We start from the raw sequence: 486,885 nt of genomic DNA, 5'->3' as shown, positions 1-486,885 counted from the left end.
AAAATGTATAGGGGTCTGAATACTTTCCGTACCCACTGTAGGAGCAGTATTATAGTAGTTATATTCTTGTACATAGGGGCAGTATTATAGTAGTTATATTCTTGTATATAGGAGCAGTATTATAGTAGTTATATTCTTGTACATAGGAGCAGTATTATAGTAGTTATATTCTTGTACATAGGAGCAGTATTATAGAAGTTATATTCTTGTACATAGGGGGCAGTATTATAGTAGTTATACTCTTGTACATAGGGGCAGTATTATAGTAGTGATATTCTTGTACATAGGAGCAGTATTATAGTAGTTATATTCTTGTACATAGGAGCAGTATTATAGTAGTTATATTCTGTACATAGGAGCAGTATTATAGTAGTTATATTCTGTACATAGGGGCAGTATTATAGTAGTTATATTCTTGTACATAGGAGCAGTATTATAGTAGTTATATTCTTGTACATAGGGGCAGTATTATAGTAGTTATATTCTTGTACATAGGGGCAGTATTATAGTAGTTATATTCTTGTACATAGGGGCAGTATTATAGTAGTTATATTCTTGTACATAGGAGCAGTATTATAGTAGTTATATTCTTGTACATAGGAGCAGTATTATAGTAGTTATATTCTTGTATATAGGAGCAGTATTATAGTAGTTATATTCTTGTACATGGAGCAGTATTATAGTAGTTATATTCTTGTATATAGGAGCAGTATTATAGTAGTTATATTCTTGTACATAGAAGCAGTATTATAGTAGTTATATTCTTGTACATAGGAGCAGTATTATAGTAGATATATTCTTGTACATAGGGGCAGTATTATAGTAGTTATATTCTTGTACATAGGGGCAGTATTATAGTAGTTATATTCTTGTACATAGGAGCAGTATTATAGTAGTTATATTCTTATACATAGGAGCAGTATTATAGTAGTTATATTCTTGTATATAGGAGCAGTATTATAGTAGTTATATTCTTGTACATGGAGCAGTATTATAGTAGTTATATTCTTGTATATAGGAGCAGTATTATAGTAGTTATATTCTTGTACATAGGGGCAGTATTATAGTAGTTATATTCTTGTACATAGGAGCAGTATTATAGTAGTTATATTCTTGTACATAGGGGCAGTATTATAGTAGTTATATTCTTGTACATAGGAGCAGTATTATAGTAGTTATATTCTTGTACATAGGGGCAGTATTATAATAGTTATACTCTTGTACATAGGAGCAGTATTATAGTAGTTATATTCTTGTACATAGGAGCAGTATTATAGTAGTTATATTCTTGTACATAGGGGCAGTATTATAGTAGTTATATTCTTGTATATAGGAGCAGTATTATAGTAGTTATATTCTTGTACATAGGGGCAGTATTATAGTAGTTATATTCTTGTACATAGGAGCAGTATTATAGTAGTTATATTCTTGTACATAGGAGCAGTATTATAGTAGTTATATTCTTGTACATAGGAGCAGTATTATAGTAGTTATATTCTTGTACATAGGGGGCAGTATTATAGCAGTTATATTCTTGTACATAGGAGCAGTATTATAGTATTCACATTCTTGTACATAGGGGCAGTATTATAGTAGTTATATTCTTGTACATAGGAGCAGTATTATAGTAGTTATATTCTTGTACATAGGGGCAGTATTATAGCAGTTATATTCTTGTACATAGGAGCAGTATTATAGTATTCACATTCTTGTACATAGGAGCAGTATTATAGTAGTTATATTCTTGTACATAGGGACAGTATTATAGTAGTTATATTCTTGTACATAGGAGCAGTATTATAGTAGTTATATTCTTGTACATAGGAGCAGTATTATAGTAGTTATATTCTTGTACATAGGGGGCAGTATTATAGTAGTTATATTCTTGTACATAGGAGCAGTATTATAGTAGTTATATTCTTGTACATAGGGGCAGTATTATAGTAGTTATATTCTTGTATATAGGGGCAGTATTATAGTAGTTATATTCTTGTACATAGGAGCAGTATTATAGTAGTTATATTCTTGCACATAGGAGCAGTATTATAGTAGTTATATTCTTGTACATAGGAGCAGTATTATAGTAGTTATATTCTTGTACATAGGAGCAGTATTATAGTAGTTATATTCTTATACATAGGAGCAGTATTATAGTAGTTATATTCTTGTACATAGGAGCAGTATTATAGTAGTTATATTCTTGTACATAGGAGCAGTATTATAGTAGTTATATTCTTGTACATAGGAGCAGTATTATAGTAGTTATATTCTTATACATAGGAGCATGTTGTGAATCTGCTTTTGGGCTCCTTCTGGTGGTGGCTAGTGGTACTGGTGACTCGGGTCTGTTTTCTTTCTCAGTTCACCTGTTTTCATCAGTAGTGGGGTGTTCCTATTTAATCCTGCCCTTCAGTCATTGCCTTGCCGGCCATCAATGTAACTAGAGCCTTTCTGTTGCATGTTCCTGCTCCTAGACTTCTGATCAGCTAAGTTGGACTCTTAGTCCTAAGTTTGTTTGCATTTTTGTTCCAGTTTACAGTTAAGTCTTTCTGTGTAGCTGGAAGCTCTTGTGGGCTGAAATTACCACTCCGGTGTCATGAGTTGACACATGAGTTTTAACCCCTTAAGCCCGTATGACGTACTATACCGTCGAGGTGGGGTGGGCCTTAATTCCCGGTGACGGGATAGTACGTCATACGCGATCGGCCGCGCTCACGGGGGGAGCGCGGCCGATCGCGGCCGGGTGTTGGCTGCATATCGCAGCTGACATCCGGCACTATGTGCCAGGAGCGGTCACGGACCGCCCCCGGCACATTAACCCCCGGCACACCGCGATCAAACATGATCGCGGTGTACCGGCGGTACAGGGAAGCATCGCGCAGGGAGGGGGCTCCCTGCGTGCTTCCCTGAGACGATCGGTACAAGGTGATGTACTCACCTCGTACCGAACGTCTTCTCCCTGCAGGCCCCGGATCCAAAATGGCCGAGGGGCTGTATCCGGGTCCTGCAGGGAGCACTTCCGGGTCGGAGCAGGCTGCAGATGAAAGCTGCAGCCTGCTCCGATGAAAGTATGATCGCCGATCTGATAGAGTGCTGTGCACACTATCAGATCTGCGATCTGTGATGTCCCCCCCTGGGACAAAGTAAAAAAGTAAAAAAAAAAATTTCCACATGTGTAAAAAAAAAAAAAAAAAATTCCTAAATAAATAATAATAAAAAAAAAAATATTATTCCCATAAATACATTTCTTTATCTAAAAAAAACAAACAAAAACAATAAAAGTACACATATTTAGTATCGCCGCGTCCGTAACGACCCAACCTATAAAACTGGCCCACTAGTTAACCCCTTCAGTAAACACCGTAAGAAAAAAAAAAAAAAAACGAGGCAAAAAACAACGCTTTATTACCATACCGCCGAACAAAAAGTGGAATAACACGCGATCAAAAAGACGGATATAAATAACCATGTTACCGCTGAAAACGTCATCTTGTCCCGCAAAAAACGAGCCGCCATACAGCATCATCAGCAAAAAAATAAAAAAGTTATAGTCCTCAGAATAAAGCGATGCAAAAACAATTATTTTTTCTATAAAATAGTTTTTATCGTATAAAAGCGTCAAAACATTAAAAAATGATATAAATGAGGTATCGCTGTAATCGTACTGACCCGACGAATAAAACTGCTTTATCAATTTTACCAAGCGCAGAACGGTATAAACGCCTCCCCCAAAAGAAATTCATGAATAGCAGGTTTTTGGTTATTCTGCCTCACAAAAATCGGAATAAAAAGTGATAAAAAATGGTCACGTGTCCGAAAATGTTACCAATAAAAACGTCAACTCGTCCCGCAAAAAACAAGACCTCACATGACTCTGTGGACCAAAATGTGGAAAAATTATAGGTCTCAAAATGTGGAGACGCAAAAACTTTTTTGCTATAAAAAGCGTCTTTTAGTCTGGTTTCACACTTGCGTTTTTATCTGCATGCGTTTTTTAAAAAAACCGCATGTGTGAAAAAATGCATGTAAACGCGGTAAAACGCATGCGTTTTTATAGAAAAACACAAGAAAACAAGAAAAAAACAAAAAACCCTACCCCTAACCCTACCCCTAACCTGAAATACGTGGCACTGAAATACGTGGCACTGAAATATACGTTTATATACGTATATACGTATATAAGTGCCACGATATTTCAGTGGCCACGTATTTAAGTGCCACGTATTTAAGTGCCACGTATTTAAGTGCCACGTATTTACGTGCCACGTATTTACGTGCCACGTATTTTTCAGTGCCTGAAATACGTGGCACTGAAATATCGTGGCACTGAAATATCGTGGCACTGAAATATCGTGGCACTGAAGTATTTACGTGCCACGTATTTTTCAGTGCCTGAAATACGTGGCACTGAAATACGTGGCACTGAAATACGTGGCACTGAAATATCGTGGCACTGAAATACGTGGCACTTAAATACGTGGCACTTAAATACGTGGCTCTTAAATACGTGGCACTTATATACGTGGCACTTATATACGTGGCACTTATATACGTGGCACTTATATACGTGGCACTTATGACTGTCAGAAAATGTTCAGTAAACGGTTAGGGGTGAGGTTAGGGGTAGGGTTTCAGGTAGAATTGGGGAGTTTCCACTGTCCAGGCACATCAGGGGCTCTCCAAACGCGACATGGCGTCCGATCTCAATTCCAGCCAATTCTGCGTTGAAAAAGTAAAACAGTGCTCCTTCCCTTCCGAGCTCTCCCGTGCGTCCAAAAAGGGGTTTACCCCAACATATGGGGTATCAGCGCACTAGGGACAAATTGAACAACAACTTCTGGGGTCCAAGTTCTCTTGTTATCCTTGGGAAAATAAAAATTTGGGGGGCTAAAAATCATTTTTGTGGGAAAAAAAATATGTTTTATTTTCACGGCTCTGCGTTGTAAACTGTAGTGAAACACTTGGGGGTTCAAAGTTCTCACAACACATCTAGATAAGTTCCTTGCGAGGTCTAGTTTCCAATATGGGGTCACTTGTGGGGGGTTTGTACTATTTGGGTACATCAGGGGCTCTGCAAATGCAACGTGACGCCTGCAGACCAATCCATTTAAGTCTGCATTCCAAATGGCGCTCCTTCCCTTCCGAGCTCTGTCATGCGCCCAAACAGTGGTTCCCCCCCACATAGGGGGTATCAGCGTACTCAGGACAAATTGGACAACAACTTTTAGGGTCCAATTTATCCTGATACCCTTGTGAAAATACAAAACTGGGGGCTAAAAAATCATTTTTGTGAAAAAAAAAATAATTTTTATTTTCACGGCTCTGCGTTATAAACTGTAGTGAAACACTTGGGGGTTCAAAGTTCTCAACACATCTAGATAAGTTCCTTGGGGGGTCTAGTTTCCAATATGGGGTCACTTGTGGGGGGTTTGTACTGTTTGGGTACATCAGGGGCTCTGCAAATGCAAAGTGACGCCTGCAGACCAATCCATTTAAGTCTGCATTCCAAATGGCGCTCCTTCCCTTCCGAGCTCTGTCATGCGCCCAAACAGTGGTTTCCCCCCACATAGGGGGTATCAGCGTACTCAGGACAAATTGGACAACAACTTTTAGGGTCCAATTTATCCTGATACCCTTGTGAAAATACAAAACTGGGGGCTAAATTTCATTTTTGTGAAAAAAAAAAAAAATTATTTTCACGGCTCTGCGTTATAAACTGTAGTGAAACACTTGGGGGTTCAAAGCTCTCAAAACACATCTAGATAAGTTCCTTAGGGGGTCTACTTTCCAAAATGGTGTCACTTGTTAGGGGTTTCAATGTTTAGGCACATCAAGGGCTCTCTAAATGCAACATGGCGTCCCATCTCAATTCCAGTCAATTTTGCATTGAAAAGTCAAATGGCGCTCCTTCCCTTCCGAGCTCTGCCCTGCGCCCAAACAATGGTTTACACCCACATATGGGGTATCAGCGTACTCAGGACAAATTGCACAACAATTTTTGGGGTCCAATTTCTTCTCTCACCCTTGGGAAAATAAAAAATTGGGGGTGAAAAGATCATTTTTGTGAAAAAATATGATTTTTTATTTTTACGGCTCTGCATTATAAACTTCTGTGAAGCACTTGTTGGGTCAAAGTGCTCACCACACATCTAGATAAGTTCCTTAAGGGGTCTACTTTCCAAAATGGTGTCACTCGTGGGGGGTTTCAATGTTTAGGCACATCAGGGGCTCCCCAAACGCAACATGGCGTCCCATCTCAATTCCAGTCAATTTTGCATTGAAAAGTCAAATGGCGCTCCTTCCCTTCCGAGCTCTGCCCTGCGCCCAAACAATGGTTTACACCCACATATGGGGTATCAGCGTACTCAGGACAAATTGCACAACAATTTTTGGGGTCCAATTTCTTCTCTCACCCTTGGGAAAATAAAAAATTGGGGGTGAAAAGATCATTTTTGTGAAAAAATATGATTTTTTATTTTTACGGCTCTGCATTATAAACTTCTGTAAAGCACTTGTTGGGTCAAAGTGCTCACCACACATCTAGATAAGTTCCTTAGGGGGTCTACTTTCCAAAATGGTGTCACTTGTGGGGGGTTTCAATGTTTAGGCACATCAGGGGCTCTCCAAATGCAACATGGCGTCCCATCTCAATTCCAGTCAATTTTGCATTGAAAAGTCAAATGGCGCTCCTTTGCTTCCAAGCTCTGCCATGCGCCCAAACTGTGGTTTACCCCCACATATGGGGTATCATCGTACTCAGGACAAATTGTACAACAACTTTTGGGGTCTATTTTCTCCTGTTACCCTTGGTAAAATAAAACAAATTGGAGCTGAAATAAATTTTGTGTGAAAAAAAGTTAAATGTTCATTTTTATTTAAACATTCCAAAAATTCCTGTGAAACACCTGAAGGGTTAATAAACTTCTTGAAAGTGGTTTTGAGTACCTTGAGGGGTGCAGTTTTTAGAATGGTGTCACACTTGGGTATTTTCTATCATATAGACCCGTCAAAATGACTTCAAATGAGATGTGGTCCCTAAAAAAAAATGGTGTTGTAAAAATGAGAAATTGCTGGTCAACTTTTAACCCTTATAACTCCGTCACAAAAAAAAAATTTTGGTTCCAAAATTGTGCTGATGTAAAGTAGACATGTGGGAAATGTTATTTATTAAGTATTTTGTGTGACATATGTCTGTGATTTAAGGGCATAAAAATTCAAAGTTGGAAAATTGCGAAATTTTCAAAATTTTCGCCAAATATTCGTTTTTTTCACAAATAAACGCAAGTTATATCGAATAAATTTTACCACTAACAGGAAGTACAATATGTCACGAGAAAACAATGTCAGAATCGCCAAGATCCGTTGAAGCGTTCCAGAGTTATAACCTCATAAAGGGACAGTGGTCAGAATTGTAAAAATTGGCCTGGTCATTAACGTGCAAACCACCCTCGGGGCTTAAGGGGTTAAAGTAATTTTGGGATGGTATTTTAAAAAGGGTTTTCAGCTGACCGTGAAGTTCCCTTTTGTATCTTTCTACTATCTAGTAAGCGGACCTCGCTTTGCTGAACCTACCTTCATACTGCGTATGTCTTTTCCTCTGAACTCACCGTCAATATATGTGGGGGGCTTCTGTCTCCTTTTTGGGGGAATTTCCCTAGAGGTAAGCCAGGTCTGTCTTTTCCTCTATTAGGGTAAGTTAGTTCTCCGGCTGGCGAGAGACGTCTAGGGATAAAACGTAGGTATGCCCCCCGGCCACTGTTAGTTGTGTGGTAGGTTTAGCTCACGGTCAGCTCGAGATTCCATCACCCAAGAGCTGTTCTGTTATTTATGTGTCCTGATGTTCCCCTGCCATTGGGAACCATGACAGGAGCAGTATTATAGTAGTTATATTCTTGTACATAGGGGGCAGTATTATAGTAGTTATATTCTTGTACATAGGAGCAGTATTATAGTAGTTATATTCTTGTACATAGGAGCAGTATTATAGTAGTTATATTCTTGTACATAGGAGCAGTATTATAGTAGTTATATTCCTGTACATAGGGGCAGTATTATAGTAGTTATATTCTTGTACATAGGAGGCAGTATTATAGTAGTTATATTCTTGTACATAGGAGCAGTATTATAGTAGTTATATTCCTGTACATAGGGGCAGTATTATAGTAGTTATATTCTTGTATGTTGTGAATTTGCTTTTTGCTCCCTCTAGTGGTTACTAGTTTTTTGACTCTGGTTTTTCTGTCATTCCTTTTATCCGCACCTGGGTCGTTAGTTAGGGGTGTTGCTATATAAGCTCCCTGGACCTTCAGTTCAATGCCTGGCAACGTAGTTATCAGAGCTAGTCTGCTGTGCTCTTGTCTACTGATCCTGGTTCCAGTTATATCAGCTAAGTCTGCCTTTTGCTTTTTGCTATTTGTTTTGGTTTTGTATTTTTGTCCAGCTTGTTCCAAATCTATATCCTGACCTTTGCTGAAAGCTCTAGGGGGCTGGTGTTCTCCCCCCGGACCGTTAGACGGTTCGGGGGTTCTTGAATTTCCAGTGTGGATTTTGATAGGGTTTTTGTTGACCATATAAGTTACCTTTCTTTATTCTGCTATCAGTAAGCGGGCCTCTCTGTGCTAAACCTGGTTCATTTCTGTGTTTGTCATTTCCTCTTACCTAACCGTCATTATTTGTGGGGGGCTTCTATCCAGCTTTGGGGTCTATTCTCTAGAGGCAAGAAAGGTCTTTGTTTTCCTCTACTAGGGGTAGCTAGATTCTCCGGCTGGCGCGTGTCATCTAGAATCAACGTAGGAATGATCCCCGGCTACTTCTAGTGTTGGCGTTAGGAGTAGATATATGGTCAACCCAGTTACCACTGCCCTATGAGCTGGATTTTTGTACTCTGCAGACTTCCACGTTCCTCTGAGACCCTCGCCATTGGGGTCATAACACTTGTACATAGGAGCAGTATTATAGTAGTTATATTCTTGTACATAGGAGCAGTATTATAGTAGTTATATTCTTGTATATAGGGGCAGTATTATAGTAGTTATATTCTTGTACATAGGAGCAGTATTATAGTAGTTATATTCTTGTACATAGGAGCAGTATTATAGTAGTTATATTCTTGTACATAGGAGCAGTATTATAGTAGTTATATTCTTGTACATAGGAGGCAGTATTATAGTAGTTATATTCTTGTATATAGGGGCAGTATTATAGTAGTTATATTCTTGTACATAGGAGCAGTATTATAGTAGTTATATTCTTGTACATAGGAGCAGTATTATAGTAGTTATATTCTTGTACATAGGAGGCAGTATTATAGTAGTTATATTCTTGTACATAGGAGCAGTATTATAGTAGTTATATTCCTGTACATAGGGGCAGTATTATAGTAGTTATATTCCTGTACATAGGAGCAGTATTATAGTAGTTATATTCTTGTACATAGGAGCAGTATTATAGTAGTTATATTCTTGTATATAGGGGCAGTATTATAGTAGTTATATTCTTGTATATAGGGGCAGTATTATAGTAGTTATATTCTTGTACATAGGAGCAGTATTATAGTAGTTATATTCTTGTACATAGGAGCAGTATTATAGTAGTTATATTCTTGTACATAGGAGCAGTATTATAGTAGTTATATTCTTGTACATAGGAGGCAGTATTATAGTAGTTATATTCTTGTACATAGGAGCAGTATTATAGTAGTTATATTCCTGTACATAGGGGCAGTATTATAGTAGTTATATTCCTGTACATAGGAGCAGTATTATAGTAGTTATATTCTTGTACATAGGAGCAGTATTATAGTGGTTATATTCTTGTACATAGGGGCAGTATTATAGTAGTTATATTCTTGTATATAGGGGCAGTATTATAGTAGTTATATTCTTGTACATAGGAGCAGTATTATAGTAGTTATATTCTTGTACATAGGAGCAGTATTATAGTAGTTATATTCTTGTACATAGGGGCAGTATTATAGTAGTTATATTCTTGTACATAGGAGCAGTATTATAGTAGTTATATTCTTATACATAGGAGCAGTATTATAGTAGTTATATTCTTGTACATAGGAGCAGTATTATAGTAGTTATATTCTTGTACATAGGAGCAGTATTATAGTAGTTATATTCTTGTACATAGGGGCAGTATTATAGTAGTTATATTCTTGTACATAGGAGCAGTATTATAGTAGTTATATTCTTATACATAGGAGCAGTATTATAGTAGTTATATTCTTGTACATAGGAGCAGTATTATAGTAGTTATATTCTTGTACATAGGGGGCAGTATTATAGTAGTTATATTCTTGTACATAGGAGCAGTATTATAGTAGTTATATTCTTGTACATAGGAGCAGTATTATAGTAGTTATATTCTTGTACATAGGGGGCAGTATTATAGTAGTTATATTCTTGTACATAGGGGCAGTATTATAGTAGTTATATTGTACATAGGGGCAGTATTATAGTAGTTATATTCTTGTACATAGAAGCAGTATTATAGTAGTTATATTCTTGTACATAGGGGCAGTATTATAGTAGTTATATTCTTGTACATAGGAGCAGTATTATAGTAGCTATATTCTTGTACATAGAAGCAGTATTATAGTAGTTATATAATTGTACATAGGAGCAGAATTATAGTAGTTATATTCTTGTACATAGGAGCAGTATTATAGTAGTTGTATTCTTGCATATAGGAGCAGTATTATAGTAGTTGTATTCTTGTACATAGGAGCAGTATTATAGTAGTTATATTAGTGTACATAGGGGCAGTATTATAGTAGTTATATTCTTGTACATAGGGGACAGTATTATAGTAGTTATATTAGTGTACATAGGAGGAGTATTATAGTAGTTATATTCTTGTACATAGGGAGCAGTATTATAGTAGTTATAATCTTGTACATAGGGGCAGTATTATAGTAGTTATATTCTTGTACATAGGAGGCAGTATTATAGTAGTTATAATCTTGTACATAGGGGCAGTATTATAGTGGTTATATTCTTGTATATAGGGGCAGTATTATAGTAGTTATATTCTTGTACATATGGGCGGTATTATAGTAGTTATATTCTTGTACATAGGGGCGGTATTATAGTAGTTATATTCTTGTACATAGGAGCAGTATTATAGTAGTTATATTCTTGTACATAGGGGCAGTATTATAGTAGTTATATTCTTGTACATAGGGGCAGTATTATAGTAGTTATATTCTTGTACATAGGGGCAGTATTATAGTAATATTCTTGTACATAGAAGTAGTATTATAGTAGTTATATTCTTGTACATAGGGGCAGTATTATAGTAGTTATATTCTTGTACATAGGGGCAGTATTATAGTAGTTATATTCTTGTACATAGGGGCAGTATTATAGTAGTTATATTCTTGTACATAGGGGCAGTATTATAGTAGTTATATTCTTGTACATAGGAGCAGTATTATAATAGTTATATTCTTGTACATAGGGGCAGTATTATAGTAGTTATATTCTTGTACATAGGGGCAGTATTATAGTAGTTATATTCTTGTACATAGGAGCAGTATTATAGTAGTTATATTCTTGTACATAGGGGCAGTATTATAGTTATATTCTTGTACATAGGGGCAGTATTATAGTAGTTATATTCTTGTACATAGGGGCAGTATTATAGTAGTTATATTCTTGTACATAGGGGCAGTATTATAGTAGTTATATTCTTGTACATAGGGGCAGTATTATAGTAGATATATTCTTGTACATAGGGGCAGTATTATAGTAGTTATATTCTTGTACATAGGGGCAGTATTATAGTAGATATATTCTTGTACATAGGGGCAGTATTATAGTAGTTATATTCTTGTACATAGGGGCAGTATTATAGTAGTTTGTTGTGATCCGCTTTTTGGCTCCCTTGGTGGTGGCTGGTGGTACTGGAGACTTGTGTGTGCTTTTCTGCCTCAGCTCACCTGCTTCCATCAGTTTTGGGAGTTCCCTATTTAGCCTTGCTCTCCAGTCACTTCCTTGCCGGTCATCATTGTAACCTGAGTCATTCAGTTGCATGTTCCTGCTACTAGTCTGCTGATCAGCTAAGTGGACTCTTGTCCTTTTGTTTTGTATTTTTTGTCCAGTTTACAGTTTTGTCATTTCCTCTTACTGGAAGCTCTTGTGGACTGAAATTGCCACTCCTGTGTCATGAGTTGACACAGGAGTTTTAAAGTAATTTCAGGATGGGTTTTTGAAAGGGTTTTTCAGCTGACCGTGAAGTCCTCTTTTGTATCCTTCCTCTATCTAGTAAGTGGACCTCGCTTTGCTAAATCTACCTTCATACTGTGTATGTCTTTTCCTCTGAACTCACCGTTAATATACGTGGGGGCTACTATCATCTTTGGGGAATTTCTCTAGAGGTAAGCCAGGTCTGTTCCTTCCTCTTCCAGGCGTAGTTAGTTCTCCGGCTGGCGCGTGGCATCTAGGCAGCCGTAGGAATGCTCCCTGGCTACTGTTAGTTGTGTGGTAGATTTAGCTCACGGTCAGCTTGAGTTTCCATCACCCGAGAGCTAGTCTTTTATTTTTGTGTTTCTGATGTTCCCATGCCATTGGGGAATCATGACAGTATGACCGGCCAACAAAGTGTTAATTGTTTGGGCTGAAGCTGGAGAAAACGAAGTGTTGAAGGGAAATTTTTTTTTTTTTTTTTTTTCTTTCCCTCAGAGTTTTGCTGCCTGGCCCTTAATTGCTGTCTAGCTGCTTCTTACCTCCTCTTAACCCTTGAATGGCTCTGACCTTAGCTGGTTAACATGGATGTCCAGAGTTTGGCTGCAGGTTTAAATAATCTTGCTACGAAGGTTCAGAATTTACAAGATTATGTTATACGTACTCCTATTTCTGAACCTAAGATTCCTACACCAGAGGTATTTTCCGGAGATAGATCTCAGTTTCTGAATTTCAAATATAATTGTAAATTATTCCTTTCTCTCAGACCTCACTCCTCTGGAGATCCTGTCCAGCAGGTTAAGATTGTAATCTCTTTGCTGCGAGGTGACCCTCAAAATTGGGCATTTTCATTGACACCAGGGGATCCTGCGTTGCTCAATGTGGATGCGTTTTTTCTGGCTTTAGGGTTGCTGTATGAGGAACCTAATTTGGAGATTCAAGCTGAAAAAGCTTTAATAGCCCTGTCTCAAGGGCAAGATGAAGCTGAGATATACTGCCAAAAATTTCGTAAATGGTCTGTGCTTACTCAGTGGAATGAGTGTGCCCTAGCGGCAAATTTCAGAGAGGGTCTCTCTGATGCCATTAAGGATGTCATGGTGGGGTTTCCTACGCCCACAGGTCTGAATGAGTCCATGACAATGGCGATTCAGATTGATCGGCGTTTGCGGGAGCGCAAACCCGTGCACCATTTGGCGGTATCTTCTGAAGGGACGCCAGAGAAAATGCAATGTGACAGAATTCTGTCAAGAAGCGAGCGGCAGAATTATAGGCGCAAAAATGGCTTGTGCTTCTACTGTGGTGATTCCGCGCATGTTATATCAGCATGCTCTAAACGTACTAGGAAGGTTGACAAGTCTGTTTCTATTGGCACTTTACAGTCTAAATTTCTTCTGTCTAACTCTGATTTGTTCATTATCAGTTATTACCGTGGATGCCTATGTGGACTCTGGCGCCGCTCTGAGTCTCATGGATTGGTCCTTCGCCAGGCGCTGTGGGTTTGATTTGGAGCCTCTGGAAGTTCCTATACCTCTGAAGGGTATTGATTCTACACCTCTGGCTTGTAATAGACCACAGTTCTGGACGCAAGTGACTATGCGTATGACTCCAGACCATCAGGAGATGATTCGCTTCCTCGTGTTGTATAATTTACATGATGTGTTAGTGCTTGGATTACCATGGTTGCAATCTCATAACCCAGTACTGGACTGGAAAACTATGTCTGTGTTAAGCTGGGGATGTCGGGGGGCTCATGGGGACATACCTTTGGTTCCTATCTCGTCATCTATTCCCTCTGAGATTCCGGCATTTTTGTCGGATTTTGGGGATATTTTTGAAGAGCCTAAAATTGGTTCTCTCCCTCCCCACAGAGATTGTGATTGCGCCATAGATCTGATTCCAGGCAGTAAATCTCCAAAGGGTCGTTTGTTTAACCTATCTGTACCTGAGCATGCTGCCATGCGAGAGTATGTTAAGGAGTCCCTGGAAAAGGGACATATTCGTCCTTCTTCATCACCTTTAGGAGCTGGGTTTTTCTTTGTCTCTAAAAAGGATGGCTCGCTGAGGCCTTGTATTGATTATCGACTCCTGAATAAAATTACTGTCAAATATCAGTATCCGTTGCCGCTGCTTACTGATTTGTTTGCTCGCATAAGGGGGGCTAAGTGGTTCTCCAAGATTGATCTCCGTGGGGCGTATAATTTGGTGCGAATTAAGCAAGGGGATGAGTGGAAAACCGCATTTAATACGCCTGAGGGCCACTTTGAGTATTTGGTAATGCCTTTCGGCCTTTCTAATGCACCTTCTGTCTTTCAGTCCTTAATGCATGATATTTTCCGGGAATATTTGGATAAATTTATGATTGTGTACTTGGATGATATTTTGATTTTTTCTGAGGACTGGGAGTCTCATGTTCAGCAGGTCAGGAGGGTTTTTCAGGTCTTGCGGGAGAATTCTCTGTGTGTAAAGGGTTCTAAGTGTGTTTTTGGGGTTCAAAAGATTTCCTTTTTGGGGTACATTTTTTCCCCTTCTTCTGTTGAGATGGACCCTGTCAAGGTTCGGGCTATTTGTGACTGGACGCAGCCTACTTCTCTAAAGGGTCTTCAGAAGTTCTTGGGCTTTGCTAATTTTTATCGTCGATTTATAACAGGTTTTTCTGGTGTTGCTAAGCCTCTTACGGATTTGACTAAGAAGGGTGCTGATGTTGCCAATTGGTCCCCTGCTGCTGTGGAGGCCTTTCGGGAACTTAAGCGCCGCTTTTCGTCTGCCCCTGTGTTGCGCCAGCCCGATGTCTCTCTCCCCTTTCAGGTTGAGGTCGATGCTTCCGAGATCGGAGCGGGGGCGGTTTTGTCGCAGAAAAGTTCCGATTGCTCAGTGATGAGACCTTGTGCGTTCTTTTCTCGAAAATTTTCTGCCGCCGAAAGAAATTATGATGTCGGTAATCGGGAGCTTTTGGCCATGAAGTGGGCATTTGAGGAGTGGCGTCATTGGCTTGAGGGTGCTAGACATCAGGTGGTGGTTTTGACTGATCACAAGAATCTGATTTACCTTGAGTCTGCCAGGCGCCTGAATCCTAGACAGGCGCGCTGGTCGTTGTTTTTCTCTCGGTTTAATTTTGTGGTCTCATATCTACCAGGTTCTAAGAATGTGAAGGCGGATGCCCTTTCTAGGAGTTTTGAGCCTGATTCCCCTGGTGATTCGGAACCTACAGGTATCCTTAAGGATGGGGTGATATTGTCCGCTATTTCCCCAGATCTGCGACGTGCTTTGCAAGAGTTTCAGGCGGATAGACCTGATCGCTGTCCACCTGGTAGACTGTTTGTTCCTGATGATTGGACCAGTAGAGTCATCTTGGAGGTTCATTCTTCTACGCTGGCGGGTCATCCTGGAATTTTTGGTACCAGGGATTTGGTGGCTAGATCCTTCTGGTGGCCATCTCTGTCTCGTGATGTGCGTGTTTTTGTGCAGTCTTGTGATGTGTGTGCTCGGGCCAAGCCTTGTTGTTCTAGGGCTAGCGGGTTGTTGTTGCCCTTGCCTATTCCGAAGAGGCCTTGGACGCACATCTCGATGGACTTTATTTCTGATCTTCCTGTCTCTCAGAGGATGTCTGTTATCTGGGTGGTGTGTGACCGTTTTTCTAAGATGGTTCATTTGGTGCCATTGCCGAAGTTGCCTTCCTCGTCTGAGTTGGTTCCTTTGTTTTTTCAAAATGTGGTTCGCTTGCATGGTATTCCTGAAAATATCGTTTCTGATAGGGGTACCCAGTTCGTTTCTAGATTTTGGCGGGCATTCTGTGCCAGGTTGGGCATTGATTTGTCTTTTTCGTCTGCCTTCCATCCTCAGACTAATGGCCAGACGGAGCGAACTAATCAAACTTTGGAGACGTATTTGAGGTGTTTTGTGTCTGCGGATCAGGATGATTGGGTTGCCTTTTTGCCGTTGGCGGAGTTTGCTCTTAATAATCGGGCTAGTTCGGCCACTTTGGTTTCCCCTTTCTTTTGCAATTCGGGGTTTCATCCCCGTTTTTCTTCTGGTCAGGTGGAGTCTTCGGATTGTCCTGGAGTAGATGCTGTGGTGGATCGGTTGTATCGGATTTGGGAACAAGTGGTGGACAATTTGAATTTGTCCCAGGAGAGGACTCAGCGGTTTGCTAACCGCCAGCGTCGGGTTGGTCCTCGCCTTCGTGTTGGGGACTTGGTGTGGTTGTCTTCCCGTTTTGTCCCAATGAGGGTTTCTTCTCCTAAATTTAAGCCTCGGTTCATCGGTCCCTATAGGATTTTGGAGATTATTAACCCTGTTTCCTTTCGTTTGGACCTTCCGGCATCTTTCGCTATCCATAATGTGTTCCATCGGTCGTTGTTGCGGAGATACGAGGTGCCGGTGGTTCCTTCTGCTGGGCCTCCTGCTCCTGTGCTGGTGGAGGGTGAATTGGAGTACGTCGTGGAGAAGATCTTGGACTCCCGTATTTCCAGGCGGAGACTCCAGTACCTGGTTAAATGGAAGGGCTATGGTCAGGAAGATAATTCTTGGGTAACTGCCTCTGATGTTCATGCCTCGGATTTGGTTCGTGCCTTTCATAGGGCTCATCCAGGTCGCCCTGGCGGTTCTTGTGAGGGTTCGGTGCCCCCTCCTTAAGGGGGGGGTACTGTTGTGATCCGCTTTTTGGCTCCCCTGGTGGTGGCTGGTGGTACTGGAGGCTTGTGTGTGCTTTTCTGCCTCAGCTCACCTGCTTCCATCAGTTTTGGGAGTTCCCTATTTAGCCTTGCTCTCCAGTCACTTCCTTGCCGGTCATCATTGTAACCTGAGTCTTTCAGTTGCATGTTCCTGCTACTAGTCTGCTGATCAGCTAAGTGGACTCTTGTCCTTTTTGTTTTGTTTTTCTTGTCCAGTTTACAGTTTTGTCATTTTCTGTTACTGGAAGCTCTTGTGGACTGAAATTGCCACTCCTGTGTCATGAGTTGACACAGGAGTTTTAAAGTAATTTCAGGATGGGTTTTTGAAAGGGTTTTTCAGCTGACCGTGAAGTCCTCTTTTGTATCCTTCCTCTATCTAGTAAGTGGACCTCGCTTTGCTAAATCTACCTTCATACTGTGTATGTCTTTTCCTCTGAACTCACCGTTAATATACGTGGGGGCTACTATCATCTTTGGGGAATTTCTCTAGAGGTAAGCCAGGTCTGTTCCTTCCTCTTCCAGGCGTAGTTAGTTCTCCGGCTGGCGCGTGGCATCTAGGCAGCCGTAGGAATGCTTCCTGGCTACTGTTAGTTGTGTGGTAGATTTAGGTCACGGTCAGCTTGAGTTTCCATCACCCGAGAGCTAGTCTGTTATTTTTGTGTTTCTGATGTTCCCATGCCATTGGGGAATCATGACAGTAGTTATATTCTTGTACATAGGGGCAGTATTATAGTAGTTATATTCTTGTACATAGGGGCAGTATTATAGTAGTTATATACTTGTACATAGGGGCAGTATTATAGTAGTTATATTCTTGTACATAGGAGCAGTATTATAGTAGTTATATTCTTGTACATAGGGGGCAGTATTATAGTAGTTATAGTCTTGTACATAGGGGCAGTATTATAGTAGTTATATTCTTGTACATAGGAGCAGTATTATAGTAGTTATATTCTTGTACATAGGAGCAGTATTATAGTAGTTATATTCTTGTACATAGGAGCAGTATTATAGTAGTTATATTCGTGTACATAGGGAGCAGTATTATAGTAGTTATATTCTTGTACATAGGGGCAGTATTATAGTAGTTATATTCTTGTACATAGGGGCAGTATTATAGTAGTTATATTCTTGTACATAGGAGCAGTATTATAGTAGTTATATTCTTGTACATATGAGCAGTATTATAGTAGTTATATTCTTGTATATAGGAGCAGTATTATAGTAGTTATATTCTTGTATATAGGAGCAGTATTATAGTAGTTATATTCTTGTATATAGGGGCAGTATTATAGTAGTTATATTCTTGTACATATGAGCAGTATTATAGTAGTTATATTCTTGTATATAGGAGCAGTATTATAGTAGTTATATTCTTGTATATAGGAGCAGTATTATAGTAGTTATATTCTTGTACATAGGGGCAGTATTATAGTAGATATATTCTTGTACATAGGGGCAGTATTATAGTAGTTATATTCTTGTACATAGGAGCAGTATTATAGTAGTTATATTCTTGTACATAGGAGCAGTATTATAGTAGATATATTCTTGTACATAGGGGCAGTATTATAGTAGTTATATTCTTGTACATAGGAGCAGTATTATAGTAGTTATATTCTTGTACATAGGAGCAGTATTATAGTAGTTATATTCTTGTAGATAGGGGCAGTATTATAGTAGTTATATTCTTGTACATAGGAGCAGTATTATAGTAGTTATATTCTTGTACATAGGAGCAGTATTATAGTAGTTATGTTCTTGTACATAGGAGCAGTATTATAGTAGTTATATTCTTGTACATAGGGGCAGTATTATAGTAGTTATATTCTTGTACATAGGGGCAGTATTATAGTAGTTATATTCTTGTACATAGGAGCAGTATTATAGTAGTTATATTCTTGTAGATAGGGGCAGTATTATAGTAGTTATATTCTTGTACATAGGAGCAGTATTATAGTAGTTATATTCTTGTAGATAGGGGCAGTATTATAGTAGTTATATTCTTGTACATAGGAGCAGTATTATAGTAGTTATATTCTTGTACATAGGAGCAGTATTATAGTAGTTATGTTCTTGTACATAGGAGCAGTATTATAGTAGTTATATTCTTGTACATAGGGCAGTATTACAGTAGTTATATTCTTGTACATAGGGGCAGTATTATAGTAGTTATATTCTTGTACGTAGGGGCAGTATTATAGTAGTTATATTCCTGTACATAGGAGGCAGTATTATAGTAGTTATATTCTTGTACATAGGGGGCAGTATTATAGTAGTTATATTCTTGTATATAGGGGCAGTATTATAGTAGTTATATTCTTGTACATAGGAGCAGTATTATAGCAGTTATATTCTTGTACGTAGGGGCAGTATTATAGTAGTTATATTCCTGTACATAGGAGGCAGTATTATAGCAGTTATATTCTTGTACGTAGGGGCAGTATTATAGTAGTTATATTCTTGTATATAGGAGCAGTATTATAGTAGTTATATTCTTGTACATAGGGGCAGTATTATAGTAGTTATATTCTTGTACATAGGAGCAGTATTATAGTAGTTATAATCTTGTACATAGGGGCAGTATTATAGTAGTTATAATCTTGTACATAGGGGCAGTATTATAGTAGTTATATTCTTGTACATAGGAGCAGTATTATAGTAGTTATAATCTTGTACATAGGGGCAGTATTATAGTAGTTATAATCTTGTACATAGGGGCAGTATTATAGTAGTTATATTCTTGTACATAGGGGCAGTATTATAGTAGTTATATTCTTGTACATGGGGCAGTATTATATTAGTTATATTCTTGTACATAGGGGCAGTATTATAGTAGTTACATTCTTGTACATGGGGCAGTATTATATTAGTTATATTCTTGTACATAGGGGCAGTATTATAGTAGTTATATTCTTATATATAGGGGCAGTATTATAGTAGTTATATTCTTGTACATAGGAGCAGTATTATAGTAGTTATATTCTTGTACATAGGAGCAGTATTATAGTAGTTATTCTTGTATATAGGAGCAGTATTATAGTAGTTATATTCTTGTATATAGGGGCAGTATTATAGTAGTTATATTCTTGTACATAGGGAGCAGTATTATAGTAGTTATATTCTTGTACATAGGGGCAGTATTATAGTAGTTATATTCTTGTACATAGGGAGCAGTATTGTAGTTATATTCTTGTACATAGGGGCAGTATTATAGTAGTTATTCAGTTATTCTTGTACATAGGGGCAGTATTATAGTAGTTATATTCTTGTACATAGGAGCAGTATTATAGTAGTTATATTCTTGTACATAGGGGCAGTATTATAGTAGTTATATTCTTGTACATAGCAGCAGTATTATAGTAGTTATATTCTTGTACATAGGAGCAGTATTATAGTAGTTATATTCTTGTACATAGGGGCAGTATTATAGTAGTTATATTCTTGTACATAGGAGCAGTATTATAGTAGTTATATTCCTGTACGTAGGAGCAGTATTATAGTAGTTATATTCTTGTACATAGGGAGCAGTATTATAGTAGTTATATTCTTGTACATAGCAGTATTATAGTAGTTATATTCTTGGACATAGGGGCAGTATTATAGTAGTTATATTCTTGGACATAGGGGCAGTATTATAGTAGTTATATTCTTGGACATAGGGGCAGTATTATAGTAGTTATATTCTTGTATATAGGAGCAGTATTATAGTAGTTATATTCTTGTACAGAGGGGCAGTATTATAGTAGTTATATTCTTGTACATAGTAGTAGTATTATAGTAGTTATATTCTTGTACATAGGGGCAGTATTATAGTAGTTATATTCTTGGACATAGGGGCAGTATTATAGTAGTTATATTCTTGGACATAGGGGCAGTATTATAGTAGTTATAATCTTGTACATAGGGGCAGTATTATAGTAGTTATATTCTTGTACATAGGGGCAGTATTATAGTAGTTATATTCTTGTATATAGGGGCAGTATTATAGTAGTTATATTCTTGTACATAGGGGCAGTATTATAGTAGTTATTCTTGTATATAGGAGCAGTATTATAGTAGTTATATTCTTGTATATAGGGGCAGTATTATAGTAGTTATATTCTTGTACATAGGGAGCAGTATTATAGTAGTTATATTCTTGTACATAGGGGCAGTATTATAGTAGTTATATTCTTGTACATAGGGAGCAGTATTGTAGTTATATTCTTGTACATAGGGAGCAGTATTGTAGTTATATTCTTGTACATAGGGGCAGTATTATAGTAGTTATATTCTTGTACATAGGAGCAGTATTATAGTAGTTATATTCCTGTACGTAGGAGCAGTATTATAGTATTTATATTCTTGTACATAGGGAGCAGTATTATAGTAGTTATATTCTTGTACATAGCAGTATTATAGTAGTTATATTCTTGGACATAGGGGCAGTATTATAGTAGTTATATTCTTGTACATAGGAGCAGTATTATAGTAGTTATATTCTTGTATATAGGAGCAGTATTATAGTAGTTATATTCTTGTACATAGGGGCAGTATTATAGTAGTTATATTCTTGTACATAGGAGCAGTATTATAGTAGTTATATTCTTGGACATAGGGGGCAGTATTATAGTAGTTATATTCTTGGACATAGGGGCAGTATTATAGTAGTTATATTCTTGGACATAGGGGTCAGTATTATAGTAGTTATATTCTTGTACATAGGGGCAGTATTATAGTAGTTATATTCTTGTACATAGGGGGCAGTATTATAGTAGTTATATTCTTGTATATAGGAGCAGTATTATAGTAGTTATATTCTTGGACATAGGGGCAGTATTATAGTAGTTATATTCTTGTATATAGGGGCAGTATTATAGTAGTTATATTCTTGTACATAGGAGCAGTATTATAGTACTTATATTCTTGTACATAGGAGCAGTATTATAGTAGTTATATTCTTGTACATAGGGGGCAGTATTATAGTAGTTATATTCTTGGACATAGGAGCAGTATTATAGTAGTTATATTCTTGGACATAGGGGCAGTATTATAGTAGTTATATTCTTGTACACAGGAGCAGTATTATAGTAGATATATTCTTGGACATAGGGGGTGGTATTTTATATGTGATATGTATTACTCTTGTATGATGGGTCTGTTGTTGGTTGTTATATAGGGACAGCAGCAGCCGTTGGATGTTACAGATTCTTTCCCCTATATATCATTGTGCCGTATATAACTCATCTCCTACTATGATTAGCTAGCTCCATCTTGTGGCCGCTCTTTGGTAATGCATCTGCTGCTGTGACAGTCTCGGTAGCAGTGTGATGAAATGACGCCATCGCGGCTCCCATGTTACCTGCTGATTGGTGGAAGATGGACAACGGACAGGGGAGGGCCTGGTGCAGCCCGTGGGCCACTGTTTCAGACTATGGGCCGGTTGTAGCCCGCAGGCCTCACTTTGCCCAGGTGTGGGTTATACTATAATAGTGGAGGACATGATACAGACGTGGTCGCTGCTGCGATTAATACTGGAGTAGCCGCTCCTTTTTACGATGGAGCAGACTGGTTTCACACCATGTGGCGGTTTTACAGGATTTGTGTCTTTCTCTGACACTTGTGGTTGACAGAGCTGAAAATAAATAATCCGGTCTGGATGGATAACAGAAGACTGGCCGATATAATGGAGTGGACAGAGCGGGGAAATTTAATGTCAGCAAACTCCACACAGAAACAGAAGATAAATCGTGGTTACAATAAATAGGCGCAACTGCAAATCCGATCCCTGGTAGAAAACCAGGCGGCAGAAGAACGCAGAGCGCGACGTCCACATCACTGCAGTGAAATCCTCGCAGGTACGGAGTAAGTTGCAAAACGCTTCCATTGGTTACATCCAGAGCTGCAGTCACAGTTCTGCTGCTGATCTGCCGACATATTACTGTAAACACCTGTCTGACTTCTGCGTTGTCAGGCAGAATCATGAGTGCAGCTCTGGATGTGAGAGGAGTACAGAAGATTGAATCATGACTGCTGCAGACGATCGGTAAAGTTCAGGATTTGCTCATTATCAGAACTGCACTCGGTGCCAGGGTCCGCTCTGCTGTGCCCACACCACACTGCATGAGCGGATGTAGCAGAGCTGAGATGTCACCACGATCCGGCTGATACCGCTGCTCCGCCGTGCTGGGAACGTCTTCCTACATCCACTCTCATAGGAATATGGCTCTGCACGTGTCAGTAATACGGAGACGAGTGCGGATGAATCCCCCCGAAACGCCTGCACCAGTTATTGCCCCTCGGGCTGCTGCCTTATTGTGCAATACTGGTGACAGCCGGTAACTGAAAGCTTCGGCCGGCTGACAAACACGTCTGTGCAGAGAAGCAGGTGGAGTGTGGCGCCACCACCGCGCTCCAGAAGCCCCGGGCCGGGACCCGATCAGCAGGAAACAGAGTGGAATCTTAGGTTCTAGAAAAAATGCCACTGGCAGAAGTCGACGTGTTCCATAAACCGCCATTGTGACCGGCGGCAGCGTAGAGAAGGAGTCATCTACAGCCGATCGCTTCCTCCAGACAGAAAAAACAAAATTCTATTTTTTATAAAAGTAAATGAAGCTAGTATTCATGTCCAGTCTGTGCCCGGGGTCAGTGTACGAGTCCAGCGGGCTCAGAGGTCCGTCCGTGCATTTGCTGCATTGGGCGCATATTTTGGCATCTGCTCGTTGATCTTGCGGATGTAGTCGGACTTCTCTGCGCAGCCCTTACACGTCTCCCCCCAGTCATCCAGGATCTTCTTCAGTTCCTTCACCCTCAGCTTCTTCAGATCCACCGTGCTCAGATCAATCTGCTTGTCTGAAGAGAGGAAAGAAAGGTCACCCCGGGGTCCAGCGGCCCCCCAAGTCCCCGGCCCCCACTGCACTCACCGTATTTCAGCTCGCAGATCTGACTGTCCTTCTTCTTCAGCTTCTCACAGATTTTCTCAACGGGGATGTGGTGACTGAGCGGCTTAGACACCTCGTTAGTGATCTTTGTGGCTGCGTCACTGGTTGCTCCAATGTAGTAGCACTAAGAAAAAGCAGAGGATGAAGGTTAGAGCTTAGATATATGGACACGGATATATGCAACAGGCCACGATTCGATTATAAACAGGTCTGACCACGCGTTCTGAGCGTATATGCAAGTACAATTTATAGCATTGTGACAGATACATGATAAGATCCTGTCTGCAGCCACCACTAGGGGGAGCTCCCTGTATACAGAGATACACAAGATCCTGCCTGTAGCCACCACTAGGGGGAGCTCCCTGTATACAGAGATACATGATAAGATCCTGTCTGCAGTCACCACTAGGGGGAGCTCCCTGTATACAGAGATACATGATAAGATCCTGTCTGCAGCCACCACTAGGGGGAGCTCCCTGTATACAGAGATACATGATAAGGTTCTATCTGCAGCCACCACTAGGGGGAACTCCCTGTATACAGAGATACATGATAAGATCCTGTCTGCAGCCACCACTAGGGGGAGCTCCCGGTATAAAGAGATACATGATAATATCCTGTCTGCAGTCACCACTAGGGGGAGCTCCCTGTATACAGAGATACATGATAAGATCCTGTCTGCAGCCACCACTAGGGGGAGCTCCCTGTATACAGAGATACATGATAAGATCCTGTCTGCAGTCACCACTAGGGGGAGCTCCCTGTATACAGAGATACATGATAAGATCCTGTCTGCAGTCACCACTAGGGAGAGCCCCCTGTATACAGAGATACATGATAAGATCCTGTCTGCAGCCACCACTAGGGGGAGCTCCCTGTATACAGAGATACATGATAAGATTCTGTCTGCAGCCACCACTAGGGGGAGCTCCCTGTATACAGAGATACATGATAAGATCCTGTCTGCAGTCACCACTAGGGGGAGCTCCCTGTATACAGAGATACATGATAAGATCCTGTCTGCAGTCACCACTAGGGGGAGCTCCCTGTATACAGAGATACATGATAAGATCCTGTCTGCAGCCACCACTAGGGGGAGCTCCCTGTATACAGAGATACATGATAAGATCCTATCTGCAGCCACCACTAGGGGGAGCTCCCTGTATACAGAGATACATGATACGATCCTGTCTGCAGCCACCACTAGGGGGAGCTCCCTGTATACAGAGATACATGATAAGATCCTGTCTGCAGCCACCACTAGGGGGAGCTCCCTGTATACAGAGATACATGATAAGATCCTGTCTGCAGTCACCACTAGGGGGAGCTCCCTGTATACAGAGGTACATGATAAGATCCTGTCTGCAGCCACCACTAGGGGGAGCTCCCTGTATACAGAGGTACATGATAAGATCCTGTCTGCAGTCACCACTAGGGGGAGCTCCCTGTATACAGAGATACATGATAAGATCCTGTCTGCAGCCACCACTAGGGGGAGCTCCCTGTGTACAGAGATACATGATAAGATCCTGTCTGCAGTCACCACTAGGGGGAGCTCCCTGTATACAGAGATACATGATAAGATCCTGTCTGCAGCCACCACTAGGGGGAGCTCCCTGTATACAGAGGTACATGATAAGATCCTGTCTGCAGCCACCACTAGGGGGAGCTCCCTGTGTACAGAGATACATGATAAGATCCTGTCTGCAGTCACCACTAGGGGGAGCTCCCTGTATACAGAGATACATGATAAGATCCTGTCTGCAGCCACCACTAGGGGGAGCTCCCTGTATACAGAGGTACATGATAAGATCCTGTCTGCAGCCACCACTAGGGGGAGCTCCCTGTGTACAGAGATACATGATAAGATCCTGTCTGCAGTCACCACTAGGGGGAGCTCCCTGTATACAGAGATACATGATAAGATCCTGTCTGCAGCCACCACTAGGGGGAGCTCCCTGTATACAGAGATACATGATAAGATCCTGTCTGCAGTCACCACTAGGGGGAGCTCCCTGTATACAGAGATACATGATAAGATCCTGTCTGCAGCCACCACTAGGGGGAGCTCCCTGTATACAGAGATACATGATAAGATCCTGTCTGCAGCCACCACTAGGGGGAGCTCCCTGTATACAGAGATACATGATAAGATCCTGTCTGCAGCCACCACTAGGGGGAGCTCCCTGTATACAGAGATATGATAAGATCCTGTCTGCAGCCACCACTAGGGGGAGCTCCCTGTATACAGAGATACATGATAAGATCCTGTCTGCAGCCACCACTAGGGGGAGCTCCCTGTATACAGAGATACATGATAAGATCCTGTCTGCAGCCACCACTAGGGGGAGCTCCCTGTATACAGAGATACATGATAAGATCCTGTCTGCAGCCACCACTAGGGGGAGCTCCCTGTATACAGAGATACATGATAAGATCCTGTCTGCAGCCACCACTAGGGGGAGCGCCCTGTATACAGAGATACATGATAAGATCCTGTCTGCAGTCACCACTAGGGGGAGCTCCCTGTATACAGAGATACATGATAAGATCCTGTCTGCAGCCACCACTAGGGGGAGCGCCCTGTATACAGAGATACATGATAAGATCCTGTCTGCAGCCACCACTAGGGGGAGCTCCCTGTATACAGAGATACATGATAAGATCCTGTCTGCAGCCACCACTAGGGGGAGCTCCCTGTATACAGAGATACATGATAAGATCCTGTCTGCAGCCACCACTAGGGGGAGCGCCCTGTATACAGAGATACATGATAAGATCCTGTCTGCAGTCACCACTAGGGGGAGCTCCCTGTGTACAGAGATACATGATAAGATCCTGTCTGCAGCCACCACTAGGGGGAGCTCCCTGTATACAGAGATACATGATAAGATCCTGTCTGCAGCCACCACTAGGGGGAGCTCCCTGTATACAGAGATGCATGATAAGATCCTGTCTGCAGTCACCACTAGGGGGAGCTCCCTGTGTACAGAGATACATGATAAGATCCTGTCTGCAGCCACCACTAGGGGGAGCTCCCTGTATACAGAGATGCATGATAAGATCCTGTCTGCAGCCACCACTAGGGGGAGCTCCCTGTATACAGAGATACATGATAAGATCCTGTCTGCAGCCACCACTAGGGGGAGCTCCCTGTATACAGAGATACATGATAAGATCCTGTCTGCAGCCACCACTAGGGGGAGCTCCCTGTATACAGAGATACATGATAAGATCCTGACTGCAGCCACCACTAGGGAGAGCTCCTTGCATACAGAGATACATGATAAGATCCTGTCTGCAGCCACCACTAGGGGGAGCTCCCTGTATACAGAGATACATGATAAGATCCTGTCTGCAGCCACCACTAGGGGGAGCTCCCTGTATACAGAGATACATGATAAGATCCTGTCTGCAGCCACCACTAGGGGGAGCTCCCTGTATACAGAGATGCATGATAAGATCCTGTCTGCAGCCACCACTAGGGGGAGCTCCCTGTATACAGAGATACATGATAAGATCCTGTCTGCAGCCACCACTAGGGGGAGCTCCCTGTATACAGAGATACATGATAAGATCCTGACTGCAGCCACCACTAGGGGGAGCTCCGTTTCTTTCTTTGATCATTGGTTGTCGATCATCTGTCTACAGACCACGTGCAGGGGGCATTTCATGACTTCCGGCTGCAATAACAACTATTGCCACCTGCGATTGTAGGGTCCCATATGGTTATAGAGGGGGCCTTCCAGGTTTTAGCCATTTAGATGTCACGGTTTCGATTGGCATCTAAAATGTTAAGAGGTCTGAATCATTTCTAAACACCCATGGGGGCCGATGCTGCAGGGCTTTAGCCGTCAGATACAGCAGACACAAACACTGATTTTCACTGCTGTAACCTTGGTTGTTACGTTTTCTCTGAAATGACGCAGAATATACCCGGCTGCGGTCACTCATGGTTTCTGCAGCATAAGTCAGACGACAGGTTCCCTTTAAGTGTTGTACTGTTGTGGCTATTTCATGAAGTCACGTGGGGTCCGGCGCTCCCCCCGCCAGTGTTGGTGAAGGTCTTGATGCACCAAAGGCAGACACCAATTGATGACGTTGGCGCATCTCAGCGGCGATCACCCTAGTGATGGGTCATTCACGAACGATCCGACACAAAGAGCCGGCGCCCTGCTGTGAACGATGGGCGAGAGCCACTAAAATCCCTGAATGCTCTCACTGGGGGTAAAATCATGGTGTTCAACAGACGTAACCCCGCCCACCCAAACAAAACTCCACCCACTCATCAATTTAATTTGTTCTAGCAAGAGGGTGGGGTTTCAGACACCTGATCACTTAGTGAATAGGGATCCATTTAGGATCCAAATAGAGCCGGACGGCCCCTCACTGCGGCAGTGCTCCAGCCAGGGACCATTACTACTGTTGAGTGCAACGGGCCTGCGGAGCCCACGTCCTCTCCATTTGGTGGCCAGTGAAAACGTGACTTCTGGGGTCTTCCATCAGGGGGTCGAAGTTTCTACACAGCCTGTTAAGATTTGCTCCAGGATTTTCCCAGTTTAATGGTACGTTCTCCTGTCCGGCCGTGTAGATGATAATTTACAGAATCTCGTGCTGCAGAATCTAAGTGGAGGACGTCATTTACCCCGCTCCATCCGTGCCCTCCGCCCGTTGTAAGACAATAGATGATACCACAGCGGTAACATCTCCGCGAGCGTCGCCAGCACCGTCCCCAGCTCCGCGAGCGTCGCCAGCACAGTCCCCAGCTCCGCGAGCGTCGCCAGCACAGTCCCCAGCTCCGCGAGCGTCGCCAGCACAGTCCCCAGCTCCGCGAGCGTCGCCAGCACAGTCCCCAGCTCCGCGAGCGTCGCCAGCACCGTCCCCAGCTCCGCGAGCGTCGCCAGCACCGTCCCCAGCTCCGCGAGCGTCGCCAGCACTGCGAGCGTCCCCAGCATCGTCACCTGCACCGCCCCCAGCGTCACCAGCACAGCGAGTATCGCCAGCACCGTCCCCAGCAATGCGAGCGTCACCAGCACCACGAGCATCACTAGCACCGTCCCCAGCCTCGCGAGCATCGCCAGCACCGTCCCCAGCCTCGCGAGCATCGCCAGCACCGTCCCCAGCACTGCGAGCGTCACCAGCACCACAAGCATCACTAGCACCGTCCCCAGCACTGCGAGCGTCACCAGCACCGCGAGCATCACTAGCACCGTCCCCAGCACTGCGAGCGTCACCAGCACCGCGAGCATCACTAGCACCGTCCCCAGCACTGCGAGCGTCACCAGCACCGCGAGCATCACTAGCACCGTCCCCAGCACTGCGAGCGTCACCAGCACCGCGAGCATCACTAGCACCGTCCCCAGCACTGCGAGCGTCACCAGCACCACGAGCATCACTAGCACCGTCCCCAGCACTGCGAGCGTCCCCAGCACCGCCCCCAGCACTGCGAGCGTCACCAGCACCGCAAGCATCACTAGCACCGTCCCCAGCACTGCGAGCGTCCCCAGCACCGTCCCCAGCACCGTAAGCGTCGCCAGCACCGTCCCCAGCACCGCGAGCATCACTAGCACCGTCCCCAGCACCACGAGCATCACTAGCACCGTCCCCAGCACTGCGAGTGTCACCAGCACCACGAGCATCACTAGCACCGTCCCCAGCACCGCGAGCATCACTAGCACCGTCCCCAGCACCGCGAGCATCACTAGCACTGTCCCCAGCACCGGCGAGCGTCACTGCAGCCGGAAGGAGCAGAGAAGATGGTAGATCCGCTGGGGAACATCAGTGATGCTGGCAGGAGCGGCGAGGCCGAGTGCAATGGCCGACCGTGCCCCTTTACACTACATAGCAAGGAGTCTTCTTATTAATGTTACTATTTATTTTTTAATGACCTGAAGACGACTCCAGGGTGCAGGAACCGAAACGCGTTGTCCTGTAATTACCTTAATAAAGCAGATATTTATAGAGATCATCTATGAGAGTCTCCATACGGGAGCGCCGGCTTCACACTGGGATTCTACCACGGATGTCTGAGGGCCGTGTGCGCAGGCGGCCGAGCTGCAGACCGTCCCCTCGGATTCCTGTCGGACCCCTTTCAATGCTCCATTTTCCCCTTAGACTCGGCGAGTGCAGTGATCTTAGTGTGCAGTTTACACCTAGTTTGTACTGCGCTTAGATCGCGGCGTTGCTCCCTTTTTTCCCGTCCTCAGGGTCTTTTGGATTCATCGAACCCCTCACATCGTCACCGTCGCACAGTACTCACAAATCTGTTCTCCTTCCCTTTGGCGGCGTCACACGACTTGTGCAGCTCCTTCTCCACCGCGTTCGGGGTGAACGTCACATCATTCTCTTTAAGGGACTCGTAGAAGCGGCTCAGGAACGATACACAGACTGCGAACAACAAGCAGGAGGTCAGGAGTGTGCACAGCGCAAGACGGGCCACGGCGGCCCCCCAGGGAGAAGTCCGGGGGCGACACCCACCCCTCACTGTACGGTGCTCACAAAGCCTCATTCTGGGGTACGTCTGCGATCACTCAGGGGTCTCCAGTCTACACAGCGGACCCCTAATGATGAGCTGAGTGCAAGGAGGATGGGGCTCCCCTGAACCCCCCAACACCAAGGGAACTCACATCACAAGGCCGGCAATGGGGGCACAGGCTAAACGTGAGTGTGATACACAGACGCCGTGAGACCTTTCCCCAATGACCCCTCATTACCCCCCGACACCGTGACCCCTCATCTCATTACCCCCCCGACACCGTGACCCCTCATCTCACAATACCTCCCCCCGACACCGTGACCCCTCATCTCACAATACCTCCCCCCGACACCGTGACCCCTCATCTCACAATACCTCCCCCCGACACCGTGACCCCTCATCTCAATACCTCCCCCCGACACCGTGACCCCTCATCTCACAATACCTCCCCCCGACACCGTGACCCCTCATCTCAATACCTCCCCCCAACACCGTGACCCCTCATCTCACATTACCCCCCCCCCCCCCGACACCGTGACCCCTCATCTCACATTACCCCCCGACACCGTGACCCCTCATCTCATTACCCCCCGACACCGTGACCCCTCATCTCACATTACCCCCCCAACACCGTGACCCCTCATCTCACATTACCCCCCCCCCCCCCCCGACACCGTGACCCCTCATCTCACATTACCCCCCGACACCGTGACCCCTCGTCTCACATTACCCCCCCGACACCGTGGCCCCTCATCTCCCATTACCCCACACCAGCGTTGCCCCTCCACGCTCACCCTCGCATTCCCCCGGCCTCAGCGCTTGTCCCCAGCCCGGCAGTAGGAGCAGGATGCCGGTCACCGTCAGGGCGTACAGAGTCCTCATCGTGGTCCGTCCTCCGCACACTGAGCTCACCGGCAACTACGGCTCTGCTTCTCCTAGCAACTCCTCCCGCCCCCGCTCACTCGCTATTGGCTAAACGAAACAATCCGTTTCCACGACGCAAGCACTGATTGGCTAGATGTCACTGCCCGTAACACGTCCTGCCATCCTATTGGCTGAGACCTGAGCACGTCACAGGCGGATGCAATGTAGTTGTCGCCCGCTGATTGGCTATGACGTGTCCATTCATTTGCGGATTGTTTGTCGTGAATGCGGAAGTAAGCGGCCATGTTTACTAAGGGAAGAGGCCAGGAGCTGGAGGATCTCACACGTGACACTCCACACGTCAGGAAAAATATCCCAGCAATACCTGCAGGAAAGCTGCACAGCGTGCACCGAAATCTCCGTATAAGGCCGGCGTCACACTCGGCGTAAGACAATACGGTCCGTATTTTACGGCCGTAATACGGTGAAATGTTCCCAAAATATTGATCCGTAGTCAGGGTGTGTCAGCGTATTTTGCGCATGGCATCCTCCGTATGTAATCCGTATGGCATCCGTATGCCGAGATTTTCTCGCAGGCTTGCAAAACCGACATCTAATGGATTTATGTGCTCAAATGTTCGGGAAAACATATATACAGTATATATATATATATATATATGTCATTGAGACACATATATATATATTCTGTATTTAGATTTCATTCAGCGCGATATCTGTGAACAGCCGGTAATTCAATTGCCGGCTTTTCATTTTTCCTTCCCAAACCCGACAGGATATGAGACATGATTACATACAGTAAACCATCTCATATCCCCTTTTTTTTTGCATATTCCACACTACTAATGTTAGTAGTGTGTATGTGCAAAATTTCAGCGCTGTAGCTGCTGAAATAAAGGGTTAAATGGCAGAAAAAATTGGCGTGGGCTCCCGCGCAATTTTCTCCGCCAGAGTGGTAAAGCCAGTGACTGAGGGCAGATATTAATAGCCAGGAGAGGGTCCATGGTTATTGGCCCCCCCGTGGCTACAAACATCTGCCCCCAGCCACCCCAGAAAAGGCACATCTGGAAGATGCGCCTATTCTGGCACTTGGCCACTCTCTTCCCACTCCCGTGTAGCGGTGGGATATGGGGTAATGAAGGGTTAATGCCACCTTGCTATTGTAAGGTGACATTAAGCCAGATTAATAATGGAGAGGCGTCAATTATGACACCTATCCATTATTAATCCAATTGTTGGAAAGGGTTAAAAAACACACACACACATGATTAAAAAGTATTTTAATGAAATAAACACAGCGGTTGTTGTAATAATTTATTGCTCTCTCATTCCATTTTCAGACCCTCGCTTGGCAAAACAATAAACACACAAGATACATACCTTCTGGTGAACCGTCTCGTCCCACGAAGTAATCCATCTGAAGGGGTTAACTAATATTACAGGCAGAGCTGCGATAAACCACTCGCTCGTGCCTGTAATCCCCGGGTGCTGAAAGGAAAGCTGGATCTGTACTTACATTGAGTCGCGGTGATGCGCCCCTGCTGGATGTTCTCATGAACTGCAGCCTGGTAACTTTTTCCCACGCTCCAGGTCATATGAGGACATCCACCAGGGGGCGCATCACCGCGACTGAAGGAAATGTAGGTCAATGACCTATAGTTACCTTCAGTCGCAGTGATGCGCCCTCTGGTGGATGTCCTCATATGACCTGGAGCGTGGGAAAAAGTTCCCAGGCTGCAGTTCATGAGAACATCCAGCAGGGGCGCATCACCGCGACTGAATGTAAGTATAGATCACTGCTTTCCTTTCAGCACCCGGGGATTACAGGCACGAGCGAGTGGTTTATCGCAGCTCTGCCTGTAATATTAGTTAACCCCTTCAGATGGATTACTTCGTGGGACGAGACGGTTCACCAGAAGGTATGTATCTTGTGTGTTTATTATTTTTCCAAGTGAGGGTGTTCCGGATGGATTGAGAGAACAATAAATTATTACAACAACCGCTGTGTTTATTGCATTAAAATACTTTTAAATCATGTGTGTGTGTGTTTTTTAACCCTTTCCAACAATTGGATTAATAATGGATAGGTGTCATAATTGACGCCTCTCCATTATTAATCTGGCTTAATGTCACTTCACAATAGCAAGGTGACATTAACCCTTCATTACCCCATATCCCACTGCTACACGGGAGTGGGAAGAGAGTGGCCAAGTGCCAGAATAGGCGCATCTTCCAGATGTGCCTTTTCTGGGGTGGCTGGGGGCAGATGTTTGTAGCCAGGGGGGGGGGGCAATAACCATGGACCCTCTCCTGGCTATTAATATCTGCCCTCAGTCACTGGCTTTACCATTCTGGCGGAGAAAATTGCGCGGGAGCCCACGCCAATTTTTTCCGCCATTTAACCCTTTATTTCAGCAGCTACAGCGCTGAAATTTTGCACATACACACTACTAACATTAGTAGTGTGGAATATGCAAAAAAAAAGGGATATGAGATGGTTTACTGTATGTAACCATGTCTCATATCCTGTCGGGTTTGTGCAGGAGAAATGAAAAGCCGGCAATTGAATTACCGACTTTTCACTAACACCGCTGCGTATTTCTCGCAAGTCACACTGCTGGTCCGTGTGGAATCCGTATTTTTCTCGCCCCCATAGACTTTCATTGGCGATTTTTTTTTGCGCAGTACGGTGACAAACGCAGCATGCTGCGATTTTGTACGGCCGTAGGAAGCCGTATAATACTGAACCGTAATATACGGCTGATAGGAGCAGCCCCATTGAGAATAATTGTGCCGTTTATTTTGCGAGTTTTACGGACGTAGTTTCTGCGCTCTTACGTCCGTAAAACTCGCCAGTGTGACGCCGGCCTAAAAGTAAGAGAGCTACCTGCAATATCCAGATGTTATACCCAGAGAGACCACCAGAGGGCGAGCAGGTGATGTTATACCCAGAGAGACCACCAGAGGGCGAGCAGGTGATGTTATACCCAGAGAGGCCACCAGAGGGCGAGCAGGTGATGTTATACCCAGAGAGACCACCAGAGGGCGAGCAGGTGATGTTATACCCAGAGAGGCCACCAGAGGGCGAGCAGGTGATGTTATACCGAGAGAGGCCACCAGAGGGCGAGCAGGTGATGTTATACCCAGAGAGACCACCAGAGGGCGAGCAGGTGATGTTATACCCAGAGAGGCCACCAGAGGGCGAGCATGTGATGTTATACCCAGAGAGACCACCAGAGGGCGAGCAGGTGATGTTATACCCAGAGAGACCACCAGAGGGCGAGCAGGTGATGTTATACCCAGAGAGACCACCAGAGGGCGAGCAGGTGATGTTATACCCAGAGAGGCCACCAGAGGGCGAGCAGGTGATGTTATACCGAGAGAGGCCACCAGAGGGCGAGCAGGTGATGTTATACCCAGAGAGACCACCAGAGGGCGAGCAGGTGATGTTATACCCAGAGAGGCCACCAGAGGGCGAGCAGGTGATGTTATACCCAGAGAGACCACCAGAGGGCGAGCAGGTGATGTTATACCCAGAGAGGCCACCAGAGGGCGAGCAGGTGATGTTATACCCAGAGAGACCACCAGAGGGCGAGCAGGTGATGTTATACCCAGAGAGGCCACCAGAGGGCGAGCAGGTGATGTTATACCCAGAGAGGCCACCAGAGGGCGAGCAGGTGATGTTATACCCAGAGAGACCACCAGAGGGCGAGCATGTGATGTTATACCCACAGAGGCCACTAGAGGATTAGCAGGTGATGTTATACCCACAGAGGCCACCAGAGGGCGAGCAGGTGATATACCCAGAGAGGCCACCAGAGGGCGAGTAGGTGATGATATACCCAGAGAGGCCACCAGAGGGCGAGCAGGTGATGTTATACCCACAGAGGCCACTAGAGGATTAGCAGGTGATGATATACCCAGAGAGGCCACCAGAGGGCGAGCGGGTGATGTTATACCCAGAGGGCGAGCAGGTGATGATATACCCACAGAGGCCACTAGAGGGCGAGCATGTGATGTTATACCCAGAGAGGCCACCAGAGGGCGAGCACGTGATGTTATACCCAGAGAGGCCACCAGAGGGCAAGCATGTGATGTTATACCCAGAGGGCCCACCAGAGGGTGAGCAGGTTATGTCATACCCAGAGAGGCCACTAGAGGGCGAGCATGTGACGTTATACCCATAGGAACCGCTAGAGGGCGAGCATGTGATGTTATACCCAGAGAGGCCACTAGAGGGCGAGCATGTGACGTTATACCCATAGGAACCGCTAGAGGGCGAGCATGTGATATTATCCCCAAATAGGCCACTGGAGGGCGAGCATGTGATGTTATACCTAGAGAGACCACCAGAGGGCGAGCATGTGATGTTATACCCGCAGAGACCACCAGAGGGCGAGCATGTGATGTTATACCCTCAGAGCCCACTAGAGGGCGAGCATGTGATGTTATACCCACAGAGGCCACTAGAGGGCGAGCATGTGATGTTATACCTACAGAGGCCACTAGAGGGTGAGCATGTGATGTTATACCCACAGAGACCACCAGAGGGTGAGCATGTGATATTATACCCAGAGACCACCAGAGGGCGAGCAAGTGATGTTACACCCACAGAGACTACCAGAGGGCGAGCATGTGATGTTATACCCCCAGAGACCACCAGAGGGCGAGCATGTGATATTATACCCTCAGAGACCACTAGAGGGCGAGCATGTGATGTTATACCCTCAGAGGCCACTAGAGGGCGAGCATGTGATGTTATACCCACAGAGGCCACTAGAGGGCGAGGCTTCAGAAGGACATGGCTTTCTACACACACACAATGCAGCTGCGACCCCTCCTTTCTCCCCCCGCATTCCTTTACCCAAAGGCAAAGCCTAGAGCAGCTACACTGGGTAACTTGAACCTAGTGTGTGAGCAGGTTGTGGCTTTAAACTGCAGGTGACCAATCCTGTAAAGCCACTCATGGTCCCTCCCGTCTCACTCAGGAATGCCTTTGAGACTTTGGAAAAACGTAAATAACTATCAGATCAGTGCATATCATTAACCAGCCCTTTAGTGATGTCACAAGCTCAGAGGTATAGGTTCCTGCACTTAGCCTGGCTTTCATTCTTGCCTGGGACCTTAATGCATGAAGACCCTTTGTCATGCAGTGTGATGTCTGGATCCTCAACCAGCATGGTTTGCCCGCAATGACTTAAAGGGAACCTGTCACCCCCCAAAATCGAAGGTTAGCTAAGCCCACCGGCATCAGGGGCTATCTACAGCATTCTGGAATGCATTCTGTAATGCTGTAGATAAGCCCTCAATGTATCCTGAAAGATGAGAAAAAGAGGTTATATTATATGATACTCACCCAGGGACGGTCCCGCTGCGGTCCGGGTCCGATCACCCATCGGACCCGGACCGCAGCGGGACCGCCCCTGGGTGAGTATAATCTAACCTCTTTTTCTCATCTTTCAGGATACATCAGGGGCTTATCTACAGCATTACAGAATGCATTCCAGAATGCTGTAGATAGCCCCTGATGCCGGTGGGCTTAGCTCACCTTCGATTTTGGGGGTGACAGGTTCCCTTTAAGCAAAATGTGAGTGTAGTCTTCTAATTTAATTTTATTTGTAGTTGCAATGTACATATGATCGTCTCCTTTTTATACTTTGTAAACACTGCCTAATTTTTCATGGAGTAAAATATTTCATTGCTAGCTCGTCTCTTCTGCTCTATAACGAACCGTGTCCTCTGAAGTGAATTGCGCTACTGATTTGGGTTGGCTCCGGACCCTTTAATCGGAGCTGGTGGCAGCATACTTTGTTCGATTGGGAATCTTTGTAGCGACAACAGCGTTGATAATTATTGTTCCCGCCTGAGTGGGAGTAGTTATATTGCCCTTCCTGCAGCGTGCCCAATAGCCAGTACACAGCAGGCAGCCTTTCTGGTGACTAATTACCCTAGGTGCAGTACCTAGTCTGACCTTAGGGTAAGGGGGCGCCAGAGAGCTGCAAGTTCCAAATGGGAAGTGGGATATAGATAAATCCTCTTCAGAAGGAACCAGGGGCAACCAAACAACCCTGGTTCGTGACAAATTGGTGTGAGTGTTAGGGACGATAAAGATATCCTCCCTGGGATCCCTGACATACTGCTGGGATCCATGACAGTGTTGGCAGCACAGTGTGAAGCGAGACAGCGAGCAAGTGATGTTATACCCACAGAGACCACCAGAGGGCGAGCAGGTGATGTTATACCCAGAGAGACCACCAGAGGGCGAGCAGGTGGTTATACCCAGAGAGACCACCAGAGGGCGAGCAGGTGATGTTATACCCAGAGAGACCACCAGAGGGCGAGCAGGTGACGTTATACCCATAGAGACCACCAGAGGGCGAGCATGTGATGTTATATCCAAATAGACCACCAGAGGGCAAGCATGTTATGTTCTACCCACAGAGACCACCAGAGAGCGATCATGTGATGTTATAGCCACAGTGACCACCAGAGCGAACATGTCATGTTATATCCACAGAGACCACCAGAGGGCGAGCATGTGATATTATACCTAGAGGGCGAGCATTTGATGTTATACCCAAAGAGACCATCAGAGGGCGAGCAGGTGATATTATACCTAGAGGGCGAGCATATGACATACCCACAGAGGCCACAAGAGGGCGAGCATGTGACGTTATACCCACAGAGGCCACTAGAGGGTGACCATGTGATGTTATATCCACAGCGGTCATTAGAGGGTGTGAATTTGATGTTATACCTACAAAGGTCACTAGAGGGCGAGCATGTGACGTTATATCCAAGGAAGCACTAGAGGGCGAGCATGTGATGTTCTACCCAAAGAGACCACCAGAGGGCGAACATGTGATGTTATACCCACAGAGGCCACTAGAGGGCAAGCATGTGAAGTTATACCCATAGAAACCACTAGAGCGCGAGCATGTGATGTTATACCTACAGAGGTCACTAGAGGGCGAGCATATGATGTTATACCCATAGAAACCACTAGAGGGCGAGCATGTGAGGTTATACCCACAGAGGCCACTAGAGGGCGAGCATGTGACGTTATACCCATAGAAACCACTAGAGGGCGAGCAGGTGATGTTATACCCAGAGTTCACTAGAGGGCGAGCATGTTATGTTATACCCTCAGACACCACCAGAGGGCGAGCATGTGATGTTATACCCACAGAGGCCACTAGAAGGTGAGCATGTGATGTTATACCCACAGAGACCACCAGAGGGCGAGCAGGTGATGTTATACCCACAGAGGCCACTAGAAGGTGAGCATGTGATGTTATACCCACAGAGACCACCAGAGGGCGAGCATGTGATGTTATACCCACAGAGACCACCAGAGGGCGAGCATGTGATGTTATACCCACAGAGACCACCAGAGGGCGAGCATGTGATGTTATACCTACAGAGGCCACTAGAGGGTGAGCATGTTATGTTATACCCTCAGACACCACCAGAGGGCGAGCACGTGACATTGTAAGTCCTTCTGGTCAGTATCCCGTGTGTAATGGGGCGTCAGACTCTCGCTTGTCGCAGGCAGTAATTTTGCAGATTTTTTTAGGGCGATAAACTTTATTTTCATATAACAACCATCTGAAGGAAAAAAAAATCTCACAATAGAACAGTGAAAATCGTATTTACACACAGACCGGACGGCACGCGGTGTGCGGGGACATGCGGACACCGTATATACACACACCCTGCGGGAAGCGGAGCATCAAAGACACAACACAGCACCGCCGGAGCCGACAATATGGAGACACATAACGAGGGAGCCTGGCCCCGTCTGATGGTGATGGAGGGACAGGGTTACCGATCCTCGCTACCCTCGTAGACATCAAAAGGTGGCACCTGGGCGCGGGAACACCGAGCGCTGACGGTGCCGAAGATGCCAGAGTCCGGGGCGGCACAAGAGACAAGCTGGAAATAACACAGATGACAGGAAGGAGCGCAGGGGCGAGAGGAGCCATCATCATCCTCATCCAGGAGCCAAAGACACCAAATACACCACTCCTCGCCCCATACACCCCCATACACCCCCCCTCGCCCCATACACCCCCCCTCGCCCCATACACCCCCCCTCGCCCCATACACCCCCCCTCGCCCCATACACCACCCCTCGCCCCATACACCACCCCTCGCCCCAGACACTGACCCCTTACCCCATACACCACCCCTCGCCCCATACAGACCCCTCGCCCCATAAATGAACCCCTCACCCCATACACTGACCCCTTACCCCCATACACCACCCCTCACCCCATACACCACCCCTCGCCCCAGACACTAACCCCTTACCCCATACACCACCCCTCACCCCATAAATGGACCCCTCACCCCATACACTGACCCCTTACCCCCATACACCACCCCTCACCCCGGACACCCTTCATTCACTGCTCCCTTACAACAAAGAACCCTTCTGTGCACACTGTAATCTCTCATCCCATATACAGACTCATCGCCCCACACACCCTCATACACTGACCCCATGCCTCATACACTGACCCTTTTGCCCCATACACCCCCATACACTGACTCCTCGCCCCATACACCCCCAGATGGACCCCTTGCCCCATACACCCCCATACACTGACCCCTCATCCCATAGACGGACCTCTATCCACATATACCGACTCCTAGCACCACACACCCCACCATACACGGACTCCTCGCCCCACACACCCCCCATAACCGGACCGCTCACCCTATATACCCTCACCCCATACGCTGACCCCTTGCCCCATACACCCCCCATAGACCGACTCCTTGCCCCATACATGGACCTCTCACCCCATATACCCTGCGCCCATACGCTCGCCCCCCCATACACCGACTCTACATCCCCATAGACTGACTTCTCACCCCATACACTGACCCCTCCGGGCCCCTGCCCGCTCCACACAACGACCCCCTCTTGCCCCCAGACTCCTTCACTTCAGTCCATGACTATGGTTTGCCCATGTTGTGATCCCATCCGACCCGCGCCGCTTGCTCTTTGACCGTGTGGCAGTTCCTCCTGGGTCTCCGTAGTCGATCGTGCTCTGCGTTCCCCTCATCTCGCTCCCCGCAGGGTGACCGGGGCGGGGTGACCCCAGTGGGGGCCGAGTGGCTTCGACAAGGTTGGACCTTTGCAGCCTCCAGCCCGTTGGGATCGGACAGACTGTACCGCACCGGGGGGTAGTGCTGGAAACATCCGCTCTGCTGCTCTTCAGTCCGGGAGTCTGTGCTTGGGGTCCCATCTGGACAGCCAGGAAAGGTGCCTTCACTCAGGGAGGAGACCCCGCTGCTGGCGCTGCCCGAGAGCGGAGAGTTACTGCCATCAAGGCAAGACTGAGGGCTGGTGGGAGAGGCCGGGATCGTGTGCAGGGGGCTCTGCGGAGAGGAGAGAGCGCACAGTAATATATCATGTCCAGCATCCTCCTACACAACCTGAGCACCTGCTGCAGGACATGATCGACACTGACACTACCGGGGCAGAAAGGGGGACGGATGCGTGATGTCACGATAGTATAAATATGCCATATTCTGAGTATACTTCTAGAAGGTTCCATGGCTTTACAGACACACGCTATGGGCTTTCTGACCCCCTGTCCCAGCTCCTTCTCACTACACACTCTGTGCAACGTGATACCAGTGTGCAGCAGCCCCCCACTGAGTAGTTTATGACCCTAAGCTGGCTGAAGGCAGTTGTGGAAACGTGCTCTTTTGGTCATCTATAAACTTAATAGTATGGAATAACTCGACCCCAAGTAGTGGTATAGGTGTGAAGCTGACATTTTTGGAATGTGCATTAATAAACCTAAACACCAGTGCGTTTTCTAATTTCCCGTACCAGCAGACTTCGAGAAATGGATTACTACTTAACCGGATCATACAGATCCCTCATGTTTGGGCTCAAATTAACGCCCAGCTCATGCTCGGGAGCATGATAGTTTTGGGTTCATACCCTGAGATGTGTTTAATAGAAGGTTTTCATACCTTTCCAAAGGGGGCGTATCCAGCCCCTCAGTGATGTCACTAGCAGAGGGTATAACAGATTCAGCCTCATTTTAGCAGTAGCTTTTGCCCAGGAAGTGAGCTAACAGAAACACTGCAATCTGCTCGGATGCATTGGGACATATGCTCCCCCTCCTCCCTGTCACATGGCTTACCATGGAATGACATAAGACAAATGTAAGTTTATTTTCACCTTTAATCCCTTTTATTTTGTAATTGATCTGTACATACTGTAATTGTCTCATTCTTGTAATATCGTTTTTTTATATTTTTTGTAAACACTGCCAAATCTTTTTGGAGTAAAAGTTATAATATCTACTAGCTTCGTTTTCCTTGCTCTAAAACATACCTCCAACTTCCTCTGAAATAAATTACACTACTGATTGGGTTGGCTCCTGACCCGCTATTAGTCATAGTAATAGGAGCTGGTGGCGGCAAAGTGTCCTGCGCTTTTGGGGAAATTGGTAGTGACGGAAAGGGGTTTATAAGTGTATTGCCTGGCTCTGGCTGGGAATAATTATATCACCCTCACTGCAGGGTGCCCAATAGCCAGTACATAGCAGGCAGCCTTTCTGGTGACTAATTATCCTAGGTGCAATTCCGTGTCTGACCTGAGGGTACGGAGGGCGCCACAGAGCTGCAAGTTCCAAACTGGAACTGAGAAGTGGGATATAAGTAAATAACTGAAGAATGAACTGGGGGCAACCAAACACCCCCGGTTCATGACATACATATTGGTAACAGAGGTGGGATCATCAAAAATATTCCCCCTGTGATTCATGACACACGCGAAATATCGATTCCTGTATCACGCAAGAGATCAGGGTAATATTATAGCAGTACCTTACGTAGGGATCTGCTGGGTAACGCCGGACCCCCATCCCCTACAGAGGGGTGAAATGCGTCAAAGTGCAGAGAGTAATGGCCTGTAGAGAACGAGACGGGAGGTAAAAGCACAGAAGTAACTGCAGATGTCAGTCCTTATCTGCAAACTGAGCAGTAACTACATTCACATCCTGTATTATACCCCAGAGCTGCACTCACTATTCTGCTGGTGCAGTCACTGTGTACATACATTACATTACTGATCCTGAGTTACATCCTGTATTATACTACAGAGCTGCACTCACTATTCTGCTGGTGCAGTCACTGTGTACATACATTACATTACTGATCCTGAGTTACATCCTGTATTATACCCCAGAGCTGCACTCACTATTCTGCTGGTGCAGTCACTGTGTACATACATTACATTACTGATCCTGAGTTATATCCTGTATTATACCCCAGAGCTGCGCTCACTATTCTGCTGGTGCAGTCACTGAACATACATTACTGATCCTGAGTTACCTCCTGTATTATACCCCAGAGCTGCACTCACTATTCTGCTGGTGCAGTCACTGTGTACATACATTACATTACTGATCCTGAGTTACATCCTGTATTATACTCCAGAGCTGCACTCACTATTCTGCTGGTGCAGTCACTGAACATACATTACTGATCCTGAGTTACCTCCTGTATTATACCCCAGAGCTGCACTCACTATTCTGCTGGTGCAGTCACTGTGTATATACATTACATTACTGATCCTGAGTTACATTCTGTATTATACCCCAGAGCTGCACTCACTATTCTGCTGGTGCAGTCACTGTGTACATACATTACATTACTGATCCTGAGTTACCTCCTGTATTATACTCCAGAGCTGCACTCACTATTCTGCTGGTGCAGTCACTGTGTACATACATTACATTACTGATCCTGAGTTACCTCCTGTATTATACCCCAGAGCTGCGCTCACTATTCTGCTGGTGCAGTCACTGTGTACATACATTACATTACTGATCCTGAGTTACATCCTGTATTATACCCCAGAGCTGCGCTCCCCATTCTGCAGGTGCAGTCGCTGTGTACGTACCCTGTGTCAGGCCCCTGGGGGTCCCCGTCGGTGTCAGGACGCTCCCGACGTGTGATGTGAGGAATGGCAGTGACTCTCGGGTTCCACTATCCAGACTCCAGCTGCTGGGAGCCGCCAGGACTGTGACGTCAGGAGGCGCCATTGAGCCGTGCAGGGAGTAGAAGGAGCAGGAGGATTAGACACAACAATAACCTTATAATGTTTCGGAAGAATCATGGGGTTATAACTCCACCCACTTGTGACTACCATTTTAGCTCCTCCCACTCATCAATAAACCCCTCCCACTGAGCACTATAGGCAGTCACAGGACTCGTTGGCCATCTTTCCTGTGTATGTGCAGGGGGGTCTTCACCTTTCTCCGCTACGGACAGGTTGGGGTCACTGCACGGCTTGCACGGTCCGAGGACCTGCTGGAACAGAGCTCGGGGGTACACGCAGCGCTGAAAGACCACCAGAAAAGAGAGAAGTGAGGAGAGCAGAGAAGAGAGCCCGGCCGCCGCACTGCATTGTGGGAGATGCACGGAGCCAGCAGCATGCACCATCTCCAGGAACGCACTGCAGCTGAGCACGCGCCATCTCCAGGAACGCACTGCAGCCAAGCACGCGCCATCTCCAGGAACGCACTGCAGCTGAGCACGCGCCATCTCCAGGAACGCACTGCAGCCGAGCATGCGCCATCTCCAGAAACGCACTGCAGCCGAGCACGCACCATGTCCAGGAACGCACTGCCGCCGAGCACGTGCCATCTCCAGGAACGCACTGCAGCCGAGCATGCACCATGTCCAGGAATGCACTGCCGCCGAGCACGCGCCATCTCCAGGAACGCACTGCAGCCGAGCACGCACCATGTCCAGGAACGCACTGCAGCCGAGCACGCACCATGTCCAGGAACGCACTGCAGCCGAGCACGCACCATGTCCAGGAACGCACTGCAGCCGAGCACGCACCATGTCCAGGAACGCACTGCAGCCGAGCACGCGCCATCTCTAGGAACGCACTGCAGCCGAGCACGCGCCATCTACAGGAAGGCACTGCAGCAGAGCGAGCGCCATCTCCAGGAACGCACTGCAGCCGAGCACGCGCCATCTCTAGGAACGCACTGCAGCCGAGCACGCGCCATCTCCAGGAACGCACTGCAGCCGAGCACGCACCATGTCCAGGAACGCACTGCAGCCGAGCACGCACCATGTCCAGGAACGCACTGCAGCCGAGCACGCACCATGTCCAGGAACGCACTGCAGCCGAGCACGCACCATGTCCAGGAACGCACTGCAGCCGAGCACGCGCCATCTCTAGGAACGCACTGCAGCCGAGCACGCGCCATCTCTAGGAACGCACTGCAGCAGAGCGAGCGCCATCTCCAGGAATGCACTGCAGCGGAGCGAGCGCTATCTCCAGGAAGGCACTGCAGCGGAGTGAGCGCCATCTCCAGGAAGGCACTGCAGACGAGCACGCGCCATCTCCAGGAACGCACTGCAGACGAGCACGCGCCATCTCCAGGAACGCACTGCAGCCGAGCACTCGCCATCTCCAGGAATGCACTGCAGCCGAGCACTCGCCATCTCCAGGAACGCACTGCAGCGTAGCACGCGCCATCTCCAGGAAGCCACTGCAGCCAAGCGTGCGCCATCTCCAGGAACGCACTGCAGCGGAACAAGCGCCATCTCCAGGAAGGCACTGAAGCGGGACACGCGACATTTCCAGGAACGCACTGCAGCAGAGCACGCGCCGTACTGACAGACCCAGCAGAAGTATGAATACAGCTCTGGATGTGCCAGATATAAAACAGAATGTCTGCATGGCGGCATTAACCCTTACCTGGCCGCTCTCCGGACCACTCTGGTACATGGCACTGCTGGGCCGGTCTCGTGGAGCAGGAAGCAGCATCACCAAGTCGCGCGAATGTTGATATTTATCCGGAAGCGAAGGGGAACCTGGGGGAAGATGATAGTCAGCAACTCCTGACGCCAAATCGCGCTTGTCAGGACCCCGGACGTCCACGTTACCTCGTGTGCTGGACGGCGCAGAGTTAATGAGCTGAGATGGTGCAGATTGGGTGGAGCTGAGACTGGAGGAGGAGGGGCTTGTGTAAGAGGAGGAGAGCGCAGAAACATTGGTGATGGATCCGGCGTGGAGAGAATGTGGGAGCAGCATCTGCAACAGAGCAGAGTCAGCGAGCGCCGAGAGAGCAGAGAGTCAGCGAGCGCCGAGAGAGCAGAGTCAGCGAGCGCCGAGAGAGCAGAGTCAGCGAGCGCCGAGAGAGCAGAGTCAGCGAGCGCCGAGAGAGCAGTCAGCGAGCGCCGAGAGTCAGAGAGCAGAGAGTCAGCGAGCGCTGAGAGAGCAGAGTCAGGGAGCGCCGAGAGAGTAGTCAGCGAGCGCCGAGAGAGCAGAGTCAGCGAGCGCCGAGAGAGCAGAGTCAGCGAGCGCCGAGAGAGCAGAGTCAGCGAGCGCCGAGAGTCAGAGAGCAGAGAGTCAGCGAGCGCTGAGAGAGCAGAGTCAGGGAGCGCCGAGAGTCAGAGAGCGTTGAGAGAAGAGTCATCGAGCGCTGAGAGAGCAGAGAGTCAGCGAGCGCCGAGAGAGCAGAGTCAACGAGTGCCGAGAGAGCAGAGTCAGCGAGTGCCGAGAGAGCAGTTAGCGAGCGCCGAGTCAGAGAGCGCCGAGAGAAGAGTCATCGAGCGCTGAGAGGGCAGAGAGTCAGCGAGTGCCGAGAGAGCAGAGAGTCAACGAGTGCCGAGAGAGCAGAGAGTCAACGAGTGCCGAGAGAGCAGAGAGTCAGCGAGCGCCGAGAGAGCAGAGTCAGCGAGCGCCGAGAGAGCAGAGTCAGCGAGCGCCGAGAGAGCAGAGTCAGCGAGCGCCGAGAGAGCAGAGTCAGCGAGCGCCGAGAGAGTAGTCAGGGAGCGCCGAGAGTCAGAGAGCGTTGAGAGAAGAGTCATCGAGCGCTGAGAGAGCAGAGAGTCAGCGAGCGCCGAGAGAGCAGAGTCAACGAGTGCCGAGAGAGCAGAGTCAGCGAGTGCCGAGAGAGCAGTTAGCGAGCGCCGAGTCAGAGAGCGCCGAGAGAAGAGTCATCGAGCGCTGAGAGGGCAGAGAGTCAGCGAGTGCCGAGAGAGCAGAGTCAACGAGTGCCGAGAGAGCAGAGTCAACGAGCGCCGAGAGCAGAGAGTCAGCGAGCGCCGAGAGAGCAGAGTCAGCGAGCGCCGAGAGAGCAGAGTCAGCGAGCGCCGAGAGAGCAGAGTCAGCGAGCGCCGAGAGAGCAGAGTCAGCGAGCGCCGAGAGAGCAGAGTCAGCGAGCGCCGAGAGAGCAGAGTCAGCGAGCGCCGAGTCAGAGAGCGCCGAGAGAAAAGAGTCAGCGAGCGCTGAGAGAGCAGAGAGCGAGCGCCGAGAGCGCAGTCAGCGAGCGCCGAGAGTCAGAGAGCGCCGAGAGAAGAGAGTCAGCGAGCGCTGAGAGAGCAGAGAGTCAGAGAGGGTGGAGAGTCAGCAAGAGTGGGTAGTCTGAGAGCGCGGAGTCAGTCAAACAGGGTGGAGACAAAGAGAGGGTGGAGTATCAGCGAGCGTGGAAAGTCCAGAGAGTCAGCGAGCGCGGAGAGTCCCCATTACCATATGCAGAGTCACCGTCCCGGGTGCAGAGGGGTTGCTCGCCACTGAACATAACACACACGTACAACTAATCAATACAGTTTTATGCTTCTTTGCGCTGCTCATGACCGTCACCTGCATGCTGTAGGGATCCTCGGTCTCGCTGTCCACCGCGGTGGTCGTGGTCCCAGTGTCGCTGGAGGTGTGTGATGAGAGGGAGGATGAGGAATGGCGGACTGAACTCAGGACTACGAGAGGGCTGAAGAGAGAGCAGTCACAAGGGTGTCTTATCAGCCTGCTACAGAAACCTGCCTCTGTGCAGTCTCTCTCCCTCTTCCATGTGCAGTCTCTCTCCCCCTTGCAGTCTCACCTGTGCCGATGCAGCATCCGCATACTGTCGTTATTCAGGGCGCCATGTGATAATATGACGTTGCTGCGCGGTAATGGTGCACACGAGGGGTTCATCTTCTCCAGCATCGGGAACTCCTGCAGAAACAGCAGTGATTATAACAGTCTGGAGAAGAGAACGTTCCTCTCATCTGTATAATGCACACACCGCTCTGCTACATCTCCCCTGCACACACCGCTCTGCTACATCTCCCCCTGCACACACCGCTCTGCTACATCTCACCTGCACACACCGCTCTGCTACATCTCCCCTGCACACACCGCTCTGCTACATCTCCCCTGCACACACCGCTCTGCTACATCTCCCCTGCACACACCGCTCTGCTACATCTCACCCTGCACACACCGCTCTGCTACATCTCCCCTGCACACACCGCTCTGCTACATCTCTCCCTGCACACACCGCTCTGCTACATCTCACCCTGCACACACCGCTCTGCTACATCTCACCCTGCACATACTGCTCTGCTACATCTCTCCCTGCACACACCGCTCTGCTACATCTCACCCTGCACACACCGCTCTGCTACATCTCCCCCTGCACACACCGCTCTGCTACATCTCCTCCTGCACACACCGCTCTGCTACATCTCATCCTGCACACACCGCTCTGCTACATCTCACCCTGCACACACCGCTCTGCTACATCTCACCCTGCACACACCGCTCTGCTACATCTCCCCTGCACACACCGCTCTGCTACATCTCTCCCTGCACACACCGCTCTGCTACATCTCACCCTGCACACACCGCTCTGCTACATCTCACCCTGCACACACCGCTCTGCTACATCGCACCCTGCACACACCGCTCTGCTACATCTCCCCTGCACACACCGCACTGCTACATCTCTCCCTGCACACACCGCTCTGCTACATCTCTCCCTGCACACACCGCTCTGCTACATCTCACCCTGCACACACCGCTCTGCTACATCTCACCCTGCACACACCGCTCTGCTACATCTCACCCTGCACACACCGCTCTGCTACATCTCACCCTGCACACACCGCTCTGCTACATCTCACCCTGCACATACTGCTCTGCTACATCTCTCCCTGCACACACCGCTCTGCTACATCTCCTCCTGCACACACCGCTCTGCTACATCTCATCCTGCACACACCGCTCTGCTACATCTCCTCCTGCACACACCGCTCTGCTACATCTCCCCTGCACACACCGCTCTGCTACATCGCACCCTGCACACACCGCTCTGCTACATCTCCCCTGCACACACCGCTCTGCTACATCTCTCCCTGCACACACCGCTCTGCTACATCTCACCCTGCACACACCGCTCTGCTACATCTCACCCTGCACACACCGCTCTGCTACATCGCACCCTGCACACACCGCTCTGCTACATCTCCCCTGCACACACCGCACTGCTACATCTCTCCCTGCACACACCGCTCTGCTACATCTCTCCCTGCACACACCGCTCTGCTACATCTCACCCTGCACACACCGCTCTGCTACATCTCACCCTGCACACACCGCTCTGCTACATCTCACCCTGCACACACCGCTCTGCTACATCTCACCCTGCACACACCGCTCTGCTACATCTCACCCTGCACATACTGCTCTGCTACATCTCTCCCTGCACACACCGCTCTGCTACATCTCCTCCTGCACACACCGCTCTGCTACATCTCATCCTGCACACACCGCTCTGCTACATCTCCTCCTGCACACACCGCTCTGCTACATCTCATCCTGCACACACCGCTCTGCTACATCTCACCCTGCACACACCGCTCTGCTACATCTCCTCCTGCACACACCGCTCTGCTACATCTCCTCCTGCACACACCGCTCTGCTACATCTCATCCTGCACACACCGCTCTGCTACATCTCCTCCTGCACACACCGCTCTGTTACATCTCCCTCTGCACACACCGCTCTGCTACATCTCACCCTGCACACACCGCTCTGCTACATCTCATCCTGCACACACCGCTCTGCTACATCTCACCCTGCACACACCGCTCTGCTACATCTCTCCCTGCACACACCGCTCTGCTACATCTCCCCCTGCACACACCGCTCTGCTACATCTCTCCCTGCACACACCGCTCTGCTACATCTCCCCCTGCACACACCGCTCTGCTACATCTCCTCCTGCACACACCGCTCTGCTACATCTCTCCCTGCACACACCGCTCTGCTACATCTCACCCTGCACACACCGCTCTGCTACATCTCTCCCTGCACACACCGCTCTGCTACATCTCCTCCTGCACACACCGCTCTGCTACATCTCCCCCTGCACACACCGCTCTGCTACATCTCCCCCTGCACACACCGCTCTGCTACATCTCTCCCTGCACACACCGCTCTGCTACATCTCCCCCTGCACACACCGCTCTGCTACATCTCCTCCTGCACACACCGCTCTGCTACATCTCCCCTGCACACACCGCTCTGCTACATCTCACCCTGCACACACCGCTCTGCTACATCTCACCCTGCACACACCGCTCTGCTACATCTCCCCTGCACACACCGCTCTGCTACATCTCACCCTGCACATACCGCTCTGCTACATCTCCCCCTGCACACACCGCTCTGCTACATCGCACCCTGCACACACCGCTCTGCTACATCTCCCCTGCACACACCGCTCTGCTACATCTCCCCTGCACACACCGCTCTGCTACATCTCCCCTGCACACACCGCTCTGCTACATCTCACCCTGCACACACCGCTCTGCTACATCGCACCCTGCACACACCGCTCTGCTACATCTCACCCTGCACACACCGCTCTGCTACATCTCACCCAGCACACACCGCTCTGCTACATCTCACCAGCACACACCGCTCTGCTACATCTCACCCTGCACACACTGCTCTGCTACATCGCACCCTGCACACACCGCTCTGCTACATCTCCCCTGCACACACCGCTCTGCTACATCTCCCCCTGCACACACCGCTCTGCTACATCGCACCCTGCACACACCCCTCTGCTACATTGCACCCTGCACACACCGCTCTGCTACATCTCACCCTGCACACACCGCTCTGCTACATCTCACCCAGCACACACCGCTCTGCTACATCTCATCCTGCACACACTGCTCTGCTACATCTCATCCTGCACACACCGCTCTGCTACATCTCACCCAGCACACACCGCTCTGCTACATCTCACCAGCACACACCACTCTGCTACATCTCACCCTGCACACACCGCTCTGTTACATCTCCCTCTGCACACACCGCTCTGCTACATCTCCTCCTGCACACACCGCACTGCTACATCTCCCCCTGCACACACCGCTCTGCTACATCTCACCCAGCACACACCACTCTGCTACATCTCACCCTGCACACACCGCTCTGTTACATCTCCCTCTGCACACACCGCTCTGCTACATCTCACCCTGCACACACCGCACTGCTACATCTCCCCCTGCACACACCGCTCTGCTACATCTCCTCCTGCACACACCGCTCTGCTACATCTCCCCCTGCACACACCGCACTGCTACATCTCCCCCTGCACACACCGCTCTGCTACATCTCCCCCTGCACACACCGCTCTGCTACATCACACTTCACTCACTCTGCTACACTACTCTACACTGTTTTTTGAACACGGCAGGGCCGCAGAGCTGCACACAGAGACCCTCAGATGGGCGAGCGCCATTGTGATGAGGGAGCAGCCGCCATCTTGGATACAGGCATACTAACAGAGATTGGTGTGACTCCATTTTGTCTCCTGGTCACAGGTCTGCAGAGATGAGCGCTCCTGGCCTTTTTCTCATGAATAAAGTTCCTTTTAGCATGGTAATGGAGTTAAGCTCAGTGTAGCAGGCAGAAGGTACTTCAAAGCTCAATGAGGAAGCCACACCAGCAGGGGACAAGGAGGCGCCTGGGGGCTCGATTAAAGGACGCATGTCAGGTGGCCACAGGATACACGTCTATTGTGGCCTTCCAGTCAAACCGTCACCGCCATGAAATTATGAATTATAGACGCGTCGTCAGAGGTACAGGTTCATAAAAATGTCCTCATGGCCCTGAAGAAATTGCGCATCTGACTGTGCAACTCCCAGGTCCATGGGAGTTCTGGAACCTGAGATATACACTGTGTTCCAAATGATTCTGCACAAAGAGTTTAGGAGTGATAAGGTTAGAATTTTTTTGTTTGTCATTTAAACTCATTGATGGTGATGTGTGTCAGGGCTCTTTATATCACTGAATTGCAGAGACCTGTGCACATTAGTTTGGCCGGTGTGTCCAAATAAAGGCAAGACTACTTAAGAAGGCTGTTCCACATTATTAAGCAGCCTACATTTGTGGCCAAAATGGGAAAGAAAAAGGATGTGTCGGCTGCTGAGAAGCAACAAATTGTGGAGTATTTAGGTCAAGGCATGACTACAATCAACATTGCCAAGACACTTCATCGTGATCATCGCACAATCAAGAAGTATGTAGCTGATTCCCAGCACACACGTGTGCGTGCTGATAAGGACGAATTGAGGACTCTTTCCAACAGGCAATTGCGTAAGGTTAAAAGAGCAGCTGCAAAAATGCCTTGTCATAGCAGCAGACAAGTTTCTGAAGCTGCTGGTGCCTCCAACGTCCCCAGAACAACAAGATGCAGGGTCCTTCAGAGGTTTGCAGCTGTGCGTAAGCCATCCTGCCGACCACCTCTATCCACTGCAACAAGCAGAAACGGCTCCAGTGGGCCAAACGATACATGAAGACTGACTTCCAAACTGTTTTGTTCACCGATGAGTGCCGTGCAACGCTCGATGGTCCAGATGGATGGAGTGGAGGATGGTTGGTTGATGGACACCCCATGAAAACACGGCTAAGGCGCCAACAAGGAGGAGGTGGAGTAATGTTTTGGGCTGGAATCATGGGGAGAGAGATTGTCGGCCCCTTTATGATCCCTGAAGGGGTAAAGATGAACTCCATAATCTATGTGGAGTTTCTAAAACAACACTTCCTGCCATGGTTCAAGAGGAAGAACCGTGCTTTCCGCAGCAAGATCATTTTCATGCATCATAATGCACCGTCTCATGCTGCAAAAAGCACATCTGCATCTCTGGCTGCTATGGGCATAAAAGAGGACAAACTTATGGTGTGGCCACCATCTTCCCCTGACCTCAACCCCATTGAGAACCTCTGGAGCATCATCAAAAGGAGTGTCTATGATGGCGGGAGGCAGTTCACATCTAAGCAACAGCTCTGGGAGGGTATTCTGTCCACATGCAAAACAATTGACGCAGAAACCATCCAAAAACTGACAAATTCAATGGACGAGAGAGTTCAGAAGCTTCTTTCGAACAAGGCGTCCTATGTGCAAATGTAACATCACCTAGAATAAAGTTTTCACTTGAAAACTGTTTGATTTCATTTTGTAATACGCTGATAATAATTATAACTTCACAACTGACCATTTTTTTGTTCAAAATAATAAAAAAAAAAGGTTGAAAACTGCTGTGCATAATAATTTGGAACATGCATTTTGAGTGTTTATTTTTTGTAAAAAGATTCTGTTTTCATAGGCAGTTTGTTCCAAAACATTGCGATTATACTAGAATAGTAGATGACTGGAAAATAACAATGACTGCAATTCAGATAGGTAATTTAGAGGAAATAGGAGGAAATAGCATTTGAATAATAATTTGGAACACAGTTTAGATATCAGCCTCCCACAGCGACCAAATGGGTCCAGGTTTGATTCCTATACGACTGGCAGAACAAACCACAGGCGCTGGTACTGCCCGTGTATGGATCCGATCACCCTGAGAGCAGTTATCCCATTTATTAGATATTGGAATAAATCTTGCAGGGAAGCAGAGGGGTGGAGATTGCTAAGCCCACCCAGTTACAGGGGGAGGGACACGGCAGGGTTTAAGAGCTGAGGACACTTGGAGAGTGACACACACTGAACAGGGGAAGATGACTAACTAAGGAACAGGGCATATGCCAGCCAGAGGGGAGCAAGCACATGCTTTCTGGGGGCTGCCCGGCAACTAAGTCTTGGACCTGCGGAACGCTGAGCCCCCCGGCTTCCACAAGCGACCTTCAACCTGTTAAATTGACCTCCAGCTTTATACCTTTAAGCCTTGTATTACTATGGTTATATTTTATTTGACTGTAACTCTTGATATATTGTGATTGTATATTTCTTGTAATTACCTAGTGCACCCTTAAGGCAATTAAATCATAAATTAATTTTGGGCTGATCCTTTTACTCTGATTGCGAATCTTAGAATACCCAGCGTGGGTAACAGGGCAGTCTCCCCGGCGGCCATTTGCTCTAGGTGCAGTTCCCTTACTGACCTGAGAGACATAGGGGGCGCCGGAGAGCTGTGCCTGTGTAGTGACGTCACGGATTGGTGACGTGGGAGGAACGGGGTGTCCTTCACTTCACTCACTCTGCTACACTACTCTACACTGTTTCTTGAACACGGCAGGGCCGCAGAGCTGCACACAGAGGCCCTCAGATGGGCGAGCACCATATATACAGGTATAATGGATAGATAATGTCTCACCTGGTACAGACTGGAGCGCATGACCTGGAACTGATCCACCAGCTTCTTGTGAAGAGGCCTCATCTCTGGGTGGACACAGCGCTCGTGTACGGCCAGCCCCACTCCCAGGACATGCACCTGCGGGGCAGAAAGCAGGATCATCACCAGCATTATCACCACCATCATCAATCATCATCATCACCACCACCATGATCACCATCATCACCACACCATCATCATCATAAACATCACGATCACCATGATCATCACCACCACCATGATCATCATCACCACCATCATCATCACTGTGAGGAGCTGGCCTTCTAAAGACTATTGGACCAATACACGTAGAGCGGAGTCTGCGGCTGTAAGGGATGCAGACTTTTCCCAGCATGGAGCACCGGTTACATCGTATTGCGGTGATTTATTAGTGATTTTCTTGTCCTCAGTTCATCCTCAGGAATCCAGGTTTCCATTCAGTGACAGCAAGCAGAGGAGGATGAGCCGGTTGGATGTACACATAAGGCCAAACCCAAGATTAGTAATCAAAGAACTCTATCATTCCATTGTCTTCCCAGTCACTAGTCCCATTGTGTGGTCGGGCTGTAGACCCATCAGAGCCGTCACCACAGGGGGTCTCACATGCAGTCCCAGGTGATGGGTTTGTCCTGAGGAACATACCTCCACCAATGCACAGCTTTGGGGGGGGGGGAGTGAACACTTCTGCCCATTCATGGGGCTGATCCCAGGGAGGGAGGACAATAAGCCACGTGCTTAGTGCGGAGTTGGTAGAGACAGCGATGGCTGAGGTCCGGGAGCCCATGGACGGATGGCCTGCAGAGTTTGGTTGCTGGCTGGGCTGGATACATTTCTGCTTCAGTTGTGTTATCTGTCGTCTGGAGGAGCCTGGACCCAGGATTGGTAATCAAGGAAAGCAATCGTTCCATAATTATCGCCTGGTACGGGGGCAGTAGGACCACCGGCACCAGGAAGGCATCCTCTGCGCTGAGGACATTGTATCTCGGCCATCTACCCGGAGTTGTTGTAAAACCATGAACATAAGGAATGAAACCTAGTTACATCATTATCCTGCCTAGATGATTATTATAACCCACAACCTCAGAACTTCACAGTCACCACCATCATCATATCACCACCACCATCTCCACCATCATCATCATCACCATCATCATATCACCACCATCATCATATCACCACCATCACCACCACCACCACCATCATCACATCACCACCATCATCATCACCACCATCATCATATCACCATCACCATCATCATATCACCACCACCATCATCATCACATCCTCACCACCACCACCATCATCATCACCACCACCATCATCATATCACCACCATCATCACATCACCACCACCACCATCATCATATCACCACCATCATCATCATATCACCACCACCACCATCATCACATCACCATCATCATCATATCACCACCATCATCACCACCACCACCATCATCATCACATCACCACCACCATCATCACCATCATCACATCACCACCATCACCACCATCATCATCACCATCATCATATCACCACCACCACCATCATCACCATCATCACATCACCACCATCATCATATCACCACCATCACATCACCACCACCATCATCATCATCATATCACCACCATCATCACATCACCACCACCATCATCATCACCATCATCACATCACCATCATCATATCACCACCATCATCATATCACCACCATCACCACCACCACCATCATCATCATATCACCACCATCATCATCATCATCACGGAGCAACAACATCATCTCTGACCAGCAGCCGGGAGTGACCGACCTGCTCCAGCATCAACTCCTTCAGCGCAGTGATCCTGTCCGTGTCCTCCGGGTGCTGCGTGATGTAATCCTTATCAAAGAACGCCTGTGCGAGGAGAGATAGCGAGAGGGAGACACAGAGAGAGAGACAGTGAGAGGGGGACACAGAGAGAGAGACTGTGAGAGGGGGACAGAGAGAGAGAGACTGTGAAAGGGGGACACAGAGAGAGAGACCGTGAGAGGTGGACAAAGAGAGAGACCATGAGAGGGGAACACAGACAGAGACCGTGAGAGGTGGGCAAAGAGAGAGACCGTGATAGGTGGACAAAGAGAGAAACCATGAGAGGGGAACACAGAGACCGTGAGAGAGAGGGACACAGAGAGAGAGACAGTGAGAGGGGGACACAGAGAGACAGTGAGAGGGGGACACAGAGAGAGAGACAGTGAGAGGGGGACACAGAGAGATCGTGAGAGGGGGACACAGAAAGAGACGAGGAACAGAGAGAGACAGTGAGACAGAGGGACACAGACAGACCGTAAGAGAGAAGGAAACAGCAAGACGTACAGAGAGAGAGAGATCGTAAGAGAGAGACAGCAAGAGGGACACAGAGAGACACCGTGAGAGAGAGGGACACAGAGAGAGAGACTGTGAAAGGGGGACACAGAGAGACAGCAAGAGGGGGACACAGAGAGAGAGAGACAGCGAGAAAGGGACACAGACAGAGGGGGACACAGAAAGACAGCGAGAGAGGGACACAGAGAGCAAGAGATCGCTGAAAAGTGGGGGGTGGGGAACACAGACAGAAAGACACAATGTTAGGGTATGTGCACACGTCAGGATTTCTTGCAGAAAATTACTGAAGAAAAGCGGACATTTTCTGCAAGAAATCCGAATGTGGTTTTTTCGCGTTTTTGACGCGTTTTTTGTGCGTTTTTTTCCGGAGCTTTCCAATGCATTAACCCCTTAAGCCCCGAGGGTGGTTTGCACGTTAATGACCGGGCCAATTTTTACAATTCTGACCACTGTCCCTTTATGAGGTTATAACTCTGGAACGCTTCAACGGATCTTGGCGATTCTGACATTGTTTTCTCGTGACATATTGTACTTCATGTTAGTGGTAAAATTTCTTCGATATAACTTGCGTTTATTTGTGAAAAAAACGAATATTTGGCGAAAATTTGGAAAATTTCGCAATTTTCCAACTTTGAATTTTTATGCCCTTAAATCACAGACATATGTCACACAAAATACTTAATAAATAACATTTCCCACATGTCTACTTTACATCAGCACAATTTTGGAACCAAAATTGTTTTTTGTGACGGAGTTATAAGGGTTAAAAGTTGACCAGCAATTTCTCATTTTTACAACACCATTTTTTTTAGGGACCACATCTCATTTGAAGTCATTTTGACGGGTCTATATGATAGAAAATACCCAAGTGTGACACCATTCTAAAAACTGCACCCCTCAAGGTACTCAAAACCACTTTCAAGAAGTTTATTAACCCTTCAGGTGTTTCACAGGAATTTTTGGAATGTTTAAATAAAAATGAACATTTAACTTTTTTTCACACAAAATTTATTTCAGCTCCAATTTGTTTTATTTTACCAAGGGTAACAGGAGAAAATAGACCCCAAAAGTTGTTGTACAATTTGTCCTGAGTACGCTGATACCCCATATGTGGGGGTAAACCACAGTTTGGGCGCATGGCAGAGCTTGGAAGCAAAGGAGCGCCATTTGACTTTTCAATGCAAAATTGACTGGAATTGAGATGGGACGCCATGTTGCATTTGGAGAGCCCCTGATGTGCCTAAACATTGAAACCCCTAACAAGTGACACCATTTTGGAAAGTAGACCCCCTAAGGAACTTATCTAGATGTGTGGTGAGCACTTTGACCCAACAAGTGCTTTACAGAAGTTTATAATGCAGAGCCGTAAAAATAAAAAATCATATTTTTTCACAAAAATGATCTTTTCACCCCCAATTTTTTATTTTCCCAAGGGTGAGAGAAGAAATTGGACCCCAAAAATTGTTGTGCAATTTGTCCTGAGTACGCTGATACCCCATATGTGGGTGTAAACCATTGTTTGGGCGCATGGCAGAGCTTGGAAGGGAAGGAGCGCCATTTGACTTTTCAATGCAAAATTGACTGGAATTGAGATGGGACGCCAAGTTGCATTTAGAGAGCCCTTGATGTGCCTAAACATTGAAACCCCTAACAAGTGACACCATTTTGGAAAGTAGACCCCCTAAGGAACTTATCTAGATGTGTGGTGAGCACTTTGACCCAACAAGTGCTTTACAGAAGTTTATAATGCAGAGCCGTAAAAATAAAAAATCATATTTTTTCACAAAAATGATCTTTTCACCCCCAATTTTTTATTTTCCCAAGGGTAAGAGAAGAAATTAGACCACAAAAGTTGTTGTGCAATTTGTCCTGAGTACACTGATACCCCATATGTGGGTGTAAACCATTGTTTGGGCGCATAGCAGAGCTCAGAAGGGAAGAAGCGCTATTTTACTTTTCAATGCAAAATTGACTGGAATTAAGATGGGATGCCATGTTGCGTTTGGAGAGCCCCTGATGTGCCTAAACATTAACCCCCCCACAAGTGACACCATTTTGGAAAGTAGACCCCCTAAGGAACTTATCTAGATGTGTTTTGAGAGCTTTGAACCCCCAAGTGTTTCACTACAGTTTATAACGCAGAGCCGTGAAAATAAAATTTTATTTTTTTTTCACAAAAATGATTTTTTAGCCCCCAGTTTTGTATTTTCACAAGGGTATCAGGATAAATTGGACCCCAAAAGTTGTTGTCCAATTTGTCTGGAGTACGCTGATACCCCATTTGTGGGGGGGGACCACTGTTTGGGCGCATGACAGAGCTCGGAAGGGAAGGAGCGCCATTTGGAATGCAGACTTAAATGGATTGGTCAGCAGGCGTCACGTTGCATTTGCAGAGCCCCTGATGTACCCAAACAGTACAAACCCCCCACAAGTGACCCCATATTGGAAACTAGACCCCCCAAGGAACTTATCTAGATGTGTTGTGAGAACTTTGAACCCCCAAGTGTTTCACTACAGTTTATAACGCAGAGCCGTGAAAATATTTTTTTTATTTTTTTTTTCACAAAAATGAAATTTAGCCCCCAGTTTTGTATTTTCACAAGGGTATCAGGATAAATTGGACCCTAAAAGTTGTTGTCCAATTTGTCCTGAGTACGCTGATACCCCATATGTGGGGGGGAACCACTGTTTGGGCGCATGGCAGAGCTCGGAAGGGAAGGAGCGCCATTTGGAATGCAGACTTAAATGGATTGGTCTGCAGGCGTCACGTTGCATTTGCAGAGCCCCTGATGTACCCAAACAGTACAAACCCCCCACAAGTGACCCCATATTGGAAACTAGACCCCCCAAGGAACTTATCTAGATGTGTTGTGAGAACTTTGAACCCCCAAGTGTTTCACTACAGTTTATAACGCAGAGCCGTGAAAATATATATATTTTTTTTTTCACAAAAATGAAATTTAGCCCCCAGTTTTGTATTTTCACAAGGGTATCAGGATAAATTGGACCCTAAAAGTTGTTGTCCAATTTGTCCTGAGTACGCTGATACCCCCTATGTGGGGGGGAACCACTGTTTGGGCGCATGACAGAGCTCGGAAGGGAAGGAGCGCCATTTGGAATGCAGACTTAAATGGATTGGTCTGCAGGCGTCACGTTGCATTTGCAGAGCCCCTGATGTACCCAAACAGTACAAACCCCCCACAAGTGACCCCATATTGGAAACTAGACCTCCCAAGGAACTTATCTAGATGTGTTGTGAGAACTTTGAACCCCCAAGTGTTTCACTACAGTTTACAACGCAGAGCCGTGAAAATAAAACATATTTTTTTTCCCACAAAAATGATTTTTAGTCCCCCAAATTTTTATTTTCCCAAGGATAACAAGAGAGCTTGGACCCCAGAAGTTGTTGTCCAATTTGTCCCGAGTACGCGGATACCCCATATGTTGGGGTAAACCCCTTTTTGGACGCACGGGAGAGCTCGGAAGGGAAGGAGCACTGTTTTACTTTTTCAACGCAGAATTGGCTGGAATTCAGATTGGACGCCATGTCGCGTTTGGAGAGCCCCTGATGTGCCTAAACAGTGGAAACTCCCCAATTCTACCTGAAACCCTAATGCAAACACACCCCTAACCTCACCCCTAACCGTTTACTGAACATTTTCTGACAGTCATAAGTGCCACGTATATAAGTGCCACGTATACAAGTGCCACGTATTTAAGAGCCACGTATTTAAGTGCCACGTATTTCAGTGCCACGTATTTCAGTGCCACGATATTTCAGTGCCACGTATTTCAGTGCCACGTATTTCAGTGCCACGTATTTCAGGCACTGAAAAATACGTGGCACGTAAATACTTCAGTGCCACGATATTTCAGTGCCACGATATTTCAGTGCCACGTATTTCAGTGCCACGTATTTCAGGCACTGAAAAATACGTGGCACGTAAATACGTGGCACGTAAATACGTGGCACTGAAATACGTGGCACTGAAATACGTGGCACTTAAATACGTGGCACTTAAATACGTGGCACTTAAATACGTGGCACTTATATACGTGGCCACTGAAATATCGTGGCACTTATATACGTATATACGTATATAAACGTATATTTCAGTGCCACGCATTTCAGTGCCACGTATTTCAGGTTAGGAGTAGGGTTAGGGTTTTTTGTTTTTTTCTTGTTTTCTTGTGTTTTTCTATAAAAACGCATGCGTTTTACCGCGTTTACATGCATTTTTTCACACATGCGGTTTTTTTAAAAAACGCATGCAGATAAAAACGCAAGTGTGAAACCAGACTAAAAGACGCTTTTTATAGCAAAAAAGTTTTTGCGTCTCCACATTTTGAGACCTATAATTTTTCCACATTTTGGTCCACAGAGTCATGTGAGGTCTTGTTTTTTGCGGGACGAGTTGACGTTTTTATTGGTAACATTTTCGGACACGTGACCATTTTTTATCACTTTTTATTCCGATTTTTGTGAGGCAGAGTGACCAAAAACCTGCTATTCATGAATTTCTTTTGGGAGAGGCGTTTATACCGTTCTGCGCTTGGTAAAATTGATAAAGCAGTTTTATTCGTCTGGTCAGTACGATTACAGCGATACCTCATTTATATCATTTTTTTATGTTTTGACGCTTTTATACGATAAAAACTATTTTATAGAAAAAATAATTATTTTGGCATCGCTTTATTCTGAGGACTATAACTTTTTTATTTTTTTGCTGATGATGCTGTATGGCGGCTCGTTTTTTGCGGGACAAGATGACGTTTTCAGCGGTACCATGGTTATTTATATCCGTCTTTTTGATCGCGTGTTATTCCACTTTTTGTTCGGCGGTATGGTAATAAAGCGTTGTTTTTTGCCTCGTTTTTTTTTTTTTTTTTTCTTACGGTGTTTACTGAAGGGGTTAACTAGTGGGCCAGTTTTATAGGTTGGGTCGTTACGGACGCGGCGATACTAAATATGTGTACTTTTATTGTTTTTGTTTGTTTTTTTTAGATAAAGAAATGTATTTATGGGAATAATTTTTTTTTTTTATTATTATTTATTTAGGAATTTTTTTTTTTTTTTTTTTTTTTACACATGTGGAAATTTTTTTTTTAACTTTTTTACTTTGTCCCAGGGGGGGACATCACAGATCGCAGATCTGATAGTGTGCACAGCACTCTATCAGATCGGCGATCATACTTTCATCGGAGCAGGCTGCAGCTTTCATCTGCAGCCTGCTCCGACCCGGAAGTGCTCCCTGCAGGACCCGGATACAGCCCCTCGGCCATTTTGGATCCGGGGCCTGCAGGGAGAAGACGTTCGGTACGAGGTGAGTACATCACCTTGTACCGATCGTCTCAGGGAAGCACGCAGGGAGCCCCCTCCCTGCGCGATGCTTCCCTGTACCGCCGGTACACCGCGATCATGTTTGATCGCGGTGTGCCGGGGGTTAATGTGCCGGGGGCGGTCCGTGACCGCTCCTGGCACATAGTGCCGGATGTCAGCTGCGATATGCAGCCGACACCCGGCCGCGATCGGCCGCGCTCCCCCCGTGAGCGCGGCCAATCGCGTATGACGTACTATACCGTCACCGGGAATTAAGGCCCACCCCACCTCGACGGTATAGTACGTCAGATGGGATTAAGGGGTTAAATAGCGGGAAAAATGCAAAAAATCCACAAATTAATGAACATGATGCGTTTTTTACCGCGATGCGTTTTTTTTGCGGAAAAAAAGCATCATGTGCACAAAAATTACAGAATGCATTCTAAATGACGGGATGCATATGTATGCGTTTTTATCGCGTTTTTATAGCGAAAAAAAGTGAAAAAAACGCAATGTGTGCACAAAGCCTAAGAGAGAGAAATTGAGAGGGGGACATACTGTCATGTCAGACGCTGTTCAGACCAGGTCGTTCGACAGACAGCGGTAATTCCGCTTTTGACCACTATGTGCTCATTGGCGTCGGCTAGGTTTTGTCCAGCTGTTCCGGGGTTAATTTACCTGATCCTCGGATTGGAAGCTGGGCCATGCCCATTGCCTTTAAATAGTTCTCCTGATCTTTGGGCGTCGCCGATTATAGCTTCTGTCTTGTGCGTTGTTATCTCAGTCTGGAGTGGAGAGCTGGTGGTTGGAGAATCGTTGCTGGTGGTGTATTTTCCTTTGTCTTATTTACTCCTTCCTATATTTGTATTTATTTTGCCCTGCACATTTATAGTGTATTCCTGTGTGACTGCGACGTGGTATATATTTTCCTTTATCCTTGTCTGTGCTAACTGTGGGTATTGGTGTATTACGTTCACTGGGTGGTGGGCGGAGGTTTTCAGCTTAGGGTTGTAACAGGAGTCAGGGTGAGGTTCGAGGCCTGGACATGCACACCATCAGTGTAAACTCCAGGTAGAGGGTCAGTCAGGATTTCCCTAGTCTGAGGGAAATTGCAGGGGCCCGGGTTATTAGCTCTCACCCTCCTAGTCTCCCCGTGACATTATAATCGGCCTAACAAAAAAAAAAAAAGGGTGGTTTTTTGTTTTTTTTTGTGTTTTGTAATGGATCCCATGACTTCCATAACCCGCCAGTTGGAGGCGCTGTCTTTACAGGTCACGGAGTTGAGGGGGGCAGTACAGCAACAGGGACTAGCAGTATCTAATGTGCAAGCTAGAGCGACAGGTAGAGTTGCTGAGCCTAAATTTCCTTTGCCTGAAAAATTTGCTGGGGAACGCAGTAAATTTGTTTCTTTTCGTGAAGCTTGCAAACTATATTTCTGTATGCGCCCGATCTCCTCGGGTAATGAGGCTCAGCGTGTGGGCCTGGTGTTGTCATTGTTAAGCGGGGATCCCCAAGCATGGGCGTTTTCTTTGCCATCTGATTCTGCTGCATTTGACTCTGTGGAGAGTTTTCTTTCTTCTCAAAGGAAAATACACCATCAGCAACGATTCTCCAACAACCAGCTCTCCACTCCAGACCGAGATAACAACGCAAGACAGAAGCTATAATCGGCGACGCCCAATGATCCGGAGAACTATTTAAAGGCAATGGGCAGGGCCCAGCTTCCAATCCGAGGATCAGGTAAATTAACCCTGGAACAGCTGGACAAAACCTAGCCGACGCCAATGAGCAAATAGTGGTCAAAAGCAGAATTACCGCTGTCTGTCGAACAACCTGGTCTGAACAGCGTCTGGCATGACACATAGAGAGCGAGACAGCGAGAGGGTGACACCAAGACTGAGAGAGGAAGACACAGACAGAGCGAGAGAGGAGAAAATATTGACAGACAGTGAGAGAGGGGCAAAAAGAAAGACCTAAAGAGACAGCGGGTGGGGAAGCTACAGACAGATCTATAAAGGGATGGACACTTAGGGATCCTGTAGGTTTCACTCGCAGTTCTCGCACCTCCTGGTATCGCGTGATCCCCCCATTGACGGCGGCGTCGATGACCCCGTTCAGACACATGCTGAGCAGGTTGATGTTCCCGTGCAGGTTGTGGTGCTGGTACTGGGTGATCAGCGCTCGCAGCTCCTGCGTCTTGTTCCCCAGAACCTGCAGCGCGTTCTCCAGGGGACTCACCTCCACCTGCAGACCCCACCCCGATTATTACAGATCACATGTGATGTGAGACCACCACTCCCCGTGGCTGCGGACACCTTACCAGCTCTCGTTTCTGGACTTCAAACCAGCAAGAGATTCCCGGGAGACTGTGAGACAGTGTGAGAGTGCTGCGCTCTATCCATAGACTCTGAAAGAGGAGACAGTGTGAGAGTGCTGCGCTCTATCCATAGACTCTGAAAGAGAGAGGAGACAGTGTGAGAGTGCTGCGCTCTATCCATAGACTCTGAAAGAGAGAGGAGACAGTGGGAGAGTGCTGTGCTCTATCCATAGACTCTGAAAGAGAGGAGACAGTGAGAGTGCTGCAATCTATCCGTAGACTCTGAAAGAGAGAGGAGACAGTGTGAGAGTGCTGCAATCTATCCATAGACTCTGAAAGAGAGGAGACAGTGTGAGAGTGCTGCAATCTATCCGTAGACTCTGAAAGAGAGAGGAGACAGTGTGAGAGTGCTGCAATCTATCCATAGACTCTGAAAGAGAGAGGAGACAGTGTGAGAGTGCTGCACTCTATCCATAGACTCTGAAAGAGAGAGGAGACAGTGTGAGAGTGCTGCAATCTATCCATAGACTCTGAAAGAGAGAGGAGACAGTGTGAGAGTGCTGCGCTCTATCCATAGACTCTGAAAGAGAGAGGAGACAGTGTGAGAGTGCTGCGCTCTATCCATAGACTCTGAAAGAGAGAGGAGACAGTGTGAGAGTGCTGCGCTCTATCCATAGACTGAAAAAGAGAGAAGAGACAGTGTGAGAGTGCTGCAATCTGTCCATAGACTGAAAGAGCGAGGAGACAGTGTGAGAGTGCTGCAATCTATCCATAGACTCTGAAAGAGAGAGGAGACAGTGTGAGAGTGCTGCGCTCTATCCATAGACTCTGAAAGAGAGAGGAGACAGTGTGAGAGTGCTGCGCTCTATCCATAGACTGAAAAAGAGAGAAGAGACAGTGTGAGAGTGCTGCAATCTGTCCATAGACTCTGAAAGAGCGAGGAGACAATGTGAAAGACCTTCAGCAGAACATGGGCACTGCCATTCAATGAGAAAAAAACTAATATCATGGTGTTTCAGAAAAGAAAGCAGAAACCCATTGGCCATCCTACCTTTATGATAGACAACCGTCCACTTACAGAAACCAACAGGTACACCTACCCGGGCCTAGAACTCAGCCAGTCAGGGAGCTTCAAGCAAGCCATAGAGTTACTATAAGACAAGGCATCCAAAGCCTTCTATGCCATCAGAAGGCGTCTGTACCATCTCAAGGCACCAGTAACCGTCTGGCTAAAAATCTTTGACTCCATCATTGCCCCAAATCTTCTGTACAGTAGTGAGGTCTGGGGCCCAGTCTCATACCCAAACTGGTCAAAGTGGGACGCTGGGCCGACAGAAATATTCCACCTAGAGTTCTGCAAGCATCTTCTCCAAGTCCATCGGAGCACATCAAACAGCGCCTGCCGAGCAGAGCCGGGCAGATTCCCACTACACATCGCAATAAAGAAGAAGGCGCTGTCATTCAAGGCTCATCTACAAAGTAGCAGTCCCAGCTCCTACCATCACAAAGCCTTCCTACACCAGGAAGCCCCAGGAAGCCTCCCAAGAAAAAGTACCCAAAGCCAGTCTGACCAAGCCATCAACCTCCATGGCCTGACAAAAGGGGAAATCCAGAAGATGGTACACAAAGTCAAAGAGGAATATCTCCGCATCTGGAGGAACGACATAAACAAATCCAAGAAACTGACAATATACCAGAACCTACAGAGGGAGTACAAACTGGCCCCATATCTAGAGAAACTAGAAAACCCCAAAGACCGACAGATCCTGAGCCGGTACAGACTGAGCGCCCACAGCCTACTCATCGAATCCGGGCGGCACCGACAGAACTACAAGCCCCGAGAGAGCAGACTCTGCCAGCAGTGCCCACAGGAGGCCGTGGAGGATGAGGCCCACTTCCTGCTGAGGTGCCCCAAATACTCCGCAGTGAGGGACACTCACCTCAAGAGACTGATCTCTTCCCAGACTTCACCTCCATGGAGGAGGAAGAGAAATAGCCGATAATACTGGGGGAAGAGGAAAGTGCAGTGGCCGTAGCAGCGGAATATGTCAGTGCCTGCCACAGACTAAAGCTGGAGTTACACTAAACGACTTACCAACGATCACGAGCAGCGATACGACCTGGCCGTGATCGTTGGTAAGTCGTTGTGTGGTCGCTGGGGAGCTGTCACACAGACAGCGCTCTCCAGCGACCAACGATCAGGGGAACGACTTCGGCATCGTTGAAACTGTCTTCAACGATGTCAAAGTCCCCCTGCAGCACCCGGGTAACCAGGGTAAACATCGGGTTACTAAGCGCAGGGCCGCGCTTAGTAACCCGATATTTACCCTGGTTACCATTGTAAAAGTAAAAAAAAAAAAGTACATACTCACCTTCTGATGTCTGTCACGTCCCCCGCCGGCGTCCACAGGGTTAAAACTGCTTTCGGCAGGAGCGCTGGTAATGCACGCGCTGCTGCCGAGAGCTTCCCTGCACTGACTGTGTCAGCGCCGGCAGTAACAGCGGTGACGTCACCGCTGTGCTCTGCTTTACGGCCGGCGCTGACACAGTCAGTGCAGGAAGCTCTCGGCAGCAGCGCGTGCATTACCAGCGCTCCTGGCGAAAGCAGTTTTAACCCTGTGGACGCCGGCAGGGGACGTGACAGACATCAGAAGGTGAGTATGTACTGTTTTTTTTTTAACTTTTACAATGGTAACCAGGGTAAATATCGGGCTACTAAGCACGGCCCTGCACTTAGTAACCCGATATTTACCCTGGTTACAAGTGAACACGTCGCTGGATCGACGTCACACACACCGATCCAGCGATGACAGCGGGTGATCAGCGACCAAAAAAAGGTCCTGATCATTCCCATCGACCAACGATCTCCCAGCAGGGGCCTGATCGTTGGTCGCTGTCACACATAACGAGATCATTAGCGGGATCGTTGCTACGTCACCAAAAGCGTGACGTTGCAACGATATCATTAACGATATAGTTATGTGTGACTCAGCCTTAAGAGGAGCCTGATATGTCATGGACTCCTGTACCCCAACACTGGACATATCCCTATCCCCCGACTAAAGAGCCTGATACGTCATGGACTCCTATACCCCACCCTGGAAACATCCCCTATCCTCTAAAAGGAGTCTGATATATCCTGGACCTCTATATGCCTCCCTCCCCCACCCCCGTATTTTTACCATATGCTTTGGCAATGCTAACGTGTACTTAGTCCTGCCAATAAAGCTCATTTGAATTGAATTGAGTGCTGCACTCTATCCATAGACTCTGAAAGAACGAGGAGACAGTGTGAGAGTGATGCGCTCTATCCATAGACTCTGAAAGAGAGAGGAGACAGTGTGAGAGTGCTGCTCTCTATCCATAGACTCTGAGAGAGCGAGGAGACAGTGTGAGAGTGATGCGCTCTATCCATAGACTCTGAAAGAGAGAGGAGACAGTGTGAGAGTGATGCGCTCTATCCATAGACTCTGAAAGAGAGAGGAGACAGTGTGAGAGTGCTGCTCTCTATCCATAGACTCTGAGAGAGCGAGGAGACAGTGTGAGAGTGCTGCGCTCTATCCATAGACTCTGAAAGAGCGAGGAGACAGTGTGAGAGTGCTGCGCTCTATCCATAGACTCTGAAAGAGCGAGGAGACAGTGTGAGAGTGCTGCGCTCTATCCATAGACTCTGAGAGAGCGAGGAGACAGTGTGAGAGTGCTGCGCTCTATCCATAGACTCTGAAAGAGCGAGGAGACAGTGTGAGAGTGATGCGCTCTATCCATAGACTCTGAAAGAGAGAGGAGACAGTGTGAGAGTGCTGCACTCTATCCATAGACTCTGAAAGAGCGAGGAGACAGTGTGAGAGTGCTGCGCTCTATCCATAGACTCTGAGAGAGCGAGGAGACAGTGTGAGAGTGCTGCGCTCTATCCATAGACTCTGAAAGAGCGAGGAGACAGTGTGAGAGTGATGCGCTCTATCCATAGACTCTGAAAGAGAGAGGAGACAGTGTGAGAGTGCTGCACTCTATCCATAGACTCTGAGAGAGCGAGGAGACAGTGTGAGAGTGCTGCGCTCTATCCATAGACTCTGAAAGAGCGAGGAGACAGTGTGAGAGTGCTGCGCTCTATCCATAGACTCTGAAAGAGCGAGGAGACAGTGTGAGAGTGCTGCGCTCTATCCATAGACTCTGAGAGAGGAGACAGTGGGAGAGTGCAAGTGTGAGAGTGCTGCGCTCTATCCATAGACTCTGAAAGAGAGGACAGTGTGATGCGCTCTAGACTCTGAAAGAGCGAGGAGACAGCGTGAGAGTGCTGCGCTCTATCCATAGACTCTGAAAGAGCGAGGAGACAGTGTGAGAGTGCTGCGCTCTATCCATAGACTCTGAAAGAGAGAGGAGACAGAGTGCTGCGCCCTATCCATAGACTCTGAAAGAGAGAGGAGACAGTGTGAGAGTGCTGCGCTCTATCCATAGACTCTGACAGAGGAGACAGTGGGAGAGTGCTGCGCTCTATCCATAGACTCTGAAAGAGAGAAGAGACAGTGTGAGAGTGCTGCAATCTATCCGTAAACTCTGAGAGAAGAGACAGTGTGAGAGTGCTGCGCTCTATCCATAGACTCTGAAAGAGAGAGGAGACAGTGTGAGAGTGCTGCGCTCTATCCATAGACTCTGAACGAGCGAGGAGACAGTGTGAGAGTGCTGCAATCTATCCATAGACTCTGAAAGAGAGAGGAGACAGTGTGAGTGCTGCGCTCTATCCATAGACTCTGAAGAGAGGAGACAGTGTGAGAATGCTGCACTCTATCCATAAACTCTGAAAGAGAGAGGAGACAGTGTGAGAGTGCTGCAATCTATCCATAGACTCTGAAAGAGAGAGGAGACAGTGTGAGTGCTGCGCTCTATCCATAGACTCTGAAAAAGAGAGGAGACAGTGTGAGAGTGCTGCACTCTATCCACAGACTCTGAAAAAGAGAGGAGACAGTGTGAGAATGCTGCACTCTATCCATAAACTCTGAAAGAGAGAGGAGACAGTGGGAAAGTGCTACGCTCTATCCACAGACTCTGAAAGAGAGAGGAGACAGTGTGAGAGTGCTGCGCTCTATCCACAGACTCTGAAAGAGAGAGGAGACAGTGTGAGAGTGCTGCGCTCTATCCACAGACAGTGTCAGAGTGCTGCAATCTATCCATAGACTCTGAAAGAGAGAGTAGACAGTGTGAGAGTGCTGCAATCTATCCATAGACTCTGAAAGAGGAGACAGTGTGAGTGCTGCGCTCTATCCATAGACTCTGAAAGAGGAGACAGTGTGAGAGTGCTGCGCTCTATCCAGACTCTGAAAGAGAGAGGAGATAGTGTGAGAGTGCTGCGCTCTATTCATAGACTCTGAAAGAGAGAGACAGTGTGAGAGTGCTGCGCTCTATCCAGACTCTGAAAGAGAGAGCAGATAGTGTGAGAGTGCTGCGCTCTATCCATAGACTCTGAAAGAGAGAGGAGACAGTGTGAGTGCTGCGCTCTATTCATAGACTCTGAAAGAGAGAGGAGACAGTGTGAGAGTGCTACGCTCTATCCACAGACTCTGAAAGAGAGAGGAGACAGTGTGAGAGTGCTGCGCTCTATCCACAGACTCTGAAATAGAGAGTAGACAGTGTGAGAGTGCTGCAATCTATCCATAGACTCTGAAAGAGGAGACAGTGTGAGAGTGCTGCGCTCTATCCATACTCTGAAAGAGAGAGGAGAAAGTGTGCGAGTGCTGCGCTCTATCCACAGACTCTGAAAGAGAGAGGAGACAGTGTGAGAGTGCTGCGCTCTATCCAGACTCTGAAAGAGAGAGGAGATAGTGTGAGAGTGCTGCGCTCTATCCACAGACTCTGAAAGAGAGAGGAGACAGTGTGAGAGTGCTGCGCTCTATCCAGACTCTGAAAAAGAGAGGAGATAGTGTGAGAGTGCTGCGCTCTATCCAGACTCTGAAAGAGAGAGGAGATAGTGTGAGAGTGCTGCGCTCTATTCATAGACTCTGAAAGAGAGAGGAGACAGTGTGAGAGTGCTGCGCTCTATCCAGACTCTGAAAGAGAGAGGAGATAGTGTGAGAGTGCTGCGCTCTATCCACAGACTCTGAAAGAGAGAGGAGACAGTGTGAGAGTGCTGCGCTCTATCCAGACTCTGAAAGAGAGAGGAGATAGTGTGAGAGTGCTGCGCTCTATTCATAGACTCTGAAAGAGAGAGGAGACAGTGTGAGAGTGCTGCGCTCTATCCAGACTCTGAAACAGAGAGGAGATAGTGTGAGTGCTGCGCTCTATCCACAGACTCTGAAAGAGAGAGGAGACAGTGTGAGAGTGCTGCAATCTATCCGTAGACTCTAAAAGAGCGAGGAGACAGTGTGAGAGTGCTGTACTCTATCCAGACTCTGAAAAAAAGAGGAGATAGTGTGAGAGTGCTGCGCTCTATCTACAGACTCTGAAAGAGGAGACAGTGTGAGAATGCTGCGCTCTATCCATAGACTCTGAAAGAGAGAGGAGACAGTGTGAGAGTGCTGCGCTCTATCCATAGACTCTGAAAGAGCAAGGAGACAGTGTGAGAGTGCTGCGCTCTATCCACAGACAGTGTGAGAGTGCTGCAATCTATCCATAGACTCTGAAAGAGAGAGTAGACAGTGTGAGAGTGCTGCAATCTATCCATAGACTCTGAAAGAGGAGACAGTGTGAGTGCTGCTCTCTATCCATAGACTCTGAAAGAGGAGACAGTGTGAGAGTGCTGCGCTCTATCCACAGACTCTGAAATAGAGAGTAGACAGTGTGAGAGTGCTGCAATCTATCCATAGACTCTGAAAGAGGAGACAGTGTGAGAGTGCTGCGCTCTATCCAGACTCTGAAAGAGAGAGGAGATAGTGTGAGAGTGCTGCGCTCTATTCATAGACTCTGAAAGAGAGAGGAGACAGTGTGAGAGTGCTGCGCTCTATCCAGACTCTGAAAGAGAGAGGAGATAGTGTGAGAGTGCTGCGCTCTATTCATAGACTCTGAAAGAGAGGAGATAGTGTGATTGCTGCGCTCTATCCATAGACTCTGAAAGAGAGAGGAGACAGTGTGAGAGTGCTGCGCTCTATCCACAGACTCTGAAAGAGAGAGGAGACAGTGTGAGAGTGCTGCAATCTATCCGTAGACTCTAACAGAGCGAGGAGACAGTGGGAGAGTGCTGCACTCTATCCAGACTCTGAAAAAAAAAGGAGATAGTGTGAGAGTGCTGCGCTCTATCTACAGACTCTGGAAGAGGAGACAGTGTGAGTGCTGCGCTCTATCCATAGACTCTGAAAGAGGAGACAGTGTGAGAGTGCTGCGCTCTATCCATAGACTCTGAAAGAGAGAGGAGACAGTGTGAGAGTGCTACGCTCTATCTATATACTCTGAAAGAGAGAGGAGACAGTGTGAGAGTGCTGCACTCTATCCATACTCTGAAAAAGAGAGGAGATAGTGTGAGAGTGCTACACTCTATCTATATACTCTGAAAGAGAGAGGAGACAGTGTGAGAGTGCTACGCTCTATCCACAGACTCTGAAAGAGGAGACAGTGTGAGAGTGCTACACTCTATCTATATACTCTGAAAGAGAGAGGAGACAGTGTGAGAGTGCTACGCTCTATCCACAGACTCTGAAAGAGGAGACAGTGTGAGAGTGCTGCGCTCTATCCACAGACTCTGAAAGAGAGAGGAGACAGTGTGAGAGTGCTGCGCTCTTTCAATAGACTCTGAAATGAGACAGTGTGAAAGCGCTGCACTCTGTCCATAGACGATGAGACAGTGAGAGCGCTGCACTCTGTCCATAGACTGAGATGAGACAGTGAGAGAGCGCTGCACTCTGTCCATAGACTCTGAGATGACAGTGAGTGAGCGCTGCACTCTGTCCATAGACTCCGAGATGAGACAGTGCTGCACTCTGTCCATAAACTCTGAGATGAGACAGTGAGAGCGCTGCACTCTGTCCACTCTGAGATGAGACAGTGAGAGAGCGCTGCACTCTGTCCATAGACTCTGATATGAGACAGTGAGAGACCGCTGCACTCTGTCCATAGACTCTGAGAGGAAACACTGAGAGAGCGCTGCACTCTGTCCATAGACTCCGAAATGACAGTGCTGCACTCTGTCCATAGATTCTGAGATGAGACAGTGAGAGAGCGCTGCACTCTGTCCATAGACTCTGAGAGGAAACAGTGAGAGAGCACTGCACTCTGTCCATAGACTCTGAGAGGAAACAGTGGGAGAACGCTGCACTCTGTCCATAGACTCTGAGATGAGACAGTGAGAGAGCGCTGCACTCTGTCCATAGACTCTGAGAGGAAACAGTGAGAGAGCGCTGCACTCTGTTCATAGACTCAGAGGAAACAGTGGGAGAACGCTGCACTCTGTCCATAGACTCTGAGATGAGACAGTGAGAGAGCGCTGCACTCTGTCCATAGACTCAGAGAGGAAACAGTGAGAGAGCGCTGCACTCTGTTCATAGACTCAGAGGAAACAGTGGGAGAACGCTGCACTCTGTCCATAGACTCTGAGATGAGACAGTGAGAGAGCGCTGCACTCTGTCCATAGACTCAGAGAGGAAACAGTGAGAGAGCGCTGCACTCTGTTCATAGACTCAGAGGAAACAGTGGGAGAACGCTGCACTCTGTCCATAGACTCTGAGATGAGACAGTGAGAGAGCGCTGCACTCTGTCCATAGACTCTGAGAAGAGACAGTGTGACAGCGCAGCACTCTTTCCATAAACTCTGAGATGAGACACTTTGAGAGCGCTGAGCTCTATCAGTCTGGTGTCGGCTCCCATCACTCACCTTAAACTCGTTGTCTTTGTCGCGGGCGCCGCGATGGAACGGTCGGTCGTACCGAAACCTGCGGACGTTGTTTACGCGGTAGAAGCTCTTTATCCTCTCGGGAACCTGGTCCATGTTCAGCACTCTCGGGGTGTCGGGCAGAGGGATGACTGCATAAATCTGCAGGTCTAGAGAGACAGTCAAGGGAGGAACCATCACAGCAGCATGAAAAAATGAAGACGCAAACCCTGCAACTGAACACCTGTGATCTGCACTGACACACTGTAACCCACCCACAGTGTGACCCCAATAATTGTGAATGTTTTAATTCACTGACTGGAAGCAGAGAAGGTGAATAATGTGACCACACAGTGCCCAGTAATGTCCGCCCTCCCCGCAGGATACACTGGGAGTCGCTCTGCAGGATCGTGTCGTCAGGATGGTTGAGATGCTGCATCGCGATCGCCTGCGGGAACTCGCTGAGCATGCGCTGCTGGAACGCCTCCAGGCGCTCGTAGTCGTGACCGCGGCACACAAACTCCTTATTCTGCAAGACAGGGAGAACAACATCTACATCACCAGGGGGGCTGCATACACAGAACGAGGGACCTGTCTGTACTGTAGTAAGGGGTATACAGGGGACGGTGCAGGGGGGCTGCATACACAGAACGAGGGACCTGTCTGTACTGTAGTAGGGGGTATACAGGGGACGGTGCAGGGGGGCTGCATACACAGAACGAGGGACCTGTCTGTACTGTAGGAGGAGGTATACAGGGGACGGTGCAGGGGGGCTGCATACACAGAACAAGGGACCTGTCTGTACTGTAGGAGGAGGTATACAGGGGACGGTGCAGGGGGGCTGCATACACAGAACAAGGGACCTGTCTGTACTGTAGGAGGAGGTATACAGGGGACGGTGCAGGGGGGCTGCATACACAGAACAAGGGACCTGTCTGTACTGTAGGAGGTATACAGGGGACGGTGCAGGGGGGCTGCATACACAGAACGAGGGACCTGTCTGTACTGTAGGAGGAGGTATACAGGGGACGGTGCAGGGGGGCTGCATACACAGAACGAGGGACCTGTCTGTACTGTGGTAGGGGGCATACAGGGGACGGTGCAGGGGGGCTGCATACACAGAACGAGGGACCTGTCTGTACTGTAGGAGGAGGTATACAGGGGACAGTGCAGGGGGGCTGCATACACAGAACGAGGGACCTGTCTGTACTGTAGGAGGAGGTATACAGGGGACAGTGCAGGGGGGGCTGCATACACAGAACGAGGGACCAGTCTGTACTGTAGTAGGAGGTATACAGAGGACGGTGCAGGGGGGCTGCATACACAGAACGAGGGACCAGTCTGTACTGTAGTAGGAGGTATACAGAGGACGGTGCAGGGGGGCTGCATACACAGAACGAGGGACCTGTCTGTACTGTAGGAGGAGGTATACAGAGGACGGTGCAGGGGGGCTGCATACACAGAACGAGGGACCTGTCTGTACTGTAGGAGGAGGTATACAGGGGACAGTGCAGGGGGGGCTGCATACACAGAACGAGGGACCTGTCTGTACTGTAGGAGGAGGTATACAGGGGACGGTGCAGGGGGGCTGCATACACAGAACGATTGACCTGTCTGTACTGTAGGAGGAGGTATACAGGGGACAGTGCAGGGGGGGCTGCATACACAGAACGAGGGACCAGTCTGTACTGTAGTAGGAGGTATACAGAGGACGGTGCAGGGGGGCTGCATACACAGAACGAGGGACCAGTCTGTACTGTAGTAGGAGGTATACAGAGGACGGTGCAGGGGGGCTGCATACACAGAACGAGGGACCTGTCTGTACTGTAGGAGGAGGTATACAGGGGACAGTGCAGGGGGGGCTGCATACACAGAACGAGGGACCTGTCTGTACTGTAGGAGGAGGTATACAGGGGACGGTGCAGGGGGGCTGCATACACAGAACGATTGACCTGTCTGTACTGTAGGAGGAGGTATACAGGGGACGGTGCAGGGGGGCTGCATACACAGAACGAGGGACCTGTCTGTACTGTAGGAGGAGGTATACAGGGGACAGTGCAGGGGGGGCTGCATACACAGAACGAGGGACCTGTCTGTACTGTAGGAGGAGGTATACAGGGGACAGTGCAGGGGGGCTGCATACACAGAACGAGGGGTAATTTACCCGCAAGAAAAATGGGAACTTCTTTCCATAGAATCCCACTCTGAAGAACTCGGGCTCCAGCCGCTGCTGGTCCATGATGTGATCGTAGTACGACGCCTCCATTTTCTGCAGGAGATGAAGGGGGAAAAGAAGAGTCAAAGGTCGGAGATTGGAGAAGACGGAACAGCTGCTATGTATTGGGCAGCATCCCTAATAACGTAATGGTGCAGCCGCCATCCAGCACCATCGGAGTTAATGCACCAAGAGCCAGCACTCACCAGGATCCAGCTCAGGCTCTGGTAATCGTACAGCTTCTCGTACTGAGCCGCCAGCTCCCTGCACAGAGGAATCCCGAACTCCCAGCACTGAGGAGAAAAGACAAAGTTTACATGTCTTTTTCTTCACTTCCCGGCCAGCAGGTGTCACTGTGTACCAGCTGCCTCTCATAGACATGCTCTGCAACAGTGCCACCTGCAGCACAGGGAGGGTACTGCAGCTCACAATGAGGCTTATACCCCTGGTCCGTGCTCGGCCTCGTTACCTTGCCCTTGTTGAAGTAGTGGATGATTTTGCGGCTCAAACTCTCTTTCCGCTGCCACTCGCTCTGGGTGGGATAATGAAGGAACTCCCGTAGGGAGCGATCGTCCCACTGCAGCGTCTCCCAGTACAGAAGCAGAGTGAACGCAGCTTCTGGAGGGGGAAGGACACGGCGATGAATCTGTAGCACTGGTACATGGTGGAGCAGCGGTGCTGCGTACACGACACAGACACTGTGACTCCGTCCTGTGCAACGGCCCCAGGCAGCGTCACCTCAGTGGTGGTGGGTGGGGGTACGGCAGATGGCAGCCCCCCGTACCTGTGTAGCTATCAGCCTGAAGATGGAGGTCACACAGCTTGTGAATATAACGGATGTACATCTCCTCCTTATTGATCTCTGACTTGTAGAAATTCTGTGAGGATGAAACAAGAACAAAGGGTTAAATTCCCCACTAACCAAAACACCCACCAGGGGACGCTGCCATTAGAGACACCCACCAGGGGACGCTGTCATCAGAGACACCCACCGGGGACGCTGCCATCAGAGACACCCACCAGGGACGCTGTCATCAGAGACACCCACCGGGGACGCTGCCATCAGAGACACCCACCGGGGACGCTGCCATCAGAGACACCCACCCGGGGACGCTGCCATCAGAGACACCCACCCGGGGACGCTGCCATCAGAGACACCCACCCGAGGACGCTGCCATCGAAGACACCCACCAGGGGACGCTGTCATCAGAGGCACCCACCGGGGACGCTGCCATCAGAGACACCCACCCGGGGACGCTGCCATCAGGGACACCCACCCGGGGACGCTGCCATCAGAGACACCCACCAGGGGACGCTGCCATCAGAGACACCCACCAGGGGACGCTGTCATCAGAGACGCTGTCATCAGAGACACCCACCGGGGACGCTGCCATCAGAGACACCCACCCGGGGACGCTATAATCAGGGACACCCACCCGGGGACGCTGCCATCAGAGACACCCACCAGGGGACGCTGCCATCAGAGACACCCACCAGGGGACGCTGTCATCAGAGACACCCACCGGGGACGCTGTCATCAGAGACACCCACCAGGGACGCTGTCATCAGAGACACCCACCGGGGACGCTGCCATCAGAGACACCCACCAGGGGACGCTGCCATCAGAGACACCCACCAGGGGACGCTGTCATCAGAGACACCCACCGGGGACGCTGTCATCAGAGACACCCACCGGGGACGCTATCATCAGGGACACCCACCAGGGGACGCTGTCATCAGAGACACCCACCAGGGGACGCTATCATCAGAGACACCCACCAGGGGACGCTGTCATCAGAGACACCCACCGGGGGACGCTGTCATCAGAGACACCCACCGGGGACGCTGCCAACAGAGACACCCAATGGGGACGCTGTCATCAGAGACACCCACCAGGGGACGCTGCCATCAGAGACATCGACCTGGGGACGCTGCCATCAGAGACACCCACCGGGGACGCTGCCATCAGAGACACCCACCAGGGGATGCTGCCATCAGAGACACCCACCAGGGGACGCTGCCATCAGAGACACCCACCAGGGGACGCTGTCATCAGAGACGCTGTCATCAGAGACACCCACCGGGGACGCTATCATCAGGGACACCCACCAGGGGACGCTGTCATCAGAGACGCTGTCATCAGAGACACCCACCAAAAGATGCTGTCATCAGAGACACCCACCGGGGACGCTGCCATCAGAGACACCCACCCGGGGATGCTGCCATCAGAGACACCCACCCGGGGACGCTGCCATCAGAGACACCCACCCGAGGACGCTGCCATCGAAGACACCCACCAGGGGACGCTGTCATCAGAGGCACCCACCGGGGACGCTGCCATCAGAGACACCCACCCGGGGACGCTGCCATCAGGGACACCCACCCGGGGACGCTGCCATCAGAGACACCCACCAGGGGACGCTGCCATCAGAGACACCCACCAGGGGACGCTGTCATCAGAGACGCTGTCATCAGAGACACCCACCGGGGACGCTGCCATCAGAGACACCCACCCGGGGACGCTATAATCAGGGACACCCACCCGGGGACACTGCCATCAGAGACACCCACCAGGGGACGCTGCCATCAGAGACACCCACCAGGGGACGCTGTCATCAGAGACACCCACCGGGGACGCTGTCATCAGAGACACCCACCAGGGACGCTGTCATCAGAGACACCCACCGGGGACGCTGCCATCAGAGACACCCACCAGGGGACGCTGCCATCAGAGACACCCACCAGGGGACGCTGTCATCAGAGACACCCACCGGGGACGCTGTCATCAGAGACACCCACCGGGGACGCTATCATCAGGGACACCCACCAGGGGACGCTGTCATCAGAGACACCCACCAGGGGACGCTATCATCAGAGACACCCACCAGGGGACGCTGTCATCAGAGACACCCACCGGGGGACGCTGTCATCAGAGACACCCACCGGGGACGCTGCCAACAGAGACACCCAATGGGGACGCTGTCATCAGAGACACCCACCAGGGGACGCTGCCATCAGAGACATCGACCTGGGGACGCTGCCATCAGAGACACCCACCGGGGACGCTGCCATCAGAGACACCCACCAGGGGATGCTGCCATCAGAGACACCCACCAGGGGACGCTGCCATCAGAGACACCCACCAGGGGACGCTGTCATCAGAGACGCTGTCATCAGAGACACCCACCGGGGACGCTATCATCAGGGACACCCACCAGGGGACGCTGTCATCAGAGACGCTGTCATCAGAGACACCCACCAAAAGATGCTGTCATCAGAGACACCCACCGGGGACGCTATCATCAGGGACACCCACCAGGGGACGCTGTCATCAGAGACACCCACCAGGGGACGCTATCATCAGAGACACCCACCAGGGGACGCTGTCATCAGAGACACCCACCGGGGATGCTGTCATCAGAGACACCCACCAGGGACGCTGTCATCAGAGACACCCACCGGGGACGCTGCCATCAGAGACACCCACCAGGGGACGCTGCCATCAGAGACACCCACCAGGGGACGCTGTCATCAGAGACACCCACCGGGGACGCTGTCATCAGAGACACCCACCAAAGGACGCTGTCATCAGAGACACCCACCGGGGACGCTATCATCAGGGACACCCACCAGGGGACGCTGTCATCAGAGACACCCACCAGGGGACGCTATCATCATAGACACCCACCAGGGGACGCTGTCATCAGAGACACCCACCGGGGACGCTGTCATCAGAGACACCCACCAGGGACGCTGTCATCAGAGACACCCACCGGGGACGCTGCAATCAGAGACACCCACCAGGGGACGCTGCCATCAGAGACACCCACAAGGGGACGCTGTCATCAGAGACACCCACCGGGGACGCTGTCATCAGAGACACCCACCAAAGGACGCTGCCATCAGAGACACCCACCAGGGGACGCTGCCATCAGAGACACCCACCAGGGGACGCTGCCATCAGAGACACCCACCAGGGGACGCTGTCATCAGAGACACCCACCGGGGACGCTGCCAACAGAGACACCCAATGGGGACGCTGTCATCAGAGACACCCACCAGGGGACGCTGCCATCAGAGACATCGACCTGGGGACGCTGCCATCAGAGACACCCACCGGGGACGCTGCCATCAGAGACACCCACCAGGGGATGCTGCCATCAGAGACACCCACCAGGGGACGCTGCCATCAGAGACACCCACCAGGGGACGCTGTCATCAGAGACGCTGTCATCAGAGACACCCACCAAAAGACGCTGTCATCAGAGACACCCACCGGGGACGCTATCATCAGGGACACCCACCAAAAGACGCTGTCATCAGAGACGCTGTCATCAGAGACACCCACCAAAAGATGCTGTCATCAGAGACACCCACCGGGGACGCTATCATCAGGGACACCCACCAGGGGACGCTGTCATCAGAGACGCTGTCATCAGAGACACCCACCAAAAGACGCTGTCATCAGAGACACCCACCGGGGACGCTATCATCAGGGACACCCACCAGGGGATGCTGTCATCAGAGACACCCACCAGGGGACGCTGTCATCAGAGACACCCACCAGGGGACGCTGCCATCAGAGACACCCACCGGGGACGCTGCCATCAGAGACACCCACCAGGGGACGCTGCCATCAGAGACACCCACCAGGGGACGCTGCCATCAGAGACACCCACCGGGGACGCTGCCATCAGAGACACCCACCAGGGGACGCTGTCATCAGAGACACCCACCGGGGACGCTGTCATCAGAGACACCCACCAGGGGACGCTGTCATCAGAGACACCCACCAAAGGACGCTGTCATCAGAGACACCCACCGGGGACACTATCATCAGGGACACCCACCAGGGGACGCTGTCATCAGAGACACCCACCAGGGGACGCTGTCATCAGAGACACCCACCAGGGGACGCTGTCATCAGAGACACCCACCAGGGGACGCTGCCATCAGAGACACCCACCCGGGGTCGCTGCCATCAGAGACACCCACCAGGGGACGCTGTCATCAGAGACACCCACCAGGGGACGCTGCCATCAGAGACACCCACCGGGGACGCTGTCATCAGAGACACCCACCAGGGGATGCTGTCATCAGAGACACCCACCGGGGACGCTATCATCAGGGACACCCACCCGGGGAAGCTGCCATCAGAGACACCCACCCGGGGAAGCTGCCATCAGAGACAGCCACCCGGGGAAGCTGCCATCAGAGACAGCCACCCGGGGAAGCTGCCATCAGAGACACCCACCAGGGGACGCTGTCATCAGAGACACCCACCGGGGACGCTATCATCAGGGACACCCACCCGGAGACGCTGCCATCAGAGACACCCACCCGGGGAAGCTGCCATCAGAGACACCCACCCGGGGAAGCTGCCATCAGAGACACCCACCCGGAGACGCTGCCATCAGAGACACCGACCAGGGGACGCTGCCATCAGAGACACCCACTAGGGGACGCTACCATCAGAGACACCCACCCGGGGGCTGCCATCAGAGACACCCACCCGGAGACGCTGCCATCAGAGATACCCACCGGGGACTCTGCCATCAGAGACACCCACCCGGGGATGCTGCCATCAAAGACACCCACCCAGGGAAGCTGCCATCAGAGACACCGACCAGGGGACGCTGCCATCAGAGACACCCACAAGGGGACGCTGCCATCAGAGACACCGACCAGGGGACGCTGCCATCAGAGACACCCAATGGGGACGCTATTATCAGGGACACCCACCCGGGGACGCTGCTATCAGAGACACCCAATGGGGACGCTGCCATCAGAGACACCGACCAGGGGACGCTGCCATCAGAGACACCCACCGGGGACGCTGTCATCAGAGACACCCACCAGGAGACGCTGCCATCAGAGACACCCACCCGGGGACGCTGCTATCAGAGACACCCAGGGGATGCTGTCATCAGAGACACCCACCCGGAGACGCTGCCATCAGAGACACCCACCAGGGGACGCTGTCATCAGGGACATCAACCCGGGGACGTTGCCATCAGAGACACCCACCAGGGGACGCTGTCATCAGAGACACCGACCAGGGGACGCTGTCATCAGAGACACCCACCAGGAGACGCTGCCATCAGAGACACCCACCCGTGGACGCTGCCATCAGAGACACCAACCCGGGGACGCTGCCATCAGAGACACCCACCAGGGGACGCTGTCATCAGGGACACCAACCCGGGGACGCTGCCATCAGAGACACCCACCAGGGGACGCTGTCATCAGAGACACCCACCAGGGGATGCTGTCATCAGAGACACCCACCAGGGGACGCTGTCATCAGAGACACCCACCAGGGGACGCTGTCATCAGACACCGACCAGGGGACGCTGCCATCAGAGACACCCACCAGGAGACGCTGCCATCAGAGACACCCACCCGGGGACGCTGCCATCAGAGACACCCACCCGGGGACGCTGCCATCAGAGACACCCACCAGGGGACGCTGCCATCAGAGACACCCACCAGGGGACGCTGCCATCAGAGACACCCACCCGGGGACGCTGCCATCAGAGACACCCACCAGGGGACGCTGCCATCAGAGACACCCACCCGGGGAAGCTGCCATCAGAGACACCCACCCGGGGAAGCTGCCATCAGAGACACCCACCCGGGGAAGCTGCCATCAGAGACACCCACCCGGGGAAGCTGCCATCAGAGACACCGACCAGGGGACGCTGCCATCAGAGACACCCAATGGGGACGCTATCATCAGGGACACCCACCAGGGGACGCTGCCATCAGAGACACCCACCCGGGGATGCTGCCATCAGAGACACCCAACCGGGGACGCTGCCATCAGAGACACTCAACCAAGGTCGCTGCAACTGGAAAAACGTCTGCAGCACTCACCATCAGATTCACTGTGCAGCCGATCTTCTTATTCTCAGTCTCTTCTCCTTTCATGCAGTCTCTGCAGCAACACAAGAGTGAGAAAGGAGAAAGCAAAACTGCGCTAATATCAGGTGTAATACTCCAGTCGCCTCCAGAGCTACAGTCACTATTCTGCTGTTACATCATGTCTTATCCTCCAGTCACCTCCAGAGCTGCAATCACTCTTCTGCTGTTACACAGTGTCTTATCCTCCAGTCACCTCCAGAGCTGCAGTCACTATTCTGCTTTTACATCATGTCTTATCCTCCTGAGCTGCGATCACTATTCTGCTGTTACATCATGTCTTATCCTCCAGTCACCTCCAGAGCTGCGATCACTGTTCTGCTGGCACATGTATACCACACCTGTAGTCCAGCAGTCTCTCCATGAGGCGTGTTACAGAGGTCACAAAGGAGGCGCCCGGCTCTCTCCACGTCTCTTGCTCAATTTTCTCCAATAAACTTAAGGCAAAAGAGAAAAGAATTAAAAAAAATCCAAATTCTCGAAAAGTAAAAACGGTGACGGGAGCGTCAGGGGACGCACAAGTAACTGGAGAACAGTTACTTCCTATGATCTGGCAGTGCCGGATTACAGGGATGTTCCCGCACATCACAGATTAACAGCACGATGTAGAACGGAGCACGTACCTGGGGTACGGACCAAACAGCTGAGAGCTGCTCCGGCAGCGGGCGAGGGGACAAACACAAACATATCACAATGTGCCGCAAATCACCGCACCCTGCAGTACTATACAAGAGCCCACCCCTGCGGAAGACTCGCCCTCTGACGGAGAACTACAAGTCACAGCTTCATAAGGGATACCAGGCAGCAGAGGAACACCGGCTGCTGTGATCTGCAAACCACCTGATGGGGAAAGGTCTGCGGAAGCGGGAAAGGTCTGCGGCAGCGGGGAAGGGTCTGCGGCAGCGGGGACAGGTCTGCGGTAGCTAGGAAAAGTCTGTGGCAGCGGGAGAGGTCTGCGGCAACGGGGAGAGGTCTGCGGCAGCGGGGAAAGGTCTGCGGCAGCGGGGAAGGGTCTGCGGCAGCGGGGACAGGTCTGCGGCAGCTAGGAAAAGTCTGTGGCAGCGGGAGAGGTCTGCGGCAACGGGGAGAGGTCTGCGGCAGCGGGGAGAGGTCTGCGGCAGCGGGGAAAGGTCTGCGGAAGCGGGGAAAGGTCTGCGGAAGCGGGGAAAGGTCTGCGGAAGCGGGGAAAGGTCTGCGGCAGCGGGGAAAGGTCTGCGGCAGCGGGGAAAGGTCTGCGGCAGCGGGGAAAGGTCTGCGGCAGTGGGGACAGGTCTGCGGCAACGGGGAGAGGTCTGCGACAACGGGGAGAGGTCTGCGGCAATGGGAAAAAGTCTGCGGCAACAGGGAGAGGTCTGCTGCATGGACCTCGGAGAGAACAAAAAGCAGTGAAACCTTGAGGCACAAGTTGAGTATACCAATAACGCTTTATTCTGTAACGATCGGATTTTCTCTCTGCACCGTCCCTTTAATAAGGCGATTACCCCTTTATCCGCCATATAACCCTGTGCGCTGCGCGGCTGAGGTCGCTCGGACTCACAGGAGACTGAAGAGCTCTCGGTAGTTCTCGTCGCCTTTCCCCTCGGACACCAGGGAGTCCAGCTTATCGATGAGCTCGGCCTCCACCTGAGGAGACGCAGGATGGTCACATACGAGGAGCCGCCGACCTCCCCGCGCCATTTCTGCGCCGCCTCTCACCTGCTTGAAGTTTCCGTTGCGCCGCTGTTCACAGTCCATCATGTCGTGGAATATGGGGATCATGATGTTGCGGACCTCCGGCTGCGGGACCAAGGACACCCCCAGGAATGGGCCAATCATGCCGGGTATGAAGTGGTATTTGTGCTCTCCTGGAAAGTGAGCAGAGAAGGATGAGACGAGGATCGGGGGCCGACAGAAGACCCCTGACGTCACTCACCCAGGTTCTGCCACATGTTAAACAGCTCGTATGTCATCATGACGCGCATGTCGCCATACCTGGAGGTGGAGAGGGACGGGCAGGTCAGTAACATCGCCACTTATATCCTGCTCACACAGCTGAGGGATCGTTACAATGTATCACCGTAGACGATCCTCTGTGAATACAGCACTGCACTGACACACTGTAACAAACCCCAAGGACTAGGACAGAATTTCATGCTTTCTACATACAATGAATATTCTCATTCACTGACAACAAGCAGAGATGTTGAAATAAACAAAGTAGATAAGTAAGATGGCAATGTGCGGAGGCGAAGCTTCACGGGCTCGGTATTATCTCAGGGGGGCACTTACTTATCCAGGACCCTTCTCCTCTTCCCCGATGCAAAGTTCTCCAGCTGTAGACTGGGCTGGTTGATGAAGAGGACGGCGAGGCTGAAGTACGAGTTCCACACCTAGAAGGTGAAGGACGGAGCCGTGAGCAGCGCCCCCTCCTGGAGGATTCACCCCAATATAACACGGGCTCTATAATGGGGGAGACTTACCTTAAAGTCAAAATCCTCTTCACAGAAGTTCTTGTGCACGGCGGGCGACACGTACTGAACGGTCGTCACTATGATGCTGCGGGAAGAGAAAGAAATGTATGCGGCGAATGTGGGCGCCATACCGTACGTCACCGCACAACGCCGGGGATGGAGGGCTGGTACCGCTCATAGGGAAATACATAGGAATCATTCACCGACAGCAAGCACAGAACGTCTCATGTACAAAGCATGGGATTAATGGTGCCACATACATAATAAGAACTGAAAAGTGGGGAAAAAGCTGAAAGTATTAAACTTACACAAAATAAAAATATAATTTATTTCATAAAATAACTAACACTAATATCTAATAGGCAGCTACAGTTGTGGCCAAAAGTATTGACACCCCTGCAATTCTGTCAGATAATACTCAGTTTCTTCCTGAAAATGATTGCAAACACAAATTCTTTGGTATTATTATCTTCACATAATTTGTCTTAAATGAAAAAACACAAAAAGAATTGTCCTAAAGCCAAATTGGATATAATTCCACACCAAACATAAAAAAGGGGGTGGACAAAAGTATTGGCACTGTTGGAAAAATCATGTGATGCTTCTCTAATTAGTGTAACTAACAGCCCCTGTAACTGACCTGTGGCACCTAACAGCTGTTGGCAATAACTAAATCACACTTGCAGCCAGTTGACACGGATTAAAGTTGTCTCAACCTCTGTCCTGTGTCCTTGTGTGTACCACATTGAGCATGGAGAAAAGAAAGAAGACCAAAGGACTGTCTGAGGACCTGAGAAACCAAATTGTGAGGAAGCATGAGCAATCTCAAGGCTACAAGTCCATCTCCAAAGACCTGAATGTTCCTGTGTCCACCGTGCGCAGTGTCATCAAGAAGTGTAAAGCCCATGGCACTGTGGCTAACCTCCCTAGATGTGGACGGAAAAGAAAAATTGACGAGAGATTTCAACGCAAGATTGTGCGGATGTTGGATAAAGAACCTCGACTAACATCCAAACAAGTTCAAGCTGCCCTGCAGTCCGAGGGTACAACAGTGTCAACCCGTACTATCCGTCAGCGTCTGAATGAAAAGGGACTGTATGGTAGGAGACCCAGGAAGACCCCACTTCTTACCCCGAGACATAAAAAAGCCAGGCTGGAGTTTGCCAAAACTTACCTGAAAAAGCCTCAAAATGTTTTGGAAGAATGTTCTCTGGTCAGATGAGACAAAAGTAGAGCTTTTTGGCAAAGGCATCAACATAGAGTTTACAGGAGAAAAAAAAAAAAGAGGCATTCAAAGAAAAGAACACGGTCCCTACAGTCAAACATGGTGGAGGTTCCCTGATGTTTTGGGGTTGCTTTGCTGCCTCTGGCACTGGACTGCTTGACCGTGTGCATGGCATTATGAAGTCTGAAGACTACCAACAAATTTTGCAGCATAATGTAGGGCCCAGTGTGAGAAAGCTGCGTCTCCCTCAGAGGTCATGGGTCTTCCAGCAGGACAATGACCCAAAACACACTTCAAAAAGCACTAGAAAATGGTTTGAGAGAAAGCACTGGAGACTTCTAAGGTGGCCAGCAATGAGTCCAGACCTGAATCCCATAGAACACCTGTGGAGAGATCTAAAAACGGCAGTTTAGAGAAGGCACCCTGCAAATATCAGGGACCTGGAGCAGTTTGCCAAAGAAGAATGGTCTAAAATTCCAGCAGAGCATTGTAAGAAACTCATCGATGGTTACCGGAAGCGGTTGGTCGCAGTTATTTTGGCTAAAGGTTGTGCTACCAAGTATTAGGCTGAGGGTGCCAATACTTTTGTCTGGACCATTTTTGGAGTTTTGTGTGAAATGATCAATGTTTTGCTTTTTGCTTCATTCTCTTTTGTGTTTTTTCATTTAAGACAAATTAAATGAAGATAATAATACCAAAGAATTTGTGTTTGCAATCATTTTCAGGAAGAAACTGAGTATTATCTGACAGAATTGCAGGGGTGTCAATACTTTTGGCCACAACTGTATATATATATGCACAGCAGTGCGGTAATGAGGCTCCACCTTATATTACACCGGTGACATCACCCTATATTACACCGGTGACATCACCCTATATTACACCGGTGACATCACCCTATATTACACCGGTGACATCACCCTATATTACACCGGTGACATCACCCTATATTACACCGGTGACATCACCCTATATTACACCGGTGACATCACCCTATATTACACCGGTGGCATCACCCTATATTACACCGGTGACATCACCCTATATTACACCGGTGACATCACCCTATATTACACCGGTGACATCACCCTATATTACACCGGTGACATCACCCTATATTACACCGGTGACATCACCCTATATTACACCGGTGACATCACCCTATATTACACCGGTGACATCACCCTATATTACACCGGTGACATCACCCTATATTACACCGGTGACATCACCCTATATTACACCGGTGACATCACCCTATATTACACCGGTGACATCACCCTATATTACACCGGTGACATCACCCTATATTACACCGGTGACATCACCCTATATTACACCGGTGACATCACCCTATATTACACCGGTGACATCACCCTATATTACACCGGTGACATCACCCTATATTACACCGGTGACATCACCCTATATTACACCGGTGACATCACCCTATATTACACCGGTGACATCACCCTATATTACACCGGTGACATCACCCTATATTACACCGGTGACATCACCCTATATTACACCGGTGACATCACCCTATATTACACCGGTGACATCACCCTATATTACACCGGTGGCATCACCCTATATTACACCGGTGACATCACCCTATATTACACCGGTGACATCACCCTATATTACACCGGTGGCATCACCCTATATTACACCGGTGACATCACCCTATATTACACCGGTGACATCACCCTATATTACACCGGTGACATCACCCTATATTACACCGGTGGCATCACCCTATATTACACCGGTGGCATCACCCTATATTACACCGGTGACATCACCCTATATTACACCGGTGACATCACCCTATATTACACCGGTGGCATCACCCTATATTACACCGGTGGCATCACCCTATATTACACCGGTGACATCACCCTATATTACACCGGTGACATCACCCTATATTACACCGGTGGCATCACCCTATATTACACCGGTGACATCACCCTATATTACACCGGTGACATCACCCTATATTACACCGGTGACATCACCCTATATTACACCGGTGGCATCACCCTATATTACACCGGTGACATCACCCTATATTACACCGGTGACATCACCCTATATTACACCGGTGGCATCACCCTATATTACACCGGTGACATCACCCTATATTACACCGGTGACATCACCCTATATTACACCGGTGACATCACCCTATATTACACCGGTGACATCACCCTATATTACACCGGTGACATCACCCTATATTACACCGGTGACATCACCCTATATTACACCGGTGACATCACCCTATATTACACCGGTGACATCACCCTATATTACACCGGTGACATCACCCTATATTACACCGGTGACATCACCCTATATTACACCGGTGACATCACCCTATATTACACTGGTGACATCACTTGCTGTGGGGGAGTCTCTTACTTGCTGGCCAGAAGTCTCATCACTGTCCAGTCTGGAGGGAAGACGCTCAGCTTCAGCAAGTTGCGAAAAACGCAGAAAATCTTTAGCAGGAATTCCTGGAGGAAGAAGAAATAGACGATTGTGCGTCTCCTGATTATAAATCTATTCCTTTGGTAAATCTGGTTCTAGAAAACCTGGGAGACCTCCAGTACGGTGCAGGGATCCACCCAACATTCCTGGCACAAAAAACATTACACAACCTAAGATAGCTAGGTGATCACTGTGAGACTGCCAGGAGGACAGCTGCCCGCTCCACTGACTGCTCAGCTCCCCACTCCACTGCCCGCTCCACTGACTGCTCAGCTCCCCACTCCACTGCCCGCTCCACTGACTGCTCAGCTCCCCACTCCACTGCCCGCTCCACTGACTGCTCAGCTCCCCACTCCACTGCCCGTCCACTGCCCGCTCAGCTCCCCACTCCACTGCCCGTCCACTGCCCGCTCAGTTCCCCACACCACTGCCCGCTCCACTGACTGCTCAGCTCCCCACTCCACTGCCCGCTCCACTGACTGCTCAGCTCCCCACTCCACTGCCCGCTCCACTGACTGCTCAGCTCCCCACTCCACTGCCCGCTCCACTGACTGCTCAGCTCCCCACTCCACTGCCCGTCCACTGCCCGCTCAGCTCCCCACTCCACTGCCCGTCCACTGCCCGCTCAGTTCCCCACACCACTGCCCGCTCCACTGACTGCTCAGCTCCCCACTCCACTGCCCGCTCCACTGACTGCTCAGCTCCCCACTCCACTGCCCGTCCACTGCCCGCTCAGCTCCCCACTCCACTGCCCGTCCACTGCCCGCTCAGTTCCCCACACCACTGCCCGCTCCACTGACTGCTCAGCTCCCCACTCCACTGCCCGCTCCACTGACTGCTCAGCTCCCCACTCCACTGCCCGCTCCACTGACTGCTCAGCTCCCCACTCCACTGCCCGTCCACTGCCCGCTCAGCTCCCCACTCCACTGCCCGTCCACTGCCCGCTCAGCTCCCCACTCCACTGCCCGTCCACTGCCCGCTCAGTTCCCCACTCCACTGCCCGCTCCACTGACTGCTCAGCTCCCCACTCCACTGCCCGCTCCACTGACTGCTCAGCTCCCCACTCCACTGGCCGCTCCACTGACTGCTCAGCTCCCCACTCCACTGCCCGTCCACTGCCCGCTCAGTTCCCCACTCCACTGCCCGCTCCACTGACTGCTCAGCTCCCCACTCCACTGCCCCCTCCACTGACTGCTCAGTACCCCACTCCACTGCCCGCTCAGCTCCCCACTCCACTGCCCGCTCCACTGACTGCTCAGTACCCCCTCTCCACTGCCCGCTCAGCTCCCCACTCCACTGCCCGATCCACTGACTGCTCAGCTCCCCACTCCACTGCCCGCTCCACTGACTGCTCAGCTCCCCACTCCACTGCCCGCTCCACTGACTGCTCAGCTCCCCACTCCACTGCCCGTCCACTGCCCGCTCAGCTCCCCACTCCACTGCCCGTCCACTGCCCGCTCAGTTCCCCACTCCACTGCCCGCTCCACTGACTGCTCAGCTCCCCACTCCACTGCCCGCTCCACTGACTGCTCAGCTCCCCACTCCACTGGCCGCTCCACTGACTGCTCAGCTCCCCACTCCACTGCCCGTCCACTGCCCGCTCAGTTCCCCACTCCACTGCCCGCTCCACTGACTGCTCAGCTCCCCACTCCACTGCCCCCTCCACTGACTGCTCAGTACCCCCTCTCCACTGCCCGCTCAGCTCCCCACTCCACTGCCCGCTCCACTGACTGCTCAGCTCCCCACTCCACTGCCCGTCCACTGCCCGCTCAGCTCCCCACTCCACTGCCCGTCCACTGCCCGCTCAGTTCCCCACTCCACTGCCCGCTCCACTGACTGCTCAGCTCCCCACTCCACTGCCCGCTCCACTGACTGCTCAGCTCCCCACTCCACTGGCCGCTCCACTGACTGCTCAGCTCCCCACTCCACTGCCCGTCCACTGCCCGCTCAGTTCCCCACTCCACTGCCCGCTCCACTGACTGCTCAGCTCCCCACTCCACTGCCCCCTCCACTGACTGCTCAGTACCCCACTCCACTGCCCGCTCAGCTCCCCACTCCACTGCCCGCTCCACTGACTGCTCAGTACCCCCTCTCCACTGCCCGCTCAGCTCCCCACTCCACTGCCCGATCCACTGACTGCTCAGCTCCCCACTCCACTGCCCGCTCCACTGACTGCTCAGCTCCCCACTCCACTGCCCGCTCCACTGACTGCTCAGCTCCCCACTCCACTGCCCGTCCACTGCCCGCTCAGTTCCCCACTCCACTGCCCGCTCCACTGACTGCTCAGCTCCCCACTCCACTGCCCGCTCCACTGACTGCTCAGTACCCCACTCCACTGCCCGCTCCACTGACTGCTCAGTATCCCACTCCACTGCCCGCTCAGCTCCCCACTCCACTGCCCGATCCACTGACTGCTCAGCTCCCCACTCCACTGCCCGCTCAGCTCCCCACTCCACTGCCCGCTCCACTGACTGCTCAGCTCCCCACTCAACTGCCCATCCACTGCCCGCTCAGCTCCCCACTCCACTGCCCGCTCCACTGACTGCTCAGCTCCCCACTCCACTACCCGCTCCACCGACTGCTCCGTTCCCCACTCCACTGCCTGCTCCACTGACTGCTCAGCTCCCCACGCCACTGCTCGATCCACTGACTGCTCAGTTCCCACTTCACTGCCCGCTCAGTTCTCCGCTCCACTGCCTGCTCAGTTCTCCGCTCCACTGCCTGCTCAGTTCCCCGCTCTGCTGCCCGCTCAGTTCTCCGCTCCACTGCCTGCTCAGTTTCTCGCTCCGCTTCCCGCTCTGCTCCTCTGCCAGCTTCACTTCCCATTCCACTGCCCACTCCGTGCTCCACTGCTTGCTTCCTGCTCCAAGGCCTGCTCCCCGCTCCACTCTTTGCTCCCTCCACTTCATGTCCCACTGCTCCCATCCGTTACCCACTCCGCTGCCCGTCCCACTGCCCACTCTGCTGCCCGCTGCCCATTTTCCTCTCCTCTGCCTGCTCCGCTCCACTACCTGATTTGCTCCATTGCCTGCTCCGCTGCCTTGCTCCACTGCCTACTCCGCTTCACTGCCCGCTCCCTGCTCCACTGCCCTCTCCCTGCTCCCCTGACCGAGTCCACTGCTTGCTCCCCTGCCCGCTCCCAGCTTCACTGTCCACTCCCCTGCCTGCTACCTGCTACACTGCTCGCGCCCTGCCATCTCTCTGCCCGCTACCCGCTCCACTGCCCGCTCCGCTCACCTTCAGCTCTTCTTTGCTCTGGAAGTTGTGCAGCAGATGCTGGTAGTGAGTGTCCGACATCAGACGGAGCAAAGAAAGGAGACACGAAACATACTCCCCCTAATGGGGGACAAGAGTCAGTGCAGAGGTGGGTGCAGGGGAGGGGATGTAGGGTGATGGGGTCAGAGGTCACACTATGAGGATGATGATCATATATCTATAAGGTCCATGCAGGATCTATCCCCGATGCGGAGGAGACGTTACATTCTTGTCTGTGACTAGTCACAGTCCTCCGGCTGCTGCACGGCCGCGCAGTCCTATACGGTACAGTGATGAGGATGCTGAGGGTGACACTGAGGATGATGAGGGAAGGATTAGAGAGAAGATAAATGAGTTAATTACTAACAGTGATCTCTGCTGTGCACTGCGGGCAGCGCTGGCCTCTTACCGCCTCCTGCGACTGAGATTTACTCATAATGATCAGCAGAGTCTGCAGCAGAACGTCCAGCAGACTCTCCTGCAGCATCTGCACCTCCTCCCCCACGTCCACCTCCTGCCGCGGAAGAGAAGACAGGGTCACACGCGGCTCGGGTCTTAGAGGGTTACACACGGCCCGGGTCATAGAGGGTTACACATAGCCCAGGACTAAGAGGGTCACATGCGGCCCGGGACATAGAGGATCACACAGGGCCCGGGACATAGGGGTCACACGCGGCCCAGGACTAAGAGGGTCACATGCGGCCCAGGACTAAGAGGGTCACACACGGCCCGGGAAATAGGGGTCACATGCGGCCCAGGACTAAGAGGGTCACACACGGCCCGGGACATAGAGGGTCAAACACAGCCCGGGACATAGAGGATCACACAGGGCCCGGGACATAGAGGGTCACACAGGGCCCGGGACATAGAGGGTCAAACACAGCCCAGGACATAGAGGATCACACAGGGCCCGGGACATAGAGGGTCACACACAGCCCGGGACATAGAGGGTCACACAGGGCCCGGGACATAGAGGGTCAAACACAGCCCAGGACATAGAGGATCACACAGGGCCCGGGACATAGAGGGTCACACACAGCCCGGGACATAGAGGGTCACACACGGCCCGGGACATAGAGGGTCACACATGGCCCGGGACATAGAGGGTCACACAGGGCCCGGGACATAAGAGTCACACGCGGCCCGGGACATAGAGGGTCACACACGGCAAGGGACATAGAGGGTCAAACACGGCCCGGGACATAGAGGGTCACACAGGGCCCGGGACATAGGAGTCACACGCGGCCCGGGACATAGAGGGTCAAACACAGCCCGGGACATAGAGGGTCACACAGGGCCCGGGACATAGAGGGTCACACAGGGCCCGGGACATAGAGGGTCAAACACAGCCCAGGACATAGAGGGTCACACACGGCCCGGGACATAGAGGGTCAAACACAGCCCGGGACATAGAGGATCACACAGGGCCCGGGACATAGAGGGTCAAACACAGCCCAGGACATAGAGGATCACACAGGGCCAGGGACATAGAGGGTCAAACACAGCCCGGGACATAGAGGGTCACACACGGCCCGGGACATAGAGGGTCACACATGGCCCGGGACATAGAGGGTCACACAGGGCCCGGGACATAAGAGTCACACGCGGCCCGGGACATAGAGGGTCACACACGGCCCGGGACATAGAGGGTCACACAGGGCCCGGGACATAGGAGTCACACGCGGCCCGGGACATAGAGGGTCAAACACAGCCCGGGACATAGGGGTCACACAGGGCCCGGGACATAGAGGGTCAAACACGGCCCGGGACATAGAGGGTCAAACACAGCCCGGGACATAGAGGGTCAAACACAGCCCGGGACATAGAGGGTCAAACACAGCCCGGGACATAGAGGGTCACACAGGGCCCGGGACATAGAGGGTCAAACACGGCCCGGGACATAGAGGGTCACACGTGGCCCGGGACATAGAGGGTCACACAGGGCCCGGGACATAGAGGGTCACACGCGGCCCGGGACATAGAGGGTCAAACACAGCCCGGGACATAGAGGGTCACACAGGGCCCGGGACATAGGAGTCACACGCGGCCCGGGACATAGCGGTCACACGCGGCCCGGGACATAGGAGTCACACGCGGCCCGGGACATAGATGATCACACACGGCCCAGGACATGGGTCACACGTGGCCCGGGTCATAGAGGGTCACACACGGCTCGGGACATAGGAGTCACACGCGGCCCGGGACATAGAGGGTCAAACACAGCCCGGGACATAGATGATCACACACGGCCCAGGACATGGGTCACACGTGGCCCGGGTCATAGAGGGTCACACACGGCTCGGGACATAGGAGTCACACGCGGCCCGGGACATAGAGGGTCAAACACAGCCCGGGACATAGATGATCACACACGGCCCAGGACATGGGTCACACGTGGCCCGGGTCATAGAGGGTCACACACGGCTCGGGACATAGAGGGTCACACACAGCCCAGGACACAGGTCACACGCGTCCCGGGACGAAGGGGTCACCCGCGGCCTGGGACATAGAGGGTCACACATGGCCCGGAACGCTGAGGTCACACTCATCACAGGACATAGAGAGTCACACTCATCCCAAGACATGGGGGTCATGCACATCCCAGGAAAAGCGGGACGCCCACATCTTGGGACACAGGGGGTCATGCACATCCCAGGACACAGGGGGGGGGGGCATGACGCACATGAAGGGGTCATGGACATTCGGGGCTCATGTTAACACTGCGTGTTTAACCCATGAGTGGGTTTCCTCACCGTGGAGCTGCTTTTGATGATGGAGAAAATGCTGCTGAGTATCCCAGAACAGACAAGAAGCTCTTTCTGCTGCCGCAGGTGCAGGTGGATGTGGTGCAGCACAACTGGTAGGAGGATGCGTCGAGCCTCTGTGGGGGGAAAGGACACAGGATAAGCACAACTATTAGGTAAGATACTATCAGGTATTAAATATGAAAAGCCCCCACATGTAGACAGTTTCCCATTCACTCATACCAGAGAAACAAGACCCCCAAACCTGCAGCATCCTAATCCTGACATTGCCATGGGATCTGAGAACAACAACCCCAATCATCCTGGTCGCACCTGGATATGAGAAGAGTCGGCAATCCACAGTTCGGCCAATTGACTGTAACTTCACCACATCCATGGATTGTCCAAGGTGCAGGGTGCTGGGCAGACTGCTGAGCGTCCCGCGTACAAACTCCGCCACCTCTGTCACCGTGAACATGGCCAGCAGCTCCTCAAAGATGGCAGGAAAGGAACTGAGGAGGGCGGCCTGCGGGAAGCAACAAAGAATCACACACCGGAGCGACAACGAACCCCAGACCGGAGCAACGCGACAACATATCCCAGACCAGGGCAACTCGACAGCGTATCCCAGACCGGAGCAACGCGTCAACGCACACCGGAGCAGAGCAACGTGACAGCGTATCCCAGAGCGGAGCAACGCGACAACATATCCCAAACCAGGGCAACGCGACAACGTATCCCAGACCGGAGCAACGCGTCAACGTTCAGCAGAGCAATGCGTCAACGTATCCCAGACCGGAGCAATGCGTCAACGTACACCAGAGCAGAGCAACGCGACAGCGTATCCCAGACCGGAGCAACGCGTCAACGTACACCGGAGCAGAGCAACGCGACAGCGTATCCCAGACCGGAGCAACGCGTCAACGTACACCGGAGCAGAGCAACGCGACAACGTATCCCAGACCAGAGCAACGCGACAACATATCCCAAAGCAGGGCAATGCGACAATGTATCCCAGACCGGAGCAACGCGACAACATATCCCAGACCGGAGCAACGCGACAACGTATGCCAGACAGCGTATCCTAGACAGGAGCGACAACGTGCACCGGAGCGAAGCAAAGCGCCAACCTATCCAAGACCGGAGCGGCAACGTACACGGGAGCAGAGCAACACGACAACGTATCCCAGACTGGAGCGACAACGTACACCGGAGCGGAGCAACGCGAGAACGTACCCTAGACCAAAGCGACAAGACAATGTGCCCCAGACCGGAGAGACAACATACCCCATACCGGATCAACAACGTATCCCAGACCGGAGCGACAATGTATCCCATACCGGAGCAATGTGGCAACGTATCCCAGACCAGAGCAAAGCGACAACATGTCCCAGATCAGGGCAACGCAACAACGTACCCTAGACCGGAGCAACGCGACAACGTACCCCAGAACGGAGCAACGTGACAACGTATGCCAGACTGGAGCAACATGACAACGTATCCCAGACCGGAGCAACGCAACAACGTATCCCTGACCAGAGCAACGTGACAATGCATCCCAGAACGGAGCAACACAACAACATATCCCAGACCAGGGCAATGCGACAACGTATCCCAGACCGAAGCAACGCGACAACATATCCCAGACCAGGGCAACGTGACAACGTATCCCAGACCGGAGCGACAACTTACATTGGAGCGGAGCAACGCAACAACGTATCCCTGACCAGAGCAACGTGACAACGCATCCCAGACCGGAGCAACACAACAACATATCCCAGACCAGGGCAATGCGACAACGTATCCCAGACCAGGGCAACGTGACAACGTATCCCAGACCGGAGCGACAACTTACATTGGAGCGGAGCAACGCAACAACGTATCCCTGACCAGAGCAACGTGACAACGCATCCCAGACCGGAGCAGAGCAATGCGACAGCGTATCCTAGACAGGAGCGACAACGTACACTGGAGCGGAGCAACGCGACAACGTACCCTAGACCAAAGCGACAAGACAATGTGCCCCAGACCGGAGAGACAACATACCCCATACCGGATCAACAACGTATCCCAGACCGGAGCGACAATGTATCCCAGACCGGTGCAACGTGGCAACGTATCCCAGACCAGAGCAACGTGACAACATGTCCCAGACCAGGGCAACGCAACAACGTACCCTAGACCGGAGCAACGCGACAACATACCCCAGAACGGAGCAACGTGACAAAGTATCCCAGACCGGAGCAACGCGACAACGTATCCCAGACTGGAGCAACATGACAACGTATCCCAGACCGGAGCAACGCAACAACGTATCCCTGACCACAGCAACGTGACAACGCATCCCAGACCGGAGCAACACAACAACATATCCCAGACCAGGGCAATGCGACAACGTATCCCAGACCGGAGCAACGCAACAACGTATCCCTGACCACAGCAACGTGACAACGCATCCCAGACCGGAGCAACACAACAACATATCCCAGACCAGGGCAATGCGACAACGTATCCCAGACCGAAGCAACGCGACAACGTACCCTAGACCAGAGCGATGAGGCAATGTACCCGGAGAGGGGCGACGCAACAACATATCCCAGACCAGGGCAACGTGACAACGTATCCCAGACCGGAGCGACAACTTACATTGGAGCGGAGCAACGCAACAACCTATCCCAGACCAGAGCGACAATGTACACCGGAGCAGAGCAACGCAAAAACGCACCCTAGACCAAAGCGACAAGACAATGTACCCTGAGCATATATACCCTATATGTACCCTGAGCACCGGAGCGACACAACAACATATCCCAGACCAGGGCAATGCGACAACGCATCCCAGACCGGAGCGACATCGTACACCGAAGCAGAGTAATGCGACAACGTACCCCAAACCGCAGTAGTGCGATGGACGAGGAAGCGATATACGGCAGCCATAACATATGGTTCAATGTTTGTGGACAATGAATAATCGTATGGAATTCTCCATCTCCGGCCATGTAGAGTAGCATTACAGGATCGGGGCCTGCTCCCTGAACACGATGCAGTGGCGCAGGGTTTGATATTTTCAGGCTATATATATACACACACACAGTATATGTGCCACTCTAATGTTGATGAGCTCCACAATTGTCGCCGCTGGCCTCCTGGTAGCTCTCAGGCGCTGCGCCACTGCTGTCCTCAGATGCTTCGGGGGCTTAGTGCTCTGCTGCAGAGCATTCTAGGACATGGAGTGCTTGCTCCTGGCCGCCATCACAGCAGACCCCAGCATTACCCCAACAATACACTTTTAATGGCCTTACACACAAATTATAACAGTGAACAAATCTACGACAAGGGGTGTGCCGGACAGACGGAGTATACGGGACAGGGGCAGTGCTCAGACGTGGGGTGCTCGCTGCAGCGCTCAGGTGGTCTTACAGGGAGAGGTGAGACCTCTTGGGGATACATTAGGGAGTGGCTTCTGTAACAATTCCCTGATGTGAGGATACCATTGGAAGCTACAGCTGGCTGGTAACATTACACTAGGGGATTGCTATGTAAGCAATTGTCCGAGGTGGAGGTGAGGGAGTGATGGTTCATCCACACAATGGGTCCTGTGAGGGGTGCGGGCGGTGGGATTAGAGGGGAGTGCAGGGGGACTTCAGGGGGCTTTACTTACACAGCAGACTGTCGGTGGGCTTGTAGAGCCCGCAGTCTTTTGGGACTCGGCCTCCCCCGCTCCGCTCACCTGCCCTCCGGCTGCCGGCTGCTTCTGATGTATCGGGGAGGATGAGGAGCAGAGAGGGTGTAGAGGGGGCAGCAGAGAGGGTGTAGAGGGGCAGCAGAGAGGGTGTAGAGGGGCAGCAGAGGGCCGAGGGGGGGAAAGCAAATGTGAAGCAAATATACGCAGTACAGAGAGAAACATCAGAAAGAGTCCACACCACAGCTCCTCTGACCATCGCCCTACTGACCAGTGCTCCAATCACATCCAAAGCTGCAGGCACATAACACGGCACGGCTGGGGGTCAGCTCCATTACAATATAAGCAGAATAGTGAGTGCAGCTCTGGAGGTGACTGGAGCATTAGACATGGTGTAACAACAGAATAGTAAATGCAGCTCTGCAAGTGACTGCAGGATAAGATATGATGTAACAGCAGAATAGTGACTGCAGCTCTGGAGGTGACTGAAGTATTTGTAACAGCAAAATAGTGACTGCAGCTCTGGAGGTGGCTGAAGGATGAGATGTGATGTAACAGCAGAATAGTGACTGCAGCTCTGGAGGTGACTGGAGGATAAGACACGATTTAACAGCAGTTTAGTAAGTGCAGCTTTGGAGGTGACTGGATTATTAGACATGGTGTAACAGCAGAATAGTGAGTGCAGCTCTGGGGGTGACTGGAGTATGAGGCATGGTGTAACAGCAGAATAGTGAGTGCAGCTCCAGAGGTGACTGAAGTATTAGACATGGTGTTATTCAGGGCAGTAATGGTTTCCTACATTCCGTGTAGATTGTAGAGAACAGTAATGTGATCTTCAATGTTGGAGTTTTGATGTGACGGGTGAGATCCTGGTGACATTACAGAAGGTCTGTGGACCCCCAGCCCCGGGGCTCAGTACACGCAGGACGTGGAGCCCCTCGCTCACCTGTGTGAACAGCAGAGTATCGGAGCTCCGCGTGTCCAGACTCAGCACGAATCGCATAGACTGGAACAACTCGTGGATGCTGCAGCGGAACTGCTCCTCCTCCAGACCACCGGTGGAGCGCGCAAAGAGCAAGCGGGACTGGACGATGAACTTAAAGAGATTCTCCAGAGCCTGCGGAGAGACGCAGCACAGATTGAGGGGGTAGCACAGACTGAGGGGGCAGCGCAGACTGAGAGGGCAGCGAAGACTGAGGGGGAAGTCGCAGACTGAACGAGGCAGCGCAGGCTGAATGGAGCCGCGCAGACTGAGGGGGAAGGTGCAGACTGAACGGGGCAGCGCAGATTGAACGGAGCAGTGCAGACTGAGGGGGAAGGCGCAGACTGAATGGGGCAGCGCAGACTGAGGGGGAAGGTGCAGACTGAATGGGGCAGCGCAGACTGAGGGGGACGGTGCAGACTGAATGGGGCAGCGCAGACTGAGGGGGACGGTGCAGACTGAGGGGGCGGCGCAGACTGAGGGGGCGGCGCATACTAAGGGGGTGGCGCAGACTGAGGGGGGCGGCACAGACTGAGGGGGGCGGCACAGACTGAGGGGGGCGGTGTAAACTCAGGGAGCGGCACAGAATGAGGGGGGCAGCGCAGACTGTAAGGGGCAGCACTGATTGAGGGGGCCGCACAGACTGTGAGGGCAGCGCATTGGGGGTGCGCAGACAGAGGGGGGGCAGCACAACCAAGGGTGAGATACAGCACAAGTGAAGTGTCCAAGGCAGAACAAGAAATTGCTGAATCAGAAAAATCTGGTGTGGACTGCACACATGTGAAAATCAACATGGCTGCCCAACTTATAGGAGCGAAGCCCCAGTAACGCCATTGCCCCCTGTATTCCCGACCTCCGCTCCTCACCTTCATGGCCTCCTGGATGTGGTCCTGCCTCACCAGATCCGCGGATCTCTCCATGTACCATTTCAGGCACCGAATCAGCTCCCTGCAAACAGGAAAAAAAAACAGAAATGTCAAATGCTGGACAAGAGAGACCCCCAATGGCCCCCGACATCATGAACATCAAGATCCAGGGGCCCCATCCTCCCACAGCCCATCATGTAGACGACCTCCCACCTGTAGGCCAGCGCTCCGGCGAAATGCTTCTGTATGTACAAGTCCAGCACCGGGCGGAAGTGGAAAAACTTATTATCCCGCAGCAGATTAATGATGAAAACCTAGAAGGAAACACAGGAGATGAGCAGGAAAATGAGGAACGGGACTGCAACTACTCCCTGTTATCAGCCATTACTGGGGGAGGTGAGCGTACAACATAAGACTGCAAACTATTACTCCCTGTTATCAGCCATTACTGGTGACTGTAGGACGGTGATGGGATGGGTTCTCACCAGAGACTGGAAGACGAGCAGGCCGTACTTCTCCGTGTTATCATCCAGGATGACAAACAACGTGTCCAATATGTCCTGCAAGAACTAAAACAGACAGTGATTTCCTCGTAGAATTTGCATCAGAGGCTTCACCCCAATATATTTACATCCCCATCACACATGGCGGGGAGCTGGCAGGGTACGAGCATCTTCACACCTGTCAGCAGAATACAGGCTGCCGCCATCGCTGCTGACAGGATGAGAAGCAGCTCCGGCATCTCGTACCTTCACGATCTCCTCCCCGCTCACGTGCCGCAGACGCCCCAGAACGTCCAGTATCCGATCGGGGTACGCTTTCCACTTCAGCAGAGCCAGCAGGTCGACTGCAGGATAAAACAGCACAGTGTGTAGTCAGACACAGGAGCTGGCGTCGGGGGGGTCTGTATACACTCGGAGCTGGCGTCGGGGGGGTCTGTATACACTCGGAGCTGGCGTCGGGGGGGTCTGTATACACTCGGAGCTGGCGTCGGGGGGGTCTGTATACACTCGGAGCTGGCGTCGGGGGGGGTCTGTATACACTCGGAGCTGGCGTCGGGGGGGTCTGTATACACTCGGAACTGGCGTCGGGGGGGTCTGTATACACTCGGAGCTGGAGTCGGGGGGGTCTGTATACACTCGGAGCTGGAGTCGGGGGGAAGGGGATCTGTATACACTCGGAGCTGGAGTCGGGGGGGTCTGTATACACTCGGAGCTGGTGTCGGGGGGGTCTGTATACACTCGGAGCTGGCGTCGGGGGGGGTCTGTATACACTCGGAGCTGGCGTCGGGGGGGTCTGTATACACTCGGAACTGGCGTCGGGGGGGTCTGTATACACTCGGAGCTGGAGTCGGGGGGGTCTGTATACACTCGGAGCTGGAGTCGGGGGGAAGGGGATCTGTATACACTCGGAGCTGGAGTCGGGGTGGGGGGGGGTCTGTATACACTCGGAGCTGGCGTCGGGGGGAGGTCTGTATACACTCGGAGCTGGCGTCGGGGGGGGGGGGTGCTGTATACACTCGAAACTGGCGTCGGGGGGGGGGGGTCTGTATACACTCGGAGCTGGCGTCGGGGGGGTCTGTATACACTCAGAGCTGGTGTTGAGGGGGTCTGTATACACTCGGAGCTGGAGTCGGGGGGGGTCTGTATACACTCGGAGCTGGAGTCGGGGGGGGGGGGGGTCTGTATACACTCGGAGCTGGAGTCGGGGGGGAAGGGGGGTCTGTATACACTCGGAGCTGGAGTCGGGGGGGGGTCTGTATACACTCAGAGCTGGAGTCGGGGGGCGGGTCTGTATACACTCGGAGCTGGTGTCGGGGGGGGGTCTGTATACACACTCGGAGCTGGTGTCGGGGGGCGGGTCTGTATACACTCGGAGCTGGTGTCGGGGGGGGTCTGTATACACACTCGGAGCTTGAGTCGAGGGGGGGGGTCTGTATACACTCGGAGCTGGTGTCGGCGGGGTCTGTATACACTCAGAGCTGGTGTTGAGGGGGTCTGTATACACTCGGAGCTGGAGTCGGGGGGGTCTGTATACACTCGGAGCTGGAGTCGGGGGGGTCTGTATACACTCGGAGCTGGAGTCGGGGGGGGGAAGGGGGGTCTGTATACACTCGGAGCTGGAGTCGGGGGGGGGGGTCTGTATACACTCAGAGCTGGTGTCGGGGGGGGGTCTGTATACACACTCGGAGCTTGAGTCGAGGGGGGGGGTCTGTATACACTCGGAGCTGGTGTTGAGGGGGTCTGTATACACTCGGAGCTGGAGTCGGGGAGGTCTGTATACACTCGGAGCTGGAGTCGGGGGGGGGGGTCTGTATACACTCAGAGCTGGAGTCGGGGGGGGGGGTCTGTATACACTCGGAGCTGGAGTCGGGGGGGGGGGGTCTGTATACACTCGGAGCTGGAGTCGGGGGGGTCTGTATACACTCAGAGCTGGAGTCGGGGGGGGGGTCTGTATACACTCGGAGCTGGAGTCGGGGGGGGGTCTGTATACACTCAGAGCTGGTGTCGGGGGGTCTGTATACACTCGGAGCGGGAGTCGGGGGGGTCTGTATACACTCGGAGCAGGAGTCGGGGGGGTCTGTATACACTCGGAGCTGGAGTCGGGGTGGGGGGGGGTCTGTATACACTCGGAGCTGGAGTCGGGGGGGTCTGTATACACTCAGAGCTGGAGTCGGGGGGGTCTGTATACACTCGGAGCGGGATTCGGGGGGAGGGGTCTGTATACACTCGGAGCTGGAGTCGGGGTGGGGGGGTCTGTATACACTCGGAGCGGGAGTCGGGGGGGAGGGGTCTGTATACACTCGGAGCTGGTGTCGGGGGGGTCTGTATACACTCGGAGCTGGTGTCGGGGGGGGTCTGTATACACTCGGAGCTGGTGTCGGGGGGGGGGTCTGTATACACTCGGAGCTGGAGTCGGGGGGGGGTCTGTATACACTCAGAGCTGGTGTCGGGGGGTCTGTATACACTCGGAGCGGGAGTCGGGGGGGAGGGGTCTGTATACACTCGGAGCTGGAGTCGGGGTGGGGGGGTCTGTATGCACTCGGAGCGGGAGTCGGGGGAGAGGGGTCTGTATACACTCGGAGCTGGAGTCGGGGGGGGGGGGGGGAAGGGGGGTCTGTATACACTCGGAGCTGGAGTCGGGGTGGGGGGTCTGTATACACTCGCAGCTGGAGTCGGGGGGGGGGGAAGGGGGGTCTGTATACACTCGCAGCTGGAGTCGGGGTGGGGGGGTCTGTATACACTCGCAGTTGGAGTCGGGGGGGTCTGTATACACTCGGAGCTGGTGTCGGAGGGGTCTGTATACACTCGGAGCTGGTGTCGGGGGGGTCTGTATACACTCGGAGCTGGTGTCGGGGGGGTCTGTATACACTCGGAGCTGGTGTCGGGGGGGGTCTGTATACATTCGGAGCTGGTGTCGGGGGGGGGGGGGTCTGTATACACTCGGAGCTGGTGTCGGGGGGGTCTGTATACACTCGGAGCTGGTGTCGGGGGGGTCTGTATACACTCGGAGCTGGTGTCGGGGGGGGTCTGTATACACTCGGAGCTGGTGTCGGGGGGTCTGTATACACTCGGAGCTGGTGTCGGGGGGGGTCTGTATACACTCGGAGCTGGTGTCGGGGGGGTCTGTATACACTCGGAGCTGGTGTCGGGGGGGTCTGTATACACTCGGAGCTGGTGTCGGGGGGGTCTGTATACACTCGGAGCTGGTGTCGGGGGGGTCTGTATACACTCGGAGCTGGTGTCGGGGGGGGGGGGTCTGTATACACTCGGAGCTGGTGTCGGGGGGGGTCTGTATACACTCGGAGCTGGTGTCGGGGGGGTCTGTATACACTCGGAGCTGGTGTCGGGGGGGTCTGTATACACTCGGAGCTGGTGTCGGGGGGGGGGGTCTGTATACAGTCGGAGCTGGTGTCGGGTACCATTCTGTGTGAGCTTCGTTGAGGAGAGCTGTGTAGAGATGCAGAATGTCTCCTTCGGGCTGCGCTGGAAGATGAGACTGGATGGGATGTTGGGGCAGCCGCTCAGGTCGTCCTTGCAACAAGGAAGCCCCAGGTACAGAGCGTGGTTATTGAAGGTGCTGCTTTCATCACACTGTGGAGAAACAGCCAGTCAGAGGACAGGGGCGGCCCAGTAGGAGGCAGCGGGACAGGAGCGGAGCAGTCGGAGGCAGCAGGACGGTAGTGGCGCAGTAGGAGGCAGCAGGACGGGAGCGGAGCAGTAGGAGGCAGCGGGACAGGAGCGGAGCAGTCGGAGGCAGCAGGACGATAGTAGCGCAGTAGGAGGCAGCAGAACGGGAGTGGCGCAGTAGGAGGCAGCAGGATGGGAGTGGAGCAGTCGGAGGCAGCGGGACGGGAGCGGAGCAGTAGGAGGCAGCGGGACAGGAGCGGAGCAGTCGGAGGCAGCAGGACGGTAGTGGCGCAGTAGGAGGCAGCAGGACGGGAGTGGCCCAGTAGGAGGCAGCAGGATGGGAGCGAAGCAGTCGGAGGCAGCGGGACAGGAGCGGAGCAGTAGGAGGCAGCGGAACAGGAGTGGAGCAATTGGAGGCAGCGGGACGGGAGCGGAGCAGTAGGAGGCAGCAGGACGGAAGCGGCGCAGTCGGAGGCAGTAGGACGGGAGTGGTGCAGTCTCTCAGGCAGCGAGGCAGTAAAAGGCGGCAGGACGGTAGTGGCGCAGTAGGGGGCAGCAGGACAGGAGCGGAACAGTAGGAGGCAGCAGGACGGGAGCGGAGCAGTAGAAGGCAGCGAGACGGAAGCGGCGCAGTCGGAGGCAGCAGGACGGGAGTGGAGCAGTAGGAGGCAGCGAGACGGAAGCGGCGCAGTCGGAGGCAGTAGGACGGGAGTGGTGCAGTCTCTCAGGCAGCGAGGCAGTAGGAGGCCGCGGGACGGGAATGGTGCACTAAGAGGTAGTCGTGTGCAGTCGGAGGCAGTAGGACAGGAGCGGCAAAGATTGGCGACAAGATGGGTGCAGAACTGTCAATGGCTGCGGGGATAGAATAAGTTCCTACCTTGTATACGTAAAGTTCATGGATATTGTCAGACAGCGTCGTCCCATCATCTCTCATCAGCGGGGTGAAGGAAAACCCAAAGAGCTTCTTCTCTCCTTTGTCCTTTGCTGTAAATGGGGGAACAAAGGAAGGGTACAGTCTGGTCAGAGGCAATGAAGGTCTGAGGTTTTTATAAGCGCGTTCTGTAAAACGCCTGTGACACTGAGGTGACAGCCCGAATTACTGGACCTTTAATCACCAGACTCGTCACCCGCCTGCTCTCTGATCTGTTCACCATTAGGCTGGAGTCATACTAGTGATTTTAAAATCGGTCCGATCTTGTCCTGCAAAGTCAGACGAGTGTAAGCAGGGGACATGCGTTTTATTATGCGAGTATAACGCGATTTTCACACCTAACATCCGATTTACAACTGACGGCAATGCGATTTTAACAGCAGCTTATACATAGAACAATTCTCTCTGTCATTTACACATTGTTTTGAAAGGAACTATTCTTCAAAACACACAGATAGATAAAAAGAGGGCAATTCATCTGCCGCTTACAGCAAAATCACTGCAGGAGCCGACAGGATAGAAGAGATGGATTACACACAGTAAATACACATAGAATAGATATATAGATGTCAGTGACATATACAATTAGTACAGTCTGTGTGTGCAGCTTACTGTACATGTATTTAATTATTAAAAGATTATTTTTCTGAATAAAATGGTGTGGGCTCCAGCGAAATTTTCTTAACCAGCAGAGGGGAAAGCCGACGGCTGTGGGCCAATGTTTATAGTCTGGGAAGGGAGTAATATCCATGGAGCTTCCCAGGCTATTAATATCAGCTCACAGCTGTATACTTACTGGCTATTAAAATGGGGGACCCTAAAAGAAATGATGTAAGATGTGCCAATTCTGGCACTTAGCCTCACTCTTCCTACTTGCTCTGTAGCAGTGGCAAGTGGGGTGATAGTTGGGGGATTGATGTCACCTTTGTATTGCTAGGTGACATCAAGCCCCGAGGTTAGTAATGGAGAGGTGTCTGTAAGACACCCCATTACTAACCCCACAGTCACATTGTAAGAAAACACAGACACCCAGAAAAAGTCTTTTAATTCAAAGAATGACACAGACTCCTTTAATAAATCTTAATTAAACCATACTTACGACATCGCTCATTCCACCGATGCCCTTGTCTCCTTAACAAAAAACAACAATATTCCTCACCTTTCCACAGAGATGATAATCTATTTGGCCTGCAATGGGTCTAGCTCTACTGCATCTAGATAGCAGGCTGCATGGTTGCATGATGACCATACAGCCTATCATCCAGCCGACACTGTGCAGCGTGTGCTCAGTGTCTCCATGTGAGCTCCCATTCCCTGTGTGACGGCACCATGAGCGTGAGAAAGTTCTCCTGCTGTGCTGTCAGAAAGGTCCTGGGAGTTCACAGCCAATGAACTCAATTTATCTGACGTCAGCGTGAGCGCCGTAGTGTCGTCAGATAGGTAATAGGAGTTCACAGGGAGACAACGAGCACACGCTGCTCAGTGTCTCTGCTGGATGACAAGCTGTATGGTCACATCATGCAACCATGCAGCCTGCCATCTAGATGTAACAGAGCTAGAACTGTCGTGGGACAAATGGATTATCATCTTCTCTGTGGAAAGGTGAGGAATATTTTAGTTTTTTATTTTAACTCTTTTGCAGACGACAAGGGCGTCGGTGGAATGGGCGATGCCTTAAGTGTGGTTTAATTAAGATTTATTAAAGGAGTCTGTGTCATACTTTCAATTGAAGGACTTTATTCTGGGTGTCTGTTTTTTTGCAATATGGGGTTCGAAATGGGGGTGTCTTATTGACGCGTCTCCTTTACTAACCTCGGGCTTAATGTCACCTGTCAATACAAAGGTGACACCAAACCCCCCCACTCAACTATCCTCTTGCCACCGCTGAGAGCTGATGTTTTTAGCCTGGAGGGCCAGTATCCATGGCCCCTTCCTAGGCTATTAATATCAGCCCCCGCTGTCTGCATAGTCTTTGCTAGTTATTAATTATTGGGGGACCCTATGTCATTTTTTTTGGTCCCTCATTTTAATAGCCAGTAAAGGATGAGTATACAGCTATGAGCTGATATTAATAGCCTGGGAAGCTCCATGGGTATTACCCCCTGCCCAGGCTAGAAACATCGGTCCCCAGCAATCAGCTTTCCCTGTGATGGTTAAGAAAACTATGTGGGAGCCCACAACATTTTTTTTCAGAAAGTAATCTTTTAATAATTAAATACAAGTACAGTAAGCTGCACACACACTGTACTAATTGTATTTGTCACAGACATCTATATATCTATATTCTATGTGTAATTACTGTATGTAATCCATCTCTTCTATACTGTTGGCTCCTGCTGTGATTTTACTGTACACGGCTGCTGACTTGCTGGCTTTACTTCTATGTATGTAATATATACATATATGTATGTGTGTGTGTGTGTCTCACTGACATCAATATATCTATGTATTCTATGTGTATATATCTACTGTATGTGGCACATGAATTGTCGGCTTTTCTTTTATCTATGTAATATATACTAGCTGAAGAGCCCAGCGTTGCCCGGGCAAAGTAACTAACTGTGGTTAGTTATAGCACCTCACTTCTCTCATTTTCCCCCTCACTCCTCTCATTTTCCCCCTCTGTCCTCTCATTGTCCCCCTCACACCTCTCATTTTCCCCCTCACATCTCTCCTTTTCCCCACTCCTCTCATTTTCCCCCTCACATCTCTCCTTTTCCCTCTCTATCTTTTCATTTTCCCCCTCACTCCTCTCATTTTCCCCCCTAACACCTGTCATTTTGACCTCACATCTGTCATTTTCCGATCACTCCACTATTTTCCCCTAACTCCTATCATTTTGCACTCACACCTATCATTTTCCCCTTCAGTATATACAAGTCATCTCTGTTATGACCCCAATGGCGAGGGTCTCAGAGGAACAAGTAAGTCTGCGACGTACAAAAATCCAGCTCATAGGGCAGTGGTAACTGGGTTGACCATATATCTACTCCTAACGCCAACACTAGAAGTAGCCGGGGAACATGCCTACGTTGGTCGCTAGATGTCTCGCGCCAGCCGGAGGACTAACTACCCCTAGAAGAGGAAAACAAAGACCTCTCTTGCCTCCAGAGAATAGACCCCAAAAGTAGGATACAAGCCCCCCACAAATAATAACGGTGAGGTAAGAGGAAATGACAAACACAGAGATGAACTAGGTTTAGCAAAGAGAGGCCCACTTACTAATAGCAGAATGTAGTAAGATAACTTATATGGTCAACAAAAACCCTAACAAAAATCCACACTGGAGATTCAAGAACCCCCGAACCGTCTAACGGCCCGGGGGGGAGAACTCCAGCCTCCCTAGAGCTTCCAGCAAGGTTAGGATACAGATTATGTACAAGCTGGACAAAATGCAAACAAAAAAACAAATAGCAAAAAGCAAGAAAGCAGACTTAGCTTAATTTAGCAGGAACCAGGATCAGTAGACAAGAGCACAACAGATTAGCTCTGATTACAACGTTGCCAGGCATTGAACTGAAGGTCCAGGGAGCTTATATAGCAACACCCCTGACCTAATGACCCAGGTGAGCATACAAGGGATGGCAGACATTCCCAGAGTCAAATCACTAGTAACCACTAGAGGGAGCCAAAAAGATAAATTCACAACACATCTCCCCTGTATATAGTATATGTCTGTATGTCATCTCCTCCTGTATATAGTATATACCTGTATGTCATCTCCCCTGTATATAGTATATACCTGTATGTCATCTCCTCCTGTATATAGTATATACCTGTATGTCATCTCCTTCTATATATAGTATATACCTGTGTGTCATCTCCTCTGTATATAGAATATACTTGTATGTCATCTCCTCCTGTATATAGTATATACCTGTATGTCATCTCCTTCTATATATAGTATATACCTGTGTGTCATCTCCTCTGTATATAGAATATACTTGTATGTCATCTCCTCCTGTATATAGTATATACCTGTATGTCATCTCCCCTGTATATAGTATATACCTGTATGTCATCTCCTCCTGTATATAGTATATACCTGTATGTCATCTCCTTCTATATATAGTATATACCTGTGTGTCATCTCCTCTGTATATAGAATATACTTGTATGTCATCTCCTCCTGTATATAGTATATATCTGTGTGTCAGCTCCACCTGTATATAGTATATATCTGTGTGTCAGCTCCACCTGTATATAGTATACACCTGTGTGTCATCTCCTCCTGTATATAGTATATACCTGTATGTCATCTCCTCCTGTATATAGTGTATACCTGTGTCATCTCTCTTGTATATAGTATATACCTGTGTGTCATCACCTCCTGTATATACCTGTCATCTCCCCTGTATATAGAATATACCTGTATGTCATCTCCCCTATATATAGTATATACCTGTATGTCATCTCCCCTATATATATAGTATATACCTGTATGTCATCTCCCCTATATATATAGTATATACCTGTGTCATCTCCTCCTGTATATAGTACATATCTGTGTGTCATCTCCCCTGTATATAGTATATACCTGTGTGATATCTCCTCCTGTATATAGTAGTGTCATCTCCTCCTGTATATAGTACATATCTGTGTGTCATCTCCCCTGTATATAGTATATACCTGTGTGTTATCTCCTCCTGTATATAGTAGTGTCATCTCCTCCTGTATATAGTATATACCTGTGTGTCATCTCCTCCTGTATATAGTATATACCTGTGTCATCTCTCTTGTATATAGTATATACCTGTGTGTCATCACCTCCTGTATATACCTGTGTCATCTCCCCTGCATATAGTATATACCTGTGTGTCATCTCCCCTGTATATAGTATATACCTGTATGTCATCTCCTCCTATATATAGTATATACCTGTATGTCATCTACTCCTGTATATAGTATATACCTGTGTCATCTCTCTTGTATATAGTATATACCTGTGTGTCATCACCTCCTGTATATACCTGTGTCATCTCCCCTGTATATAGTATATACCTGTATGTCATCTCCCCTATATACAGTATATACCTGTGTCATCTCCTCCTGCATATAGTACATATCTGTGTGTCATCTCCCCTGTATATAGTATATACCTGTGTGATATCTCCTCCTGTATATAGTAGTGTCATCTCCTCCTGTATATAGTACATAGCTGTATGTCATCTCCTCCTGTATATAGTATATACCTGTGTCATCTCTCTTGTATATAGTATATACCTGTGTGTCATCACCTCCTGTATATACCTGTCATCTCCCCTGCATATAGTATATACCTGTGTGTCATCTCCCCTGTATATAGTATATACCTGTATGTCATCTCCTCCTGTATATAGTATATACCTGTATGTCATCTACTCCTGTATATAGTATATACCTGTGTCATCTCTCTTGTATATAGTATATACCTGTGTCATCACCTCCTGTATATACCTGTGTCATCTCCCCTGTATATAGTATATACCTGTATGTCATCTCCCCTATATACAGTATATACCTGTGTCATCTCCTCCTGTATATAGTACATATCTGTGTGTCATCTCCCCTGTATATAGTATATACCTGTGTGTTATCTCCTCCTGTATATAGTAGTGTCATCTCCTCCTGTATATAGTATATACCTGTGTGTCATCTCCTCCTGTATATAGTACATATCTGTATGTCATCTCCTCCTGTATATAGTATATACCTGTGTGTCATCTCCCCTGTATATAGTATATACCTGTGTGTCATCTCCTCCTGTATATAGTATATATCTGTATGTCATCTCCTCCTGTATTAGACCTCGTTCACATGTTATTTGGTCAGTATTTTACCTCAGTATTTGTAAGATAAAACTTGGGAGTAAAACAATCAGAGGAACACTTTATTAGAAACATGTCACCACGTCTGTATTTTTCTCCCTCTCGTGTCGTGGCTTAGGCTTATAAATACTGAGGTAAAATAGTGACCAAACACTGACCGTGTGAATGTGGCCTTATACACAGCCTCCACATGCAGCGCCTCACTCTTCTCTATACTCAGCCTGGTGCAGCAGCACCACACTTCTCTCATTTTCCCTTTCACTTCTCTCATTTTCCCCTTCACATCTCTCATTTTCCCCCTCACTTCTTTCATTTTCTCCCTCACTTCTCTCATTTTCCCCTCGTTTCTCTCATTTTCCCCCTCACTTCTCTCATTTTCCCCTCGTTTCTCTCATTTTCCCCCTCACTTCTTTCATTTTCCCTCGTTTCTCTCATTTTCCCTTTCACTTCTCTCATTTTCCCCTTCACATCTCTCATTTTCCCCCTCACTTCTCTCATTTTCCCATTCACTTCTCTCATTTTCCCCCTCACTTCTCTCATTTTCCCCCTCACTTCTCTCATTTTCCCCTCGTTTCTCTCATTTTCTCCCTCACTTCTTTCATTTTCCCCTCGTTTCTCTCATTTTCCCTTTCACTTCTCTCATTTTCCCCTTCACATCTCTCATTTTCCCCCTCACTTCTCTCATTTTCCCATTCACTTCTCTCATTTTCCCCCTCACTTCTTTCATTTTCTCCCTCACTTCTCTCATTTTCCCCTCGTTTCTCTCATTTTCCCCCTCACTTCTCTCATTTTCCCCTCGTTTCTCTCATTTTCCCCCTCACTTCTCTCATTTTCCTACTCAGTTCTCTCATTTTCCCTTCACTTCTCTCATTTTCCCCTTCACTTCTTTCATTCCCCCCCCCCCACTTCTCTCAATTTTCCCTTCAATTCTCTCATTTTCCCCTTCACTTCTCTCATTTTCCCACTCAGTTCTCTCATTTTCCCTTCACTTCTCTCATTTTCCCCTTCACTTCTTTCATTCCCCCCCTCACTTCTCTCAATTTTCCCTTCAATTCTCTCATTTTCCCCCTCACTTCCCTCATTTTCCCCCTCACTTCTCTCATTTTCCCCTTCACATCTCTCATTTTCCCCTTCACTTCTCTCATTTTCCCCATCACTTCTCTCATTTTCCCGCTCACTTCTCTCATTTTCCCCCTCACATCTCTATCCATGAGGCTCCTCCATTTCCCTTGACGTCTTACCTCACAGGAGTAACTCCATTGTAGACAGGACAAAGCTAGATGTGGCCTGTGCCTGCTATGTGGAGTGGGCGTGGCTATGTGGAGTGGGCGTGGCTCGACACACACATACATACATACATACACTCAACATTATATATATATATATATATATATATATATATATATATATATATAGTGCGTCACTGAGAACTGTATATCTATCTATTCCATGTGTACATACTGTGTGTAATCCATCTCTTCTATCCTGTCGGCTCCAGCTGTGATTTCACGGCATGCGGCCCATGAATTGCCGGCTTTTCTTCTATCTATCTGTGTAATATATATATGTGTCACTGACATCCATGTATTCTGTGTGTATATATCTATTGTAGCCTGTCAGTGTGATTTCACTGTATGCGGCCCATGAATTGCCGGCTTTTCTTCTATCTATCTGTGTAATATATATGTGTCACTGACATCCATGTATTCTGTGTGTATATATCTATTGCAGCCTGTCAGTGTGATTTCACTGTATGCGGCCCATGAATTGCCGGCTTTTCTTCTATCTATCTGTGTAATATATATATATGTGTCACTGACATCCATGTATTCTGTGTGTATATATCTATTGCAGCCTGTCAGTGTGATATCACTGTATGCGGCCCATGAATTGCCGGCTTTTCTTCTATCTATCTGTGTAATATATATATGTGTCACTGACATCCATGTATTCTGTGTGTATATATGTATTGTAGCCTGTCAGTGTGATTTCACTGTATGCGGCCCATGAATTGCCGGCTTTTCTTCTATCTATCTGTGTAATATATATATGTGTCACTGACATCCATGTATTCTGTGTGTATATATCTATTGTAGCCTGTCAGTGTGATTTCACTGTATGCGGCCCATGAATTGCCGGCTTTTCTTCTATCTATCTGTGTAATATATATATGGGTCACTGACATCCATGTATTCTGTGTGTATATATGTATTGTAGCCTGTCAGTGTGATTTCACTGTATGCGGCCCATGAATTGCCGGCTTTTCTTCTATCTATCTGTGTAATATATATATATGTGTCACTGACATCCATGTATTCTGTGTGTATATATCTATTGCAGCCTGTCAGTGTGATTTCACTGCATGCGGCCCATGAATTGCCGGCTTTTCTTCTATCTATCTGTGTAATATATATATGTGTCACTGACATCCATGTATTCTGTGTGTATATATCTATTGCAGCCTGTCAGTGTGATTTCCCTGCATGCGGCCCATGAATTGCCGGCTTTTCTTCTATCTATCTGTGTAATATATATATGTGTCACTGACATCCATGTATTCTGTGTGTATATATCTATTGTAGCCTGTCAGTGTGATTTCACTGTATGCGGCCCATGAATTGCCGGCTTTTCTTCTATCTATCTGTGTAATATATATATGTGTCACTGACATCCATGTATTCTGTGTGTATATATCTATTGTAGCCTGTCAGTGTGATTTCACTGCATGCGACCCATGAATTGCCGGCTTTTCTTCCATCTATCTGTGTAATATATATATGTGTCACTGACATCCATGTATTCTGTGTGTATATATCTATTGCAGCCTGTCAGTGTGATTTCACTGCATGCGGCCCATGAATTGCCGGCTTTTCTTCTATCTATCTGTGTAATATATATATATGTGTCACTGACATCCATGTATTCTGTGTGTATATATCTATTGCAGCCTGTCAGTGTGATTTCACTGTATGCGGCCCATGAATTGCCGGCTTTTCTTCTATCTATCTGTGTAATATATATATGTGTCACTGACATCCATGTATTCTGTGTGTATATATCTATTGTAGCCTGTCAGTGTGATTTCACTGCATGCGGCCCATGAATTGCCGGCTTTTCTTCTATCTATCTGTGTAATATATATGTGTGTCACTGACATCCATGTATTCTGTGTGTATATATCTATTGTAGCCTGTCAGTGTGATTTCACTGTATGCGGCCCATGAATTGCCGGCTTTTCTTCTATCTATCTGTGTAATATATATATATGTGTCACTGACATCCATGTATTCTGTGTGTATATATCTATTGTAGCCTGTCAGTGTGATTTCACTGTATGCGGCCCATGAATTGCCAGCTTTTCTTCTATCTATCTGTGTAATATATATATGTGTCACTGACATCCATGTATTCTGTGTGTATATATCTATTGCAGCCTGTCAGTGTGATTTCACTGTATGCGGCCCATGAATTGCCGGCTTTTCTTCTATCTATCTGTGTAATATATATATGTGTCACTGACATCCATGTATTCTGTGTGTATATATCTATTGTAGCCTGTCAGTGTGATTTCACTGTATGCGGCCCATGAATTGCCGGCTTTTCTTCTATCTATCTGTGTAATATATATATGTGTCACTGACATCCATGTATTCTGTGTGTATATATCTATTGTAGCCTGTCAGTGTGATTTCACTGTATGCGGCCCATGAATTGCCGGCTTTTCTTCTATCTATCTGTGTAATATATATATGTGTCACTGACATCCATGTATTCTGTGTGTATATATCTATTGTAGCCTGTCAGTGTGATTTCACTGCATGCGGCCCATGAATTGCCGGCTTTTCTTCTATCTATCTGTGTAATATATATATGTGTCACTGACATCCATGTATTCTGTGTGTATATATCTATTGTAGCCTGTCAGTGTGATTTCACTGCATGCGGCCCATGAATTGCCGGCTTTTCTTCTATCTATCTGTGTAATATATATATGTGTCACTGACATCCATGTATTCTGTGTGTGTATATATCTATTGCAGCCTGTCAGTGTGATTTCACTGCATGCTGCCCATGAATTGCCGGCTTTTCTTCTATCTATCTGTGTAATATATATATGTGTCACTGACATCCATGTATTCTGTGTGTATATATCTATTGCAGCCTGTCAGTGTGATTTCACTGCATGCGGCCCATGAATTGCCGGCTTTTCTTCTATCTATCTGTGTAATATATATATATGTGTCACTGACATCCATGTATTCTGTGTGTATATATCTATTGTAGCCTGTCAGTGTGATTTCACTGTATGCGGCCAATGAATTGCCGGCTTTTCTTCTATCTATCTGTGTAATATATATATGTGTCACTGACATCCATGTATTCTGTGTGTATATATCTATTGTAGCCTGTCAGTGTGATTTCACTGTATGCGGCCCATGAATTGCCGGCTTTTCTTCTATCTATCTGTGTAATATATATATGTGTCACTGACATCCATGTATTCTGTGTGTATATATCTATTGTAGACTGTCAGTGTGATTTCACTGCATGCGGCCCATGAATTGCCGGCTTTTCTTCTATCTATCTGTGTAATATATATATATATATGTGTCACTGACATCCATGTATTCTGTGTGTATATATCTATTGTAGCCTGTCAGTGTGATTTCACTGTATGCGGCCCATGAATTTCCGGCTTTTCTTCTATCTATCTGTGTAATATATATGTGTGTCACTGACATCCATGTATTCTGTGTGTATATATCTATTGCAGCCTGTCAGTGTGATTTCACTGTATGCGGCCCATGAATTGCCGGCTTTTCTTCTATCTATCTGTGTAATATATATGTGTGTCACTGACATCCATGTATTCTGTGTGTATATATCTATTGCAGCCTGTCAGTGTGATTTCACTGTATGCGGCCCATGAATTGCCGGCTTTTCTTCTATCTATCTGTGTAATATATATATGTGTCACTGACATCCATGTATTCTGTGTGTATATATCTATTGCAGCCTGTCAGTGTGATTTCACTGTATGCGGCCCATGAATTGCCGGCTTTTCTTCTATCTATCTGTGTAATATATATATGTGTCACTGACATCCATGTATTCTGTGTGTATATATCTATTGTAGCCTGTCAGTGTGATTTCACTGTATGCGGCCCATGAATTGCCGGCTTTTCTTCTATCTATCTGTGTAATATATATGTGTGTCACTGACATCCATGTATTCTGTGTGTATATATCTATTGCAGCCTGTCAGTGTGATTTCACTGTATGCGGCCCATGAATTGCCGGCTTTTCTTCTATCTATCTGTGTAATATATATATGTGTCACTGACATCCATGTATTCTGTGTGTATATATGTATTGTAGCCTGTCAGTGTGATTTCACTGCATGCGGCCCATGAATTGTCGGCTTTTATTCTATCTATCTGTGTAATATATATATGTGTCACTGACATCCATGTATTCTGTGTGTATATATCTATTGCAGCCTGTCAGTGTGATTTCACTGTACGCGGCCCATGAATTGCCGGCTTTTCTTCTATCTATCTGTGTAATATATATATGTGTCACTGACATCCATGTATTCTGTGTGTATATATCTATTGTAGCCTGTCAGTGTGATTTCACTGTATGCGGCCCATGAATTGCCGGCTTTTCTTCTATCTATCTGTGTAATATATATATGTGTCACTGACATCCATGTATTCTGTGTGTATATATCTATTGTAGCCTGTCAGTGTGATTTCACTGTATGCGGCCCATGAATTGCCGGCTTTTCTTCTATCTATCTGTGTAATATATATGTGTGTCACTGACATCCATGTATTCTGTGTGTATATATCTATTGCAGCCTGTCAGTGTGATTTCACTGTATGCGGCCCATGAATTGCCGGCTTTTCTTCTATCTATCTGTGTAATATATATATGTGTCACTGACATCCATGTATTCTGTGTGTATATATGTATTGTAGCCTGTCAGTGTGATTTCACTGCATGCGGCCCATGAATTGTCGGCTTTTATTCTATCTATCTGTGTAATATATATATGTGTCACTGACATCCATGTATTCTGTGTGTATATATCTATTGCAGCCTGTCAGTGTGATTTCACTGTACGCGGCCCATGAATTGCCGGCTTTTCTTCTATCTATCTGTGTAATATATATATGTGTCACTGACATCCATGTATTCTGTGTGTATATATCTATTGTAGCCTGTCAGTGTGATTTCACTGCACGCGGCCCATGAATTGCCGGCTTTTCTTCTATCTATCTGTGTAATATATATATGTGTCACTGACATCCATGTATTCTGTGTGTATATATCTATTGCAGCCTGTCAGTGTGATTTCACTGTATGCAGCCCATGAATTGCCGGCTTTTCTTCTATCTATCTGTGTAATATATATATATGTGTCACTGACATCCATGTATTCTGTGTGTATATATCTATTGCAGCCTGTCAGTGTGATTTCACTGCATGCGGCCCATGAATTGCCGGCTTTTCTTCTATCTATCTGTGTAATATATATGTGTGTCACTGACATCCATGTATTCTGTGTGTATATATCTATTGTAGCCTGTCAGTGTGATTTCACTGCATGCGGCCCATGAATTGCCGGCTTTTCTTCTATCTATCTGTGTAATATATATGTGTGTCACTGACATCCATGTATTCTGTGTGTATATATCTATTGTAGCCTGTCAGTGTGATTTCACTGTATGCGGCCCATGAATTGTCGGCTTTTCTTCTATCTATCTGTGTAATATATATGTGTGTCACTGACATCCATGTATTCTGTGTGTATATATCTATTGCAGCCTGTCAGTGTGATTTCACTGTATGCGGCCCATGAATTGCCGGCTTTTCTTCTATCTATCTGTGTAATATATATGTGTGTCACTGACATCCATGTATTCTGTGTGTATATATCTATTGTAGCCTGTCAGTGTGATTTCACTGTATGCGGCCCATGAATTGCCGGCTTTTCTTCTATCTATCTGTGTAATATATATATGTGTCACTGACATCCATGTATTCTGTGTGTATATATCTATTGCAGCCTGTCAGTGTGATTTCACTGTATGCGGCCCATGAATTGCCGGCTTTTCTTCTATCTATCTGTGTAATATATATGTGTGTCACTGACATCCATGTATTCTGTGTGTATATATCTATTGTAGCCTGTCAGTGTGATTTCACTGTATGCGGCCCATGAATTGCCGGCTTTTCTTCTATCTATCTGTGTAATATATATATGTGTCACTGACATCCATGTATTCTGTGTGTATATATCTATTGCAGCCTGTCAGTGTGATTTCACTGTATGCGGCCCATGAATTGCCGGCTTTTCTTCTATCTATCTGTGTAATATATATATGTGTCACTGACATCCATGTATTCTGTGTGTATATATCTATTGTAGCCTGTCAGTGTGATTTCACTGCATGCGGCCCATGAATTGCCGGCTTTTCTTCTATCTATCTGTGTAATATATATGTGTGTCACTGACATCCATGTATTCTGTGTGTATATATCTATTGTAGCCTGTCAGTGTGATTTCACTGTATGCGGCCCATGAATTGCCGGCTTTTCTTCTATCTATCTGTGTAATATATATGTGTGTCACTGACATCCATGTATTCTGTGTGTATATATCTATTGCAGCCTGTCAGTGTGATTTCACTGTATGCGGCCCATGAATTGCCGGCTTTTCTTCTATCTATCTGTGTAATATATATGTGTGTCACTGACATCCATGTATTCTGTGTGTATATATCTATTGTAGCCTGTCAGTGTGATTTCACTGTATGCGGCCCATGAATTGCCGGCTTTTCTTCTATCTATCTGTGTAATATATATATGTGTCACTGACATCCATGTATTCTGTGTGTATATATCTATTGCAGCCTGTCAGTGTGATTTCACTGTATGCGGCCCATGAATTGCCGGCTTTTCTTCTATCTATCTGTGTAATATATATGTGTGTCACTGACATCCATGTATTCTGTGTGTATATATCTATTGTAGCCTGTCAGTGTGATTTCACTGTATGCGGCCCATGAATTGCCGGCTTTTCTTCTATCTATCTGTGTAATATATATATGTGTCACTGACATCCATGTATTCTGTGTGTATATATCTATTGCAGCCTGTCAGTGTGATTTCACTGTATGCGGCCCATGAATTGCCGGCTTTTCTTCTATCTATCTGTGTAATATATATATGTGTCACTGACATCCATGTATTCTGTGTGTATATATCTATTGTAGCCTGTCAGTGTGATTTCACTGCATGCGGCCCATGAATTGCCGGCTTTTCTTCTATCTATCTGTGTAATATATATGTGTGTCACTGACATCCATGTATTCTGTGTGTATATATCTATTGTAGCCTGTCAGTGTGATTTCACTGTATGCGGCCCATGAATTGCCGGCTTTTCTTCTATCTATCTGTGTAATATATATATGTGTCACTGACATCCATGTATTCTGTGTGTATATATCTATTGTAGCCTGTCAGTGTGATTTCACTGCATGCGGCCCATGAATTGCCGGCTTTTCTTCTATCTATCTGTGTAATATATATATGTGTCACTGACATCCATGTATTCTGTGTGTATATATCTATTGCAGCCTGTCAGTGTGATTTCACTGTATGCGGCCCATGAATTGCCGGCTTTTCTTCTATCTATCTGTGTAATATATATGTGTGTCACTGACATCCATGTATTCTGTGTGTATATATCTATTGTAGCCTGTCAGTGTGATTTCACTGTATGCGGCCCATGAATTGCCGGCTTTTCTTCTATCTATCTGTGTAATATATATATGTGTCACTGACATCCATGTATTCTGTGTGTATATATCTATTGCAGCCTGTCAGTGTGATTTCACTGTATGCGGCCCATGAATTGCCGGCTTTTCTTCTATCTATCTGTGTAATATATATGTGTGTCACTGACATCCATGTATTCTGTGTGTATATATCTATTGTAGCCTGTCAGTGTGATTTCACTGTATGCGGCCCATGAATTGCCGGCTTTTCTTCTATCTATCTGTGTAATATATATGTGTGTCACTGACATCCATGTATTCTGTGTGTATATATCTATTGCAGCCTGTCAGTGTGATTTCACTGCATGCGGCCCATGAATTGCCGGCTTTTCTTCTATCTATCTGTGTAATATATATGTGTGTCACTGACATCCATGTATTCTGTGTGTATATATCTATTGTAGCCTGTCAGTGTGATTTCACTGTATGCGGCCCATGAATTGCCGGCTTTTCTTCTATCTATCTGTGTAATATATATATGTGTCACTGACATCCATGTATTCTGTGTGTATATATCTATTGCAGCCTGTCAGTGTGATTTCACTGCATGCGGCCCATGAATTGCCGGCTTTTCTTCTATCTATCTGTGTAATATATATATGTGTCACTGACATCCATGTATTCTGTGTGTATATATCTATTGCAGCCTGTCAGTGTGATTTCACTGTATGCGGCCCATGAATTGCCGGCTTTTCTTCTATCTATCTGTGTAATATATATATGTGTCACTGACATCCATGTATTCTGTGTGTATATATCTATTGCAGCCTGTCAGTGTGATTTCACTGCATGCGGCCCATGAATTGCCGGCTTTTCTTCTATCTATCTGTGTAATATATATGTGTGTCACTGACATCCATGTATTCTGTGTGTATATATCTATTGTAGCCTGTCAGTGTGATTTCACTGCATGCGGCCCATGAATTGCCGGCTTTTCTTCTATCTATCTGTGTAATATATATGTGTGTCACTGACATCCATGTATTCTGTGTGTATATATCTATTGTAGCCTGTCAGTGTGATTTCACTGTATGCGGCCCATGAATTGCCGGCTTTTCTTCTATCTATCTGTGTAATATATATGTGTGTCACTGACATCCATGTATTCTGTGTGTATATATCTATTGTAGCCTGTCAGTGTGATTTCACTGTATGCGGCCCATGAATTGCCGGCTTTTCTTCTATCTATCTGTGTAATATATATGTGTGTCACTGACATCCATGTATTCTGTGTGTATATATCTATTGCAGCCTGTCAGTGTGATTTCACTGTATGCGGCCCATGAATTGCCGGCTTTTCTTCTATCTATCTGTGTAATATATATGTGTGTCACTGACATCCATGTATTCTGTGTGTATATATCTATTGTAGCCTGTCAGTGTGATTTCACTGCATGCGGCCCATGAATTGCCGGCTTTTCTTCTATCTATCTGTGTAATATATATGTGTGTCACTGACATCCATGTATTCTGTGTGTATATATCTATTGTAGCCTGTCAGTGTGATTTCACTGTATGCGGCCCATGAATTGCCGGCTTTTCTTCTATCTATCTGTGTAATATATATGTGTGTCACTGACATCCATGTATTCTGTGTGTATATATCTATTGCAGCCTGTCAGTGTGATTTCACTGTATGCGGCCCATGAATTGCCGGCTTTTCTTCTATCTATCTGTGTAATATATATGTGTGTCACTGACATCCATGTATTCTGTGTGTATATATCTATTGTAGCCTGTCAGTGTGATTTCACTGTATGCGGCCCATGAATTGCCGGCATTTCTTCTATCTATCTGTGTAATATATATGTGTGTCACTGACATCCATGTATTCTGTGTGTATATATCTATTGCAGCCTGTCAGTGTGATTTCACTGCATGCGGCCCATGAATTGCCGGCTTTTCTTCTATCTATCTGTGTAATATATATATATGTGTCACTGACATCCATGTATTCTGTGTGTATATATCTATTGTAGCCTGTCAGTGTGATTTCACTGCATGCGGCCCATGAATTGCCGGCTTTTCTTCTATCTACCTGTGTAATATATATATGTGTCACTGACATCCATGTATTCTGTGTGTATATATCTATTGTAGCCTGTCAGTGTGATTTCACTGTATGCGGCCCATGAATTGCCGGCTTTTCTTCTATCTATCTGTGTAATATATATGTGTGTCACTGACATCCATGTATTCTGTGTGTATATATCTATTGTAGCCTGTCAGTGTGATTTCACTGTATGCGGCCCATGAATTGCCGGCTTTTCTTCTATCTATCTGTGTAATATATATGTGTGTCACTGACATCCATGTATTCTGTGTGTATATATCTATTGCAGCCTGTCAGTGTGATTTCACTGCATGCGGCCCATGAATTGCCGGCTTTTCTTCTATCTATCTGTGTAATATATATGTGTGTCACTGACATCCATGTATTCTGTGTGTATATATCTATTGTAGCCTGTCAGTGTGATTTCACTGTATGCGGCCCATGAATTGCCGGCTTTTCTTCTATCTATCTGTGTAATATATATATGTGTCACTGACATCCATGTATTCTGTGTGTATATATCTATTGCAGCCTGTCAGTGTGATTTCACTGCATGCGGCCCATGAATTGCCGGCTTTTCTTCTATCTATCTGTGTAATATATATATGTGTCACTGACATCCATGTATTCTGTGTGTATATATCTATTGCAGCCTGTCAGTGTGATTTCACTGTATGCGGCCCATGAATTGCCGGCTTTTCTTCTATCTATCTGTGTAATATATATATGTGTCACTGACATCCATGTATTCTGTGTGTATATATCTATTGCAGCCTGTCAGTGTGATTTCACTGCATGCGGCCCATGAATTGCCGGCTTTTCTTCTATCTATCTGTGTAATATATATGTGTGTCACTGACATCCATGTATTCTGTGTGTATATATCTATTGTAGCCTGTCAGTGTGATTTCACTGCATGCGGCCCATGAATTGCCGGCTTTTCTTCTATCTATCTGTGTAATATATATGTGTGTCACTGACATCCATGTATTCTGTGTGTATATATCTATTGTAGCCTGTCAGTGTGATTTCACTGTATGCGGCCCATGAATTGCCGGCTTTTCTTCCATCTATCTGTGTAATATATATGTGTCACTGACACCCATGTATTCTGTGTGTATATATCTATTGTAGCCTGTCAGTGTGATTTCACTGTATGCGGCCCATGAATTGCCGGCTTTTCTTCTATCTATCTGTGTAATATATATGTGTGTCACTGACATCCATGTATTCTGTGTGTATATATCTATTGCAGCCTGTCAGTGTGATTTCACTGTATGCGGCCCATGAATTGCCGGCTTTTCTTCTATCTATCTGTGTAATATATATGTGTGTCACTGACATCCATGTATTCTGTGTGTATATATCTATTGTAGCCTGTCAGTGTGATTTCACTGCATGCGGCCCATGAATTGCCGGCTTTTCTTCTATCTATCTGTGTAATATATATGTGTGTCACTGACATCCATGTATTCTGTGTGTATATATCTATTGTAGCCTGTCAGTGTGATTTCACTGTATGCGGCCCATGAATTGCCGGCTTTTCTTCTATCTATCTGTGTAATATATATGTGTGTCACTGACATCCATGTATTCTGTGTGTATATATCTATTGTAGCCTGTCAGTGTGATTTCACTGTATGCGGCCCATGAATTGCCGGCTTTTCTTCTATCTATCTGTGTAATATATATGTGTGTCACTGACATCCATGTATTCTGTGTGTATATATCTATTGCAGCCTGTCAGTGTGATTTCACTGCATGCGGCCCATGAATTGCCGGCTTTTCTTCTATCTATCTGTGTAATATATATATATGTGTCACTGACATCCATGTATTCTGTGTGTATATATCTATTGTAGCCTGTCAGTGTGATTTCACTGTATGCGGCCCATGAATTGCCGGCTTTTCTTCTATCTATCTGTGTAATATATATGTGTGTCACTGACATCCATGTATTCTGTGTGTATATATCTATTGCAGCCTGTCAGTGTGATTTCACTGCATGCGGCCCATGAATTGCCGGCTTTTCTTCTATCTATCTGTGTAATATATATGTGTGTCACTGACATCCATGTATTTTGTGTGTATATATCTATTGCAGCCTGTCAGTGTGATTTCACTGTACGCGGCCCATGAATTGCCGGCTTTTCTTCTATCTATCTGTGTAATATATATATGTGTCACTGACATCCATGTATTCTGTGTGTATATATCTATTGCAGCCTGCCAGGGTGATTTCACTGTATGCGGCCCATGAATTGCCGGCTTTTCTTCTATCTATCTGTGTAATATATATGTGTCACTGACATCCATGTATTCTGTGTGTATATATCTATTGCAGCCTGTCAGTGTGATTTCACTGTACGCGGCCCATGAATTGCCGGCTTTTCTTCTATCTATCTGTGTAATATATATGTGTGTCACTGACATCCATGTATTCTGTGTGTATATATCTATTGCAGCCTGTCAGTGTGATTTCACTGCATGCGGCCCATGAATTGCCGGCTTTTCTTCTATCTATCTGTGTAATATATATATGTGTCACTGACATCCATGTATTCTGTGTGTATATATCTATTGTAGCCTGTCAGTGTGATTTCACTGCATGCGGCCCATGAATTGCCGGCTTTTCTTCTATCTATCTGTGTAATATATATATGTGTCACTGACATCCATGTATTCTGTGTGTATATATCTATTGCAGCCTGTCAGTGTGATTTCACTGTATGCGGCCCATGAATTGCCGGCTTTTCTTCTATCTATCTGTGTAATATATATATATGTGTCACTGACATCCATGTATTCTGTGTGTATATATCTATTGCAGCCTGTCAGTGTGATTTCACTGTATGCGGCTCATGAATTGCCGGCTTTTCTTCTATCTATCTGTGTAATATATATATGTGTCACTGACATCCATGTATTCTGTGTGTATATATCTATTGTAGCCTGTCAGTGTGATTTCACTGTATGCGGCCCATGAATTGCCGGCTTTTCTTCTATCTATCTGTGTAATATATATATGTGTCACTGACATCCATGTATTCTGTGTGTATATATCTATTGCAGCCTGTCAGTGTGATTTCACTGCATGCGACCCATGAATTTCCGGCTTTTCTTCTATCTATCTGTGTAATATATATATATGTGTCACTGACATCCATGTATTCTGTGTGTATATATCTATTGTAGCCTGTCAGTGTGATTTCACTGTATGCGGCCCATGAATTGCCGGCTTTTCTTCTATCTATCTGTGTAATATATATATATGTGTCACTGACATCCATGTATTCTGTGTGTATATATCTATTGCAGCCTGTCAGTGTGATTTCACTGCATGCGGCCCATGAATTGCCGGCTTTTCTTCTATCTATCTGTGTAATATATATATATGTGTCACTGACATCCATGTATTCTGTGTGTATATATCTATTGCAGCCTGTCAGTGTGATTTCACTGTATGCGGCCCATGAATTGCCATCTTTTCTTCTATCTATCTGAGTAATATATATATGTGTCACTGACATCCATGTATTCTGTGTGTATATATCTATTGCAGCCTGTCAGTGTGATTTCACTGTACGCGGCCCATGAATTGCCGGCTTTTCTTCTATCTATCTGTGTAATATATATATGTGTCACTGACACCCATGTATTCTGTGTGTATATATCTATTGTAGCCTGTCAGTGTGATTTCACTGTATGCGGCCCATGAATTGCCGGCTTTTCTTCTATCTATCTGTGTAATATATATATATGTGTCACTGACACCCATGTATTCTGTGTGTATATATCTATTGCAGCCTGTCAGTGTGATTTCACTGTACGCGGCCCATGAATTGCCGGCTTTTCTTCTATCTATCTGTGTAATATATATATGTGTCACTGACATCCATGTATTCTGTGTGTATATATCTATTGTAGCCTGTCAGTGTGATTTCACTGTATGCGGCCCATGAATTGCCGGCTTTTCTTCTATCTGTGTAATATATATATGTGTCACTGACATCCATGTATTCTGTGTGTATATATCTATTGTAGCCTGTCAGTGTGATTTCACTGTATGCGGCCCATGAATTGCCGGCTTTTCTTCTATCTATCTGTGTAATATATATATATGTGTCACTGACATCCATGTATTCTGTGTGTATATATCTATTGCAGCCTGTCAGTGTGATTTCACTGTATGCGGCCCATGAATTGCCGGCTTTTCTTCTATCTATCTGTGTAATATATATATATGTGTCACTGACATCCATGTATTCTGTGTGTATATATCTATTGCAGCCTGTCAGTGTGATTTCACTGTATGCGGCCCATGAATTGCCGGCTTTTCTTCTATCTATCTGTGTAATATATATATGTGTCACTGACATCCATGTATTCTGTGTGTATATATCTATTGTAGCCTGTCAGTGTGATTTCACTGCATGCGGCCCATGAATTGCCGGCTTTTCTTCTATCTATCTGTGTAATATATATATGTGTCACTGACATCCATGTATTCTGTGTGTATATATCTATTGTAGCCTGTCAGTGTGATTTCACTGTATGCGGCCCATGAATTGCCGGCTTTTCTTCTATCTATCTGTGTAATATATATGTGTGTCACTGACATCCATGTATTCTGTGTGTATATATCTATTGCAGCCTGTCAGTGTGATTTCACTGTATGCGGCCCATGAATTGCCGGCTTTTCTTCTATCTATCTGTGTAATATATATATGTGTCACTGACATCCATGTATTCTGTGTGTATATATGTATTGTAGCCTGTCAGTGTGATTTCACTGCATGCGGCCCATGAATTGTCGGCTTTTATTCTATCTATCTGTGTAATATATATATGTGTCACTGACATCCATGTATTCTGTGTGTATATATCTATTGCAGCCTGTCAGTGTGATTTCACTGTACGCGGCCCATGAATTGCCGGCTTTTCTTCTATCTATCTGTGTAATATATATATGTGTCACTGACATCCATGTATTCTGTGTGTATATATCTATTGTAGCCTGTCAGTGTGATTTCACTGTATGCGGCCCATGAATTGCCGGCTTTTCTTCTATCTATCTGTGTAATATATATATGTGTCACTGACATCCATGTATTCTGTGTGTATATATCTATTGCAGCCTGTCAGTGTGATTTCACTGCACGCGGCCCATGAATTGCCGGCTTTTCTTCTATCTATCTGTGTAATATATATATGTGTCACTGACATCCATGTATTCTGTGTGTATATATCTATTGCAGCCTGTCAGTGTGATTTCACTGTATGCAGCCCATGAATTGCCGGCTTTTCTTCTATCTATCTGTGTAATATATATATATGTGTCACTGACATCCATGTATTCTGTGTGTATATATCTATTGCAGCCTGTCAGTGTGATTTCACTGCATGCGGCCCATGAATTGCCGGCTTTTCTTCTATCTATCTGTGTAATATATATGTGTGTCACTGACATCCATGTATTCTGTGTGTATATATCTATTGTAGCCTGTCAGTGTGATTTCACTGCATGCGGCCCATGAATTGCCGGCTTTTCTTCTATCTATCTGTGTAATATATATGTGTGTCACTGACATCCATGTATTCTGTGTGTATATATCTATTGTAGCCTGTCAGTGTGATTTCACTGTATGCGGCCCATGAATTGTCGGCTTTTCTTCTATCTGTGTAATATATATGTGTGTCACTGACATCCATGTATTCTGTGTGTATATATCTATTGCAGCCTGTCAGTGTGATTTCACTGTATGCGGCCCATGAATTGCCGGCTTTTCTTCTATCTATCTGTGTAATATATATGTGTGTCACTGACATCCATGTATTCTGTGTGTATATATCTATTGTAGCCTGTCAGTGTGATTTCACTGTATGCGGCCCATGAATTGCCGGCTTTTCTTCTATCTATCTGTGTAATATATATATGTGTCACTGACATCCATGTATTCTGTGTGTATATATCTATTGCAGCCTGTCAGTGTGATTTCACTGTATGCGGCCCATGAATTGCCGGCTTTTCTTCTATCTATCTGTGTAATATATATGTGTGTCACTGACATCCATGTATTCTGTGTGTATATATCTATTGTAGCCTGTCAGTGTGATTTCACTGTATGCGGCCCATGAATTGCCGGCTTTTCTTCTATCTATCTGTGTAATATATATATGTGTCACTGACATCCATGTATTCTGTGTGTATATATCTATTGCAGCCTGTCAGTGTGATTTCACTGTATGCGGCCCATGAATTGCCGGCTTTTCTTCTATCTATCTGTGTAATATATATATGTGTCACTGACATCCATGTATTCTGTGTGTATATATCTATTGTAGCCTGTCAGTGTGATTTCACTGCATGCGGCCCATGAATTGCCGGCTTTTCTTCTATCTATCTGTGTAATATATATGTGTGTCACTGACATCCATGTATTCTGTGTGTATATATCTATTGTAGCCTGTCAGTGTGATTTCACTGTATGCGGCCCATGAATTGCCGGCTTTTCTTCTATCTATCTGTGTAATATATATGTGTGTCACTGACATCCATGTATTCTGTGTGTATATATCTATTGCAGCCTGTCAGTGTGATTTCACTGCATGCGGCCCATGAATTGCCGGCTTTTCTTCTATCTATCTGTGTAATATATATGTGTGTCACTGACATCCATGTATTCTGTGTGTATATATCTATTGTAGCCTGTCAGTGTGATTTCACTGTATGCGGCCCATGAATTGCCGGCTTTTCTTCTATCTATCTGTGTAATATATATATGTGTCACTGACATCCATGTATTCTGTGTGTATATATCTATTGCAGCCTGTCAGTGTGATTTCACTGCATGCGGCCCATGAATTGCCGGCTTTTCTTCTATCTATCTGTGTAATATATATATGTGTCACTGACATCCATGTATTCTGTGTGTATATATCTATTGCAGCCTGTCAGTGTGATTTCACTGTATGCGGCCCATGAATTGCCGGCTTTTCTTCTATCTATCTGTGTAATATATATATGTGTCACTGACATCCATGTATTCTGTGTGTATATATCTATTGCAGCCTGTCAGTGTGATTTCACTGCATGCGGCCCATGAATTGCCGGCTTTTCTTCTATCTATCTGTGTAATATATATGTGTGTCACTGACATCCATGTATTCTGTGTGTATATATCTATTGTAGCCTGTCAGTGTGATTTCACTGCATGCGGCCCATGAATTGCCGGCTTTTCTTCTATCTATCTGTGTAATATATATGTGTGTCACTGACATCCATGTATTCTGTGTGTATATATCTATTGTAGCCTGTCAGTGTGATTTCACTGTATGCGGCCCATGAATTGCCGGCTTTTCTTCTATCTATCTGTGTAATATATATGTGTGTCACTGACATCCATGTATTCTGTGTGTATATATCTATTGTAGCCTGTCAGTGTGATTTCACTGTATGCGGCCCATGAATTGCCGGCTTTTCTTCTATCTATCTGTGTAATATATATGTGTGTCACTGACATCCATGTATTCTGTGTGTATATATCTATTGCAGCCTGTCAGTGTGATTTCACTGTATGCGGCCCATGAATTGCCGGCTTTTCTTCTATCTATCTGTGTAATATATATGTGTGTCACTGACATCCATGTATTCTGTGTGTATATATCTATTGTAGCCTGTCAGTGTGATTTCACTGCATGCGGCCCATGAATTGCCGGCTTTTCTTCTATCTATCTGTGTAATATATATGTGTGTCACTGACATCCATGTATTCTGTGTGTATATATCTATTGTAGCCTGTCAGTGTGATTTCACTGTATGCGGCCCATGAATTGCCGGCTTTTCTTCTATCTATCTGTGTAATATATATGTGTGTCACTGACATCCATGTATTCTGTGTGTATATATCTATTGCAGCCTGTCAGTGTGATTTCACTGTATGCGGCCCATGAATTGCCGGCTTTTCTTCTATCTATCTGTGTAATATATATGTGTGTCACTGACATCCATGTATTCTGTGTGTATATATCTATTGTAGCCTGTCAGTGTGATTTCACTGTATGCGGCCCATGAATTGCCGGCATTTCTTCTATCTATCTGTGTAATATATATGTGTGTCACTGACATCCATGTATTCTGTGTGTATATATCTATTGCAGCCTGTCAGTGTGATTTCACTGCATGCGGCCCATGAATTGCCGGCTTTTCTTCTATCTATCTGTGTAATATATATATATGTGTCACTGACATCCATGTATTCTGTGTGTATATATCTATTGTAGCCTGTCAGTGTGATTTCACTGCATGCGGCCCATGAATTGCCGGCTTTTCTTCTATCTACCTGTGTAATATATATATGTGTCACTGACATCCATGTATTCTGTGTGTATATATCTATTGTAGCCTGTCAGTGTGATTTCACTGTATGCGGCCCATGAATTGCCGGCTTTTCTTCTATCTATCTGTGTAATATATATGTGTGTCACTGACATCCATGTATTCTGTGTGTATATATCTATTGTAGCCTGTCAGTGTGATTTCACTGTATGCGGCCCATGAATTGCCGGCTTTTCTTCTATCTATCTGTGTAATATATATGTGTGTCACTGACATCCATGTATTCTGTGTGTATATATCTATTGCAGCCTGTCAGTGTGATTTCACTGCATGCGGCCCATGAATTGCCGGCTTTTCTTCTATCTATCTGTGTAATATATATGTGTGTCACTGACATCCATGTATTCTGTGTGTATATATCTATTGTAGCCTGTCAGTGTGATTTCACTGTATGCGGCCCATGAATTGCCGGCTTTTCTTCTATCTATCTGTGTAATATATATATGTGTCACTGACATCCATGTATTCTGTGTGTATATATCTATTGCAGCCTGTCAGTGTGATTTCACTGCATGCGGCCCATGAATTGCCGGCTTTTCTTCTATCTATCTGTGTAATATATATATGTGTCACTGACATCCATGTATTCTGTGTGTATATATCTATTGCAGCCTGTCAGTGTGATTTCACTGTATGCGGCCCATGAATTGCCGGCTTTTCTTCTATCTATCTGTGTAATATATATATGTGTCACTGACATCCATGTATTCTGTGTGTATATATCTATTGCAGCCTGTCAGTGTGATTTCACTGCATGCGGCCCATGAATTGCCGGCTTTTCTTCTATCTATCTGTGTAATATATATGTGTGTCACTGACATCCATGTATTCTGTGTGTATATATCTATTGTAGCCTGTCAGTGTGATTTCACTGCATGCGGCCCATGAATTGCCGGCTTTTCTTCTATCTATCTGTGTAATATATATGTGTGTCACTGACATCCATGTATTCTGTGTGTATATATCTATTGTAGCCTGTCAGTGTGATTTCACTGTATGCGGCCCATGAATTGCCGGCTTTTCTTCCATCTATCTGTGTAATATATATGTGTCACTGACACCCATGTATTCTGTGTGTATATATCTATTGTAGCCTGTCAGTGTGATTTCACTGTATGCGGCCCATGAATTGCCGGCTTTTCTTCTATCTATCTGTGTAATATATATGTGTGTCACTGACATCCATGTATTCTGTGTGTATATATCTATTGCAGCCTGTCAGTGTGATTTCACTGTATGCGGCCCATGAATTGCCGGCTTTTCTTCTATCTATCTGTGTAATATATATGTGTGTCACTGACATCCATGTATTCTGTGTGTATATATCTATTGTAGCCTGTCAGTGTGATTTCACTGCATGCGGCCCATGAATTGCCGGCTTTTCTTCTATCTATCTGTGTAATATATATGTGTGTCACTGACATCCATGTATTCTGTGTGTATATATCTATTGTAGCCTGTCAGTGTGATTTCACTGTATGCGGCCCATGAATTGCCGGCTTTTCTTCTATCTATCTGTGTAATATATATGTGTGTCACTGACATCCATGTATTCTGTGTGTATATATCTATTGTAGCCTGTCAGTGTGATTTCACTGTATGCGGCCCATGAATTGCCGGCTTTTCTTCTATCTATCTGTGTAATATATATGTGTGTCACTGACATCCATGTATTCTGTGTGTATATATCTATTGCAGCCTGTCAGTGTGATTTCACTGCATGCGGCCCATGAATTGCCGGCTTTTCTTCTATCTATCTGTGTAATATATATATATGTGTCACTGACATCCATGTATTCTGTGTGTATATATCTATTGTAGCCTGTCAGTGTGATTTCACTGTATGCGGCCCATGAATTGCCGGCTTTTCTTCTATCTATCTGTGTAATATATATGTGTGTCACTGACATCCATGTATTCTGTGTGTATATATCTATTGCAGCCTGTCAGTGTGATTTCACTGCATGCGGCCCATGAATTGCCGGCTTTTCTTCTATCTATCTGTGTAATATATATGTGTGTCACTGACATCCATGTATTTTGTGTGTATATATCTATTGCAGCCTGTCAGTGTGATTTCACTGTACGCGGCCCATGAATTGCCGGCTTTTCTTCTATCTATCTGTGTAATATATATATGTGTCACTGACATCCATGTATTCTGTGTGTATATATCTATTGCAGCCTGCCAGGGTGATTTCACTGTATGCGGCCCATGAATTGCCGGCTTTTCTTCTATCTATCTGTGTAATATATATGTGTCACTGACATCCATGTATTCTGTGTGTATATATCTATTGCAGCCTGTCAGTGTGATTTCACTGTACGCGGCCCATGAATTGCCGGCTTTTCTTCTATCTATCTGTGTAATATATATGTGTGTCACTGACATCCATGTATTCTGTGTGTATATATCTATTGCAGCCTGTCAGTGTGATTTCACTGCATGCGGCCCATGAATTGCCGGCTTTTCTTCTATCTATCTGTGTAATATATATATGTGTCACTGACATCCATGTATTCTGTGTGTATATATCTATTGTAGCCTGTCAGTGTGATTTCACTGCATGCGGCCCATGAATTGCCGGCTTTTCTTCTATCTATCTGTGTAATATATATATGTGTCACTGACATCCATGTATTCTGTGTGTATATATCTATTGCAGCCTGTCAGTGTGATTTCACTGTATGCGGCCCATGAATTGCCGGCTTTTCTTCTATCTATCTGTGTAATATATATATATGTGTCACTGACATCCATGTATTCTGTGTGTATATATCTATTGCAGCCTGTCAGTGTGATTTCACTGTATGCGGCTCATGAATTGCCGGCTTTTCTTCTATCTATCTGTGTAATATATATATGTGTCACTGACATCCATGTATTCTGTGTGTATATATCTATTGTAGCCTGTCAGTGTGATTTCACTGTATGCGGCCCATGAATTGCCGGCTTTTCTTCTATCTATCTGTGTAATATATATATGTGTCACTGACATCCATGTATTCTGTGTGTATATATCTATTGCAGCCTGTCAGTGTGATTTCACTGCATGCGACCCATGAATTTCCGGCTTTTCTTCTATCTATCTGTGTAATATATATATATGTGTCACTGACATCCATGTATTCTGTGTGTATATATCTATTGTAGCCTGTCAGTGTGATTTCACTGTATGCGGCCCATGAATTGCCGGCTTTTCTTCTATCTATCTGTGTAATATATATATATGTGTCACTGACATCCATGTATTCTGTGTGTATATATCTATTGCAGCCTGTCAGTGTGATTTCACTGCATGCGGCCCATGAATTGCCGGCTTTTCTTCTATCTATCTGTGTAATATATATATATGTGTCACTGACATCCATGTATTCTGTGTGTATATATCTATTGCAGCCTGTCAGTGTGATTTCACTGTATGCGGCCCATGAATTGCCATCTTTTCTTCTATCTATCTGAGTAATATATATATGTGTCACTGACATCCATGTATTCTGTGTGTATATATCTATTGCAGCCTGTCAGTGTGATTTCACTGTACGCGGCCCATGAATTGCCGGCTTTTCTTCTATCTATCTGTGTAATATATATATGTGTCACTGACACCCATGTATTCTGTGTGTATATATCTATTGTAGCCTGTCAGTGTGATTTCACTGTATGCGGCCCATGAATTGCCGGCTTTTCTTCTATCTATCTGTGTAATATATATATATGTGTCACTGACACCCATGTATTCTGTGTGTATATATCTATTGCAGCCTGTCAGTGTGATTTCACTGTACGCGGCCCATGAATTGCCGGCTTTTCTTCTATCTATCTGTGTAATATATATATGTGTCACTGACATCCATGTATTCTGTGTGTATATATCTATTGTAGCCTGTCAGTGTGATTTCACTGTATGCGGCCCATGAATTGCCGGCTTTTCTTCTATCTGTGTAATATATATATGTGTCACTGACATCCATGTATTCTGTGTGTATATATCTATTGTAGCCTGTCAGTGTGATTTCACTGTATGCGGCCCATGAATTGCCGGCTTTTCTTCTATCTATCTGTGTAATATATATATATGTGTCACTGACATCCATGTATTCTGTGTGTATATATCTATTGCAGCCTGTCAGTGTGATTTCACTGTATGCGGCCCATGAATTGCCGGCTTTTCTTCTATCTATCTGTGTAATATATATATATGTGTCACTGACATCCATGTATTCTGTGTGTATATATCTATTGCAGCCTGTCAGTGTGATTTCACTGTATGCGGCCCATGAATTGCCGGCTTTTCTTCTATCTATCTGTGTAATATATATATGTGTCACTGACATCCATGTATTCTGTGTGTATATATCTATTGTAGCCTGTCAGTGTGATTTCACTGCATGCGGCCCATGAATTGCCGGCTTTTCTTCTATCTATCTGTGTAATATATATATGTGTCACTGACATCCATGTATTCTGTGTGTATATATCTATTGCAGCCTGTCAGTGTGATTTCACTGTATGCGGCCCATGAATTGCCGGCTTTTCTTCTATCTATCTGTGTAATATATATATGTGTCACTGACATCCATGTATTCTGTGTGTATATATGTATTGTAGCCTGTCAGTGTGATTTCACTGCATGCGGCCCATGAATTGTCGGCTTTTCTTCTATCTATCTGTGTAATATATATATGTGTCACTGACATCCATGTATTCTGTGTGTATATATCTATTGCAGCCTGTCAGTGTGATTTCACTGTACGCGGCCCATGAATTGCCGGCTTATCTTCTATCTATCTGTGTAATATATATATGTGTCACTGACATCCATGTATTCTGTGTGTATATATCTATTGTAGCCTGTCAGTGTGATTTCACTGTATGCGGCCCATGAATTGCCGGCTTTTCTTCTATCTATCTGTTTAATATATATATGTGTCACTGACATCCATGTATTCTGTGTGTATATATCTATTGCAGCCTGTCAGTGTGATTTCACTGCATGCGGCCCATGAATTGCCGGCTTTTCTTCTATCTATCTGTGTAATATATATATGTGTCACTGACATCCATGTATTCTGTGTGTATATATCTATTGCAGCCTGTCAGTGTGATTTCACTGTATGCGGCCCATGAATTGCCGGCTTTTCTTCTATCTATCTGTGTAATATATATATGTGTCACTGACATCCATGTATTCTGTGTGTATATATCTATTGCAGCCTGTCAGTGTGATTTCACTGCATGCGGCCCATGAATTGCCGGCTTTTCTTCTATCTATCTGTGTAATATATATGTGTGTCACTGACATCCATGTATTCTGTGTGTATATATCTATTGTAGCCTGTCAGTGTGATTTCACTGCATGCGGCCCATGAATTGCCGGCTTTTCTTCTATCTATCTGTGTAATATATATGTGTGTCACTGACATCCATGTATTCTGTGTGTATATATCTATTGTAGCCTGTCAGTGTGATTTCACTGTATGCGGCCCATGAATTGCCGGCTTTTCTTCTATCTATCTGTGTAATATATATGTGTGTCACTGACATCCATGTATTCTGTGTGTATATATCTATTGTAGCCTGTCAGTGTGATTTCACTGTATGCGGCCCATGAATTGCCGGCTTTTCTTCTATCTATCTGTGTAATATATATGTGTGTCACTGACATCCATGTATTCTGTGTGTATATATCTATTGTAGCCTGTCAGTGTGATTTCACTGCATGCGGCCCATGAATTACCGGCTTTTCTTCTATCTATCTGTGTAATATATATGTGTGTCACTGACATCCATGTATTCTGTGTGTATATATCTATTGCAGCCTGTCAGTGTGATTTCACTGTATGCGGCCCATGAATTGCCGGCTTTTCTTCTATCTATCTGTGTAATATATATGTGTGTCACTGACATCCATGTATTCTGTGTGTATATATCTATTGTAGCCTGTCAGTGTGATTTCACTGTATGCGGCCCATGAATTGCCGGCTTTTCTTCTATCTATCTGTGTAATATATATATGTGTCACTGACATCCATGTATTCTGTGTGTATATATCTATTGTAGCCTGTCAGTGTGATTTCACTGCATGCGGCCCATGAATTGCCGGCTTTTCTTCTATCTATCTGTGTAATATATATATGTGTCACTGACATCCATGTATTCTGTGTGTATATATCTATTGTAGCCTGTCAGTGTGATTTCACTGTATGCGACCCATGAATTGCCGGCTTTTCTTCTATCTATCTGTGTAATATATATGTGTCACTGACATCCATGTATTCTGTGTGTATATATCTATTGTAGCCTGTCAGTGTGATTTCACTGTACGCGGCCCATGAATTGCCGGCTTTTCTTCTATCTATCTGTGTAATATATATGTGTGTCACTGACATCCATGTATTCTGTGTGTATATATCTATTGCAGCCTGTCAGTGTGATTTCACTGCATGCGGCCCATGAATTGCCGGCTTTTCTTCTATCTATCTGTGTAATATATATGTGTCACTGACATCCATGTATTCTGTGTGTATATATCTATTGCAGCCTGTCAGTGTGATTTCACTGCATGCGGCCCATGAATTGCCGGCTTTTCTTCTATCTATCTGTGTAATATATATGTGTGTCACTGACATCCATGTATTCTGTGTGTATATATCTATTGTAGCCTGTCAGTGTGATTTCACTGTATGCGGCCCATGAATTGCCGGCTTTTCTTCTATCTATCTGTGTAATATATATATGTGTCACTGACATCCATGTATTCTGTGGGTATATATCTATTGTAGCCTGTCAGTGTGATTTCACTGCATGCGGCCCATGAATTGCCGGCTTTTCTTCCATCTATCTGTGTAATATATATGTGTGTCACTGACATCCATGTATTCTGTGTGTATATATCTATTGCAGCCTGTCAGTGTGATTTCACTGCATGCGGCCCATGAATTGCCGGCTTTTCTTCTATCTATCTGTGTAATATATATGTGTGTCACTGACATCCATGTATTTTGTGTGTATATATCTATTGTAGCCTGTCAGTGTGATTTCACTGTATGCAGCCCATGAATTGCCGGCTTTTCTTCTATCTATCTGTGTAATATATATATGTGTCACTGACATCCATGTATTCTGTGTGTATATATCTATTGCAGCCTGTCAGTGTGATTTCACTGCATGCGGCCCATGAATTGCCGGCTTTTCTTCTATCTATCTGTGTAATATATATATGTGTCACTGACATCCATGTATTCTGTGTGTATATATTTATTGTAGCCTGTCAGTGTGATTTCACTGTATGCGGCCCATGAATTGCCGGCTTTTCTTCTATCTATCTGTGTAATATATATATGTGTCACTGACATCCATGTATTCTGTGTGTATATATCTATTGCAGCCTGTCAGTGTGATTTCACTGCATGCGACCCATGAATTTCCGGCTTTTCTTCTATCTATCTGTGTAATATATATATATGTGTCACTGACATCCATGTATTCTGTGTGTATATATCTATTGTAGCCTGTCAGTGTGATTTCACTGTATGCGGCCCATGAATTGCCGGCTTTTCTTCTATCTATCTGTGTAATATATATATATGTGTCACTGACATCCATGTAATCTGTGTGTATATATCTATTGCAGCCTGTCAGTGTGATTTCACTGCATGCGGCCCATGAATTGCCGGCTTTTCTTCTATCTATCTGTGTAATATATATATATGTGTCACTGACATCCATGTATTCTGTGTGTATATATCTATTGCAGCCTGTCAGTGTGATTTCACTGTATGCGGCCCATGAATTGCCATCTTTTCTTCTATCTATCTGAGTAATATATATATGTGTCACTGACATCCATGTATTCTGTGTGTATATATCTATTGCAGCCTGTCAGTGTGATTTCACTGTACGCGGCCCATGAATTGCCGGCTTTTCTTCTATCTATCTGTGTAATATATATATGTGTCACTGACACCCATGTATTCTGTGTGTATATATCTATTGCAGCCTGTCAGTGTGATTTCACTGTACGCGGCCCATGAATTGCCGGCTTTTCTTCTATCTATCTGTGTAATATATATATGTGTCACTGACATCCATGTATTCTGTGTGTATATATCTATTGTAGCCTGTCAGTGTGATTTCACTGTATGCGGCCCATGAATTGCCGGCTTTTCTTCTATCTGTGTAATATATATATGTGTCACTGACATCCATGTATTCTGTGTGTATATATCTATTGTAGCCTGTCAGTGTGATTTCACTGTATGCGGCCCATGAATTGCCGGCTTTTCTTCTATCTATCTGTGTAATATATATATATGTGTCACTGACATCCATGTATTCTGTGTGTATATATCTATTGCAGCCTGTCAGTGTGATTTCACTGTATGCGGCCCATGAATTGCCGGCTTTTCTTCTATCTATCTGTGTAATATATATATATGTGTCACTGACATCCATGTATTCTGTGTGTATATATCTATTGCAGCCTGTCAGTGTGATTTCACTGTATGCGGCCCATGAATTGCCGGCTTTTCTTCTATCTATCTGTGTAATATATATATGTGTCACTGACATCCATGTATTCTGTGTGTATATATCTATTGTAGCCTGTCAGTGTGATTTCACTGCATGCGGCCCATGAATTGCCGGCTTTTCTTCTATCTATCTGTGTAATATATATATGTGTCACTGACATCCATGTATTCTGTGTGTATATATCTATTGCAGCCTGTCAGTGTGATTTCACTGTATGCGGCCCATGAATTGCCGGCTTTTCTTCTATCTATCTGTGTAATATATATATGTGTCACTGACATCCATGTATTCTGTGTGTATATATGTATTGTAGCCTGTCAGTGTGATTTCACTGCATGCGGCCCATGAATTGTCGGCTTTTCTTCTATCTATCTGTGTAATATATATATGTGTCACTGACATCCATGTATTCTGTGTGTATATATCTATTGCAGCCTGTCAGTGTGATTTCACTGTACGCGGCCCATGAATTGCCGGCTTTTCTTCTATCTATCTGTGTAATATATATATGTGTCACTGACATCCATGTATTCTGTGTGTATATATCTATTGTAGCCTGTCAGTGTGATTTCACTGTATGCGGCCCATGAATTGCCGGCTTTTCTTCTATCTATCTGTTTAATATATATATATGTGTCACTGACATCCATGTATTCTGTGTGTATATATCTATTGCAGCCTGTCAGTGTGATTTCACTGCATGCGGCCCATGAATTGCCGGCTTTTCTTCTATCTATCTGTGTAATATATATATGTGTCACTGACATCCATGTATTCTGTGTGTATATATCTATTGCAGCCTGTCAGTGTGATTTCACTGTATGCGGCCCATGAATTGCCGGCTTTTCTTCTATCTATCTGTGTAATATATATATGTGTCACTGACATCCATGTATTCTGTGTGTATATATCTATTGCAGCCTGTCAGTGTGATTTCACTGCATGCGGCCCATGAATTGCCGGCTTTTCTTCTATCTATCTGTGTAATATATATGTGTGTCACTGACATCCATGTATTCTGTGTGTATATATGTATTGTAGCCTGTCAGTGTGATTTCACTGCATGCGGCCCATGAATTGTCGGCTTTTCTTCTATCTATCTGTGTAATATATATATGTGTCACTGACATCCATGTATTCTGTGTGTATATATCTATTGCAGCCTGTCAGTGTGATTTCACTGTACGCGGCCCATGAATTGCCGGCTTTTCTTCTATCTATCTGTGTAATATATATATGTGTCACTGACATCCATGTATTCTGTGTGTATATATCTATTGTAGCCTGTCAGTGTGATTTCACTGTATGCGGCCCATGAATTGCCGGCTTTTCTTCTATCTATCTGTTTAATATATATATATGTGTCACTGACATCCATGTATTCTGTGTGTATATATCTATTGCAGCCTGTCAGTGTGATTTCACTGCATGCGGCCCATGAATTGCCGGCTTTTCTTCTATCTATCTGTGTAATATATATATGTGTCACTGACATCCATGTATTCTGTGTGTATATATCTATTGCAGCCTGTCAGTGTGATTTCACTGTATGCGGCCCATGAATTGCCGGCTTTTCTTCTATCTATCTGTGTAATATATATATGTGTCACTGACATCCATGTATTCTGTGTGTATATATCTATTGCAGCCTGTCAGTGTGATTTCACTGCATGCGGCCCATGAATTGCCGGCTTTTCTTCTATCTATCTGTGTAATATATATGTGTGTCACTGACATCCATGTATTCTGTGTGTATATATCTATTGTAGCCTGTCAGTGTGATTTCACTGTATGCGGCCCATGAATTGCCGGCTTTTCTTCTATCTATCTGTGTAATATATATATGTGTCACTGACATCCATGTATTCTGTGTGTATATATCTATTGTAGCCTGTCAGTGTGATTTCACTGCATGCGGCCCATGAATTGCCGGCTTTTCTTCTATCTATCTGTGTAATATATATATGTGTCACTGACATCCATGTATTCTGTGTGTATATATCTATTGCAGCCTGTCAGTGTGATTTCACTGCATGCGGCCCATGAATTGCCGGCTTTTCTTCTATCTATCTGTGTAATATATATGTGTGTCACTGACATCCATGTATTCTGTGTGTATATATCTATTGTAGCCTGTCAGTGTGATTTCACTGTACGCGGCCCATGAATTGCCGGCTTTTCTTCTATCTATCTGTGTAATATATATGTGTGTCACTGACATCCATGTATTCTGTGTGTATATATCTATTGCAGCCTGTCAGTGTGATTTCACTGCATGCGGCCCATGAATTGCCGGCTTTTCTTCTATCTATCTGTGTAATATATATGTGTCACTGACATCCATGTATTCTGTGTGTATATATCTATTGCAGCCTGTCAGTGTGATTTCACTGCATGCGGCCCATGAATTGCCGGCTTTTCTTCTATCTATCTGTGTAATATATATGTGTGTCACTGACATCCATGTATTCTGTGTGTATATATCTATTGTAGCCTGTCAGTGTGATTTCACTGTATGCGGCCCATGAATTGCCGGCTTTTCTTCTATCTATCTGTGTAATATATATATGTGTCACTGACATCCATGTATTCTGTGGGTATATATCTATTGTAGCCTGTCAGTGTGATTTCACTGCATGCGGCCCATGAATTGCCGGCTTTTCTTCCATCTATCTGTGTAATATATATATGTGTCACTGACATCCATGTATTCTGTGTGTATATATCTATTGCAGCCTGTCAGTGTGATTTCACTGCATGCGACCCATGAATTTCCGGCTTTTCTTCTATCTATCTGTGTAATATATATATATATATGTGTCACTGACATCCATGTATTCTGTGTGTATATATCTATTGCAGCCTGTCAGTGTGATTTCACTGTACGCGGCCCATGAATTGCCGGCTTTTCTTCTATCTATCTGTGTAATATATATATGTGTCACTGACACCCATGTATTCTGTGTGTATATATCTATTGTAGCCTGTCAGTGTGATTTCACTGTATGCGGCCCATGAATTGCCGGCTTTTCTTCTATCTATCTGTGTAATATATATATGTGTCACTGACATCCATGTATTCTGTGTGTATATATCTATTGCAGCCTGTCAGTGTGATTTCACTGTATGCGGCCCATGAATTGCCGGCTTTTCTTCTATCTATCTGTGTAATATATATATGTGTCACTGACATCCATGTATTCTGTGTGTATATATCTATTGTAGCCTGTCAGTGTGATTTCACTGTATGCGGCCCATGAATTGCCGGCTTTTCTTCTATCTATCTGTGTAATATATATATGTGTCACTGACACCCATGTATTCTGTGTGTATATATCTATTGTAGCCTGTCAGTGTGATTTCACTGTATGCGGCCCATGAATTGCCGGCTTTTCTTCTATCTATCTGTGTAATATATATATGTGTCACTGACATCCATGTATTCTGTGTGTATATATCTATTGCAGCCTGTCAGTGTGATTTCACTGTATGCGGCCCATGAATTGCCGGCTTTTCTTCTATCTATCTGTGTAATATATATATGTGTCACTGACATCCATGTATTCTGTGTGTATATATCTATTGTAGCCTGTCAGTGTGATTTCACTGTATGCGGCCCATGAATTGCCGGCTTTTCTTCTATCTATCTGTGTAATATATATATGTGTCACTGACATCCATGTATTCTGTGTGTATATATCTATTGTAGCCTGTCAGTGTGATTTCACTGTACGCGGCCCATGAATTGCCGGCTTTTCTTCTATCTATCTGTGTAATATATATATATGTGTCACTGACATCCATGTATTCTGTGTGTATATATCTATTGCAGCCTGTCAGTGTGATTTCACTGTATGCGGCCCATGAATTGCCGGCTTTTCTTCTATCTATCTGTGTAATATATATATGTGTCACTGACATCCATGTATTCTGTGTGTATATATCTATTGTAGCCTGTCAGTGTGATTTCCCTGCATGCGGCCCATGAATTGCCGGCTTTTCTTCTATCTATCTGTGTAATATATATATGTGTCACTGACATCCATGTATTCTGTGTGTATATATCTATTGCAGCCTGTCAGTGTGATTTCACTGTATGCGGCCCATGAATTGCCGGCTTTTCTTCTATCTATCTGTGTAATATATATATGTGTCACTGACATCCATGTATTCTGTGTGTACATATGTATTGTAGCCTGTCAGTGTGATTTCACTGCATGCGGCCCATGAATTGTCGGCTTTTCTTCTATCTATCTGTGTAATATATATATGTGTCACTGACATCCATGTATTCTGTGTGTATATATCTATTGCAGCCTGTCAGTGTGATTTCACTGTACGCGGCCCATGAATTGCCGGCTTTTCTTCTATCTATCTGTGTAATATATATATGTGTCACTGACATCCATGTATTCTGTGTGTATATATCTATTGTAGCCTGTCAGTGTGATTTCACTGCATGCGGCCCATGAATTGCCGGCTTTTCTTCTATCTATCTGTGTAATATATATATGTGTCACTGACATCCATGTATTCTGTGTGTATATATCTATTGCAGCCTGTCAGTGTGATTTCACTGCATGCGGCCCATGAATTGCCGGCTTTTCTTCTATCTATCTGTGTAATATATATGTGTGTCACTGACATCCATGTATTCTGTGTGTATATATCTATTGTAGCCTGTCAGTGTGATTTCACTGCATCCGGCCCATGAATTGCCGGCTTTTCTTCTATCTATCTGTGTAATATATATGTGTGTCACTGACATCCATGTATTCTGTGTGTATATATCTATTGTAGCCTGTCAGTGTGATTTCACTGTATGCGGCCCATGAATTGCCGGCTTTTCTTCTATCTGTGTAATATATATATGTGTCACTGACATCCATGTATTCTGTGTGTATATATCTATTGTAGCCTGTCAGTGTGATTTCACTGTATGCGGCCCATGAATTGCCGGCTTTTCTTCTATCTATCTGTTTAATATATATATGTGTCACTGACATCCATGTATTCTGTGTGTATATATCTATTGCAGCCTGTCAGTGTGATTTCACTGCATGCGGCCCATGAATTGCCGGCTTTTCTTCTATCTATCTGTGTAATATATATATGTGTCACTGACATCCATGTATTCTGTGTGTATATATCTATTGCAGCCTGTCAGTGTGATTTCACTGTATGCGGCCCATGAATTGCCGGCTTTTCTTCTATCTATCTGTGTAATATATATATGTGTCACTGACATCCATGTATTCTGTGTGTATATATCTATTGCAGCCTGTCAGTGTGATTTCACTGCATGCGGCCCATGAATTGCCGGCTTTTCTTCTATCTATCTGTGTAATATATATGTGTGTCACTGACATCCATGTATTCTGTGTGTATATATCTATTGTAGCCTGTCAGTGTGATTTCACTGCATGCGGCCCATGAATTGCCGGCTTTTCTTCTATCTATCTGTGTAATATATATGTGTGTCACTGACATCCATGTATTCTGTGTGTATATATCTATTGTAGCCTGTCAGTGTGATTTCACTGTATGCGGCCCATGAATTGCCGGCTTTTCTTCTATCCATCTGTGTAATATATATGTGTGTCACTGACATCCATGTATTCTGTGTGTATATATCTATTGTAGCCTGTCAGTGTGATTTCACTGTATGCGGCCCATGAATTGCCGGCTTTTCTTCTATCTATCTGTGTAATATATATGTGTGTCACTGACATCCATGTATTCTGTGTGTATATATCTATTGTAGCCTGTCAGTGTGATTTCACTGCATGCGGCCCATGAATTACCGGCTTTTCTTCTATCTATCTGTGTAATATATATGTGTGTCACTGACATCCATGTATTCTGTGTGTATATATCTATTGTAGCCTGTCAGTGTGATTTCACTGTATGCGGCCCATGAATTGCCGGCTTTTCTTCTATCTATCTGTGTAATATATATGTGTGTCACTGACATCCATGTATTCTGTGTGTATATATCTATTGCAGCCTGTCAGTGTGATTTCACTGTATGCGGCCCATGAATTGCCGGCTTTTCTTCTATCTATCTGTGTAATATATATATGTGTCACTGACATCCATGTATTCTGTGTGTATATATCTATTGCAGCCTGTCAGTGTGATTTCACTGTATGCGGCCCATGAATTGCCGGCTTTTCTTCTATCTATCTGTGTAATATATATATGTGTCACTGACATCCATGTATTCTGTGTGTATATATCTATTGTAGCCTGTCAGTGTGATTTCACTGTATGCGGCCCATGAATTGCCGTCTTTTCTTCTATCTATCTGTGTAATATATATGTGTGTCACTGACATCCATGTATTCTGTGTGTATATATCTATTGTAGCCTGTCAGTGTGATTTCACTGCATGCGGCCCATGAATTGCCGGCTTTTCTTCTATCTATCTGTGTAATATATATGTGTGTCACTGACATCCATGTATTCTGTGTGTATATATCTATTGTAGCCTGTCAGTGTGATTTCACTGTATGCGGCCCATGAATTGCCGGCTTTTCTTCTATCTATCTGTGTAATATATATGTGTGTCACTGACATCCATGTATTCTGTGTGTATATATCTATTGTAGCCTGTCAGTGTGATTTCACTGTATGCGGCCCATGAATTGCCGGCTTTTCTTCTATCTATCTGTGTAATATATATATGTGTCACTGACATCCATGTATTCTGTGTGTATATATCTATTGTAGCCTGTCAGTGTGATTTCACTGCATGCGGCCCATGAATTGCCGGCTTTTCTTCTATCTATCTGTGTAATATATATATGTGTCACTGACATCCATGTATTCTGTGTGTATATATCTATTGCAGCCTGTCAGTGTGATTTCACTGCATGCGGCCCATGAATTGCCGGCTTTTCTTCTATCTATCTGTGTAATATATATGTGTGTCACTGACATCCATGTATTCTGTGTGTATATATCTATTGTAGCCTGTCAGTGTGATTTCACTGCATGCGGCCCATGAATTGCCGGCTTTTCTTCTATCTATCTGTGTAATATATATGTGTGTCACTGACATCCATGTATTCTGTGTGTATATATCTATTGCAGCCTGTCAGTGTGATTTCACTGTATGCGGCCCATGAATTGCCGGCTTTTCTTCTATCTATCTGTGTAATATATATGTGTGTCACTGACATCCATGTATTCTGTGTGTATATATCTATTGTAGCCTGTCAGTGTGATTTCACTGTACGCGGCCCATGAATTGCCGGCTTTTCTTCTATCTATCTGTGTAATATATATGTGTGTCACTGACATCCATGTATTCTGTGTGTATATATCTATTGCAGCCTGTCAGTGTGATTTCACTACATGCGGCACATGAATTGCCGGCTTTTCTTCTATCTATCTGTGTAATATATATGTGTCACTGACATCCATGTATTCTGTGTGTATATATCTATTGCAGCCTGTCAGTGTGATTTCACTGCATGCGGCCCATGAATTGCCGGCTTTTCTTCTATCTATCTGTGTAATATATATGTGTGTCACTGACATCCATGTATTCTGTGTGTATATATCTATTGTAGCCTGTCAGTGTGATTTCACTGTATGCGGCCCATGAATTGCCGGCTTTTCTTCTATCTATCTGTGTAATATATATATGTGTCACTGACATCCATGTATTCTGTGGGTATATATCTATTGTAGCCTGTCAGTGTGATTTCACTGCATGCGGCCCATGAATTGCCGGCTTTTCTTCCATCTATCTGTGTAATATATATATGTGTCACTGACATCCATGTATTCTGTGTGTATATATCTATTGCAGTATGTCAGTGTGATTTCACTGCATGCGACCCATGAATTTCCGGCTTTTCTTCTATCTATCTGTGTAATATATATATATATATGTGTCACTGACATCCATGTATTCTGTGTGTATATATCTATTGTAGCCTGTCAGTGTGATTTCACTGTATGCGGCCCATGAATTGCCGGCTTTTCTTCTATCTATCTGTGTAATATATATATGTGTCACTGACATCCATGTATTCTGTGTGTATATATCTATTGTAGCCTGTCAGTGTGATTTCACTGTACGCGGCCCATGAATTGCCGGCTTTTCTTCTATCTATCTGTGTAATATATATATATGTGTCACTGACATCCATGTATTCTGTGTGTATATATCTATTGCAGCCTGTCAGTGTGATTTCACTGTATGCGGCCCATGAATTGCCGGCTTTTCTTCTATCTATCTGTGTAATATATATATGTGTCACTGACATCCATGTATTCTGTGTGTATATATCTATTGTAGCCTGTCAGTGTGATTTCCCTGCATGCGGCCCATGAATTGCCGGCTTTTCTTCTATCTATCTGTGTAATATATATATGTGTCACTGACATCCATGTATTCTGTGTGTATATATCTATTGCAGCCTGTCAGTGTGATTTCACTGTATGCGGCCCATGAATTGCCGGCTTTTCTTCTATCTATCTGTGTAATATATATATGTGTCACTGACATCCATGTATTCTGTGTGTACATATGTATTGTAGCCTGTCAGTGTGATTTCACTGCATGCGGCCCATGAATTGTCGGCTTTTCTTCTATCTATCTGTGTAATATATATATGTGTCACTGACATCCATGTATTCTGTGTGTATATATCTATTGCAGCCTGTCAGTGTGATTTCACTGTACGCGGCCCATGAATTGCCGGCTTTTCTTCTATCTATCTGTGTAATATATATATGTGTCACTGACATCCATGTATTCTGTGTGTATATATCTATTGTAGCCTGTCAGTGTGATTTCACTGCATGCGGCCCATGAATTGCCGGCTTTTCTTCTATCTATCTGTGTAATATATATATGTGTCACTGACATCCATGTATTCTGTGTGTATATATCTATTGCAGCCTGTCAGTGTGATTTCACTGCATGCGGCCCATGAATTGCCGGCTTTTCTTCTATCTATCTGTGTAATATATATGTGTGTCACTGACATCCATGTATTCTGTGTGTATATATCTATTGTAGCCTGTCAGTGTGATTTCACTGCATCCGGCCCATGAATTGCCGGCTTTTCTTCTATCTATCTGTGTAATATATATGTGTGTCACTGACATCCATGTATTCTGTGTGTATATATCTATTGTAGCCTGTCAGTGTGATTTCACTGTATGCGGCCCATGAATTGCCGGCTTTTCTTCTATCTGTGTAATATATATATGTGTCACTGACATCCATGTATTCTGTGTGTATATATCTATTGTAGCCTGTCAGTGTGATTTCACTGTATGCGGCCCATGAATTGCCGGCTTTTCTTCTATCTATCTGTTTAATATATATATGTGTCACTGACATCCATGTATTCTGTGTGTATATATCTATTGCAGCCTGTCAGTGTGATTTCACTGCATGCGGCCCATGAATTGCCGGCTTTTCTTCTATCTATCTGTGTAATATATATATGTGTCACTGACATCCATGTATTCTGTGTGTATATATCTATTGCAGCCTGTCAGTGTGATTTCACTGTATGCGGCCCATGAATTGCCGGCTTTTCTTCTATCTATCTGTGTAATATATATATGTGTCACTGACATCCATGTATTCTGTGTGTATATATCTATTGCAGCCTGTCAGTGTGATTTCACTGCATGCGGCCCATGAATTGCCGGCTTTTCTTCTATCTATCTGTGTAATATATATGTGTGTCACTGACATCCATGTATTCTGTGTGTATATATCTATTGTAGCCTGTCAGTGTGATTTCACTGCATGCGGCCCATGAATTGCCGGCTTTTCTTCTATCTATCTGTGTAATATATATGTGTGTCACTGACATCCATGTATTCTGTGTGTATATATCTATTGTAGCCTGTCAGTGTGATTTCACTGTATGCGGCCCATGAATTGCCGGCTTTTCTTCTATCCATCTGTGTAATATATATGTGTGTCACTGACATCCATGTATTCTGTGTGTATATATCTATTGTAGCCTGTCAGTGTGATTTCACTGTATGCGGCCCATGAATTGCCGGCTTTTCTTCTATCTATCTGTGTAATATATATGTGTGTCACTGACATCCATGTATTCTGTGTGTATATATCTATTGTAGCCTGTCAGTGTGATTTCACTGCATGCGGCCCATGAATTACCGGCTTTTCTTCTATCTATCTGTGTAATATATATGTGTGTCACTGACATCCATGTATTCTGTGTGTATATATCTATTGTAGCCTGTCAGTGTGATTTCACTGTATGCGGCCCATGAATTGCCGGCTTTTCTTCTATCTATCTGTGTAATATATATGTGTGTCACTGACATCCATGTATTCTGTGTGTATATATCTATTGCAGCCTGTCAGTGTGATTTCACTGTATGCGGCCCATGAATTGCCGTCTTTTCTTCTATCTATCTGTGTAATATATATGTGTGTCACTGACATCCATGTATTCTGTGTGTATATATCTATTGTAGCCTGTCAGTGTGATTTCACTGCATGCGGCCCATGAATTGCCGGCTTTTCTTCTATCTATCTGTGTAATATATATGTGTGTCACTGACATCCATGTATTCTGTGTGTATATATCTATTGTAGCCTGTCAGTGTGATTTCACTGTATGCGGCCCATGAATTGCCGGCTTTTCTTCTATCTATCTGTGTAATATATATGTGTGTCACTGACATCCATGTATTCTGTGTGTATATATCTATTGTAGCCTGTCAGTGTGATTTCACTGTATGCGGCCCATGAATTGCCGGCTTTTCTTCTATCTATCTGTGTAATATATATATGTGTCACTGACATCCATGTATTCTGTGTGTATATATCTATTGTAGCCTGTCAGTGTGATTTCACTGCATGCGGCCCATGAATTGCCGGCTTTTCTTCTATCTATCTGTGTAATATATATATGTGTCACTGACATCCATGTATTCTGTGTGTATATATCTATTGCAGCCTGTCAGTGTGATTTCACTGCATGCGGCCCATGAATTGCCGGCTTTTCTTCTATCTATCTGTGTAATATATATGTGTGTCACTGACATCCATGTATTCTGTGTGTATATATCTATTGTAGCCTGTCAGTGTGATTTCACTGCATGCGGCCCATGAATTGCCGGCTTTTCTTCTATCTATCTGTGTAATATATATGTGTGTCACTGACATCCATGTATTCTGTGTGTATATATCTATTGCAGCCTGTCAGTGTGATTTCACTGTATGCGGCCCATGAATTGCCGGCTTTTCTTCTATCTATCTGTGTAATATATATGTGTGTCACTGACATCCATGTATTCTGTGTGTATATATCTATTGTAGCCTGTCAGTGTGATTTCACTGTACGCGGCCCATGAATTGCCGGCTTTTCTTCTATCTATCTGTGTAATATATATGTGTGTCACTGACATCCATGTATTCTGTGTGTATATATCTATTGCAGCCTGTCAGTGTGATTTCACTACATGCGGCACATGAATTGCCGGCTTTTCTTCTATCTATCTGTGTAATATATATGTGTCACTGACATCCATGTATTCTGTGTGTATATATCTATTGCAGCCTGTCAGTGTGATTTCACTGCATGCGGCCCATGAATTGCCGGCTTTTCTTCTATCTATCTGTGTAATATATATGTGTGTCACTGACATCCATGTATTCTGTGTGTATATATCTATTGTAGCCTGTCAGTGTGATTTCACTGTATGCGGCCCATGAATTGCCGGCTTTTCTTCTATCTATCTGTGTAATATATATATGTGTCACTGACATCCATGTATTCTGTGGGTATATATCTATTGTAGCCTGTCAGTGTGATTTCACTGCATGCGGCCCATGAATTGCCGGCTTTTCTTCCATCTATCTGTGTAATATATATATGTGTCACTGACATCCATGTATTCTGTGTGTATATATCTATTGCAGTATGTCAGTGTGATTTCACTGCATGCGACCCATGAATTTCCGGCTTTTCTTCTATCTATCTGTGTAATATATATATATATATGTGTCACTGACATCCATGTATTCTGTGTGTATATATCTATTGCAGCCTGTCAGTGTGATTTCACTGTACGCGGCCCATGAATTGCCGGCTTTTCTTCTATCTATCTGTGTAATATATATATGTGTCACTGACACCCATGTATTCTGTGTGTATATATCTATTGTAGCCTGTCAGTGTGATTTCACTGTATGCGGCCCATGAATTGCCGGCTTTTCTTCTATCTATCTGTGTAATATATATATATGTGTCACTGACACCCATGTATTCTGTGTGTATATATCTATTGCAGCCTGTCAGTGTGATTTCACTGTACGCGGCCCATGAATTGCCGGCTTTTCTTCTATCTATCTGTGTAATATATATATGTGTCACTGACATCCATGTATTCTGTGTGTATATATGTATTGTAGCCTGTCAGTGTGATTTCACTGTATGCGGCCCATAAATTGCCGGCTTTTCTTCTATCTATCTGTGTAATATATATATGTGTCACTGACATCCATGTATTCTGTGTGTATATATCTATTGCAGCCTGTCAGTGTGATTTCACTGTATGCGGCCCATGAATTGCCGGCTTTTCTTCTATCTATCTGTGTAATATATATATGTGTCACTGACATCCATGTATTCTGTGTGTATATATCTATTGTAGCCTGTCAGTGTGATTTCACTGTATGCGGCCCATGAATTGCCGGCTTTTCTTCTATCTATCTGTGTAATATATATATGTGTCACTGACATCCATGTATTCTGTGTGTATATATCTATTGTAGCCTGTCAGTGTGATTTCACTGTATGCGGCCCATGAATTGCCGGCTTTTCTTCTATCTATCTGTGTAATATATATATATGTGTCACTGACATCCATGTATTCTGTGTGTATATATCTATTGCAGCCTGTCAGTGTGATTTCACTGTATGCGGCCCATGAATTGCCGGCTTTTCTTCTATCTATCTGTGTAATATATATATGTGTCACTGACATCCATGTATTCTGTGTGTATATATCTATTGCAGCCTGTCAGTGTGATTTCACTGTATGCGGCCCATGAATTGCCGGCTTTTCTTCTATCTATCTGTGTAATATATATATGTGTCACTGACATCCATGTATTCTGTGTGTACATATGTATTGTAGCCTGTCAGTGTGATTTCACTGCATGCGGCCCATGAATTGTCGGCTTTTCTTCTATCTATCTGTGTAATATATATATGTGTCACTGACATCCATGTATTCTGTGTGTATATATCTATTGCAGCCTGTCAGTGTGATTTCACTGTACGCGGCCCATGAATTGCCGGCTTTTCTTCTATCTATCTGTGTAATATATATGTGTGTCACTGACATCCATGTATTCTGTGTGTATATATCTATTGTAGCCTGTCAGTGTGATTTCACTGCATGCGGCCCATGAATTGCCGGCTTTTCTTCTATCTATCTGTGTAATATATATGTGTGTCACTGACATCCATGTATTCTGTGTGTATATATCTATTGCAGCCTGTCAGTGTGATTTCACTGCATGCGGCCCATGAATTGCCGGCTTTTCTTCTATCTATCTGTGTAATATATATATATGTGTCACTGACATCCATGTATTCTGTGTGTATATATCTATTGTAGCCTGTCAGTGTGATTTCACTGTATGCGGCCAATGAATTGCCGGCTTTTCTTCTATCTATCTGTGTAATATATATATGTGTCACTGACATCCATGTATTCTGTGTGTATATATCTATTGTAGCCTGTCAGTGTGATTTCACTGTATGCGGCCCATGAATTGCCGGCTTTTCTTCTATCTATCTGTGTAATATATATATGTGTCACTGACATCCATGTATTCTGTGTGTATATATCTATTGTAGACTGTCAGTGTGATTTCACTGCATGCGGCCCATGAATTGCCGGCTTTTCTTCTATCTATCTGTGTAATATATATATATATATGTGTCACTGACATCCATGTATTCTGTGTGTATATATCTATTGTAGCCTGTCAGTGTGATTTCACTGTATGCGGCCCATGAATTGCCGGCTTTTCTTCTATCTATCTGTGTAATATATATATGTGTCACTGACATCCATGTATTCTGTGTGTATATATCTATTGCAGCCTGTCAGTGTGATTTCACTGCATGCGGCCCATGAATTGCCGGCTTTTCTTCTATCTATCTGTGTAATATATATATATGTGTCACTGACATCCATGTATTCTGTGTGTATATATCTATTGTAGCCTGTCAGTGTGATTTCACTGTATGCGGCCAATGAATTGCCGGCTTTTCTTCTATCTATCTGTGTAATATATATATGTGTCACTGACATCCATGTATTCTGTGTGTATATATCTATTGTAGCCTGTCAGTGTGATTTCACTGTATGCGGCCCATGAATTGCCGGCTTTTCTTCTATCTATCTGTGTAATATATATATGTGTCACTGACATCCATGTATTCTGTGTGTATATATCTATTGTAGACTGTCAGTGTGATTTCACTGCATGCGGCCCATGAATTGCCGGCTTTTCTTCTATCTATCTGTGTAATATATATATATATATGTGTCACTGACATCCATGTATTCTGTGTGTATATATCTATTGTAGCCTGTCAGTGTGATTTCACTGTATGCGGCCCATGAATTGCCGGCTTTTCTTCTATCTATCTGTGTAATATATATATGTGTCACTGACATCCATGTATTCTGTGTGTATATATCTATTGCAGCCTGTCAGTGTGATTTCACTGCATGCGGCCCATGAATTGCCGGCTTTTCTTCTATCTATCTGTGTAATATATATATGTGTCACTGACATCCATGTATTCTGTGTGTATATATCTATTGCAGCCTGTCAGTGTGATTTCACTGTATGCGGCCCATGAATTGCCGGCTTTTCTTCTATCTATCTGTGTAATATATATGTGTGTCACTGACATCCATGTATTCTGTGTGTATATATCTATTGTAGCCTGTCAGTGTGATTTCACTGTATGCGGCCCATGAATTTCCGGCTTTTCTTCTATCTATCTGTGTAATATATATGTGTGTCACTGACATCCATGTATTCTGTGTGTATATATCTATTGCAGCCTGTCAGTGTGATTTCACTGTATGCGGCCCATGAATTGCCGGCTTTTCTTCTATCTATCTGTGTAATATATATGTGTGTCACTGACATCCATGTATTCTGTGTGTATATATCTATTGCAGCCTGTCAGTGTGATTTCACTGTATGCGGCCCATGAATTGCCGGCTTTTCTTCTATCTATCTGTGTAATATATATATGTGTCACTGACATCCATGTATTCTGTGTGTATATATCTATTGCAGCCTGTCAGTGTGATTTCACTGTATGCGGCCCATGAATTGCCGGCTTTTCTTCTATCTATCTGTGTAATATATATATGTGTCACTGACATCCATGTATTCTGTGTGTATATATCTATTGTAGCCTGTCAGTGTGATTTCACTGTATGCGGCCCATGAATTGCCGGCTTTTCTTCTATCTATCTGTGTAATATATATGTGTGTCACTGACATCCATGTATTCTGTGTGTATATATCTATTGCAGCCTGTCAGTGTGATTTCACTGTATGCGGCCCATGAATTGCCGGCTTTTCTTCTATCTATCTGTGTAATATATATATGTGTCACTGACATCCATGTATTCTGTGTGTATATATGTATTGTAGCCTGTCAGTGTGATTTCACTGCATGCGGCCCATGAATTGTCGGCTTTTATTCTATCTATCTGTGTAATATATATATGTGTCACTGACATCCATGTATTCTGTGTGTATATATCTATTGCAGCCTGTCAGTGTGATTTCACTGTACGCGGCCCATGAATTGCCGGCTTTTCTTCTATCTATCTGTGTAATATATATATGTGTCACTGACATCCATGTATTCTGTGTGTATATATCTATTGTAGCCTGTCAGTGTGATTTCACTGTATGCGGCCCATGAATTGCCGGCTTTTCTTCTATCTATCTGTGTAATATATATATGTGTCACTGACATCCATGTATTCTGTGTGTATATATCTATTGTAGCCTGTCAGTGTGATTTCACTGTATGCGGCCCATGAATTGCCGGCTTTTCTTCTATCTATCTGTGTAATATATATGTGTGTCACTGACATCCATGTATTCTGTGTGTATATATCTATTGCAGCCTGTCAGTGTGATTTCACTGTATGCGGCCCATGAATTGCCGGCTTTTCTTCTATCTATCTGTGTAATATATATATGTGTCACTGACATCCATGTATTCTGTGTGTATATATGTATTGTAGCCTGTCAGTGTGATTTCACTGCATGCGGCCCATGAATTGTCGGCTTTTATTCTATCTATCTGTGTAATATATATATGTGTCACTGACATCCATGTATTCTGTGTGTATATATCTATTGCAGCCTGTCAGTGTGATTTCACTGTACGCGGCCCATGAATTGCCGGCTTTTCTTCTATCTATCTGTGTAATATATATATGTGTCACTGACATCCATGTATTCTGTGTGTATATATCTATTGTAGCCTGTCAGTGTGATTTCACTGTATGCGGCCCATGAATTGCCGGCTTTTCTTCTATCTATCTGTGTAATATATATATGTGTCACTGACATCCATGTATTCTGTGTGTATATATCTATTGCAGCCTGTCAGTGTGATTTCACTGCACGCGGCCCATGAATTGCCGGCTTTTCTTCTATCTATCTGTGTAATATATATATGTGTCACTGACATCCATGTATTCTGTGTGTATATATCTATTGCAGCCTGTCAGTGTGATTTCACTGTATGCAGCCCATGAATTGCCGGCTTTTCTTCTATCTATCTGTGTAATATATATATATGTGTCACTGACATCCATGTATTCTGTGTGTATATATCTATTGCAGCCTGTCAGTGTGATTTCACTGCATGCGGCCCATGAATTGCCGGCTTTTCTTCTATCTATCTGTGTAATATATATGTGTGTCACTGACATCCATGTATTCTGTGTGTATATATCTATTGTAGCCTGTCAGTGTGATTTCACTGCATGCGGCCCATGAATTGCCGGCTTTTCTTCTATCTATCTGTGTAATATATATGTGTGTCACTGACATCCATGTATTCTGTGTGTATATATCTATTGTAGCCTGTCAGTGTGATTTCACTGTATGCGGCCCATGAATTGTCGGCTTTTCTTCTATCTATCTGTGTAATATATATGTGTGTCACTGACATCCATGTATTCTGTGTGTATATATCTATTGCAGCCTGTCAGTGTGATTTCACTGTATGCGGCCCATGAATTGCCGGCTTTTCTTCTATCTATCTGTGTAATATATATGTGTGTCACTGACATCCATGTATTCTGTGTGTATATATCTATTGTAGCCTGTCAGTGTGATTTCACTGTATGCGGCCCATGAATTGCCGGCTTTTCTTCTATCTATCTGTGTAATATATATATGTGTCACTGACATCCATGTATTCTGTGTGTATATATCTATTGCAGCCTGTCAGTGTGATTTCACTGTATGCGGCCCATGAATTGCCGGCTTTTCTTCTATCTATCTGTGTAATATATATGTGTGTCACTGACATCCATGTATTCTGTGTGTATATATCTATTGTAGCCTGTCAGTGTGATTTCACTGTATGCGGCCCATGAATTGCCGGCTTTTCTTCTATCTATCTGTGTAATATATATATGTGTCACTGACATCCATGTATTCTGTGTGTATATATCTATTGCAGCCTGTCAGTGTGATTTCACTGTATGCGGCCCATGAATTGCCGGCTTTTCTTCTATCTATCTGTGTAATATATATATGTGTCACTGACATCCATGTATTCTGTGTGTATATATCTATTGTAGCCTGTCAGTGTGATTTCACTGCATGCGGCCCATGAATTGCCGGCTTTTCTTCTATCTATCTGTGTAATATATATGTGTGTCACTGACATCCATGTATTCTGTGTGTATATATCTATTGTAGCCTGTCAGTGTGATTTCACTGTATGCGGCCCATGAATTGCCGGCTTTTCTTCTATCTATCTGTGTAATATATATATGTGTCACTGACATCCATGTATTCTGTGTGTATATATCTATTGCAGCCTGTCAGTGTGATTTCACTGTATGCGGCCCATGAATTGCCGGCTTTTCTTCTATCTATCTGTGTAATATATATGTGTGTCACTGACATCCATGTATTCTGTGTGTATATATCTATTGTAGCCTGTCAGTGTGATTTCACTGTATGCGGCCCATGAATTGCCGGCTTTTCTTCTATCTATCTGTGTAATATATATATGTGTCACTGACATCCATGTATTCTGTGTGTATATATCTATTGCAGCCTGTCAGTGTGATTTCACTGTATGCGGCCCATGAATTGCCGGCTTTTCTTCTATCTATCTGTGTAATATATATGTGTGTCACTGACATCCATGTATTCTGTGTGTATATATCTATTGTAGCCTGTCAGTGTGATTTCACTGTATGCGGCCCATGAATTGCCGGCTTTTCTTCTATCTATCTGTGTAATATATATGTGTGTCACTGACATCCATGTATTCTGTGTGTATATATCTATTGCAGCCTGTCAGTGTGATTTCACTGCATGCGGCCCATGAATTGCCGGCTTTTCTTCTATCTATCTGTGTAATATATATGTGTGTCACTGACATCCATGTATTCTGTGTGTATATATCTATTGTAGCCTGTCAGTGTGATTTCACTGTATGCGGCCCATGAATTGCCGGCTTTTCTTCTATCTATCTGTGTAATATATATATGTGTCACTGACATCCATGTATTCTGTGTGTATATATCTATTGCAGCCTGTCAGTGTGATTTCACTGCATGCGGCCCATGAATTGCCGGCTTTTCTTCTATCTATCTGTGTAATATATATATGTGTCACTGACATCCATGTATTCTGTGTGTATATATCTATTGCAGCCTGTCAGTGTGATTTCACTGTATGCGGCCCATGAATTGCCGGCTTTTCTTCTATCTATCTGTGTAATATATATATGTGTCACTGACATCCATGTATTCTGTGTGTATATATCTATTGCAGCCTGTCAGTGTGATTTCACTGCATGCGGCCCATGAATTGCCGGCTTTTCTTCTATCTATCTGTGTAATATATATGTGTGTCACTGACATCCATGTATTCTGTGTGTATATATCTATTGTAGCCTGTCAGTGTGATTTCACTGCATGCGGCCCATGAATTGCCGGCTTTTCTTCTATCTATCTGTGTAATATATATGTGTGTCACTGACATCCATGTATTCTGTGTGTATATATCTATTGTAGCCTGTCAGTGTGATTTCACTGTATGCGGCCCATGAATTGCCGGCTTTTCTTCTATCTATCTGTGTAATATATATGTGTGTCACTGACATCCATGTATTCTGTGTGTATATATCTATTGTAGCCTGTCAGTGTGATTTCACTGTATGCGGCCCATGAATTGCCGGCTTTTCTTCTATCTATCTGTGTAATATATATGTGTGTCACTGACATCCATGTATTCTGTGTGTATATATCTATTGCAGCCTGTCAGTGTGATTTCACTGTATGCGGCCCATGAATTGCCGGCTTTTCTTCTATCTATCTGTGTAATATATATGTGTGTCACTGACATCCATGTATTCTGTGTGTATATATCTATTGTAGCCTGTCAGTGTGATTTCACTGCATGCGGCCCATGAATTGCCGGCTTTTCTTCTATCTATCTGTGTAATATATATGTGTGTCACTGACATCCATGTATTCTGTGTGTATATATCTATTGTAGCCTGTCAGTGTGATTTCACTGTATGCGGCCCATGAATTGCCGGCTTTTCTTCTATCTATCTGTGTAATATATATGTGTGTCACTGACATCCATGTATTCTGTGTGTATATATCTATTGCAGCCTGTCAGTGTGATTTCACTGTATGCGGCCCATGAATTGCCGGCTTTTCTTCTATCTATCTGTGTAATATATATGTGTGTCACTGACATCCATGTATTCTGTGTGTATATATCTATTGTAGCCTGTCAGTGTGATTTCACTGTATGCGGCCCATGAATTGCCGGCATTTCTTCTATCTATCTGTGTAATATATATGTGTGTCACTGACATCCATGTATTCTGTGTGTATATATCTATTGCAGCCTGTCAGTGTGATTTCACTGCATGCGGCCCATGAATTGCCGGCTTTTCTTCTATCTATCTGTGTAATATATATATATGTGTCACTGACATCCATGTATTCTGTGTGTATATATCTATTGTAGCCTGTCAGTGTGATTTCACTGCATGCGGCCCATGAATTGCCGGCTTTTCTTCTATCTACCTGTGTAATATATATATGTGTCACTGACATCCATGTATTCTGTGTGTATATATCTATTGTAGCCTGTCAGTGTGATTTCACTGTATGCGGCCCATGAATTGCCGGCTTTTCTTCTATCTATCTGTGTAATATATATGTGTGTCACTGACATCCATGTATTCTGTGTGTATATATCTATTGTAGCCTGTCAGTGTGATTTCACTGTATGCGGCCCATGAATTGCCGGCTTTTCTTCTATCTATCTGTGTAATATATATGTGTGTCACTGACATCCATGTATTCTGTGTGTATATATCTATTGCAGCCTGTCAGTGTGATTTCACTGCATGCGGCCCATGAATTGCCGGCTTTTCTTCTATCTATCTGTGTAATATATATGTGTGTCACTGACATCCATGTATTCTGTGTGTATATATCTATTGTAGCCTGTCAGTGTGATTTCACTGTATGCGGCCCATGAATTGCCGGCTTTTCTTCTATCTATCTGTGTAATATATATATGTGTCACTGACATCCATGTATTCTGTGTGTATATATCTATTGCAGCCTGTCAGTGTGATTTCACTGCATGCGGCCCATGAATTGCCGGCTTTTCTTCTATCTATCTGTGTAATATATATATGTGTCACTGACATCCATGTATTCTGTGTGTATATATCTATTGCAGCCTGTCAGTGTGATTTCACTGTATGCGGCCCATGAATTGCCGGCTTTTCTTCTATCTATCTGTGTAATATATATATGTGTCACTGACATCCATGTATTCTGTGTGTATATATCTATTGCAGCCTGTCAGTGTGATTTCACTGCATGCGGCCCATGAATTGCCGGCTTTTCTTCTATCTATCTGTGTAATATATATGTGTGTCACTGACATCCATGTATTCTGTGTGTATATATCTATTGTAGCCTGTCAGTGTGATTTCACTGCATGCGGCCCATGAATTGCCGGCTTTTCTTCTATCTATCTGTGTAATATATATGTGTGTCACTGACATCCATGTATTCTGTGTGTATATATCTATTGTAGCCTGTCAGTGTGATTTCACTGTATGCGGCCCATGAATTGCCGGCTTTTCTTCCATCTATCTGTGTAATATATATGTGTCACTGACACCCATGTATTCTGTGTGTATATATCTATTGTAGCCTGTCAGTGTGATTTCACTGTATGCGGCCCATGAATTGCCGGCTTTTCTTCTATCTATCTGTGTAATATATATGTGTGTCACTGACATCCATGTATTCTGTGTGTATATATCTATTGCAGCCTGTCAGTGTGATTTCACTGTATGCGGCCCATGAATTGCCGGCTTTTCTTCTATCTATCTGTGTAATATATATGTGTGTCACTGACATCCATGTATTCTGTGTGTATATATCTATTGTAGCCTGTCAGTGTGATTTCACTGCATGCGGCCCATGAATTGCCGGCTTTTCTTCTATCTATCTGTGTAATATATATGTGTGTCACTGACATCCATGTATTCTGTGTGTATATATCTATTGTAGCCTGTCAGTGTGATTTCACTGTATGCGGCCCATGAATTGCCGGCTTTTCTTCTATCTATCTGTGTAATATATATGTGTGTCACTGACATCCATGTATTCTGTGTGTATATATCTATTGTAGCCTGTCAGTGTGATTTCACTGTATGCGGCCCATGAATTGCCGGCTTTTCTTCTATCTATCTGTGTAATATATATGTGTGTCACTGACATCCATGTATTCTGTGTGTATATATCTATTGCAGCCTGTCAGTGTGATTTCACTGCATGCGGCCCATGAATTGCCGGCTTTTCTTCTATCTATCTGTGTAATATATATATATGTGTCACTGACATCCATGTATTCTGTGTGTATATATCTATTGTAGCCTGTCAGTGTGATTTCACTGTATGCGGCCCATGAATTGCCGGCTTTTCTTCTATCTATCTGTGTAATATATATGTGTGTCACTGACATCCATGTATTCTGTGTGTATATATCTATTGCAGCCTGTCAGTGTGATTTCACTGCATGCGGCCCATGAATTGCCGGCTTTTCTTCTATCTATCTGTGTAATATATATGTGTGTCACTGACATCCATGTATTTTGTGTGTATATATCTATTGCAGCCTGTCAGTGTGATTTCACTGTACGCGGCCCATGAATTGCCGGCTTTTCTTCTATCTATCTGTGTAATATATATATGTGTCACTGACATCCATGTATTCTGTGTGTATATATCTATTGCAGCCTGCCAGGGTGATTTCACTGTATGGGGCCCATGAATTGCCGGCTTTTCTTCTATCTATCTGTGTAATATATATGTGTCACTGACATCCATGTATTCTGTGTGTATATATCTATTGCAGCCTGTCAGTGTGATTTCACTGTACGCGGCCCATGAATTGCCGGCTTTTCTTCTATCTATCTGTGTAATATATATGTGTGTCACTGACATCCATGTATTCTGTGTGTATATATCTATTGCAGCCTGTCAGTGTGATTTCACTGCATGCGGCCCATGAATTGCCGGCTTTTCTTCTATCTATCTGTGTAATATATATATGTGTCACTGACATCCATGTATTCTGTGTGTATATATCTATTGTAGCCTGTCAGTGTGATTTCACTGCATGCGGCCCATGAATTGCCGGCTTTTCTTCTATCTATCTGTGTAATATATATATGTGTCACTGACATCCATGTATTCTGTGTGTATATATCTATTGCAGCCTGTCAGTGTGATTTCACTGTATGCGGCCCATGAATTGCCGGCTTTTCTTCTATCTATCTGTGTAATATATATATATGTGTCACTGACATCCATGTATTCTGTGTGTATATATCTATTGCAGCCTGTCAGTGTGATTTCACTGTATGCGGCTCATGAATTGCCGGCTTTTCTTCTATCTATCTGTGTAATATATATATGTGTCACTGACATCCATGTATTCTGTGTGTATATATCTATTGTAGCCTGTCAGTGTGATTTCACTGTATGCGGCCCATGAATTGCCGGCTTTTCTTCTATCTATCTGTGTAATATATATATGTGTCACTGACATCCATGTATTCTGTGTGTATATATCTATTGCAGCCTGTCAGTGTGATTTCACTGCATGCGACCCATGAATTTCCGGCTTTTCTTCTATCTATCTGTGTAATATATATATATGTGTCACTGACATCCATGTATTCTGTGTGTATATATCTATTGTAGCCTGTCAGTGTGATTTCACTGTATGCGGCCCATGAATTGCCGGCTTTTCTTCTATCTATCTGTGTAATATATATATATGTGTCACTGACATCCATGTATTCTGTGTGTATATATCTATTGCAGCCTGTCAGTGTGATTTCACTGCATGCGGCCCATGAATTGCCGGCTTTTCTTCTATCTATCTGTGTAATATATATATATGTGTCACTGACATCCATGTATTCTGTGTGTATATATCTATTGCAGCCTGTCAGTGTGATTTCACTGTATGCGGCCCATGAATTGCCATCTTTTCTTCTATCTATCTGAGTAATATATATATGTGTCACTGACATCCATGTATTCTGTGTGTATATATCTATTGCAGCCTGTCAGTGTGATTTCACTGTACGCGGCCCATGAATTGCCGGCTTTTCTTCTATCTATCTGTGTAATATATATATGTGTCACTGACACCCATGTATTCTGTGTGTATATATCTATTGTAGCCTGTCAGTGTGATTTCACTGTATGCGGCCCATGAATTGCCGGCTTTTCTTCTATCTATCTGTGTAATATATATATATGTGTCACTGACACCCATGTATTCTGTGTGTATATATCTATTGCAGCCTGTCAGTGTGATTTCACTGTACGCGGCCCATGAATTGCCGGCTTTTCTTCTATCTATCTGTGTAATATATATATGTGTCACTGACATCCATGTATTCTGTGTGTATATATCTATTGTAGCCTGTCAGTGTGATTTCACTGTATGCGGCCCATGAATTGCCGGCTTTTCTTCTATCTGTGTAATATATATATGTGTCACTGACATCCATGTATTCTGTGTGTATATATCTATTGTAGCCTGTCAGTGTGATTTCACTGTATGCGGCCCATGAATTGCCGGCTTTTCTTCTATCTATCTGTGTAATATATATATATGTGTCACTGACATCCATGTATTCTGTGTGTATATATCTATTGCAGCCTGTCAGTGTGATTTCACTGTATGCGGCCCATGAATTGCCGGCTTTTCTTCTATCTATCTGTGTAATATATATATATGTGTCACTGACATCCATGTATTCTGTGTGTATATATCTATTGCAGCCTGTCAGTGTGATTTCACTGTATGCGGCCCATGAATTGCCGGCTTTTCTTCTATCTATCTGTGTAATATATATATGTGTCACTGACATCCATGTATTCTGTGTGTATATATCTATTGTAGCCTGTCAGTGTGATTTCACTGCATGCGGCCCATGAATTGCCGGCTTTTCTTCTATCTATCTGTGTAATATATATATGTGTCACTGACATCCATGTATTCTGTGTGTATATATCTATTGCAGCCTGTCAGTGTGATTTCACTGTATGCGGCCCATGAATTGCCGGCTTTTCTTCTATCTATCTGTGTAATATATATATGTGTCACTGACATCCATGTATTCTGTGTGTATATATGTATTGTAGCCTGTCAGTGTGATTTCACTGCATGCGGCCCATGAATTGTCGGCTTTTCTTCTATCTATCTGTGTAATATATATATGTGTCACTGACATCCATGTATTCTGTGTGTATATATCTATTGCAGCCTGTCAGTGTGATTTCACTGTACGCGGCCCATGAATTGCCGGCTTATCTTCTATCTATCTGTGTAATATATATATGTGTCACTGACATCCATGTATTCTGTGTGTATATATCTATTGTAGCCTGTCAGTGTGATTTCACTGTATGCGGCCCATGAATTGCCGGCTTTTCTTCTATCTATCTGTTTAATATATATATGTGTCACTGACATCCATGTATTCTGTGTGTATATATCTATTGCAGCCTGTCAGTGTGATTTCACTGCATGCGGCCCATGAATTGCCGGCTTTTCTTCTATCTATCTGTGTAATATATATATGTGTCACTGACATCCATGTATTCTGTGTGTATATATCTATTGCAGCCTGTCAGTGTGATTTCACTGTATGCGGCCCATGAATTGCCGGCTTTTCTTCTATCTATCTGTGTAATATATATATGTGTCACTGACATCCATGTATTCTGTGTGTATATATCTATTGCAGCCTGTCAGTGTGATTTCACTGCATGCGGCCCATGAATTGCCGGCTTTTCTTCTATCTATCTGTGTAATATATATGTGTGTCACTGACATCCATGTATTCTGTGTGTATATATCTATTGTAGCCTGTCAGTGTGATTTCACTGCATGCGGCCCATGAATTGCCGGCTTTTCTTCTATCTATCTGTGTAATATATATGTGTGTCACTGACATCCATGTATTCTGTGTGTATATATCTATTGTAGCCTGTCAGTGTGATTTCACTGTATGCGGCCCATGAATTGCCGGCTTTTCTTCTATCTATCTGTGTAATATATATGTGTGTCACTGACATCCATGTATTCTGTGTGTATATATCTATTGTAGCCTGTCAGTGTGATTTCACTGTATGCGGCCCATGAATTGCCGGCTTTTCTTCTATCTATCTGTGTAATATATATGTGTGTCACTGACATCCATGTATTCTGTGTGTATATATCTATTGTAGCCTGTCAGTGTGATTTCACTGCATGCGGCCCATGAATTACCGGCTTTTCTTCTATCTATCTGTGTAATATATATGTGTGTCACTGACATCCATGTATTCTGTGTGTATATATCTATTGCAGCCTGTCAGTGTGATTTCACTGTATGCGGCCCATGAATTGCCGTCTTTTCTTCTATCTATCTGTGTAATATATATGTGTGTCACTGACATCCATGTATTCTGTGTGTATATATCTATTGTAGCCTGTCAGTGTGATTTCACTGCATGCGGCCCATGAATTTCCGGCTTTTCTTCTATCTATCTGTGTAATATATATGTGTGTCACTGACATCCATGTATTCTGTGTGTATATATCTATTGTAGCCTGTCAGTGTGATTTCACTGTATGCGGCCCATGAATTGCCGGCTTTTCTTCTATCTATCTGTGTAATATATATGTGTGTCACTGACATCCATGTATTCTGTGTGTATATATCTATTGTAGCCTGTCAGTGTGATTTCACTGTATGCGGCCCATGAATTGCCGGCTTTTCTTCTATCTATCTGTGTAATATATATATGTGTCACTGACATCCATGTATTCTGTGTGTATATATCTATTGTAGCCTGTCAGTGTGATTTCACTGCATGCGGCCCATGAATTGCCGGCTTTTCTTCTATCTATCTGTGTAATATATATATGTGTCACTGACATCCATGTATTCTGTGTGTATATATCTATTGTAGCCTGTCAGTGTGATTTCACTGTATGCGACCCATGAATTGCCGGCTTTTCTTCTATCTATCTGTGTAATATATATGTGTCACTGACATCCATGTATTCTGTGTGTATATATCTATTGTAGCCTGTCAGTGTGATTTCACTGTACGCGGCCCATGAATTGCCGGCTTTTCTTCTATCTATCTGTGTAATATATATATGTGTCACTGACATCCATGTATTCTGTGTGTATATATCTATTGTAGCCTGTCAGTGTGATTTCACTGCATGCGGCCCATGAATTTCCGGCTTTTCTTCTATCTATCTGTGTAATATATATGTGTGTCACTGACATCCATGTATTCTGTGTGTATATATCTATTGTAGCCTGTCAGTGTGATTTCACTGTATGCGGCCCATGAATTGCCGGCTTTTCTTCTATCTATCTGTGTAATATATATGTGTGTCACTGACATCCATGTATTCTGTGTGTATATATCTATTGTAGCCTGTCAGTGTGATTTCACTGTATGCGGCCCATGAATTGCCGGCTTTTCTTCTATCTATCTGTGTAATATATATATGTGTCACTGACATCCATGTATTCTGTGTGTATATATCTATTGTAGCCTGTCAGTGTGATTTCACTGCATGCGGCCCATGAATTGCCGGCTTTTCTTCTATCTATCTGTGTAATATATATGTGTCACTGACATCCATGTATTCTGTGTGTATATATCTATTGCAGCCTGTCAGTGTGATTTCACTGCATGCGGCCCATGAATTGCCGGCTTTTCTTCTATCTATCTGTGTAATATATATGTGTGTCACTGACATCCATGTATTCTGTGTGTATATATCTATTGTAGCCTGTCAGTGTGATTTCACTGTATGCGGCCCATGAATTGCCGGCTTTTCTTCTATCTATCTGTGTAATATATATATGTGTCACTGACATCCATGTATTCTGTGGGTATATATCTATTGTAGCCTGTCAGTGTGATTTCACTGCATGCGGCCCATGAATTGCCGGCTTTTCTTCCATCTATCTGTGTAATATATATGTGTGTCACTGACATCCATGTATTCTGTGTGTATATATCTATTGCAGCCTGTCAGTGTGATTTCACTGCATGCGGCCCATGAATTGCCGGCTTTTCTTCTATCTATCTGTGTAATATATATGTGTGTCACTGACATCCATGTATTTTGTGTGTATATATCTATTGTAGCCTGTCAGTGTGATTTCACTGTATGCAGCCCATGAATTGCCGGCTTTTCTTCTATCTATCTGTGTAATATATATATGTGTCACTGACATCCATGTATTCTGTGTGTATATATTTATTGTAGCCTGTCAGTGTGATTTCACTGTATGCGGCCCATGAATTGCCGGCTTTTCTTCTATCTATCTGTGTAATATATATATGTGTCACTGACATCCATGTATTCTGTGTGTATATATCTATTGCAGCCTGTCAGTGTGATTTCACTGCATGCGACCCATGAATTTCCGGCTTTTCTTCTATCTATCTGTGTAATATATATATATGTGTCACTGACATCCATGTATTCTGTGTGTATATATCTATTGTAGCCTGTCAGTGTGATTTCACTGTATGCGGCCCATGAATTGCCGGCTTTTCTTCTATCTATCTGTGTAATATATATATATGTGTCACTGACATCCATGTAATCTGTGTGTATATATCTATTGCAGCCTGTCAGTGTGATTTCACTGCATGCGGCCCATGAATTGCCGGCTTTTCTTCTATCTATCTGTGTAATATATATATATGTGTCACTGACATCCATGTATTCTGTGTGTATATATCTATTGCAGCCTGTCAGTGTGATTTCACTGTATGCGGCCCATGAATTGCCATCTTTTCTTCTATCTATCTGAGTAATATATATATGTGTCACTGACATCCATGTATTCTGTGTGTATATATCTATTGCAGCCTGTCAGTGTGATTTCACTGTACGCGGCCCATGAATTGCCGGCTTTTCTTCTATCTATCTGTGTAATATATATATGTGTCACTGACACCCATGTATTCTGTGTGTATATATCTATTGCAGCCTGTCAGTGTGATTTCACTGTACGCGGCCCATGAATTGCCGGCTTTTCTTCTATCTATCTGTGTAATATATATATGTGTCACTGACATCCATGTATTCTGTGTGTATATATCTATTGTAGCCTGTCAGTGTGATTTCACTGTATGCGGCCCATGAATTGCCGGCTTTTCTTCTATCTATCTGTGTAATATATATATATGTGTCACTGACATCCATGTATTCTGTGTGTATATATCTATTGCAGCCTGTCAGTGTGATTTCACTGTATGCGGCCCATGAATTGCCGGCTTTTCTTCTATCTATCTGTGTAATATATATATATGTGTCACTGACATCCATGTATTCTGTGTGTATATATCTATTGCAGCCTGTCAGTGTGATTTCACTGTATGCGGCCCATGAATTGCCGGCTTTTCTTCTATCTATCTGTGTAATATATATATGTGTCACTGACATCCATGTATTCTGTGTGTATATATCTATTGTAGCCTGTCAGTGTGATTTCACTGCATGCGGCCCATGAATTGCCGGCTTTTCTTCTATCTATCTGTGTAATATATATATGTGTCACTGACATCCATGTATTCTGTGTGTATATATCTATTGCAGCCTGTCAGTGTGATTTCACTGTATGCGGCCCATGAATTGCCGGCTTTTCTTCTATCTATCTGTGTAATATATATATGTGTCACTGACATCCATGTATTCTGTGTGTATATATGTATTGTAGCCTGTCAGTGTGATTTCACTGCATGCGGCCCATGAATTGTCGGCTTTTCTTCTATCTATCTGTGTAATATATATATGTGTCACTGACATCCATGTATTCTGTGTGTATATATCTATTGCAGCCTGTCAGTGTGATTTCACTGTACGCGGCCCATGAATTGCCGGCTTTTCTTCTATCTATCTGTGTAATATATATATGTGTCACTGACATCCATGTATTCTGTGTGTATATATCTATTGTAGCCTGTCAGTGTGATTTCACTGTATGCGGCCCATGAATTGCCGGCTTTTCTTCTATCTATCTGTTTAATATATATATATGTGTCACTGACATCCATGTATTCTGTGTGTATATATCTATTGCAGCCTGTCAGTGTGATTTCACTGCATGCGGCCCATGAATTGCCGGCTTTTCTTCTATCTATCTGTGTAATATATATATGTGTCACTGACATCCATGTATTCTGTGTGTATATATCTATTGCAGCCTGTCAGTGTGATTTCACTGTATGCGGCCCATGAATTGCCGGCTTTTCTTCTATCTATCTGTGTAATATATATATGTGTCACTGACATCCATGTATTCTGTGTGTATATATCTATTGCAGCCTGTCAGTGTGATTTCACTGCATGCGGCCCATGAATTGCCGGCTTTTCTTCTATCTATCTGTGTAATATATATGTGTGTCACTGACATCCATGTATTCTGTGTGTATATATGTATTGTAGCCTGTCAGTGTGATTTCACTGCATGCGGCCCATGAATTGTCGGCTTTTCTTCTATCTATCTGTGTAATATATATATGTGTCACTGACATCCATGTATTCTGTGTGTATATATCTATTGCAGCCTGTCAGTGTGATTTCACTGTACGCGGCCCATGAATTGCCGGCTTTTCTTCTATCTATCTGTGTAATATATATATGTGTCACTGACATCCATGTATTCTGTGTGTATATATCTATTGTAGCCTGTCAGTGTGATTTCACTGTATGCGGCCCATGAATTGCCGGCTTTTCTTCTATCTATCTGTTTAATATATATATATGTGTCACTGACATCCATGTATTCTGTGTGTATATATCTATTGCAGCCTGTCAGTGTGATTTCACTGCATGCGGCCCATGAATTGCCGGCTTTTCTTCTATCTATCTGTGTAATATATATATGTGTCACTGACATCCATGTATTCTGTGTGTATATATCTATTGCAGCCTGTCAGTGTGATTTCACTGTATGCGGCCCATGAATTGCCGGCTTTTCTTCTATCTATCTGTGTAATATATATATGTGTCACTGACATCCATGTATTCTGTGTGTATATATCTATTGCAGCCTGTCAGTGTGATTTCACTGCATGCGGCCCATGAATTGCCGGCTTTTCTTCTATCTATCTGTGTAATATATATGTGTGTCACTGACATCCATGTATTCTGTGTGTATATATCTATTGTAGCCTGTCAGTGTGATTTCACTGTATGCGGCCCATGAATTGCCGGCTTTTCTTCTATCTATCTGTGTAATATATATATGTGTCACTGACATCCATGTATTCTGTGTGTATATATCTATTGTAGCCTGTCAGTGTGATTTCACTGCATGCGGCCCATGAATTGCCGGCTTTTCTTCTATCTATCTGTGTAATATATATATGTGTCACTGACATCCATGTATTCTGTGTGTATATATCTATTGCAGCCTGTCAGTGTGATTTCACTGCATGCGGCCCATGAATTGCCGGCTTTTCTTCTATCTATCTGTGTAATATATATGTGTGTCACTGACATCCATGTATTCTGTGTGTATATATCTATTGTAGCCTGTCAGTGTGATTTCACTGTACGCGGCCCATGAATTGCCGGCTTTTCTTCTATCTATCTGTGTAATATATATGTGTGTCACTGACATCCATGTATTCTGTGTGTATATATCTATTGCAGCCTGTCAGTGTGATTTCACTGCATGCGGCCCATGAATTGCCGGCTTTTCTTCTATCTATCTGTGTAATATATATGTGTCACTGACATCCATGTATTCTGTGTGTATATATCTATTGCAGCCTGTCAGTGTGATTTCACTGCATGCGGCCCATGAATTGCCGGCTTTTCTTCTATCTATCTGTGTAATATATATGTGTGTCACTGACATCCATGTATTCTGTGTGTATATATCTATTGTAGCCTGTCAGTGTGATTTCACTGTATGCGGCCCATGAATTGCCGGCTTTTCTTCTATCTATCTGTGTAATATATATATGTGTCACTGACATCCATGTATTCTGTGGGTATATATCTATTGTAGCCTGTCAGTGTGATTTCACTGCATGCGGCCCATGAATTGCCGGCTTTTCTTCCATCTATCTGTGTAATATATATATGTGTCACTGACATCCATGTATTCTGTGTGTATATATCTATTGCAGCCTGTCAGTGTGATTTCACTGCATGCGACCCATGAATTTCCGGCTTTTCTTCTATCTATCTGTGTAATATATATATATATATGTGTCACTGACATCCATGTATTCTGTGTGTATATATCTATTGCAGCCTGTCAGTGTGATTTCACTGTACGCGGCCCATGAATTGCCGGCTTTTCTTCTATCTATCTGTGTAATATATATATGTGTCACTGACACCCATGTATTCTGTGTGTATATATCTATTGTAGCCTGTCAGTGTGATTTCACTGTATGCGGCCCATGAATTGCCGGCTTTTCTTCTATCTATCTGTGTAATATATATATGTGTCACTGACATCCATGTATTCTGTGTGTATATATCTATTGCAGCCTGTCAGTGTGATTTCACTGTATGCGGCCCATGAATTGCCGGCTTTTCTTCTATCTATCTGTGTAATATATATATGTGTCACTGACATCCATGTATTCTGTGTGTATATATCTATTGTAGCCTGTCAGTGTGATTTCACTGTATGCGGCCCATGAATTGCCGGCTTTTCTTCTATCTATCTGTGTAATATATATATGTGTCACTGACACCCATGTATTCTGTGTGTATATATCTATTGTAGCCTGTCAGTGTGATTTCACTGTATGCGGCCCATGAATTGCCGGCTTTTCTTCTATCTATCTGTGTAATATATATATGTGTCACTGACATCCATGTATTCTGTGTGTATATATCTATTGCAGCCTGTCAGTGTGATTTCACTGTATGCGGCCCATGAATTGCCGGCTTTTCTTCTATCTATCTGTGTAATATATATATGTGTCACTGACATCCATGTATTCTGTGTGTATATATCTATTGTAGCCTGTCAGTGTGATTTCACTGTATGCGGCCCATGAATTGCCGGCTTTTCTTCTATCTATCTGTGTAATATATATATGTGTCACTGACATCCATGTATTCTGTGTGTATATATCTATTGTAGCCTGTCAGTGTGATTTCACTGTACGCGGCCCATGAATTGCCGGCTTTTCTTCTATCTATCTGTGTAATATATATATATGTGTCACTGACATCCATGTATTCTGTGTGTATATATCTATTGCAGCCTGTCAGTGTGATTTCACTGTATGCGGCCCATGAATTGCCGGCTTTTCTTCTATCTATCTGTGTAATATATATATGTGTCACTGACATCCATGTATTCTGTGTGTATATATCTATTGTAGCCTGTCAGTGTGATTTCCCTGCATGCGGCCCATGAATTGCCGGCTTTTCTTCTATCTATCTGTGTAATATATATATGTGTCACTGACATCCATGTATTCTGTGTGTATATATCTATTGCAGCCTGTCAGTGTGATTTCACTGTATGCGGCCCATGAATTGCCGGCTTTTCTTCTATCTATCTGTGTAATATATATATGTGTCACTGACATCCATGTATTCTGTGTGTACATATGTATTGTAGCCTGTCAGTGTGATTTCACTGCATGCGGCCCATGAATTGTCGGCTTTTCTTCTATCTATCTGTGTAATATATATATGTGTCACTGACATCCATGTATTCTGTGTGTATATATCTATTGCAGCCTGTCAGTGTGATTTCACTGTACGCGGCCCATGAATTGCCGGCTTTTCTTCTATCTATCTGTGTAATATATATATGTGTCACTGACATCCATGTATTCTGTGTGTACATATGTATTGTAGCCTGTCAGTGTGATTTCACTGCATGCGGCCCATGAATTGTCGGCTTTTCTTCTATCTATCTGTGTAATATATATACGGTATGTGTCACTGACATCCATGTATTCTGTGTGTATATATCTATTGCAGCTTGTCAGTGTGATTTCACTGTATGCGGCCCATGAATTGCCGGCTTTTCTTCTATCTATCTGTGTAATATATATATGTGTCACTGACATCCATGTATTCTGTGTGTACATATGTATTGTAGCCTGTCAGTGTGATTTCACTGCATGCGGCCCATGAATTGTCGGCTTTTCTTCTATCTATCTGTGTAATATATATATGTGTCACTGACATCCATGTATTCTGTGTGTATATATCTATTGCAGCCTGTCAGTGTGATTTCACTGCATGCGGCCCATGAATTGCCGGCTTTTCTTCTATCTATCTGTGTAATATATATGTGTGTCACTGACATCCATGTATTCTGTGTGTATATATCTATTGTAGCCTGTCAGTGTGATTTCACTGCATCCGGCCCATGAATTGCCGGCTTTTCTTCTATCTATCTGTGTAATATATATGTGTGTCACTGACATCCATGTATTCTGTGTGTATATATCTATTGTAGCCTGTCAGTGTGATTTCACTGTATGCGGCCCATGAATTGCCGGCTTTTCTTCTATCTGTGTAATATATATATGTGTCACTGACATCCATGTATTCTGTGTGTATATATCTATTGTAGCCTGTCAGTGTGATTTCACTGTATGCGGCCCATGAATTGCCGGCTTTTCTTCTATCTATCTGTTTAATATATATATGTGTCACTGACATCCATGTATTCTGTGTGTATATATCTATTGCAGCCTGTCAGTGTGATTTCACTGCATGCGGCCCATGAATTGCCGGCTTTTCTTCTATCTATCTGTGTAATATATATATGTGTCACTGACATCCATGTATTCTGTGTGTATATATCTATTGCAGCCTGTCAGTGTGATTTCACTGTATGCGGCCCATGAATTGCCGGCTTTTCTTCTATCTATCTGTGTAATATATATATGTGTCACTGACATCCATGTATTCTGTGTGTATATATCTATTGCAGCCTGTCAGTGTGATTTCACTGCATGCGGCCCATGAATTGCCGGCTTTTCTTCTATCTATCTGTGTAATATATATGTGTGTCACTGACATCCATGTATTCTGTGTGTATATATCTATTGTAGCCTGTCAGTGTGATTTCACTGCATGCGGCCCATGAATTGCCGGCTTTTCTTCTATCTATCTGTGTAATATATATGTGTGTCACTGACATCCATGTATTCTGTGTGTATATATCTATTGTAGCCTGTCAGTGTGATTTCACTGTATGCGGCCCATGAATTGCCGGCTTTTCTTCTATCCATCTGTGTAATATATATGTGTGTCACTGACATCCATGTATTCTGTGTGTATATATCTATTGTAGCCTGTCAGTGTGATTTCACTGTATGCGGCCCATGAATTGCCGGCTTTTCTTCTATCTATCTGTGTAATATATATGTGTGTCACTGACATCCATGTATTCTGTGTGTATATATCTATTGTAGCCTGTCAGTGTGATTTCACTGCATGCGGCCCATGAATTACCGGCTTTTCTTCTATCTATCTGTGTAATATATATGTGTGTCACTGACATCCATGTATTCTGTGTGTATATATCTATTGTAGCCTGTCAGTGTGATTTCACTGTATGCGGCCCATGAATTGCCGGCTTTTCTTCTATCTATCTGTGTAATATATATGTGTGTCACTGACATCCATGTATTCTGTGTGTATATATCTATTGCAGCCTGTCAGTGTGATTTCACTGTATGCGGCCCATGAATTGCCGTCTTTTCTTCTATCTATCTGTGTAATATATATGTGTGTCACTGACATCCATGTATTCTGTGTGTATATATCTATTGTAGCCTGTCAGTGTGATTTCACTGCATGCGGCCCATGAATTGCCGGCTTTTCTTCTATCTATCTGTGTAATATATATGTGTGTCACTGACATCCATGTATTCTGTGTGTATATATCTATTGTAGCCTGTCAGTGTGATTTCACTGTATGCGGCCCATGAATTGCCGGCTTTTCTTCTATCTATCTGTGTAATATATATGTGTGTCACTGACATCCATGTATTCTGTGTGTATATATCTATTGTAGCCTGTCAGTGTGATTTCACTGTATGCGGCCCATGAATTGCCGGCTTTTCTTCTATCTATCTGTGTAATATATATATGTGTCACTGACATCCATGTATTCTGTGTGTATATATCTATTGTAGCCTGTCAGTGTGATTTCACTGCATGCGGCCCATGAATTGCCGGCTTTTCTTCTATCTATCTGTGTAATATATATATGTGTCACTGACATCCATGTATTCTGTGTGTATATATCTATTGCAGCCTGTCAGTGTGATTTCACTGCATGCGGCCCATGAATTGCCGGCTTTTCTTCTATCTATCTGTGTAATATATATGTGTGTCACTGACATCCATGTATTCTGTGTGTATATATCTATTGTAGCCTGTCAGTGTGATTTCACTGCATGCGGCCCATGAATTGCCGGCTTTTCTTCTATCTATCTGTGTAATATATATGTGTGTCACTGACATCCATGTATTCTGTGTGTATATATCTATTGCAGCCTGTCAGTGTGATTTCACTGTATGCGGCCCATGAATTGCCGGCTTTTCTTCTATCTATCTGTGTAATATATATGTGTGTCACTGACATCCATGTATTCTGTGTGTATATATCTATTGTAGCCTGTCAGTGTGATTTCACTGTACGCGGCCCATGAATTGCCGGCTTTTCTTCTATCTATCTGTGTAATATATATGTGTGTCACTGACATCCATGTATTCTGTGTGTATATATCTATTGCAGCCTGTCAGTGTGATTTCACTACATGCGGCACATGAATTGCCGGCTTTTCTTCTATCTATCTGTGTAATATATATGTGTCACTGACATCCATGTATTCTGTGTGTATATATCTATTGCAGCCTGTCAGTGTGATTTCACTGCATGCGGCCCATGAATTGCCGGCTTTTCTTCTATCTATCTGTGTAATATATATGTGTGTCACTGACATCCATGTATTCTGTGTGTATATATCTATTGTAGCCTGTCAGTGTGATTTCACTGTATGCGGCCCATGAATTGCCGGCTTTTCTTCTATCTATCTGTGTAATATATATATGTGTCACTGACATCCATGTATTCTGTGGGTATATATCTATTGTAGCCTGTCAGTGTGATTTCACTGCATGCGGCCCATGAATTGCCGGCTTTTCTTCCATCTATCTGTGTAATATATATATGTGTCACTGACATCCATGTATTCTGTGTGTATATATCTATTGCAGCCTGTCAGTGTGATTTCACTGCATGCGACCCATGAATTTCCGGCTTTTCTTCTATCTATCTGTGTAATATATATATATATATGTGTCACTGACATCCATGTATTCTGTGTGTATATATCTATTGCAGCCTGTCAGTGTGATTTCACTGTACGCGGCCCATGAATTGCCGGCTTTTCTTCTATCTATCTGTGTAATATATATATGTGTCACTGACACCCATGTATTCTGTGTGTATATATCTATTGTAGCCTGTCAGTGTGATTTCACTGTATGCGGCCCATGAATTGCCGGCTTTTCTTCTATCTATCTGTGTAATATATATATATGTGTCACTGACACCCATGTATTCTGTGTGTATATATCTATTGCAGCCTGTCAGTGTGATTTCACTGTACGCGGCCCATGAATTGCCGGCTTTTCTTCTATCTATCTGTGTAATATATATATGTGTCACTGACATCCATGTATTCTGTGTGTATATATGTATTGTAGCCTGTCAGTGTGATTTCACTGTATGCGGCCCATAAATTGCCGGCTTTTCTTCTATCTATCTGTGTAATATATATATGTGTCACTGACATCCATGTATTCTGTGTGTATATATCTATTGCAGCCTGTCAGTGTGATTTCACTGTATGCGGCCCATGAATTGCCGGCTTTTCTTCTATCTATCTGTGTAATATATATATGTGTCACTGACATCCATGTATTCTGTGTGTATATATCTATTGTAGCCTGTCAGTGTGATTTCACTGTATGCGGCCCATGAATTGCCGGCTTTTCTTCTATCTATCTGTGTAATATATATATGTGTCACTGACATCCATGTATTCTGTGTGTATATATCTATTGTAGCCTGTCAGTGTGATTTCACTGTATGCGGCCCATGAATTGCCGGCTTTTCTTCTATCTATCTGTGTAATATATATATATGTGTCACTGACATCCATGTATTCTGTGTGTATATATCTATTGCAGCCTGTCAGTGTGATTTCACTGTATGCGGCCCATGAATTGCCGGCTTTTCTTCTATCTATCTGTGTAATATATATATGTGTCACTGACATCCATGTATTCTGTGTGTATATATCTATTGCAGCCTGTCAGTGTGATTTCACTGTATGCGGCCCATGAATTGCCGGCTTTTCTTCTATCTATCTGTGTAATATATATATGTGTCACTGACATCCATGTATTCTGTGTGTACATATGTATTGTAGCCTGTCAGTGTGATTTCACTGCATGCGGCCCATGAATTGTCGGCTTTTCTTCTATCTATCTGTGTAATATATATATGTGTCACTGACATCCATGTATTCTGTGTGTATATATCTATTGCAGCCTGTCAGTGTGATTTCACTGTACGCGGCCCATGAATTGCCGGCTTTTCTTCTATCTATCTGTGTAATATATATATGTGTCACTGACATCCATGTATTCTGTGTGTATATATCTATTGTAGCCTGTCAGTGTGATTTCACTGCATGCGGCCCATGAATTGCCGGCTTTTCTTCTATCTATCTGTGTAATATATATATGTGTCACTGACATCCATGTATTCTGTGTGTATATATCTACTGCAGCCTGTCAGTGTGATTTCACTGCATGCGGCCCATGAATTGCCGGCTTTTCTTCTATCTATCTGTGTAATATATATGTGTGTCACTGACATCCATGTATTCTGTGTGTATATATCTATTGTAGCCTGTCAGTGTGATTTCACTGCATGCGGCCCATGAATTGCCGGCTTTTCTTCTATCTATCTGTGTAATATATATGTGTGTCACTGACATCCATGTATTCTGTGTGTATATATCTATTGTAGCCTGTCAGTGTGATTTCACTGTATGCGGCCCATGAATTGCCGGCTTTTCTTCTATCTGTGTAATATATATATGTGTCACTGACATCCATGTATTCTGTGTGTATATATCTATTGTAGCCTGTCAGTGTGATTTCACTGTATGCGGCCCATGAATTGCCGGCTTTTCTTCTATCTGTGTAATATATATATGTGTCACTGACATCCATGTATTCTGTGTGTATATATCTATTGTAGCCTGTCAGTGTGATTTCACTGTATGCGGCCCATGAATTGCCGGCTTTTCTTCTAACTATCTGTGTAATATATATGTGTGTCACTGACATCCATGTATTCTGTGTGTATATATCTATTGTAGCCTGTCAGTGTGATTTCACTGTATGCGGCCCATGAATTGCCGGCTTTTCTTCTATCTATCTGTGTAATATATATGTGTGTCACTGACATCCATGTATTCTGTGTGTATATATCTATTGTAGCCTGTCAGTGTAATTTCACTGTATGCGGCCCATGAATTGCCGGCTTTTCTTCTATCTGTGTAATATATATATGTGTCACTGACATCCATGTATTCTGTGTGTATATATCTATTGTAGCCTGTCAGTGTGATTTCACTGTATGCGGCCCATGAATTGCCGGCTTTTCTTCTATCTATCTGTGTAATATATATGTGTGTCACTGACATCCATGTATTCTGTGTGTATATATCTATTGTAGCCTGTCAGTGTGATTTCACTGTATGCGGCCCATGAATTGCCGGCTTTTCTTCTATCTATCTGTGTAATATATATGTGTGTCACTGACATCCATGTATTCTGTGTGTATATATCTATTGTAGCCTGTCAGTGTGATTTCACTGTATGCGGCCCATGAATTGCCGGCTTTTCTTCTATCTATCTGTGTAATATATATATGTGTCACTGACATCCATGTATTCTGTGTGTATATATCTATTGCAGCCTGTCAGTGTGATTTCACTGCATGCGGCCCATGAATTGCCGGCTTTTCTTCTATCTATCTGTGTAATATATATATGTGTCACTGACATCCATGTATTCTGTGTGTATATATCTATTGCAGCCTGTCAGTGTGATTTCACTGTATGCGGCCCATGAATTGCCGGCTTTTCTTCTATCTATCTGTGTAATATATATATGTGTCACTGACATCCATGTATTCTGTGTGTATATATCTATTGCAGCCTGTCAGTGTGATTTCACTGCATGCGGCCCATGAATTGCCGGCTTTTCTTCTATCTATCTGTGTAATATATATGTGTGTCACTGACATCCATGTATTCTGTGTGTATATATCTATTGCAGCCTGTCAGTGTGATTTCACTACATGCGGCACATGAATTGCCGGCTTTTCTTCTATCTATCTGTGTAATATATATGTGTCACTGACATCCATGTATTCTGTGTGTATATATCTATTGCAGCCTGTCAGTGTGATTTCACTGCATGCGGCCCATGAATTGCCGGCTTTTCTTCTATCTATCTGTGTAATATATATGTGTGTCACTGACATCCATGTATTCTGTGTGTATATATCTATTGTAGCCTGTCAGTGTGATTTCACTGTATGCGGCCCATGAATTGCCGGCTTTTCTTCTATCTATCTGTGTAATATATATATGTGTCACTGACATCCATGTATTCTGTGGGTATATATCTATTGTAGCCTGTCAGTGTGATTTCACTGCATGCGGCCCATGAATTGCCGGCTTTTCTTCCATCTATCTGTGTAATATATATATGTGTCACTGACATCCATGTATTCTGTGTGTATATATCTATTGCAGCCTGTCAGTGTGATTTCACTGCATGCGACCCATGAATTTCCGGCTTTTCTTCTATCTATCTGTGTAATATATATATATATATGTGTCACTGACATCCATGTATTCTGTGTGTATATATCTATTGCAGCCTGTCAGTGTGATTTCACTGTACGCGGCCCATGAATTGCCGGCTTTTCTTCTATCTATCTGTGTAATATATATATGTGTCACTGACACCCATGTATTCTGTGTGTATATATCTATTGTAGCCTGTCAGTGTGATTTCACTGTATGCGGCCCATGAATTGCCGGCTTTTCTTCTATCTATCTGTGTAATATATATATATGTGTCACTGACACCCATGTATTCTGTGTGTATATATCTATTGCAGCCTGTCAGTGTGATTTCACTGTACGCGGCCCATGAATTGCCGGCTTTTCTTCTATCTATCTGTGTAATATATATATGTGTCACTGACATCCATGTATTCTGTGTGTATATATGTATTGTAGCCTGTCAGTGTGATTTCACTGTATGCGGCCCATAAATTGCCGGCTTTTCTTCTATCTATCTGTGTAATATATATATGTGTCACTGACATCCATGTATTCTGTGTGTATATATCTATTGCAGCCTGTCAGTGTGATTTCACTGTATGCGGCCCATGAATTGCCGGCTTTTCTTCTATCTATCTGTGTAATATATATATGTGTCACTGACATCCATGTATTCTGTGTGTATATATCTATTGTAGCCTGTCAGTGTGATTTCACTGTATGCGGCCCATGAATTGCCGGCTTTTCTTCTATCTATCTGTGTAATATATATATGTGTCACTGACATCCATGTATTCTGTGTGTATATATCTATTGTAGCCTGTCAGTGTGATTTCACTGTATGCGGCCCATGAATTGCCGGCTTTTCTTCTATCTATCTGTGTAATATATATATATGTGTCACTGACATCCATGTATTCTGTGTGTATATATCTATTGCAGCCTGTCAGTGTGATTTCACTGTATGCGGCCCATGAATTGCCGGCTTTTCTTCTATCTATCTGTGTAATATATATATGTGTCACTGACATCCATGTATTCTGTGTGTATATATCTATTGCAGCCTGTCAGTGTGATTTCACTGTATGCGGCCCATGAATTGCCGGCTTTTCTTCTATCTATCTGTGTAATATATATATGTGTCACTGACATCCATGTATTCTGTGTGTACATATGTATTGTAGCCTGTCAGTGTGATTTCACTGCATGCGGCCCATGAATTGTCGGCTTTTCTTCTATCTATCTGTGTAATATATATATGTGTCACTGACATCCATGTATTCTGTGTGTATATATCTATTGCAGCCTGTCAGTGTGATTTCACTGTACGCGGCCCATGAATTGCCGGCTTTTCTTCTATCTATCTGTGTAATATATATATGTGTCACTGACATCCATGTATTCTGTGTGTATATATCTATTGTAGCCTGTCAGTGTGATTTCACTGCATGCGGCCCATGAATTGCCGGCTTTTCTTCTATCTATCTGTGTAATATATATATGTGTCACTGACATCCATGTATTCTGTGTGTATATATCTACTGCAGCCTGTCAGTGTGATTTCACTGCATGCGGCCCATGAATTGCCGGCTTTTCTTCTATCTATCTGTGTAATATATATGTGTGTCACTGACATCCATGTATTCTGTGTGTATATATCTATTGTAGCCTGTCAGTGTGATTTCACTGCATGCGGCCCATGAATTGCCGGCTTTTCTTCTATCTATCTGTGTAATATATATGTGTGTCACTGACATCCATGTATTCTGTGTGTATATATCTATTGTAGCCTGTCAGTGTGATTTCACTGTATGCGGCCCATGAATTGCCGGCTTTTCTTCTATCTGTGTAATATATATATGTGTCACTGACATCCATGTATTCTGTGTGTATATATCTATTGTAGCCTGTCAGTGTGATTTCACTGTATGCAGCCCATGAATTGCCGGCTTTTCTTCTATCTGTGTAATATATATATGTGTCACTGACATCCATGTATTCTGTGTGTATATATCTATTGTAGCCTGTCAGTGTGATTTCACTGTATGCGGCCCATGAATTGCCGGCTTTTCTTCTAACTATCTGTGTAATATATATGTGTGTCACTGACATCCATGTATTCTGTGTGTATATATCTATTGTAGCCTGTCAGTGTGATTTCACTGTATGCGGCCCATGAATTGCCGGCTTTTCTTCTATCTATCTGTGTAATATATATGTGTGTCACTGACATCCATGTATTCTGTGTGTATATATCTATTGTAGCCTGTCAGTGTGATTTCACTGTATGCGGCCCATGAATTGCCGGCTTTTCTTCTATCTGTGTAATATATATATGTGTCACTGACATCCATGTATTCTGTGTGTATATATCTATTGTAGCCTGTCAGTGTGATTTCACTGTATGCGGCCCATGAATTGCCGGCTTTTCTTCTATCTATCTGTGTAATATATATGTGTGTCACTGACATCCATGTATTCTGTGTGTATATATCTATTGTAGCCTGTCAGTGTGATTTCACTGTATGCGGCCCATGAATTGCCGGCTTTTCTTCTATCTATCTGTGTAATATATATGTGTGTCACTGACATCCATGTATTCTGTGTGTATATATCTATTGTAGCCTGTCAGTGTGATTTCACTGTATGCGGCCCATGAATTGCCGGCTTTTCTTCTATCTATCTGTGTAATATATATATGTGTCACTGACATCCATGTATTCTGTGTGTATATATCTATTGCAGCCTGTCAGTGTGATTTCACTGCATGCGGCCCATGAATTGCCGGCTTTTCTTCTATCTATCTGTGTAATATATATATGTGTCACTGACATCCATGTATTCTGTGTGTATATATCTATTGCAGCCTGTCAGTGTGATTTCACTGTATGCGGCCCATGAATTGCCGGCTTTTCTTCTATCTATCTGTGTAATATATATATGTGTCACTGACATCCATGTATTCTGTGTGTATATATCTATTGCAGCCTGTCAGTGTGATTTCACTGCATGCGGCCCATGAATTGCCGGCTTTTCTTCTATCTATCTGTGTAATATATATGTGTGTCACTGACATCCATGTATTCTGTGTGTATATATCTATTGTAGCCTGTCAGTGTGATTTCACTGCATGCGGCCCATGAATTGCCGGCTTTTCTTCTATCTATCTGTGTAATATATATGTGTGTCACTGACATCCATGTATTCTGTGTGTATATATCTATTGTAGCCTGTCAGTGTGATTTCACTGTATGCGGCCCATGAATTGCCGGCTTTTCTTCTATCTATCTGTGTAATATATATGTGTGTCACTGACATCCATGTATTCTGTGTGTATATATCTATTGTAGCCTGTCAGTGTGATTTCACTGTATGCGGCCCATGAATTGCCGGCTTTTCTTCTATCTATCTGTGTAATATATATGTGTGTCACTGACATCCATGTATTCTGTGTGTATATATCTATTGCAGCCTGTCAGTGTGATTTCACTGTATGCGGCCCATGAATTGCCGGCTTTTCTTCTATCTATCTGTGTAATATATATGTGTGTCACTGACATCCATGTATTCTGTGTGTATATATCTATTGTAGCCTGTCAGTGTGATTTCACTGCATGCGGCCCATGAATTGCCGGCTTTTCTTCTATCTATCTGTGTAATATATATGTGTGTCACTGACATCCATGTATTCTGTGTGTATATATCTATTGTAGCCTGTCAGTGTGATTTCACTGTATGCGGCCCATGAATTGCCGGCTTTTCTTCTATCTATCTGTGTAATATATATGTGTGTCACTGACATCCATGTATTCTGTGTGTATATATCTATTGTAGCCTGTCAGTGTGATTTCACTGTATGCGGCCCATGAATTGCCGGCTTTTCTTCTATCTGTGTAATATATATATGTGTCACTGACATCCATGTATTCTGTGTGTATATATCTATTGTAGCCTGTCAGTGTGATTTCACTGTATGCGGCCCATGAATTGCCGGCTTTTCTTCTATCTGTGTAATATATATGTGTGTCACTGACATCCATGTATTCTGTGTGTATATATCTATTGTAGCCTGTCAGTGTGATTTCACTGTATGCGGCCCATGAATTGCCGGCTTTTCTTCTATCTATCTGTGTAATATATATGTGTGTCACTGACATCCATGTATTCTGTGTGTATATATCTATTGCAGCCTGTCAGTGTGATTTCACTGCATGCGGCCCATGAATTGCCGGCTTTTCTTCTATCTATCTGTGTAATATATATATGTGTCACTGACATCCATGTATTCTGTGTGTATATATCTATTGTAGCCTGTCAGTGTGATTTCACTGCATGCGGCCCATGAATTGCCGGCTTTTCTTCTATCTATCTGTGTAATATATATATGTGTCACTGACATCCATGTATTCTGTGTGTATATATCTATTGCAGCCTGTCAGTGTGATTTCACTGCATGCGGCCCATGAATTGCCGGCTTTTCTTCTATCTATCTGTGTAATATATATATATGTGTCACTGACATCCATGTATTCTGTGTGTATATATCTATTGTAGCCTGTCAGTGTGATTTCACTGCATGCGGCCCATGAATTGCCGGCTTTTTTTCTATCTATCTGTGTAATATATATATATGTGTCACTGACATCCATGTATTCTGTGTGTATATATCTATTGCAGCCTGCCAGTGTGATTTTACTGTATGCGGCCCATGAATTGCCGGCTTTTCTTCTATCTATCTGTGTAATATATATATATATATGTGTCACTGACATCCATGTATTCTGTGTGTATATATCTATTGTAGCCTGTCAGTGTGATTTCACTGTATGCGGCCCATGAATTGCCGGCTTTTCTTCTATCTATCTGTTTAATATATATATGTGTCACTGACATCCATGTATTCTGTGTGTATATATCTATTGCAGCCTGTCAGTGTGATTTCACTGCATGCGGCCCATGAATTGCCGGCTTTTCTTCTATCTATCTGTGTAATATATATATGTGTCACTGACATCCATGTATTCTGTGTGTATATATCTATTGCAGCCTGTCAGTGTGATTTCACTGTATGCGGCCCATGAATTGCCGGCTTTTCTTCTATCTATCTGTGTAATATATATATGTGTCACTGACATCCATGTATTCTGTGTGTATATATCTATTGCAGCCTGTCAGTGTGATTTCACTGCATGCGGCCCATGAATTGCCGGCTTTTCTTCTATCTATCTGTGTAATATATATGTGTGTCACTGACATCCATGTATTCTGTGTGTATATATCTATTGTAGCCTGTCAGTGTGATTTCACTGCATGCGGCCCATGAATTGCCGGCTTTTCTTCTATCTATCTGTGTAATATATATGTGTGTCACTGACATCCATGTATTCTGTGTGTATATATCTATTGTAGCCTGTCAGTGTGATTTCACTGCATGCGGCCCATGAATTGCCGGCTTTTCTTCTATCTATCTGTGTAATATATATGTGTGTCACTGACATCCATGTATTCTGTGTGTATATATCTATTGCAGCCTGTCAGTGTGATTTCACTGCATGCGGCCCATGAATTGCCGGCTTTTCTTCTATCTATCTGTGTAATATATATATGTGTCACTGACATCCATGTATTCTGTGTGTATATATCTATTGCAGCCTGTCAGTGTGATTTCACTGTATGCGGCCCATGAATTGCCGGCTTTTCTTCTATCTATCTGTGTAATATATATATATGTGTCACTGACATCCATGTATTCTGTGTGTATATATCTATTTTAGCCTGTCAGTGTGATTTCACTGTATGCGGCCCATGAATTGCCGGCTTTTCTTCTATCTATCTGTGTAATATATATATGTGTCACTGACATCCATGTATTCTGTGTGTATATATCTATTGCAGCCTGTCAGTGTGATTTCACTGCATGCGGCCCATGAATTGCCGGCTTTTCTTCTATCTATCTGTGTAATATATATGTGTGTCACTGACATCCATGTATTCTGTGTGTATATATCTATTGTAGCCTGTCAGTGTGATTTCACTGCATGCGGCCCATGAATTGCCGGCTTTTCTTCTATCTATCTGTGTAATATATATGTGTGTCACTGACATCCATGTATTCTGTGTGTATATATCTATTGTAGCCTGTCAGTGTGATTTCACTGTATGCGGCCCATGAATTGCCGGCTTTTCTTCTATCTATCTGTGTAATATATATGTGTGTCACTGACATCCATGTATTCTGTGTGTATATATCTATTGTAGCCTGTCAGTGTGATTTCACTGTATGCGGCCCATGAATTGCCGGCTTTTCTTCTATCTATCTGTGTAATATATATGTGTGTCACTGACATCCATGTATTCTGTGTGTATATATCTATTGCAGCCTGTCAGTGTGATTTCACTGTATGCGGCCCATGAATTGCCGGCTTTTCTTCTATCTATCTGTGTAATATATATGTGTGTCACTGACATCCATGTATTCTGTGTGTATATATCTATTGTAGCCTGTCAGTGTGATTTCACTGCATGCGGCCCATGAATTGCCGGCTTTTCTTCTATCTATCTGTGTAATATATATGTGTGTCACTGACATCCATGTATTCTGTGTGTATATATCTATTGTAGCCTGTCAGTGTGATTTCACTGTATGCGGCCCATGAATTGCCGGCTTTTCTTCTATCTATCTGTGTAATATATATGTGTGTCACTGACATCCATGTATTCTGTGTGTATATATCTATTGTAGCCTGTCAGTGTGATTTCACTGTATGCGGCCCATGAATTGCCGGCTTTTCTTCTATCTGTGTAATATATATATGTGTCACTGACATCCATGTATTCTGTGTGTATATATCTATTGTAGCCTGTCAGTGTGATTTCACTGTATGCGGCCCATGAATTGCCGGCTTTTCTTCTATCTGTGTAATATATATGTGTGTCACTGACATCCATGTATTCTGTGTGTATATATCTATTGTAGCCTGTCAGTGTGATTTCACTGTATGCGGCCCATGAATTGCCGGCTTTTCTTCTATCTATCTGTGTAATATATATGTGTGTCACTGACATCCATGTATTCTGTGGGTATATATCTATTGTAGCCTGTCAGTGTGATTTCACTGCATGCGGCCCATGAATTGCCGGCTTTTCTTCCATCTATCTGTGTAATATATATATGTGTCACTGACATCCATGTATTCTGTGTGTATATATCTATTGCAGCCTGTCAGTGTGATTTCACTGCATGCGACCCATGAATTTCCGGCTTTTCTTCTATCTATCTGTGTAATATATATATATATATGTGTCACTGACATCCATGTATTCTGTGTGTATATATCTATTGCAGCCTGTCAGTGTGATTTCACTGTACGCGGCCCATGAATTGCCGGCTTTTCTTCTATCTATCTGTGTAATATATATATGTGTCACTGACATCCATGTATTCTGTGTGTATATATCTATTGTAGCCTGTCAGTGTGATTTCACTGTATGCGGCCCATGAATTGCCGGCTTTTCTTCTATCTATCTGTGTAATATATATATATGTGTCACTGACACCCATGTATTCTGTGTGTATATATCTATTGCAGCCTGTCAGTGTGATTTCACTGTACGCGGCCCATGAATTGCCGGCTTTTCTTCTATCTATCTGTGTAATATATATATGTGTCACTGACATCCATGTATTCTGTGTGTATATATGTATTGTAGCCTGTCAGTGTGATTTCACTGTATGCGGCCCATAAATTGCCGGCTTTTCTTCTATCTATCTGTGTAATATATATATGTGTCACTGACATCCATGTATTCTGTGTGTATATATCTATTGCAGCCTGTCAGTGTGATTTCACTGTATGCGGCCCATGAATTGCCGGCTTTTCTTCTATCTATCTGTGTAATATATATATGTGTCACTGACATCCATGTATTCTGTGTGTATATATCTATTGTAGCCTGTCAGTGTGATTTCACTGTATGCGGCCCATGAATTGCCGGCTTTTCTTCTATCTATCTGTGTAATATATATATGTGTCACTGACATCCATGTATTCTGTGTGTATATATCTATTGTAGCCTGTCAGTGTGATTTCACTGTATGCGGCCCATGAATTGCCGGGTTTTCTTCTATCTATCTGTGTAATATATATATATGTGTCACTGACATCCATGTATTCTGTGTGTATATATCTATTGCAGCCTGTCAGTGTGATTTCACTGTATGCGGCCCATGAATTGCCGGCTTTTCTTCTATCTATCTGTGTAATATATATATGTGTCACTGACATCCATGTATTCTGTGTGTATATATCTATTGCAGCCTGTCAGTGTGATTTCACTGTATGCGGCCCATGAATTGCCGGCTTTTCTTCTATCTATCTGTGTAATATATATATGTGTCACTGACATCCATGTATTCTGTGTGTACATATGTATTGTAGCCTGTCAGTGTGATTTCACTGCATGCGGCCCATGAATTGTCGGCTTTTCTTCTATCTATCTGTGTAATATATATATGTGTCACTGACATCCATGTATTCTGTGTGTATATATCTATTGCAGCCTGTCAGTGTGATTTCACTGTACGCGGCCCATGAATTGCCGGCTTTTCTTCTATCTATCTGTGTAATATATATATGTGTCACTGACATCCATGTATTCTGTGTGTATATATCTATTGTAGCCTGTCAGTGTGATTTCACTGCATGCGGCCCATGAATTGCCGGCTTTTCTTCTATCTATCTGTGTAATATATATATGTGTCACTGACATCCATGTATTCTGTGTGTATATATCTACTGCAGCCTGTCAGTGTGATTTCACTGCATGCGGCCCATGAATTGTCGGCTTTTCTTCTATCTATCTGTGTAATATATATGTGTGTCACTGACATCCATGTATTCTGTGTGTATATATCTATTGTAGCCTGTCAGTGTGATTTCACTGCATGCGGCCCATGAATTGCCGGCTTTTCTTCTATCTATCTGTGTAATATATATGTGTGTCACTGACATCCATGTATTCTGTGTGTATATATCTATTGTAGCCTGTCAGTGTGATTTCACTGTATGCGGCCCATGAATTGCCGGCTTTTCTTCTATCTGTGTAATATATATATGTGTCACTGACATCCATGTATTCTGTGTGTATATATCTATTGTAGCCTGTCAGTGTGATTTCACTGTATGCGGCCCATGAATTGCCGGCTTTTCTTCTATCTGTGTAATATATATATGTGTCACTGACATCCATGTATTCTGTGTGTATATATCTATTGTAGCCTGTCAGTGTGATTTCACTGTATGCGGCCCATGAATTGCCGGCTTTTCTTCTAACTATCTGTGTAATATATATGTGTGTCACTGACATCCATGTATTCTGTGTGTATATATCTATTGTAGCCTGTCAGTGTGATTTCACTGTATGCGGCCCATGAATTGCCGGCTTTTCTTCTATCTATCTGTGTAATATATATGTGTGTCACTGACATCCATGTATTCTGTGTGTATATATCTATTGTAGCCTGTCAGTGTGATTTCACTGTATGCGGCCCATGAATTGCCGGCTTTTCTTCTATCTGTGTAATATATATATGTGTCACTGACATCCATGTATTCTGTGTGTATATATCTATTGTAGCCTGTCAGTGTGATTTCACTGTATGCGGCCCATGAATTGCCGGCTTTTCTTCTATCTATCTGTGTAATATATATGTGTGTCACTGACATCCATGTATTCTGTGTGTATATATCTATTGTAGCCTGTCAGTGTGATTTCACTGTATGCGGCCCATGAATTGCCGGCTTTTCTTCTATCTATCTGTGTAATATATATGTGTGTCACTGACATCCATGTATTCTGTGTGTATATATCTATTGTAGCCTGTCAGTGTGATTTCACTGTATGCGGCCCATGAATTGCCGGCTTTTCTTCTATCTATCTGTGTAATATATATATGTGTCACTGACATCCATGTATTCTGTGTGTATATATCTATTGCAGCCTGTCAGTGTGATTTCACTGCATGCGGCCCATGAATTGCCGGCTTTTCTTCTATCTATCTGTGTAATATATATATATGTGTCACTGACATCCATGTATTCTGTGTGTATATATCTATTGCAGCCTGTCAGTGTGATTTCACTGTATGCGGCCCATGAATTGCCGGCTTTTCTTCTATCTATCTGTGTAATATATATATGTGTCACTGACATCCATGTATTCTGTGTGTATATATCTATTGCAGCCTGTCAGTGTGATTTCACTGCATGCGGCCCATGAATTGCCGGCTTTTCTTCTATCTATCTGTGTAATATATATGTGTGTCACTGACATCCATGTATTCTGTGTGTATATATCTATTGTAGCCTGTCAGTGTGATTTCACTGCATGCGGCCCATGAATTGCCGGCTTTTCTTCTATCTATCTGTGTAATATATATGTGTGTCACTGACATCCATGTATTCTGTGTGTATATATCTATTGTAGCCTGTCAGTGTGATTTCACTGTATGCGGCCCATGAATTGCCGGCTTTTCTTCTATCTATCTGTGTAATATATATGTGTGTCACTGACATCCATGTATTCTGTGTGTATATATCTATTGTAGCCTGTCAGTGTGATTTCACTGTATGCGGCCCATGAATTGCCGGCTTTTCTTCTATCTATCTGTGTAATATATATGTGTGTCACTGACATCCATGTATTCTGTGTGTATATATCTATTGCAGCCTGTCAGTGTGATTTCACTGCATGCGGCCCATGAATTGCCGGCTTTTCTTCTATCTATCTGTGTAATATATATGTGTGTCACTGACATCCATGTATTCTGTGTGTATATATCTATTGTAGCCTGTCAGTGTGATTTCACTGCATGCGGCCCATGAATTGCCGGCTTTTCTTCTATCTATCTGTGTAATATATATGTGTGTCACTGACATCCATGTATTCTGTGTGTATATATCTATTGTAGCCTGTCAGTGTGATTTCACTGTATGCGGCCCATGAATTGCCGGCTTTTCTTCTATCTGTGTAATATATATATGTGTCACTGACATCCATGTATTCTGTGTGTATATATCTATTGTAGCCTGTCAGTGTGATTTCACTGTATGCGGCCCATGAATTGCCGGCTTTTCTTCTATCTGTGTAATATATATGTGTGTCACTGACATCCATGTATTCTGTGTGTATATATCTATTGTAGCCTGTCAGTGTGATTTCACTGTATGCGGCCCATGAATTGCCGGCTTTTCTTCTATCTATCTGTGTAATATATATGTGTGTCACTGACATCCATGTATTCTGTGTGTATATATCTATTGCAGCCTGTCAGTGTGATTTCACTGCATGCGGCCCATGAATTGCCGGCTTTTCTTCTATCTATCTGTGTAATATATATATGTGTCACTGACATCCATGTATTCTGTGTGTATATATCTATTGTAGCCTGTCAGTGTGATTTCACTGCATGCGGCCCATGAATTGCCGGCTTTTCTTCTATCTATCTGTGTAATATATATATGTGTCACTGACATCCATGTATTCTGTGTGTATATATCTATTGCAGCCTGTCAGTGTGATTTCACTGTATGCGGCCCATGAATTGCCGGCTTTTCTTCTATCTATCTGTGTAATATATATGTGTGTCACTGACATCCATGTATTCTGTGTGTATATATCTATTGCAGCCTGTCAGTGTGATTTCACTGCATGCGGCCCATGAATTGCCGGCTTTTTTTCTATCTATCTGTGTAATATATATATATGTGTCACTGACATCCATGTATTCTGTGTGTATATATCTATTGCAGCCTGCCAGTGTGATTTTACTGTATGCGGCCCATGAATTGCCGGCTTTTCTTCTATCTATCTGTGTAATATATATATATGTGTCACTGACATCCATGTATTCTGTGTGTATATATCTATTGCAGCCTGTCAGTGTGATTTCACTGTACGCGGCCCATGAATTGCCGGCTTTTCTTCTATCTATCTGTGTAATATATATGTGTGTCACTGACATCCATGTATTCTGTGTGTATATATCTATTGTAGCCTGTCAGTGTGATTTCACTGTATGCGGCCCATGAATTGCCGGCTTTTCTTCTATCTATCTGTGTAATATTAATATGTGTCACTGACATCCATGTATTCTGTGGGTATATATCTATTGTAGCCTGTCAGTGTGATTTCACTGCATGCGGCCCATGAATTGCCGGCTTTTCTTCCATCTATCTGTGTAATATATATATGTGTCACTGACATCCATGTATTCTGTGTGTATATATCTATTGCAGCCTGTCAGTGTGATTTCACTGCATGCGGCCCATGAATTGCCGGCTTTTCTTCTATCTATCTGTGTAATATATATATATGTGTCACTGACATCCATGTATTCTGTGTGTATATATCTATTGCAGCCTGTCAGTGTGATTTCACTGTATGCGGCCCATGAATTGCCAGCTTTTCTTCTATCTATCTGAGTAATATATATATGTGTCACTGACATCCATGTATTCTGTGTGTATATATCTATTGTAGCCTGTCAGTGTGATTTCACTGTATGCGGCCCATGAATTGCCGGCTTTTCTTCTATCTATCTGTGTAATATATATATGTGTCACTGACATCCATGTATTCTGTGTGTATATATCTATTGTAGCCTGTCAGTGTGATTTCACTGTATGCGGCCCATGAATTGCCGGCTTTTCTTCTATCTGTGTAATATATATATGTGTCACTGACATCCATGTATTCTGTGTGTATATATCTATTGTAGCCTGTCAGTGTGATTTCACTGTATGCGGCCCATGAATTGCCGGCTTTTCTTCTATCTATCTGTGTAATATATATATATGTGTCACTGACATCCATGTATTCTGTGTGTATATATCTATTGCAGCCTGTCAGTGTGATTTCACTGTATGCGGCCCATGAATTGCCGGCTTTTCTTCTATCTATCTGTGTAATATATATATATGTGTCACTGACATCCATGTATTCTGTGTGTATATATCTATTGCAGCCTGTCAGTGTGATTTCACTGTATGCGGCCCATGAATTGCCGGCTTTTCTTCTATCTATCTGTGTAATATATATATGTGTCACTGACATCCATGTATTCTGTGTGTATATATCTATTGTAGCCTGTCAGTGTGATTTCACTGCATGCGGCCCATGAATTGCCGGCTTTTCTTCTATCTATCTGTGTAATATATATATGTGTCACTGACATCCATGTATTCTGTGTGTATATATCTATTGCAGCCTGTCAGTGTGATTTCACTGTATGCGGCCCATGAATTGCCGGCTTTTCTTCTATCTATCTGTGTAATATATATATGTGTCACTGACATCCATGTATTCTGTGTGTATATATGTATTGTAGCCTGTCAGTGTGATTTCACTGCATGCGGCCCATGAATTGTCGGCTTTTCTTCTATCTATCTGTGTAATATATATATGTGTCACTGACATCCATGTATTCTGTGTGTATATATCTATTGCAGCCTGTCAGTGTGATTTCACTGTACGCGGCCCATGAATTGCCGGCTTTTCTTCTATCTATCTGTGTAATATATATATGTGTCACTGACATCCATGTATTCTGTGTGTATATATCTATTGTAGCCTGTCAGTGTGATTTCACTGTATGCGGCCCATGAATTGCCGGCTTTTCTTCTATCTATCTGTTTAATATATATATGTGTCACTGACATCCATGTATTCTGTGTGTATATATCTATTGCAGCCTGTCAGTGTGATTTCACTGCATGCGGCCCATGAATTGCCGGCTTTTCTTCTATCTATCTGTGTAATATATATATGTGTCACTGACATCCATGTATTCTGTGTGTATATATCTATTGCAGCCTGTCAGTGTGATTTCACTGTATGCGGCCCATGAATTGCCGGCTTTTCTTCTATCTATCTGTGTAATATATATATGTGTCACTGACATTCATGTATTCTGTGTGTATATATCTATTGCAGCCTGTCAGTGTGATTTCACTGCATGCGGCCCATGAATTGCCGGCTTTTCTTCTATCTATCTGTGTAATATATATGTGTGTCACTGACATCCATGTATTCTGTGTGTATATATCTATTGTAGCCTGTCAGTGTGATTTCACTGCATGCGGCCCATGAATTGCCGGCTTTTCTTCTATCTATCTGTGTAATATATATATGTGTCACTGACATCCATGTATTCTGTGTGTATATATCTATTGTAGCCTGTCAGTGTGATTTCACTGCATGCGGCCCATGAATTGCCGGCTTTTCTTCTATCTATCTGTGTAATATATATATGTCTCACTGACATTCATGTATTCTGTGTGTATATATCTATTGCAGCCTGTCAGTGTGATTTCACTGCATGCGGCCCATGAATTGCCGGCTTTTCTTCTATCTATCTGTGTAATATATATGTGTGTCACTGACATCCATGTATTCTGTGTGTATATATCTATTGTAGCCTGTCAGTGTGATTTCACTGCATGCGGCCCATGAATTGCCGGCTTTTCTTCTATCTATCTGTGTAATATATATATGTGTCACTGACATCCATGTATTCTGTGTGTATATATCTATTGTAGCCTGTCAGTGTGATTTCACTGCATGCGGCCCATGAATTGCCGGCTTTTCTTCTATCTATCTGTGTAATATATATATGTGTCACTGACATCCATGTATTCTGTGTGTATATATCTATTGTAGCCTGTCAGTGTGATTTCACTGTATGCGGCCCATGAATTGCCGGCTTTTCTTCTATCTATCTGTGTAATATATATATGTGTCACTGACATCCATGTATTCTGTGTGTATATATCTATTGTAGCCTGTCAGTGTGATTTCACCGTATGCGGCCCATGAATTGCCGGCTTTTCTTCTATCTATCTGTGTAATATATATGTGTGTCACTGACATCCATGTATTCTGTGTGTATATATCTATTGTAGCCTGTCAGTGTGATTTCCCTGCATGCGGCCCATGAATTGCCGGCTTTTCTTCTATCTATCTGTGTAATATATATGTGTGTCACTGACATCCATGTATTCTGTGTGTATATATCTATTGTAGCCTGTCAGTGTGATTTCACCGTATGCGGCCCATGAATTGCCGGCTTTTCTTCTATCTATCTGTGTAATATATATGTGTGTCACTGACATCCATGTATTCTGTGTGTATATATCTATTGCAGCCTGTCAGTGTGATTTCACTGTATGCGGCCCATGAATTGCCGGCTTTTCTTCTATCTATCTGTGTAATATATATGTGTGTCACTGACATCCATGTATTCTGTGTGTATATATCTATTGTAGCCTGTCAGTGCTATTTCACTGCATGCGGCCCATGAATTGCCGGCTTTTCTTCTATCTATCTGTGTAATATATATGTGTGTCACTGACATCCATGTATTCTGTGTGTATATATCTATTGTAGCCTGTCAGTGTGATTTCACTGTATGCGGCCCATGAATTGCCGGCTTTTCTTCTATCTATCTGTGTAATATATATGTGTGTCACTGACATCCATGTATTCTGTGTGTATATATCTATTGTAGCCTGTCAGTGTGATTTCACTGCATGCGGCCCATGAATTGCCGGCTTTTCTTCTATCTATCTGTGTAATATATATATGTGTCACTGACATCCATGTATTCTGTGTGTATATATCTGTTGTAGCCTGTCAGTGTGATTTCACTGTATGCGGCCCATGAATTGCCGGCTTTTCTTCTATCTATCTGTGTAATATATATATGTGTCACTGACATCCATGTATTCTGTGTGTATATATCTATTGTAGCCTGTCAGTGTGATTTCACTGTATGCGGCCCATGAATTGCCGGCTTTTCTTCTATCTATCTGTGTAATATATATATGTGTCACTGACATCCATGTATTCTGTGTGTATATATCTATTGTAGCCTGTCAGTGTGATTTCACTGTATGCGGCCTGTCATGTTCTCAATGGCAAGAGAACATAGCATCAGCATATATAGGAACTAGCTCTTGGAAGATGGGAACTGAGCTGACCATGAACTAAACCTAACGCACAACTAGCAGTGGCCGGGTAGCATGCCTACGTTGATTCTAGATGCCCAGCACCAGCCGGAGGACTAAATAATGCTAGCAGAGGAAAATATTAGTCCTAGCTCACCTCTAGAGAAATACCCCGAAAGGAGACAGAGGCCCCCCACATGTATTGGCGGTGAATTAAGATGAAATAACAAACGTAGTATGAAAATAGGTTTAGCAAATTTGAGGTCCACTTACTACATAGCAGAAGACAGAAAGGACACTTTCATGGTCAGCTGAAAACCCTATCAAAACACCATCCAGGAATTACTTTAAAACTCTGGCATTAACTCATAACACCAGAGTGGCAATTCCTGTTCACAAGAGCTTTCCAGACACAGTAACGAAACTACAGCTGTGAACTGGAACAAAAATGCAAAAACAAACATGGACAAGAGTCCAACTTATCTAGTAGTTGTCTAGGAGCAGGAACAAGCACAGAGAGGCTTCTGATAACATTGTTGACCGGCAAGAAACTAACAGAGCAGCAAGGTTATATAGCGACTCCCACATCTTGATGGGAACAGGTGAACAGAGAAGATGAAAACACCAGTTCAATTCCACCAGTAGCCACCGGGGGAGCCCAGAATCCAAATTCACAACAGTACCCCCCCCTCAAGGAGGGGGCACCGAACCCTCACCAGAACCACCAGGGCGATCAGGATGGGCCCTATGAAAGGCACGAACCAGATCAGAGGCATGAACATCAGATGCATTCACCCAAGAATTATCCTCCTGGCCGTATCCCTTCCACTTGACCAGATACTGGAGTCTCCGTCTGGAAACACGAGAGTCTAAGATTTTCTCCACAACGTACTCCAACTCACCCTCAACCAACACCGGAGCAGGAGGCTCAACGGAAGGCACAACCGGTACCTCATACCTGCGCAATAATGACCGATGAAAAACGTTATGAATAGAGAAGGATGCAGGGAGGTCCAAACGGAAGGAAACAGGGTTAAGAATCTCCAATATCTTATACGGGCCGATGAACCGAGGCTTAAACTTAGGAGAAGAGACCCTCATAGGGACAAAACGAGAAGACAACCACACCAAATCCCCAACACAAAGCCGAGGACCAACACGACGGTGGCGGTTGGCAAAAAGCTGAGTCTTCTCCTGGGACAACCTCAAATTGTCCACCACCTGCCCCCAGATCTGATGCAATCTCTCCACCACAGCATCCACTCCAGGACAATCCGAAGATTCCACCTGACCAGAGGAAAATCGAGGATGAAACCCCGAATTACAGAAAAACGGGGACACCAAAGTGGCAGAGCTGGCCCGATTATTGAGAGCGAACTCTGCCAATGGCAAAAAAGCAACCCAATCATCCTGGTCAGCAGACACAAAACACCTCAGATATGTCTCCAGGGTCTGATTAGTCCGCTCGGTCTGGCCATTCGTCTGAGGATGGAAAGCGGACGAAAAAGATAAATCTATGCCCATCCTAGCACAGAATGCCCGCCAAAATCTAGACACGAATTGGGTCCCTCTGTCAGAAATGATATTCTCAGGAATACCATGCAAACGAACAACGTTTTGAAAAAAACAGAGGAACCAACTCGGAAGAAGAAGGCAACTTGGGCAGAGGAACCAAATGGACCATCTTAGAGAAACGGTCACACACCACCCAGATGACAGACATCTTCTGAGAAACAGGCAGATCTGAAATAAAATCCATCGAGATGTGCGTCCAAGGCCTCTTAGGAATGGGCAAGGGCAACAATAATCCACTAGCCCGAGAGCAACAAGGCTTGGCCCGAGCACAAACGTCACAAGACTGCACAAAGCCTCGCACATCTCGTGACAGGGAAGGCCACCAGAAGGACCTTGCCACCAAATCCCTGGTACCAAAAATGCCAGGATGACCTGCCAACGCAGAAGAATGAACCTCAGAGATGACTCTACTGGTCCAATCATCAGGAACAAACAGTTTATCAGGTGGGCAACGATCCGGTCTATCCGCCTGAAACTCCTGCAAGGCCCGCCGCAGGTCTGGAGAAACGGCTGACAATACCACTCCATCCTTAAGGATACCTGTGGGCTCAGAGTTACCAGGCGAGTCAGGCTCAAAACTCCTAGAAAGGGCATCCGCCTTAACATTCTTAGAACCCGGTAGGTATGACACCACAAAATTAAACCGAGAGAAAAATAATGACCAGCGCGCCTGTCTAGGATTCAGGCGCCTGGCGGTCTCAAGATAAATCAAGTTTTTGTGGTCAGTCAATACCACCACCTGATGTCTGGCCCCCTCAAGCCAATGGCGCCACTCCTCAAAAGCCCACTTCATGGCCAAAAGCTCCCGATTCCCAACATCATAATTCCGCTCAGCGGGCGAAAATTTACGGGAAAAGAAGGCACAAGGCCTCATCACGGAGCAGTCAGAACTTTTCTGCGACAACACTGCCCCAGCTCCGATCTCAGAAGCGTCGACCTCAACCTGAAAAGGAAGAGCAACATCAGGCTGAAGCAACACAGGGGCAGAGGAAAAACGGCGCTTAAGCTCCCGAAAGGCCTCCACAGCGTCAAGGGACCAATCAGCAACATCAGCACCCTTCTTAGTCAAATCGGTCAATGGCTTAGCAATATCCGAAAAACCAGCAATAAATCGACGATAAAAGTTAGCAAAGCCCAAAAATTTCTGAAGACTCTTAAGAGAAGAGGGCTGCGTCCAATCACAAATAGCTTGAACCTTGACAGGATCCATTTCAATGGAAGAGGGAGAAAAAATATATCCCAAAAAGGAAATCCTCTGTACCCCAAAAACACACTTAGAACCCTTCACACACAAAGAATTAGACCGCAAAACCTGGAAAACCCTCCTGACTTGCTGGACATGAGAGTCCCAGTCATCCGAAAAAATCAGAATATCATCCAGATACACAATCATAAATTTATCCAAATAATCGCGAAAAATATCATGCATAAAGGACTGGAAAACTGACGGAGCATTAGAAAGACCAAAAGGCATCACTAAATACTCAAAGTGGCCCTCGGGCGTATTAAATGCGGTTTTCCACTCATCCCCCTGCCTGATTCGCACCAAATTATACGCCCCACGAAGGTCAATCTTAGAGAACCACTTGGCCCCCTTTATGCGAGCAAACAAATCAGTCAGCAACGGCAATGGGTATTGATATTTTACAGTGATTTTATTCAAAAGCCGATAATCGATACATGGTCTCAAAGAGCCGTCTTTTTTTGACACAAAGAAAAAACCGGCTCCTAAGGGAGATGACGATGGACGAATATGTCCCTTTTCCAAGGACTCCTTTATATATTCTCGCATAGCAGCATGTTCAGGCACAGACAGATTAAATAAACGACCCTTTGGGTATTTACTACCCGGGATTAAATCTATGGCACAATCGCACTCTCGGTGCGGAGGTAATGAACCAAGCTTGGATTCTTCAAAGACGTCACGATAGTCAGACAGGAACTCAGGAATTTCAGAGGGAATAGATGATGAAATGGAAACCACAGGTACATCCCCATGAGCCCCCTTACATCCCCAACTCAACACAGACATAGCTCTCCAGTCGAGGACTGGGTTGTGAGATTGCAGCCAAGGCAATCCTAGCACCAAATCATCATGTAGATTATACAGCACCAGAAAGCGAATAATCTCCTGGTGATCCGGATTAATACGCATAGTTACTTGTGTCCAGTATTGTGGTTTATTATTAGCCAATGGGGTGGAGTCAATCCCCTTCAGAGGAATAAGAGTCTCCAAAGGCTCTAAATCATACCCACAGCGTTTGGCAAAGGACCAATCCATAAGACTCAAAGCGGCGCCAGAGTCGACATAGGCGTCCGTGGTAATAGATGACAAAGAGCAAATCAAGGTCACAGATAGAATAAACTTAGACGGTAAGGTGCAAATGGAAACAGACTTGTCAAGCTTTTTAGTGCGCTTAGAGCATGCTGATATAACATGAGTAGAATCACCACAATAGAAACACAACCCATTTTTCCGTCTAAAATTCTGCCGCTCGCTTCGGGACAGAATTCTATCACACTGCATACTCTCTGGCGACTTCTCAGTGGACACCGCCAGATGGTGCACTGGTTTGCGCTCTCGCAAACGCCTATCGATCTGAATAGCCATTGTCATGGACTCACTCAGACCCGCAGGCACAGGGAACCCCACCATAACATCCTTAATGGCATCAGAGAGACCCTCTCTGAAAGTCGCCGCCAGGGCGCACTCATTCCACTGAGTAAGCACAGACCATTTACGGAATCTTTGACAGTAAATTTCCGCTTCATCTTGCCCCTGAGATAGGGACATCAAAGTTTTTTCTGCCTGAAGCTCCAAATGAGGTTCGTCATAAAGCAACCCCAAGGCCAGAAAAAACGCATCCACATTGAGCAACGCAGGATCCCCTGGTGTCAATGAAAAAGCCCAGTCTTGAGGGTCGCCCCGGAGCAAGGAAATCACAATCCTGACCTGCTGTGCAGGGTCTCCGGCAGAGCGAAATTTCAGGGACAAAAATAATTTGCAATTATTTCGAAAATTCTGAAACCCGGATCTATTCCCCGAGAAAAATTCCGGCCAAGGAATTCTCGGCTCAGATACAGGTGCATGACAAACAAAGTCTTGCAAATTTTGTACCTTCGTGGCGAGATTATTCAAACCTGCAGTTACACTCTGAAGATCCATTACAAGCAGGTGGACACAGAGCCATTCAAGGGTTAAGAGGAGGTAAGAAGCAGCTAGACAGCAATTAAGGGCTAGGCAGCAAAACTCTGAGGGGGAAAAAAAAAAAATTCCCTTAAACACTTCTTTTTCTCCTGCTTCAGCCCAAACAATTAACACTTTGTGGGCCGGTCAAACTGTCATGTTCTCAATGGCAAGAGAACATAGCATCAGCATATATAGGAACTAGCTCTTGGAAGATGGGAACTGAGCTGACCATGAACTAAACCTAACGCACAACTAGCAGTGGCCGGGTAGCATGCCTACGTTGATTCTAGATGCCCAGCACCAGCCGGAGGACTAAATAATGCTAGCAGAGGAAAATATTAGTCCTAGCTCACCTCTAGAGAAATACCCCGAAAGGAGACAGAGGCCCCCCACATGTATTGGCGGTGAATTAAGATGAAATAACAAACGTAGTATGAAAATAGGTTTAGCAAATTTGAGGTCCACTTACTACATAGCAGAAGACAGAAAGGACACTTTCATGGTCAGCTGAAAACCCTATCAAAACACCATCCAGGAATTACTTTAAAACTCTGGCATTAACTCATAACACCAGAGTGGCAATTCCTGTTCACAAGAGCTTTCCAGACACAGTAACGAAACTACAGCTATGAACTGGAACAAAAATGCAAAAACAAACATGGACAAGAGTCCAACTTATCTAGTAGTTGTCTAGGAGCAGGAACAAGCACAGAGAGGCTTCTGATAACATTGTTGACCGGCAAGAAACTAACAGAGCAGCAAGGTTATATAGCGACTCCCACATCTTGATGGGAACAGGTGAACAGAGAAGATGAAAACACCAGTTCAATTCCACCAGTAGCCACCGGGGGAGCCCAGAATCCAAATTCACAACAGCGGCCCATGAATTGCCGGCTTTTCTTCCATCTATCTGTGTAATATATATATGTGTCACTGACATCCATGTATTCTGTGTGTATATATCTATTGTAGCCTGTCAGTGTGATTTCACTGTATGCGGCCCATGAATGGCCGGCTTTTCTTCTATCTATCTGTGTAATATATATATGTGTCACTGACATCCATGTATTCTGTGTGTATATATCTATTGCAGCCTGCCAGTGTGATTTTACTGCATGCGGCCCATGAATTGCCGGCTTTTCACATGCGACCGGTGTGTAAACATCAGACATTGGTGGCATGGTGCGATTGCTGTGGGGCTTTTTTCTCGCACCCATTGACTTCTATTGCGGGATGCGATCTGATTTCCGATTACATTTGCAGCATGATCCGATCTGAGCTGGAAGAACCCAGCAGATGAACACACAATCTATATATATAATTGTCTAAGGGTTTTTCCGTCTGTCTGTCTTTCTGTCTGTCTGTCCTGGAAATCCCGCGTCTCTGATTGGTCGAGGCCGCCAGGCCTCGACCAATCAGCGACAGGCACAGTATCGACGTAGATGTCATAATGGTTGCCATGGCGACGATGATGTCATAAAGGTTGCCTCGACCAATCAGCGACGGGCACAGTCTGCCGCGAATTCTGGAATCATCATTGTCCATATACTACGCGGACATGCATATTCTAGAATACCCGATGCGTTAGAATCGGGCCACAATCTAGTCTACTATATAATTGTCTAAGGGTCACTTCCGTCTTTCTGTCTGTCCTTCTGTCTGTCATGGATATTCATTGGTCGCGGCCTCTGTCTGTCATGGAAATCCAAGTCGCTGATTGGTCGTGGCAAAACGCCCACGACCATTGCCACGACCAATCAGCGACGCGCACAATCCGGAAGAAAATAGCCGCTCCTTACTCCCTGCAGTCAGTGCCCGGCGGCCGCATACTCCCCTCCGGTCACCGCTCACACAGGGTTAATGCCAGCGGTAACGGACCACGTTATGCCGCGGGTAACGCACTCCATTACCGCCACTATTAACCCTGTGTGACCAAGTTTTTACTATTGACGCAGCCTATGCAGCGTCAATAGTAAAAACATCTAATGTTAAAAATAATAAAAAAAATAAAAAAATCATATACTCACCTTCCACCGCCTTTCCCGCTCCTCGCGATGCTCCAGCCGGTCCATGCAAGCGGCACGTTCCGGTGGCAAGGATGGTCTGCGAGAAGGACCTGCCATGACGTCACGGTCACGTGACCGCGACGTCATCACACCCTGGAACCGAAAGCTGCCGCCTGCGGAAGGTGAGTATATGTTTATTTTTTTAACCTGTGACATACGTGGCTAGGCAATATACTACGTGGCTGGGCAATATATTACGTGACTGGCCAATATACTACGTCACTGTGCAATATAGTACGTGTGGCTCTGTGCTGTATACTACGTGGCTCTGTGCTGTATACTACGTGACTGCCCAATATACTACGTGGCTGGGCAATATACTACGTGGCTCTGTGCTGTATACTACGTCACTTGGCAATATACTACGTCGCTGGGCAATATACTACGTCGCTGGGCAATATACTACGTCGCTGGGCAATATACTACGTGACTTGGCAATATACTACGTCGCTGGGCAATATACTACGTGACTTGGCAATATACTACGTCGCTGGGCATTATACTACGTCGCTGGGCAATATACTACGTCACTTGGCAATATACTACGTCACTGGGCAATATACTACGTGGCTGGTCAATATACTACGTGGCTGGGCAATATACTACGTGGCTGGACAATATACTACGTGGCTGGGCAATATACTACGTCGCTGGGCAATATACTACGTGGACATGCATATTCTAGAATACCCGATGTGTTAGAATCGGGCCACCATCTAGTCTACTATATAATTGTCTAAGGGTTACTTCCGTCTGCCTGTCCTTCTGTCTTTCTGTCTGTCACGGATATTCATTGGTCGCGGCCTCGGTCTGTCATGGAATCCAAGTCGCTGATTGGTCTAGCCAGCTGCCTGTCATGGCTGCCGCGACCAATCAGCGACGGGCACAGTCCGATTAGTCCCTCCCTACTCCCCTGCAGTCAGTGCCCGGCGCCCGCTCCATACTCCCCGCAGTCACCGCTCACACAGGGTTAATGCCAGCGGTAACGGACCGCGTTATGCCGCGGGTAACTAACTCCGTTACCGCCGCTATTAACCCTGTGTGACCAAGTTTTTACTATTGATGCAGCCTATGCAGCGTCAATAGTAAAAACATCTAATGTTAAAAATAATAAAAAAAATAAAAAATCATTATATACTCGCCTTCCACCGCCTTTCCCGCTCCTCGCAACGCTCCGGTGACCGCTCCATGCAAGCGGCAGGTTCCGGTGGCAAGGATGGTATGCGAGAAGGACCTGCCATGACGTCACGGTCATGTGACCGCAACGTCATCACAGGTCCTGCGCGCCTGCGCGAGAAAGAAGCGACAGAACTACAAGGGTCCCTCGAAAGGTGAGTATATGTTTATTTTTTAACCTGTGACATACGTGGCTGGGCAATATACTACGTAGCTGGGCAATATACTACGCGGCTTTGTGCTGTATACTACGTCGCTGTGCAATATACTACGTGGCTCTGTGTTGTATACTACGTCGCTGTGCAATATACTACGTGGCTCTGTGATGTCTACTACGTCACTGGGCAATATACTACGTCACTGGGCAATATACTACGTGGCTGGGCAATATACTACGTCACTAGGCAATATACTACGTCACTGGGCAATATACTACGTGGCTGGGCAATATACTACGTCACTGGGCAATATACTAAGTCACTGGGCAATATACTACGTGGCTCGGCAATATACTACGTCACTGGGCAATATACTAAGTCACTGGGCAATATACTACGTGGCTGGGCAATATACGTCACTGGGCAATATACTACGTGGCTGGGCAATATACTACGTGGCTCTGTGCTGTATACTACGTCACTGGGCAATATACTACGTGGCTGGGCAATATACTACGTGGCTCTGTGCTGTATACTACGTCGTTGTGCAATATACTACGTGGTTGGACAATATACTACGTAGCTGGGCAATATACTATGTGACTGGCCAATATACTACGTGGCTGGGCAATATACTACGTGGCTCTGTGCTGTATACTACGTCGCTGTGCAATATACTATGTTACTGGGCAATATACTACGTAACTGGGCAATCTACTACGTGGCTGGGCAATATACTACGTCACAGGGCAATATACTACGTAACTGGGCAATCTACTACGTGGCTCTGTGCTGTATACTACGTCGCTGTGCAATATACTATGTAAGTGGGCAATATACTACGTGGCTCTGTGCTGTTTACTACGTCACTGGGCAATATACTATGTGGCTGGGCAATATACTACGTCACTGGGCAATATACTACATGGACATATATATTCTAGACTACCCGATGCGTTAGAATCGGGCCACCATCTAGTGATAGAATAACATTGGCTGATTTATGATCATGGCAGGTGGGAATGAGCCCTTAGTGGGACTTACTGGAGCAATGTCGGAACTCAAAGCGTAGATGGGACCCCCGGAAGCGGTCGATGGGGATGGGCAGCTTTATGAGCTCCCCCCACCGGGGACTGTTGCTGTGGTAAAGGACGAATGAGTGGTACTGCGTGCGAGGGGGCTCCCCGGTGCCCAGACTCACACAATCCTGCAAGACACAAGTCACAGACCTTCGTTAATGGGAGTAATACCTGCAATCACATAATGAAGTAAGACCGGCAGAGGCGACAGAGGAAACCTCGAGCCCAGCGTCCTCCACGAGGCCAGATGACGAGCGGCCATTGCCTGGGAGCGGCGTATGGTGCGGGGCCATTTATAAGGTTTATAATCCTGGGGTCAATTCTAACACACCAGGTATCTAATCCTCACGTATCACAATCTGAAGTGTCAAACTCTACAGCTCGGATCCTCGGTGACATGAACCTTCCTACATGTGTTACGTTCAGTGATTGATGGCATCATGTCTGCAGTCCCATCACAGCAGAGAATACTGGTAGACACCAGATCAGAGCAGAACTGTGAGCGCAGCTCTGGATGTGACTGGAGGGCGGTAATGTTCACGGTCCGTCTCGTGCAGCAATGTCTTACCCTCAGGTTCTCCCCGTCAGCGTACAGCACGTGCATGGTGACCTCGATGTTCTTCTGCACGCTCTTCCCTCCTCTCTCAAAGTCGCCCCTCTCCAGAGTCACATAGAGGTCATTGCGCACGTCCCCTGTAATGATGACACACAATGAATGCGCACGTCCAGGTCTGCAGAGCATCGCAACCAAAGCAGAGCGACCATCAGCTGAGCATCTGCAGAACATCAGGTGGGCTGCCAGACTGCAGAGCATCACTCCGGCGCAGCGATGTCCATGCCTGCCATGCACAACCAGACTATGACAGACACGGGCCGGGTGGCAGAGCCGAGAAGGCTTCCGAGGAAAGCAGTGCGCTCCGCCAGCAGCAGGTCAGTGCCTGGGCTCAGACCGCCAGAAGTACAGACTTACACTCCGCTATCAGTATGTCTGAGAGACAGTGAAGGAAAAGAAGAAAATCAAAGATGAGACCGTCCAGCAACAGAAGAAACAAGAAAGACAGCAGCAGGCAACAGAGAGAACTGCGGGCAACAGAGAGCGCTGCGGGCAACAGAGAGCGCGGCGGGCAACAGAGAGCGCAGCGGGTAACACAGAGTGCTGCGGGCAACAGAGAGCGCTGCGGGTAACACATTGCGCTGTGGGCAACAGAGAGAACTGCGGGCAACAGAGAGCGCTGCGGGCAACAGAGAGCGCTGCGGGTAACACATTGCGCTGCGGGCAAAAGAGAGAACTGCGGGCAACAGAGAGCGCTAGGGGCAAAAGAGAGCACGGTGGGTAACAGAGCGCTGCAGGCAACAGAGAGAACTGCGGGCAACAGAGCGCTGCGGGCAACAGAGAGCGCTGCGGGTAACAGAGAGAACTGCGGGCAACAGAGAGCGCTGCGGGCAACAGAGAGCGCTGCGGGTAACACATTGCGCTGCGGGCAACAGAGAGCGCTGGGGGCAAAAGAGAGCGCGGCGGGTAACACAGAGCGCTGCAGGCAACAGAGAGAACTGCGGGCAACAAAGAGCGCTGCGGGTAACACAGAGCGCTGCGGGTAACACAGAGCGCTGCGGGTAACACAGAGCGCTGCGGGCAACAGAGAGCGCTGCGGGTAACACAGAGCGCTGCAGGCAACAGAGAGCGCTGGGGGCAACAGAGAGCGATGCGGGCAACAGAGAGCGCTGCGGGCATCACAGAGAGCTGCAGGCAACACAGAGCGCTGCGGGCATCACAGAGAGCTGCAGGCAACACAGAGAGCGCTGCGGGCAACAGAGAGCATTGCGGGCAACACAGAGCGCTGCGAGTAACAGAGAGCGCGGCGGGTAACACAGAGCTCTGCGGGCAACACAGAGAGCGCTGGGGGCAACACAGAGTGCTGTGGGCAACAGAGAGCGCTGCGAGCACCAGAGAGCGCGGCGGGTGACAGAGAGCGCGGCGGGCAACAAAGAGCGCTGCGGGCAACACGGAGATCTGCAGGCAACACGGAGATCTGCAGGCAACACAGAGCGCTGCTAGCAACAAGGAGCGCTGCTGGCAACACGGAGATCTGCAGGCAATACAGAGCGCTGCGGGTAACAGTGCGCTGCGGGTAACACAGAGATCTGCAGGCAACACAGAGCACTGCGGGTAACAGTGCGCTGCGGGTAACACAGAGTGCTGCGGGCAACAGAGCACTGCAGGCAACACAGCGCTGCGGTTAACACGGAGATCTGCAGGCAACACAGAGCGCTGCGGGCAACACGGAGCGCTGCGGGTAACAGTGCGCTGCAGGTAACACAGAGTGCTGCGGGCAACACGGAGATCTGCGGGCAACACGGAGATCTGCAGGCAACACAGAGCGCTGCGGGCAACACGGAGAGCGCTGGGGGCCACACGGAGAGCGCTGGGGGCAACACGGAGAGCGCTGGGGGCAACACGGAGAGCTCTGCGGGCAACAGAGAGCGCTGCGGGCAACACGGAGATCTGCAGGCAACACAGAGCGCTGCGGGCAACACGGAGAGCGCTGGGGGCCACACGGAGAGCGCTGGGGGCAACACGGAGAGCTCTGCGGGCAACAGAGAGCGCTGCGGGCAACACGGAGATCTGCAGGCAACACAGAGCGCTGCGGGCAACACGGAGAGCGCTGGGGGCCACACGGAGAGCGCTGGGGGCAACACGGAGAGCGCTGGGGGCAACACGGAGAGCTCTGCGGGCAACACGGAGATCTGCAGGCAACACAGAGCGCTGCGGGTAACAGTGCGCTGCGGGTAACACAGTGCTGCAGGCAACACAGAGCGCTGTGGGCAACAGAGAGGGCGGCGGGCAACACAACGCTGCGGGTAACAGTGTGCTGCGGGCAACACAGAGGGCTGCGGGCAACAGAGCGCTGCGGGCAACATGGAGCGCTGCTGGCAACACGGAGATCTGCAGGCAATACAGAGCGCTGCGGGTAACAGTGCGCTGCGGGTAACACGGAGATCTGCAGGCAACACAGAGCACTGCGGGTAACAGTGCGCTGCGGGTAACACAGAGTGCTGCGGGCAACACAGAGCACTGCAGGCAACACAGCGCTGCGGTTAACACGGAGATCTGCAGGCAACACAGAGCGCTGCGGGCAACACGGAGCGCTGCGGGTAACAGTGCGCTGCAGGTAACACAGAGTGCTGCGGGCAACACAGAGCGCTGCGGGCAACACGGAGATCTGCAGGCAACACAGAGCGCTGCGGGTAACAGTGCGCTGCGGGTAACACAGAGCACTGCGGGCAACAGAGCACTGCGAGCAACACGGAGATCTGCAGGCAACACAGAGCACTGCGGGCAACACAGTGCGCTGTGGGTAACAGCGCTGCAGGCAACACAGAGCTGCGGGCAACACAGAGCACTGCGGGTAACAGAGTGCGCTGTGGGCAACAGAGAGCGCTGCGGGTAACAGTGTGCTGCCGGTAACACAGAGCGCTGCGGGCAACACAGAGCACTGCGGGTAACATAGAGCGCTGCGGGTAACAGAGTGCGCTGCGGGTATTAGCACTGCAGGCAACACAGAGCGCGGCGGGTAACAGAGTGCGCAGCGGGTAACAGAGTGCGCTGCGGGTAACAGAGTGCGCTGCGGGTAACAGCGCTGCAGGCAACACAGAGCGCGGCGGGTAACACGGAGCACTGCGGGAAACACGGAGCACTATGGGCAACACAGAGCGCTGGGGGCAACACAGAGCGCTGGGGGCAACACAGAGCCAGGCAACACACCGGTGATGCCACTCTATAGCCCCGGGGGGGGGGGGGGGGGGTCCTATACACAAAGGGAACTGAATTGATAGCTTTATTTAAAGCACAGGATTAAAACAACCACAGTAGGGGTCAGGTGGAGTGCTAGTACACTGGGATTCACGAGTACTGCGATAAAGGGGCGGCACCAGGACAGACAGCCATAAAGGGGCGGCACCAGGACAGGCAGCCGTAAAGGGGCGGCACCAGGACAGACAGCCGTAAAGGGGCGGCACCAAGACAGACAGCCGTAAAGGGGCGGCACCAGGACAGGCAGCCGTAAAGGGGCGGCACCAGGACAGACAGCCGTAAAGGGGCGGCACCAGGACAGACAGCCGTAAAGGGGCGGCACCAGGACAGACAGCCGTAAAGGGGCCATTCAAGCACAGCCAGTAAACTCTCAGGGCACCAATGACCCTATTATCCTCACTTCTGTGCTTAACCACTGTGCTCGCCCATGATTACCATTACAACGTCCTTGAGGCCACCAAAGCCGAGCCTGCTCACCACCATAATGTTTTTCCTCCTCTGTTAGTTAAAATGAGTCCACCTTAACTTGTCCACAACTTCCATCTGACTCCTAAACCTCCACCAAAGAGGACATTTGACACTTTAAATGGACTCGACCGCCATCAACCATTTCTACATGCTGTGGGAAGACTGTGCCTACAAGTAACACAATTCCAGAGCTCCGACAGAATAATATTATCAATGCAACTCTACCAAATTATGATCGATAATACGATAACTAAATAACAGTCGGTAAACATCCTGCAATGAGGACTAATTTACCGAGATTTACTGAGATAATGACTTTTGGGTTTCCATTGGCTATAAGCCATAATCATCAACATTAACAGAAATAAACACGTGGAATAGATCACTCTGTGTGTAATGACTCTATAGAATATAGGAGATTCACCTTTTGTATTGAAGAACTGAAATAAATTCACTTTTTGATGATTTTCTAATTTTGTGACAAGCGCCTGTGTATATGTAGGCGTGTGTATATACATGTAGGTGTAAATATATATATATATATATATATATATATATATATATATATATATATATATATATATATATATATATATATATATATATATACACACACACACACACACACACACACACACACACACACAGTATATATATGTATGTAGGTGTGTATATATATATATATGTAGTGTGAGGCAAGGCAGTGGCAGGTGTTATTTGCGAGGGTCACTATGTGTCCCCCAGCATGCACATAGAAGCGTATTGAGGCCACTGCAGTGCATTGCAGTCACAGATATACCTATGATTGCAGTACAGAATAAAAGTAACTTTGGTCTTAGACAAGCTATTTGCCCAAAAAAGATTTAAGAAAACCCGGCATGGGCTTTTATTTTTGGAGCCAACTACAGGATAGTAGTGGGGCAGTTCACTCCCTCCTGCCGGGTCTTACAAGTGGCCCATTACCACAGATTCCATTTAAAAACCCTGCAGCTGAGGGTTGGTTTTGTCAGTTTTGGTTTGCAAACTGCAGAGCAGGTGGCTCTGCAAGGCTCAGCCTGTATGAAGAAACACGGAGCCAAGCGAAGCCAAAACACCTGGCACCCCTCAGCGTGACACGGTGGTGCAGTCACCCACGGCAACCGGACTCCAATACGGACTGTATTGATTCCCGGCTGCGATCCGGAGGATACCATTTGTTTTCCATATGTGAGTTAAGTTGGACATTAAAGACACTTGTTTTTGAACTTTCCTGTGGTCACTGTCTGTCACATTGCACCAACCCCGCTGCACTACAGTAGGTGTGCGTATATATATATATATGTAGGTGTGTATATATAGACGTGGGCGTGTGTGTATATGCACATCGGATACCTGGCATGATGACATCGGGGAACCCCAGCTTCCTGGTGGCGGCCGCTCCCCTGTTAAACAGCAGCTGGTTTTCTCTACGGATTTGCTCCATGTCGCCTCGCAGAAGTTGTAAAGATACAATAAGACCTGGATGAAAGGAAGGAAGATAATTATAACATGCAGATAGCAGAGAACAGCGGTGGGGACGCATCTGCTGCTGGAGAATGCAGACGCTTCCTTCCCAGAGGAGCCATCTATGGAGCTTTCCAAGGTGCTGAAACCACTGGTCCTGATGAACCATAGCACATCGGACTCTAAGGACAGTACCACCTGTCTAAAGCTGGCCTGAGAACTTGCTGACGAGTGGGGTCTCAATGGTTGGGACCACCATGATCACAGGAATGGGCCTCTGATATGCCCGGTCAGACTGGAGCAATGCCCGCGAACATCCCTGCACTCACTATGGGACTGCTGAAGAGAGTGTGCACCATAGATATTGAACTGAGCAGAGCTGGTCAAGAATCAGCAAGTTATAACCTGTCGTCCACAGGATCAGGTGACCGGACACCGGGGAGTGTGAATGAGCATAGGGCAGTGTCACATGCCTCTGGGTAGAGTGATCGGACACCGGGGAAGGAGACCAGGCAAAGGGGAGAGACCTGGGAGAGTGACCCGGGCAATGGGGAGAGAGACCGGGGAGAGTAATCGGGCAAAGGGGAGAGAGACCGGGGAGAGTGACCGGGCAAAGGGGAGAGAGACTGGGGAGAGTGATCGGGCAAAGGGGAGAAAGACCGGGCAAAGGTGAGACCGGGGAGAGTAATCAGGCAAAGGGGAGAGAGACCGGGGAGAGTGACCGGGCAAAGGGGAGAGAGACCGGGGAGAGTGACCGGGCAAAGGGGAGAAAGACCGGGCAAAGGGGAGAGAGACCGGGGAGAGTAATCGGGCAAAGGGGAGAGAGACCGGGGAGAGTGACCGGGCAAAGGGGAGAGACCGGGGAGAGTGACCGGGCAAAGGGGAGAGAGACCGGAGAGAGTGATCGGGCAAAGGGGAGAAAGACCAGGGAGAGTGATCGGGCAAAGGGGAGAAAGACCGGGCAAAGGGGAGAAAGACCGGGCAAAAAGGAGAGAGACCGGGGAGAGTGACCGGGCAAACGGGAGAGAGACCAGGGACAGTGATCAGGCAAAAGGGAGAGAGACCGGGCAAAGCGAAGAGAGACTGAGGAGAGTGATCAGGCAAAAGGGAGAAAGACTGGGCAAAGGGAAGAGAGAACATGGAAAGTGATCGGGCAAAGGGGAGAAAGACCGGGCAAAGCGAAGAGAGACCAGGGAGAGTGACTGGGCAAAGGGGAGAAAGACCGGGCAAAGGGAAGAGAGACCGGGGAGAGTGATCGGGCAAAGGGGAGAAAGACCGGGCAAAGGGAAGAGAGATCGGGGAGAGTGATCGGGCAAAGGGGAGAAAGACCGGGAGGAGTGATCGGGCAAAGGGGAGAAAGACCGGGAGGAGTGATCGGGCAAACGGGAAAAAGACAGGGCAAAGGGGAGCGAGACGGGGAAGAGTGATCAGGCAAAGTGAGAAAGACCGGGCAAAGGGGAGAAAGACTGGGAAGAGAGACCGGGGAGAGTGACCGAGCAAAAGGAAGAGAGACTGGGCACCGGGAGCATGAGTGAGCAGAGGGCAGTGTCACATGGCTCCAGGGAGTGAGCAGACCCCAGAGATTAAGATCAGGCACTGGGGAGAAAGACTGGGTAAACGGGAGAGAGATTTGGGAGAGAGACCGGGGAGAGTGACCGGGTAAAAGGGAGAGAGAAGCACTGGGAAGCATGAGTGAGCATAGGGCAGTGTCACATGGCTCTGGGGTGAGTTATCGGATACTGGGGAGGGTGAGCGGGCAAAGGGGATAGAGACCGGGCACTGGGGAGAGACATTGGGCACCAGGGAACGAGAACGAGTACTGGGAAGTAAGTACGGGCACCAGTGAGAGAGATGGGACACCGGGGAGAGAGAATGAGTACTGGGGAATAAGACCAGGCACCGGGGAGAGAGACCGGGCACCGGGGAGAGAGACCGGGCACCAGGAGGCGTGAATGGGCATAGGGCAGTGTCACATGGCTCTGGGGAGAGTGATTAGACACTGGGGAGGGTGACCGGGAAATGGGGAGAGAGACAGGGCACCGTGAGAGAGAACGAGCACTGGGAAGTAAGTACAGGCACCGTGAGAGAGACGGGACACCGGGTAGAGAGAATGAGTACTGGGGAGTAAGACAAGGCACCGGGGAGAGTGAGTGGGCACTGGGCAGTGTCACATGTCTCTGGGGAGAGAGAGCGGACAAAAGGGAGAGTGAAGGGGCAAAGAGGCGAGAGACCGAGCAAAGGGAAGAGAGAGACTGGGCACCGGGGAGAAAGAACGAGTTCTGGGGAGTAAGACCGGGCACCGGGGAGAGAGAGCGGGCACCCGGGAGGGTGACTGTGCCCTGACAGGTACCGTAGTTGGAGCTGGGCGTGGAGTACTTGGTGCTCGTTTTCCGGATGATGTTCTCGTGGATCTGGTACCATTCGTTCTCGTTATTACACCTGAAAGATATAAAGTGACAATGTCGCTGTAAGAGGGCGACTGCTCCACACTGTGTCCAGCCTGAAATCCTTAAATCCCCTTCCTGTCTCAGCAGAGGCCCAGATTGCAGCTTTTTCCTCTCTAATGCTTTACACTGCAGCTCTGCTTACTGAGACTGGCTGCTTTCAATAAGCCATAAGCGCAGCAGAGAATCCTTCACCACTTGTAATATCCACAAAGAACATATCACTCGTGGCTCTTCAGCTTTTGTCTAATGGTCGCTATGTCATCCACTCACCGGCCAAGTGCTCCGGCCGTCACAATTGAGGGGTCTCTTCATTACATTATGGACGGCAGGGACGCCCCCGGACTGTCTCCAAGACTCAAGAAATGATCTCTACAATAACCTCACCTACTTACTGCAGAATACTGGAGGGTTTAGTGTAATCCCCCCAACAATCTCTCTGCAGTCATATACACTGTCACATGCACCGTCCCACCGTCTCCATGTCCTGATATACACCGTATCCATATCCTCATATATACCGTCTCCATATCCTCATATACACCGTATCCATATCCTCATATACACCGTCTCCATATCCTCATATATACCGTCTCCATATCCTCATATATACCGTATCCATATCCTCATATACACCGTCTCCATATCCTCATATACACCGTATCCATATCCTCATATACACCGTCTCCATATCCTCATATATACCGTCTCCATATCCTCATATATACCGTATCCATATCCTCATATACACCGTCTCCATATCCTCATATACACCGTATCCATATCCTCATATACACCGTCTCCATATCCTCATATACACCGTCTCCATATCCTCATATACACCGTATCCATATCTCATATACACCGTCTCCATATCCTCATATACACCGTCTCCATATCCTCATATACACCGTCTCCATATCCTCATATACACCGTCTCCATATCCTCATATACACCGTATCCATATCCTCATATACATCGTCTCCATATCCTCATATACACCGTCTCCATATCCTCATATACACCGTCTCCATATCCTCATATACACCGTCTCCATATCCTCATATACACCGTATCCATATCTCATATACACCGTCTCCATATCCTCATATACACCGTCTCCATATCCTCATATACACCGTCTCCATATCCTCATATACACCGTCTCCATATCCTCATATACACCGTCTCCATATCCTCATATACACCGTATCCATATCCTCATATACACCGTCTCCATATCCTCATATATACCGTCTCCATATCCTCATATATACCGTATCCATATCCTCATATACACCGTCTCCATATCCTCATATACACCGTATCCATATCCTCATATACACCGTCTCCATATCCTCATATACACCGTATCCATATCTCATATACACCGTCTCCATATCCTCATATACACCGTATCCATATCTCATATACACCGTCTCCATATCCTCATATACACCGTCTCCATATCCTCATATACACCGTCTCCATATCCTCATATACACCGTATCCATATCCTCATATACACCGTCTCCATATCCTCATATACACTGTCTCCATATCCTCATATACACCGTATCCATATCCTCATATACAATGTCTCCATATCCTCATATACACCGTCTCCATATCCTCATATACACTGTCTCCATATCCTCATATACACCGTATCCATATCCTCATATACAATGTCTCCATATCCTCATATACACCGTATCCATATCCTCATATACACCGTATCCATATCCTCATATATACCGTCTCCATATCCTCATATACACCGTATCCATATCCTCATATACACCGTCTCCATATCCTCATATACACCGTCTCCATATCCTCATATACACCGTCTCCATATCCTCATATACAATGTCTCCATATCCTCATATACACCGTCTCCATATCCTCATATACAATGTCTCCATATCCTCATATACACCGTATCCATATCCTCATATACACCGTCTCCATATCCTCATATACACCGTATCCATATCCTCATATACACCGTCTCCATATCCTCATATACACCGTCTCCATATCCTCATATACACCGTATCCATATCCTCATATACATCGTCTCCATATCCTCATATACACCGTCTCCATATCCTCATATACACCGTCTCCATATCCTCATATACAATGTCTCCATATCCTCATATACACCGTCTCCATATCCTCATATACACCGTCTCCATATCCTCATATACACCGTCTCCATATCCTCATATACACCGTATCCATATCCTCATATACAATGTCTCCATATCCTCATATACACCGTCTCCATATCCTCATATACACCGTCTCCATATCCTCATATACACCGTATCCATATCCTCATATACATCGTCTCCATATCCTCATATACACCGTCTCCATATCCTCATATACACCGTCTCCATATCCTCATATACAATGTCTCCATATCCTCATATACACCGTATCCATATCCTCATATACACCGTATCCATATCCTCATATACACCGTCTCCATATCCTCATATACACCGTCTCCATATCCTCATATATACCGTCTCCATATCCTCATATGCACCGTCTCCATATCCTCATATATACCGTCTCCATATCCTCATACAGTGGGGCAAAAAAGTATTTAGTCAGTCAGCAATAGTGCAAGTTCCACCACTTAAAAAGATGAGAGGCGTCTGTAATTTACATCATAGGTAGACCTCAACTATGGGAGACAAACTGAGAAAAAAAAATCCAGAAAATCACATTGTCTGTTTTTTTATCATTTTATTTGCATATTATGGTGGAAAATAAGTATTTGGTCAGAAACAAACAATCCAGATTTCTGGCTCTCACAGACCTGTAACTTCTTCTTTAAGAGTCTCCTCTTTCCTCCCCTCATTACCTGTAGTAATGGCACCTGTTTAAACTTGTTATCAGTATAAAAAGACACCTGTGCACACCCTCAAACAGTCTAAAGGCCCCGTCTCACATAGCGAGATCGCTAGCGAGATCGCTGCTGAGTCACAAGTTTTGTGACGCAACAGCGACCTCCATAGCGATCTCGCTATGTGTGACACGTACCAGCGATCAGGCCCCTGCTGCGAGATCGCTGGTCGTGTCGGAATGGCCTGGACCTTTTTTTGGTCGTTGAGGCCCCGCTGACATCGCTGAATCGGTGTGTGTGACACCGATCCAGCGATGTCTTCACTGGTAACCAGGGTAAACATCGGGTTACTAAGCGCAGGGCCGCGCTTAGTAACCCGATGTTTACCCTGGTTACCAAAAAAAACAAACAGTACATACTCGCCTTTCGGTGTCCAGGTCCCTTGCCGTCTGCTTCCTGCTCTCACTGACTCCCGGCCGTACAGTGAGAGCAGAGCGCAGCGGTGACGTCACTGCTGTGCTCTCACTTCTCACTGTACGGCTGCAGTCAGTGAGAGCAGGAAGCAGACGGCAAGGGACCTGGACACCGAAAGGCGAGTATGTAGTGTTTTTTTTTTTTGGTAACCAGGGTAAACATCGGGTTACTAAGCGCGGCCCTGCGCTTAGTAACCCGATGTTTACCCTGGTTACCCGGGTGCTGCAGGGGGACTTCGGCATCGTTGAAGACAGTTTCAACGATGCCGAAGTCGTTCCCCTGATCGTTGGTCGCTGGAGAGAGCTGTCTGTGTGACAGCTCCCCAGCGACCACACAACGACTTACCAACGATCACGGCCAGGTCATATCGCTGGTCGTGATCGTTGGTAAATCGCTTAGTGAGACGGGGCCTTGACTCCAAACTCCACTATGGTGAAGACCAAAGAGCTGTCAAAGGACACCAGAAACAAAATTGTAGCCCTGCACCAGGCTGGGAAGACTGAATCTGCAATAGCCAACCAGCTTGGAGTGAAGAAATCAACAGTGGGAGCAATAATTAGAAAATGGAAGACATTCAAGACCACTGATAATCTCCCTCGATCTGGGGCTCCACGCAAAATCCCACCCCGTGGGGTCAGAATGATCACAAGAACGGTGAGCAAAAATCCCAGAACCACGCGGGGGGACCTAGTGAATGAACTGCAGAGAGCTGGGACCAATGTAACAAGGCCTACCATAAGTAACACACTACGCCACCATGGACTCAGATCCTGCAGTGCCAGACGTGTCCCACTGCTTAAGCCAGTACATGTCCGGGCCCGTCTGAAGTTTGCTAGAGAGCATTTGGATGATCCAGAGGAGTTTTGGGAGAATGTCCTATGGTCTGATGAAACCAAACTGGAACTGTTTGGTAGAAACACAACTTGTCGTGTTGGAGGAAAAAGAATACTGAGTTGCATCCATCAAACACCATACCTACTGTAAAGCATGGTGGTGGAAACATCATGCTTTGGGGCTGTTTCTCTGCAAAGGGGCCAGGACGACTGATCCGGGTACATGAAAGAATGAATGGGGCCATGTATCGTGAGATTTTGAGTGCAAACCTCCTTCCATCAGCAAGGGCATTGAAGATGAAACGTGGCTGGGTCTTTCAACATGACAATGATCCAAAGCACACCGCCAGGGCAACAAAGGAGTGGCTTCGTAAGAAGCATTTCAAGGTCCTGGAGTGGCCTAGCCAGTCTCCAGATCTCAACCCTATAGAAAACCTTTGGAGGGAGTTGAAAGTCCGTGTTGCCAAGCGAAAAGCCAAAAACATCACTGCTCTAGAGGAGATCTGCATGGAGGAATGGGCCAACATACCAACAACAGTGTGTGGCAACCTTGTGAAGACTTACTGAAAACGTTTGACCTCTGTCATTGCCAACAAAGGATATATTACAAAGTATTGAGATGAAATTTTGTTTCTGACCAAATACTTATTTTCCACCATAATATGCAAATAAAATGATAAAAAAAACAGACAATGTGATTTTCTGGATTTTTTTTTCTCAGTTTGTCTCCCATAGTTGAGGTCTATCTATGATGTAAATTACAGACGCCTCTCATCTTTTTAAGTGGTGGAACTTGCACTATTGCTGACTGACTAAATACTTTTTTGCCCCACTGTATATACCGTCTCCATATCCTCATATACACCGTATCCATATCCTCATATACACTGTCACACCGGTCAGAGCTCAAGTTGCAGTTCAAGTGAAGGTCTGGGGTGCTGGGTTTCTTTTTATACACTCGCCCTAATTAACCGATCATTTACTGAGCACAGGTGAAGATGTAAACTAGGATTTGGTGCATTATATGACCAGGCGACAAAACTTTTGTTTTGCCAAAATCTGACCATTCTGTGTCCATTAACTGATCAATATTTCTGCATTGATGCCAATTTATTTTCTTGGCGTAAACCACATTTCGGAGGGTTCCAGCTTTCAAAAGAATAATTTATACAACCAATGGATGAATGTAACGTCAGGTTATAAGCTTTTATTTACATAACATGGATAAGCCATAACTTCTGTCAGGGAGTGTACACCGTCTCCATATATTCATATACAACGTCTCCATATACTCGTATATACCGTCACATCTTACCCATATACTCGTATACACCGTCACACAGTCTCCATATACTCGTAAACACCATCAAAGAGTCTCCGTATACACATATACACGATCACACCGTACCATATACTCGTATACACCGTCACAATGTCTATATACTCATATACACCGCCACATTCTCCATATACTCGTATACACCATCACAACGCACCCATATACTCGTATATAGTGTCACGCCATGCCCATATACACTGTCACACCGTCTCCATATACTCATATACACTGTCACACCGTCTACATATACTCTTATACACTGTCACACCGTCTCTATATACTCATATACACTGTCACACTGTCTCTATATACTCATATACACTGTCACACTGTCTCTATATACTCCATTATCAGGGCTGCGCACTCACATATAAACTTTCATGACAAAGTCCTTCTCGTCTCGATGTTCGCACAGAGCCGGCAGCACTTCCCCCAGACTCAGCACCGCACATCCGTAGGGTCTCCGGTAATGGATGTGGGGTGGACCTTTCCGCGAGTCATTTAGGAGCATTCGCCCTGAAATAAAGTGAGAAAAAGTCGGTCCTCCTATAGGGGATAATACTGGCATGGAGGACACAGCCGGGTCACCCACCTATCCGGACGACATGGACGAAGAGGTGGAGATCGCGCTTCACATCCTTACTGCTCAGATCCTGTCATACAGAAGAAAGAAGTCACAAGACGGAAGAGAACGAGAGAAGGAAGACTACAGCAAGTAACAGAGGGAGACGTCAGCAGAGAGACCCGGAGCCTCCATCTGTGCACACAAGAGAATCAGAGCCAGGAAAGAGGAGAAGATGTACAGAGCATATCATAGAGCAAACAGAACCACATACCACACCTCAGAGCTGCACTCACTATTCTGCTGGTGCACTCACTGTGTACATACATTACTGATCCTGAGTTACATCCTGTATTATACTCCAGAGCTGCACTCACTATTCTGCTGGTGCAGTCACTGGGTACATACATTACATTACTGATCCTGAGTTACCTCCTGTATTATACTCCAGAGCTGCACTCACTATTCTGCTGGTGCAGTCACTGTGTACATACATTACATTACTGATCCTGAGTTACATCCTGTATTATACCCCAGAGCTGCACTCACTATTCTGCTGGTGCAGTCACTGTGTACATACATTACATTACTGATCCTGAGTTACATCCTGTATTATACTCTAGAGCTGCACTCACTATTCTGCTGGTGCAGTCACTGTGTACATACATTACATTACTGATCCTGAGTTACCTCCTGTATTATACCCCAGAGCTGCACTCACTATTCTGCTGGTGCAGTCACTGTGTACATACATTACATTACTGATCCTGAGTTACATCCTGTATTATACCCCAGAGCTGCACTCACTATTCTGCTGGTGCAGTCACTGTGTACATACATTACATTACTGATCCGGAGTTACATCCTGTATTATACCCCAGAGCTGCACTCACTATTCTGCTGGTGCAGTCACTGTGTACATACATTACTGATCCTGAGTTACATCCTGTATTATACCCCAGAGCTGCACTCACTATTCTGCTGGTGCAGTCACTGTGTACATACATTACATTACTGATCCGGAGTTACATCCTGTATTATACCCCAGAGCTGCACTCACTATTCTGCTGGTGCAGTCACTGTGTACATACATTACTGATCCTGAGTTACATCCTGTATTATACCCCAGAGCTGCATTCACTATTCTGCTGGTGCAGTCACTGTGTACATACATTACATTACTGATCCTGAGTTACCTCCTGTATTATACTCCAGAGCTGCACTCACTATTCTGCTGGTGCAGTCACTGTGTACATACATTACTGATCCTGAGTTACATCCTGTAGATCTTTTATTATAAAAATGAAAAACATAACAACAATAATAGCAGAAAACATAACAAAAATATTAGCCAGAAAATAATCAGTATACTGAACACTGGTCCAGCCGCTCATTCTCTCCTCTCACACATATTATACAGTATATACAGAATAACTACTTTGACCTTCTGGTCCGGTCACCGAACAAAATAATAATAACAAATAAAATAAACAATGGAAAACAAAGACTATATACATGAACTTTTTTTTTTTTTTTTTTAGTTTTAAATAAAATAACTACAAATATATACAATACTACAAGCTATCCTCCATTCCCAACCCCCCGCACTGACCTGAGAGCTGGTCCTGCGTCTCATGCCTCAGTCCATGTCCAACGTCCATAGGCCAGATCAGGCAGTGCCAGTTTTTCCCCCACACAACCCAGTGTCCCATAGTCCCACAAGATAATCCCACCACCCAACCTAATACCTACACCCAATTCTATATCCCTATATACAATATATACACTATATACAGCAGCACACACCACAATAATTACAAAACACGAAGCCCAAGTTCGGCGCCTGCAGCCCTACATCACTGTATAATGATCAAACAAAACAAAAATCTACAGTGTCAGCAGCAGCCCACCACCAGGAAAGGAGATGACCAGACTAGGGCACACTAAAAGAAAAGCCCCTCCAGAGGAGCGTGGCCCTCCGTGCGCCCAGTCTCCCATACTCCAGAGAGCGCACCTTCACCAGGTCACCGAGTATGGTCCTAAACACATCGTCCACTGGGAGGATTTTTCGTTGCGTCGATACTAAGCACCGTGCGTTCCACGTGTGATACCTAAACACTGCGCTAACTAGAAATAAGGTGCAGCGGTCCCGACCACCCAGGTCTCCGAATGCTCCATAGGCCCATTCCGCATAGGAGAGACCGGCCAGCCGAGACCAGCCAATGAAGGCGCCCACCCTGTTGTACACCTCTGTGTTGAAGGGACAATGAAGCAGGAAGTGGTCCATGCTTTCCAGCAAGGTACCACAATGCTCCCGAGGACAATTCCTGTCCTCAGAGCTCCTACACTTCAGATTGTCCCTCACACACAGTTTCCCATGGAAGCAGCGCCAAGCCAAGTCCCAAAACTTCGAGGGGATCCTGATAGAATTCAAAAGATGCAAACCCACCCCAAGATCCCGACTTGGGCAGTCCCTGAGCGCCAGAGGCCTCTGGAAATGGGTCAAAAGAACCCTACTGTCAAGTAGTTTCTGATCAAGAGTCCTGATCTCCCACATTCCCAGACCCCACCGACGAATTACCTTCAGAACCAAGGTAGCGTAAGCCGGAAGATGTCCATGCGGTGTGCGAAGATCCTTCACTTGCCCTCCTGTCTCCCATTCCTGGAAGAAAGGCTGAAACCATCCCCTACAGGAGAATACCCACGGAGGAGCCCTCTCTTTCCAGAGGTTTGCGATATTGATCTTAATGAAGGTATCCACAAGGAATACCACAGGGTTGACCATACCCAACCCTCCTAGTCTCCTCGTACGGTAAGTAACCTCCCTCTTGACCAGGTTCAGTCTATTCCCCCATAACAGTTGGAAGAACAAACTGTAGACCCGAGTCCAGAGAGATTCCGGCAAGATGCACACACTGTCCAGATAAATCAGTAAAGGGAGCAGGTAAGTTTTGCTCAGGTTTACCCTTTCCCTTAGGGTCAAAGACCAACCCTTCCATTGGTTCACCTTCTGAGTGGCGATCTCTAGCCTGCTGTCCCAATTTTGTTTGGGGTAATCCTCCTGGCCAAATTCGATGCCAAGGACTTTTGCAGAGACTTTGGGTCCTGGAAGGGTGTCCGGGAGCTCAAAACCAGGATCTCCTCCTCCCAGCCAGAGACTCTCACACTTATCCCGGTTGATCTTGGACCCGGATGCCTCCGAGTAGCGATCTACCTCCGACATCAGCCACCCTGCCTCCTCGTGAGAGGAAGCAAACACAGTGACATCATCGGCATACGCCACCACCCTCAGAGTGGCTTCCGGTGCTGCCTGATCCATCCCGATCCCGGCCAACGGTCCACGCTCCACCCTCCTAAGAAGAGGGTCAATCGCAAACACGTACAGCAGCGGGCTCAAGGGACAACCCTGGCGAACACCGGACCCAACCTCAAAAGAGCTACCAATCCAACCATTCACAAGCGGGAAACTCTCTGCCCCACTGTACAAGGTCTTAAGCCAATCAACAAACCCCCCCGGCAGGCCATATCTCAGAAGGACGGACCAGAGGTACTCGTGATTAACCCGATCAAACGCTTTTGCCTGGTCCAGTGACAGCATGTACCCCTTCCAGTGACCAGCCCTACCCTGCTCCACTGCCTCTCGGACACAGAGCACAGCACTAAATGTGCTGCGGCCTGGAACAGAGCAATGCTGGGCCCCCGAAAGGAGTCGGGGTGCAAATTTCACCAGCCGATTAAACAGCACCTTTGCCAGAACCTTCCTGTCTGCATTGAGAAGCGCTATGGGACGCCAATTCTCAATGCAAGACGGGTCCTTACCCTTTGACAAGATGATCAGAGCAGACCTCCTCATTGACTTCGGCAGAGTGCCCGAGGAAAGACACTCATTGAATACCTCAGTCAAGAGGGGAACCAAAACGTCCTTAAAGGTCTTATAGAATTCAGATGTTAAGCCATCTGGACCAGGCGATTTTTTTGGGAGCAAGCCCTTCAATCGCCAACTGAACTTCCTCTTCCCTGATCATTTCTGTCAAAACGTCAAGAGAGGGGTCTACCCCTGGTTCGGGGACAGCTTCTGCCAGGAAAGCCGACATCTCATCCCAATCAAGATCCCTCTTCCCCAAGAGGTGCGAGTAGGAGGATCTGACAACCTCCAGGATCCCTGATCTGGATCGCCTCAGGGACCCCGTAGTGTCGACCAGTCCTGTAACCACTTTACTATTCACTGACATCTTGCAGTTTCTGTAAGGGTCGGGCGAGCGGTACTTCCCGTAATCCCTCTCAAAAACCAAAGATGCGTGTCTATCGTACTGACACCTCATAAGCAAAGATTTCACTCTGGAGATCTCCTCGCGGCTACCTCCAGTTGAGACAAGATGCTCGAGTTTCCTCCTCAGACCCTGATACAGGCGGTACCTGCTCAGACTCCTGAGGCTCGAGAGCTGGCGGAAGAATCTCGCCACCCTTTCTTTGAACATCTCCCACCACTCTGACCTACTACTACAAAGATCCAGTAAGGGTACCTGGCTCTGAAGAAAATCCTCAAAGGACTGTCTTATCTCCGCTTCTTCCAAGAGAGACGAATTGAGCCTCCAAAAGCCTCTTCCCATCCGGAGGGTCTCTGTAACATTCAGAGAAAACAAAATTAAACAGTGGTCGGAGAACTCCACCTCAACAACAGACACTGCTGAAGAGACAGCTTCCCCCTTTAAATAAAACCTATCTATTCTGGACCTACAGTTACCTCTATGATAGGTGAACCCCTCGTGGCCTGGGGTGTGCCGAATGTGGACATCCACCAGGCGAGCCTCACTAGCTATACTATTAAGGGCGACGCTATCATAAGTCAGCTTGTCTCTGGAACCTCCTCTATCTCGGGGCCTCGTGACAGCATTGAAGTCCCCTCCAAAGACAACCTGCCGACTTGTAAAAAGGTAGGGCTTGATCCTCATAAAGAGACACTTCCGGTCCCACTTAGATTGGGGACCATAGATGTTAATGAGCCGGAGCTCTTGTCCCTTCATGAGGACATCTAAGATCAGGCACCTCCCCATTTCTAACTCAATAACCCGTCGGCATTCCACCGGTGCGGTAAAAAGGACTGCCACTCCGCTATACGGCTCGGCCGCAAGAGACCAATAGGAGGGCCCGAGTCTCCACTCCCTCTTAGCTTTAAACACATCTGCCATGTTTGGCAGCCTGGTCTCTTGCAAAAAGAAAATGTCAGCTTCAACCCGGCTGAGAAAATCAAAGGCCGCAAATCTAGCTGTATTTGACTTTATGCTGGCGACATTAATGGACGCCAGCGTCAACGGCGTGGGTTCCGCCATCATTGGTGATTGAGTTAGATGGCTTTCTTTTTCCCACTCCCCTTATCCTCTGTCTCAGAGGAGGAATCCTTCCCCCTCTTTAATGACATGGAGGTATCCATTTCCACGCGTTTTTTATTTTTTTCGTCCTCGTCTCCGGACTCTGGGCCAGTCCCTCCCTCCAAGGATCTTACGTTCCCAGAAGGAGGAGACTCGGCGCCCCCTGTGAGCCCCGCCGAAGCCAGAACCTCACCCTCAGCTTCCTCCTCAGAGGAAGAGATGTTTTCAAGGGCTTGGAACCGGTTAGAAAGACCAACCAGAGGGGAGTCGGTTTTTCCTTCCTTAGGTACCTTGGTCAGAGTGAGAGAAGATTTTTTATCTCCCTTCTTTCTCTTCTTTTTGGTGCCGAGCTTACGCTTGTCCTCTAGCCACTGCCTATTATCCTCATCCATACTTTCATAATGGGAGGACTCTGAGGCAGTGGCACTCTCCTCCCTGTGGATCCTCCTGACCTCCTCATCCAACTCATCATCCCTTGGGGCCTCAGCAGCAAGACTGGCATCCAGGACAGGGGCCGCCCCAGTAGCCCGAGGCTCGCCCAGCTCCCTATCCTGTCTGCGCTTGTCTAGACGCCTTAGCTGGGCAGGCGTCTTTTTATTGCTTTTCTTCCTTGGCCCCTCAGCTCCCTCACCCTTGCTAGTCCCTTCCCCAGCAGAATCAGCCTCACGGCTTTCTCCCACCGGGGTCACGACTGCGTTAGCGAAGGAGCGAGGACAACGGCTGAATGGGTGACCTAACTCACCACACAGGTGGCACCTAATCTCCACACAAGATGCAGCAAGATGGCCGACATCCCCACACAATGCACACTTCTGCACAGTGCAGTTTGCGCTGAAGTGTGTGGGGTCGCCGCACCTGTGACAGAGCTTCGGTTGCCCCTGGTAGAAGACCAGGATACGATCCCTACCCAGGAAGGCAGATGATGGTATGTGGGCAACCGTACCACCTGAACGCTTAAGTTTTACCATAAACGTCCAGGCCCCTGACCAGATACCAAACTCGTCATGGTTTTTCTTTGGCATCTCCACTACCTCTCCATACCGGCCAAGCCACGTCATGATGTCATAACAAGAAAGCGACTCGTTATATGTCATCACGGTCACTTTCTTGACTTGATTTTGGCGAGACACCGCCTGAACGGCAAAGTCTCGCCAGCCGGGCTCATTTTTTGCCAACTCATAGTTCGACCAGAAAAGTTCAAGCCCCTCCAGCCGAACAAAGCTGACATCAAACTCAGGTGTGGAACAGGGATGTATCAAGGCGTAGATGTCAATCGCCTTGAAGCCCATCCTCAGCAGGAGCTCCACAACCTTCGACCTTGGAGGACACGCATCACTGCCCCTCCACCGAAGACGGACCACATTCCTACGCACACTACCCGGCCCGGCTGTTGGGAGGGACCACACTGTATCCCCCCTCTTTGCTCTCGGAAGGCCCCGAGGCCATGCCTCTCTATCCAGAAGGATAGATCAACCTCTCGACCCTCTACCATTAGTGATCTCTCTCCCTTCTTTAGAGCCTCCAGGAGACGCCGTTGCAACATGCCGTCCCCAGAGCCCAGAGACAAGGAGGACGCCCTATTTCCCCCGGAGGTGACAGCGGCATAACTCCTGACAGGTGCTGCCACCACCGGGGGGGGCAACCGGACCAGTGACCACATCCACACCAACAGCATCACCATTACCCACCTCCATAACCTCCTCACCCTCTACCAAACCAGCAACCACACCACTAGACAAAGACTTTTCCTCATCCATACCCACCACCACATTCACTCCTGCTGGACCAGTGACAACAGGGGGTGACATTTTGGCCTCCGCATCATCAGGCACAAGGGGCTGAGTCTCCTCCACAGAACTGGAGGTGACCTCACCCCTGGTTTTATGTGTGCCCTCCGCATCATCAGTTGATATTTTCCGCTGCTTCATGGTTGCTACCAGGCGCCGCTGATCTTTCGCTGCTGTGAGGCACCGCTGATCCTTAGCATCAGGATCTTGTTGACCAGCGGCGCCAACACAGAACAGGACTTTGGTGGGACCGGAACGCCCAGCCCCGGTAACCCCCTCACACTGCCGCCGCTTCTCAACTAAGTGATCAGCGGCAACAGCATTCAGGGGCACCGAGGCTACCGGAGTTGCCCCTGACACCGGGCTGCTCCCCCCTCCCACTGGGGAGCGCACCACAGTATCGTGGCCTGATTTTTCGCCCGCCGCCTGGCCGCCCTCACTGTCCAGCCTCTCGGCTGATGAACCTGCTGCTACGTCCCTGCTACTACAAGCAGAAACGGAGCTCTGCGCCTCACTACATTGCTTTGTAGTCTCCCCGCGCCTTTGCACCGGATTCACAGCAGAACCCGGGCTGGGCTGGGCAACGGGGCTTATACAGCGAGCTGACCCTGCAGCCGACTCAGGGGGTACAGGGAGGGGGGCATATACATAGCTTACCGCTTCCTGCAGCTTAGGTTTGATCTTCTTCACCTTTTTCTTGTGGCCCCCAGGTGCCTCCTCTGGTAAATCATCACCAAGATGGAAGTTCTGAAGGCACACTGGGGACTCCAGGAGCTTGATCTCTGCCATTAGCCCCCTCCCTGGCCGATGTCACTGTCCTCCCCAGAGCCAGCAGAACTGCGACGAGATGTCATTGTCGCCTGTCCAGCAGGGAGCTCGCTGCACGTGGCCTGTGAGTGACTAAGCAGGCTGCCAGGTGGGGCTTTCTGCTGGTCATCCTCCTCCTTCTCATCATCATCATCATCATCATCATCCACCTGGCTCCCAGGCTGCAGCCCTATCTGGCTTTGCTCTCTGTTATCAGCCATTTCTCTAAATCGGTCTTCATTTTGCAATTTTTCTTTAAATGGTCTACTTTTTTCTTGGATAAAGGCTTTTCTTACCTCCAGGTCATTAATTTCAAGCTTCAGCCTCTTTACCTCCACCTGGAATTGCGTCTTCCTGGGTCTGGAGGCGCCTGCAGCTTTTGCGCTTGTGCAGCGCAGCTCCTCCCGGAGCCTTCTCAATCTCTTGCTTGCTTCTTCATACTCACGGAGGTGGCTCATGACCCGGGAGGCATAGGTGGACACAGACTCCCGGGGTCTCTGCAGCGCCCAACCCTCCTCAGTGAGGTCGGCCTCACCTCCGTGAGCACTCAGCTTTACTCCGGAAGGGCCGTCATCCTGTACGCTAGCAAGCTTCTCCTCCATGGAAGCCTTGCGGCTTCTCTGGGTCTCTGCAGACCTGGGGGGAGTAGGAGCCACATTGCTGCGACTCCTGGTGGAGCGTCTCACCCCCGAATCTTCTGATGTGCAGGCTGGTTGCTGGTTCCTTCTGCCCCCCGCCAGCCTGGTCCGGGAAGCAGAAGCCTGGGACTTGGCCCCCTCATTCATCCCAGGAAACCCACTCACTCCCTGGGTAAGAGAGAGAGCAGGTCCCCGGGCGGAGGAGGTGGTGGTTCCCAGGAGCTCAGGAGCACACTGCAGGTTCACCAGCGACCGCACCCACAATCAACACAGTGAGCAGCAGCTGAGCAGAGCTGCACTCACTATCCTGCTGGTGCAGTCACTGTGTACATACATTACATTACTGACCTGAGTTACATCCTGTATTATACTCCAGAGCTGCACTCACTATTCTGCTGGTGCAGTCACTGTGTACATACATTACATTACTGATCCTGAGTTACATCCTGTATTATACTCCAGAGCTGCACTCACTATTCTGCTGGTGCAGTCACTGTGTACATACATTACATTACTGATCCTGAGTTACATCCTGTATTATACTCCAGAGCTGCACTCACTATTCTGCTGGTGCAGTCACTGTGTACATACATTACATTACTGATCCCGGGGCCGAGTTACATCCTCTATTATACCCCAGAGCTGCACTCACTATTCTGCTGGTGCAGTCACTGTGTACATACATTACTGATCCTGAGTTACCTCCTGTATTATACCCCAGAGCTGCACCCACTATCCTGCTGGTGCAGTCACTGTGTACATACATTACTGATCCTAAGTTACATCCTGTATTATATTCCAGAGCTGCACTCACTATTCTGCTGGTGCAGTCACTGTGTACATACATTACTGATCCTGAGTTACCTCCTGTATTATACCCCAGAGCTGCACTCACTATTCTGCTGGTGCAGTCACTGTGTACATACATTACATTACTGATCCTGAGTTACATCCTGTATTATACTCTAGAGCTGCACTCACTATTCTGCTGGTGCAGTCACTGTGTACATACATTACATTACTGATCCTGAGTTACATCCTGTATTATACCCCAGAGCTGCACTCACTATTCTGCTGGTGCAGTCACTGTGTACATACATTACATTACTGATCCTGAGTTACATCCTGTATTATACCCCAGAGCTGCACTCACTATTCTGCTGGTGCAGTCACTGTGTACATACATTACATTACTGATCCTTAGTTGCCTCCTGTATTATACCCCAGAGCTGCACTCACTATTCTGCTGGTGCAGTCACTGTGTACATACATTACATTACTGATCCTGAGTTAGATCCTGTATTATACCCCAGAGCTGCACTCACTATTCTGCTGGTGCAGTCACTGTGTACATACATTACATTACTGATCCTGAGTTAGATCCTGTATTATACCCCAGAGCTGCACTCACTATTCTGCTGGTGCAGTCACTGTGTACATACATTACATTACTGATCCTGAGTTACATCCTGTATTATACCCCAGAGCTGCACTCACTGTTCTGCACCGATTTCTCCTGTATTTCCTGCTATTTATGATGCTCGGCATGTTGCCGTGTGGCAGATATCTGCAGTACGGTGATTCCCGCTGGCGCCGTCCTTGTGTGACCCTCGCGGGAATCTCATGTATCACGTACTGTGAATAAGGCGCTGAGCCGCTCCGGCTTCTCTGGATTTCTTGGACCTCCATTCTTGTTCAGTCGTACCATGAACCTCTCGCTAGGAGGAGAGACGGGGTTAATGCGACACGTCGGCAGCTGGATGCGGCGCAGGGACATAGGGGTGACGACACAGGCAGTAGCGGGGTGATGGGGCGAGAGTCACCTGATCTGCCGAGCCTCCCGCATGTCGTACAGAGAGAAGAACAGATCCACGTCCTCCCCGATGTTGCTGTGTGTGAAGCTCTTCAGGTTGAGGAGCAGGTGGTGAGGGACCGGGGCCCGGGGCTCCTTGTGTCTCTGCCGCAGGGATTCTGCCTGTGACAGCAAATCGGGTCACCGGTCAGCCACATCCTAGATGTCAGCACAGTGCCCCCCGCATTCCCCATAATGCCCATGGGTCAGGGGGCGCTGCACAGCCTCCTCCCCATACGTCAGGGTGGGATCTGCACAGTCCCCTCCCCCATGGGTCAGGGTGGGATCTGCACAGTCTCCTCCCCATACGTCAGGGTGGGTGCTGCACAGTCTCCTTCCCCATGTGTTAGGGTGGGATCTGCACAGTCCCCTCCCCCATGGGTCAGGGTGGGATCTGCACAGCCTCCTCCCCATACGTCAGGGTGGGTGCTGCGCAGTCTCCTTCCCCATGTGTTAGGGTGGGATCTGCACAGTCCCCTCCCCCATGAGTCAGGGTGGGATCTGCACAGTCCCCTTCCCCATGGGTCAGGGTGGGATCTGCACAGTCTCCTCCCCATACGTCAGGGTGCGTGCTGCGCAGTCTCCTTCCCCATGTGTTAGGGTGGGATCTGCACAGTCCCCTCCCCCATGAGTCAGGGTGGGATCTGCACAGTCCCCTTCCCCATGGGTCAGGGTGGGATCTGCACAGTCTCCTCCCCATACGTCAGGGTGCGTGCTGCGCAGTCTCCTTCCCCATGTGTTAGGGTGGGATCTGTACAATCCCCTCCCCCATAAGTCAGGGTGGGAACGGCACAGTCCCCTTCCCCATACGTCAGGGTGGGAACTGCACAGTCCCCTTCCCCATGGGTCAAGGTGGGATCTGCACAGTCCCCTCCCCCATGGGTCAGGGTGGGATCTGCACAGTCCCCTCCCCCATGGGTCAGGGTGGGATCTGCACAGTCCCCTTCCCCATGGGTCAAGGTGGGAGCTGCACAGTCCCCTTCCTCATGGGACAGTATGGGATCTGCACAGTCCCCTTCCCCAGGGGGTCAGGGTACGCGCTGCACAGTCCCGTTCCCCATGGGTCAGGGTTGGATCTGCACAGTCCCCTCCCCCCTGGGTCAGTGTGGGCGATGCACAGTCCCCTCCCCCCTGGGTCAGTGTGGGCGCTGCACAGTCCCCTCCCCCCTGGGTCAGTGTGGGCGCTGCACAGTCCCCTCCCCCCTGGGTCAGTGTGGGCGCTGCACAGTCCCCTCCCCCCTGGATCAGGGTGGGCGATGCACAGTCCCCTCCCCCCTGGGTCAGTGTGGGTGATGCACAGTCCCCTCCCCCCTGGGTCAGTGTGGGCGATGCACAGTCCCCTCCCCCCTGGGTCAGTGTGGGTGATGCACAGTCCCCTCCCCCCTGGATCAGGGTGGGCGATGCACAGTCCCCTCCCCCCTGGGTCAGTGTGGGTGATGCACAGTCCCCTCCCCCCTGGATCAGGGTGGGCGATGCACAGTCCCCTCCCCCCTGGGTCAGTGTGGGCGATGCACAGTCCCCTCCCCCTGGGTCGGTGTGGGCGATGCACAGTCCCCTCCCCCCTGGGTCAGTGTGGGTGATGCACAGTCCCCTCCCCCCTGGTTCAGTGTGGGCGATGCACAGTCCCCTCCCCCCTGGGTCAGTGTGGGCGCTGCACAGTCCCCTCCCCTCTGGGTCAGGGTGGGCGATGCACAGTCATCTCCCCATTTTCCGCTGCCCCCATTACCTGGTTTGTGCTCTGCTGAACGCTGTGTCGACTTGACAGATGCTGCAAAGAAAACGTCACAATGTTATTCATCAGAATCCTGAGCGACAAAGCACAAAAACGTCACCTGGTCACAGCTCCGCCCCCCTGGTCACTGCTCCGCCCCCGTCCACCTGGTCACCGCTCCGCCCCCGTCCACCTGGTAACCGCTCCGCCCCCGTCCTCCTGGTCACAGCCCCGCCCCCGTCCTCCTGGTCACAGCCCCGCCCACGTCCTCCTGGTCACAGCCCCTCTCCCTGGTCACAGCCTCTCCCTGGTCACAGCCCCTCCCCCTGGTCACAGCCCCTCTCCCTGGTCACAGCCCCTCCCCCTGGTCACAGCCCCTCCCCCTGGTCACAGCCCCTCTCCCTTCCTGCTGGTCACAGCCCCTCCCCCCTCCTCCTGGCCACAGCCCTGCCCCCATCCTCCTGGACGCAGCCCCGCCCCATCCTCCTGGTCGCAGCCTCTCCCCCATCCTCCTGGTCGCAGCCTCTCCCCCATCCTCCTGGTTGCAGCCTCTCCCCCATCCTCCTGGTCGCAGCCTCTCCGCCATCCTCCTGGTCGCAGCCTCTCCGCCATCCTCCTGGTTGCAGCCTCTCCGCCATCCTCCTGGTCGCAGCCCCGCCCCCGTCCTCCTGGTCGCAGCCCCGCCCCCGTCCTCCTGGTCGCAGCCCCTCCCTCATCCTCCTGGTCGCAGCCCCTCCCCCTTTCTCATGGTCGCAGCCCCTCCCCCTTTCTCCTGGTTGCAGCCCCTCCCCCTTTCTCCTGGTCGCAGCCCCTTTCTTCTGGTCACAGCCCCTCCCCCTTTCTCCTGGTCACAGCCCCTCCCCCTTTCTCCTGGTCACAGCCCCTCCCCCTTTCTCCTGGTCACAGCCCCTCCCCCTTTCTACTGGTCACAGCCCCTTCCCCTTTCTCCTGGTCACAGCCCCTCCCCCTTTCTACTGGTCACAGCCCCTTTCTCCTGGTCACAGCCCCTCCCCCTTTCTCCTGGTCACAGCCCCGCCCCCTTTCTCCTGGTCACAGCCCCGCCCCCTTTTTCCTGGTCACAGCCCTGCCCCTTCCTCCTGGTCACAGTCCCGCCCCCTTCCTCCTGGTCACTGCCCCGCCCCCTGGTCACAGCCCCGCCCCCTTTCTCCTGGTCACAGCCCCGCCCCCTTCCTCCTGGTCACAGCCCTGCCCCCTTCCTCCTGGTCACAGCCCCTCCCCCTTTCTCCTGGTCACAACCCCTCCCCCTTTCACCTGGTCACAGCCCCGCCCCCTTCTTCCTGGTCACAGCCCCTCCCCCTTTCTCCTGGTCACAGCCCCGCCCTCTTCCTCCTGGTCACAGCCCCGCCCTCTTCCTCCTGGTCACAGCCCCGCCCCCTTCCTCCTGGTCACAGCCCCGCCCCCATCATTCTGACATTGCAGCATCACTGTTGTGACTGGGCCTGAGCTGCGATACCAGACACAACCTGCACACAGGGTGGCGCTGTTACTGGAGCACAGCTGCCATGTTTTTCTTATTGAGGGCCTCCACCTTGTCCTCCTGGACTTTAGCGTTAGACACAGGTTAACTGTCGTCCCTGACTGCACTCTCCACGAGCCGTCAGCCCACGCTGGGACTTGTAGTTGCCGAGGTTCTCACCATCTTGTATAAGTCCGAGACGCTGATCTGATCGGAGTCTACGGCTTCAAACTCCCTGCGGGGAACTAAGTCCAAACCCAGGTGTCTGCAAGAGAGAGGATGAAGGTTGTAGTGCAGTGGCCGCGCTGGAGCAGCATCACTCCCATCATTGGTGCCCGGACCGATACTCACTCATTGCCCCAGTCCAGCCGCACCGTCAGATGTCTCTTGACCTCTCGCACCTGGTCCTGGGTGAGGTGACCGGACAGCAGCTGCCTGCGCAGATCAATCACCTCGCTCATAACATGCCGCAGCTTGTAGAAGAGGTCCAACTTGTGCCTCTGCGGGCGAGACGAGCGCGCAGGAGAAAAGAGACAGCACAGGTCGGTCACAGAGAGACGGCGTGGGTCCGTCAGAGAGAGACGGCGCGGGTCATTCACGGAGAGACGGCGCGGGTCAGTCACGGAGAGACGGCGCGGGTCAGTCACGGAGAGACGGCGCGGGTCAGTCACGGAGAGATGGCGCAGGTCCGTCAGAGATAGACTGCAGGGGTCAATCACGGAGAGACAGCGCAGGTCCGTCAGAGAGACGGCGCAGGTCATGTCAGGGACAGACGGCGCGGGTCATGTCAGGGAGAGACGGCGCATGTTATGTCAGGAAGAGACGGCGCAGGTCAGTCAGGGACAGACGGCGCAGGTCAGTCAGGGAGAGACGGCGCAGGTCAGTCAGGGAGAGACGGCGCAGGTCATGTCAGGGAGAGATGGCGTAGGTCATGTCAGGGACAGACGGTGCAGGTCAGTCAGGTACAGACGGCGCGGATAATGTCAGGGAGAGATGGCACGGGTCCGTCAGGGATAGAAGGCACAGGTCTGTCATGGAGAGACGGCGCAGGTCCATCAGGGAGAGATGTCGCATGTCATGTCAGGGAGAGACAGCGCAGTCACGAAGAGACGGCGTGGGTCCGTCAGGGAGAGATGGCGCAGGTCATGTCAGGGAGAGATGGCGCAGGTCCGTCAGGGAGAGATGGCGCAAGTCATGTCAGGGAGAGATGGCGCAAGTCATGTCAGGGAGAGATGGCGCAGGTCCGTCAGGGAGAGATGGCGCAAGTCATGTCAGGGAGAGATGGCGCAGGTCAGTCAGGGAGAGATGGCTCAGGTCATGTCAGGGAGAGATGGCGCAGGTCAGTCAGGGAGAGATGGCGCAGGTCAGTCAGGGAGAGACGGCGCAGGTCCGTCAGGGAAAGATGGCGCAGGTCATGTCAGGGAGAGACGGCGCGGGTCATGTCAGGGAGAGATGGCATAGGTCATGTCAGGGACAGACAGCGCAGGTCAGTCAGGTACAGACGGCGCGGGTCATGTCAGGGAGAGATGGCACGGGTCCGTCAGGGATAGAAGGCACAGGTCTGTCATGGAGAGACGGCGCAGGTCCATCAGGGAGAGATGTCGCATGTCATGTCAGGGAGAGACAGCGCAGGTCAGTCACGAAGAGACGGCGCGGGTCCGTCAGGGAGAGATGGCGCAGGTCATGTCAGGGAGAGATGGCGCAGGTCCGTCAGGGAGAGATGGCGCAAGTCATGTCAGGGAGAGATGGCGCAAGTCATGTCAGGGAGAGATGGCGCAAGTCATGTCAGGGAGAGATGGCGCAAGTCATGTCAGGGAGAGATGGCTCAGGTCCATCAGGGAGAGATGGCGCAGGTCATGTCAGGGAGAGATGGCGCAGGTCAGTCAGGGAGAGATGGCGCAGATCCGTCAGGGAGAGATGGCGCAGGTCAGTCAGGGAGAGACGGCGCAGGTCCGTCAGGGAAAGATGGCGCAGGTCATGTCAGGGAGAGACGGCGCGGGTCATGTCAGGGAGAGACGACGCACGTCAGTGTCACAATAATGCCAAAAATGTCATATTGTAAATTTAGTTTCAGAAGGTTACATGGCTTACAACACACACACTGCAGCTTCGACCCCCCTTTCTCCCCCCTGCATTCAATCACACCACAAACAAAGCCTATGGCAGAGACACTGTGCAACTTGATACTAATGAGTGAGCAGGGTGTGGCTTTAAAACTGCAGGCGACCAATCCTCCAAAGCCACTTGTTTTCCCCTCCCCTTGCCCAGGAAAGCCTTTGTCTGGGGACTCTAAAAATGTAAATAAGTGGAAAAGAGTGCATATTATTACTCAGTGATGTCACGACAAGAGGGCATATCTTTACCCAAGCTGAATTGGGGGCAGTCTTGGCCCAGGAAGCAAGCTAAGAACAGCTCGACACAGCTGTTCTAATGCACCTGGATGTATCTCCTAAGCACACGGCCACCATGCTGATATGAAATGATCTGAACGACATGTAAGTGTTCTCTATTCCATTTTAATCCAATTTTATTTGTAAGTTGTAATGTACACTTGATTTTGTCTTCTTTGCAATATATTTTATACTTTGTAAACACTGCCTAACTTTTTATGGAGTAAAATATATAATTTACTAGCTGTCTCTTCCTGCTCTATGAACGAACTGTCGCTTCCTCTGAAGTGAATTACGCTACTGATTTGGGTTGGCTCCGGACCCGTTAACATTTGATGGAATCGGAGCTGGTGGCAGCATACTTTGTTCTGTGCGATTGGGAATCTTTGTAGCGAGGGCAACGTTGATAATTATTGTTCCCGCCTGTGTGGGAGTATTTATATTGCCCTCGCTGCAGCGTGCCCAATAGCCAGTACATAGCAGGCAGCCTTTCTGGTGACTATTTACCCTAGGTGCAGTACCTAATCTGACCTGTGGGTAAGGGGAGCGCCAGAGAGCTGCAAGTTCCAAAACGGAACTGGGAAGTGGGATATAGATAAATCCTCTTCAGAAGGAACCAGGGGCAACCAAACTACCCCGGTTCATGACAAATTGGTGTGAGTAGTGGGGACGATACAGGTATCCTCCCCAGGATCCCTGATATATTGTTGGCAGCACGGTATGAACCGTGACAGTCAGTCAGGGACAGACGGCGCAGGTCAGTCACGGAGAGACGGCGCAGGTCAGTCATGGAGAGACGGCTCAGGTCAGTCACAGAGAGACGGTGCAGGTCATGTCAGGGAGAGACGGCACAGGTCAGTCACGGCGAGACGGCGCAGGTCAGTCATGGAGAGACGGCTCAGGTCAGTCACGGAGAGACGGTGCAGGTCAGTCACGGAGAGACGGTGCAGGTCATGTCAGGGAGAGACGGCGCAGGTCAGTCACAGAGACGGCGCAGGTCAGTTACGAATAGACAGCGCGGGTCATGTCAGGGAGACAGCGCAAGTCATGTCAGGGAGTGACAGCACGGGTCATGTCAGGGACAGACGGCGCAGGTCAGTCACGGAGAGACGGCTCAGGTCAGTCACAGAGAGACGGTGCAGGTCATGTCAGGGAGAGACGGCACAGGTCAGTCACGGAGAGACGGCACAGGTCAGTCACGGAGAGACGGCGCAGGTCATGTCAGGGAGAGACGGCGCAGGTCAGTCACGAAGAGACAGCGCAGGTCATGTCAGGGAGCGACGGCACGGGTCATGTCAGGGAGAGACGGCGCAGGTCAGTCAAGCAGCCGGGAGCAGCAGTACAGGACCCCCTCCTGTCCCGAGCTCTCATGACTGACACACAGTGACAAACCTTCAGCTGTGAGAGCAGGCCGCAGAGCGCTCCGCATATCAGGAGGCCGCAGAGCGCTCCATATATCAGGAGGCTGCAGAGCCCTCCGCATATCAGGAGGCCGCAGAGCGCTCCGCATAACAGGAGGCCACAGAGTAGTCTGTATATCAGGAGGCCGCAGAAGGCTCCGCATATCAGGAGGCTGCAGAGCGCTCCGCATAACAGGAGGCCACAGAGTAGTCTGTTTATCAGGAGGCCGCAGAAGGCTCCGCATAACAGGAGGCCGCAGAGTGGTCCGTGTATCAGGAGGCCGCAGAGCGCTCCGTATAACAGGAGGCCGCAGAGCGCTCTGTATATCAGGAGGCTGCAGAGCGATCCGTATATCAGGAGGCCGCAGAGCCCTCCGCATATCAGGAGGCCGCAGAGCGCTCCGCATAACAGGAGGCCACAGAGTGGTCTGTATATCAGGAGGCCGCAGAAGGCTCCGCATAACAGGAGGCCGCAGAGTGGTCCGTATATCAGGAGGCCGCAGAGCGCTCCGTATAACAGGAGGCCGCAGAGTGGTCCGTATATCAGGAGGCTGCAGAGCGCTCCGTATATCAGGAGGCCGCAGAGCCCTCCGCATATCAGGAGGCCGCAGAGCACTCCGCATAACAGGAGGCCACAGAGTAGTCTGTATATCAGGAGGCCGCAGAAGGCTCCGCATAACAGGAGGCCGCAGAGTGGTCCGTATATCAGGAGGCCACCGAGCGCTCCGTATAACAGGAGGCCGCAGAGCGCTCCGTATATCAGGAGGCCGCAGAGCGCTCCCCATGTTCGCACCTCACAAGAGAGAGACCTCAAACTGCTCTGCGTGTCGGTGCTTTACGGTTCGTAGAGTAAGCCAGAAGATCTGATAATCCGGCACTCATCAGCTCTTGTGTCCCTGCTGGTTCAGGGTCTGTGCTGGTCCCCCCGATTCGATCACATCGCTATCACATTGTCATTGTCTCATCCGCCAGTCGCAGCACACGATGTGCGGCAGTGTGTGGGCAGAAGGCAGCGCTGATCTGCTGCACCCCCAATCGCAGCCCCGCGCACACATGATGCACTTCATGTACCATTTAATCTAATTTTTTCTGATCTTGTGCCAGTCTTTAGTCTTATACACCAGTCACATCCAGAGCTGCATTTACAATTCTGCACACGCTCTGACTGATGGAGCACATTGTAGAAGACCCAGTAATTCTAAATCCCACAATGCACCACAGCAGGGATTCTTCTGCTCAGTGCCTGGTATAATGACATTTCCCACAAGGCACCGGAGCCGCCAACCAGACAATGAACCAGCAGGGGGCAGCACAGGCATAGACTTCTGCACCTAGCAAGTGGTAAAGGGGAGAAAGCAGAATTATAGCTGAGGAAATGGAAGACACAGTGTAATGGCAGAATCGTGACTGCAGCTCTGGAGGTGACTGGAGGACAGGTGCCCACAATCAGTCACACCCTGCTAGGAGCAGCACCTGTCTTGTGAGCTCCAGCACTTCCAGCAGGAGGCCCAGAGTCGGCCTCTCTTCTCCCCAGGGAGAGGCAGGCTTCCTGGGAGGCCGGCATGGCTTCCCAGGCTTCTGTTCCCCGGTCTGTGCCGGCGGGGGACAGAGAGCAGCAGCAGCAACCGGCCCAAGAGGGACTGAGGAGGTCGGGACGGGTGAGAAGAAACATACCCACCTACTCAAACCCTGAGATGGCTCATCGTCCTCCCAGAGAGGGAGACAGGGGCAACCCAGGCCCCAGGAAGGAGAGCCCAGGAACATCCTGGGGGGAGAGGAGCTCCGGCGAGTCCACGAGTACCTTCTCCTCCCGAGTGGTCGCCATGCTACGTGAGTATGAGGACGCCGGCAAAGCACTGACCGGGCTGAAGGAGAAGCTGCAGGAGGCACGGATCCTGAACACCCGAGCCTCTAACAAGGAGAAACCCGCGACCTCCCAGAGGTTAAGAGCCCTCAGAGATGAGGTGGCCCGGTTAGTGCTCCTCCGGGAGGGGATTGAGAAAAGCGCAGGTCCCTTCCTGGAGAGGTTTAAGAACCAGCGGCGGTTCTCAGAAATGAAGGGGTTAAATACCTCAGGAGAACCGCCAGCCGGCGTCCTAAGCGACGAGGAGGAGGAGGACGCCGATGTGGTCGTGACTGGAGTCCTACAAGCTGGAACCAGCCGGGAGAGTGAGTCGCAGAGCCGACAACAGGGAAGCGGCCTCCCGGCCCGGCAGAGGACTCCGACAGCACAGGCTGGAGTGTCAGCGGAGGAAGAGGAGGAGGGCGGTCTGCTACAGGAGATCAGAGAGCTGGAGTCTCCAGTGAACCTGGACCGCTTCTCCTTTGGTGAGGACGAGCCAGCAGAGGAAACCAAGAAGAGGAAGAAGACGACGAAGGAGACCGCACGGGAGGTGGTGAGTTACAGATATGTACCTATGGATGATGTTACACCTACCACCTCCTGTGTAAACCCCACCAAACCTAACGGCACGGGCTCTGCAGTGGGTCCGGGGCATAGGCAAGGTGGGGAGAGGAGGAGGACGTCCGGCGGTGCTGCCGTCTGTGCGGGGAACAGTGCAGGGGGCGAGGCTGTGAAGGTACTCATGGCGCCGGACATAGGGGACCCCGAGGAGTTTCCCTCCCTGCCCTCTGCGGCTAAGCCGGTTATCACTGGGGCCGGGGAGAGTGAGGTGGGTGTCCACGCCATTGCGAAAGGGGGACCGTGTGGGCAGACTCCATCCCTGCTCACTACGGCTGAGCCGGCCGACGCCGGGGCTGTGGGGGGCAGGTCCGAGAAAATTGGTGCGGCAAAAGGGGGGCGCACTGTTGTGACAGGGGCGCAGTGCGCCTCAACAGAGAAGAGGCACGCGGGTGCGACAGGAGAGCAGAGAGTCCAAAATGAAAAAAAAAGCAGGAAAAATCAGCTGCAGGGAACACTGGGCGCCCTGCTGCGACGGGAGGACAGAGTGCTCCAGCACCCAAATGTGACACCAGGACCCCGAAGGCTGTGGGTGCAGGGCAGGCGGCGCCCCCCAACAAGCAGCAGGCCCAGAATAATAAAATACAAACTGCTGCAGTGGGGGGGCAAGGCGCTCCAGAGACACAACAGAGAGCCAGCACCAATCAAGGGAAACCGGGTGTGGTGCTGCGCCCCTCCCCCGGTCCAGCAGGTGTGAGTGCAGAGAAGCCAGACACAAGTGAGGAAGGAATGGATGTTACTGTGGAAGGTGCAGAGAACACTGGGACAAATGGTGGTGACAATACTGGTAATAAAGTGACGGGAAGTGGTGGCAATGGTAAGGGGAATGATGGGAGTAGTGGTGGAGTGAATGGTGGGAGTAGTGGTGGAGTGAATGGTGGGAGTAAAGGTGGAGTGAATGGTGGGAGTAGTGGTGGAGTGAATGGTGGGAGTAGTGGTGGAGTAAATGATGGGAGTAGTGGTGGAGTGAATGATGGGAGTAGTGGTGGAGTGAATGGTGGGAGTAGTGGTGGAGTGAATGGTGGGAGTAAAGGTGGAGTGAATGGAGGGAGTAGTGGTAAGAGGAATGATGGGAGTAGTGGTGGAGTAAATGATGGGAGTAGTGGTGGAGTGAATGATGGGAGTAGTGGTGGAGTGAATGGTGGGAGTAGTGACGTTGCCAATGATGGGCGTAGTGGCGGAGTAAATGAGGAGAGCTTTACTGGTGTTGGTGGAGGGGAAGCAGGTAGTGGTCCCGCTGCCCCCCCAGCGGTGGTGGGGGCTTCAGCCCCAAGCTATTCAGGAGCTGTCACTGCTGGAGGTAGTAGTGCGCCCTTGTCTGGTGACCCTGAGGATGGTGACTTGCAACAGCGCTTCCTGGACGCCCTGAGGAGAGGGGAGAGTTCCATCAATGTAGAGGGGAGGGAGGTTGATCTGTCTTTCTGGATAGAGAGACACGGTCTTTCCGCCTTCCGAGATAGAGGGGCAGAGACTGTCTGGTCTCTGCCGACACCGGGGCAGAGGAGTAACCGTAGGAACGTGGCCCGTCTCCAGTGGGTAAGCAAGGATGCCTGTCCTGATCGGTCAAAGGTTGCTGAGCTCCTGCTGGGGATGGGCTTCGTGGCATATGACATCTTCGCCTTGATCCATCCCTATGGGACCTCCTACTTCGATGTCAGCTTCGTGAGACCGGAGGGCCTTGAGCTTTTCTGGTCTCGCCATGAGCTGGCTCGGGGTCGCCCCGAATGGCAGGGTTTCCTCGCTGTAGCAATATCCCGCCAGAATTCGGTCAGGAAGGTGACCGTTTTGACCAGTAACGAGTCACTTTCCTGTGTCGACATCTCCACATGGGTTGGACGATACGGCGACATCGTCGGTATTCCTGAAAAGACCCTCGACGAGCATGGTATCTGGTCAGGAGCCTGGACCTTCATGGTGAAATTGAAGGTTTCAGGAAACACCGTTACCCATATCCCTTCCTCAACATTTTTGGGGAGGGACAGGATCTTGATTTTCTACCGGGGGCAGCCTAAGGTCTGTCACAGGTGCGGCAGCCCCACACACTTCAGTGCGCAGTGTACCACCCAGAAATGCGCACTGTGTGGGGACCTCGGCCATCTTGCTGCTACCTGTGGCAGGATTAGGTGTAACCTGTGTCGTGACCTCGGTCACCCGTTCAGTCGCTGTCCGCGTTCCTTTGCCAATGCGGTCCTGAAAGCGGCGAGTGTGGGACAGGCGAAAGCCGGGACTAATCTCGCCGGTGAAGGGACCAGCAGAGGCGGAGGAGGCAGGGAACCGGTGAGGAGCAGGCTGCCGCCATCCAATATCAGGCGGCAGGAGCAGCGCCATGGGAACAGGGGGCAGGGAGTAATGACCCTGAACTCGGACCCTGGTGCTTCACTTGCAGCTGAGGATCCTAAAGACGGCGAATTGAGCGAGGAAGTCAAGAGACTTGAAAGGGAGGAGCAAAAGGGCGCCATGTCTGCCCAGGAACCTTCATCCGGTGACAGTCTGGATGAGGGAGAGGGGGAGTGGTCACAGCAAAAGAAAAAGGGTAACAGGAAAACAACTAAGGATAAGAGGGGGTCCGGGCCTCGAGCCTCCTCCTTGGAGTGCGACCCCTCTGACTCTGTAGCCCTGATCCAGGTGCCATTGGAAGGTCCAGCCGCCCCCCCTCTGGTGGATCTCTCTAACCGGTTCCGGGCCCTCCAGGACTCCCCTCCAGAGGGGGGCGATGGGGACCCGGGGCCGGAGGTTGCGGACAAGGTTGTTGGGGCTCAGGAGGTCGCTGGGTCTTCTTCTCAGGGGGCAAATACAAAGCCTTCTGGGGGGGGGGACTACCTCAGGACCACCAGACGAGGGCCAGAGTGTATGTAAGGAGAGAATGGATGAGTCTGTTTGTCTTAAGCGCACTAAAAACTCATCATTGTCAGAGGAAGAGGGTGAAACTGTTGGGGGTGGGAAGAAAAAGGCTATCTAATTCAATCAATCATGATGGCGTCACCCACCCCATTGACGCTGGCAACCATTAATGTTGCCAGCATAAAGTCAGAAGCGGCAAGGTACACGGCCTTTCATTTTCTCGGCCAACTTGACGCCGACATTTTGTTTTTGCAGGAGACCAGGTTGACCGACCTATCAACCATGCATAAAGCAAGGCGGGAGTGGAGGCACGGGCACTCCTACTGGTCTCTTGCGGCCGAGCCGTATAGCGGGGTTGCGGTCCTTTTTAAGACCGCAGCGGTTGAATGCAGACGATTGATCGAGTTAGAAATGGGGAGATGCTTGATCCTAGATGTCTCAATGGGGGGACAGGAGCTTTGGCTCATTAACATCTACGGTCCCCAGTCCAAGTGGGACCGCAAGTGTCTCTTCATGAAGATCAAACCTTACTTATTTTTGAGTCGGCAAGTGGTCTTTGGAGGGGATTTCAACAACGTCACGAGACCGTGTGATAGAGGAGGTTCCGGAGACCGGCTGGCTTACGATTGCATCGCGCTAAATAGGATAGTAAGTGAGGCACGCCTGGTGGATGTCCACATCCGGCACAACACAGGCCACGCGGGGTTTTTTAGAGGTAGTCAGTGCAGGTCTAGGTTAGACAGGTTTTATTTGAAGGAGGAGGCCGTTTCCTCGCCGTTGTTGGTTGTGGAGGTGGAATGTTATGAACTGGTGGTTTAGGAGCAACATGGGACGTGCTCTGGAGGAGGTGGTACCTGTACTGACCGCAGTTCCTGAGCTTAACACAACACTAGAAGTAGCCGTGGGATGTTCCTGTCACTCCCTAGACACCTCGTCACAGCCGGAGGACTAACTACCCCTAAAGATAGAAACAGGAAAGCTATCTTGCCTCAGAGAAAATCCCCAAAGGATAGGACAGCCCCCCACAAATATTGACTGTGAGTGGAGAGGGAAATAACATACGCAGAATGAAACCAGGATGTAGCAAAGGAGGCCAGTCTAAGTAGATAAATAGAACAGGAAAGAATACTGTGCGGTCAGTATTAAAAACTAGAAAAATCCACCACAGAGTTTACAAAAATCTCCACACCTGACTAAAGGTGTGGAGGGTAAATCTGCTTCCGAGAGCTTCCAGCTTAACTGAATAAATCCATACTGACAAGCTGGACTAGAAAAAACATAGAAAGTGCAGAAAGATTAAGTCCACAACAAGTGGACTGCAAAAGAACAAAGCAAGGACTTATCTTTGCTGAACTGGTCAGAATATCAGGGAAATGCAAGCAGAGATGTGAATCCAACCAGGAACCATTGACAACTGGCACAGGCTGAAGGATAGAACCAGGCTAAATAGTTGAGCCAGAAAGACAATCAGTGGAAGCAGCTGCTGACTACTAAATCCAAGGAGCAGCAGTACCACTTACAACCACCGGAGGGAGCCCAAGAGCGGAATTCACAACAGTGGAATTCTCCGATCACTGTTTGATTATGTTTTCTCTGAGCGTTACAGAGACTCCTCGGATGGGAAGAGGTTATTGGAAGCTGAATTCGTAACTCCTTGAGGAAGAAGCTGTAAGACGGTCCTTTGAGGAATTTCTTCAGAGCCAGGTACCGCTGCTGGGCCTAAGTAACACTAAGTCTGAGTGGTGGGAGATGTTCAAACATCGGGTGGCGAGATTCTTCCGGCAACTCTCGAACCTCAGAAGCCTGAACTGGGATCGCCTGTATCAGAGCCTGAGGAGGAAACTCGAGCATCTTGTCTCGACTGGGGGTAGCCGCGAGGCGATCTCCAGTGTGAAATCCTTGCTAAAGAGGTGTCAGTACGATAGGCACGCATCTTTGGTTTTTGAGACGGACTACGGGAAGTACTACTCGCCCAACCCTTACAGAAGCTGCAAGATGTCAGTGAATAGTAAGATAGTGACAGGGCTGATGGACAGTACGGGATCCCTGAGAAGGTCCAGATCAGGGATCTTGGAGGTCGTCAGTTCATACTACTCGCACCTCTTGGGAAGGAAGGAACTGGATCGTGACAGGATGTCGGCTTTCCTGGCTGAAGCTGTTCCTGAGCCAGGGGCTGACCTCTCGCTGGGCGGTTTGGCAGAAGCGATCAAAGAAGAGGAAGTGAGACTGGCGATCGATGGGGTTCGGCCCAAAAAATCGCCAGGTCCGGATGGCTTAACATCCGAGTTCTTTAAGACCTTTAGGGACTCCTTGGTCCCCCTCTTGACTCAGGTGTTTAATGAGTGTCTCTCCTCAGGCACTCTGACGAGATCATTAAGGAGGTCGGCTTTGATCATTTTGTCAAAGGGTAAGGATCCATCACGCATTGAGAATTGGCGTCCCATATCACATCTCAATGTGGACAGGGAGGTTTTGGCTAAGATACTCTTCAACAGGCTGGTGAAGTTTGCCCCGCGGCTCCTTTCGGAGGCCCAGCACTGTTGCGTTCCTGGCCGTAGCACTTTCAGTGCTGTTCTGGGTGTCCGAGAGGCCGTGGAGCAAGGCAGGGCGGGCCTTTGGAAGGGGTTCTTGCTGACCCTGGATCAGGCAAAAGCCTTTGATCGGGTCGACCACGAGTACCTCTGGTCCACTCATTTGAGGTATGGTCTGCCTGGAGGGTTTGTGGACTGGCTTAAGACCTTGTACGCAGGGGCTGAGACTTTCCCTCTGGTAAACGGGTGGATTGGACAACCTTTCGGGGTGGGATCTGGTGTCCGCCAGGGCTGCCCTCTTAGCCCTTTGCTTTACGCGTTTGCGATCGATCCCTTCCTCAGAAGGGTTGATTGTGGACCGTTGGCGGGGGTGGGGATGGGCGGGTTGGCGCCAGAGGCTATCCTGAGGGTAGTGGCCTACGCGGACGACGTTACCGTCTTTGTTTCTTCGCAAGAGGAGGCGATGGTGGTGATGTCAGAAGTGGAGAGCTACTCGGAGGCATCCGGGTCCAAGGTCAACCAGGACAAGTGTGAGAGTCTCTGGCTGGGAGGCGGGGATCCCACGTTTGATCTTCCGGACACCCTCCCCGAACCCCAAGAACATGCCAAAGTCCTAGGCATCGAATTTGGCCAGGGTGATTACCCCACGAAAAACTGGGAAGGCAGAATCAAGGGTGTCGCCCAAAAAGTGGACCAATGGAAGGGTTGGTCTTTGACCCTGAGGGAAAGGGTTGACCTGTGCAAAGCTTTCCTGCTCCCCTTGTTAATCTACCTGGGCAGCGTCTGTGTCTTGCCGGTGCCTCTCTGGACACGGGTCTACAGTCTGTTCTTCCAGATGTTATGGGGGAATAGACTAAACCTAGTCAAACGGGAGGTCACTTATCGCACGAGGAGACTAGGGGGGTTGAATATGGTAAACCCCGTGGTGTTCCTAGTGAACACCTTTTTGAAAGTTAACGTGGCAAACCTCTGGAAAGAGAGGGCTCCTCCGTGGGTATTCTCCTGCAAGGGATGGTTTCAGCCTTTCTTCCAGGAATGGGAGACAGGGGGAAGATTGAAGGATCTTCGCACACCGCACGGGCATCTCCCGGCTTATGTTACCCCGGTTCTGAAGATGATGTGCCGGTGGGGTCTGGGAATGTGGGAAGTGAGGTCCCTCCCGAGGAAACTCCTCGACATGCGGGTCTTGCTTTTGCATTTTCAGAGACCATTGGTCCTCAAGGACTGCCCGAGTCGGGATCTAGAGGTTGGGTTAAGTTTGTTAAATTCTAGCAGCATCCCCAAGAAGTACTGGGACTTGACTTGGCGCTGCTTCCAAGGTAAGTTGTATGTGAGGGACAATTTGAAGCACAGGAGCTCCGTGGACAGGAATTGTCCCCGTGAGGCTTGCGCTACCATGCTGGAAAGCATGGAGCACTTCCTGCTTCATTGTCCCTTTAATACAGAGGTGTACAACAGGGTTCGCGCTTCCATTGGTTGGCCGCGGCAGGCCACTCTGTCCTATGCCGAGTGGGCCTATGGAGCGTTCAGAGACCTCGGGAGAAGGGACCGAGACACTTTATTCTTAGTCAGCGCAGTGGTCAGGTACTTCACGTGGAATGCACGAGTTTTAGTTTTGACGCAGAGTAAAATCCTCCGTGTAGATGAAGTTTGTAGCAGCATCCTAGGTGCCCTGGTGAAGGTGCGTTCTCTGGAGTGCGAAAGACTGGGTGCCCGGAGGGCGGCCCATCTCTGGAGGGGTTTCTCCTTCGGGGTGCCTTAGTCCGTTAGCGCTCCTATATCCTGGTGGTGGGCTGATATCTTTACACCCTAGGTTTTTGTTTTGTATTTCTGTTCCCTGAATAGAAGGTTTGCAGGCATCGAACTTGAGCCTTGGGTGGTGAGTATGTAGGTTGTGTTCTGTGATGTTGGTTTATGTATATGTTGTATATAGTGTATTGTATATATTGTATATAGTGTGTATAATAGAGGGTCTTAGTTAGGTTGGGTGGGGGGATTGGGGGGTTCAACGGCGGTGATAAGAGACTGATCTGGCCTGGCCCAGGCCCCGCCTGGGGAAAAACTTTGGTGCCTGATCCTAGCTCGGATAATTCCTGAACTTTGTGGCCAGAGCTGGATCAGGGGTGGCGGGATAGTTAGAGTAGGTGTGTGTGTGTATATATATATATATATATATATATATTTAAAAAAAATAAATAAATAAAAAAATAAAAAAAAATAAAAAAATGAAAATATAATTTAAAAAAATATATATATAAAAAAAAATAAAAAAAAAAATTTGTACACTGTATTGTATTTAGGTTTGTTGTGGGGTGAATGTGGTGGTGTAAGGGGGTGGCTGTAAGGTAAGGCAGTGGGACCAGTAGGGTTTTGTTGTGTTTGTGGTGTTGTATAATATTTGGTTTAGTATAATGTGTTTATAGTGTATATATTGTATATAATATTGTATATAGGACGGTGTGAATGTAGTTGGGGTTGTATATAGTAGTATGAATGAAGCTGGGCCGGGGGTCTTATATGATTTTATACTATTATGTAAAATTTTTACAGGGGTATTCATGTAGTTATGAGTATTTTGTTTGTTGTCTTTTAGTTTTGCTTTATTTTTATTGGAATTTTTCTTTCTCGTCCCTGGTTTGTAGGTCATGAACTTTCTCCATTTTTGTTCCATTTGTGGTTTATTTCTTTGTGATTTTTGTCGTTTGTTGTCGTCTGATTGGAGCTTTGTTCTTATGTTTTGTTCTGTGGTGTTTTATTTGTAATGTATCTTGGTTATTGTCATGTAAAGTATTTTTATTTTATTTAATAAAAGACCTGGAGAATAAGACACGATGTAACAGCAGAATAGTGACTGCAGCTCTGGAGGTGACTGGAGGATAAGACACGATGTAACAGCAGAATAGTGACTGCATCTCTGGAGGTGACTGGAGGATAAAACACAGTCACAGTTCACGGGGAGGATACCTTTACCATCCCCACCACTCACACCAATTTGTCATAACCCGGGGTTGTTTGGTTGCCCCTGGTTCTTTCTGAAGGGGATTTATCTATATCCCACTTCCGGTTTGGAACTTGCAGCTCTCTGGTGCCCTCATTACCCCAGGTCAGACCGGGTACTGCACCTAGGATAATTAGTCGCCAGTAAGGCTGCCTTACTTTGTACTGGCTAATGGGCACACTGCACCGACGGCGATATAACTACTCCCACTCAGGCGGGAACAATAATTATCAACACCGCCAGTCGCTACAAAGGCTCCCAAGTGCACAGGACAAATCCGCTGCCTCCAGCTCCGATTTCTTAATTATTAACGGGCCCGAAGCCAACCCAGATTAGTAGCGTAATTCACTTCAGAGGACGTGACCATATGTTATAGAGCAAGGAAAGACAAGCTAGTAATTTAATATTTTACTCCAAAAAAGGTAGGCAGTGTTTACAGAGGTATAAAAAGATATTATAAAAACGACAAATATCATATGTACAGTACAATTACAAATAAAATGGGATTAAAGTTGAAAAACACGTTTCGTTATGTCATATAATCTCATGGCTAACCGTGTGCTGTGGGGCAAGGGTGAGCATATATCCAGATGCATCACCCCTGTATAGCAGCTAGCCCCCAAAGACATGTGAAGACTGCTGGTTCACTCACTTATTTCCTAGCCTAAAACAAAAGCAATCCCCCTGTGGTGACCTCACGTAGAGGCTAAATCCTCCCCTTTTCTTAGAGTTATGGCACCCATTTTTATGCCTAGCTCACGGTACGAACCTCGTATATAAAAGACACAATGATCAAGAGGTGCACCACGTCGGGGCAATTCTTTTAAGTGTAAACACGGCGTACTTACACGACCCGCTTATGGAGAAACCCGCTCTTTGCACTTGTAGGGTTTAGCTTCTAGCGATTTCAGGGAGTTATAGATCCCTCGATGGACATCCGGAATATATAATCCTCATCTCTAGCCCTGATCGGTGCCAATATGTATAACCTTAAAAGCACAATAGAAGCTCAGGCTTTCTATACCAGTTTTAACCAGTACCAGGTGGGAGGGGGGAATGAGTAGGGTAGGGAGACTTGTCTGCCGCAGCACGGAGCCATATAAATTCTTGAGGGAGGGGGGAAATGAGGGGTTTAGGATTACACACACCAGCAAAGGGAGAAAGAGTGGCTCAGAATTCCAGCCTTGTGTTGGCAGGCAGAGGAAACTTCAGCTGAGAGCTCTGTATGTATAAGTGAAGTAATCAGAACTTTCCTATTTCCTGACAGACACAATGTAACAGCAGAATAGTGACTGCAGCTCTGGAGGATGAGACACAATGTAACATAACATTTGTAAGTGCGCTGGTTCTGACTACAGTATAGTAAAGAGATGAAGAACGGCGAGCGCAGCTTTGAATATGACTAGAGACAGTAGCAGTGGTGCAGATATTTGCTGAGACTGTGACGGATTTCAGCTCTGAGTGCAGATGCTGCAGCTTTTCATTACCCCAGATTTCTATTTCCAGCACAGATCTTCCGTGTCCATCACACGAAGCCGCTCCGGTCCCGCACTCTCGTCCGCCGCCCTCTCGCCCCACTCGCTCCTGATCGCTTTTTTGGATCTCAGCCAAGGTGACAAGTTTCCATCTCCTCTGCGAGTTGCTCTGGTAACTGGGATCCTTCCTGGACGAACCAGTAACAACGTACACGAGTGCAGCGATCAGCGGCGCGGGCGGACGCTCGTCTCCTGCTGGTGGCGCTCACGATTGTAAATGGTGAAGAACATGAATTCACATCGCCCCAAAAACAAAAGAACAGGCGCAATCTGCAAAATCTGACGTGCGATGGGTCCCAGCTGCACCTGATGAGCGCCCAGATCATAATGGGGGCAATATTTTTTTTTTTAAAGGTTCAAAATAGCAAAAGAGCAAAAGAAGTTGCATTACTGCCCCTCCCCCAGCACTCGCGTCCCCACCCCCAGCACTCCCGTCCCCTCCCCCAACACTTCCTGGTGGAAGTGCCCGCTGTGACAATCACTGCCTGCAGTAGTAATAGCCTCACCCAGTGATTGACTGACCAGGACGTGCAGACTATAAGAGAACAGGATCGGGCAAGGGATCCAAAAAGGAGGGTATTGCTTCTCTTTTTGTGAGTCAAACCTGTAAATTGTGAAAAACAGGCAAAAAAAGCCTGAACTAATCTAGCAGAGCTGAGCATATCAGCTCAGCTCTGCTGCACCACATCAGCTCAGCTCTGCTACATCAGCTCTGCTGCACCAGATCAGCTCAGTTCTGCTACATCAGCTCAGCTCTGCTACATCAGCTCAGCTCTGCTACATCAGCTCAGCTGCACCAGATCAGCTCAGTTCTGCTACATCAGCTCAGCTGCGCCAGATTAGCTCAGTTCTGCTACATCAGCTCAGCTGCACCAGATCAGCTCAGCTCTGCTACATCAGCTCAGCTTTGCTACATCAGCTCAGCTGCACCAGATCAGCTCAGTTCTGCTACATCAGCTCAGCTGCGCCAGATTAGCTCAGTCTGCTACATCAGCTCAGCTGCACCAGATCAGCTCAGTTCTGCTACATGAGCTCAGCTCTGCTACATCAGCTCAGCTGCGCCAGATTAGCTCAGTTCTGCTACATCAGCTCAGCTGCGCCAGATCAGCTCTACTACATCAGCTCACCTGCGCCAGATGAGCTCAGATCTGCTACATCAGCTTAGCTCTGCTACATCAGATCTGCTCAACTCTGCTCCATCAGCACAGCTCTGCTACATGTACTTTGGACCATGTACTTTGGACCATGTACTTTGACGTCAGCACCTGATATAAACAGAGATCAGCTCCACGCTACGTTTTCTAATCAGTCTGAAGACACTACATCCAGCCCCTCAGTATGTCAGGGGTATCCTCCAGTAGGAGTGCTCAGCCATTCTTCTGTCCACCTTCACACCCCTTCTGGTCTATGTAACATCCTGATCTCAATATTCTGCTGCTTCAGAGCAGAAATCTCCCAGCATGCCTTGCTTATACTGCACCCGCTCGGTTGCTTTGCAAAGTGTCAGCTTTACAACAGGCGATGCAGGAAGAACTTTCATCCCGGCTCCATTAGAGGAGCTCTGCAGAGGCGTCTTATGTCACCTCTGGTGAGGTGGTCGGAGCCGGGGGCGTAACTACAGTAAGTGCAGGAGTGGCAATCGCACCCAGGCCCTGGAGCCTTTGGCCCTTATGAAAAGACCAATTCTTTTAAAGACTTATGATAATGGGGGCCCTAATGGAGCTTTTGCACTGGGGCCCATGAGCTTCATGTTACACCAGTCTTTTTTCCAGATGAGCAGATGGAAGCAGCTCGGACCGACGATGGTGCAGCGAGGAGCCACATTATTGCACTACAGGCGAGTCTCCGCCATATCCCCGGCTTCCCTGTGGCCCCCTTTGGCTTCTGTTGCTCCGGCTCGGGCCACGTTCACACGCTCAGTATTTGGTCAGTATTTCACATCAGTATCTGTCGTCAAAGCCCGGAGGTGAGAATACAGAAGAGGTGACAAGTTCCTATTCTATTTATCCTCTCCTGACTTTAGCTACAAACACTGAAGTAAAATACTGACCAAATACTGAGCTACTGAGCGTGTGAACGTGGCCCGAGCCGGAGGAACAGAAGCCAAAGAGGGCCACAGGGAAGCCGGGGATATGGCGGAGACTCGCCTGTGGTGAAATAACAGAGACCAGCAACGGAGCAGAGCTACGTTTCTCAGGAGACGCACTTGTGGTGATGTAGCTAAGCCCAGCAGCGTAGCGGGAGACGCACTTGTGGTGATGTAGCCGAGTTCAGCAGCGTAGCGGGAGACGCACTTGTGGTGATGTAGCCAAGCCCAGCAGCGTAGCGGGAGACGCACTTGTGGTGATGTAGCCAAGCCCAGCAGCGTAGCGGGAGACGCACTTGTGGTGATGTAGCCGAGTTCAGCAGCGTAGCGGGAGACGCACTTGTGGTGATGTAGCTAAGCCCAGCAGCGTAGCGGGAGACGCACTTGTGGTGATGTAGCCAAGCCCAGCAGCGTAGCGGGAGACGCACTTGTGGTGATGTAGCTAAGCCCAGCAGCGTAGCGGGAGACACACTTGTGGTGATGTAGCCAAGCCCAGCAGCATAGCAGGAGACGCACTTGTGGTGATGTAGCTAAGCTCAGCAGCGTAGTGGGAGGCACACTTGTGGTGATGTAGCTAAGCCCAGCAGCGTAGCGGGAGACGCACTTGTGGTGATGTAGCCGAGTTCAGCAGCGTAGCGGGAGACGCACTTGTGGTGATGTAGCCAAGCCCAGCAGCGTAGCGGGAAACGCACTTGTGGTGATGTAGCCAAGCCCAGCAGCGTAGCGGGAGACGCACTTGTGGTGATGTAGCTAAGCCCAGCAGCGTAGCGGGAGACACACTTGTGGTGATGTAGCCAAGCCTAGCAGCGTAGCAGGAGACGCACTTGTGGTGATGTAGCTAAGCTCAGCAGCGTAGTGGGAGGCACACTTGTGGTGATGTAGCTAAGCCCAGCAGCGTAGCGGGAGACGCACTTGTGGTGATGTAGCCGAGTTCAGCAGCGTAGCGGGAGACGCACTTGTGGTGATGTAGCCAAGCCCAGCAGCGTAGCGGGAGACGCACTTGTGGTGATGTAGCCAAGCCCAGCAGCGTAGCGGGAGACGCACTTGTGGTGATGTAGCTAAGCCCAGCAGCGTAGCGGGAGACACACTTGTGGTGTTGTAGCCAAGCCCAGCAGCGTAGCAGGAGACGCACTTGTGGTGATGTAGCTAAGCTCAGCAGCGTAGTGGGAGGCACACTTGTGGTGATGTAGCTAAGCCCAGCAGCGTAGCGGGAGACGCACTTGTGGTGATGTAGCCGAGTTCAGCAGCGTAGCGGGAGACGCACTTGTGGTGATGTAGCCAAGCCCAGCAGCGTAGCGGGAGACGCACTTGTGGTGATGTAGCCAAGCCCAGCAGCGTAGCGGGAGACGCACTTGTGGTGATGTAGCTAAGCCCAGCAGCGTAGCGGGAGACACACTTGTGGTGATGTAGCCAAGCCCAGCAGCGTAGCGGGAGACGCACTTGTGGTGATGTAGCTAAGCTCAGCAGCGTAGTGGGAGGCACACTTGTGGTGATGTAGCTAAGCCCAGCAGCGTAGCGGGAGACGCACTTGTGGTGATGTAGCCGAGTCCAGCAGCGTAGCGGGAGACGCACTTGTGGTGATGTAGCCAAGCCCAGCAGCGTAGCGGGAGACGCACTTGTGGTGATGTAGCCAAGCCCAGCAGCGTAGCGGGAGACACACTTGTGGTGATGTAGCCAAGCCCAGCAGCGTAGCGGGAGACGCACTTGTGGTGATGTAGCTAAGCTCAGCAGCGTAGTGGGAGGCACACTTGTGGTGATGTAGCTAAGCCCAGCAGCGTAGCGGGAGACGCACTTGTGGTGATGTAGCCGAGTCCAGCAGCGTAGCGGGAGACGCACTTGTGGTGATGTAGCCAAGCCCAGCAGCGTAGCGGGAGACGCACTTGTGGTGATGTAGCCGAGTCCAGCAGCGTAGCGGGAGACGCACTTGTAGTGATGTAGCCGAGTCCAGCAGCGTAGCGGGAGACGCACTTGTGGTGATGTAGCTGAGACAAGCAGCGTAGCAGGAGACGCACTTGTGGTGATGTAGCTGAGACAAGCAGCGTAGCAGGAGACGCACTTGTGGTGATGTAGCCGAGCCCAGCAGCGTAGCGGGAGACGCACTTGCGGTGATGTAGCTGAGACAAGCAGCGTAGCAGGAGACGCACTTGTGGTGATGTAGCTGAGCCCAGCAGTGTAGCGGGAGACGCACTTGTGGTGCTGTAGCTGAGCCCAGCAGCGTAGTGGGAGACGACCTTGTGGTGATGCAGCTGAGCCCAGCAGCGTAGTGGGAGACGCACTTGTGGTGATGTAGCTGAGCCCAGCAGCGTAGCGGGAGACGCCCTTGTGGTGATGCAGCTGAGCCCAGCAGCGTAGTGGGAGACACACTTGTGGTGATGTAGCTGAGCCCAGCAGCGTAGCAAGAGACGCACTTGTGGTGCTGTAGCTGAGCCCAGCAGCGTAGTGGGAGACGCCCTTGTGGTGATGCAGCTGAGCCCAGCAGCGTAGTGGGAGACACACTTGTGGTGATGTAGCTGAGCCCAGCAGCGTAGCGGGAGACGCCCTTGTGGTGATGCAGCTGAGCCCAGCAGCGTAGTGGGAGGCACACTTGTGGTGATGTAGCTGAGCCCAGCAGCGTAGCAGGAGACGCACTTGTGGTGATGTAGCCGAGTCCAGCAGCGTAGCGTGAGACACACTTGTGGTGATGTAGCTGAGCCCAGCAGCGTAGCGGGAGACGCACTTGTGGTGATGCAGCTGAGCCCAGCAGTGCAGCAGAGAAGGGTATGTCAGGAAGAGCACTTTCAGCAATGTACAAGAGCGCAGTGATGTAATAAAGCTGGGTTTGTCAGGAGGCACAATGAGGTGAAGTAGCAGAGTCCAAGGGAATGTGGCAGAGCTGGGCATGGCAGGTGGCACAAGAAGCGGAGCCAATGACATGCTAGTGATGAACCCAAACTACCTGAACACTCAGGCGGGGTAAGTGGCCGAGCCGGCCTGTAAGATCTTGGGCTGTTTCTGCAGAGGCTGCGCTGAGTAAATGGTCCTGCACAGGAGCAGAGACAGGCGAATAACATCTCTGCACACGCTCGCTGACTGTCTCCAGGTCCTGCATATGACCGGAGACAGGCGAGTAACATATCTGTGCACACGCTCGCTGACGTCTCCAGGTCCTGCACAGGAGCGGAGACAGGTGAGTACCATATTGGTGCACAGGCTTGTTGACTGTCTCCATGTCCTGCACAGGAGCAGAGACAGGCGAATAACAAATCTGTGTACACACTCACTGACTGTCTCCAGGTCCTGCACATGACCGGAGACAGGCGAGTAACAAATCTGTGCACACGCTCGCTGACTGTCTCCAGGTCCTGCACAGGAGCGGAGACAGGCGAGTACCATATCGGTGCACAGGCTTGTTGACTGTCTCCATGTCCTGCACAGGAGCAGAGACAGGCGAATAACATCTCTGCACACGCTTCCCTGTGGCCCCCTTTGGCTTCTGTTGCTCCGGCTCGGGCCACGTTCACACGCTCAGTATTTGGTCAGTATTTCACATCAGTATCTGTCGTCAAAGCCCGGAGGTGAGAATACAGAAGAGGTGACAAGTTCCTATTCTATTTATCCTCTCCTGACTTTAGCTACAAACACTGAAGTAAAATACTGACCAAATACTGAGCTACTGAGCGTGTGAACGTGGCCCGAGCCGGAGGAACAGAAGCCAAAGAGGGCCACAGGGAAGCCGGGGATATGGCGGAGACTCGCCTGTGGTGAAATAACAGAGACCAGCAACGGAGCAGAGCTACGTTTCTCAGGAGACGCACTTGTGGTGATGTAGCTAAGCCCAGCAGCGTAGCGGGAGACGCACTTGTGGTGATGTAGCCGAGTTCAGCAGCGTAGCGGGAGACGCACTTGTGGTGATGTAGCCAAGCCCAGCAGCGTAGCGGGAGACGCACTTGTGGTGATGTAGCCAAGCCCAGCAGCGTAGCGGGAGACGCACTTGTGGTGATGTAGCCGAGTTCAGCAGCGTAGCGGGAGACGCACTTGTGGTGATGTAGCTAAGCCCAGCAGCGTAGCGGGAGACGCACTTGTGGTGATGTAGCCAAGCCCAGCAGCGTAGCGGGAGACGCACTTGTGGTGATGTAGCTAAGCCCAGCAGCGTAGCGGGAGACACACTTGTGGTGATGTAGCCAAGCCCAGCAGCATAGCAGGAGACGCACTTGTGGTGATGTAGCTAAGCTCAGCAGCGTAGTGGGAGGCACACTTGTGGTGATGTAGCTAAGCCCAGCAGCGTAGCGGGAGACGCACTTGTGGTGATGTAGCCGAGTTCAGCAGCGTAGCGGGAGACGCACTTGTGGTGATGTAGCCAAGCCCAGCAGCGTAGCGGGAAACGCACTTGTGGTGATGTAGCCAAGCCCAGCAGCGTAGCGGGAGACGCACTTGTGGTGATGTAGCTAAGCCCAGCAGCGTAGCGGGAGACACACTTGTGGTGATGTAGCCAAGCCTAGCAGCGTAGCAGGAGACGCACTTGTGGTGATGTAGCTAAGCTCAGCAGCGTAGTGGGAGGCACACTTGTGGTGATGTAGCTAAGCCCAGCAGCGTAGCGGGAGACGCACTTGTGGTGATGTAGCCGAGTTCAGCAGCGTAGCGGGAGACGCACTTGTGGTGATGTAGCCAAGCCCAGCAGCGTAGCGGGAGACGCACTTGTGGTGATGTAGCCAAGCCCAGCAGCGTAGCGGGAGACGCACTTGTGGTGATGTAGCTAAGCCCAGCAGCGTAGCGGGAGACACACTTGTGGTGTTGTAGCCAAGCCCAGCAGCGTAGCAGGAGACGCACTTGTGGTGATGTAGCTAAGCTCAGCAGCGTAGTGGGAGGCACACTTGTGGTGATGTAGCTAAGCCCAGCAGCGTAGCGGGAGACGCACTTGTGGTGATGTAGCCGAGTTCAGCAGCGTAGCGGGAGACGCACTTGTGGTGATGTAGCCAAGCCCAGCAGCGTAGCGGGAGACGCACTTGTGGTGATGTAGCCAAGCCCAGCAGCGTAGCGGGAGACGCACTTGTGGTGATGTAGCTAAGCCCAGCAGCGTAGCGGGAGACACACTTGTGGTGATGTAGCCAAGCCCAGCAGCGTAGCGGGAGACGCACTTGTGGTGATGTAGCTAAGCTCAGCAGCGTAGTGGGAGGCACACTTGTGGTGATGTAGCTAAGCCCAGCAGCGTAGCGGGAGACGCACTTGTGGTGATGTAGCCGAGTCCAGCAGCGTAGCGGGAGACGCACTTGTGGTGATGTAGCCAAGCCCAGCAGCGTAGCGGGAGACGCACTTGTGGTGATGTAGCCAAGCCCAGCAGCGTAGCGGGAGACACACTTGTGGTGATGTAGCCAAGCCCAGCAGCGTAGCGGGAGACGCACTTGTGGTGATGTAGCTAAGCTCAGCAGCGTAGTGGGAGGCACACTTGTGGTGATGTAGCTAAGCCCAGCAGCGTAGCGGGAGACGCACTTGTGGTGATGTAGCCGAGTCCAGCAGCGTAGCGGGAGACGCACTTGTGGTGATGTAGCCAAGCCCAGCAGCGTAGCGGGAGACGCACTTGTGGTGATGTAGCCGAGTCCAGCAGCGTAGCGGGAGACGCACTTGTAGTGATGTAGCCGAGTCCAGCAGCGTAGCGGGAGACGCACTTGTGGTGATGTAGCTGAGACAAGCAGCGTAGCAGGAGACGCACTTGTGGTGATGTAGCTGAGACAAGCAGCGTAGCAGGAGACGCACTTGTGGTGATGTAGCCGAGCCCAGCAGCGTAGCGGGAGACGCACTTGCGGTGATGTAGCTGAGACAAGCAGCGTAGCAGGAGACGCACTTGTGGTGATGTAGCTGAGCCCAGCAGTGTAGCGGGAGACGCACTTGTGGTGCTGTAGCTGAGCCCAGCAGCGTAGTGGGAGACGACCTTGTGGTGATGCAGCTGAGCCCAGCAGCGTAGTGGGAGACGCACTTGTGGTGATGTAGCTGAGCCCAGCAGCGTAGCGGGAGACGCCCTTGTGGTGATGCAGCTGAGCCCAGCAGCGTAGTGGGAGACACACTTGTGGTGATGTAGCTGAGCCCAGCAGCGTAGCAAGAGACGCACTTGTGGTGCTGTAGCTGAGCCCAGCAGCGTAGTGGGAGACGCCCTTGTGGTGATGCAGCTGAGCCCAGCAGCGTAGTGGGAGACACACTTGTGGTGATGTAGCTGAGCCCAGCAGCGTAGCGGGAGACGCCCTTGTGGTGATGCAGCTGAGCCCAGCAGCGTAGTGGGAGGCACACTTGTGGTGATGTAGCTGAGCCCAGCAGCGTAGCAGGAGACGCACTTGTGGTGATGTAGCCGAGTCCAGCAGCGTAGCGTGAGACACACTTGTGGTGATGTAGCTGAGCCCAGCAGCGTAGCGGGAGACGCACTTGTGGTGATGCAGCTGAGCCCAGCAGTGCAGCAGAGAAGGGTATGTCAGGAAGAGCACTTTCAGCAATGTACAAGAGCGCAGTGATGTAATAAAGCTGGGTTTGTCAGGAGGCACAATGAGGTGAAGTAGCAGAGTCCAAGGGAATGTGGCAGAGCTGGGCATGGCAGGTGGCACAAGAAGCGGAGCCAATGACATGCTAGTGATGAACCCAAACTACCTGAACACTCAGGCGGGGTAAGTGGCCGAGCCGGCCTGTAAGATCTTGGGCTGTTTCTGCAGAGGCTGCGCTGAGTAAATGGTCCTGCACAGGAGCAGAGACAGGCGAATAACATCTCTGCACACGCTCGCTGACTGTCTCCAGGTCCTGCATATGACCGGAGACAGGCGAGTAACATATCTGTGCACACGCTCGCTGACGTCTCCAGGTCCTGCACAGGAGCGGAGACAGGTGAGTACCATATTGGTGCACAGGCTTGTTGACTGTCTCCATGTCCTGCACAGGAGCAGAGACAGGCGAGTAACAAATCTGTGTACACACTCACTGACTGTCTCCAGGTCCTGCACATGACCGGAGACAGGCGAGTAACAAATCTGTGCACACGCTCGCTGACTGTCTCCAGGTCCTGCACAGGAGCGGAGACAGGCGAGTACCATATCGGTGCACAGGCTTGTTGACTGTCTCCATGTCCTGCACAGGAGCAGAGACAGGCGAATAACATCTCTGCACACGCTCGCTGAAGTTTCCAGGTCCCGCACATGACCGGAGACAGGCGAGTAACATATCTGTGCACACGCTCGCTGACGTCTCCAGGTCCTGCACAGGAGAGGAAACAGGTGAGTACCATATCGGTGCACATGCTCGGTGACGTCTCCAGGTCCTGCACAGGAGCGGAGACAGGTGAGTACCATATCGGTGCACTGGCTTGTTGACTGTCTCCATGTCCTGCACAGGAGCAGAGACAGGCGAGTACCATATCTGTGCACATGCTCGCTGACGTCTCCAGGTCCTGCACAGGAGCGGAGACAGGTGAGTACCATATCGGTGCACTGGCTTGTTGACTGTCTCCATGTCCTGCACAGGAGCAGAGACAGGTGAGTACCATATCTGTGCACATGCTCGCTGACTGTCTCCAGGTCCTGCACAGGAGCGGAGACAGGTGAGTACCATATCGGTGCACAGGCTTGTTGACTGTCTCCAGGTCCTGCACATGACCAGAGACAGGTGAGTACCATATCTGTGCACACGCTTGTTGACTGTCTCCAGGTCCTGCACAGCAGCAGAGACAGGCAAGTAATATATTGGTGCACACGCTCGCTGACTGTCTCCAGGTCCTGCACAGGAGCAGAGACAGGCGAGTACCATATCGGTGTACAGGCTTGTTGACTGTCTCCAGGTCCTGCACATGACCGGAGACAGGCGAGTAACATATCTGTGCACACGCTCGCTGACTGTCTCCAGGTCCTGCACATGACCGGAGACAGGCGAGTAACAAATCTGTGCACACGCTCGCTGACTGTCTCCAGGTCCTGCACAGGAGCGGAGACAGGTGAGTACCATATCGGTGCACAGGCTTGTTGACTGTCTCCATGTCCTGCACAGGAGCAGAGACAGGCGAATAACATCTCTGCACACGCTCGCTGAAGTCTCCAGGTCCTGCACATGACCGGAGACAGGCGAGTAACATATCTGTGCACACGCTCGCTGACGTCTCCAGGTCCTGCACAGGAGCGGATACAGGTGAGTACCATATCGGTGCACATGCTCGCTGACGTCTCCAGGTCCTGCACAGGAGCGGAGACAGGTGAGTACCATATCGGTGCACATGCTCGCTGACGTCTCCAGGTCCTGCACAGGAGCGGAGGCAGGTGAGTACCATATCGGTGCACAGGCTTGTTGACTGTCTCCATGTCCTGCACAGGAGCAGAGACAGGCGAGTACCATATCTGTGCACATCTGTGCACATGCTCGCTGACGTCTCCAGGTCCTGCACAGGAGCGGAGACAGGTGAGTACCATATCGGTGCACTGGCTTGTTGACTGTCTCCATGTCCTGCACAGGAGCAGAGACAGGCGAGTACCATATCTGTGCACATGCTCGCTGACGTCTCCAGGTCCTGCACAGGAGCGGAGACAGGTGAGTACCTATATATAGTTATAATGCAGCCTGGCACACGGTAGGAAACTCTTGGCGATGCTGATGGGCGCCGCTGGGCATCTCCACAGAAGTGTCGGACCTGTCTGCCGATCGCCTGCTCAGCCATGCGGAAGGAATCACTACAATACTAATGCGGGAAAATGAAGAAAACGTCGGAGAACTCATCCCCGGCAGCAGCAACGTCAGGAAAGGTGACTCGTCCTCCACAACCATCAGGTCCAGAGGCGTGGAGCGCGGGCGGGCGAAGTGAGCGCCTGTCAGATGAGGCAGGTGCAGAGCGGAGACGTCCGGGCCAGCACCTCTCCTCAGTCTGACGGGGGTTATTAACCCTTAAAGACAAGGCCGCTCTTCTCATCTTTCCCTTCCAAGAGCCAGGGCTTCTATTTCCCCTTCGGCACGACGACGTCTTGTGCTTTACGGATGTGATGTCACTTTTATTGGCGCCACTTGTGCAGCAATTTTACATAGTTTTAAAACACTTTTTTTGAGGATAATAATTGTAAAAAAATCAACAAATCTGCCTTGTTGTGTTTTCCTTCCTACACCGCGTGCAGCACGGGCCGAATATTGGGGTCGCTACGATCGCGGCAGAACAGACGAAGAAGTGCTGTGCAACAGATAATAAGGTCCCTCTGCAGCAGAAGTCTGTGCTCCAGAGCTGCTTCTCCTGCAGTTATATATACCGGAGAGTTGTTACCATTGTAGCCATATGGGGGGCAGTATACACAAACACTGCTCCGATATCGATCGATGACAGGAGTCAGGTCCCGCGACCCGCTCCATCCCACGAGGAGTCAGATCCCGCCACCTGCTCCATCCCGCGAGGAGTCAGATCCCGCGACCTGCTCCATCCCGCGAGGAGTCAGATCCCACGACCCACTCCAACCGGTGAGGAGTCAGATCCCGCGACCCGCTCCATCCCACGAGGAGTCAGATCCCGCCACCCGCTCCATCCCGTGAGGAGTCAGATCCCGCGACCTGCTCCATCCCGCGAGGAGTCAGATCCCGCGACCCGCTCCAACCGGTGAGGAGTCAGATCCCGCGACCCGCTCCATCCCATGAGAAGTCCAATCCCGTGACCCGCTCCATCCCACGAGGAGTCAGATCCCGAGACCTGCTCTATCCTGTGAGGAGTCAGATCCCGCGACCTGCTCCATCCCACGAGGAGTCAGATCCCACGACCTGCTCCATCCCGCAAGGAGTCAGATCCCGTGACCCACTCCATCCCACAAGGAGTCAGATCCCGCGTCCCGCTCCATCCCGCTGACTCCAATCCCGCGACCCGCTCCATACCGCGAGGAGTCAGATCCCACGACCTGCTCCATCCCGCGAGGAGTCAGATCCCGCTCCAACCGGTGAGGAGTCAGATCCCGCGACCCGCTCCATCCCGTGAGAAGTCAGATCCCACGACCTGCTCCATCCCGCGAGGAGTCAGATCCCGCAACCCGCTCCATCCCGTGAGGAGTCAGATCCCGCGACCTGCTCCATCCCGCGAGGAGTCAGATCCCGCGACCCGCTCCAACCGGTGAGGAGTCAGATCCCGCGACCCGCTCCATCCCGTGAGAAGTCCAATCCCGTGACCCGCTCCATCCCACGAGGAGTCAGATCCCGAGACCTGCTCTATCCTGTGAGGAGTCAGATCCCGCGACCTGCTCCATCCCACGAGGAGTCAGATCCCACGACCTGCTCCATCCCGCAAGGAGTCAGATCCCGTGACCCGCTCCATCCCACAAGGAGTCAGATCCCGCGTCCCGCTCCATCCCGCTGACTCCAATCCCGCGACCCACTCCATACCGCGAGGAGTCAGATGCCGCGACCTGCTCCATCCCGCAAAGAGTCAGATCCCGCAACCCGCTCCATCCCGCGAAGAGTCAGATCTTGCAACCCACTCCATCCCGTGAGGAGTCAGATCCCGCGACCCGCTCCATCCCGTGAGGAGTCAGATCCCGTGACCCGCTCCATCCCGTGAGAAGTCAGATCCCACGACCTGCTCCATCCCGCGAGGAGTCAGATCCCGCAACCCGCTCCATCCCGCGAGAAGTCAGATCCCGCGACCCGCTCCATCCCGTGAGAAGTCAGATCCCACGACCTGCTCCATCCCGCGAGGAGTCAGATCCCGTGACCTGCTCCATCCCGTGAGGAGTCCGATCCCGCGACCTACTCCATCCCGTGAGGAGTCAGATCCCGCGACCTGCTCCATCCCGTGACCTGCTCCATCCTGTGAGAGTCAGATCCCGCGACCTGCTCCATCCCATGAGGAGTCCGATCCCGCGACCTGCTCCATCCTGTGAGGAGTCTGATCCCGCGACCTGCTCCATCCCATGAGGAGTCCGATCCCGCGACCTGCTCCATCCCGTGACCTGCTCCATCCCGTGAGGAGTCAGATCCCGCGACCTGCTCCATCCCATGAGGAGTCTGATCCCGCGACCTGCTCCATCCTGTGAGGAGTCTGATCCCGTGACCTGCTCCATCCTACGAGGAGTCCGATCCCGCGACCTGCTCCATCCCGTGAGGAGTCGGATCCCGCGACCTGCTCCATCCTGTGAAGAGTCCAGCCCTTGTGTATCCTGTTCGGTGTGGTCACATCGGGCTCCTGTTCTCAGTCACGCAGGGGGTCCCAGGAAGGAGGCGGTGAGATGTGAGTGGGCTCAGAAAGAGACAGGAAAAGACGATGCGTGGGAAGCATGATGTGCTGGGTTTCCATGGAAACACATAGCGCAGAACTCGGATCGCTCCTCCTGACATAAATGGGATAATAAAGCTAACTGTGGATCCAGACCGGGATAAGAAACGTGACAAGGCCAAGTAAACAGCGCCATCCAAAGACGGTCCAGAGCGACAAGACGAAGCGCCATCCAAAGACTGTCCAGAGCGACAACATGCAGCGCCATCCAAAGACTGTCCGGAGCAACAAGACGCAGCACCATCCAAAGACGGTCCGGAGCGACAAGACGCAGCACCATCCAAAGACGGTCCGGAGCGACAAGACGAAGCGCCATCCAAAGACGGTCCGAAGAGACAAGACGCAGCGCCATCCAAAGACTGTCCAGAGCGACAAGAAGCAGCACCATCCAAAGAGGGTCCTGAGCAACAAGACGCAGCGCCATCCAAAGACTGTCCGGAGCGACAAGACGCAGCACCATCCAAAGACTGTCCGGCGCGACAAGACGCAGCGCCATCCAAAGACTGTCCGTAGAGACAAGACGCAGCACCATCCAAAGACGGTCCGGAGCGACAAGACGCAGCGCCATCCAAAGTCTGTCCAGAGCGACAAGACGCAGTGCCATCCAAAGACTGTCCGTAGAGACAAGACGCAGTGCCATCCAAAGACTGTCCGGAGCGACAAGACGCAGCGCCATCCAAAGAGGGTCCTGAGCAACAAGACGCAGCGCCATCCAAAGACTGTCCGGAGCGACAAGACGCAGCACCATCCAAAGAGGGTCCTGAGCAACAAGACGCAGCGCCATCCAAAGACTGTCCGGAGCGACGAGACGCAGCACCATCCAAAGACTGTCCGGCGCGACAAGACGCAGCACCATCCAAAGACTGTCCGTAGAGACAAGACGCAGCACCATCCAAAGACTGTCCGGAGCGACAAGACGCAGCACCATCCAAAGAGGGTCCTGAGCAACAAGACGCAGCGCCATCCAAAGACTGTCCGGCGCGACAAGACGCAGCACCATCCAAAGACTGTCCGTAGAGACAAGATGCAGCACCATCCAAAGACGGTCCGGAGCGACAAGACGCAGCGCCATCCAAAGACTGTCCAGAGCGACAAGACGCAGTGCCATCCAAAGACTGTCCGTAGAGACAAGACGCAGCGCCATCCAAAGACGGTCCGGAGCGACAAGACGCAGCACCATCCAAAGACTGTCCAGAGCGACAAGACGCAGTGCCATCCAAAGACTGTCCGTAGAGACAAGACGCAGCACCATCCAAAGACTGTCTGGAGCGACAAGGCGCAGCACCATCCAAAGACGGTCCGGAGCGACAAGACGCAGCGCCATCCAAAGACTGTCCAGAGCGACAAGACGCAGTGCCATCCAAAGACTGTCCGTAGAGACAAGATGCAGCACCATCCAAAGACGGTCCGGAGCGACAAGACGCAGCGCCATCCAAAGACTGTCCAGAGCGACAAGACGCAGTGCCATCCAAAGACTGTCCGTAGAGACAAGACGCAGCACCATCCAAAGACTGTCTGGAGCGACAAGGCGCAGCACCATCCAAAGACGGTCCGGAGCGACAAGACGCAGTGCCATCCAAAGATTGTCCGGAGCAACAAGACGCAGCGCCATCCTCCGGAGCGTCAAGACGCAGAGCCATTATATGGAGGGTCGCTGGGTAAATCTGTCCATAGCACTGATGACATGGAGGCTGGTGCTCTAGTCACATCCAGAGCTGCATCCTCGGCTGCCACTCACATTACTGACGTGTGATACTACATCGCGTGCGACCATTTTCTCCTCCAGGCCACGGTCCCAGCAATGATGGCTTCCAGCCATTACCTCTAAGTGACCCCGCCTAGCACAGGTGGGCCTGGACCCCCAGGACCCCGCGGGGCTGTATGACACACAGTCAATTCCAAGCTTCTGTCATTGCGTTATGGCCAAGTCACAAATCTGGAAAGTAAAGCCCCAAAATCCGGAAAGAGCCACCATCACTCCAAGTAGCGTCAGACCAGTGCCAGCGCATGGGGGAAGGGCGGATGAGGATTAAATCGGGGGGGGGGTCACAGATAATGTCATCAGGGGATTTACACATTGGGAAGGGATCACAGGACAGGAGGGGGAGATAATGGCGGAGGAAGGACAGAGCCGGCGGCGGGCAGCGCCCAGACACGGAAAGTGGGTCACTGGAATAAGGTCACATCAGCACACGGGCGGCCGGAGGCACGCAACAGGAGGATTAGATACAGCTCAGCAGTCAGTATCACACAGGATAGGATTAGATACACAGCTCAGCAGTCAGTATCACACAGGAGAGGATTAGATACACAGCTCAGCAGTCAGTATCACACAGGAGAGGATTAGATACACGGCTCAGCAGACAGTATCACACAGGATAGGATTAGATACACGGCTCAGCAGTCAGTATCACACAGGAGAGGATTAGATACACAGCTCAGCAGTCAGTATCACACAGGAGAGGATTAGATACACGGCTCAGCAGTCAGTATCACACAGGAGAGGATTAGATACAGCTCAGCAGACAGTATCACACAGGATAGGATTAGATACACGGCTCAGCAGTCAGTATCACACAGGAGAGGATTAGATACACAGCTCAGCAGTGAGTATCACACAGGATAGGATTAGATACACAGCTCAGCAGTCAGTATCACACAGGATAGGACTAGATACACGGCTCAGCTGGCAGTATCACACAGGATAGGATTAGATACACGGCTCAGCAGTGAGTATCACAGGATAGGATTAGATACACAGCTCAGCAGTCAGTATCACACAGGATAGGACTAGATACACGGCTCAGCAGTCAGTATCACACAGGAGAGGATTAGATACACGGCTCAGCAGTGAGTATCACACAGGATAGGATTAGATACACAGCTCAGCAGTCAGTATCACACAGGATAGGACTAGATACACGGCTCAGCAGTCAGTATCACACAGGAGAGGATTAGATACACAGCTCAGCAGTCAGTATCACACAGGATAGGATTAGATACACGGCTCAGCAAACAGTATCACACAGGATAGGATTAGATACACGACTCAGCAGTCAGTATCACACAGGAGAGGATTAGATACAGCTCAGCAGTCAGTATCACACAGGATAGGATTAGATACACGGCTCAGCAAACAGTATCACACAGGATAGGATTAGATACAGCTCAGCAGTCAGTATCACACAGGAGAAGATTAGATACACGGCTCAGCAGACAGTATCACACAGGAGAAGATTAGATACATGGCTCAGCAGACAGTATCACACAGGAGAGGATTAGATACACGGCTCAGCAGTCAGTATCACACAGGATAGGATTAGATACACGGCTCAGCAGACAGTATCACACAGGAGAGGATTAGATACACGGCTCAGCAGTCAGTATCACACAGGATAGGATTAGATACATGGCTCAGCAGTCAGTATCACACAGGATAGGATTAGATACACGGCTCAGCAGTCAGTATCACACAGGATAGGATTAGATACATGGCTCAGCAGTCAGTATCACACAGGATAGGATTAGATACACGGCTCAGCAGTCAGTATCACACAGGAGAGGATTAGATACACAGCTCAGCAGTCAGTATCACACAGGAGAGGATTAGATACAGCTCAGCAGACAGTATCACACAGGATAGGATAGATACACGGCTCAGCAGTCAGTATCACACAGGAGAGGATTAGATACACGGCTCAGCAGTCAGTATCACACAGGAGAGGATTAGATACACGGCTCAGCAGACAGCATCACACAGGAGAGGATTAGATACACGGCTCAGCAGTCAGTATCACACAGGAGAGGATTAGATACACGGCTCAGCAGACAGTATCACACAGGAGAGGATTAGATACACGGCCCAGCAGTCAGTATCACACAGGAGAGGATTAGATACACGGCTCAGCAGACAGTATCACACAGGATAGGACTAGATACACGGCTCAGCAGTCAGTATCACACAGGAGAGGATTAGATACACGGCTCAGCAGTGAGTATCACACAGGATAGGATTAGATACACAGCTCAGCAGTCAGTATCACACAGGATAGGACTAGATACACGGCTCAGCAGGCAGTATCACACAGGATAGGATTAGATACACGGCTCAGCAGTCAGTATCACACAGGAGAGTATTAGATACACAGCTCAGCAGACAGTATCACACAGGAGAGGATTAGATACACGGCTCAACAGTGAGTATCACACAGGATAGGATTAGATACACAGCTCAGCAGTCAGTATCACACAGGATAGGACTAGATACACGGCTCAGCAGGCAGTATCACACAGGATAGGATTAGATACACGGCTCAGCAGTCAGTATCACACAGGATAGGATTAGATACATGGCTCAGCAGTCAGTATCACACAGGATAGGATTAGATACACGGCTCAGCAGTCAGTATCACACAGGAGAGTATTAGATACACAGCTCAGCAGACAGTATCACACAGGAGAGGATTAGATACACGGCTCAGCAGTGAGTATCACACAGGATAGGATTAGATACACAGCTCAGCAGTCAGTATCACACAGGATAGGACTAGATACACGGCTCAGCAGGCAGTATCACACAGGATAGGATTAGATACACGGCTCAGCAGTGAGTATCACACAGGATAGGATTAGATACACGGCTCAGCAGTCAGTATCACACAGGATAGGAATAGATACACGGCTCAGCAGTCAGTATCACACAGGAGAGGATTAGATACACGGCTCAGCAGTCAGTATCACACAGGAGAGTATTAGATACAGCTCAGCAGACAGTATCACACAGGAGAGGATTAGGTACACAGGGGACTGCATAGGCCAAAATAATGATGTAACCAAGATGTTCCTCAGTCACATCTTATACTCCAATCACATTCAAAGCTGCAGTCTGTTTTCCGGGTTAGATCTCACTGGTGCCCCCTATAGTTTCTCAGTCTGTATAGAAGAATGCTGTTCGCGCGGAGGGTTGGGGTCTTCTCTCTCTACCTGTGCTGAGTGGGCGGTGTCTTCCTGGAGTGACATCAGACCTATGCTTTTTGGTCTGACCAATCAGAAGCCTCCGGTCTGCTGCTCCCTCCCCCATCACTGCAGAGGAGGAGCAGGAGGACCCGGCTGATGGCGGCATGTGACGCCCCCGAGGGGCCGCAGGACGTTCTCGGCACAGCACAGTCCTGTGGATGTGTCTCGCGCACTGAAGGCCGCTCTGTGCAGGGTCGAGGCGCCAGAAACTTCTCATAGGGATAAATTGTCACTTATTCTGTTTGTAAGACCAGATGGCAGCGGTTACACAGGAGGCAAATGGAAAAAGCGACATTTGGCCACAATGGGCCTTATTCAATCCAAAATTACAGGTTTAAAAAAAACTGCCATAATATAAGTTATCTGCTTCTAAAGAGAATAAAAGTTACATTTTATCCCTACGAGAAGTTTTTGTTCCTCAGATCCTTTGGATTTTGACAGCAAAGATCACAACGTATCAGCTAGAGCCGCTCCGGCCGCTGCTGTAAGGCCGACCCAGTGAGGTGCGAGTCAGTGTGTCGCCAGGACCCAGCGAGGCGCGAGTCAGTGTGCCGCCAGGACCCAGCGAGGCACGAGTCAGTGTGTCGCCAGGACCCAGCGAGGCGTGAGTCAGTGTGCCGCCAGGACCCAGCGAGGCACGAGTCAGTGTGCCGCCAGGACCCAGCGAGGCGCGAGTCAGTGTGCCGCCAGGACCCAGCGAGGCGCCAGTCAGTGTGCCACCAGGACCCAGCGAGGTGCCAGTCAGTGTGCCACCAGGACCCAGCGAGGTGCGAGTCAGTGTGCCGCCAGGACCCAGCGAGGCGCGAGTCAGTCTGCCGCCAGGACCCAGCGAGGCGCGAGTCAGTGTGCCACCAGGACCCAGAGAGGCGCGAGTCAGTGTGCCGCCCGGACCCAGCGAGGCGCGAGTCAGTGTGCCGCCCGGACCCAGCGAGGCGCGAGTCAGTGTGCCGCCAGGATCCCGCTCCGCTGATACCACCAGAGGGCAAACAGGTAAGACTGCATGCTGCTCCGCACCTCTAGGGTTTCTTTAAGGAAAAGTGCAGCTCTACGCCTTTAGGGCAGAGTGTCGCTTAGTTCCTTTAGGGTAGGGCGTCGCTCTACACCTCTAGGGCAGGGCGCCGCTCAGTTCCTCTAGGGCAGGGCGCCGCTCAGTTCCTCTTGGGCAGGGTGCCGCTCAGTTCCTCTAGGGCAGGGCGTCGCTATACACCTCTAGGGCAGGGCGCCGCTCAGTTCCTCTAGGGCAGGGCGCCGCTCAGTTCCTCTAGGGCAGGGCGCCGCTCAGTTCCCCTAGGGCAGGGTGCCGCTCAGTTCCTCTAGGGCAGGGCGCCGCTCAGTTCCTCTAGGGCAGGGCGCCCCTCAGTTCCTCTAGGGCAGGGCGCCGCTCAGTTCCTTTAGGGCAGGGCGTCGCTCCGTGCCTCTAGGGCAGGGCGCCGCTCAGTTCCTCTAGGGCAGGGCGCCGCTCAGTTCCTCTAGGGCAGGGCGCCGCTCAGTTCCTCTAGGGCAGGGCACCGCTCAGTTCCTCTAGGGCAGGGCACCGCTCAGTTCCTCTAGGGCAGGGCGTCGCTCCGCGCCTCTAGGGCAGGGCGCCGCTCAGTTCCTCTAGGGCAGGGCGCCGCTCAGTTCCCCTAGGGCAGGGCGTCGCTCCGCGCCTCTAGGGCAGGGCGCCGCTCAGTTCCTCTAGGGCAGGGCGCCGCTCAGTTCCTCTAGGGCAGGGCATCGCTCCGCGTCTCTAGGGCAGGGCGCCGCTCAGTTCCTCTAGGGCAGGGCGCCGCCCAGTTCCTCTAGGGCAGGGCGCCGCTCAGTTCCTCTAGGGCAGGGCGCCGCTCAGGTCCTCTAGGGCAGGGCGCCGCTCCGCGCCTCTAGGGCAGGGTGCCGCTCAGCGCCTCTAGGGCAGGGCGCCGCTCAGCTCCTCTAGGGCAGGATGCCGCTCAGCTCCTCTAGGGCAGGGCGCCGCTCAGCTCCTCTAGGGCAGGGCGCCGCTCAGCTCCTCTAGGGTAGGGCGCCGCTCAGCTCCTCTAGGGCAGGGCGCCGCTCAGTTCCACTAGAACATGGCGCCGCTCAGTTCCTCTAGGGCAGGGCACCGGGCAGCCTGTCTGCTCCCTCCGCCACAATCAGTAAATAGAACACACGCTACTACAGCAACAGCTTTGCTGCTCTAAAAAGACACAAACCCCTTCAATGGCGGAGCTGGTGAGATTAGCTCAGCAGAGCGGCGCACGTCCTCTAAATCCGTCAGTGTCGGGGACTCACCACATACAGCTGCTTCCATAGCAAGGCCCATTCCTGCAGCGTGGACGTCACCACGTCAGTGTGCCGCCAGGACCCAGCGAGGCGCGAGTCAGTGTGCCGCCAGGACCCAGCGAGGCGCGAGTCAGTGTGCCGCCAGGACCCAACGAGGCGCGAGTCAGTGTGCCGCCAGGACCCCGCAAGGAGCGAGTCAGTGTGCCGCCAGGACCCCGCAAGGAGCGAGTCAGTGTGCCGCCAGGACCCCGCTCCGCTGATACCACCAGAGGGCAAACAGGTAAGACTGCATGCTGCTCCGCACCTCTAGGGTTTCTTTAGGGAAAAGTGCAGATCTACGCCTTTAGGGCAGAGTGTCGCTCAGTTCCTTTAGGGCAGGGCGTCGCTCTACACCTCTAGGGCAGGGCGCCGCTCAGTTCCTCTAGGGCAGGGCGCCGCTCAGTTCCTCTAGGGCAGGGCGCCGCTCAGTTCCTCTAGGGCAGGGCGTCGCTCTACACCTCTAGGGCAGGGCGCCGCTCAGTTCCTCTAGGGCAGGGCGCCGCTCCGCGCCTCTAGGGCAGGGCGCCGCTCAGTTCCTCTAGGGCAGGGCGCCGCTCAGTTCCTCTAGGGCAGGGCGCCGCTCCGCGCCTCTAGGGCAGGGCGCCGCTCAGTTCTTCTAGGGCAGGGCGCCACGCAGCTCCTCTAGGGCAGGGCGCCGCTCAGCTCCTCTGGGGCAGGGCGCCGCTCAGCTCCTCTAGGGCAGGGCGCCGCTCAGCTCCTCTAGGGTAGGGCGTCGCTCCGCGCCTCTAGGGCAGGGCGCCGCTCAGTTCCTCTAGGGCAGGGCGCCGCTCAGTTCCTCTAGGGCAGGGCGCCGCTCAGTTCCTCTAGGGCAGGGCGCCGCTCAGTTCCTCTAGGGCAGGGCGCCGCTCAGTTCCTCTAGGGCAGGGCGTCGCTCAGTTCCTCTAGGGCAGGGCGCCGCTCAGTTCCTCTAGGGCAGGGCGCCGCTCAGTTCCTCTAGGGCAGGGCGCCGCTCCGCGCCTCTAGGGCAGGGCGCCATGCAGCTCCTCTAGGGCAGGGCGCCGCTCAGCTCCTCTAGGGCAGGGCGCCGCTCAGCTCCTCTAGGGTAGGGCGTCGCTCCGCGCCTCTAGGGCAGGGCGCCGCTCAGTTCCTCTAGGGCAGGGTGCCGCTCAGTTCCTCTAGGGCAGGGCGCCACTCAGCTCCTCTAGGGCAGGACGCCGCTCAGCTCCTCTAGGGCAGGGCGCCTCTCAGTTCCACTAGAACATGGCACCGCTCAGCTCCTCTAGGGCAGGGCGCCGCTCAGTTCCTCTAGGGCAGGGTGCCGCTCAGTTCCTCTAGGGCAGGGCGCCCCTCAGCTCCTCTAGGGCAGGGCGCCGCTCAGCTCCTCTAGGGCAGGACGCCGCTCAGCTCCTCTAGGGCAGGGCGCCTCTCAGTTCCACTAGAACATGGCACCGCTCAGCTCCTCTAGGGCAGGGCGCCGCTCAGTTCCACTAGAACATGGCACCGCTCAGTTCCTCTAGGGCAGGGCACCGCGCAGCCTGTCTGCTCCCTCCGCCACAATCAGTGAATAGAACACACGCTACTACAGCAACAGCTTTGCTGCTCTAAAAAGACACAAACCCCTTCAATGGCGGAGCCGGTGAGATCAGCTCAGCAGAGCGGTGCACGTCCTCTAAATCCGTCAGTATCGGGGACTCACCACATACAGCTGCTTCCATAGCGAGGCCCATTCCTGCAGCGTGGACGTCACCTCCGTGACAAGGGGGTCTTCCACAGGAACGACGGTCTCATACTGCCTGCAGGCGAAACAGAGAGAAGGTGGTCACATCATAGTACTGGCGGCCCCCCGCACTGCTCCCCAATACAGGGCCCCCATGCACCGCACCTCGCTATCAATCTTTGCTCCCCCATACCGACCCCCTTGCCTGTAATATTTGGGCAACAATTCCTTTATGTCCTGACATTTCTTGTGACTTTCTGTCAGTCTGTTTTATCAGAGGCTGCAGCTGCGTCTCTGTCCTCCATGCTTTACACTGCAGCTCTGCCTCGTCTCATGTAGTCACAGAACCTGCCCCAATACTGGACACTGGAGGCTCGTGGACGGGGACAATGCGCCAGCACCCGATACCTGCGGAGCTGATACTCTGAGCAGAGTTTTCTCATCTTCGAGGCTTCAGGTCCTTTCTGCACTACAAGCACCAGAATGGATTAACCCCTGATACACAGGTGGTGGACAGGATGCTACGGGTCCGGCATACCGCTGGTTTTGCCATTTTCTTGTCCCTGGATGTGGCTAATATCACACGGAATCGCTGGGGTCCGCACTCCTCACCCTCGACATCCACATAATGCAAATCTGCACCCGCCGTACACAAGGGACCACCCACTGACTGGCTGCAGCGCCCACTACACATGGCAGCGCCCACAAGTTTATTTACAGTCCTTTACCCATGTCATACATAGTCACACGGTGGCACATCATACATACAGTCACACGGTGGCACAGCCTGGCACATCATACATACAGTCACATGGTGGCACATCATACACACAGTCACACGATGGCACAGCCTGGCACATCATACTTACAGTCACACGGTGGCACAGCCTGGCACATCATACACACAGTTACACGATGGCACAGCCTGGCACATCATACATACAGTCACATGGTGGCACATCATACACACAGTCACACGATGGCACAGCCTGGCACATCATACAGTCACACGGTGGCACAGCCTGGCACATCATACAGTCACACGGTGGCACAGCCTGGCACATCATACACACAGTTACACGATGGCACAGCCTGGCACATCATACACACAGTCACATGGTGGCACATCATACACACAGTCACACGATGGCACAGCCTGGCACATCATACACACAGTTACACGATGGCACAGCCTGGCACATCATACATACAGTCACATGGTGGCACAGCCTGGCACATCATACACACAGTCACACGGTGGCACAGCCTGGCACATCATACATACAGTCACACAGTGGCACAGCCTGGCACATCATACATACAGTCACATGGTGGCACAGCCTGGCACATCATACAGTCACACGGTGGCACAGCATGGCACATCATAGTCACACGATGGTACAGCCTGGCACATCATACATACAGTCACACGGTAACACAGTCTGGCACATCATACATACAGTCACACGGTGGCACAGCCTGGCACATCATACATACAGTCACACGGTGGCACAGTCTGGCACATCATACATACAGTCACACAGTGGCACAGTCTGGCACATCATACAGTCACACGATGGCACAGCATGGCACATCATACATAGTCACACGGTGGCACAGCCTGGCACATCATACATACAGTTACAGGGTGGCACAGCCTGGCACATAATACATACAGTCACACGGTGGAACAGTCTGGCACATCATACACACAGTCACACGGTGGCACATCATACACACAGTCACACGGTGGCACAGCCTGGCACATCATACACACATCACACGGTGGCACATCATACATACAGTCACATGGTGGCACAGCCTGGCACATAATACATACAGTCACACTGTGGCACAGTCTGGCACATCATACATACAGTCACACGGTGGCACAGCCTGGCACATCATACATACAGTCACACGGTGGCACAGCCTGGCACATCATACACACAGTCACACGGTGGCACATCATACATACAGTCACACGGTGGCACAGCCTGGCACATCATACAACAGTCACACGGTGGCACAGTCTGGCACATCATACATACAGTCACACGGAGGCACATCATACATACAGTCACACGGTGGCACAGCCTGGCACATCATACAACAGTCACACGGTGGCACAGTCTGGCACATCATACATACAGTCACACGGTGGCACAGCCTGGCACATCATACATACAGTCACACGGTGGCACAGCCTGGCACATCATACACACAGTCACACGGTGGCACATCATACATACAGTCACACGGTGGCACAGCCTGGCACATCATACAACAGTCACACGGTGGCACAGTCTGGCACATCATACATACAGTCACACGGAGGCACATCATACATACAGTCACACGGTGGCACAGCCTGGCACATCATACAACAGTCACACGGTGGCACAGCCTGGCACATCATACAACAGTCACACGGTGGCACAGTCTGGCACATCATACATACAGTCACACGGAGGCACATCATACATACAGTCACACGGTGGCACAGCCTGGCACATCATACAACAGTCACACGGTGGCACAGTCTGGCACATCATACATACAGTCACACGGAGGCACATCATACATACAGTCACACGGTGGCACAGCCTGGCACATCATACAACAGTCACACGGTGGCACAGTCTGGCACATCATACATACAGTCACACGGTGGCACAGCCTGGCACATCATACATACAGTCACACGGTGGCACAGCCTGGCACATCATACACACAGTCACACGGTGGCACATCATACATACAGTCACACGGTGGCACAGTCTGGCACATCATACATACAGTCACACGGAGGCACAGCCTGGCACATCATACAACAGTCACACGGTGGCACAGCCTGGCACATCATACAACAGTCACACGGTGGCACAGCCTGGCACATCATACAACAGTCACACGGTGGCACAGTCTGGCACATCATACATACAGTCACACGGAGGCACATCATACAACAGTCACACGGTGGCACAGTCTGGCACATCATACAGATTACAGCTGTGCAGTGTTGTGGGGAATTCATGAAACAATTAAAGCGTTAAGAGCTGAGCCTCCCCCACTGGTGCCAGTGCCACACACAGCCGCCTCCTGCAGACGTCTGCTCTCCTCCCCTGTCACCCATGCACAGTACGCAGGGCACATGCTGGGGTCAGGGCTGTGTGGATGCTGGACAGGTGGATGGCGCAGCGCCCGCCGAGTGCAGGAAGAAGGATGAAGGCTCCTACCTCTCTGGTATCGCTGCCTCCTCTCCGATCTATGCAGCAATGAGGCATCCGAAAGAAGCGAAAAATAAACCTCCCACGTACCCGGCACACATCCCCAGAGCACACCGCAGCTACGCACACACACCGCAGCTACGCACACACACACCGCAGCTACGCACACACATATACACACACACCGCAGCTACGCACACACGCACCGCAGCTACGCACACCCATATACACACACACACACACCACAGCTACGCACATACACACACACACCGCAGCTACACACACACCGCAGCTACGCACACACATATACACACACACCGCAGCTACGCACACACACATACACCGCAGCTACGCACACACACATACACACACACCGCAGCTACGCGCACACACACACACACACACACACACACCGTAGCTACGCGCACACACACCGCAGCTACGCACACACATATACACACACCGCAGCCATGCACACACACACCGCAGCCATGCACACACACATACACACACACCGCAGCTACGCACACACATATACACACACACACCGTAGCTACGCACACACATATACACACACACCGTAGCTACACACACACACACCGCAGCTACGCATACACACCGCAGCTACACACAGACACCGCAGCTACGCACACAGATATACACACACACCGCAGCTACGCACACACATATACACACACCGCAGATACGCGCACACACACCGCAGCTACGCACACACACCGCAGCTACGCACACACACACACCGCAGCTACGCACACACATACCGCAGCTACGCACACACAACACAGCTAGTAACAAACACACCGCAGCTATGCACGCATATACACATTGCAGCTACGCACACATACACAAAGCTACGCATACATATATAAACACAGCAGCTTCGCACATATATATAGATATATATATATATATATATACACATACACACAGCTATGCACATACATATACATACCACAGCTACATACACACATCGCATCTATGTACACACATATACACTGCAGCTACAGACACACCGCATCTACGAACATACATGTACATACAGCAGCTATGAACACATATATAGACACCGCAGCTACATACACATACAAATACACACCGTAGCTACATACACACACATATACACGCTGCAGCTATATACACACAATTATACACACATACACACACCGTATCTACATACACATACATATACACACTGCAGCTACATACACATACATATACACACCGTAGCTACATACACACACATATACACGCTGCAGCTATATACACACAATTATACACACACACACCGTATCTACATACACATACATATACACGCTGCAGCTATATACACACAATTATACACACATACACACACCGTATCTACATACACATACATATACACACTGCAGCTACATACACATACATATACACACCGTAGCTACATACACACACATATACACGCTGCAGCTATATACACACAATTATACACACACACACCGTATCTACATACACATACATATACACGCTGCAGCTATATACACACAATTATACACACATACACACACCGTATCTACATACACATACATATACACACTGCAGCTACATACACATACATATACACACCGTAGCTACATACACACACATATACACGCTGCAGCTATATACACACAATTATACACACACACACCGTATCTACATACACATACATATACACACCGTAGCTACATACACACACATATACACGCTGCAGCTATATACACACAATTATACACACATACACACACCGTAGCTACATACACACACATATACACACCGTAGCGACATACACACACGTATACACACCTCAGCTACATACACACAATTATACACACACATCGTAGCTACATACACACACATATACACACCATAGCTACATACACACACATATACACATCGTAGCTACATACACACACACATCGTAGCTACATACACACATATACACAACATAGCTACATACACACACATATACACACTGCAGCTACATACACACATACAGCTCTGGCAAAAATTAAGAAACCACTGCAAAATGTCCAGTTTGTCTGATTGTTCTATTTATAGGTATATTTTTGAGTAAAATGTAAATTGTTCTTTTACTCTATAAACTTCTGACAACACGTCTTTGCATTTCCAAGCAATACATTTTGTATTTATTTTCTGAAAATAAGAAATGGTCAAAATAAAAAAAATACATTGCTTGCGGACATCAAATAATGCAAAGTAAACAAGTTCAGAATCATTTAGAAACAACAATACTAATGTTTTACCTCAGGAAGAATTCAGAAATCAATATTTGGTGGAATAACCATGATTTTTATTCCCAGCTTTCCTGCGTCTTGGCAGCTTTCTACCAGTCTTTCACACTGCTCCTGGGTGACCTTATGCGACTCCTGGTACAGAAATGTAAGCAGTTCTTCTTTGTTTGATGGCTTGTGACTATCCATCTTCCTCTTGATTACATTCCAGAGGTTTTCAATGGGGTTCAGGTCTGGAGATTGGGCGGCCATGACAGGGATTTGATGTGGTGGACCTTCATCCACAACTTGATTGACCTAGCTGTGTGGCATGGTGCATTGTCCTGCTGGAAACACCAGTCCTCAGAGTTGGGGAACATTGGCTGAGCACAAGGAAGCAGCTGTTTTTCCAGGATAACCTTGTATGCGGCTTCATTCATACGTCCTTCGTAAAGATTAACCTGCCCAATTCCAGCCTTGCTGAAGCATCCCCAGATCATCACCGATCCTCCACCAAATTTCACAGTGGATACAAGACACTGTGGCTTGTACGCCTCTCCAGGTCTCCGTCTAACCATTAGACGACCCGGTGTTGGGCAAAGCTGAAAATTAGACTTATCAGAGAAGATTACCTTACTCCAGTCATCTATGGTCCAGTCCTTAAGGTCTTTGGCAAACTTCAGCCTGGCTCTCCTTTGCTTCTCACTTGTGAAAGGCTTTTTTCGAGCTTTACATGACTTGAGTCCTGCCTCTAGGAGCCTGTTATGAACTGTTCTTGCCCGGTCACTTCACCCCAGCTGCCATTTGCCAGTCTCTTTGTAGGTCACATGATGTCATCCTGCGGTTGCTGAGTGACATTCAAATAAGAGGATGGTCATCCCGGCCAGTGGAGAGTCGTTTTCACCCTCTGCCGGTCTGTAGCTTTGTTGTCACCAATATCTGCTGCTGGACCTTGTTGTAATGGACTGCAGTCTTAGAAATTTTAAAGATGGAGGCAACATGACGCTCACTGTGTCCCTCTGCTAGTAAAGCCAGGATTAAGCCCTTTTTTCCCTCACTCAAGACTTTTCTTTTCAACTCCTTTGGCATGGTTAAGGCTGTGTGCACACGTTCAGGATTTTTCACTTTTTTTGCTATAAAAACGCAAAAAAAGTGAAAAAAATTCATACATTAAACATCCTATTAGGATGCAAGCCGCAATTTTTGTGCACATGCTGCGTTTTTTTCCGCGGCGGAATCACATAGGCAGCATCAATAGTAAAAAGTTGGTCACACTTGTCAAACACTATGCCTGACAAGTGTGACGAACCTGTCAATCAGTTTTCCAAGCGGTGCTACAGATCACTTGGAAATCGCTAGTGTTTAGTGGGAAACCGCATGCCAATTTCGTATGCGTTTTATCCGCGGCAGTTGCGGAATTGCCGCGGAAAGCGGCAATTCCGGACATGTGCACATAGCCTAAAAGTTATTTTTTCATTCCTGTTACTTTTGGGATACTCCTAGCACTTGTTTTGCCATCCAGCTTGTCCTATTGCAGGAGGATTGTGGACACCACAGCAGGGTTTTTATACTTTCCTTCGTTAAATAAGATTTGGTTCAGGTGATCACCTCATCAGAAGCACATGAAGTAGAATGAGGTGTCCTCTGGTGGAACTCAACTGACACTGGAATGGAATGGCTCAGACATGGAGAGAAGCGGATTGTTATAAAACTGCGCAGTGGTCTCTAACTTTTCGCCAGAGCTGTATATACACACACACACCACAGCTACACACATATATACACTAGGTTCCAAATTATTATGCAAATTACATTTTTCTCTGATTTTCCTAAATGGTCGATGACTCAGTGCAAATGACAGTCAGTCTAATAAAAGTCATCACCCGTTAGATTATACATCGAATTTTATTGCAGAAACCTCCCAATGATAACAGTATAATCTCCAAAATGAATAAAAACTCAAAATGCACTGTTCCAAATTATTAGGCACAGTAGAATTTCTAAACATTTGATATAAAGAACTGAAAAGTCTCATTTGTGGAATTTGCAGCATTAGGAGGTCACATCCACTGTACAAAAAGCTATTTAACTCCAAAACCTCCTAACAGGACAAGTTACATGTAACACAGGACCCTTCTTTGATATCACCTTCACAATTCCTACATCCATTGAACTTGTGAGTTTTTGGAGAGTTTCTGCTTGTATTTCTTCCCTCCCAGAGCTGCTGTTTGGATGTGAACTGCCTCCCACCCTCATAGATCTTTTGCTTGATGATCCTCCAAAGGTTCTCTATAGGGTTGAGGTCAGGGGAAGATGGTGGCCACCCCATGAGTTTATCTCCTTTTATGCCCATAGCAGCCAATGACTCGGAGGTATTCTTTGCAGCATGAGATGGTGCATTGTCAGCATGAAGATGATTTTGTTCCTGAAGGCACGTTTCTGCTTTTTAGACCATAGAAGAAAGTTGTCAGTCAGAAACTCTATATACTTTGCAGAGGTCATTTTCACACCTTCAGGAACCTTAAAGGGCCTTACCAGCTGTTTCTCCATGATTCCGGCCCAAAACATGACTCCTCCACCTCCTTGCTGACGTTGCAGCCTTGTTGGGACATGGTGGCCATCCCCCAAACATCCACTACTCCATCCATCTGGACCGTCCAGGGTTGCTCAACACTCATCAGTAAACAAGACTGTTTGGAAATTAGTCTTCATGTATGTGTGGGCCCAATACAACCATTTCTGCTTGTGAACACTGTATAGTGGTGGCAGAATAGTAGGTTTATGCACCACAGCAAGCCTTTATAGGATCCTACACCTTGAGGTTCGAGGGACTCCAGAGGCACCAGCAGCTTCAAATAACTGTTTGCTGCTTTGTAATGGTATTTGAGCAGCTGCTCTCTTAATCCGATGAACTTGCCTGGCAGAAATCTTCCTCATTATGCCTTTATCAGCACAAACACATCTGTGCTCAGATACAGCCACAAATCTCTTAACAGTACAATGATCACGCTTAAGTTTTCGGGAAATTTCTAATGTTTTCATCCCTTCACCAAGGCATTGCACTAGTTGATGCTTTTCAGCAGCAGAGAGATCATTTTTCTTTCCCATGTTACTTGAAACCTGTGGCTGCTTAATAATGTGGAACATCATTTTTAAGTAGTTTTCCTTTAACTAGAATCACCTGGAAAACCAATTATCACATGTGTTTAAGATTGATTTCAGTGATCCATTGAGCCCTGAGACACAATACCATCCACGAGTTTATTTGAAAAACAAAACAATTAAATCTTTATGACACTTAAATCCAATTTGCATAATAATTTGGAACACAGTGTAAAGCTACATATACACACACACATTGCAGCTACATACCCACATATACACAACGCAGCTACGTGCACACACCACAGCTACATACATACATATACACACCGCAGCTACATACATACATATACACACCACAGCTACATACATATACACAGCGCAGCTACATACATACATCACATATATACACTGCAGCTACATACATACATATACAAACTGCAGCTACATACCCACATATACACAACGCAGCTACGTTCACACACCACAGCTACATACATACATATACACACCGCAGCTACAAACATACATCACATATACACACTGCAGCTACATACATATACACAACGCAGCTACATACATACATCACAAATACACACTGCAGCTACATACATATACACACCGCAGCTACATACATACATCACATATACACACTGCAGCTACATACATATACACACTGCAGCTATATACATACATCACATATATACACTGCAGCTACATACATACATATACACACCGCAACTACACGCGCACACACACCGTAGCTACGCACATATAGCGCAACTACACACACATATACACACTAAAGCAACATACACACATCGCAGCTACGTGTACACAGACACACTGCAGCTACATACATACATATACAAACCGCAACTACGCGCGCGCACACACACACACACACACACACCCCGCAGCTATGCACACAAACCATGGCTAAATTTATTCATATATACACACACATTCTTTGACCACACACACACATATATATAGACACACACAACCGGCAGTCACACACACAAGCCCCCTTTCACGATCACAACCTGAATGCCATTGTTGTGTAGAGCGACAATCACACTTTTCTAGATCTGCTCCGTGGACCCAGGATTCTGTTCAGGAACAAGGAGCCTCAGGATGAGCAGAGTGGAAGATCACTCACAGACAGCAGAGGTGCTGCCCCTGTCATGTATGGGAGGAAACCCCTGAAATCTGAGCTCAGACCACCAGACCCAAGATGTCGCCGAGCACAGGATATGGACACCTGTAACACCAGGTATGTGGCCATCACCTGCACAGATACAGGGGCCGATATCCAACTTTCCCAGAGACCTGATTGACAATCTCTGACTGCACAGCTGAGTGACAACCTCTAGGAGTGCAGTAATGGCGGCACATTGTGTCACCCTGCTTTCCTAACACGGAGATGACTGTGGCAAGGTCTGATTCCCGTCGTGGAGATGTGTCTGGCATCCTGAGTGCACTCATGAAATATGCATGTTACAGGGCGCCATTACCATCAGTGAGGCTGGAGGCCATGAATATTTCATACACATCCGCCACAGCGTGCACCTTGGAGGGGCAGCAGTCCTATGTGCAGTTACACAGGACTGCCTGAAAATACATTATGGAGGAGGCGGCAGTGACACCACCACAGATTGTGGCCGTCGTTTCTCAGATTCCCCTGCTCTCCGCAGGCGCCGAGCTGTCACACTGATCACCGGCGAGACCCTCATTCTGTGCAGCCTTCGATGAGGCAGGGGCTGAAAATGTCACAGACTGGATCAACTTACAGCTCGTCACAAGCAGCAAAGCTCGACCCGGGGACGTCACTATCACTTACCAAAGAGGCCGAGGAAAAGCATCCGAGTACTAAGTATCCACTGTGTGCAGAAACTAGGTAACTACTGCAGTCACCTCCAGAGCTGCACTCACTATTCTGCAGTTACATCGTGTCTTATCCTCTAGTCAACTCCAGACCTGCAGTCACTGTTCTGCTGTTACATCGAGTCTTATCCTCCAGAGCGGCAGTCACTATTCTGCTGTTACATCATGTCTTATCCTCCAGAGCTGCAGTCACTATTCTGCTGTTACATCATGTCTTATCCTCCAGAGCTGCAGTCACTATTCTGCTGTTACATCATGTCTTATCCTCCAGAGCTGCAGTCACTATTCTGCTGTTACATCATGTCTTATCCTCCAGAGCTGCAGTCACTGTTCTGATGTCACATCATCTCTTATTCTCCAGTCACCTCCAGAGCTGCAGTCACAATTCTGCTGTTACATCGTGTCTTATCCTTCAGTCACCTCCAGAGCTGCGGTTACTATTCTGCTGTTACATCATGTTTTATTCTCAAGTCACCTCCAGAGCTGCAGTCACTAATCTGGCCCACCACCAAGGAACTCAGCTCCGCTACAGAGGCGTGCCAGTGCTTAATGAGTCCAACACAGAGGCTGATGAACATCTGCAAGATTTTGAGGCTCCAACAGTGATGCACCAGGTGCCCACAGTTGACTGGGCTAAATACCTGTGGACTAGTTTGACTGGTCGGGCACGGGATGCTGCCCGGTCCATACTATGGAGCTATTAAGGACACCCTGCTGGCACTTTTTACTCTCACCCCTAAGAGATATTGTTCCAAGTTCCGGACATTGTCTCTACAGGGGTCTCCTATGTAGAATTTGGCAGTCCATACCGGTGACACTGCAACCACTGGCTCGATGGTCGGGCTGCCCACTCCGCTGCTGCCTTTCGGGAAGTGATCGTGCTTGAGCAACTTATGGAGAAAATGGCCCCAGAAATAGAGTGGGTATCAGACTGGAAGCCCGACACCCCAGAGCAAGCAGCCCGATTGGCTGATGAGTTCACGGCCGACCAACCCCACTGGAGACCCAATGTGCCCACTGATCCCAGAAGTCCCATCATCCAAAGATTTGACTGGCCACCAGTCACTCAAGCAGGATTTTCCCACTTCCCAGCAGAAAACCCCACCAGGACAAAGGGTTATTAACAGTACCAGCGATTTGTCTCACCCATGGTGCTGTTATACATGCCGGCACCTTGGACATGTTGCCAAAGATTGTTCCCAGGGCCGGGGCCCCATGCCTAGAGCCCATCTGCTGGCAAATCCAGTCAACGTCTGCCAAAGCGAGCCATCAGGGTCTGAGGGGCACTCCCCCAGGGATACACCAGCAAAGGATGAAGTGATATACCCTGTTCACACTAAGGCAGGTTTGACCACACTAAGGCAGGTTTGACCACCCTACACCAGCCAACCTCCATAGCCACCTCCAGCCAGTCAAGGTCGGGATATCAAGGCCCAGGGACCTCAGAACACTGGGTCTTCCATCACCTTAGCCTCCCCAGATATTGTACTACCAAACACCATTTACCAGGCCGCCAAGTGGCCTTCTCCAGGACTGGGGGTCAACGCTTGGGGAATGGGTGCATTTTTGTGGGCAATTTACCAGCCAATGTACAAGAGAAGGAGTCGGAGGAGTTGTTCCATCAGTATGGGAGGATCTGTACCATCGAGTTGAAGAATCATGGGAGAGGCGGTGCCACACCATTCGCCTTCATCACCTTCCATGATCCATGGGAGGCGGAAAACACCGAGTGGAAGCAATGGATACGAGTTCGGTTCTCATCGATTACGTGTGGAGTTTCCCAGGTCAAGCAGGAGACCTGAGGGAGGCTATTGAGGACTCCGCTGGAGGAACGAGTCACTTTCTCGGCAAACTGAATGCAGAATCCTCGTTTTAGAGCTTACCCCCTTAGGAAATAAGCAGGATCTAAAAGATCATATGGGAGAATCTGGACAGATCTGCTATGCTGATGTGCACATGGATGGTGCGGAGATTGTGGAGTTTGTTCCCAAGGACGACATGGAATATGCTTTGAGGAAACTGGGTGGTACAAAGTTTCGTTCCACAAAGGTGAAATCTCTTACATTCCATTCGTGTCTCTGCTTAAAGACATGCTGATGGACTGTCCCCGATAAGTGGAGAAGGATGATTGGAAGCCTATCATGCCTGGCTAATTAAGATGGGGGAGGAATGTGGCGACATCACATTTAATCTGAATTATCCAGAAGTATTATTTCAGTAGGCCTAGGGACATGAGCTCGAGTTCATGTGAGAATGACTGGTGACCCTTATTGTCAGTGATTTAATGTACCGTGGCTGTCATTTTTTGGCTGCTGATCAGCTATTGTATCTGTCCTTGTATCAGTCCTAGTACTGTTCTACTATCTTTGGGAAACAAAGGCACAATGTGTGAATGTTGTTAATATGCTGATGACCCATTGGTGCTCTGCAATATGAAGGGCAGTCTATTCATGCTGTTTGAGCATTCCAGCAGTGAGGGATGGCCTCCTACCTCCTTCACCCAAACCAGTGGTGGAAAGACTGAATGATAAGTTGTGACCTATAAAAGGAGAATCTGCCTGTGTTCAGAGACTCTACATTACAGAACTCATGGCATCATGGCTACAACTGAAGAAGTACAGAGCTGCCACATTGACCATCACTGAACACTCAAAGACGTTTAGAGAATCCAGGTTGGGACAATCAGGTCACCTGGCCTCGTACATCAATGGACTGTCATCTTCCTACGCTGGTCGTTACCTCCTCTGTGTGTGTGTGTGTGTGTGTGTGTGTGTGTGTATCACAGGTGGGGTAGCCGACCCTGGGAGCTCTGAAGTTACTGCTGCCATTATCCCAGCGAGTCAGCGGAAGGGTGAGACTCTGTAATTTGCACCATGTTGGGTATTTGCTAGGACTGTTCCATTTGCTATTGTGTGTTGATGGTTCAATAAATTATTGCCACACTGCGTTACCCTCAACCTGTGTTGTCTGAGTAGTGTTCTGCCCACAGGGAGAGACAGCGGGCCTTCAGTGGTATGAGCACTGGTCCATGCAGTCTTGCTAAAGACAGCCGGGCCAGCAGACGAGAGCACCCACTGGCCCCGTGTCTCCACACTTGGTCTCATGGGTGGAGCAGCTCATCTGTCTCATGGAACTCTATATGTTGCTTCCCTCTGACAGTTCTTCCTGGCAGTCATGGTGCCACTTCCTCTGTCCCTCTCACTGGGCAGAGGCATACTATAACTCAACAAGTCTCTTGCATGAATGATCCCTTGACTCGTACTACTACCACTATCATCCTTTGGGCGACTTGTGAGGGTTACTATATTACAGTCAACCAGTTTACCCAGGGACATATAAAGACTAGACGATAAGCCTCCCCAATATACGACATGTGCGGCCCCCGTCGCGACTGCTCCCCTGACTCACCCTCTGTTGCTGATGGCGGCTTTCTTCAGATGAATGATATTAGCCGGGAAGATTCCCTGCAGAGAAGAAAGGAGAAACGTCAGAGGCATCAAAAAGCTAAAAATCCACCAGCAGAAACGTAGAAACCCAGAAGGGAGAAGACCTGCCCCACGGCGAGTGTAGAGGACCTGCCCCCTGAAAAGTATAGAGGACCTGCCCTAAGATAATATAGAAGACCTGTTCCCCGGGGAGTATAGGACCTGCCCCCCAGCGAGTATAGAGGACCTGCCTCCCAGTGAGTATAGAGGACCTGCCCACCTGGTGAGTACGGAGGACCTGCCTTCCGTCCAGTATAGTCCGCCCCCCGGCGAGTATAGAGGACCTGCCCCTCAGCGAGTATAGAGGACCTGCCCCCCGGTGAGTATAGATGACCTGCCCCCCGGTGAGTATAGAGGACCTGCCCACCAGGGAGTATAGAGGTCCTGCCCCTCGGCGAGTATAGAGGACCTGCCCCCCCCACGAGTATAGAGGACCTGCCCCCCGGCGAGTATAGAGGACCTGCCCCCCGGTGAGTATAGAGGACCTGCCCCCCGGCGAGTATAGAGGACCTGCCCACCTGGTGAGTACGGAGGACCTGCCTTCCGTCCAGTATAGTCTGCTCCGCGGCGAGTATAGAGAACCTGCCCACCGGCGAGTATAGAGGACCTGCCCCTCGGCAAGTATAGAAGACCTGCCCCCCCACGAGTATAGAGGATCTGCCCCCCAGCGAATATAGAGGATCTGCCCCCCGGTGAGTATAGAGGACCTGCCCCTCGGCGAGTATAGAGGACCTGCCCCTCGGCGAGTACAGAGGACCTGCCCCCCGGCGAGTATACAGGACCTGCCCACCTGGTGAGTACGGAGGACCTGCCTTCCGTCCAGTATCGTCCACTCCCCGGCGAGTATAGAGGACCTGCCTCCCAGCGAGTATAGAGGACCTGCCTCCCAGCGAGTATAGAGGAAATGCCCACCGGCGAGTATAGAGGACCTGCCCACCGGCGAGTATAGAGGACCTGCCCACCGGCGAGTATAGAGGACCTGCCCCTCAGCAAGTATAGAGGACCTGCCCCCCCCCACGTGTATAGAGGATCTGCCCCCCAGCGAATATAGAGGATCTGCCTCCCGGTGAGTATAGAGGACCTGCCCCTCGGTGAGTATAGAGGACCTGCCCCCCCATGAGTATAGAGGATCTGCCCCCCAGCGAGTATAAAGGATCTGCCCCCCGGCGAGTATAGAGGATCTGCCCCCCGGCGAGTATCGAGGACCTTCCCCCCGGCGAGTACAGAGGATCCGCCCCCCGGCGAGTATAGAGGACCTGCCTCCCTGCGAGTATAGAGATCTGCCCCCCGGCGAGTATAGAGGATCCGTCCCCCGGCGAGTATAGAGGACCTTCTCCCCGGCGAGTATAGAGGACCTGCCCCCCGGCGAGTACAGAGGATCCGCCCCCCGGCGAGTATAGAGGATCCGCCCCCCGGCGAGTATAGAGGACCTTCTCCCTGGCGAGTATAGAGGATCCGCCCCCCAGCGAGTATAGAGGACCTTCTCCCCGGCGAGTATAGAGGATCCGTCCCCCGGCGAGTATAGAGGACCTTCTCCCCGGCGAGTATAGAGGACCTGCCCCCCGGCGAGTATAGAGGACCTGCACCCCGGCGAGTATAGAGGATCCACCCCCCGGCGAGTATAGAGGACCTTCCCCCTGGCGAGTACAGAGGATCCGCCCCCCGGCGAGTACAGAGGATCCGCCCCCCGGCGAGTACAGAGGATCCGCCCCCCGGCGAGTATAGAGGACCGGCCCCCCGGCGAGTACAGAGGATCCGCCCCCCGGCGAGTACAGAGGATCCGCCCCCCGGCGAGTACAGAGGATCCGCCCCCCGGCGAGTACAGAGGATCCGCCCCCCGGCGAGTATAGAGGACCTGCCTCCCGGCGAGTACAGAGGATCCGCCCCCCGGCGAGTATAGAGGACCTTCCCCCCGGCGAGTACAGAGGATCCGCCCCCCGGCGAGTACAGAGGACCTGCCTCCCGGCGAGTACAGAGGATCCGCCCCCCGGCGAGTATAGAGGACCTTCCCCCCGGCGAGTACAGAGGATCCGCCCCCCGGCGAGTACAGAGGACCTGCCCCCCGGCGAGTACAGAGGACCCATCCCCCAGCGAGGAGAGGACCTGCCCCCGGAGGGTGTGTTTAGTATTGTACTGGGGCTTTACCGTTTTTGGCAGCGAGTTTCATTCATTTTCTGATTCCCTTTTAATGACCTTCGTGGTAAGGAGGTGGGTCGGGAACGTGGCCGGGGGCTGATGCCAGGGTGACCCCGTCAGCAGAGAACTGTCCAGCGCCGTGGCCACATAATCCACCATTAGTGGTGGTCACAGGCGGTTGTGCCCCCGGCACGTGGAACTGATGGGGGCCTCTACCCTGGGACACACGGGCTGCCGAGAGGTCGCTGTAATGCTACTGATGAGCTGGGAATTCGTCTCCTGACCCGCCGGCCCCACATGAGGGTCACCTCTGGCTCTGTGCACAGGACCCGGCGTCCATTAAAGGTTTCTATGGAGAAGTGAAGAGCAGCTCTGCAATGAGTGGGTACAATGCAGCCATTGTGCTGCCCCGGCCCATCCTGCACGTCCAGCGCCCATCACTGCCGATTTCTCCTTTTCCTGTTTTCTCACACGGTGATTTCTACTTAGAATTATCTCAATGTATCCGTTCACTGGCAGGACTACAAATCCCAGCAAAGCCCCAGTACAATGTCCCTCACAGCACATAGTCTATGGAGGTCAGCGTCACTGTAATGTCCCAGAAACCAGCACGCAAAACAGGAACTACAACAACAAGCATGCACGCAACCCACTGCTGCTCGTGAGGAGGCCGCGTGAGAGGAGGAGGCCGCAGAGGGCGAGGAGGAGGCTGCAGAGTGCGAAGAGGAGGCCGCAGAGTGCGAAGAGGAGGCTGCAGAGTGTGAAGAGGAGGCCGTAGAGTGCGAAGAGGAGGCTGCAGAGTGCGAGGAGGAGGCCGCAGAGTGCGAAGAGGAGGCTGCAGAGTGTGAAGAGGAGGCCGTAGAGTGCGAAGAGGAGGCTGCAGAGTGCGAGGAGGAGGCCGCAGAGTGCGAGGAGGAGGCCGCAGAGTGTGAAGAGGAGGCCGTAGAGTGCGAAGAGGAGGCTGCAGAGTGCGAGGAGGAGGCCGCAGAGTGCGAGGAGGAGGCTGCAGAGTGCGAAGAGCAGGCTGCAGAGTGCGAAGAGGAGGCTGCAGAGTGTGGGGAGGAGGCCGCAGAGTGTGAGGAGGAGGCTGCAGAGTGCGAAGAGGAGGCTGCAGAGTGCGAAGAGGAGGCTGCAGAGTGTGGGGAGGAGGCCGTAGAGTGCGAAGAGGAGGCTGCAGAGTGCGAGGAGGAGGCCGCAGAGTGCGAGGAGGAGGCTGCAGAGTGCGAAGAGGAGGCTGCAGAGTGTGGGGAGGAGGCCGTAGAGTGCGAAGAGGAGGCTGCAGAGTGTGAAGAGGAGGCCGCAGAGTGTGAGGAGGAGGCTGCAGAGTGCGAGGAGGAGGCTGCAGAATGTGGGAACGAGGCCGCAGAGAGAAAGAAGGAGGCCGCAGATTGTGGGGAGGAGGCTGCAGAATGTGCAGAGGAGGCCGCAGAGTGTGAAGAGGAGGCCGCAGAGTGTGAAGAGGAGACCGCAGAGTGTGAGGAGGAGGCCGCAGAGTATGAGGAGGCCGCAGAGTGCGAGGAGGAGGCCACAGAGTGTGGGGAGGAGAGCAATGAGGGTAATGGGGAGTTGTGGTGCAATAAAGAGGTGGAGGGTAATAAGACAGCGGGAGAGGGGGTAGTAAAGATTAGCATTATGTAGAATAGGAGGCGGGGCCAGTGATGCTCAGGGGCGGGGCTTAGCGGTAATGATCCATGTCCCACATGTGCTATAATATAATCTGCTAGAAATTTCTGTGGCCGAAAATAAAATTCCATAAATGTCAGGAAGCTGAAGGGTGAATTTCACCCAGGAGGCGCCCGCCACATCTCTGTTCACTCGGTTTACTGCATTAACTGCAGAGCTGCGCTCTCGGCTATGTGTCGCTAAGTGACGGCTCAGAGAGGAAAGCACGAGAACATGGAGGGACGGGAAATGCCTCCTGCAAGAATCAACACAGAAGTTATTTATCGATCCAAGTCCAGGAAAACAATTTGCTCCGTCATCACAAGCAGAACAAGTGTATAACTATAAACCCCAGGACAACTACAAGGCCCAGGACAACTACAAGGCCCAGGACAACTACAAGCGCCAGGACAACTACAAGCGCCAGGACAACTACAAGGCCCAGGACAACTACAAGGCCCAGGACAACTACAAGCGCCAGGACAACTACAAGCGCCAGGACAACTACAAGCGCCAGGACAACTACAAGGCCCAGGACAACTACAAGCGCCAGGACAACTACAAGCGCCAGGACAACTACAAGGCCCAGGACAACTACAAGCGCCAGGACAACTACAAGCGCCAGGACAACTCCAGGACCCAGGACAAAGACAAGAGACAGACGGAGCAAAGACGAGAGACAGACGGAGCAAAGACCAGAGAGACAGACGGAGCAAAGACCAGAGAGACAGACGGAGCAAAGACCAGAGAGACAGACGGAGCAAAGACCAGAGAGACAGACGGAGCATAGGCCAGAGAGACAGACGGAGCAAAGACCAGAGAGAGACGGAGCAAAGATCAGAGAGAGACGGAGCAAAGACCAGAGAGACAGACGGAGCAAAGACCAGAGAGACAGACGGAGCATAGGCCAGAGAGACAGACGGAGCAAAGACCAGAGAGAGACGGAGCAAAGACCAGAGAGAGACGGAGCAAAGAGGAGAGAGAGACGGAGCAAAGAAGAGAGAGAGATGTGAGATGGCGCAGTGAGCAGACGACGTTGAGGAGGAGGAAGGTCTCAATGTGTGGATGATGGGGGGACCAGCAGGGGGAGACCCCACCCCACACCGGGCAGGGGTGCGCACATTCGCTCGGTGGGGCTCCTTCCTTCCTGACTCCTTTTTATAGATGGCGGCTTTCAGCACTAATGAACTGTTAACAAGCGTGCAATTACTTATGCTAATGTACAGCTGGAGGCAGGCGGGGGTCCGAGCCTCAGTGACACCAGGGAGGGGGACACAACATGGCAGCTCCCTGCGACTCTAGACTACTACATAACGGGGGGCACCCAGAGGCTGGCGGGAAACAGCGGGCAGGACACATGGAATGAGGGTCCGGGCACACAACAGAGGGGAATGGGAGGCGTGAGAAAGGGGATTATCACCAGCCGGTCCACGGGGTGAGAGGGAGGATGACGAGGGGGCACAATGTAGGAAGGCCAGAATCTCGCCTGCTGCTTTACTGACATCTGACATACTCTGTGCTGCTGCTCTATGTGACTTCTGTCTATGACTTCCAATGAGACCAGCATACTCTACTGACATACTCTGTGCTGCTGGGGGCCCTCGGGCCCTGCTCTATGTGACTCCTGTCTAGGACTTAATAATAATAATAATAATAATCTTTATTTATATAGCGCCAACATATTCCGCAGCACTTTATAATTAATCGGGGACATATACAGACAAATTCAATACAAGTTAAGACAATTTAAACAGTGACATTAGGAGTGAGGTCCCTGCTCGCGAGCTTACAATCTACAAGGAAATGGGGGGACACAATAGTCACAATAGTGCTCGTTATTTCAGGTCTGGCAATTACACTGTGTTCCAAATTATTATGCAAATTGGATTTAAGTGTCTTAAAGATTTAATTGTTTTGTGTTTCAAATAAACTCGTGGATGGTATTGTGTCTCAGGGCTCACTGGATCACTGAAATCAATCTTAAACACATGTGATAATTAGTTTTCAAGGTGATTCTAATTAAAGGAAAACTACTCAAAAATGATGTTCCACATTATTAAGCAGTCACAGGTTTCAAGCAATATGGGAAATAAAACGGATCTCTCTGCTGCTGAAAAGTGTTAAATAGTGCAATGCCTTGGACAAGGTATGAAAAAATTAGATATTTCACGAAAACTTAAGAGTGATCATCATACTCTGATGAGATTTGTGACTGAAACAGAGCACAGACAGAGTTCATGCAAATAAAGGCATAATGAGGAAGTTTTCTTGCAGACAAATTCATTGGATTAAGAGAGCAGCTGCCAAAATACCATTACAAAGCAGCAAACAGTTATTTGAAGCTGCTGGTGCGTCTGGAGTCCCTCGAACCTCAAGGTGTAGGATCCTTCAAAGGCTTGCTGTGGTGCATAAACCTACTATTCGGCCACTCCTGAACAGTGTTCACAAGCAGAAACGGTTGCAGTGGGCCCAGACATACATGAAGACTAGTTTTCAAACAGTCTTGTTTACTGATGAGTGTCGATCAACTCTGGACGGTCCAGATGGATGGAGTAGTGGATGGTTGGTGGATGGCCACCATTTCCCAATAAGGCTGCGACGTCAACAAGGAGGTGGAGGAGTCATGTTTTGGGCTGGAATCATGGGGAAACAGCTGGTAGGGCCCTTTAAGGTTCCTGAAGGTGTGAAAATGACCTCAGCAAAGTAAATAGAGTTTCTGACTGACAACTTTCTTCCATGTGCTAAAAAAGAGAAACATGCCTTCAGGAACAAAATCATCTTCATGCATGACAATGAATACCTCTGAGTAATTGGCTGCTATGGGCATAAAAGGAGATAAACTCATGGTGTGGCCGCCATCTTCCCCTGACCTCAACCCTATAGAGAACCTTTGGAGGATCATCAAGCAAAAGATCTATGAGGGTGGGAAGCCGTTCACATCAAAACAGCAGCTCTGGGAGGCAAAGAAATACAAGCAGAAATTCTCCATAAACTCACAAGTTCAATGGATGCAAGAATTGTGAAGGTGATATCAAAGAAGGGTCCTATTGTTACATGTAACTTGGCCTGTTAGGATGTTTTGGAGTTAAATAGCTTTTTTGTTCAGTGAATGTGACCTCCTAATGCTGCAAATTCCACAAACGAGCATTTTCAGTTCTTTAAAACATATCAAATGTTTAGAAATTCTACTGTGCCTAATAATTTGGAACAGTGCATTTTGAGTTTTTATTCATTTTGGAGATTATACTGTTATCATTGGGAGGTTTCTTCAATAAAATTCGATGTATAATCTAACGGGTGATGACTTTTATTAGACTGACTGTCATTTGTACCGACCATTTAGGAAAATCCGAGAAAAATGTCATTTGCATAATAATTTGGAACCTAGTGTATAATACATTGGGATTTTCATACAAAGCTGCATGATCCGGTCATCAGCCCGTGTGTTTAAGTGCAATAGTCAAGTATCAAGTGCAGTTATCATGTGCATGGAGGGTGTGGAGACAGATGAATAGTAGGGTGCAGATTCAGAGTAATATTTGGAGGGAGGGAACAGGGCAAAGTTAGTTTACTGAGTAGGTGATGTGGTAGGCTTGTTTGAAGAGATGGGTTTTTAGAGCGCGCTTGAATAGGTCGGGGCTAGGTATCCGTCTGATTGTCTGGGGAAGTGCATTCCAGAGAGCTGGCGCAGCACGAGAGAAGTCTTGGAGACGGAGGTGCGAGGTTCGGATTACGGGAGATGTTAGCCTTAGGTCATTTGTAGAACGGAGGGCATGTGTAGGGCGACAGACAGAGATGAGAGAGGAGATATAAGGCGGTGCAGAACTGTGGAGAGCTTTGTGGGTGAGAGAGATGAGTTTATACTGGACCCTGTAGCGAACGGGTAGCCAGTGTAATGACTGGCACAAGATGGAGGCATCGGTGAAGCGGCTGGACAGAAATATGACCCTGGCTGCCGCATTCAATATGGATGACTTCCAATGAGATGAGCATACTCCTCTACTGACATACTCTGTGCTACTGGAGGCCCTCGGGCCCTGCTCTATGAGACTTCTGTCTATGACTTCCAATGATACCAGCATACTCCTCTACTGACATACTCTGTGCTGCTGGGGGCCCTCGGGCCCTGCTCTATGAGACTTCTGTCTATGACTTCCAATGAGATGAGCATACTCCTCTCCTGACATACTCTGTGCTGCTGGAGGCCCTCTGGCCCTGCTCTATGTGACTCCTGTCTATGACTTCCAATGAGATGAGCATACTCCTCTAATGACATACTCTGTGCTGTTGGAGGCCCTCGGGCCCTGCTCTATGAGACTTCTGTCTATGACTTCCAATGAGACCAGCATACTCCTCTCCTGACATACTCTGTGCTGCTGGGGGCCCTCAGGCTCTTCTCTATGAGACTTCTGTCTATGACTTCCAATGAGATCAGCATACTCCTCTACTGACATACTCTGTGCTGCTGGGAGCCCTCGGGCCCTGCTCTATGTGACTTCGGTCTATGACTTCCAATGAGACCAGCATACACCTCTACTGACATACTCTGTGCTGCTGGGGGCCCTCGGGCCCTGCTCTGTGTGACTTCGGTCTATGACTTCCAATGAGACCAGCATACTCTTCTCCTGACATACTCTGTGCTGCTGGGGGCCCTCGGACCCTGCTCTGTGTGACTTCGGTCTATGACTTCCAATGAGACCAGCATACACCTCTACTGACATACTCTGTGCTGCTGGGGGTCCTCGGACCCTGCTCTGTGTGACTTCGGTCTATGACTTCCAATGAGACCAGCATACTCCTCTCATGTCGTAATCTGTGCTGCTGGAGGCCCTCGGGCCCTGCTCTGTGTGACTTCGGTCTATGACTTCCAATGAGACCAGCATACTCCTCTCCTGACATACTCTGAGCTGCTGGAGGCCCTCGGGCCCTGCTCTGTGTGACTTCGGTCTAGGACTTCCAATGAGATCAGCATACTCCTCTACTGACATACTCTGTGCTGCTGGGAGCCCTCGGGCCCTGCTCTATGTGACTTCGGTCTATGACTTCCAATGAGACCAGCATACTCCTCTCCTGACATACTCTGTGCTGCTGGGGGCCCTCGGGCCCTGCTCTGTGTGACTTCGGTCTATGACTTCCAATGAGACCAGCATACACCTCTACTGACATACTCTGTGCTGCTGGGGGTCCTCGGACCCTGCTCTGTGTGACTTCGGTCTATGACTTCCAATGAGACCAGCATACTCCTCTCCTGACATACTCTGTGCTGCTGGGGGCCCTCGGGCCCTGCTCTGTGTGACTTCTGTCTATGACTTCCAATGAGACCAGCATACTCCTCTCCTGACATAATCTGAGCTGCTGGAGGCCCTCGGGCCCTGCTCTGTGTGACTTCGGTCTAGGACTTCCAATGAGGTCAGCATACTCCTCTCCTAACATACTCTGTGCTGCTGGGGGCCCTGCTCTATGAGACTTCTGTCTATGACTTCCAATGAGACCAGCATATTCCTCTCCTGACGTAATCTGTGCTGCTGGAGGCCCTCGGGCCCTGCTCTGTGTGACTTCGGTCTATGACTTCCAATGAGACCAGCATACTCCTCTCCTGACATACTCTGTGCTGCTGGGGGCCCTCGGGCCCTGCTCTGTGTGACTCCTGTCTATGACTTCCAGTGAGACCAGCATACTCCTCTCTGTGCTGATGTGACCATGTGCCTTTCACTAAAGAAGGCTCAGAGTGCTCATCTTTAAGAAGAGACACACAAGACGTGAAGATAAAGCTGCTCATCCGCTGACACACTGTGCAGACTCCACAGCTCGGGGTAATCAGCTTTTCCTCTGTGCTGCTGTTATTCTTGTGCAGTGGATGGCAGAAATCGTGCTGGGATGTCCTCGCCTCACCCGCAGCGCACACTGTCAGCAGCGCTATGGCTCTCAGGATAATGGCAGCGCTCTGGATCCGCATGGCGGCTGTGCGAACACTTACCAATGTAGCAGAGGCAGTAAACACTGAAAACACACAGCTGGCCATCACCAAAGACCCTGATTACTCCGCGCCCCATATTATTCTGCAGATTGGACGGCGGCGCCATAAAGATGTAATTTTGTATTTTTCCCAAGACATCATGGACGGTTTGTGTCTCAGGGTCTTTGGATCACTGATCTCAAACCCCTGTGATAATTAGTTGCTAGATGCCCAATTAAAGGAAATCTCCTTATGAAGGACGAGCCACATTATTAAGCAGCCACAGGTTTCAAGCAATAAGGGAAAAAAAGGATCTCTGCTGCCGAAAATCGTCACATAGTGCAGTGCCTCGGTCAAGGTGTGAAAGCCTTAGATATTTCATGGAAACTTAAGACTGATTATCCTACTGTGAAGAGATCTGTAGAAGAGACGGCTCATGCAGAGGAAGGCACAATGAGGAAGGTTCCTGCAGCTAAAGGCATAATGAGGAAGGTTACTGCAGCTAAAGGCATAATGAGGAAGGTTCCTGCAGCTAACGGCATAATGAGGAACGTTTGTGCAGCTAAAGGCAGAATGAGGAAGGTTCCTGCAGCTAAAGGCATAATGAGGAATGTTTGTGCAGCTAAAGGCATAATGAGAAAGGTTCATGCAGCTAAAGGCATAATGAGGAAGGTTCCTGCCAGACAAATTCATCAGATTAAGGGAGAAGATGGTAAAATGCCATTACAAAGCAGCAGACAGGTATGTGAAGCTGCTGGAGCCTCTGATGTCCCCTCAAGGTGTAGGATCCTCCACAGGCCGCAGTTGTGCATAAACCTACTATTTGGCTGCTCCTAATCCGCGCTCACAAGCAGATTTGGCTGCGGTGGCCTCGACGTACATGAAGACTCATTGTAAACCAGCCATGTTTACTGATGATGCCTTTCAACCCTAGATGGTCCCGTAGGGTGAAGTTGTGGATGGTTGATAGACGGCCAACATGTCCCAACAAGGCTGAGACGTCAGCAAGGAGGTGGAGGAGTCATGTTTTGGGCCGGAATCCTGCGGAGAGCTGGTAGCTCCTTTAGGCTCCCTGAAGCTGTAAAAATGACCTCTGCAAGTATATAGAGTTACTGACAATCACTTTCTACTATGTTACAAAAAGAAGAACCGCGCCGTCTGTAGCATCATCTTCATGGTGACAATGTCCCACCTCATGCTGCAAAGAAACCTCCAAGTCATTAGCTGCTATGGATATAAAGGAGGATACTCATGGTGTGTTCACCACCCTCCAATGACCTCAACCCTATAGAGAACCTCTGGAGGATCCTCAGCAGAAGATCTATGAGGGTGGGAGGCCGATCACATCAGAGCAGCAGATCTGGGGGCGATTCTGAGATCCGACAAAGAAATTAAATCAGAAACTCTCCAGAAATTCCCAAGTTCAGTGGAAGCCGAACTGTGGAGGTGAAATCCCAGACGCTCCGATGTGACCTGGACTCGGCCTTATGAAGCTTCCGATGTCAGTAATGTGACGTCTAACGCTGCAGATCCAAGTCACCGATCTCAGCTCTTTACAACCTGGATAATGTCCCGACTCTCGTTCTGCAGAAGAATTTGCTGCTTTCTGAGGTTTTTGGTTTTGAAATAAATCCTGTACTTATTGGGAGATTTGTCCAATAAATGTGATTTATCCTGTAATGTTCGATGATTGGACATTATACGACTCATCTGTGTCCAGGAAAATCAGAGGAAAATAACAGAATTTGTGGAATAAGTTGTGGCACGATGTAGATGTGGGGGTCTCAGAAGTCTTGGACCCCCATAACTTCTCTTAACCCTCGCAGCCCCACCATCAGGCTTTCATAATTTTTTTTTTTCTTACCTTTGCCTTTGGGTTTTTGATGGAGGATCCTCGGTACCAACCTGCAAAACAAGATGATCAGTTAAGATTCATCCAAAAGAAGGGAGGCCTCCATCTAATGTAGAACTACAAGTCCTAGGAGGGTCTGCAGATAGCACGGGGGGCACCTCGTAGGTACAGTCTGATGGGAGTGATAGTGATCACCACACTCTCTACACGCCTAGGGTCTGGCATAGGTCAGAGGACAACAGGGAGAAGAATGACACCTCAATAATGGTGGGGGTATCATGGTGCCGCAGTTCTGCCTGGGTGGGCTTATCGCGGGGATTTCTGGGGAGGATAAACACTTCAATCCAGAGACTGTACAATGGAGGCTCCATTATTTCCTCTTCTCTGGGACCGGCGCTGACATGTCACCGAGCTGTACGTGCCGGAGAGATGGCGGCGAAACCAGGAGGCGAAACAGCACGTTTCCAACAGGACGTCACAGCCGCATCCAGAAACTGATCCCAGCAAACAAGGCAGAAATCCGCACAACCCCTCTATAGTCCTCATGTGCAACAGCGACCTCGTCCTGCTCTCACAGCTGAGGGATTGTTACCATGTACCAGAGAAAGTCATCAATCATCAGCCTGGAGTCCAGGAGATACGGACACACATAAAGAAGTGCACAGGTGGAGAAAATCCAGCGGGATATAGGTACTCATAGAAAAAAGAACATTTATCCATGATTTAAAAAAGTTCCATGGATGTCCCATAAGGAATATATTGTGTATATCAACAGCATAGACACTACAGCAACTTTACCTAAACCTGGCCATAGTTGCTGTAGGGTCATATGCTGCTACTAGCTGTTTCCAGCCAGCTAACGCTTGGCACACTCGGGATTATGTGTGGTGGTGTGGTGGGGGGCGGGATTGTGTGTGGTGGGGGGGCGGTATTATGTGTGGTGGTGGGATTATGTGTGGTGGTGTGGGGGCGGGATTATGTGTGGTGGTGTGGTGGGGGGCGGGATTGTGTGTGGTGGGGGGGCGGTATTATGTGTGGTGGTGTGGTGGTGGGATTATGTGTGGTGGTGTGGGGGCGGGATTATGTGTGGTGGTGTGGTGGGGGGCGGGATTGTGTGTGGTGGGGGGGCGGTATTGTGTGTGGTGGTGTGGTGGGATTATGTGTGGTGGTGTGGGGGCGGGATTATGTGTGGTGGTGTGGTGGGATTATGTGTGGTGGGATTATGTGTGGTGGTGTGGGGGCGGGATTATGTGTGGTGGTGTGGTGGGATTATGTGTGGTGGTGTGGTGGGGGGGCGGGATTATGTGTGGTGGTGTGGTGGGATTATGTGTGGTGGTGTGGTGGGGGGGCGGGATTGTGTGTGGTGGGGGGGGCGGGATTGTGTGTGGTGGTGTGGTGGGGGGCGGGATTATATGTGGTGGTGTGGTGGGGGGGCGGGATTGTGTGTGGGCGGGATTGTGTGTGGTGGTGTGGTGGGGGGGCGGGATTATGTGTGGTGGTGTGGTGGGGGGGCGGGATTATGTGTGGTGGGATTATGTGTGGTGGGATTATGTGTGGTGATGTGGTGGGATTATGTGTGGTGGTGTGGTGGGGGGGCGGGATTGTGTGTGGTGGGGGGCGGGATTATGTGTGGTGGTGTGGTGGGGGGGCGCGATTATGTTTGGTGGTGTGGTGGGATTATGTGTGGTGGTGTGGCGGGATTATGTGTGGTGGTGTGGTGGGGGGGCGGGATTATGTGTGGTGGTGTGGTGGGGGGGCGGGATTGTGTGTGGTGCGGGGGCGGGATTATGTGTGGTGGTGTGGTGGGGGGGCGGGATTATGTTTGGTGGTGTGGTGGGATTATGTGTGGTGGTGTGGTGGGATTATGTGTGGTGGTGTGGTGGGGGGGCGGGATTATGTGTGGTGGGATTATGTGTGGTGGTGTGGTGGCATTGTGTGTGGTGGGATTATGTGTGGTGGTGTGGTGGGGGGGCGGGATTATGTGTGGTGGGATTATGTGTGGTGGTGTGGTGGCATTGTGTGTGGTGGTGTGGTGGGATTATGTGTGGTGATGTGGTGGGGGGGCGAGATTGTGTGTGGTGGTGTGGTGGGGGGGCGGGATTGTGTGTGGTGGTGTGGTGGGGGGGCCGGATTGTGTGTGGTGGTGTGGTGGGATTGTGTGGGGTGGTGTGGTGGGATTATGTGTGGTGATGTGGTGGGGGGGCGGGATTATGTGTGGTGGTGTGGTGGGGGGGTGGGATTATTTGTGGTGGTGTGGTGGGATTATGAGTGGTGGTGTGGTGGGATTATGTGTGGTGGTGTGGTGGCATTGTGTGTGGTGGTGTGGTGGTGTGGTGGGGGGGCGGGATTATGTGTGGTGGTGTAATGGGGGGGCGGGATTGTGTGTGGTGGTGTGGTGGGGGGCGGGATTGTTTGTGGTGGTGTGGTGGGGGGGCGGGATTGTGTGTGGTGGTGTGGTGGGGGGGCGGGATTATGTGTGGTGGTGTGGTGGGGGGGCGGGATTATGTGTGGTGGTGTGGTGGGGGGGCGAGATTGTGTGTGGTGGTGTGGTGGGGGGCGGGATTATGTGTGGTGGTGTGGTGGGATTATGTGTGGTGGTGTGGTGGGGGGGCGGGATTGTGTGGTGGTGTGGTGGGATTATGTGTGGTGGTGTGGTGGGGGGGCGGGATTATGTGTGGTGGTGTGGTGGGGGGCGGGATTATGTGTGGTGGTGTGGTGGGATTATGTGTGGTGGTGTGGTGGGATTATGTGTGGTGGTGTGGTGGGGGGGCGGGATTATGTGTGGTGGGATTATGTGTGGTGGTGTGGTGGCATTGTGTGTGGTGGTGTGGTGGGGGGGCGGGATTGTGTGTGGTGGTGTGGTGGGGGGGCGGGATTGTGTGTGGTGGTGTGGTGGGGGGGCGGGATTGTGTGTGGTGGTGTGGTGGGGGGGCGGGATTGTGTGTGGTGGTGTGGTGGGGGGGCGGGATTGTGTGTGGTGGTGTGGTGGGGGGGCGGGATTGTGTGTGGTGGTTTGGTGGGGGGGCGGGATTGTGTGTGGTGGTGTGGTGGGGGGGGCGGGATTGTGTGTGGTGGTGTGGTGGGATTATGTGTGGTGGTGTGGTGGGATTATGTGTGGTGGTGTGGTGGGGGGCGGGATTGTGTGTGGTGTGGTGGGATTATGTGTGGTGGTGTGGTGGGGGGGCGGGATTGTGTGTGGTGGGGGGGCGGGATTGTGTGTGGTGGTGTGGTGGGGGGCGGGATTGTGTGTGGTGGTGTGGTGGGATTATGTGTGGTGGTGTGGTGGGATTATGTGTGGTGGTGTGGTGGGGGGGGCGGGATTATGTGTGGTGGGATTGTGTGTGGTGGTGTGGTGGCATTGTGTGTGGTGGTGTGGTGGCATTGTGTGTGGTGGTGTGGTGGGGGGGCGGGATTGTGTGTGGTGATGTGCTGGGGGGCGGGATTGTGTGTGGTGATGTGGTGGGGGGGCGAGATTGAGTGTGGTGGTGTGGTGGGGGGGCGGGATTGTGTGTGGTGGTGTGGTGGGGGGCGGGATTGTGTGTGGTGGTGTGGTGGGATTATGTGTGGTGGTGTGGTGGGATTATGTGTGGTGGTGTGGTGGGGGGGGCGGGATTATGTGTGGTGGGATTGTGTGTGGTGGTGTGGTGGCATTGTGTGTGGTGGTGTGGTGGCATTGTGTGTGGTGGTGTGGTGGGGGGGCGGGATTGTGTGTGGTGATGTGCTGGGGGGCGGGATTGTGTGTGGTGATGTGGTGGGGGGGCGAGATTGAGTGTGGTGGTGTGGTGGGGGGGCGGGATTGTGTGTGGTGGTGTGGTGGGGGGGCGGGATTATGTGTGGTGGTGTGGAGGGGGGCGGGATTATGTGTGGTGGGGGGGCGGGATTGTGTGTGGTGGTGTGGTGGGGAGGCGGGATTATGTGTGGTGGTGTGGTGGGATTATGTGTGGTGGTGTGGTGGGGGGGCGGGATTATGTGTGGTGGTGTGGTGGGGGGGCGGGATTGTGTGTGGTGGTGTGGTGGGGGGGTGGGATTGTGTGTGGTGGTGTGGTGGGGGGGCGGGATTGTGTGTGGTGGTGTGGTGGGGGGGCGGGATTGTGTGTGGTGGTGTGGTGGGGGGCGGGATTATGTGTGGTGATGTGGTGGGGGGGCGAGATTGTGTGTGGTGGTGTGGTGGGGGGGCGGGATTGTGTGTGGTAGTGTGGTGGGGGGGCAGGATTGTGTGTGGTAGTGTGGTGGGGGGGCGGGATTGTGTGTGGTGGGGTGGTGGGGGGCGGGATTGTGTGTGGTGGTGTGGTGGGGGGGCGGGATTGTGTGTGGTAATGTGGTGGGGGGGCGGGATTATGTGTGGTGGGGGGCGGGATTGTGTGTGGTGGTGTGGTGGGGGGCGGGATTATGTGTGGTGGTGTGGAGGGGGGGCGGGATTATGTATGGTGATGTGGTGGGGGGGCGAGATTGTGTGTGGTGGTGTGGTGGGGGGGCGGGATTGTGTGTGGTAATGTGGTGGGGGGGCGGGATTATGTGTGGTGGGGGGGCGGGATTGTGTGTGGTGGGTGTGGTGGGGGGGCGGGATTATGTGTGGTGATGTGGTGGGGGCGAGATTGTGTGTGGTGGTGTGGGGGGGGCGGGATTATGTGTGGTAATGTGGTGGGGGACGGGATTGTGTGTGGTGGTGTGGCGGGATTACGTGTGGTGATGTGGTGGGGGGGCGTGTTATGACCCCAATGGCGAGGGTCTCAGAGGAACGTGGAAGTCTGCAGAATACAAAAATCCAGCTCATAGGGCAGTGGTAACTGGGTTGACCATATATCTACTCCTAACGCCAACACTAGAAGTAGCCGGGGATCATTCCTACGTTGATTCTAGATGACACGCGCCAGCCGGAGAATCTAGCTACCCCTAGTAGAGGAAAACAAAAGACCTTTCTTGCCTCCAGAGAAGGGGACCCCAAAGCTGGATAGAAGCCCCCCACAAATAATGACGGTGAGGTAAGAGGAAATGACAAACACAGAAATGAACCAGGTTTAGCACAGAGAGGCCCGCTTACTGATAGCAGAATAAAGAAAGGTAACTTATATGGTCAACAAAAACCCTATCAAAATCCACACTGGAAATTCAAGAACCCCCGAACCGTCTAACGGTCCGGGGGGAGAACACCAGCCCCCTAGAGCTTCCAGCAAAGGTCAGGATATAGATTTGGAACAAGCTGGACAAAAATACAAAACCAAAACAAATAGCAAAAAGCAAAAGGCAGACTTAGCTGATATAACTGGAACCAGGATCAGTAGACAAGAGCACAGCAGACTAGCTCTGATAACTACGTTGCCAGGCATTGAACTGAAGGTCCAGGGAGCTTATATAGCAACACCCCTAACTAACGACCCAGGTGCGGATAAAAGGAATGACAGAAAAACCAGAGTCAAAAAACTAGCAACCACTAGAGGGAGCAAAAAGCAAATTCACAACAGGGGCGGGATTATGTGTGGTGATGTGGTGGGGGCGGGATTGTGTGTGGTGGTGTGGTGGGGGGGCAGGAATATGTGTGGTGATGTGGTGGGGGGCGGGATTGTGTGTGGTGGCGGGGCGGGATTATGTGTGGTGATGGGGTGGGGGGCGGGATTGTGTGTGGTGATGTGGGGGCGGCATTATGTGTGGTGATGTGGTGGGGGGAGGGATTATGTGTGGTGGGGGGGCGGTATTATGTGTGGTAATGGGGTGGGGGGCGGGATTATGTGTGGTGATGTGGGAACCGGGATTATGTGTGGTGATGTGGTGGGGGCGTGATTATGTGTAGTAATGTAGTGGGGGGGCGGGATGGTGTGTGGTGGTGTGGTGGGGGGCGGGATTGTGTGGTGATGTGGGGGTGGAGCTACTGTGCAGGGGGCGGGATTAGCGAGTAATCACGATGCCACTTATATATATACAGTATATAGATGTTTGATGTTCGCAATATATTCCTTATGGGACATCCATGGAACTTTTTTAAATTATGGATAAATACATTTTATTTTTTATATGAGTACCTACAGGTACAGTATATCCCGCTGGATTTTCTCCACGTGTGCATTTCCAACCACAGTTGCTCGGCTTCCTTCCTTCCATGCGGGATCAGATGAGTAGTAACATGGACAGGTGAGCCGACTTGTTTTTCATATTAAATAAAGAAGGCTGCAGACAGGATCTTATCATGTATCTCTGTATACAGGGAGCTCCCCCTAGTGGTGGCTGCAGACAGGATTTTATCATGTACCTCTGTATACAGGGAGCTCCCCCTAGTGGTGGCTGCAGACAGGATCTTATCATGTATCTCTGTATACAGGGAGCTCCCCCTAGTGGTGGCTGCAGACAGGATCTTATCATGTATCTCTGTATACAGGGAGCTCCCCCTAGTGGTGGCTGCAGACAGGATCTTATCATGTATCTCTGTATACAGGGAGCTCCCCCTAGTGGTGTCTGCAGACAGGATCTTATCATGTATCTCTGTATACAGGGAGCTCCCCCTAGTGGTGTCTGCAGACAGGATCTTATCATGTATCTCTGTATACAGGGAGCTCCCCCTAGTGGTGGCTGCAGACAGGATCTTATCATGTATCTCTGTATACAGGGAGCTCCCCCTAGTGGTGGCCGCAGACAGGATCTTATCATGTATCTCTGTATACAGGGAGCTCCCCCTAGTGGTGACTGCAGACAGGATATTATCATCTATCTCTGTATACAGGGAGCTCCCCCTAGTGGTGGCTGCAGACAGGATCTTATCATGTATCTCTGTATACAGGGAGCTCCCCCTAGTGGTGGCTGCAGACAGGATCTTATCATGTATCTCTGTATACAGGGAGCTCCCCCTAGTGGTGGCTGCAGACAGGATCTTATCATGTATCTCTGTATACAATAAGCTCCCCCTAGTGGTGGCTGCAGACAGAATCTTATCATGTATCTCTGTATACAGGGAGCTCCCCCTAGTGGTGGCTGCAGACAGGATCTTATCATGTATCTCTGTATACAGGGAGCTCCCCCTAGTGGTGGCCGCAGACAGGATCTTATCATGTATCTCTGTATACAGGGAGCTCCCCCTAGTGGTGGCTGCAGACAGGATCTTAACATGTATCTCTGTATACAGGGAGCTCCCCCTAGTGGTGGCCGCAGACAGGATCTTATCATGTATCTCTGTATACAGGGAGCTCCCCCTAGTGGTGGCTGCAGACAGGATATTATCATCTATCTGTATACAGGGAGCTCCCCCTAGTGGTGGCTGCAGACAGGATCTTATCATGTATCTCTGTATACAATGAGCTCCCCCTAGTGGTGGCTGCAGACAGAATCTTATCATGTATCTCTGTATACAGGGAGCTCCCCCTAGTGGTGACTGCAGACAGGATCTTATCATGTATCTCTGTATACAGGTAGCTCCCCCTAGTGGTGGCTGCAGACAGGATATTATCATCTATCTCTGTATACAGGGAGCTCCCCCTAGTGGTGGCTGCAGACAGGATATTATCATGCATCTCTGTATACAGGGAGCTCCCCCTAGTGGTGGCTGCAGACAGGATCTTATCATGTATCTCTGTATACAGGGAGCTCCCCCTAGTGGTGGCTGCAGACAGGATCTTATCATGCATCTCTGTATACAGGGAGCTCCCCCTAGTGGTGGCTGCAGACAGGATCTTATCATGCATCTCTGTATACAGGGAGCTCCCCCTAGTGGTGGCTGCAGACAGGTTCTTATCATGCATCTCTGTATACAGGGAGCTCCCCCTAGTGGTGGCTGCAGACAGGTTCTTATCGTGTATCTCTGTATAAAGGGAGCTCCCCCTAGTGGTGGCCGCAGACAGGATCTTATCATGTATCTCTGTATACAGGGAGCTCCCCCTAGTGGTGGCTGCAGACAGGATCTTATCATGTATCTCTGTATACAGGGAGCTCCCCCTAGCGGTGGCCGCAGACAGGATCTTATCATGTATCTCTGTATACAGGGAGCTCCCCCTAGTGGTGGCTGCAGACAGGATCTTATCATGTATCTCTGTATACAGGGAGCTCCCCCTAGTGGTGGCCGCAGACAGGATCTTATCATGTATCTCTGTATACAGGGAGCTCCTCCTAGTGGTGGCTGCAGACAGGATCTTATCATGTATCTCTGTATACAGGGAGCTTGTATCTCTGTATACAGGGAGCTCCCCCTAGTGGTGGCTGCAGACAGGATCTTATCTTGTATCTCTGTATACAGGGAGCTTGTATCTCTGTATACAGGGAGCTCCCCCTAGTGGTGGCTGCAGACAGGATATTATCATCTATCTCTGTATACAGGGAGCTCCCCCTAGTGGTGGCTGCAGACAGGATCTTATCATGTATCTCTGTATACAGGGAGCTCCCCCTACTGGTGGCTGCAGACAGGATCTTATCATGTATCTCTGTATACAGGGAGCTCCCCCTAGTGGTGGCTGCAGACAGGATATTATCATCTATCTCTGTATACAGGGAGCTCCCCCTAGTGGTGGCTGCAGACAGGATATTATCATGCATCTCTGTATACAGGGAGCTCCCCCTAGTGGTGGCTGCAGACAGGATCTTATCATGTATCTCTGTATACAGGGAGCTCCCCCTAGTGGTGGCTGCAGACAGGATCTTATCATGCATCTCTGTATACAGGGAGCTCCCCCTAGTGGTGGCTGCAGACAGGATCTTATCATGCATCTCTGTATACAGGGAGCTCCCCCTAGTGGTGGCTGCAGACAGGTTCTTATCGTGTATCTCTGTATAAAGGGAGCTCCCCCTAGTGGTGGCTGCAGACAGGATCTTATCATGTATCTCTGTATACAGGGAGCTCCCCCTAGTGGTGGCTGCAGACAGGATCTTATCATGTATCTCTGTATACAGGGAGCTCCCCCTAGTGGTGACTGCAGACAGGATCTTATCATGTATCTCTGTATACAGGGAGCTCCCCCTAGTGGTGGCTGCAGACAGGATCTTATCATGTATCTCTGTATACAGGGAGCTCCCCCTAGTGGTGGCTGCAGACAGGATCTTATCATGCATCTCTGTATACAGGGAGCTCCCCCTAGTGGTGGCTGCAGACAGGATCTTATCATGTATCTCTGTATACAGGGAGCTCCCCCTAGTGGTGGCTGCAGACAGGATCTTATCATGTATCTCTGTATACAGGGAGCTCCCCCTAGTGGTGGCTGCAGACAGGATCTTATCATGTATCTCTGTATACAGGGAGCTCCCCTAGTGGTGACTGCAGACAGTATCTTATCATGTATCTCTGTATACAGGGAGCTCCCCCTAGTGGTGGCTGCAGACAGGATCTTATCATGTATCTCTGTATACAGGGAGCTCCCCCTAGTGGTGACTGCAGACAGGATCTTATCATGTATCTCTGTATACAGGGAGCTCCCCCTAGTGGTGGCTGCAGACAGGATCTTATCATGTATCTCTGTATACAGGGAGCTCCCCCTAGTGGTGGCTGCAGACAGGATCTTATCATGTATCTCTGTATACAGGGAGCTCCCCCTAGTGGTGGCTGCAGACAGGATCTTATCATGTATCTCTGTATACAGGGAGCTCCCCCTAGTGGTGGCTGCAGACAGGATCTTATCATGCATCTCTGTATACAGGGAGCTCCCCCTAGTGGTGACTGCAGACAGGATCTTATTATGTATCTCTGTATACAGGGAGCTCCCCCTAGTGGTGGCTGCAGACAGGCAGAATTACTTGGTGGTCTATATGAGACAGAACTATGACAGCTGCAGATATATTAGATGGGTGGGCGCAGACTGTTAGATCGGGTAGTTGGTGTTGACCCTGGACACTCGCTGTACAGATTGGACCTTGACCATTGTCTCCAGTGCCCAGTTATGTGTGGGACAGTGCTCTACCGGCTGTTTCCCTACATTACACGGACACAGCGTGTGGACGGGTTGCTGGGGAGGATTCGGGGAACGCCGCTGGTTACAGCATCGGGGGCTCAGATGGTATTTTATAAATCTCTGGTAAGTGAAGCGGTGGGTTGCCTTCTGTGCCGCACATCCCATTACAAGGACGTTACATCCGCACTTATTATTCTGCTAATGTTTCTCCAGTTGGCTGGAAATTGTCCCGACTGCAATAATGTAAATTACAAATGCAGCAAAAGTGGAAGCTTAAAGGGAAACTCCGGTAAATAGGCCAAGTTCTCGAATAAGAGTCACAGTGTAAATAGGTCGATGAAAATCATGGCGCTGAGTGATACATTGTTGCACATGAGCACAATACGTTTCCATCAGATGGCGCTCTGCATTAATGATGATCCCAAGTCAGAAATACGCATTGTTTTGGGGTCCACATACTGACAAAACAAGAGGTGATGAATAACTCCAAAGAGGAACATTCCCCCAAACTGTAGCAGCGGCCATAGTGGTGGTCACCCAGCTTTCCCAGGAACATTATATGCATGGTCCAGACACAGTAGTGCGTGGCTGCCAGTCTGTGCTAATAACATTGGGGGTCAAGTTTAACAACACGTCCTTTCTGCATTAGGGTCCGCAGCAGCAAATCCCGCACCCCAGATGCACATGTCAGATCCGCAGCGTCAAGGAATTCACGTTGTGGATTTTTTAAAGAAATTGGATAAAATTTCAGAAAATTCTGTTACATATCGGACCCCTGTGACTGTCCCCTATATCGGACCCCCACAGTCGCCCGCACTCACCTTCACATTTCTCCAGGATGTGCACAGTTTCTCCCAGTTCCAGAGTTAACCCTTGAGGTACCGATCCACGGAAACTAGATATGACTGAAAGAAAGAGACAAGACAGATTATAGCAGAGCTGACACGGTGGTGCGGAGGTCACTACATCATTACTATGTCCCCCGTCACAGCTCCGGGGTCACCGTGGTGTGATCTGTACTGAACATGGAGGAGAGCAAGTAACCGTCCATGCATGGAAGAATGTGTGGTCACAGTGTGCAAGTACCACAGCACAGCCTCGCATCAGTGTGACAGCGGGTGTATGGTCACCGCGCACAGCCTCGCATCAGTGTGACAGCGGGTGTATGGTCACCGTGCACAGCCTCGTATCAGTGTGACAGCGGGTGTATCGTCACCGTGCACAGCCTCGTATCAGTGTGACAGTGGGTGTATGGTCACCGTGCACAGCCTCGTATCAGTGTGACAGCGGGTGTATCGTCACCGTGCACAGCCTCGCATCAGTGTGACAGCGGGTGTATCGTCACCGCGCACAGCCTCGTATCAGTGTGACAGCGGGTGTATCGTCACCGTGCACAGCCTCGTATCAGTGTGACAGCGGGTGTATGGTCACCGTGCACAGCCTCGCATCAGTGTGACAGCGGGTGTATCGTCACCGCGCACAGCCTCGTATCAGTGTGACAGCGGGTGTATCGTCACCGTGCACAGCCTCGTATCAGTGTGACAGCGGGTGTATCGTCACCGTGCACAGCCTCGTATCAGTGTGACAGCGGGTGTATCGTCACCGGGCACAGCCTCGTATCAGTGTGACAGCGGGTGTATCGTCACCGGGCACAGCCTCGTATCAGTGTGACAGCGGGTGTATGGTCACCGTGCACAGCCTCGTATCAGTGTGACAGCGGGTGTATCGTCACCGTGCACAGCCTCGTATCAGTGTGACAGCGGGTGTATCGTCACCGTGCACAGCCTCGTATCAGTGTGACAGCGGGTGTATCGTCACCGTGCACAGCCTCGTATCAGTGTGACAGCGGGTGTATCGTCACCGGGCACAGCCTCGTATCAGTGTGACAGCGGGTGTATCGTCACCGGGCACAGCCTCGTATCAGTGTGACAGCGGGTGTATCGTCACCGCGCACAGCCTCGTATCAGTGTGACAGCGGGTGTATCGTCACCGCGCACAGCCTCGTATCAGTGTGACAGCGGGTGTATCGTCACCGCGCACAGCCTCGTATCAGTGTGACAGTGGGTGTATCGTCACCGCGCACAGCCTCGTGTCAGTGTGACAGTGGGTGTATCGTCACCGTGCACAGCCTCGTATCAGTGTGACAGTGGGTGTATCGTCACCGCGCACAGCCTCGTATCAGTGTGACAGCGGGTGTATCGTCACCGTGCACAGCCTCGTATCAGTGTGACAGCGGGTGTATCGTCACCGCGCACAGCCTCGTATCAGTGTGACAGCGGGTGTATCGTCACCGTGCACAGCCTCGTATCAGTGTGACAGCGGGTGTATCGTCAACGTGCACAGCCTCGTATCAGTGTGACAGTGGGTGTATCGTCACCGCGCACAGCCTCGTATCAGTGTGACAGCGGGTGTATGGTCACCGTGCACAGCCTCGTATCAGTGTGACAGCGGGTGTATCGTCACCGTGCACAGCCTCGTATCAGTGTGACAGCGGGTGTATCGGGAGACCCTCTTGAGTTGTTGGAATGTGACCCCTGGGAGAGAGACCCTCTGTGTTGTCAGGCTGTGACCCTGGGAGGGAGACCCTCTGTGTTGTCAGGCTGTGACCCTGGGAGGGAGACCCTCTGTGTTGTCGGGCTGTGACCCCTGGGAGGGAGACCCTCTGTGTTGTTGGGCCGTGACCCTGGGAGGAAGACCCTCTGTGTTGTCGGGTCGTGACCCTGGGAGGGAGACCCTCTGTGTTGTCGGGCCATGACCCCTGGGAGGGAGACCCTCTGTGTTGTCGGGCCGTGTTGACCAGCCGCCAGAGACATCTATAACCTTGGAACCATTCTTGCGTCTGCACAGTCTGTAGATGGAGTGCGTCAGCGCCATCTCTCCCCCTGTGACAGGCTGGCAGGGAGCGCTCGCTCACTCTGCAGTACTAACCCTCTCAGTGCCGCCTGCCAGGAACCTGCTGCCGTAACCGGCTCCTAGCCGCACCGAGCCTCCGCCGAGGCAATCACATCATCCCGCGCTCCCCAAGACAACGGCTCTCAGGATGCAGAGCGGACCCCAACAGTACCAGAAACACACTGCAAAGACCACCGACATTACCAAACCGCCCGACCCTGGAACCATCACAGGGCCCCAACCTCAGGGACCCCGGGACAGAAATGGCTGTGGGGGGGGGGGGGAGGTGTGGATTCATCATCATAAATCCCAGAGACACTACAACTCCCAGCATGCACTGAGCCACGACTGCTATCCGGAACGTTCCTCCGCAGAGTGGCCCCGGGGTCCGGCCCCAGATATTCAGCAAGATCCAGTTAGTTATAAAATGACCTAATTAGCGGCAGAATGAGCGCAGGACGGCGCCGACCTACATTCTGTACATCGGCTCCGGAATAGGAGCAAAACTCTAAGCATCCGCGAGTCTACAACTCCCAGCATGCACAGCACATCCTGCATATAGCGCCTCCACATGGTGGAGCGGGGTAGTACACCTACTGGATGCCTGTGGCAGCGCCCCCTGGGGGTTGTAGTCACTATGTATCGATTGTGCCCAGCTGTGCTGTGAGGCCATGATGGGGGCTGTAGTTGGTTGTAGTCCCAGTAGTGACAGTCACAATCCCGACCACTTCCCTGCGGCCGCCGCTGTACGCTCCGCGTTACGAAGCCGCGTGACAGTGAGAGAAGCAATGGCGCAGATCTGCAGGCGTCTGTGGACGTTTCTATGTAAATGTCCTTGAAGAGAGGCCGTCAGTGACCGCCTCGCACCCCCCGCACCGCTGCAGTCACCGCCGCAGCGAACACCCACACACTGCTGCACCGCCGCAGCCACCGCCGACCCAAGGGGACAGCGCAGCACCATGTCCGGGTCCTAATAGTGGTGATGTGGACCCCGGGACAAGCCCTCCACATCCAGAGGGAAGAACCGGCTCCGAGACCCCTGAATGAGGGCGGCCCTGTAATAACGGTCTCTACACAGGTCCCGCACAACGGCACTCAGGTCCAGCATCCAATACTACAGCAAGTCTGATAATCCGGCAAGGAACCACCCAGGACGCGGTAATGAAGGCACAGAGGGGGATTCTATGAGCGCCTGATAATCTGGAATATATGATAAAGTATTCAGTAATGCCCATTAATCCAGAATGTCTGATAATCCAGCACAGTCAGGTCCACGTTACAGAATACTGTGTCTATGAAGGATGAAAGTCTCCAGAATAACGCAGCCGAGAGGAGCGACACACAACCGGGTCAAGGGGCCCAGCAGACCCGCACTACCGTGGGAAGACGAGAATCAGCGCAGAAACGGGGCACCCGCCCCCCAACATGGACATCAGCCCCTACAGATCTGACACTTCTCACAGCTGAGGGTTTGTTACAATGTCTCCGCCCTCCTGTCCTTAAAGTTTGTTACAATGTGTCCAGTCTCCATTTCCCCCCCAACTTCAGACTGAAACATTGTAACAAGCCCCCAGCTGCGAGAAGTGTTGTGATATTTAAAGGCATTTGGCCTCTGGTGGTAAATAAGAATCTCCCCAATCACTGACGGGAAGAGGAGACCTCGCTGGCTAATGACTTTATCCCGGGAATTACTAGTCATGCGATTCCCCGCACACGCCTCCGTCTCTGACATTATATACCCAGGGAAGGATTCCGGATAATTGCCCAGATTAAGGCGGCGCGGGCCGGGAGGGGACTGCTCCCTATCTGCACATTCGCTGCCTCCTCACCCACATGCACAGCCGAGGTTTCCGTGAATTAAGGTCAGACAAAGCCCGGAGAGCGCGGCAGGAGGGGCTGTCATCGGCGGGCAAGAGGGCCATTATCCGCGGGGCAGGAGGGGCCGTCGTCTGCGGAGCAGGAGGGGCCGCCGTCCACGGGGCAGGAGGGGCCGCCGTCCGCGGGGCAGGAGGGGACGTCAACCGCGGGGCAGGAGGGGCCGTCGTCCGCGGAGCAGGAGGGGACGTCAACCGCGGGGCAGGAGGGGCCGTTGTCCGCGGGGCAGGAGGGGACGTCAACCGTGGGGCAGGAGGGGCCGTTGTCCGCGGGGCAGGAGGGGCCGTTGTCCGCGGGGCAGAAGGGGCAGCCATCAGTGGGGCAGAAGGGGCAGCCATCAGTGGGGAAGGAGGGGACGTCAACCGCGGGGCAGGAGGGGCAGCCATCAGCGGGGCAGGAGGGGCCGTTGTCCGCGGGGCAGGAGGGGCCGTCGTCCGCGGAGCAGGAGGGGACATCAACCGCGGGGCAGGAGGGGCCGTTGTCCGCAGGGCAGGAGGGGACGTCAACCGCGGGGCAGGAGGGGCCGTTGTCCGCGGGGCAGAAGGGGCAGCCATCAGTGGGGCAGAAGGGGCAGCCATCAGTGGGGAAGTAGGGGACGTCAACCGCGGGGCAGGAGGGGCAGCCATCAGCGGGGCAGGAGGGGCTGCCATCCGTGGGGCAGGAGGGGCCATTGTCCGCGGGGCAGGAGGGGCCGTCGTCCGCGGGGCAGGAGGGGCCGTCGTCCGCGGGGCAGGAGGGGCCGTCGTCCGCGGGGCAGGAGGGGCCGTTGTCCGCGGGGCAGGAGGGGCAGCCATCAGCGGGGAAGGAGGGGACGTCAACCGCGGGGCAGCCATCTGTCGGCAGGATTATCTATTGCTGATTTGATAACAATCACTGTCCAGTGTCTCCTGCACAGACATAATCCGGCAGCTGGGGCTGGATGGTGCCAGGGGGCTGCACCGGTACCCCAGAGCTTTACCCGGCCAGTGAGGTCATATCTGTATGATAGGGGGCGCAGGGGAACATTCCCAGTGGGGCCCTAGCAGGACGGGGTACCCGGTGGTAGAATTTGGTGCCAGTTATCCTTGTGATTGACCGCTGCACCCCCCAGCCGGCACCGGTGACCCCTCCTGCTGTGCCAGTGGCCGGACAGGAGACGCCTGCAGCGCTGTCTCGCACGTCTCCGCCATCGTGATGTCAGTGCTTGCTCAGCATCTCCACAGATGCTCTCAGTGTAGACCCCGGGGACACAGGACAGCAGCGCGCGCTCCGCACTCGCGCCATCAGCAGCAGATGTGACACTGACGATGCAGAAGTGGTAAAGAGGCGACGAAGGAGCCACCGAGGAGTCAGCTGCAGCGGGGCCCAATCCTTCGGCCAGAAGAGTCCACACAAGTCATCTTACTTGTCGCACACTAGGCGGATGGGAAGATCCTGGCAGACGACGCTCAGCACTGGCGGCAGAACATGATGCTCCGCAGTGGCGGTGGAATATGACGCTCCGCAGTGGCGGTGGAATCTGATGCTCCGCATCGGCGGTAGAATCTGGCGCTCCGCACTGGCGGTGGAACCTGATGCTCGGCAGTGGCGGTGGAACCTGATGCTCGGCAGTGGCGGTGGAACCTGATGCTCAGCAGTGGCGGTGGAACCTGATGCTCGGCAGTGGCGGTGGAACCTGACGCTCCAGCGCCCAATGACCCCATCACATTAATGGGCCAGTGATACTTCATAGCTGTGTAATGAAATCTGCACATCTCTAGTCCTGGAAACAAGTTTCTATTCACTAACAGCAAGCAGAGATCTCAAAATGAGGAAGAATTGACACAATTAAGCTTTTATCCTGTAAATTGTCACAAATATAGTACTGGTGCCCCAGGACGCTCCGCCCCTTTATCGTCCGCAGCGGGATGGGTGGCAGCGGTGAGTGGTCCGCAGCTTTTCATTTGCTCAGAGCTTTCAGCACAGATTAGCCTAATTAGATCGCCTTTACAACAAAGCCGCGGCCCTGCCCCTCCCCCACCACCAAGCCGAAATCCTGCGCCGAACCGGCGGGGGCCACAGACATAAGGCCTCACCTGACCCCCGACCACAAAACCACCAATAAGCCGACAGATCGCTCCATCATCAATCCCCTATCTGCAGCTCACACTCCGCAGGTTTCTGTTGCTCCTTTCTGGATGTGACGTCTCGTTATAAATCCTCATTAAACAAGACATCTCTCGCTCTCTATATCTAGATAGGACAAGTCTCTTATGACCCCTCTCTCCGCATTTCTCCTGTCTCTGACTCTCTTCTAGATATCTCCTTTCACTGGCTCATTAGGATCATGCTTCAAGCTCTCTTATTCTAGACAAAATCTCTCACTGCTCTGTACATACGACCCGTCTCTCACTGCTCTCTAGATACCACCCGTCTCACTGCTCTCTAGATACGACCCGTCTCACTGCTCTCCAGATACGGCCCGTCTCTCACTGCTCTCTAGATATGACCCGGCTCTCACTGCTCTCTAGATACCACCCGTCTCACTGCTCTCTAGATACCACCCGTCTCACTGCTCTCTAGATACCACCCGTCTCACTGCTCTCTAGATACGACCCGTCTCACTGCTCTCCAGATACGGCCCGTCTCTCACTGCTCTCTAGATATGACCCGTCTCTCACTGCTCTCTAGATACGACCCGTCTCACTGCTCTCTAGATACCACCCGTCTCACTGCTCTCTAGATACCACCCGTCTCACTGCTCTCTAGATACGACCCGTCTCACTGCTCTCTAGACACGACCCGTCTCACTGCTCTCTAGATACGACCCGTCTCACTGCTCTCTAGATACCACCCGTCTCACTGCTCTCTAGACACGACCCGTCTCACTGCTCTCTAGATATGACCCGACTCTCACTGCTCTCTAGACACGACCCGTCTCACTGCTCTCTAGACACGACCCGTCTCACTGCTCTCTAGACACGACCCGACTCTCACTGCTCTCTAGATATGACCCGACTCTCACTGCTCTCTAGACACGACCCGTCTCACTGCTCTCTAGACACGACCCGTCTCACTGCTCTCTAGACACGACCCGTCTCACTGCTCTCTAGACACGACCCGTCTCACTGCTCTCTAGATATGACCCGACTCTCACTGCTCTCTATACGACCCGTCTCTCACTGCTCTCTAGATACGACCCGGCTCTCACTGCTCTCCAGATATGACATGTCTATCAAGCCCATTATTTCTAGATATGACTCTCCTCCCCATCTTTCAAGCTCTCTGGAGAACTATCGCTTTAGCTCTCATCTTCTAGGTATGACCTATCTTTCTATCTCTCCCCTTTACACAGTCCCGTGTTTCTCTATTTCTAGGTTAGACTTGTCTCTAGCTCTCCTAGATATGATGCCTGCCTCTATTACTCCTCTCTAGATAGAAACATGTCTCTCTAGCTCTTAATTCTATATAACTCAATTAGATTCTATCTAAATATTTATTTATTTTGCTCACTTACATAGCGCCATTAATTCCACAGCTTTACAGCCCACTACATCGCTGTCCCCATTCGGGCTCACTATGTACATTCTCTAACAGTCTTTGGAACGTTGGAGGAAACCGGAGAATCCAGAGAAAACCCACGGAAGCACAGGGAGAACATACAGACTGCTTTCAGATGTCGTCCTTGGCGGGATTCAACCCATGACCCCAGCGCTACAAAGCAACAGTGTTAACCACTGAACCACCTCTGCCCTATATATTATACAGCGTTGACCACTGGGCCACTGTGCTGCCCTTTATATAGTACAGTGCTAACCAATGAGCCACCATGTTGTCCTATATATTTTAGTGCTCATCATTGAGCTACCACGCTGCCCTATATATGGCACAGTACTAACCACTGAGCCACCACGCTGCTATATATATATATATATATATATATATATATATATATATATATATATATAGCACAGCGCTCACCACTAAGCCACCATGTAGCCCAATATATTGTACAGTGCTAACCACTGAGCCACCATAGTGACTTCTGTAGATAGGCCTTTCTAGCGCTCAATTTCTAGGTATTAGTTTCTCTAGTGCACGGTTTCTAGATATGACCCATCCCCCGAGCTCTGCATTATATTTTTTAAGTATTATCTTTCAAACTCTCTTTTCAAGATAACACCCGTCTCCATAGCTTTCATTTTCCAGATATGACCCATTTGTCTCACTCTACATCTCACAAGTTTTTTTTCTCCAAAGTCAACATCTATGATTCTTCTCAAGTCATCTCTCTCGTGTCTATCAATCTCTAGATATGAGCTGTCTCTCTACTACTACACATGTAACTCTAGATACGACCCCGTCTCGCTAGATACGCCCCAGTTTCTCCATTTCTCGATATGTGCCGCCTCTCTACTTCTACATACAGTCTCTCCACATCTAGATTTGAGCGGTCTCCTTTCCATTTCTAGATGAAACCCTCTTCTCTCCTTTTCTGGATACAAGCCATCTCTCTCTCCCCCATGTCCCAGATACGAGCCGCCTCTCCTTTTCCAGACACGAGCTGCCTCTCCTTTTCCAGACACGAGCCGCCTCTCCTTTCCCAGATAAAAGCCGCCTCTCCTTTTCCAGACACGAGCTGCCTCTCCTTTTCCAGACACGAGCCGCCTCTCCTTTCCCAGATAAAAGCCGCCTCTCCTTTTCCAGACACGAGCTGCCTCTCCTTTTCCAGACACGAGCCGCCTCTCCTTTTCCAGACACGAGCCGCCTCTCCTTTTCCAGACACGAGCCGCCTCTCCTTTCACAGATCCGAGACGCCTCTCCTTTCACAGATACGAGACACCTCTTTTCCAGACACGAGCCGCCTCTCCTTTCCCAGACACGAGCCGCCTCTCCTTTCTCAGACACGAGCCGCCTCTCCTTTCTCAGACACGAGCCGCCTCTCCTTTTCCAGATACGATCCGCCTCTCCTTTTCCAGGTGCGAACCGCCTCTCCTTTTCCAGATATGAGCCGCCTCTCCTTTTCCAGATATGAACCGCCTCTCCTTTTCCAGATATGAACCGCCTCTCCTTTTCCAGACACGAACCGCCTCTCCTTTTCCAGATATGAGCCGCCTCTCCTTTTCCAGGTGCGAACCGCCTCTCCTTTTCCAGATACGATCGCCTCTCCTTTTCCAGGTGCGAACCGCCTCTCCTTTTCCAGATATGAGCAGCCTCTCCTTTTCCAGATATGAGCCGCCTCTCCTTTTCCAGATATGAACCGCCTCTCCTTTTCCAGATACGAGCCGCCTCTCCTTTTCCAGATATGAGCAGCCTCTCCTTTTCCAGACACGAGCCGCCTCTCCTTTTCCAGATATGAGCAGCCTCTCCTTTTCCAGATATGAGCCGCCTCTCCTTTTCCAGATATGAACCGCCTCTCCTTTTCCAGATACGAGCCGCCTCTCCTTTTCCAGATATGAGCCGCCTCTCCTTTTCCAGACACGAACCGCCTCTCCTTTTCCAGATATGAGCAGCCTCTCCTTTTCCAGACACGAGCCGCCTCTCCTTTTCCAGACACGAGCCGCCTCTCCTTTTCCAGATATGAGCCGCCTCTCCTTTTCCAGACACGAGCCGCCTCTCCTTTTCCAGATATGAGCAGCCTCTCCTATTCCAGATATGAGCCGCCTCTCCTATTCCAGATATGAGCCGCCTCTCCTTTTCCAGATATGAGCCGCCTCTCCTTTTCCAGATATGAGCAGCCTCTCCTTTTCCAGATATGAGCAGCCTCTCCTTTTCCAGATACGAGCCGCCTCTCCTTTTCCAGATACGAGCCGCCTCTCTTTTTCCAGACACGAGCCGCCTCTCCTATTCCAGATATGAGCAGCCTCTCCTATTCCAGATATGAGCAGCCTCTCCTTTTCCAGATATGAGCCGCCTCTCCTTTTCCAGATATGAGCCGCCTCTCCTTTTCCAGATACGAGCCGCCTCTCCTTTTCCAGATACGAGCAGCCTCTCCTTTTCCAGATACGAGCCCCCTCTCTTTTTCTAGAGACCTGATAAGATCATGTGAGGGATTTTGGGGCATTTCATCACAAACCCTTCATTAATCCGTCTGCGTTGGATGAATGGCGCCTGATTAATCTGCAGCTTCTCATCTTTCAGCAATAACTTAGTGATCAGCTGATAATTACTATGCATTTATGTTAATTACAGAGATGCAGGAGCACCCGGCACTGTCAGCGCCGGTCACGCACTGGTTAAGAGGCCGCACATAATGGCGCAGATATAAATAGTGCACGTTTCCAAGACAAACTCATTATTCCCGCACACGGTCTCGATCTGACATCTGACTGTGGAAGATCAGTAATGACCCCCACGACCCTGCAGTGGTACTGTGGAAGATCAGTAATGACCCTGCGGCCCCCGGACCTGCAGTGGTGCTGTGGAAGATCAGTAATGACCCCCGCGACCCCCGGACCTGCAGTGGTGCTATGGAGGATCAGTAATGACCCCACGGCCCCCAGACCTGCAGTGGTGCTGTGGAAGATCAGTAATCACCCCGCGGCCCCCGGACCTGCAGTGGTGCTGTGGAAGATCAGTAATGACCCCCGCGACCCCCGGACCTGCAGTGGTGCTATGGAGGATCAGTAATGACCCCACGGCCCCCGGACCTGCAGTGGTGCTGTGGAAGATCAGTAATGACCCCCGCGACCCCCGGACCTGCAGTGGTGCTATGGAAGATCAGTAATGACCCCACGGCCCCCAGACCTGCAGTGGTGCTGTGGAAGATCAGTAATCACCCCGCGGCCCCCGGACCTGCAGTGGTGCTGTGGAATATCAGTAATGACCCCCGCGACCCTGCAGTGGTACTGTGGAGGATCAGTAATAACCCTGCGGCCCCCGGACCTGCAGTGGTGCTGTGGAATATCAGCAATGACCCCCGCGACCCCCGGACCTGCAGTGGTGCTATGGAGGATCAGTAATGACCCCGCGGCCCCCTGACCTGCAGTGGTACTGTGGAGGATCAGTAATGACCCCACGGCCCCCGGACCTGCAGTGGTGCTGTGGAGGATCAGTAATCACCCCGCGGCCCCCGGACCTGCAGTGGTGCTGTGGAATATCAGTAATGACCCCCGCGACCCTGCAGTGGTACTGTGGAGGATCAGTAATGACCCTGCGGCCCCCGGACCTGCAGTGGTGCTGTGGAATATCAGTAATGACCCCCGCGACCCCCGGACCTGCAGTGGTGCTATGGAGGATCAGTAATGACCCCGCGGCCCCCAGACCTGCAGTGGTACTGTGGAGGATCAGTAATGACCCCACGGCCCCCGGACCTGCAGTGGTGCTATGGAGGATCAGTAATGACCCCACGGCCCCCAGACCTGCAGTGGTGCTGTGGAAGATCAGTAATGACCCTGCGGCCCCCGGACCTGCAGTGGTGCTGTGGAAGATCAGTAATGACCCCCGCGACCCCCGGACCTGCAGTGGTGCTATGGAGGATCAGTAATGACCCCGCGGCCCCCAGACCTGCAGTGGTGCTATGGAGGATCAGTAATGACCCCACGGCCCCCAGACCTGCAGTGGTGCTATGGAGGATCAGTAATGACCCCGCGGCCCCCAGACCTGCAGTGGTGCTGTGGAGGATCAGTAATGACCCCGCGGCCCCCGGACCTGCAGTGGTGCTATGGAGGATCAGTAATGACCCCACGGCCCCCAGACCTGCAGTGGTGCTGTGGAGGATCAGTAATGACCCCGCGGCCCCCAGACCTGCAGTGGTGCTGTGGAGGATCAGTAATGACCCCGCGGCCCCCGGACCTGCAGTGGTGCTGTGGAGGATCAGTAATGACCCCGCGGCCCCCGGACATACAGCGATGCTGTGGAGGATCAGTAATGACCCCGCGGCCCTCAGACCTGCAGTGGTGCTATGGAGGATCAGTAATGACCCCACGGCCCCCGGACCTGCAGTGGTGCTGTGGAGGATCAGTAATGACCCCCGCGACCCCCAGACCTGCAGTGGTGCTATGGAGGATCAGTAATGACCCCGCGGCCCCCGGACATACAGCGATGCTGTGGAGGATCAGTAATGACCCTGCGGCCCCCGGACCTGCAGTGGTGCTGTGGAGGATCAGTAATGACCCTGCGGCCCCCAGACCTGCAGTGGTGCTATGGAGGATCAGTAATGACCCCGCGGCCCCCGGACATACAGCGATGCTGTGGAGGATCAGTAATGACCCCGCGGCCCCCCGGACATACAGCGATGCTGTGGAGGATCAGTAATGACCCTGCGGCCCCCGGACCTGCAGTGGTGCTGTGGAGGATCAGTAATGACCCCGCGGCCCCCGGACATACAGCGATGCTGTGGAGGATCAGTAATGACCCTGCGGCCCCCGGACCTGCAGTGGTGCTGTGGAGGATCAGTAATGACCCCGCGGCCCCCAGACCTGCAGTGGTGCTGTGGAGGATCAGTAATGACCCTGCGGCCCCCGGACCTGCAGTGGTGCTGTGGAGGATCAGTAATGACCCCGCGCCCCCCAGACCGGCGATCTGGACGACCAGTAATGACGGGGAAATGTGCGATAATGTGGTTACGACAGATGAACAGTTACTATTTCTTTTCCACTTTTTGCTTATCAGCTTCTCACAACCAGAATATCAGTAAAATCAATTCCTGCTGTAATGGAGCGCGCCATTACTGAGCGCCACAAATAACCAGTGATGGCTCAGGATCGCTCCCCGGAAGAGTAAGGAGGACACCGGATATCAGGCCACAGCCGAGCCTGTCCCAGGGGCGCCACAATGGAGACAAGACTGATGGATGAGCAAAAAGTCACAGGAGCCCGGAGGAGTCTGACAACCGCAGGAGGAAATACCAAGTGTCTGATACCAGTGATACGGAGGGGAAAGAGACAGGGGGGGGGGGGGAACGGGGAGAGAGACATGGGGGGGGGGGGGGGGAGAGACACGTTGGGGAGAGAGATACAGGGGGAGAGAGATACGGGGGGAGAGAGATACGGGGGGGAGAGAGATACGGGGGGAGAGAGATACGGGGGGGAGAGAGATACGGGGGGGAGAGAGATACGGGGGGGAGAGAGATACGGGGGGGGAGAGAGATACGGGGGGGGGAGAGAGATACGGGGGGGAGAGAGATACGGGGGGAGAGAGATACGGGGGGAGAGAGATACGGGGGGGAGAGAGATACAGGGGGGGAGAGAGATACGGGGGGGGGGGAGAGATACAGGGGGGAGAGAGAGATACAGGGGGGGGAGAGAGATACAGGGGGGGGAGAGAGATACAGGGGGGGAGAGAGATACAGGGGGGAGAGAGATACGGGGGGGAGAGAGATACGGGGGGGAAAGATATGGGGGGGAGAAGAGATACGGGGGGACACATTCAGAGATACATGTAATATATAAAGATACGTATTTACATGTCAGGGCGGATGTGCTGCAGTCAGTTCACATGGTGGTGCACTGCTCTTTGGCTCCGGGAAGATGTAGGAGCCACTCAGGGGCCCCAGGGACCGATGAATGTGACCCGATACTTCCTGCCATGCAGAGTAAATGGAGCAGCGCTCGAATATTAGCTTTCCTTATACAAGAGGAAAATGACCTCCATCAGCGGCCGACACTGCGGTGACACGTGCCCCCAGCATGTCCTCCCGGTATGGTGAGCATACCCCCCAGGGTTACGATCCGTCCTCACCTGTACATTGACAAGGCTGCTCTTTTCCTCACAATAAGGGTCCATTTCCACGGTGTGATTATTGCTCCTGAGAACGCGCGATTTCTGGTAATTGAGTCTAAACCGCCTGCTGATTACCCGACCAATGAGCAAAACACTCGGTCACCAGGTGATGAAAGATCGTCGTCCTCGGCAGCACATTACCCGGTGTAAACAGTTTGTGCTGCCGATAACAATGGCAGCCTATGTCCACAGAACGATCTGTTCCTGATGGCTCCGTGTGCCTCTGTACCGAGGTCGGTGGGTGTAAATGGGGTAATAAACACCCGGTGACATGTAGGATATTGGCCGCCGTTTAACGCTGCGCATCACACAGTGTGAATGGACCTTATATTCTGGCACGTCGAGGCGCTGTGTTACACAAGGCATAATGGAGATATATAGATATATAGATATATATGTTATTGTATACGGCAGAGGTGTCAAACTGCATTCCTCGAGGGCCGCCAACAGGTCATGTTTTCAGGATTTCCTTGTATTGCACAGGTGATAATTTAATCACCTGCACAGAATGATTCCAGCACCTTGTGGAATGCTAAGGAAATCCTGAAAACATGACCTGTTGGCGGCCCTCGAGGACTGCAGTTTGACACCTCTGGTATACGGGATGCTCTGCAGGAGCGGTGACCCCTCCGTCCTCCTCCAGGACAGACATGACGGATCTGCAGCGCAGCAGCGCACCCTGCGCCTCTGATCTCCGGCTCATCCTATATGTTAAGCTAATTTCCTGCTCTGAATGATTTACGCTCATCTAGTTGAGTGGAGCCAATTAAATGGATCTCTCGTTACCAGTGTATTACTGCAATACAATTATACTACAACCCCCAACAAGACCCAACGATAAAACTATTCTCTTATAGTCGACACTTAGAACACTACAACCCCCAACAAGACCCGACCACTGGACATTCAGCAGGAATCCTCCGGAGGAACGTCCGATTTGCTTTGAGAACTTTTTTGCCTCCTTAATGAGGTGCAGCGTCCGAACAACTGGTCCAATCCTCCGCACCCAGCGCTCGTATACGGAGGGGGTGAATGGATGAGTATGAAGCATCCACTATAAAAGGCCGCCATCTCCTGTCCTCGGGGACGGCTCCTCTGAAGAGATAGGACGAGGGGCTCCGAACACACAGCACTGTCTGCACCGGACCCCAAAATGGTCAAAGTAACCTCAACCCCAAACTGTAACACCCCACAGTCAACTATCGACCCCCCAAAAGTCAACTAAGGACCCTCTAGTTAAATAAGGACCCCCCCCCCAGTCAAATACAGAAACCCCCCCAGTCAACTATGGATCCCCTCCCTCCCAGTCAACTATGGACACCTCAGTCAACTAAGGACTCACCCCCCCCCCCACGCAGTCAACTACAGACACCCCCAGTCAACTACGGACACCCCCAGTGAACTACGGACCCCCCAGTCAACTAAGGACACCCCTCACAGTCAACTATGGACTCACCCCCCCCCCCCCAGGCAGTCAACTGCGGACACCCCCAGTCAATTACGGACACCCCTCACAGTCAACTACAGACTCACCCCCCAAGTCAGCTACGGACCCCCCCAATATCAACTACGGACCCCCAGTCCACAGTCAACTACAGACACCTCCAGTACATCACAGATTCTCCCTCACGTGAAGTGCCGCTGAGATTTTGGGGTACACAGCTGAGGCACCGTCCTGCAGACCACTAGGACCCCAATAACCGCACCGATAACACATCACACGCCCGGATTCTCAGGATAAATTACTGAGGATTTCCACAATCTCTGCTTGCTTTCAGTGAATAGGGGGATTCTCGTTAACCTTCAGAGGCTGAACATCTGTCCTGGTCTCACGGTTGAGGGTTTGTTAAGGTTACAGAACCCCCCCAGCACCAAGAATATATTATGCAGTATATGTATGTATAATAGGTTCCATGTGAAATGCATCAGTCCACAGGCTGCGCCTCTGGACAAGATATCCCCCTTCTGACCTCCCCCACCTTTGTAATTCCCACAGTAAATATCGGCAGGCTCCGGCCCCCTGCTGCTATTGTAATGTATGTCTGGCCTGCCGCTGTTCTATTGGCCTGCCCTCTGTATCTGTGTTATATATTCTGTGTGCTGTGAATAAAGTGTTGTCACACTGGAAATACGTGGAGAAGCAGTGATCTTTTATATGCGCCCATGTAACCAAGCAATTCCAGCCAGCGTCCTTCATTCAGACTCCAGCCAAGGCAGAGTGGACCTCCTGAAACACGGGGTGGTACCTAAAGAGGTACTCCAGCACAGTAGACCCCGTTACAGTTACAATGTAGCAGCCATAGCGAATCAACATCTCTCCTGTCCTAATGTCTTGCTACAATGTATCAGTTTGTAGTGCCGGGTGTTCAGCAAGCAGAAAACAGCAAAGAAGAGAAAGACTACAAGAAAGTACATGGCAGCGGCATCCTGATAAAGGAAAAGGACGAGATTTACTGCGGGATCTACAGAAGAGCTGGAATCTCACGATTACACATTCTCGACCTATCAGAGGAGCAGAGAGGAATCATGTGGCATGAAAACTTTCAATGTCTTAGGTGGCCCCTCCACATCCCATAGCAGCCAATCACAGCACAGCTTTCATTGTGAACTCTGCGCTGGTAAAATGAAAGCTGTGCTGTGATTGGCTGCTGCGGGACTCAGGCTCATAAGACTTCTCTGTGTTTCTAGTGATTTCGGTCATGTGACTGCGCCAATAATAAGGAAACATCATCTCCCCGGTGACTAAAGACATCTCAGGCCATAACGGGCCAGTAAATCCGGGAAATGTGCACAATCTGCCTCCTGCGGGCACAGCTGGCGCTAATACAGGAACACACCATGTGCTGCATTACAGCCAGGGCTGGGAGGCCGGAGCTGCGCTCTCCACCAGAGTTTCTGATACATCCGACAACTACGGGGGCCACAGGCAAGAGGGACGACACGAGGGGCCATGAGGGACAACAGATAGGAGGGATGAAGGGTGACGAGAGGCCACGACTACAAGGGACGACACGAGGGGCCACGGCTATGAGACGACACAAGGGGTCACGGCTATAAGGGATGACACGAGGGGCCACGGCTATAAGGGACGACACGAGGGGCCATGGCTATGAGACGACACAAGGGGTCACGGCTATAAGGGACGACACGAGGGGCCACGGCTATAAGGGATGACACGAGGGGCCACGGCTATAAGGGACGACACGAGGGGCCACGGCTATAAGGGACGACACGAGGGGCCACGGCTATGAGACGACACAAGGGGTCACGGCTATAAGGGACGACACGAGGGGCCACGGCTATAAGGGATGACACGAGGGGCCACGGCTATAAGGGACGACACGAGGGGCCACGGCTATAAGGGACGACACGAGGGGCCACGGCTATAAGGGACGACACGAGGGGCCACGGCTATAAGGGATGACACAAGGGGCCACGGCTATAAGGGACGACACGAGGGGCCATGGCTATAAGAGATGACATGAGGGGCCACGGCTATAAGGGATGACATGAGGGGCCACGGCCATAAGGACGACATGAGGGACCACGGCTATAAGGGACGACACGAGGGGCCACGGCTATAAGGGACGACACGAGGGGCCACAGCTATAAGGGACAACACGAGGGGCCACGGCTATAAGAGATGACATGAGGGGCCAAGGCTATAAGGGATGACATGAGGGGCCACGGCCATAAGGACGACATGAGGGACCACGGCTATAAGGGATGACACGAGGGGCCACGGCTATAAGGGATGACATGAGGGGCCACGGCCATAAGGACGACATGAGGGACCACGGCTATAAGGGATGACACGAGGGGCCACGGCTATAAGGGATGACACGAGGGGCCACGGCTATAAGGGACGACACGAGGGGCCACGGCTATAAGATGACATGAGGGGCCACGGCTATAAGGGATGACATGAGGGGCCATGGCCATAAGGGACGACACGAGGGGCCACGGCTATAAGAGATGACATGAGGGGCTACGGCTATAAGGGACGACACGAGGGGCCATGAGGGATGACAGCTACAAGGGATGAAGGGTGACACAAGGGGTCACAGCTACAAGGGATGACATGAAGGGCCAAGAGGACGACAGCTATGAAGGATGAAGGGTGACACAAGGGGCTACAAGGGACGACACGAGAGGCCACATGTAAGACAGGATACAACAAGGCGTGACTGCTACAACACAAGGGGAAACATTTACAAGAATGGCAGCTATAAGAGGCGACAGCAACAACAGTGACAGCTGCAAATGAGGTGGAAACAGCATGAACGACAGGTACAAGAGGCGGCAGCAGCATGAAGTGACAGCTACACGAGGCGACAGCCACGACTAACAGCACGATTGTGCACCGGGCGGCATCCACAGCTGCAGGCAATGTATTCTGCTCTCCTGGAGGACTGGGGACCACCCTATAGAAATCTATGGGAGCAGCTCTGACACCAGTCTCCCTCCCCACGTCTGAGCAGGCCTACAAGAAGAGACAGCCCCAAGGACAGACCGCCACGAGAAGAGACCGCCACAAGAGACAGCCCCAAGGACAGACCGCCACAAGAAGAGACAGCCCCAAGGACAGACCGCCACAAGAAGAGACCGCCACAAGAAGAGACCGCCACAAGAAGAGACAGCCCCAAGGACAGACCGCCAGCTAAAGGAGAAACAGCCACGAGAAGAGACCGCCACAAGAAGAGACCATCATAAGAAGAGACAGCCCCAAGGACAGACCGCCACGAGAAGAGACGCCACAAGAAGAGACAGCCCCAAGGACAGACCGCCACGAGAAGAAACCGCCACAAGAAGAGACAGCCCCAAGGACAGACCGCCACGAGAAGAGACCGCCACAAGAAGAGACCGCCACAAGAAGAGACAGCCCCAAGGACAGACCGCCACGAGAAGAGACCGCCACAAGAAGAGACCGCCACAAGAAGAGACCGCCACAAGGACAGACCGCCAGCTAAAGGAGAAACAGCCACAAGAAGAGACCATCATAAGAGACAGCCCCAAGGACAGACCGCCACGAGAAGAGACGCCACAAGAGACAGCCCCAAGGACAGACCGCCACGAGAAGAAACCGCCACAAGAAGAGACCGCCACGAGAAGAAACCGCCACAAGAAGAGACCGCCACAAGAAGAGACCGCCAGCTAAAGGAGAAACAGCCACGAGAAGAGACTGCCAGCTAAAGGAGAGACCACAAGACACCGCCACAAGGGACAGCAGCTAAAGGAGAGACCGTCACAAAAAGAGACCGTCACAATAGGCGGCAGCTGAAGGAGAGACCGCTACAAAAGGACCCGTCACTCTGTTCCTCTGTTATTCCTCCTACAAATGTAGTTGGGGGGCTGTCCCTATACAGTCAGCAGTGTCCAATCAGTGCAGACTGTGCAGGACACGCCCATTCACCACAGTAACGGCGCCACCCAGTTGTCAATTTATTTATAAACTTGCAGGAGAGACAGAGGAGCATGGAAACAGTTGTGTGACCAGAGCGGTCATTTCACGGACAATACGCCCCTTGTATGAGCAGGGGACAGCGGGTGCAGAGATATAACGGGGGGCTCCTGGCCAGTGTTCCCCTAACCTGTACAATCTGGAGTGTAAAGAGTTAAACAGCCTAGAAATGAGGCCAAGGAGCCCGAATACAGGGGCCCCCTGCACAGAGCCTGGTCTCCCATCATTCCCAGAGCGCTCCGCGTGGAGGGGCTCGGCTCCGCACATGGCGCTCTGCAGATGGCAGCGGTGCCGGCACATCGGGGGAGGGGAGCGCTCATCTGCCTCCGTTTTCAGATCTAATCTCTTCAGAAGTTTCATTTTGTGTTGAAAAATTGATGGGATTAAAAGACGAGATCTCTCCGGATTATTGGAGGTTTCAGCCTCGGCCCCCCGCTGCCGACAGTCTCACAGGTGGACACAATGTAACCATCAGCAGCTCACAGCCGCCACTGACACACTGTGCCACCTGCTGGGATCTGTAGTGCGCCCACAGTCATGTGCACATTCCCCGCACACGAGCCGCCTTCAGGCCAATTTATTCAGATGAAATTGCAATGAAACAGATTAACGAGAAGACCACCGAAATCTCCAGAGACAGATGTAGGGGGTCCCCCGCCCTCTGCCAAATCACAGCCTGACATCTGGAGCCTTAATGCCCCCGAATCCCCTTCTGTGCAATCAGAAGGAAAAAGTCAAGAAGCGCGGCATCGTCCGTGGATCCGCGGAGTGATAGGTGTCATCGCGCCAATCAAGAGGGGACACAGCATCCTCCCCTAGTAGGGGGGGGGGGCACCCCAAGGACACCCCAACGTCCACCCGCCACGTGATTAGTGGATTAGATGGCGAAGTTACAGGGGTCCTCCACCCTGGACAGTCCCTACTTGTTAGAAGCATTACGCGACAATAGGAAAATCGCACAGAGACCCCCAGCAGGGACCCCCAGCTCCACCGGCCCTCACACACAAGCATCAACTACACAGGGGACAGAGAGAAACGTCATAGCAGTGCGTACCGAAATTAAAGGGAAGCACAATCTATTACTCCCTGTATCAGCCATTACTGGGGGAGGAGACTGTAGGACAGGAGACTACAATCTATTACTCCCCATCAAAAGAGATCAGCGGTGACATCACTGAGAATTCCTCCTATCCATCACCAGAGATCAGCGGTGACATCACTGAGAATGCCTCCTATCCATCACCAGAGATCAGCGGTGACATCACTGAGAATGTCTCCTATCCATCACCAGAGATCAGAGGTGACATCACTGAGAATGCCTCCTATCCATCACCAGAGATCAGAGGTGACATCACTGAGAATGCCTCCTATCCATCACCAGAGATCAGAGGTGACATCACTGAGAATGCCTCCTACCCATCACCAGAGATCAGCGGTGATATCACTGAGAATGCCTCCTATCCATCACCAGAGATCAGCGGTGACATCACTGAGAATGTCTCCTATCCATCACCAGAGATCAGAGGTGACATCACTGAGAATGCCTCCTATCCATCACCAGAGATCAGAGGTGACATCACTGAGAATGCCTCCTATCCATCACCAGAGATCAGAGGTGACATCACTGAGAATGCCTCCTATCCATCACCGGAGATCAGCGGTGACATCACTGAGAATGCCTCCTATCCATCACCAGAGATCAGCGGTGACATCACTGAGAATGTCTCCTATCCATCACCAGAGATCAGCGGTGACATCACGGAGAATGTCTCCTATCCATCACCAGAGATCAGAGGTGACATCACTGAGAATGTCTCCTATCCATCACCAGAGATCAGCGGTGACATCACTGAGAATGTCTCCTATCCATCACCAGAGATCAGAGGTGACATCACTGAGAATGCCTCCTATCCATCACCAGAGATCAGAGGTGACATCACTGAGAATGTCTCCTATCCATCACCAGAGATCAGCGGTGACATCACTGAGAATGCCTCCTATCCATCACCAGAGATCAGCGGTGACATCACTGAGAATGCCTCCTATCCATCACCAGAGATCAGCGGTGACATCACTGAGAATGCCTCCTATCCATCACCAGAGATCAGAGGTGATATCACTGAGAATGCCTCCTATCCATCACCAGAGATCGGCGGTGACATCACTGAGAATGCCTCCTATCCATCACCAGAGATCAGCGGTGACATCACTGAGAATGCCTCCTATCCATCACCAGAGATCAGAGGTGATATCACTGAGAATGCCTCCTATCCATCACCAGAGATCAGAGGTGATATCACTGAGAATGCCTCCTATCCATCACCAGAGATCAGAGGTGACATCACTGAGAATGTCTCCTATCCATCACCAGAGATCAGCGGTGACATCACTGAGAATGCCTCCTATCCATCACCAGAGATCAGCGGTGACATCACTGAGAATGCCTCCTATCCATCACCAGAGATCAGCGGTGACATCACTGAGAATGCCTCCTATCCATCACCAGAGATCAGAGGTGATATCACTGAGAATGCCTCCTATCCATCACCAGAGATCAGCGGTGACATCACTGAGAATGCCTCCTATCCATCACCAGAGATCAGAGGTGATATCACTGAGAATGCCTCCTATCCATCACCAGAGATCAGCGGTGACATCACTGAGAATGCCTCCTATCCATCACCAGAGATCAGCGGTGACATCACTGAGAATGCCTCCTATCCATCACCAGAGATCAGCGGTGACATCACTGAGAATGCCTCCTATCCATCACCAGAGATCAGCGGTGACATCACTGAGAATGCCTCCTATCCATCACCAGAGATCAGAGGTGATATCACTGAGAATGCCTCCTATCCATCACCAGAGATCAGCGGTGACATCACTGAGAATGCCTCCTATCCATCACCAGAGATCAGCGGTGACATCACTGAGAATGTCTCCTATCCATCACCAGAGATCAGCGGTGACATCACTGAGAATGCCTCCTATCCATCACCAGAGATCAGCGGTGACATCACTGAGAATGTCTCCTATCCATCACCAGAGATCAGCGGTGACATCACTGAGAATGCCTCCTATCCATCACCAGAGATCAGCGGTGACATCACGGAGAATGTCTCCTATCCATCACAAGAGATCAGCGGTGACATCACTGAGAATGTCTCCTATCCATCACCAGAGATCAGCGGTGACATCACTGAGAATGCCTCCTATCCATCACCAGAGATCAGCGGTGACATCACTGAGAATGCCTCCTATCCATCACCAGAGATCAGCGGTGACATCACTGAGAATGCCTCCTATCCATCACCAGAGATCAGCGGTGACATCACTGAGAATGTCTCCTATCCATCACCAGAGATCAGCGGTGACATCACTGAGAATGTCTCCTATCCATCACCAGAGATCAGCGGTGACATCACTGAGAATGTCTCCTATCCATCACCAGAGATCAGCGGTGACATCACTGAGAATGTCTCCTATCCATCACCAGAGATCAGCGGTGACATCACTGAGAATGTCTCCTATCCATCACCAGAGATCAGCGGTGACATCACTGAGAATGTCTCCTATCCATCACTAGAGATCAGAGGTGACATCACTGAGAATGCCTCCTATCCATCACTAGAGATCAGAGGTGACATCACTGAGAATGCCTCCTATCCATCACCAGAGATCAGCGGTGACATCACAGAGAATGTCTCCTACCCATCACTTGAAATCAGCGGTGACATCACTGAGAATGTCTCCTATCCATCATTAGATATCAGCGGTGACATCACTGAGAATGTCTCCTATCCATCACTAGAGATCAGCGGTGACATCACTGAGAATGCCTCCTATCCATCACCAGAGATCAGAGGTGACATCACTGAGAATGCCTCCTATCCATCACCAGAGATCAGCGGTGACATCACTGAGAATGCCTCCTATCCATCACCAGAGATCAGCGGTGACATCACTGAGAATGTCTCCTATCCATCACCAGAGATCAGCGGTGACATCACTGAGAATGTCTCCTATCCATCACTAGAGATCAGAGGTGACATCACTGAGAATGCCTCCTATCCATCACTAGAGATCAGAGGTGACATCACTGAGAATGCCTCCTATCCATCACCAGAGATCAGCGGTGACATCACAGAGAATGTCTCCTACCCATCACTTGAAATCAGCGGTGACATCACTGAGAATGTCTCCTATCCATCACTAGAGATCAGCGGTGACATCACTGAGAATGTCTCCTATCCATCACTAGAGATCAGCGGTGACATCACTGAGAATGCCTCCTATCCATCACCAGAGATCAGCGGTGACATCACTGAGAATGCCTCCTATCCATCACCAGAGATCAGAGGTGACATCACTGAGAATGTCTCCTATCCATCACCAGAGATCAGCGGTGACATCACTGAGAATGTCTCCTATCCATCACCAGAGATCAGCGGTGACATCACTGAGAATGCCTCCTATCCATCACCAGAGATCAGCGGTGACATCACTGAGAATGCCTCCTATCCATCACCAGAGATCAGCGGTGACATCACTGAGAATGTCTCCTATCCATCACCAGAGATCAGCGGTGACATCACTGAGAATGCCTCCTATCCATCACCAGAGATCAGCGGTGATATCACTGAGAATGCCTCCTATCCATCACCAGAGATCAGCGGTGACATCAGTGAGAATGCCTCCTATCCATCACCGACATCAGCGGTGACATCACTGAGAATGTCTCCTATCCATCACCAGAGATCAGCGGTGACATCACTGAGAATGCCTCCTACCCATCACTTGAAATCAGCGGTGACATCACTGAGAATGTCTCCTATCCATCACTAGAGATCAGCGGTGACATCACTGAGAATGTCTCCTATCCATCACTAGAGATCAGCGGTGACATCACTGAGAATGCCTCCTATCCATCACCAGAGATCAGCGGTGATATCACTGAGAATGCCTCCTATCCATCACCAGAGATCAGAGGTGACATCACTGAGAATGTCTCCTATCCATCACCAGAGATCAGCGGTGACATCACTGAGAATGTCTCCTATCCATCACTAGAGATCAGAGGTGACATCACTGAGAATGTCTCCTATCCATCACCAGAGATCAGAGGTGACATCACTGAGAATGTCTCCTATCCATCACCAGAGATCAGAGGTGACATCACTGAGAATGTCTCCTATCCATCACCAGAGATCAGCGGTGACATCACTGAGAATGTCTCCTATCCATCACCAGAGATCAGCGGTGACATCACTGAGAATTCCTCCTATCCATCACCAGAGATCAGCGGTGACATCACTGAGAATGTCTCCTATCCATCACTAGAGATCAGCGGTGACATCACTGAGAATGTCTCCTATCCATCACCAGAGATCAGAGGTGACATCACTGAGAATGCCTCCTATCCATCACCAGAGATCAGCGGTGACATCACTGAGAATGTCTCCTATCCATCACCGACATCAGCGGTGACATCACTGAGAATGTCTCCTATCCATCACCAGAGATCAGCGGTGACATCACTGAGAATGCCTCCTACCCATCACCAGAGATCAGAGGTGACATCACTGAGAATGCCTCCTACCCATCACTTGAAATCAGCGGTGACATCACTGAGAATGTCTCCTATCCATCACCAGAGATCAGCGGTGACATCACTGAGAATGCCTCCTATCCATCACCAGAGATCAGAGGTGACATCACTGAGAATGTCTCCTATCCATCACCAGAGATCAGCGGTGACATCACTGAGAATGTCTCCTATCCATCACCAGAGATCAGAGGTGACATCACTGAGAATGCCTCCTATCCATCACCAGAGATCAGCGGTGACATCACTGAGAATGCCTCCTATCCATCACCAGAGATCAGCGGTGACATCACTGAGAATGTCTCCTATCCATCACCAGAGATCAGAGGTGACATCACTGAGAATGTCTCCTATCCATCACCAGAGATCAGCGGTGACATCACTGAGAATGTCTCCTATCCATCACCAGAGATCAGAGGTGACATCACTGAGAATGCCTCCTATCCATCACCAGAGATCAGCGGTGACATCACTGAGAACGCCTCCTATCCATCACCAGAGATCAGAGGTGACATCACTGAGAATGTCTCCTATCCATCACCAGAGATCAGCGGTGACATCACTGAGAATGTCTCCTATCCATCACCAGAGATCAGAGGTGACATCACTGAGAATGTCTCCTATCCATCACCAGAGATCAGCGGTGACATCACTGAGAATGCCTCCTATCCATCACCAGAGATCAGCGGTGACATCACTGAGAATGCCTCCTATCCATCACCAGAGATCAGCGGTGACATCACTGAGAATGCCTCCTATCCATCACCAGAGATCAGCGGTGACATCACTGAGAATGCCTCCTATCCATCACCAGAGATCAGAGGTGACATCACTGAGAATGCCTCCTATCCATCACCAGAGATCAGCGGTGACATCACTGAGAATGCCTCCTATCCATCACCAGAGATCAGCGGTGACATCACTGAGAATGCCTCCTATCCATCACTAGAGATCAGAGGTGACATCACTGAGAATGCCTCCTATCCATCACCAGAGATCAGCGGTGACATCACTGAGAATGCCTCCTATCCATCACCAGAGATCAGCGGTGACATCACTGAGAATGCCTCCTATCCATCACCAGAGATCAGAGGTGACATCACTGAGAATGCCTCCTATCCATCACCAGAGATCAGAGGTTCGGGGATCCAGACAGACTCTTGCATCTTTCATCCGGCCACTGACGTTTCTGGATTGTGAGTCATGGGAAAAGCAAAAGAATTGTCAGCGGATCTACAGGAAAAGGTAGTTGAACTATATAAAACAGAAGGATACAAAAAGATATCCAAGGAATTGATATGACAGTCAGCAGCGTTCACACTGTGATTAACAAATGGACGATCAGGGGCTCTGTAAAAACAAAACCACGGTCAGGTAGACCAACAAAAATGTCATCCACAACTGCCAGGAAAATTGTTCGGGATGCAAAGAAAAACCCACAAATAACATCAGCTGAAATACTGGACTCTCTGAAAACTAGCGGTGTGGCTGTTCCAAGATGCACAACAAGGAGGCACTTGAAGAAAAATGGGCAGCATGGTACAGACTTTCCCAGCTATAGATTGTACAGAGTGTACAGACCCCGGATGTCCTATGTAGAGCTGGGCTGAGATCTGGCTCGGAATGCCCTAGATGTAGGAATGAAGCTGCTGGAATGTTTCATATGTTATGGTCGTGTCCGAGATTGACTGCTTTTTGGTTGGTGGTTGTAAGAAGATAGAAGGGGTGTACAGATGTGTAATTCCAAGAGAACCTTTGGGGCGCGTGGAAGAGATAGCTGTGGATAACAAGCGGAAAATAGCAATCGCCAGACTACTATAGATGGCTCGGAAGGTCATAGCCAGAAAATGGATCAAAGAGGAACCTCCCTCGAGGGGAGAAGATCTTAAATATGTGAAGCAGGTCATTACCCTGGAAAAGGGTGGATAAAAGAGGGAAGATGGGCCTGTGCGTAAAATTGTGGACGCCTTGGTTGGAACTAGGCTAGGGGAGGCTAAGAGAAGTTAGGCCTGAGGAGGGTTCGCCTATATATTTACGGTGTATTCGTTTACAAATAATAGTTATTGTATATGGATAACGTATATAATACCACAGGATGTGTTAAGAGGAAAGCGTGAGCTGTCTAAAAGGGAAGGAGGGGGAGGGTAAGGGGGGTTAAGAGTGGGGAAAATGGAAATTTATGTCTTAATGTGAAATGTTTTATTGGACTCTTATATGTAATAAAAAAACATTTGAGTTAAAAAAAAAATGGGCTGCATGGTCGAGTCGCCAGAAGAAAGCCATTATTGCGCAAATGCCACAGAGTATCTCGCCTACAATACACAAAACAGCACAGAGACAAGCCTCAAAACTTCTGGAACAAGGTAATTTGGAGTGATGAGACCAAAACTGAACTTTTTGGCCACAACCATAAACGTTACATTTGGAGAGAGGTCAACAAGGCCTATAATGAAAGGAACACCATTCCTACTGTAAAGCATGGAGGTGGATCGCTGATGTTTTGGGGATGTGTGAGCTACAAAGGCGCAGGAAACTTGGTCAAAGTTGAAGGAAAGATGAATGCAGCGCGGTATCAGCAAATACTGGAAGCAAATTTGTACTCATCAGCCCGGAAGCTGAGCATGGGACGTACCTGGACGTTCCAACATGACAACGATCCAAAACACAAGGCCAAATCGACATGTCATTGGCTACAGCAGAACAAAGTGAAGGTTCTGGAGTGGCCATCTCAGTCTCCTGACCTCAATATAATTGAGCCACTTTGGGGAGATCTCAAGCGTGCAGTTCATGCTAGACAGACCAGGAGTTTACAGGAACTGGAGGCTTTATGCCAAGAAGAGTGGGCAGCTTTACCACCTGAGAAATAAAGAACCTCAACCACAACGACCACAAAAGACTTCAAGCTGTCATTGGTGTTAGAGGGGGCAATACCCGGTATTAAGAAACGGGGTATGTGAACTTTTCATCAGGGTCATTTAGATGTTTTATGTTGTCATTATGATTTAAAAAGAGAAAACACAGAAGTCTGACAATAAATTCACCCAACCACTGACCATGAGTGGAGAAAAAGTTTTGGTGTCGTCATTCATATTCTCTGAAAAAAGGCCAAGAAAGCAAAAATTCTGCCGGGGTGTGTAAACTTTTGAGAACAACTTCATATAGTGTATTGTTGTGAATTTGCTTTTTGCTCCCTCTAGTGGTTACTAGTTTTTTGACTCTGGTTTTTCTGTCATTCCTTTTATCCGCACCTGGGTCGTTAGTTAGGGGTGTTGCTATATAAGCTCCCTGGACCTTCAGTTCCATGCCTGGCAACGTAGTTATCAGAGCTAGTCTGCTGTGCTCTTGTCTACTGATCCTGGTTCCAGTTATATCAGCTAAGTCTGCCTTTTGCTTTTTGCTATTTGTTTTGGTTTTGTATTTTTGTCCAGCTTGTTCCTAATCTATATCCTGACCTTTGCTGAAAGCTCTAGGGGGCTGGTGTTCTCCCCCCGGACCGTTAGACGGTTCGGGGGTTCTTGAATTTCCAGTGTGGATTTTGATAGGGTTTTTGTTGACCATATAAGTTACCTTTCTTTATTCTGCTATCAGTAAGCGGGCCTCTCTGTGCTAAACCTGGTTCATTTCTGTGTTTGTCATTTCCTCTTACCTCACCATCATTATTTGTGGGGGGCTTCTATCCAGCTTTGGGGTCCCCTTCTCTGGAGGCAAGAAAGGTCTTTGTTTTCCTCTACTAGGGGTAGCTAGATTCTCCGGCTGGCGCGTGTCATCTAGAATCAACGTAGGAATGATTCCCGGCTACTTCTAGTGTTTGCGTTAGGAGTAGATATATGGTCAACCCAGTTACCACTGCCCTATGAGCTGGATTTTTGTATTCTGCAGACTTCCACGTTCCTCTGAGACCCTCGCCATTGGGGTCATAACAGTGTATACAGTGGTGTGTATACAGTGTGTAGTGCTGTGTACCCCTCCTCCACGGTGTTCAGTGTAGTATACGGTGTGTACGGTGGTGTATACAGTGTGTAGTGCTGTGTACCCCTCCTCCATGGTGTTCAGTGTAGTATACGGTGTGTACGGTGGTGTATACAGTGAGTAGTACCATCTACCCCTCCTCCCCAGGTCTCGGTGTAGTATACGGTGTATACAGTGGTGTATACAGTGTGTAGTGCCGTGTACCCCTCCTCCCCGGGCTCAGTGTAGTATACGATGTGTACTGTGTATAGTGGCGTGTACCCCTCCTTACCAAGGGCTCGGTGTAGTATACGGTGTGTGCGGTGGTGTATACAGTGTGTAGTGCCGTGTACCCCTCCTCCCCGCGGCTTGGTGGTGTATACAGTGTGTACCGTGGTGTATACAGTGTGTACTGTGTTGTATACAGTGTGCAGTGCTGTGTACCCCTCCTCTGGGTCTTGGTGTAGTATATGGTGTGTACGGTGTAGTATACGGTGTTACGGTGGTGTATACAGTGTGTAGTGCCACGTACCCCTCCTACCCAGGGCTCGGAGTTGTATACGGTGTAGTGTACGGTGGTGTATACAGTGTGTAATGCCGTGTACCCCTCCTCCCCGAGGCTCGGTGTAGTATACAGTGTAGTATACAGTGTGTATATGGTGGTGTATATGGTGTGTAATGCTGTGCTCCTCCCCGGGGCTCAGTGTAGTATATAGTGTGTACGGTGGTGGTATACAGTGTGTAGTGCCATGTACCCCTCCTCCACAGGGCCCGGTGTAGTATACGGTGTGTACGGTGGTGTATACAGTGGTGTATAGTGTGTACGGTGGTGTATACATTGTGTAGTGCTGTGTACCCCTCCTCACCGGGGCTCAGTGTTGTATACGGTGGTGTATACAGTGTGCAGTGCTGTGTACCCCTCCTCTGGGGCTCGGTGCAGTATACGGTGTGTACGGTGTAGTATACGGTGTTATGGTAGTGTATACAGTGTGAAGTGCCATGTATCCCTCCTCCCCGGGGCTCGGTGTAGTATACGGTGTGTACTGTGGTGTATACGGTGTGTAGTGCCATCTACCCCTCCTCCCGGGCTCGGTGTAGTATACGGTGTACGGTGGTGTATACAGTGTGTAGTGCAGTGTACCCCTCCTCCCCGGAGTTCGGTGATGTATACGGTGTGTACGGTGGTGTATACGGTGGTGTGTACAGTGTGTAGTGCCGTGTACCCCTCCTCCCCAGGGCTCGGTGTAGTATACGGTGTGTACAGTGGTGTATACAGTGTGTAGTGCTGTGTACCCCTCCTCCCCGGGGGTCCGTGTAGTATAAGGTGTGTACTGTGGTGTATACGGTGTGTAGTGCCATGTACCCCTCCTCCCGGGCTTGGTGTAGTATACGGTGTGTATGGTGGTATATACAGTGTGTAGTGCCGTATACCCCTCCTCCACATGGCTCAGTGTAGTATATAGTGTGTATATGGTGGTGTATACGGTGTGTAATGCCGTGTACCCCTCCTCCCCGGGGCCTGGTGTAGTATACGGTGTGTACGGTGGTGTATATAGTGTGTAGTGTCATGTACCCCTCCTCCCAGGGCTCGGTGTAGTATACGGTGTGTACGGTGGTGTGTAGTGCCGTGTACCCCTCCTCCCTGGGGCTTGGTGTAGTATATAGTGTGTACGGTTTAGTATATAGTGCTGTGTACCCCTCCTCCAAGGGGTTCGGTGTAGTGTACAGCGTGTATGGTAGTGTATACGGCGTGTATGGTGGTGTATACAGTGTGCAGTGCCGTGTACCCCTCCTCACCAAGGGCTCGGTGTAGTATACAGTGTTTACGGTGGTGTATACAGTGTGTACGGTGGTGTACACGGTGTGTATGGTGGTGTGTACGGTGGTGTATACAGTGTGTACGGTGGTGTGTATAGTGTGTAGTGCCGTGTACCCCTCCTCCAAGGGGTTCGGTGTAGTGTAAGGTGGTGTATACGGTGTGTACAGTGGTATATACAGTGCGTAGTGCCATGTACCCCTCCTCCCTGGCTCGGTGGTGTGTACGGTGTGTAGTGCCGTGTACCCCTCCTCCCGGGGCTCGGTGGTGTATACAGTGTGTACGGTGCTGTGTACGGTGCTGTGTACGGTGTGTACCGTAGTGCCGTGTACCCCTCCTCCCGGGCTCGGTGTAGTATACGGTGTGTACAGTGTGTAGTGCCGTGTACCCCTCCTCCCGGGGCCTGGTGTAGTATACGGTGTGTACGGTGGTGTATACAGTGGTGTATACGGTGTGTAGTGCCGTGTACCCCTCCTCCCGGGGCTCGGTGTAGTATAAGGTGTATACAGTGGTGTATACAGTGGTGTATACGGTGTGTAGTGCCGTGTACCCCTCCTCCCGGGCTCAGTGTAGTTTACCGTTTACGGTGTGTACAGTGGTGTATACGGTGTGTAGTGCCGTGTACCCCTCCTCCCGGGGCTCGGTGGTGTATACAGTGTGTACGGTGCTGTGTACGGTGTGTACCGTAGTGCCGTGTACCCCTCCTCCCGGGCTCAGTGTAGTTTACCGTTTACGGTGTGTACAGTGGTGTGTACGGTGTGTAGTGCCGTGTACCCCTCCTCCCGGGGCTCGGTGTAGTATAAGGTGTTTACAGTGGTGTATACGGTGGCGTGTACGGTGTGTAGTGCCGTGTACCCCTCCTCCCGGGGCTCGGTGTAGTATACAGTGTGTACGGTGCTGTGTACGGTGTGTAGTGCCGTGTACCCCTCCTCCCGGGGCTCGGTGGTGTATACAGTGTGTACGGTGCTGTGTACGGTGTGTAGTGCCGTGTACCCCTCCTCCCAGGCTCGGTGGTGTATACAGTGTGTACGGTGGTGTGTACGGTGTGTAGTGCCGTGTACCCCTCCTCCCGGGCTCGGTGTAGTATACGGTGTGTACAGTGTGTAGTGCCGTGTACCCCTCCTCCCGGGCTCAGTGTAGTGTACGGTGGTGTATACAGTGGTGTATACGGTGTGTAGTGCCGTGTACCCCTCCTCCCGGGGCTCGGTGGTGTATACAGTGTGTACGGTGCTGTGTACGGTGTGTAGTGCCGTGTACCCCTCCTCCCGGGGCTCGGTGGTGTATACAGTGTGTACGGTGCTGTGTACGGTGTGTAGTGCCGTGTACCCCTCCTCCCAGGCTCGGTGGTGTATACAGTGTGTACGGTGGTGTGTACGGTGTGTAGTGCCGTGTACCCCTCCTCCCGGGGCTCGGTGGTGTATACAGTGTGTACGGTGTGTAGTGCCGTGTACCCCTCCTCCCGGGCTCAGTGTAGTGTATGGTGGTGTATACAGTGGTGTATACGGTGTGTAGTGCCGTGTACCCCTCCTCCCGGGGCTCGGTGTAGTATAAGGTGTATACAGTGGTGTGTACGGTGTGTAGTGCCGTGTACCCCTCCTCCCGGGCTCGGTGTAGTATATGGTGTGTACAGTGTGTAGTGCCGTGTACCCCTCCTCCCGGGGCTCGGTGGTGTATACAGTGTGTACGGTGCTGTGTACAGTGTGTAGTGCCGTGTACCCCTCCTCCCGGGCTCAGTGTAGTATACGGTGTGTACGGTGGTGTATACAGTGGTGTATACGGTGTGTAGTGCCGTGTACCCCTCCTCCCAGGCTCGGTGGTGTATACAGTGTGTACGGTGGTGTGTACGGTGTGTAGTGCCGTGTACCCCTCCTCCCGGGGCTCGGTGGTGTATACAGTGTGTACGGTGGTGTGTACGGTGTGTAGTGCCGTGTACCCCTCCTCCCGGGCTCAGTGTAGTGTATGGTGGTGTATACAGTGGTGTATACGGTGTGTAGTGCCGTGTACCCCTCCTCCCGGGGCTCGGTGTAGTATAAGGTGTATACAGTGGTGTGTACGGTGTGTAGTGCCGTGTACCCCTCCTCCCGGGCTCGGTGTAGTATATGGTGTGTACAGTGTGTAGTGCCGTGTACCCCTCCTCCCGGGGCTCGGTGGTGTATACAGTGTGTACGGTGCTGTGTACGGTGTGTAGTGCCGTGTACCCCTCCTCCCGGGCTCGGTGCAGCCCTGTACACGGTGCAGTATGGCTTCCTCCGGTGCTGCCTTCTCGCCTCCCTCCTCCCGGTGTCGTATTCCTGTCACGTCCGCTCGTCTCTTCCCTCCTCAGCCCGCGGTGCCCGTGTGTCGCCGGTGCGGCCCCGGGGATGTCACTCACCCACTCCGTACTTCTCCTCTTCCGTTGGGCTCCACATAGTCGCGGCCGGGACCGCAGATGAGGTCACAGCGCCCGGAGCGGGGAGGCAGTGGGGTCACCCGGGCAGGAGGGCGGCGGGGGGCGCCGGGAGAGCCGCATGTCCGCCGCTGTGTGCTCCGATACTGGGGATGATGCACCGACAGCGGCGGGAGGAGGAGAAGGAGGAGCGGGAGGACGGGGCCGGAGAGGCGGAGAGAGGAGGCGCCGCCGCCGGGACAGGTGTCTGCGGAGAGCGAGCAAACACCACAGCTACAGGGGGCAGAGAGACACAGGGGGCACTGAGACAGGGGGCACTGAGACACAGGGGGCACAGAGACAGGGGGCACTGAGACACGGGGGGCACTGAGACACAGGGGGCAGAGAGACACGGGGTACAGAGACACAGGGGGCACTGAGACACAGGGGGCAGAGAGACACGGGGTACAGAGACACGGGGCACTGAGACACAGGGGGCACTGAGACACAGGGGGCAGAGAGACACGGGGTACAGAGACACAGGGGGCACTGAGACACAGGGGGCACTGAGACACAGGGGGCAGAGAGACACGGGGGGCAGAGACAGGGTACAGAGACAGGGGGCAGAGAGACACAGGGGATACAGAGACGCGGCACAGCTACAGGGGGCAGAGAGACACGGGGTACAGAGACACAGGGGGTACAGAGACAGGGGGCAGAGAGACACAGGGGGTACAGAGACAGGGGGCACAGCTACAGGAGGCAGAGAGACACGGGGTACAGAGACACAGGGGGTACAGAGACAGGGGGCAGAGAGACACAGGGGGTACAGAGACAGGGGGCACAGCTACAGGAGGCAGAGAGACACGGGGTACAGAGACACAGGGGGTACAGAGACAGGGGGCAGAGAGACACAGGGGGTACAGAGACAGGGGGCACAGCTACAGGAGGCAGAGAGACACGGGGTACAGAGACACAGGGGGTACAGAGACAGGGGGCAGAGAGACACAGGGGGTACAGAGACAGGGGGCACAGCTACAGAGACAGGGGGCAGAAAAACAGAAGAGATACTGAAACACATCCCCATCCGAGAAATGTGTGTAATGTGTACTATATATATATATATATATATATATGTGTATCTCCCCATTATAAAGTATACTATGTGTACATTGCACCTCTGGGACTCATCACCTTATATACGTCTCTGGCAAAAATGAAGAGACCACTGCAGTTTTATAACAATCCGCTTCTCTCCATGTCTGAGCCATTCCATTCCAGGGTCAGTTGAATTCACCAGAGTCCGCCTCATTCTACTTCATGTGCTTCTGATTAGATGATCACCTGAACCAAATATTATTTAACAAAGGAAAGTAAAAAAAAACCTGCTGCGCTGTTCACAATCCTCCTGCAATAGGACAATCTGGATGGCAAAACAAGTGCTAGGAGTATCCCAAAAGTAACAGGAATGAAAAAAATAACTTTTATCCATGCCAATGGAGTTGAAAAGTCTTGAGTGAGGAAAAGAAGGGCTCAATCCTGGCTTTACTAGCAGAGGGACACAGTGAGCGTCATGTTGCCTCCATCCTTAAAATGTCTAAGACTGCAGTCCATTACAACAAGGTCAAGCAGCAGATATTGGGGACAACAAGGTCAAGCAGCAGACATTGGGGACAACAAAGCTACAGACCGGCAGAGGGTGAAAACGACTCTCCACTGGCCGGGATGACCTTCATCTTATTCGAATGTCACTCAGCAACCGCAGGATGACATCAAGTGACCTACAAAAGGAATGGCAGCTGGGGTGAAGTGACCGGCAAGAACAGTTCATAACAGGCTGCTAGAGGCAGGACTCAAGTCATGTAATGCTAGAAAATAGCCTTTCATCAATGAGAAGCAAAGGAGAGCCAGGCTGAAGTTTGCCAAAGACCATAAGGATTGGACCATAGAGGACTGGAGTAAGGCAATCTTCTCTGATGAGTCTAATTTTCAGCTTTGCCCAACACCGGGTCGTCTAATAGTTAGACGGAGACCTGGAGAGTTGTACAAGCCACAGTGTCTTGCACCCACTGTGAAATTTGGTGGAGGATCGGTGATGATCTGGAGATGCTTCAGCAAGGCTGGAATTGGGCAGGTTAATCTTTATGAAGGACATATGAATGAAGCCGCATACAAGGTTATCCTGAAAAAAACAGTTGATTCCTTCTGCTCAGACAATGTTCCCCAACTCTGAGGACTGGTGTTTCCAGCAGGACAATGCACCATGCCACACAGCTAGGTCAGTCAAGCTGTGGATGAAGGACCACCACATCAAATCCCTGTCAGGGGCAGGAGGATGTGGGGGGCACATACTTTCTCCATATTAATGTCTATGGATGTAGATGAGGACAGAGAAGCCCCCGGAGGAGGATGTGGGGGGCACATACTTTTCTCCATATTAATGTCTATGGATGTAGATGAGGACAGAGAAGCCCTAGGAGGTGGATGTGGGGGGCACATACTTTTCTCCATATTAATGTCTATGGATGTAGATGAGGACAGAGAAGCCCTAGGAGGTGGATGTGGGGGGGCACATACTTTTCTCCATATTAATGTCTATGGATGTAGATGAGGACAGAGAAGCCCTTGGAGGTGGATGTGGGGGGACACATACTTTTCTCCATATTAATGTCTATGCAGCAGTGTTCACACAGTGCGCTTTAACAGGCAGTGATCCAGGAAAGCCCAAATTATAGTCTTTATTGTCCAATTAAACTCACAGTTAAAGGCATCATTGTCCTCCAGATCGCAGCCTGATCATCCAGTCCATATGGCACTCCATTGCCATTGGTGACAGCCCTTCCATATCACGCTTGGTGCATCAGAAGCCGTGTTGTCCTTGGCTCTGTGTTGACCTCACACCGGCCTGTCCTCCATAGATCTCCTGCTCTGCAGCTTGCAGACAAACCACTGACTCACCCAAATCTCAACTCAAAATTTAAATGTGAATCGTGGACATGGGCCACTCCCAAAACCCAGAGTGGAGGGAGAGACTCACCCCGCTACCAAACCTGCAAATCTTTCCAAAAATAAAAGCCCATATCAGGCTTTACTAAAATCTGACTTGGTCAGATAGTTTGACCAAGTTCATATTCTTTTTTTTTTCTGCCTTGTAACCACAGGCGTAGCGGTGATCACAATGCACGACAGCGGGTTTAATATGTCTCTATATGCATCCTGGGGACACATACCGCCCTCCGTAGATAATTCTCCCCACTGCCTCACATATCCTCCCCTTACGTTCAAACTTGTGGGGTTGAACACTTGTCACCACACAGGGGTCCCAGGACAAGGCATCCACATTTCCTGCACCTTCCCTGCACGATGTTCGACCGTGAAACTAAAGTTTTGCAGTGACAGGAACCATCGGTGAACCGAGCATTCCTCTCCTTGGCCTTCCTCCTCCAGACCAAGAGTGAGTGATCTGTCACCAAGCAAAACAGTCGACTGAGCAAATAATAGGGTAGGGACTCCTAGACCCACTTAATGGCCAGGCACTCCTTCTCCACTACGCTATAATTTTTCTCGGTCAGGGTGAGTTTACTACTTAGGTGACCGGATGTTCCTCCCCGTTCACCTCCTGGGACAGGACTGCTCCTAAGCCCAAGTTAGAGGCATTTGTCTGCACGACAAAGTCTCTAATAAAGTTGGGGCTGTTGAGGACAGTCTGCGTGTACAGCACCACCATCATGGATTGATACAATTCCTCTGCCTGGGGGTTCCACTGGACCATGACTGACTTCTTCCCCTTGAGGAGATTGGTCAGAGGTGTGGTTCTCCAAGAGAAATTAGGTATGAACCTCCGGTAATACACGATGATTCCGAGAAACGCTCTCACCTGTTTGGTGGTCACAGGTCGGGACCAGTTCTGAATTGCCTCAATTTTATTTATTAGGAGTTTGATAACCCCATGGCCAATCACGTATCCCAAGTACCGGGCTTCCTTGAGCCCTATCGCACATTTCTTGGGATTCGCCGTCAAGCCCGCGGCTCTGAGCAAATCTACTACCGCTTCTACCCGGGACAAGTGGGGTATACCAGTCAGTACTAAAGATGATGATGTCATCTAAGTACGTGGACAAATACTTTCGATGAGGTTCCAGCACTATGTCCATCAACCTCTGGAACATGGCAGGGGCCCCATGTAGTTCAAAGGCCAAGACTAGTTAGTGGTAAAGACCCTCTGGTATTATGAAGGCGGTCTTTTCCTTTGCCGACTCTGTACGAGGCACCTGCCAATAACCCTTGGTCAGATCGAGCGTAGTAAAGTACTGGGCCTGACCCAGTCGCTCGATCAGCTCGTCCACCCGGGGCATTGGGTACAGGTCGAACTTCAACACCTCATTTAATTTACGGAAGTCATTACAGAACCGTAACGATCCGTCCGGCTTCGGGACCAGTACAATGGGACTAGCCCAGTGACTCCGGGATTCCTCGATTAGTCCCAGCTGGAGCATTTGTTTCACTTGACTCACGATGGCTTGTCTCCAGGCCTCGTGCACCCGGTATGGTTTAATTCGTACCCTTACATGAGGCTCAGTGACAATGTCATGCTGGGTGACAGATGTACGACCGGGTAATTACGAGAATACGTCCTTATTCTCCTGTACCAATATTTGCACCTCTCGCCGCTGCTGTTTCGAGAGGGTGTCTCCTATCTTTATCTCTCTTGGACTCCATCCGGGCTGATATCGAAGGGTCCCCAGATGATATGTCGGACATCACCTCCGTAAGCATACACTCCCAGGTCCTTCCATGCTTTCAACAGATTGACGTGATACAACTGTTTGGGTTTTCTTTTCCTGGGCTGGTAAACTCGGTAGTTTACTTCCCCCATTTTTTTCCCGAACTTCATACGGTCCTTGCCACTTGGCCATAAGTTTGCTTTCGGCGGTGGGCACCAAAACCAACATCCAATCTCCTGCTTTAAAGGAGCAGCCTTTCTGTTAAATGTGGCGCCTGAGCATCCACTAAATGCTCTTTCACGATCGGCATGATGGCTGCGATCCGGTCCTACATACTCGCCACGTGCTCAATGTCACTCTTATGTGGCGTAGGTTCCTGCTCCCTCGTCTCTTTGGCTACGTCCAGCAGACCCCTAGGATGCCTTCCATACAGTAACTCAAATGGTGAAAATCCCATGGAAGCCAGTGGTACCTAGCGAATGGCAAACATCAAGTAGGACAACAACATGTTCCAATCCCTTCCATCCTTGGAAACCACTTTTTTTCAGCATTGGTTTAAGGGTTTTGTTAAACTTTTTGACTAACCCATCGGTCTGGGGGTGATACACCGACGTGCACAACTGGTTTATCTTGAGGAGCCTTCACAGTTTCTTCGTCACCTTGGACATAGCAGTCCCCTGATCAGTCAGGATCTCCTTCGGTAGCCCAAGGCGACAAAAAATGGCAAACAACTCCCGGGCTATAAGCATAGCCAAGGTGTGCCGAGGCTGAATTACCTCGGGGTCGCGTAATCTACAACCACCAATATGTGTTGGTGGCCCTGGGCGGATTTTACTATTGGCCCCACTAGATCCATCGCAATCCTCTCAAAAGGTACTTCGATAGTGGGTTGAGGAACCAACGGGCTCCAGACGCTAGCAGTCGGTGAGGTTAGTTTGCTCTCGTGACAAGTCTCACAAAACCTCGGCATAAATCTCAGGACAAAAGTGCCGCTGTAAAATATGTTCCTGTGTCTTTTTAACCCCTAAGTGCACACCTGGCATGTGTGTGTGAGCCATTTCAAGCACCGCCCAACAGTAGGATTGGGGCATTACCAGCTGTTTTACTTCTTCTTTCCAGATTTTGTCAACCCTGTATCGTAAACCTTGGTTGACCACCATGTGCAGAATAACCGCCTCTGCACCTGGTTGCTGAGCCACCCCATTTACCTCTATCACTCTATCCCATGCCCGGGTCAGGGTGGGATCCCAGAGCCGAGCTGTCCCAGGCGTTCCTCAGGGCACTTCCAGCTCTGGAAAGGTCGAGGTCTCCTCGACCTCTCCCGCCATCACCTCTAGGGTAAACCTATCAGGTTCACACTCTCTCCCTATGTGAGTGACCCCTAAGGCAGGCATGCCTGACTCGGGACCTTCAGGTTCAGCGCCTGGAAACACATCATGGTAGGGTTAATTTTATTCTCCCACAGGAATTAGAACAGGGTCAATTCTCTTCCCAACACAGCCCCCTCAGGAAGGGTCTTCACCACTACCACCACATGTTTAACCTCTCCACAAGGAGTAAAAAATGTAACCTTCGCAGTACGATACTCGTGGAGCTCACCATTAATACATATAACACCTACATTTCTAACCCAGAGATCACTGACCCATGCACAAGTGTCACTAGGCTCCCTGTGTCCAAGAGTGCGCCTGCCCGGCGTAGATTGACGCGCACCTGGCACAGATGGGGTTCGCCTTGTGCAGTGTCTGCATTTGCAGTGCAGACCATCTGTGCATACATTGATACCCAGCAAGAAAACCCGCAGTCCATGGGTTCAGCAGTCAGGGGGCACTTGGCAGTCACACGTCCTGGTCCTTGGCACTGCCAGCACCTGGGGGAAACGGGTCTCCTGCCACATTCAGTATGGGCTTAGTTCTGACTGTCCGCAACCGAGGGACGTGACCCTTTCCCTGGCTCCTGGGCTTGCAGTAGCCGGTGTGATACCCGCAGTGGGGCAGAGTCCCATATGAAGTCCTGGGTGGCTGTATAACGCTCGATCAGGCTCACCACCTGGTCTAGGTTACCCGGGTCCCATTGCCTGACCCAACGCTGTATGGCTGCTGGCAGCGTTTCCACCAATCTGTCAACTGCTACCCTCTCTACCATTAGAGCTGGGCTCAAAGTCTCAGGCTGGAGACACTTTTTAACTAACTGCAACAAGTCATATGACTGAGACCTTGCAGGATGGGTCTCCACAAAAGACCACTGGTATACACTATGTGCTCGTACCTAAGTATTAACCCCAGTCAGGCAAGGATCTCACCTTTGAGTTTGGCCAAGTCCATAAGTCCATAACCACAAGAGTAGCCGTGATCACAATGCACGCCAGTGGGTTCAATATGTCTCTATACGTATTTTTGGGGACACATACTGGCGCTCGTATATGATCCCCCTCACTGCCTCACAGGATGTAGATGAGGACAGAGAAGCCCCCGGAGGTGGATGTGGAGGGCACATACTTTCCTCCATGTAGTGTGCACTGTATATACTTTATACTGCAGAGTCTCTGCATTTCTAGGTTTTCCTCTCCGGACCCGTTGCTCTCCGCGGTCCTGAAATCTTTTTCTGTTGTGTTCTGTATGGTGATCTTGTTCTCAATGCAGACGAGCGTGAACTCTGCACATAACCGTGGAGGAGGATGCTGCACTAACCGCAGGGAATCCCTCCTGTAGTAGGCGCACCACCTTGGTCTTCATACTGTAGTATCTGCCATATACAGTTGCCATCCTCTCCTCCCCTTACGCCTACATTCTCTCCTTCCCTTATGGCCGCCATCACGGACCCCGTTCTCTCCTCCCCTTACGACCGCGGTCCTTTCCTCTGCTTACGGCCACTGTCCTCTCCCCTTACGACCGGCGCCCTCTCCTCCCCTTATGGCCGCCGTCCTCTCCTCCTCTTACGACAACCAACCTCTCCTCCCCTTATGGCCGCCGTCCTTTCCTCCCCTCCCCTTATGGTCCCTGTAAGGATATAAAACTCAGGTGTGACAGGAGGAAGACAGGAGACACGTTCTCCTAAAATTCCATGTGGGTTTATTTGCTTTATAAACTCGGCAGCAACAACAAAAAGTTCACGACCTTTAGAGCCGGCAAAACAACACAAATGTTCTTAGCCAGATTCTGCTCTCTCAAGCCTGTGGGCACACAGGCTGGGCAATGTCCAGCACGCAGGCTCAGTCTGGAGCCTCACACAAAGCAAGGCTTTTCCCTCTCTGCACACAGACCATGTTCCAAACAGCAGCTTCCATTATGTAGGCTGTAACCACACCCCCAGGTGATGTATGTGGGTAACTAGACCCACCCATCGCTCATTGCTACCCGCAACCTGGACCCAGGTGCACTAAACTACATTTTAGTGCTCACGTGCACTAAAGTAAAATACTCCAGGTTGCATTGCAGGGAGCAGCCATCTCTGCGACACATACCTCCCATTGACTACACGGTCATTAGCCTCCCTACATACCTCCCCCCTCTGCCTAAAGCCATTGGGCTTGGCACCTTCCATTACCTGACCAGAGACCCTTCTCAGTCGGCTTTGATAGTACACCCGTCTGTCAAAATCGGGCCCTGTCAGTGAACCTTTTTGGAACAATGTATCATCTGACTCCATCACCTCCTCTGGTAGGGTTGCCCCTTTGTCGGACCATTCTCTCCCTGACCGCCTCCACTGGTTTGTGGGGCCACGTGACTCCCATACAGTCAAGCCTACTGTCGGGTCTAAGTCTGACCCTTTGTCACTACATCTGATACAGGGTCTCCTGCCTACGCTGCTCAGCACCGAGTTAACAGAGGAGTCACTACTTCTAACCCTTTTTGCTTTAGATTGTGGACTACTAGTCTTTAGAGAACCCCTTCATCTCTCTTTTAGTGATGAGTGAGTGTACTCGTTGCTCGGCATGCTCGGGTGGTCTCCGAGTATTTATGACTCCTCGGAGATTTAGTTTTTGTTGATGCAGCTGCATGATTTTTGGCTGCTAGCCAGCCTGAGTACATGTGGGGGTTCCCTGGTTGCTAGGGAATCCCCACATGTATTCAAGCTGTCTATCAGCTGTAAATCATGCAGCTGAGGCAAGGAAAACTAAATCTCGAAGCAGTCATAAATACTCGGAGACCACCAGAGCGTGCCGAGCAACGAGTACACTCCCTCATCACTACTCTCTAAGGCTACGTTCACATTTGCGGTGTGCGCCGCAGCGTCGTCGCCGCACCAAAACGCATGCGGCGTGCGGCCTTATATTTAACATTGGGGCCGCATGTACATGCGTTGTCATGCGTTTTGGTGCGTTGTACGCCGCATGCGGCGTTAGGGCGCACCTGTCAGGGCGCGGCAAACGCAACATGTTGCATTTTTTGGGCGGCGCAGACTTCGTAAAAAACGCATGCGTCGTGTTTGCGTCGTGTTTGCGTCGTCAATGCGGCTTTTTTCCCATTGACTTGCATTGACAACGCAGACGACGCAAGTACTTGCGTCGTGGTGCGTTGTACGACGCATGCGTTTTCCAATAAAAAATGCAAAACATTGTCTAGACACTAAAAAAACACTATATATATATAAAAAAAAAGGGGGTTTGGCATTGTCTTTCACAAGGCTAGCTACAGAGAAGACTGACTGAAGGGAATCTGCTTTCCAAACATGTAAGTATATATTTCTCTTTGCATATTTTTTATTCTGTGTTTTATTTATTGATTTTGATTTAATTTGTGCAATGTTTGTTCTGTGCTATTGTACGGTTATGGCACTGTGGGTTGTATTGAAAAATTGTTTTTTTTAATCTGGTTTTGATGTACTTCTGGCGTTATATGCTGGCGTTTGTTGTCTTCGGCCTTGCTTGGTTTTGGGTTGTTCTGGTGTCATGCAGTTGGTCAATGTCTTTAAATTTGGCAGATTTTTTTTTGAAATTTCTGGTGCATGTCTTTTTCTGGTTTCTATTGTTGGGGGTAACCGTATGGCGTTTTTTATTGGCTCATGTCTTGCTGTGTTTTATTATGCTGTGGGCATTTTTTTTTCTTTCCTTGAGTGTCTTTTCTTGCTGGTGGGGGGGGCTACATTTATGATGTTTCATTTGTATTGTATTGTTCTGGGCTGCTATATGCCATTCTATTTTCAATTGTATTTTACCTTTTTTGGGGGGGGTTTAAACTCTGATGGTTTTACGTCGTTTTCCCTATGGCTTCCGTATGTATCTCCTTTCTTGAATGTTTCCATTGACAAGTGTGTAGTATGGCCTTTATATTAATAATTTTTTTTTGTTGGGGGCCTTTTTTTAAAAATTTATTGTGTTTTCTTTTCTATTTGACTATGTTTTATCTTTTGGGTTGCTGTATATTGTAACAGCGGTTGTCCCGTAATGTTTATTGCTTATTATCTAGAATGGTATTTAGCGCCTTTTTCTGATGTATTTCGGTGGATGTCACCAGATGGTGTTGTTTTGGATCATGTCTTGTTGTAATTGTAAATTATGGCGTTCATTAGTTTGCTATTTCATTGTGCCTTTTTTTTTTCTGTATTTATTTTTTTGATAATTTTGTAGCTTTTGAAAATTTTACATAGGTGTCTATTTTTGCTTAATTTTGTTTGGGTCTATTCTTGTATTGTTTCTTCGATTTTATTCTCTTGCAATGTATGGCATTGTGGTGTCGCTTTTTGAGTTTGCATTGTCCTATCAGTCAACAGTCAATTGTGGTTTTTTAATGTTTTGGGCCTATTTTATTGTATGTGGCATTGGATGTGATTTTTTGCTCATTTTTTTCATTGCAGCACAAACTTGCAAGAATGCCAAGTTCTTCAGAACATAGCCAATCGGCGCGGGGGAGTGCGGTGAGTAATTATGTCCAGTTGCTTACTATTAGCTGCCATTTGTAGCATTGACAATAATTTTTGTATACAATTTTTCCAGGCTTCTTGTGAGGGGGAAGGCAGTCAGCGGGAGCAGAGAGATCGGGGCCAAGATGTGGCGTCAGGCCGGCGAGTGAGTATTTTTTTTTTTTTATCTTTTTTTTTTCAGTAGCATCCTGCTGTGAGGAACATTACATTTGAGGAGCATCCTGCTTTCACTAGGGATGTTTACTAAGCTTAGGCCCCCGTCACACATACCAAGATCGCTAGCGAGATCGCTGCTGAGTCACTAGTTTTGTGACGCAACAGCGACCTCAGTAGCGATCTCGCTATGTGTGACCCGTACCAGCGACCAGGCCCCTGCTGTGAGATCGCTGGTCGTGTTGGAATGGCCTGGGCCGTTTTTTGGTCGTTGAGGTCCCGCTGACATCGCTGAAGTGGTGTGTGTGACACCGATCCAGCGATGTCTTCACTGGTAACCAGGGTAAACATCGGGTTACTAAGCGCAGGGCCGCGCTTAGTAACCCGATGTTTACCCTGGTTACCCGGGTGCTGCAGGGGGACTTCGGCATCATTGAAGACAGTTTCAACGATGCCGAAGTCGTTCCCCTGATCGTTGGTCGCTGGAGAGAGCTGTCTGTGTGACAGCTCCCCAGCGACCACACAACGACTTACCAACGATCACGGCCAGGCAGTATCGCTGGTCGTGATGGTTGTTAAATCACTATGTGAGACGGGGCCTTTATACATTATAGATTTTCAGGGCAGCAAGTATTGGGGGAAGGTAAAATAAAGTTGAACTCCCTGCACACAAACATTCCAAAACACAGGTGTAGAAAACATCAATATACATACATCAAATGGCAAAGGATAGGGCAGAGGTACCTATCATGCCAGGTGCTGGTGGTTGTTAATATTTGCATATTTTTAACCTATTTGTTTTCTAATTTTTCTAGGTTTCACAACGGGCCCAAGGAGAGAGTGTAGATGTGGACCTCCTTATTTCAAGCATCCAGGAGCGGGGCCCGTTGTGGGACAGCCGTGACCCTCGGCACATGGACCAGGTGGTGTCGAGGCGTTTGTGGGCAGAGGTGGCAAATTCGCTGTGGGATGGCTTTGACAGTGCCTCAGCGAAGGACAAAGGCACCTTTAGTGAGTATTGCAGATACGCTGCTATGACCCATCTTGCCAGGATAAACACAACCGTGTGTGATGCGATCAACGCCTACACTTTGCATCGCACACGGTTGTTTTATCCTTTTACAATGCTAAATATGTAACAATTTTTTTGTCTTTACATTAACAGTGAAAAAGTTGAGGACCAGATGGCGATCCATAAAGGACCGTTTCAATAAGGGGATTCGTGCTGAGGAGGAGCAAGCTCGGAGCGGTGCTGCTGCGTCAAATTCTGTGCCCTACAAGTACAACAGGGCCCTCCAGTTCCTAAGACCGGTCCTTACCCGCCGACAGTAAGTATTTTTGCCACATACCATATTGCACAGCCACATTGTACATTGCCCAGACACATAGCATATTGCACAGCCACATAGTACATTGCCCAGCCACGTACATTGTGCATCCACATAGTAGATTTCCAGGCCACTATATCGCAGCCACATAGTACACGTTCGAGCTACATATACACATAGTATATTTCCAAAGGAACATAGTATATTGGCCATCCATGTAGTCATCGTAGCATTTTGGCCATCCTTTAACCCTAGTGGAATGGTATATAGCCCATTAGTAATTTTTTGGGTTAGGCGTGAGTCATTGTAGTCCATGACAGGTTACGTTCTGAGTCAGGGTAGTTCTGATTGCAGGAATAATGATGACGTCTGGATCACATGATCTTAACGTCATGGCCATTCCTGCGATCAGATCAACAAAGTCTTTTTTTTAAAGTTTTTGGGTTTTTAAATTTTATTCTTGACTTTAAATTTTATACTATTTTTGTGACATAGGCATTATCTAGATTTTTTTTTTTAGATGACAGGGGTATGCATTGCCTTTGCCAACTTGAATGAACAGTCATTATCTGCCGTCGGTATGTCCATGATTGTTATCGTGAGCCCTAATGCTCAGCTGGCGATAACAATCAGCAATTTATTATAGGCCACACAGACTGAGAGACAGGGGATTGTAATGTTTTGTTGTGTCATGTAATGTAAATTTTTTTACAGGAGTTGGCGTATGTGATAGTTTATTAATTGAAGACTAATTTTTTCCTTTTCTTTTCACAGGACACACAGCAGCACCCTCCAGCGAGCTCCCCCCTGTGAAGCGGAACTTCATGGATCGCCATCTGACCCGTCACAGCCCTCCCACAGCGGCAGCAGGCTTGCACCACCATCATCTGGAGAACCGGCTGCCGGTACATCAGGTTTTCCCCTGCCCGAGGCCTCTGGCGCACCTTCGTTCGGGAATTCCCGACAGCGCCAGCGGGCCTCGGACAGGCCAGCCATGCCCGAATTTTTGGTCTTGAGCACGGTGTTCCAGAATGGTTTCAAGGCGATGACCGATAAAATGTCCAGTATCGAACGTCGCCTTGAAGCCATTGAAGCCGAGCTCTCAAATCCGGCAAAACATTTTTTAAGCACAATTGCTAAGGGCATGGTGGAAAACCTTACGCCGGAACTCCAGATTTCGGTGATGCAGGACTGCAATAATTCTTACGTGAGGGCTCTGCAGCAGTCTCGGGTCGCGCAGTCAGCGACACTGCCCGTAGTGCCGTCGCTGGCTAGCGTGACTCCGACTACTGCTGCAGAGTCACTCCAGCCACCCCACCCTGGTCCAAGTGCCGGGCGACGCCACCACAGGCACCATACCAGTGTGCGGCCCACTCCTGCTCCTGCCAGGCCCTCATCCTCCCGTAGGAGTGCTTCTGGGGGAGATGCCGCAGAAGGCAGAAAAAGAAAAAAAAAATCACATAAGAGGAGGCACACAGACACACACACAGAGGCACAGGTTCTGGCTGCTCCAGGACAGACACCATCTCGTCGTGGCTCTAGCCACAGCAGGAGCAGCCAGGGCCAACCAAGCCAAAAACGCAGGCGGCTTGTGTTGCCTCCTCCCTCCTCTACTGACGAGGCGGTCTCCCCAGTGTACCCTGCGGGGGGTTTGGACCTGCCATCAAGCCTCCTCGAGTATGGCGGCTCCTCCTCCTCCTCCTCCTCCTCTACCACTCCCACTCCCAGGTCCAGAACTAGAAGCTACCGGTCACCGGTGGTAGCGGATGTTGATTCCCCCCTCGGCTGTTGATACCCCCTAATTTTCTTTTCCCTTTTTTTCTGTTTCCCCTCAATAAAAATTTATTTTTTTGTATACAATATTTGGTCTTCTTTTCAAGTACACTGCTCGGTAATTCACTCCGTGCGTCGTTTATTTGTGCTTCAAACACCTCATATATGCAATGTCAGACAGTATTTTTGGATTTTTTAATTTGACCGTTTCTTTGGGTGTCTTTCATTGCTGTATGAGGTGTTTCCAAACACTAAAGTGTATGAGTTGTTTTCAAAGAAAAAGGGTATGTGTCCACGCTCAGGATTGCATCCGGATTTGGTCCGGATTTTAATTCAATATTTGTAGCCAAAACCAGGCGTGGGTAATAAATACAGCAGTGGAGCATATGTTTCTATTCTACTTTTCCTAATTGTTCCACTCCTGGTTTTGGCTTACAAATATTGATGAAAAAACCTGAGCAATTCAGGATGCAATCCTGAACGTGGACACATACTGTAAAGGTACCTTCACACTTAACAATGCTGCAGCAAAACAGACAACGATGCAATTCACTGCAGCATCGCTATTTGGGAGCTGGAGAGCGGTCTGTGTGACCGCTCTCCAGCGACCAACGATGCCGAGGTCCCCGGGTAACCATGTTAAACATCGGGTTGCTAAGCGCAGGGCGCACTTCCGATGTTTACCCTGGTTACCAGTGTAAAATGCAAAAAAAAAAAATATTCACAATCGCATCCCCCGGCGTCAGCTTCCCTGCACTGACTGAGTGACGTCCCTCACAGCAACGCTGTGCTGTGCATTCACTTTACGGCCGGCGCTCACTCAGTGCAGGAAGTGGACGCCAGGGGACGCGAAGATGAGTATATTTATTTTTATTTTTTAGTTTACAATTAACACTGGTAACCACGGTAAACATCGGGTTACTAAGCGCGACCATGCGCTTGGTAACCCGTTGTTTACCCTGGTTACCAGTGTAAAACATCGCTGGTATCGTTGATTTTGCTGTCAAACACAACGATACACGGCGATCTGACAAACAAATAAATATGGTATGGTATAAATTTTGTCTTGGAAGCATGGTAGAAAACGTAAGAAAATTTTTTTATTAAAACACAACATTTTAAAAACAAAGGGTTACAAGTTTTTTAGATAAGGCACATTTACATTGGTGAACTATTTTTAGCATAGTCACACCAGAATACAGTCCAACAGTTTATTACACCATTGAATCTTGCCATGACAGACGGCCAACATCTGACACAAAATAGGCCGCAAAACGGTCCCTCATCTGCGCAATTTCCACACTTGTCCTCAGAGGATGATCATGGAAATTGGGCAATGGGTTGGCTATGGTTTCATCCAGATCAACGTTCAGTCTCTCTTTGGCCAGAATAAAATTGTGGAGAACCACACACGCCTTCACCACCTCATCCACTGTCTCAGTTTTCAGATTAATGGCGGATCCTAATATCCGCCATTTTGAGACAAGGATGCCAAAGGCGCACTCCACAGTCCTTCTGGCCCTGGACAGTCTGTAATTGAACACCCTTTTCGTATGGTCCAAGCCCCGACTGGAGTAGGGTTTCAATAGGTTGGCAGACATTTGGAATGCCTCATCCCCAACCACAACAAATGGCATCGCAGGGCCTTCGGTGTGGGGAAGAGGTCGTGGCTGGGGGAAATTGAAATTGTTGCCATATAATTTTTGGCCCATATCAGACTCTTTGAATGTGCGCGAGTCATTTGACCGGCCAAAAGCACCAATGTCGACTGCCAGAAAACGGCAGTCCGCACCGGCAATTGCCATCAGCACAGTGGAAAAATATTTTTTGTAGTTATAGAAAAGGGATCCACTTTTCCCTGGCTTGGTAATACGAATGTGCTTGCCATCCACCGCGCCAATACAGTTTGGAAACGAACACACTTCCTCAAATTTCTCGGCGTTGGCCAACCAGATATCGCTTGTAGGGACGGGTAAAAATTCTTCCCGGAGGTTATCCCACAAAGCGCGGCAGGTCTCAGCAATAATTCCCGAGAGAGTGGAGACTCCAATCCGGAACTGAAATTGAAGGGATCGCAAGGTCTCTCCGGTAGCCAGGAAACTGCCAAGAAGATAAAGAAATTACATTAGTACATTGCAATTTATAAGGGTATGTCTCCACTGTCCGGAGACGCGGCGCTATCGTTGCAGCGGCGAAGCCGGTCGGCGATAAGCCCCGCCCCCTTCCTGGGACGCGATGGTGCCGGATGTGTACAGTACACATCCGGGATCATCGCACCCCTCGCCGTAGGGCCCTGTGATATACCTTGCGGGGACGCTGCGTCCCCGCAAGGTGTACGGACATGCTGTGTTCTGAAAAGACGCGCAGCATGTCCGGAGTCGCAGGGCCTCCGCGTGCGGGTTTCCACGCATAGTGGAGACGGGATTTCATAAAATCCCCTCCACTATGCTGGAACATCTGGACGCTGCTTGTTTGACGCTGCAGCGTCAAACAAGCAGCGTTTACTGACCGTAGAAACACAGCCTAAAAGTACATTGACCATACCACCCCCAAAAAAAATTAAGAAAAAAAAAAAAAAAAAAGGGAAGATGTGAACGTAGCCGAACATATCTCAGTCATTCAAACAGCTACGTACCGTAGAGTCACCAGCAGCCGTTCCTCTGCGGAAATAGCTCTCCGGAGCTGAGTGTCCTGCCTGCTAATGGCTCCTTCCACCCGACGCAGAAGATACCGGAAGCTCTCCTGAGACATCCTGGTGTACTCGAAATATTTCTCCAGGTTCTCATTCAGTTCGCCAAACAAGCTATGGTATGCTCCACGGCTCTCCCGGACTTCCAAGATAGGGTGTATCCAAAATCGGCGATGAATCCATCTCCGTTTTTCTCTTTCTCTTTGATGAGCACAGGCGACAGCATAGGCATGAGCCAAGGCAAATTCCATCTCCATATCCATGACGATACTGTCCATGGGACGCTCCATCATGAATACCAGCAAAATGGGAGGAATTCATGTCTGCCATGGTATATATACACAATTACATAAACACTAACCCTCTTCTAGCCATTGGTGGTCCTTATCTATTGTGTAGACACTTTTTTTGGGGGGTGGGATGAAGAATGACTCACTGCTCAAAAAAACGCATGCGGCGCAAAACGCTGCGTTTTTTGTTCAAAACGCAACTGCGTTTACAAAAAACGCTGCGTTTTGCGCCGCATGCGTTGAAAGCATGCGGCGCAAAACGCAGCGTTGTGCATGCGTTTTGCTGCGTTTTTGTTTGCGTTGTGCGCTGCGGCGCCGACGCTGCGGCGCACAACGCAAATGTGAACGTAGCCTAAGCCTCGGGTTGGAAGTGGTCCCCACCTTCTTTCCATTTCCTGTATCTTAATCTGCAGTCTGTCCCGTCTCAGCTGCTCTACTTCTCGTAGGTACGCCAGCTGATATTCAAGGAGTATTTCAATATTTTTAAGGCTCTCCATTGACCCGACAACGAAGAATGGAACCATCCCATCTTCACCAGCTACATGGGCTTTGGCTTCAGCCAGGATCCTCACACTCGCCACACTGGACTTATTCACAATTTCTTGCATCACTTGTCCAAGTCTCCCAATGACTTTCCTCACCAGAGTTCTGGGCACTTGAAGGATGTCTTCCACAAACCCCAGCCGACTTTGAGCTTTCCTTACATGCTCCAGTTATCGAGCGGCTTCCTTATTCCTCACCAGGATCATGTTTCGTGCGGAGACATTGTAGGTGCATGTCACTCAGGACAGCCACCCTCTTCACCGTGACTTCCCTAGTCGACGGTTCACACTACACGTCTCCACCGCCTTGCTAAATGCCTCATGCACAGCCTCACTGGCACACGCTTCTCGCACGTCCTCAGGTACCTCTACCGGGCACTGGAAGAGCGAAGTCTCCTCCTCTTCACGAACGGACGGCTCCTGCTTTGCCTTGGACATTTCCATCAAGTCATCTGCCACGACCGGGGGATCGTCTTGTTCAGCGTTTAGCTCAAGCTCCCCCTGAGCTTCACACTTTTCCAGACCCCTCGCCAAGATGGGCATTTGCAGCTCCACCTCTTTCCTACTCTGGCACTGCCATTGTAAGTCTGCGACCACCATCACCTTCTCCTGTAGAAGTCCTCTTAATGCTTCTCTGAGCACCTCCATATCTTCCACAATGGCCTTGTTCACGGATTGACACGTTGACAGGTGATCTCCGAGACTTCCTTCTCCAGCTCGTCCACTCTGCGCTCCACCGCTTGTCTCTGGACCTTTTCGCGCTCTACATGGTCTCTTACTGTCTCTTTAAGCCTCTCTATTTCATGATCCTGTTTCCTTTTAGCTAGTATGTGTCGCACCGTCAGTTTTTTATTTATATTTTCAGATGGGGCAGCTTGCCCACCCACTCTCTGCTGCTTCAGAGTTCTACCTGTTCCTTCATCAGCAGGTTCAGCTTTCTCTTGAGTCTTCCCTCCATTACCTTCGGCTGCCTCTAGGGTCTCTGCTGGGCTCCCTGAAGAGTCAATGTCCTCGTTCCCCGACTCCATCTCCCCAGCCTCGGGTTCCCTGGAGTTCTCACCACCTTCTGTCCTGATGTTACACTCCTCAGTACAGTTTCCGTCCCCTTCCAGAGTTTTGTCGCAGTGTCATCTTCCGCTACCTCAGAGGATCACAGCCTCAGCGATAGGTGAAGCGGTGTCGCCCCCTTGTGGCCGGAGGCTGAGCTGCAGTGTTTTCTCCTGACAGCGGTGGACACAGGTCCGACGACGTCCTTTTTGTGTTTCTGACCTGTTTTTGCCATATTCCCAGGAATACTTCGCACGTCTATGCTGAACGCAGCCATAGGGCCATATTTACCTGGAATTTGCCAAATGAGCATATTTTTGGCTCATGCTTGTGAGGTATAAAGTGATCAGTACACAGGAATCCTGCAAAGTAATGTGCAACACACACTGAACCACCGAACTGACAAGAAGGCACTTCCTTCTTCTGGGGAGTCACATGACCCCCCTCAGCCAGTCAGCAACATCCTGGAGGATCATGTGACATGGCTCAGAAGTTGAATTTATGCTACATCACATGACCCAGTTTAGAGCTGCTGACTGGCTGAGAGGGATCACGTGATGCGCCATGTGACTACAGGACCAGGAACTGCCTCTATTCTGTCCCCATTTACCACTGGGGGCAATTTGCTGGGTGTGATTACCCATTAGTGAGAGACTATTGGAGATCGGGATCTAGACTGGAGGCTGGAGACTCCGCATAGGGAGACCGATGAAGCAGTGTCGGGACAATGGCCTAGTGCAGGAGTCTCGAAGATGAAGCAAAACTCAATAGGTCAACAGATGGGAGCAGAGATGAATGTTTTAACAGAGCCCAGAGAAACAGCAGAGCTTGGCACGTGAGGAGGCACACTTGTGGCAGTACAGCAGAGCTGGGCATGTGAGGAGGCACACCTGTGGCAGTATAGCAGAGCCCAGTGAAGTAGCAGGGCTGGGCATGTGAGGTGGCAGACTTGTGGCAGTTGTAAGGCAGTGCTTACTGCATTTGTTGGGCGACACTCGCTTGGCAATGGGATGAAAGCACCCAGGAACGTTTTCTCACTGCGAACAGTCCATGCGGTTTATTTTGCACTCATGAACCTGCTTGAGGCCATGTTACGTATCACAGGCTTAACACACAGTCCACAGCACTTCACGGTAAACTGCTTTAACTTGCAGTCTGTAAACAAACTTTGTCCAGTTACTGTGGGCGACCGCATGCCGAACAGTTAATGTCCACGGAACACAATAGGCATTAACAGTCTGTTCCAATAGCAGTTATTGTCTGCCGTTACCATAACCCCTTGTCTGGAGTTACCTTACAGGAGCACCTGCTCCACACACTGACTCATCAGTCCTCTCTCCGAGGGAAGCTGCCTTACTGGGATCACTGTCCTTGCAACCAGGGCACTCCCGACAGTCCAGACCCTCAGAAGGCAACGCAGTGCCGTCACAGACTCTGCACGCACATGGTCTCACCCTGTGCTCTTCAGGAATCCAGTCCCCGCGTGGGACCTTCCAACACAGCAACCATCCAGGTACATGGCCTCTCCATGTGCTATTCAGGAAGTTGTCCACTCATAGGAGCTTCCAACACACAGGCCTGTCCTCTTGCAGGACCTTACAACACAGAACATGTGACCAAGACACAGTCACATTATGTAGCTGAAACCACCCACATAGGTGGAAGGTGTGTGTGGTTAGCCAGTCCCACCCAGCTCTCCAGCTAACCCTGCAAGCCTCCTTTGTGGCAGTACAGCAGTGTTCAGAGACATAGCAGAGGCTAGAGATGCAGCAGGGCTGAGCCTGTAAAGTAGCACACTTGTGGCAGCATGGCAGTGCCCAGTGATGCAGCAGGGCTGAGCATGTTAGGTGGCACACTTGTGGCAGAATGGCAGAGCCCAGTGATGCAGCAGGGCTGAGCATGTTAGGTGGCACACTTGTGGCAGAATGGCAGAGCCCAGTGATGCAGCAGGGCTGAGCATGTTAGGTGGCACACTTGTGGCAGTACAGCAGTGTTCAGAGACATAGCAGAGGCTAGAGATGCAGCAGGGCTGAGCATGTGAGGTGGCACACTTGTGGCAGCATGGCAGTGCCCAGTGATGCAGCAGGGCTGAGCATGTTAGGTGGCACACTTGTGGCAGAATGGCAGAGCCCAGTGATGCAGCAGGGCTGAGCATGTTAGGTGGCACACTTGTGGCAGAATGGCAGTGCCCAGTGATGCAGCAGCGCTGAGCATGTAAGGTGGCACACTTGTGGCATTATGGCAGAGCCCAGTGATGCAGCAGGGCTGAGCATATAAGGTGGCACACTTGTGGCAGTATGGCAGTGCCCAGTGATGCAGCAGAGCTGAGCATGTAAGATTGCACACTTTTGGCAGAGCCCAGTGAGGTAGCAGAGCTGAGCATGTAAGATGGCACACTTGTGGCCTTATGGCAGAGCCCAGTGATGCAGCAGGGCTGAGCATGTAAGGTGGCACACTTGTGGCATTATGGCAGAGCCCAGTGATGCAGCATGGCTGAGCATGTAAGGTGGCACACTTGTGGCAGAATTGCAGTGCCGAGTGATGCAGCAGGGCTGAGCATGTAAGATGGCACACTTGTGGCAGTATGGCAGAGCCCAGTGATGCAGCAGGGCTGAGCATGTAAGGTGGCACACTTGTGGCAGAATGGCAGAGCCCAGTGATGCAGCAGGGCTGAGTATGTGAGGTGGCACACTTGTGGCAGTATGGCTGAGCCCAGTGATGCAGCAGGGCTGAGCATGTAAGGTGGCACACTTGTGGCAGAATGGCAGAGCCAAGTGATGCAGCAGGGCTGAGCATATAAGGTGGAACACTTGTGACAGAATGGCAGAGCCCAGTGAGGTAGCAGAGCTAGGCATGTAAGGTGGCACACTTGTGGCAGAATGGCAGAGCCCAGCGAGGTAGCAGAGCTGAGCATGTAAGGTGGCACACTTGTGGCAGTACAGCAGAGCCCAGTGATGCAGCAGGGCTGAGCATGTAAGGTGGCACACTTGTGGCAGTACTGCAGAGCCCAGTGAGGTCGCAGAGCTAGGCATGTGAGGAGGCACACTTGTGGCAGTATGGCAGAGCCCAGTGATGCAGCAGGGCTGGGCATGTGAGGTGGCACACTTGTGGCAGTACAGCAGAGCCCAGTGAGGTAGCAGAGCTTGGCATATGAGGCACACTTGTGGCAGTACAGCAGAGCCCAGTGATGCAGCAGGGCTGAGCATGTAAGGTGGCACACTTGTGGCAGTATGGCAGAGCCCAGTGAGGTAGCAGAGCTAGGCATGTGAGGAGGCACACTTGTGGCAGTACTGCAGAGCCCAGTGATGCAGCAGGGCTGAGCATGTAAGGTGGCACACTTGTGGCAGTACTGCAGAGCCCAGTGATGCAGCAGGGCTGAGCATGTGAGGAGGCACACTTGTGGCAGTATGGCAGAGCCCAGTGATGCAGCAGAGCTGAGCATGTGAGGATGCACTTGTGGCAGTACTGCAGAGCCCAGTGATGCAGCAGGGCTGAGCATGTAAGGTGGCACACTTGTGGCAGTACTGCAGAGCCCAGTGATGCAGCAGGGCTGAGCATGTAAGGTGGCACACTTGTGGCAGTATGGCAGAGCCCAGTGATGCAGCAGGGCTGAGCATGTGAGGTGGCACACTTGTGGCAGTACTGCAGAGCCCAGTGATGCAGCAGGGCTGAGCATGTAAGGTGGCACACTTGTGGCAGTATGGCAGAGCCCAGTGATGCAGCAGAGCTGAGCATGTGAGGTGGCACACTTGTGGCAGTATGGCAGAGCCCAGTGATGCAGCAGGGCTGAGCATGTGAGGTGGCACACTTGTGGCAGTACTGCAGAGCCCAGTGATGCAGCAGGGCTGAGCATGTAAGGTGGCACACTTGTGGCAGTATGGCAGAGCCCAGTGATGCAGCAGAGCTGAGCATGTGAGGTGGCACACTTGTGGCAGTACTGCAGAGCCCAGTGATGCAGCAGGGCTGAGCATGTAAGGTGGCACACTTGTGGCAGTATGGCAGAGCCCAGTGATGTAGCAGAGCTGAGCATGTGAGGTGGCACACTTGTGGCAGTATGGCAGAGCCCAGTGATGCAGCAGTGCTGAGCATGTGAGGTGGCACCGAGAGCCGTCGACTAGAGCAGGAAGCAGAGCACAGCGGTGCCTCCAGCAGAGGTAACAGCTCTGCTTCCTTTCAGTGAAATAAAACGTTCCTGTTGGAAAATCTGCCGTGACCTAATTCTTCTCATAGCTGAGGGTTTGTTACACTGTTTCCAGGCTCCACAGCCAGGACTCCGGCCTGACACATCGCAGCGGTGCGCTCAGCCTCCGGACGGTGCGCTCAGCCTCCGGAGACTTCCCAGCAGCTCAGGAGTTTGTTAGTTTTCTCCCAGCAGGTCATGATGTCTGGATTTGCTGGAGAGGCCTGAGGGCTGGAGCTGAGAAGCGGGAATGTAGACTGGATACAATTGTAACAACCCTCCAGCTGTGCGCAGTAAAACCTCAGGATGGCATCCAGACTCTGAATGTAAAAACCCCCAATGTTCCCATTCACTGACAGGAAGCCGAGGTCTTATACCGGATCCATTATGTGTGTGCATTGATATTTTCCAGATCTTACGATTCAAAAATCTTTTATGGATTTTAATGTGTGTAAAGCCCCTTTAAATCCCTTGTCTGGGCATGCTGGGAGTTGTAGTTTTGAAGCGTCTGGGGTGTGTGATGAGGGCGTCCGTGTCCCGTCATCTCAGTATCTCGGCCCCAGGGATGGAAATCGCTGAGCGAGACGCCGGCGTCCGCAGTGACATTTACCAGGATCCATCCCTGCCGGGGGTCCGGACGCTCGGCCCGGTCATTTCCTCCACATGAGATGATCAGAATTCGGGCCCCTCCATCTCGTCCGACGCTTTACCTCTGAAACTCTCCAGCCGTCTCTGCTCCGGCGTCACCATCCGGGTCACAGATTCCATCCTTCTGCCCAAATTCTGCCCCAGTCACAACGTCACATAGCCATCTAGAGCCACACTCCTCCAGCTGTGCCGGTTCTGTTCATGAACCAGCAGGCTCAGGATGATCACTAGCAGAGGCTTCTCCTAATTACAAGCCTCAGGGATAGAAATGCAGAGGTGTAGATTACACGCTGGCCGTCTACATAGGCGGGGGGATACGGGCCATGATGGCTGAGCCCTGGGGTGTTGGGGTACAGACCACAGCCTATAGGACCCTCGGACACAACCCTCAGTGGGGGGCACACGAGGACGGGCATCAGCCAATGGTAAAACATTCACAACTTCCTGAGACACAAAGGTTTTATCAACAGTTTCCATAAATATGTATAAGTATGTACAGGCCGGGCGCAGCGACCCCGCAGCAGAGCCGATCACACCATCTACAGAAAAACAAAAGACCAGAAAAATAGCAAAAAGCCACACACAGTCTCCGACCCTCTGACAACTCTTCCTGGCCTTCCAGAGTCCTATTGGTTGTTGCAGCCTGCAGGGGGCGCACTGCCATCGGTTTGTTTCTTGCGGCGTTTGTTCAGTAATCTGTTGGTGGACGAGTTGAGATCTTTTATCTTCACCTGGTCGTAGTCGACCCTCATGGTGGCCAAAGCGCTGGTCATTTCCTCCTGAGGAGAAAGAGGCAAGGAATCAGAGAAGAGAGGAGGAGGCCGGGACCGAAAAGAACAGGAGAAGAAGCCGGGAAAACTGGGAGAGCAGAGAAGACCCGAGATCACAGAAAAGAAAGATCCAGGGAGCAGAAAGGAAAGATCTGGGATCAGGGAAAGAAGATCTGGGATCAACTGCAGGGCATCATGATAAAGAGGAGATCTGGGATCAGGGCAGGGGTCAGGATCAGGGAAAGAAGATCTGGGATCAACTGCAGGGCATCATGATAAAGAGGAGATCTGGGATCAGGGCAGGGGATCAGGAGGAGAAGATCTGGGATCAACAGCAGGGCATCATGATAAAGAGGAGAAGATCTTGGATCAGGGCAGGGGTCAGGATCAGGGAAAGAAGATCTGGGATCTCTGGGATCAACAGCAGGGCATCATGATGAAGAGGAGAAATCTGGGATCAGGGCAGGGGATCAGGAGGAGAAGATCATGATAAAGAGGAGTAAATCTGGGATCAGGGCAGGGGATCAGGAGGAGAAGATCTGGGATCAACAGCAGGGCATCATGATAAAGAGGAGAAGATCTGGGGTCAGGGAATCAGGAGGAGAAGATCGGGATCGGAAAGTAAAGATCAGATGGAAAACTTGTGAAATTCGACAAAGATCAGAAAAAGATCTGGGATCAGGTACAGCGGGTCGGGATCAAGAGGAGAAGATCTGGGATCAGATGCAGAGGGTCCATAAACAGGAGGAGAAGGTCGAGATCTGGGGGAGAAGGTCGGGATCAGGTGCAGGGAATCTGGGATTGTGACATCATTATCCTGAGTTGTTGATCACCCACCTTGACTTCGTCCCAGTGTTCTTTGTCCTCCTGAAGGACACGTGCTGTGTGGAGAGGGGTCTGCGGGACCGCCATAGATTGCTGCATACAAGAAAACATCATCAGCAAAAACTCAATATCTGACGAAGCTGAACATTCACAGGGAAAGAAAGAATGTGCAAAACTCTGAAGTGTCCACAGACTGCAGGGGCAGCGATCACAGCGCCACCTTGTGGTCACAGACTGCAGGGGCAGCGATCACAGCGCCACCTTGTGGTCACAGACTGCAGGGGCAGCGATCACAGCGCCACCTTGTGGTCACAGACTGCAGGGGCAGCGATCACAGCGCCACCTTGTGGTCACAGACTGCAGGGGCAGCGATCACAGCGCCACCTTGTGGTCACAGACTGCAGGGGCAGCGATCACAGCGCCACCTTGTGGTCACAGACTGCAGGGGCAGAGATCACAGCGCCACCTTGTGGTCACAGACTGCAGGGGCAGCGATCACAGCGCCACCTTGTGGTCACAGACTGCACAGGGAGAGACGTGAGGAAGATAGAAATCACATCGCCACCTTGTGGCCACAGACTGCAGGGGCAGAGATGTGCTGTAGGTAGTAATCGCTGCGCCCCCTTGTGGCCACAGTTGGCAGGAACAATAATGGTCTCCTGCTGATCTTTGCTGGAGACGTTCATGGCTCTGATGAGTCTGCACATACGTTTATCCAGGAGTGATTCATGAACTGGGTGATTGACATCCGCTCCGTCGGCTCCGTTCTCAGAAGATGCTGGATCATCTCTTTGGCTGTAAAAGGAGAAAAAAGAGGTGAAGTGTCAGCCGCAGTCACCAACCACAGGTTGACGTTAGTGCAGCATTAGGTTGTGTCTGAGCAGCCGCTCTTCATCTTACACCGGGGTCTGCGCCACCTGACTCCACTACAGAATATACAGATTATACTCCAGTCACATCCAAAGCAGAGCATTGTGGGAGCTCAGGGGTCTACAAGGTCCGGTCACATGTTGGCCCGCGGGGGAGGAGCTCATCTGCTGTTTGCAGGATTTTGGTTGCAGCTTTGGATGTGACTGGAGGAAATGACTACATAGGTAAGTTTACTGCTAATGTAGATGTGAACGAGACAAGGACACACAGAAGAAGCCGCCCCTTTAAGGCTTCGTACCTTCCCCCGACACCTCGTTCCACTCCGGGGCTGGGAATTCATACTGCCCCATGCGGATTCTCTTCTTCATCCCTGGAGAGATGGCCTGGCCCGTGTTTGAATAGAAAGGAGGGTAACCACAGAGCCTGCGGGCAAAGGAGAGGTCAGAGGAGAGGTCAGAGGACATGTCAGAGGAAAGGTGAGAGCAGAGGTCAGAGAAGAGGTCAGGGGATAGAGGAGAGGTCAGAGGAAAGGTCAGAGGACAGGTCAGAGGAAAGGACACAGGAGAGGTCATAGGACAGGTGAGAGGAGAGGTCAGAGGAAAGGTCAGAGGACAGATGAGAGGTCAGAGAAAAGGTGAGAGGAGAGGTGAGAGGAGAGGTCAGGGGACAGAGGAGAGGTCAGAGGAAAGATGAGAGGACAGGAGAGGGCAGAGGTCGGGGACAGGTGAGAGGAGAGGTCAGAGGATAGGTGAGAGGACAGAGGCAAAGAAAGGTCAGAGGACAGAGGAGAGGTCAGAGGAAAGGTGAGAAGAAAGGAGAGTAGAGGTCAGAGGAAAGGTGAGAAGAAAGGAGAGTAGAGGTCAGAGGAAAGGTGAGAGGAGAGGACAGGTGAGAGGTCAGAGAACAGGTGAGGAGAGGTCAGAGGACAGGAAAGGTGAGAGGAGAGGACAGAGGAGAGGAGAGGTCAGGTGAGAGGAGAGGTCAGAGGACAGGTGAGAGGAGAGGGGAGAGGAGAGGTCAGGAAAGGTGAAAGGAGAGGTCAGGGGACAAATGAGAGGAGAGGACAGAGGAGAGGTCAGAGGACAGGTGAAGGGAGAGGACAGGTGAGAGGAGAGGTCAGAGAACAGGTAAGAGGACAGGTGAGGTGAGAGGACAGGCGAGAGGAGAGGGGAGAGGTCAGGGGACAGGTGGGAGGAGAGGTCAGGGGACATGTGAGAGGAAAGAACAGAGGACAGGTCAGGTAAGTGGCTGCTTCTGACACCCAGCTTTCCCAGATGCTGACAGACCTGAGGGCGCACAGGTGGATAAGCGGAGCCTAAAAGAGCAGCGGCACAGGACTTACAGGATGTACATGATGACCCCCAGAGACCACATGTCACATGACTTGTCATACTTTTCTGGACCCAGAACCTCAGGAGCTGCGGAGAGGAGACAGGCGTTACAATGTGTCCTCAGCTGGAGCAGTGTGACTGACTGTGGCGCCCAGAAAACCTCTGCCACCCTGTATACCCGTCCCCGCACCCTCTGCACTCACCCACATAGTACGGGGTGTAGCACGGAGTCTGCAGCGCGTTCTGAACAGTCGTCTCCTTGGAAAACCCAAAATCTGTGATCTTCAGCTCCGCATTACTGTCCTTAGATGTGTAGAGGAGATTCTCAGGCTGCAAATCCAGGGGGAAACAGTCAGTGATGACACCGGATCACCAGCCGTCAGTAAGAACAGTCAGTAAAGACACCGGATCACCAGCCGTCAGTAAGAACAGTCAGTAAACACACCAGATCACCAGACGTCAGTAAGAACAGTCAGTAAACACACCAGATCACCAGACGTCAGTAAGAACAGTCAGTACAGAACATGACCAGCTGTCAGTAAAGATGCCGCCTGTCAACACTACAGTCTGTAGCATCCATGTCAGGGCCCCCTTCTCCTCGGGCCCCTTGGCTGTTAGGGCCCCCTACTCCTCGGGCCCCTTGGCTGTAGGGCCCCCTTCTCCTCGGGCCCCTTGGCTGTAGGGCCCCCCTCTCCTCGGGCCCCTTGGCTGTAGGGCCCCTTCTCCTCGGGCCCCTTGGCTGTAGGGCCCCTTTTCCCCGGGCCCCTTGGCTGTAGGGCCCCCTTCTCCTCAGGCCCCTTCGCTGTAGGGCCCCTTCTCCTCGGGCCCCTTGGCTGTAGGGCCCCCCTCTCCTTGGGCCCCTTGGCTGTAGGGCCCCTTCTCCTCGGGCCCCTTGGCTGTAGGGCCCCTTCTCCCCGGGCCCCTTGGCTGTAGGGCCCCTTCTCCTCGGGCCCCTTGGCTGTAGGGCCCCCTTCTCCTCGGGCCCCTTAGCTGTAGGGCCCCTTCTCCTCGGGCCACCACTATGGCTCGCACCTTGACGTCCCTGTGGGCGATGCTCAGCTCGTGCAGATGTCTGATCGCCATCCCGATGTCTCGCATGATTTCAGACGCTTCTGCAGATAAAGAAGAATATCAGCGGTCTGCCGGATGAAGCTGCTGACAAGTAAGACGTGATTTTCACACTTTTCATCACTAAACTCAGTATAAATATCGAAAAAATCCCATCACGTACAGTTTTTCACAAACACTGAGGCTACTTTCACACTAGCGTTTTTTTGCATACGTCACAATGCGTCATTTTGGAGAAAAACGCATCCTGCAAAGTCGTCTGCAGGATGTGTTTTTTCCCCATAGACTAACATTAGCGACGCATTGCGACGTATTGACACACGTCACAACAGTCGTGCGACGGTTGCGTCGTGTTGTGGCGGACCGATGGCAGCAAAAAACGTTACATGTAACGTTTTTTTGTGCCGACGGACCGCCATTTCCGACCGCGCATGCACGGCCGGAACTCCGCCCCCTCCTCACCGCACCTCACAATGGGGCAGCGGATGCGTGGAAAAACAGCATCCGCTGCCCCCGTTGTGCAGCGCTTGCACAGTATGCGTCGGTATGTCGGGCCGACGCTAGTGTGAAAGTAGCCTGACTCCGAGGGCTTTTTCTTGCACCGTGATCTTTGGTGGATGATTTTGGTATCATTAGATTGGTTAGAAATTAATGAACGCAGCGCTGTGATTGGCTGCTGTGGGCAGAGAAGATTTTCTTAACCCAGTTTCAGATTAAGAACTGAAAATTGTGCTGTGATTGGTTGCTCGGGGCAGTAAAGACAGCTCATGACAGTGTGGCGGTGTCCATAGAAACCGATCAGAGAACAGCTTTCATTTTACCTCAGCAGTATATAAACAGAGTGATTGGTTACTGTGGGAGGAGAGGCAAATTTTCATTTCGACACGGTGGATAAGAGTGGGGCGGTGGCGGCGCTGCTCACCACCATTCTGCTCAGGATTTAGTGGTTGTGGAGGCGGCGCTGCTCACCACCATTCTGCCCAGGATTTAGTGGTTGTGGAGGCGGCGCTGCTCGCCACCATTCTTGTTGTGAATTAGACTTTTTTGGCTCCCTCTTGTGGTCACTAGTGATATGACTCTGGGATTGTCTTTCTTCAGTTTTGGCACCCACCTGGGTCGTTAGTCCAGGGGTGTTGCTATATAAACTTCCTGAATTCTCAGTCTGGTGCCTGGCATCGTTGTAATCAGTTCCTTTCTGTTTGCTCCTGTCTGCTGGTCCTGGATCTTGCAAAATTAAGCTAAGTCCTGCTTCTTTGTTTTTTGATTATTTGCATTGCTCTTACTTTTTGTCCAGCTTGTACTAAATGTGATTCCTGATTTTGCTGGAAGCTCTAGGGGGCTGGTGTTCTCCCCCCGGGCCGTTAGACGGTTCGGGGGTTCTTGAATATCCAGCGTGGGAATTTTGATAGGGTTTTTGCTGACCGTATAAGTCATCTTACTATATTCTGCTATTAGTTAGTGGGCCTCTCTTTGCTAAATATCTAGTTCATTCTTACGTTTGTCTTTTCTCCTTACCTCACCGTTATTATTTGTTGGGGGCTTGTATCCAACTTTTGGGGTCTTTTCTCTGGAGGCAAGAAAGGTCTATCTTTTCCCTTCTAGGGTTAGTTAGTTCTCCGGCTGGCGCGAGACGTCTAGAACCAACGTAGGCACGTTCCCCGGCTGCTGCTATTTGTGGTGCTAGGTTTAGATATACGGTCAGCCCAGTTACCACTGCCCTATGAGCTGGTTTTTTGTGTTTGCAGACTTGGTATTTACTTTTGAGACCCTCTGCCATTGGGGTCATAACACATTCTGCTCAGGATTTAGTGGTTGTGGAGGCGGCACTGCTCACCACCATTCTGCTCAGGATTTAGTGATTGTGGAGGCGGCACTGCTCACCACCATTCTGCTCAGGATTTAGTGGTTGTGGCGGTGGCGCTGCTCCCCACCCTTCTGCTCAGGATTTAGTGGTTGTGGAGGCGGCGCTGCTCACCATCATTCAGCTCAGGATTTAGTGGTTGTGGCGGTGGCGCTGCTCCCCACCCTTCTGCTCAGGATTTAGTGGTTGTGGAGGCGGCGCTGCTCTCTACCATTCTGCTCAGGATTTAGTGGTTGTGGAGGCGGCGCTGCTCACCATCATTCAGCTCAGGATTTAGTGATTGTGGAGGCGGCGCTGCTCACCACCATTCTGCTCAGGATTTAGTGGTTGTGGCGGCGGCGCTGCTCACCACCATTCTGCTCATGATTTAGTGGTTGTGGCGGCGGCACTGCTCACCACCATTCTGCCCAGGATTTAGTGGTTTTGGAGGCGGCGCTGCTCGCCACCATTCTACTCAGGATTTAGTGGTTGTGGAGGCGGCGCTGCTCACCACCATTCTGCTCAGGATTTAGTGGTTGTGGCGGCGGCGCTGCTCACCACCATTCTGCCCAGGATTTAGTGGTTGTGGAGGCGGCGCTGCTCGCCACCATTCTGCTCAGGATTTAGTAGTTGTGGCGGCGGCGCTGCTCACCACCATTCTGCTCAGGATTTAGTGGTTGCGGAGGCGGCGCTGCTCACCACCATTCTGCTCAGGATTTAGTGGTTGTGGAGGCGGCGCTGCTCACCACCATTCAGCTCAGGATTTAGTGGTTGTGGAGGCGGCGCTGCTCTCTACCATTCTGCTCAGGATTTAGTGGTTGTGGAGGCGGCGCTGCTCACCATCATTCAGCTCAGGATTTAGTGATTGTGGAGGCGGCGCTGCTCACCACCATTCTGCTCATGATTTAGTGGTTGTGGAGGCGGCGCTGCTCACCATCATTCAGCTCAGGATTTAGTGGTTGTGGCGGCGGCGCTGCTCCCCACCCTTCTGCTCAGGATTTAGTGGTTGTGGAGGCAGCGCTGCTCTCTACCATTCTGCTCAGGATTTAGTGGTTGTGGAGGCGGCGCTGCTCACCATCATTCAGCTCAGGATTTAGTGATTGTGGAGGCGGCGCTGCTCACCACCATTCTGCTCAGGATTTAGTGGTTGTGGCGGCGGCACTGCTCACCACCATTCTACTCAGGATTTAGTGGTTGTGGTGGCGGCGCTACTCACCACCATTCTGCCCAGGATTTAGTGGTTTTGGAGGCGGCGCTGCTCGCCACCATTCTGCTCAGGATTTAGTGGTTGTGGAGGCGGCGCTGCTCACCACCATTCTGCTCAGGATTTAGTGGTTGTGGCGGCGGCGCTGCTCACCACCATTCTGCCCAGGATTTAGTGGTTGTGGAGGCGGCGCTGCTCGCCACCATTCTGCTCAGGATTTAGTGGTTGTGACGGCGGCGCTGCTCACCACCATTCTGCTCAGGATTTAGTGGTTGTGGCGGCGGCGCTGCTCGCCACCATTCTGCTCAGGATTTAGTGGTTGTGGAGGCGGCGCTGCTCACCACCATTCTGCTCAGGATTTAGTGGTTGTGGCGGCGGCGCTGCTCCCCACCCTTCTGCTCAGGATTTAGTGGTTGTGGCGGCGGCGCTGCTCACCACCATTCTGCCCAGGATTTAGTGGTTGTGGAGGCGGCGCTGTTCGCCACCATTCTGCTCAGGATTTAGTAGTTGTGGCGGCGGCGCTGCTCACCACCATTCTGCTCAGGATTTAGTGGTTGTGGCGGCGGCGCTGCTCGCCACCATTCTGCCCAGGATTTAGTGGTTGTGGAGGCGGCGCTGCTCACCACCATTCTGCTCAGGATTTAGTGGTTGTGGTGGCGGCGCTGCTCACCACCATTCTGCTCAGGATTTAGTGGTTGTGGAGGCGGCGCTGCTCACCACCATTCTGCTCAGGATTTAGTGGTTGTGGAGGCGGCGCTGCTCGCCACCATTCTGCTCAGGATTTAGTGGTTGTGGAGGATTAAGTTTCTGTTTTTAACAACATGATTAAAATGGCTACAAGGGGGAGTCGTAATTCACCCGACAACTTTTTCTACATTCACATTTTTTTTTTTTTGTTTGTAGTGAAGAAACAACGAAGAAACAGGTCAGTGTATTATGCGCACTGTGACAATGGTGTGGAGGAAAGAAAGATTTAAAGATTTCGTTCTGGTGGGCCGATGATCTGGAGGAACCGCAAAACCAGTGATGACCTCAACCTTCGAGAGATGAGAAGGAAATTATATACCCGGACCTCCCGTCAGCGAGTCACCCACTGCCTCACAGTCCAGGAATACCTGTCCCTTCACCTCCAGAGAAACCTGATTCAGAACATGAAGGGCAGGATTCTGACCAAGGCCTTCACACCAGTCCCAGCGAGCCACAGACACCAGTTCCAGCGAGCCACAGATGCCAGTCCCAATGAGCCACAGACGCCAGTCCCAGCGAGCCACAGACGCCAGTCCCAGCGAGCCACAGACGCCAGTCCCAGCAAGCCAGACATCAGTCCCAGCGAGCCACAGACGCCAGTCCCAGCGAGCCACAGACGCCAGTCCCAGCAAGCCACAGACGCCAGTCCCAGCGAGCCACAGACGCCAGTCCCAGCGAGCCACAGACGCCAGTCCCAACAAACCAGACGCCAGTCCCAGCGAGCCACAGACGCCAGTCCCAACGAGCCACAGCTTTCTTCACAGCTCGGATTAAATTATTTAGTCGCGGACTTGGACCTTCCTAAATACTCTGCAGAGCTTTTAGGCTCTAGCCTGAAGGAGACGAACCTGATCGCTCCTGGTACCTGTTTTTCATGGTACAGAATCAGAGAAAAGGAATTCCTTCCACACATTTCTCAAGACGCTACTCTAGTATATTGCAGTGATGTTCGTGGCCTGATGGAAATATGTAACATTGAGCACAATGTGAGCGAGTGCAGACTATTGATTCATCCAGAAAAAGTCAGAAAGCTGCTACTGCACAATGGCAGCTCGTCCGCTCAGTGCCTGTAGGGCTTTCTGGGCACTTGAGGAAAGCTAGGAGAATTTAGACATTATTCTATAGAAACTTAACTACAAGGATCACGGATGGCCAATATGTGGTGATCTGAAAGTTCTCTCTTTGCTCCATGGGCAGAAAGGAGGATACATGAAGCACCCATGCATATTGTGTGAATGGGACAGCCAGGATAGGACTCATCACTGGAGCCAAAAAACTTGGCCAATGAGAAGATCTTTGCAACCTGGACTCAAGAACCAAGTTGCGGAAAGTTTACTTGCTCCCACTGAAGTTCTCCTGCCACCACTCCACATTAAGCTTGGACTGATGAAGCAGTTTGTGAAAGCTCTACAGAAAGAAGGAGGCTTTTAAGGACCTGTGCACCAAGTTTCAGGGACTGCCAGAAGCAAAACAGAAGGAAGGCATTATTGTGGGTCCGGAAATTAAGAAACTCATGAATGACGACGTGCTTGAAACAAAGATGAAAGCTGTTGAGAAAAGGGCTTGTGATTCTTTTAAAAGAAGTTGTGGAGAAATTTCCAGGTAACAACAAAGATCCAATTTTTAAGTCCATTGTGAAGAACATGCGGAGACGCTTCAGAACCCTGGGTTATCTGATGAAGTTACATTTTTTACTTTCCCATCTGGACTTTCCTGAAAACCTGATAGCGAAGAGCACGGAGAAAGATTTCATCAGGAGATCAAGGAGAAGGAATGACGATACCAAGGTAGATGGATCGTGAACATGATGGTGGATTACAGCTGGACGCTTCACAGAGAAGATCCGCAGACCTTCTCTAAGAGAAAAGGGATCAAGAGGAGCTTTGAAGAGAAGGAAAAGGCGCCAAAAGTACCGTAATATCCAAGGACGTCGCAGAATGAATGTTCGATAATACACGTTTATATATAACATTGTGTACATTTTTGGCTACAATAAAGCTTTTTCTCGTTCATCTCTCTTCTACAGTTAGGTCCATATATATTTGGACAGAGACAACATTTTTCTAATTTTGGTTACAGACATTACCACAATGAATTTTAAACAAAACAATTCAGATGCAGTTGAAGTTCAGACTTTCAGCTTTCATTTGAGGGTATCCACATTAAAATTGGATGAAGGGTTTAGGAGTTTCAGCTCCTTAACATGTGCCACCCTGTTTTTAAAGGGACCAAAAGTAATTGGACAATTGACTCCAAGGCTATTTGATGGACAGGTGTGGGAAATAACTTTGTTAGGTCATTCTCAATTAAGAAGATAAAAGGTCTGGAGTTGATTTGAGGTGCGGTACTTGCATTTGGAAGGTTTTGCTGTGAAGTAAACATGCGGTCAAAGGAGCTCTCCGTGCAGGTGAAACAAGCCATCCTTAAGCTGCGAAAACAGAAAAAACCCATCCGAGAAATTGCTACAATATTAGGAGTGGCAAAATCTACAGTTTGGTACATCCTGAGAAAGAAAGCACTGGTGAACTCAACAATGCAAAAAGACCTGGGCGCCCACGGAAGACAACAGTGGTGGATGATCGCAGAATAATCTCCATGGTGAAGAGAAACCCCTTCACAACAGCCAACCAAGTGACCAACACTCTCCAGGAGGTCGGCGTATCAATATCCAAATCTACCATAAAGAGAAGACTGCATGAAAGTAACTACAGAGGGATCACTGCACGGTGCAGCCACTCATAAGCATCAAGAAGAAAAAGGCTAAAAACATCTAAAAAAGCCAGCACAGTTCTGGAAGAACAGACTGTGGAGACCTGGGTGTTGTAACCAGTGCCTTCCCCCCTCCCATCAATCCCGCAATGAAACACACACAGTCCTAGGTGGGTTGAACAGGTCGGTCACAGTTTATTAATTAAATAAGCTGAGAAGGGCAATTACATATCGTAACGGCCGCTCGCGCCGAGCTCCTGTCCGTGATCGACATGGGAATTGGACCAACGAGCGACTACGACCTTTGCCCTCCTCCGCTTCTTCCGCTGTGACTTAATAACGGTTACTAGGGTTAGTTATATCACATACGTATACATTTTTTTTTTTTTTTTTTTTTTACGTAAAATATTACAATATCATTTACAAATTTACATCATCCCGCAGGTTAGTATCATCATTAGACTTTAAAAGGGAGGGAGGGTGGGACAATGCTTCCAGGTGTCCGCCGGGAGGAAAAGAGAAAGTTCCCGGCCGGACGCCTGGATTTAACCCCTGTAGGAGTGGCCGCAGGACCCCTCCCCTCTAGTGACCACTGGCCGGCCGGGGGTCTTCCAATTAGTGCATCGCTAAGGGGGAGTGATGCCAGGGGGGATCTGGCACTGACAACCTTTCTGTGCTGCTCTATCTAGGTGCTCCCCAGTCAGAGACGCGCACCTTATACAGTACCGCGTCTGCCAGACTGTGGAGACCTGGGTGTCGTAACCAGTGCCTTCCCCCCTCCCATCAATCCCCCAATGAAACACACACAGTCCTAGGTGGGTTGAACAGGTCGGTCACAGTTTATTAATTAAATAAGCTGAGAAGGGCAATTACATATCGTAACGGGCGCTCGCGCTGAGCTCCTGTCCGTGATCGACATGGGAATTGGACCAACGAGCGACTACGACCTTTGCCCTCCTCCGCTTCTTCCGCCACGGAGGATCCCGTGTATTACCTACGCGGGACTCCGACCCCACCCATCAATGTTAGGGCCTGTTCAACCCCATCCTGTAAACCAGACAGAAAAATATCGAGGCCAATGTCCGTTAGGTGAACTCCGTCCGGTCTTAATTGTGGCGTGTTTTTCTTTTGTAGGTATTGGTGATGAATCACGATACCGCCTCCTCCTCTCACATATTTTCCAATCCGAGCATTGAATTTCACCCTTGTCCGCTCTATGGCTCTTTTATCTCTTGCACCACGCCATTCGGCCCGTGGTGTTATCTCCGACCACACCAGTATCATGTTCTTGAACAGACCGCTGAACCGTTCCGTATCCGTTGTCACCCATTTGTACAACTCGGCCACCTTTTGTTTGCCCAGGTCATTGCCACCTGCGTGTAACGCCAATATCACCGGGCGTTCCGCCATCCTTGCTATGCCCACCATCTCCTTGAACACCTTTTACCACTGGAGGCCTCTGATATCCCTCCAGTTAACTTTTATTCCCGGGATGTAGAGATTTGTTCCTCCTGGCCGCAGTTTAGCCCTCTTTTCGGCCCAGTGAACGTAGGAATCTCCTACCACCCAAACTTCAACCCCTGTAAGAGACAACACATGTTAATTAAGCAAGTCGGGTCTTATGTATCTGACCGAAGCATGCGGACTTCCAACGACCCATTCTCTGAACTTCGGCCTCTGACACTCCTGCCCTAGCTGCCTCTGTGGCAGCCCCTATCCGGAACGACTTATTACGGCGTATGTTTTAATCATTTTTAGTGGGCAAGCTGGGCCCTCTGTAGAGTTAACCAGGACCCATGTGCCCCTACCGGTGGGATCGCATTTGGATTTTCTAACCCTGCTGCGCAGGGCGTCACTGCATATAACTATGTCCTCATTAATTAGGCCTCCTTCCGACGCGTTTTTTGACCGCGGTAGCAATTCGCTAATACGCAGTGCTCCGAAAAAGACGGTCGCAAAAGCTGCCGATATGAGGGCCGCCTCATATTGCGAAGAGCAGACCGACGGGGATATCGCGATCAGGTCCTGCAATAGTTTCAGAGAAATGGGGCGGCGACATTCTTGGCTTGGCTGAAGCCTTTTCCAACCTTTTATGGCTTGTCTTATGCAGAAGGATTTAGTTACGTCTACCCATCCCAATAATTGAAAGAAAAATGCTAGCCCCGATAGTTTACGTTGTGCCGAGGTGCCCGATGCCCCGCCTTCCCTCATCCGTAATAGGAAATCAGTTGTCACTGCGCTTCGCGCTCCGTCGCTTTCGTCGACTGGCCTACCCAGAATTAGTGAGCACCACTCCTCCCAAGCCTTACCATACGCCTGCCAGGTAGCTGGCGAAACGGAGGCCCGTATTAAGGGCATCAATGATTGGCCACTGTGTCCCACAGGGACAGTGGACACAGAATACCCCGGGGTTGCGCGTTGGGCTGCTGGATTCTGAAAGCCTGCCAATTGGAAAATAACAGTGGGTTAATGATATTATCATCTACTTCCGCCACCACAGTGGCTCTACACCAAATATTGTTTTCTAGGCAAATCAGCGCTAGCCGGCGCAAGAGGGCGAGTATGGGCAGGGATGAAGAAGACATGTGATTCAAACTCTTCGCCGTTTTCGTATTTTTTGTTTGGAAACGAATGTTCGTGTTTCTCAACTGAACAGCCCATATCTCCAGCGCTGCTACTACCCCAAACACTTCACATAGGGCCGGGTCTTGCCCCCATTTTGTTGTCGTCCATCTCTCTGGCCAACCTGATTTGCACCATTGGTTTTTATAAATTGACAGTGGCACACCGAATTTGAGTGCAATAGATTTGAATTTTTCTAGTAGCTCGGAGCAGAGTTTAGAGTTTTTGGGGCCGACGAATAGGAAATCGTCGAGGTAGTGAATTAGGGATTTACTGCCCGTTTCGTACCGAACTACCCAATCTAGGAATGTGCTGAATAGCTCAAAATAGTGACATGAGATGGAACATCCCATCGGGAGGCACATGTCGAAGTAATATAGCTGTTCCACTTTGCAGCCCAGAAGGTGGAAACATTCGGGATGCACGGGTAGTAAGCGGAATGCCGATTCAATGTCGGATTTGGCTAGCAGGGCGCCGGGTCCGGCTGCCCGGAATAATTCTACCGCTTTATCGAAAGACGCGTATGAGACGGAAGCTTCTTCCGGGGAAATTGCGTCGTTAACCGAATCGCCCTTTGGGTGAAATAAATGATGAATTAAGCGGTATTTACCAGGTTCCTCTTTTGGTATGATGCCTAGCGGTGATATTTTAATGTTTTTGAAGGGGAGCGCCTTGAAGGGGCCTGCTATTCTACCCAACTCGACCTCCTTTTCAATTTTTTGTCTAAGTATTTCGGGGAATTCGCGAGCCGATTTTAGGTTATCGATAGGGTTGGCGTTCTTGTTAGCCTAAAGGGAATAAAAAACCCATCGGAGAATCCCGCTTGCAGCTGCTGAGCTGTTTCCTTATTGGGCTAAAGCTTTAGCCAGGGGGCCATCGCGGCTACGCTCACTGGGGTTCTGCCGCGTAGGCGCTTTGTAAGGCTGACGAGTGCACCTTGACGCTGGGTGACCCCCCCCGCAAGCGGAGCAATCGTGTCTGAATTTGCATAATGCGTGGAAACGACAGTTTCCCTCGTTGAACAGCCAGCAGGCCCCGGGTTTTCGCACGACCACTGAGTTTTGACCTGCGGCTGTGGAGTAATTAGTGGTCGAGGCCGAAAAGGGGGGCTGCTTTTGGGACAGCATCAACCGCAACCATACGTCTGTTGCTTTAACTCCCCAGCCTAGATCAGGCTGTAGGGCCAGACGCCTGCGGAACTCCTCGTCATACCGCCGCCAGGCTGAACCGCCATGCGACTTGTACGAACTATATATCATGTCCTGATATATAAACAATTCGGAGCAGCGTTCCGGATGTTTCTGGCCCATAATACAGCCCATTACTGCGAAGGCCTGGAGCCAATTATTCATGGTTAATGCAATTCTCGATCTCCCCCTATCGAAACCCCTCTCGTTAGGTTTATCCACCGTTTGTTGGTCTGCTGATAACAGCGACCATATGTCAATATAATCGTTGCTCCAGATTTTCTCTCTAGTTTCCTGATCTATATGGGCGCCTAGCGGGCTGATCCCGCAGAAGAAGGCGTCTTTGTGTAGATTTGCTGACTGTGGCGTTGTATTATTCGCCACTTTTCCGCTTGAGTGTGACAGTTGTAAGATTAGTTCCTTAACCGCTGAAGTCAGCTCCCTTTCTTGTAACATTTCCTTTCCACCCTTGGAACACTCACCGCTGTGTGACTCTGGACGAGTGTACTCCGATCCTGGCGGAAACCCCGCAGATGTTGACGGGGGGATGTCGCAGGACGGGGAAACTCTGGCTCCCGCTACAGCGAGGGACTGGCCGATGTGCTGGCCAATGGTCTGAGCATCGTGCGTTGGAGCCCGGTTACAACCACATCGTGGCGGATTACTGGCTGTGTCTTCAGCGACTGCGTGGTTGTTGTGGCGTTGTGGCTGGAAGCCGCGGGGGATTGTTCTCCCCGGCTGAAAGCCCTAGCGGGTCCCCGTGATTTAGAGGATCTGACCCGTGCGCGATGACTCCTATCCGTGCTCAGCGATACATCGGACCCCTCGGATGTTGCTGATGACAGCCATCCTGAGGCCCGGGATCTGCGGCGGCTCCCATGGGAGCTGCGTCTCCGTCTGTGACGGGAGGGGCGTTTAGAGGGGTAGCGCGAATGGTGCCGGGAGTCATCAGAGGAAGAATGGGAGGACGTTCGGCGTCTACGCCTGCGTCCGCCGTTACTTAGCGGTGTAACGTGGGGGATTCTAACATTGTTACTAGGGGGATTACCGTCAGTGTACGGTCCCGCAGTGCTACTGAAAAGGGGGGGAGTTAGGGGGTAACTGTATTCAGCCCCATTGCTGGGATTTGGCGGGGCGGTTAACGGAAAATATTTATTAGGGATTTGGTCAGTGGGGGGAGGTGTAAATGTGTCTGTGTTTGGTGCGTTTAATGATGTTACGCAGTGATTCCCGCTGTACAGCTGTTGAGCGCACTGATCGGTCCTATTGGACCGAACCTCGCGCTCCTCAGCTGACCTGTCACATATACGGCCTGACCCCTGATACCCCCGTGCAGGCATCAGTGCTGCGTCTGCCGGGGGTAAGCTGGAGGTCAGGCCTGGTGGGAAAACCGCGCGCTGAACGGTCTGGTTTGACCGATCAGCGCGCTCTGGGGGCCATGCAGGGTTAGTGCCGGCCTCCAGGTTACCCTCTGCGGGCGGCATATATGTGCCCGCAGGGAAGGTAACGGAGGACCGGCCAGCGCTGTTCTCAGCGCTGAAATGCGGGGACAGGAAGTTGGTGGGCGGGGACAGGAAGTTGGTGGGCGGGGCTACCTCTGACCGCCGGACTGAGCCCGACGAGGGAGCCGGAAGACGCCGGCAGCTGCAAGGCGGCGAGGCCGCCCCCTCCCCAACCTGGAGCCGCTCCGGGGCGCGGGGCAAGCGGGCAGACCGCCTGCCCCCCCGCGCAGCTGAGAGATCCGCCGGAGCAGCCAGGGAAGGGGGCGATGCCTCGCGCCGCCCAGCGCCGCCCGCCTGCTCGCCGCCAGCCACCGGAGCCACGGGGAGAGGAGGCGACGCTGCGCGCCGCTCGGCGCAGCCCGGTGCCCCGTCGGCCAGGGGGGCCACTATGCTTTTGCGGCGTGTGCGGCGCCCGGCCCTTCCCCGCCGCTTCCGAGAGGCCTGTCCAACCTCGGCGGCTGGGAGACCCCCGGACCGCTGCGCGGACGATAGGGGCATCACCGCTTCCCGCTCCGGACCATGGGGAGGCCGCACAGGACGCCCCCCAGCTAGCGAGCAGGCCGAAGGTGAGGCGACCATAAGGGGCCCCGGGGGCGTGAGGGTGGACGAGACTGACCCGACCAGACCCGATGAGGGGGGTGTGAGCAGGGGGTCGGGAGAGGGCACAGAAAGCTGAGCCCTGATGTCGGCGACAATGGCCTGAAGCCAGTTCTCACCTTGGGGTCCGACATCACTACTACAGGGACAATGCTTCCAGGTGTCCGCCGGGAGGAAAAGAGAAAGTTCCCGGCCGGACGCCTGGATTTAACCCCTGTAGGAGTGGCCGCAGGACCCCTCCCCTCTAGTGACCACTGGCCGGCCGGGGGTCTTCCAATTAGTGCATCGCTAAGGGGGAGTGATGCCAGGGGGGATCTGGCACTGACAACCTTTCTGTGCTGCTCTATCTAGGTGCTCCCCAGTCAGAGACGCGCACCTTATACAGTACCGCGTCTGCCATTCTTTGGACAGATGAAACCAAGATCAACCTCTACCAGAATGATGGAAAGAGAAAAGTATGGCGAAGGCGTGGTACAGCTCATGATCCAAAGCATACCACATCATCTGTAAACCACGGCGGAGGCAGTGTGATGGCTTGGGCATGCATGGCTGCCAGTGGCACTGGGTCACTAGTGTTTATGGATGATGTGACACAGGAATGAATTCTGAGGTCTTCAGAGCCGCCATACTGTGTGCTCAGATCCAGCCAAATGCAGCCAAACTGATTGGTCGTCGTTTCATCCTACAGATGGACAATGACCCAAAACATAAAGCCAAAGCAACCCAGGAGTTTATTAAATCAAAGAAGTGGAATATTCCGGAATGGCCAAGTCAGTCACCTGATCTCAACCAAATTGAGCAGCATTTCACTTGTTAAAGACTAAACTTCAGACAGAAAGGCCACAAACAACCAGCAACTGAAAACCACCGCAGTGAAGGCCTGGAGAGCATCAAAAAGGAGGAAACACAGCGTCTGGTGATGTCCATGAGTTCAAGACTTCAGGCAGTCATTGCCAACAAAGGGTTTTCAACCAAGTACTAAAAATGAAAATTTTATTTAAAATTATTGAATCTGTCCAATTACTTTTGGACCTTTTAAAAACAGGGTGGCACATGTTAAGGAGCTGAAACTCCTAAACCCTTCATCCAATTTTAATGTGGATACCCTCAAATGAAAGCTGAAAGTCTGAACTTCAACTGCATCTGAATTGTTTTGTTTAAAATTCATTTTGGTAATGTCTATAACCAAAATTAGAAAAATGTTGTCTCTGTCCAAATATATATGGACCTAACTGTACATAATTTCACGCACGTTTTGTGCAAAATCCATACGTGATGGTTAAAAATAGAAGTGTTTTATTAAATTAGGGGATAAGAAAACATAAAAGTCAGTCACTGGATTTGAAAAAATATTTATAAACCCAAATTTTGCATATCGTTGTAATCATTAAGACGCTAAGATCTCTGCTTGCAGTCAGTCCAGACCTTGTCCTGCGCACACAGCTGATGCCGTTACAATGTTTCAGTGTGGACAATCCTCTGCCCTGGACTCCAGGCTCAGAACTGCCACCTACACTGATACATTGTAACAAGCTCTCAGCTGTGTGCACAAGACCAGGCCAGCATAATCCTGAAACATAAATGTTCCTATTCCGTGACAGCAAACAGTGATCTTGAAAATAGTGAAATGTAACATTGGAAGATTATTAACCCAATCCCCAGAACGATGGCCTCACCTCGCTCAGTGAATGCCTGGTCCCCCCTCTTCTGGATCCGGGTGAAGAGCTCCCCGCCCTGCATGCTGTGTACAAAATACGGGAGAAGCAGTGAGCAGCAGGCAAGTGAGATGCTGTAAAGTGAGATGCTGTAAAGAACGGCCCCCCACCACAGGGGGCAGCAGTGGTTCCTCCCCATTACTGGAAGATGGAGGTTATGCTACTTCTGTGGAGGATGGGAGTCACATTTCTGACCTTACACTGCTCTCCCTATAGTGTAACATTGTGTCGTTAGGTCATGTTCCATTATACCGCTATCACATTAATACACATTTTATATCTCTTGTATCGGCACAACACATGATCTGATGATGATGATGATGATGATGATTGTATCTCGCTGTTATTTCACATGATAGCAGTAATATTTCCTAGCACTGTATCCTGTGTGTGCAGCGGGATTATTACCGTATATTATATTATACTGTCATGAACATTGCAACATATTTATCATACTAATCAGCTCATGTCGTCACCGTGTACGGTATTATCGGTATTATGTCTGTCACTATCCGTGTTATTCCACGTGATGACGTGAGGTTACATTGTATTACTGGTGATGACGGTGTTATACGGAGGTTACATTGTATTACTGGAGAAGGCGGTGTTATACAGAGGTTACATTGTATTGCTGGTGATGACGGTGTTATACGGAGGTTACATTGTATTACTGATGATGACTGTTATACGGAGGTTACACTGTATTGCTGGTGATGACGGTGTTATACAGAGGTTACATTGTATTACTGGTGATGACGGTGTTATACAGAGGTTACATTGTATTACTGGTGATGGCGGTGTTATACGGAGGTTACATTGTATTGCTGGAGGTTACATTGTATTACTGGAGAAGGCGGTGTTATACAGAGGTTACATTGTATTGCTGGTGATGACGGTGTTATACGGAGGTTACATTGTATTGCTGGTGATGGCGGTGTTATACAGAGGTTACATTGTATTACTGGTGATGACGGTGTTATACAGAGGTTACATTGTATTACTGGTGATGGCGGTGTTATACGGAGGTTACATTGTATTGCTGGAGGTTACATTGTATTACTGGAGAAGGCGGTGTTATACGGAGGTTACATTGTATTACTGATGATGACTGTTATACGGAGGTTACACTGTATTGCTGGTGATGACGGTGTTATACAGAGGTTACATTGTATTACTGGTGATGACGGTGTTATACAGAGGTTACATTGTATTACTGGTGATGGCGGTGTTATACGGAGGTTACATTGTATTGCTGGAGGTTACATTGTATTACTGGAGAAGGCGGTGTTATACAGAGGTTACATTGTATTGCTGGTGATGATGGTGTTATACAGAGGTTACATTGTATTGCTGGTGATGATGGTGTTATACAGAGGTTACATTGTATTGCTGGTGATGATGGTGTTATACAGAGGTTACATTGTATTGCTGGTGATGATGGTGTTATACGGAGGTTACATTGTATTACTGGTGATGATGTTGTTATACGGAGATTACATTGTATTACTGGTGATGGCGGTGTTATACGGAGGTTACATTGTATTGCTGGAGGTTACATTGTATTGCTGGTGATGACGGTGTTATACGGAGGTTACACTGTATTGCTGGTGATGATGGTGTTTTACAGAGGTTACATTGTATTACTGGTGATGACGGTGTTATACAGAGGTTACATTGTATTGCTGGTGATGACGGTGTTATACAGAGGTTACATTGTATTACTGGTGATGACGGTGTTATACGGAGATTACATTGTATTACTGGTGATGGCGGTGTTATACGGAGGTTACATTGTATTGCTGGAGGTTACATTGTATTGCTGGTGATGATGGTGTTATACAGAGGTTACATTGTATTGCTGGAGGTTACATTGTATTACTGGTGATGGCGGTGTTATACGGAGGTTACATTGTATTGCTGGAGGTTACATTGTATTGCTGGTGATGACGGTGTTATACAGAGGTTACATTGTATTACTGGTGATGACGGTGTTATACAGAGGTTACATTGTATTGCTGGTGATGACGGTGTTATACAGAGGTTACATTGTATTACTGGTGATGACGGTGTTATACAGAGGTTACATTGTATTACTGGTGATGGCGGTGTTATACGGAGGTTACATTGTATTGCTGGAGGTTACATTGTATTGCTGGTGATGACGGTGTTATACGGAGGTTACATTGTATTGCTAGTGATGACGGTGTTATACAGAGGTTGCAGGGGTTTTCTCCCTGGAGGAGCGGGGGGCTCCTAGGACCACCTCTCGGGAGGACGGCCTCCTGCTGTACTAATGTTAGTGTGTGGTGCCTGTATAGCGGCTGCGGTGGCCACATACAATCCATGCCACGCATGGGCAGCACCGCTCACTGGTCCACCAGTCCCCATAGCCGCAGCAGTGTGCAGCGGTTACATCACTGTGATATTGCAGCATTCTCAGCGCCGTTCTCACCACTCCATGACGATGAGCAGACATCGCTTCCCTCGGTGGATGTTTTCATACACGTCCAGCACTGATACGATGTGCGGACCCCCTGACGCCCTGGTGTGGTACTCCACCTCTCGCCGGGATTTAGGGCTGTCGTAGAGAATCTGGGGGGACACAGAGAGAAGGTCGGGTACAGAGGATGAGCCAGGAGAAATATCGTCACATCTGAGCTCTGTGACTGACACCGTGGGGGGCTCCACACTACTGAGGACACTGAAGAATCCCTCTGAGGCTCCTCACAATCATCAATATCATCATGTCACTCAGGCGCAAAGCAAACTCACAAATCACCAACCTGAAGTCTGCAGTGACCCAGAGGTTATATGTTATACATGGGGGAAAAATAGGCCGGAGGTTATATGTTATACATGGGGGGGGGGGGGGGGGGGAGGTTATATGTTATACATGGGGGGGGGGGAGGTTATATGTTATACATAGGGGGAAAATAGGCTGGAGGTTATATGTTATACATGGGGGGTGAGGTTATATGTTATACATGGAGGGGGGGCAGAGGTTATAAGTTATACATGGGGGAAAAATAGGCCGGAGGTTATATGTTATACATGGGGGGGGGGGGGCAGAGGTTATATGTTATACATGGAGGTGGGAGGTTATAAGTTATACATGGGGGGGGCAGAGGTTATAAGTTATACATGGGGGGAAAAATAGGCCGCCGGAGGTTATATGTTATACATGGGGGGGGGGGGGGGGGGCGGAGGTTATATGTTATACATGGAGGTGGGAGGTTATATGTTATTTATGGAGGGGGGGCAGAGGTTATAAGTTATACATGGGGGAAAAAATAGACCGGAGGTTATATGTTATACATGGGGGGGGGGGGGGGGGGGCGGAGGTTATATGTTATACATGGAGGTGGGAGGTTATAAGTTATACATGGGGGGGGCAGAGGTTATAAGTTATACATGGGGGAAAAAATAGGCCGGAGGTTATATGTTATACATGGGGGGGGGGGGGGGGGCCGGAGGTTATATGTTATACATGGAGGTGGGAGGTTATATGTTATACATGGAGGGGGGGCAGAGGTTATAAGTTATACATGGGGGAAAAATAGGCCGGAGGTTATATGTTATACATGGGGGGGGGGGGGCGGAGGTTATATGTTATACATGGAGGTGGGAGGTTATATGTTATACATGGGGGGGGGCAGAGGTTATAAGTTATACATGGGGGAAAAATAGGCCGGAGGTTATATGTTATACATGGGGGGGGGGGCAGAGGTTATATGTTATACATGGAGGTGGGAGGTTATAAGTTATACATGGGGGGGGCAGAGGTTATAAGTTATACATGGGGGGAAAAATAGGCCGCCGGAGGTTATATGTTATACATGGGGGGGGCCGGAGGTTATATGTTATACATGGAGGTGGGAGGTTATAAGTTATACATGGGGGGGGCAGAGGTTATAAGTTATACATGGGGGAAAAATAGGCCGGAGGTTATATGTTATACATGGGGGGGGGGGGCAGAGGTTATATGTTATACATGGAGGTGGGAGGTTATAAGTTATACATGGGGGGGGCAGAGGTTATAAGTTATACATGGGGGGAAAAATAGGCCGCCGGAGGTTATATGTTATACATGGGGGGGGGGGGGCGGAGGTTATATGTTATACATGGAGGTGGGAGGTTATATGTTATTTATGGAGGGGGGGCAGAGGTTATAAGTTATACATGGGGGAAAAAATAGACCGGAGGTTATATGTTATACATGGGGGGGGGGGGGGGGGGGCGGAGGTTATATGTTATACATGGAGGTGGGAGGTTATAAGTTATACATGGGGGGGGCAGAGGTTATAAGTTATACATGGGGGAAAAAATAGGCCGGAGGTTATATGTTATACATGGGGGGGGGGGGGGGGCCGGAGGTTATATGTTATACATGGAGGTGGGAGGTTATATGTTATACATGGAGGGGGGGCAGAGGTTATAAGTTATACATGGGGGAAAAATAGGCCGGAGGTTATATGTTATACATGGGGGGGGGGGGGCGGAGGTTATATGTTATACATGGAGGTGGGAGGTTATATGTTATACATGGGGGGGGGCAGAGGTTATAAGTTATACATGGGGGAAAAATAGGCCGGAGGTTATATGTTATACATGGGGGGGGGGGCAGAGGTTATATGTTATACATGGAGGTGGGAGGTTATAAGTTATACATGGGGGGGGCAGAGGTTATAAGTTATACATGGGGGGAAAAATAGGCCGCCGGAGGTTATATGTTATACATGGGGGGGGCCGGAGGTTATATGTTATACATGGAGGTGGGAGGTTATAAGTTATACATGGGGGGGGCAGAGGTTATAAGTTATACATGGGGGAAAAATAGGCCGGAGGTTATATGTTATACATGGGGGGGGGGGGCAGAGGTTATATGTTATACATGGAGGTGGGAGGTTATAAGTTATACATGGGGGGGGCAGAGGTTATAAGTTATACATGGGGGGAAAAATAGGCCGCCGGAGGTTATATGTTATACATGGGGGGGGGGGGGCGGAGGTTATATGTTATACATGGAGGTGGGAGGTTATATGTTATTTATGGAGGGGGGGCAGAGGTTATAAGTTATACATGGGGGAAAAAATAGACCGGAGGTTATATGTTATACATGGGGGGGGGGGGGGGGGCGGAGGTTATATGTTATACATGGAGGTGGGAGGTTATAAGTTATACATGGGGGGGGCAGAGGTTATAAGTTATACATGGGGGAAAAATAGGCCGGAGGTTATATGTTATACATGGGGGGGGGGGGCAGGGGTTATATGTTATACATGGAGGTGGGAGGTTATCAGTTATACATGGGGGGGGCAGAGGTTATAAGTTATACATGGGGGAAAAATAGGCCGGAGGTTATATGTTATACATGGGGGGGGGGGGGGCAGGGGTTATATGTTATACATGGAGGTGGGAGGTTATAAGTTATACATGGGGGGGGCAGAGGTTATAAGTTATACATGGGGGAAAAAATAGGCCGGAGGTTATATGTTATACATGGGGGGGGGGGCCGGAGGATATATGTTATACATGGAGGTGGGAGGTTATAAGTTATACATGGGGGGGGGCAGAGGTTATAAGTTATACATGGGGGGAAAAATAGGCCGGAGGTTATATGTTATACATGGGGGGGGGGGGCGGAGGTTATATGTTATACATGGAGGTGGGAGGTTATATGTTATTCATGGAGGGGGGGCAGAGGTTATAAGTTATACATGGGGGGAAAAATAGGCCGGAGGTTATATGTTATACATGGGGGGGGGGGGCGGAGGTTATATGTTATACATGGGGGTGAGGTTATATGTTATACATGGAGGGGGGGCAGAGGTTATAAGTTATACATGGGGGAAAAATAGGCCGGAGGTGTATGTTATACATGGGGGGGGGGCGGAGGTTATATGTTATACATGGAGGTGGGAGGTTATAAGTTATACATGGGGGGGGCAAAGGTTAAAAGCAATACATGGGGGGGAAAATAGGCAGGAGGTCATATGTTATACATGGGGGGGAAAAAATAGGTCAGAGGTTATAAATTATACATGGGAGAAGGGAATAGGCCAGAGGATATAAGTTATACATAGGGGGCGGAGGTTATATGTTATAAGTGGGGGAAAAATAGGCCGCAGGTTATATGTTATATGTGGGGGTGGGGGGGGCAGAGGTTATAAGTTATACATAGGGGAAAAATAGGCCGGAGGTTATGTTATACATGGGTGAGGGGAATAGGCCGGAGGTTATAAGCTACACACTGGGGGGGCGGAGGTTATATGCTATACACTGGTGGAGGAGGGGGGATAGGACAGGGTTTATAAGTTATATATGGGGGGAGAGGGAGGGGGTTGGAGATTATATGATATACTCCAGGGGGAGCAGAGATTCTAAGATATACATTGTGGGTGGAGGTTATAAGTTATACATGATGTGGGCAGAGGTTTTAAAAGTTATACATGGGGGTGGAGGATAAATATTTTACACGGTGGAGCAGAGATTATAAGCTATAAAAGGGTGGCAGAGGTTATAAGTTATACATGGGGGGGCAGAGGTTATATGTTATACACTGGGGGGGAAATAGGCTGGAGGTTATATGTTATACACCGGAGGGACTGTAGGTTATATGTTATACACTGGGGGGACTAGGCCAGAGGTTTTATGTTATACACTGGGTAGGGGGATAGGCAGGAGGTTATATGTTATACACTGGGAGGGGGGGAATAGGCCGGAGGTTATATATGTTATACACTGGGGGGGAATAGGCCAGAGGTTATATGTTATACACTGGGGGAAGGGGGAATAGGCCGGAGGTTGTATGTTATACACTGGGGGAGAATAGGCCGGAGGTTATATGTTATACACTGGGGGGGAATAGGCCAGAGGTTATATGTTATACACTGGGGGAAGGGGGAATAGGCCGGAGGTTGTATGTTATACACTAGGGGAGAATAGGCCGGAGGTTATATGTTATACACTGGGGGAGAATAGGCCGGAGGTTATATGTTATACACTGGGGGGAGAATAGGCCGGAGGTTATATGTTATACACTGGGGGGAGAATAGGCCGGAGGTTGTATGTTATACACTTGGGGAGAATAGGCCGGAGGTTATATGTTATACACTGGGGGGAGAATAGGCCGGAGTTTATATGTTATACACTGGGGGGAGAATAGGCCGGAGGTTATATGTTATACACTGGGGGGAGAATAGGCCGGAGGTTATATGTTATATACTGGGGGGAGAATAGGCCGGAGGTTATATGTTATACACTGGGGGAGAATAGGCCAGAGGTTATATGTTATACATTGGGGGGAGAATAGGCCGGAGGTTATATGTTATATACTGGGGGGAGAATAGGCCGGAGGTTATATGTTATATACTGGGGGGAGAATAGGCCGGAGGTTATATGTTATACACTGGGGGAGAATAGGCCGGAGGTTATATGTTATACACTAGGCCGGAGGTTATATGTTATACACTGGGGGGAGAATAGGCCGGAGATTATATGTTATTATGTTATACACTGGGGGGAGAATAGGCCGGAGGTTATATGTTATACACTGGGGGAGAATAGGCCGGAGGTTATATGTTATACACTGGGAGGAGAATAGGCCGGAGGTTATATGTTATATACTGGGGGGGAGAATAGGCCGGAGGTTATATGTTATACACTGGGGGAGAATAGGCATGGAGGTTATGTGTTATATACTGGGGGGAGAATAGGCCGGAGGTTATATGTTATATACTGGGGGGAGAATAGGCCGGAGGTTATATGTTATACTGGGGGGAGAATAGGCCAGAGGTTATATGTTATACACTGGGGGAAGGGGGAATAGGCCGGAGGTTGTATGTTATACACTAGGGGAGAATAGGCCGGAGGTTATATGTTATACACTGGGGGAGAATAGGCCGGAGGTTATATGTTATACACTGGGGGGAGAATAGGCCGGAGGTTATATGTTATACACTGGGGGGAGAATAGGCCGGAGGTTGTATGTTATACACTTGGGGAGAATAGGCCGGAGGTTATATGTTATACACTGGGGGGAGAATAGGCCGGAGTTTATATGTTATACACTGGGGGGAGAATAGGCCGGAGGTTATATGTTATACACTGGGGGGAGAATAGGCCGGAGGTTATATGTTATATACTGGGGGGAGAATAGGCCGGAGGTTATATGTTATACACTGGGGGAGAATAGGCCAGAGGTTATATGTTATACATTGGGGGGAGAATAGGCCGGAGGTTATATGTTATATACTGGGGGGAGAATAGGCCGGAGGTTATATGTTATATACTGGGGGGAGAATAGGCCGGAGGTTATATGTTATACACTGGGGGAGAATAGGCCGGAGGTTATATGTTATACACTAGGCCGGAGGTTATATGTTATACACTGGGGGGAGAATAGGCCGGAGATTATATGTTATTATGTTATACACTGGGGGGAGAATAGGCCGGAGGTTATATGTTATACACTGGGGGAGAATAGGCCGGAGGTTATATGTTATACACTGGGAGGAGAATAGGCCGGAGGTTATATGTTATATACTGGGGGGGAGAATAGGCCGGAGGTTATATGTTATACACTGGGGGAGAATAGGCATGGAGGTTATGTGTTATATACTGGGGGGAGAATAGGCCGGAGGTTATATGTTATATACTGGGGGGAGAATAGGCCGGAGGTTATATGTTATACTGGGGGGAGAATAGGCCGGAGGTTATATGTTATATACTGGGGGGAGAATAGGCCGGAGGTTATATGTTATATACTGGGGGGAGAATAGGCCGGAGGTTATATGTTATACACTGGGGGAGAATAGGCCGGAGGTTATATGTTACACACTGGGGGGAGGGGTTGGAAGTTATATGTTGTACGCCGAGTGGGGACAAGGGCCTAGACGTTATGTGCTATGTGACAGGGTATTGGGACTGAAGGAGAAACCAGCATTCAGAGATTAATGCATGCTTCTGATGACTTCACCCAAATAATTTAGACACAATCCGCAAAAATGTCGCCTTTGTTTACACCTATTGCACCCATAGATGTAAGAATTAGGAGGTGACCCAGATAAATACTAGAGCCACCCATCACTGATGACCCCAATATCCATTACTGTAGGCGTAGATTACAATGTGTGAGCTCCACTTACTCCTAGAGGACCCCTTTAAGTACGGACAAATTGGGGTGCAGAGCTCCTGCCACCCAGAAACGCAGAGTAGAGGTGGTAAATCAGTGTCTGCATGGAGACAGGTGCGCACAATGTGATAAATATAACGTGTATAATGGACGGGTCACGGCCATGTAACCGCTCTTACATCTCCGCAGCATCCGCCCATCCCCCACCGCTGCTGACGAGAATCAGCCTCACTCTGTTGCTATGAAAGAAATTACTGGAATTGCTTTTATAAAAGCTGTTTATGTATCAGGTACATTCTCTCCTGTGCAGTTTAAAGGAGCAGTTTTAAAGGGGCGGTAGAACTAACACTTATACTGGAGAGTTATATGAGAGGAGACAGATTTCTATCACATATGATGTAAATGTCTCTGGAGGTTATATACATTACTGATCCTGAGTTACCTCCTGTATTATACTCCAGAGCTGCACTCACTATTCTGCTGGTGCAGTCACTGTGTACATACATTACATTACTGATCCTGAGTTACATCCTGTATTATACCCCAGAGCTGCACTCACTATTCTGCTGGTGCAGTCACTGTGTACATACATTACATTACTGATCCTGAGTTACATCCTGTATTATACTCCAGAGCTGCACTCACTATTCTGCTGGTGCAGTCACTGTGTACATACATTACATTACTGATCCTGAGTTACATCCTGTATTATACTCCAGAGCTGCACTCACTATTCTGCTGGTGCAGTCACTGTGTACATACATTACATTACTGATCCTGAGTTACATCCTGTATTATACTGCAGAGCTGCACTCACTGTTCTGCTGGTGCAGTCACTGTGTACATACATTACATTACTGACCCTGAGTTACATCCTGTATTATACCCCAGAGCTGCACTCGCTATTCTGCTGGTGCAGTCACTGTGTACATACATTACATTACTGATCCTGAGTTACATCCTGTATTATACTCCAGAGCTGCACTCACTATTCTGCTGGTGCAGTCACTGTGTACATACATTACATTACTGATCCTGAGTTACCTCCTGTATTATACCCCAGAGCTGCACTCACTATTCTGCTGGTGCAGTCACTGTGTACATACATTACATTACTGATCCTGAGTTACATCCTGTATTATACTCCAGAGCTGCACTCACTATTCTGCTGGTGCAGTCACTGAGTACATACATTACATTACTGATCCTGAGTTACATCCTGTATTATACCCCAGAGCTGCACTCACTATTCTGCTGGTGCAGTCACTGTGTACATACATTACATTACTGATCCTGAGTTACATCCTGTATTATACCCCAGAGGTGCACTCACTATTCTGCTGGTGCAGTCACTGTGTACATACATTACATTATTGATCCTGAGTTACCTCCTGTATTATACCCCAGAGCTGCACTCACTATTCTGCTGGTGCAGTCACTGTGTACATATATTACATTACTGACCCTGAGTTACATCCTGTATTATACTCCAGAGCTGCGCTCACTATTCTGCTGGTGCAGTCACTGTGTACATACATTACATTACTGATCCTGAGTTACATCCTGTATTATACCCCAGAGCTGCACTCACTATTCTGCTGGTGCAGTCACTGTGCACATACATTACATTACTGATCCTGAGTTACATCCTGTATTATACCCCAGAGCTGCACTCACTATTCTGCTGGTGCAGTCACTGTGTACATACATTACATTACTGATCCTGAGTTACATCCTGTATTATACTCCAGAGCTGCACTCACTATTCTGCTGGTGCAGTCACTGTGTACATACATTACATTACTGATCCTGAGTTACATCCTGTATTATACTCCAGAGCTGCACTCACTATTCTGCTGGTGTAGTCACTGTGTACATACATTACATTACTGATCCTGAGTTACATCCTGTATTATACTCCAGAGCTGCACTCACTATTCTGCTGGTGCAGTCACTGTGTACATACATTACATTACTGATCCTGAGTTACATCCTGTATTATACTGCAGAGCTGCACTCACTGTTCTGCTGGTGCAGTCACTGTGTACATACATTACATTACTGATCCTGAGTTACATCCTGTATTATACCCCAGAACTGCACTCACTATTCTGCTGGTGCAGTCACTGTGTGCATACATTACATTACTGACCCTGAGTTACATCCTGTATTATACCCCAGAGCTGCACTCGCTATTCTGCTGGTGCAGTCACTGTGTACATACATTACATTACTGATCCTGAGTTACCTCCTGTATTATACCCCAGAGCTGCACTCACTATTCTGCTGGTGCAGTCACTGTGTACATACATTACATTACTGATCCTGAGTTACATCCTGTATTATACTCCAGAGCTGCACTCACTATTCTGCTGGTGCAGTCACTGTGTACATACATTACATTACTGATCCTGAGTTACATCCTGTATTATACCCCAGAGCTGCACTCACTATTCTGTTGGTGCAGTCACTGTGTACGGTAGTGCACCAGTAGCACCGTTACGCAGTGAAGAGGCAGTGACCCACAAAATTCAAAGACAAAGTCTCTTTAATGTGTTAGGCTACGTTCACATTTGCGGTCCTCGCCGCAGCGTCGGGCGCCGCAGCGGCGCCGCATGCGTCATGCGCCCCTATATTTAACATGGGGGCGCATGGACATGCGGCGCACTTGCGTTTTGCGCCGCATGCGTCGCTGTGGCGCCCGCGTCCGGGCGCAGAGGACGCAGCAAGTTGCATTTTTGCTGCGTCCAAATTCAATGAAAAAAACGACGCATGCGGCGCAAAACGCAGCGTTGTGCATGCGTTTTGCTGCGTTTTTATTTGCGTTGTGCGTTGCGGCGCCGACGCTGCGGCGCACAACGCAAATGTGAACGTAGCTTTACTTCGCAGCATTAAGTCCAAATCACACAAGTGCATATAATATTAGTGTCTATTTCATAGCACTACATATTACACGGCTTTAGATTGCAGTCCCTAAACACGCTGGACCTCCCTTTGTTCAGTTTCCGTGGGCGACTGCAGTGCCGTGTTAAAGTCTCTACTCAAAGCCGTACACAGTCCATGATATCCTCCGTATTACAATCAAACAAATAAAGCAGCACTCTGTAGCGCCATAGCGTGCAAATATGAAAATTGAATTGCATAACTGCGCTAGAAATATGAAAAACTCAGGATGCTTAGCGCATAAATTGGCCAATCTATGTGTACCTTGAAGCCACGTTAAGGCGTTTCTCGTTTCCAGGACCTAACCTAATGCCAATCCTCTCTTAGACTAAAGTATTCATCTGTATGGGAACCTAATGTAAATCCTCTCTTGGACTGAAATCTACATCTCTGTGGAGGGGTAGGGTCCTGCTGTGATTAAAAAAAGCCTGAGGCTAAGGCTAGTTTCACACTAGCGTTAACTGCAATACGTCGCAAATGCGTCGTTTTGCCGAAAATACGCATCCAGCAAAAGTTCTTGCTGGATACGTTTTTTCGTCATAGACTAACATTAGCGACGCATTTGCGACCGCATTTGCGACGCATTGCCAAACGTCGCGTCCGTTTTGCGACGCTTGGGCGTGTGGTAGCGGACCGTCGGGAGAAAAAAACGTTTTTTGCTCCCGACGGTCCACTTTTTCCGACCGCGCATGCGCGGCCGGAACTCCGCCCCCACCTCCCCGCACTTCCCCGCACCTCACAATGGGGCAGCGGATGCGTGGGAAAAATGCATCCGCTGCCCCCGTTGTGCGGCGGAGACCACCCTAGCGTCGGGAACGTCGGCCCGACGCACAGCGACGGGTTGTTCCCGACGCTAGTGTGAAACTAGCCTTAGAGGCGGAGTGATCAGTCAGAAGGCTAATGAATACAAATTAAAGATATAAGATATAGGCTTTACTGGTTAAAGAGTCACTTCAAAGCGACACTGAGTTCTATAGAATTCAGTAAGAATGGCTTCTAAAAAGCGGTCGGTGCACAGATGAAGGTCGTAACATGACCGAAACGTCTGGGTTGCATGTACTGCATTCTGGATGCTTTATATTTTATTCACACCGAGGTTATTAATTACAGAATTGTGTAAGGCACCGTCATCTTAATGGATGGAAACTTTTGACTTTGCAGTAAGTAATAAAAATGCCTCAAAATATTCTCTCTCTCATTATTCTGGCATTTGGCAAATATTAATAATTATGGTTTGGGACCATACTTGAGCACCTCTAACAGTTATGCCATGCTATATTACCATTTTTAAACAATTTTGGACTGCCCATAAGATGATATCATGTGTTTGGTTTTTTTGCAACATCTGAGTTAATTAGAGACACATCTGTGGATGTATTTTAATGCACACCTGAAACACACTGGTTCTTTGTGTAGCATGATGGGAAAGTCTCAAGAAATCAGCCAAGATATCTGGAAGAGAATTGTGGACTTGCACATGTCTGGCTCATCCTTGGGTACAATGTCAAGATACCTGAAGGTGCCTCGTTCATCTGTACAAACAATTATACGAAAGTATAAACAAGATGGGAATGTCCATTCATCATACCGCTCAGGAAGGAGACAGGTTCTGTGTCCCAGAGATGAACGTACTTTGGTCCGATATGTTCATATCAACCCAAGGAGAAAAGCAAAAGACCTTGTGAAGATGATGGCAGAAGATTGTGTCAATATCTACAGTGAAACAAGTACTGTATCACCATGGGCTGAAAGGCCACTCTGCCAGGAAGAAGCCATTACTCCAAAAGAATCATAAAAAAGCCAGATTAATGTTTGCAAATGCACACAGGAACAAAGACCTTCATTTTTGGAGACATGTCCTGTGTTCTTATGAAACTAAAGTTGAACTTTTTGGGCATAATGACCATCGTTATGTTTGGAGGGAAAAGAGAGAAGTTTGGAAGCCTAAGAACACCATCCTCACTGTGAAACATGGGGGAGGCAGCACTATGTTGGGGGGTTGTCTTGCTGCAGGAGGGACTGATGCATTTCACAATATAGATGGCATCATGAGAAAAGAAGATCCTGTGACAAATATATATATATATATACACACACACACACACAAATATACCAGAATGGGAGACATTACTACATAATGGGGACAACTTGCATGTCCTTATATGATTTAGAACGCTACAAGGGCCCATACATCTGACCAACATGCGGGGCATGGGGAGGGCCAAGTCTAAATCTTCCACAGGGGCCCTTCTGACTCTAGTTACGCTACTGGCCATGCTCGCTAGTCTCCCAGCATGCCCTGCTTGTTCGGTGTCTGCATTATTTCCTTTGTGTTATGAGGATATATTACAGGCAGGTATGTTGCGCTCCAGCAGAAGGTGACTTTCTCTCCCCTCCCCCTGGTGATCGGATAATGATTAATCCATTGACTCAGGCTCCTAATCAGATGTATTGCGGCTTTTCATTGTGATATGGAGGAAATATGACCCAGTGGTGCGAACGCTATAAGCTGCGATCAGTCCGCGGCTGACACATTGTGACGATAAGTGCTGTGTGCAGACAGTGGCAGTCGTGTTTCATTGTCCATTTCCAGTCCAAGCCCACGAGTGCCCACATACAGATCCGGGGGGAACCCTGCTGGGAGGCCAGCGTTAGGTGGAGTTACCCTTTAAGATCAGGGAAGTCTGGGCAGTTTGGGGGGGGGGGGCACCTTCCTATCAGTTTCTTTTTAAAGATCAGAATTCAGTAAGAGACGTAGGAAATGTGTGTACAGATCCGGTTACCGCAGCAGCTCCGTCCCCTCCTCCACCGCAGGGTGAGGAATAATGTCAGGAACTCCACTGACAAATGTCCCATCAGTGCCTGTGGTTTGTGGGGTGAATGTAGTTTACCAGGAACTGAAGCACGAGGCACCGCGCAAGGCAAAGGGCGCTGCAGCATTATGAGGCATGGGGCGCATCACTAGCATGAGGCATGGGGCGCATCACTAGAACGAGGCATGGGGCGCATCACTAGAACGAGGCATGGGGCGCATCACTAGAACAAGGCATGGCGCACATCACTAGCATGAAGCATGGGGCGCATCACTAGAACAAGGCATGGCGCACATCACTAGAACAAGGCATGGTGCACATCACTAGAACGAGGCATGGGGCGCATCACTAGCATGAGGCATGGGGCGCATCACTAGAACGAGGCATGGGGCGCATCACTAGAACAAGGCATGGGGCGCTGCAGCATTACGAGGCATGGGGCGCATCACTAGAACAAGGCATGGGGCGCTGCAGCATTACGAGGCATGGCGCACATCACTAGCATGAAGCATGGGGCGCATCACTAGAACAAGGCATGGGGCACATTACTAGCATGAGGCATGGGGCGTATCACTAGAACAAGACATGGGGCGCATCACTAGGACAAGGCATGGAGCACATCACTAGAATGAAGCATGGGCGCGCATCACTAGAACGAGGCATGGTGCACATCACTAGCATGAGGCATGGGGCGCATCACTAGCATGAAGCATGGGCGCGCATCACTAGAACGAGGCATGGTGCACATCACTAGCATGAGGCATGGGGCGCATCACTAGCATGAGGCATGGGGCCCATCACTAGAACGAGGCATGGGCGCGCATCACTAGAACAAGGCATGGCGCACATCACTAGCATGAGGCATGGGGCGCATCACTGGCATGAAGCATGGGCGCGCATCACTAGAACGAGGCATGGTGCACATCACTAGCATGAGGCATGGGGCGCATCACTAGCATGAGGCATGGGGCCCATCACTAGAACGAGGCATGGGCGCGCATCACTAGAACGAGGAATGGCGCGCATCACTAGCACGAGGCATGGCGCGCATCACTAGAACGAGGCACGGTGCACTGCATAACATGAGGCATGGGGCACCGCACTCGCTGGCGATGTCACTAATAATTGGCTTCAGCTTTTCTCAGATGTTCTGTGGAATTCTCACGCTGCAATACATTTCTTTGCTGAATTTTCTGACATTATGGCCAAATAGTGATTCTGAAAATATGCAGCAAAACGCTGCGTCCTCAGAGGTCGGATTCCACCCGATCAGGCCGTGTGCACAGGTGTGAATGTTATGGAGGCCGCTGCTCGTCTCTGCTACATCTGCACAGCCGACTTTACAACTCCTACACAATTCTCATGGACATCGTTCCAATGTTTCCCAGGATTCTTATTATTCGCACTTTTCACTGATGGTGATGTGCCAGTGTCGTGTGTGGGAGTGAGCTGCATGTGTGTGTGTACAGGCGTATACATGGATGACAGCGTATATACAGGATATGTCCGTGTACGAGTGTGTGAATGATAACGTATTTATGAGGATATACAGTCGTGGTCAAAAGTTCTGAGACCAACACAGATTTCGGTTTTCAGATTTTCCCTCTTCAGTCTTTTCGCTATTTAGTCGCTGTTTCTATGGTTACTGACAATTCTAAACATTCCGCACATTGTTACATTTTATTGACAAATCCATGAAGTTCCTGAGGCGCCTCAATATTCCCAGCGCTGCCCCTTATTCTCCGTACTCCCGCCCCTTATTCTCCGCACTCCCGCCCCTTATTCTCCGCACTCCCGCCCCTTATTCTCCGCACTCCCGTCCCTTATTCTCCGCACTCCCGCCCCTTATTCTGCGCACTCCCGCCCCTTATTCTCCGCACTCCCGTCCCTTATTCTCCGCACTCCCGCCCCTTATTCTCCGCACTCCCGCCCCTTATTCTCCGCACTCCCGCCCCTTATTCTGCGCACTCCCGCCCCTTATTTTCCACACTCCCGCCCCTTATTCTCCGCACTCCCGTCCCTTATTCTCCGCACTCCCGCCCCTTATTCTCCGCACTCCCGCCCTTTCCGCACTCCCGCCCCTTATTCTCCACACTCCCGCCCCTTATTCTCCACACTCCCGCCCCTTATTCTCCACACTCCCGCCCCTTATCCTCCACACTCCCGCCCCTTATCCTCCAAACTCCCGCCCATTATTCTCCAAACTCCCGCCCCTTGTTCGCCACACTCCCGCCCCTTATTCGCCACACTCCCGCCCCTTATTCGCCACACTCCCGCCCCTTATCCTCCACACTCCCGCCCCTTAGCCTCCAAACTCCCGCCCCTTATCCTCCACACTCCCGCCCCTTATTCTCCACACTCCCGCCCCTTATTCTCCACACTCCCGCCCCTTATTCTCCACACTCCCGCCCCTTGTTCTCCACACTCCCGCCCCTTGTTCTCCACACTCCCGCCCCTTGTTCTCCACACTCCCGCCCTTTGTTCTCCACACTCCCGCCCCTTGTTCTCCACACTCCCGTCCCTTATTCGCCACACTCCCGCCCCTTATTCTCCACACTCCCGCCCCTTATTCTCCACACTCCCGCCCCTTATTCTCCACACTCCCGCCCCTTATTCTCCACACGCCCGCCCCTTATTCTCCACACTCCCGCCCCTTATTCTCCACACTCCCGCCCCTTATTCTCCACACTCCCGCCCCTTATTCTCCACACTCCCGCCCCTTATTCTCCACACGCCCGCCCCTTATTCTCCACACGCCCGCCCCTTATTCTCCACACTCCCGCCCCTTATTCTCCACACTCCCGCCCCTTATTCTCCACACTCCCGCCCCTTATTCTCCACACTCCCGCCCCTTATTCTCCACACTCCCGCCCCTTATTCTCCACACTCCCGACCCTTATTCTCCGCACTCCCGACCCTTATTCTCCACACTCCCGACCCTTATTCTCCACACTCCCGCCCCTTATTCTCCACACTCCCGCCCCTTATTCTCCACACTCCCGCCCCTTATTCTCCACACACCCGCCCCTTATTCTCCACACGCCCGCCCCTTATTCTCCACACTCCCGCCCCTTATTCTCCACACTCCCGCCCCTTATTCTCCACACTCCCGCCCCTTATTCTCCACACTCCCGCCCCTTATTCTCCACACTCCTGACCCTTATTCTCCGCACTCCCGACCCTTATTCTCCACACTCCCGCCCCTTATTCTCCACACTCCCGCCCCTTATTCTCCACACTCCCGCCCCTTATTCGCCACACTCCCGCCCCTTATCCTCCACACTCCCGCCCCTTATCCTCCAAACTCCCGCCCCTTATCCTCCACACTCCCGCCCCTTATTCTCCACACTCCCGCCCCTTATTCTCCACACTCCCGCCCCTTGTTCTCCACACTCCCGCCCCTTGTTCTCCACACTCCCGCCCCTTATTCTCCACACTCCCGCCCCTTATTCTCCACACTCCCGCCCCTTATTCTCCACACTCCCGCCCCTTATTCTCCACACTCCCGCCCCTTATTCTCCACACTCCCGCCCCTTATTCTCCACACACCCGCCCCTTATTCTCCACACGCCCGCCCCTTATTCTCCACACTCCCGCCCCTTATTCTCCACACTCCCGCCCCTTATTCTCCACACTCCCGCCCCTTATTCTCCACACTCCCGCCCCTTATTCTCCACACTCCTGACCCTTATTCTCCGCACTCCCGACCCTTATTCTCCACACTCCTGACCCTTATTCTCCACACTCCTGACCCTTATTCTCCGCACTCCTGACCCTTATTATCCACATTGGTAACCGAATTTTGAAAATTTTGTTTCCTTTTTCCATCAGTCTCCGTCCTGTGATCTCCATCATTAGCCACTTCTTCTCGGTGCTGTAATCTCATTGAAGGGTGTATCTCACGTATCCGTGTCTGTGGAGGTGTATACACGATAAGGACTCTGTAGATATGGAATCGTATACACACGAGCTTCCTAACTACCATCCTGTTCTGTGTCTGGGACATTTTCCCACTAGTGTGACAGGTGACATCACAGCTCTCCAAATATAACTGATGAGATCATCACATGATAGGAATAACCTGCTCATGGCTTATAAAATAACAAAGTAACAGATAAACCCCAGCACTGATGCTCCAGTGGTCCTTACCTCCCCTCAATCCCCACGTCCACCACGGACGCTCCGGTGGTCCCGGCCTCCCCTCTATCCCTGGGTCCTGCACAGACGCTCCGGTGGTCCTGACTTCCTTCGCTGTCCCCCGATCCAGCACTGATCCTCCGGTGGTCCTGACTTCCTTCGCTGTCCCCCGATCCAGCACTGATTTTTCGGTGGTCCTGGCCTCTTCCCTACACCTGATCCAGCACTGATGCTCTGGTGGTCTTGGCCTCTTCGCTACCCCTGATCCAACACTGATACTCTAGTAGTCCAGGCCTCTTCGCTACCCCTGATCCAGCACTGACCCTCCGGTGCTCCTTGCCTCCCCTAAATCCCCACGTCCTGCACTTTTGCTCCGATTCTCCCGGCCTCCCCTCTATCCCTGGGTCCAGCACTGATGTTCCGGTGGTCCTGACCTCATCGCTGTCCCCCGATCCAGCATTGATTTTTCAGTGGTCCTGGCCTCTTCGCTACCCCTGATCCAGCACTAATGCTCCGGTGGTCCTAACCTCCTTGCTACCCCCTGATCCACCACTGATGCTCCGGTGGTGCAGGCCTCTTCGCTACCCCCTGATTCAGCACTGATGCTCCAGTGGTCCAGGCCTCTTCACTACCCCTGATCCAGCACTAATGCTCCGGTGGTCCTAACCTCCTTGCTACCCCCTGATCCAACACTGATGCTCCGGTGGTCCTAACCTCCTTGCTACCCCCTGATCCAGCACTGATGCTCCGGTGGTCTAGGCCTCTTCGCTACCCCTGATCCAGCACTGATGCTCCGGTGGTCTAGGCCTCTTCACTACCCCTGATCCAGCACTAATGCTCCGGTGGTCCTAACCTCCTTGCTACCCCCTGATCCACCACTGATGCTCCGGTGGTGCAGGCCTCTTCGCTACCCCCTGATTCAGCACTGATGCTCCAGTGGTCCAGGCCTCTTCACTACCCCTGATCCAGCACTAATGCTCCGGTGGTCCTAACCTCCTTGCTACCCCCTGATCCAACACTGATGCTCCGGTGGTCCTAACCTCCTTGCTACCCCCTGATCCAGCACTGATGCTCCGGTGGTCTAGGCCTCTTCGCTACCCCCTGATCCAGCACTGATGCTCCTGTGGTCCTGGCCTCTTCGCTACCCCTGATCCAGCACTGATGATCCAGTGGTCCAGGCCTCTTCACTACCCCTGATCCAGCACTAATGCTCCGGTGGTCCTAACCTCCTTGCTAGCCCCTGATCCAGCACTAATGCTCTGGTGTTCCAGGCCTCATCACTACCCCCTGATCCAACACTGATGCTCCGGTGGTCCTGGCCTCTTCGCTACCCCTGATCCAGCACTGATGATCCAGTGGTCCAGGCCTCTTCACTACCCCTGATCCAGCACTAATGCTCCGGTGGTCCTAACCTCCTTGCTAGCCCCTGATCCAGCACTAATGCTCTGGTGTTCCAGGCCTCATCACTACCCCCTGATCCAACACTGATGCTCCAGTGGTCCAGGCCTCTTCACTACCCCTGATCCAGCACTAATGCTCCAGTGGTCCTAACCTCCTATCTACCCCCTGATCCAACACTGATGCTCCGGTGGTCCTAACCTCCTTGCTACCCCCTGATCCACCACTGATGCTCCGGTGGTCCTAACCTCCTTGCTACCCCCTGATCCAGCACTGATGCTCCGGTGGTCCTAACCTCCTTGCTACCCCCTGATCCAGCACTGATGCTCCAGTGGTCCAGGCCTCTTCACTACCCCTGATCCAGCACTGATGCTCCGGTGGTCCAGGCCTCTTCACTACCCCTGATCCAGCACTGATGCTCCGGTGGTCCAGGCCTCTTCGCTACCCCTGATCCAGCACTAATGCTCCAGTGGTCCTAACCTCCTATCTACCCCCTGATCCAACACTGATGCTCCGGTGGTCCTAACCTCCTTGCTACCCCCTGATCCAGCACTGATGCTCCGGTGGTCCTAACCTCCTTGCTACCCCCTGATCCAGCACTGATGCTCCGGTGGTCCTAACCTCCTTGCTACCCCCTGATCCAGCACTGATGCGCCGGTGGTCCTAACCTCCTTGCTACCCCCTGATCCAGCACTGATGCTCCGGTGGTCCTAACCTCCTTGCTACCCCCTGATCCAGCACTGATGCACCGATGGTCCTAACCTCCTTGCTACCCCCTGATCCAGCACGGATGCTCTGGTGGTCCTGGCCTCTTCGTTACTCCTGATCCAGCACAGATGCTCTGGTGGTCCTGGCCTCCCCTCTATCCCTGGGAACAGTATGGATGCCCTGGGGATCCCTGATATTTGATTACAAGCAGCAGCCTATAGGGTCACCCGTCGTTCCTCTACGGTACTCAGATATAGGAGTCATGGTGCCGAGGGTATTTGAAACTGGAGAAACCCTTTAAGGTCATGACATGGCCTCAGGACGGTGCTGAGGGTATATGAAGGTGGAGAAACCCTTTAAGGTCATGACATGGCCTCAGGACGGCGGACACAAGCAGTCAGGGTGAAGCGCTCCTCGTCTGCGGCCTGACACAATCCAGACTCGTCTCCCCGTGGAGACACATTCCAGGGTGACACACCTGTGCGCCAGGTGCAACACGCCCTCAACCACAGCGGCGCTGCACCCACAACTGTCCCTGTGGATCCCAGCCCTGAGCCAGAAACACGCAGCAGCCTGAATGTGTTCCCACAGGTTGGTGAACTACCACTCCCAGCATCTCTCCACTGCTGACAGTAAATGCGCAGCCTATAGATAAGTGGCGCAGTACAGCAGAGCTCAGTACGGGTCCTCCCCTAAGAAAGATACACAACTCCCCACTAACAGCGACTGTAGGACAGGAGACTACAATCTATTATAACGCTCCAGTACTGATATAACCTCCCAACATTATATCACACAGCAGGGGAAATAAGTATTAAACTCGTCACCAATTTTCTAAGTAGATCTATTTCTAAAGATGCCATTGACATGCAATTCTCAACAGATGTCGGTACCGTCCAATCTACACAGGAAAGAAATCACCATAAATGTCCATAAAATATGTGTAATATTGAAAAATGACACAGGGAAAAATTATTGAAGAGAGGAGCAAAAAGCCCTGGAAAGTTCTGACACCGGCTGAGATCTATCAGTAATTAGGAAGCAATCCTGCCACTTAGTGACAAATAATATCAGGGGGTTCATCTGATGGCTGATAAAAAGGAGTTTCATTACCAAGGGGCCACATAAGAAACATCTCATGATCGGTAACACCAGTGAGCCATCTCAAGACCTTCACAACATTATTGTTGCAAAACATCCTGATGCCATTGGTTACAGAAGAATTTCTAAACTACTGAAGGCTCCAGTGAGTACTGCTGGGGCCATAATCCGGAAGTGTAATGGACATCATTTCACCATAAACCGGCCATGGCCAGGTGCTCCCCGCAAGATTTCAGACAGAGGAGAGAAAAGAATTATCAGAATTGTCCAAGAACTAAGAACCACTTGTGGAGAGCCAAGGACCAACTGTGGGGAGCTACAGAAAGACCTGGAACCAGCACGTACAATTGTTTCACAGAAAACTATAAGCAATAGACTTAACCTCTGTGACCTGTATGCACGCTCAGCATGGAATCTCCACAACCTGTATGCACGCTCAGCATGGAATCTCCACGACCTGTATGCACGTTCAGCATGGAACCTCCACGACTTGTATGAATGCTGAGCATGGAACCTCCACGACTTGTATGCACGCTCAGCATGGAACCTCCACGACTTGTATGCACGCTCAGCATGGAACCTCCACGACTTGTATGCACGTTCAGCATGGAACCTCCACGACTTGTATGCACGCTCAGCATGGAACCTCCACGACTTGTATGCACACTTAGCATGGAACCTCCACGACTTGTATGCACGCTCAGCATGGAACCTCCACGACTTGTATGCACGCTCAGCATGGAACCTCCACGACTTGTATGCACGTTCAGCATGGAACCTCCACGACTTGTATGCACGCTCAGCATGGAACCTCCACGACTTGTATGCACACTTAGCATGGAAACTCCAAAGCCTCTATGCATGCTCACCACTCAACCTCCACAGCCTGTATGCACGCTCACTATGCATCCTCTATGGCCTGTTTGCACGCTCACCACACAAAACTCCATTGCTGAACAAAAAGCACGTTCAAGTGCATTTACAGTTTGCTGAACAACATTTAAAAAAGTCTGTGAAATACTGGGAGAATATAGTCTGGTCAGATCAGATCAAAATTGCTGCTAGAATGGCCGAGCCGATCACCGTACCTGCGTCCAAGAGAAAACGTATGGAAGGAACTAAAGCTCAGATCACAGAAGGAGCTTCAGGATAGGAAGAGAGTGTGGAAGAATGGGCCAAAATTCCACCTGAGCAATGCCTGCGACTAGTTTCTCCATACAGGAGGTGTCTGTATAAAGGATTTTATGCAATGTATTAATTATATTTCAGTAGGAGCGTTCAATCCCTGCGTCATGTCTCGTTATTACACAATGTATTTTATGGACATCTATGGTGATTTATTTGCCTGTGTGGATTGGAGGTTACTGACATCTGGGGAGAATTTCATATCAGCCCCTCTTATAACGCTCCAGTACTGATATAACCCCAGAGATTACATCATATGTGACTGATATCAGCCCCTCTTATAACGCTCCAGTACTGCTATAACCCCCAGACATTACACCGTATGTGACTGATATCAGCCCCTCTTATAACGCTCCAGTACTGATATAACCCCAGAGATTACATCATATGTGACTGATATCAGCCCCTCTTATAACGCTCCAGTACTGATATAACCCCCAGACATTACACCGTATGTGACTGATATCAGCCCCTCTTATAACGCTCCAGTACTGATATAACCCCCAGACATTACACCGTATGTGACTGATATCAGCCCCTCTTATAATGCTCCAGTACTGATATAACCTCCTTCTGCACTGGTGCCCGCTGATGGTGCTGTATCCGGTGCAGCGCTGGCACTGATTGGCACGTATATATCCTATGGATATACCCACGGCTCAGCTGACCAATCACACGATCCTTCCTGTGCCACCTTCCTGACGCACCTCGTGCTCCTTTGTACCCGGCTGCTTATTGTAAATGCTGACGGTAGCGATGAATTCCCGGTGTCTCTCCGGGCCGGCACTTGCCGTTTTGCGCCGGCTGCCGGCACGGACACCACTCACCTTCAGTGCGCACTTCTGCCCGCTGTCTCTGCGGTAACACTCCAGCACTTTGCCATTGATGCCGAGGCCGAGCACCTGCTTGGACACTTTGTAGTCATCGGTGATGGCGTGGCGCTTGATTTCGTACTTGGTGGTCTGCGCCAGGCTCGGGGGGCTGTCGTTGCTCGTCTCCTGCACGTTGGCATTTTCCTCCATGGTGCCCACTCAAGACTCTCGAGCAAGCAGCAACCTCATGGCGACAGCTCGGTGCTAAAGTCCTGGTGCCTGCGACTCCCACAGTAAATCTGCTCTTCCACAAGGGAGGGAGCGGAGGACAGGAGGAGGCAGCGCACCGGGGAGGAGCCAGCCGACTATTAACCCCTGGACTGCCGCTGCCATTAACTACTACCAGCAATCCTGAAGATCTGACCCATCAATCCCAGTGACGCTCCACTGTCGGGCATAAGAGGCAGCGGTACTGCGCCTTTAAATAGAAGAGGTGACCTCTCTCCTTGTGCTCAGACCCTGTAAGTCTCCACCTTATACACTGGGGGGCGCTATTCATCTGTATCTATTCATCTGTATCTATTCATACTACTCTCTCATTACTTTGTTACAATTTCTGATACTATTGATCCTATTAGATCTCTGTGATCCTTCAGCATCACCCTTGTGCACTTCACTCTGTGTTTTCATTGTCTATATTTATTATTTACTTTTCTATACCTAGTAATAAAGTATCTTTTTACCTATATTCTCCTTTTTTCTCCTTTTTTCTGAGGCCTCTCATCCAGCCAAACCGGACTACGTTCTTTCCACTGATGAGGAGCAAAAACCCCGAAACACGTGTCTGCCAATGGAGAGTCTGGTCTGGCTCCTTATCCTCAGACCTGTGACGAGACTCGTTAAGGGGTCGACACTCTGAAAGACCACCTCTATGATAAGACCACCCATAAAAGACTTCCCTCTGTATAATAAGATCACCCATATCAGACCACCTCTATAATAAACCACACGTGTGAAAGATTCCTGAGACCAGTCATGAGATCACCTCTATGAGAAGACCATCCATATAATACCATCCATAAAAGATCACCTCCATGAGAAGACCACCCATGAGATCAGTCATGAGATAATCTCTATGAGAAGACCATCCATAAATGTCCACCTCTATGAGAAGACCACCCACAAAAGACCACATCTATAAGACCACCCATAAAGACCACCTCTATGAGAACACTCATATGAGACCACTCATAAGAGATCATGTCTATGAGAAGACCATCCATAAAAGACCACCTCTATAATAAGACCACTCATATGAGACCACTCATGAGATCACATCTATGAGAAGACCACCCACAAAAGACCACATCTATAAGACCACCCATAAAGACCACCTCTATGAGAAGACCACCCACATAAGACCGCCTCTATGAGAAGACCACCCACATAGGACCACCCATAAAGACCGCCTCTATGAGAAGACTACCCATATGAGATCATCTCTAAGAGAAAACCATCCATAAAAGACCACATCTATGATACCATCCATAAAAGACCACTTCTATGAGAAGACCACCCATATGAGAAGGACACCCATTAGAGAAGACCATCAATATGAGACCTCCTCTATAAGACCACCCATATTAGACCATATAAGACCACTCATATGAGATCACCTCTATGAGAAGACCATCCATATAAGACCACCTCTATAAGACCACCCATAAAGACCACCTCTATAATAAGACCATTCATATGAGATCAACTCTATGAGAACACCATCCAAAAGAGACCACCTCTATGGAAAGACCACTTGTGTAAGACCATATCTGTGAGAAGACCAACACTATAATACGAGCACCTACATGAGAAGACCACCTCTATGAAAATACCTGAGAAGACGACTGTCAGGATTCCTCTGCTCAGAGTGTCTGGGACTCGGTGCTGGACGGCTCTGTCACCCTATCCTGTGCTGGGGCGTGCTGACCTGTCGGTGCTGTGATTGACAGCTCGGCTGACCTATCAGACTGGAAGGTGCAGAGATTTCCACAGGTGCTCCCTGTTCGGGGTAATTGCCCTGCTATTTAGGCGAGCTGTCTGGCTCAGATCACTGCCAGTCCTGTGCTCTCCGGTGTGTTCGCCTGTACCCTGTGCTGTAAGTTCTGAACTTCTGCTGCTGACCTTTGGACCGTGTTCAGACTACTCGTTTGTTATTGCATCACAACCACAATAAGAAAAAAACACCTCTGTGGAAAGACCACCTTTATGAGACCACCCATATGAAAAGACCATGTCTATGATAAGGTCATTCATCTGAATGATCACCTCCTCCATACTGTATATATTATTAAGGATGACCACCTCTATGAGATCACATTTATGGGACTACCTCTATGAGATGACCACCTCTATGAAACCACCCAAAAGAAGACTACCACTATGAAGCCACCCATAAAAGATGACCACCTCTATGAGGACTCCACTTTTCAGTGCAGTTGTAGGTGGTCGTCTCACTATGCCGATGCCCCAAAAGCAGTGGACAAATGACTGGACACTGCTGCTATTCAGGAGTCCTGGGAAGCTGAGTGACCACCTCTGTTGGGGTGGTTCTATTGCTTTCTTCCAGCTCAGCGCCCCCTAGTGGTGAGGCAGATGTTTGCAGGATATGGCTATTTATAATGACTGACAAATGACAGACGCGGCTGTCACAAATCGTTAGTAATTCACGCACATGAAGACTATGGGGGGATTAAGGCCATGTGCACACGTTCAGTATTTTTCGCGTTTTTTTCGCTATAAAAACGTGATAAAAACGAAAAAAAAAACGCATACATATGCCTCCCATTATTTTCAGTGTATTCCGCATTTTTTGTGCAAATGTAGCCTTTTTTTCCGCGAAAAAATCGCATCGCGGAAAAAAAAGCAACATGTACATTAAAATGCGGAATTGCAGGGATTCCGCACACCTAGGAGTGCATTGATCTGCTTACTTCCCGCACGGGGCTGTGCCCACCATGCGGGAAGTAAGCCGATTATGTGCGGTTGGTACCCAGGGTGGAGGAGAGGAGACTCCTCCACGGACTGGGCACCATATAATTGGTCAAAAAAAAAGAATTAAAATAAAAAATAGTCCTATACTCACCTTCGATGTCTTCCCGCCTCTCCACGCTGTCGCTTCGGTTCCTGTAGCTGGTGTGCGGTGAAGGACCTGCCGATGACGTCACTGTCTTGTGATTGGTCGAGACCGGTCATGTGACCGCTCACGTGACTGCGACGTCATGGAAGGTCCTGCGCGCACACACCATCTATACGGAACTGACGCCGCTGAGGAGATCAGCTGTCTGTGGGTGAGTATAAGCATTTTTTTTATTTTTTTTATTTTTTTTAAACATTCTATCTTTTACTATAGATGCTGCAAAAGCTGCATCTATAGTAAAAAGTTGGTCACACTTGTCAAACGCTATGTTTGACAAGTGTGACCAACCTGTCAGTCAGTTTTCCAAGCGATGCTACAGATCGCTTGGAAAACTTTAGCATTCTGCAAGCTAATTACGCTTGCAGAATGCTAAAAAAAACGCGAAAAAAACGGAAAAAAAACGCAAAAAAAAAAATGCGGATTTCTTGCAGAAAATTTCCGGTTTTCTTCAGGAAATTTCTGCAAGAAATCCGGACGTGTGCACATACCCTTAATGTCACGCCAATAAACTACCAGATCCAGTCACAGATTACACTCCTCATTCAGCATGTGTAGCTGTAACAGGACATCTGGCTCAGCAGGTGGTCCAGCCTCCTCACTTAGCTTGTACCAAGATCTTCATAACAGGATGACCCCTGCGGAGCCCACACTGAGTAAAGGCCCCGTCTCACATAGCGAGATCGCTAGCGAGATCGCTGCTGAGTCACAAGTTTTGTGACGCAACAGCGACCTCAGTAGCGATCTCGCTATGTGTGACACGTACCAGCGACCAGGCCCCTGCTGCGAGATCGCTGGTCGTGTCGGAATGGCCTGGGCCGTTTTTTGATCGTTGAGGTCCCGCTGACAGCGCTGAATCGGTGTGTGTGACACCGATCCAGCGATGTCTTCACTGGTAACCAGGGTAAACATCGGGTTACTAAGCGCAGGGCCGCGCTTAGTAACCCGATGTTTACCCTGGTTACCAGCGTAAATGTAAAAAAAAACAAACAGTACACACTCACCATCTGATGTCCGTCAGGTCCCTTGCCGTCTGCTTCCTGCTCTGACTGAGTGCCGCCGTACAGTGAGAGCACAGCAGTGACGTCACCGCTGCGCTCTGCTCTCAGTGTACGGCGGCTCAGTCAGAGCAGGAAGCAGACGGCAAGGGACCTGACGGACATCAGATGGTGAGTATGTACTGTTTGTTTTTTTTGGTAACCAGGGTAAACATCGGGTTACTAAGCGCGGCCCTGCGCTTAGTAACCCGATGTTTACCCTGGTTACCGGGTGCTGCAGGGGGACTTCGGCATCGTTGAAGACAGTTTCAACAATGCCGAAGTCGTTCCCCTGATCGTTGGTCGCTGGAGAGAGCGGTCTGTGTGACAGCTCCCCAGCGACCACACAGCGACCACACAGCGACGCTGCAGCGATCGGCATCGTTGTCTGTATCGCTGCAGCGTCGCTGTGTGTGACGGGGCCTTAACTGCTTCATTCTAATTTCCCAGATGAGGATTTCGTAATGAGAATTAAGGCGAGTGTGGAGTAACTGTCCGTCCCAGATGTACGCCGGTTACATTTTCGATATCTCGGGTGCAGGATGAATGCCTGCCAGGGTCTTGATCTGCTCTAGCACTCCATGGTGGGGAGATACGCAGGACTGTTAGTAGACGCCAGTTAGCAAAGCCATGTTTGGTCTTTAAGCGTAACAGGGGCCTGGCTGGATCTGATGGCGCCAAAACCGCCACCCTATGACCTTCCATTGGGAAGTTACGATCAATAATAGGTTTTGGAGTTTCAGCTACAAAAACCCAGGAAAGGAACCCAAGGGAAAAAAATGGAGGAAGGAAGTGGAACCAGCTGGCACCTCACACCTCCCCGTGGTTCAGCTCCCAAGGCCGAACATCAAGTCAGTAACTGACATCATATGGGATCTGCTTTTTACTTATTTAGTTACAGCAGGGTTTTTGCTCATTTTGTTTCTTGTAGGTCTTGTGTGTTTTATGGCCAATGTGAACAGGCGTTTATGTGCTGCATGTATACCAACTTAAAACCAACCTCAAGTTTGTGTTTTTTTCTTTGTATTATTGCATTCTGTGCAAGCCAGAGTGTGGCCTCCCTCTCCTGAGCTGGAAATTACATTTACAGACTTCCCCAGACTGGTGTCCACTGGTTGGGACCCAGTCCTTTTGTCTGCTGTTTCACTGGTGCTAGTGAAAGAGGCCTCTCAGCCTGTCAGGGTTGTGGGCGAGTGTGGTGCAGCGTCAATGTGTGGGCCGCATCCTCTTGCTCCCTGTGCCTCCAGTCCATACCAGGGACATCACAGCACCTAATGGAAATATCTCCACGTCACATCTATAATAATCTGATGTCAGGACAATCCACGGACAGATCTGCGACATCTGGGGACATTATTGCTTCTGTGGGTTCAAGGGTCGGGAAACCACAGACATGTAAGATCCATCCAAAATATAGATATATCACAGTGGTGTCTGGTGTCTAGGATGGTGGAATATGGCGGATATATTATTCTACTATCAGAATTATGTCCTGCAGCCATCTTTCCCCGCATACAATTATCCATCCTCCTCTCACCGGACGAGGAAGGGAGTGGGGATGGGATCCACTATGGTACCTCACCGGACACTCACGGACAGATCCCAGGAAAGCTAGGATTGTGGATCCGTCCTAACTTCTGCGGTGATCTCTTCTGCAAAGAATCTCTCTGTGATCTAATGGGCAGAGCCTTCTTTATTACCCCTGTGTGTTTTACACTGTTTTTCCTTCTGTCTTTTTGTTATTTCACCTATTCTGGAAGTTTCGGACTTTTTTCATATATTATCTTGAAAATGTAATTTGTTTGCTCTTTGCGGCTTTGGGTTTGGCGCCCACTTGTGGATCACTAAGGAAATGTTCTGAGATTACGAGAAAATATTAGAAAGAGCAACTAAGGGGGCAGAAAAGAATGAAGAGCGGCTCGGCAATATCCTTAGGGACTCGGTCCTCAGTTCATCATTAGGATCATTCCCAAGGACTTTTTTTGTTGCTTTGTCTTTCTTTTTGCGCCAGGAAATGATGGGCCAAACTCATCAAAATGACAGCAAAGTGTTTACAAACGGTGATACTTACATGGTAGTAAGGTACCAGCCATGCAGGGTGCACAAACTTTTGCATCAGCCCATTTTACTTTTTGCAATTTTTAAAACGTAAAAGATGACTAATTTTTTTTTTTTTCTTTGCATAAAATACAAAGAAAATGTGTCCTCTGTAACTTCAGCCCTTCTACAGATCATTTAATCTTCAACCTGCTTAAATGTTCACATAACAGTAGTATTGGCCAGGGGTGCACAAACTTTTACATGCCGCTGTAAATAAATGTTACATTTAATAAGTCTTCAACTTCAACAAAAAAATGAGCCCTCAGACTCCTCCAGGGTAGAAGAGTAAAACAGCGCAAACAATTACTAACATTTCTAAAAGCCTCCAATGATGAATATGTAAAATCCTTCAGAATATCCATAAACACGAGGGGAAAAACCAAACAGAAGTAATGGTAAAAAAGCAGCAAAGTCACAAACTAACTGCAAATAAACTATAGAAGCATTCTTACTCCAGGAAAAAAACAAGAAAGGGACGACGATGAATCGGCCACTTAGAGTTTGGGGTTTTTACATCTCTGGGATCTCTTTGCCTTTAACAAGGGGAAGATTCGGTTTCTTCAGAAACTGTAAATTTGTGTAATTTGTTACAATGTAGAAGTCACAAGTCCAAGCGATATACATCACATCTACAACGGATACAATTGTAAATGCGGCAAAATTAATGTTCTACAATCACAGGAAATGTAACGTCATCAGATAAAAGGAAAATACCCAAAAAAGACAAAGTATAAAATGATGGACTGTGCTAATACAGTACACACTCACCCTCACTCATACTGCCGCCTCACCTTCTCTAGCTGCGATGAAAATTAATTTACAGCAGCCACACTGATACATGATGATGTACCAAGCGCTGGATCCGCGGGGGCGGAGCATGACTTTGTGTCCAGGTGCCAAGCTCCGCCCCTGCAGAACCTGCACTAAACATCACACATTGTATCAACTCTGGCCGTAAGGTTTCTCTGTCAGTGAACAGGAACACTGTTGCGATATCATAAATGTTATGGATACAATCTTGTTTTCCTTATCGATTACAGATTTTTTTTATTTTTTTTTTTACATATTTTTGGAAAACAGACAAGATAAGAAATAATAATGATCAGAGATTTTTTTCCTCACTTCTCCCATCAGTCACCAGAGGGCGCTCCAGCCTAACTCCAGATTCTCCTTAATAATCTGACTTCACAAGGAATCTTCAAGGTTTTCTGGTGTTTTTCTCAGGATCCCCTGCTTAACCCACATAGAGATGTCCTTCTGTGATACCTCTCGGTGAAATATCTATAAATATGATGCACGCACTGCCAGCTTGAAAATCCGCGTCTGGTTGGACCGTGTGCGGCTGATAAACATTTTTGGTTTCTTTATGTTTTATAAATCTGGTGCCCACAAGATACACACTAGCAGCCAGCAGTGGTGGCGCCATACAAAGCATCACGTCCTCTCCTATATGACACCCGGTGCTACATTACCAAGCGCCACAGAGGGGAGAAGAAGGGGGAAGAGAGCGCCGCACCGAGGGACAAAGGACAAGACCGCAGCTCCGGGGTGCACAGAGAGTAAGTCATGAAGGAAAGTAAAGGATTCAAAGTTACTTGTTACACGGAGATAATAGTTAGGAGGCTGCACAGAATACGGACATCTAAAAGTGATGACGTCACAACGGACGACATCATCACAGAGGAAAATAATATACTGCTCAAAAAACTAAAGGGAACACTACAATCCCACATCCTAGATATCACTGGATGAAATATTCCAGTTGTAAATCTTTATTCATTACATAGTGGAATGTGATCAGAACCATAAAACATAAAAATTATAAACGTAAATCACAACTAATACTAATACTAATATCCCACGGAGGTCTGGAGTTGGAATGATGCTCAAAATCAAAGTGGAAAATGAAGTTACAGGCTGATCCAACTTCAGTGGAAATGCCTCAAGACAAGGAAATGATGCTCAGTAGTGTGTGTGGCCTCCATGTGCCTGTATGACCTCCCTACAACGCCTGGGCATGCTCCTGATGAGGCGGCGGATGGTCTCCTGAGGGATCTCCTCCCAGACCTGGACTAAAGCATCCGCCAACTCCTGGACAGTCTGTGGTGCAACTTGATATTAGTGGATGGAGCGAGACATGATGTCCCAGACGTGTTCAATCGGATTCAGGTCTGGGGAACGGGCGGCCAGTCCATAGCTTCAATGCCTTCATCTTGCAGGAACTGCTGACACACTCCAGCCACATGAGGTCTGGCATTGTCCTGCATTAGGAGGAACCCAGGGCCACCGCACCAGCATATGGTCTCACAAGGGGTCTGAGGATCTCATCTCGGTACCTAATGGCAGTCAGGCTACCTCTGGCGAGCACATGGAGGGCTGTGCGGACCTCCAAAGAAATGCCACCCCACACCATTACTGACCCACTGCCAAACCGGTCATGCTGAAGGATGTTGCAGGCAGCAGATCACTCTCCACGGCGTCTCCAGACTCTGCCATGTCTGTCACATGTGCTCAGTGTGAACCTGCTTTCATCTGTGAAGAGCACAGGGCGCCAGTGGCGAATTTGCCAATCCTGGTGTTATGGGTCAAATGCCAAGCGTCCTACACGGTGCTGGGCTTTGAGCACAACCCCCATCTGTGGACGTCGGGCACTCAGACCATCCTCATGGAGTCGGTTTCTGACAGTTTGAGCAGACATGGATGTTAGTGGCCTGCAGGAGGTCATTTTGCAGGGCTCTGGCACTGCTCCTACTTGCTGGGGGGGGGGGGTAGCGGTCCTGCTGCTGGGTTGTTGCCCTCCTGGGGCCCCCTCCATGTCCCCTGGTATCTGCTCCATGTTCTGGACACTGTGCTAACAGACACTGCTACTCTTCTTACCACAGTTCACATTGATGTGCCATCCTGGATCAGCTGCACTACCTGAGCAACATCTGTGGGTTGTAGACACGTCATGCTACTGTACAGTCCCTCTAGGGGAGAGAGCATTTACACTACTGAGCATCATCTCCTTGTCCTGAGTCATTTCCACTGAAGTTTGATCAGCCTGTGATTTGATTTTCCACTTTGATTTTGAGTATTATTCCACATTCAGACCTCCGTGGGATATTAGTTGTGATTTACATTGATCATTTTTATGATTTATTGTTCTTAATGCATTTTGTAATGTAATTAATAAAGATTGGCAACTGGAGTATTTCATCCAGTGATATCTAGGATGTGGGATTTAGTGTCCCCTTTATTTTTTTTTTAGCAGTGCACAGGATATGACTACACCTCCCACGCTACCTGCTGCTCCCATCATGGTGTATGCTCTGGGCTCCGCTCGCATCTGCTATTCCTGTCATGGTGAACCCTCAGTGCTTTGCTTGGATTTGCTGCTCCTGTCATGGTTGGTGCTCAGAGCTCTGCTCGTGCCTGCTGCTCCTGTCATGGTGTATGCTTTGGGCTCTGCTTGTACCTGCTGCTCCTGTCATGGTGTATGCTTTGGGCTTTGATCGTACCTGCTGCTCCTGTAATGGGGTATGCTTGTACCTACTGCTCCTGTAATGGGGTATGCTTGTACCTGCTGCTCTTGTCATGGTGTATGCTTTGGGCTCTGCTCATACCTGCTGCTCCTGTCATGGTTCACGTTCAGAGCTCTGCTTGCACCTGCTGTTCCTGTCATTGTGGATCTCCAGAATCCGCTCATATCTGCTGTTCCTGTCATGGTGGATCCTCAGGACTCCCCTTATACCTGCTGCTCCTTTCTTGGTGCACCCTCAGTGCTTTGCTTGGACCTGTTGCTCCTGTCTTGGTGGACCCTCGGAGCTTTGCTCAGACCTGCTGCTCCTGTCATGGTGGCTCTCCAGGCTCCGCTAAAAGCTGCTGCTCCTGTCATGGTGGATTTCCAGCGATCCGCTTCCACCTTCTATGCTGCTTCTGTTGTGGTGGATCTTCAGAGATCCGTGGGCACCTACTGCTTCATCATGGTGGATCTCCAGGGATCTGCTCACACCTGCTGATCCTGAAATGTTGGATCCTCGGGGCTACAGTCCTGCAGATCTCAGGGTACAGAGGGGACCTCTCTTTACATCTTCACTGTTGGCCCCGGGCTTCTTCATCGACCCCTCTCACAGAATCTATGAATTCCAGGTATCTTCAGAGCAGTAATGAGATCCTAACAGCCTGGCCCTCCTCGGGATGACTCCGCAGTGTCCTGGTGCCTGGGTACTTTGGTGGGCATGGAGGGCAGCGCAGGACGTGTAAGCAGAGACGTCTGATAGATGCAGCAGATGGAGATCTACGTGAGGCAGCAACGTGTCTGACATTACTGAGCGTCCAGGAGAACGGCCTGGTGAAGAAGCCCCCGGGCTGTCAGGAGACCCTGCAGCTGTTGATTACATTAGAGGATGGCATCACCAGAGACCCCCTAATGTGATCAGTGCGGCTCTATTACTCCAGGGAGCATAATCACAGAGCAGACACATGCCACCGTGCTGCGGGATACGGCGGTGCTCATGGCAGCCTGCATTCCGAAATTGTAACATTGTATACAGAGTGCTATAAGCACGCAGAATACAGGCTTCCAGAGATGGGCTGCAGAACACCGGCTGCCACCAACAGCCCGCACAATACAGACTTAATCTGAGCCAGGACCCCACTGGATGCTTTCCTGCAGGCCTAACATTATTAGCATTATATCAGTAAATGACTCATGATACAATCTCTATCACATTTACTTTGCGGAACCAGAACTTCAGTTTCTGCGGCAGGTAATAATGACAAATGGCGTCGCTGCGGCGTTATCATTGTGCGGTGCCGTCACAATGTGCCATATCTATAGGAATAGAAGTCGTCACGTAGGAGACACCGAGATCTGCGGACAGGAGGCTCAGATACCTGCGAGCTCCCACCTCTGTATGCAGGGCTGTCTAGGAGCCACAAGAAGGGAAATTCTTCTCGACCTTTCGACACTGTTGACCACCGTCTCCTACTCTCTAGGCTCCAGTCACTGGGTATTAAGGACACTGCTCTCTCCTGGTTCTCCTCCTATCTTTCTGACCGCTCCTTCAGTGTTCTGTTCTCTGGCTCCACTTCATCTCCTCTTCCTCTCACTGTCGGGGTACCTCAGGGCTCAGTCCTTGGCCCCTTCTCTTCTCCCTCTACACGGCCCCAATTGGACAGACCATCAGCAGATTTGGCTTTCAGTACCATCTTTACGCCGATGACACACAACTATACACGTCATCCCCTGACCTTACCCTGCTGTACTACAGAACACCACTGACTGTCTGCAGTCTCCAACATCATGTCCGCTCTCTATCTGAAACTCAACCTCTCCAAAACTGAACTTCTTCTGCTCCCGCCTTCTACAAACCTCCCTAAATCTGACGTTTCCCTCTCCGTGGGTGGCACCATAATAACACCCCGGCAGCAGGCACGCTGTCTGGTGTTATGTCTGACTCCGATCTCTCCTTCACCTCCCATATACAATCTCTTGCCCGCTCGTGCCGCTTACACCTAAAGAATAATAATAATTTATATAGCGCCAACATATTCCGCAGCGCTTTATAGTTTCAATCACAACCGTCATAAATAACAACGTTAACAATACAATAATTAAAGCACAATAAAGAACATCTCTAGTATCCGCCCTTTTCTCACCATGTAAACAAAACCCTCACTGTCGCCCTGATCCACTCCCGCCTGGACTACTGTAACGCTCTATTAATTGGCCTTCCCGCTACTCGACTTTCCCCTCTCCAGTCCATCCTTATTGCAGCAGCCAGGGTCGTCCATCTGGCTAATCGGTACTCGGAGGCATCAGCTCTGTGCCAGTCATTGCACCAGCTGCCCATAAATTATAGGATCCACAAAGCTCTCCGCAGTGCGGCCCCCCTACATCCGCTCCCTCATTTCTATCACCCTATCTGTCCTCTCCGCAGTGCGGCCCCCCTACATCTCCTCCCTCATTTCTGTCTATCACCCTACCTGTCCTCTCCACAGTGCGGCCCCCCTACATCTCCTCCCTCATTTCTGTCTATCGCCTTTCCAGTCCTCTCCACAGTGCGGCCCCCCTACATCTCCTCCCTCATTTCTATCACCCTACCTGTCCTCTCCACAGCGCGGCCCCCCTACATCTCCTCCCTCATTTCTGTCTATCACCCCACCTGTCCTCTCCACAGTGCGGCCCCCCTACATCTCTCCATCATTTCTGTCTATCACCCTACCCGTCCCTACCCGTCCTCTCCACAGTGCGGCCCTCCTACATCTCCTCCCTCATTTCTGTCTATCACCCTACCTGTCCTCTCCACAGTGCGGCCCCCATACATCTCCTCCCTCATTTCTGTCTATCACCCTACCTGTCCTCTCCACAGTGCGGCCCCCCTACATCTCCTCCCTCATTTCTGTCTATCACCCTACCTGTCCTCTCCACAGTGCGGCCCCCCTACATCTCCTCCCTCATTTCTATCACCCTACCCGTCCTCTCCACAGTGCGGCCCCCCTACATCTCTCCCTCATTTCTATCACCCTACCCGTCCTCTCCACAGTGCGGCCCCTCTACATCTCCTCCCTCATTTCTGTCTATCACCCTACCTGTCCTCTCCACAGTGCGGCCCCCCTACATCTCTCCATCATTTCTATCACCCTACCAGTCCTCTTCACAGTGCGGCCCCCCTACATCTCTCCATCATTTCTATCACCCTACCAGTCCTCTTCACAGTGCGGCCCCTCTACATCTCCTCCCTCATTTCTGTCTATCACCCTACCTGTCCTCTCCACAGTGCGGCCCCCCTACATCTCTCCATCATTTCTATCACCCTACCCGTCCTCTCCTCAGTGCGGCCCCCCTACATCTCTCCATCATTTCTATCACCCTACCTGTCCTCTCCACAGTGCGGCCCCCCTACATCTCTCCCTCATTTCTGTCTATCACCCTACCTGTCCTCTCCACAGTGCGGCCCCCCTACATCTCCTCCCTCATTTCTGTCTATCACCCTACCTGTCCTCTCCTCAGTGCGGCCCCCCTACATCTCCTACCTCATTTCTGTCTATCACCCTACCTGTCCTCTCCTCAGTGCGGCCCCCCTACATCTCCTCCCTCATTTCTGTCTATCACCCTACCTGTCCTCTCCAGTGCGGCCCCCCTACATCTCCTCCCTCATTTCTGTCTATCACCCTACCTGTCCTCTCCACAGTGCGGCCCCCCTACATCTCTCCATCATTTCTGTCTATCACTCTACCTGTCCTCTCCACAGTGCGGCCCCCCTACATCTCTCCATCATTTCTATCACCCTACCAGTCCTCTCCACAGTGCGGCCCCCCTACATCTCCTCCCTCATTTCTGTTTATCACCCTACCCGTCCTCTCCACAGTGCGGCCCCCCTACATCTCCTCCCTCATTTCTGTCTATCACCCTACCTGTCCTCTCCACAGTGCGGCCCCCATACATCTCCTCCCTCATTTCTGTCTATCACCCTACCTGTCCTCTCCACAGTGCGGCCCCCCTACATCTCCTCCCTCATTTCTATCACCCTACCCGTCCTCTCCACAGTGCGGCCCCCCTACATCTCTCCCTCATTTCTATCACCCTACCCGTCCTCTCCACAGTGCGGCCCCTCTACATCTCCTCCCTCATTTCTGTCTATCACCCTACCTGTCCTCTCCACAGTGCGGCCCCCCTACATCTCTCCATCATTTCTATCACCCTACCAGTCCTCTTCACAGTGCGGCCCCCCTACATCTCTCCATCATTTCTATCACCCTACCAGTCCTCTTCACAGTGCGGCCCCTCTACATCTCCTCCCTCATTTCTGTCTATCACCCTACCTGTCCTCTCCACAGTGCGGCCCCCCTACATCTCCTCCCTCATTTCTGTCTATCACCCTACCTGTCCTCTCCACAGTGCGGCCCCCCTACATCTCCTCCCTCATTTCTGTCTATCACCCTACCTGTCCTCTCCACAGTGCGGCCCCCCTACATCTCCCCATCATTTCTATCACCCTACCCGTCCTCTCCTCAGTGCGGCCCCCCTACATCTCTCCATCATTTCTATCACCCTACCTGTCCTCTCCACAGTGCGGCCCCCCTACATCTCTCCCTCATTTCTGTCTATCACCCTACCTGTCCTCTCCACAGTGCGGCCCCCCTACATCTCCTCCCTCATTTCTGTCTATCACCCTACCTGTCCTCTCCTCAGTGCGGCCCCCCTACATCTCCTCCCTCATTTCTGTCTATCACCCTACCTGTCCTCTCCAGTGCGGCCCCCCTACATCTCCTCCCTCATTTCTGTCTATCACCCTACCTGTCCTCTCCACAGTGCGGCCCCCCTACATCTCTCCATCATTTCTGTCTATCACTCTACCTGTCCTCTCCACAGTGCGGCCCCCCTACATCTCTCCATCATTTCTATCACCCTACCAGTCCTCTCCACAGTGCGGCCCCCCTACATCTCCTCCCTCATTTCTGTTTATCACCCTACCCGTCCTCTCCACAGTGCGGCCCCCCTACATCTCTCCATCATTTCTATCACCCTACCCGTCCTCTCCACAGTGCGGCCCCCTACATCTCCTCCCTCATTTCTGTCTATCACCCTACCTGTCCTCTCCACAGTGCGGCCCACCTACATCTCTCCCTCATTTCTGTCTATCACCCTACCTGTCCTCTCCACAGTGCGGCCCCCCTACATCTCCTCCCTCATTTCTATCACCCTACCCGTCCTCTCCACAGTGCGGCCCCCCTACATCTCTCCCTCATTTCTGTCTATCACCCTACCCGTCCTCTCCACAGTGCGGCCCCCCTACATCTCCTCCCTCATTTCTGTCTATCACCCTACCTGTCCTCTCCACAGTGCGGCCCCCCTACATCTCTCCATCATTTCTATCACCCTACCAGTCCTCTCCACAGTGCGGCCCCCCTACATCTCCTCCCTCATTTCTGTTTATCACCCTACCCGTCCTCTCCACAGTGCGGCCCCCCTACATCTCTCCATCATTTCTATCACCCTACCCGTCCTCTCCACAGTGCGGCCCCCTACATCTCCTCCCTCATTTATGTCTATCACCCTACCTGTCCTCTCCACAGTGCGGCCCCCCTACATCTCCTCCCTCATTTCTGTCTATCACCCTACCTGTCCTCTCCACAGTGCAGCCCCCCTACATCTCCTCCCTCATTTCTGTCTATCACTCTACCCGTCCTCTCCACAGTGCGGCCCCCCTACATCTCCTCCCTCATTTCTGTCTATCACCCTACCTGTCCTCTCCACAGTGCGGCCCCCCTACATCTCTCCATCATTTCTGTCTATCACCCTACCTGTCCTCTCCACAGTGCGGCCCCCCTACATCTCCTCCCTCATTTCTGTCTATCACTCTACCTGTCCTCTCCACAGTGCGGCCCCCCTACATCTCTCCATCATTTCTGTCTATCACCCTACCTGTCCTCTCCACAGTGCGGCCCCCCTACATCTCCTCCCTCATTTCTGTCTATCACTCTACCTGTCCTCTCCTCAGTGCGGCCCCCCTACATCTCCTCCCTCATTTCTGTCTATCAACCTACCCATCCTCTCCACAATGCGGCCCCCTACATCTCTCCATCATTTCTGTCTATCACCCTACCTGTCCTCTCCACAGTGCGGCCCCCCTACATCTCCCTCATTTCTGTCTATCACCCTACCAGTCCTCTCCACAGTGCGGCCCCCCTACATCTCCTCCCTCATTTCTGTCTATCACCCTACCTGTCCTCTCCACAGTGCGGCCCCCCTACATCTCCTCCCTCATTTCTGTCTATCACCCTACCTGTCCTCTCCACAGTGCGGCCCCCCTACATCTCCTCCCTCATTTCCGTCTATCACCCTACCTGTCCTCTCCTCAGTGCGGCCCCCCTACATCTCCTCCCTCATTTCTATCACCCTACCCGTCCTCTCCACAGTGCGGCCCCCCTACATCTCCTCCCTCATTTCTGTCTATCACCCTACCTGTCCTCTCCACAGTGCGGCCCCCCTACATCTCCTCCCTCATTTCTGTCTATCACCCTACCTGTCCTCTCCACAGTGCGGCCCCCCTACATCTCCTCCCTCATTTCTATCACCCTACCCGTCCTCTCCACAGTGCGGCCCCCCTACATCTCTCCCTCATTTCTGTCTATCACCCTACCCGTCCTCTCCACAGTGCGGCCCCCCTACATCTCCTCCCTCATTTCTGTCTATCACCCTACCCGTCCTCTCAACAGTGCGGCCCCCCTACATCTCTCCATCATTTCTGTCTATCACCCTACCTGTCCTCTCCACAGTGCGGCCCCCCTACATCTCTCCATCATTTCTATCACCCTACCAGTCCTCTTCACAGTGCGGCCCCCCTACATCTCCTCCCTCATTTCTGTCTATCACCCTACCAGTCTTCTCCACAGTGCGGCCCCCCTACATCTCCTCCCTCATTTCTGTTTATCACCCTACCTGTACTCTCCACAGTGCGGCCCCCCTACATCTCTCCATCATTTCTATCACCCTACCCGTCCACTCCACAGTGCGGCCCCCTACATCTCCTCCCTCATTTATGTCTATCACCCTACCTGTCCTCTCCACAGTGCGGCCCCCCTACATCTCCTCCCTCATTTCTGTCTATCACCCTACCTGTCCTCTCCACAGTGCGGCCCCCCTACATCTCCTCCCTCATTTCTGTCTATCACCCTACCTGTCCTCTCCACAGTGCGGCCCCCCTACATCTCCTCCCTCATTTCTGTCTATCACCCTACCTGTCCTCTCCACAGTGCGGCCCCCCTACATCTCCTCCCTCATTTCTGTCTATCACTCTACCCGTCCTCTCCACAGTGCGGCCCCCCTACATCTCCTCCCTCATTTCTGTCTATCACTCTACCTGTCCTCTCCACAGTGCGGCCCCCCTACATCTCCTCCCTCATTTCTGTCTATCACTCTACCTGTCCTCTCCACAGTGCGGCCCCCCTACATCTCCTCCCTCATTTCTGTCTATCACTCTACCTGTCCTCTCCACAGTGCGGCCCCCCTACATCTCCTCCCTCATTTCTGTCTATCACTCTACCCGTCCTCTCCACAGTGCGGCCCCCCTACATCTCCTCCCTCATTTCTGTCTATCACCCTACCTGTCCTCTCCACAGTGCGGCCCCCTACATCTCCTCCCTCATTTCTGTCTATCACCCTACCTGTCCTCTCCACAGTGCGGCCCCCCTACATCTCCTCCCTCATTTCTGTCTATCACCCTACCTGTCCTCTCCTCAGTGCGGCCCCCCTACATCTCCTCCCTCATTTCTGTCTATCACCCTACCTGTCCTCTCCACAGTGCGGCCCCCCTACATCTCCTCCCTCATTTCTGTCTATCACCCTACCTGTCCTCTCCACAGTGCGGCCCCCCTACATCTCCTCCCTCATTTCTGTCTATCACCCTACCTGTCTTCTCCACAGTGCGGCCCCCCTACATCTCTCCATCATTTCTGTCTATCACCCTACCTGTCCTCTCCACAGTGCGGCCCCCCTACATCTCTCCCTCATTTCTGTCTATCACTCTACCCGTCCTCTCCACAGTGCGGCCCCCCTACATCTCCTCCCTCATTTCTGTCTATCACTCTACCCGTCCTCTCCACAGTGCGGCCCCCTACATCTCCTCCCTCATTACTATCACCCTACCCGTCCTCTCGACAGTGCGGCCCCCCTACATCTCTCCATTATTTCTGTCTATCACCCTACCCGTCCTCTCCACAGTGCGGCCCCCCTACATCTCTCCATCATTTCTGTCTATCACCCTACCTGTCCTCTCCACAGTGCGGCCCCCCTACATCTCTCCCTCATTTCTGTCTATCACCCTACCTGTCCTCTCCTCAGTGCGGCCCCCCACATCTCCTCCCTCATTTCTGTCTATCACCCTACCTGTCCTCTCCACAGTGCGGCCCCCCTACATCTCTCCATCATTTCTGTCTATCACCCTACCTGTCCTCTCCACAGTGCGGCCCCCCTACATCTCCTCCCTCATTTCTGTCTATCACCCTACCTGTCCTCTCCTCAGTGCGGCCCCCCACATCTCCTCCCTCATTTCTGTCTATCACCCTACCTGTCCTCTCCACAGTGCGGCCCCCCTACATCTCTCCATCATTTCTGTCTATCACTCTACCTGTCCTCTCCACAGTGCGGCCCCCCTACATCTCCTCCCTCATTTCTGTCTATCACTCTACCTGTCCTCTCCACAGTGCGGCCCCCCTACATCTCCTCCCTCATTTCTGTCTATCACCCTACCTGTCCTCTCCTCAGTGCGGCCCCCCACATCTCCTCCCTCATTTCTGTCTATCACCCTACCTGTCCTCTCCACAGTGCGGCCCCCCTACATCTCCTCCCTCATTTCTGTCTATCACCCTACCTGTCCTCTCCACAGTGCGGCCCCCCTACATCTCCTCCCTCATTTCTGTCTATCACTCTACCTGTCCTCTCCACAGTGCGGCCCCCCTACATCTCCTCCCTCATTTCTGTCTATCACTCTACCCGTCCTCTCCACAGTGCGGCCCCCCTACATCTCCTCCCTCATTTCTGTCTATCACCCTACCTGTCCTCTCCACAGTGCGGCCCCCCTACATCTCCTCCCTCATTTCTGTCTATCACTCTACCTGTCCTCTCCACAGTGCAGCCCCCCTACATCTCTCCATCATTTCTATCACCCTACCAGTCCTCTCCACAGTGCGGCCCCCCTACATCTCCTCCCTCATTTCTGTCTATCACTCTACCCGTCCTCTCCACAGTGCGGCCCCCCTACATCTCCTCCCTCATTTCTGTCTAACACCCTACCTGTCCTCTCCTCAGTGCGGCCCCCCTACATCTCCTCCCTCATTTCCGTCTATCACCCTACCTGTCCTCTCCTCAGTGCGGCCCCCCTACATCTCCTCCCTCATTTCTGTCTATCACCCTACCTGTCCTCTCCTCAGTGCGGCCCCCTACATCTCCTCCCTCATTTCTGTCTATCACCCTACCTGTCCTCTCCACAGTGCGGCCCCCCTACATCTCCTCCCTCATTTCTGTCTATCACTCTACCTGTCCTCTCCTCAGTGCGGCCCCCCTACATCTCCTCCCTCATTTCTGTCTATCACCCTACCTGTCCTCTCCACAGTGCGGCCCCCCTACATCTCTCCATCATTTCTGTCTATCACCCTACCTGTCCTCTCCACAGTGCGGCCCCCCCTACATCTCCTCCCTCATTTCTGTCTATCACCCTACCTGTCCTCTCCACAGTGCGGCCCCCCTACATCTCCTCCCTCATTTCTGTCTATCACTCTACCTGTCCTCTCCACATTGCGGCCCCCTACATCTCTCCATCATTTCTATCACCTACCTGTCCTCTCCACAGTGCGGCCCCCTACATCTCTCCATCATTTCTATCACCCTACCTGTCCTCTCCACAGTGCGGCCCCCCTACATCTCCTCCCTCATTTCTGTCTATCACCCTACCTGTCCTCTCCTCAGTGCGGCCCCCCTACATCTCCTCCCTCATTTCTGTCTATCACCCTACCTGTCCTCTCCTCAGTGCGGCCCCCCTACATCTCCTCCCTCATTTCTGTCTATCACCCTACCTGTCCTCTCCACAGTGCAGCCCCCCTACATCTCCTCCCTCATTTCTGTCTATCACCCTACCCGTCCTCTCCACAGTGCGGCCCCCCTACATCTCTCCATCATTTCTGTCTATCACTCTACCCGTCCTCTCCACAGTGCGGCCCCCTACATCTCCTCCCTCATTACTATCACCCTACCCGTCCTCTCCACAGTGCGGCCCCCCTACATCTCTCCATCATTTCTGTCTATCACCCTACCTGTCCTCTCCACAGTGCGGCCCCCCTACATCTCCTCCCTCATTTCTGTCTATCACTCTACCTGTCCTCTCCACAGTGCGGCCCCCCTACATCTCCTCCCTCATTTCTGTCTATCACTCTACCCGTCCTCTCCACAGTGCGGCCCCCCTACATCTCTCCATCATTTCTGTCTATCACCCTACCTGTCCTCTCCACAGTGCGGCCCCCCTACATCTCCTCCCTCATTTCTGTCTATCACTCTACCCGTCCTCTCCACAGTGCGGCCCCCCTACATCTCTCCATCATTTCTGTCTATCACCCTACCTGTCCTCTCCACAGTGCGGCCCCCTACATCTCCTCCCTCATTTCTGTCTATCACCCTACCTGTCCTCTCCACAGTGCGGCCCCCTACATCTCCTCCCTCATTTCTGTCTATCACCCTACCTGTCCTCTCCACAGCGCGGCCCCCCTATATCTCTCCATCATTTCTGTCTATCACCCTACCCATCCTCTCCACAGTGCGGCCCCCCTACATCTCCTCCCTCATTTCTGTCTATCACTCTACCTGTCCTCTCCACAGTGCGGCCCCCCTACATCTCCTCCCTCATTTCTGTCTATCACTCTACCCGTCCTCTCCACAGTGCGGCCCCCCTACATCTCCTCCCTCATTTCTGTCTATCACCCTACCTGTCCTCTCCACAGTGCGGCCCCCCTACATCTCTCCATCATTTCTGTCTATCACCCTACCTGTCCTCTCCACAGTGCGGCCCCCCTACATCTCCTCCCTCATTTCTGTCTATCACCCTACCTGTCCTCTCCACAGTGCGGCCCCCCTACATCTCCTCCCTCATTTCTGTCTATCACCCTACCTGTCCTCTCCACAGTGCGGCCCCCCTACATCTCTCCATCATTTCTGTCTATCACCCTACCTGTCCTCTCCACAGTGCGGCCCCCCTACATCTCCTTCCTCATTTTTGTTTATCAGCCTACCTGTCCTTTCCACAGTGCGGCCCCCCTACATCTCCTCCCTCATTTCTGTCTGACCCTACCTGTCCTCTCCACAGTGCGGTCCCCCTACATCTCCTCCCTCATTTCTGTCTGACCCTACCTGTCCTTCCACAGTGCGGCCCCCCTACATCTCCTCCCTCATTTCTGTCTGACCCTACCTGTCCTCTCCACAGTGCGGCCCCCCTACATCTCCTCCCTCATTTCTGTCTGACCCTACCTGTCCTCTCCACAGTGCGGCCCCCCTACATCTCCTTCCTCATTTTTGTTTATCAGCCTACCTGTCCTTTCCACAGTGCGGTCCCCCTACATCTCCTCCCTCATTTCTGTCTGACCCTACCTGTCCTCTCCACAGTGCGGCCCCCCTACATCTCCTCCCTCATTTCTGTCTGACCCTACCTGTCCTTCCACAGTGCGGCCCCCCTACATCTCCTCCCTCATTTCTGTCTGACCCTACCTGTCCTCTCCACAGTGCGGCCCCCCTACATCTCCTCCCTCATTTCTGTCTGACCCTACCTGTCCTCTCCACAGTGCGGCCCCCCTACATCTCCTTCCTCATTTTTGTTTATCAGCCTACCTGTCCTCTCCACAGCGTGGCCCCCCTACATCTCCTCCCTCATTTCCATCACCCTACCTGTCCTCTCCACAGTGCGGCCCCCCTACATCTCCTCCCTCATTTCTATCACCCTACCTGTCCTCTCCACAGTGCGGCCCCCCTACATCTCCTCCCTCATTTCTGTCTGACCCTACCTGTCCTTCCACAGTGCGGCCCCCCTACATCTCCTCCCTCATTTCTGTCTGACCCTACCTGTCCTCTCCACAGTGCGGCCCCCCTACATCTCCTCCCTCATTTCTGTCTGACCCTACCTGTCCTCTCCACAGTGCGGCCCCCCTACATCTCCTTCCTCATTTTTGTTTATCAGCCTACCTGTCCTCTCCAAAGCGCGGCCCCCCTACATCTCCTCCCTCATTTCTATCACCCTACCTGTCCTCTCCACAGCGCGGCCCCCCTACATCTCCTCCCTCATTTCTATCACCCTACCTGTCCTCTCCACAGTGCGGCCCCCCTACATCTCCTCCCTCATTTCTGTCTATCACCCTACCTGTCCTCTCCACAGTGCGGCCCCCCTACATCTCCTCCCTCATTTCTGTCTATCACCCTACCTGTCCTCTCCACAGTGCGGCCCCCCTACATCTCCTTCCTCATTTTTGTTTATCAGCCTACCTGTCCTCTCCACAGTGCGGCCCCCCTACATCTCCTCCCTCATTTCTGTCTATCACCCTACCCGTCCTCTCCACAGTGCGGCCCCCCTACATCTCCTCCCTCATTTCTGTCTATCACCCTACCTGTCCTCTCCACAGTGCGGCCCCTCTACATCTCTCCATCATTTCTGTCTATCACCCTACCTGTCCTCTCCACAGTGCGGCCCCCCTACATCTTTCCATCATTTCTGTCTATCACCCTACCTGTCCTCTCCACAGTGCGGCCCCCCTACATCTCCTCCCTCATTTCTATCACCCTACCTGTCCTCTCCTCAGTGCGGCCCCCCTACATCTCCTCCCTCATTTCTGTCTATCACCCTACCTGTCCTCTCCTCAGTGCGGCACCCTACATCTCCTCCCTCATTTCTGTCTATCACCCTACCTGTCCTCTCCACAGTGCGGCCCCCCTACATCTCTCCATCATTTCTATCACCCTACCTGTCCTCTCCACAGTGCGGCCCTCCTACATCTCCTCCCTCATTTCTGTCTATCACCCTACCTGTCCTCTCCACAGTGCGCCCCCCTACATCTCCTCCCTCATTTCTGTCTATCACTCTACCTGTCCTCTCCACAGTGCGGCCCCCCTACATCTCCTCCCTCATTTCTGTCTATCACCCTACCTGTCCTCTCCACAGTGCGGCCCCCCTACATCTCCTCCCTCATTTCTGTCTATCACCCTACCTGTCCTCTCCACAGTGCGGCCCCCCTACATCTCTCCATCATTTCTGTCTATCACCCTACCTGTCCTCTCCACAGTGCGGCCCCCCTACATCTCTCCATCATTTCTGTCTATCACCCTACCTGTCCTCTCCACAGTGCGGCCCCCCTACATCTCCTCCCTCATTTCTATCACCCTACCTGTCCTCTCCTCAGTGCGGCACCCTACATCTCCTCCCTCATTTCTGTTTATCAGCCTACCTACTCTCCGCAAGTGACGTTCGACTAACCTCTGCACTATTCCATACCTCCCACTCCCGGCTCCAAGACTTCTCCCGAGTTGCGCCAATACTCTAGAATGCTCTACCCCAAGAAATCAGGCCTAACCACGTTATACACTTAGGCGCTCCCTAGATACACATCTGTTTAGAACGGCCAATCACGTTCCCTAATCAGAGTCCTTTCATATAAAGTCCATTCTCTATTTCTCTGATCATAACCACACATACTGGCTGGGGAGCAGCTCATGCAGACTTTATCTACCCCCACGTCCTAAAGATGGCCGGACCATCATTGTAAGTAAGCCCCTGTACTGTGTCACCTCACTGTAGATTGTACGCTCTTAGGGGCAGGGGCGTCATTATATTTGCATTATTGCATTATCGGTAACTTTGCTCTGGCTGCTGTATATGAACTGCTGAATTGTAAAGCGCTGCGGAATATGTTGGCGCTATAGAAAGATTATTATTATTGGGGGCACCTAGGGCAGATTTCTCCCTATAGCCAGTGCTGCTCCGCTCTTATAACAGGGCAATGAAGGCCCCATGAGGCTGCACTGCTGGCAGATGTGGAGGACCTGATGGCCGCCCCTCCAGTGTGTATAGACCAATGTCAGCGACAAAACTTGGGCAAAAATGTCCAGCGACAAAGTTCCCCGGCCGGGCAGTGAGTGACGAGGTCTCAGGTGGGGCACAGGCTTTCAGACTACGGATGGCTGACTGCAGGCAGAGACGTTGGCCATTACTCTGCCTCTGTCTGTCCATTCTCGAGCACTTCAGGCCACAACAGTAACCCGGCGCGCACCACAGTCACCCGGCGCGCACCACCGCCGTCACATCTCTAGGCCTTTTCTTAGGCTGATTCATGCGGCATCACCGCCTGAGTATTCAGGTATTTCGGCATCTTCGCCACTACCATGTCTCTGTGCTGCCACTAGTCACACCTGGCTTTGCTGCACCACATACTCGGCTCTGCTGTTCCACGGTGCGGTCCCATATACACAAGTAAGGGGCCGTACAACATACTCAGTTTCGCTGTTCCACCTCCACGGTGCCATCTGCACATTCAGCTCTGCTATTTCTTGCACAAGGTGCCATCCAGCTCTGCTGTTCTGTGCGGCACCATCGCCTTCGGTCCAAGCTTCTCATCCAGACCTGCAGCTTTGTAAATCCACCTCCGCAGGTGAGCCATGACAAGTCCTCATCTCCGGCTGCGATGACGATGCACCAACTGTCTGCTCCCGGCACCTGCAGGTTCAGTCATGACCCAGGTCACCAGTGACGTCACCATATCTCCCACCTGCAGGTGATTAATGGAAACTTGTCCCCAGGGCTCTACAACTGCAGCCACTAAATGGCCAACCCAGGATAAGCTCCACCCACCTGACTCTATAAAAAGGACACGAGTCATGTGACACTCACACACTGGCTGCGAGGCCTCAGGTCGTAGGGAGTAAATGTGACAATCGGTCACTGGCCATAGCACGGGTGAGGGACGGCACTCCGGATTTTTTAGGATCCCATACAGATATAACGTCATCTGCAGCAGCCACTGACTAACAGCAAAACCAGCTGCATCCAAGAGAGGAGCGACCCAGGACATCCGCTCATGGCTGCACGGCTCGTCAGATCTCAGACTCACTGATCGATCATATATTCAGCATTTAGCTGCATTCAAAGCAGAGTTCTGAAAATTCCTTACCCAACACCGGGCCCCAATGTTCACAATGTACAGCAATGTGCACCTCCACCTAGTACGCTGAGTGCTGAAGGACACACACGCTCAGTCCCCTCCACCTAGTACGCTGAGTGCTGAAGGACACACACGCTCAGTCCCCTCCACCTAGTACGCTGAGTGCTGAAGGACACACACGCTCAGTCCCCTCCACCTAATGAGCCGAGTGCTGAAGGACACACACGCTCAGTCCCCTCCACCTAGTACGCTGAGTGCTGAAGGACACACACGCTCAGTCCCCTCCACCTAGTACGCTGAGTGCTGAAGGACACACACGCTCAGTCCCCTCCACCTAGTACGCTGAGTGCTGAAGGACACACACGCTCAGTCCCCTCCACCTAATGAGCCGAGTGCTGAAGGACACACACGCTCAGTCCCCTCCACCTAGTACGCTGAGTGCTCAAGGACACACACGCTCAGTCCCCTCCACCTAGTACGCTGAGTGCTGAAGGACACACACGCTCAGTCCCCTCCACCTAGTACGCTGAGTGCTGAAGGACACACACGCTCAGTCCCCTCCACCTAGTACGCTGAGTGCTGAAGGACACACACGCTCAGTCCCCTCCACCTAGTACGCTGAGTGCTGAAGGACACATACGCTCAGTCCCCTCCACCTAGTACGCTGAGTGCTCAAGGACACACACGCTCAGTCCCCTCCACCTAGTACGCTGAGTGCTGAAGGACACACGCTCAGTCCCCTCCACCTACTGAGCCGAGTGCTGAAGGACACACACGCTCAGTCCCCTCCACCTACTGAGCCGAGTGCTGAAGGACACACACGCTCAGTCCCCTCCACCTAATGAGCCGAGTGCTGAAGGACACACACGCTCAGTCCCCTCCACCTAATGAGCCGAGTGCTAAAGGACACACACGTTCAGTCCCCTCCACCTAATGAGCCAAGTGCTAAAGGACACACACGCTCAGTACCCTCCACCTAATGAGCCGAGTGCTAAAGGACACACACGCTCAGTCCCCTCCACCTAATGAGCCGAGTGCTAAAGGACACACACGCTCAGTACCTTCCACCTAATGAGCCGAGTGCTAAAGGACACACACGCTCAGTCCCTTCGACCTAGTAAGCTGAGTGCTGAAGGACACAAACGCTCTGTCACCGCCACCTAATGAGCTGAGTGCTGAAGGACACACACGCTCAGTACCCTCCACCTAGTACGCTGAGTGCTGAAGGACACACACGCTCAGTCCCCTCCACCTAGTACGCTGAGTGCTGAAGGACACACACGCTCAGTCCCCTCCACCTAATGAGCTGAGTGCTGAAGGACACACACTCTGTCCCTTCCACCTAGTAAGATGAGTGCTGAAGGACACACACGCTCAGCCCCCTCCACCTAATGAGCCGAGTGCTGAAGGACACAAACGCTCAGTTCCCTCCACCTAATGAGCCGAGTGCTGAAGGACACACACGCACAGTCCCCTCCACCTAATGAGCCGAGTGCTGAAGGACACACACGCTCAGTCCCCTCCACCTAATGAGCCGAGTGCTGAAGGACACACACGCTCAGTCCCCTCCACCTAATGAGCCAAGTGCTGGAGGACACACACGCTCAGACCCTTACACCTAATGAGCCAAGTGCTGAAGGACACACATACTCAGTTCCTTCCACCTAATGAGCCAAGTACTGGAGGACACACACGCTCCGTCCTTTCCACCTATTAAGCCGAGTGCTGAAAGACACACACACTCAGTTCATTCCACCTAATGAGACAAGTGCTGAAGGACACACATGCTCAGTCGCTTCCACCTAATGAGCCAAGCACTAAAGGACACAGGTTCAGTTCCTTCCACCTAATGAGCCAAGTGCTGGAGGACACACATGCTCAATCCCCTCCACCTAATGAGCCGCGTGCTGGAGGACACACACGCTCAGTCCCCTCCACCTAATGAGCCAAGTTCTGGAGGACACACACGCTCAGCTCCCTCCACCTAATGAGCCGAGTGCTTGGAGGACACACAAGCTCAGTCACCTCCATAAAATGAGCCGAGTGCTTAGAGGGCACACACACACTCAGTCCCCTCCACCTAACGTGCCGAGTGCTGGAGGACACACATGCTCAGTCCCCTCCACCTAGTGATCTGAGTGCTGGAGGACACATGCTCTCTGACCCCTCCATCTAGTAAGCAGAGTGCTGGAGGACACACAGGCTCAGTCCCCTCCACCTAATGTGCCTGGTACTGGAGGAGACTCATGCTCAGTCACATCCGCCGAGTGCTGGAGGACACACACGCTCAGTAACTCTCAGATTTCCCCATACTGATCTACTGGCCATACTGGGTGGCCAATAGATACATCTTTCTGCCTGTCAGGAGAGGAGCAGACTCTGCAGTATATGGCGGTGGAGCTGGGAAGACCCCATTTATATGGATAGTAACAGAATATATACGGTCAGCTGCCAGAGGGGAAAGGAGACTGATTCTATCCGGATCAGCAGCAATACCAAGGAGGACACTGACAAGTAATGACAAGGAAACGTCTGTAATGTTAGAAACACTGGAAATGTGTGGACTATTGGTATAATAATAATCATGCGATTGCCTTTTTTCTGCGGGGGGGGGGGGGGGCGTCCTCTGTTTAGGATCCTCATCTCTTGGGGTACATTGGGGGTCTCTCTAATTAGAGGACCCGTCTTATTCCGTAGAATGGACTTGGTGCAATATTTCATTTCTCCTGTGGTGGCGCTGCAGGTAAATGTAGCCCCCGGGGAAGGTTTCCCCTACAGATCACTGTGATCAGATAATCGCCAAGGGATCCAATACGTCGGGATGATCTAGAGTGGAGAAACCAATAAACGGGTGGGGGCCACAGGCGCCAAGTATCGTCCTTCTGTAAAACGTGACGACATGGTCTACGGTGGTCCGTCTCCTGGCAGTGCGGCGGGGGGCACCAGGCCCTGGGGCTTCACCTGGTGTGCGGGTCCGAGGCGCCCACCACCCGCGGCTCTCGGAATGAGACATGAGGCCACTTCCGCTGCTTGTCCGGCTAAATATATCCTGACGTGCCTGTGTGACCACGTAATGGCTGCAGATGAGGAATGTCTGGAATCAAACCAATTCCCTGGAAATACGAGAAATAAAATATGATTAACCCTTCCGGTGCCAGCAGAAGCCCCTTCCTCCAGCAGCCCTGCCTTGCTCTGCAGCAGCACTTCCTATCACCCCAGCGGCTGAGGACAGCGCAGGCAATGCAGGCGCCTCCCAGGGCAGGCAGCAGGGACACTCCTCCTCCGGCCCCCGGCCATTGGTGGATTTACATAGGTCTGCCTTCTTTTCCTGGAAAGTTCTTGGAAATATATTAGGCGAGTTCTGCTCTTACACTGGGACAACACACACCCAATGCCACTATATATATATATATATAGACGACAGCAGCGATCCGCGCGGAGAGGACACAGGCGCTGAGCTCCGCCACCTCACTATCCGACAAACCTTGGATTTTCGGACCCTCGCCCCCGCTCCCGAGGTCTCTGCGGTGGGACACACATGCCTTTCCGCTCTTCCTGGACGGATATGATTCTTTGTGTGAGAAGGTAAGAGACGTTCATTATTCCGATATTAGCGGCGCCCTATTCCACAGCGCAGAACGCGACGTCTCCGGTTATTCTGCCGCTCCGCTGAAGGACGCCGCACGTCATGTGTTTTTCTTCTCCTGCACTAAAGTCCTCTCCACCTGCGTCCGTTTAATGCCTCTTTATTCCAGTCCACAGAGCCTGTTGGCAGAGCAAAGAATTTGTCGACCTTCGTCTTGTGTGGGGGTCCCAGGCTTTGCAGCCGACCAAGTCATGCACCCCCTGAACCCTCCTGCCTGTCCGGGGCACCCACTGCCTGCACCTGAAGTGCCCCCACGGGCGCCTGAGCCCCAGCGGCTGCCGCCACCTCCGCAGGACAACAGGGACCCCGAGGAAGATCTTCTCTGCATTGCCAAGACGTTCTGCTATCTCCGGGAATCTGGTAAGACCCCAAACACCGCAGGAAGCTGAGGAAAACTTATAATCGGGGAGGTTCTCTACAAGGGTCTATAGTCATTGCAATGGGGGGTCCCTGGAAGTAACTTTCCTGGCACCGACTTATCGTCCCACCACCCTCATCGGAGACATCGGCTGTGATTGGCGACATCCAGCCCCGGACCTTGGATGGGTTTATCTCACAGTGGCAGAAATAAAAAGAGGCGCTAACACTTCAGAGCGACAAGTTCAGCAGCAGAATAATTTGTATCCCCGTCCGATGAGCGCCCGTCCCGGCTGCCGCGGGGGCGAATGTGGGAGATGACGGCACTATTTATGTCGTATTAAAACCAGGAAAAAATGCTACAAAGTAAATAATCGTCATCACGTCGGCTTTCCTCGCGGTCTCATTCCCGGCATCATGTCTTCTTTCCTCGCGGTCTCATTCCCGGGTCACGTCGGCTTTCCTCGCGGTCTCATTCCTGGGTCACGTCGGCTTTCCTCGCGGTCTCATTCCCGGGTCACGTCGGCTTTCCTCGCGGTCTCATTCCTGGGTCACGTCGGCTTTCCTCGCTGTCTCATTCACGGCATCACGTCGGCTTTCCTCGCGGTCTCCTTCCCGGCATCACGTCTTCTTTCCTCGCGGTCTCATTCCCGGGTCACGTCGGCTTTCCTCGCGGTCTCATTCCCGGCATCACATCTGCTTTTCTTGCGGTCTCATTCCCGGGTCACGTCGGCTTTCCTCGCGGTCTCATTCCCGGCATCACATCTGCTTTTCTTGCGGTCTCATTCCCGGGTCACGTCGGCTTTTCTCGCGGTCTCATTCCCGGCATCACATCTGCTTTTCTTGCGGTCTCATTCCCGGGTCAAGTCGGCTTTTCTCGCGGTCTCATTCCCGCCATCACATCTGCTTTTCTTGCGGTCTCATTCCTGGGTCACGTCGGCTTTCCTCGCGGTCTCATTCCCGGTCACGTCGGCTTTTCTCGCAGTCTCATTCCCGGGTCACATCGCCTTTCCTCGCGGTCTCATTCACGGCATCACGTCGACTTTTCTCGCGGTCTCATTCCCGGGTCACGTCGGCTTTCCTCGCAGTCTCATTCACGGCATCACGTCGGCTTTCCTCGAGGTCTGATTCCTGGGTCACGTTGGCTTTCCTCGCAATCTCATTCACGGCATCACGTCGGCTTTCCTCGCGGTCTCATTCCCGGCATCACATCTGCTTTTCTTGCGGTCTCATTCCCGGGTCACGTCGGCTTTTCTCGCGGTCTCATTCCCGGCATCACATCTGCTTTTCTTGCGGTCTCATTCCCGGGTCAAGTCGGCTTTTCTCGCGGTCTCATTCCCGGCATCACATCTGCTTTTCTTGCGGTCTCATTCCTGGGTCACGTCGGCTTTCCTCGCGGTCTCATTCCCGGCATCACATCTGCTTTCCTCGCGGTCTCATTCCCGGTCACGTCGGCTTTTCTCGCAGTCTCATTCCCGGGTCACATCGCCTTTCCTCGCGGTCTCATTCACGGCATCACGTCGACTTTTCTCGCGGTCTCATTCCCGGGTCACGTCGGCTTTCCTCGCAGTCTCATTCACGGCATCACGTCGGCTTTCCTCGAGGTCTGATTCCTGGGTCACGTTGGCTTTCCTCGCAATCTCATTCACGGCATCACGTCGGCTTTCCTCGCGGTCTCATTCCCGGCATCACATCTGCTTTTCTTGCGGTCTCATTCCCGGGTCACGTCGGCTTTTCTCGCGGTCTCATTCCCGGCATCACATCTGCTTTTCTTGCGGTCTCATTCCCGGGTCAAGTCGGCTTTTCTCGCGGTCTCATTCCCGGCATCACATCTGCTTTCCTCGCGGTCTCATTCCCGGTCACGTCGGCTTTTCTCGCGGTCTCATTCCCGGGTCACATCGCCTTTCCTCGCGGTCTCATTCCCGGCATCACATCGGCTTTCCTCGCGGTCGCATTCCTGGCATCACGTCGGCTTTCCTTGCGGTCTTATTCCCGGGTCACGTCCGCTTTCCTCGCGGACTCATTCCTGGTGTCACGCCGGCTTTCCTCGCGGTCTCATTCCCGGTGTCACGCCGGCTTTCCTCGCGGTCTCATTCCTGGTGTCACGCCGGCATTCCTCGCGGTCTCATTCCTGGTGTCACGCCGGCATTCCTCGCGGTCTCATTCCTGGTTTCACGCCGGCTTTCCTCGCGGTCTCATTCCCGGTGTCACGCCGGCTTTCCTCGCGGTCTCATTCCCGGTGTCACGCCGGCTTTCCTCGTGGTCTCATTCCCGGTGTCACGCCGGCTTTCCTCGCGGTCTCATTCCTGGTGTCACGCCGGCATTCCTCGCGGTCTCATTCCTGGTGTCACGCCGGCATTCCTCGCTGTCTCATTCCTGGTGTCACGCCGGCATTCCTCGCTGTCTCATTCCTGGTGTCACGCCGGCTTTCCTCGCGGTCTCATTCCCGGTGTCACGCCGGCTTTCCTCGCGGTCTCATTCCTGGTGTCACGCCGGCATTCCTCGCGGTCTCATTCCTGGTGTCACGCCGGCATTCCTCGCTGTCTCATTCCTGGTGTCACGCCGGCATTCCTCGCGGTCTCATTCCTGGTGTCACGTCGGCATTCCTCGCGGTCTCATTCCCGGTGTCACGCTGGCTATCCTCGCGGTCTGATTCATGGCATCACAACGGCTTTCCTCGCGGTCTCATTCCTGGTGTCACGCCGGCTTTCCTCGCGGTCTCATTCCCGGTGTCACGCTGGCTTTCCTCGCGGTCTCATTCCTGGTGTCACGCCGGCTTTCCTCGCGGTCTCATTCCCGGTGTCACGCTGGCTTTCCTCGCGGTCTCATTACCGGCGTCATGTCGGCTTTCCTCGCGGTCTCATTCCTGGGTCATGTCGGCTTTCCTCGCGGTCTCATTCCTGGTGTCACGCCGGCTTTCCTCGCGGTCTCATTCCTGGTGTCACGCCGGCTTTCCTCACGGTCTCATTCCCGCAGTGACAGTCGGACGCTCCCAGATCTCTCGCCATTCACAGACCCGAGCGGCCGCGTTTACAAAGCTGGAACACGACACCGATGGGTTTGGACCGGAGGCCGACACTTCCGTGCCGTCAGATGGGACATGGCAGAAAGAGCGCTCTGCAAAAAAGCTCCGTATTTAACCCCCAAAATCCGGGACTTTTTCTTTATTAAATTTTTGCCTGATACATTTTCTGAATCCTTTCAGTTTTATAATAATCCGTCTTTTTGGTGCGACCAGAGGAACGTCAGAAAGTTTTCCTGCATTTTTGTGTAAATTGGAGAGATTGGTTTTTAATTCCGGATTCTGCGCTGTGAGGCCTCCGGCGTCTTCTCTCGCACGTTCCCTGCTCAGAGGTTTCCTCGTTGTACCAGACTCGGCCCCGGGACACAGGTCACTCAGCTTTCTGAGAGCCTGGAATGGCGCAGTGAAAATATCACTACAGTATGATGTACTGCCGTTCAGGAGTATGGGAAAGCTGAGTGACAGCCCCGCAGGACCTGGACAGAAAGGCCGTGCTTTAGACATGTAACATCGGGACACAAGACGCGGGGAGATCAGGTGCGGGGAGTTGGGTTGATGATTTTGCGGTTCCTACAAGTTGTTGCTTTCTCTCCCCTTCCAGGTTGGTATTGGGGGCCGATTACCGCCACAGAGGCCAAACAGAGACTCCAGAAAATGCCGGAAGGCGTCTTCCTGGTGCGGGACAGCACGCACCCCAGTTACCTCTTCACCTTATCGGTCCGGACGAACCGCGGCCCCACCAACGTTCGCATCGAGTACTCGGACAGTCTCTTCCGGCTGGACTCTAACTGGCTGTCTAAGCCGCGGATCCTCTCCTTCCCCGACGTCGTCAGCCTGGTGCAATATTACGTCTCGTCCTGCAACTCGGACAGCTCCAAGGACCCCGCCAGCCGGTCGCCCCCCGCACCCACCTCCCCTAAAGAGCCCCCTGCCGTGCACCTCAAGCTCCTGCAGCCGCTGCACCGAAGCGCAGACAGCCCGAGCCTCCAGCACCTGTGCCGGCTACAGATCAGCCGCAGCGTGGCGCCGGGCTCCGACCTCACAGCGCTGCCGCTGCCGCCGCGGATGGTGGACTACCTGCAGCGGTACCCATTCACGCTCTGACTGCAGCAGGGAGGACGCCGCTGATCTACACGCACTTCCCGCCACACACTGTATATAGTTACCCTATTTATTACCAAGCCCCCCGCACTCTAGTATTTTTTTATTTCTGGGGCTTTTATACTTTGTCAGTGGATGGTTCCCCCAGGATGGGCTTCCTTGGCCCCTCAGAACTGGTGCCCGCGGAGGATTACACCCTGCGTACCCTGTGACCACCCTCCCACAGTGGAGCACGGCGATTGTCTGGACTTGCCCGAGGGCACAGCCGCTGACAGACCACCGCGGACCCCTCTGCTCCGCCCTGATAAGGCGGCAGAACTGCACTTTAGTGGTTTCGTGGCGATGACGTGGGAGGAATCTTTCCGTTTGGCCGCTGGAGATAACAATAAATAGGATTTCTTACTAACGTGGTCGTCCTGTGATTATTTAAAGGGCTCTTTCATCTGATATCGAGCCCTTGGGATTAATTCTGGCACTGGGAAAGCTGGGTGACCGCTAGTGTGGCCGCCATCACGAGGGCAGACACTCAACTATCCTACAGCCCTGAATGGCAAATGTGCAGGCAAAATTCAGGAGTCTGGGAAAGATCTATCGCGGCAGCCATGTTGGTTGTCATCCAGCTTTCCCAGAGACAGATACACAGAGTTACTAACATTATAGAAGGGGAACTGCTCCGTAATACAGCCGCCGTACATTAGTGCGGTACATGACATAGTGCTGCATCATACACTGGAGCAGAAGACATTACTGAGGAGCGTAGAAACACCGCTCACTTAAAGGGGCGGCTACAGGAATCCGTCAGCCACAATGCAAACATGAGAGTCCGATGAGACAGATGGAAAACGATTGTTTTCTCTGCACCGCTAAGGGTTAATGACTCCCTATAAAGGAAGGAAATGAGGTGAAACAATGTGTCTGTCTGCTTCCTCCACTGATACCTGTGTCCGTCTGCTTCCTCCACTGATACCTGTGTGGGATCTCCGACGCTCACTTATCGCCCTATCGCACTTACACAAGATCGGTTGGGGGGTTTCAGGCACAGCCCCCATTACAGAGCACCCTAGTATAGCGCCCCATTACAGAGCACCCTAGTATAGCGCCCCCATTACAGAGCACCCTAGTATAGCGCCCCATTACAGAGCACCCTAGTATAGCGCCCCATTACAGAGTACCCTAGTATAGCGCCCTATTACAGAGCACCCTAGTATAGCGCCCCATTACAGAATACCCTAGTATAGCGCCCCCATTACAGAGCACCCTAGTATAGCGCCCCATTACAGAGCACCCTAGTATAACGCCCCCATTACAGAGCACCCTAGTATAGCGCCCCATTACAGAGCACCCTAGTATAGCGCCCCCATTACAGAGCACCCTAGTATAGCGCCCCCATTACAGAGCACCCTAGTATAGAGCCCCCATTACAGAGCACCCTAGTATAACGCCCCCATTACAGAGCACCCTAGTATAGCGCCCCCATTACAAAGCACCCTAGTATAGCGCCCCATTACAGAGCACCCTAGTATAGCGCCCCATTACAGAGCACCCTAGTATAGCGCCCCATTACAGAGCACCCTAGTATAGCGCCCCCATTACAGAGCACCCTAGTATAGCGCCCCATTACAGAGCACCCTAGTATAGCGCCCCATTACAGAGCACCCTAGTATAGCGCCCCATTACAGAGCACCCTAGTATAGCGCCCCATTACAGAGCACCCTAGTATAGCGCCCCCATTACAGAGCACCCTAGTATAGCGCCCCATTACAGAGCACCCTAGTATAGCGCCCCCATTACAGAGCACCCTAGTATAGCGCCCCATTACAGAGCACCCTAGTATAGCGCCCCATTACAGAGCACCCTAGTATAGCGCCCCCATTACAGAGCACCCTAGTATAGCGCCCCATTACAGAGCACCCTAGTATAGCGCCCCATTACAGAGCACCCTAGTATAGCGCCCCCATTACAGAGCACCCTAGTATAACGCCCCCATTACAGAGCACCCTAGTATAGCGCCCCCATTACAGAGCACCCTAGTATAGCGCCCCCATTACAGAGCACCCTAGTATAGCGCCCCATTACAGAGCACCCTAGTATAGCGCCCCATTACAGAGTACCCTAGTATAGCGCCCCATTACAGATTACCCTAGTATAGCGCCCCCATTACAGATTACCCTAGTATAGCGCCCCCATTACAGATTACCCTAGTATAGTGCCCCATTACAGAGCACCCTAGTATAGCGCCCCCATTACAGAGTACCCTAGTATAGCGCCCCATTACAGAGCACCCTAGTATAGCGCCCCCATTACAGAGCACCCTAGTATAGCGCCCCCATTACAGAGCACCCTAGTATAGCGCCCCCATTACAGAGCACCCTAGTATAGCGCCCCATTACAGAGCACCCTAGTATAGCGCCCCCATTACAGAGCACCCTAGTATAGCGCCCCCATTACAGAGCACCCTAGTATAGTGCCCCCATTACAGAGCACCCTAGTATAGCGCCCCCATTACAGAGCACCCTAGTATAGCGCCCCCATTACAGAGCACCCTAGTATAGCGCCCCCATTACAGAGTACCCTAGTATAGCGCCCCCATTACAGAGTACCCTAGTATAGCGCCTCCATTACAGAGTACCCTAGTATAGCGCCCCCATTACAGAGCACCCTAGTATAGCGCCCCCATTACAGAGCACCCTAGTATAGTGCCCCCATTACAGAGCACCCTAGTATAGCGCCCCCATTACAGAGCACCCTAGTATAGCGCCCCCATTACAGAGCACCCTAGTATAGTGCCCCCATTACAGAGCACCCTAGTATAGCGCCCCCATTACAGAGCACCCTAGTATAGCGCCCCCATTACAGAGTACCCTAGTATAGCGCCCCCATTACAGAGTACCCTAGTATAGCGCCCCCATTACAGAGTACCCTAGTATAGCGCCCCTATTGGTGATGGCCACTGCCCCCACTGCGGTGTATGTAGCCGTGTTTACAGGTGATGGTCCCTAGCAGCACACTGGATTTCCTCCATAAGAGGAGCGTTCTCCCGCCCCAGACATCTACAAGAAGCTGCTATGGGGTCCTTGTGCCTCGTGGGGGCAGGTGTCGGTTCATGTGCCTCTCCTGCTTCTGGAGGGGTCTCCTGACTTTTTTAGGGTGATGTTGGCGGGATTGCGGTGACGCGGCGAGATCACCCGTGTGCGCTGATCTCCCTCACATGAACCTGGATTCTCCCTCTCTCCGCTCCGGTAGACGACGTTCTCCACATTCAGCCGCCGGCGCAGTCACACTTCACAGACACAAATATTTCTGAGACTTCTCCCCCTCTTCGTCATCAGCAGAACACCGGCTTTACCAGGAAACGCTCCGCACACTATTTCTGAGAATCTGAGCAGAGACAGAAGTAGGAGGGAGAGCGACGGCGCAGGGCAGCGGCCCAGATCCCTGCACACACCCCGCGAGGGCCCCCGGCACATCAGGGGCCCCGACTAACACTGCCACAGTCAGAACTGGAGGATCCACCCGTGCCCTACTGTCCACAATATAAAGGGGCAATAACCCAAACTCAAGGTGGTACAGCAGCATTATAAGAGGAGTGCTAGAGGGAAGTCAGCGCCCCGAGGAATGGCTGATAACAGGGAGTAATAGAGGGAAGTCAGCGCCCCGAGGAATGGCTGATAACAGGGAGTAATAGAGGGAAGTCAGCGCCCCGAGGAATGGCTGATAACAGGGAGTAATAGAGGGAAGTCAGCGCCCCAGTAATGGCTGATAACAGGGAGTAATAGAGGGAAGTCAGCGCCCCGAGGAATGGCTGATAACAGGGAGTAATAGAGGGAAGTCAGCGCCCCGAGGAATGGCTGATAACAGGGAGTAATAGAGGGAAGTCAGCGCCCCGAGGAATGGCTGATAACAGGGAGTAATAGAGGGAAGTCACCTCCCCCAGTAATGGCTGATAACAGGGAGTAATAGAGGGAAGTCAGCGCCCCAGTAATGGCTGATAACAGGGAGTAATAGAGGGGAGTCACCTCCCCCAGTAATGGCTGATAACAGGGAGTAATAGAGGGAAGTCAGCGCCCCAAGTAATGGCTGATAACAGGGAGTAATAGAGGGAAGTCACCTCCCCCAGTAATGGCTGATAACAGGGAGTAATAGAGGGAAGTCACCTCCCCAGTAATGGCTGATAACAGGGAGTAATAGAGGGGAGTCAGCGCCCCGAGGAATGGCTGATAACAGGGAGTAATAGAGGGGAGTCAGCGCCCCGAGGAATGGCTGATAACAGGGAGTAATAGAGGGAAGTCAGCGCCCCGAGGAATGGCTGATAACAGGGAGTAATAGAGGGAAATCAGCGCCCCGAGGAGTGGCTGATAACAGGGAGTAATAGAGGGAAGTCAGCGCCCCCAGTAATGGCTGATAACAGGGAGTAATAGAGGGAAGTCACCTCCCCCAGTAATGGCTGATAACAGGGAGTAATAGAGGGAAGTCAGCGCCCCAGTAATGGCTGATAACAGGGAGTAATAGAGGGAAGTCAGCGCCCCAGTAATGGCTGATAACAGGGAGTAATAGAGGGAAGTCAGCGCCCCAGTAATGGCTGATAACAGGGAGTAATAGAGGGAAGTCACCTCCCCCAGTAATGGCTGATAACAGGGAGTAATAGAGGGAAGTCACCTCCCCCAGTAATGGCTGATAACAGGGAGTAATAGAGGGAAGTCACCTCCCCCAGTAATGGCTGATAACAGGGAGTAATAGAGGGAAGTCACCTCCCCAGTAATGGCTGATAACAGGGAGTAATAGAGGGGAGTCAGCGCCCCGAGGAATGGCTGATAACAGGGAGTAATAGAGGGGAGTCAGCGCCCCGAGGAATGGCTGATAACAGGGAGTAATAGAGGGAAGTCAGCGCCCCGAGGAATGGCTGATAACAGGGAGTAATAGAGGGAAATCAGCGCCCCGAGGAGTGGCTGATAACAGGGAGTAATAGAGGGAAGTCAGCGCCCCGAGGAATGGCTGATAACAGGGAGTAATAGAGGGAAGTCACCTTCCCAGTAATGGCTGATAACAGGGAGTAATAGAGGGAAGTCACCTCCCCAGTAATGGCTGATAACAGGGAGTAATAGAGGGAAGTCAGCGCCCCAGTAATGGCTGATAACAGGGAGTAATAGAGGGTAGTCACCTCCCCAGTAATGGCTGATAACAGGGAGTAATAGAGGGAAGTCACCTCCCCAGTAATGGCTGATAACAGGGAGTAATAGAGGGAAGTCAGCGCCCCAGGAATGGCTGATAACAGGGAGTAATAGAGGGAAGTCACCTCCCCAGTAATGGCTGATAACAGGGAGTAATAGAGGGTAGTCACCTCCCCAGTAATGGCTGATAACAGGGAGTAATAGAGGGAAGTCAGCGCCCCAGTAATGGCTGATAACAGGGAGTAATAGAGGGAAGTCAGCGCCCCAGTAATGGCTGATAACAGGGAGTAATAGAGGGAAGTCAGCGCCCCAGTAATGGCTGATAACAGGGAGTAATAGAGGGAAGTCACCTCCCCCAGTAATGGCTGATAACAGGGAGTAATAGAGGGAAGTCACCTCCCCCAGTAATGGCTGATAACAGGGAGTAATAGAGGGAAGTCACCTCCCCCAGTAATGGCTGATAACAGGGAGTAATAGAGGGGAGTCAGCGCCCCGAGGAATGGCTGATAACAGGGAGTAATAGAGGGGAGTCAGCGCCCCGAGGAATGGCTGATAACAGGGAGTAATAGAGGGAAGTCAGCGCCCCGAGGAATGGCTGATAACAGGGAGTAATAGAGGGAAGTCAGCGCCCCAGTAATGGCTGATAACAGGGAGTAATAGAGGGAAATCAGCGCCCCGAGGAATGGCTGATAACAGGGAGTAATAGAGGGGAGTCACCTCCCCAGTAATGGCTGATAACAGGGAGTAATAGAGGGAAGTCAGCGCCCCGAGGAATGGCTGATAACAGGGAGTAATAGAGGGAAGTCAGAGCCCCGAGGAATGGCTGATAACAGGGAGTAATAGAGGGAATTCACCTCCCCAGTAATGGCAGATAACAGGGAGTAATAGAGGGAAGTCAGCGCCCCGAGGAATGGCTGATAACAGGGAGTAATAGAGGGAAGTCACCTCCCCAGTAATGGCTGATAACAGGGAGTAATAGAGGGAAGTCACCTCCCCAGTAATGGCTGATAACAGGGAGTAATAGAGGGTAGTCACCTCCCCCAGTAATGGCTGATAACAGGGAGTAATAGAGGGAAGTCAGCGCCCCAGTAATGGCTGATAACAGGGAGTAATAGAGGGAAGTCACCTCCCCCAGTAATGGCTGATAACAGGGAGTAATAGAGGGAAGTCACCTCCCCAGTAATGGCTGATAACAGGGAGTAATAGAGGGGAGTCAGCGCCCCGAGGAATGGCTGATAACAGGGAGTAATAGAGGGGAGTCAGCGCCCCGAGGAATGGCTGATAACAGGGAGTAATAGAGGGAAGTCAGCGCCCCGAGGAATGGCTGATAACAGGGAGTAATAGAGGGAAATCAGCGCCCCGAGGAGTGGCTGATAACAGGGAGTAATAGAGGGAAGTCAGCGCCCCCAGTAATGGCTGATAACAGGGAGTAATAGAGGGAAGTCACCTCCCCCAGTAATGGCTGATAACAGGGAGTAATAGAGGGAAGTCACCTCCCCAGTAATGGCTGATAACAGGGAGTAATAGAGGGAAGTCAGCGCCCCAGTAATGGCTGATAACAGGGAGTAATAGAGGGAAGTCAGCGCCCCAGTAATGGCTGATAACAGGGAGTAATAGAGGGAAGTCAGCGCCCCAGTAATGGCTGATAACAGGGAGTAATAGAGGGAAGTCACCTCCCCCAGTAATGGCTGATAACAGGGAGTAATAGAGGGAAGTCACCTCCCCCAGTAATGGCTGATAACAGGGAGTAATAGAGGGAAGTCACCTCCCCCAGTAATGGCTGATAACAGGGAGTAATAGAGGGAAGTCACCTCCCCAGTAATGGCTGATAACAGGGAGTAATAGAGGGGAGTCAGCGCCCCGAGGAATGGCTGATAACAGGGAGTAATAGAGGGGAGTCAGCGCCCCGAGGAATGGCTGATAACAGGGAGTAATAGAGGGAAGTCAGCGCCCCGAGGAATGGCTGATAACAGGGAGTAATAGAGGGAAATCAGCGCCCCGAGGAGTGGCTGATAACAGGGAGTAATAGAGGGAAGTCAGCGCCCCGAGGAATGGCTGATAACAGGGAGTAATAGAGGGAAGTCACCTTCCCAGTAATGGCTGATAACAGGGAGTAATAGAGGGTAGTCACCTCCCCAGTAATGGCTGATAACAGGGAGTAATAGAGGGAAGTCACCTCCCCAGTAATGGCTGATAACAGGGAGTAATAGAGGGAAGTCAGCGCCCCAGTAATGGCTGATAACAGGGAGTAATAGAGGGTAGTCACCTCCCCAGTAATGGCTGATAACAGGGAGTAATAGAGGGAAGTCACCTCCCCAGTAATGGCTGATAACAGGGAGTAATAGAGGGAAGTCAGCGCCCCAGGAATGGCTGATAACAGGGAGTAATAGAGGGAAGTCACCTCCCCAGTAATGGCTGATAACAGGGAGTAATAGAGGGTAGTCACCTCCCCAGTAATGGCTGATAACAGGGAGTAATAGAGGGAAGTCAGCGCCCCAGTAATGGCTGATAACAGGGAGTAATAGAGGGAAGTCAGCGCCCCAGTAATGGCTGATAACAGGGAGTAATAGAGGGAAGTCAGCGCCCCAGTAATGGCTGATAACAGGGAGTAATAGAGGGAAGTCACCTCCCCCAGTAATGGCTGATAACAGGGAGTAATAGAGGGAAGTCACCTCCCCCAGTAATGGCTGATAACAGGGAGTAATAGAGGGGAGTCAGCGCCCCGAGGAATGGCTGATAACAGGGAGTAATAGAGGGGAGTCAGCGCCCCGAGGAATGGCTGATAACAGGGAGTAATAGAGGGAAGTCAGCGCCCCGAGGAATGGCTAATAACAGGGAGTAATAGAGGGAAGTCAGCGCCCCAGTAATGGCTGATAACAGGGAGTAATAGAGGGAAATCAGCGCCCCGAGGAATGGCTGATAACAGGGAGTAATAGAGGGGAGTCACCTCCCCAGTAATGGCTGATAACAGGGAGTAATAGAGGGAAGTCAGCGCCCCGAGGAATGGCTGATAACAGGGAGTAATAGAGGGAAGTCAGAGCCCCGAGGAATGGCTGATAACAGGGAGTAATAGAGGGAATTCACCTCCCCAGTAATGGCTGATAACAGGGAGTAATAGAGGGAAGTCAGCGCCCCGAGGAATGGCTGATAACAGGGAGTAATAGAGGGAAGTCACCTCCCCAGTAATGGCTGATAACAGGGAGTAATAGAGGGAAGTCACCTCCCCAGTAATGGCTGATAACAGGGAGTAATAGAGGGTAGTCACCTCCCCCAGTAATGGCTGATAACAGGGAGTAATAGAGGGAAGTCAGCGCCCCAGTAATGGCTGATAACAGGGAGTAATAGAGGGAAGTCAGCGCCCCAGTAATGGCTGATAACAGGGAGTAATAGAGGGAAGTCAGCGCCCCGAGGAATGGCTGATAACAGGGAGTAATAGAGGGAAGTCAGCGCCCCGAGGAATGGCTGATAACAGGGAGTAATAGAGGGAAATCAGCGCCCCGAGGAATGGCTGATAACAGGGAGTAATAGAGGGAAGTCAGCGCCCCAGTAATGGCTGATAACAGGGAGTAATAGAGGGAAGTCAGCGCCCCAGTAATGGCTGATAACAGGGAGTAATAGAGGGAAGTCAGAGCCCCAGTAATGGCTGATAACAGGGAGTAATAGAGGGAAGTCAGCGCCCCAGTAATGGCTGATAACAGGGAGTAATAGAGGGTAGTCAGCGCCCCAGTAATGGCTGATAACAGAGAGTAATAGAGGGAAGTCACCTCCCCAGTAATGGCTGATAACAGGGAGTAATAGAGGGAAGTCACCGCCCCAGTAATGGCTGATAACAGGGAGTAACAGAGGGTAGTCACCTCCCCCAGTAATGGCTGATAACAGGGAGTAATAGAGGGAAGTCAGCGCCCCCAGTAATGGCTGATAACAGGGAGTAATAGAGGGTAGTCAGCGCCCCAGTAATGGCTGATAACAGGGAGTAATAGAGGGTAGTCACCTCCCCCAGTAATGGCTGATAACAGAGAGTAATAGAGGGAAGTCACCTTCCCAGTAATGGCTGATAACAGAGAGTAATAGAGGGAAGTCACCTCCCCAGTAATGGCTGATAACAGGGAGTAATAGAGGGAAGTCACCGCCCCAGTAATGGCTGATAACAGGGAGTAACAGAGGGTAGTCACCTCCCCCAGTAATGGCTGATAACAGAGAGTAATAGAGGGAAGTCACCTTCCCAGTAATGGCTGATAACAGGGAGTAATAGAGGGAAGTCACCTCCCCAGTAATGGCTGATAACAGGGAGTAATAGAGGGAAGTCAGCGCCCCAGTAATGGCTGATAACAGGGAGTAATAGAGGGAAGTCAGCGCCCCCAGTAATGGCTGATAACAGGGAGTAATAGAGGGAAGTCACCTCCCCAGTAATGGCTGATAACAGGGAGTAATAGAGGGTAGTCACCTCCCCAGTAATGGCTGATAACAGGGAGTAATAGAGGGAAGTCACCTCCCCCTGTAATGGCTGATAACAGGGAGTAATAGAGGGAAGTCAGCGCCCCAGTAATGGCTGATAACAGGGAGTAATAGAGGGAAGTCAGCGCCCCCAGTAATGGCTGATAACAGGGAGTAATAGAGGGAAGTCACCTCCCCCTGTAATGGCTGATAACAGGGAGTAATAGAGGGAAGTCACCTTCCCAGTAATGGCTGATAACAGGGAGTAATAGAGGGAAGTCAGCGCCCCAGTAATGGCTGATAACAGGGAGTAATAGAGGGAAGTCAGCGCCCCCAGTAATGGCTGATAACAGGGAGTAATAGAGGGAAGTCACCTCCCCCTGTAATGGCTGATAACAGGGAGTAATAGAGGGTACTCACCTCCCCAGTAATCTGATAACAGGGAGTAATAGAGGGAAGTCAGCGCCCCAGTAATGGCTGATAACAGGGAGTAATAGAGGGAAGTCAGCGCCCCAGTAATGGCTGATAACAGGGAGTAATAGAGGGAAGTCACCTCCCCCAGTAATGGCTGATAACAGGGAGTAATAGAGGGAAGTCAGCGCCCCCAGTAATGGCTGATAACAGGGAGTAATAGAGGGAAGTCACCTCCCCCTGTAATGGCTGATAACAGGGAGTAATAGAGGGTACTCACCTCCCCAGTAATCTGATAACAGGGAGTAATAGAGGGAAGTCACCTCCCCCAGTAATGGCTGATAACAGGGAGTAATAGAGGGAAGTCAGCGCCCCAGTAATGGCTGATAACAGGGAGTAATAGAGGGTAGTCACCTCCCCAGTAATCTGATAACAGGGAGTAATAGAGGGAAGTCACCTCCCCCAGTAATGGCTGATAACAGGGAGTAATAGAGGGAAGTCACCTCCCCAGTAATGGCTGATAACAGGGAGTAATAGAGGGTAGTCACCTCCCCCAGTAATGGCTGATAACAGGGAGTAATAGAGGGAAGTCAGCGCCCCAGTAATGGCTGATAACAGGGAGTAATAGAGGGAAGTCAGCGCCCCAGTAATGGCTGATAACAGGGAGTAATAGAGGGAAGTCAGCGCCCCGAGGAATGGCTGATAACAGGGAGTAATAGAGGGAAATCAGCGCCCCGAGGAATGGCTGATAACAGGGAGTAATAGAGGGAAGTCAGCGCCCCAGTAATGGCTGATAACAGGGAGTAATAGAGGGAAGTCAGCGCCCCAGTAATGGCTGATAACAGGGAGTAATAGAGGGAAGTCAGCGCCCCAGTAATGGCTGATAACAGGGAGTAATAGAGGGAAGTCAGCGCCCCAGTAATGGCTGATAACAGGGAGTAATAGAGGGTAGTCAGCGCCCCAGTAATGGCTGATAACAGAGAGTAATAGAGGGAAGTCACCTCCCCAGTAATGGCTGATAACAGGGAGTAATAGAGGGAAGTCACCGCCCCAGTAATGGCTGATAACAGGGAGTAACAGAGGGTAGTCACCTCCCCCAGTAATGGCTGATAACAGGGAGTAATAGAGGGAAGTCAGCGCCCCCAGTAATGGCTGATAACAGGGAGTAATAGAGGGTAGTCAGCGCCCCAGTAATGGCTGATAACAGGGAGTAATAGAGGGTAGTCACCTCCCCCAGTAATGGCTGATAACAGAGAGTAATAGAGGGAAGTCACCTTCCCAGTAATGGCTGATAACAGAGAGTAATAGAGGGAAGTCACCTCCCCAGTAATGGCTGATAACAGGGAGTAATAGAGGGAAGTCAGCGCCCCAGTAATGGCTGATAACAGGGAGTAATAGAGGGAAGTCAGCGCCCCCAGTAATGGCTTATAACAGGGAGTAATAGAGGGAAGTCACCTCCCCAGTAATGGCTGATAACAGGGAGTAATAGAGGGTAGTCACCTCCCCAGTAATGGCTGATAACAGGGAGTAATAGAGGGAAGTCACCTCCCCCTGTAATGGCTGATAACAGGGAGTAATAGAGGGAAGTCAGCGCCCCAGTAATGGCTGATAACAGGGAGTAATAGAGGGAAGTCAGCGCCCCCAGTAATGGCTGATAACAGGGAGTAATAGAGGGAAGTCACCTCCCCCAGTAATGGCTGATAACAGGGAGTAATAGAGGGAAGTCACCTCCCCCTGTAATGGCTGATAACAGGGAGTAATAGAGGGAAGTCACCTCCCCCAGTAATGGCTGATAACAGGGAGTAATAGAGGGAAGTCACCTTCCCAGTAATGGCTGATAACAGGGAGTAATAGAGGGAATTCACCTCCCCAGTAATGGCTGATAACAGGGAGTAATAGAGGGAAGTCAGCGCCCCAGTAATGGCTGATAACAGGGAGTAATAGAGGGAAGTCAGCGCCCCAGTAATGGCTGATAACAGGGAGTAATAGAGGGAAGTCACCTCCCCCAGTAATGGCTGATAACAGGGAGTAATAGAGGGAAGTCAGCGCCCCCAGTAATGGCTGATAACAGGGAGTAATAGAGGGAAGTCAGCGCCCCAGTAATGGCTGATAACAGGGAGTAATAGAGGGGAGTCACCTCCCCCAGTAATGGCTGATAACAGGGAGTAATAGAGGGAAGTCAGCGCCCCCAGTAATGGCTGATAACAGGGAGTAATAGAGGGGAGTCAGCGCCCCGAGGAATGGCTGATAACAGGGAGTAATAGAGGGTAGTCACCTCCCCCTGTAATGGCTGATAACAGGGAGTAATAGAGGGAAATCACCTCCCCAGTAATCTGATAACAGGGAGTAATAGAGGGAAGTCACCTCCCCCAGTAATGGCTGATAACAGGGAGTAATAGAGGGAAGTCAGCGCCCCAGTAATGGCTGATAACAGGGAGTAATAGAGGGTAGTCACCTCCCCCAGTAAAGCGTGACCCGGGCAGACGTACCAGTCGTGCCCGCTGTTTGTGGTGCCCGCTGTTTGTGGTGCCCGCTGTTGGCGGTGCCCGCTGTTGGTGGTGCCCTTTCCTAGGCCCACGTCGGGTGATCCCCGGTACAGATGGCTGACCACCTGAGCGGTCACTGTGGCAGTACAGGTTGTCACCCAACTTTCCTAGAAGTAGAAATGACATGTGGCGAGAGGTTTTCTGGAAGACTATGAGCCGTCATTGCTCCGCAGTGGTCCTGTGTACCTGCGGCTATAGGTCAGGTCCTGTAGAGGAAGACGTTGCGCGCTGCGGATCACAACCCCCACCCTCCTCCTCTGCTTTTCACTGGAACTAGGCCCTTTCTAAGAAATCCTGATTAAGCCGTGGGCGGAGCCTGAGAGCAGAGCGCAGCCAATCACAGCGCCGGCAGGTTCCTCTTCCTAAGAAGACCGAGGCTCGGAAAATCCCTCCTGATTTCCTGGGAACTGACACAAAGCCTGGAGGCCTGCAGTAATGTGACAGTGACAAAGGGGCGGAACCATTAAACGTCTATAGATACAATGTATCAACCCAGGATTTAACTCCTGACCTGCCGGGCTTGTGATCTGGACTTTTGTATGGAGCCCTACAGAGAAGCACCCGAAAAACTCCACAGCCACAAGGAGCTCTCCCATACTGACCCCTTGCTGATCGTGAGGGTCCGACTGCTGAGACCCTCAATGATCCCCACTGTGCCCCCTCCAGTCAGTGCTCATGGGATAGCGGAGATGTGCACACGTGTGAGGAACAGGGACCAGGATTGGGGGCTGAAGCCTACAGTCAGACTCATTATAGCGGTATGTTCCCGAAAACGGCAGTCTGTCCTCTCCATCTGCTGTGAAGATGAGTGCAGGCTATTGCTCCCTGTTATCAGCCAGGTGAACCAGGCTCAGACCATTCTCAGAATATGAGCAATTCTATCCACCACACGGGCTGCCCCCGGCCTTCCTAAAGTCTCCTCCACTGCCACAATCTCAGAAACTGGATTTGGAACAGAAGATAAGTCAGGACTCTGATCCCTTCTGTGGATCTGATCCCCCCCGTCCTCCCCTGTAGGGGGGTGCGGTGACATCTGACGAGTCGGACTCTGATCCCTTCTGTGGATCTGATCCCCCCCTGTCCTCCCCTGTAGAGGGGTGCGGTGACATCTGACGAGTCGGACTCTGATCCCTTCTGTGGATCTGATCCCCCGTGTCCTCCCCTGTAGGGGGGTGCAGTGACATCTGATGAGTCGGACTCTGATCCCTTCTGTGGATCTGATCCCCCCCTGTCCTCCCCTGTAGGGGGGTGCGGTGACATCTGACGAGTCGGACTCTGATCCCTTCTGTGGATCTGATCTTCCCCCATCCTCCCCTGTAGGGGGGTGCGGTGACATCTGACGAGTCGGACTCTGATCCCTTCTGTGGATCTGATCTCCCCCTGTCCTCCCCTGTAGGGGGGTGCGGTGACATCTGACGAGTCGGACTCTGATCCCTTCTGTGGATCTGATCTTCCCCCGTCCTCCCCTGTAGGGGGGTGCGGTGACATCTGACGAGTCGGACTCTGATCCCTTCTGTGGATCTGATCCCCCCCTGTCCTCCCCTGTAGGGGGGTGCAGTGACATCTGACGAGTCGGACTCTGATCCCTTCTGTGGATCTGATCCCCCGTGTCCTCCCCTGTAGAGGGGTGCGGTGACATCTGACGAGTCGGACTCTGATCCCTTCTGTGGATCTGATCTCCCTGTCCTCCTCTGTAGGGGGGTGCGGTGACATCTGACGAGTCGGACTCTGATCCCTTCTGTGGATCTGATCTCCCCCGTCCTCCCCTGTAGGGGGGTGCAGTGACATCTGACGAGTCGGACTCTGATCCCTTCTGTGGATCTGATCCCCCGTGTCCTCCCCTGTAGAGGGGTGCGGTGACATCTGACGAGTCGGACTCTGATCCCTTCTGTGGATCTGATCCCCCCCTGTCCTCCCCTGTAGGGGGGTGCGGTGACATCTGACGAGTCGGACTCTGATCCCTTCTGTGGATCTGATCCCCCGTGTCCTCCCCTGTAGGGGGGTGCGGTGACATCTGACGAGTCGGACTCTGATCCCTTCTGTGGATCTGATCTCCCTGTCCTCCTCTGTAGGGGGGTGCGGTGACATCTGATGAGTCGGACTCTGATCCCTTCTGTGGATCTGATCTCCCCCCGTCCTCCCCTGTAGGGGGGTGCGGTGACATCTGACGAGTCGGACTCTGATCCCTTCTGTGGATCTGATCCCCCCCGTCCTCCCCTGTAGGGGGGTGCGGTGACATCTGACGAGTCGGACTCTGATCCCTTCTGTGGATCTGATCTCTCCCTGTCCTCCCCTGTAGGGGGTGCGGTGACATCTGACGAGTCGGACTCTGATCCCTTCTGTGGATCTGATCTCTCCCTGTCCTCCCCTGTAGGGGGGTGCGGTGACATCTGACGAGTCGGACTCTGATCCCTTCTGTGGATCTGATCCCCCCCTGTCCTCCCCTGTAGGGGGGTGCGGTGACATCTGACAAGTCGGACTCTGATCCCTTCTGTGGATCTGATCTCCCTGTCCTCCCCTGTAGGGGGGTGCGGTGACATCTGATGAGTCGGACTCTGATCCCTTCTGTGGATCCCCCCCTGTACTCCCCTGTAGGGGGGTGCAGTGACATCTGACGAGTCGGACTCTGATCCCTTCTGTGGATCTGATCTCTCCCTGTCCTCCCCTGTAGGGGGGTGCGGTGACATCTGATGAGTCGGACTCTGATCCCTTCTGTGGATCTGATCTCTCCCTGTCCTCCCCTGTAGGGGGGTGCGGTGACATCTGACGAGTCGGACTCTGATCCCTTCTGTGGATCTGATCCCCCGTCCTCCCCTGTAGAGGGGTGCGGTGACATCTGAGGAGTCGGACTCTGATCCCTTCTGTGGATCTGATCCCCCGTCCTCCCCTGTAGAGGGGTGCGGTGACATCTGACGAGTCGGACTCTGATCCCTTCTGTGGATCTGATCCCCCTGTCCTCCCCTGTAGAGGGGTGCGGTGACATCTGACGAGTCGGACTCTGATCCCTTCTGTGGATCTGATCCCCCCGTCCTCCCCTGTAGGGGGGTGCGGTGACATCTGACGAGTCGGATTCTGATCCCTTCTGTGGATCTGATCCCCCGTCCTCCCCTGTAGAGGGGTGCGGTGACATCTGAGGAGTCGGACTCTGATCCCTTCTGTGGATCTGATCCCCCGTCCTCCCCTGTAGAGGGGTGCGGTGACATCTGACGAGTCGGACTCTGAGCCCTTCTGTGGATCTGATCTCCCCCTGTCCTCCCCTGTAGGGGGGTGCGGTGACATCTGACAAGTCGGACTCTGATCCCTTCTGTGGATCTGATCCCCCCCTGTCCTCCCCTGTAGGGGGTGCGGTGACATCTGACGAGTCAGACTCTGATCCCTTCTGTGGATCTGATCTCCCCCTGTCCTCCCCTGTAGGGGGGTGCGGTGCTCGGTCGGGGACCTCTGCTGACGGACGCTGATTTTTTCCGTCTTGACTCTTCCATGAATTATTATTTATCCATTTTCCAGAAATGCTTCGAGATCATAAACATTCCCTGGAAAGACAGAATTCTCTGCAGTCAGAAATCTACAAACAAATCCCCTCTTCTGCAGAGTCCAGGGACTGCGATTCCCTTAGGGACGCCCTGTACGGGGTTTCCTGGAATCCCTGCTCACACACATCTGCTCCGGATCATATAGAACCACCTCCCGGGCAGGTATTATTGGGCCGAGGGTCTTCTCTTCAGGGTGAGGGGCTTCTGAAATAACAACACACAGTACAAAGTGCCGTCCTAGAATATCTGACGATCACAAGTTGCCGGACGATCAGACTTTCTGTATGCTCGGGTCCGGATGTTGCTAGTCATTGATTAGTATGAAGGCAGAATCTTTGCCACCTCTGACTCCGATATTGTAGTGTACCCCATTATCACGGACCCCTGTAATCATCTCTGCACGTCGTGGCTCTGGCTTGTTCCTTTAGTGGATATTTTATATTCCGGTTGCCATGGTAATAAGGAGCTTATCATTGTATCCTATGGCGAGTAACATTGTATCCGCCTGGTACTGATCAGCGGGAGTCGTCACCGCTGATCCACTCGAATTCCCAGGCGGTAACGGAAGATGCTAGAGTCTAAAACGCAGAGCTAAGCGGCAGGTATCGGGCTTCTTATCCCCCCAAAATGTAATCTGATGTCAATAAAAGATTGTGCTGCAACTTTGTAACAGTTTTTACATTTTAATGATCCATCATTACGATCTCTGCTTAATGTCAGGCTTCCAATTCATCAGGACAGGATAAAGCTGAGGCTTTGCTCCAGGGAAGGAAAAGCTGCAGACGAGAGGTTTGCATTCACTGACAGCAAGCGGAGGCCATGACAATGTGAAGCTCATGGAGATCACTGATTCGGCCATTCTACATAATGAAGATCGAAACTGAACAAATCCATAAAAATATTAAGATTCCAGCCGTCCAGAGAATCGCACAAATCAACACAAAAGGCACTGAGCCGCAAAAGCCTCATCCACAAGGCCGACAGCCGACAGGCCACGGCGCCGACAGACCACGGGGCCGACAGACCACGGCGCCGACAGACCACGGGGCCGACAGACCACGGGGCCGACAGACCACGGCGCCGACAGACCACGGCGCCGACAGACCACGGCGCCGACAGACCACGGCGCCGACAGACCACGGGGCCGACGCCATCATACATGACATTAGAGAGCGTCTGACAATTTCCACCTCGTCATTCATTGCTGAATTCCTGGAATGATCTCTGGGACAGAAGGGACTTTGTCACCCGGATTCTAGGAACTGGCAACAGTGCAGGATTCCAGGATGGAGGGGGAGGGGCGGCAGGGAAGATGGATACCGAGGGAGGAGGAGGGAAATCTGCCGGGTCACCATCCACTGATCAGACCACACACCTCACACTACAGCATCACTGCTGACAACCTGCCAGTATACATGTGTGACAGGTTGTCAGCTCTGCCTCCCAACGCTGGAATAAAGATCTGATCAATGGACATAAGAAAGCAATACCCGCACCTGACTGATTGATCGCTGCGGCTGTCATTTCTGGGGTCTGGGGGTGGTGGTGTACAGGGGGCTTCATCTATATTTGACACACACATGCTCCAGACACATTTCTCATTTCTTCCCATGATGCATCACTTTTAATAGAGCATCCTCATTTCCTGGGGCTGAGATACACCAGTATGGAGGGATGGATACCTCACTAGTGACTTGTCCCAGTGTCCGCAGTGTCAGTGCTCGGAGCTTTGTCTCCTCCGTAGATGGATGAAGCGAGGTCTGAGGATAAAGATGAACAGAAGTCAGACATTGGGGCCGGACAGGAGAGGAACAATGAGATGTATGAGTGAGGACAGACGTCGTATGCTACAGAGATGGGCACTGCACAGTGCTGCCCCCGCCCGCAGGGCTCACCCTGCTCCTCGCCCGCAGGGCTCACCCTGCCCCTCGCCCGCAGGGCTCACCCTGCCCCTCGCCCGCAGGGCTCACCCTGCCCCCCCGCCCGCAGGGCTCACCCTGCCCCCCGCCCGCAGGGCTCACCCTGCCCCTCGCCCGCAGAGCTCACCCTGCCCCTCGCCCGCAGAGCTCACCCTGCCCCTCGCCCGCAGGGCTCACCCTGCCCCTCGCCCGCAGGGCTCACCCTGCCCCTCGCCCGCAGAGCTCACCCTGCCCCTCGCCCGCAGAGCTCACCCTGCCCCCCGCCCGCAGAGCTCACTCTGCCCCCCGCCCGCAGAGCTCACACTGCCCCCCGCCCGCAGAGTTCACCCTGCCCCCCGCCCGCAGGGCTCACCCTGCCCCTCGCCCGCAGGGCTCACCCTGCCCCTCGCCCGCAGGGCTCACCCTGCCCCTCGCCCGCAGGGCTCACCCTGCCCCTCGCCCGCAGGGCTCACCCTGCACCTCGCCATCCCTGTAGGTTATCATTACGGGCAGCCTGGCGACAGGTGGCCCCCCGTCTTTTGTGCACCTTATTTTGGGGGGGTAATAATCAGAGTTACAAAGCTGTAAGTGATTCATACACGACGAGTTATTGGCAAACATGGCACAATATGGAGCAGGTACCGGCCCCCCAGGCACAGTGAACGGTCTGCCACACACATGAATATCTTACTTACTTGCCGCAGAAATCCTTCACTATATTCAGGAGCTCTAGTCGCCCCTCTGGGTGGTCTTCCAGCCATTTTTGCACCATCTCAGGATGCCGAGGATCCCCCTCCAGATAAACATCACTGGAAATTGAAGGAACAGCAGACATTGGAGACCCTGAACATCCAAACCCCCCCATCAACTGCAGAAGTCACAATAAGGACACGTACCCCCCGTCCTTTAGCAGAAGCAGTGCAAGACGTAGGATCCCCTTCATCACATCCATCCCATCAAGACCCCCATGTAATGCTGAGTGGTCTTCATATCTAGGAACATGGCACAGGCTGGAAGAGCTCAGGCTAATAACAGGGGGATACGGACAGGAGACCCCCGGCCCCATACAGCACCCACCTGAGGATCTCCGGCTCCAGCTGACTCATGTCCTCTGTACATATATAGGGCGGATTACTGACCACCACAGACACGGACCCCAGATCCAGAAGTCGCTCTATGGGATCTGCGTTGTGAGGAAGAAGGTCAGTAACGCGCCGGATACAATGTCTGTGACACTACAACTCTCAGCATGCTGGGAGGGCGCACACCGCAAATCACTGACTCATAAAATGGCAATTCTACAATGACATCCACGATGGGAGTTATCCCCCAAGAAAGTGTCTCCCAGGCCCCCAATAGGAAGGAAGTACTGCGCCGATCAGCAGAGGAAACGCTGCGCTGCCGAGCGTCCACATCTCACCGGTCAGAACGTCGTGCTGCAGAAGGTGAAGTCTGTGCTGCAGGCCGAGCCTGGAGGAAGGAGGGACAGGGTCAGGAGCTGCGCGGAGCTCGTATCTGCGGTCCTAGTTCAGGGACCTACCTCACAGCGTTATCCCGGGTCAGACTCACAGCGGCCTCGGATTTATCTATGGCAATGACGCGCACCTAAGAGACATGGGGAGGCAGAGGGTAAATACGGGGAGCGCAGGGTAAGGCCGGGGAGCGCAGGGTACGGTCGGGGAGCACAGGGTACGGGCCGGGTACGGCCGGGGAGGGCAGGAAACGTCCGAGGAGGGCGGGGAACATTCGGGGATGGCGGGGAACGCCCGGAGGGGGCAGGGAACATGGGGTACGCCTGGGGAGCGCAGGGTACGTCCGGGGAGAGCTGGGTACGGCCGGGGAGCGCGGGGTACGGCCGGGGAGCGCGGGGTGCGGCCGGGGAGCGCGGGGTACAACCGGCGAGCGCAGGGTACGTCCGGGGAGCGCAGGGTACGTCCGGGGAGCGCGGGGTCAACTTATCACGATGCATCACAGGAAACAACGGAAGGAGGGACAGAGAGCGCGGGTGTGATGGCGGAGGTCCTTTTACCTGAGGGATCCTCCGGAGTAACGCCAAGGACACAGCTCCTGATCCACAGCCAACCTCTAGGACGGAGGCCTCAGCAGAACGGTGCAGCTCCTCGCAGTCGGCCACCACCAGCCCCACGAGCTCCTGCATCAGAGACACAACATCACTACAACGGCCATACTGCACGGGCGACCACAAGTCTCCTCCCTCTTATTATTGAGGCTCCTCCCTCTAGGAGCGGTACACCTCTGAACGGAGCAGAGCTGCAGTGTAAAGCATGAGGTTGATTTCAGACTCCAGCTATGGAGGTGATAAAATGGAGCAGACAAGGCAGCTAAGAAGCCCTAACCCTCTCCTACCTCTGTCTCCGGCCGCGGGATCAGCACTGGGGGTCTCATTTCTAGCGTCATGTCCAGGAAGTCCCATTCTCCAATTATATACTGGACGGGAACCCTGGAGGAGAGAAAAACATGAAGGACGAGTCCAGGCTCTGCCCAAAAGAAGGCTACAGAGCGAGGGGGACAGGAGGCCGAGAAAGGTGCGAGCCCTAAAGCCACTGCCTGTGTGGCAGAACAGCACCAGTGTGAGGAGCGACCGCTGCACATATACTCAGCAGTGTGTACTGTATATATAGGGCATCCGCGGGATCGACGCGCTCCGCTCCACACACTGTATATACGAGACTTCGCGCTCCGCTCCACACACTGTATATACGAGGAGACGTCACGCTCCGCTCCACACACTGTATATACGAGGAGACGTCACGCTCCGCTCCACACACTGTATATACGAGGAGACGTCACGCTCCGCTCCACACACTGTATATACGAGACTTTGCGCTCCGCTCCACACACTGTATATACGAGGAGACGTCACCCTCCGCTCCACATACTGTATATACGAGGAGACGTCGCGCTCCGCTCCACACACTGTATATACGAGGAGACGTCACGCTCCGCTCCACACACTGTATATACGAGACTTCGCGCTCCGCTCCACACACTGTATATACGAGGAGACGTCACGCTCCGCTCCACACACTGTATATACGAGGAGACGTCGCGCTCCGCTCCACACACTGTATATACGAGGAGACGTCACGCTCCGCTCCACACACTGTATATAGGAGACGTCACGCTCCGCTCCACACACTGTATATACGAGGAGACGTCACGCTCCGCTCCACACACTGTATATAGGAGACGTCGCGCTCCGCTCCACACACTGTATATAGGAGACGTCACGCTCCGCTCCACACACTGTATATACGAGGAGACGTCGCGCTCCGCTCCACACACTGTATATACGAGGAGACGTCACGCTCCGCTCCACACACTGTATATAGGAGACGTCGCGCTCCGCTCCACACACTGTATATACGAGGAGACGTCACGCTCCGCTCCACACACTGTATATACGAGGAGACGTCACGCTCCGCTCCACACACTGTATATACGAGACTTCGCGCTCCGCTCCACACACTGTATATACGAGGAGACGTCACGCTCCGCTCCACACACTGTATATACGAGGAGACGTCACGCTCCGCTCCACACACTGTATATACGAGGAGACGTCACGCTCCGCTCCACACACTGTATATACGAGACTTTGCGCTCCGCTCCACACACTGTATATACGAGGAGACGTCACCCTCCGCTCCACATACTGTATATACGAGGAGACGTCGCGCTCCGCTCCACACACTGTATATACGAGGAGACGTCACGCTCCGCTCCACACACTGTATATACGAGACTTCGCGCTCCGCTCCACACACTGTATATACGAGGAGACGTCGCGCTCCGCTCCACACACTGTATATACGAGGAGACGTCACGCTCCGCTCCACACACTGTATATAGGAGACGTCACGCTCCGCTCCACACACTGTATATACGAGGAGACGTCACGCTCCGCTCCACACACTGTATATAGGAGACGTCGCGCTCCGCTCCACACACTGTATATAGGAGACGTCACGCTCCGCTCCACACACTGTATATACGAGGAGACGTCGCGCTCCGCTCCACACACTGTATATACGAGGAGACGTCACGCTCCGCTCCACACACTGTATATAGGAGACGTCGCGCTCCGCTCCACACACTGTATATAGGAGACGTCGCGCTCCGCTCCACACACTGTATATACGAGGAGACGTCGCGCTCCGCTCCACACACTGTATATACGAGGAGACGTCACGCTCCGCTCCACACACTGTATATAGGAGACGTCACGCTCCGCTCCACACACTGTATATACGAGGAGACGTCGCGCTCCACTCCACACACTGTATATAGGAGACGTTGCGCTCCGCTCCACACACTGTATATAGGAGACGTCGCGCTCCACACACTGTATATACACTGGGTTCATTGTTCCGGGAAGCTGTGATTCATCTGTTACTTAACCACTATAATAAATGATTGAGGCCAAGAGGAATCCTATGATCGTCAGTGATGCTGCTCCTTTACATAACCCTAGTCTGTACTGCAGCTCTTCCCTTGTGCTTCAGCCACATCCAGAGCTGCATTCACAGTTCTGCTGGATGTGTCACTATAAGCTCTCACTTTCGTGCAGTGCATTGTGGGAAATGTATTTTTCTACACACTGCTGGATGGAAATCTGCTGACGTGTCACTGCAACGTACGCTCTGTGCAGACACTGAACCAGCAGGGACATGTGACGTCCCGTAACCTGGAACCAACCGATGAGGAACCAGCAGAACCATGAATGCAGCTCTGCATGTGACTTGTGATCAGGACGGCGGAGTACAAGATGAATGAAGCTAAGGATTTTAATACTGAGACTCACAAGTGATCAAACGCATGAGATCAGAAACGTGCGGTGGAGCGCGCTCACCTCTTCAGACGTTCTTGTGCCATTTTCTCTACAAGCAGCAGCTGATCGGCAGACACTGGAGAATGCGCTGCGCAGGATCCGATACTGTGCATCTGCCAGACAGAGAAAGGGATCTGTGAGGACGAGAGCAGCCCCACTACCGGAGCACCCCCCACCCACCAAGCACCCCCACCACCGGAGCACCCCCACTACCGGAGCACCCCCCACTACCGGAGCACCCCCCACTACCGGAGCACCCCCACCCACCAAGCACCCCCACCACCCGAGCACCCCCCCACCAACCGAGCACCCCCACTACCGGAGCACCCCCCACCCACCAAGCACCCCCACCACCGGAGCACCCCCCACCAACCGAGCACTCCCACTACCGGAGCACCCCCACTACCGGAGCACCCCCCACCCACCAAGCACCCCCACCACCGGAGCACCCGCACACACCGAGCACTCCCCCGCTGGAGCACCCCAACCATCGCAGCACCCCCACCACCGGAGCACCCCCACTACCGGAGCACCCCCCCAAACAGAGCACCCCCACTACCGGAACACTCCCCCAACCAGAGCACCCCCCTACTAGAGCACCCCCCTACTAGAGCACCCCCCTACTAGAGCACCCTCACCCACGAGCACTCCCCCACTGGAGCACCCCCACAATCGCAGCACTCCTCCCACCAGAGCACCCCCACCACCACTGGAGCAGCCCCCCAACCGGAGCACCCCCCCAACCGGAGCACCCCCACCACTGGAGCACCCCCACCACTGGAGCACCCTCACCCACCGAGCACTCCCCAGCTGGAGCACCCCAACCATCGCAGCACTCCCCCCGCTGGAGCACCCTCACCGCCGCAGCCCTCCCCCCGCCATAGCACCCCCACCACCGCAGCACTCCCCCCGCCAGAGCACCCCCACCACCGCAGCACTCCCCCCGCCAGAGCATCCCCACCACCATTGGAGCACCCCCACCACTGGAGCACCACCACCACCAACGGAGCACAAAAGAGAAACCACAGGAACCTGTTTTGCAAAAGCAGTGAAACCGCAGATATGATCATGGAGCAGCTGCCAGATGCCTCTGTCCCCTCCAAACTTAACCCATCTGTCCACACCTCCTTTTCCAGATCCCCCCCCACTCCATTCCTCCAGACCCCACCTCAGGCCATTCCTCCAGACCCCCCCCACTCCATTCCTCCATACCCCCCACGCCACTCCTCCAGACCCCCCCACTCCATTCCTCCAGACCCCCCCACGCCACTCCTCCAGACCCCCCCCACTCCATTCCTCCAGACCCCCCCCACTCTATTCCTCCAGACCCCCCCCCACTCCATTCCTCCAGACCCCCCCCACTCCATTCCTCCAGACCCCCCCCCCACGCCACTCCTCCAGACCCCCCCCCACGCCACTCCTCCAGACCCCCCCCCACTCCTCCAGACCCCCCTAAGCCCGTTCCTCCAGACCCCTCTTCTGCCCTCAGGATCTCGCACTCACCGTCTTTGCTCCCAGTGCATGAGCTATTAGTATTTGGCTGGAGTCCTCGGGCTCAGGGATCCCATGTTGATGGAAGACTTTCTCCCAGTATGATGCCAGTTTACCCGGTGTCATTCCTGTTGCCCCCATCCTACGGCACGGCACTGGTATATGGGCAACTTTGGCAAGAAACTGGCGCAGTAAAGGTTGCATGACCTGCAGGACAAAGAAAAACTCTGTGGAGTTCCCACAATACATAGATGGCACTATAATGGCCAGATCTGCAGCCCGGTGCTCGGCCGCTGCTGCTCGGCCGCCGCTGCCAACCACTCACACATAATGCCCTCAGTGCCTTCTCTTCTGCCCCATGCATCACTCGCTGCACATCCGGATTCATGAACAGAATGTCAGCACTACAGCGACACACAGAAGAGCGGCAGCAATCAGGAGGCTGGATCTGTGTCAGTGTATGTGCTATTCAGGACATGTGGAAAGCTGGGTGACCACGAGCGCTATCATGGGGCTCATGGCGGCGATGGCACGCGCAGGTGTTTTTTATTATGATGCAGAGAACATCAGAGGAATTACAAACCGCGGACACAGCGCGTCTACATCAGCTCCAGGAATTCAGGGCGGCGGCCGATCCTCCTCGGATCACTGGAAACTTGCACTAGGACTGCCCAAAAAAGTGCCCGAGTCAGAGTGAGGAGTCAGCCGGACATGCGCTCGGCGGTGATGGCGTCATATGGCGGTATAATGCGAGTGCGGTATCACAGCACAATGCCCGGCTGTCTAATGACCTGACGGCGGCGCAGGCATCCACAGAGCTGACAATGACCGGCCCCCGGCAGGCGGCACTTGCACCCGCGCTGTGTTTTGGCTCCTGGGCGCTACGTGGCATTACCTCTCTGTATGGGGCAGGATTATGTAGGCACACAGGGCAGGCGCCAAGATGGCAGTAATCCGGCACAGCTGAGCTCACCGATAGGCTGCAGCGGTTCCAGGATCAGTAGAGGAGGAAGCAATGGATTCCTGTTATTATACTCCATTTGCTTCTATTTTTCTGTCGGGGGGGCCTCTCCGGACTGTCGTAGGGGGGTGGTTTCTCCGGACTGCCGGGGAGGGGGGAGCTCTGGACTGTCCGGGGGGGTGCTCATGCTCACCAGACTGTTGGGGGCCATTCCCCGGACTAATGGAGGGGTGTTTTCTGGACTGTTGAGGAGGGGAGGGGGGTGTTCTCTGGACTATTGTGGGGGTGTTTTCCGGACGGCCGGGGGGGTGCGGGCATGTGTGCACCGGACTGTTGGGGGTGGGGAGTGTTAGCTCCAGACTGTTTGGGGGGGGAGGGAGGTTCTCCGGACTGTCGGCGGGTGCTCCGAACTGTTGGGGGGGGGGGGGGGTGCTCCGGTCTGTTGGGGGGGGGGTGCTCCGGACTGTTGGGGGGGGGGTGCTCCGGACTGTTGGGGGGGGGTGCTCCGGACTGTTGGGGGGGGGTGCTCCGGACTGTTGGGGGGGGGTGCTCCGGACTGTTGGGGGGGGGGGGTGCTCCGGTCTGTTGGGGGGGGGGGGTGCTCCGGACTGTTGGGGGGGGGGTGCTCCGGACTGTTGGGGGGGGGTGCTCCGGACTGTTGGGGGGGGGTGCTCCGGACTGTTGGGGGGGGGTGCTCCGGACTGTTGGGGGGGGGGGTGCTCCGGTCTGTTGGGGGGGGGGGGGTGCTCCGGACTGTTGGGGGGGGGGTGCTCCGGACTGTTGGGGGGGGGGTGTTACGGACTGTTGGGGGGGGGTGCTCCGGACTGTTGGGGGGGGGGGTGCTCCGGACTGTTGGGGGGGGTGCTCCGGACTGTTGGGGGGGGGGGGTGCTCCGGACTGTTGGGGGGGGGGGTGCTCCGGACTGTTGGGGGGGGGTTTCGGACTGTTGGGGGGGGTGCTCCGGACTGTTGGGGGTGCTCCGGACTGTTGGGGGGGTGCTCCGGACTGTTGGGGGGGGGGGTGCTCCGGACTGTTGGGGGGGGGGGTGCTCCGGACTGTTGGGGGGGGGGTGCTCCGGACTGTTGGGGGGGGGTGCTCCGGACTGTTGGGGGGGGGGTGCTCCGGACTGTTGGGGGGGGGGGGTGCTCCGGACTGTTGGGGGGGGGGTGCTCCGGTCTGTTGGGGGGGGGGGGTGCTCCGGACTGTTGGGGGGGGGGTGCTCCGGACTGTTGGGGGGGTGCTCTTCGGTTGCTTTCTTTCTTACAGGTTTAATAAGAGGAACAGATGACGATGACAACACACTGCGCAGCGGCTGGAGGGGAAGCACCTGAACGCTGCCCGCGCCGCCATATTGTGCCATTTTCTGCCGCTGTCATCGCCTCAGGCCGCTCCGTATTTTGTACATTTCTGCTTAATAAACTTGTAAAAAACAAAAAAGTTAAAGTGAAAAAGAAAGTAAGAACTCTCTGAATCTGTGAGGTGGAACTACAAGTCGCAGCATGTCCAGAGAGCGAGGCGAGACATGCTTGGCCTTGTGGTGTCACATGGTGGAGCAGTCACCTGCCTCCGGGGCCGCGGTAATGGCTGGAGGCAGGGGCTGAGCGATACCGGCACCGGGAACTAATCCTACCTGGCAGCTGAGGGGTTAACGGAGCACTTTGACATGAACGGACATACCACTTCCGGATTCCTTCAGAAAACGTAGCACCAGAACATTAGTTCCTAAAGTATTCCGTTTCTTTCCTGCGCATGAACATTGTTGTCATTTTCTGTTTCCGTCTTCATCCCCGTAGACATTTTGGAAATGCCATCGCGGTAACTATGGCAGCATTTGTGGTCCTTGCTCCTTCCCAGTATGCGCAGCACAGCAGGTATGCCTGCGCCCGTAGTAAAGATGGCGGCGCCCTATCACTTAGCTTTTGTTCCTTTCCGTACACAATGAGCGCATGCGTAGTGAGACAAGAAAACTTCCCTTTACCTTACATAGTGAGTGACAGGACTATTAACCAATCAGAGGCGGGTAGTTCCTAACATTGGGCGGGGCTAAGCAGTCTGTCACAGGAGGAGCCCGTGCCCCAAAAATTGGCTCGTGAGGAGACTCCAGATAGGAGGAGGGGACCGGACCGGGCCGGGCCCGAGAGGGGCCCCACAGTGGCCTGAGCAGCGCCCGGAGCCACAGGTGAGTGCTGACCCCGCAGGTGAGTGCTGACCCCGCAGGTGAGTGCTGACCCCGCACATAGCTGCGGGACTACAAGTCCCAGCACCGAGTACAGTGATGGTCACTCCTTACAGTGCAGGAAGATGGGCACTGACGGAGAGGGCCGCACCGCGAGAGCTCTGCCACAGGGACTCCCCTCCTGCGACATTTACTGATCGTGTGCGACATTCTGTGCGGGCTGCACTCACCTCCAGAGCTGCACTCCATGGTGTGTCTGTACTCCAGTCACCTCCAGAGCTGCACTCAATCATGTTTCTATACTCCAGTCACCTCCAGAGCTGCGCTCCTTCTTATATCGTGTGTGTATAGTCCATTCACCTCCGGAGCTGCGCTCATCACTATACCGTGTATGTTATGCTCTAGTCACCTCCGGAGCTGCGCTCATCACTGTATCGTGTATGTTATGCTCTAGTCACCTCCGGAGCTGCGCTCATCACTGTATCGTGTATGTTATGCTCTAGTCACCTCCGGAGCTGCGCTCATCACTGTACTGTGTATGTTATGCTCTAGTCACCTCCGGAGCTGCGCTCATCACTGATTCGTGTATGTTATGCTCTAGTCACCTCCGGAGCTGCGCTCATCATTGTATCGTGTATGTTATGCTCTAGTCACCTCCGGAGCTGCGCTCATCACTGTATCGTGTATGTTATGCTCTAGTCACCTCCGGAGCTGCGCTCATCACTGTATCGTGTATGTTATGCTCTAGTCACCTCCGGAGCTGCGCTCATCACTGTACCGTGTATGTTATGCTCTAGTCACCTCCGGAGCTGCGCTCATCACTGTATCGTGTATGTTATGCTCTAGTCACCTCCGGAGCTGCGCTCATCATTAATACTGTGTCTTGGGCTATGTTTACACGTTGCCTTTTTGCAGCAGGTTTGTTTTTTTATGTAAATTAATAGCTGCTTTTTACAGATCCAGGAAGTGTCCTCCGCTTCAGAGATCTCCCCGCACTCCCCGGGGTCTTCCTGAGGAGGAACGGGAGGAGGCACCAGGAGGCACGGGGGTTGGGGGGGGGGGATGTATGGGAGGAGGCACGGGGGTTGGGGGGGATGTATGGGAGGAGGCACGGGGGTTGGGGGGGATGTATGGGAGGAGGCACGGGAGTTGGGGGGATGTATGGGAGGAGGCACGGGGGTTGGGGGGGATGTATGGGAGGAGGCACGGGAGTTGGGGGGGATGTATGGGAGGAGGCACGGGGGTTGGGGGATGTATGGGAGGAGGCACGGGGGTTGGGGGGATGTATGGGAGGAGGCACGGGGGTTGGGGGGCGTGTATGGGAGGAGGCACGGGGGTTGGGGGATGTATGGGAGGAGGCACGGGGGTTGGGGGGGATGTATGGGAGGAGGCACGGGAGTTGGGGGGGATGTATGGGAGGAGGCACGGGAGTTGGGGGGGATGTATGGGAGGAGGCACGGGGGTTGGGGGGATGTATGGGAGGAGGCACGGGGGTTGGGGGGCGTGTATGGGAGGAGGCACGGGGGTTGGGGGGCGTGTATGGGAGGAGGCACGGGGGTTGGGGGGGATGTATGGGAGGAGGCACGGGGGTTGGGGGGGGGATGTATGGGAGGAGGCACGGGGGTTGGGGGGGGATGTATGGGAGGAGGCACGGGGGTTGGGGGGGGGATGTATGGGAGGAGGCACGGGGGTTGGGGGGTGTGAGACCATTTTTTTCCTGCAGCTTTTTTACTGCCAAGAGATCAGGTTTTGGCTGCTGAAAAGGTGGTGCAAAAAAGCATCGTGTGAACAAACACTTATTCAGTCCCCTGTACGGCTGCAGTCCACATTTTGCTGGTTCCTGTCGGCTCTGCTCGGTGCATTGGGCAGATCTGATGCATTCGTTATGTGTCTGTTGGTACAGTGCAGCGACAGAATAATGAATGCAGCTCTGGATATGACTGCAGCCACGATGTAGCTCAGGATCAGTAGCAGGTAGGTAAAGCACAGTGGACATGCTCTATTTTAGTGTAATAACCTATCCTGTATTTTCTCCTGCAGGATTCCTGTGGACTGTGTGACTATGCTTCCTGCCCCACGGTGACGACGAGACCACCATGACCAGTAATAGCAGCATGGCGCCCCCTCTGTATCTGGGGGTAACTGCAGAATCGGAAACTGCCACTCCCCCTTATAATAACACAAGGGGGCTCATCACTACTGGAACAACCACTGTGGGCACCTGGCTCCTGTCCCTCGGCATCGTGACTGTCATAGGACTGGCGGTAGGGATGGTAAGTAATGTATGTACACAGTGACTGCACCAGCAGAATAGTGAGCGCAGCTCTGGGGTATAATACAGGATGTAACTCAGGATCAGTAATGTAATGTATGTACACAGTGACTGCACCAGCAGAATAGTGACTACAGCTCTGGGGTATAATACAGGAGGTAACTCAGGATCAGTACTGTAATGCATGTACACAGTGACTGCACCAGCAGAATAGTGAGTGCAGCTCTGGGGTATAATACAGGATGTAACTCAGGATCAGTAATGTAATGTATGTACACAGTGACTACACCAGCAGAACAGTGAGTGCAGCTCTGGAGTATAATACAGGATGTAACTCAGGATCAGTAATGTAATGTATGTACACAGTGAGTGCACCAGCAGAATAGTGAGTGCAGCTCTGGAGTATAATACAGGATGTAACTCAGGATCAATAATGTAATATATGTACACAGTGACTGCTCCAGCAGAATAGTGAGTGCAGCTCTGGAGTATAATACAGGATGTAACTCAGGATCAGTAATGTAATGTATGTACACAGTGACTGCACCAGCAGAATAGTGAGTGCAGCTCTGGGGTATAATACAGGATGTAACTCAGGATCAGTAATGTATGTACACAGTGACTGCACCAGCAGAATAGTGAGTGCAGCTCTGGAGTATAACACAGGATGTAACTCAGGATCAATAATGTAATATATGTACACAGTGACTGCACCAGCAGAATAGTGAGTGCAGCTCTGGAGTATATTACAGGATGTAACTCAGGATCAGTAATGTAATGTATGTACACATTGACTGCACCAGCAGAATAGTGAGTGCAGCTCTGGGGTATAATACAGGATGTAACTCAGGATCAGTAATGTATGTACACAGTGACTGCACCAGCAGAATAGTGAGTGCAGCTCTGGAGTATAATACAGGATGTAACTCAGGATCAGTAATATAATGTATGTACACAGTGACTGCACCAGCAGAATAGTGAGTGCAGCTCTGGGGTATAATACAGGAGGTAACTCAGGATCAGTAATGTAATGTATGTACACAGTGACTGCACCAGCAGAATAGTGAGTGCAGCTCTGGGGTATAATACAGGATGTAACTCACTATCAGTAATGTAATGTATGTACACAGTGACTGCACCAGCAGAATAGTGAGTGCAGCTCTGGGGTATAATACAGGAGGTAACTCAGGATCAGTAATGTAATGTATGTACACAGTGACTGCACCAGCAGAATACTGAGTGCAGCTCTGGAGTGTAATACAAGGTAAGTATTGTAGAGATAATTCTCTGTATGATTTGATAATTTTACATATTATGTTTGAGAATTTGTAACTTTATTTCTCCACTTTTGAGCCCAATTATCACACCTACTATTTTGATTTTTGCTTATTGTAACATCGTCTCTTGTGCTCCATTCACACCCTGAGCTGCATTCTTATGATTGTGTTTCATTGATTCACATTGTTGGAGTATTTGCAGTTTTTATATGTAGACGGATCTCCCATGATGCAGTCCTTTGGGTGCAGCTCCAGATGTTACTGGAGTATGAGCCGCGGTATCAGTCGGCTGTGTTATTTGCAGACTCCTCCGCTCTCAGATTTGGTCCGGCTCTGTCTCATCCTCAGTTTCTCTTCTTTGTCTCTTCCTCGCTGCCTCCAGGTACTGTACATCAGGAAGCAGAAGAGGTGAGCCTCCCGCGCTGCGTCACTCATTCACTTCTTTGACTTTTCTTCCTTTCGGAATGGACCAAATTTGTGACTGTATTTAAAGGGGCTCCCCAGGGTCATATGATAATGAGGCGTGCGCTCCTCGGTAGGTCTACGGTGAATAGATGGATCGCTCGCGGCTGCTCTGTTCTGGGCTCGGATGGATTGCTCGCGGCTGCTCCGTTCTGGGCTCGGATGGATTGCCCGCTGCTGCTCCGTTCTGGGCTCGGATGGATCGCCCGCTGCTGCTCCGTTCTGGGCTCGGATGGATCGCCCGCGGCTGCTCCGTTCTGGGCTCGGATGGATCGCTCGCGCCTACTCCGTTCTGGGCTCGGATGGATCGCTCGCGCCTGCTCCGTTCTGGGCTCGGATGGATCGCTCGCGCCTGCTCCGTTCTGGGCTCGGATGGATCGCTCGCGCCTGCTCCGTTCTGGGCTCGGATGGATCGCTCGCGCCTGCTCCGTTCTGGGCTCGGATGGATCGCTCGCGCCTGCTCCGTTCTGGGCTCGGATGGATCGCTCGCGCCTGCTCCGTTCTGGGCTCGGATGGATCGCTCGCGCCTGCTCCGTTCTGGGCTCGGATGGATCGCTCGCGCCTGCTCCGTTCTGGGCTCGGATGGATCGCTCGCGCCTGCTCCGTTCTGGGCTCGGATGGATCGCTCGCGCCTGCTCCGTTCTGGGCTCGGATGGATCGCTCGCGCCTGCTCCGTTCTGGGCTCGGATGGATCGCTCGCGCCTGCTCCGTTCTGGGCTCGGATGGATCGCTCGCGCCTGCTCCGTTCTGGGCTCGGATGGATCGCTCGCGCCTGCTCCGTTCTGGGCTCGGATGGATCGCTCGCGCCTGCTCCGTTCTGGGCTCGGATGGATCGCTCGCGCCTGCTCCGTTCTGGGCTCGGATGGATCGCTCGCGCCTGCTCCGTTCTGGGCTCGGATGGATCGCTCGCGGCTGCTTTGGGCTCAGATGTATTGCTCTCCTCCGTTCTGGGCTCGGATGGATCGCTCGCGGCTGCTCCGTTCTGGGCTCGGATGGATCGCTCGCGCCTGCTCCGTTCTGGGCTCGGATGGATCGCTCGCGGCTGCTCCGTTCTGGGCTCGGATGGATCGCTCGCGCCTGCTCCGTTCTGGGCTCGGATGGATCGCTCGCGCCTGCTCCGTTCTGGGCTCGGATGGATCGCTCGCGCCTGCTCCGTTCTGGGCTCGGATGGATCGCTCGCGCCTGCTCCGTTCTGGGCTCGGATGGATCGCTCGCGCCTGCTCCGTTCTGGGCTCGGATGGATCGCTCGCGGCTGCTTTGGGCTCAGATGTATTGCTCTCCTCCGTTCTGGGCTCGGATGGATCGCTCGCGGCTGCTCCGTTCTGGGCTCGGATGGATTGCTCTCCTCTGTTCTGAGCTCGGATGGATTGCTCTCCTCTGTTCTGAGCTCGGATGGATTGCTCTCCTCTGTTCTGAGCTCGGATGGATTGCTCTCCTCTGTTCTGAGCTCGGATGGATCGCTCGCGGCTACGCCGTTCTTGTCTCTGTTGTCGGCCGCTCTCCCTTGAGTTCCTCCATCTTTGTCCTCTTGCATCGCTCCTTAGTCGCCCGTTGTTCTCTGTTCGTCCTGATTTCATGAAGTGATTTGTCGCGTTTCTAAAACATACAAGGAGCGGTAACGTTACACCCGAATAATCGTCCTAACTCAGAAGCTGGTGAGGTCAGAATCAGATGGCTGCAGATCAGCGTGTATTTGTGCTCTGCTGCCCAGGCCTCTGCAGAGACGGTTTCTCCCGTCCTCCTCGTCTTGCCGACATTTGCAGTTACTGTCTTCTCTTTCTGTGCCAGGCTGGAGAAGCTCCGCCATCAGCTGATGCCAATGTACAACTTTGACCCGGCTGAGGAGCAGGAAGATTTGGAGCAAGAACTGCTGGAACCAAACCGAGATCTGCAGCCCCAGGGAAAGGTGAGCGCCCTCTGTACAGACCCCGGAGTCACCTGAACATGGGGGGCACGGGGCATCTGAGACCCAGGGCAAACTCCCGACTATGGTGCATCACATCGTGCCAATCCCCTCTGGTGGCACAATGACTCTTCATGGTGTCCTAGGTCAGGTGCTCCCACATATTGTGCACACCAGAAGGTGCAGTCACTCTGCAGCAGCCTGTAATAGGGCACATAGATTCTTGTAACATCCACCGTGCACATGGACCCAGGAGTCTCCAGAATTGGCCAACTGTGTTACATATCCAATACTGTGGAAAATGGCTGATAACAGAGAGCAGCAGTGAATTCAGTGTCATGTGCCACCTACTGGATGCAGGATGACCTGCACAGACTCTGGGCTCGGCTTCACTTCTGTTATGTCGGCGCCACCTGCTGTCTGTGGATGTTTAGTGCAGGCAGAGAACAGGACAGGCGCACAGGAAATGATCTGCATTTACAGTACTAAGCTGTGACCTTCTGTGGGGGCAAAGGTGAAAGGAGAACCGGAGCATTCCTGTGCAGAGGATTTCGGTAAATCCATGTACAGTATTTATAAAAGAAGGCAAGGCATAGACTTATATGTAGAAGGAGGACCAATCACAAAGCAGCAAAGCATAATTGCATTAGTACACACACGGGGGTCGCACTGGCATCATAAACAGCAAAAAAGTGCAATTACCACAAAGGGAAAGGAATCAAAAATCTATTAAAAATAACCTGCATGTACCAATCAATATATATAATAAATCATTTCTGAACGTCACGTTATTGGGATGTTTGGTGTTAATGTCAGAATCCAGAATGCTTCCCTCACAGTGAGGGGTTTCCGTTTATCACCTCCACGGATATACTCCAGCTCTGGGGTATAATACAAGATGTAACTCAGGATCAGTACGGCTATGGGGTAGAATAGTGCAGATATTTTCGGGTTGGTTATCGGCTGCTCGTTCCTTGCTGTGTATTGCAGTGACCGGCGGCCCCTCATCTCTGCCGCACATGCCCAGTGTTGGGTGATGTCTCCTGACCCCGGGGTCGTCTTTGTATTTCAGGTTCTTCTCACCAGTCTGTGTCCTCTGCAGAGACCGACTCGTCTTGTGTTTACTGACGTGGCCAACTCCATCAGCGCCTGAGGAAGGGTCCTGACTCGTCTGTTGGGGGTCAGTGTCTTCGTGACTCACTGTCCTGTCTTTTATCATCGTGCCCTGGAGGGGAAGATGTCGTCCTCTTACTCACCACCGCTGGGCCAGGAATGTGGGGACCGGTGTTTGGCTCCGTGCTCTGCAGCTCCGCATCGTAATCTGCAAACCTACAGCAACTGTAGGACTAACGTGACAAATAATCCTGCACATACATGCTGTATCTGAGAGTCACTGCAGAGCGCTCCTCCTCCCATCGTGATATCCTCCACACTCAGAGCGCTCCTCCTCCCATAGTGATATCCTCCACGCTCAGAGCGCTCCTCCTCCCATAGTGATATCCTCCACGCTCAGAGCGCTCCTCCTCCCATAGTGATATCCTCCACGCTCAGAGCGCTCCTCCTCCCATAGTGATATCCTCCACGCTCAGAGCGCTCCTCCTCCCATAGTGATATCCTCCACGCTCAGAGCGCTCCTCCTCCCATAGTGATATCCTCCACGCTCAGAGCGCTCCTCCTCCCATAGTGATATCCTCCACGCTCAGAGCGCTCCTCCTCCCATCGTGATATCCTCCATGCTCAGAGCGCTCCTCCTCCCATCGTGATATCCTCCACGCTCAGAGCGCTCCTCCTCCCATCGTGATATCCTCCACGCTCAGAGCGCTCCTCCTCCCATCGTGATATCCTCCACGCTCAGAGCGCTCCTCCCATAGTGATATCCTCCACCCTCAGAGCGCTCCTCCTCCCATCGTGATATCCTCCCCCCTAGTGATATCCTCCACGCTCAGAGCGCTCCTCCTCCCATAGTGATATCCTCCACGCTCATAGCGTTCCTCCTCCTCCCATCGTGATATCCTCCCCCCTAGTGATATCCTCCACGCTCAGAGCGCTCCTCCTCCCATAGTGATATCCTCCACGCTCATAGCGTTCCTCCTCCCCCCTAGTGATATCCTCCACGCTCAGAGCGCTCCTCCTCCCATAGTGATATCCTCCACGCTCAGAGCGCTCCTCCTCCCATAGTGATATCCTCCACGCTCAGAGCGCTCCTCCTCCCATAGTGATATCCTCCACGCTCAGAGCGCTCCTCCTCCCATAGTGATATCCTCCACGCTCAGAGCGCTCCTCCTCCCATAGTGATATCCTCCACGCTCAGAGCGCTCCTCCTCCCATAGTGATATCCTCCACGCTCAGAGCGCTCCTCCTCCCATAGTGATATCCTCCACGCTCAGAGCGCTCCTCCTCCCATAGTGATATCCTCCACGCTCAGAGCGCTCCTCCTCCCATAGTGATATCCTCCACGCTCAGAGCGCTCCTCCTCCCATAGTGATATCCTCCACGCTCAGAGCGCTCCTCCTCCCATCGTGATATCCTCCCCCCTAGTGATATCCTCCACGCTCAGAGCGCTCCTCCTCCCATAGTGATATCCTCCACGCTCAGAGCGCTCCTCCTCCCATCGTGATATCCTCCCCCCTAGTGATATCCTCCACGCTCAGAGCGCTCCTCCTCCCATCGTGATATCCTCCACGCTCAGAGCGCTCCTTCTCCCATAGTGATATCCTCCACGCTCAGACCGCTCCTCCCATAGTGATATCCTCCACGCTCAGAGCGCTCCTCCTCCCATAGTGATATCCTCCACGCTCAGAGCGCTCCTCCCATAGTGATATCCTCCACCCTCAGAGCGCTCCTCCTCCCATCGTGATATCCTCCCCCCTAGTGATATCCTCCACGCTCAGAGCGCTCCTCCTCCCATAGTGATATCCTCCACGCTCATAGCGTTCCTCCTCCTCCCATCGTGATATCCTCCCCCCTAGTGATATCCTCCACGCTCAGAGCGCTCCTCCTCCCATAGTGATATCCTCCACGCTCATAGCGTTCCTCCTCCCCCCTAGTGATATCCTCCACGCTCAGAGCGCTCCTCCTCCCATAGTGATATCCTCCACGCTCAGAGCGCTCCTCCTCCCATAGTGATATCCTCCACGCTCAGAGCGCTCCTCCTCCCATAGTGATATCCTCCACGCTCAGAGCGCTCCTCCTCCCATAGTGATATCCTCCACGCTCAGAGCGCTCCTCCTCCCATAGTGATATCCTCCACGCTCAGAGCGCTCCTCCTCCCATAGTGATATCCTCCACGCTCAGAGCGCTCCTCCTCCCATAGTGATATCCTCCACGCTCAGAGCGCTCCTCCTCCCATCGTGATATCCTCCACGCTCAGAGCGCTCCTTCTCCCATAGTGATATCCTCCACGCTCAGAGCGCTCCTCCTCCCATAGTGATATCCTCCACGCTCAGAGCGCTCCTCCTCCCATAGTGATATCCTCCACGCTCAGAGCGCTCCTCCTCCCATAGTGATATCCTCCACGCTCAGAGCGCTCCTCCTCCCATAGTGATATCCTCCACACTCAGACCGCTCCTCCTCCCATAGTGATATCCTCCACGTTCAGAGCGCTCCTCCTCCCATAGTGATATCCTCCACGCTCAGAGCGCTCCTCCTCCCATAGAGTGATATCCTCCTCCTCCTCCCAAAGTGTTATCCTCCACGCTGTGATCCACGGTTTTCCTCTCACAGACGGTTTGGGGGTCAGACGTTGCCTGTGGCTCCTTGTGCTTTCTGGTGATTTTTGCCCCTCGGCACCGGACTATATATTGCTGGCCACAGTGTGTCTGTGAGACCCCGACTGTGCATATGCCTTAATATCACTACCATGCACCTCGCCCCTCAGGCCGCAGACCTTCACCCTCCGTTCTGCAGCACAGCACTGCTGGAGTATCCGTTGCTTTGTGTCAGTCCAGCCTCTCACTTTTGGAGATGGTTTAACCCCATGGTTGCTGCTAGACTGACACCACAACTAGGCGGCGAGGCCATTCCTCCGCCTTGGATTTGCCGCAGCACCATTTTGTACTGTTCCTATTTGATATTTATTTGTTTGAATCTTTCGTGCTTCATTAATAAATTCTTCAGACCCCGAGGACGGTAACGGGTGAATGCTCCTCGTTCCTGTGCGTCAGACATCCCCGGGGGCCGCCCGGAAGGAAGGAGGCCTCGCCATTCACACAGGAGGACAGCGTCCATCATGGCTTCACGGGGGATCGGAATAATAAATATTTTCCCGGCTGTGTAATCCGCTGCGGGGGTTGGGTGCAGTGTAATCTTCTGTAGCCGCGGATTAAAGAGATTAATGGTGAAATAAGCAGATTCCAGATACTCTGTTCAGACTGGACCGCAGCTGTCAGTCCGGGGCACAGCGACCCCAAAATAATCCCAGTCCAGAGCTGGACGCTGCGCTCGTGTCTCCCAGAGGAGCGGTCGCTTCACTAGTATCTGGTGTAATACATGTTATCTGCTTTGATACATTGTAACAAAGGCCGGATGTTCAGCTCCTCCATTGTGCTACATTGTAGCAAACCCTTTACTGACCAGATCGGAGCAGGTGCTCAGCCCCGAAATACACTACTCAAAAAATTAAAGGGAACACTAGAATCCCACATCCTAGATATCACTGAATGAAATATTCCAGTTGTAAATCTTTATTCATTACATAGATGTGTTGAGAACAATAAAACCTAAAGATGATCAACGTAAATCACAACTAATATCCCAAGGAGGTCTGGAGTTGGAATGATACTCAAAATCAAAGTGGAAAATGAAGTTACAGGCTGATCCAACTTCAGTGGAAATGCCTCAAGACAAGGAAATGATGCTCAGTAGTGTGTGTGGCCTCCACGTGCCTGTATGATCTCCCTACAACGCCTGGGCATGCTCCTGATGAGGCGGCGGATGGTCTCCTGAGGGATCTCCTCCCAGACCTGGACCAAAAGCATCCGCCATCTCCTGGACAGTCTATGGTGCAACGTGACGGTGGATGGAGCGAGACATGATGTCCCAGATGTGCTCAGTCAGATTCAGGTCTGGGGAATGGACGGGCCAGTCCATAGCTTCAATGCCTTCATCTTGCAGGAACTGCTGACACACTCCAGCCACATGAGGTCTGGCATTGTCCTGCATTAGGAGGAACCCAGGGCCAACCGCACCAGCATATGGTCTCACAAGGGGTCTGAGGATCTCATCTCGGCACCTAATGGCAGTCAGGCTACCTCTGGCGAGTACATGGAGGGCTGTGCGGCCCTCCAAAGAAATGCCACCCCACACCATTACTGGCCCACTGCCAAACCGGTCATGCTGAAGGATGTTGCAGGCAGCAGATCACTCTCCACGGCGTCTCCAGACTCTGTCACGTCTGTCACATGTGCTCAGTGTGAACCTGCTTTCATCTGTGAAGAGCACAGGGCGCCAGTGGTGAATTTGCCAATCCTGGCGTTCTGTGGCAAATGCCAAGTGTCCTACACGGTGTTGGGCTGTGAGCACAACCCTCATCTGTGGACGTCGGGCACGCAGACCATCCTCATGGAGTCGGTTTCTAACCGTTTGTGCACACACATGCACATTTGTGGCCTGCTGGAGGTCATTTTGCAGGGCTCTGGCAGTGCTCCTCCTTCCACAAAGGCGGAGGTAGTGGTCCTGCTGCTGGGTTGTTGCTGTCCTGCTGCTGGGTTGTTGCCCTCCTACGGCCCCCTCCACGTCTCCTGGTGTACTGGCCTGTCTCCTGGTAGCGCCTCCAGCCTCTGGACATTACACTGACAGACATAGCAAACCTTGCCACAGCTCGCATTGATGAGCCATCCTGGATGAGCTGCACTACCTGAGCCACTTGTGTGGGTTGTAGAGTCTGTCTCATGCTACCACGAGTGTGAAAGCACAACCAACATTCAAAAGTGACCAAAACATCAGCCAGAAAGCATTGGTACTGAGATGTGGTCTGTGGTCCCCACCTGCAGAACCACTCCTTTATTGAGGGTGTCTTGATAATTGCCAATAATTTCCATCTGTTGTCTATTCCATTTGCACAACAGCATGTGACATTAATTGTCAAACAGTGTTGCTTCCTAAGTGGACAGTTTGGTTTCGCAGAAGCTTCATTTACTTGGAGTTATATTCTGTTGTTTGTGTTCACTTTACACTGTGTTCCAAATGATTCTGCACAAAGAGTTCAGGAGTGATAAGGTTAGAATTTTTTTGTTTGTCATTTAAGCTCATTGATGGTGATGTGTGTCAGGGCTCTTTATATCACTGAAAGCAATTGCAGAGACCTGTGCACATTAGTTTGGCCGGTGTGTCCAAATAAAGGCAAGACTACTTAAGAAGGCTGTTCCACATTATTAAGCAGCCTACATTTTTGGCCAAAATGGGAAAGAAAAAGGATGTGTCGGCTGCTGAGAAGCAACAAATTGTGGAGTATTTAGGTCAAGGCATGACTACAATCAACATTGCCAAGACACTTCATCGTGATCATCGCACAATCAAGAAGTATGTAGCTGATTCCCAGCACACACGTGTGCGTGCTGATAAGGAAAAATTGAGGACACTTTCCAACAGGCAATTGCGTAAGGTTAAAAGAGCAGCTGCAAAAATGCCTTGTCATAGCAGCAGACAAGTTTTTGAAGCTGCTGGTGCCTCCAACGTCCCCAGAACAACAAGATGCAGGGTCCTTCAGAGGTTTGCAGCTGTGCGTAAACCATCCTGTCGACCACCTCTATCCACTGCAACAAGCAGAAACGGCTCCAGTGGGCCAAACGATACATGAAGACTGACTTCCAAACTGTTTTGTTCACCGATGAGTGCCGTGCAACGCTCGATGGTCCAGATGGATGGAGTGGAGGATGGACACCCCATGAAAACACGGCTAAGGCGCCAACAAGGAGGAGGTGGAGTAATGTTTTGGGCTGGAATCATGGGGAGAGAGATTGTCGGCCCCTTTATGATCCCTGAAGGGGTAAAGATGAACTCCATAATCTATGTGGAGTTTCTAAAACAACACTTCCTGCCATGGTTCAAGAGGAAGAACCGTGCTTTCCGCAGCAAGATCATTTTCATGCATGATAATGCACCGTCTCATGCTGCAAAAAACACATCTGCATCTCTGGCTGCTATGGGCATAAAAGAGGACAAACTTATGGTGCGGCCACCATCTTCCCCTGACCTCAACCCCACTGAGAACCTCTGGAGCATCATCAAAAGGAGCGTCTATGATGGCGGGAGGCAGGTCACATCTAAGCAGCAGCTCTGGGAGGGGATTCTGTCCACATGCAAAACAACAAGCAGAAACCATCCAAAAACTGACAAATTCAATGGACGAGAGAGTTCAGAAGCTTCTTTCCAACAAGGGGTCCTATGTGCAAATGTAACATCACCTAGAATAAAGTTTTCACTTGAAAACTTTGATTTCATTTTGTAATAAGCTGATAATGCTTATAACTTCACAATTGACCATTTGTTTGTTCAAAATAAAAAAAAAAGGTTGAAAACTCTGCTGTGCATAATAATTTGGAACATGCATTTTGAGTGTTTATTTTTTTTAAAAAGATCCTGTTTTCATAGGCAGTTTGTTCCAAAACATTGCGATTATACTAGAATAGTAGATGACTGGAAAATAACAATGACTGCAACTCAGATAGGTAATTTAGAGGAAATAGGAGGAAATAGTATTTGCATAATAATTTGGAACACAGTGTATTTTTTTGTGCAGTGTATAAGGGTATGTTTCCACGTTCAGGATTGCATCAGGATTTGGTCAGGATTTTCCATCAGTATTTGTAAGCCAAAACCAGGAGTGGGTGATAAATGCAGAAGTGGTGATGTGTTTCTATTATACTTTTCCTCTAATTGTTCCACTCCTGGTTTTGGCTTACAAATACTGATGGAAAATCCTGACCAAATCCTGATGCAATCCTGAACGTGGACACATACCCTAAATGTCCCCGTTCACTGACACTTCATGGGTCCCAGAGACAGAGGGAGGCAGCGCCGCTAGTCAGTCCTGGGAACAGAGGGAGGAGGCAGGTTTGGTGTCCAGTTCTTCCCTCTTGTACTTTTTCTGGGGGTCTATTAGACTCTGCCCCAGCGGGATGCAGACAAGAATCAGAACCCCGACACTGAAGGCGTCTGTCAGTCACCCTGCCCCGCTGTGTGCAGACGAGGGGCCACATGTGTGCCAGGGCTCAGAGGGGGCACTACAGGGGTCGCAGCTTATTTGCATCTCTACTGCTGCGAATTCTCAATTCCCCAGACACCAGCCCCCCTTCCCTTCACAAGCCTGGTTGTGCTGGGACTTGTCCTACTACTTCCCTGACATGACAGACCAGCCCTAGATCTGATGTGGAATGTGACCTTTCATCTCGGAAGGGAGGGGTTGTAGTCCTGACAAGGCAGACGCTGAGCTGCCAGGAGAAGCCACCAGCACTGAGGAAGAAGAGACGCAGACCCCCCCCCCCCCCCCAGAGGAGCGGGGCTACCAAATGGCAAGTATGTCCGTGCGGAGCGAGCGAGGAGTGTGCAGTATGAGGAGTGTGCGGTGGGGACAGTGATGTGCTGCAGGTTCTTTCACTTCCTCGTCAGTCGCCATATTACCAGGTCAGACTACAGGATCTGTGACTGCGGGATCTGTCGCCAGAGTCATCACTGCTAGAAGTCAGCATGAGACGTTTCCAATTACATGATAAGAACTTCTGCTCCTTATTTACTGAAGCCGCTGTTCCCTTCCTCTTCTTTCTGTCATGTCTGAATGGCGCTGCTGTTCCGTTCCTCTTCTTTCGTTCCTATCTGCACGGCGCCGCTCTTCCCTTCCTCTTCTTTCTGTCATGTCTGCACGGCGCCGCTCTTCCGTTCCTCTTCTTTTTGTTGTGTCTGCACGGCGCCACTCTTCCGTTCCTCTTCTTCCGTTCTATCTGCAAGGTGCCGCTCTTCCCTTCCTCTTCTTTCTGTTGTGTCTGCACGGTGCCGCTGTTCCGTTCCTCTTCTTTCTGTTGTGTCTGCACGGTGCCGCTGTTCCGTTCCTCTTCTTTCTGTCGTGTCTGCATGGCGCCGCTGTTCTGTTCCTCTTCTTTTTGTCTTGTCTTCATGGTGCTGCTGTTCCGTTCCTCTTCTTTCGGTCGTGTCTGCATGGCGCCGCTCTTCCGTTCCCCATTTTTCTGTAGTGTCTGCACGGTGCCGCTGTTCTGTTCCTCTTCTTTACTTGTGTCTGCACGGTGCCGCTCTTCCGTTCCTCTTCTTCTGTTCCTATCTGCACGGTGCCGCTGTTCTGTTCCTCTTCTTTCACTTGTGTCTGCACGGTGCCGCTCTTCCGTTCCTCTTCTTCCGTTCCTATCTGCACGGTGCCGCTGTTCCGTTCCTCTTCTTTCTGTTGTGTCTGCACGGTGCCGCTGTTCCGTTCCTCTTCTTGCTGTTGTGTCTGCACGGTGCCGCTGTTCCATTCCTCTTCTTTCTGTCATGTCTGCACGGTGCCGCTGTTCCATTCCTCTTCTTTCTGTCATGTCTGCACGGCGCCGCTCTTCCGTTCCACATCTTTCGGTCTTTTTTGCACAGCGCTGCTCTTTCGTTCCGCATCTTTTGGTCGTTTCTGCACGGCGCCGCTCTTCTGGTCCTCATCTTTGGGTCGTGTCTGCACAGCACCGGCCTCCAGATATTTAGGTTTCTGAAAGGAGGAGGGTCTGTGAAGTTTTTAGAACATGGTGCAGAATTTGAGTAATGGATATACACTGGTCAAAACAAAGGAAACACTACATCCCACATCCTAGATATCACTGCATGAAATATTCCAGAGACAAATCTTTATTCGTTACATAGTGGAATGTACTGAGAACAATAAAACAGAAAAATTATCTGTGTAAATCAAATTACTATCCCATGGAGCTTTGGCTGTGGAATGATTGGCATTGGTGGATGGTGCGAGACATGATGTCCCAGATGTGCGTGATTGGATTCAGGTCTGAGGAACGGGCGGCCAGTCCATAGCTTCAATGCCTTCATCTTGCAGGAACTGCTGACACACTCCAGCCACATGGCATTGTCCTGCTTTAGGAGGAACCCAGGGCCAACCGCACCAGCCTATGGTCTCACCAGGGGTCTGAGGATCTCATCTGGGTACCTAATGGCAGTCAGGCTACCTCTGGCGAGCACATGGAGACCTGAACTGCCTGAGATACTTCTGTGGGTTGTAGTCACCGCTTCACGATACTGTACTGTACCTCTAGGGGTGAGAGCAATGACAAAATGCAAAAGTGACCAAAACAGCCAAAAAGTATGAGAGCAGAGAAATGGTCTGTGATCTCCCCTGCAGAACCGCTCCTTTATAGGGGGTGTCTAGCTAATTGCCGATCAGTTGTCTGCTCCATTTGCAGCAGGAGAAATTGATTCCCAATCGCTGTTACTTCATAACTGGACCTGGTGATTGCACAGAAGTGTGATGGACGTGGAGTTACATTGTGTGTTCCCTTTATGGTTTTGAGCAGTCTATTAGTGAATGCGCTTCCATTTTGGTAACCGACTACGATGTGGCCCTCCCTAACGCTCTCCGTGTTATAGTCCCAGATACGGGCCGGGCTGTGTCTCCTGGTCACTATATCCGCCTGAGACTGTGTCACATCATCATTGGATTGTGAATTTATTTTTCACGATTTCTGTGCAGAATTCCTCAGCGTGTGGATAAGATTTGTAAACTCGTCTGTGCCCACCGCCGATTCCACCCGTGCATATCCACACCGCAAGCCCCGAGCAGCTCTGTCCTGTGTGGATTTCCTCTAAGACTTTGTTCACACATTTTCTCCAGTTTTTATCTTCCGTTGTGAATTATCGTACATTACAGGCTCCACATGCTGAGGAAAGATTCCACGCAGAAATCAGAAAGTGCTGCAGATTGTCAGATCGCGGCTCGTCGTGTTGTGCACGTGCTGCAGAATGATCAGTGCAGGTTTCACCATCGGTTTATAGGGGGCACATGGGTGGTCTGCTGGGAGTCGCTGTGGATATGGCTCCAATATTACAGGTATGTGGCTAATAAGCCATTTCTCTTCTTTTTGCTTACAGTTGAGGCTCGGTACTTTGTGAAGATTTCCTGTGATGTTGATGTCCATCGTGCATTTTGGGGACGCCTCAAATCCTAATTAACACCGTGGTGACCGCTCATTCTGCAGATCACCATGCTGGAGCCGTATCCCAGCTGTGACATGGACGAGCCGCATACATTGCGTTCTGATCTGCCGATCAATGGGATTGTGCTGCCGGAGTCACCAGACCCGAGTCCTCCATCTTGTGCATCTTATTCATTGCAGATCAGTGATTCATACAGTGCAGAACTTGTAACGGGGGCACACAAGAGCCAATGCGAGGCGAACGGTGGCCTCAAAAGAGACCCTGCACCCTGCGGCTCCAGCCCTTCAGATGCGTCTGATCTTTCATGTGCCGCCAATCCGACAGCAGCGGCATCAAAGACGTTCAGTGAGACGAAGGGCCCAACAGAGGAGCTGGAACATGAAGGCGAAGCACGAGCAGAAGACATCAGAGACTCCCTCCGCCCTGCTGGATTAGGCCATACCCGGGAAAGCCATGGTGGCACAATGTCTCCAGGTCCTCCAGCTGGCTTCTCTGTCTCTGATTTACCCCCCTCGGTCTCTGATTTACCCCCCTCGGTCTCTGATTTACCCTCTTTCCCTACATATTTGCTGCCGTCTTCCGTGAAGTTTTTCAGCTTTGTGATACTTCACGTCCCGGGGGATGAGGATGAAGCTCAGAGGGTCTGCGCGGTTCTGCACCGTCTGCAGATCATGAACGGCACAACGTTTTGTGAAGGTTTTGAGACCGCAGGACAAAGTCCTCTCCGATGCCTTGAAGACGCCGTGGAGAACTCTGCCTATGTCGTTCTTCTACTCACTGACAATTTTAAGTCCAGATGGGGCGAGTTCAAGACCAACGTCGTCCTTATGAACTCAATCCAAGACCAAAACAAGTGCGGCACGGTCATTCCTCTTATTCCCAGGTTCAACCCTGCAAAATGGACCATGCCTCTGTATCTGAGATCATTAACGCGCCTGGAGGAGAAGTCTGCGCACTTCAAGACCAATGTCCAGGTAACATTCAAAGAAAATGTGATCAAAACCCAACGAGAAAAATGGGAAAGAGAACAGGCAAAACGATTGTCCGAAAAACAGCTGGAAGATGCAATGCGGCTGTCACGTGCTCTGGAGGAGATACGGCGTAACGAGGAGGAGCTGCACGCCGTCAACGCTCGTCTTTGTCAACAGTTATCGCTGCACCCGACCTAATATTACCTGGACAAGGATCCATCGATGAGATCCACGCTGCGAGAAATGTACAGATAGGAAACCAAAACTGTATGAATGCCTCTTCTTTCAGGGTCACCCATGTTGGGTGCTGCACAGAGGATAGCTGTGCCCCCGAGAGAAGAGACATGATAGGTGTGCCTCCATGAGAAGAAGCAGACGATAGCTGTGCCCCCCGAGAGGAGACAGAGGATAGCTGTGTCCCCAAGAGACAGAGGATAGCTGTGGCCCCCAAGAGAAGAGGCAGAGGCTAGTTGTGCCCCCAAGAGAAGAGGCTGAGGATAGCTGTGCCCCTCGAGAAATGACAGAAGATAGTTGTGCCCCCAAGAGAAGAGACATGATAGGTGTGCCTCCAAGAGAAGAGACAGAGGATCGCTGTGCCCCCCGCGAGAAGAAACATGATAGGAGTGCCTCCAAGAGAAGAAGCAGAGGATAGCTGTGCCCCTGAGAGAAGAGGCAGAGGATAGTTGTGCCCCTCCCGAGAAAGGAGACAGAGGGCAGCTGTGCCCCGAGAGAAGAGGCTGAGGATAGCTGTGCCCCTCAAGAAAAGAGACAGAGGATAGCTGTGCCCCCGAGAGAAGAGGTAGAGGATAGCTGTGCCCCCCGAGAGAAGAGGCTGAGGATAGCTGTGCCCCGCCGAGAGAAGAGACAGAGGATAGCTGTGCCCCCCGAGAGAAGAGGCGGAGGATAGCTGTGCCCCCCGAGAGAAGAGGCGGAGGATAGCTGTGCCCCCCTGAGAGAAGAGACAGAGGATAGCTGTGCCCCCCCCCCCCCCCCCCCCGGGAGAAGAGGCAGAGGATAGCTGTGCCCCCTGAGATAAGAGGCTGAGGATAGCTTTGCCCCGAGAGAAGAGGCTGAGGATAGCTGTGCCCCTCAAGAAAAGAGACAGAGGATAGCTGTGCCCCCCCCCCCCCGAGAGGAGACAGAGGATAGCTGTGCCACCCGAGAGAAGAGGCAGAGGGTAGTTGTGCGCCCCCCCCCCCCCCCCCCCCCGAGAAAGGAGACAGGATAGCTGTGCCCCCCGAGAGAAGAGGCTGAGGATAGCTGTGCCCCTCAAGAAAAGAGACGGGATAGCTGTGCCCCCCGAGAGAAGAGGCAGAGGATAGCTGTGCCCCCCCCCCCGAGAGAACTGGCAGAGGATAGCTGTGCCCCCCCGAGAGAACAGGCAGGATAGCTGTGCCCCCCGAGAGAAGAGGCAGAGGATAGCTGTGCCCCCCCAAGAGAACAGGCAGGATAGCTGTGCCCCCCGAGAGAAGAGACAGGATAGCTGTGCCCCCCGAGAGAAGAGGCAGAGGATAGCTGTGCTCCAGAGAGACAGTCCAGGAAGCATTACCAAGAACACAAGTATTGACAAATTCTACCTATAAGACAAACAAAAAAGCAATAACCTTTTGTGTTAGGTCCCTCTTCTGCGCTGTCAGTGGGGTCACAGTGCTGTTATTGGGGGCAATTATTGGTGGAGGAAATATTAAAAAGCTTGTACACGACTAGAAAAACATGGCTTCTTTCTTCCAAACTGTGCCTGGCGCTGGCCTTATTACTAGGGACCCTGTGCCCAGGCCACCTCTCTGCCACGTGCATCCTTGGTGGAGCAGTATCCGGTACGGCCACCTGGTGGCGCCGTTGTCTCATAGTCATCCCCTTGTCTGCAGCAGGTCCACATCGATGGCAGCTCAGAGGGGAGGGGGGGGCTATATTAAGGCACAAAGGAAGCCATATTGTGATAGGAGTCAGAGAATCCTAGAATGTCAGAGTTGGACGGGATCTTCTGGGTCATCTGGTCCAGCCCCCCGCTCAATGCAGGATTCACTAACCCATCTCAGACAGATGTCTGTCCAGCCTCTGTGAGAAGACTTCCATTGAAGGAGAACTCGCCACCTCTCGTGACCACCTGTTCCACACAATGATCACCCTCACTGTCAAAAAGTTTTTTCTAATTTCTAATCTGTATCTTCTCCCTTTCAGTTTCCTTCCATTGCTTCTCGTGTTTCCATGTGTAGATGAGAATAATGATGATCCCTCTACACTGTGACGGCCCTTCAGATATTTGTAGACAGCTATTAAGTCTCCTCTCACTAAAGATAAGGAGAACAAAGGAGTATATTGGGTACCAAAAATTTATTAAGTATACAATGTATAAATACAAGCAATAATTAT

The 486,885-nt window shown here is 49.6% G+C and overlaps 6 protein-coding genes and 1 pseudogene across 15 annotated transcripts; 3 read left to right on the top strand and 4 right to left on the bottom strand.

Annotated features, from left to right (window-relative positions):
• Window positions 1-22,530: 22,530 nt before the first annotated feature.
• MANF (mesencephalic astrocyte derived neurotrophic factor) lies at window positions 22,531-31,248 on the bottom strand. The gene is made up of 4 exons (XM_077277056.1): window positions 31,054-31,248; window positions 30,044-30,171; window positions 23,767-23,908; window positions 22,531-23,695 (listed from the first exon to the last, which is right to left on the bottom strand). Exons 1-4 carry the CDS (start codon window positions 31,139-31,141, stop codon window positions 23,511-23,513), a joined length of 543 nt encoding a protein of 180 aa, XP_077133171.1. The 5' UTR covers window positions 31,142-31,248; the 3' UTR covers window positions 22,531-23,510.
• An 8,253-nt stretch (window positions 31,249-39,501) lies between these two features.
• Window positions 39,502-339,668, bottom strand: DOCK3 (dedicator of cytokinesis 3). Of its 5 annotated transcripts, none has more exons than XM_077277043.1 (54): window positions 339,444-339,668; window positions 306,616-306,699; window positions 295,950-295,990; window positions 284,255-284,310; window positions 270,337-270,433; window positions 232,263-232,411; window positions 232,092-232,176; window positions 230,450-230,491; window positions 228,695-228,846; window positions 228,508-228,589; window positions 218,301-218,361; window positions 218,077-218,224; window positions 212,102-212,190; window positions 209,641-209,766; window positions 204,559-204,683; window positions 203,956-204,118; window positions 104,228-104,334; window positions 103,143-103,314; window positions 99,970-100,067; window positions 99,706-99,789; window positions 99,434-99,534; window positions 99,221-99,302; window positions 98,319-98,489; window positions 94,024-94,216; window positions 93,700-93,827; window positions 91,356-91,460; window positions 90,929-91,027; window positions 87,623-87,717; window positions 83,977-84,052; window positions 83,786-83,886; window positions 83,430-83,488; window positions 83,213-83,361; window positions 83,055-83,140; window positions 82,141-82,167; window positions 81,859-81,954; window positions 81,473-81,533; window positions 75,381-75,474; window positions 75,066-75,214; window positions 74,803-74,889; window positions 74,546-74,650; window positions 72,769-72,910; window positions 72,385-72,551; window positions 63,594-63,680; window positions 63,338-63,517; window positions 55,402-55,485; window positions 53,580-53,696; window positions 47,020-47,135; window positions 46,785-46,908; window positions 45,083-45,230; window positions 44,895-45,010; window positions 43,429-43,516; window positions 43,077-43,196; window positions 41,999-42,081; window positions 39,502-40,531 (listed from the first exon to the last, which is right to left on the bottom strand). In XM_077277043.1, the coding sequence occupies exons 1-54, from the start codon at window positions 339,478-339,480 to the stop codon at window positions 40,106-40,108; spliced, it is 6,060 nt and encodes a 2,019-aa protein (XP_077133158.1). In that variant the 5' UTR covers window positions 339,481-339,668; the 3' UTR covers window positions 39,502-40,105. The 5 variants fall into 5 exon arrangements, with proteins under 5 accessions (XP_077133158.1, XP_077133157.1, XP_077133156.1 ...); XM_077277041.1 differs by having other exon boundaries at window positions 39,503-40,531; window positions 91,314-91,460; XM_077277042.1 differs by lacking the exon at window positions 82,141-82,167 and having other exon boundaries at window positions 91,314-91,460.
• LOC143788176 (serine/arginine-rich splicing factor 9 pseudogene) lies at window positions 282,062-282,960 on the top strand (annotated as a pseudogene).
• Window positions 339,669-363,114: 23,446 nt separating the features above from the next.
• MAPKAPK3 (MAPK activated protein kinase 3) lies at window positions 363,115-406,209 on the bottom strand. Its single transcript, XM_077277033.1, has 10 exons — window positions 405,906-406,209; window positions 384,113-384,252; window positions 381,622-381,686; window positions 367,502-367,581; window positions 366,673-366,799; window positions 366,481-366,556; window positions 365,437-365,561; window positions 364,978-365,063; window positions 364,281-364,361; window positions 363,115-363,452 (listed from the first exon to the last, which is right to left on the bottom strand). Exons 1-10 carry the CDS (start codon window positions 406,098-406,100, stop codon window positions 363,300-363,302), a joined length of 1,128 nt encoding a protein of 375 aa, XP_077133148.1. The 5' UTR covers window positions 406,101-406,209; the 3' UTR covers window positions 363,115-363,299.
• Window positions 406,210-433,503: 27,294 nt separating this feature from the next.
• On the bottom strand, window positions 433,504-464,399 carry HEMK1 (HemK methyltransferase 1, mitochondrial release factors N(5)-glutamine). Its single transcript, XM_077277040.1, has 12 exons — window positions 463,677-464,399; window positions 463,364-463,558; window positions 461,882-461,973; window positions 459,376-459,469; window positions 459,038-459,160; window positions 458,549-458,613; window positions 458,429-458,478; window positions 458,086-458,191; window positions 457,905-458,000; window positions 457,704-457,817; window positions 456,793-456,870; window positions 433,504-434,005 (listed from the first exon to the last, which is right to left on the bottom strand). Exons 1-11 carry the CDS (start codon window positions 463,737-463,739, stop codon window positions 456,825-456,827), a joined length of 1,044 nt encoding a protein of 347 aa, XP_077133155.1. The 5' UTR covers window positions 463,740-464,399; the 3' UTR covers window positions 433,504-434,005; window positions 456,793-456,824.
• Window positions 434,228-439,424, top strand: CISH (cytokine inducible SH2 containing protein). The gene is made up of 3 exons (XM_077276986.1): window positions 434,228-434,477; window positions 434,648-434,898; window positions 438,519-439,424. The coding sequence occupies exons 1-3, from the start codon at window positions 434,431-434,433 to the stop codon at window positions 439,019-439,021; spliced, it is 801 nt and encodes a 266-aa protein (XP_077133101.1). The 5' UTR covers window positions 434,228-434,430; the 3' UTR covers window positions 439,022-439,424.
• A 1,934-nt stretch (window positions 464,400-466,333) lies between the features above and the next one.
• Window positions 466,334-486,215, top strand: C8H3orf18 (chromosome 8 C3orf18 homolog). 6 transcript variants are annotated; one of them, XM_077277038.1, is made up of 6 exons: window positions 466,334-466,491; window positions 468,529-468,761; window positions 470,420-470,445; window positions 472,288-472,405; window positions 473,475-473,582; window positions 483,476-486,215. In XM_077277038.1, the coding sequence occupies exons 2-5, from the start codon at window positions 468,585-468,587 to the stop codon at window positions 473,553-473,555; spliced, it is 402 nt and encodes a 133-aa protein (XP_077133153.1). In that variant the 5' UTR covers window positions 466,334-466,491; window positions 468,529-468,584; the 3' UTR covers window positions 473,556-473,582; window positions 483,476-486,215. The 6 variants fall into 6 exon arrangements, 5 of the variants coding, with proteins under 5 accessions (XP_077133153.1, XP_077133154.1, XP_077133152.1 ...); XM_077277039.1 differs by lacking the exon at window positions 483,476-486,215 and adding an exon at window positions 476,519-476,747; XR_013218506.1 differs by lacking the exons at window positions 466,334-466,491; window positions 468,529-468,761; window positions 470,420-470,445; window positions 472,288-472,405 and having other exon boundaries at window positions 483,476-485,311; window positions 485,344-485,398.
• The last annotated feature ends 670 nt before the right edge of the window (window positions 486,216-486,885 follow it).

This window comes from Ranitomeya variabilis, chromosome 8, assembly GCF_051348905.1.
Source record: "Ranitomeya variabilis isolate aRanVar5 chromosome 8, aRanVar5.hap1, whole genome shotgun sequence".
Classification (NCBI taxonomy): domain Eukaryota; kingdom Metazoa; phylum Chordata; class Amphibia; order Anura; family Dendrobatidae; genus Ranitomeya; species Ranitomeya variabilis.
Note: the sequence above shows the minus strand (reverse complement) of the source record. Positions and strands in the feature narration are given on the sequence as shown.

Coding starts and splice junctions, on each gene's coding strand:
- MANF (XM_077277056.1), bottom strand. CDS start 31,141: ATGAGGACTCTGTACGCCCTGACGGTGACCGGCATCCTGCTCCTACTG. Junction 30,172..31,053: donor GAGGCCGGGGGAATGCGAGG/GTGAGCGTGGAG, acceptor TGTTGTTCGCAG/TCTGTGTATCGTTCCTGAGC. Junction 23,909..30,043: donor AAGGGAAGGAGAACAGATTT/GTGAGTACTGTG, acceptor GCTTTTTCTTAG/TGCTACTACATTGGAGCAAC.
- DOCK3 (XM_077277041.1), bottom strand. CDS start 339,480: ATGTGGAGCCCAACGGAAGAGGAGAAGTACGGAGTGG. Junction 93,828..94,023: donor CCGACTCTTCTCATATCCAG/GTGCGACCAGGA, acceptor TTCCCCCCACAG/AGGCTCGACGCATCCTCCTA. Junction 40,532..41,998: donor CCAGCAGATCCCTACGTAAG/GTACTGCTATAA, acceptor TCCTCTCCGCAG/AGCCCCCTGCACACGATCCC.
- MAPKAPK3 (XM_077277033.1), bottom strand. CDS start 406,100: ATGGAGGAAAATGCCAACGTGCAGGAGACGAGCAACGACAGCCCCCCG. Junction 381,687..384,112: donor CTGCTCATCGTCATGGAGTG/GTGAGAACGGCG, acceptor TTTTGTACACAG/CATGCAGGGCGGGGAGCTCT. Junction 365,562..366,480: donor GGGGTCATCATGTACATCCT/GTAAGTCCTGTG, acceptor CTTTGCCCGCAG/GCTCTGTGGTTACCCTCCTT.
- CISH (XM_077276986.1), top strand. CDS start 434,431: ATGCCTTTCCGCTCTTCCTGGACGGATATGATTCTTTGTGTGAGAAG. Junction 434,478..434,647: donor ATGATTCTTTGTGTGAGAAG/GTAAGAGACGTT, acceptor TCTTTATTCCAG/TCCACAGAGCCTGTTGGCAG. Junction 434,899..438,518: donor CTGCTATCTCCGGGAATCTG/GTAAGACCCCAA, acceptor CTCCCCTTCCAG/GTTGGTATTGGGGGCCGATT.
- HEMK1 (XM_077277040.1), bottom strand. CDS start 463,739: ATGAATCCGGATGTGCAGCGAGTGATGCATGGGGCAGAAGAGAAGGCA. Junction 459,470..461,881: donor GCACAAGAACGTCTGAAGAG/GTGAGCGCGCTC, acceptor TCTCTCCTCCAG/GGTTCCCGTCCAGTATATAA. Junction 456,871..457,703: donor GTGAAGGATTTCTGCGGCAA/GTAAGTAAGATA, acceptor CTTTATCCTCAG/ACCTCGCTTCATCCATCTAC.
- C8H3orf18 (XM_077277037.1), top strand. CDS start 483,589: ATGCTGGAGCCGTATCCCAGCTGTGACATGGACGAGCCGCATACATTG.